The 500,770-nt window shown below is 47.2% G+C and overlaps 10 protein-coding genes across 27 annotated transcripts; 3 read left to right on the top strand and 7 right to left on the bottom strand.

Moving 5' to 3' along the window:
• The first annotated feature begins 75,315 nt into the window (after positions 1-75,315).
• CCDC117 (coiled-coil domain containing 117) lies at positions 75,316-367,533 on the top strand. 4 transcript variants are annotated; one of them, XM_061370913.1, is made up of 6 exons: positions 75,316-75,324; positions 361,012-361,331; positions 362,016-362,066; positions 362,433-362,666; positions 364,071-364,208; positions 364,725-367,533. In XM_061370913.1, exons 2-6 carry the CDS (start codon positions 361,015-361,017, stop codon positions 364,975-364,977), a joined length of 993 nt encoding a protein of 330 aa, XP_061226897.1. In that variant the 5' UTR covers positions 75,316-75,324; positions 361,012-361,014; the 3' UTR covers positions 364,978-367,533. The 4 variants fall into 4 exon arrangements, with proteins under 4 accessions (XP_061226897.1, XP_061226898.1, XP_061226896.1 ...); XM_061370914.1 differs by lacking the exon at positions 75,316-75,324 and adding an exon at positions 360,709-360,716; XM_061370912.1 differs by lacking the exon at positions 75,316-75,324 and having other exon boundaries at positions 360,919-361,331.
• Positions 144,771-176,126, bottom strand: MN1 (MN1 proto-oncogene, transcriptional regulator). Its single transcript, XM_061370911.1, has 2 exons — positions 172,461-176,126; positions 144,771-145,399 (listed from the first exon to the last, which is right to left on the bottom strand). The coding sequence occupies exons 1-2, from the start codon at positions 175,885-175,887 to the stop codon at positions 145,218-145,220; spliced, it is 3,609 nt and encodes a 1,202-aa protein (XP_061226895.1). The 5' UTR covers positions 175,888-176,126; the 3' UTR covers positions 144,771-145,217.
• PITPNB (phosphatidylinositol transfer protein beta) lies at positions 188,723-206,283 on the bottom strand. The gene is made up of 11 exons (XM_061370917.1): positions 206,182-206,283; positions 204,308-204,338; positions 203,278-203,423; positions 202,530-202,621; positions 201,931-201,938; positions 200,847-200,921; positions 200,419-200,502; positions 195,959-196,036; positions 193,538-193,648; positions 193,202-193,324; positions 188,723-189,413 (listed from the first exon to the last, which is right to left on the bottom strand). Exons 1-11 carry the CDS (start codon positions 206,199-206,201, stop codon positions 189,363-189,365), a joined length of 819 nt encoding a protein of 272 aa, XP_061226901.1. The 5' UTR covers positions 206,202-206,283; the 3' UTR covers positions 188,723-189,362.
• Positions 208,504-328,950, bottom strand: TTC28 (tetratricopeptide repeat domain 28). 7 transcript variants are annotated; one of them, XM_061370905.1, is made up of 24 exons: positions 328,738-328,846; positions 323,588-323,711; positions 321,373-321,651; positions 261,463-261,610; positions 259,674-259,946; positions 258,581-258,711; positions 245,703-246,210; positions 236,479-237,820; positions 235,577-236,100; positions 234,041-234,150; positions 233,638-233,767; positions 233,010-233,228; positions 230,813-230,978; positions 228,170-228,310; positions 222,856-223,000; positions 222,090-222,269; positions 220,889-221,609; positions 220,338-220,462; positions 219,049-219,280; positions 218,558-218,634; positions 216,494-216,517; positions 215,540-215,669; positions 214,353-214,460; positions 208,504-213,887 (listed from the first exon to the last, which is right to left on the bottom strand). In XM_061370905.1, the coding sequence occupies exons 3-24, from the start codon at positions 321,598-321,600 to the stop codon at positions 212,260-212,262; spliced, it is 7,290 nt and encodes a 2,429-aa protein (XP_061226889.1). In that variant the 5' UTR covers positions 321,601-321,651; positions 323,588-323,711; positions 328,738-328,846; the 3' UTR covers positions 208,504-212,259. The 7 variants fall into 7 exon arrangements, with proteins under 7 accessions (XP_061226889.1, XP_061226887.1, XP_061226888.1 ...); XM_061370903.1 differs by lacking the exon at positions 323,588-323,711 and having other exon boundaries at positions 328,738-328,950; XM_061370904.1 differs by lacking the exons at positions 216,494-216,517; positions 323,588-323,711 and having other exon boundaries at positions 328,738-328,950.
• On the bottom strand, positions 330,426-346,853 carry CHEK2 (checkpoint kinase 2). Of its 3 annotated transcripts, XR_009728059.1 has the most exons (15): positions 346,552-346,853; positions 345,905-346,029; positions 345,521-345,668; positions 344,676-344,766; positions 343,642-343,747; positions 341,911-341,964; positions 341,090-341,151; positions 340,520-340,619; positions 339,805-339,891; positions 339,036-339,199; positions 338,705-338,820; positions 337,166-337,251; positions 333,589-333,697; positions 331,257-331,337; positions 330,611-330,658 (listed from the first exon to the last, which is right to left on the bottom strand). XR_009728059.1 is itself a non-coding variant. In XM_061370901.1 (14 exons), exons 1-14 carry the CDS (start codon positions 346,799-346,801, stop codon positions 330,563-330,565), a joined length of 1,566 nt encoding a protein of 521 aa, XP_061226885.1. In that variant the 5' UTR covers positions 346,802-346,853; the 3' UTR covers positions 330,426-330,562. The 3 variants fall into 3 exon arrangements, 2 of the variants coding, with proteins under 2 accessions (XP_061226885.1, XP_061226886.1); XM_061370901.1 differs by lacking the exon at positions 333,589-333,697 and having other exon boundaries at positions 330,426-330,658; XM_061370902.1 differs by lacking the exons at positions 330,611-330,658; positions 331,257-331,337; positions 333,589-333,697 and adding an exon at positions 333,704-333,892.
• HSCB (HscB mitochondrial iron-sulfur cluster cochaperone) lies at positions 347,083-350,337 on the top strand. Of its 2 annotated transcripts, XM_061370898.1 has the most exons (6): positions 347,083-347,315; positions 347,386-347,482; positions 347,906-347,995; positions 348,530-348,674; positions 349,524-349,571; positions 350,179-350,337. In XM_061370898.1, exons 1-6 carry the CDS (start codon positions 347,098-347,100, stop codon positions 350,268-350,270), a joined length of 690 nt encoding a protein of 229 aa, XP_061226882.1. In that variant the 5' UTR covers positions 347,083-347,097; the 3' UTR covers positions 350,271-350,337. The 2 variants fall into 2 exon arrangements, with proteins under 2 accessions (XP_061226882.1, XP_061226883.1); XM_061370899.1 differs by lacking the exon at positions 349,524-349,571.
• On the bottom strand, positions 349,689-359,997 carry LOC133221732 (solute carrier family 2, facilitated glucose transporter member 11-like). Of its 3 annotated transcripts, none has more exons than XM_061370897.1 (12): positions 359,736-359,997; positions 358,726-358,824; positions 357,562-357,722; positions 356,936-357,060; positions 356,542-356,671; positions 355,937-356,085; positions 354,747-354,934; positions 354,124-354,234; positions 353,924-354,025; positions 352,748-352,823; positions 352,227-352,354; positions 349,689-350,183 (listed from the first exon to the last, which is right to left on the bottom strand). In XM_061370897.1, the coding sequence occupies exons 1-12, from the start codon at positions 359,778-359,780 to the stop codon at positions 350,175-350,177; spliced, it is 1,323 nt and encodes a 440-aa protein (XP_061226881.1). In that variant the 5' UTR covers positions 359,781-359,997; the 3' UTR covers positions 349,689-350,174. The 3 variants fall into 3 exon arrangements, with proteins under 3 accessions (XP_061226881.1, XP_061226880.1, XP_061226879.1); XM_061370896.1 differs by lacking the exon at positions 349,689-350,183 and adding an exon at positions 350,872-351,376; XM_061370895.1 differs by lacking the exon at positions 349,689-350,183 and adding an exon at positions 350,872-351,381 and having other exon boundaries at positions 359,736-359,994.
• A 1,166-nt stretch (positions 367,534-368,699) lies between the features above and the next one.
• On the bottom strand, positions 368,700-371,842 carry XBP1 (X-box binding protein 1). Its single transcript, XM_061370916.1, is given in 5 exon segments — positions 368,700-369,704; positions 370,515-370,646; positions 371,235-371,360; positions 371,434-371,530; positions 371,600-371,842. Coding segments are annotated over 5 exon segments (1,116 nt in total). The 5' UTR covers positions 371,803-371,842; the 3' UTR covers positions 368,700-369,146.
• A 14,932-nt stretch (positions 371,843-386,774) lies between these two features.
• Positions 386,775-464,552, top strand: ZNRF3 (zinc and ring finger 3). Of its 2 annotated transcripts, XM_061370891.1 has the most exons (10): positions 426,089-426,257; positions 427,271-427,463; positions 431,984-432,109; positions 450,007-450,081; positions 453,513-453,644; positions 454,535-454,645; positions 455,884-456,051; positions 458,023-458,125; positions 458,879-460,621; positions 461,716-464,552. In XM_061370891.1, exons 3-10 carry the CDS (start codon positions 431,984-431,986, stop codon positions 461,757-461,759), a joined length of 2,502 nt encoding a protein of 833 aa, XP_061226875.1. In that variant the 5' UTR covers positions 426,089-426,257; positions 427,271-427,463; the 3' UTR covers positions 461,760-464,552. The 2 variants fall into 2 exon arrangements, with proteins under 2 accessions (XP_061226874.1, XP_061226875.1); XM_061370890.1 differs by lacking the exons at positions 426,089-426,257; positions 427,271-427,463 and adding an exon at positions 386,775-387,446.
• KREMEN1 (kringle containing transmembrane protein 1) lies at positions 454,660-498,539 on the bottom strand. Of its 3 annotated transcripts, none has more exons than XM_061370894.1 (10): positions 497,638-498,539; positions 488,179-488,341; positions 484,430-484,521; positions 477,054-477,178; positions 476,447-476,600; positions 475,658-475,990; positions 474,923-475,081; positions 473,786-473,870; positions 472,631-472,834; positions 454,660-454,860 (listed from the first exon to the last, which is right to left on the bottom strand). In XM_061370894.1, the coding sequence occupies exons 1-9, from the start codon at positions 497,714-497,716 to the stop codon at positions 472,672-472,674; spliced, it is 1,353 nt and encodes a 450-aa protein (XP_061226878.1). In that variant the 5' UTR covers positions 497,717-498,539; the 3' UTR covers positions 454,660-454,860; positions 472,631-472,671. The 3 variants fall into 3 exon arrangements, with proteins under 3 accessions (XP_061226878.1, XP_061226877.1, XP_061226876.1); XM_061370893.1 differs by lacking the exon at positions 454,660-454,860 and adding an exon at positions 457,105-457,216; XM_061370892.1 differs by lacking the exon at positions 454,660-454,860 and having other exon boundaries at positions 472,298-472,834.
• Between the last annotated feature and the right edge of the window lie 2,231 nt (positions 498,540-500,770).

Here is a 500,770-nt window from a genome sequence, read left to right as displayed (position 1 = left end):
TAAAGTTTCAGGAGGCTTGTTCATTAAACCCCAGTCTTGATGAGGTTTCCTTGCAAACAAAAAAGCAGGTTTAATTTCCAGCACTGGTGGCTGTTTCCAAACATTCTGCTGCTGCCTCCAGCCCAGGCCCCATGGTGCAAATGGGCACTGGCACAGGGAGATGCTGGTGCCTGTGGCAAGGTTCTGGGGCTGTTCCTGCGCTGACCTTGGGAGACACTTACAGGAAAGGGACGCTGGGATGAGGGGACATGGTCATTTCTAAAGGATATGGCTCCAGAGGCAATCAGAGAAGGGGAGAAGCATCTAACAAGGCAAGGGGCTGTTGGAGATGCGATTTGCACAACGGCTGAGACACTACTTACTGGGTTGGCTGGGTCCCACACCAGCGTTCCAGTTCCCAGGGGGAAGCCTCGAGGCTGGTGTGCAGTGACACACATCTTTATCAGCTTCATCTTGTTTTAGAGGTGGTTGTCAAAACCAGACAAAGGCATGAACGTCCTCCTGGCTGCTCCAGCTCTGCAGCGTGACAGTGAAAACATGGAGATGAACCTCGGCCACCGCTGGCCACAGCCCAGTGCCTGGCTGGGGGGTGCCAACTGGGTCCAGCATGTCAGAGAGTCGCGTGTGAGCAAGCTGCTCTGCTCACATGCAGCACATCTGCCTGCAGAAACACAGGAATCTGGCAAACCCAACTGCCTCGCCAAGGCAGCCAGACAACACTAAATCCAGCTGAGCTCTGAATTAACAGTTTAATTCTCTAGGAAACAGTGCAATAAATACTTCAAAGAGCTCCTAAACACAAGCATCTTTCACTTGGACTCACATAAGCAATATGATAATTCAGATTAAATCATACAGACACCTGAGCACATTCATCTTTCTTATCCTTGCTTTGAAAACCCTTTGCACGTGAGTGGTGTTCTCTAGCAGACCAGCATCCCAACCCTGCTCATGGTTTTACTCTGAAGCACTGAGCTTTGACTTTTCCAGGACAACCTGGAAGAGCCTTGGAACGGTGTGGTGGGAGCATACCTTCACTTTCCCTCTGCTGCATTTCAGCATCTTCCCAGAGCAAACCTTGTCCTCGTCTGTGCCAGTGTTGGGAATCAGGGCTGGCAGTTGCTATGGGAGGGAGGGATGCAATGGACCACCCGGGCACCTCCTGTGTGCAGCTGCCAAGAAGCTCCCTTGCCAGAGGCACCCCAAGTGGAAGCTGGGTGCTGCTGTGGTTCCTGGGGAGGAGCAGAGCCAGGAGCACCCAGTGGGTGCTAAACACGGCCACTGCTTTATCAGCTGAGCTGCAGTGCTCACCCAGGCTGCCAGCTTCCCTCAGGGTTTAATATTTCATCGGGAAAACTCTTGTTTTGGGGAGTTCATGTTTTGCTGAAAAGTTGATATTTTCAAGAGAACACTGATAGGAGCGGGTTTGATTTGGGGTTCATCTGTGCTGGGGCAAGGGGGTAAGATGGGATGCACTTCCCAGCCTGCCCCAGCTGCAGTAAAGCTGGGAGGGAGCAAGCAGGAGCAGCAGCACATGGGAAAGGATCTTTGGGACCCTGAGTCTCCTGCCCAGCTTCAAGACCTGGCTGGCATCGGCCCAGGCAGGCACCTTCCCTGCTGCCAGCATCCAGTCACCAGCACCACTTTCTCCTCCTCATCCCCTGCAGCCCCAGGATGGGAACAGGGATAAAGCACTGTACAGACAGGAACAGTCTTTCCCCAGAAACCCGTTTACTTTTCCAGCTCTGGTTTCCACAGCAACACAATACAACTATTCAGCTGAGATCTTCCTCTCTGCCTATCCCAGCTTACGCTCTGCAGAAAGTGACAATCCTGGATCAACACATTTCTTCCGTCTGTTTTTGTCTGTTTGTTCCTATAAACACACATCAAATACAACGTGCGAAACTCGGATGTGCTAAGTGGGAAAGCCGAGTTCCATAGACTCTTCCTGTGCTAGCAGAACTGGTGAAAACTCCCTGCGGGAGCCGCAGCTGGAGACAACAGTTCCAGATGTGCTTTGCCAGGGCTCCTGCTTCTCTCGTGGGCACAGGAAGCCCCAAAGCAGGGTGCCAGGTAAACCCCAAAAGCCTCAGGCGGGCTCTGAGGTGCACACAGCTGCTCTTCTGCCTGGATCTAGGGCTGTAATTGGCAGCCAGGGCTGGCTTCCCCAGTCAAGGGAGCAGATCCCACCTGGAGCATCCCAGTGCTGCTGGAGAGCCACAGCACACGGCTACCACGGGGGGACTGGGGATTGACTGGCACAGATAGAGCCTGCAGTCGCCCCAGACAGACACCCATATGTCCTGCCCAGCTCATGGGCCAGCTCGCTTTCAGACCTCAGCTCTCCAAAAGCCAAACCAGGACACAACCACATCACCCGAGCAGGGGTGCAGAGGGGAACCAAACCAGTGCAGGACCTGCCCCTAAAGCACCATCTTCTCCAGGAAAGCAGCACAGCCCAGGGGCTCACCTCGCACCGCAACACCCAGACCAGCACAGAGCAATCCTGCAGGTACCTACAGAGACTTCCCTAAGCACACACTGCGGAAGGAGTCAGCTCAGCTCCACCACCGGGAGCCGGTTCCAAACCGGAGCAAAGCCTCCCTGCTCCCAGCTCCCTGCAAGCTGTCAGGGCTTGCCAATACTTCAGAGGGATTTGTTTTCCCGTCAGGACCAACAGCTGACACATGACTGGTAGAAAGAAGAGTTCACAGAATAAACTTGAGAGCATTAATTATTGAGGGATATAAATTAAATAAATTTATTTAATGAATTAATAATAAGTCATAGGGGTATTTTAATAATGAAATACTTCTAGTTGTGTTTCAATAATTACGGCTGGCTTTCATAATTACACTGCTGCAGTGAAAATAAAATCAAAATCAATTAGGTGGTAGGAATTCTGTCCCAGGAGTGCCCTGCGCAGCTCTATCTAGTTCAGGTTTAAAGGGACACAATGAAAACCAATGATGGTTTAAACTGCCAGGATGTGACTAGTTCCCTGCTTCACCATTGGGAAGGCACTGGGGCTTCCTATGTACAGCTGCCTCTGGAGATGAGAAGCAGTGCTCAGGGCCTCACAGGATCCCTCTGGAACAGAGCAGCCTCTCATCCCCGCTGTGCTGTATGGGTCTGGGCTCCCTCCTCTCCTGCACTACTCCCAACTGCACAAATCCCCCTCTCCCTACCACGTCCAAAACAACAGAGCGGGATTTGGTTTCATTTTGTGCCTCCAGAGATCACATTTGCCAGGTTTCTGCAAGCATGAGCACCAGAAGCTTCCTCTAAAGAAACCTGCAGCTTCTTACAGCCATTGACCTCGGGCACTGAAGCTGCTGCCGCTGCCCCCCTGCTTTGGTGCGTGCCAGACCCCGGGTGCTGGAGGATTGAGCTGAAGGAGGCCACGGTGCCTTTTCCCACACCATCCCTGTTTGTTTAGAGATAACACTCCCAGAGCATTGCTCTGAAAGGGCAGACCCAGTGTTTGCATCTCCCTCCCATCCCAGGGAGCCTTCACCGCACCCTCCAGCTCAGCTGCTGAACTGAGGAAGCAGCTGCGTTTCTTTAACCTTCTCCGTCTCGGGAAGGAGTGTTTGGAACTGGGAAGAGCTCCCAGTTCAGCTTGTTGAGTCAAGTTGTCATTTCCAGCAGCTGGGATGCTTCCCAAAGGCTGCTGAGCACCACAGCTGGGCTGGAGGGAAAAGGCAGCAGAGCTCCAACAGGACCCCCCCCCCACCGTGCCCCCGGCATCTGGCTACCAGGCTCTGCCTGAGGCTGGGACCCCAGCCCCTCAGCTGGGGTAGGTGACACCCCTGTCCCCACACTGCCCCAGTGAGGACAGCACCATTCCTGCCCTGGAGAAGCCCAGCAGCAGATGAAGGTTGGGATCCAACACCAGCATCACCCCAATGTGTGCCGACAGGAAGATGGTGCTGGATCCACAGAGCAGCACAGTTGTGCTGAGGACTCTGGCACAGCAGAGCAGGCTGACAGAGCTGAGCAGCTCCCCAGGACAGAAGGGCTGGGCATGCTTCTGTCTGCATCTTTTTCTCTGATTTCTAAGTGACTGCTCAGATGAACCTCTCCTGCTTAACACAGCTTATTCCTATTGCAAGATGAGCTGAGCTTCATGGTCCCTGCACTGCAGAGCATCCCTGCCTGCCTTCCCCTTACATGAGGCTGGGGATGCTGCGTCTGATCTCCCTCTTTGTGGGGAGGAAGCTCCCTCAGCAGCTGCCAGTCCTGTTTACAGCTCTCACATCTCGAAGCCCCTTCCTGCCAGACATCTGGCTGCTCCCGCGGAGGGCGTCTGAAGAACATCCCCTTCCCCAGGCACCTCGCAGCCAGGAGTCTCCAGGCAGCGGCTTCTGCAACGTGGGGGTCTCCCACAGAAACAGCCCAGGAGCAGCAGGGTAATGGGGGGCTGCTCAAAATAGGAAGTGACAAAGATTCTCAGCATCAAAGGTTAAGAGCCTTGAAACAGAAAAGGGAAAATTCAAGTCAAACACCGGGGCAGAGTATCACGAGCAAGAGGTCAATCAGGCAATAGAATAATTTACCCAGGGAGATGCTGTCACCAGAGGCTTGAGCACAAATGGGATTTGACACTTGGAGAAGTCGGGATGAGGGGCTGGAAACGGGTTTGTGCCTGACGAAACCTGCGAGGCAGCGACAGGAAAGCTTCGGGAGCTGCTGCTTTCCCAGGCCAGGGCCATTCCAGCCCTGCTGGAGCATCCCTGCAGACAGCACTCAGGTGCAGCTCCTCTGACAAAACGTAATGACATGTTGGTATTTGTCCTGTGCTGTTTAAGGAGAGACCAATGTTACTCGTGAGTCAATCACTGCTGTGTAATTATGCATGCAGTATGCAAATCCCCATCACATGCCAAACCACCGCAGCATCCTACCTTGATGCCACAGTAATGCTGCTTGGGAGCGCTCATGTTTTGGATCATAAATGGAATATAAAGCTCTGTGCTGTAAGGCAGAGATTGTTATTGAACAAATACCTCTAATTCTGGCCTCTCAGCTGCAGCACGGGCCACCCCTGCTCTTCAGCTACAGTGGCAGCCAGGAGCTCTTATCAGAAGAGAGGCTGGATCGTAATCCTGTGGGAAAATGCACAAGGATTCAACCTAAACCAGCTTAAATGTAGTGTTTGTTTCACTACAGCTTTTGCAATTATACTCAGGGGATCCAAAATATTCACACTGAAGAACTCAAACATTTTGCAAGGGAAAATAGCGTCTGGTTAAGTAAAAATGGGTTTCAATTCCCGAATTTATATTTGTTACTTCAAAACCAGTCCCTAGGATTATATTCCAGCACATCAGTCATTACTTGACCTGGCAGTGCTTTGAGCTACTATTCAAACCATGCAGGCTGTCCTCTGAACTACGTAGTGCTTCTTCTAGCTCCTGAATTAAGACAAAGTGCCATAAGATGATCTGATGCAAGAACACATCACACAAATATCGTACAGCCATACATTTACAAACACATCTTGTTCAGCCCATGGACTCAGCCAAGAGGAAGCCCTCAGGTGTGAAGGCTCCTGCCCTGAGCCAAACCCACAGATGCTCAGCTCCTGTACTGAGCCCAGGAAATGGGAAGCAATTCTGCATCATCTGCAGATGCTGCATGCAAGAGCCTGGTGGTAACCAGAGGGTACAAGATGCTCATCAATAAACTCTCCCACGAAAGGAGCAAAGAGCAGCAGCAGCATCCCAAATGGCCCCTCATCCCAGGAGATGGCCCCAGTCTCAAGCCCTTCTGCTGCTTCCCACGCAGCCCTCAGCCCTCCTGCCAAAACCACAGGGTGCTGCATTCACAGCCACCACCCTGCCCAGGTCCTGCAGCCCCTTTTCTCAGCTGATGCCACTGCAGGAGGCAGCACACACCAGTGATGACATGGCCCTCAGCACTGTAAATCACACGCAGCATCCTCGGTTTTATGTTGCCCTGCAGGTACAGGAGAGTACAAGCATCTCCGTGGATACCAGGAGAGCAATATCCCATTCCTCACAGATTTCCGCAGGCAGAGGCAGCACAGACCCAGCACAGAGCAGGGAAAAACTTGTGAGAACCGAGCACAGCCGCAGGGCCTGCCAGCATGTGGCTGGGACATGCCAGTTCCTTTTGCACCTCCACCTGGATAGCCCAGGGGTAGGGAATGCAGGTTCCCCCCTTCACCTAGCCCAGCTTCTCCCTCCTGCCTTGCCACAATTGGTTGTCCTTAAACAGACTGAAGTGCTGTTCAGTAGGTCAATCCATTTCATCAAGTCATCCAGCCTGACCTTTTGCAAGACACGGCAGTGCAATTCATACTGCAAGCCGGAGTGCCACTAAGGAGTGCACTCATCCCATTCCAGGCAGGAGAGGAGGGAGGGCAGAGCCCGTGGCAGATTGCTCTAACCACTGATTAGCCCCAGGTCTTTGCCACAGAGCCGGCAATGAAGTGCCCGCAGCACTCGGGGAAAGGAGCTGCAGTCGCACACTGTGATCCTGCCCTTGCTCCCCAGAGATGCGATCCCAGGAGAGGCCCTTCCCCAACGGGCTCTGAGAGTCCTCCAGGCTCTGGATCATGCTGACTCGAGTCAGCCTCTCTGGGAGCTCCCACAGCCATGGGGACCAGAGCACAGCCCTGAGCCCACTGCATACTGGTGGTCCCAGCATGTTCAAAGCCAGCTGGGGAAGGACAGGCAGGGGAAGCTCCCTCCCATCACCTTTACTAAGTGACAACATTGTTCCTCAAAACATGAATTGCTTCTCTGTGAACACTCTTAGCACAAGAAGCAGAATTCCAGGTGGATGTAAGGAGCACTCCTTCACTGTAAGAGTGGTTCAGTGCTGGAGCCATGCAATCTCCATCCCTGGAAATATCCACAACTCATCTGGAAAAGGACTGGGACAACCTGCTCTAGCTGCAAAGTCAGATCCGACTTGAAAGCCATTCCTCCTTTGAGCATGGAGTAGGATGATGCATCTCAGCCTGCACTAAGGGATGCAGAGTGCCACCCACAATCAAGCAGCCTCTGTCGGTGGTGGGTCCTCCAAAGGCACCAACTCCTATCCTCCTTTGCCAGCACACTGAAGGGATCCATGTACAGATAATTGATGCGCTTTTAACTTGCAAATGTGACACAAACTTCCCTCAGGAACGTCTAATTCACATTTTAAGTAACAAAAGGGCTCAAATCCTTTTCTTGCCTATTTAGTCATGCTGCATTTAGTATAAGCAAGATGAAATGCTAAGCTCAGGGAAGATCAGAGAGAAATTGTATGATTCCCACATTATAGGATAATTCCACGGCTGACTTACCCAAATGTGCGAGATGAGGTGCCACACTCAGTGCTCACTGTGCAGAGCTGAACTCTGCAGCTCAGAGCCAAAGGAGAGGTTCCACTTCCCCCCATCACCAGCACTGGCAGGGGGTCCCCAACTCTGAGCATCACCGTCTGCACCACAGGCAGGGACCAGCAGAGGAAGGCACCATGGCTGCAGGCACCCAACAACCACATCTGTGTACAGCAAGTTCTTCACTTCTAAAGCGTGCCCAGCCCTCAGCACTGAGGTGCTGCCAGTGCCCCACTCACAGCCCCTAACCCACCACCCTAGGGACTTGCCTGCTCTGCCAGGTGTGAATGCTGCTTTTCCTTCCCACCCCTTTCATTTTCTTCTGTTACTCAAACTGAGTTTTACCTCAAAACAGCATCTTTCGAGAACAGAAGGCTCCAATGCTTCACTTTGACAAAGTCGAAACCAAGCCTTTGTTTCACCAGAAATATCCCTTTCACTTTGTATTTTGTCCCACCAGTCACCAGATTAAATCCAACCTAACAGACATTGTCACTCATCTCAGAACTAAACTTTCTGGAAAACAAACTATTCATTACAAAAATACCACCCTGCTTCTGCCAGAGACACACACACAGGAGAAAGCAGGAACCTTTCTCAGCCCTTTACTCACCACCCAGAACAAATCTCTGCCCACTGCCCCAGGCAAGGAGAGCTACAACAAGCTCTCAGCACCCATCTCAGCTCCCAAGATGCATCACTTGCTGCTCCCAAAGTCACTGGTATTTATCTTATCCTCTGTTACTGGTGGGTGTACATTTACTACAGCTGTCTCCCATCGTTCTCAGCTGTGCTCATCTCCTCAGGAGGGCTCCAGACTTCACCCTGGGGAGCCTGGCATCCAGCCCAGTGAGAAGCATTTTCTACCTGAGGAGACCCCAGGGGGATCTGGCTGTGCAGGACAGAGACCATAGGGAGAAGGCTTGGTCCTGTGGTGAAGCTGCTGTGGGGCTCCTGGCCATCAGCTTCCAAAGCCTCTGCACAAGAGACACTTGTAGCCACTTATCTTGCAGCCCAGTGCAATTTAATTATCAGCTTGGAAGCTATCCAGTAAAGCATAAGAAGTCAAGCCATTCCAGTTGTTTGGGTATATCATTGCCCTGCTAATTGAGTTTGATGGGAATTTCAAGAGGACTTTACAATATTTTCCTTAAGTGCTGTTACATTTAAGTCTTCCTCGTTGTGTGTGTTGCTGATGGCAGAGGAGGGGCTGGAGGGAGACCTCCCTTCGTCCTTAGGCTTGGAATAGTGGATAATATCTGAGGGGGTGAGTCCTTACTGAGCCTTGTCTCTTTCCTTGAGAGCCAGTTCCTGTTTAAAGAGCACTGCTGTGGGCATTAACTTGTGCTGAACAACAGGGACAACCCCCTGTTTGGGTCTGCTGCGGAGGGGGCTCTGCATGAGGATTCCCACTAGTGATGGATGCTGAGACCAGCCTCAGCGATGCAACGGTGACAAACAACTCACGGGCAATGCTCTTGTACCTGACCCCAAATCAGTTCACCTCCAGGGAAAACTCACTGACACCTGGAGCAGGGCCTGGAGTCCGGCTGTAGCCAGAGAGCCCAGATCCCCATCTCCACAGCCAGCAGCGTGGGAAGCAGCCAGATGAAGGTGGCTTTGTGAGGTGGCCCCATTCCCACCATGGGCACAGCTCTGGATGCGCCCAGCAGCACCTCCACCTCCTGGACACTGGGCTCCAGCCCACGGGCAACAAACAAGGGGAGCCTCAGGAAAGGGGAGTCTGTAATGGGCATTCTGCAGTTGTGCTCCATCCCGGTGTTATTTAAACGCAGCAGGTGCCATACAGCTGACAAAATGAGCAGAATCACTTAATCCACAGGGTACCGCTCAGAGGAACCTGCTCTTTGCTGCAGAGCCAGTGCCCTCTCTGATCCCCTGGTCTCACCTCCGGCTCTATCCTTGGATGTTGCCCTCCAGAGGCTCACCTATAAAACAAACAGCCTCCTGCAGCAATGGAGCACAAGGGAGGTTTTAGCTCATTTCTGGCTGGGGTTGCTTCATGCCCACAGCAGGGCAAGGGCTGGCACAGAGATGCTCAATGTGGCTCAGGGTGCAGAGCTGGCAGCACGTGACTGCAGCCACCCACTGGGTCCAGACTTCACTCCTCGTTCTGTCACTTGGACCTTGCTTTGGAGCCAAGCATGACGCAGTTTCAGATCCTCCCAGCTCCCAGTCACTGGTCCTCGGTGTGTGTCTCTGACCCAGTGTGCAGGCAAAGTACCCACAAAGGAGCCTCTCCATGCTATGGCACCCAGCATCCCTCCATCACTCAGCTGCCAGGCCCAGGAATGGTGCTAGGTGATGATATTTACTATGGTGTCCACTCTCAGTGCACACCAGCGCCCAGACAGAAGAAGAAGACACTTTTCTTTTCACATGAGGAGTGATGGCAGAGGCACACTTAATCCTCACTGGCACCAGATTCACCGTTTCTTGTTTGAATGATGCTGCCACAAACATTTATTGTCACAAAAGAGGTTATTCAAACACAAGCAATTAGGCAACTATATTAGCATATTTTTCATTGTAATATTATAACAAAGGGTATATTCCTCCCAGTGAATGTATTTATAGGCTTTCGGAGCTAATATTTGTTTAAATGATTAATATGTTTTTCAAATACATGTGACAAGCGTGGCAGTAATATTTTTATCTCCACAAACAATGTTCTGAAAGGCACGAGCCCGTGCGGCTCCAGGAGGCTCTTCCCCAGGTTCGGCTCCTCAAGACATACAAGTTACGTTTTTATCACCATCGGTTCCAAGAGAAGGGCTTTCTGTGAGGAACGTTTAGCAGTAGACTGATAATACCCCTCTTCAGGTTATGTTAAACTGGTCAGACCCTGAGCCCTGACAGTTGGCTCAAGTGTCTGCCACACCACCTCATGTCCTGCTTCTTTGAAGCACACTGGGTTTGGGGCCAGCTACAGCAGGCCCGGATGGACACCAGCCTCGTGTCCCTGCAGTGTCTTCCCAGAGACTGAAGGCTGTAGTTTTTCCCCACTGACAATCCCCATGTCCTCAGCAGCTTTTGAGAGCTGGAGGAATAGAGCTGGCTTTAACAGAAGAGTATAATGTGTCTATGATCAATACCACGAGTGAAATCTCAGCCTGTGATTTTCCTGCCAATTCCAGGCATCTCCCTACTTTCCTTTTAAATGACAACTAAGATGTTATTTACACTGTACTCAGCTGTACGAGGAAGTGGATTCTAAAGAGGAATATATTAACACCACCTGTGGAACCAGAATAGCAATCATCTGCAGAGGCTGTTTGGGAATGGTGATGTCTCTGTTTGGGAATGGTGAACATAAGCTCTGACGAGGCTCTGGAACTGGGTCCCACATTGGGGGGATGAACCCCCTGAGATGCTGGGGGGGGTTCAAACAGGAAAGCTGCCCTGTGGCAAATCCCACAGCCAGGATCTCACCATGCACCAAACCGTGCCATGGACAGATGTTCTCTCTTCTTTGAACCATGGCTTTAACCCACAGGGCCCAGAGCCCCTCCAGCCCGCACAGGGGACCCTGCTCCATCCTCCCCGGGGCTGCTCCACGTGGTCCCGGGCAGGCAGCCAGCGGGGTCGGTGTCTCTGTGAATGAGAGAGGAGCTCAAAGGGCTTCCCACCCAGGATCCATCTCACAGCATCCTCCAAGGCCCCCTTGAGCCACCACAATGGTCTCAGTGTCAGGTCCCAACAGGACACAGCTCCTGGCAGAGCAGTTCATCCACCCCCGAGAGCAGGCATCTCGGGATGCAGCGAGCTGAGGTCCCCGCACTGGAGAGCGGCTCCTGCCCAGCTCCCACCTCCCAGCACTCACCAGCCTGAGGTTCCAGCGCTGCAGAACAACTGTGAACGCTCCTGCAGTCCTCCTGAGGACCCTGCAGCCGCGCTGGGGATGCTGCCTGCACCATTCCTGCTGTCTGCAGCAGGAGCAAACCCATGGCCCTGGGTTACTCTGAGAAGTCTCCAAATGGAGACTCAAAAGTGCATGGCTTTGCTCAAGATCACCCTGTTTGTGTTGGTGAGAGGCCAAAATCCATGAAAAATAGCACGTATGCCAAAAAAATCAATTTTATATAATAAATACAGATCATTTGGATGTTTCTTGCCAAAAACAATGCAAACATATACATCCATCATGATTCTTATCAGAGCACAGCTGAATCTTTAATACACTCTCCTGACAAGCTACTAAAAGGCAGGAACATGCTGTTCAATGGTTAAAGTTGCCTCATTTCCATCCACTACAAAAGCTTCAAACAGCCAAACTGTGAAATTCAGGCTAATGCAAAAATCAATAAAACAAAACTTAAGATTCATCCTAACTAAAACCCTATTTTTAATGAGGAAACATAGGATCTGGTAGCAATATCTACATCTCTCTGTATCTGTATATATTGGGCAACACTAAAATTGCTTTATGTTGCTGCAAAAATGTTTACCAAGGAGTAGCTGCTCTGAGCTCCATCCACATTTCCCAAGACCTTGTGTATTTCAGGTAGAGAAGCACGTTAGGGCACTCAGCAGCATCCTAACGCTGCTTCCTGGAACACAGACGTGTTGCTGCAAATGGTTTAAATTCCCTATTACAACCTAGGTGGAATAAATAATATATTCCATCTGCCTAATGTGACATGCAGATCAGACCCCTGTGGGTAATCCTGGAGTTTCTGGAGGTGCATATGGGATGCTCCAGCAAATTTAATCAATGTAAAGAAGGTTGTTTTCCTTTTTAAAATAACCTTTGTGTTATCTTTGCTGTATCCTCGCACAATGGGGCTCTGCTCCACTCCAACGCTGCTCAGCGGCTGTCTGAGCATGTCTTACTCTCTGTGTAGGAACTAAGGATATCCGAAACGCACACACCAACCTTCGGGACTGTTTGGAAATAGAAGCTTCCCTGCTCCATTTAAAATGCCCAGATTGCAACCTCTGATACTGGCCAAAGCCCCTCCTCAGTGCACCAGCCTGCAGGGCTGTTCCTGTGCTGTCCAGAGATGAGGGCACAGAATATCATTTCAGTTCATCCCCAGAAACTCAGATAAAACACAGACTTAAAGCTATATTAAACAGCACCTTTTGACTGTGCTTACAGGAAGCAGCCTCTGGTGTGGTTCAAGTCTGACAGTGCAGAAAGCAAGAGACCAAAGAGGCCATCCTCAGTCCTGAGCCCCCATTCACCACCGCGTGCTTCTCCCCACATGTCCCATTGCCATCAGCCAGCAATCAAAGAACACAGCAACGATGAGAGCCTGGAGCCCGTCCTGCTCAGTGACCACAGAGGGGCCACTGCTCTATGTCCCCCATTGAAGTGGTTCCCCCAGCAATTCAAGGTGAGGAGGTTTGGGGCTGCAGCCTGATCCAACACAGCTCTGCCATTTCCGTTTCACATCCCATGTTTTCTGCAGCAGCTCACATAATGATTCCTCCCCTGCAAATCTGGTGATGCTCCAAAGGCCTGGCTTGGGGTCCTTTAACTCACCCACAGAGAGTCTGTCCATCGGGGTTCAAGCACTGGAGCTACGCCCTGACTTGACCTGGCTCAGTGGCATCTTCCCCATCCTTCCCACTCAAGGTAACTCCCTGCTGCAGGAACATGCACAGGGACCAGCGCACCCCAGGTACACATTTCCTCCAGCTTCCTGGCAACAAATGAATCCATTAGCACAGATTATTTTCCCAGAGCTGAAAACAAGGTACTGAGAAATGGTCTCCTCTCTGTTTGGGAACAGCAAATGTTGTCCCTCAGCACCGGCCCAGAAGGGCTGTACCCGCACCACTGACCAGGGCAGCTCCTGTGTGAGCGGAGCTGAAAACCTGCTTGAACACAGCTCTGGTTTGTCTGAGTCCTGTTTTCTTCCCTGCTTTTATAAAGCATCACTGACAGTTGGAGAGGCTGCATTTCCCAGCAAAGTTTGCTAGAACTATAAAGGAGCATGTAACTGCTGGTGGTGGTGCCTAATGAAGTGTGTTTGAAATATTGAAGTATATGATAAACCATTATGTAAATTAAATTCATTGATAGCTTTGCTATGAAATCGCTCTGGTAGCAGAATAGTAGATAAACATGGAGCTTAGAAGGTGTCATTTATTCATCCTTAAAATGGTTCCAAGTTCCTAGTGATTCATTATCACTCAGCAGAAAACAAAGAGAACATTAGTTTCACAACCAAACTCGACGGAAAGGCTCTCAGATCCCATGAGCACCCCTGCCACGCTGTGGTGGGCCCATGCTGGGACTCCTGCCAAGCCAGGTCTCTCTCTTCTCCTCTGCAGGTCCTGCCCTTGCCAGCTGAAAGGGACAATTCCTCCTGTGCTGAGCGAGGACCAGAGGAATACGGGTGGGAGAGGATAAAGAAAGAGCCCAAAGGTCCCTGCTGGTGTTTGCTTCTCGGCGATGAGCACAGTCAGCACCTCAAGATGGAAACAGGGTTTGCTGCAGTCCCTCATCTGCTACCCCTATATCACAGCCTCCCCCAGGCAGGGGCCATGTAGTGTCAATGCTTCTTGTTTCTGCTGCAGACACATGAAGGTTTCAGCTCTTTCCGCTGTGGCCGTGGTAGTTCATGCGCTCACCATTGCTGGCACTACCTGAATCTCAGTCAGGAGCTGCAGGTAAAGATGCTCCTGCAGAGCAGCGGCTGAGGGCACAGTCAGAGTATGTCCCACAGGGAGCCAGGGGCAGGATGTCACCACTGTGACTGGCCCCATGGCCCTGTAAGCCCAGTATGGGCACATGCTGCCACATCCACGTCCGCACGGCGCAGGGTGGGAGTGGGGCAGGAGGGGTTAACACTGCTGCAGCCGCCAGCCAAGCGTGCTGGGAAGGAGACAACCCGCTGCTCTGAAACTAATTTTACAGCTTAACTCCTATCAAATATCCTGGGCCCCCCTCAAAAACCCTCTTTGAGAGGAGTGCTCCCAGCCCGCTGGAAAACCCGTGGCGTGTTTTGATTGGCAAGGCTGCTGCCAGACGGTGGGAGTTATAAATGAACATCTCAGCAGGGCCTGGAAAAGTCCGGCTCATTCTGCCAGCCCGAGACGGCGTGAGTGCCTCTCCGCGGGGTCGGTCCCTCGCTGGAGCCCCTCCATCCCATTACATAAGCCCCAAACAGGACATGACTGCATGTGTGTGAACAACTCGTGTTACAGGAACAGCAACTCCTATTCACCGGGAAAATTGCTGGAGCTCTCAAAAGGCCCCTTTTCTCGCAGCCTTTCAGCCTGGAGAGCAGAGGGAGCTGCCATGTGCATGACCAGGGATGAAACATGGCTCAGCCCCTTGCACCCCTGGCTCCTCACTGGAGGCTTTGTGGGGGAGATGGAGCTGCAGGGTGCAGACTGAGGGGGTCCTGCCTGCACAGCCTCTACCAGCAGCATCCTGCTCTGGTGGCACAGCCCCAGCAGAGCAATAGCAGCATCCCTCCATCCCAGCCCTGAAGGCAGCCAGCCTACCCAGCCCATGGCCAGCAGTGGGTCACCGGGGACCCGCAGGGCACCCCCAACATGCTGGGCAGAGACACGGTGTTGGGTCTAACAGAACTGCTCTGGGATCAGGATGTTCCCATCACACAGCTCCACAGCATCATGATGCAGCTCCAGCCCCTTGGTGCCATCGTTGCCCTACACCCCAATATCCCCGGCCAAGCCAGGTCCCCCCTGCCCCATCTGGACCTGACTCACTGCAGTGAGCCAGAGCTTTGGTGATGTATGGTGTGAGCAGCACTAGCCTGGTGATCGACGGCAGCCGTGCTTCACCAGTGCCGTGCTTCTGTGATGTGTTATTGCAATACATCACTGGCACGGTGGGCAGCAGGACCACCGATCCAGCAGGTGCCCTTCATCAGGGCACTTAATTCTTCAGCTCTCAACTTTTCTCCTTTCCCAAAAAATACAGGCTGCATTTACAGCGTGTGGGCTGGGAGCTTCCCAGTCACTCCATCAAAGGGCAAGGAAGAGGTGCAGCAGGAGCACAAATCCCTCTCCAGGATGAGCAGATTGGATCGTCTCTCTGGCTTTGACCTCTCTCCACAATTTAGAAGTCACCACTGGTTTATTGATCCTGATTCACCTTCCCTTTCACAGGGGAGGAAGAGATGCCTTAAAGAGACCGTTTCTTTTGTAAGACAAGTTTTCCACAAGCCCCATGTCTACAGCTGATCCCATCCTTCATCATCCCACCCCACAACCACATCATTCCCACACGCGAGCACAGACTGCACGATGACTGCAGTGGGCAGTGTGTGTGTGATGGCTGCTCAGCATCCATGGTGCTGAGTGAAATCTGCCCTCGCATCCCCTGCAGTGGGCAGGTATGTTCGAAGCACCCAGCAAGGCAGAGGCTACCCAGAGCTTTGGTCATTTGCACAAACTGGTCTCATCTTGTAACCAGCTGCTACTTCAGGCCTCAACCCTGGGACCGCCTCAGACAGGAGGGTCCCTGAGCAATTCCCTGCAGCATCCCTCCTGGTGTCCCTGTTCCCACCAGCCCTGTTGTGGCAGTCACCACAACACAAACACCTCCAAGGCAAAACTACTCTGTGGCTCCAGGGCACATGGCGCTGGCTGAAACCGCTTTAGAGAGAAGCTGAAAATACATTTCTCCACCTAAATTTCGGGCAGAATTCAGGTTTTGTGTCTGTTAATGATCCCCAGCTCCTCATGTCAGCGCAGAGTGAGCGGGAAGGGCTGGTGCCACACAGTAACAATTCAATTACTTGCTGGGGATGCTGGGGAGAGCTGCTCTCATTTTAATGCTGTGGAGTAACTCATTTCATGCTGGAATTGCAAAGCACTCACTAGTCCCACACACACACGGCCCCTGGAGAGCCTTTTCCAATTAATAATCATTAACATTCACTGCTTCAATAAGTAAAATGATTTCTGCATCACCAAAGAGGGCTGGCTTTCCCTGCAAGCCTGGCAGCGTGTTCCAGGCACTGGCACCCATCACCACAGAGGGCTGCAGGGCACAGCTGGGAACCAACAGCATCCCCAGATGAGCTGCAGTGTGGAACCTGCAGATAGTCTCCAGCTTAATCTCCACATGCTCTTGTGTTCATCTGTTACCTACTCAGTATCAACCCTGCAGTGGGAAATTTTGGCCAAGTAGATTATCTGACTATGCGTGTGTGTGTTGGGAATGATCCCTGTGACTAGTGTGGCTGATCTGGAAGCTGCAGCCTTACTGGTAAGAGGATTTACTGCTCAGTATTTTTACCCACAATTAGCTCGCCTTTGTAATCTGCAGCAGAAAGTGAGGGCTGGCACAAGAGCCATCCATGTGTTTTGGGGGGGGAATATTACCCTGCATCCGTTGGTATCCAGGCTTTAAATGTTCATCCATCATGTGCCCATTTCTACGTGTGCATGACCCTACATGTTCATCCCTTGCTGGCTCTTGGATATACAACTGCACTTCTCATGTCAGGCGGTGCAGTTTGCCATGTGTGTTTCTGCAGATGAATCTGTGTTTAGTTTTCAGACCCCTCCAGCACCAGCCCCGCCAGTGTCAGGAGCATCTCTGGTGGGATCTCTACAAGCCCAGCCCAGAGCCACCGTGGTGATGGGGGATCCGGGGTAGAGTCACTGACCCAGGCAGGAGCCGCAGGGCTGGGACAGCCTCAGTGCTGCTGCTCCTGCAACTGCCTGCCCCATGGAAACAGCGCTGAAACTGGGGTCCTGCAGACACCAACCCCAAGGCTCTCGCTGCAGAGCCTCAGCTCAGGTCTTCTGAGAGGTGATGAGGAAAGGCTGGGGGAGTGCCCCTGCCCTGGACAATGACAGACAGATGAATGTTGCTGCTGAGCAGCATCTTCAGTTTCTGATTGCATGGCCCATGTGGACCATGCACGTCCGGCAAGCACAGGCATGCGCAGTCACCTTCCCTGGAGCCATGCTGGGACCCAGCATGGGCCAAAGCTCCCAGTTAAACAAAGCTCATTTCCACAGAGTGCTCTGGGTTCCAGAAGGCAGCAAAGCAGTGCCAGCCTGGGGCCTGGGTGGCAAACAGGAATCTCATGCTCAGTGCTCATAGCATCAGGGGCGCAGGAACAAGGGACACTGCAGCACATCGCCTGTGAGGTCCAGGCTGGTGCCAGCCGGTCGGGATGCTCAGCAGCAGGAGATGCCTCCCAGCACGTTGGTCCATGAGCAGCACTCATGCCAAGTGCTGCGGCAAGCTGGGAATAGGTCATTCACGCTTGAGCTGCAATCCCAGTCGCATTATATCACTTACAGCTAATTAGCAGGCTCCGGGCACAATGCAGCAAGACAGTGTCTTGCAGACATGGATAACTTGGACAGCCCTCGGCACAGGGTTTGCTGAGCTCTGCTGAAGCACAGACCACATTCATCTCCCTTCCTCCCCTCCTGCCACGTAACCGCAAGCAGGGTTTGGGTATGAACTACCTAGTGCAGGCTTAACCCAACAAGTGACAGGTTATGCTAGAAGACTGCAGGAAACCATTCCCAGAAGAAAGGCTGCATTGATCTGCAAGGGCAGGGACCTTTTCTCACCCACAGTCACAGAGTTGGGTTCCTCAGGACTTGTGGATGTCCAGGCAGCAGCAGGAGCTGAACCAGCCTCTCCCCTCACCATCACTCACCTCTGGGTCTGCATCTCCCTGTCCCCTAACCCAAACCCCACACACCAAATAATGGGAATTACCAAAGCTGACACAGAGGGAGACGAAGAGGGGCCCAAAGGATGGATCCAGACAGGGGCATGGGCACCATGGCCACCTCGGCCACCTCACCCCAACATTCCACTCCACACAGCTCTCTGCCCTAACATGAGCTCTGGGAAAAGCCAGAGAAATGATCAAGAAAAGCCATTTTTGAGGCTGAGGCTATTTTGAGTGTTAGTGGATTATATTGTAATGCAGCCCCAGTGCCAAAATACACTATGCTTGGGGGTATGTAAACTAATTCCCCAAAAAGTCTTGGGACTTTATCCCACTGTCCTGTCCCTCCATCTGACACAGAGCCAAGCCCTGCACAGCCCAAGCACCACAGCCTATTAGAGATTTTGCTCTAAGCAGCTTGAGAGTGTTTATTTGGTGTGCAAAGAAGATTGGAGCTGGGAAAAGCACAAAAAGGATTATTCTGTTTATCACTCAGCTTTCCCTGGCCAATCTCTATTCATGGAAAAAGTCATTTACTCGGGTTATCCACAGGCTTTGCCCACCAGAAAGTGTTGAAAGCCCTGAAAATTAGAGAGATGCAGAATGGATTGGCAAAATGTAAGGCACTTAGGAGCATCTGACACCCAGCAACACACCAGCCTAACAAGAGGCTTTTCCAACCCCAGCTCTTCCCCACTGCTAATAAGAAACTGTCCAAGTCCCAGCACATGCCAGTTAAACCCCTCCATAGGCCAAGCAACAATTAGATGGATTGTCACATCTGCAAAGTTGCTTTCTGAGAAGAAAATGAGAAAGCAAAACATCAGATTGGGATAATGAGTTCTTCATTAATTCTTTTCTTTGGCTTTCTGCTTTTTATATAGTCTGTAAGTGCCATTTGGTTTTGCTTCTATTGTAGCAAACATGAACCAGGACCCCACTGGGCTCATGCCTGTGGCACGGCACCGTGGTGCTCGTCTCCCTCCGGCCACTTCCAGCCTCTCTACTGGGATACAGCTGAAATCTCCTGGCTCTTACATGTGGATGCTGGGAAGCAGCTGGTGTAATGGTAGGGCCGTGGTGGCACCGCCGGCATCCTGGGAGCAGGGACCCTGCGAGAGCCACTCATCCCATGCGCCCCTGACTCCCCAGTCCCTCTGGAGATGCCCAGACGGAGCTCATGGTCCGACACCACGAGGCCGCCCTGAAAGAGAGATTGTTTCTCAAAAATAAATATGAAATAACTCTAAAATTTCAAATAATTCAGAGCTCTGCTATTTTCCATGCATTATGAAAATAAAATTGAGGGGAAAAGGTATGTAATACGTTTCCTATTTCCTGTTTCTGCAGCCCTCCATGTGCCCCGGGGGATCAGCACAAGTGGAATTATCTATCCTCTGGCTGGGAGCGTTCATTTCAGGCCAAAAACACCAGAAAAGTATGAACTAATCCCTACATAGAGCTAGGGAAGTGTGGGATCGCAGGCCAACTGCTGAAAAATGAGGCAATTTTCCCCATTTCAAGAAGTGACTAAAATCCCTGTGCTGTTTTCAGCACAAGCGCATTCTGTTCCACCCCAAACCACTTCAAGGGCCGATGGCCTCCCCCGAGAGCAGCCGGTGAGGAGACACCGGTGGCCGGCGCAGGGGGTGTCTCTCACACCCGTGTCTGGACTGAGAAGGGGGCACCTCTCAGATGCTGTTGTGTTTGCTCTGGGATGCTTGGAGCAGCCGGAAGAGCAGCACCAAATAAATCAAAAAGCATAGAGCACCAGAGCAGCATCTTCTGGAAACGGATGAACTTCTTCGTTTCATGGTGCAAGTTCAGTACCTCATCCACTGAAATCCTGCTTGTAACTTGCTCACTTGAAAACACCCAACTTTAAAAGAAGCTGAGTTTCTCAGCATGAACGTTTCTAGAGTGCTCATCAGGCTTCGAGCTCTCCCTCCAGTTAACTGTGTTTTAGAGAAGGGGGACGTTCCCACCCTTGGTCTTTACGTGTCTTACTGATGCCTTTCAATACAGCTTCACCACACAGAAAGCTGGTCAGAGCACGGGCTCCTGGTTTGCCCATGTGTGAGGAGCACCCAGCTCATGCTCTGCCCCAGGTTGGGGCTCCCCCCAGTCTGGACTCAGGCTGCTGCCCCCCCCCGCAGACCCCGCTGCCCAATGCAGCTCCAAGAGCAGAACCGCTGCTCGGTCCACACCAGTGTGGCAATGGCAGAGCCGGGAGCTGTGTCAGGAGCACCAAGGAGAAGACAAGAGAGCAGTGCTGGAAGGCAGAGCATGCTCAGACAGTTCCACCCTCTCCCAGCCCCTTTGCCCTATCTCCCATTCTCTTATCCCTCTTTTTCCCTCACTTTAATCTCCCCACTGAGGTACTTGGCTTGCAGAAAAGCTTGGTCCAGGCCAAGTTTCAAGGCTTTTCAGACTCCAGACTTTTCTCTGTAGCCCTGTCTGAAGAAGAGGGGTGGGGAAAACGGAGCTACAGATTTTCCAGTGGGAAGAGAGTATTTTCTCTTCTCCCATAACTGCGACACAGCCAAAGGAATTTTTCTCAAGCTTGAAAACAATTCACCTTCAGGCAAACAACAAGCATGGAAAATTTAAGCCCAGCAGGTGAATGTTTGGGAAAATTTTTAGCCTATAGAAATTCCCATGTAACCTTAACTATAGGGGTCGCTGTATGGCGATTGCCGCGGTGCAGCACCCGCCTCCTTTCCCAAGGATGGCTGCGGGTATTGGCATGAGAAAATACCGGCCTGAAAAGGAATATTCACCCACCCCTCGAAAGCACATTGACTGAGGCTCTGCTCCGCCTGTCCTTCCCCTGCCGAGGGTCGCCCTCCGGATCGCTGCCGGCTGCCAGCGCTGGCTGGGCAGGCAGGGGCACAGAGCAGGGATGCTGGGCAGGCAGGGACACTTCAGGCAGCGACACCGTTTAGTCATTGATGCCAGGCAGGCGGCAGCAGGGCTTGGCAGCCACCATGCCTAGGACCACACAGGAATGCTCCCAGGCCACAGATTCAGCTCTGCTCAGAGCCGGGCCTCGGTGTATGCACTGAAGTTAATCAGAAACAACTGAACCACCAAGAGACTGATGTCACTGCCGTTAACCAGCCACCGTGGGACGTTGCAGGGAAGGCTGAGGAGCGTCCTCCCAGCCCAGTGATGTGAGCTACCAATGGAGCAAACAGCCCTGGAGACAGCAAGCAAGCTAAATATAGACCCATAGAGTCATGGAGCAGTTTGGGTTGGAAGGAACCTTAGAGATCATCTAACTCCAAGCCCCAGTGTCTGCTTGGCAGAGCAGTAACACTGTGCCCACGTGGCAGATCCCCCATGCAGCTTCATGGCACTGCCACTCAGCTGATGATGACAATTTAAGCTAAGATAAAGCTTCTTCCTTCCCCCTACTCCTTCCTCATGACATTTCTCTAGGAACATGCATCACTTTTAGCAGTGAGCATCCAACTGATTGGCACGGCCAGCTTCACGTGGAGATGTGCTGGTGCACTGACCAAGAGGAAAGACCCCAGCCCTTGGACCCCAGCCCTTGCCTGACTGTCCCAGTCACCGAGGACCATTTACTGAGCAATGCGGCTTTCAGTCCCTCTAACAACCACCCCTTCCCCTGCGCAGGAGCAGCTGCAGGAAATGATGTATGGACAGAAAGAGAAGAGTTTTACCACTGCTCAGGATTAATAATAATGAGTCACCTCTATACCACTGCTCTGGGCTGCAGACTCTCTTTGGAGGTATGAGGATACCTGCACAGAAAGGTCCCAGCCGGAGCACCCATGGAGGAGCAGCAGCAGCAGCATGCTCACCAGTCTATCTATGATGGCCTGAGGTCCGGGAGCAGCCCATGGACATGGACACACCAGAGCATCCCTGACTGAGGAACGGATGCTGCCAGACCCCAAACCAGGCACAGAGTCCTTTTGGGATGAAGATGCACAGCACGCTGCTTGGCACAGGCAGCCCACCAGACCATGGATCCTACACCCCAAGGGCAGGCCAGAGCCTTCTGGAGAATAAACAAACAGAAGAGGTGATCGATGGTTCCCTTTGGAAAACACTAATCACTTGGCCGTAGCGCATTTAGCAAGGCAGAGTGTGCGTCAATCCCGGCAGCTGCCTTCAATCACAGCTGAGTTTAACCCAACCAGTTTAGGGGACCGCTATTAACCATCATCTGGTAGACAACACACCCTTATTGCAGTAAACATTCATTTACAGCTGAAGGACAGCAGCACTTCTCATTGTCTCCCCACATTTGTGGCCTGGAGCTGACTCACTGAGCGGTGGCCGCAGTCACTGGTTGGGGAGAGGCATTTCGAAAATACCATGGCTGATATTTTGGTACAATAGAGACATCATGTACGTAGGAGGCCTTTTACATTTTAAAACATAAACTGAATCACCAAAGATAGAAGATGATCAAACCTACAAGCATATGAGCATTTATGATCTCACAGATTTCTCTCCTGAGTGCACTGAGGAGCCAACAGGCAGCTCACGGACAGGAGCATCACTTCATCTCAGCAACGATGGATGGGAATAGAGACAGAAACTGCTGGTTCCTCTTCCCCTTGAGCTCACAGAGGACCCTGAGGACACCCAGGCACCCTCTGTGCTTGGACCCTCTGTGCCCATAAGCAGCAGCTCCATCCAGCCCCACACATGGGAGCTGCCCCAGGAGATGCACACGTCCAGCCCCAGCTGCTAACGGTGCCCAGTGAGGTCCAGAAGAGGTTGTGTTTGGAGAGGCAAATAAATGAGAACCAAATGGAGGGGTGGCTCCATGGAGTGGATGGGTCTAGTGCTCCAAGAGTTCAAAATACATTGCACTTTAATTACAGCTCTTACCAATCAGTAGGTAATTGCTGGTATCCTTCCTGTAGCCTGCAATTGCCTAATCTGGTTATTTGAGAGCCATCCAGAGTCAAACAGCTGGAGAGCTGGGTCCACTCCTCGAAAAGCCATTGCCTGGCCCAACACTGCTCAGTCTGAAAGCCGTGAGTGACAGCGTGAGTGGTGTCCCCTCTCAGCTCCGGGGGTCCTCATGTGGGGACACCCCTTGCCACTGCCCCAGTGAACCAGGGTTACCCCAGTTTAGCCGCACGGCTGCAGCCAGTATTGGAGACCCCTGTTATGAGAACAAAACCAGACCCAGGGTGGCTTCTCTGCCTTGGGGTCCCCCCATGGTGTGGGGCTGGTACCAAGGCACCACACAGCCCCACCGCTCCTGCTCTGCTGTGCCTCAAGCCTGGCAGAGAGCAGGCGTGACTTCGGTGGTTGATGGTGACCCCACAGAGCAAACCCAAGCACACGCTGCCCTAACAGCTCTCAGCGTGACTCTGCTCAGAGCTGCAGCAAGGGGGAGTTCTGGAAAATGGTCCTTCCCCTTTGGTCATATTTAAGAACCAATGCGTCATGGAAATGGTGATTGCATCTCCGCACCATTCTTCCTCGCATACTTGTGTGACTTATCAGCATGGGAAGCAGCTAAGGAGATGTTGTCAGCAGCATCCGTCTCCAAAGAAAGCCTGAAATGATTGTGATAATTCTGCAGATACTTGAGGCTTTTCTGAGCATTACAAGTTAGAGCGGGACACAGAACAGTGTCTGGCAGAAGGCTCAGCTTGGGAGAAGGGGATGTAGGTGGTGCTGGGCGCGCAGGGCAGGGTTTTCCCATTGCACTGGGGACCCTTGGGTGGCCCAACCCTTGGCTTTGAGCAGGAATTTCGTGCAAGCCTCTGAATGATGCTGGACCTTCCCGCAGCCCTGCCTGCCCCACAGCAGCCGGTCAGAGCCACCACCACTCCTGGCAGAAGGAGCTGGGTCTGCCCACCCGCAGGGTGCTGGGTTTGGGGTCACCTCCCCGGGTGTCTGAAAGGGCAAGTTCAGCTGAGGGCAAACCTGGCTCGGGAAGGTCGAGCTGTGTCCTCGGCACTGCTCCATCCCTGCCCTGCACCGGCAGCCACAGGGGCTGATGCATGGGCTGGGGAGCAGGACGGGTAGAGGCAGTATCTGGTTGCACCATCCCGCAAAGGGACGGCAACCTCTGACAGCTGAGCACAGTAACCCTTTAATCCGTTGCAGAGCTCGTCTGTCAGAGCTCCAATGCCCACGGGGAGGTATCAGTAACAAAACGCAGGAAAGAGAAATGAGAGTGGAAAATGTTTGGCTTTTTGTCTCCTTGCTCCCTGGAAACACAACTGCTCTTGTGTTCGTGGTGGGAGCCTTTCTCCAAGGCACTGGCAATGCCCCGTTGCTGCGGCTGCAGGTCCCATCCCTGCAGCACCACAGTGAGCTGCACCCATGGGTGCACAGCTTGGTTTGCTTCACCTGCTGCCTTCAATCCTGTGCTCCAGCTCAGGGCAGCCCCACTTGTGGGGCAGGAACCTGCACTGCTGCACTGCTGCACTGCCTATGCTGCCTGTGGCTCCCAAGTCACAGCAATCAGAGAGGAAGGAAGCGATAAAGCCAGAGGGGGGAAGGCAAAGGAAGGGGAAGGGACCCGATTTCTGAGCAGTCTGAAGAAGCAGTCAACATTTCCATTTGGCCAGGGCATTCCTCCGCCCAGCTCCACACCTGAAACGAGGTGATCATGGGGAGGCTGGCGCTTCCCCCTTGTAATCTGCAGATTAGGGCTTGTATAACGGGATTACTGAGGCTGAGGAGCACAGCGAGCGGGATCCAAATCACACAGCGAAACAGGAGAGAAACCTGGAAGAGTGTCTGGCACAGAGCGAGCACGAACACATCCTCTCAAGAACACATTTAGATTTTAATATCAAGTTTTCTGCAATGCAGAACACGCTCACGGGCCAGCTCCCTTGCTGGGCAGCTGCTGGGGTTCAGCGTGGAGGAATTGGCAAGATCTTTTCACCAGGTGAAATAAATAGAGTGCTGGGCCCCAGATAGGATTACGGTTTGTTTTCTTTAGGTGTATAGAATCCGCGGGAAAGCTGAGCCCAAACGGAAACTCAACTCCTAAAGAATTTGGCCTATACTGGCCAGCTCCTGTCTGCCTGCCAGGCATGCTCTCCTTGCCTGGCGTTTTGCTCTTTATCTTTTAAGAGGCTTTGTTAGCAAGGTATCAAGCCATTCTTTGTGTGCCTGGAGGACAGGGGCTTCTTTTCAAATGACTTGAGGATGATGAAGTTACAGAGTTTTACCTGCAGAGCTGCGACGATGAGAAAGTTCTCTTGGGCATTCCCAGGAACACACCCCCTACCCAGCCGACCCCCCCGACCCGATCCCCAGCATTTCTGCAGCAAGCTGGGGGGCTCAGCTCGGCTGGGGGTGAAGCACAGACCCTCACCCATCTCTGACTCCCAGTTTCTGCAGATAACACGTTCTCCTCCTTGTTGATTTTGTCTTTTGTTCCAAAAGTGTTGTGAAAATCCTGCAATGTCTCACACAGAGGGAAGCACCCCCAAAGAGCCACAATGGAGGGGATCTGGCTGAGGATACTGACTCAAATTAACACCAGAGACAGAGACAAACCCAGTCCCAGCAAACCAAGGCTTGGACTCAGGCGCTGGCTGCGCGTCTCCGCTCTCTTGCTTCCCTTTGTCTCTCTGGCGAGCAGCATTTGGAGGAGCAACCTCGGCCAGCACATGCTGGAGCCTCCAGCAGCTGCCTCCTCCCTCTGCCTGTGCCGGGGCCAGGCTGGCTGGGAGCACCCCAATGGAGGGGCAGCCCCGGGGGGATCCCTTGGGTGGAGGGAGGAGCTATGGGACTGAAAGCGGGGTGATGGCATCACTTCACCCATTCAGAGCAGTAAAGGGAGAGCCTGGCTGCAGTGAGTCTTACTGCAATCAGACTTAATGCAGTTCAGTGTATTTTGGGGGCCCAGAGCTAGATGTGCCCTGGAATGGACATGGATGTGTTCAGTCAGTGCCCAGCATGACATGACATGTCCTTCACCGTCCAAGGAAAGCCACCCTGTGGTGCCAGCCCATCCACTGCTCTCCAAGCATGGGGACTGACCCTATCTTGGGTATCCCAGCCTGCGCCACACGCATCCCAGGGCATCTCACATGGGAAAACAGGGTCTCACCCTCGAGATCAACACTGACTATAGCTCTGGGCCACAGGACGTCTGAATCTAGTACTCTGGTGAGGCAGCAACACGCATTTCAAAGCACAAGAAACTGTTGAGTTGTGTTTGTCTCGACTGGGTAAGGACCATCCACCTGCAGCACAGCGCGAGGGGCAGCGCTTGGCACGGGGCCTGCAGCCAGCTCCTTGTGAGAGCGCAGAGGGGAATGCTGTGGGTCACAGAGCTCACAGTGTCTCCACTTGCCTTGGTGGTTAGCGCAGAGCCGCGCTCTGAGCGTCGGGAGCGGAGCTCATCCCCCTCTACCACCCCCCTGGGCTGCACCACCTGGGCAGAGCAGTCGGGAGCTGCAGGGACACGATGGAGCTGCCGCAGGGAGCCCCAGGGCTGCTGCTGCTGCAATTACCCCCCCATACACACACACACACACACACACCCGGAGCCGCGGGACCGCTCAGGTGAGCCCGCAGGAACAAAGGAGCCCTTGTGAGCAGCGGCCCGGGCAGGTGAGGCTGGACCGGGTCCCCCTGCCTCCCACCACCAGCCCGCACGGCTCAGCCCCGGGGCTGGGGCCGCCAGGGAGGGGACGTCTGGAACAGGGAAGCTGCGATTTCTGATGTCCTTTCGGTGCTTCGCTTTGGGGGGAAAGTGCACAGAAATCTGGGTATGACCCAGCCTAAAACCCACCGGCTCCGGAACTGGTGACTCAGCTCTGCAAACATCTGCAGCCAGCAGATAACCAGGGGAGCTGGCTTTGTACCATCCGGAGGGAGGCAAGGAGGCGGCTGATCCCAGGCGAGGGCAGGGGTGGGTTTGCCACTGGTTACCTGGCAGTGTGCAGGGGGAGCTCTGTAAAATGAACAGATCAGTATTTGTTTGACATCCAGAAAGTTCTCCAGCCTCCACCCGCTGCAGCTACAAATCAGAGCAGCCGCTCATGTGAGCACTGCGAACGTGATGCTCTGTGGAAGACTCGGGTGTCTTCAACAAGCCTACCCACTTCTTGCCTCCAGGAGACTCCTTGGTAACGTTCAAATGTCACAGTTACACGTGCTTTAACAGGAAAAACACCAGATCTGGGCCCATGATAACTGCCCCCCTAAGGCCATGTAAGTGTGGCCTCCCCTGCCTCAGTGGATGCTGAAAGCAGGAACCCCAAGTGCAAAATGCTAGTGGGGACCAACAGAGGAACCTGTCCCAGCAGCTTGTGACAGCCTGCAGCAAACCAGCTGCTGGGAACGGCAGGCTGTGTCCCCATGCAACACACATCCCCTTGCACCCACCAGGCCCATGTGCATCTGGAAATGCAGCTTGTGGAGCCACAAGAACCCACCAAATCCACCCAGAAATGGTCAGATCATGATATCACAGGGAACTCTCGCCAAAGCAGCTGAAATCACTCAAACATTCAGAGTGCGCTTATGGGGGGGCGGGGGGCACCCTCTGTTCTAAATATATTCCTTTGAAGGCAGCTTGTTATTTAAACAGCTATTGCAAAACAGGGTTTACATGGAGCTGCTCTAAACTGAAGAGGGAGGGAAAGCTGGTTGTGGGCACACAGTCACCACACAGGTATTTTAATTACAAATCCCAGCATGTTTTATAGATGCCCAGTGAGTATCTTTGTACGCGGACTCCAAGGATTGCAGTAAGATGCATCATGTTTTATATGAATCTAGTGACAGTCCTTAGGTCCCACCCTGACCATGCCTAAGATGGGAGGATTCTGTGCAACAGCCCATCCATGGAGCCAAGGATAGCTCGAGGCATCTCCACGCAGCCTGAGGCTTCCAGGAGAGTTTCATGGAGCAAAGCAGCTGTGGGGCAATGCCTCTGTCCTGCACCTTGAAGATGTGTTGTCCTGGTGAACCGGGTACCCACAGCAGGGCTGAGCTGCCCTCCAGGAGCCCCCGACCAAGAACCCACACAGTTCCTACAGGATGTGCCTTTGGCTGACTGGTTTTCCTGCGCCCCTCAGAACCCCAGACAGGACCAGCCCTGGGAATGAGCCAGTGCTGGAGCGGGGCTCGTGTCCCTCCTGTCACAGTGCTCCTGTGAGAGGCGATGCTGCCCATCTGCGCAGTGTCCTGATTCCTCCAGCCATTGCAGCATCCCAGCCTCAGCTTCCCACTCCTACAAACAGGCCATGGTGCTGTGCCTGGCTGCTCTGGGGCTCAGAAAGTCCTGTGTATGAGGAAAAAGCAGTGGCAAGACTAAGGGATGTTCAGTACCAGACACAGGGACAGGTTGTTCCCACATGCCTGCAAGGTGCAGCGGGAAGAGCTGCTGCCAGCCTCTGGCTGTTCCCGTTCCAGCCCTGCAGGAGCAGTGTTTGTGCCCACTGCCAGGCTTTAGCTCAGCTTTCCTTCTGTTGTTAGTACAAACGGGAGTCCCAAGTGTTCTGCAACCCGAATGCGAGATTCCCAATGGCAACCCGCCCAGCAGTCAGCAGGAGCACCACATCCCACTTGGCCTGACACGGCCAGTGCATAAATGCTGCAACCTGCTACAGTGCTTATTCCAGGACTCCCAGGGGTGCAATCTTTCCTGAGAAGCACGTCAGCCTGTGCTTAGACATAGGGTTTGCTTCCTGCCTTAGAGAGCTTAAGCAGAGGAAGAAGGTGGCGAGTCTGCTGTGCCTTGCTGGTCTAGGTGGCCATGCACAGCCTTATTCTTTGGAGGACAACTGCACCCTTTGTGCATTCGTACATCCGTAAATTCCCACTTGAGGCTACCCAACTGTGCTTTTCCCATAGAGCACCACTGGGGGGGAGGAGCCCCTGCAAACAGCCAGGGTGGAACCATGCGTTGGCGATCACTCAGACACTCAGCAGCACGAGTGCCATGAGACTCAGGCACTCGACTGCCAGCAGCAGCGTGATGGTGTGGATGTGACATGAGTGTTAAAAGAAGCTGTCTGTGTTGCTCCTGTGAAAACCTCTTTCCTGATGACCTCTGTCCTGACACAAGGGGCAATGTGTGGGCAAATTCAAAACCAAGCTTCCATTCACCCAGCCCTTCCTGTGCCCTCCATCCTCGTGAGCGCCCGCTGGAGCTGTGGTTTGTTGTTAGCAATGCCCACAGCAGTGAACTGCCGGCCCCCTCCTGCACACATGGGGTTTGCTTTGGTGGCAGCAGCGAAGCAGCATCCTCAGCCAGCCCTGCAGGGTGCGTGAGGGCAACCACATGCAACCCGAGTGGATGAGGTGGCCCTTCCCAGCCATCCCAATGCTGATGGTCACCAACCACCATCTGGCTGGACAGAGCATTATGGCCTCCTCCAGCAGCCAGGCAGCAGGATGGGAGCATCCCATGGGATCCTGCCCTCAAAAGCAGGGACTCACTGCCACTCCTACACTGCTGAAAAGCACCCGAAAGAAAGCCCAGCTCCAACCACCAAGGGACAGGCCAGTCCTCCCCAGACCTTATGCAGGTCACCTCCCACCCTGAGGCTAGACCTTGGACCTGCTTCTCCTGCCAGGCCAGAGGCTCTGAACTGGCAGTTTCCCACCTGCCACCTCTGCAGTGAGGTTCCTGAGGATGGGAGGGCTGGAGAAGCCCCAAACCTCCCCAGCACCTCCGTGTCTGAAGTCCTAATGAACAAGGACACAGCCTCCAGGGCAGCCACAAACACATGCAGAACAAGGAAGTGCTCATGTACCAGTACAAAAGCATCATAAATACTCTCCCACTGCCAAAAGACCTCTTCAGTCTTTTACTAAATCTCATCACAGGAACAATTTACAAGCCAATAATGCTGAACAACTCCATTCCAAACTCCGGGTTAAGCTTTATTTCAGGCTTTCACACTTTATCATGTTAGCACCTCCCGGCTGGCACTGGACTCACACATGCCAAGTTGAGAAAGGGGAGTAATGCAGTGGGGCTTGTCTCTGCTTCGGAAAGTCTTCCAGTCAGGCAAAACTGCACTTCCATAGGCACCCAGCCTGCAGGGTGGGCTTTCTGTCCCCTTCCCAAATGAATGCCTTGTGGTGCAGCCTCTTGGGCACATAATCCGTAAGCATTTCCTCTAAAATGCAGCTCTTCAGCAAAAGCCCTATCCTACATGGAATCTGTCCTTGCAGGTGTATCCAGACCCTGATTTCTGTGACTGTTACCTGACACATTCAGGACAAGCTGGATATTCTGGGATCTGTGTTCTGATGATCACTGCACTAGGCAGTTTCCAAATGTGCTTCCAGCCCTGCCAATAGAACCCACCCTGCTGGAAGCCTCTGAAGACATGTGTAACCATCCTTATACCAACAACAGCCATTGACCAAGATCTAAAAATCCTATATGGGAACTGACATGCTGCAGATCATGGAAAAACCCTCTTGTAGCCTGAGTTTGAGAAGGGAACTTAATGTAATTATCTGGGATTAATAAAAGGAGAACATTCCTCTTTGGAGGTCATCTCCATTAACTAATGCAATCCTATTCTGTGGTAATGTAATTGTGTAAGCTTTGTGTCTCCCATCCAAGAGCTGGGCTCATTACAAGAACAATACAACTCTGTTAGTTCAGTGTCAAGGCACCAGCATCCTTCTTAGCTTGCACACGGACACCGGGGAGACACGGCCTGCAGAGCTGCAGCAGACAATGAGGAGATGGAATAGGAGATGCTGCTGCAGGATCACCAGGGCACCTGCGAGGTGGGTCCCTTCCCAACGCTGCTGCTCCTCCTGCCTGGGGATGCAGCAGTGCTCTGCCCCCTGCACTGCTGAGCCTGCGCTTGGATTTCATCACACAGCAGATGCATGCAGCAGTCTCGGGTGCTTGCCCTGGGAGAAGGTTGCCAATGGCTGCTTCATTCAGACTGCAGCTTCTTCAGACAATACTCCTGCAAACACGGGCACTCAAAGGAAAGCTCTCTTCAGCCTTTTATAAGCCAGGAGATTGTTTTGTTAATATTTTTGTGCATGGTGTGTTTCAAATGAGAACATTCTGAAAGTGAATTGGCAGAGTGTTTCTTGCTGTTTATTTGTAAGCAGCTATAAGCCAATAATCATAGAGAATTCCCTTCAAGTGAACACTGAATTCCTTTCAGTTAAAATGCTCAGCACAAAGTCTGAAGCTGCGTTTTGTCAAGCAGATGCACGGTGTCACCTTATAACGCCCATGCTAATGGAGTAATGGGATTGGAGCTGCGGCGAGCTACCCAGATCATTACGATAATCCTGGCCTAGAGAAAACAATCCCGTGTTCAGCATTACTGCTCTGGAGAGAGGCCATTCCCGGCACTGCGGCACACGCACACACATGTACACAAACACGCTGGGGTTAGCACTTAATCCTCTAACTGCCCACGAATGCCACAAGTATTCCGCAAGGAGAGGCCTGGATCCCCCTGCCGAGCCCTGGGAAACCTCCGGCATGGTTCTGCCCCATTGCTCCTCATTAGCAGGGGATGCTGCATGGTGGCATCAAAGCCAGCCCTGCCCACTGCTGGGACATGCATGGGGCACACGTGTGGGTTCACAATGGCAGGGGCTGTGCTGGCATCACCATGGCACTGAGCCCAGAGCCCATGAGGCAGGGGTTTGGCATGGAAGGAGTTAAACCGAATGGCAGTCAGGGACCAGCTGAACCTGGACCCAGCTGCAGGGGACAAAAGCACTGGAAGAAGGGCTCTTCTGGTTCCTGGTCTGCTGGGTGAGGGCTTATGAAGGCCTTTTGGAGTTTGAATGCTCCCTGGACCAGACTGCTGGCTGCAGCAGAGGTAAGGGGGATGCTTAGCATGGTGTGGGGATGTTCCTATGAGATCTCTACAGGCAGCAGAAGCCTGGGTGTCCTCAGCAGCAGAGGATAAGGCAGTGAGCCCCAGCCTGCCAGGAGAGTTGACCCCTTCCCAGCCACACAGCGTCAAATAAACAGCAGCCAAACCACAAGCTGCAGCCTGGTTTGACCTGCAATGATTAAGAACAGGGCTGGTGGCAGTGGTTTGAATGTAGAGGAAGGAGCAAAAATAACTCCTGAGCATGCTCATGGGCTGGCACTAGCTGATGAGATGGGGATTGCTGCTCCAGTCGTGCACCCAGTAAGGCTGCTCTACTGAATGTGGGGGTTAAGAGAGGAAGGATACCAAGCCACTAGCAAAACAAATCCTGCTGGTGCAAGGAATCCCAGAAGTGTTTGGAATTTGTTTGGGAAGCTGGGCAGCCCCTGCTGCCCATCTGCTCTTCTGGTCCCCCCATTCACATGCTTCTTTTCTCCTTATCTTGCACACTAAGCACTGCAACAGCTTATCTCCAGGTTTGAAGTGAGTGCAGGAGGCAGTTGGTGACTGAAGTGTCCCCCCTTTGCTCTGAACAGAGCCTGGCTGGGGCTTCCCATCTCCCACCCAATTCATTGCCCTTGTGAGGTTGTCTTTCTCCACAGGCGTGGATGAACCTGCCTGCTCAATGGAACCCTGCCCAGCATGGGAATCGAGGCTGGCCAGACTTGAGAGTGGGTCAGATCCCAGGATCCATCTGGGGTCTGGTAACAGCTGTCTGGTACCTCTCAGACGGAAGGAAGGAGCAGCAGCTTTAGCACCTATAGAGTGCTGAGGTGCTCCTGGGGCCATGGGTGCTGGTGCTAGGCACTGCCTGCACCCACCATGCTGGTGGTGAGCTCCCCAGCCTGCAGCCCTGATCCCACCTCCTAAATTGCTGGCTTTGTGCACACCACAGGGCAATTACTACAGAGGAAAAATCCTTTCATCCCGAATCCAGAGCTTTGTTAATCTGATTACTTGTTAACTGCTCCAATTGAAGTGAAAGTGGGTAACCTCTGGGTTCTAACCCCTGGTGTGCTGGGGTTGAGCCGGGGGCTTGCTTGGCGAGGAAGCTTTCCTGGAAGCTGCCCCATCAGCTCCCCTCTGAGCACTGCCAGCGTGAAGGCAGCCCAAGGAAAACGCCTCCCGCAGCAGCCCTGTGTGTTGGGGCCGGTGGGATTCACCCTCTTCAAGCCCAGGGGCAGGCACTGGGGACCCAGAGCCTGTGGCAGCTCCACGCTGGGCCATTGGCATGAGCCCTTTCTTGGAAGGTAAAGAAGAAAGGTGGGGGAGCAGATTTCTATGGGAATGGATCCCAGCTGCGGCCACGCTGCTGTCACTGAAAATGGGAGGTGCAGTGCTTGTGTGCTCACCCTTCATGGTTACTGCTTCCTGAAAGAGGGAAGAAACTTGATTAAACTCATTTTTAACATTGCCACTGGAGTCCGTGGGAGACCTTTGCACTCCTGACAGACCTGCTCACTGCAGTGATTCCAGCTTCCCTCATGTCTGGGGGGGGAGAAAGGCTTTGAGACTGGACCTCTGATGGTGGAATCCCAGTACTCCCAGCTCTGCTGGGCTTGGCTGACCCTTCTGTGATAGAGGAGTCACCAGCAGATGCACCTGTTAACACCGTTGCACCCCAAGGTGAAAATGTGTGGCTGGTGGGTGCTGGTCCTGCTGGGAGCATCCCTGAGTCCATTCTGCTGGGGGCTGCCATGCATTTATCAGAGGGCAGTGGGCTCATGTCCTGTTCCCAATGCAGGTTCCTTGCATCCCTCCCCTTGGCACACACGTGTTTGCTGGTCATGGGGAGGTGTGAGCGTGGCAGGGAACGGTTGGGAGCTTTCCAAGCGTGCTGCTGTGATCACTGTGCTGGGGGGAGGGCAATCAGCAGCATTGGTGAGGGTCTCCTTGGGCCTGTGGAACATCAAACCCCCTCCAAAACACTTCCATGTGCGCTTTCCCGCTCCCTGCATGTCAGTCATGCTTTATTAATCCATTGGCCGGCATGAGCGGTGCTGTCCCCACAAGTGTTCTTTCATGTTTGCCTACAATCTCAATGTCATCGCACAAAATCAAGAGTAATTATGAGCAGATACCAGCCCCTCGCCCTCCTCCCCCCTCACTGCTCCTCAACATCTGGTTTCCACAAGTGCTCTCGAGGATGCTCGGAGCTGTGGCTCTGCTGAGGATTAACCTCTGCCCCCCTCCCCTTGCCTCCTCCCCACGATTTTTCATTTTGATCAGTGATCAGCATCAAACAGGCTTTAATTCCCCAGTCCCCCATTCCTGATGGGCTCATCCCTTGTGTCCAGGCAGCACAGAGAGATACAGCCCCCCTGAGGGACCAGATCCACCCTGGTCCTGTAGCACACACCCCCCATCCTGGCTCTGTCCTGACATCCTTTTTCCATCCCCATTTGCCACTTCAGTTTCTGATTTTAGGGTACCTGCTGGCTGCAGGGCTCTGGGGATAATCAATGCTGTCACCCGTGTGCAGAGAGATGAGCCACTGTCCCTCCACTGAGTCTTTCCATTTGGGTTGACCTCCTTTCACACAGCTTCTCTGGGCAATTTGTGCCAGTGTCTCACCACCCTCATGGTGAAGAACTTCTTCCTAATGTCTAATCTAATTCTCCCCTCGGGCAGGTTCAAGCCATTGCCCTTGTCCTGTCCCTACAGGCCCTTGTCCCAAGCCCCTCTCCAGGTTTCCTGCAGCCCCTTTAGGCACTGGAGCTGCTCTAAGGTCTCCACTTCTCCTCTCCCGGCTGACCCAGCCCAGCTCTCTCAGCCTGGCTCCAGAGCAGAGCTGCTCCAGCCCTCACAGCATCTCCATGGCCTCCTCTGCACTCACCCCAGCAGCTCCACATCCCTCTTGTGTTGGGGGTCCCTGAAGTGCCCGCACAGTTGGGTACGATATCTCTCCAGGAGTAAGATAAGAACAGGTCTGGGTCCATTCCAGCCACCCCAGGTACTGTCCCTCGCCCACCATGGCAGCATCAGCCCCAACTGGAGCACACTGGATGCTCCGTTGAGCAGGTTTCGAGTTGTTTGAAGCTGTTGGTGTTTATGTTTGCAATAAAAGCTGACCAGGTGCTGGCAATTTAACTAATCAGGTACCATCTAGGTCTCCTCTGCACTGATTCCTTTGCAATATGCTCCAATGGCTGCTTGGCCATCTGACAGCTGCAATTACGCAAACATCCCGCTTCACATGGTCCTTATTATGGGCACAAGATGTGCTCTAATCCAGTAATTTTTGCTGGGGCCTGGAAGTTGCTGCATCAGCTCTTTGGGCCTTTTGTGCAGCTGATTTTCCTTTACTGCCCTTTTAGGTGGAGGGGCTCTGGGGGGTCCCTGCAGGGCAGTGGGTATCTTCAGAAAGGCAGTGCCAAGACTCCCAAGAGTCAATGATTACGACTTTGGTGAAGAAAGTTCCCCCCTGCAGCAAGGTCACTATTTCACTGGCCCATTAACTTCTCTTGTCAAGTAGAAGATGCTCTCTGCTTCCTGCTCCTCCCTCCAGAAAGGGCTTTCAAGTCCCCCCCATCCACACAGCTCAGAGAGGGGGCTGTGGTGTGCCTGGCACTTGGTTTCCTCCACTGTCTTCCACTGGACTGGGAAACACAGCTTGTGTTTGAAATGAAGGAAGGGGAAAAAACTCTATTAGCCATCATACATTTAACCAATTCTGACATGACCAGAACCCAATAAAATGCAGTTCATACAACGTTTTTATTGCTAATTGGTTTGACTGTTAAAATTTAAATGCATGAAGTTACTTTAATGACAGACAGAGTGGACCCTGTTAACCTTTAAAAGAGCCTGAATTAATTTATATACCTCCTAAAATGCTTTGCACTTCTCCCTCTGGTGCATGGCCCTTGCTGCCTTGGCCGGTCTCCCGCACGGCCCCTGGCAGGCTGCGGGCTGAGCACGGCTGGAGAGGGTTGTAAGCACATGGCAGAGGTGGTTAAATGTAAAGCGTGGTCAGTGCGGGCAGGGGCACCACTGCACATGGGGCTGGGGCTGCTGGGGTGCATTTATGGAGATGGGCTGCTAAAGCAGTCAGTGTGTGACTTGTGTCCGTGTCACCAGCCCAAGGAAGGGCAGGGGGTGGCTGGGGAGCCCCAAACCAGGCACACAGCATCGTACGTACGGTGCTGCAGCCTGGCAGATGCAGCTGATGCTGTAGTGCAGCACAGCCCATTAGCTGCTTGTTGCTCTGCTTCCCGGGCTGCTGGCATGGCCAGCGCTGGTGTTTGCACCATGCAGGGGCTGGTGTGTAACACACTGCTGAAGGGCTTCCATTTAAATGCAAATTTTGACTTTTCACTCAGCAGCTTGAGAAAGTTTTTCACACCAGAATGAGGGTCACGATAATCTTTTATCCACAGGCCTCTTTCCACAATCGCTATTTGTACAAGAGAAGTGTTGATACTTGGGTGGCTGGGAGAGTACTCGGGCAGCCACGGGATGGGAAGGAGCAAGGCACGGCAGCGTCTGGCCACGCTTGTTTCCTTGGAATAACCTCAACGCATGAGGTTGCAAAGCCTGCTGCGAGGGGCAGGATGTGCATTGCTGGCTGTTGATGGGCTCCAAGGCTGCCAGGCAGGGACCACGCTGCACCGCAGCCTCCAGCAGGAGGTGGAAATTCTCCTCATTGAGGCTTAGTGAGGTTCCGACTGACGCGCACACCGTCAGGCACCACAACCGCGGCTCACTGTGCTTGTCAGTCGCTGCCATGCATCCCTCTATAGTTCATTACCTCGTCCCTGGCACAAGTAGCCATCTTGTGCCGAAACAAAAGCACCGGTCCCTTGGCATGGCCAGGGCGCGGGTGGCCCTCGTGCAAGGAGCCGTGTGAGCCATGTCCCTGGCCATGCGCTGCATGTCCCTGCACTGCTCACTGCTTCCCAGCCCTAGCACTGAGAGACCACCACCTCCATGGAGAGCAAGAGCCATGGAAAAAGGATCTGGAGCCAGGGTCACATCCTTCTTCTAATGTGAATTAGTCTGAGCACTAAATGAGTGCAGACTTAATTGTAAGCATTTTCTGTTAACTAAGCAAGAAATCTTATAATAACACAATAAGGTGCCATTTCACAGCATCCAAATGGAGCAATAAGCTGGTGCCTCATTTGTATGGATTTTTTTTTTCACAGTGATTGCTGACGCTGCTGCTTTTAATATATTCACATTGGCACAGCCATTTGCATTCAGATGCAATTATGAGTTAGAAACTCCCTCCTTTCTCCAAGCTCCAGAAAGGGAGAATTTCAGCCCAGAGACACGTTACTGTTCATTTTTTGTGGGGTCTAATTAAGGAGTCGGCTCTGGCAGGAATCGAATTCCTATTGTTACCAGAGGGAGCGTCCTGCAAAGAAATAGATTAAATTAAACCAAGCCTTTAAAATTCTTCCTTTTTCTCCACAAAATCTTATTGATCTTGAGCAGAAATAGTTATTTCCTATGGAAATAACGACCCTTTGGGGACAGAGGCCAGAAAGATGCATGCAGCGCAGGGGTTCTAAAGGGTGTTGTCAGGCTAGAGCCGTGCCACACACAGTCTGGCACTGGGCAGCCCAAGGCCCTCCATGCCAGCGCAGAGGAGCCACTGCGGACCCACCAAACCTCCCTGCACTGTGGGAGCAGCAACAGGGCCCCCGAGTCCCCAGCAGGGGCCGGGGACCAGGCTCCCATGGGGCTGCAGTGTCCAGCCAGAGCTGCGGAGCTGGGTGGCCTCCTGGCTCCGGGCTGCATCCCCAGTGAGATCCCAGCCCCAAGGAAGGAGAGCCTGGGCAGAGCTGGCATCTGTGGACCCCTGATACGGACAGGCCACGAGGCTCCATGGGGTGGGCTGCTCTAGGGCTGGAGGCGCCCTCCACGTTCATGTGCAGATGCTGCAGGCAGGGTGACAACTGCAAACACGAAGGCTGGTGCTGAGCCTGGACCATGGGCCCTCTCGTACCCCCACAGGTACGAGGTCAGGCTGTCCCTTGACCCCTCCTGGTCAGCCCCTCTCCCTCCTCCAGAGTACGAAGCCAGTGAGATTCCCACTTCCCAAGTGCAGCCTGCCTTCTCCCGTATGCTCTACAAGCCAGCACTGTCCATGACGTCCGGATGGGCCGTGCCAAAGCAGCAAGGAGCCAGGAGCTCAGAAATACCCTTAGAACACTTAGATGTGGTGGGAGGAGTGTTTGGGTGCCCGCCATGGCTTTGCATCTGCTCCATGAAGGGACCTTATTGTGTTGACAGACACTTGCTATACCACCACTTGGTAGAATCCGAGAACCATAGAATGGGTTGGGTTGGAAGGGACCTTAAAGCTCATCTATTTCCAACTCCCTGCCATTTCTACCTCAGTTTCCAGGAACAGCACTAGGATTCCAGGAAGAAACATGCTCAGGAGCTGCCTGAGGGCCCAGCCACACCAAAATCCTGTGTTAGAGGCTGAAACCTTAGCATGGCTGTGGGAGGTGGCAGTAGCAGGGACCTCAGGAGGTGCCTTGAGCTGGGCATCAGCCTCTTCTGCCACAGCAGGGTCAGAGCTGGACTCCTCAGGTGCTGGGCAGTGAGTGGCCTCCTCCCCATCGTCATCATCATCCTCCTTCTCCTCTTGCCAGGAGGGAAAAGTAGCAGAGGGAGAGGAGGAGAAGGTGGTGTAATTACTGCAGCACCTGAGATCTCATAAAGAGTGCCATGTAGATTACCTCCTCCCGACAGGCTGGAGCTTTGGTTTATAGTTTACACCAGCATATATCGAATTAACCTCAGAGAAAAAGGTTAAACTATCAATCATGAACTGCAGTTTAAAGAACTGCATTCCCTGTGATGTATGGCACTGGCAGGCATGTCAGAACTAAGCCAAAGACTGCTTAAAAGTAACTGGGGATAATGGGCCCAGCTCCTTATGGAGATAGATGTGCAGTGTGTTGACTTTAATATGCTGCATAAATGAGACCCCGGTGTGGAAATATTGCATCACAATGTAAAACAATTTCCTCTATTCAAACAACCTCTAAGTAGACTTCTCCTATTTAATGTTGGCTGGGCAATGGGCCGGCTCCAGCTGCCCTTGGTGGAGGTGCTGGTGGCTGCGGGAGCACAAGGACACGCAGGGCAGGGACCACGGGGCAGCGGCTGTGCCCGCCCGCACCGGGGCCCCAGCTAGCAGAGGGCTTCCATTAGCTGCACATGTGTAGAGCAGCGGGGCTGTAATTTGAAGACATGTAACACAGACTGTTTACATTTTTGCAATCCTGGATAGTTATGTGCTGAATTTCCCTACTGGAAAGAAAAACTGCATGAGCAGGGAATGCGGAGAAGGAGGAGGAGGCTGCTCCCCTCCGGAGCAAGGGGGATGCGCCGCATCTGGGAGCGGACACGCAGCCTTGCTGGGGCCCCTCCAGCCTGCAGTGGGACATGGGCTCGAGGCTCCAGGCTGTCCGTGCCCTATGTAGGGGCTGGCAGAGCTGGTGCCACGCTGGAGACCTGCCCCAATACTCCAGAGCCTGCCACCAGGGTCAGCTCAGGCGGCCGTGCCTCCAGGGCTGGACCACAGGGCAGCCCCCGGCACCGTGACCGCTGGACACAGGGACCTGTTGCAGTCATGGACATGTGCTACAGGGTTGATTTTCAATCATAATAAATAGAAGTGGTAGGTTTGGGCAAAGCCACTCATTACTGCCTTGGGAACGTGGGAGAATTATGGTTCAGTGCTGTCGGCCAAGGATAACACTGACCCGTTTTCATTATGCGTTTTTTAATTGCAGCAGCTACATAACAGCCCTTGCTTTGAACAAGGAATCGGAACGGTCATGCTGGCAGTGGAACCTGTGGGACTGAGCAGCTGTGATGAGCCTTTCCCTGCCCCAGGAACAGCCATTCCCAGATTGGGATCATGGCTCCCATGGATGCAGCGCTGGGAAGCAGCAATGGGAGCAAGGGCAAGCTCTGCTTCTGCTCTCTGCGGCCGGTGTCTGTGCTGTCCCTGTGCCTGCTGCCCTGTCACCCCTGGCCCTGGGCACCTCTGGAGTGCTGGAGGAACAACCCTCCCACCTGCGCCTTCAGATCAGCACTCGCTGCGATGAGCTGAGACCAGATCCCCTCATCGTACCCTCTGAGCCTACAAAAGGCTCGTCTGAGGTTAGTGCTTTACCTAACACGCTGCCTCGAGGGGAAGAAAAGGTCAGTGAGACTTCTGAAATAAAAATGTTTCCATCTCAGTTGAGAAAAAGCCCAGATGGGTGAGCAAAGTTTAGAAAAGGGAAAGAATTGAGCAAGCAAGCAATACTGTGAGAAGCTGATAAGAGGAGCTCTAGCAGGAGAATAGGGGAGCCTTGTCTATCAGCCTATTAAAGGCTATTCTTACAAGTTTTTTTCTTTTCATTAATACGCAGGGTGAATAGAACATTGAATAAAAATCAGTACTTACTGCACAATTGTAGGATTGAAAGGTAACTGTCAACAGAAGGATTGGGGTGACAAAAGGGGCCATTTCAGTGCTTAGCAAATGATTTTCGGCTTGTCATTTCAATGGGCCGTGTTTTTCAGAGATTGTGTTTTTTGAATAGCATTTATTACCATGCTTTTTAAAAATTTCATGTTGTCTCTTTGCAGGCACCATTCATTTGCAGATGCAGTATTCCTTTTTGGTTGTCAGAGGGATACTGCTTTAGAAAAATAAAGTACAGTCGTCCAGTGAGAAAAAGGATTCTCTTGTGAAGCTAATGGCTGGGAGAACAACAATCGGGGCAGCTTCTACCTTCTTGCCAGCCTGACCCAGTTTCTCCCACTGTTCTTTATTCATGATCGTGTGGGCCACCGGTTCTCTCCATTTCAAATTACAAGTACGATGCTGAGTAAGATAAAACTTTTTTAACAGAAAGCCCATCTTCCTTAATGCTCCAGTTTTGCAGCGGGGGACCCTAACGTACAAATAGGGCTCCTATCTCTCGCCTACAGACAAGAGGTCCAATTTTGCAGTCTTTATTCAGACCAAATCCCATTTACCTCAATGGGGGCTTTGCTTGAATAAGCAGTGGGCAATTAATGCTCAGGCTTTACAAAAGAGATACGCGGGGTGTTTAACGCATTGTGCGTATGCCCGAGAGGAGAAGCGAAGTGACAAAGTTTTACGGTTATCTGCTTCAAATAAAATCTTTGAAAACATGTGTTGGTTTAATCAAAATGATCATGCTCATTGCTACGTAATTACTCACATAGGTCCGGAATTTGCATGACACTGTATCCTATGCAGCAGTGGTTAAAAGGACTTGCATTAGGATTTCATATCATTTTAACAAAAACCACCATTTTTGGCACCCTGGGCTCCTAAGTAGAGAGTAATCTAGAATTAGTGAGAAATAGATTTCATGGCTTTAAGTCACTTTATAGTGTGAAGGTCTTGAACCCTGATCTTTTGTAAATTGAACCACTTGTGAAAAAACAAAGGGCTCTAATCCTTTTAAACTGCCACTGCACATCCCTGGCCCAGTGCCCTTGAGAAGTGATTTAAATGGCATCGAGGATGGCAGTTCAAAACATACTCAGATCTGTTAAGAGGCTGATATCTATGAAGGGAATGGAAGCAGGGTAAAAAAAAAAAGCTAATTAAAGGTATTGATGAGTCTGCCAGAGAGAATAATATCCTTCTTCCCCCTGAAAATCACCCGGAGTAGGAGTAGGATCGTGCTGCAGCTGGCACAGCCAGGAGAGGGATGGGGATAGGGATGGGGATGGGGATGAGGAGGAAGGTGCCAGACAGGTGTGCATGCACCAGGGCTGTGCAGCAGCACTCACTACCACCAGCTCCAAGGGATCCTGCCTGGATCCCAGTTTCTGACTGGATCCCAAACCACTTCCTCAGGAGTGGCACCCAGTACAAAACTCACTGCTTTTCCTCTTGCATGGGAAGACCTAAGGGCCCCAGCCAGAACCTCAGGCTTCAGCCACTGATCTTAGACATCCCCATGGGGCTGCTCTCATCTCTCCTCTGCATGGGGCCTCTCCCGCCACATCAGCAGCCACATGCTCAGAAAAGCCTGTGTCTGCAGCCTGGGAGCCTGCTCAGATCTCTGCCCATCTCAGCTCTGCAGCTTGCACAGCCTTGTAGCCTCCAACCCGTTCAGGGGAGAGTTCTGCCTCCTGAAACTCCTCTTTTTCCCTTTCCTCCAAAACACAAGACACCACTTGTGAACTATCCCAGGTGACCTGGAGTTTTCCGTGTTAGATAAACATTACTAATTCAAAAGCACTTTTCTTTTCAACAGCTAGAATTAAATCAGAACTCTTTCTCGAGGAGCCGCAGCAATAATGGGTGTGTTAATGAGGATTATCCTTCCTGCCAGCCCCAAGGAAGGCTGATAAATCAATAGACCCATCACAGGAGCACTCCTCCCCATCTCCCCACTCTGCAGGCCTAGTGAGGTGTGCGGCAGCAGCCATGGGGAGAGCCACAACCAGTGTCCCTACTGCGTCCCTGCTGGGCATAGGGGCTGCTGGTCGGATCCAGGGTCCCCCCGCACTGCACAGCCTCTCCCTGGCTGGATGCTCCATGTCCCAGCCAGCACAGCCCCTAACTGAGCGTGCCAGGATGGCAAAGCATCATCCAGGGCCATGCTCAGGCCTCCCACCTCCCCTCTGTGTGCACAGGGAAGAGCCCCTGACCTATGCTTTTTGCACCACCAGCTTGAAGGTGATCCTTTGCCATCCTCTCGCAGGGCCCTGGGGAGCTCTTGTTATTGCCAGTGTCCACAGGGCTGTCCTGGTGTGTCCATGTCTATGCCCTGGTGTGCCCATGTCCTGTGCGAGCTGTGCTCCATCTGGAGTGTGCTTGTCAGCATCCCTGGCTCCCCGTGCAGATTGAGCTGTGTGTGGAGCCTCTTCCACCGCAGCAATGAAAGCTGGAGCTCAGGGGCAGCAAGGACAAGATGTTCGGTTTCCTGAGCAATAGCAGAAAAACAAGAACTGCACTTTGAAAAACTTAAGCAAGCAAAGCAGTGTGTTCTTTACCAAACCTGCAGCCTGCTCCGCTCCCAGGGGAAGGGCTGAGACAAGGATCTCTGCGACAGAAATGCCTGACTCAGTGTTTTAAAGTGCCCTTGTTAGCCCTGCCTCGATGGCTGTCTTGAGAATCACAGATCCCACAGATACTTAAGGCCATATAATTTGCTTATCTCCTTGTACAGTCTTAAGCAGCCCCTGAAGAAGGAAACAGGCTATTTCCTTGTGAACACTCTTGTTTCCAGATGATGCTCACGTCACAGCAGAGGCACTGGATGACAGCACCCCAGACCCACCCAAAGCACCACCCCTGCACCAGCACCCTCTCCTCTACATCCCCATGGCACAGACCACGATGGGAGTGTGGTCACCATCGGCACCACTGGTGGCCACTGCTGGCCAGGAGACCTCAATGGCACGGGGCTGGGCGCTGTGGCAGGGGCTGCCGGGGATGCTTCCTGTAGGATTCAACCTCTTTCCTGGCTGTCAGCAGGGTTTCAGGGTCCTGCTCTGCCCTCTGCCCCCTGCCCTGTGCCCATGTCCAGGCTCCACAGCCACTTTCTCTTGCCGTGTCCCACTCCCAGCATCGGCACTCAGCAGTCGGTGGCTTCCCCAAAGCTTCAGCTGTAAATATTGACGGAGAACCGGAATGAAAGGCCAAAGAGCCCATGTTAGACCACTCTGGACATTAGTCAGACAAAAGACTTTAAAACAAAGTTCAATTAGGTGTGAAGGAAATCACCAGCTATGCAAACAACAGCACCGCTGGGTGAATTAGAGAGATGTTAGAGCAGGAGACAATACACAGCCCAACAGAAACGCATTTGTCTTTGCTCCACACCAGCCCTCGCTGCCAGCTCGTGCTTCGAGCTGTGCACACAGAAGCCTCCTGGCACACTGGAAGATATTCAACACTTGCAGCTATAATATTTTAATTATAAAGCATGCTGTCGAGTCAGTCACATGAAGCACCCGGCTCAGTGGAATGCCCAGTGCTGCCAGGCCTGGATGCTGGAATAATACATCTCTGATGGCCAGTGGTTCCTCCCCACAGTCTGAAGCTTCCCCACCAGTGCTGTAGGCCCAGCTCTGTGTCTCTGTGCTGTGACCCTATTCCTGCCCAAACAAAGGTTTTCACAGCAGAACCAGCCTGTGCCCCTTATGGGAACGTTCATGAAACACAGAGGATGAGGATCTGCAGCGTCTCCAGGAGAGACCCTCTGAGCACAGGGCAGTAGAAGCATCCACAGCTTCTCTCTCTGATGGCAGAAGCAGATCCTGCTTTGCTACCACAGTCCTGCATTGGCTGGAATTTTCTGAGGACTTACCTAGCTGCTGAAACATCCCCGACTCCTCATCTCCCCCATGTGCCTGCCAGCCATCCATCCATCCCTCCATCCATCCCTCCATCCATCCCTCCATCTATCCATCATTCCTTACTTCCCAGGTCTCATCCCATGCACCTCTCCCACAGCCTTCCACAAGCACCAGTGACTGCTCTGGCTGCAGAGCTGTGGTACCTCAGCCAGGAAGGGCTGCACAGCACCATAAGGCTGTTGTGTCCCTTGGTACCACTACTGGGAAATGTAACACACAAACACAGCCTCAGCAAGGACATAATAAAACCAGGTCCCTCCTAAATGCAACAGACGTGGAGTGCCCGCGGATAACATGAGGGGAACCTGAGAGCTGGAGCCATGGAGGCCCAGAGTCCGTGGGGATTAGGCAGGAATGCCGTGTGGCAGCGCAGGGGCTGCCCGGACACTAAATCAGTGTTTGAGAAGCTCCCACCAGAGCGTGTGTGAGCCCGGCGGCGGCAGCGAGCGCGGTGCTGAGCCCTGACACCTCCCGCGCCGCCCAGGCACGTGCAGGAATCCGGGCGGCCCAGGGCTGGCCAGGGACAGGGATTGCATTTTAATTGCAGGCTCAGTATGAAACAAGGTGTGGGCCAAAGTGCAGCTACAATAGGTGCGGCGCCAAGAAGGATGCGGTGCCAGCAATAGATACTCTGGCAAACTCAGCCCTGCAGCTCCAATTATGGGACTTCTCTTATACCACTGTCTCTAAACATTGGCTTCTGACTGCAGTGCCTTGTGCCAAATTGTAATCGCCCTCATTCTACTAATGGTCAAAACGCTTGGAGTCCAAACGGGATATAATAATCACCGAGGAGGAGAAAGCACGCTTCAGAGATGCTGCTCAGCATAGCGTGTGGCAGCATATAGGGAATTGCAACATATGTCACCGCACTGTGATTACCTCACAGGATCTGGAAAAACACACTTTTCCTGCTCAGGCTCCAGAATGATCATAAATCCAAATGGGGTTTGCAGCTTTCCGTGAGGAAGACTCTCCAGCAGCCTCCCCGGGCAGTGGAACGCCAGACCGTCTGCAGAAGGGAACTGGCAGTGCGGCGGCATTCCTGGAGCACCGGGAGGACCCACTGACACTGCTCACACCGTCATAATAAGCCCTGATTTACAGCTTATTAAAACAGAGTGAGTTGAGATAAAATGCCAGAAATAAAAAAATATGACTGGATGGAGTGTGACTTGGCTGATGGAGTTTGTTTCCTATCTTTTTATAAGGGCTATAAAAACAAACAGCTCTCACTTGACTAAAGAAATCATTCATTAAGTTCCTCCACTTGCTCCAGCACAGCCAGACACAGGCAAATAAATTCCGGGTGTCCCTTCTAGGAGCTCGTCCCAAGAACACCGGCGGAGCCCGTCACTCTGGCCATGGCAGGGCAGGGAAAAGGGAAAACGGAAGGAAACAGAAAGGGAGAAGGATAAGGAGAGGGAAAGGAAGGGGAGGAGAGGAGAGGAGAGGAGAGGAGAGGAGAGGAGAGGAGAGGAGAGGAGAGGAGAGGAGAGGAGAGGAGAGGAGAGGAGAGGAGAGGAGAGGAGAGGAGAGGAGAGGGAAAGGGAAAGGGAAAGGGAAAGGGAAAGGGAAAGGGAAAGGGAAAGGGAAAGGGAAAGGGAAAGGGAAAGGGAAAGGGAAAGGGAAAGGGAAAGGGAAAGGAAAGGAAAGGAAAGGAAAGGAAAGGAAAGGAAAGGAAAGGAAAGGAAAGGAAAGGAAAGGGAAAGGGAAAGGGAAAGGGGAAAGGAAAGGGGAAAGGAAAGGGGAAAGGAAAGCTGAGGAGCTGGGGAAGAGAAGGAGAAGCCTGAGGTAAAATTTATTTCTGTCAACTGGTGGTCTATTTCCCTGATACCATTTCCTTGTATACAGATAAGGAGTTATCTTAAATGACCATGTCTTTTTCAATTTGTACTTAACAGTCAGTCCCATTTTCCTTATATGATACTATCACAACAGGATGAAAAATGCATTACAATAATCCCCGAGGATCTTCATATATCAATATCAAATGGTCTGAAATTGACCCGTTATAAAAACCAGCCTTTCAAGTCAGAAAAAACTTCAATAAAAAAAGCAAATTTCAGGGCTCGCAGAATGCTCCAAACCCAAACACTCCGGCACAGAGAGCAATGGGACCGGAATGCGTAATGAAACCAAACCTGCAGCATCCACGCAGAAATGCTCTGAGTATTGGTTCCGCAGAAGCTGGAGCAGTGGCAGTCGGGAAGGGGAAGAGGTTGAAGCCCAGAGCACCTCAGTCCTGCCCAGCTAATCTGCTCTGTTCTGGACCGGGGCAGAGGGAACCCTGCTCTGGGGGTCAGAACCGGGCACTCCTCCAGGATAACACCCGTGGCTGCAGCTCAGGCTCCAGCCGGGTTCAGCCCTGGCTCACTTGCAAGAGCAGCCTGGGGTTGCTGGGAGGCCAAGAGGCTCTCTCCATTCAGCACATGTTTGCAATAAGCACACACACCACATTATCACACCACTTTATTCTGCCATCACTATCGGGAGACATTTCCTTTCTCACTATCACACCTATTGGGGATTTGTCATCCAAATTAGAGCTAAAGATACAAAAATACCTGAGCAGATCCTAATCAGAAGAAGCTGTTTCTGTTGTGAGTTACTGGCCCACCCCAAGCCAGGAAGGGGAAAAAAAAGGAAGGAAAAGAAGAGGCTGGGAAGGAGACATGCAGCAGCAGAGCATCCTGTGCCTGATGTGGCTCCGAGGCACGTCCCAGACACAGCCAGTGCTGTCGGCTGCTGCCACAGGAGATGCAGAGGCACCTCTCACCAAGGGCAGATCCACAACTCCAGAGCCCAACACCACAAACTTGGAGCACCTTGAAAAGCTGGCAGGGCCCAGGAGGTGCCAAGTGCAGTGCTGGGGCCAACACTTGCCACCACCATGTCCCCTGCCATGCCCATGGGGCTGACCCCATGAACTCCAGCACCGCCATGGCACAGGCGCCTGTCCCCAGCATTGAGACACTGCAGTCCCAGAGCAGAGCCCTCGAGGACCAGGAGGAACCAATGGAGTTGGGCACAAAAGGGATGGGAAATCCTATTTTAAAATAACACCGCTAAAGGAGCTGGGGCTCACAGCACTTTGCCCAGAATCCAGGAATTCTCTTCCTTTCCTGCTGTTTTCCCCCTCCTGCCCATCACCTCTCCCATGCAGGGCTTATGGGTGGCAGGGTTCACACACACCAGCTCTGCCCATTGCAGGGCTCAACCTGCGCTCTGGCTCCCAGCACTGCCCCACTCTGGCACGTGCACCCTGCACCATATGGCTGCGGGATGCTCTATGCCAGTTTTAAACCTTCCATCCCTCCAGGAAGGTGAAGCCACCATGAAGGTGAGTAATGACCACTCAGAAGAGGCTCAGCCTTGCTGCCCACAGCACAGTCTGCAGAGAAGGGAAGCTTCGTGCCAAGCAGGGCTATGCTTCACCCAGCTGCCTGCGTTGCAGCATCCCTCCCGCCCTGAGCTGATGGGGGTCCTGGAGGAGAGTCTGCCAAAGAGGTGACAGCAGCCGGAGTCCTGGCACGCGGCTGGGAGGAGGCCGCCAGCTTTAAGTGAATTTCATGAGAAGTGCATTGGGCTACTTATCATTTTAAATGAGACCCACATCCAACATGAGAGACACAGGAGGACGTAAGTAATGTCAGAACAGAGCCCTTTATTAATTAATAAACAGGAGTGCAAGCTAAGAGCCTTACATCTACCACTGCTAAATGCACACTTAAAAGCCCTATAATAACCTGTGTTCATAATATATTCCAAGCGCCCTGCCTGGCTCTGAAGTGCATGTGATATGACACCATCTACCTGCTGCAGCATGCAATTAAAATTAAGCAGCAGCTCAGGCAGTGACGGATACGGAGCGAAACACTGCGCAGTAATATCACCTATCACATCCACCTCACTGGCACGGCATCCACAGTGCCAGAGTAAGGCTGGAATGTGCGTGTCCATCCCAAATCCCAGCTTTGCCAGGGTTTCCGACAGGCTGCTCCTGACTGCAGCCTGCAGTACAACTCCTACCAGATCCTTTTGTGAAACAACACCAAGGGCTCCCTAAACCATTTCAAACCAAGGCACACTGTGATGCCTTCAGTTTTTCTCTGCCATCACATGGGGCGCATCACCGAGGGCAGTTACCACCATCGAACACGCAAAGCAGATACCAGCAGGCACACGTGGGCACGTGGATGCTCCTCATCTGCATAGGCAAATACTCACTTTGCATGCAAAACATGATTTACAGAAAATGGACATCTAAATCGAAGTCGCAGCGTGTGCACTAGCACTGGCAGTGGTAATGGCTCTGCCACTGCTGTAGACAATATTGACATATGGGCTAAATCATGATGAGTGCTGTTGATGAAAAGTGCTGTAGAATGGCCAGGCATTATTACTGTTTTTACAGCGAGGGCATGCGTTAGCATTCAGTCATTTTTAAATGACACCTTTGGAGCGGGGCACTGTTATTAACTCCTCTGCCCTGGCCTCCCCTGCACTGCAGGAATAGGCAGCCAGCCTGGCACCACAGAGGAGGAGAGGCTGCGGCGCATCAGGAATGCCATCCCTTTCCTTTCCCTTTAGAGAACAGCTGATTCCCAACAAGTCTGCCCTGCGAAGAGCCATGCCAAGGATAAATTTGAAGAGGATTATGAGAACAGTATTGTAGAATCATAGAATCCCAGACTGGTTTGTGTTGGAAGGGGCCTTAAAGCTCATCCAGTTCCAACCCCCTGCCATGGGGAAGGACACCTTCCTCTAGAGCAGGTTGCTCCATAAGAGCATTTGGAACCTCCACACCCCGGTCAGGACCAGCCTGTGCTCCTGGAAGACAGCTCCATACATCCCACACCTCCACCATGAGGCTTTCCTGCCTTCTCAGACCTCACCTTGTGCTTAACCCCTTGGCAGCCTGCTGAACACGCGCTCCGGTGCTCTGCTGCACACAAAGAAGTCATTCTGGGGAATCCTGGCTCTTGCCATGGCTGAGGTTTACAGCAAAAAGTGATCCCATTTTCAGGCAGATTTCCACTAATGAGCAAAGACTTGAGGAACATATGCTCTCCACAGGCTCTCCTGCTTGCTGCTAACTCCTTCCACTTTCTTCTCCATAATGGGGAAGAGACATGATACATTTCTGTGCTCTTTCAGTATTATATTAGGACTGTTAAGCTTACCCATGTTAAATCAGAGAAATTAAAAACAACAGCAGGATATCAAACTTAATTATTTCTTTAAGACCGTGCTGTAGAGCTTGATGGGACAGCCCATACATGCTGGAGATCAGTGATCCCTTCCCTCTGGCTGCACAGCACAGGACAGAGCACAGGAACAGAGGAGAGAGGAACTCAGGATGCTTTCTATATGGAGTATCACATGATTATTCACAAATACAGATGAACAGAAACACAGGACAGCATTTCTGTACAGCTGCGTGCACAGAAACACATGCATCCTCTTACGAAACTTCCTGAGATACTGGAGGTCTCTGCATCCCATAAGAAAACACACAACCACTCTCTCCTTTAGTGCATCTGATCCTGCCTCTTGTATCTCAGGACAAGTGATCCTTGAAAGTTCTGCAAAGCTGGAAAAACTTCTTTATCCTTGGCAACCTCCTAAGTAATGTATTGGAGAACCAGAGAGGCCTTTTACCTTAGCTCATGGATACAGCAGCACAGAGGTACAATTTGCATTCCTCTCTCTTTGGCTGGGTATTATTATTCCTTTTCTAGATTATATTTAGAAAACATGTGTTGGCAGCGCGCTGGAATGCTTGTTTCAAAGCTTTAGTAACAAGGCAACAGGAAATATTTCTTTGAAAAGGAACCGAGGTGTTTGTGTGAAACCCTGGGATTGATGAAACGCAGCAGTCAAAACCCAGCCCGGTGCATTTACACACAAAGCACGCGAGGGGTGGGTACTGCGGGGGACACAGTACCCAGGGATTGCACCAGCACACATAACCCTGTGTTTGTGCTTCTATTTCCCTGCATCTCCAGCTGAGAGGAGCACCCGAGTATTCAAAGTGAAGAGAGAAACTGTGGCTGCCCCATCCCTGGCAGTGCTCAAGGCCAGGTTGGACACAGGGGCTTGGAGCAAGCTGCTCCAGTGGAAGGGGTCCCTGCCCATGGCAGGGGTTGGAGCAGGATGGGCTTTAAGGTCCCTTCCAACTCAAACCAGGCTGGGATTCTATGACATGGGGTTTACAAACACCAACCTGGTGTGAGGGTCAGAGCCTGGGACACAGGCTGGATCGCAGCCGGCAGCGACGGCTTTACAAAAGGAAGAGAAGCGGATTCATAACAAAGTTTGAAATAGTTCTTCTGGTTTGTACAGCTGCTAAAGGCAAACAAAAAGTCAGAGAAACGCTCGCATGCAGCATGACACACTTGGGTTGATGTGATAATAAAAGCATGATGTGACATTAATTCTCCACTTTCTGCAGAAAATCCCTGTGCAAAGCTCCTTAGTCACCAGCCGGGTTTGATCTGCAGAGCAGGCAGGCTGCACGCAGAAAGGGTTAAAAGAAAATGTTATACTAAAAGAAATCTTTCTACAAGTGTAAGAAAGCAAAATGATTGTAAATTCCACCAGGGGAATTCTGCCATGAATATGCTTCACCTTTCGCAGAATCTCCCACCCTGCCTCAGAGGATAACTGACCTTTGGAGAAAAATAATGAAAAGAAGAAATTCCTTGGAGAAAATAATGTGGCCAGGCCTCAGTAATGAGATCTGCTCCCTTTATGTTGCTATGACAACCGCAGTCATTTCATAATACAAAATACATGAATGGGGAAGAGGGCCATCTCCCCTCACCCAGCCGGCGCCTCGGCACCCTTTAGCCCTCGCACACTCCTTGCAGGACAGCAACATGTTTGGTTTGATTTGTGCTCTGCTTCACTTCCCTTTAACACACATGTGAGCAAGAAAGCCCCCTCCCTTAATACCCTAATTACTGCTCCTCAGCCTGGTCCTGGGGCTGCAGCGAGTGCTCCGGCCATGGCATCCAGCGGGGTGCACCAGGCACATACCCTGCTCCTTCCCACAGCCAGCTCGAATCTTGGACATGTCCTTGGAAAGAGTCTCCTCCTCTTGACTTAACCCTCCAGGATTCCCACCTGGCTGAGCAGTCATACCCTGTCCCAGGCACATCTTCCTCTGCAGCTGTGCTGCATCCATGTGCAGACGCTTATCCCACCTGTAATCAACATCTGTAACCCACGAGCCCCATTTTCATGCCCTTGACTCTTGGTGTCCCCCCACCTCCCCACTGTCTTCCTGCACAGTGCCATCAAGGCAGAGCACCGCAACCAAGCCTTCCAAAGCCTCAGTGATGGGTGGCATCAGCTCCATCAGCTGAAACACAAGCGATGCCCACCCAGAGGATATGTGTCAGAGCAGGAGCCACAGACATCTCACCCCTCTCCTCCCCATCCCACAGCTTCAATTCTTTCCCCAGCTCACTAGGATCCCATGCCTGTGTGTGCCTGAGTCTCTGCCTCTCTTGCCTGCACTGGCACGGTAGCTGGAAGAGGGCAGGAAGGCTGAGGTTAGGCAGCAATGGCTGTGTAAGTCATGAAGCTCTGAAAGCAGAGGCCTGGGCTTAGCCCGGGAGTCCGGATGTCGGGGACAGAGGGTGTTTATTTCCTGGATGCACTTCCCGAGTGATCCACTTCCCCAAGAAACCCTGAGGTTGCTGCTGGGACAGCCCCAGCCAAGGGCCACTGCCCCACACGGGCAGTTTAAATTGCACCTCGTTTTGTGCGCTCTCAGGGAGGGGAGTGTTTGGATCACAGCACAACCAGCTCCGTGTTGCAAACACAAAGGCAGTTCCTCGGTACCTCTCAGCCATGCAGGGGAAGGGGTTTTACTCCTGCAGCTCAGGTCAGACATCAGCAAAGCGGGAAGGTTTGTAGGAGAGCCTGAATGTACATCCCAGGCTTTTCCAGAGGAAGATACACTTACTCCTTGGCATGCTGGGCTCCCCAGCTTGCCTTGAGCCACTTCTGTGTGCGCACAATGATGACTGCTAGGACTAAAGCCCCAGCATCAGACCAGGAGATGGAAATGGAGAAGCCAAGGGGGAACAACGTATGGTCTTGCAGTTAATCCAGAGCTTTGGAGCGTTTCCTGTTTCCCAGGTGGTCTGCTGGGAGAGGACGGAGCTGCCTGCAGAGTCAGCAGAACTGCCGGGAGACTGGGAGAGTGCTGGGGAAAAAGGCAAACCGAGGCTTGCAAATGAGGAAAACAGCCAGGAATCCAAGGGAAAGCAAGAGGGTGGAGAGCAAGGAGGCCAAGAGCCCAGGAGAACAAGAGGCTCCAAGCCATGCTTCTGTATAGCTCAAGCAGGTAGCAGCATGGAGCAGGGTGCTGGGACTATCGGATGGGATGGGGCCATGAGGATGACAAACGGGACAGGGTTACTTTCATCCCCCTCTCTGCTGTGCTTTCCTGGTGACATTTCCCAAAGAACAGAGGTCAGCAGGAAAGGATGAAAAGCTGGAGGGAAACTGATCCGCAGGCAGCAAAACCCAGACTGCTGAATCCAGCGGTCGTTCTCCAGCTCTTTCCAGGATGGTGACGTTTCCAGGAGAGGTTTTTGGGTCAACACTGCTGAGGGTGGAAGCTGAGGCAGGCTCTGCCTCTTCTCCAGCATCTGCAGCAGGCAGCACCGTTATCCAGATCCCTGAACCTCCTTTTTCCACCCAGAACACTTCCACTTGCCTCTGGTGCCTGAATCTGGGGAATTCACATGTGGCAGCAAGATCCGCCTTCTATCAAATACCAATGCAGAGGCTAATTTAAATTCTCTTTATGCAAATGTTCAGTAGTATGGAACAGTAATAAATCTGGGAAACCACTGGAAAGATGTTTAAGAGGACATACAAATTCCAGTCACACATCAGCAATTAGGAATCCCAGGAAGGAGAAAGCACCTGTCTTGGCCTTTAGTGAATATTATTGTCAATTAGAATATTCATCATATACACAAGACAATTCCTTCATTCAAACTTCCATAGACATGTTCAAATTACATCATATCTGCAAAACAGAGAGATGGAAGTTATCATAACCTGTCTCCGAATAAAGCATTATTGAAACTATAAATGGTCCTGTCTGAAGCTTGCTGAAGTGCAGAAGCCTGACAGATGCTGCACAGAAATATGACTGGCTGGATGATGTCTTCCGAAACAGCTTGCAGGAAAATGATCCCATTATGACTGAGGCTTTCCAAGCAGCCACCACGAACACCCAGAGGTTCTGCTGCAGGGAGGGTCGTGCACAGCCCAGCAAGGGAAGAGATGCTGCAGATGCTGCTGGCGTGGGGAGCATGGTCCCACCTTGGAGGCTGTCCAGGCTCAGCTCCCTGGCTCAGGTGAGCCATCAGCTGGGCAGCCACAGGTTCCTGCTGGCTGGAAGGGAGAACATGAGCTTCCCCTGGTGCTGTTCACTGCGAGGAGCCGTGCTCTGAGTACGTGCCTCTGTGTGTGTGGCTCCTGAACTCCGAGGTTACTCTTTGCCTGGGGCTACCCCAGCGCGCACACAGGGAGCAGCACTGCGGCTCGGAACCGCTCCTGCCCCATCCCTCCCAGTGATGCCAGTCACGCTGCCAGGTGTTTCCTAATGACAGATCAGACATTTAGGGCCAGAGGGATCCTCACACTCATCTGGCCTGTGTTAAACCAGAGACCAGACCTGAGGGCTTTTCTGTGTCGGTTCCTGATACAAACCCCATGTCTGCGATTGAAGTTTCAACAGGCCTCCTCTGTGATAAGGTCTCTGCTCCCCAGGAAGTGATCTGGAGACTCCTCACCTGCCCCTGCACACCTCTTCCCGAATGATCCAGCAAGACAGAGCTGCTGCATCTCCTTTGTCACACACATCTGCTGCAGCCTCAGGTCAGTGGTGCCTGTCCTGGGGACCCGCAGAGCTTCCCAAGCCCTTCAGCACACAGACACCAGCCCCACAACCAGTGTTCAGCATCCTGCTTGGCACTGCCCTGTTGCCCCCTCAGCAGTCCCATCCCTGCACCGTTCTCCACCATCAGCCAGCAAACCCCCAGCTCCGCCTCCTCACCTTCTGCAAAACCTTGAACAAGCTTCTTTCCTCTGGAATGTCCTCTGTGCACCAAATAGTACGCAAGGTTGCCATTAGCAGTCCAGGAAGGATCTCATCCTGCTCCTTTAAGATGCTTGAGTGCATACGTTCGCTGGCTCTTTAAAGGTCCAGTCCCGGTGTGGTCTTTCCAAGGTCTGTCAGCGAGCATCCTCCCCAGCAAGGTTGGATTTGGGGTGTATGGTAGTGAAACTACAGTGAAAATGAGGCCCATTCACTGAACGTTTACTGAGCCCTTCCAGGGCTGTGCACAGTCAAACGATCTCTCTCTGCAGGACCTTCACTCGGCCCCAGCAGCCACCGGTGCCAGCTCTCTCACCACTTGCTGTATTCGCAGATGCCTCCCTGCATTCTCCCATGCTGTTTTATCCCTTGTCATCACTGGAAAAGCCATGGGAACGTCCTTTGATCCCTGCACTGTTCTTGTGACATTCACCTGAAGCACAGCAGCAAGACTGAGCCCTACACCATGACCTGTATCCCCACGCTTCCTCTCACCTTCTGCTCCCTCCCTGTCATTCCCACTCCCCGTCCCTTGTCCTTGCATCAGCTCTCTGAACAAGGCCACCGTTGTGGTATGTGCAGCACAGCCAGGGTATGACCTGGTCTGAGGGCACATGAACAACACAAATAAACACCAATACTGCTAGACACTGCGGTTTGGCAATAAAACCCCATCGCCAGTGGAAAGAATCAGATGAAAAGATTAATTACCAGGCTTAGTCCTTGAAATGCAGCACCGCATCTTTAAAATATCCAGGTGCCTCCCTGGTACTTCATCCATTAGATTTTGGTCAAATTATCAGAGGTAGATAAATGAACAAGGAAGAGTTTGGAAGGACGCAGCTGTAATAAGAAGCAGTATTGATTGCCACCAAAAAGGCTTTATAAATCTTTCATGCTCTCTCTCCATCTGGACCTGCCCCGCTGAATTTCCCAACACTGCTTGTTTCTGAGGTGAACTTCAAATAAAAACCTGCTAATATGTACCAAGACATCCCAGATCCTTCTCACCCCATGGCTCAGCTCACACAGCCCCATCCCCAGCAGTGCCTCTTCTCATGCCCAGAACATGGGTCACAGCACCCAGTCCTGCTGCTCACCTGGAGACACCTCTTGGTGGCAGTTTGGATGGGAGCAGCCCATACGATGAGTTTATAGGGTGTCTGTGGCTCAGAGGGTGTCCTCTGGAGAGCAGAGGATGGGTCTGGGCTGGGCCCCTGCCCTGGGGTGACTTATCACCAGCCACGACTGGAAAGCCCTGGGATGAGAACTGCGTTGCCGTAGCAGTGGTGCACACTCCTGGATCAGTAAAACCAAAGCCCAGCATGGCGATGCTGGCCACAGAAACCCATCCTGCAGGGGCATGAGGGTTTGGGAACAACAGCAGCACCACAACAATGGGGGACAAGAGCAGAAAACAGGGCCCAGGCCAGGAGGGTCCTGAGCTCCTGATCATGGTCCCCCAGCCCTAAGGCAGCTAGTTATGGCCCTGTCCTTCATGAGCTCCAGGAGAAGTCATATTGCCCAAAGTATTGGATTTAGGGTAAAAAATGAAGCTGAGAATGCGCTTTAAGCAGAAGTTGCTGCCCTGAAAAGGCTGCCTGACTTCTCAGACCAGCCAAAGGAGATGCACAGCATCCCATGTGCATGGTGAGCAGCATCCCTGGTCCCCTGCAACATCTGTCTACCCAACCTGGGTGGTGCCAGTGCCACCAGCGAGGTGCCACTGCAGCCACTCAGCAGCAAACCCCACAGAGCAGGTCCAGCCAAGTGCCTGGGACACAGAAAGGAGCAAGAGCTTTGTGGCAGCACAGAGGGAGCTGGACCCGAGTGGTGTCTGTGATCTCCCGGGTCCCTTTGAACCATCACCTCTTGCTGCAATTTATCTGGCTTCTGCAGGAATAAAAGATATTGAGAAAAATCAATGATAATTCATTGTATCCTATGATTTTTAAAGGCAATTAAGGCAAAGACAAGGTAAGAGGTTAGCAAAATCTCTCATTCTTTAATATATTGTATTTTCTCATTAATTCTTTAATCTTTGTGACAAATTCTCCCAGGCAGAGGGCCAGCTTCCTGCCCACTTGAACTCTGGTGAGTTATGAGGGAAGCAGGTAATGCCTCAGCCCCACTGCTGGCAGGAGCTGACAGGCAGCTCTGGCTGTGTCCAGCACTTCGCCTTCCCTGTGCATCCCAGTCACCTCTTGGGAAGCATGGGGAGCCCATGTGGGATCTGCCATGGCACAGGGAAGTGTCACCCTGAACACAGCATGTCCTTCTGAACCTCTGCCTGCAAACTGCAGCAAACCCAGGGAATGGGCAAAGCTTCCCCAGGACACGAGACCTAAAGGCAGAGGGCAAAGCACTCAGCACTCCCATGCAAAAGGAAGGCACCACTCCCCACTTCTAACCCTGCTTATTTGCACCAAAGAGTTAAGAACTGAATTACCGCTAATTAGGAGTCCTATGAATGAGAACACATCGCACTTGTGTTAATCACCAATGTTTCTGGGTAATGTCTGGAAAATCAAAATCATTAATGAAGTTATTTTGGAATTCAGAGTTGAATCCCGCAGATTCTGGGTATGGGCAGTCTGGTGTGCCAGCTCATCCTCACTTCCGAACAGCAGAACCCCTTAATTAATGGTGAACTAATTAGAAAACACTAACTTAAAGACAGCAGTTGAAGTTCTTTCCATAGCAAAGGACTGGTCAGAGCAAAGCAGCCATGAACACGCAGTGCAGAGGGATGGGAATGGAGATGGCAGCTGCGGGACACACACGGAATCATGGAATCAACCAGGCTGGAAAAGACTTTCAAGGACATCCAGTCCAACCCTTGCCCAGCACTGCCAAGGCCACCACTAACCTTTGTCACTGAGGGCCTCATCTACACGGTGTGTGAACACTGCCCTGGGCAGCCCATTCCAGCGCCAACCCGAGCTCAACACTGAGTGAACACAAATGGATTTGATTGAGATCTCCCTGTGCCGGTTGTGCAACCAAAAACTGCAGGTGCCTCACCCGGTCCAGGCCGCGCTGATGGGGATGGGCAAGGGGCCCGTTATCTCATTTAGGCAAGTTCAGGATCAGAGGCCTCTGAAGTGCTGGGAAACTTCTCCTTCCCTCCTTCAAAACATGGGTGAGAGCTTTACCCCTAGGCAGGAGCGATGTCAACAACCGAAATATTTACCTGCTTCACGCTGTCCTATTTGTTAACATTTTCCATCTCTCTGCTTAAGGAAGCAGAGTTTCCTCTAAAAAAAGGCAAATATTATGGCCCTTCATTCTGCAGAAATTTATTGCTATGGAGCAGAAATGCTACTGTATTCCAAACATTGGCAAGAAAGCTGGGAGGCTCCATTCCTGCCAGCTTTTAATAGGATACACATTTAAGCTGCATGTTGCTTGCAAGTTGCATGTTTATTTAAACAAGAGTTTCCAAGTGTTTAGGGACAGAGGTTGCTACAACAAGTTCTTATCATTAAAAACAATGGTGCTGAAACTTTCAGGAAGGAGAATTACAAATGGAGTCACTCTGCTGAATAAATCACTGATAAACTTTCAGCACAACTAATTTTAACCCAGGAAGGAATCCTGCTGGGTCTTAACTCTCTCCTAATGGCTGCGCACACTCCCAGGATGGTTTGGGACCTATTATGAGATGAAATGATTTATTTAGGGATTTCAAATGCTTTAAATAAATCTTTCTTTTAGTCTATGAAGTATGCATTTTCTAGCAGAGCCAGAGATACGACACTTTCTCAAGGTAACGCTACAAGGCCAGGATTACCCAAACCTTTCCAGTTGCCTGATAACAGAAACCTCTTCTGTGACTTCCAAAACATTAGGCACAGAAAAGGGTGCTCAGGGGCTGACATTCACCTTCGGTAGCAATGATAAATGAAGCTTCTCAGCTTAACTGTGCCAGGCGCATTGTCACATCCAGTTTAAACCTCAAGCACGACGCCTGCTGCAGGAACACTGCTCTGGACACATGCATGCATAAGGAACTGTCACTTCCCAGCTGCACTCTGAAGCCTCACCCCAGAATCAACCAAGTTGGGAAAGAACTTTGAGATCATCAAGTCCAACTGTTACACAGCACTACCAAAACCACTGCATGGGTTTAATTAGTTCACTTTGCTGTTACTAATCAAATCAGGCTCTGAATGCAATGACCAGTCACTGCACTAAAGCAGGATGGTGACACAGGCTCCAGAGCTGCTCCTGTGCATATGCATCACTCCTCCATCACTGCCCATGGCCATGCTGCAAGCGCTGCACCACAAGCCATCCCCAGCAGTCAGCTCCGGGCCGGCTGCCGAGGAACCAGAGGAGGGAGATAAGGCACCCTCTGCCACCGTGCCTACGGAAAACTGCTGGGCTCAGTAAATAAAAGGAGACTCTAAATATTATTTTTGGTAGGGATTTTCATATGAAAAAGTAAAACACCATAAATCAAGCACAATGCTACAATCAGCACATACTTGTGAATAAATGCATCCCGTAGTACAGTTCAGCATAAATTATAGCCATTTGATTTAGGCTTTGCAGCACAAAGCCATACCATTGAAATTCAGCCAGAATTGAGTCCACTCACATCACTACACATTTATAAAACATATTCATGATTATTGTCATAAACTCCCGAGAACGGGCTGTTGAGTTACTTTGCCACATCATCATCTATAGTAAACAAGACTTATTTTACATTTCTCTTTTCTTGCCTGACAATCTGCCTCAAAACGCTCTGCAGAATTAATGCCCAACTTAGGACCAGATTTTCCCCAGCAAGTATGAAGTGCTATCTATACCCTGTGAAGGCACACCCCTGCACAGCCAGACCCTCTGTGGGGTACAGCACCCCCCAGCACCCTCATCTGCCCAATGGGCACAGAGCCTGGAGATGAAGGGCTGGGATTAGAGCATCAAGTGGTTTCTTTCGGCACCAAAGCATTTCCTCTGCCTGCAGAGGGTTTGCTCCGTGACTCGCTCTTTGTGCTCCACACAGAACCCTGGGCTTCTCCAGCACTAACAGCAGAGACAGGAGTGGCCCACGACACACACCATGGTTCTGAAGTTCTCTGAGTTCATCATAGAAAGTCACAGAGCCTCTGACCTGCACAATGCAACCTCCACAATGACAGAGCTGTGCAGTGCCCCATGCCATCAGGGCTCCTCCCTAGCCCCGGAGGACAGGCCCCTCCTGCTTGTGTGTGACCCAATTCATGGTTCACATCCCCCTCCAGTTTGCAAACTTTTAAAGGATTAATCCCATCATTTCAACAAGTGTAACAACTCAATTATCCTCGTTACGTGAGCAAAGTCGCTGCGGCGCCTTTTCTTGGCAAACATCACACGCACATAATTTCACTAAATGTAATAAACCAACCATAGAACTATTAATTTTAGCATGGTATTCATAACAATTAGAAACGCATGAACCTTAAAATGATAAAAACTGAAATGAATACCAAAATAGCACAAAACACAGCAATCCAGCTCCTCAAACCAGGGATATCGTTGTGTGGTGCCGCAGCATCCAAGAGACAGGCCGAGCACGGCTGGGAATGCTGCCCTGTGCACTAGGGTGGGCTCAGGCTGCCTCTGCTCCAGTCAAGCCACTGCCCAGCACTTCCCATGAGGATGGATGGCAGCAACAAGAGTGCCAGCCCTTGGATGGGGGGTCCCAGCTTCAGGCCCACCAGGAGAAGCCCTGCCTTTCCCTGGGGACGGGCTGGGAGCTCGAGCTCTCCCTGCATCAGGGGCTGCTTCCCCACCTCTGCAAGCTCCCAGCCTGCCACTTCCAAAGACCTGGAGATCATTCCTCTTAACTCACGGAATCCCAGAGCGAGCAGCTTCACAGTTTCCTTTTCTTTTCTTTTGCTCACTCTCAGCAGCTGAACTCTTTTTTCAAAAGTAAAGAGAAAAAGAAAAGGCAAAAAACTCGGCACAAAGCACTTGATCAGCAGCCAAAACCAACCTTTGGTATCAAGGCATTCTTGAGCTGCTTTGTTTATAGATACCAAAATACACACACACCACCCCGCACTGCTGTAACCACTTAGAGCACAAAACACTTCCACAGAGAGCAGCCCCTTGTTACACATCACCGACCGCTGCGCTTCCCAGGACACGAACCATGGAGCGAGCGGCTGGGCTGGGACAGGGCATTCCTGCAGGGTGGCACAGGGAAAGGCACCGTGATGGGGACAGCAGGGCCAGCCCAGCCCCACCGCCCGCCCTGCTCCCAGTGTCCTAGTTCAGAGAATTCCTGACGGACTGGACGTTTCTGCATTTCCTTTTCCATTATCGCTGGATTGCCAAAATATTTGTGCAGTGATGGAATTCGCCTGCCAGAACTGGAGCAGGAGGAGGGAGCTCTGCTTTTGTCTGACCTCGAGGCATGAGAGGTTCTGGGTCCCCAGCTTGAACTACTGGAGCAGAGCTCTGGCAGGAGCCCAGAGCTCCTCACGGGAAGAGCCCGGCTGGGATCGGCATTCCCAGCACCCGGCGGGAGGGCTCCGGCCCCCTCCAGCACTGGGGAGCCCACTGGAGCCACCAGAATGTTTCCACTTTGCCTGAGCGCACAAGGAAACTGCTGGAGAGAGACTCCTGCAGCAAAATATGCTAAATGCCTCCAGATCGATGGCTCTGAAAGGGAAAATCAAACAGCTCTGCCACCGTAAACAGCAGAGGGATGGCAGCGGAGGAGTCCAGTGAGCAGCGGGACAAACAGGAAAGACTTGGAAATTTCCAGGGTATTGTTGGAAACTCCAGACAGAACATTCTGATCTACTGCTGACTGTTTTGATGTCACATCTCATGTCCTAAAACACTCCGTGCCCTCACAGAAACACTGCAAAGGCGTCGGAAGAGCTGGGATACACCAACTGCTCCGGATCTGGCTCCCTCAGCTATGTCTGATCAGCAGCGTTTTCATCAGAACAGGAACGAGACATTGGACAGATGCACAGTGCCACTGTGCTGCTGCAGAGCCCCTGTGAAGGACAGGGGGTCTCTTCCTCCTCCTCCTCCTCCTCCTCTCTTGGGAGCTCGGCACCCTCATGCAAGGGATCCATGTTCCACTGCCCGCTTTGGATAACCACGGGCAGGCTGGCCCTGCAGCCACACCATGCACAGGGGATGGCAGCACCATCCTCACCTTCCCATGGGAGCAGGTGATGGACCGCTGGGAGACCAACAGCACCCCCCCACAGCTACCCCAGGCTCTCCCATAGAACTTTACCCACCACACACGCTTCCCAGCAGCATCGCTCCTGCACAGGGGCCCGTGTTCCATCCCCTGGCCCTGGCGAGGCTTCGAGCCGCCCTCAAGGGCTTTAGCTGCGAGGACACGGTGGGTCATGGCTCTGCTGCAAACATGTGTCCTGGATGCTCGTGATGATTTTGGCTACAGAAATGGCCTAAATATTTGTTCAAGAGTAGTGGGTGTCTCTGTCAGGCACAGAGACTTCTCTTCTGTGCCTGCTTAGCCATTTATACTTCTTTGTTGCTGCCAGTTGGAAGCTGCACTTTGCAAACCAGCCCCTCCCAGAGCAGAATGCATTTTAACACAGGCAGAGGGGTGTGCTGCGAGCCCAAGCCCTTGGATTCGGCTTCACAACACACACAGCTCCCTCCCGCAGCAAAGCTCGGTGTCAGGGCAGCTTCACACCCAACTCATCCCCACCCCACACTCTCCAGAGACTCCCAGTCCCCAGAGCCCTTCCAGGGGAGCTGCTCCCCATCTGAGGAACAAAGCTGCTCCTCTGCACTGGTAACTACTGCAGAGCACTCCTGGCATTTCAGCTGAGCAATTCCCATGCTTCCAAGGCTGGAGTGCATAATAGAAGCTTCATTCCTGGCTCAAAAGGGCAGCAGATCAGATTTGCTCATCTATCTCGTCAGACAGTCATAGTATTTGAAAGTATTATTATGCTCCCAGGAACATGCTCTACTGACTTCACCACTAGGTTCAGAAGAAAGGTGGGAGAGAGCAAATACCCTCTGATATGGCCACTGAAAATGCTCCACCTCCTCAGGAAGACAGAGGGGGAAATCAGACATCTCACTGCAGGCTTTACCCAGCTTTGCCATACCAGGGGAAGAAACAGGCTTTCCCAAGGCAGACACAGCCCCAGAGCTGACATCCCACCAATGACCAGCCCATGCTCCCCCTTTAAGCGAGACACTGCCATTGGGTGAGCTCCTGGTGCAGGCTGGAGCTGGGCAGGCTGTGACAGCTATTTGTACATCTGACACCCTGGAGAGCTTTACTTCTCATTGTCCAACCCCTCAGACACACACCGGAGCTCTCAGAATACAGAATCCCCTTGCGACAGGAATCCTCTGCAGAGGAGGCTGGAGGCATTCCTGTGGGAAGCGCTGATGGAGCTGCAGCGGGTGAGGGTCAGGCCGGTCCCCGGTCCCTCCTCGAGCTGCTCAACAATGAGTCTCAAGTGGAAATCAACCGCAGAAGTTCAGGGTTTTTTTCCTTCCACTTCCACAGATCACCTTCTGCTCTGAACATGGAAACCATATGGCAGACAGGTCCTATCCCCTGCCAAGAAATTCCTGCTTGATGAGATCCCTGTAGCTATCATGGAGGCTGCACGGGCTTCCAGCGAGGGAGTTCACTTTCTGCTTCAGACAAACTCTCCAAGCAGCCTGGGGAGGAAGAGCGGGGTCTGAGGTGCCAGAATCTCTGCTGTAGCTGTTGCCTGTTGAGAATAATTGCTCTCAGAGGGAACATTGTCATGGTCCGACCTTCCCCTCCGGCCCTCCACCTGACAGGGCTGTGCCGCGAGCCCTGCTCCACTCTGCAGGCAGCAAGGGACACCTTGGAGGGAGGCAGGGATCTGGCTGCAGGGATCCTCTCCTCCATCTGAAGGGCACTGGTAGAATGCACAGAGAGCAGCTTCCCCCTGCACCAGGGAGCTCACACGGCAAAAGGCACGTACATGGTCCGGGCTGTGGAAATACCGAGACCGGAGCCGTCCCTGCCTGGCAAAGGAGTCGCACGGGTGGCCAGGTTTGTAGGGAAAAAAATCCAGACCTCATCCACATGTAACTACCAAATCCTGTGCAAACCACAGAATAGCCCCAGACAGAGAGGGATGATCGTGGGAGGTGGGAAAGTACACAGCAAACCCCCAGAGCCACGTCTGGCGAGGGCACAGCACCCACACAGCCAGTCCTCCTGCAGACCGAAGCCTGCAGTGCCAGCACCACCCCAGCCCATCCCCTCCTGTGGTACAAGCACCATTTCTCATGCTGGGTTTTCTCCTGAAACAAGCGCTGATGTGGACAGAGCAATCGCTGGTTTGAGTGATTGCCTCGTGCAGAGGATGGGTCTGGTGCACAGAGATGCTGGTATCAGGGGATCAGTGTCTGCACAGGGTACCGGCTCTTATCTACATCCGTGTCTTGTTTGCAGGGTGTTGGTGATGTGCACCCATTTGTCAGCCAGAAAATGACTTGCAAATACAAGTGCTGGCAAGGAGGAATCGTGAATGAAAGCGATAACAAATGAAGCAGCGTTCCCTCACACACATCCTCGGCCTGAACCCCAGCCCTGCTATCGGCACCACAGACTGCCAGCATGGGCGAGAGCTGAGCTGAGCCCAGCCTTGAGGAAGCGTGGGACCCATGTAAGCAGGACCTGCAGGAAAGGGGCTGCCTTGGAGCTGAGAAACAAAAGGCACAGACACACTGGGGAGGGGGGCAGGAGCAAGAAGTGGGTTTGGGAGCCCCATGGGAGCCTGCAGCTGCACTCGAGAAGGGTTGTTTGGGGGCTGAGACCCCCACTTTGAGAGGGATGTGCACAAGGCCAGATACTGGCCTCAGCTCCCATGCCCTTGGGGACAGCCAGCACACCAACACCAGCAGCAATGCCCTCCCTCTCGCCTCGCTTTCTGGGGAGGTTTCCTGCATTCAGCTCCTTGGTGATCATTGTGATGGCTTGTGACCACTGACCCCGGAGGTTCCCCACTCTGCCCTCACTGTTCACAACACCAGTCTCTGTCACCCGCAGATGCTACCGGCAAAGGCTTATATCATCACTGTTGTTAAATCACACATTAGACCATGTCAGAGTGCTCCTTGGGAACACCGCAGGAAGCAACACTGCCACTAATGACCATACGCTGAAATCTGTCATTAAGCCAATTTTAAATCCACATAATATGTGTTATTAGCTACAGGTTCTCTGGGCAAAATGTCAAACACCTTCAAAGAAACTGAACTACAGAGCACCACCCATGTTACACTTCCTAACCCGGCCCACAGTGTCACCCTGCTGCACTATTCACATGTGGTTTTCCCCATCAAGAGCCTTCCGCAGCACCATCAGATCAGCACAGGAAAGTGCCAGGATGCTGTTGGCTGTCCGGGAGCATCAGATCACTGCTCCGTGCTGACGTGCAGGCAGACAGCAACCACCACACTCAGCACATTAACTGTCATTACTCCAAGCCCTGGCTCTGTTGGCTGGGGACAGCCACAGGTCCTGGGAATGGGGGTGTCCCCACATTCTGCACTTCAGAGGGAAAAAGTGAAATCCTGCATCATGCAAGTGCATGGCATTTGAACAGGAAGAATTGGCTTTTCTGCTAGAGTTTCCCACATCCATTTGCTGTCACTTGCCAGGGTCTAAGCTGTCACCTTTCTGGCCCCTGAGCATGACAACAGCTCATTTCCCCTGCCCTGCCCCGGGCAGCACCAGGACCCCTGTGTGCCATCGAGTCACTCTCCCAGTGGCTTCTGCTGGTTCACGGTGCACAGACCAAACCACACACGGTGGGCCTGGGCCACCCCTGCCTCCCATCAGCTGGTTTTGGGGGTGCCCACACTGGGACAGGGCCACACACCAGCACCGTGGTGCAGGGCACAGCCACACATCCCGGCTCTCCGGAGGGGACCGGCAGGACCACGACTGCTGAAGAGCTGGGAAGGAAAAATCAATGAACGTGGTGCAGTCAAAGCAGATTCTGGCAGAGCCTGCACCATCCTGAAGTGAATATTACTTGGGACTAAATTGTTTTCCTTATCTAGCAGTTTGTCCTAAGGAGCTGGACTTAGCCTCCCAGCGAACCCAATAAGTCTTTCGGTTTGACTGGAAACTCCACATTTTTCCTTTTTAGAAAAATGTCACAGACATTCCTCTGTTTCATTACTCTCTGCTGCTTCTCCTTTCCCTCCTATTAAAGCTCCAGCCAGGGGAGGCTGAGCCGAGCGCCAGCTCGGAGCTGGACACAGGCCCAGACTGTCTGGACGTGGCTCAACAGTGGAAAGACCTATTGTTTTGCTTGGCAGGCTACTGGTATTTTTCCTTATGCCCAGAAAGGCTGCGCCAATTTACAGCCCATGACCTGGGGAGGGGGAGGAAGAGCCAGACTCATGTCCCACCCTTTTCCCCTCCAGTAATCTCAGTCCACGGAGGCACCACACACCCTCCCACCAGAGCACCGTCCTCAAGATTAACTCCTACATCCAGAGCAGCAGTCGTTCCCCCCCCAGGTATCTTGTGCTCCTCACTTGGGTTTATCATCCGGCTGAGATCTGATCCTGAACATAACCCCTGGAGCAGGTCACCTCCCCAGCTCCATCCAGAGCAGCCTCCCAACCCCTTCCCATGCTCATGGCCCCCCCCAGGGATGGCTGGCACATCCTGCTCCTGCCTGGACAGAAATCCCACCGGCGCAGCCCCCCTGATGCTATCTTGGTACTTCCAGCCCCGGGGTGAGCAGGAAGCACAGGGCTGTGGGAAAACTAAACAAGGAAGTGAGCGGAGCTTTCTCACACCAGCGAGCAGGTTTGCTCCCTTCTCATTGAAGCTGCTGGGCACAAGTTCAGGTCAGGACTTGCCTTATCGTGAATTGTTTCTTCCAGTCCTTGATACTATCAGCAGCTTCCACTATCCTGCTCCTAGAGCATCCCCAGGCTGAGCCACAGCCCCACACTGTGCCGCAGCACCTTCCTCATGCACCGTGTGTCCTGCATGCAAGCCTGGGGACCTTCGGGCAGTTTCCACAACAGATCAACACGGGCTCTTCCCATCAGCACCACTTGAGCCAGTGCCATCAATCTGCTTGGCTGGCTCTCAGCGGTGGAGCTGGGGAGGACCCGTGTGGCATCGCCAGGCAGTGACCAGGCTGCACTGCTGCAGGCAGAGCCGGCTCCATGGCTGCCTGGGTGAGCCCAAAGCCAACCCTGGGGAGCGGTGGCAGTGCAGGGACCTCCCTGTACCCCCTGCGTTCATGGGGAAGGAGCTGCAGCTCCACACGTGCCAAGTGTGCCAATGCCCTGAATCTGCACCAGGAAAGCTCCTTCTGGGGCATCACAATGGGGGAAAAACTCAACACTGCATCAAGGGCTTGCTCCTGAGCCCCCTCAGACTTTCCCCACTGCAACTCCTGGATCACCATTTACCTTCCCAAGAGAGGAATCACTGCAGTGCTTTAGAACGCAAGTCCTGCACTTCAGCAGCAAATCTCCTCCCCAAGGATTCCAGGCCTGCCCTTCTATCCATCGGCAGAGACAATGCTCAAAAAAGGGAAAAAGGAAGGAGTGTAGCAGAGATCTCACCCGGTTCATGCACCCCTCCAGCTTGTCACATTAATTACTCCTCTTTCCTGCCAGGCCTCTGCTTGCCAAACACTTTGCTCTGCAAGCCAGGCTGGGCTGTGGTGGGCAGCACAGAAGGTAGAGCCCCCTGAGCCCAGGCTGAAGGACAGAGCAGCAGTAGCTAAGCCAGACTAGGGCATGGCAGAGCAGCTGCAAGTACAAAGCTTATCTTTCAAGTGTTCCCTCTGATTTTATATTGGAAACGATCCTGGAATCCACCAAATGCAAACTGATGACAGCAGAGCAGCAGCAGACAGAGCTGACCACCCTGATGGCTGCTTCTCAGTCCCTGCCTGTGGCTGCATCCAGCCATTGCCCCAGTCCCCAGAGCTGCATCCGAATGCCCCAACCCTCGGGAAGCTTTTGGAGAGCACCTTCTACCATATAAAGACAAACGTGGCAGATCTTAAAAACCTGCCAAGTATTTAGCAGGATGATGACAACAAACACTAATTATTGCTCAGGTTCTGCACTCCATCTACCATGTTCCTACAACTGCACAAATCACTCCAACAGTCTCAGACACAGACTTCCATGACCAGAGATATGGATGGAGCGGAAGGGAAGCTCAGAGACAGGGGAGCTAATCAGAAAGGAAACGGCCCTTGTAATTCAGCCAAGTCAAACTCAGATTGTCTCCTGGATTTAAAGTGCTGCTGAAGCAGGAAAGTGTTTTAAGAGCACACATAGTAATTGTCTTGCAAATAGGACAGTGCTGGGCCTTCCTCCCCATCTCTGGAAAGGACATAGCAGGATGCAATACAAGGCCATCATCACAGGTCACAGAGCGGTGAATGGCACACAGCTCATGTGTCACCTCCAACAGACTCCTCCAGAGGCTCCCAAGTACCTGCTCCAGTCCCTGAGCCCCTGCAATACCTCCAGGCAGGGCAGGACACCCTGGTAGGGCTGGGTGCCCATACTCAGGGGCTGCATCTCCCCCAGTTTGCTTCTGTCATGTTTTAAGAGGTGATAATTCCTCTTTGGACTCTCAGTCACACCTCACAGTGCGGGACTGCAAAGCTGCTCTTGGCATTTCCATCTGTGTTATTGCTGGCCGGGAAAGCAGCTTCCAGTCTGGCCCCTGCCCCTGCCATTGCCTCCTGAGAGCATGGAGGCTCCTGCTGGGGACTGCTCCAGCTGCAGGAATACTGCACAGGGCTTGTTTTCTCAACCCATTCTATTGCCAGTTATTTTGATAGCAGGAGGTGTCCCTGTGACAGGGAGGAGAGGCCTCCCTTCCCCTTCAAAGGATATCCACACTTTGTCAGGAGGCTGCTGGGTGCCAAAGCAGACCTCATGGAAAGCAGGTCGAGGGCTGCCCCTCTAATCAGGGAGGTCCTTCCTGAATCCTTTTCAAAGGATTTTCCAAGGAAACTGGATGCTGTGGCAGCAATCTGGACAACTCACACAAGAGGTGTCACTGGTTCTGGAGGCACGGGTCCACAGGATGGAAAGCGTTGGTCATTTCTTGTCCTTCTACACAATTCCCTTCAAATGATTCAGTTCTGCCTATAAGGGGTGGACAAGCCCAAGGGATTGAGGACACTTTCAGCTGCATCCCCAAGTCTTTCATCACCACTGCAGATGAAATGGCACCTCCAAGACTGCTGCACCCAGAGGGAGAGCAGCTCAGAGGACCCTGCTGCCCAAGAAGCCCCAGGCCAGGCAGCCCATCGGGTGGAGAACAGCAGGCAGCACCCAGGAGAACCCAGGATCTGTGTTCTCCTGGGTGGCCGCAGTTAAGCAAGCAGGAAGGGATTCAGGGACTCAGTCGAGGGTGATGACAGGCTTAAGTGCTTTAGAACAGGGAAAGCAAAAGCCCCACATTATGCCAGGTTTCCAGCTCAAGCCTTGCTCTGCCGCTGCTCTTGGTCTGCTCAGCACAGGCAGGAGGCTGGGAGAGCTGAGACCATGTGAGGATGGAGGTGGCTGGGGAGCAAGCCCAGAGCCAGGAGCCCCCTCCGCTGTGTCTCCGAGTGCCTGCCCTCAGAACACCCTCCAAGGGGTCTGGGTGTCTCCTCACCCAGGTCACACCATGGCATTTCTTCCCCATGGGAGCACCCTGCTGGGCACAGCCCATGTTCACAGCACACCCTCTGCCTCACTGGGCTCGGGGACCATGGGCACACACATAGGGCACACAGTCCTGCTGCCCTTCCCAGCCCCACAGGGGCAGGAGGAAATCAGGAGCCCCACAGGCACCTGGAGCAGCCATCCCATGGGATCCCTGTTCCTTGCCAAGTAAAGAGTTAAGGCGCTGGGAGCTGAGCATCCAGCCAGAACACGCCAGGAGCGTGACTAACCCTGCACAGCCGCTGCACCCCAGCCCATGCCTCGCACACCCCAGCACAGGGAAGGTGCCTCCAGCACCCAGCCAGTGTGAACACGCTCATCTGGAGCAATTGCTTCAGAAATGGGATAAATAAGGAAGCAGCAGAGAAGCCAATGACACCAGGAGTGAGTAAACCCTGTCTCCAGCCCAGGTAACTTCATTACCTGCAGTGATCTGCCCTGGAGCTGGCTGCTCAGACACACCAAGGGGGAAGGGTCTGGGGCTGTGCTCTTCTCAGCTGAACCACAGGATAACACCCCCCACACTTAACTGCAGCTCCCAAGGGAGCTCTCCCAGGGACCTCCAGTTACAAAGGATTTCATCCCCTTTAGAAGAGGCAACACCTGAAGCAGTTTTCTCTCTCACCCTTTGCACATCTCCAAAGGGTGAGCCCCTCATGCTCTGTCCTGCCCTGATGTTAAAGCATGGTGCCCATTAGGAGAACCCAAAGGGCTGAGCTGCTCCACGGGGACAGCTCTGTTACGGGCAGGATGGATGCTGGGGTCAAACAGGTCCATTACCTGCAAACCCAAACTCTCCTGTCCATGACACCAAAGCAGAACCCACTCAGGCACAAAGGACCTTCCCATTTGCCTACAGGCAGCCCCAGGTTCAGTTTGTTGGGGTGCTCTGGGAGGTCAGCTGTAACTTCCAGAGGAATGCCTAGCACAAAGCAAGGCTCTAACTGGAATCATACATACACACAGGCAAACACATTGCGATTTTCAACAGCAAAGATAAAATATTCCCATTACAGCTAATTACACACCCCACAAGTACAGCAAAGGGAGCAGCAGTGTTCCAAGATCCTTTTTCCCTGATTTACAGTGTGCAGCGGGATTTCATACCTAACTTTGTCAGACGCTGCATTATCTCCTCACCGTTATTTAAGGTGCTCTGCATTGGGCACCACTTCAGTGTCCAGGGAAGAACAATGATAGGGTGAACTCAGCCACCTACGTGGCACCAGCCAGCTAATGCTTGAGAACACCGATGTGAGATGTGCTTTCACAGGCTCCTAGAAATTTATGCCAGAAGGCATCAGTAGATCATACTGTCTTATTTCCAATCTACCACAGGCTTTTCTGCTTTAACCAGCTTGCCCTGCATTGAGCCAAATAGCTTCTCTGGACAAGGCACCTTTCAGAGAAGCATTAATCTTGGTCTGAAGATGTCACTTTGGAGTATCTGCCACTTTCCTTGGACTTCCCTTCCAGCAGTTAATCCCCACCGCTGTGGAACTACTTACACCCCCATTAAATCAGCTCTCACTCCGTTTCAGGATAAGCTGAGCAGCCTGAGCCTTGCGAGCTGCATCAAAAGACATTTTCCTATGGCAGGTCCCCAGCCCAGGGGCATTTCCTCCCAGACTCCCTCATCCCTACACTGTTTGGACTATGAGATGACCCCATCTTCCCGGACAGCACAGCCTCAGCTGCTCCCCAGAAGTAACAGGCCAGGAGCAGCGTCAATGGAAAGATCTCACTTATGGCAGGGAGTGCAAACCAGGCCCAAGAACTATGCTGTTCTCAGTCTCCAACCTCATCCAAGGCAGCATGGACCACACTTCCCCTTGTGGTTTTGGAAACCAGCATCAACCCTCAACTAAACATGACCAACACTAGTAATAGCACTGGCCAGCATCAGGGATTACAAGACTCTGCACCTGGAAAGAGCAACACAAGGGCATCGGATGAGTGTCCCATGCCTAAGCAGAAGCAGCACCGCACACAACCCTCACTGTGTCCATCCCAGGCTGGCCAGAAGAACCCATTCCTGTGCCCTCACCTCCATCCCCTGCCCCACTCCCTCCCATTCCCATGGTGCAGGCAGCCAGCTCTGCAGTGCCCATTCCTCCATTGAGATCCTGCCCTGCTCAGCACCCCCAGCTCACAGAGCCAGCAGGACCAGGGGCAGGACCGTGCACCCCTCAGCGTTTCTAAGCCCACATGTGCTGGGCAGCACCTCTCACCTAGGTCCTGCAGCCCCGCTCAGCACCTTGCATGGTCCCACAGGAAGGCTGAATTTATTGATTTGAAAGAATTACAAGGGCTCTGTGAAATGATTTGTTACCAATTAAGGCGGAAGTCAATTAAGGCAATTGTACAGGTTACAGAAAAGATGGCCTAAGACATTCCTAATTGACAGGAAAAAGGTACAAAGAGCAGCCTTCCAGCAGCACTGCATTAGCCAAGGAGACTGGGGGTGCTGTGGGGTTTCAGAGTTCATTGCACTTATGACTGGGAGGAACACAACTCCAGAGTCTCGCTGTCCAGAGGAATGGCCAAGAGAAGGATATTGCACATCACCACCTAACTCCTTAATTTTCCTCTGTTTCCATTTTCTCCTGTTCATTGGGTCTCTCTGTCTGGACTCTCACACTGGTGTGAGTTCTCATGCATGATGGACCTGCAGACACTCCCAGGATCAGACCTGTGCGGAGCCAGAGCAGCAGCACAGCACAGGGAGGGGAGCAGAGCGCTCCACATGCTGCCAGAGCAACAAAGAAATCACCCTGTGGTGCTGGATGAGCTCCAGGTGCAGCTCAGCCCTGGTCCTGGGGGAGAGGGTGGCAGTGAGGTCCATGAGGACAGGAGCACCTCTGTCACCAGTGCCCCAGTGCTGGGCATCCCTCCCCTCCAGAAGCAAACTGCCTTTGTCCCACCAGCACGGTGCCATGCTCCAGTGACCAGCAGAAGCGTTTGTACCCTTCCATGGTCCATGGGAACCTGCCCTGTGATCTCTGCAAACCATCAGCTGAACACCCCTGTCACCACCTCCAGCCTTCATCTCCCACCCCGAGGGGCTCTGCTCCCGCAGGGGCCAGCACACACCCCCATTACAGGATCCTGTGGTCCTTTGCAGGAATAACTCTGATGTGCTGCACACTTCAGATGGGACTAAATCACTTGCCTGGCATGAAGGATGCCTTCCTTGGTGACATTTTTAACACTGTTTTTAAGGAGCATATTGCCCAGCTGGAAATGAGAATCCATCAGGCAATAGCATATATCGTAGGTCCTGGTCAGTAAGTGGAAAGAATTGGGGTTTATGGCTCAATAAATCATAGAACTTTCAATTAGATGAGTAGCTTAATTACTCTGCTGGATTTAGCATCCTACCTTTTTTGTAAGATCGTATTCTTTTAATGGCAACACAGCAGTTACAAGAGCCTGACAAATTATGCTTCATTCCTTTCTATTCAGCATCTGAACTAAAGCAGATGGGACACTACATCTTAAATCCATGAAATTACTTTTAACATACAACTTCCTCTGACTTTCTGTAGATTATTCAAAATAAGTGGCATCCCATGAACCCCCTCTTCCCCGGGCAGAGGATTTGCTTCCTTTCCATGACCCTCTCTAAACAGAAATGCCAAGTAAAAGAGAAGTGCAATCAGCACACGTTTACCAATGGGCATTGGGGTGCTTCTGGGGCTGGACTTCTGATGGGTTTACAAGGTGCTTATTCTGAGCATGTTCCACCCTCCATAAAGAGGTCATAGCTCAGACCAGCCTGGAAGCAAGCCTGTCCTGAGACCAGGGCTGGCAGCGCTCTGCTGTGCCATCAGCAGCAGGCTGGCACCCCTGTACCAGCACTGGGCTAGAGAGGAAGGCATGGAGGCTCAGGGCTCCTTCCCTGTGCCACAGCATGAGCTCAGCCCTGCACTGCCCCAGTCTGCCTCCCCGTGCACACCCAGCCTGCCCCTATGGAACCTCTTTCCCTTTAGGCACCGGTGTCCCCTGGGCTCCCTGCAGTGTAGCTCCTCCTAATAAAGATAAATTTAAACACATTGTCTAGAGGCTGAGCAGCTCCAGGTCCTGCCATCCCCATGTCCCAGGGTACTGCTGCCCACAGTGGATGGATCATTTCCTGCTGTTATCCAGCACTTTTTGCATGGGATCAGGACACTTTACAAAGCATAAGTGGAGATACTGGAGGGATCAAACCTTTAGCAGCCTTCCCAAATAAAGGAAGGAAGAAAATCTCTGCAAAGCATCAGCAACGCTTGCACCCAGCCGAGCACCAAAGATCAGTGACATTCCCACACCCAGAGGAAAGGGGAGCTGCGCCTCCACCCAGGCACGCACATGCTCACAGGTCACACGCTGACTGCCCAGCTTCCCGCAGCCCTCGGAGCAAAGCGGATGTGTGGCTGAGGAGGTGTTTGCCAACACACGAAGCAACCATTTACACCCACATGAACACTGCCAAAGAGCCGCAGACAAACAAACACGGCTCCCGACACCAAACAGAGCAGAGCTTCCTGCAGGTCCCGGTGATGGAGACCCGCAGGCAGCAGCGGGACCCAGCAGCAGCAGCAGCAGCCCGGGCCCGGCAGGGAGCAGGGAAGGTGCGAGGAGGAGAAGTGCGGCCGAGCCTTTCCCAGCTGGATCCGCTGATGCCATCCCGCAGAGCCGTGAAATCCCACCAGGGGAAAGCTCCTTGCTACCGAGCCTGGAGCAGGGCTGCGGAGCACACCCTGTGCACAGGGCAGGGCTCTGGGGGCAAACACCACCCGGTCCTACCCCCCCTGCCCAGCATCCTGCCCCTCTCCACAACCCCAGTCCTGGAACATTCCTGGCACAGCACATGCTGATCTAATCCCTGCTCAGTACCAGGGGCACCCCGTGGCACAAACAAGCTGCAAGGCCCCACTTGACTTCACACGCCCTGCTCTGGGGTGCCAGAACACGCAGAGCTCCGAGGGCTGGGCATGTGGCAACGCCACAGCAAGGGTTATCTCCAGGAGAGCACCAAGAGGTGCCTCAGTCAGCATCATGCAGGAGCTGAGAGCACCCAGACCTGGGAAATAGCAAGCAACGGGGAGTTGTGGGGAGCTAAATCAGGCCGGTAATGCTGGCAGACAGGTACAGTGCCAAAAGGAGCTCAGACCTTGTGTCTGGTGCCCAAATCCCCTGCCACAGCAGAACATCTTTACCCATGGTTGTGGCTCATCCCTCCACACCATCACCAAGAGGAGCAGCCCAGGAGCATCCACGGGGTGCACCAGACTCAGGTGAAGCTTTAGCAGTTGGTGCAAAACGAGTCTTTATCTCAAGTGCTGAAGATTCAGGATTTCATTAAGAGCAAGCCCTTCCCATATCCTAAACAGACCATCTGACCCAAGCAGCAACTCCCCTTCTCTCCTCACTTTCTTCCCATTGCACCTCATGAGTTATAGATCTTTCACACTCATAAAAGATAATCACCCTTCATGGGTGAAGTAGCCTCTATTTATACCCCAGCAGCAGGATTGATAGACTGTGCAATTAAAACCAGAGCTGCAGCAGTAGGACAGCACAACTCCTATCACAGGGAAAACCCCGTATTTAGGTATTTTTACTCCAGGGGTAGAAGCCCAAGAGTCTAAAGTTTAACCCCAAAGCTTCACCATGCCACTTCCCAAGACCAGCACTGCAGGAGGTGAGCACCAGTCCCATGTTCTTTGCTGCAGTTTGGTGCCAGCACCGTGCATTGATTCCCTGGAAGCAGCCTCCTGCATGGAGCAGGGCCCTGTGCTCCCTCAGGCAGCAGCACCCAGGGGCTCCCTGCAAACACCCCCGGGCTGCTCCAGCCCCAGGGAAACTCGAGGCTTTCTGCCCCATTTCCCACACATGTGGTCCTGCCCAAACCTGTTTTGCACAAGCAGCAGCACTCCCCATGCGGCAAACACTGGTGCGCACCGCAACTGCTCCGGGTACCGCAGCGCAGCGCCCACATCCCTGCGCTCGCACCCAGAGCCCAGCAGTGGCCACAGCACCCCTGAACCCCGGCTCCTCGGGGGCATTATTTACCTTGTTAATTTCGGAGGGTGGTGTTTTAATTGCTTTAAATTACTGCTGGGAAAGCTGCAGTGGCCACCGATCAATCAGGCTGATTTACACCCGTGCCACCCACGGCGAGCCACCGATCAGCCGCCGCCACAGCAGCGATTATTGATGAACTTTGCTGGCTGCTCATTAGCTACGAGCACACGGCCCGGCCTGGCAGTGCCAGCAGAGCCGCTGTGGGTGCCCGGCACAGCACCGAGCACAGCACCGGTCACCCCTGCCCAGGACACACGTGGTGGCACAGAGAGCAACCAGTCCCCAACCACAGGAGCATCCTATCAGCTGGACCCACCAGCCAGCACCAAACCAGCCCCCGCAGGCACAGAGCATTCCTGGTAAACAGTGTTTATCACTGCCATTAATAGACTATTTAAAAGGAATCTTCTTTTACATGGGGTTATGAAGCAGGAAACTCCCTTTGTGCACTGGGCATTTATCTCCTATACCATTAAGTGGAACAGAATTAGCATTACCACAAAAGCTTTAATTACAGCAGATACAAGTTGCTCAGGGCTGGGGCATAGGGGCATCAGTGAATGCTCCATGCTCAGCACTGCACCAGCCCTGGAGCATTTGGGGACCACAGCTGACATCTGCTCATCACTGACTTGTATGCAAGAGTGAAAGAGGCTCCATTATGCTCCCAGCAAAGCCCAGCCTCAGCCATGGGCCAGCTCATGAGCAGCAGGACAGTGGAGAAGGCTGCACCTTCCCCAGAATGAGACTACAGCTGCCAACGAGTAAAGTGCCCCCACACATACCTGTACTGAAACAAAAGCTGCAAGGGAAGAGGGTGCCACTGCAATTCTGCGCAGGAAGACACAGTTCCTATCCCCTGCCAAGAGCACCTCGGCAGTGATGGGCGCTCGCGTGCCAGCCATCCGTCAGGCACTGATCTCATCCTTGATTTCCATGGACATCTTTGATTTTTCATCATAAATTCTCCTTGTTCCTCAGTGGAGGCTGACAGGGATTTGGGGTCCAGAATGAAATGGAGAATATTAAAGCAGCTGCTATTCTATTGTGCCTGTCAGCTCTTTGACTTTAAATGCTGTCCTTATTAATGATAACACCATAACACTTTAAGACCCTCAGCTAAGACCTTCAAGGGCATTGATTAAACGCAGCTTTCCCTGGAAGACCCTCCATTTTCCTTAAGGCCCCCCATTTTTAGAGGAGGCAATGGAGGCACAGGGATCCTGCTGGCACTGTTCAAGGCCCTTCCCAGGGCTGGCAGAGAGTGCAGCAGCCACCCTGGGCTCGGTGGCCCAGAAGCGGGTGACCTAACAGCAAAGGTGCTCCAGGCACCGGCTGCCAGCGAGGCTGAGCTGCACCATAAGAGAGGGTGCCCAGCACAGCTCCGGGGGTGCTTCATGGCCCCCAACACCACCAGCACCACCACCACCCTCACAGACATTGTGCTCTTATCAGGGCACAAGCACCAGTGACCAAGCCCACTGCTCCTCCCCAGACACGGTGGATGGAGAGGTGCCCTCCCAGGGCAGAGGGCTCTGGTCCAGGGACACAGATCAAGAAGTTCCAGACACAGCCCCCAGCCATGGCACTGTGCTAGGAAACCCCGGCAAACCAGAGGGGTGAAGGCTGCAGCTGGGTGCTCTGGGGGAAGCAGCTCCAGTCCATGCTTTTGCAGGCAGGAGGCTGCTGAGATTCAGTTTCTGTGGCACTCCCAGTCTGCCTCCAGCAGCACTGATCCCCACTGTGCATCCTGCCCCACACTGAACAGCACCTTGAGCCCATGCCCAGGTCTTGTGCTACGTGAGACCTCCCAGCTCAGCTCTGCACAACCCCTCCTCAAGGAGAATAAGCTGCAGGCTCCCAGGTTTGAGCTCTCCAGGTTGCTGCAGCACCAGCATTCCAACCCCCATCAGCTGATCAACACCACTCTGTTACCGTCACCAAAGCCACACTTGGATTTCTCCATTGAGCTCTGAATTTCCCCCTCAGCACAAACTCACTCTCTTACCTGCAGCCACCCCATCGTGCCCCAGTGCTGCAGCCGAGCAACACCTCCAGCTCCCAGGGCTTCCCCTTCCCTGGCTCCTGCTTTATAGAACCCCCTGAAAGCAACCCTGCACCATTTAGCACATTAGGGCTCCCTGCTCCAGGAGGAACCCATTGGTTCCAGGGCACAGCTGCTGCCAATTACCACTACTTAACTGGCACATTAAACACATAGTATGGAATTAGGAGTTTCGTCTGCTCTCTACTTAACAATAACAAAGTCACTTGACCTTTTTTCAGCCACCACAATGGCTGTGTAAGTGACTGTTTGACAAATGGGCTTTGTAATGGTCTCTGTTCTTTCTCATGCGACTGGTGGAACAGTTAATATCTTGAGTCACAGCATTAAGAGGAGTGCTCGTGATTAATTTAAGATGTCAATTAATCACCCCAAATGGACTGGTTTGTCATCACTTCCTAATGGGAAGATGTTGATTTGTCCCACAGAATTTGTAATAGGAAGAGAGGCTGAAGGCCCTGCTCAGAGAAGCCTGGCTCCAGTACTGCAGGACTAGACCAGGGGAAATAAACACACACCCGAGTGTCCTGTTTGCCCCCAGTTTAAAAGTCAGCACCCTGGGGAGAGCTCCCATGTATTTATACCAAAGTGCCAGCACTGATTTGACTGCAGACACCTTCCTGGAGCAACCTGATGTGAGCTGCAGCACGGGGCAACTGGGGCAGTGCCAGGGCACACAGAGGGTGTGGGGGGCACCCAGTGCTCATCCTGGGGGGTGACACCGTTCCCTGGCCAGCAGGCAGCACCAGGCAGCACCAGGCACATCTCCTGTCTCTCACCCTGCATTGTGCATCCAGCGCACGCAGAGGCAGCTCGGCAGGGGAAGGGGAGGAAGCAGCCGAGCGTGGCTGCACAGGTTCATGCTGTGCTGGGGGCCCGTGGGCCGCCTCTCCTCACCGGGATCCATCAAGGGAGATGGATCTGAGCATCACCGCCTGCCCGCCTCATCCTCCCCCATTCCCGATCTGCCTTTCCCAGGTCACCTTCCCATTACCATCTGAGTGTGAAATCAGATGGGTTTGCAGCCACCTCTTGTAGAACAACACAGGTCCACGCTCTCTTTGCTGGAAGCCCTGGCTGCAGTGAGAGGTCCTTTCTAATGCCAACCAATGCCTCTTTCCTGCACACAGATGAATGGGTCCAGGTGGGATTTTCAGATGCTCCCAAACCTCATGAATATAAATGAGACTCCTCATAGGTCACACACTGGGAAATGCTGCCACAAGCCCCTGCCTCACACAGGTGCTCACTGGGAGGGTCCTGCACAGGAGAGTGGTGGGTGCAGGGGACAGAGAGGGTGCTTCAGACACTGCTATAGACCAGCGGTAACCTTCTGCCAGAGGAGGTCAGGGTGTGATGCTGGTGGGATCCTGGCAGCCACACTTCCTCACCAGTGCATGAACATCTTCCTGTTCAGGGTGTGCAGTGAGCTCTACACTCTAATTTTACACTGTATTGTTTGGAGATAAAACACCCAGGTCCAATCTTCAGGAGCCCCAACACATTCCTCCTCCCTAGCGTAGGCAGCAAGGACTGGAAAAATCTTTCATTTCAGCCGGACAAAGAAGACATTGACAATTTCAAATCTGTCCTTGGCTTCTTTTTATAGAAACACACCATGTGCAGCGATGATTCAGAACTGAGCCTCAGTGACTGCCTGCACTGCTGCACCGGTCCCCAGCTAATCCCTCCCTGCGCAGCCCCTCCAGTGCCGGTCCAGGGACTCTGCCCACCGTGGGCTGGATGCAGCTCTGTGCTGCAGACAGCAGGTCCCTCAGGAGAACTGTGGCCGGGCTCCCAAGCCAGGCTGTATCTTTGCCTTCTCTAAATGACTCTGCTTTAGACTGTCCGAGAGCTGTGAGTTCCTTCACCAGCACAAAATGCCCTTTCTGTGCACGTTACCAGCTATAGGAGCATCTGCTGGTGGAGTGTTGACATGGACGGATGTGTTAACACAGACAAACTTTCACCCAGGGCAAGTTGTTAACGCAACAAACCCGTCTGCTGGGCCTGCTGATGGGAGGTAAAGTGTAAGGAGTGCTTTCCATGGACAACTAATTGACACGTTACCGAAGGGAAGGAAAAGGCCCTGTTCTGATGGGAATGGGAAGCAGGGCCAGGCGCTGCAGTATCCTCCTGCTGCTGCAGGGCCCAGACCTGGGGAGCCTCCAGCCAGCAGGACGTGTGTGCAGATACCCCCTGCACATGGCAAGGCTGTGCCTTAAAGCTGGGGCACAATGAGCGCCATGTGTGGGGAGGCAGCCCCGGGGCTGTTTTACAGCCCCACCACCGAGATGCTCGTGAAGCAGCTGAACCACAATCGAGCTCCTTGTGAATGCACAAAAGCGTTTCCTGCTCTCAGCAGATCCCTGTGACCCGACTGCGCAGTCGCTGCCAGGGACCAACCTGATGGGGAGCAAAACCCTCCCCCTGATCGTGGTGGCTCCGAGCCGCAGGAGACAGCGACCGCTGCAACCGCCCCGACTGGCTCCACCGGGCTATTTCCCCGGCTGCACTTTTCCAGGGTGTTTCTGGGTCACTTGCTGCTGTACAAGGCATTACCTGGGCTCGTGTGAGCGGTGTCACCCCTCATCAGCCTCACACTGTGCAATAAATAGAGTCCAAGTGGAGACAGAATTCTTTCCCACCCTGCAGTCTGCGAGAGGAAGGGTTTCTGGAGACAGAGCTGGAGCATCACCTGCCTTTGGCTGTCAGAGCCCAGCAACACGCAGCACTCCAGGCTGCAAGCTCGCAAGGCAGATTAATCACCTAACGAAGAAGTCACTTAGGATGTTAGAAAACAAGAGCAAGGATGGGAAAAACGGACTGGCAGTGGGATGCAGATGAAGAAAGCCCACAGAAGGTGGAAGGGAGATGTGTAACTGGTCTCTGTCACACTGCCCCAGTGTCTAGCAATGCCAGCATCAAAAGAGCTTCAGCACAGAGAGACATGGAGCTGGCTGCACATGAGCCATCAGCCCCCGACCCACAGCCCTGGCCCAGGTCGGCTCTGCTGGCCCCACAGCTCTGAATAGACACACAGGGTACAAGTGTGCTCCAGAGGTTTCCTCTGGCTCGCTCCTCACTGCTGCTGGCATCGCTGCAGGTCTGGCTCCCCGGACATCACTGCTCCAGCACAGTCTAAGGGGAGTTCTTTGTCTCCACACCACATGCAGCATGTGCTCTGCTTCAGCACCTGCAGCCCGAGCCAGGTTTGCCCCATGCAGGTTCCTCCCCATGAGCAGCTCCTGGCCCACTGCATGCCTGGGGGCCCATGAAATCCCCATCAAACCCTGTGCTCCTCTTCCCAGCGCTGCAAGAAACACATCCCCTTTTCCTGCAAGTTCCCATGAAATCACACAAACCTCAGGGCCTGGGGGAGGAAGCACTGCCCTTCCCCACCGCCACTGCCTCCCACGGAGCAGCTTCCAAACAACTGTCCTCTGTCCATGGGCAGCGCTGCTCGCCACGGGCGGCTGTGCTGAGTCCCCATGGTAAGCACCAGGATCTCTGCACGGCATTCCCTCGCCAAAGCTCCATGACAAAACCTTCAAATCTGGAATTTTAACCCGTAACAAACCCGTGAAACCTCAGCTGCGTCTCCATGAAAACATCCAGCCCCTTTCCTAGGCTCGCGCTGCGGGGTCCTGGGGCCTCGGTGCTTGCACCAGCACCCCCAGCAGAGTCACTGAGTTGTCCAAACTGGTGCCAGCAGGGAAACTGGTCTTACTTGGCAGTCAGATCCCAGGGAGGGAGGTGCAGGTGGCACAGCCCTTCCGCTACTCAGAAGCCTTCCCAAAGCTCTTCCTACAGATGGATGTTGGTCCCTTTGTCTGGGGAAGGATTGTTTCTAATTCACCCCAGCACAGAGGTGAGCCGTGAGATGGGAAACGCTCCCCATCCCACAGCCCCAGTGCAGGATAGGCAGATTCTGCATCAGGGTAGTGCTGCTCCCCAGATCGTCTCTCACACTGACAAGGGAGAATCTCAGCATGAAATCACACAGTGTGAGACTGATGTGTGAATCAGGGAACAAAACATCCAGTAATTAATTTTCTTCCTTTAAAATCCCTCTTGCAGTTGATTCAGAAAAAAGAGAAGTTGTAATAACAAAAGAAAATATTAACTCATTTCTTGTCTCTCAAGCCCCTTAGAATAAAAGAAATCACATGTAACAAGCATCTGGAGATCACCCAGAGAGTGGCAGTGCCTGGTGGGACAGCAGAGAGAGCAGGGTGAGTTAAGCAGCTCTGTTCGTTGCATGGATATGCAGCAGCAGGGCCCAGGTGTGCTCATGTCCCCATTCCAGAGCCACTCTGGAGCTTCCCCAGCGGTGTCTGGGGCCACAGCGGGGCCCCTGGCAGAGGCAGCGCTTTGCTGGTGTAACTGGAGGTGATGGGGTGCTCAGGGCACTGCCCGTGCCCACCCATCCCCTGCTCCTGACGGCTCATTCTGCTGCACCAGAGGAACTGCAGACCCAGCCGGGTGCTGGTAGCACCCAGCAGGGACAAGGCTTTGGTGTCACCACTGCCAGGAGCAGGAGAGCAGTTACCCCAAAGATCATTTCCTCCTTCTGATCAGGGATCAATTGACCACTTGCTCCTGTTTGCCCCCCAAGGACCTGTGGCCTCCAGCTCTGCATGCAGAGCAGTCACTCCTGTGTCCAAATGTAAATGAGGTCTGTGAAAGGCTTTGCTTTGAAACCAGCATTATTCCCTGGGGTCCCGACCCTCCCTGCCACGTCCCTCACCCCAGCCTCCATCGCTGCCCCTGGCTCGGCCTTCCCAGGGCAACAAAGGTTACGGGAAATAAAAGGGAGCGATGACCATCTGGGAATCATCAAGCAGGAGCCCAGAGGGGAAGGAGCAGGCAGCAGAGGCTGGGAAGACCCCACTGCACACCACCCGCGTGTGCCCCAGCCCGGCCAAACCCCAACAGCCTGGTGGGGGCTGCAGGGACCCAGCCCCAGCAGCACCCACGGGGTCACGAGGGGTCCGAGGTGGGGATGGGAACAGGGATGGGGACATCCCAGAGCTCCACCCTTCCCACGTCCCCTCGCAGGCAGCCATGCCCCTGGCTGGGGCTGCTCCTCCCGCTCATCAATCAGTTCCTGCCCTGTCCACTTTGGAGCCTGGCAACCAAACCTCGCTGTAAATCTCAGGCACCGCCGCTCTGTTTTGGTGGCGGAGGGCCCCACATTCCTGAGTTTCAGGCTGCAGCCACGTCTTCAAGAGCGAAGCCACAAGAGCTTTCTGATGGTTAATTGCTGGCACACTCTCACTGAAAACATGAAACACCCCCTGACAAGCTGCGTGATTTATTACTGCCCGCTGCAAAACGGAACAAAATCAATTGGCTATTACCTCACTTAGCGAGGGCTTGTCACCGCCTGCGAGCAGGGTGTGAAGAATAAAAGCCAGGCCCGGCTGGGGCTGCTCCACCTGTGCCGCAGCAGCACCAGGGCTGAGCCAGGACAGGCTCGGGGCTGCCCATCACTGCCATGGCACCGGCTCCTTCCCTCTTTGCAGCTATTAACTAGAGATGCCATTGCAAGCGCCGCATGCAGTACATTCCACAGGAGATGCAGAGCAATGACAAGGTATTTGTTTAGGACACAAACGTGTCCCATACTTAACCAAACCCCGGCGCCCACAGGGGTGCCAGCCCACAGGGGCAGGCTGCTTTGCTGGCACAGAGGGAATGGCCGGGGCGAGGGTGGAGGAAGGCTCCTCTCACCGCGTGTCCATGTGTGGTGGCCGTGGTTCTCCTAGGCTCTCAGCTGTCTCCAAGAAGCCAACCCTGGTGTGTCCAGGCTGGACACCCACGCTATGGCAGTGCTGCAGCCCGCCTCCGCCTGGCATTTCCAACCAAAACCATCGGCTTCCGAATGCAGGGAAACCCCCACGCTGCCCTAGAAAACCCAGCAGAAAGCTCCAGCAGAAACCTGCCTTTATTCCCCCACTGCCAGGTCTTTTCCTTAGCAGGAAAAGGGAGTGAGGCAGAAACCCAGCACCACAGAGGCAGCTGAGGTCAGGGCCGGAGCTCATAGACTGGGGCCAACGCAGGCGGAACACAGCCGCTCGTTGGCAACTGCAACGCTGCAAGGGAGAACGTGCCGGTGCTGCGGTGCTCACTGGTGCAGAGCCCAGGTGGGTGTTTGCATGGTCATTTGGTGCAGGATCGGTGTCAGGGCCACACGGGCACAGCCCGCGGGTGCTGGTGCCAGCGCAGGAGCTGGTCCTACGTGGCCAAGGCACATTTTCAGGGTATTGCAGAAACAGAAAGGTCCCTCTTGGCATTTCATCGCCTTTGTTTCATTCCCAAATCACTTACAGTCCCTTCCAGTCATAGCCTGGAGATGCTCCTCCCATGGAGCTCCAAACTGTGCAAAGCATAAAGAGGCTGCATTATTTATAGACTCTGGATAGATATTTCACACGCGGTCCGGCCCATTCCCAGCATTCCCTCCATTCACAGATCATTAAGTAGCACTTGCTGACATATAAGGCAATGCAAGTGGAGTGGTTAACTTTGAATATTGCCATTCAGCCCGGTGTTAAATGAGATTCAGGAAGTAATTGTCCAAAGAGAGGGGATGGCTTTTGCCCTGCCAAATAAAGCTCAGCTCAGAGCATCCAGGAAAGCACCAGCAGCAGTGTTATCACAGGGGTGTTGGACTGCATGACCCCCATGGTGCCAAGGGGGGATACAACTGTATCCCATGTCCTGCGCCCATGAGCATCGCTGCTGAGCTCATGGCTCAAGGGGATCCTCCCTGGGAGCAGTGGCTCCTTTGCAGCCCCAGGCCCACTCTAGACAGGCAGACACTGGACACTGGCCCTGTTCCACTGCAACCCTGCCCACAGCCAAGGGGGAAAAGCAGGGGCGCGTCTGCCTCTGTGTCCGCGGGCAGCTTGGAGCAGCGGAGCAGAGACAATGGCAGGACGTGGCTGCGGGGACATCTGTGTCTGATCCAGGAAATGTTCTGGCATCAGAATAGCAGTGGGCTGTTAAAAAAGGACAGACGTGTGAGCCCACAGAGATCTGGGATACGGTCACAGGCTGCAGCAGAGCACTTTGGAAGAGCACAGGGCTGAGGCAGCTTCCCAGGTTACCCAACAGCCTGCTCCACGGACAGCGTGGCCATGCGGGTGGCTCGTGACTCCTCTCCAGGGGCTAATGCCTGCAGACAGGCAGCGTGGTGCCTCGTGCTCCTGCTGGTACCCGGGCCACGGGGTGTAAAGCAGCCTCCTGCTGCCCTTCACAGGGCCTTTCATTTACCTTGATTTACCCCACAGCTCTGCACCCCTCTCTCAGACTCAGGCTTCCTCTACTGAGGCCAGCACTGCCAGCCAGGGCAATGACCCAGGTCGTGCAGACCAGGCGGTGAGCACAGAGCACGAGGTTTTGGTGCTCTATGAGAGGTCTGCAGCAGGTTCTGCTCTGAGGAGTGCCCGGTTCCCAGAGGAAAGCCACCCCGCACTGCAGCACTTCCATTTCAGTCCATAGCGTGGTGTGCTGCAGCGACGAGAACTGTGGGGCCAGTGGAAAATGGGGCTCTGAGCTCATGCATCTTATTTTAGCTCCCCATCCTCTCTGGAAGCTATCTCAGGCATGTTTTGGGAATACAGCAGGTATTTTTATGAGTGGGATTTGCAAGGGTATTTTCATCTTAGACTTGGAGACAGCTGGGCCCACTGCCAGGGTTAGGAGGTGCAGAGGCAAGAAACATAAAACTAGCAAGAGGTAGGCTTCCTACTGGGGCTTATATTTAGCCAGGAGGAGCAGGAGCACTTGGAAATGTCCCACTGGTGCTCGCTGCACCAGGCAGCCCCCGGGCACTCCACGCCGGCCACCCTCAACCCAGGCCAGGAAAGGCAAAGGGAACGTGTCCCGGCCGATGGCACTTGTTTGGCCCGGCCCACCTGGCACCACGAGTCCCTGGCTGCCCTTGGGATCAACTGACAGCAGCGCAGTGACCACGGGAGCGGATGGGATGGGACAGGACAGCACCCGTGTGCCGGGGCAGAGCTGCGCTCACTGCATGCTCCTGGGGATGGGAGCAGAACCCTGCGCTCCAGGGGCATCACCACGCTGGTGCTCCCAGCACACTCCTGAGGAGGTGCCAGCTCTGGTGCTGAGCCGGTACCACTCTGTGCACCATGCACGGGCTGCCACACTGAGCTAGCCCCACCGCTCCTGTCCTGTGTGCACCTGCTGCACACATCCACGCTGGACAGGGGATGTTTGCCATGGCATCAAGGCACAGCCAACAGGCAGCCTTCCGAGGGACTTCCAGACAAAGCTCATGGCACACATGAGCCAGGGTCCTTGCCCCACAATGCAGCTGAGCCACCGGTCCCAGCACAGCATCAGCTGCATGCTCAGGGGGAGCAGAGCTGAGCTTCCCAGGCCTGAGCTATGGAGGGGCAGCCCTGCACCAGCTCCAGTGAGAGGGCAGCATCCAGAGCACAGCCCTGGGGCTGAACATGGGCTGTGGGGGTCCCCAGGGGGCTGCAGGGCACAACAGCTGAGGGCTGAGCCAGCGGAGCCAGGGGCTGCGGAGCCAGGGCAAAGCACGACCTTGCAGTGACGCTGGGAGCACTGGGTCCTGCCGGGCAGTGCTGAGCCCAGCCAGGGAACATGAGCCTGGCAGCTGCACCGCTCCTGGCAGGGGCCCAGGGGCACACGGGCTGCCCCGGCCAGCGCTGCCCCCCGCACCACAGAGCCCCGGCCAGCTCATCCCAACACAGAATGTATTCCCAGGGCAGGGAAAACAAACAAAACCAACACCAAACCCAGTTGCATTCAAGAACTGGCCACGGGCAGGCTTTGCTGGGAGAGCATTTACATTTTGTTCATTTTGAACTGAATCCGTGCGATTTGTCTTACTGGAAATGGACATGTTTTGAGTATCATGTGCTCCCTCCTCACTGCCCACAGGGAGGGCGGCTGCTGACCTGGAGCAGGGAGCTGGAAGGATGTTTGTTTTCTGTAGTAGCTTTGCAGCTCTCCCAGAGTAAAGACAGTCCTTGGGAAGCGGGAAGCCTCGAGTAGAACACCCAGCCCCTCTCCTGTACCTGGTATTGATTTTATGCATCTGGCAAAGATGGAGAATAGCAGGGGGAGGCAGAGGAAGAAAAACAAGATTTCCTTCCACCTTTTAGTAAAAACAAACAAAACCCAACAAAACCCCTTCAGTGTAACGTCATGCCCACATCCAACACAACCCATCACCCCGCGGGGGGCTCAGGCAGCACTCACTGCTCTCCCTGTGTCTTCCCAAGAACCGCCTGAACAAGCAGCTCTGCCAGACCCAGCACAGCTCAGCTCAGCTCAGCCCCCCTGGCTGGGAGCAGGTCGCTATTCCCATGGCACTCCCTGTGTTGTGCTCCACTGCCCCTTGCCTGCCAGCATGTGCTGGGCCCCTGCCCATGAGACGGTGGCACTGCTGCCCCCAGCGATGCGGCCATCATGCCCAGTCCTGCTGTGACACCTCGGTTGTGGTGCCACTCAGTGGGAATGAGGCTAAATTAGAGCAACCGATTGCACATCTCTGTGAAACAACCAGGCTGGCAAATCAGTGGCAGTCACCCTGGTTCTAGGGAAGCCAGGGCAGCTCTTACAAGGTTAACCAGCTTCTCACCAGGGTTACTACATCAGCACTGCCTCGGGAGGAGCCCTGAGGCCACGCTGGCTGGGCTCACACCACAGGACACCAAGGCCTGCAAACCACTGGTTGAGAAGACAGCCACTGCCACACTGCTGGCTCCCAGCCCTGTCCACACTGGCAAGGCCACCAGCCCACAGGCTGTCACAGCTCCTGCTCAGCACTGTGCAGATTCTGCCCTATGGGCATATGGACATGGCACCGCATGAGGCAGAAGGACCAGGGCTGGGCTCCAGAGCTAACACAGCATCCCTCCATGGCTGATGCTCAGCATCCAGAGGACACAGGTTGCTATGGATAAAGGACCAAGGGCGGGTTGTTCAGGCAGCAGCTCCAAGCAGGAACACCTTGGAGGCCAATCATGCAGCAGAAGATGGTCCTTGCAGTCCAGGGGACAGCTGTCAATAAGGCCAGCAAGGTGCTGTGAGGGGGCACTGTGCAAGCCAGCATCTGCCTGGCTCTGGGGCGAATCACCACCCGCAAGGGATGGAGAGCAGACAGGATGAGTAAAACTCAGCCATTGCTATGGAAGCTCAGCTCCCAGCAGCTCTGTCTGGCTCCAGACCCAGTCCCTGCTCAATCAGGAGAGATGCTGACATTAAGGGGTCCTGGATCAGAGCCTGTTGCAGCATCTTCCATGGGACACCTCAGACTGCAGCCTATTGTCAGGGGTGCGAGAAGGGCTCCTAGGCTGTGCTGGGACCAACTCAGCAGCACCCAGAGCAGTTCAGCTCAGCTCTCCTGTGACAATCTTGTGTGCAACAGCTCTGTGCCAGCTCTGCTACGCCACGGCTCTTGGGCTGCACCATAAAAATGCAATGATGCACTTGAGTTACAAAAAGATCCAACCGTGGAGCAGAAAGAGCTCTTGATGTTCCCCCACAGCAGGCTCTTCAGGGAGCGGTCTGAATGGTAAAACCATGGATGGGAAGTCTGGGGAAGGGGAAGCCAGAGCCTCCTAAACCAGCTACACCAAAACCACTGAAAAACACAGGAGGAAACGTACAAGGTTGCAAACCTGCAGCCAGAAGAACTCACAACCTGGCTGTGTATTGTAAACATGCCTACCCAGCACATGTAATTACCATTTCATTTTCTTACTAGCATGTGTGTGGGCACACACCAAGTATAACAGGTACATAAAATGCTACAGATATTTAAGTCATCTTCATGCACACACACAGAAAGCATCCAGCCAACAAATTCCTCCTATGAATTCAAAGCGCTATCCTCCAAACCAGCAGAGCCTCTTTAACTCATTGTCTCTCACACCAGATCAAGTACATTCCCTCTGAATACCAAACTCTCCTACCCGAGTTAAGAGAACTTCCCTTTCTGCTGCTGGGCTTTGATGCACACCATTTACTCTGTGGTATATTTAAGTGTCCCCAGAAAACAGCGTGATAAAGAATGCAGGTTACGAATCTGCATCTACTCCACTCCAGGTGGATTCCTGGCAGGTCCCCTCCTCACAGCTTTACTCAGGCCAAGTCAAGTAGAAACATCTGAAAGCCAAAGCATCGCTCCCACCTGTGATCCCAGGGAGTTTCCCAGTGTATTCCATGATCGGGGCTCACAAACACAACCCTTCCCTCGTGTGCTGCCGCTGTTGCCCATAACAAAGATGTTTGGACTCAAAGGAAAGGGTTAAGCCCTGCGCAGTCACTGCATTGAGTCCTGGAGGTCTGAGTGCTGCCAAGTCCTGAAAAATGGCCACCAGGCAAGCTGCTGAGAATAATCAGAATAAGATTGGAAGGTGTCCACATCAATCAATCACTTGTTGACAGCTGACTGGAAGCCCCACTGTGACCGTGGACAGCTGACCAACTCTCGGCTTAACCTGAAGTCTAACATTAGCCTGTTTGTTTCGTGTGGGTGGCTTCTGCGTTATGACCTTAATAGTCAATCAATCTTGCCATGAGTAGTGTGTCTGGCAGAAGCATTAATTATCCATACTATTCATGCACCGAGAAGCTTTATCTTCAAAACCTCAGCATCACTTAGGGAGGAATAACAGAACCCAGAGCAGGAAAGTGAGCCCAGCCCCAGTTCGCAAGGGGGAACCGATGGCAGGGACAAGCTCCTGGGGCTACTGCAGCCCTGATTAGAGCCCAGGCTGGGGGCACCTGGGAAAAGGCTTGGCCCTGCTTTATTTCCTGGTACCTACTCAGGCAGCAGAGAGGCTGCTGCTCTTGCACCAGCAACTGCTGGGAAAAGGCTTGGCCCTGCTTTATTTCCTGGTACCTACTCAGGCAGCAGAGAGGCTGCTGCTCTTGCACCAGCAACTGCTGGAATCAGTGCCAAGAGGAAGAGCTATAAAAGGACAACAAATACACATCAATTAAACCTTGCAAGCTGTTAGTCACACTAGTTAATAAGTTCTTTCTATCTGTAAAGTGCTCTTAGTGACAAATCCTTTAACTGGCACTATTATGGCTTTCAAGATGCCTCTGTCTTTCATGTGCAGCTTCTTGTACACATGTGAGTGCTCCCCGTTGCGCAGTCTGTTTACACTAGTTGTGAGAAGACATCATCAAAGCAAACTGAAAGCAACACTAAATGCTTAAGAAAAACAGAATTCATTCACCACTACCTTTCAGTTTGTTTAGAGGCAGCAGGGACTGCAAAGCACAGCAGGGAGGAGATGGGGAGCCAGGCTGGCACAGCATTCAGCCACCAAAAGCACCCAGCTTCCCTGCCACCCAGCAGAGACCTGAGCCCCATCCCACCAGCTGCAGTCATGTCTCCAGTGATGAGGAGCAGGAGCTGCACTTCCATTCTGAGGCCAAGGGCCAGAGTCCCAGCCATCACACCTGGACACACTCATCCTGGCTGTCCCTGGGCCACAGGGCACCTGGAGGATGGCATGGGCTTTGTTTCAAAGGGCTGAAACCAGGCGCAGCTTTGAGCAAAGTGAAGGAAGAGGCACAATGAGAGAAGAGGGAAGCTCCTGCCTCGCTTGCCTCTGGAGCAGCTGGAAGCTGTGGTGCAGCCCCACGGCATGAGCCCATCCCTACATCCCTGGTCCTGCCCAGCGTTCACCCATCCCCTAATGCTGCACATTAGTTATGCTCCTCACCCAGTGCCGAGATGTCCAACGGGCATGGACCAGGTTCACACTCACCGAAACCACCTTCTCTTTAGTCCAACTCAAATGCACCAGGGCCTTGCAATGTTAGATTAAAAGAGAGACAGCTCATCAGGGACAGTCCATGATCTCTCACACCCGTGCTGCCAAAGCAGCCCACAATTCAGCAGGCCTTGTCTGGACTGATTATATTCCCTGAAAAATGAACACTAACTCTTGTGCAGAAGCAAGTTATGTTTCTGCAAACTCTCTTCCACACAAATTAAAGTATTAATCACTTTAATAAACATTAGTGTGGAATGGTCATTCATTAAACTCAGGAAAATACACAGCCTCAAAGCAATCACGTCAGGATTTTGGTACCCTGCACACTAACAGCACAGCACTCGTGCTCCCAGCACTCCCCGAGCCGCAGGCACCCGATGCTCACCCTGCACCACCGGCCAGCGCCTTGGCCACCACCACTTCAGTGCTGTACCATAGCCTTCTAGGGATGCAGAGGGAACAGCACCACCCACCAGCACACTCAGGGAAGCAGAAGGAAAAGAGGTTTTAAAGAGATTCCCAGGCAGAGGCCATGACCAGTGGCTCCATGCCTCTGTTGAGCCCCACCACAGCCAGGTCTCGCTCCCAGGTACCATGTGCAAAGGGGGTGTAAGATGCTTGTGTCCACACGCGCTTTGATCAGCACAGCTCCTGATGTACAGCAAGGAGCAGAGAGGAAGGGAGATCTCTGGTGCCCCAGGCCCCCCACTCCCAAAGGGCCAGGCTGCCAACAGCTCCCCACCACTGCTGGTGCTGGTAAAGCCACGCTCATGGTGAACATGGACCGGAGCCTCCCAAAACATGGTGTGCTGCTGGAGGCCTCTCCGTTTGAGCAGCAGGGTCAGTGCCTTCTGGACACGGTGCCTATCTGCAGGCTCCTCCAGCAGTGCACCCCAGGGATGCCGAGGGGCCTCCAGGCTATCTGTTGCAGCAGCAGTGTTGGATCTCCTGCCCACAAGGTCCTCAGTGCAACCTGGCCTCCTCCGGCTGGCTCAGGGCTTCACGGCCGGTGTCAAGTGGCAACTTTCTGGATTGTGACCTTGTTGGAATTTGCTCTCGGGGGGGGGGGACACACCAGTCCATAAAGTTCCCATTAGTGCAGAAGCAGATGTAAGCACTTTGTTGGCAGAGTTCAGCAGCAGGGAAGCCTGCAGTTGATCAGTTCTGCCTCACTGGTCACTGCAGTCAACAGGAATTACTGCAAAGGATTCTGTGCCCCCTCTCCCAAAGCCCACCCCTCTCCAAAAAAAGAAGATTTAAAGAAGCCAGCCAGGCTCAGGCACCGCTCCAACGTAAGGCAGTAAATCTGTGCGATGCCTGCGAGGGGAGCTGGCCCCATCCAGGAACAGCCGGCAGGAGAGCAGCGGGAATTTGTTTATCGTATGAAACAAATCCACCCCGGGGAGCGGATGTCGCCCCACTCGAGCAGCAAGCGGACGAGGCCCTTGTGCCTTAACACAGCGCCGAGGCACGGGGGATGCCCGCTGGCACTGGCCTTTGCCCCTGCCTCCAAGGGCAGCAGGCACCCGGCACCCCAGGACCTTCCCCTTCCCACGGACATGAGGAGATGGCCCCATGACACCAGCCTGGGCTGGGGACCTGCGTGCAGCACCCTCACCACCCCCTGGGCTCTGCGGGTCATGGTGCTCAGCCACAGGGAGAGGTGGGTGGCACTGAAGACGCTGCCCTGCTGCCGCCAGCTGCTTGGGGCCACGTTGTGTCCCATCACAGGACCACAGCACCGTGGGTGCCGGGGCTCGCAGCTCCCCATGGGCCCCCGTGCCCCCTCTCCATCCCATCACACCACCCACCAGCACCGGCTGACCTGGTTTCAGCCAGTTTTCCTTCATGATTAGCACTCTCCGAGCCCCTGCTCACTGTTATTCTCACCAAATTAAAGAGCAGTCCTGGATCCTCGTTAGATTTGCTCACATTTGAGCAGTGTCATGCGGTCAGTAGCCCATGGCAATACACTAAATTAAAGGCCTAATGCAGAATCCACCTACGAGCCTGACAACTAATGAATCGAGGGCTTCAGGCCCCAGAGGACACGCACTGGGATGAAGCCACTTCACAGCGAGCCGGAGCTGAAGTGCAGTCCCTGGGCTGTCATTCAGAAATAAAGAGTTGTTTAATTTTATTCACCACAGGACACAAACAACAGCATCTCTGCAACCAAGAGCTGCTTTCCTGAGAGCCAGGCACCCACGACCTCTCCAGCACCGACCCCCGGAGCACAGCAGCTCCTGCCTGTACACTGCTGGTGCTGACAAACCAACCCTGCATGGTTTGAATGCACTGGGTCTGAGTCCTGGCATGGAAAAGCTGCCTCTCACCTATGGTCAACATGAACACCTCCACCCAACACCAGTGCTCCCAGCTCAGCCACATCCCTGTGCCCTGGCACGGCTCTTCCTCCACACCAGGACCTACTGCATCCCAGGCTGCACAACTGCCCACAGCACAGCACCCAGCCCTCATGGTGAGCATTGCTGCCCATGGGCATCAGTCAACACCGTCAGGCTACTCATGAGAAAGACAAAGCCTGTGGGTCCACTCTAGGCTCAGATCCCTCTCCCCATCCTCTGGCAGTGACTGGGTGAGCACTGGACGTAAACACTGGGGCCAATGCAGCGGCCATCAATTCTGCTCTGAAGCCTTTCAGATTGGAGCTGGAGCCTGGAAAGGTTCAGCCTGTTGCATCAGACAGCGCCAGCCCTGCAAAGGTCAGGGCTGTGGTGGTAAGGAAATGTTTGCTGAAGCCTTCCCTCCCCCAGGTCCCTGCTCCGGGCTCCACGCTCACACACCCCTGCGCCCGCTCCCGCTGCTCCTGCCTGCAGACACAGGGAAGCTGCACAGAGTCACAGCTCTTCACCACCAGGAACTGCTGCTCCCAGCAGGTACCAAAGGGCTGGCAGGCACTGGGGTGAACTCAAACCCCAGCAGATCAGACCTACCACCACGCAAGAAGACTGTTAGAAATACCTGTCCAGAGACACCTCTCTCATGATGGAGCCACCTCCTCAGTGGAAAATCCAGGATCTCTTCTGCACATCTTTGTGTCACTCCAAAGCCTGGAGGCTCCACAGTGCAAGCAGCAGTGTTACCCTTGCAGGCTTCACCTCCAGCTCACCTACCGCAGTGCCTGCTCTGCTCCTGCCTCTGGCCACGGACCAGGTCTGCACAGCCACCAAAAGGCAGAAAGCAGAGAGCAGCAGGGTGGGAACCCCCAGCAGTGGCTCTCAGCAGCCCCGGTGGTGCCTGGCAGGGCAGGGCAGGGCAGGCAGTGATCCGGCTGTGGGCACTAGGCTGCAGCTAACCCATGCTGCTCCACACAGTATGGCCACGTTGGTTGCTCATGTCCAGTCTGGTTTGAATGCTCCAATTGTTTTCAGTGCTGACACTGCACATAAAACCCCTCGGAGGAGCCCGGTCTCACCCAAGCCACCTCCATGGTGCCACCTTTGGACGCCAGCATCCTGCTCCACCTCAGCTCCTGCCAGACCTGCTCGTCTAGAAGGGGACATCAGGAGCAGTCGCTGCGGGAAGCGGCCGTTTGCTAATTGCTGAGCAGGCTCTGGTGTCAAAGATGCAAACACATCTACAACAGGCGGCTCTACTTAAGGTTCCTCATTGACAAATGCAGCTATTTATGTGACACTTACAGATGTGTGCACACAATGGGCCCAGGAAAGCTTTGTGTCTAAATGCTGTCAACAATGACAACATTTTTATTATACTAGTAAATACTTTGTTTTGTTGCTGCTTAATTGGGAATCAATACCATGCCTATGTTCAATTACATTCCCTATTTCAGAATGGTTGGGATCAGCCAGTTGTTTTTCCTCCCTCCAGAGACTGGGCACTTTGTATTTGGGATTCAGAGAGCACAGAGGCTGCCTATGGGAGACAGCAGCCCCCCTGAAGGAGATGGGCATAGTTAGTGGGACCATTATGAACTATAAACAAACCACCCCAGGAGAGGTCAGAAGCTCACTTACCCTTCCCCATCTGTAAACAACCCATTATTCAGCTCAGATGAAATAACGCACGAGTCTTTACATCTGTGGTGCTTGTGCATGCACATGCGGGTGATCAGGTGCATCTGGTGCAGCTGGAGGAAGCCCCGTGACACGAGTGTGTGCAGAACCCAGACAGGGTAACCCAGCACCCAAGTGACTGCCAAAGGCCCTTCCTTGGGCACAGACCCTCTCACCAGGGGACACGGCCAGTGCCGCTGGGCTCAGTACCACAGTGCTGGGGGCAGGGATGTGCCTTTGTGCAGCACAGAAACGGTGGGGATATAAATAACAACATCCTGCACCACCTGAGACAGCAGTGTGGCAACTCCTGCAATTACTCGCTTGTAAATGGCAACCTTTACACGTGCTCCATCTCCAGAGATCTCCTGGTGCAGCCCGGCAGAGCTGCCTCGCACCGCGGTGCACTGCTCCTGCTGCTGCCGCACCAAACCCACCCCAGCCAGACACAGGGCAATGGGAGATCCCCTTCCCCACTCCAGTGTGGGGCTGAAACTCTGTGCCCACCCACTCCAGCCAGGAGTGCGGGGACCCCCTTACCCAGGGCACAGCGATCTCTGCCATGGTGCATGCCCCAGCTACCGCATGTTTCAGATGAGGTGCTTGTGGACTTAAACCTCCCTCCTCATCTCAAAGTACAGGCAGACTCATGGTACAAGAAGTCAACTTGATCTGTGGCTGGTGCGAAACGCCTCAGTGCACCCCTACAAAGAGGTGGCTGTCAGAGAACCAGCCCCCGAAAGCATCACACTGCAGACACAGGATGCTCAACTGTAGGGCCTCTGGGGGACAGAAGAATGTGCCCCAGAGACTCCAAACCACTGTCACAGGGGGCTCTGCAGGCACCCAGCTGATCAGAGCAGGTCTGCAGTGCTGGGGCAGCCCCCAAGACCTGGATGGAGAAGTCTGGAGCAGCCAGTGAGGGGCTGTGTGGTGTCCTCCCAGCTGCTGGTGACCACCCCACCAAGTACATGAACACAGCGGGGCCGGGAGCAGCACTCCAGGCCGAAACACATTGATGTGATGCTGGTGCACAGCCTGCCCACCCCATTCTTCCCCATCTGGACACAGCACAGCCACCTCTCCAAAGCAATCTCTTCATCCCTAATGCAAGAGCTGCAGTTTAGCATTAATTTTTTCTCCTAGACAGACTTCAATCTCATTAATTTTAAGACACTCTAAGCTCTCTTTAGTGGTCTCTAACATAATTCTCCTAACTTAAGATACACTAGATAGAAGTAGCCAATCCTGTTCATAATTGTATATATGGCCAGCAATTCAAATTCACTTCCCCTGATTTAATGTCCTATTTGTATTCTATCAATAAATGAAGTTCTCAGGACCATACTTAAATGGAAGCAGCACTATGCTCTGATAGCCAGAGCTGGCAAAAAAAATTCCATCACTAAACCAAAGCGCCTTGTAGTATATGATTCCTTGACTTATTGTTCTCTCCTCTTCACTGCACTTGAATATTAAATGTTGTATTAATAGCTCACTCTTAATTATCCATGAGTAATGTACTACAACCAGAAAATTAATGGAGGGAAGCACCACAAAAATGGAAAAGAATTCTCCCTATCCCTGCTCCATTTTCAACCAGGCTGTGAGAGGAAGGGACACACACACTGCCTCCAGCACAGCCAGCCAAAGACCAGGTTTCTCTAGGGACTGCATCCCATGGATGTGAGCCATGGGCTGGATCAGCCAGGCATGTTTGACCTGGAGATTCAGCTCAGTGCTCACCCCCCAAATCCCACCCTGGGTGCCTGACTGCTGCCGGCCTCCCGTCAACTCATCCATGCTTGGAAACTGAGCCCTTGAGACATCAGCACTGACACACAGGCAGCACAAACCCTACACGTCATCACTTTCCCTTTATTGCCCTACATTGAGGGTCTTTGTCTCACAGGTCAGAACATGGCTCTCTCCAGCTGCACCCCATGCAGAAGGCAACACACCAATTCCCCTCCCACCACCAGCACAGTTCCTGTCCACTGCAGCATCTCGGACTGGGGAAGCAGTCAGAGATTTCTACATCACACTCTTGGCAACTCCACTGCCAGTGATGGACACCACGAGGACAGAGAGAGCCAGCAGACAGACAGAGCCACAGCAGGAAGCCTGCCACACAAGTCAACCCAACAGCCTGCTTCTGGAGCAGGACTCTCCAGCGGGACTCTGATGCAGCCCCACAGAGTGGGTGACAACTGGCACTGCAGAGGAAACTGACAGTAACATTCCTTTACCTCCATCACGACAGATACTGCCCAGGGGAAGGAAACACTGCAGAAGCTGTCTGTACCCTAACATGGAGCTGGGGACTCAGAGCTCTGGAATCCTGATCAGCTCTGAACTCTACAGCTAATTTACTGAACTGTTCAGCACAGGGAAGGGAATTAGTTACTTTGTCTCTTACTCAATACAGGCATTAAAAAATTAACAGGCCATTACTAAGTTTTCTTTGCATTTCTGCCTATTACAGTGTTATTTAATGACTCGGGCTCTGCTCAAGCTCAGCACTGTTGCTGTCACCCAGCCCTGGCAGGGAGGCAGAGCCCCAGTCCCAGGGAAACCCCACATGCTGCAGAGCCTTTTGCTCTGAAACCACCCAGCACAACACCCCGCTGCCAGGTCCAGGTCACCTCAGCACAGGCACCACAGCTCAGGCGCCCTACTCTTCCACAGCAGCCTCTACAGAGCATCCTGAAGCTGAGGAATCCCAAAGGATGGCATAAGTGAACTGCTCTGCAGTGGGTGATGTCCTGCAGCCTGACATGAACCATGCCATGCAGAGGGCTATGCTGCCGGATGTTCCCAGCAAGTGCTGCATCATGAAGCCACAATGCAGTGACACCAGGACAGCACCAGCACGGCTCCTGCAAGGTGGTTGCAGCAGGCAGGGCCACTGCAGCATCCACCACCACAGATGCGATGCCAGGGCTGATCCAGGAGAGTGGAATGTTGAGGTGTCCAATTAAATATGAGCCTCCCATTGCCAGAGCCCTGCAGCACCCATGAATTATGCAGCGACTCGCTCACATGTCAGCAGGATCACAATATTGATGAGTTATCCCACGTGTAATCTGATGAAAACCAAGATAAACTCAGCAAAAATTGAGTGTAAAATGATCCTTTCCCTTCAGTTTCCAGCCCAGCGTTGGGAGCATCTCTGTTCCCCTCTCCCGAGCTCCTTCCTCAACCAACATAGGCATGAGGAAGCAGCTGCACTGCCCTGGTCACCTACAAACACGTGCTGGGTGTCCAAAGCCCTACCTGGGGGATGTTCCATACGGAATTAGAGGCTGGTGCTCTCTGCAGCGCCGGCGCATTCCACAAGGTCTGTATTTTGGCATTTAGATTAATGCTGGAGACAGGGAGGAAGACATTGCCATGTCTCACACGGAATCCCTCCTCTCTGTCTGAGCAAGTGACGGATGACGGAGCGCAACTCCCCCTCAGAAATGCTTTCCAGGGCTCGTGCAGACCCGGGTCCAGCTCTGGCTCCCATGACAAGCCGATTGCTCTATAATCCCAGCCCAGATGCTTTCGGTACCCTGGGAACAGCCAAAGGCGCAGGCTCCCACTCTCAGCCAACACAAAACCTCACGAGGAGAGGGGAGACACTTGGTGCTTCTGAGCGCATCTTGTCATCAGGCCCGTGGTGAATGCCAAGGGCTGCGAGACCAGGATGGGGAGCACTGCTCCTCACCCCAGTGCTTCCACAGGGCAGCAGGGACTGGTGCTGCTCCCCCCCGACTGGGTGAGACCTTCAGAGAGCCCGTAAGCCCCTAGGGAAGGCAGTGCTCACCCTCATGGCTGCTCCCTGCGGAGGGGAGAGCCCAGCACATCCCTCCCTGGGACAGAGCCAGGGTCAGCAACAGCAAGTGACTGTCCTCACCCTGGGGACACACACCAGACTGCTCAGCACCGTCTCAGTCACCATGCCCTTGTGCCATCAGCTGCAGGAACACAACAAAACAACCACTTCATCAACAAGGAGCCAACAACAGACACAGAGGTTACACTGGCTGCCAGGCTTCCCATCTTCACAGGGTGGCATGGGAATACCTCATGGCAAAGCAGCAGCCAGCAGCAAAGGGGGCTCTGGAGCCTGCCAGACACTGCTGAAAGCCCTGCGTCCACCCATACCCCTCCCCAGCTCCAGCACAGATGGGTACCTGTAGAAGAGGTGACTGTAAGTAGCGTTGTTTGACCTTTTCCTGAGGGATGTTCACTGCAGAGCACAAGAGAACACTTGAGAAGCAGAGCACTCCTGCTTTTCTTCTGAAGTAGTATTTCAAATCCATAACTTCATGGTAAATAGAGAGACAGGAAACAGAATCAACTGGCAAGGCAAGGAAGAGACAGGAGGAAGGGGATCTTCCCAGGAGAACCAAGAAACCACAGAAAACAACCAGTGAACCAGCTCCCATCCCTGCCGCTTCCCTCCAGACCTCACTCCAGCACGCAGGAGGTATCGGCAGGGTGAGCCCTGGCTGGAATACCCCCCCAGCACCCCACGGTCACCACAACATGCCCCACCAGCTGCAGGCAGCCCCAGACTCCCCATGGCCACCAGTTCCTCCAGTTTAGCCCTGGCCATTGCAGGAAGGTCCAGACCCAGCCAGGCCCCATTGCCCCAAGTGCTGCTCTCCCCTCCTGCAGGGCTGTGGAGGACAGTAGCAGGCCGGGGGCTCCTGCCCAGCCTGCGGAAGGGACAGGACGGGTGCTCCCTGGGGCCGCTGCCCCTCACCAATGTGTCCGTGTGAGAAACTGCCACAGTTTTACTGCTTTTCAAATATTTTAATGCAAGCCATTTGGTGTCACATGTTTAAAAATGGGTACCAGCATGAGCTACGCACGCATTAGCAAATGTCTCTGTATTAGTATAAATACAAGAAGCAGAAAAGCACGGTCTGACTCTTAATCCATATGGTTATCCCAAATAGATTGCGTGGTCTTAAACTTTGGCTTATTAGACGGGATCTTGCATATGGAAAGAATTAAAACGCTGGAGTTACAGTGCAGGCTAATCAGAACGTGTTTAACTCACGGTGCCCCAGAAGACCCGGGAGGTCACAGCCCCAGACACCTGGTGCAGAACCTGATCCTGCTCACACAGTGCAATGCTCAGAACCCCCAGCACCGCACGGGCTCTGCCAGTGCACGGCAGGGCAGGATCTGACCTCCAGCGCTCCTGTACCAGTGAGCTGCAAAGAGGAAATACCTCATTTCCCACCGACTAGTCCATACACGCAGAGACAACAGGGCCAAGTGCAGGCTGCCGGCAGCGCTCCAGTGCTGGGCCCTGACTCCTGTAACTGAGAAAGCCATCAGCCCGCTGGTCCCTGCTCAGGATAAAAGGTCACTTCAGGGCTTTAAGGGGTTGGGGTTTGTTTTGTTTTTTTCAAACAAAAGAATTGTCTTGATTTTCAGATACTTCACTCCAAGATCACAGCAGCTGTTTGAAGCAAGGCATGATATCACACTGTTAATGAAGCCAGACTCATGGCAAGGTGGATACACGTTATTTACTTCTGCTAATTTATTTCTGGACAAGGCTAGACTCATCTCAGGAACTTTAATCCACCCATTTCCACCACCACAGATGGAAGCACATTGAGCTCTCCCACCAAAGAGCCTCTGTGCAGCAGCCTGAGCCTCACCCCCTTTGTTTTTGTATGGATTTATTCCACTGATGTTGTTTCCATGTGAGTCAGTCGCCTTTTATTACTCCTCTAACTACAACTTTGGAGAAAGTTGCTGAATATCTGGACTTGGAGCGATGACAAAAGAATACACTGATTCACCCCCTTCCCCAGCACTGTCTGCTCTCGCTGTCTGACATCTCCCTACAGGGACCATTCATATGTTGTCTGCAGTTTGCTTGTTTTTCCAGGGTTGTTTTCTCTATGAAAAGCTAAATTGTTAAGATTATGAGCACACTTTTAAGTAAAAGGCTTCGGGAAATGAATTCCACTCCCGCTTCAAGCTGGCTCTCTTCCAAAAACCACCTTTGCTTCATCTTTTACATGTAAGGAAATTGTTTATTACCAGCACGAAGGAACAGGCGCGCTGCTGAAGCGCTTTGGGGAGGCTGTCCTGAAGAGCGCGCTCTGCACAGGGAGGCAGTAACAACCGATGGGAAGAAATCCTGTCTGCTCACACGCATCACACAGGTTGGGGACGAACAGGGGAGCTTTCTGTCCATCGGTCACTGCTTTCGGAGTCAGTATAAGAGCACAAAGCAGTTGGGGTTTGAAGAGCTGCTCTGCTCATACCGGCCACAACCCGATAGAGCCCTGGTTCTGAAGAGAAGAGAAATTAGAAGAGATGAAGTTTTCCCCAAGCACCTCTCATCCTGATACCCCAGACCCACCCAACGCTGCTGTGCCTGAGAGCACTCAGCTCTGCCACATGAGGTTATTTTCATCATCCTATTAAAAAATAGATGTGGTTGCAGGTCCTTGGCACTGCTTTGCCATAGGAAAAAATACAGACTGTGTTCAGAAGCATCGCTGTGGAAAGCTTCTCAAAACTGAGTTTCTTTTCCTTGCTTTGACTAAATGGAGGCAAAACAAACCTGCCAGCCCATCGGAAAAGAACAAGAATTTGTTGAGAAACAAGCTCCAGCACTGCCACCCGTGTCCGGACAGCACAAGCTCCAGCCCCGCTGCATGCAGTGCCTGGTTCTACCCACCAACACCTGACTGCTCCAGGGCATGCTTGGAAACAGCACAGGGCAAAGGGGAGCTCCGAGGCAGAGCTGGGGTAACCATGTCCTGCCTGGGCTGTGGCCACAAACCTGGACCAAAAACCACACCAAAACAGCAGCAGAAACTCCCCCCAGACAGCAGCACAGAGCCATGCATAAGCAGCCTCAAGGGTACAAACCCTCACACATCCAATCCTATCTCCAGTCCACCTCTGCTGACCCAGACAAAGCCCAGCCCCAGAGCTGGGCCCTCCGTGTGCTGCATCAGCCACGCTCAGCTCCGTGCGCCACAGCCAAAGACACCCCCAGGACCCCAGCTCCAGTCAACAAGGGTCAGCAGCAGCGCTGCCTCTCCAGTAGGGTCACTGGAGGCTGTGTGGAGGCAGAGGGGAGGGGGGTTAACGGAGCAGCAGAGCCCGTAACCATTACATCAAGTGGCAAGCATTCATTAGTCTCCTTAACTGCCAGAGAACATCAGCTCCGAGGCCCTGGTGCAGTGCTCAGCATCTCCTCATCGCCCCGTGCCAGGACGTGCACAGCATGCTGAAGGGCAGCAGATAGCCAGGGTGGCCATGGACAGGATCACACCCCAGCCCACTGCCACCCCTTCCCTGCTCCTCAACCCTGGCGCAGGCCAGGGGCTACAGCTTGGGCTTGCAGAAAGCCATGTGCTGAGCTTCTGATGAGCACCTCAACAAGGAGCAGGAGACAGCACCTCCCTGGAGCTGCACGGGGATGGCACAGACCACAACAGCCACCCGCAGGGTCACAGCATAAGGCATCTTCATGAACATGTCCTGAGAGCACAGCTAGGGCCCAGAAGGGCTTCCCTGTGTGGTCCATACTACCAGTTACAGCAGAGCAGCACCTCACCTGTGCTGAGCCCATCATCAAAATTTGCTGTCAAAGGATGTAAAGAAACCTGGAAAGGTTCAAGATGCTTGAAACATCCACTTCGATACTGACCTGCAAAGATTCACATTAGGGAACCACCCTGCACTGTGGCCTTACAGGTGCCTCCTCTCTCCACCAGGCTCTTATTACTGAGGACCAGAAACAGACAAGGGGCATGTTCTCCTTTTTGGTTTTTAAGGAAATGAGTAAATTGGGATCAACTTTTCATCTTTCCCACAGAAAAAGTGCTCTGTCATCTCATGCCTGTTCACCTATGCAAAGACAAGATGACATCTCTGGCTAAAGGCCGACAGTTCTGCACCTCCTTGTCACTTTTAACAAGAAAATAATCCTGCAGGAACACTTGAAAAACAAATCGGTGTTGACACTCCTCATCTGCTAGGTACATTTTACGAAAGGAAAGAAATACTGCATTAGCATCTGACCTCCTCACCTTCCTGACACTGGAAGAAAATAAAGAGGGAGAGGCTCAGAAAAGCTGATGCTGGAGTAACAAAATGATGAGAGCAGGCAGCAGCTCACCCGTCACGGGGGAGCCAGGCAGGGCTGGAGCCCACCCCACAGAGCAGGATCACACAGGGCAGCACCAAAAGCTGCTCAGAGCACACAGCTGCAGCCCCTCCATGTGAGCGAGCCCATGTCCTCCCATAATGTCTCATCTTGCCTCCACAGGAGTTCTGCTCCAGCTCCATACTCACAGCCCTACACAGCTGCACAAGGGGCCACTTGAACTCCCCAGAGATGAACTGCTCTGTCCTGCTCCAAATGCTCATGAGGCACCCAGCACCCTTCCAGCTCTGATCTCCAAAGCCTGTTGGCACCAACAAGGATTCCTCCGCTGCCTTCGGTCTAGGCATGGTGCATTTCACCAAACCAGCACAGGTTACCAGGAAATAAAACTGAGCTTCACCTTCTCAACAGCCTCTTCCTCCAGGAGCGCGCTTGCCTTCGGACAAACCCTGGTGACTCTCCGTGTACACAGCACCAGATGGCCCGGCGCTGGCTGCAGTTTGCTGCTGCCCAAGAGGCACAACTGCCCTGCAGGAGCAGGGGCACCCCAGCAACTCGCAGAAACATTTTCCCACTGGTAGCTGCCGGCCTGAGCTAATGCAACGTGACACGTGTCCCGCCAGGAACAATGCGCTGACATCCAGAGCCAGCTCACCATGTCCCACACATGGCACTGTCACCACAGCACCATCACAGGGGGAAGCTCAGTTTCCCCTGTGAGCTCATTTCAAGCACCCCTTTGAGGAGCTGGTGACAGGGAAGACCTGGCATTACCTCTGCAAGACAGCTTTGTAACAGGTAGTGCAGTGCCCATTAATGTCAGATGGAAACAGGAGGGCAGAGAGCAAGGAAAGAGCAAAGCCACTTTCATTAGTGTCCAGGCACAGAGGCAGCTTCACATCCTGCAGAGCCAGCCCCGGCCCCCACCACATCTACCAGAAAAGGTGCTGGTAAACACGGGAGCAGGGGCCAGCCACGTGTGCCAACCACCCATAGCCAAGGGAATTCTTTAGACAACCCTTCCACGAACAACGAGTTCTGAGAAACAGCTCAGGTAGCCCCTGCAACAATGCCAGGAAAGCAGATGAGAAGTTCCAGGCCGGATCCCCTTCAGGCTGCTGTAGGAACATAAGGAGCACGATGCAGAGCATGGCACACAGCATGGCCGGGTGCCAAAACGCCGGCACCAGCCCGTGCCTGCTTACACAACCACATTACACAACACCCGCTCCAGCGCGTTGCGTAAGGACAGGACGGGCACACCTCGAAACCCCGCGTGCTGGGACAGCAAACCCACCCGAGAGCACCTTCCACACCTCCCGAGGGGAGGCAGCTTGGCATGGCACAGCCTGGCACGGCCCCATGGGGCAAGAGAAGCACCTCTTCCACCATGTGCTGGGAAGAGATTGCTGTGACCCCAAATCACAAGACCAGGAAGCTCCTCCTTGCTGGACTACGAGAACGTTTAAATTCCTAGAGACTATGAAGCAGTTTTCACTATAGATCGGCTGGAGGCACAAGCAGCAGTTTCACACACCCTGAGTTTGAGCTAAGTGACAACGGCAGCACCCAGCGCCGTGGTCACCAGCAGTTCAGAGCTGCTGCCATATAGCAGGTGTGAAGTTCTGGTCTCTGTTTCAACTAAATCCACCCAGTACATCCCAATGCCTCCAGCAGACAGCACACAGAGAAGGCTGCGGGCAAGGAGGAGGTTTGAGTTTCTCCCCAGCTGCTAACGTTTCAGTTTTCTGCATCTGAGCAAGGATTTATGACAGAGCAGGCTTCAGAATCCCTCTGCTTCTCTAGGAAGTACCGGGAAATAAAAGGGCAATTGCATTAGTCAGTCATCAGGAGTTCAGAGTTTCTGCTTGGTTTCAGATGACAGCAGGTAGAATTGCTCAGCTGCCTGACTGCAGCCAGCGGTGTCCACACAGGCAGGAGGGAGTCCCCATTCCCATGTGCTACACACTGCACACTGTTTAATGACTGAGCAGCCACAGCAGCACCACAGCAACGTGCCTGCTCCTGGGAACCACCAAGGCCAAGTTCAGGTAATTAGGGCAAGTTCTGGCACATGCCAGTGCCTCACCCTGGGCTCCGCTCCGCTCCAGTGGCTGCTGCCTGTGCAGTGAAGGCTGAGCCTGCCCAGGGAGGTTCTCCTGTCTGGTGGGCACAGCAACGCCTCTGCTGAAAGCTCCCACCACGATGAGATTGGCTCCCTCACAGCTGCATCCCACCAGCAGCTCTCAAGCCCTTACCCTGCCATCAGCCAGTGAAACCAGCCCCTGATGCTATGTGCTCAGCCACTGCAGCAGCACCCAGACCAACGCCACGTACCGAGCCCAGCCCTGCTGTGCCCTGCAGCCTGCTCATCAGGATGCCCACCCACAAGTGTCGAGAATGCTTTTCAAGGTTACACTATCACCAAATTTCATAACCCAATTCCAGTTTTTCTTGCAAGACAATTAACCCAACGCTGCCACCGAGACCCAAGACTAATCCTGGAGAACCTCACTAACATCCTCCCTTCAGCTTCCTTGTGCCACCCTCCACACAGCTCTGCTCATGTCCATACAGCCAGTTTCACCCACAGTGCTGTGCCAACTAACTTGCTTCTTATCCCAAGTACCATCGCCCCAAAGGCCACTGCTAAGGCTTCCAACAAAAGCTGAGGTAGCCAAATCCAGCTCCTATTGGCCTCTTTCCCTCTCCTCCCCCCAGATATAAATTTTGTTCTTGAAACTACTAAAGTTGGCTGAAAATAATGATAACTGACAGATGCTGGGTTAAATAGGCCACAGACTTTCCCTCGGGCCTAATTTAGACCGGATATCAAAATGATATAAAATATCATTGCTCGCCTTCACTCCATCAGGACAGACCGATATTAACTCTTTCCTAGGAGGGTTTTGTTTGCACTGTCACCTTGGAAGAAAACTCGTGTTCCATCCAACCTCCTCCTGCCCTAAGCCCAAGCTGAAGGCAGCTCCTCAAAGTCACTGAAGTTCAAGCTCACCACCAGGCACTGGGCAGGTCTCTCAGACCTCAACCTTCAGAGGAACCCAAGCACCCTGATACAACGCTGTCGAGATGTTCCATGTACAAAGGGCTGTGTGCCAAAGAGCCCACAGCAGGAAGAGCACACCTTGAGAAGGGTTCCAAAATGCTAAAACATGAGGAAGAGGAAAACAGGGTATTTTACACTGTTTTCTAGACAGATATTTTATCATTACACTTCAAAGCAAACATCTCCATCCATGAAGTGTCACTGTACCTCAGCAGGAGTAGGCACCACTTCTGGGTACTACCACCTTGTGCTGCACTATCCAAGTGTTAAAGCAGTCCTGCACCACACATGCGCCCAGAGGCACGCTGGTGTAAGCTGATGCTGGACACCAATCTGGCAGCCCCAGGAGAGCCCAGAGCTGCTGTGTCCTCAGTGAGGAGCTGATGCTCATGTCTGACAGGTTTCCTCTCAACTACATTCACACAGCTAGGAGCTGTGCTCAGGAATGAGGAACTCATCTCTCTCCTTGGAGCCCATGCAACTGGCATTAATTAACACCTGGCTTGAAGTTACTCAGGAAAAGGCCCCACCCCTAATACCAAAAAGCCAGCACCATTAACCCTTTTACTGCTGGTCCCAGTCAGGCTGGAGAAGCAGATCCCTCACAGCAGTCTGTTCTCAGCAATGCCTCATCAGCCATTCCTTGGGCTTTAGAGCAGGAAGAAGACCATCAGTGCCAAGTCACACACAATAGATGTTCCTTTGTTTATTTTCAGAGTGACTCCCCACATAGCAGGAAGACTCAACATCTAAAGGAAAAGCCTCTTCACTGCAGTTGTTTCATGTACTACTTGCACAAGATGCTTCTGGAGCTTCATCGGCCCTTTAAAGACACAGCTGAGGGAGGCATCAGGATAAATTCCAGCCACCCCTGACCAACAATGCTTCGCACCTATGGGCAACATCATGACCATCTACTGGGTCACTAACTATGCCTTGCACAGATAAGCACTCCACTTGTGTCAGTGGTGAAGACGTACAAGACCTCACCAGCCTCCAGCAGCAACCAGAGGAATGCTTTCAAAACACCGTATGGATTTCAGTAGAATTCCTCCCTGCATGGGGATACTAGGCAGGGCAAAGAGCTCACCTGAGCTCTAAGCAGAAGAGCAAAGGCACCTACACTTCTAACTGGCTTTAAACTGGATTAGGCAGCATGTAAGCTTACTGCAGGCACTGCATGTGAACAGGGATCCTTTTAGTGCAAAGACATTGCATGGAGAGCACAGGTGGAAAATCAGCAATGAAAAAGCCAATATAACTCTGATGTTTCTAGGACATCACCAAAGCTGTTTCCTTCCATTTGTCTCATGTGTTATTCCTAATCAGAGAGGGATATTTTGAACAGCAGCAGCAAAACCTTTTAAAAACCCTCTAAACCCATTTTTCAAGGCTAAGAAAGTCCAGCTGAGAACACACTGCTGCATGCTAATGGCACACACAGCAAGGGACAACAGCTCAGCTCAACAGAGCCTTTTGTGCCTCGTCGCTCAGGTCAGTCCTCATCCTGTGTTTGCCCACAGAAGGGCTGGAGTTTCCTCATCCCTCTGGAGCAGGGCTGAGGCTCACCACAGTCTGTCTGCAGCCTGCACCCAATCCACCCCATCAGCTCACTCTAGGTGTCTACTAGCTCCATCCCAGCCACTCCACATTTGTAACAGCACCAAAAGTCAGAAAAGACAGACCTTAAAAGTAAATGTCCATGGGAATGGGACAGATGCAAGTGCACCTCCATCACTGTGTACCAGCATGGGGACAGGAGTCAGACCTCACCTGTGGCTGCACAGCGAGGCCACACATGTCTGATGTGGCAGAGCTCACACTGCAGCAGTCTCACACTGATAACCCACCTAGCAGCACGGAATCCACTTCTGCACTTGGACACGCACAGCTCCGAGCTTCCAACATGTAATTAGAGACTGTATTTTAATGAATATGCACAAGGGGGCAGAGTCAGAGTTGTGCACCTGAGGTTAAGTTTTGCATATTTTAACTTCAACACTTAGCAGTGCAGTCTCACTTCATTAACCTGACCTTCTACATCTCAGCTCCTAGGAGGGTTGTTGGGTTTACTTCTCTTAAAAGGAAAACACAGCATTACAGGAGAGGTTCCTCTGTTTCCATGGGGTGCTCAGGATAAAAGAGCTTTGGCCTTGGATCATTCTGGGAACAGGAGTTTAGTTTGTATCACTGTTAGACAGTTCCTGCACTGAACATGCAGTAAAATGTAGCTTAAGTCAAAGCAGCAGGGTTACAACCACCTCCTCTCCACACCCGCCTGCAGCTGCACAGCCACCATCCTCAGAGCTCCAAAGGCTCTGAGCATCCAGCATCTCCACAGAGCTGGCCAAGGCTGCAGAGAGCAGTGAGTACTTTAAATTCTGAATTCAAAGCAAATCAGTTCATCAGTTTTAAAGTTATAAATGTTAAACTCAGCAAGGGGACCACTTTTGCTCCCATAGACTCGTAAAACTGTATTACACATTAAGTGCTGTGTTAAAAGGACATTATTTCTCTGTTTCAAATCCAGCATCCAGAAGTCAGGAAAGCCTCTGCAACCTGAATTTGACCTTCTTGTTTCTCTGGATTGCAAGAGACTGTTACAGTGGTTTTCCTGCAGGGAGCTGGGTGCAACCAGTGCACTGGCTGCTAGAGCTGCTCTGCCAGTCAGCTGGAGATGAAGAAGGGTGGACACTGAAGCTGTTAAAACACAGCTTTACCTGCTGGAGCTGGAAGGTGCATGGATGGCAGAAAAACGTTTGGTGGGTTAAGGGAAGACCGCATGCCCTCCCAGCACTACCTGCTGTACTCACCACTGGTGCTGAGCCCCACAGGGCTGAGAGCCAGGAACACCCAAGGGCAGCAGGGGGATGCAGCAGCACCCAGGGAAGCAGCTCCCTGCCCTCAGCAGCTCTGCAGACCCAGCAGCTCTCCCCAGCCCCACAGAGCCCTGCCCCGGGCTGGATGAGCCCTGCTGCATGTCTGACCCACTTTGCAGGGCTGCAGGGCACAGGCCCAGCCTGGCACTGGGCAGCATAGGCAGGAGCAGCAGGAGCCCCTGCGCTCATGCACTGACAAATCACACACTTAACTGGACACGGAACAAGGCCGACCTGTCAGCGTGTCAGCACAGGGACTCCTAATCCGAGCCTGTGTCAGGGACAGCCAACAGCCTAAGCATAATTGTGGGGAGGCACATGCTCGTGATCTGGCAGCAGAGATGCTGCTACTGATCTGATGTGACGGAGGAGGAGAAGGCAGCAGCAGCCACTAGATCATCCAACCTGACTGCAGAGGAGCCCCCAGCCCATGGAGCTGCCCCATCTGCCCGCCAGCCCCCCATGGGCTGGGACACTTGTGCCCCAGCAGAGCCCAGGCCCTCACTGTGATTAAGCTCACTCTCTTCCAGAGGGCCGGGAAAGCAGGAATGCCACAGGAAAGGGATTGCCTCGGCCTGGGGGCTGCCAAGTGGTGCTTTACCTGTCGGAGCGGCATCATGCACGCGGTACCCACTGCTCTGCCAGACGGAGCTCCAGGCTGCCCATGTGGAGATGTCATGTTAAAGAGCCAAAGCGTGTCAGAGTCCACAGCAGCACCTATGGTGGGTTTACTCATGTTATTAATTACACTTTGAGATTAGGAGAAGGAAATGGCATAGCTGCTCACCAGCACTGCCAAGCAATTGCACCTTCCCAGCAGAAGAACCTAGGCCTGGACTTGGCAAGGCAGAGGCTCAGGTTGTACTAAAGCATAGGAATAAATCTCTCCTGCAAAATGAAGCCCTGTGCTTTGCACAGCAGGATGTGTTCTGAGCCGACATCACCACCAGCTCTCAGACAGCACATCCATATGGAGGGCCAGCAGCATGCATGTTCTTTCACTTACATTTCCCTAAAGTTTTGCTATTACACCAGGAGCTGCAGCAAAGCACTTTAATGAGTAGGCTGATCATGGAGAAGTGTTGTGGTGAAAGGGTCTTCCTCAGCAGCAGAACAAGCAGTGATGAGAGGCCGCATCACCCACCAACCAGGCTCTGCCAGGCTCAACACAGAGGTATGTGTGAGCAAAACCTCTCCCCTTGCTCCTGCCCCAGCACTGAGGGGGCTGCACACATACCCCTGCTCTGCCCCACACACACCCTGCATGCTCCCAGCCAAAGCAGACAGGGGCCCAGCAGCAAAGCCACCAGCAAGGTGCCTGCCCATGTGAGCAGCTGATCCTCCTGTGCACCCCCACAGCCCAGGGTACAGGCAGCCAGAGCGTGCAGAGCCCAGGGATGCTCCCATGGGCACCGAGGAGCAGATCCCGCAGTGTCCAGAGGGACAGATGGAGCATGGGGAGCTGGGGCAGGCTGGGGGCAGCCAAACCCCGGGCAGACACCCACCAGCAGCTGGGTGGGGGTCTCACCTCCATGCCCAGCTCCTTCCCAGGCAGCCCCATCCCCACCTCCAGCCACATGCCGGTGGGACTGAGGAGCCATCTCCTCTCCCGGGCTGGGTGGCCTCTCCTCAGTGAGCAGACAGAAGGAGGCAACAAACTATTTCATTTTTACTATTTGTATTTGACCTTTTTATATTGTTTGCTTTTTCCAGCATAATCTCTTAAGAACATGACTCCAATGATTTATAACAAAAGAATATCTCTATAGTGGGTGCCTTGCAAGACCTCTCTCCTGCTGCTTTAGAGTGATTTACTTTTGGATTAGCCTCTGATAGAGAAGGGCTCGGCTGACGATTTGCCCTCGTATATCAAAAGGGAAATCCTTAAGACATCACTATAAAACAGCAGGAAAGAGCACCTGCCTGACTCATAAACTTATATGATGTGGTTTATTCAGATAGGCCATCTGCTTCCCTTACATACCCATATGTCCTTCGCTGTTCCCTGCTACCTCACTGTTAACTTCAGCGATTTCCCTCTTCAGTTCTGCAAAGCGAAAGAGAAATGAATCGAATGATAAACTTTCATGCAGATGGGAACAAGCGAAGTGGCCACTGTCTCTGCCTTCCAGTTAATGGAATAAATAACGACAGTGAAGTTGAGGAAACACACATCTTCTCTTAATTAGATCCATATTATAAACATAATGCGCCAAATCCTGCCCTAGCTTACACCCCACAGCTCAGCTCAGGTGGAGGGGCAAGAGAGCCGCTCTAAGTGAGTCCCTGCCTGCCCCAGCCCTGGCCATGCTCCTGTGCCAGAGCCTCTGCCCCGCAGCCTAAGGAGGGTTGTGAGCCAGGGTCTGCCCCAACCATGGCCCAGCCCCATCACTAGGGAAAAAACCCAAGAAACCAAACCCAGAGACTGCTGCTTTCCCTGGGATGGGATAACACCCTCCTGCCTCATGATTACCCTCTGAGGGATTGAGCGAGCCAAACTGTGTGTCGAACCATCACCACCAGTAACAACAAATAGACTTTTGTCCCATGAACTCACCCGTTTCCCTTCTGGATCCATTTCTGCTTTGGCTTCTACAACAATCCATAACCATTAACTTCAGTAACATAGTTAGCACCATGATAAAAAGGTACTTCAGTTTCAGAACTGCTGGTTAACTCCATTACATGCCCCTAGCTCTTGCACTGTAACAAAGCAATTAATGAACCTTTACTTCTAATGAACCTTTGCCTTCCATACACAACTATCCATGGCTGGCTGGCACTCCCAGGACCAAAACATCATCCCCTTCCCAGCTGGACAGACCTGCTCTTCTAGCCTTCCTCACACAGAAGCCCCTTCTCCTCCTCTGACAGATGTTGATCCCAGCCTCTATCCCAAGGAAGATGCCAGCGTTCTCTCCCAGTCCTGGCTGGTCACTCACCAGCTAGACCAGCCTGGGGCTGAGACAGGCACTGGTGGAACAGGACAGGACCTCCAGGTCTTCCCCATGATCAGCACTGGGGTCCACAGGCCTCATGTGCCAGCAGATAATGCACAGCCAGCAAGAGGCTGTGCTCCCCAGGCAGGCTCTCTGCTCCCCTTGCCGAGGCAGGAGCCACGAGCGTGTCAGCCTGTGGCTCTAGAGGGGCTGCCAGCAGAGCATCTGCAAGCAGCTCTGGAAGCTCGAAGTGCTTCCAGTGGAGGTGGCAGCAGCACTGGTGAGGCTGGGGCAAGGCGCTCATCCTGCAGGGACAGCATCCACCCAGCCCCAGTGGGCTGCTGCAGCAGGGGAGAAGGGGGCTCAGACAGACCAGCTCCGAGGGCATGGAAGAATCAAGCCCTCCACAGCTCAGCAGGGATGAAAAGCTCCTGTTATTTACATTCCTTTTTCATTCCATCTTGGGTTTTAATTTCCCAAAACCAAGACTCTGGGAGTTCATTTTCCCCCTCTGCAACAGGGTAAAGCAAGCAGAGCTTTTCCCGGCTCTCTGGAGAGCTGCCTATAGCCTACCACAGAGTGGATAAAAACCTGCATAAAAAGACCACCCAAGGGACTGGGAAAAGTGGTCCCCACAGGAAAGAAAGAGGCATTTTGTTTAGAAAGGCTGAAGTGCAGACAATTACCCGAAGCAGAACAATGGCCTGAAGCCTCCTGCTCCGCTGTCCCCGGTGGGAGCCCTGACCAGGAGCAGGACAAGGCACTGGGCCAGAGCAGAGGAGCCGCCTGCACGCAAGCAGGTACCAGAGTGCACATGTGTTTGTGTGCACACGTGTGTGTTTGTGTGCACCAACTTGTCACTATGGAAAGCCAGGGAGGGTGTCAGCATGGGAAACCTCCCTGCCCAAGCACTCACACTGCTTCCCCTTCAGACACTCAGCTATTGCTCATGAATACTATTGAGCAAAGGACCCCAGCCAAGCAGCTGATCTCCAAAGACTCAGCTATTGCAACACCCGGAGCCAGCTCACCCAAAACGTGTCCTCCTGTCTGCTCCCACACACCCCACAGCCCTGCGCTTGCACAACCGTGAGCGCAGCCGCCCTCCAGGGCACCCCACTGCAGTGACACGGGGGGGGCAGCGGGAGCAGGCAGGGCTCGGGAATGGAACAGTGGAGCTCTCCCACCAGCCTCCAAGGACATCCTGGAATTCAAAGAAATTAAAAGTGGAAAAGGCATCACATTAACCTCCTTAATTTTTCATTTCTGACACAGATTGTTTTCTCCTCATTTCAAAGAATTTCAAGTTAATGTCTGGAGGGCAGAAAATCCATTTCCCAATCCGCTGCTGCAGCTCTTTCACCAATCGACTGCCCTTCCTGCTACAATCACTGAGACATTGATTTTTTTTTTTTTCTAGAGCATCATCCAGAAATCTATCAATGCAAACAGCATCTTTGAAAAAAATACCAGCAATCCAAGAGGGGCGGCCTCCTCTACCCTTAACCCCAGTGCTGCAGGAAAACCTCCACCTGGGACCTGCTCCAGCAGCATCTTGGCATCAGGCAGGGACCACAGGCAGACGAGTGAAGCACAAGTCAGCAGCAGCCTGTGGCCTGGGTCTCCTGCTTGGTGGGGATGGTGCCTGGGGACAGTGTTACGGAGGAGCAGGGGGCAAGGGAGACATGTCAGCCAGGGCCACCTTCCCCAGGGAGGGAGTTTCATCCCCCTCCTCACTCCAGGGAAGCAGCAGCCCTGCAGACAGGCAGCAGACAGGCAGGAGGCTCTTCTGCCCCTGCATTGCCCTCAAAGGGCAGAGCCTGCAGCACGGTTCCAGATCTGGTGAGCCTGGCAATAGCTGCCTCCTATTACTATGCTAAATAAACACTTCACTCAACAGCCTTGGCACTTATTAAGCACCTGGGAGAGAGACTGCCTCGTGTTGTCCAAAACACTCTTAATTACTGTTTAATCAAGATCTCTTCCCCTCTAGAAAAAAAAAAGGCAGCTAAACATTTGCATGTATTTTCCACTGCAATCACATCACACATCTTGGTGACAGCAAATTCTTGGCAGTGCTTAGGAAGAACGCGCTGTCTGTGCAGGAGCATCACAGCACAGCACACTAATCCAAATAGCCTTAGGTCTCCCCTTCTTTAGGTAAGAAAAGGAACCAGGAGGATTTCCTGGCACATGGACTAATGCTATCAAATGCTTCTTTTATTTGTTGTTGACACATGTATAACAGTTGAAGAATCACTAAATAACCTTGTAATATCTTGATTTATGGATTATTCTTTCGTACAAATAGCACATGGTAAGGACAACGTGCATGCAGTTCTGCCTTGTATCTCTGCTTTTACAGGAGCATTTGATTCCTGCTATTAAGCACCTGCAAATCCCAGGCAGCACAGGGCTGTGCGGATGGGATGCCCAATCCCCCCCATCCGAGTGGCTGAATGCACAAACTGTGTGGGCATTCCAGCACAAATCTTTCCTTTGTGTAAACCAGCTCCTGGAGCTGGATTTTCTGCTTGACTCCTGCCCACAGCTTTAGAACTGTTCCCAGCATTCCACAGCCCAAAGACCTGAGGAGCGCTCTGTGATGCAGAGCAGGCACAGCACCTCCATCCTGAGCTCCCCATGGGCGCACAGCAGAGCCTCTCCTTTCCTCCACATCACCTCAGCTCTTCCTGGAGATAACAGGGCTTTGTCCCACCTGATTTAACTGGCACTCAGTGCTCAGACAGCTCCGGCAAAAACGAACTTGCATCCAAGTAGTGTGAGGAAGAGAAGGGCCTTTGACAGCATCACCACACTGCTCTGCACCGAGGGCCAGTCCCAAATGGGCCAGGCAGGGCTCAGCCTGGGCTGCACATCCACCATGGTGAGAAACACATTGAGCAGCACTAGTGGGAAGGCTCAGGAGAGCACCAGGAGCAACTAAGGTAAAGCAGAGCTGTGTGTTGATGGTGATTGACACAGTTACTGGTAAAATCACCCCAAGAAGCCCAGCTGCAATATTCCAGTGCAGACCTCCCCGCTGTGTGTGGAGGAGACTCTACTGGAGAGTGGACAGACTGGCTCCCTGGCACCTCCTGCACTGTGACTTCATTCAGAACATCAAAAGCTCTTCTTGACAGGCTTCGGGGAAAAAAAGCAAGAGTTTTCAGAGCTGGGGACAGAGGTCTGTTTCTCAAGGACACATAAACAAGATGTAGTTATAAGGGTCTCCAAGAACACATTAAACAGATCCATTTACCCATTTTTATAAATGACTGAATTCCTTCCATTTCTCCATCCCATCCACAGTACAAGGGTCATCCCCACACACACAACAGGCAATCGGGTATGTTCACACCCAGTAATGTGACAGCTACCTGACCAGGAGCTGCATGACCAAACCTAACAGCAGACTTCAGCTCCAGAGCAATATTCCAACACGAACTGAGCCCGTGTCAGTCCCTCTTGGGCAAACCAAACCAGTCTAAGATTATCTCTGTTCTCAACTCGTTTACCAAATAGGTCTCGTGGTGAGCATGTGCTGACTCTTGATCTAGGGAACGCATCCAAGGAAAACAGCTGCCAGAGGCTTCACTGCGAATGAACGCTGTGTGCTAAAGGAGTCCCAAGCCTGACACGGAGCTGGAAAGTTGGCTAGGAGGTTTACATGGGGACAGGCGAAGAGCCAAGGCTCGCTACCTCCTGTGCCACCTCTAAGGAAGCACCACATGGACACAAAGGAAGGGGCAGCAGCTCACAGCAAACCCCAACCTAGCCCAGTCCTCTACCACGGAGCAGCCCCCTCAGCACAGCCACACAGGTCTGTGGCGCAACACTGCATGCCCTGCACCAGTCACAGAGCTGCCCCTGCCCTGGAGCAGGAGGATGGAGCACCCAAAACCCTTCCAGCCCCAGCAGCAGCGCTGGGACCACCCCCAGCACCCTCCAACCCTGCCGGCACAGCCACAGCCAGCACTGTTCCCTCTGCAGCCTGAACCAGCACTGACAAACCTACCAATTAAGAACCTTGGAAGGGCTTAGAATTAACTTTCCTGGGCAACAATCTGAAAAACAAAACAAACTTAAATCTTTCCTTCATAAACAGGGAGCAGAGCCAGGATATCAGCCTGCTGCAGCCAGGAAAACCAGCCCAGGGACGGGGCTGGTGCTCTGCCCTCCTCCGGCCTCGCCTGGAGCTCCATTGCTATGCTGCAAAGCTTTATCACCACAAGCAGAAACACACCAGGAGAAATGGGCCGGCTGCTGCTCTGCCATTTAAATGAGACACATTTCACATGTTTCCAGTTGTGAAATTAACATCTGACTTCATTGATTTCTCCCTCCTTCACCCTCCAAAAATCCATTTCCTCCAAGATTTTGAGAACCTACAGCAAGGAAGACAGAAACCAGTTCTGGGTATGCAAAAGAAAGGCCAGCAAGTACATCTGGATAACTTTTAAAGATTGTTACTTATTTTCACATCCTCCTTCCATTCTTCTGGCTGGGAGCACCAGACACCCTGCAAACAGCCTTTCTTGGACTATTTTCTCAGCGCATCAGGGCACTGAGGGTCTTCAGAGGAAGCCCTGAAAGCATTCAGACCTGTGCTGTGATACCCTTGCATCTCATCAACATGCACATCCCAGTCAAAAGCCAAAGTCTGGTGCAGACGTACGTGCGCTTCCCACTTGAACCCACCAGAGGATTACTTTGGGCCGGTTCAGCGAAGTCCCAGCACAATAGTGTAAGGCCCTCAATCACACTGCGCTTTAACAGCATTCCTTGGCCCAGAAGAGCACACCAGCAGTATGAGACATGAACTCTGGCCAAGCTTTGTTTCCATGTTCCTGTCTCCTGAGCCCATGAGGAACATCTGGTTGCCTTCCTTCCATTGCAGAGGGTGGGCATGGGTGGGCCTGCACTGACAGCAGCAAGGCTACAGCAGCACACCCCAAGCAGCCTATTGATCAACACAAGATGAGGCAAGACGAAGGGCATGCTTGGAGAGGTGCCTGCAAGACTCAAGAGTCATGCTGGCAGCAGAAGCAAGGGACACAAATTAGGATCTGCATAAATGTCAGTGCAAAGAAAACCAGGATAATGTGAGATAAAAGACATCTGACCATGGCCTGCAGAGAAAGTAGTCACCCGGGTTCTCATCTCTGCAAACTAAAGGGAACCAGAGCACTTTGCCACAAGACGCTTCCTGCTCCCTGCCAGGGCACGAGCATCCATTCAGAGGGGTTCAACCACATCAGAGGGTCAGCAGCAGGAGTGCACTTGGGCTCACCCCTGATCTGAAGGGGGAGGCAGGGCCATAAAGCAGGAGCCAGCACCCCACAGACTGCGCTTGGTCTTAGAAGGGTTCAGAAACTTCCACAGAATTTTCCCCCAAAAATGCCAGTGCAAACCAGAGCCATAGTGCTGTCCGAGGGACATTCATCACGTGGGATTCATCACCTATGGCAGGTGAGGACACCCCTCTGCCACCCAGGAACACAGCAGCAGACAGGGCACTCCTTGCTACCAGGGGGTTCAAGCTCCAGGTTTGTTCCTCCTCTCTGGGTAAGGTAGGTGCTCCCTGCGACAGACAAAGCAAGAGTGCACACACTTGTGTCTCTGGGGAAAGAGAGACTTCTAGAAAATAGAAGATCTTGATTCTGGGTTCTTTTACAAATACTTCATATAAAGTAACTCCAGAGTCAGCATGTCTGAGTTGAAAGCCAAGGCACAATTCAGAGAGGTTTGGGGGCCATGAGATCTTGGCAGAAATCACCAAGTCCCAAAGATTTCAGGCACATCCCTGCCCCGCAGTTTCCTGCTGAGGAGCTCGGGTGGTTCCGCTACCACGCTGGCTTTGGCATGCCACATCTGCAGGGACTGAGAGCCCCTGGGGCTGGGGCTGCAGACACAAAAGCCTGTCCATGCACAGCGCCAGGCTCAGGGCAGAGATCTGCTGGTGCAGGATGGTGACGGAAAGGGGCTGCCTGGGTGTCCTGCTCCACCAACCTTACCCCATCGGGGCAAGGGCCCTGCCAGCAAGTGACACACTGGCTGCAGGCTCAGCAGCTCCCTGCAGCTGGGAGTCCAGCACCGAGGGAAGCCTGGATTAGCTGCTGGCACTGTAGGAAGTGTGATAATAGCAGAAGCAGAGCAGCAGGCAGCAATTGTGGAGCCTGAGCAAAATCCCTTGTTTTCACTGGCTAGTTCTGGTTTCATGTTTCTGATCTTTTAAACATCAGGCACTCCCTGAGCCCAGCCAAGAGCTCCGTAACGCAGCGCTCTGCTCCCTGCCAGCAGCCTGACCCGTGCCAATGGGCTCCCTGCAAACTGCCAGCTCCAGTGGAGACGGAGATCCAGCCCCACCACGTATGGACTGGCAGCATCCCCACGGCAGGAGCAGCCGGGCTCGGCTCCCCGCAGCAAAGCGGCACCATCCCGCCCGCCTCCAGCCAAAGCTCACAACAGGAAAACCTTTCCCCAGCTTATCTCTGCAAGCAAACCCGCAAGTATCCCAAATCAAGGCAGTTGAGGCACAGGGAGCATGCTGCAGCAGTGAGACACGAGGCCAGTATAAAGCACTGCCAGTCAGGGGCACTAACATGTGCTCTTCTTTCAGCCCGGCCACTTTAACAATGCCGGTTTTTTCCTGCTAACACAGAGCTGCCGGTCCCCCCTTCCAGAGGGGGAAGAGAGAAAGGAGCTCATGGAACATAAAAACCACTCTACAGCCCAGAAAAAGCTGGGTGTTAGGAGACCACAGGGAAGATGGGAGGTCACGCAGGCAGGTGAAGGGTTAACAGGTGGAAGTCAATGTCCCTCTACCAGGCAGCCAATATTTCTATCAATAAATTATGCATCAGCATCTAGTAATAATGACCCAGCAGCCAGGGCTATTTAAAACAAACCTATCAATGGTATTAACATAATCCCCAGGAGAAAACAAGACACCACACACGGAGCTGGGCCAGGAGCAGACCAGGCCAAGGAGAAAGGGACCTTTGGCTGGAAGGCCAGGCAGGGGCCCCAGCCGGGCCAGGAGCCCAGAACAGGAACCACTGCCCAGGCCCAGCATCGCAACCACCGGGGCCTCGGGAAGGGCCAGCACCAGGGTCACCAGCCTGGCCCAGGCCCCCCACAGCTGCTGTGAGCCAACGCATCTCCCAGGTCAGACCCTCCTGAGCACGGAGGCTGCGCAGCACCAGCTGTGCCCAAGGGTCCGGGCACCCACATCGCGAACACCCCGGTACCCAGCCCCACACTCAGCCCCTTTATGAGGATGCAGCTCCCCCCAGCACTGAGGCTGCACCCTATGCTCCTCATCTCTGCTCTTCCAGAACAGACAGGGGTGTCTCTGGTGCCCACTGAAGGAGCCATCGCACCCCAGCAGCTCCTCTGCTCTGCTTCCCCCCTCTGTGGTCAAGCCCCAGGAGCACGGCACCCGTGCATGGACACAGGGCTCACCAGCCCATTCCTACAACACTTCATGTGCATTCTCCATATTAATAAATGGGGAAAGAAGGAACCATAAATCTGGGAACTGCCAATTTGCACAGGACTAGCTCTTTTACTGGCTACGCACTAGCACCTTTTACAGCCCATTAATTACTTTCTCTAATAAAGTTTGACAAAATGATAACTTGCCCATGAAAAGTGTTGTAATAAATACATTTTCTCTAACTTTGGACCATTCTTGCATGTCCAGCTCATAAACCCTTCCCATGGTTCAGTAACTTGGGGCCTACCTGTACTTTTCAGCCAAGGAAGGAGGGGATCACAGCACAATGACCCCATGCACATCAGCACCAATGCCACCACCAGTGAGCGGGGTTCCTCCTGCAGACTGGGCAGGACTGGCCCTGCTCTGCTGAACACAGCATCCTCCAGTAGGGCTGAGAAGTGGAGAGCACTTCCCATGCTTCCCACTGCACTTCCACTGCACATTGAAGCCTCTGCATGCCTGGCAGGTACTGGGCACCCCCTTCATTTCCAACCTCCCAGCTCACACCCCATGGCATCCACAGCAGCACCAGCTCTGAGCTGGGGAGAGTCAAGGTCTCCACTCCTGGCTCCCACACATGTGCAGACCTGCACAGCTTCTGCACACCCTCTCATCCTGCTTCTCACACCAGGCACCAAGAGGCACCACATCTCCCAGCCCCACGCTCACAGCTTGGGGTGTTCACTGCTCACGGTATGTGTGTATTTACATAAAGCCGGGGTGAACTCAGCAGGACACAATGGCCAAAGCTAGTCTTTGGTAATACAGAAGCAGGAAGCAATGCATCCGTCTTAATAATCCCAAACTATAAACAGTTTAAGACTTTCTTTTATTATGATTCAAAGGAGCACGAAGAAGAGACCCAACTCACCTCTGACACAGAAATTCAGATCTGCAAACCTGATCACTGGCCCTGGCTCAGGCACTGTGACCAGCACAGCGGGTACCATGCAGCCAAAGCCCAGGCACAGCCACCCGCTGCCTCTGCCTGCCCCGAGCAGCCAGTGCTGCACTGCTGCCTCTCACCCCAGCACAGGCAGTGCTTGCAGGGCCACCACCTCTGCTGAGGACCAGAGAGGTGCAGCAGCTGCCAAGCGAGGCCGGAGCAGGCTCATGCCATGAACCCCAGCACAACCCACTGCACCCAGGCAGCCACAGGCTCCTCTCCCTGTTTAATTAGTTGAGTGGCTCTGTTCTGCTCTGCCCAATGAAGCCCTCACCCCTCAGCAGTGCCATGCCGGCGAGATTTATGATCATAATTTAGAGGCTGAATTACCACTGTCAGTACCTGTGCCATATGAATTACTCAGTCATACTAAATTCAACTGTTGATTTTGCAGGGTTATATGAAGCGGGAACACTTAGAGCCAATGAAATAATGGAGGAAAAAGAATTATGGTCAGGGACGTTGCATTAACTGCTCAAAGCACCCTCTGCAGCACCCACCTGCAGCAGTCCACTGTGCCAACAGTGCAGGCTTCCCGGGACCATCCCAGTGCTGCTGGGACCTGTCGCTGGTCCTGTCCCCACTCCACTTCCCAGGTAGCAACAGGCTCCACTGCTGTCAGAGGACAAGAGACAGGAATTAGAGTTAAGCATCTCCATCAGAAGCCTGCACTGACACGAATAAGTCCTTCCACTCTGGAAAATGTTGCTGCCCAGGGCTCATGCTATGGTCACACTTGGGCTCATGTCTATGTCCACACAGACACAAGATGTGCTGGTCTGTGAAGCCCCAGCAGGCAGCTCGGGGACACTCAGTACAGTCCCATTTGCACAACCCAGCACTGACCTTACTTTCACAGCAGATACTTTAGAGGAGTCACTCAGCCAATGGTCTACCCTGCAGAATCAGATCAATGAGCTTCAATTCCAGACACACCAGACACACTCAGCCCCAAATTTCACATCCTAGCAGCTGGCTCTGACAGCACAGCTTGAGTTGTACAGAGGACTTAACCAGAGCCCTGCAATGCCACAAACTGGAATTTAGCATTAAAACACAAGCAAAACCCCTCTGACTTTAAAGCCTAAATATAAAGGAGCTGATTTTGGAGGATGACTAACAGCTTATGGGTAGGTAGGATTCCTAATGCACAAAAGAGCAACATGATTTTGTATGTGGAAAACGTATTAAGCAACTACTGCAGAAAAGGCCCATAGACAAAAAAAGGAGCATGAACATCCTCACTTATCTCTGCTCACAGGGAGCTGAAGCTCTCGCAACGATGCAGAATGAGGATAGTCTCCCTATATTACAGTTTACAGCAGGTAGCCCTGCAGGGGAATGTGGCTGCACCAGGGCCTCTTCCAGGTGCTCACACAGCCCAGCTCTCCAGTGCTGTCCTCGCCATTCCCAGCACCCCAGAGACTGCCAGTTGTACTTGTTAGGAAGCCCCATTTTTACAGACCTCCTAATGTCCACCCAAGGCCCTTCTAATCACGGAGATAAGTGGAGATAAAAATGCACATGCACGATGCCATCAAGCGCATTTATCTGTGCAGACAGCCCTTCGGTTTGCCAAGATAATGTCAGAAACTCTACACAAATCATCACAATTTACACCCTCCTCCTCTTTAGTGTAAGGCAGACTCTACCAAATCAAGGGCTAATATATCACATTATTTCGAGTAATCCAAGGGCTGCCTCCTGCCACGTGCTTTATGAAATACCTATGGCTTTGATTCATTGATCCCTTCCTCATCTTGGGGGTAGAACAGCTTTTCTCACTTGTACAACTTCCAGTTTAACACACTATGCACTGTGCTGCTGGGCCAACATCAGCCCTCTCCCAGGATTAACCCCTCCTGTGCTAATCTAGGACCATGTGTATTGTGGAGAGCTTGTCAGGGATTACTTTGTTAAGAAAAAGGGTTTTTTCTTCCTTCCAGTGAGGACCACCAACGTTCCCCACTGCCACAGCCGATGCTGCAGTCATCGGGCACTGGAGGGAATTGCAGAGGTGAGCACAGCTGGAGGGTGCCCCATCACCAAGTGTCCCCCCTGCTGCAGCCCTGCCCAGCACCTCTTTTTGCCTCGCAGGAGCACACAGAGCCCAGGACAGACACCCCTGTTCTGGGCACGCCACAGCAGTGCGATGACGGCAGCTGTCCCCACACACCTGCATCTTTAATAAGCCTTCTCTGATTTGCACACAGGAGCCACTGGAGCTGCCTCCATGAGCCCGAAGTCCACTAACCAAAAGCAACTTCCAGAGTCACACTGAAAACTAGGAACCAAATCCAGCCAGGCTGAGCACCCAAATCCCCACCTCTGGAAGCTGCAGAGTTCCCAAGCCCCACGGCAATGTGGGCAGAGGGCAGGCAGCAGCAAGGGCATGGCCCATGGCAGCACATCAAGCACATCCCTCTGACACTCCAACTCCTGGGCACCCACGAACCCCATCTCCTGAACCTCAGTCACTCAACAGGGGACCCCCAGACCTCTTCAGGATGGACAATCAGAGCCAGAAGTGCTTGGGAAAAGGACTGAGCAGTTCTTTGGCCTCCTCTGCAGGGTCTGTAGAAGTGGTGCTCATGCTGTTGTGAAGCATCAGCCTCCTTCATGCATCAGCCCTGCCTTTTGATGGAGACAACTTAGTATTCCAGTGGTGCCTCTCAGCACCATGCAGTAGACAGAATGTGCATTGGTAAATACTGCTTTTGGTGCAAGAGTCCACACAGAAGTTACCAAGAGGAAAAGAAAATGTGTACAGCGAACAGTAAGCACACTGGAGAACACAACTGCAATACAAAGCATGTCCTTCTCCTCCCAACACCAGCTCCAGGATGACTAATTCTGTGCAAGGATGCCAGTCACAAAGTCCTTAGACGCCCTTCTTCCACAGCTCTGAAAACTGAGATACAGGTATGAGACTGTCTCCGTCTCACAAAACTGTTGCCTGCGGACCCAGGTGCTCCTGTGTACCCCCCTTCCCACACCAACAGGCCTGTCACTGCTCCTCACACTCACCCAGCACTTGCCAGCTCCCATGAAGCCCCACTCATCCCATCACAGCCCTGTGCTGGGAACAACCTCCCTTGTGCCCCACGTGTTCACAATGGCAGCAGACCCAAGCTCATAGTCCAGGCCAGGCAGACTGGTCCTTCCCCAGATCGCCACAATCCCCAGTTTTGGGGTGAAAATCCAGGGCCAATGGGGGACAGATGCTGAGATCAGTTCCTGATCAGGCATTTAGCACATTGTGTGTATTTGTCCAAGTTACCAACAGCAGCCTAAAGCTCTGTGCATGGAGAATAAAACAGAGAACACCAGGAAGATGCCCACCACATACATGGGTGATGCCTGGCAAGGAAGCGCAGGGCTTCCAAAACCAGCCTGGGTGGAAAGCACCCCCCCCACCAGGACAGTGGTCCCAGCTGTAAGCACTGCTGCACAGCTCACCACCTGGGCTGAAAGCATCCTCCTGCAGGGCCCTACCCTGCCACAGCCTCAGACCATCATCCTTTTGGCACACACAAGTGCCTGGGAGTCTACAAAAGGGCCATTTTACACATCAATAACAAAGTACATGACAATGCAAGCTGCAGGAAAAAAGAGGGAAAGGACATGAAGGCTTAGCATCCCCCCAGCCCAAGACAAGGGAGGCTATGGCCAAATCCTAGGGAGGTGGGAAATGAATGCTTCCTCTCCAGAGCTCAGGCTGGCCTCCATGCCCAGGGAGGGCAAAGGCAGCTCTCCCTCCCATGGGGTGAGGGCTCCTGGGTCAGAGGAGCCACCTTGCCAAGGTGAAGCAGCCACAGCCTCATGCTCTCAGCCCCCCCGCCTCCTCCCCAGGAGGCTGCAGCCTGGAGCAGGGCAGGAACACACAGCATACTGGCCATGGTTATGTCCTCACAGAAGGAGGCTGAAACACCCCCAGCCATTTCCAAGCCTCTTCACCAGCCCCAGCAGGACTCTCTTGCTGTTAAGGACTTCAAGGAAAGGAAAGCAGGCCTGAGCCCAGTCACTAAGAACCAGCTTTCTCACCTCCTGCTCTTTTACAGATGTCTCTGAACCCTTTCAGCTAAAAACCCTTAAATGCAAGTTCCTCTCTGCTCTTCCTAAAAGGGCTAGAGCAGCTATAGCCCCCTTGCTGGCAAGCTTCTTTCTCGGGCTTTCTGATCTAAATGCACTCTCTCCATCTGCGGCCCTGCAGCACCCTGGGGAGCAAGGGTGCCTGCTCTCACACTGAGCCCAACGTGAAGGCACTCTGCACCAGGAGAGCACATGAAGGAAGGATGCACTCTGCCCACTTACAGCCTTTATCATGGGTGTAATTTCAGATGGGTTTTGCAGATTAGGAAAACAGGGATTTATTTTACAGGAAGCAAGTCCAGGGATACAATCTTCCCTGCATCTCATGTCCAGCAGCAAGGTCTCCTCTGTTCATTATAATCTTCAGTGTAACTTCTGCTCTACAGCTCCTTTAATCACATCAGATATGGGAACAGAAAAATGTCATTGTTCCTTGGCCATGAACAATGCCCTTCGCAGAGCCATGAGAAAGAGCAAGATGGATATAAAGAAGGCAGGCTCTTGTCTGCCCATAATCTCTTCTACAAATTGACAAAAGAGGGTTTTGTATAGAGAAAATTGTCACATACAGAAACAAAACAAAAATAGAGCATGCGAGCTGGGACCACTTTTATCTGGAGAGGCACCACAGGGAGATATGCCAAACGTGATTCATTTTAACAAGGTCAGCCCCTGAGAGACAAGAGCAGAGCCCTCGGTTAGGGATGAGGAGGTTGGCCAGGAGAGCTGGAGTGAACATGGCCCTGAACCCTGCTCCTGCCCTCACTGCAGAGCAAGGAGCAGGCTCATGGAACAGACTGGTCTGGGGTGGGGATGGATCTGGCGTATTTTGCTGTTACTTGGTTAGGTTAGCCTGTGCATTGGCTCCTTTAGTAATTAAAGCATGGAAAGAGAGAGGCTCTTGCTCTCCCATCCATGGCGGACAGCTAGCAATGATTAACTACATAACCTTTGGGGAGACTCTTCCCCTACACAGGCACCTGAGCAAACACCCCAGAGCTCCCAAGCAGCTGTGTGCAAAGCACCAAGCAGCTCTGGTACAACATCAGACAGGCACTGCACTGTGTTTGGGGCCAGCTCTCCTGCTCCCCAAGCTCTGCAGGTAGCAAAAAGGCCCAGATCAATACAACTGAGAGACCCTTTGAATGAAATCAATGCAGCCGAACAAGCGTATAAGTCCTGGTGTCACCACATTATTTATTCCCCAAAGTCCCCATCCCGCTTCAGAGGAAGCACTCAAGCACATTCCCTCCCTTTGCTCTGCAGCATGCAAATAAATCAGAAGCTCAGGTTCTGCTTCCTGATATACAAGGGGATTACAGACTGCTGGCACCAGGCACCCTGTTAACCACCGCCAACCCAGAAGGAGCAGAGATAACAGGGGATGGTGGCACTGCAGCTCTCACCCAGAGAAGGTAAAGCCAGCATCCTTCTGTGTGCAGCTCCGAGCCTGCACTCCTCACAGGTTCTCCTCCTCCAGCTCTTCACGGCCTGCCTGGGATGTCGCTCTGTTCACTGCCTCCTTTCAAGCCATTGTTAGTTTATTAAGTGCTTTTTAAGATGCAATTTATGCCCCAGGAGAACAAACTGCAGAGAAAGAGCTCCACAGTCCTGGTGGCCTCGCAGCACTAGCCAAATGTCACATCCAGGCCCAGCAGGCAGCAGTATGGAAGCAACCAGCCCTGTCCCCTGCTGTGCAGCCAAAGAATGGGTGAGATGGGCAGAGCCCCACCGCAGCACCACTAACACTGTGGGACACAACAGGAGACAGCCACGGGGCCGGGCGGGAGCTGCCTCTGGAGCAGATGTGGAGGTAAAACATGCCCTGGCCCCATCCCACACTCCCCTTGAGCTGCAGGACTGAAGCAGGGCTCAGGCAGCTCCAGTCCAGCGCCTTCTCCCCCAGCCATGAGGAAGGGCCCTGTGCAAGGCACGGCCCCCCCCGCCCCATGCCCACAGCCCAGCAAGAGCAGCCACCAGCTCTGCCTTCCCTCCCCTCGGCACAGCACACACAAGGAAGGGACTGGCAGAGCTCCTTGGTGTGACCACAGGAGCAGACACACACCAGCTCCCTCAACACCAGCCCTGGTCAGAGCACAGCACCCAGGGAGCCCCCAGCCAGGAGCCACAGGGCTGTGGAACTGGGGAGACCCCTCCAGAGCACCAGTTCCACCAGCAGGGATGGGGGCATCAAATGCTTCTGACCCAGAGATGCTGAAGGAGTGCAGAAACACCCTCCCTTTGCTCTACTTTCATGTATGTTGAAGTGCAGTTTGAACAACTCGTCACACAATCCTTACACCAGACCACAGACATGCTCCATGTCCAGCAGCCACCGCCTGAAGGCCCTTTCCTTCCACCAACCAGGCAGCAGCTCAGGGACCAAGAAAGCAACACCCCCCAGCACATCATCACAGCCCCCCACGTCACCCAGTGCCAACCTAGACCTTCAGTGCTCACCCTCCTGGCATCAGCAGCTCCAGGCCACCAGCACCCAGACCTCAGGCAAAGGGAAGGCCTCCTGGAAACTCCTGCTTGTGCCAAGGATCATCACCAAATCTAGACATTAGCCACAACCTGCACAACAAATAACACATCCTATGTACTTCCTCACAGGCTGTGAACTCCTTTCCCAGAGGCTCTGAAGGCATCTCGGCTTCCAGTACCAGCAGCATCCCACACACACCTCACACACATTTGCTTTTTCCAGGTTAATCCGTATTCCCACCCATGAACAAGTGACAAGTGTCTCATTTGCCACCTTCACCCGACCGAGTCGGCCAAATCCCCAGTCAAAAGCCACATCACAGATTCAGTTATTTAGGATTCCTGACCAGCGCTGTTAGCTAAATCCCCAGCACTGTTAGTTACGTTTCCTATCGCCAATTTACAAAGCAACACTATTGATCTTGCCCCCACTCTGCAAATTACAAAGAAATGACCAGAATTAGACACCAAACATGCAGGAGAGAGATTTTCCCCCAGCAGAGAGGAGGCTGGCTCCTTCACACAGAGCACCACGGCCAGGTCTGTCTGCAGACACCAGCTCCCACCGAGGCTGTCCCACCAGCAATGCAGAACCAAGGAGGAGGCTGTGAAACTAAGCTGAGGCCAGCCAAGGAAACCTTTTATTTCCAATAAAAGGACTGCTCAGAAGAAACACAACAACTATTCCCGTTCCACTGAGGCTCCAGGCAGGCTTCCACAGCCCCCAGCACTGCAGGACTGACACCTCAGCATCGCTGCTCTGCCATAAGTCTCCCTGCAAGAACGGCTGCATGCTGCCATGTTCTAGTCAGGCAATGAAGCAGAGGTCTAAAGAGCAATATATTTCTTAGCTGTGGTTATAGCTCGGAATTAATGATCTTCCCACAAGCACAAAGCTAACCTGAGCTAGAAGCCACATTTTCCATTCTCTCATTGAGAGAAATACCACAGAAAACACCGCTGTTAAGTACCCGGTGCAGGCAGGGAGCCTGAGAATACTGGGAAAATTAGAATGGTGAGACAAGTGTAAGAGTTTAATTTGCAAGTGGGAGATTTCCGCACTCCTCAAATGGGCAAATCCCCACAGCAATCTCCCCATGGCCCTTTAGGGATGCAGCAACACCCCCAGGGCAGGCAACAGGCTGCATGGCCAAGGTCAGCACTGCTCCTGCTCCACTTCATGCCAGTCACAGCTCCATGCAGGACCAGGGCTGCAGACCTAGCTCTCACCAGCTCCAACCTAGGGCTGAGGCCAGCCCTAAAACCTATTACTTGCTCTGGTAGGAAAAGGCATTCTTTGTCATTAGCTCTATCAAGCCCTCATGCACATCGATCTTATTACAGCCAGAAAACTCATTTAGATCCTTAACACAGGGAATGAACAGTGATTCTGAGCACAGCCCACCAGCAAATCACAAATCCTCTTACACTGAGGATACAGTTCCTGTTGCACCCAAGCAAGAAATCTACAAAGTCACTTCAATTCTCCTTCAGAACACTCATGTCCAGACTGGAAAGGTTGCATCCCCTGCAGCAAAGGTGGCCAGCAGTGGTCACCAGCCTCAGGCAAAGCATTGCCAGCAGGCTGAGGGACAGCACTGCCATGTGGCTCACACTGCATCCCTGACAGGAAGCTGCTGAGCACAGGGAATGGGGCACATGGGGACATTCACATCTTGGTCTGTCATCACCTTGGCCACAGGGACCATTGCAGGCTGGTGAACACTGAAGCAAGGCAGAGGCTGTCCCATACATCTAACACTGGGGATGGCTGCAGGCACATGCTGGAGCAGAACACATTGCGCTTGGGAATATCTACAGAGTGTTGCTCTTCCCTTTACCAGACTGTACAGAAAATTGCTTATAGTTCTGTCACTAGAAAAATATTTAGTATTTCCTCATCTATTTACAGCTGCAGGTTGCAAAACTCACAGAGCACAAAAGAATCACTCACCCAGACATTGGGAAGATGAACCCAACCAGAACAGGGGCAAAGCAACCAGGACTGACAACGCACTGCAGAACCAGTCCCAAGAGAGACACTAGCACTGCCCAGCCACAAAAGACGAGTGTGTCTGGATGCTTCACTGACAGCACAGAGAAAGAAAACCACTGGGAAAAAGAACCCTTATGGAAGTGGAAAGGATGGGAAACTGCCATGGGAACACAGAGTGAGGGGCAGGCCAGGTTAGAAAGCAGCAGGAAGCTTCTAGAAACTGGGAAGAGTGCTCCAGAATGTTCTGCCCCTTCTCTCCACACAGCCTCTCTGCAGTGCCGGCAGACGTTGCCGGCCCACAGCAGCACACAGCTCATGGACCCCAGTGCCCTCAGCAGCCCAAGGACCTGCAGAACCCGCCCTTCGCACACGGCTCCATCCCACCCCCTCTGCCCACCTGGCACTGCTGCGCTACAACCCCCTGCAAACACCCCCTCCCCGGCGCGCCTCAGCCCAGGGACCCCAGCAGGCACCGAGCTCCCCCCTCAGAGCAGGCTGAGGACCCGCAGCGGGCCCTGCCCACCGCCTCACGACCCCGGCCCAGGGCCCTCCCCGCGCAGCCGGTCCGCGCGCTCCCGCCGGGAACCGAGCGAGTGCTTACCTGGGCGAGCGGGCGAGAGCGGCGCCGAACAACACACGGGAGAGCCTCGCTCACGGCCTTATATAGCTGCGGGGGCAGGGCCAGCCGGGATTGGCCAGCTTGCAGCCAATGGTAGCGCAGGAGCCCCCTCCCACCTCCGCGCAGCTGCCGCTGCCTCCTGCCCGCTAAGACCCAAGCACGGCGGCAGGATGGGACGGAACGGGATCGGGATCGGGATCGGGGTCTCCGTGCTGGGGTCCTGCCGTGGCAGAAGGCCTCAAGGCACCGGCCGCACCACGTGTGCCCAGTCAGGGCCCACCCGCGCTTGGCGAGCGCCTGCGCTGCCTTTGGAGCAGCCCTGGGAATGGTTCGTTCTCAGCTGCACCAGGAGCCTGAAGCACCAGTGGCTTCACAAGGAGGCTTCATATGGTCAATGTGTCCGGACACGGACCATGCCCAGCACCATCGTGTTCAGACAAACTCCCAAGTGTCTCAAATTAGTCCCGACCCACCCCCACGGGCAGACGGATACTGCACAGCAAGGCCTGGGAGATGTCCTGCCAGCTTTTAGATACACAGCTTTCCCAGATCCTGTGACACATCAATCCCCTCCCAGCTGCTGGCACATCCGTGCAGCATGGCAGCGGGCCCCATGCTGCCCACACACTCTTGGCTTTCCTTGCAAACCTACCCAGCACCTTATTACCGCCCATCCCAAGTCCCCCAACACCAAGCTCAGATTCACTTAAGCAGCGTGAGCCTTGCACTGTGCTCCCTAGTGCAGCTGGATTAATGGGAAAAACATCTTTGGGAACACCTTCACCAAAAGAGGGAAAACAAGAACATTCCCTGACAGTTCTTAGGCAGGAAAGCACAGATCCCCAAAGGGAGAGAAGCTCAAAGAATCTCAAGACCTGATGGGGCAGGGACTCATGGAGATTCTTCATGACCTGCCTTCCTCTCTGCAGAAAGGTGCCACAGTTCAAGCGCAGGACCAGGAGGTGCATCCACTCTGCAGACAGGATTCCACATGAAAGGAAGATGGTAGAATGTCAGACTCTCAGCATTGCAGAGTGAGAACTAAAGTAAGATGAGAAACAATACAAGTGTAAAATAGAAATACAAGAACTAAATTACAGTAATTCACTGTGCTGGAGATTTTTGAGACACCTGTTAGCTGAAGCACAAATATTTACTGTCATTAAGAGAAGCACAGATGAAAGAGACAGATTGCCATCAGTATGCTCCAGTCTACCTTTACCTTAGCTTTCACAGTGCCATGGAAAGGACTCTGGGGGCTCAAGTCAGCTGTTAACCAAAAGAGATCCAGATTTGAATCTTGTTGTCTTGCCTCCCTGGGCACCTTCTGATAAAACAAGAAAAGAAATAATTAACTGATAAAGCAGAGGGTTTGCTGTTGATTCATATCCCATTAAGTGCAATAAAGTGCACAACTGCTCATGAGCCAAACCTCAGAGAGGAAAACAAGCCCTTCACACAATTAATAAAAGTTAGCAGCTGCCATTATAACTTCCTCCAGCACAGGGCCCCCACGTTTACAGGACAAAAACTTGTGCCAACACATTAAGAACAAGGTAAATATGTGCAACAGTGCTTGACTTCCATGAACCCTGGCCCTCTTCCAGGCAGAAGGTGGCTTCTCCAGATGCTGCTCTGTGAGGCTGACGTGGGCAAAGGCTGCCACTGTCCCCAGGCACATGTGTCTGTGGTGGGAGGCAGCGTGCATATGAGCCAACCCGGGCATGGCATGAGCCTGGACCTCGGGCAGGTTCCCTGAGCTCCCAGGGGTGTTGGTTGGGCTTCCCCAGGAACCAACAGTGCTCCCAAGACTAATTCCTGTGGAGAACTTGCAAGCAGTGAGAGGACTTCATGCAAACTGCTGTCTGGTTAACCTACGAGTGCTGTAAGTTTAGCTCTACCTGTTAGACACAGATCACTCTAAAGGAATGGGCGCACCAAACCCACAGGAAAAAGTTGTGGTGGGAGCAGCTACTGACCAATGCAAAGGAAAAAAATCCAGTTTTATTCTCGCTGGTTCTCATAGTGCAGCCAAGGCCATTATGGTAACTTCCATGGCATCAGTGAATGCTGAGGATCTAGTTACACAACCCATCCTCACTGTGTAGTGAACCAGGACCTTTCCAGTGAATTCATCAAATTGCCTCCTCAGTGGCTGCTCCTGAAAGGAACAAATTCCCTCATCTGCAGGAGGAGAGGTGTTGTGCCTAGCTGCACACTGAATGAGAATCAGACTGGGAGCTCTGCTGTACCCTCACTGCAGCTTGCCCAGCATCAGGGAAATGAGAACCTGCAGTTCCAAATGTACACACAGCTCCTGAAACAGGAAGACACTGGAACATCAGAATCTGGTCCCCTGCTTTGCCTTTCCCAAAACTAACAAATGATATTCTAAGTGTTTTCTTTTACAATGGAAGAATCAGGCATTAGGATGACAAGCGATGGACTAGCAGCCTATGCATGAGGGTGTGATGGCACAGAGAACCACTGCTGTGGACAAGCCACCCAGGTGAGTCACTGCAGTTCCTTAGATCCAATGCAGCCGGTGCTGTGTGCCTCCCACATGCTTTCCAGATCAGTCTGAAGTCTTTGGACCTTCTTATCAGCTACATGATCCACCGGGTCTCGCTCGCAAGATGCAGCCAGGCTGCCTGCTGAGCCCTCCCCAGAGGAGGCATGACCCTGCCTGAGGGATGCAAAGCAGAGCGGTCGCCACACACAGTGGGAGCGCACCAGATCTGCTCCAAGGGTGGCAGCTCTGAAGGTGCATTTCCATAGCCTGCATTTCCATAGTGTCACGCTGGCAAAGAAAGGAGAGTGCTGGGGAAGGGCTGGCCCGGCGGGGCTGAGAAGAAGGAAGGTTCTTCTCCACCAGCCTTTCAGATACAGAGGTCGTGGGCTTGCAAGGGTCAGCAACCCCTCTTAATATTCACAACAAAGGCAAGCTGGGGAAAGGGAAGCGTTCCTGTGGAGTCCCATCTTCACTCTGGATACCGCTCTACAATGAAGTTATTTCAAACCGCCCATAGGTTAAGCTACGGCTTTCATCCCAGTGGCAAAGTTCCTGCTGAGCTCTGCCTGCAAAGGCACATCAAGCAGAGACACTCCGATGACATCTAACCTCACCCAGCTCACTACAGCAGCCACCTTTCTCAGCCAGGCTGGTGATTTAGGTAATGGAAGAGAGTGTCTCAAATGCATAACATTTAACAGGACCAGAATAAGGTCAGCAGCCCTGCCTGAGCAGCACTTAAAAGCTCCCATCTGATATAAATGCTATCTTGGACATCTGCAGTGCTTGGTAAATAAAAAGACAAGTTCCACCTTCCAAAGCAAATTCCATGAATGATGCTTGGCTTTGATGGTGATTCCTGGGAGGCAGCTCTCCTATTTCCCCTTCATACACCTGGGCATTAACCAGAAAGCGAAGGTCACTCACTGCTTTCTCATTCAAACAATCTGGGTTATGTTCTCCCTGAAACCGTTACCCGGCTGTGACAGCAGCTGGGAAGCCAGGGACGCACTTCCCTGCACTAGGCAGCTGCCAGCAGCGCTCCCGTGATCCCAGCAGTGGAGCAGCCGTGACCACAACCAGCGTGCTGGGACACAGTGGCCAACACGGAGCAGAGGGGCTGGATCCTGTCTTTCCGGCCTGTTGTCTTCATGATGCCAGAAGCTCTTCCAGGTCCTGACACCACCTAAGGCTGCACTTTAGAGCCTGGGTGTCACCAAACCTGTAGAGGACTGTTCCACCCCTTCCCAAACCATGTCTGTACAACCAGAGATGTGGCTGTCACTGGAACAGGTCACCTCCCAATCGTTTTCCCTTGGGTGCATCTATCACTGGAAGAGGGATGTGGCCAGGGCTCCACACCCCTGCCTCACCGAACCTCATGTCCCCCCCACAGGCACTGTGTTAGCAGCAGGTACTGGCCAGCAGTGTCCTGTCAGCTTCATGCCTTGCCGAGGTGGCAGAGCTGTGAGAGCACACGAGGAGTTAAGCTTTTTCTCACAAAATGTGTAAAGCTGTGGTCTGCGCACTTGGTGAGCTGCAGCACTTGTGGCCAAAACATTCTGCTGCATAGTTCTGAAATTATTTGTCAGAAAAGAACGTCAATGACATAGAAAATGAGTTGCAGATGTAACCTTTTCAAGCATCAATAATAACTTAAGACATTTGAAACTAAATCTTAACTCACAAGTGACTACATCACACAGGGTAGTTTCTGAGGCAAGGACTAGCAGATCAGCTGCAGCACTGTAAGATCCCAGCAGCGGTGCCCCCTCCAGCTCCCCTACTTAGCAAAGAACAATTACATTCCTGCATTTGCCAAAGCTGCTTCCCTTCCTGGGACCTTCCTTCCTGATTCCCAGGCTGCTCCTGGACCCAGCAGGCACTCTTGGGTGGGATAAGAGCCTTCCAGACCAGGTCCAACAGCCAAGTCCCACAGTGTGCTGAAACTGCTATGGCCAGAGTGCTTTCTCAGAGGCACTTCTCAAGCAAGGCTCATGTTTTAACCCTTCCTCATTCACACCACAGCAGCAAGTCCACACCCCAGACTCCTTGAGCTGCACATGTGTTGCTCCTCAGACACATGAAAGCTGAGAACCTCACTAGAACACACGGACGTGCGCATTGCAGCATGCTCGGCCAGCAAAGGACAGAGAGAGACAGTGAAGGACAGTGGTGTGTTCCAGTACATGCAGCAGCGTCCCCAGTTCTGTGCCCCAATGGTGTGAACACCTCAGCAGCCTGCAGGAGCTTTCCCAATGGCTCAAAGTCCAATGGGACCATCACAGCTTCAGCTCTCCTGACATGGCCGGAGAGCCAGCGCTGCCACATGCTTAAGGAATTTAACTACTTTAATACAATGGGCTCAAATTGCCAAGGAATGTTTGTGCATCAGTGTGAAATCAGAAATTCGGGGGAGGGGGGGCTTTATCTGTCAAAGGCCAACATCAGGGGGCTGACAGAGCAGACAGTGGGAAGCTGGATTGCATTTGATACGCATCAGCCCATCAAACACAAACAGCCTTTAAAGTGCTGGGAGGCGGAGCCAGCCCCGTTACCGGCTGTAACTGCCCTGCCGGGTCCCACTGGGCTCTCTCCCTGTGAGCCGAGCAGGACCACGGGGGCCTCCTGGCCTCATCTCGCACCATAAATCACGGAAAAAGGGATACTTCTTAACAGCCGAAATTGAGATGAAAATGCCTTCCCTGTCAGGTCAGCAGCTCCCTGTGCTGTCCCCTGGCCATGTGCGACTGTGTGGGATGCTCTGCCCTGGGATGCGCCAGGCACACACATGTCAGACCTGCTGCAGGCACAGTGGATGGGCCAGGCAGACCTCCCACCCAGCCAGGCCAGTTACCATCAGTTAGCGATTGTTCAACTACAGCCTGCTCAGGATGGAGAGCAACAACACCCCAACCCACACCATGGGCTACCAGCACCAGCACCCGCTGCTGGTCCATGAGGGAGGATGACCCGAAACTAAGATCCTGCTGGGATGGGCGGACATCAGCCAAGCACAGGCATCGCCTGGGTGGGCAACGTTCCTGAGGCAGGAATGGTGCCACTGCCCCACAAGCATCCCCTGCTGTAGGGTTACTGGTGCCTTAAATTATCCCAGGGGACAAGGAACTCAAAGCCCTGCCTTCAGATTAACCCCCAGACATCCCGCCTGAAACGACCCTTCCTGCAGCCTCCAGTGCAGAGCCCCGGCCCCCAGCCCAGCCCTCAGGGCTTTCCCAAGGGGCTCCAGAATCCTCAGAGCATGAGCACAGCGAGAAGAATAAATAACATAGCCCCACATGTGGAAAATGGACTTTCCTTACAAAGCAAAGTCTCAAATAGTAAGTGAAGGAAAAAAAAACAGGGGGAACATGCCTGAGCAACCCCTCCTCACCACCTCCAGTGTGCACAGCATCACTCAGCTGAGCAGGGTGCACGACAAATGATACCCACTCTGATGTCAGCCCTGCCCAGCTCCGAGACCCCACGCACCAGGGAATGCAGGGGAACAGATGGATTTTCCATGGGAAGGAGCTGTGACTGCTCCTTGCAGTCAAACACGTCAGCCCCACAGAGCCACGTGTGCAAACCATTAAACCCTTTTGCAGCGCCGGGAGAGGGCTTCTGGGGATGTTCAGAGGGAAGGAATCGCCTTCAGCCTGGCACAGGGTGGATGGGCAACAGCTCACAAGGAGCCATCATCCCCACGTGTCCAAACCTCCAGGATTTTCATCTTCCAGGGGCTTCTTGTCAACAAGATGGAGCAATGGTAGAATATTAAATTGCATCGAAGCAGCAGTAATCTCTCCACACAATGAGCTGCCTTCACTAGGGCTTGTGAGCAAGAGCCTTGATAAGGTGTATCAGGCTTACAAGGCAAACACATTTAGGAGGTTATTCACACACAGCATAAGCCACCAGGGTTATTTCAGGCCGAAGCCTGCACAGAGTTTTTGTGCCAGGCACAGGGAGATCTCAGAGCTGCGGGAATCAGCCATGGATTAGGGAAACCAGCAATTCCCAATCTCACTGCCTGGAGCTGAGCTGTACGGTCCGTGCAGTGACCAAGTGTTTGGTTTAATTACAAATACAACGCACATCTCTATTAACCTTGGAAATTAAAATAGTTCAAAACACGCTGAAAAGCAGCCCCTGCCCTGTCTGCTCACTGGTGCTGGGAGGGAAGGCCACAGCTTGCAGGGAAGGGTAGCTCACTCCTTGCTGTTCAACCACTTTAAATGCGAGGTGTTTCCTTGCACTGCCAAGAGGAGATGCAATGCTGATGGGCCAGGAGCACAGCCAGGGCCCGAGCACCTGCACTTCCTGAAGGTAAATGAAATTACACCCCAAAAAAGCAGTGTTAGAAGGCAGCTCAGTCTGCGAGGTCCAAAGGTAGTGAGTGCCAGGGCTGATGCTGCCAGCAGCCTCCAGCCCTTGTGCAGATGTGCCTGTTCCAGCAGCTGGCAGGATGTGCCAGCTGGAGGGGTGGGCAGCAGAGCACAGCTGGGTCCGTGTGCCGGGTCCTTCCCAGAATACCTGGGTTTATTCCCCAGGGACCTTGGGCAGGCGCTCAGCAGATGGGCAGTCTCATGCAGTAGCAGGAAAGGCAGCAGGAACCTGATACAAACTCATTTTTCTGGGTTTCATCCCAAAACGCATTTCTCCGGGGTGAGTTACACTGAAGCTGCTCTGGCAGCCCAAGGCTTTGGAGCACAAGCCACGGACCTCAGACCACTTAAAAATGTAAATATTCTAATAAACACCCAGAAGACCTTGCTAGTATGGGAGGGAGGCACTCTGGGGAACAGGCCTCCACAAAAGCACAGTGTGTATGTCCTGAGTAGTTTTTCCTCTCGGAAACAAGAACAACGAATGAGGTTTCAAAGCCTAAAACATTGCAAGAGGCGCAGCTCGCACTGTGGCCATAGTGCATGTGTCTCTCCAGTGCCCTTCTCCAGCCCAGTGTGCTCCAAAGCACGCTGCAAAGAGGGGTGCAGGGCTGAGAGGGTGACAGCCCAGCCATCAGCCATGGCTGAGGGGGCCCGGCTCCTCCGTACAAACGCCCTTGGGAGGCGAACGCGAGGCAGAGCAGGGTCCCTGGAGCAAAGCGGCAACCCCAGCGCAGGAACAAGCAGCCGCAAGCTTCCCAGGCGCTGCTGGGCCGGCAGCAGGGAGGAGAGGAGCGGGGCGCCCTGCGGCGGGGGCAGGGACCCAGCGCGGCCCCAGGCTGTGCCGCACCGGGGCCGTGAGCGGGGCAGCGCCGGCCCCGCACGTCCCCGCGCCGAGCGCGTCCGGCGCTGCGGGTTCGGCCGTGCTGCACCGGCGGCTGTTTACTTGGAATCGTGTGTTTTGTGCCCTGGTCCGCACTGTATTCAGAACAGTTACTCAGCTTCAATAAGCCCCTTGTTAAAGCCTTTTCCCTTCTGTAATCTCATCAAACTAACCAAAAGGAGTTTGTTCTGAAATAGAGTCCCGTTTTGTAACCTGGCTTCCTATAGGAGATCTCCCCATGCGCGCTCGGCCCCTCCGCCACAAAAGGGCTCTGCTTGTCCTGGCGCGCACAAAAACACTGCGTCTGTTTGGGTTAGTCAGCAGGGGGTTAATGAAAAGCCCGGCCCTGGGGACTCCCACCTTATCTGCAATCATGAATTTATTGAAGAATGTGTTAATGTGCTGGATTTTATTCATCAGGGGTCAGGGCTTTTCAAATTCTTCCTCCCAGCTCCCCCCCTTTCCATCCCTCCCCAGCAAGCTCACAATGCTGTTTAAACAAAGGACTTCCAACACAAAGAGCAAATTTACACAGTAAAGTTTTCTTGCGAGCCCAGAGCTGAGTCTGGAAGAATTCCAGCTTTATAAAGAGAAAAGGGGGTGGGGGGAAGAAAGGGGGAAGGGAGAGAGGGGCATTTTGCAGAGGATAAAAGGAAATTGAGCAAAGTTCCCACCTCCTGAAGCTCAGCACTGAATATTCTCCACCAGTTAACCCCGATGCCTTACAAACCCTCGGGGGTGTTGCAGCAGGACATGAGCCCTCCCAGCACCAAACTTTCAATATAAAATTTAGGGTGGCGTTTCAACACCTTCTTTATCTGTGCATTAGCCCCTAAAAGGACACAGTAAACACTAACCAGGGCTCACGGTTTGTCCCTTGTGCCAGTTTTACAGGTGGTGATATAAGCGAGATAGAACAGGGAATAATGAGGCTTACAGATCCTGCAGTGACAATGTGTCCCAGGCCAAGAAGGAACGTGATGGACCCTCCGTTCCCACCCCATCCATCCCATGAGCTATCCCAGGACCGAGTCCATGGGGCACTGTGGGAGCATCCCCACGTGCCACCCACCCAAGCTCCAAGAGGCACAAACCCACCACTGCTGCGAGGGCAGGAACAGAGCTGGCGAATCCCAGCGCAGGCTGGCCAGCCACGGACTCTTCCCTTCCATCACCTCCAGCGTTATCCCCACCCAACAGCGGGGATAAAGGGTGGGTTGGTTTTATTTTCTTAACTAAGAGGTTAAGACCCCCCAGCTGCTCTGCCAGGTTTAGTGGCGCTGGTCAGAGCTCTGGGGTTAGAGAACAGGGAGCAGCCCTGCTCTAACTGACCAAAGATGACCTCGATGGTTTTCTTCAGGTCTTGTCACCTCCACTTTCCACACCATCATTGCTGATCTCTGCAATGCCTCAGAAAGGAGGAGAGCTCAGAACAGACACCACCTCCATGTCCAACTCTGCCCAGCAGGCACAGTGTTACGAGTTCACCTGAGCAAAGAGCTTTTGGCCCCTTTACGAGCAAAATATACATGATGTTATTGGCCATAAAGCTAAAACTGCTGGGGAGGTGACGAGCTCTGCTCACCAGGCAGGAAAGTAGCCACTCCAGGAATATAGCTTGGAGACTTTGGTAAATACTCAATTAATATTGAAAGAAATCCATCATAATTCCATTTTCTAACAGGTTTCTCAGCCAGAAGGATATCATTGACCCAAATTTTCATTCCTGTGATTATTTGCTTTGGTCCACAGGGAATGCAAAGCCTCCTGCCACACTCCCCCAGCCAGCAGCACCCTGTGAACAGCCAGCACAGACAACCAACCAAGGATATGGGGGTTTAAACGACTCTGGATTGCACAGAGCCCACAGCCAGCCATGCCAGAGGTGAGGCTGTGCACTGCCGCTGTGTGCCCTGCTCAGACACGGCCGAGAGGCTCACAGAGGAGACTCCGCAGAGAAACAGCTCCTGGTGGCCAAACGGGCTGCAGAGGGGCCAGGCAGATGTTGGCATGCGGGATCCAGCTGTGCTGGCGGTGGATCCCTGACTCTGAACATGCCATAAGTATTTATAGGGGCTCCTCCATGACAGGAACACCGAAAGCCTCAAAGGAATTAAATCAGCTAAATGGCTTGGGAAAAGAGACATGGCTACAACTCGGCAGAGTCGCAGGGCACATGGCACAACCATTAGGAAAGCAAGAACTATAAAAGCTCTCTGACCAACTACTTCCTTTTCTTTAGCTAATAAACCATATTCCCTGCTAACACTGACACAGATCAGAAATGAGCCTCTGAGCACAAAACACCAGGACAAAGGCAAGTGCTGGCTGTGAGCAAGCACTGTGCCGGCATCACCAGCGGTCACAAATGTTACTAGAGAACAAGTAAAGCCAGACAAGGAGGAGGAAAGCAAAAAGCAGTCAGTTATCTTCACCTGTTCATGTGATGAGGGGGAACACTGAGCTCCTGCTGGCTTCTGGGAGCCAGGAGCTTGAAGAGGAGCATTGCTGGTGCCAAGGGGCAGCTTCACTGCTGGAGCCTCTGCATGGAAGGAGATCTGTCCGACTATCAGCAGAGCTCGTGGCCGGTTTGGACCACGTATAGGGTTAGCATCCCTTGAGCGGCTCTGGGATGGGCTGGAGAGAGGTTGGGAGCCATCAGTGGGAATGAGGAACATCAGAAGCTTCCTGTTGCCAGACCAGCACTGGTCCCACAGGGAACAGGCGACTGGATGAGGAGAGCGGAAGGTCTCATCTCCTGTGGGTTTCCACTGCAGAGAGGGCACTGCACTGCCAGGAATGCTGCTTGCATTGCTCTCTCCAGATGAAAAAGATGTCCAAACTTAAAAAAAACCACCAATACTGAAACAGTAATTTCAATAATTTCAGTGGGTTTGAGCTGAAAGTTAGGGGAAAACGTGCACACCAACTAACAGAGCGAGGAGCAAAACGCTGTGACAAGATTCACTCCCCGGGAGGACTGCATGCAGAAGAAAAGCCAGCAAGTTGTATATTTTTAAAGCTGGAGTTACAAAGCATCTAATGTATAATTACCAGATTTAGCAAGAGAGAAAACAAACCAGCTTTTTATAGCCAAAGTTAACAAACTTCTGTCTATCCCCATACCAGCCAACATAAGGAGCGGTGAGATCACGTCTCTAAAGCAGATGATTACACTTCTCTTCCATACATTGTTTTGTCCCTTCAAGGATATTGAAACTATGGTGGCCTGGGGTGGAACTGGGTGAGCTTTTAGGTTCCTTCAACCCAAACCGCTCTATGGTTCTGTGGTACTTTTTGCACACGTGCTTTCAGTGTCACAACACACCGTGGAGGGATCAGAGGCAGCACAGCAGCTCGGTGCCTCCTGATGCGATGCATCGTGTTTGTTCCTAGGTTGCAAGTGCTGCTGTTGAGGTGCAGGCACGGCATCTCCCAGCTGCACAGGACACGCAGTGGCCCCATCTCACACTGGGAAGCACAGGGCAGCACCAGGGCTGCAGCTCTGGCACCTCACAGCAATGGGGAAACCCACAAGGCCAAGCACTTGTGTGCTTCCCCCAGGTATGAACCATACACAAGGGTGTTTCTTCAGCTCAAACCTGACATGTTTGGACACTATTGCATAGGTTTTTCTTGCTTTGGAAAACACCGTGCAGCATTTCTCGTGAAGGACTCCTTGGAAAGCTCACAGGAATGTGAAAGGATTCAGAGTTCGAAATCTGAATAACAGAGATGTAGGGGGTTTTAAGAACCTTGATAAGAGCTCTGCGTGTTTATTTCTTATTCACACAATTCAGCCCAAAAGTCTTTCCAGAAGTGCTGTGGCTGATCCAGCTCCCTGCTCACAGCGGGATCTGCCTCTTGTGCCAGGGATGCTTGAACCTGGGAGGGGCCTCCTCAGGGCTGGGGGTTTCTCTTTCCCTGCAGACGGGGCAGCTCAGCAGAGTCCTGGGTCTGGCATCTGTTGGATCAGCCCATCCAGGCCTCCCTGACACCCACCACCACGGGGAGCCAGCTCCTGGTGATGGGCTCCCCACACCACGGCCAGGGCTGCACCACTGCGATGCTCAGGGCTTACCTGTGTGTGACCAGATCCTTCACTTCTCACACCTCAGGGGGAGAAGGACTTACTCCAAACACAAACAAACATGGCATGAAATCTACAATAGCCACCATTAACATCATATTTATTGTTATTTAGTTGCTCAGTAAAACATATACAGATATGTACAATATGCATGAATACAGAAGACTGCACTTTACATATTTAAAAAAGAAAGAAAAATACCACTCAGTTTCATGAGCTATTGTCACAGTCTTCCAACCAAGCATTTAGGAAATGAATTTAACAAGAATCAAAAAAAAAAAAAAAAGAAAACAAACCAAAAAAACCCAAAAAAGAAAAAAGATTACAGGATTGCCTAACACACAGCAGAGTCAAGTTTTCGTATTTTACATGTGCAATAACATTTTCAGAAGAGTTTGCGATGCAGTACAGATTACCAGTGTTTTGAGGTGTTTTCTTCTTGTCCATGAACCAAATTCAGTACAAAGAAATAACATCCTTTTGCTTAAGGCTGTTTTAAAGCTGTAATAATCGTGGGTAGTGAATAAAGTTATAAGAGCCGGAAATCACAGCCTGCAGTTTCATCAGTCAGAACCTACGAGCGGATGGACTCAAACCAACAGTTTTAATAGAGAATTTCTAAGACAAAATTAGACTATTTCCTCCATTAGCCACAAGCAGTAAAGGAGAAACAATTCTACAAAAATGGGTTATGCTCTCACACCCCATCCATTGGGCAGCCGTGAACCCAGCCCTGGAGAAAACCTCACACTGCAGCTTCACAGAAATAACCCAACTTCACCAGGTTTGTCCCTGTCTCCCTCGCTGTGTCCCACTGCCCTGCGCTCCCCTCATGGGAGGTGGGAACGTTCTGCCTCGTTGCTGGTGCCTGGAAGCCTCATCCTGACTCCTGGCTCAGGAAAGCCAAGCAGCCCCGGGGATGTACATGCAGGTGTACGGCACCCAACACAACCCCTAACTGGCGCAATGGCACAGTTCTGGTGTTCATTCCCTTCCACCCTACCCCCGCCACGAAACCCTTAACTAAATAAAATGAGTCTAAACCTTCTGTCAGTGCTGTTCTGACAACCGAGCTAGAAGAACATGGAACCAGTAACCCTGGGAGAAAGTGATCTGGGGAAGAGTAACATGGGTATTTCATAAATAAGGCCTGTTCTTTCTCTTTTTGGCAGAGATACTTATATCCTTCCTCCCAATTCAAATGCAAGAGACATTTTGCTCTGTTTGCTACTACATTTTAACTTGAAGATAAGGAGCCAGGGAGCTGGGCTGGGAGCTCAGAGAGGTTCAGGCCCTTCCCAATGCCTGGAGAACCCAAACCACCAGGCAAGGCAGGGTCTACAAAAGAAATGCGAAGCTGCATTTTAGCTGTTGTTCACAATACAAATATTGGGCACAACTTAAGAGGCCAGTCACCACGGGTCTTTGACGTGTTGGCACAACCTGCCCCTGTTGGCACAACCTCTCCCCCCTCTGGAAGCCCTGTGGGACAAGCAGGAGCCAGTTCACATTGCCCTGGCTTTACCTGGTCACTTGGGGAACACATGGGCTGCTGCATGTGTGCCTCAGCTGCCCTCTCCATGAGAGTGCATCTTACCTTGTGCACCACAGGCTTTCTCCTACAGCTCTCGAATAATACTTCAGCTGGAAGTATTATTATTCAGAAAATGAAATCATTTCAGTTCTTACCATGTGGGGTTGTGCTGAGCCTTCATATGGTAAAAAAATATAAATCAGTGCATTCAGTGTCAAATTAATGGAGAAGATGAGTTCAGTGACATGACTGCAGGCAACACAAGCTATGCACAAAACTCTAGCCTTCTGTGTGTGCCATTAGTACCAAATCATAGAATAGAATACACCAGGTTGTGAGCATGAAGTGATGCTCTTCCTGGTCAGTGATATGTACCGTTTCTGTTCTGACTCTTGGCAAGAAGCAGAGTCAGTCCCTGGCTTCAGCACAGCGCTCCTCACCTCACAGGACTGGAAACTGTCAGGATTCCACTGGGGGGTTAAAGAATCACTCCCACTCTGTATTTCTATGAGCAAGTGAAGAAGTCGGTCCCAAGGGGATGAGGATAACTGCAGGAGAGGAGTACAAGCTGCAGAGAGCAAACCAGAAGAAAAGGGTGGGTGAGACCAACTAAGTCACCACATTTCTGCTCCAAGGAGGATTTCTCTTTAAAACAGAACTGAAATGCTGGATGCGTTCACGGAGAGGTCTCTTCCTGGTAGCAGGGTGTGCATCCCTGACCTCAGGAAGCCTGAAAAACCTGTTCTCCTGAATGCAGCAGGAAAAACTAAAAACAAAGAAGTTGGCCATGGGGCTGCACTCAGTGCAGGAATGCCACTGGACCACGAACTCTTCCTAGATTTTCAGCTGTAAGTGCTGACACGCGGTATCATAGATCTAGGCAAGTGTTTTACTGGGGTTCCTCCAAGACCCACCTGGCTGATATAGGCAGGAGCTGCCAGGATGGGGCAGGAGCCAAGGACCAAGCCCACCACAGCATCACTCCCGGCAGGCACAGCTTTGCCAGGTAGGATTTCAGGTTCAACACCATTTTGGGTGAACCAGGACTTAAAGGGGCATCTTCCAGAGTGGGGGCTGCAAATTACTACCTACCAAGAGATATTTCAGTGGGATGGTGATGTGTTATTGCAGGTACGGGGAGGAGCTCTGAGCTTTCGGCAGCAAGCACACACCTACAGAAGGTACAGAACTCAGAACCATCCCGTCCTTTTGTTCAAACCAAGTGGGTGTGAGGCAGCTCCAAGCCAATTGCTCCAGGATGGGCAAAAATCCTCATCCTCATGGCAGCTCCAGCTTCAACAGAAAGTAAAATATTATTGAAAATCAAGGTTCAAAACTATCCAAATTTATCCAAAACCAAGTCATTATCCAGACCCATAAGAGGAAATCAATCCATGCATGGTTAATAAGAGCACATTCAAATAACACTTCCAAACACTGTGAGTCTCTCTGAAGCCCCATACGACCGAGTGAGGATTTCAGACCACCCTGTGCCACTGGTGTTTTAGGCAGAATTTCCTCTCTATTGGTGCCTACTGAGACCATTACTTCAAAACAATTAAAGTCCCAGCACAATCATCAAAGGTAAAACACAAAACAGTCTTCACACTCTGTCCCTTGAGCAGGGACACATTCTGTGAATTCATGACAGAAGTAATAAATAACCCTAGAGGCCAACCTTTATTTCACAGCTAAAACCTAAATCTCCAGTGATGTTCTAAGGCTTCGGGGAGCAGAGGGAAGGGAGCTCCCTGAGCGGGGTGGTGCACGTTCCTGAGTGGAGGAACACAAAGAACAGGCAGCGGGAGGGTTGGATCATCACGTCAGGCGTGGTTTTATCTGGTTTGCTTCCAACTTCCTTCTCAAATGAGCATTATCTATCTCGAGCAGGAAAAGTATGGTTTTCCTTTAATTGTGTGCATGCAGCAGCACTGTTCCTCAATGCGTGGCAGAAACGGGGCCTCGGATGAGTTTGGGGGGTCTAATGTGGGGTCTCCCTGCCCTGGTAGGTTAGGAAATGCTGACCCTGGGCATGCAGCACCTGCATCCCCTGCATGGGCTGACCCTGACCACCACCACCACCGCACCAGGACAGCTGCATTGGGAGCTGGGCACCCACAGACAAGGGCATGGGACACTGGACTCTGCTTTGACCAACAGCGTCTTCTTCCTTCAGCTAAAATGGGCTCTGGGGACACAGGGCACACTGGTGACAGCCCCAGCCCCAGCTCTGGGGATGATTTCTCCATCAGAGATGAAGTGGGAGCTGCGGGAGCATCACCAGGACCAGAATCTGCATCCCCGCTGCCCCTCACAAGCAGAGGGGTGCCTGGGCACTCGAAGGAGGTGACGACGACTCCGAACTTTCAGCAAACTCCCTGACTCATTTAGAAGAACTTCTCTCTCCCTTCCCTGGCCGTGCCTGGACCAGACCGCTCCTGACAGCTCCATCCCTGGGCTGCACCAGGAGACACACAGGAGTGTGCCCTCGCCCCGCCAGGGCGGTGGAACGTTATCAGTGGTAGCACATTGCTGTCTCGGGAAAGGGCAGGCTCCTTGCCTGAATGCTCAACAGAGCGTTTGGCTTGTATGTGACTGGCAAAAGCTGGGTGTCAATATAATATATAATATAATGATGACCATTTCACTTTAACCGGCGTTTATTCCTGAACTGCTGTTCTTCAGGATCACCATTGTAATAAGCACTGAGCAAAGCAAAACAAAACAAAACAAAAAAAAAGGAAAAACAAAGCAAATGAGGAGGAGGAGCTTTGTCTTATTATGACATACATGACTTGGACATACGCTGAGATGAAAAAGGAAAAGGCCTCATCTATGAATGTATGCCAAGGTTACAGAATAATGGGAGAAAGTGGTCTAGCAGGAAAATCTTAAGCAAAAGTGTGCTAACTGCAGAAGGGTTAACACTGGTAACATACTGTGGCAGACGATTAAAAAAACTTGAGGTTTACTTTAAATTAACCCTTTCCAGTCCATATGCCACTAAGCAGGTACCAACCTAGAAAAATAGTCCACCTAGCAGTAGCGGCCCTTTGAAATTAAAAAGAGAAAAAAATAATTTCTTTTGTTCAAGTCAGGGCGGCCACGAAAGTCCCAAATCTGTTGGAGATGTCCGAGTGCAGGGACCTCCATGTGGGCACCGCAGTCCGGCCCTTCGCCTCGCCCACGTCGTCCGTGCAGTGGACCGAGAGGCACTGCAGGTGGCTGCCCGTCTGCGCCGCCGACGTCTTGCTCGGGGGAAGGTCGTGGGCTGAAAGGGTTCAGAGAGAGCATTAGGAGAACTGCAACGCGACACATCCACATGCATAACCCATCAATGGAACCCCACCAACACGCACAGCCCCATCCATGCAACACAACCACAGCATTCAGGGAATTCCTCAAGCTTTGCTTCGCATCATCCTTCTTGAGTTTCACAAAGCCAAGCAGTGCAGGTTTACCACCCTCCATGGGGCAAGTTGTGTTCCTTTCACTCAAGCAGTTGCTACACCAGACACCAAACAGGAACTGAACAGCTCATTACACAATCACAGTGATATAAAAAAAAATAAGCTTAAACTAGTCTAGAAGTCCCTGGTTTAAACTAGAAAATGCTTTTAATGCTTGGTTATAAGCTTGTATCCAAAGCAGTATCATAACACCAGAGAGAAACTTCAGAACCTGGAGACACAATGCTTTAAATGACTGGAGAAGAAATATGGTTCCAGAGCAGCACTGCTGCTTCTCCACCACACGCTGCATTAATGCAATCATGTGCAAACCCCACGCAAAGCTCCATCACACACCTCAGCCTGGCACAGCCATGCTCTGGGCTTGCACTTCTACAAGATGCCCTCACCCACTGCTTGGACAAAGGATCCAACACCAGCAGGTCAAAGACATTCACATTCCCTAAATCCCAAAGTGCATTACAGTTCCCTGTGGTTGGCATTGGTTTCTTGGTCAGTTATGATAAATAACCAGCACCAAGGAGCAGAGTTTATCACATAATACCCCAAAGCAGAGTTTAAGCAGGCAACCTGCTCTTGCCCAGCACGAGGAGCTTCTACTCTTCCCTCCCATTCCCCCTGAGCTCCTTCATGCCCCAGACCCCCCTGCACAGCCTGTGCTTGCCTCTGAGGGCTAACAAGCAGCTTTTCCTCCCTGAGGGTGTTTCCAGCTTGGCCCTTGACATGAGGGATACATCTGTGCTGGGAAGCTGGCCCACTGCAGTCCATACCCTGTGGGCACGGCAGCCTCAGCCACTGCATCCTAGGCTGATGTTAGGGTGCCACTTCGGGAAAATCACAGGGGAAAAGAAAGACTCCCTAAATAAATGCTATTTGATGAGATGTTAAATTTAAACTCACTATCCTGAATGTAACTATACCTGAACAACTTCCTATTTATAAAACATTTAAAACTCAAATGGGATTGTGCAGAGAACTGAGAAAGGGAAACGGTTTTTCTTATTTGTATTTGCTCACAAATACAGATCACGAACACTTAGAGTGCACACAGTACCCAGCATTTCTTATTCTTAGGTCTCCCTGACTGTACAGGACATGCTGGTCTTGGTACAGGAAAAGCCAGCGCCTTGAGATTAGTCTTTCTGACAGCAGCTTTCTTCCTCTGCTGCAGAGAAAGAGGAAAGAGTCCCACTGCTGATCTGCTGTCACAAGGGGCCCCGGGATCACAGTGGGGTTTCTGCAGGAGCATTTGCTGCAGGCTCCAAGGACCGGCCTCTCAACAGCACATCCCCAGAGTGGGACCCAGCACTCAGCTCTGCGTGCCTGGTGCTGGGCCAGGATCAGAGCCAGGCCTGAGCTGCACTGCACCGGCAGCAATCCCTGCACAAGCCATGCCCACACCACCAACACCCAGAATGGAGCAGGTTCTCGCCAGTAATTAAGTGAGGAAGCTCACAATGTACAAACATCTAAAGAATAAAAACATAGCCTTATTTACTCACAAACCAGCATTCAGAAGCAAATCACTGATAAAGGAATCAATGCAAAAAGCTATCCCCAGGGATGAACAGGATTTGCTGGCCTCAGAGGAAAACCCAAGGAAATGAGGTGAATTAATATCATCCTAAATTTGCAAAGTCAGCACCAATTGCCACTGTCCACATGATGCCACATGCTGTGTGGGAGCTCAAGATCTCTTGGTCTGTTGTTAAAGAGCACAGACAATGGTCATTCAAACCCAAAACACACAGGGGATGAGAGCCTGCAGTAAGTCTTGCATCTGCACAGGTCTTCTCAAAGCCAATCTGAAGGGACAAATTCAGCACAATTTACTTTTTTCCAATATTTCTGTCTTGACAAAGCTATGATGCTTTTCTGGAGAAAAGAAAAAAAAAAAAAAAAAAGCAACCCCAAACCCCCTTTGTATTAAAAACCTAAAGTTGTGCTGATCCACATGATGAGAATCATGTTCTTAAGCAGGAGATACTGCCCAGTGCTTGTCCAGACTCTCCCAGCAGACCAGTCTCACCAGCCTTCCTCACTGCCTCTGCCTCCTTCAAAGCAGCAGTGCCCAACACTTGCCTTCTGCAGCACACACAGACCTGGGGTATTACTAGTGGAGACTGATGGGACTCAGCAGGTTAAAATTAGTCAGGTAATGCAAAACGGTGTCATCACATCACTGCCTCGTGGTTGCCAAGCTTCAGATAAATCACTGTCAGTCATGATGCACACCTAATTGAAACCAAGGAATTTTCAAACAAATTATGTTTAAACATAAGTGTGAGCAGCAGGTCGAAGGAGGTGATCCTGCCCCTCTGCTCTGCTCTCGTGAGACCTCAGTTGGAGCATTGTGTGCAGTTCTGGTGTCCTCAACATAAAAAGGACATGGAACTGTTGGAACAAGTCCAGAGGAGGCCACGAGGATGATCAGGGGACTGGAGCACCTCCTGTGTGAAGATAGGCTGAGAAAGTTGGGGCTGTTCATCCTGGAGAAGAGAAGGCTGTGTGGATTAGAGAGAATAGAAGGCTGCGAAGGATGCTGGGGAGGGACTCTTCATTAAGAACTGTAGTGATAGGACAAGAGGTAATGGGTTAAAACTTAAAGAGGGGAAGTTTAGATTGCATATAATAAGGAAGTTTTTTAGTGTAAGGGTGGTGAGGCACTGAAATGGGTTGGCCGGGGAAGTTGTGAATGCTCCATCCCTGGTGGTGTTCAAGGCCAGGTTGGACAGAGCCTTGGATGACATGGTTTAGTGTGAGGTGCCCCTGCCCATGCAGGGGGGTTGGAACGAGATGATCTCAAGGTCCTTTCTAACCCTAACTGTTCTATGATTCTAGGAAACTGCACAACTGCCTCTATTAGCAACTACTGCAAGAAACTCGTGCTATTAGCAAAAGCAGTACCCTTCTAATAAGAGCCCTCCTCCATGCATGGAGATCTTGAGATGGTCTGGGTGGAGACTTCCTCTCCAAACCAAAGGACATGACACAACAGAACCTGGGACAGACACAAGTAGAACCAGCTGGTGCTGCCTGAAAATGGCAAATGTTAAAGTAGAGATAAGAGATAAAACGCCACATGCAAGCACACAATGTGTTCACATGGAAGGCAGGAAAGCAAGGAAGTGACCAAAGACCAACAGCAGCCTGAGAACAGCTCAGCAGTGACAGTGTCCTCAATCCAAAGCACCATCCTCAGCGCACGCCCCAGCAGCCCCCCTTAGGTGATGGTGGGGTCACTCCAGGTAGGACAGTCCCCTGCAGAGCAAAAGCCACCAACTGCCTGCGACCACTGTGGGTTCCTCCGCCTAGCGCCCACAGCAGTGGCACCTCCTCACACCCCGCAGTGGGGTGACATCAAGTGGTCCCAAAAGCCAGTTCCTGCATGGATCGAGCTTAAATTCCAGCACTGGAAACTTTCTTCCTTTTTAATTCTACTGGCCCATCCTACCATTATCCTGCCCAGAGCAGCAACCCATCCTCTGTATTTCAGAGGCAGACAAAGAGGAGGCAAACCCAGCACGGTGCATCCCAACCAAGTGTGCAAAATTGCTCACTGCAGAGAAAATTCCTGCGATAATGACTGAATGCCCTGGAAGTTAACATGAGGTTTGATTAATATTATTAGCTCAGCTTGTGCACAGGCGCTTCCAAGAGGCAGCCACAACATCTGGAAGAGCTGGGTGGCTACAGCAAAGAAATATTTGCAAACATTCATTGGAACATGAAAGTGAATTAAGTCCGGCCATTTTCACAGCCCTTACATGTTCATGCTCAGCAAATACTCCAGCAGGTTTGTTTATTGCCGTTCAAACCGTATGTTTTAGGTAAATATTTCCAAGCAATCTCTGCACAGTTTGCTAACATTCATCAGTTACAACAACAAACAGCAGCAATGGTAAGGATTGTAACAAGCCTGTGGGACAAACACATGGGGCTGCTGTCCTGCAGAGGCAGATGAACACTTGGACACTTTCCGTTCCCAAAGGACCAGAAAGGTTTTAAAATATGCAACATTAACTTTTGTTTCTAGGTAAGAGGTGCCCATTGAGCTCCTGAGCAGGCTTTACCCACACACACATTTCCATCACCAAGGCATGGGGCATGGGCAGAGTACAGGAAGGCTCAGAAGCCTCCTCCCGCCCCAGCTCCTGCTCTGATCTGCACATTTGGGAAGCTCTCTCCTGCCCTGCTCTACTCCCAAAGCCATGAGTGCCTCCAGAAAGCCACAGGGTGCTGTTCGTGTGCGCAGCAGTGATGGCAGCACAGTAAGAATGCAGGAGCCTCCCCAGGAGCATGGGCACCCACAGCTGGGACACAGGGAGAAGATGAGGAATCCTGCTCCACCACGAAATTCAATACACACACTACAGCTGCTCTTTCACATCAACACAAGAAAAACGTATTTCTCTCTAGCAAGATTAGATCCCATGGCTCTCCTCACTCCTAAAGACACCATGTCCTGAAGACGCTTCCAATCCTTCCAGCTTCCTTCTCTCCCTTTCTCCTCAGCCCACATTAAGCTGCTCTGTAAAGCCTCTTCCCTCAGGTAGCATCTTCTCAGGCATTCTTTAAAAATAACATGTTCTCCTACCCATGACAACCCCACCAAGCACTGTGCAAATCCAGATGTGCCCCCATTTTTAGGTAACCTAATCCCATTAAAACCAACTTCACCTGCATTGCTAGCATGCATTATGTGCATCTTCCTGTGAGAGAAGAGATTAATGGATGGAGGGATGGGGTGTAGCCAAGGCAACCGCGGATGCTACAAAGCAGCACTGGCAGTTTCTGATGCTTTTCAGGTGCTGCTCATGCCATTCCTCTCATTTTTGCCAAACCCACCACCACCAAAAGGAACAAGCAGGCATGAGCGCACAGCCACAGTCTGGTAGGGGTCTGGTTGGGAATGGGTTCCACTCCACATTTCAGTGTCCCTGCAAGATTGAAGTGACAAACAGGAGGTGAAGATCCCTGGAATGGCTCCTCGCCCCAGGGCTCATCCCTTACACTTCTTCACCGGCTCTGACAAAGCCACGGCCGCCCGCGCTGCCCAGGCTCCGGCCGCCCACCCCGCTCAGCCCCGCCGCTGCCGCCCTCGATGGCCAGCGGAGCGTGAAGCCCTGCACTGCTACTGATCTTGTTAAAGCTAAATCACAGGATCTGGCCAAAACCGCTCTATTCCCTCACCAGTGATCAGTTTCCCCTCCACCGTCTGATAACCACTCTTAAAGGATGCGTTAATAGGCTTCTGTTCACCCTGTGTCCGTTAAGCAGGCGCTGAGCTACTGTAAGAGGGAATAGATTTGAGTAATGATCTCTTATGAGGCAGCAAACCTACATATAGTGTTTAAAATTATTCCCTTAGGACAAGATGTTTTTCACCAAATCTCCCACATGACAGTTTGACATATTGGTTCAGGCACATAGCTCTGTATTTGTACACAGCACAGAATCATCTTTTTCAGTTTTCAAGAAAAATAAGGTCTGAAAACGTTTCATGTTTCCCTGCACACTGGACCGAGTCTCCACAAATTAATTTAGTTCCCAAATCGTATTTCTAAACACAACTAGCTCGTTTGTGTTGATAAACAAATGAACTATCTCCTCCCTCGCCACTGTAGCACCAACAAGATCCCGGACAAAGGCATTTTCTTGACCAGGAAGTGCACGTCTTGCATTTGATTATAAACACAAACATGGCACCAGCCACATGCTTATTCCATGAACTTCTGGTCTTCACCCAGGGAACCTGTTCCCTGCTTTGGACTGGATCAGCTTCTTCTGTTGGTAATGCCTGGCTTTGGACTCTGCAGCACCAAGCACTCTGCTGGTGCTCAATGCAAAGCCCCATCTGCTCCATTACCAAAATCCTTGATGTATTTTCTGTAACCTAGGCAATTTTTAAAGCCTGTAAGATGCTTAAAGGTGCCACCTTCCCCAATATTGTAATAAAAAAATAAAGGCAGTCAGAAGTGTTTGTAGTTAATATGAACAACTGATCCCAAGGACTCGTAATGAGCAGCACAGCCAAAACGGGGACCAGGCAATTCCCCTCTTCGCTGGCCAGGAGAACTGTGCAGAGATGCCCCAACGCCAGGGTATCGGCCACATCTCACTCATTAACATTTCAAGAAGTCATTTGGCTTGGTCAGCCCATAGATTTATTGCCGAGACGGAGCCAGCTGAGCCTCACTGTGAAAGCCTTTCTCACAAAGGAGAGAAGGCTCTCCAGCCAAAAATGCGCGCACAGCACTGAGCACTGTCCCACACCACTAAGATATCCCTCGAACCAGGATTAAATTTGACTTTGCTGCACGCAGATGAGATACCTCTCACCTGAAGGCATGGCACAGCCGGCCCTGCTGGCCAGGGCTGGGAACACAGCCCGTTTACCCTCAACACTGAGCGGTGCCCTCCCCTCCATCAGCCCATCAGCTCTGGCAATGTCCTCTAATCCTCAAAGCCTCTTCCTCCACAGACAGCATGATTAATTGGAGGTGCCTGTGACTCTAAAGGGAGCATATATCAGCCCATGCTGCAGAGATGTTTATTTTGCTTTCCATGGCCTCAGAGCTGGCACAGGGCTCCATCCCCTCTCGCTGCTTGCACGGAATTCAGATAACAGGAGACACAGAGTGCTTGCTGAGAATATGTATTTTTACTTTTTCTCCCTTGACCTCTTTTCACGCTCCTGTTTTCACCAGGAGCAATGGGAGGATGCATGCACCACGACAGGGAGGCTGTCCAAACCCACAGCAGCATTAAGGGGTTGTTGTTACGGCTGTAGGGCTACAGTCAGACAGCAGTGTCCTACCCTACAGCTCCAGCAGCCAGCCAGGGCAGATATGACTTGAGGACAAACTCAGACTGTTGGCCACATTCTGTGGCCTGAAGAAACTGGTGAAAACACCAGTAAGTAGGAAACATGCTAACCCCATTGGTTTAAAAAATGGCATTCACCTTACACGCAGCATGACCTTGAAGACGCAGAATGAACAATGTGTGGATAAGAACATTGCTGTTTTAAAACACGTGTTCCATCCACGCTGACTGAGGAGACAACAAAGGGGGAGCCCACAGTTCCCCACTTTGCTGCCCACTGCCCAGCCTAGAGCAGTATGTGCCCAGGGCTTTATAGGAAAGTGGGAAAAACCTTACACCTTTTATTTCTCTGGAGGCTACTGTTAAATTACTGCTTTCCAGCTCTATGACTCTCTGAGAAGAAACCTAAGCTCAGTGTCGGAGAGGGGAGCCAGAAGCTCCATACTTGGGGACAGCACTAACTCCTCCTAGACAGCCACAGGGACAACGGTCTGTTTTTAACTCATATCCTTCCTCTCTTCTGGATACTTTCAGTTCCTCTTTTCAGTTTAACACATTCACTCTCGGTCTGGCTTTCTGCAAGACACACAAGCCACAGAGGGGTTCTGCCTGGCCCCCTTGTGAAGAGGTGAGGTTGGGATTTTGCATCTCATGTAATAAAAGACCATTCTTGCAAACCAAGTCCCATCACAGCTGCTGCTGCTTCCTGTTAGCACAGGCCTGCCTTCTCCTATGCAAGCAAACCACAGCTATGTCTAACAGCCACTGAAAGCTGATGGCCAAATCTTCAACCATCATCTAAGTCAATGCAACCCAACCGCATGACTCTGAACTGCTGGTCAGGCTCCTCACTGCCATCACCAACACCATGCTCTCCTAAGCTCTGTGTGTTATGAGATGCTATAGCCCTGCCCAAGTGAGAAAAGATGGGTTTAAAAATCAAATCAAACCAGCTGCCACCAACAGTCAAACCATTCCTGGATGCTTCCAAGAGAAAACAAATGGGAGTCTGGCAACTCTAACTCATCCCAGCATAACCGATTCAATGCTCCCAGCATTCATATGCTGCCATCCGAGACCAGCAAATCCTCTGGGAGCTCTGAGCACTTCTGCTCATCTTGGAAAGGAGTTAACTGCCTAAATCCTGCCCGCCGGCTCCACCTCATTTACACTCAGACCCAGCACTGGGATGAAGGCTACAAACAGCTTCTCCTACCCCACCCTCCAAAGTGCTGCAGCTGCCTCAGCCCTGTCCCTACCTCTTCATCCATCCAGCATACAACATGAAAAGGAGAACTCCACGGTAGGAGTGAATATTGGCTGACTGATCCCATGTTTTCTCTCCTGTTGGCGTACATCACTCACTTGCACTAACTAAATGCTTTGAGCCTATTTTCACCGAGGGTAACAACCCACACATCCGTGATGAGTAAGGAAGTGCTGTTTTTTTCATCCAATACTTTCACATTTATTTCATATGTACGCAAATTATTACACGGCAGCCTTACGTACCACTCCAGCCTCTGGGAATCCATCTCTCAACAGCCAGAACGCACGAGCAAAGAAAACGTTGGTCATAAAACCCAAGGTGGAATTTTCTGCCTGCACAGAAGTCAGTTAAATACACCCCAGTGCACTGAGGTACCAGTATCGCCTTCAGCCTAATGCAGGTTTCAATGCACAGAGCAAGCCTCCAAAAATAGCAGGAAAATGCCCACTCACCCTGGCAAGGGAAGTGGGTGCATGAGTGAGTTTGTAAAGGTGGTGAATTGATGGTGATTATGCACAGAGCGCAACAGAGGAGGAAACATGTAAATTCCAGCTCTCTCTCGTCAGATTTGTGCAAGAGCTTCTACATAATTGCTGGGGAAAAAATAGAAATGCCAACAATAAGTAGGATATTTAAGCCCTGCACATTATACATGGAAATCTTTATTTTCCTTAAATGAAGTGAAAACAGAGTGAAATAAGAAGTTCCCTTCAAAGAACTTTGTGGTCACTTAGTTTCAGGATGCAAATTAAATGAGTAAAAAGCCAAGTATAAAAAAGGGCATTTGTCACTGAAATATCACTAGTCTCTTGTGAGGTAAAGGCCTGGGTACAGCTGGCCAAAAAACTTTGATGTATTTAGTTGCCTTGTTCCCAAAGAAATCAACTGAGTCCATGTCCTCATATCCCAAAGCCAGATCTGCATCCAGCTTGGTGGCCAGGCCAGGACCAAGGGTCCTCCAGCTCCCATCCCTCCAGGCTCCTCCCAGCTCTCCCCACAGCTCCTGGAGGTGCCTCTGCCCGATCTATAACTCACAATTATGAGAGACTGTAATACAAAACTGCCACAGGCAAAGTCAATCTCTCCCAGGGGCCTCACACATCTGAGGCTCTTGCACACTAAGAAATGGTGATCACGTGCATTAATGCTCCAGGTTAAGCCACATGAGTTCAAGAATATTCATGAAAATACAACTGGAGTTTACCAAAGGCTGACAGTAAGACAGAAGAAACAGCATCTAGGATCTTCAGCTCTTTTATCCCATTCATTTATAGTGTTACCTTGAAATACATCCCATTCCTCCTTAGGAGATCTCTAACTGCAGTTGATGGGTTAGAAGTAGCAGCTTATATGAGGGGACCTTGGGCCTCTGTGAAATCAAAAGGAGCTCAAACAATTTCACCACTCACAGCGTAAGAGACCAGTGAGAGCAGAGACCCCAGAGCAAAGCCAGGTCTCAAGAGGGCACCTGCAGAGATGCAGTTCACAGATTCTGGTACAACCTCAGATTCTGCTATCCCTCAGATTTTATCTTGGCCACAGAAAGATGGAAATGTTGTTGCCAAATAGTGGATTTGGTGCATTCAGAAACACCCCCTAAAGCTGCAGGAAAGTGTGGTGATTCAGCTGGGGGTCACAAAGCTGATGGAGGACCAGTACCTGTTTGAACAGCCCATTTTCTAACTAAATCTATCTGAAGGAAAAGCAAATCATTCATTAGAGAGAAGAAATCCACAACCATGTGAAGGAGGAATGGCAGCAAGGGAAATCCACCTTAAAAAAACCTGACAAAGAAACTTGGCTTTCTGAGGTACGTCTGTAAGTGCCACTATTAGGGCAAGAAAATATAAGCTCATCTTTTTCTTCCAATTGTCACATCACTGTGGAGAGACTTCACGAAATTCTCAGAATAGCAACGAATCAGGAGCAAACAGCTGCCGAGGCAGGGAACTCACCGGCACTCACTGCACTGCTCCAGAGGAAAATTAACCAGACAATCAACAAAATGTGCCAGTGTAACATGGAACGGACAAGTCGCGTTTTCAAACCCAGCGCTGAAATACAGGCTCCCTTTCCAGCCACATGCTCATGGGATTTATGACCCACAACGATGTCAATGTCCCTGGAAGATGTAAGAAGGGGCTAGGTACAGCTCCACATGTGCACGTTCCACACAAGCCCCCTCACTGCTGAAATAAAACCAACTATGAGAAAGCTACATGCGATGGCGTAAGGACTTCCTTGTCATCTCCTGCTGCCACTACCCCAAGAAGGGCACTGTCTGCACTCCGAGCTCTGTCAAACCAGGCCAGAAGTTGCTCTTCAGCACCTGCTTCACTACCATAACAGAAACGCAAAGGCAGCACCAAACAATCTCCTCCCCGCCAGCGCTGAATCTCATCGCTGCTGCGCACAGGCAAGGCAATGCCGGGAGCACAGCTCGGGTCACACAGCCACATCTCTCACTGAGCCCCAGCTCTGAGTCCCCAGCCACGGCTTCTGCACCAGCCAGGGCTGCTGCGCACGTAAACCACCATGCTACCCACACCTTAAAGCCTGTGAGATACTGAGTCAGTTGGCCCAACATCAAACCTGGTTATTCTGAAGACAAAGGCATTCAGACTGGTCTCCAGGTACCTTCTGAGTGCAAACCTGAGTCACACTTCTGCCCAGTGACGTGTTTCCCAACAGCAGCATCCCACCATTCACAGATGAGTGCTCTGTTTACTGGAAATACAGGTATACATGATAGCATCTGCAACAGATTCTGCTACCCTTCATCCTTCTCCAAGGTTTGGATCGTCGCAGCCTTACCTCCCAGCTGCACAGCTGCCAAGGCAGATGAAATGTTGGGCCTGCTGGGCTTAGATAAGAGGGTAAGTGAAATGACAGCGGAGCACCCATAACGAAGGGGACCAGAGGATTCATGGATGAACAGAGAGGAACTCAGTGTCTTTACATACCCTCCTTGCCTCCAGTCCTCCAGGTCTTCCTGGGCAGAAGGCAGCTGTGCTGAAAGAGTTAACCTTGCCTGGGACAAATGCATCTCCTGTTTCTCAGAAAGTCAGAGGCTGGAGCTAGGCTGCCTGCTCCCTGCCTGCAGCCTGACCCCTGACATTTCCACTCTGCTTCTCCCTGGCATGGAGAACTTAACCATAGACAAACAAACAGGTTGGGAGGGCAGATAAATGGAAGACAGAGGAGGAGAAAGGGAAAATTTCTCAGATTCCTTGTCATAGCCCTGATTAAATAATAGCAGCCACCACCAGCCGTGGGTGAGGGGCTGGCGTTTATCAGTAAACCCTGAAGTCTTACAGCAAGACATCTCTAATTAATCCTGAAAGGGTCCCTTCCCCCTTCGACTTCCCAGGGAGGATTTCATGCTTTAAAGATACAGTGAGTCCATTTTAGCTCTTTTCCTCACAAAACACAAGGGCAGAAAGCGCCTGTTCAAAACCACAGCCAGGATTTACAAACTACAGCAGATTTCCATCACGTGCAACCACATAGGCAAACCCCAGCACGAGGGTGTCTTGATTTAGTCATGCTTAACCTTCTGAAGTGATACACCCAGCAAGTAATAGTCTTACAATGACCTGCTGGAAGCATGCACACATGTAATCATAACCAGGAACAAGTCTGCAGATTTTACCCGGGTCTCCCACCATTCCATCTTCACCTACTTTCCAAGGGATAATCTGTTCAGTGCTTGATGCAATTCTGCTGTCCCCCACTTATGTCCAGTTTTCCCATCAGTATGGTGGCATCAACATCACTCAGTGATGGAAGAGACTGCACATACACCCAGAGCAAGACAGTTACAAACACTCTAGCCCTGGTCTTTCACTTAGCTTGAGGAGGCTTCTGAAATCCATTTCAGAAGGTCTCCTGCCCTTTGATCCAAGGCGAACATCGTACTAGTGCAGAGCATCACAATTTAAGCCATCAACCATGAACAACCATAAATTGGTACGTCTCTCCACACCTCAGCAGAAGTGGGAGAGGAGCTCTGCTTCCAAGGCACCTTCATCCTATCACCACATTCAGGCAGCTGCTACATGCCAGTGAGCACCCATCACAGCACCGATGGAAACTCTTGTCCCTGGAAAGTAGACAGAGCACAACCAGTACACGTCACGTAAGCCAAAACACAGTTTCCAATGGAAGCTGCTGTCAACAAGCAGCATGGCAGGGAGAGTCTGACAGCAGAGCACTCGGTCCCCCAGGTTGCCAGCCACCACAGCCAGCCAGCAGCCCAAGCAGCCAACAGCCCTCCACACACACATATACTTTTTAAAAGTTGGCCAAGAGAGCTCATCCTTCCCTCTCTTCCTTTTGCTTGTAACCATAAAAACAAGTGTTACTGTTTATTTAATCACTTACCTCCCCCTTTTTCTTTTCCAACATTTCTAAAGCCTTCCCAGCTTCAGAGAACAGCGACACACAAAATGGAAAAATCTAGTATTTCACATTCTTTTTTTGGTAAAAGAATAAGCATTATTTAATTTCCTAAGCCCCTTTTCCATTCTCTATTTTATTTTTTCCCAAAACTTGTCTAAAGCTGAATAAACCGGTGTTAGAATTACAGAGATTTATTCTTTTGGGGTGGTGTAAGTTGCAAAACCAGCAAATGAGAAAGTGGAAGAAAATCTTTGAAATCATAATCTCTGGTGCCATCAAAAGCCAAAAGAAGAGTGGGGGGGGAAAAGGGGAATTTTGAAAGTCTAAGTTCAAATTGTAATAGGAAGCCCTATTTCACATCAGCTTCATGAAATTCCCAGGAAAATAAAAAAATCAAACCCAGTTATTTTCTTGAAGATCTGTATTCTTAAATACCTGTTTTCAACATAGTCTCTTTTTTAAAGCAGCACTGGGATGGGGATGAACTGAACGATGTTTCTGTCTACCAAAAAAAAAACCCCAAATCTTTCTGCAATGACAAGAGACAATCCAGTGTATAATCAAAGACAGAATCCTGACATGTTCAAAGAGAAAATTATTGTAACAGCCGTGACTTTGAAGATGAGAAGTGGGTTTTTTTGATAGAAACAATAGCCATCAAAATTCCTACTGTAGCAACCAATACTTAGCATGCAGCGTGCCGGCAGGTACAGTGAGCACCACAGCAATGTAATTAATGAACTAGTGACGCATAAGAAATCCCTACCTAGCGTGGAACCGAGCAGCGCTCCAGGTGAGTACCACCCACCCAGGGCAGCAAATGTTTCCTATGACAGGCTGCCTGCTCCTGCGGCATCAACCAGCACAGGAGTGTGAGAGCAGCCCGCAGCCAGTCTTGCACAGTGATGTGTCCTGCCCAGCCGGTGACAGCCCGGTGGCAGAGCTCCACACCTGCCCGCGGCTCTGCCCCCAGGGCTCCGTGCTCACCAGCACTGCAGAGCCATTCTGGGGCATGATAAACCCAGCTCTCACAGGAACACTACACACCACAGCGCCCGTTTTCAAGCCCTACAGTTGAAAACGCTGCTGCGACTCTTCAGAACCGTTTCCCTCCCAGAGTTACTCCAGACAATGGTTTCCGTGGGGGATTTTGATTTCATTTTACACAAAACCCCTCAAGAGCCCATGTCCCCAACACAAACCTTGAAAGTCAGAAAGGACCACCTGGAAATACTTAAATCTCTAATGTTAGTGCCACGGAACCGCACGTTCGCTGCACAGTGTGAGCCGCAATCTGCTCTGAACTGCCATGATTCACAAAAAGTGAGTCACAAAAGGGAAATTTTGTGACTGAATAAATAGCTATTGTGTAACCCACCTAATGAGGAGTGTAGTATTTTTCTGTTCTTGGATTGGAATATCATTGGAAGACGACTCTTAAGTAGTCAAAGCCCCATTGCCTATAAATACCCCTTTCAAAACCAGATTTTGGATTAACTCAATGTTAGTTTGGAGCAAGAGAAAGAAAACAAACAGATGCCAAGTCTTGAGCAAGGTACCCACCACCCAAACACAGAGTCACAAACACAGAGTCCCTTGAAGTGTAATTTCTCACAAAAATGATGCACAAGGCTGCTCAGCATTACTGCCAAAGTGATTTTTAGTTTGTACATGGAGACTTTGAGTTGTATCAAATCCTATCCATGTCTCCATCATCACAAGTAGCACTTATACAGGGGAGCCATTTTACTAACACTAACAAACACCAAGCAATTTATTTAGTAAAGCATTTTCCCCACTGCAGCTCAGCAGTGAATAGCTGCTTAAAGCAGGAACCTTCCCATTAGCCCTATTCCTACGGTACAGTTTTATTCTCACCGTAAAACCCTTTAATTGAAAAGGAAGCCATTAAAAAGCACTAATACATGATTTGGTTTTCTGGTGCCTGGGACAGGCTGCTCCTGGCTGTGGCACCCTTACTGGGAAGGCTGGGATAACCCCAACACACTCACCTATCTCCCAAAGGAAGGATGAGCAGATCTGCCACAGCATCCTCTGGCAATCCAGGTCTCCAGGGGCACCTCCACTGCCGTTTCACTGCACCACCAAGAAGGATTCCTTCTTTTATTTAGGTATTTATTTACCTTCTAGAGAAAAGGGATGTATTAAAAATAGTGCTTGTGTGTTTGCAAGGGGCTGTGTGGTGCTGCCCCGTCACACCACGTTCGGGCTCATCACTTCTGCTCCAGATGTGCAGTGACGAACCCACACTGGGTGACACTGGCAAAGGCCACAATGGGCTTCGCTGTTCTCCCTTTGGGACTGCTTCTGGCAGAAATAACCTGGTAAGTGACATATTCGTGTCTCCATTGCATGGTGGCCACAGGCCTCTATGAGCACAGTTGGTGTGTACACCACAAACCACCCTGCCAGCAAGCACAAATCCAGATGTGGTCACACGGGTAAGAGGTGCCCCGTGACACATGCCCTGCGAAGGTACTAGTGTCAAATGGTGACGCTGGCCTCTAAACCCAACATCTATTCTCCATAGTGTACGCAGGCAGCCCACAGTAGTCCTTCCAGTGAGATTTAACTAAAGGGGGGGAGCACTGAGGATAAAGACAGATCAAGTTTGCTCTAAAATTTAAAATTAAACACTCCTGTTTTGGAAAGAATTTCATTAAGGTGAAAATATAATATAGAAGTACCCATTTAGGAAGAATGTGCTATTAATTCTTAGCAGTGTATGCAGAAGGGAAAATTGCATTTTTATCTAAATGGGTTTTTCTGCATAACCCATTTACAGTATTTTTTTACAGCTCAGTAATGGGAACTTTTCACATTTCTATTTGGGCCAGACCGCTGTGGAAGGAAGGCAGCCTTCAAGAACACTTCAAATATAACCCCTTGAAACAGATTCCAAGAGAAGCTCCACATAAAGGCCAGTACAGCACATCCTAAAAGATGGTAGGGAAAAGGAATGGAAAAACCCCTCCACCTTAAAGATGTAAATCAGATTCTGAGGGGGAGAGGAAAAACCACATGGTTTAGATTTTCATTTTCCTAGGGGACAATAAAAGGTTTGGTCTTCCCCCTGTTTTCTTTACATGAAGCAGCAACACTTCCTCAGTGCAGTGCACAGGCCCAAACACACGCAAGGAGCAAAAATGGTGCTGTGTAATCACTGTGAAGAACTGCACAGGGATGTTCTGAGCTGTAACAGTTCCTATTACATACAGTGAAAAACAATGTAGGCTATGAAAAACTATTTTTATCATCATAAGTAAATGCTCATTTCTCACCAGTTTCATACAATCTGAAACTGAACATAAGCTAAACAACAATGTCAAACAATTGACCCCACGATCCAAGTTTGCTGATGTATTGCCATCAGGCAGCAAGAATCAAAAAAGCAGACTTGGCACTGAGCGAGCTGTGTTTTACCAGGTTTGTCCAACCCAGGACAAATAAAAGCAAACATTAAATGCAATGTTTTTAGAACTCTTCAGTTTATCATCAACTCCCTCAAAACCAAATAAACACAAACCCAAAGTTTACTGGCCTTGTGTTTCATAAACACATCGACTGGTTCTGCAAACAATGCAGCGGGGCTCACAAAAGCACTCAGCTGTGTGCTTTCTAAGCATTGTTCATTTGACATTCCTCACCTCTTTCCCCCCCCTTCGTTGTTTTTTCTCAGCTTACTTCTGAAAATCAATATAACAAAAAATTTCATCTTTCAAAACAGACATTTAAAAGTGCAGCAGTTATGGAAATGCAATTGGACAATGAGTAGTTGCTATTCCCTTTACCTTGCTCACCATACTCCTCACTGCAAAGCAGTAATTACAGGCATCCACTTCTGTTTTAAGCTTTACAGTAAGCTTTTCCCAAATTTAAGGCCAGCAACCAACCCTTCATTATGCTTAATAGGTAGACATAAAAACGTAATTGTATCACAGTCTCTCCAACTGCGTGTTCCTCCAGCTCCTGCAGCTCACACTTGTCTGATTCAAGAGAGAGATTTTTAATCTCTTCTGTAACGCCAACATTTCAGTACCATTGGCATAAACCACATCAGAAAAGAACACAGGAAAATACAGGAGGATTTAGAAAATCAGCTGGAGCAAAACTTTGCTCTGTTAAACCCCATGTTTCCAGTGTGGCATTTGCCAGTCCACAGTGGCCAGGGATCCATCAACACCTTGGGGTGCCCCGAGCATGGCACCCTCCTGGGAACCTGGAGCATCCCAGAACCTGGAGCAGCCTGGAGATGACAGCTGCAAGAGGCAAATCTGTTCCTGCAATTCCCACAATGCCACAGCTGAAGTAAGCGAAACCAGGACAGAGCACATTAACTGGATTCATCCACAGGACAGACCCCTTCACCATGTAATGTATAATGCTACTTTGCATGCACAAAGTGTAAAAGCAAAGACAAACCAAACAACCACGGCTGCCCTGAGCTCCCTGCGGCTTCTCCAGCCGTCCCATTGCCAGCATTTAGAGCCATCACGACTCACACCCGATCCGCAGACAGCTACAAGGAATTAACAACGGTGGTTCGGAACTTCCCAGTTGTGGTAAGTAACAATAAAAAAGAACCAGAACGATTAAGTGTTTTGCTATTCTCTCTTTTCTGTTATCTGCCGATCTCAAAATAGCTCCTATCAATTTTAATTACACTTGAGACAGTCTTATTTTTTCCTCTGCCTCTGGAACGGCATGGTAGAGAGCACAGGGAGCTGGGCTGCGAGCTGTTCCACCCAGCATAAAAAGAACAGCATGTGCCTATATTTAGAGGTAGAGAAGGGAACTACAGCATCCAGGGAAAAAAATCATACTGATTTTATCTTCAAAAAAGCACTTATGTTTTTGGTTTGTTTAAATCAAGAATGTGTTGCAAGTGTTTGACCCTATATCCAGCAACAATAAAATCTGTTCCATCATAAAATACCAGCTGCTTTGCACTGTGAAAGATAATACTGTTTTTGAACTGTTTCAGAATTATTGTCTTGTAGATTGTGGTAATTTTTATTATGATTACTGGGGAATTCCTTTTTTTTTTTTTGTAGAATACAAACAATAGGAACATTTATCATTTTCTTGCTTTTAAAACTGTGTTTGGTCTGAAATTTTAGCTACTTTTCAGACTATGCAAAAGATTGTTTTTTAGCCTAATGTGTTGGCACCAATAAAATTAACAAAACAAGTGAGTCCAATCAAAACTACCAGATGCAAACAGTTACCTGATTGCCTGACACCTCCAAGGGACACCCTGTGTGCAGCACTATTACATCCATACCATCTAGGTTGGAGTCTCACCAGAGTATGGGCAGCTCAGAGCTCACTCAGGTCCTGGTGGGGGTGGACCCTCCTCTCCCCTTGCCCAGAGGAGAACAGCTGAGCAAAGGAGCACCCACGGTGATGCTCCATCCCCAGGCGCCTGGAGGAGGAATGAAAACCCACCTCACATCAAGCTACTTCCACATCATTTTGATTTCTTTTTTCTGTTGCTCAGACTGGGGTTCTGTTGCTTTTCCAGGAGAGGAGAAATGCTGTAATGGGGGGCAGCACAACTGCACCATCCCCACCAGATACACTGGCAGAAGAAGTAATTGATGCAGAAAGGGGGTTACCAAGTGGGACAAGACACACTCAGCTCTACATTCCCCCCTGCACACACAGCTCATTCCCACCCTGACCACCACAGCCAGAGCCCAGCGGCACACTCCACCCGGCACTGTTCAGTCCTGAATGCCAGCCTCTGATGGGCACCCAAGTGCCCAGACTCATTCCCAGGGTTCCTCCGGCTCTGCCAGCATGGGACCCCATCACAACCCTCCTGGCATCCTCTGCCAACGCACCGGTGGCACTGTGGTCACTGGTTTCCTGGGCACTGGCGAGGCTCCTCCGGCCGCCGCACAGCCGAACATCACCTGGTTTCTCTCATTTGGACCGTAAATCTTTAGCAGTGAGAACATCTCCCAGGTTTCTAAAGCACTGTGTCAATTTATGGTGCAATAAATATGATCTTAATAAAAATAATAATAGAGTGGGATCTGAATATGGACTGCATAGCGATCTAAATCAAACATAAACCCAAGTATCCATAACTGCAATGGGAATGACTTGACCAACTGTGCCACCTAGCCAGGAGCCAGGAACACTCAGGCAGACGCTCCCTCTTGCCTGCTCTCACCAGACAGACAATTCCAGCGTCACCTCCAGCAGCAGAGAGGAGGGAGCGCTCAGCCCTGCTCCCCAGGGACATCCCCGCTCGCAGTGCATCTGCATCTGCGCCTCTCAGACATCCTTCATCTCCAGCATCCCTTGTTTCCTAACACCTCTCTTGTCCAAGACCAAAAGACTCTAAAATGTCGTCACGGAGGAACATCACAATGGCCCCAAAAAAATTAGTGAACAATTTTTCCGGGAAAGAGATGCAAAAAATTCTGACCAGGTAATAACCCCAGCCCATCCTTCACTCCCTGTGGGAATATGGGAACAGAGCATTCCCATCTTTCTAGCAAAATAGTTTCAGGCTACAGTAAAAAAAAAAAAGTAAAAAAAAAAAAGAAAAGAAAAAAAAAGAAAAAGTGGTGCCTTTCTCAAACTGCATTTTGGGAGAGGATCAAGGGGAGGCAGGAAGGATGTGACTGTTTCCAGGGGGTTTTGGTGTATTTGCTTCACACAGAGAATTAATATTCTCAATTTTAAATCAGGAATATATTCTTAATTAGGGTATGAAATGTTTTAAAATCTTCCTTACTTTACAAATGGCTGCTTTTTCAATTAACTGTGCTTCCTCAGCCTCAGGATGATCTTTCTATTAGCAATACAAATGCTTCCTAATATTTTCTGAATACTAATTCACAAAATTAATTAAATGCAGACTTAACTCTGAAAATACATATTTTACTACAAAAAACTTCTGTCTCCCAGCTCCTGACTGATTCCAGGCTTCTCTGTGATGAAGAGGATCAAGTCCTAAATGCCCAGAAGTCAGAAATGAAGGTAAGAAAGTGAAAAGAAAACAGAGGTAGCAACTTGGTTCCCTCATCTCACCTTTTAAAAGCTCAGGATGGGGGGAAGTAAAGACAAATATCCACAAGTTCAAGCAAAGCGGCCACGAGAGCGGGGCCAAAGCACTGTCCCCAACACCATGCTCTGCTGGGGAAACCCCGTCAGAGCTCACACATCTGCTCTCTGTGTTTAAACACAAATAAACTGTATTTATTTTAATGTAAAAAATTCTATCAAAGCAATTCTTAAATGTAACCAGATTTCTGCTTACCAAAATGAAACAAAAAAAAAAAAGAAAAAGCTTCTTTAGACAAATCTTCAAAGCTAGTAAGAACATAGACGGCGCGGTGTCGTGCACAGCACTGTTCTGTTAAATACTGAGCAGACACAAATACATCTCCTCAAATTGAAACCAAACAGTGAAGGCTCCCAGCAGAAGGTCAGCGTGCAGAAGGGGTACATTGCACCTCAGGAGCTTTCCATGAGTGACAGACACGTGCATCTTGGGGAGGAAGAGCATAAGGTGTGACAGAACAGCTACTGTCCAACGGGGCAAGACAGGACGTGGGAAAACTTCATCTAAAAATGGCCAGCATGGATCAGATCCAATCCCATGGGAGAGGGATGTACTGTAGGTCAGAGTCAGGTGTCTTGCAAGGGCATGAGCCCAGAACACGCGGCTGCTGATCACAAATACTCTTACCATGACGCTTGTACCGTCACACAGAATAACTCAAGTACGGGGGAGAAGACCATGAGAAAAGCAGCAACCAAAGTATTTTTGCATCAGTATATAGGTAAAAAGTGCCACACTAAGAGGGTGCATTTCTAGATCTTACCACTCATTACAGCAACTAAGGAAAACGCATTTCCCACATGCCTGTGCTTTTGTCATTTGCCAGGAGATGAACAGAACGTGAAGACTTAGAAGGGAGGGCGTGGGGGGAGATGAGGAGAGGGGGTGCTGGAGGGGAGCAGCAAAGCAAAATCATCTAAGATGTTCGCTTTGAAGTATTAAGAAAGCTTGTAAAAATTAATGGATTAGACCTCCAGCTGTTCCATTTTCAGCTTTAAATTTAAAAGGTATTTTACTTTGGAACATCGGCACATAATCCATAAAATATATTTTTTAAAAAAGAAATAATATCTTTGCATTAAAAAAGGTCACTAATAATTTATAATGTTTTAACTGCACCAACAAGAAAGTGTTTTGCAAAAGAGAAGCAGCTAACTACAAAGAGTATCAGTATTTTTACACAAGCTAGTCAAGGTCTCACTGTGCAAACTATGTCTATCTACAGAGCAGCAAAAAATTCAGATTTACATTTTAAAAGTTGAGAAATCCAACCACGATCAGAAGGTCAGGACAGACCTCGCGCTTCCTGAACATTCCACAGCTTCACCTACTTGATTTCCATAGGGTTCCCTGCCCTGCGTCCCTTACCCAAGGAGTGGTGCTGGGGAAGTACACAAGAAACCCATGTTCTAAATATACCTCATCAACGGAAGTGCTGGCTTCTAAAACACCCCTCAAATAAATGAAACCAGAATAATTCTGTATTTAAAACCCCAACGCATCAATCTTTAAAATGTCCTGCAAACTGTTAGCTCGTATTTACAGGCACAGACTCTGCTCTTTCCAAGGGAAAAGCCAGGACAATTTGACCGACAGCACTGGAGCCAGGTGGCTTCGAGCACCCGCTGCACGGTGTCCATGCCGCCTGCACACAGAGCGCTCCAGCCGGAGCACAGGAAGGACGATCTGCTTGATGCTGGTGATAAAACAGCAAAGGATCCCACTACCCACAGTCTAGCTGCTCTCTCCTGATATTCTCAATGTGCTCTAGGAATTAAGTCATTAAACTGTTTATGGTATTTCAGTAAATTTAGCATTAAAAAAGCATATGTGTCGGGCCACCTGAAGATTCGTTTAGAGCTGGCTCTACACGTTCTGTGGAAATTCCACTCACACTTGTATTTAACAGAAATACACGAGTAACCACAGACTGAAAACGCACAGTAATTTGTCTAGTAGTAAAATTTTATAAGGTCACATAAAGACATTTTGCTGTAGCAAAACCTCTCCCTCTCACAGAACATTGCAGAAGCTCGAGTCAGCTGTTACAAATAAAAGCAGCCTATATACTTTGAGGTTAGACTTTTGTTTAATGCTTTATCCTTTGCTCTATGCAAGTAACAACAAACTGCATCTGTAGGTTCTGTCATGAATAATATTTTTTAGCAAAAAGCTATTCGCACTTTTATGGCAGAGCATTCCACTAGCTCAAGGGTAAAAACACAGGTATCGCATGCTAAAAATTAAGAGCAGACATGGTGTAATACATCACAGATCAGAATAAATCTGTGCTGTCATCTAAGCTCATATATAAATATTAAGTCTAATTCATTTCCTTTAACATCGTATGTAAAGATCTGAAGCACACTCACACACCAATTTCAAGAAATAAATCCCCCAAAGTCAGTTTCACGCACTCGCTCGCACTCAGTGTGCACAAAACAGCCCAGCGAAGACTAATCTCACCATTGAACGTGCCAGCATTAAATAGCACACTTTGGTATATGACAGCACCCACTTGGTCATCTGCAATAATTCAGTGCAATCCACTAAAATAAGCAGAACAGGTAAACATAAAGACCAAAAACTAATGGACAGACAGACAGACGGATGGATGCAAAGGCAAACAGGGTGGCTATGGTAGTTACTGAAATGCCAGTATATTCACACATTTCCTGCATTAAATATCTCAGTGCATTACAGCAGCAACAGCAAATACTATTGAGAACTCTGCCCCTTGCCTCTCTAATGTTTGCCATAAAGGTCTACAAACACTCTCCTGCAGAGTGTTTATAAAACAAAGGAAAACGTTTCCAAACAGGACCATTTTCTATTAGAAAACATTAAAAATGACAGTTGCTCAAAGTAAACAATAGAGTGTTCCTGTCAACCATGGGAAGCCAGGCAGGGGCAACCTCTCCATTTTTATTAACAGGTCAGAAGAGTTCAAAAGATCATATTAAACCCAAACCTCAGGCACACTGAACTCTCTCCTATGATACGCAATGGGAGTATTCCTTCCCCATAAATCTGCATGCTAATCCAGAGCGTTTATTAAAGATGTGTATTTCATTTCTGTGGAGTAGATCACATAACTTCCTGGCAAAGGCAACAGCATTATTTTTTTTTTTCACTAACTGTTAAAATTCCTTGTGTAAGTTTAAACAGCCCTTTCAAGCAAACAAAGCAGTGTCAGGAATCACAGATCCATCGCTGCAAAGTGCGCTGAGCTCTGTCCCTGTGAACTCATTTCAACACCCTCACTACATAAAACCCGTTCCAATCACACGCTGCCTGCAATGATATTTACGTGTTTGAAATGCCTCACAAGGGGTCCAACAAACTCTGCCTCAGTAACACAACCAGTCCCTTGGTAAGGCCTCCAACAGAATGTAGCAGTATTTAAAATAAAAGCACACAGCTTTTATTAGCTGTGAACATAGTACAAATGTAGTAGGAAGAGAAAGAAAACAAAGGCTCCTCGCCGCATCTGGACCAAACCTGACCTTTGTTAATGTATTTGGTAGTAATTTACAGACATTCCACACTGGCCTGTGGGCTCATTCAAGGGGTAGCTTCAGTGTTACAATGAAATATTAACAAAAACTCAGAGATGGAAACTAACTGCTGCAAACTGCCCGTGCCCATCAGACTCGGAAAGACGAGCCCCGTGGCCACCAAGCCACTGAACACATTTTGATCTTTTCCAATCAGCACTTGCATGGCTCTGGGTTACACAGGGACATCTTCACCTGACATCTGCATATGGGACCATCAAAATTTCAATTAAAAAACTATAAACAAACCCCCCACCACCACTTGATTCCTGGGTTTCTAGAGAACACTGATCAGCACTGCACTGAAGGGGAAATTGTTCTGGTTCAGTCAAACCAGGCAGAGCAAAACCCCATTAAATTGGCCCTGGGTTTTAAAGTGAATTTGATCTGGTTATTCTTTGTCAGCTAGAGCTGCGATTCTGAAGTCAACACAACCTCTCTGGACTCAGTGTTATTGTATCTCACTCCCAGCTCTGGCTGCACAGCAGAGGAAGACATGAAATCCTAGAAAGCATCTCTTTTTTTTTTGGGAAAAAAACAAAACAAAACAAAACCCAAAAAAAACCAAAACAACCCAAACTCTCAGGCACTTCACATAAAACCCGTTAGTGCGAGTTGTGCATCTGAGAGAACTCCTCATGGAAAATTCACATTTTAGCAAAGACCAACATCCAGCCAGCATTAATAATGTTAAACTCAGAAACAAAACGTGCACGCTCACACAGAGCTCGCTAAAGGCAATCACTAAATGGTGTCAGTGTGGACACATAACAGAGGCACCTACAGCACGGTGCCTGCTTCCAGCCACCTTCCAGACTCACAGCTGGCACAGATTGCCAGGTATGAGCAAACCCTGTTAATGCCAGCAGGAGAAAAAGCAGACGAGCTGTAAGGAGTGTTGAGCAGCCACTAAACAACTCAGACAGGTTGTATCCCCCCGTAATCCGGGCAACAGCCGAGTATTTGAAAAGCTCCCGATCCGCCGTGGTCTGGGGAGCTTCCCGTGCCAGCTGCCCCCCCCTCCACCGGCACCGGCACCGGCACCGCAGCCGCCGGTTCCCGTCTCCGGCTCCACGGAGCAGCGCGGTGGGAATGCGACCGGACGCGCACAGAGCGCTCCGCCGAGGGGACGCCGCTCGCCGCCGCCCGTGCCTGCGTGCCCCGAGCCGCGGGTGCACGGCAGGGCCACACCAGGAGCCAATCGCCCAGCGCCTTCCTCCGCCACGGCAGGGGGGATTAAGCACCCACCGCCGGCGGCTGTGTGAACCTGGGGCTAACGACCAGCCTCACCCTTCCTAACACCGCACAGCGCTGCGAACGGGGAACTGCTCTGAGCACGGTCAGCAGCTGCTGCGAATTAGGAGAAGCGCTGCCCGCTGCCTCTGTTCACCCTGCCCGTGTACACCGGGGAGCTGCCGGACGCAAATCCCAACCGGCCAAAACGCCTTGAAACCTAGGTGACTGCATAAATAAAGCCTTGCCTGCAACAGTTTCAAATACTCAGGAGCACGGCAACGTGAAATGAAATTATTTCTACCAACAGCCTGTTCTTTTTCACCTATTGTATCTTCATCACTTCCAAAACCAGTTAATTATCTGCTGGTCGTTATGAATTTCCTCATCCGAAGAACCAGCCCATTCAAATCCTTCAAGTGACTAAAGTGTGAAAGAAAATGAGTGCCTATATGCATTGTTGTAAAACTCGTTGCTATTTTATGTTAAGCCTCCAAAATACTAAAACATATCCTTATATAGGAACACTGATTAAATGGTTTTCCTTCCAAGTGATGAACTATTTTAACAGCAACATTGTGGTTATCGTGACCAGAAAGCAATTACTTATTTCACTAGATGTTACTAAGAATAGTGGTGATCAAAGTGAACGTAGGAGTGCTGCTAAAGATGTTAAAGAAAGCATCGCTCCATATGACACACATACACAAAATATACATGATTTTAAGCCAAATTACACTTTTAATAAATGTGCTGCTCAGGATTAAATCACTTCTCAGGATTTATTATTTTTTTACCCGAAGTTACTCTTTAAAAATCTATTTCTAACCAGAGCACGGTGTGCGGCTCTGCAGATCTGTATGCGTGTGTGAGTGCACACATAACGGGGTGTGTGTATATTGTGAGAGAACGTATATATGTGTTCGAGTCTGCCAAGGTAGAAGTGACAGGAACTGTGATTTGTGCTAACTAGCTATTGATCCAGTCAGATCTAGATGTTGTGTACAAGAAACAATAAAAGAGAAGGGGCCAGGAAGGATGCTGTGTGCAACTCCATTTAAAAATGGAAAAGAAGGGCCCCAAACAAACCAATTTATGTCCTTGCCTGGGTGAAGCATGGAGAATGCTGATGGGCTTCCCAGAGTCTGCTGTGCATGCTAAACACTCCCGCTTGAAATGAGAGGCTCCTGCACTGGGCATTAAGCATGAACAAAGAGACAAACCGTGGGGGCTAGGATTCACGCTTCAGAAAGCCAAAGCTGGAAAGCCAACCAGAACCGGGGGTAGGGAATCACCCAGTTTTCAAACCAGCTCCCTCCTGATTTTCCCAACACCTTCCTTAGCAAAATTACTAAACGCGGAGGACTGTAAAAATCAGTCTGTGCCACCAGCTGTAATTCATTTCAAACTATCCAAGCGGCACCAAACCAGCAACTTTCCTAAGCACAAATAATGAGTTTATATCACGTAAATTACACACGTGTACTTAGAGCACATCAGAAATTGCCGCCATGTGTCCACGCAGCAGCACGTGCACTTGTACCTATTGTAATATTCACCCACATGGTCAGGCAGTTTGGAAAATACGGCTTTGGTAAGATAAAATAGAAGCCAATTGAATCTATAATAATCTTTATCTCAAACAGCTTTTCTAATAGAGGGCTTTCCATTAAAACATTTTTTTTTCCTGAGCGTGGGGAATTATGATGCCCTCTGGACACGGGGAAGGATCAAAAATGACAACTAATGTTGAAATTAAACATCTGTCAACTAAGCAAGTTTTCTACCAGCAGAGCCAGAGCCTTGTTTTAAATTGCCTTTCTATTAAAGAAAAAGAAATTATGTTAAGAGCCTTTCAGCTCAGTATTGCACTGCTGGAAGGATTCTACTACAAGCAGGGAAATGCCTGGCACCGGGGTGGACAGCACCACTCCTAGCATGGCTGCACAGCTCAGGAAAAACCCTCTGAATTTGGGGGAACTGGCTGGAAGGCTTGACCAGTGTGGGGCTTGAGGAACTCCCCCCCACATCACCCCGCACACACAGGGCTCTGTGGAGAGCCCCCTCCTCAGTGCCCCATGACTGGGAGCATGGCTGGGTCTTCACCTTGAGCCCCCTGCTCAGCACCCTGAGACCCCACACCAGCCCCTGGGGGGGAGGGGAGTGACTGCTCCCCAGGAGGTGTGATGGGGATGATGAAGACAGACATCATAGGCCAGCATCACTGGGTGCTGGTTGGGCAGCAGGCACTTCATCCCTGCCACTGCCCCCCCCAGTACAGCCACCAGCATCCCATGCCCCAGCCTGGTGAAGGAATGTGCCTAGCACCCACTGAGGTCCCCACCATGGGTCTGGGGCTAGCATGTGCCCAGCATTCCAGGGCCAGAGCTCTACCACCTACCACCTCCCTTTCCCCAAGCAGCCCACTATCCCCCCTCCATGGGCCAGCACCCGTGCAGGATGACAAATACCTTCTTTGCTGGGATTCGGGGGCTTGGGCTTCTCCCAGGGCACCATGGGCTTGTCCTCCTCCTGCCCCTCCATCAGGGCCTTCTCGCCAGGCAGGTACCAGGTGGAGTTGTGCTCCGCCATCAGGGAGTCCAGGTCGATGGTGCTCATGGCGCCCTTGACGCCCTCTGAGCAGCAGCTGCCCAGGTCGCTGTCCCCGTTCTGCCCTGCGCACTCCCCCTTCTTGCTCTTCAGCCCCAAGGGCTGGTCTTCCGAGATGCTGAACTGCTGCCGCTGGAGCTGGATCTGCGCCTGCAGGATCTCCAGGGGGTGGATCTCATCCTGGGCCGAGGTGCTGGTGGGGGTCCGCACCTGCTCCATGCTCGGCGTGCCAGGGTGGGCACCCGCTGTGGTGCTGAGCCCGTAGCTGTCAGGGGTCGAGGTAGACGTACTGAGGAGGCCAAGGGCCAGGGGCTTCTGTCCGTTGAGAAGTGTGTGCTCCCCACGGGGCAGCTTGGGCGAGCCGCCCAGCAGCGGGCTGTGGGTGGGCTTGGAGGCCGCGTTGTCGGAGCTGGAGGACACCTCGTCCTCATTGCCGTAGCTGGTGCTGACCTCGTCGGGAAAGTCCACGTGCGGGGAGCTGCCGTCCGACTTGGTCACGCTCTGGATGCCGCTGTCCAGGGAGGACATCAGGTCAGGCTGCTCCCCCAGCAGCAGCTCGCCACCCTTGCCCCAGGATGGTGAGGTCAGGGGCTTGTCATGGGGGGTGCCCCCACCACGCTCTGTGCCTGCGGCCCCCGGCGGGCCCCCCGCAGCCGCCGGCTGCCCCGGGCTGACACCGGCCCCACTGCCCTCAGTGGCCGAGAACTTCTCGAAGAAGGTGCCGGGGCTGACGTGCCCACTGTCCCGTTTCCGGCGGCCCCGCCCCCGCCCGCCACCCGCCTTCCCCTCACCGCCGGCCGCCGGCTCCAGCGCGAAGCCAGGGGAGAGGCTGCTCTCAGCGGGCAGCAGCGGGGCCGTGCCCGGCGCCTTGCCCGCGGCTCCCCCACCAGCTGGCGGCCCTGGTGGGAAGTAGTCCGGGGCAGCGGGAGGTGGCGGGTCAGGCTCGGCCTGGCTGAGCTTGCGCTTGGCCTCGGCCGGGCTCTTCTTATTGAAGGTGACGTTGAGGTTGGGGGCGCCCAGGCTGGCGATCATGTTCTGGCAGGCGGTGGAGAGGGCGGCCAGGCAGCTCTGCCCGAAGACGTTGTCCTTGCTGGCCGGCTTGCTGAAGGAGCCCAGTGAGAGGGCGCCCAGCTTGCTGGCGGCAGGCCGTGGCGGCGGTGGCGGGGGGAACTCGGACGGGGGTGGCGGGTACGCGCCCGGCGAGGCGCTGAGCGCGGGCCCAGCCCCGTGGGCCGCTGGCTGCCGTGCCGCTGCTGCGAAGGGGAAGCCAGGCTGGGCAGCGAAGTCGGCAGGGCCACGGCGCTCGGCTGGGGCACTGGGCAGCGCCACGCCACCGCCCGGCGACTGCAGCTGCGAGAGGCCACCCATGGCAGGCGCAAAGGGCTGGTGGACACCAGGGGAGGGCAGGGCCTGTGCTGGCCCCTCGCCTGCCATCCGCAGTGGCTCCTGCAGCCCCAGCCCGCTGGCACCTGGCCGGAACAGCACCGCAGTGCTGCCCGGCTGTAGGCCCAGCTCATGGGGGGCCGCCTCAGCCGGCAGCCCCGGAGCCGCCATGCGCCGCGGCAGCAGCTCCCCGGGTGGCGGCGGCCCCGCAAACCAGGCGCTGTCGGGGGCCAGATGCGGTGCTGGCGGGTCGAAGCCACGGCCGCTGCTGGCCTCGCGCTCGAAGGCAGGCGGGGGCAGGCCGCCGGGCGGGCCCACCTCGCCGTGGTGCCCCAGCTGCTGCAGGCTGGGCGGCCTGAGGCGCTGCTGGCTGCGCGAGGCCATCTGCTTCATCACCAGCGCTGCGTTCTGGCGCTGCGCCAGCGCCGGGTGCTCGGGGCCACCATGTGGCAGTGGCCCCCCGAAGGCCTCGGGCGCCGGAGGAGTGAAGTCGCCAGGCAGGCCGGGATAGGCCGTTGGGGAGAGGTGGCTCTCCATGGCTGGGCCATGCATGCCGCTGCCCCAGGAGGTGCAGCGCTCGACGCCAGGGTTGCCAGGGAAGTCGAACCGCGGCCTCTTGGCGACGCTCACGTAAGGGGCATCGAAGTGCTGCAGTCTTTGATTTGGTGGCTGTGGCGGAGGAGGGTGCTGCATATTAAACACGGGGTCGGTGTAGGGATGCATATTCCTGTTCTCCAGTCTGTGAATAGGGTATTCAAACTGTGCATGCTGGTTCTGCATTATGGGCCCATTGTCCTGCAGGTTGGGGTTGGGAGCGTTGGCTTCTGTTTGCTGTTGCCTAGGGATGGCTGGCGGGCAGGAGTTCTGTCTGGCCAGCAAGCCCGGCGGCGGCTGCTGCGGCGGTTGCGGTGGCTGCTGCTGCTGCATCAGCGGGTGCCTGGTGCTGGCCCCCGGCTCCAGGCTGGTGGACATCTTCCGCGTCCCCCCAAAGCGCTCGAAGAAGACGCCGTGCTGCTGCGGTGGGTGTGCCTTGGCCACGGCCATGCCCGGTGCTCGAGGCAGGGCGGGTGCCCCGGTGAAGCTGCCGCCCGCTGGCACCTGCCGCCCGCCACCATAGTGCGGCAGCTGCCCCTCGGGCTCCGATGGCGAGAACACGGGCAGCTCGAAGTGGCCGGCGGGGCCGTCGCCGGGGTAATTGTATTCCAGCGAGTCCACGCTGCCCTGCGCGGGCAGCCGCCGCTGCTCCAGGCCGTGGGGCTCGGAGGAGCCGGCCGCCGGCAGCCCGTGGAAGGAGGCTGCACGGTTGGGGGACTGGTCGAGGGGCAGGCAAGGAGCCGGCACGGCGTGGCTGGAGCCGCCGGCGCTGTGGTGCTGGAAGTCGGGCAGGTTCCCGGGGCGCTGCTGCCCGAAGCCCTCGCCGCCCTGGCCCTCGGCCATGTGCTCGTAGCCGTCGGCGAAAGCCGTCTGCCCGCCCAGCGCGCCGCTGTAGCCCAGGAGCCGGCCGCCGTGCACGCAGGAGGCGCCAGGGTCTGGCCCGAAGTTACCGCCGAAGTGCGGGGGGTGCTGGTGCGGGTGGTGGCCGCCGCCGTGGCCGCCGTGCGCCGTCTGCCCGCCGAAGAAGCCGTGCACCGGCGGCTGCATGCCGCCGCCGTGCAGCTCGGCGGGGCCGCGGCCCGGGAAGCCGTAGGCGTCCGCGGGCAGGCTCATGTTCATGCCCAGGAGGGGCGGCTCTCCCAGCGCGCCTAGGGCCGGGTCCACCGCCGCCGCTGCCGCCGGGCCGCCGCCGGGGAAGGCCGGCGCCTTGAAGTGCGCGCTCATGCTCAGTCCGGGCTGGCCGAAGCCCCGCTCCGCCTGTCCGCCGCTCCGGCTGCTGCTCTGCGGCTCGAACTGCTCCAGCCCGAACATCCTGCGCGGCTCCTCAGCAGGGCATGGCTGCTCCGCTCCGCCGTCCCGCTCCGCGATGCTCGGCCGCCCCGCTCACATCCTGCCGCTCCTCCGCGCCGCTGGCATCGGCCGCCCGCCCGCGCTTGCCCCGGCGGCTCTCCGCTCGCTGTCCCCCTTGCGCCGGCCGCGCTGCGCTGCCCGAGAGCCGACGGGGCGGCGTGCCGCCGCTCATAGGCTCCGGCGTCCTGGAGCTGTGCGCCGCATCGCCGGCCCGCCGTGCGCTGCCCGCGGTTCGCAGGGCTCCGGCGGCGGCAGCGGGGCCGGGGCGGCGGGGCCGGGGCGAGCGGCGGGCCCGGCGCTGCGTGCGGGCGCTGGGAGGGCTGCGCCGCGCTCCCCGCCGCGCTCCCTCGCTCTCACCCGGCGCTGGCGGAGCAGCAACAAGTTTTGCATTTCAGCGATGAATTTCAGCCATCGGGGCTGCGCCAATGAGCGCGCGCCGCCCGGGGCGGGGCTCGCCGTTAAGGTGGCTCCGCCGCCGGCCCGGCCCCGCGCCCCGCCCAGTGCCGCCGCCGCTGCTCCCGCGGAGCCCTGGGATCGGGAGGCGCGGTGGCCGGAACCGGCCGGCGGGACCCGGAGCGGGGCGGTCAGTGCCCCGCCAGCCCCGAGCAAGGAGCGGTTCAAGCGGCCCCGGCACTGCCCGCGAACTCGCCCCGTCGGGCCCGCCCGGGCCGGCAGCCGGAGGGGAGCCTGGAGTTGGTGGCAGCGGGGAAGTCCGAGCCCAGGGCTCCCGTGGGGGACAAACCCCCCTCAGGTCCGGGGCACCGAACCTGCCGGCGGGATGAGGAGCGGCTCGAACAAGCGGTGGCGTAAAAAAAAATGCCCAAAATGAAAATTACTGCCGCCAAAAAAACCCGGGATCTATGAATAAGCGCCCGCCCGGTATTTGTATATGGCAGGAGAGTTTTAAGGGGATTTTTTTTCTGCAGGATCAGGATGCTGCGCTGTGATTAAATATTGATTTTGTGTAATTAGTTTTCATGTGAACTATCCTCCTTGCTGATGGCTTGGAGATTTCAGAACTCGAGAAGAAATGGAATTGGACATGGAAATTATTACTTAGCAAAGTGACGGGGGGGCCGCGGGGTGCGGGGCTGGCAGCGGGGCGCGGAGCGGAGAGCGCGCGGCCCGACAGCGGCACAAAGGAACGGGGGCTGGAGGGGGGTGTCCCGCTATATCGCAGAGGGAACGGCGGCCACGGGGGCGAGGAGGGGAGAGTAGGGAAGGAGAATAGGGGGGAGAGAGGAGGAGGGAAGAGGGGGAGGGAGAGAGCCGCCGGCCCCTGTGCCCATTTCCCCGCATCGCCGCCGCGCCCCGCACCGACCGCGGCCCCGCTCCCAGCTCTGCGCCTGCGTGCGCGCCGTCGGAGCCGGCTGTTCCGAACGGGCACAGCGCCCCCTGGCGTCCGACGCACCCCGGGCGGGCAGGCGGCGGCCAGTGACCCAGGGAGCCTCGATGGCGGAGGCACCGGGACCAGCCTGGTTTGGGTTTGGAGGGGACCTTAAAGATCCTCCAGTTCCAACCCCCTGACAGGGGCAGGGACACCTTCCACTGGAGCAGCTTGCTCCAAGCCCCTGTGTCCAACCTGGCCTTGAACACTGCCAGGGATGGGGCACCAGCATGCTTCTTAAAGACAGATACTTACTGATTTAGAAGATTTAAATTGCATTTCGTGGAAGATTCAGAATCTGCCTGTTCCTTGAGCAGAGCCAGCACAGTCTCTCTGTAAGAGCAGAATAATACCATGAAGGAGAGTGCAGTTACAGGATGGAGACGTCCACACACTGACCATCTCAGGTGCTTCTGGGCAAGTGCTAACACTCCACTCTCCTCTGTTCTGGTCCTCGCCAGGACCAGCAGCATGCTCCTTCTCCGGAGAGCTTTCCTGCTTGTCGGCTGTGGGCCGAGGCTATGCTGCCTTCCAGGGGCAAATTTTAAGGCTGGAAGTTCCAGCACTGTAACACACCAGCAGCTGAGATGAGTGAAGTGGTAAGGTCCCCCACCAGACCAGCACTATACAGGCTCCGTCACTATCTGATAACATTTGTAAACATTCGGGATTTGTTAATGTTGCTAGCATTTGTAAACGTTCGCTATTTATAAGCATTCACTGTTTGTTACTGTCCAAGAGTGCTCTGGACTAAACACACCCCGGGGCCACGGACCTCCTATGTCCTTCTCAGCCTTCAGCACAGAGCTGGGGAGCCCTAGAATGGGACCAGCACTGTGGGAGCACTTTGGTCCAAAGGGTCACTCTCACCCAGCCAAACAGAAGGAAACCTCTCAATTGTCGTGAGTAGTGAAAAGCCCATTTTACAAAATATTTTTACTTTCAGTCTTTGGGTTCTGGTCATCCTGGGAAGCAGGGAAAGGCATTACTTAAATAGTTGTAGCTGCAGGGGATCATTTTCTAAATTAACAATAGTAATTGCCTCTGCCAAATCGAGAGTTGAGGGGATTCATTTCTTTCAGCCCTCAAGACAATAGCACGATTCGGGTTTTCATATTGCAAGCTCTGAAAACCAAACGGTGATGTTTTAAAGAACTAATAATGCAAACGGCACCAATTGCTGAGCTGGACCCTGCTCCCGCCACCGCCGGGCCCGGGGACCTCGCACCCAGGAAAGGCTGCTCAGCAAAAAAGTCCTTTTGAACAGAATGAATGCATCATACATAAAACATGGCGGAGCGCACAATTAGTAAGCAAATGTAAGAGTTCAGCTCAGTTCATAATTATTCAGCAAACCTATTCAGAATTATTTTTTTCTCCCTGCAGCAATCAACTGTGTGGGCTCATTACCACTGAGGATCTAAGGAAGAAACCACCACATAAACTGCACAAAACAAGCCCAGATGCTGGAAAAGCTTCAGCCCAGCTCGCCATTAGCAAAGGGCCTTTTAAACCCGTTCATCGAGCAAAACCACATCTTACTTCTCTGTGGTGTTTATACCCCTGCTCTATAAAGACACCATTTCATTCATATGTCAGGCCTCAGGTATATAAATCTGAGCTCCTAAATAACCTCTGCAGTGCTGGGGAGCGCAGCCATCTGGAACGACACAAAAAGGCCTTCGGTTGCCACTACCTGTCGCACAGCTGCCGAGGTGAGGAGTCCTGTCTTCAGAGCAAGGGCTCCCACCAGTTTCTTTGCACAAAAGCCAGTGTGTTTTTCCTTGCAGGGATTTTCAGTGAACGGATTCTGAACGTCCTGAAGGACAGGTTCCCAAGTCTGGTGGCTGACATTATGGGGAAGGTGCTCAACATTCCTGCCTGGAGCAGTTCAGGAAGCTATCGCCCCTTCTCCCTCCCAAAACTACAGCAGACACAGCGGCTGGACTGATTCAGAAGGCAAATCTGCAACACCATCACATGAGCTGGACAGTGCAGCGAGCACAGAGCAGGGTCAGGCAGCAGATCAGATGCTCCTCCCGAGGACAAGGGTTCTATTTGCATGTTCCTGATCACTTCCTGAGAGCTTTGGTTGTGGAACTGCTCTGCCCTGGCAGGGTGCAGGCCCCCAGGATCTGACCTGCTCCATTGCTTCTTGTCCTTCCCCATGTGAGTGGCTGGGGGTGGCTATCTCATAACTGAGATTGAAGACAATTTCACCTGTAAAACCAGTTACTGCCCATACAAGGTCACCATACTGATGTAAATATTCCCCTCTCAGTCTTGCCAACAATGTTCTGAAAATTTCTGGAAACTTTGAACCAAATTCCTTCAGGCACTCAATTGCTTCCCATTTTGAAAAGATGCATGACTGAATAATAAGAGTTAAGGGACTAAAGCTATTCCAGTTGTTTCCCCAGAGACCAGCAGTGGTTTCAGAGCTTGGCCCTTCACAAGGGTTTTCCTGGTTGTTCTTCTGCAAGGCTGATTGCCTGGTTCACTTCCTTTACAACTCTGAAGCTGTGTATTTCCCTGTTGGAGTTTCAAGGTGCCTCAGTATGGATTATGGTATTTCCACAATATTGGTATGCTTTTCCATTGCTGTAAAGAGCATCTTTGTATCACGTGAGTATACCGGGTCCCACTTGTGTCAGTTCAGTGGAAACCCTTAGGGCATACACAGCACTCAGGCGCACACGTGGAGCACACTGATCTGTTTCTGATTTAGATCACAAAACCCAAGACAGTGCTAAAGTAACACAGCACTGGATTGTCCAGTTAGGAAAAATGCTAAAGCAAATTTTCCCATCTATAACAACTGTATAACAGAATATACTTCCTGGGCTTGTTTCTGCCCTTCAAACTCCCATCTCTAAAACACACGCTGTAGGGTTACACACGGGGGTGTGTGTGGCAGAAATTAGGTCATATTTACAGCACAAAAGAATTAGTTTGGCTGCAGGAACAGTAGAAGTTTTATATTTCCTAAAACGACTCTGTGAAACCTAAAGAAAAGAAGTGCCTCTGTCAGGATAATCTGCATTTAACTCTCCTCAGCATTTTACGACGGGGTTTGTATGACTGACTTTGTTCTGTTGTTTTCTTAAACTTGAACCAGGTGGGAATTCAGGTAAGTGTGGTGGAGCAGGAATGATCTTTGAGCATCTGGGAAGTCTGGCTCCCAGTGGGCAATGCCAGCAAACCTCTAGTGTTAATTCATTTTTCTTCATCTCCTAAATTAAACTAGTGTGAAGGGAGAGAACCAGGGGGTATTTTGCAGAGTCCTGATGACTTCATTTTCCTTCAGTGTTAGCTTCATGAGAGCATTCATTCACCTTAGCACTTCCTTTCTACATCCTGACGTCCTGTGACATCCACAAACAGCGTTTCCAAGTCCTTCCCAGCATTTGAAGCCTCCAGGCAAACAGATACTCCTGTATTTATTACTGGTCATGTTACCTCACAAGATTTACAGACAAACTCATGTTTCTGAGCAGTTGGTGAACCTTGGCTCATAGTCCAGATCTGTCAAGTTCAAAAACCAGTGCCTCTACCCATGGGAACTGGTGAAGTGCATCCCAGAGGCACCAATGCTGGGTCTGGCAGCATCTGGGGTGCAGTGCTGAACTCCACAGCCAAAGGTGCCTGTGCACCTCTGCCAGGGATCCCAGCTCCTCTCTTGGTCTTCTCACAGGGCTGGATTTCATCCATAGAGGTTGCTGTTTGCTTTTCCAACAGGAATCACACCAGTGATGGATACATGCTGCAGTCCCAGGTACCCCAACACAGAGCTGGCTGCAGACACTCCTACAAACACCCCCTGGTTCCCCAGTACAAGCACAAAGGGTTAAGCACCTCCTGCCATCATAACCCAGCTTCTCCATCGCATGGCCCCTCAACATCTCCTACAAAAGACTGATTTAATCCCCGCTGCAGACGACTCACATTGTACTCACAGACTTCTAGCGATGTCAGGCTATCGGGTTTCCAACTAATATCCAAGGCACAGCCCAAGCCCGGAGCAGGAACAAAGGCTTCTTTGTTACTGGGGAAAAAAAATCCCCCGAAGATACGAGCAGTGCATTAGAGTTCAAACTGTTAAATGATTCAAATATTATTTAATGAATATATTGGAATGAGGTCTCACAACACAGAACACTTTTTAGATCATCATTTACAAAGAGCCCGCCTCTTCGTTTGCTCCTGTATGAAGTTGTTGCTTTCAGGTTTTCATTATCGCCATTCTCCTTCCAGGCTGTTGCAGGCACTTCACTTGCTGGAGTAGCTCTGTTCTTTTTGTGATTGGGTTTAGCTGGTGACTACTGGATCTTTCATAAGTCCTTAGAATCACATCCCTATTATTTACCTTGGATGGCATTTCTGTGGCTGTAAAAGACCTGGGAGACAGAGAGCACGTAGCAGAAGCACCAGCACTAGGTGCTGTTCTACAGGGTGCTGAAAACAAGCTTTTAAAATTAGGAAAGTTGTTAAATTAGATTCTCAAGATTTTAACTAGGATTGGAGAAGCTCTGCAGAGGTCAAATCCAAGAGGTACTTTGAGTTCAAGTCTTGGATGTGCGATTCTAAACCAGAAAGCTGTGTATTTTTAGAGAGAAAAACAAAATTAAAGAAACAAGATCAAAACCAAAATGTGTCTGAGCTGGGACATGAGGTTCTAAAATTAAACCTGACTGTACTGTGCTACAGCAGCATGAATCCCATGGCTGCTGCGAGGAGCATTGGGCAGCACGGTGCCCGTGAGGGCTGGGATGGGTGTCTGGGAAATCCAGCGCATCCAGACAAAGTGGGGAAAAGAGCAACAGAGCAGAGGAAGTACAAGAACAACGTCAGAACAGGCAGGAGAACGAGGACCAGAAAACAAGGCGCAGAGCAAAAGCAGAACTACTTCCAGCTCCTGTCAGCAGAGTGCATCGCAAAGCAGAACATCAAACACGCAACACTCCAGTGCCCTAGCACAGCAAAACCACCTCAGCTCTATTGCTGGGGGGTTTATACATTCACAAAGCCATTTCGGGTACATCCCTATGGAGGGCAGGAACACCAGGACCATAACCCGCTATGGCTGCATGTACTAGATCTATATGAATTTCACTCAAGCCAAGCTGAGCTTGCCCTCAGGTAGGCAATGCCACAGGTGGGAGTCATTGAATACATGTCTCAAACAGCAGATAAAACATCCCATAGGCTCAATGCCAGGGTGACAGGCATAGCAGTCACTCTCCTCTGGATCATCTCCATTTCATTTCCCACAAAGAGCTTCTCATGTGAAGGAAGACTCTCCTTGCTTTGGCAAGCTCCTTTAAAACTGTTTATTTCCAGCCTAAGCATGAATGAGGCTGAGCCCAGCCCCGCAGGACAACACTGTACGCCTGACAACTGGGGCTGGCATAGGAACACTGTAAAAACAAATAGGAGGGCTTGAACTTTCACAATCCATCATCGTTTGCTAAAGCTAATGTTAAATTTGGGAGACACCATTATCTACAAATATATGGAAAGTGAAAATAAATGTCTGCTTTAGCTAATTGCCCAGCACAAATAGTGCACAATAGAGCAAAAGGCACCACAGATAAGACTTTATTTGAATTTGAAGACTGTGGAACAAACCCTCCCTTATTTCCCCTCATAAGCAGAGGCTGCAGAGTTACAGCCCACATCTTGTTTTGCCAGCCCTAACTTCGGTGGCGCTGGAGCCTGTCCCCACAAGATACTTGTTCCTGAAGCCTACGCCTGAAAGGGGTTTTAAATGCTTTCTAGCTATTAGAAACATATCACGTGCCGTGAGCAGGTATTTCCTGGTTACAATTTAAATGTTTTCAAGTTTAGCATTCACTCAATTACTGCATCTCCTTTGTATACCTATTGTGCTAAAAGGCTACGGTGCAGACCCACAGTAGGGAAAGCCTGACTTCTGCCTGCTCTGACCTCTGATACAGACAGTATCAGCTCTCCCACTGACACAGTGGGAAAGTTACAACAGAAAACTAAGGACAGACACTGTGTTCATACATGTAACTTAGGGAAAAACACATGAAGGAGACAAGAACAGTGAGCAACGTCCCGGGATGGTGCTATAGACACACACACGCACCCTGTTTTCATAAGTCTGTGTCAGCGAATGCATTGCACCCAATTCTAACAGTTTCTTCTTAAACAAGATAAAAAAGGCAGATCTCCTCTTTCAGAAGGAATGATAATGCCAATGGGGAGTCAGAACAAACAGATAATGCTTGTTTACCTGCAAGAGATGCATCAAATCCCGAGACACTCAAACATATCTGTCACGTATGACAGTTTCAGCAGTCATATTAGGAAATTGCTTAATGCTTACCTTGACGTCTTAACTTCTTGCATTTGCTGGAAACCCCTGGAATACATCACGCTCACTCCTACCTCCACTGGAGCAACAGAAATAAGGTTTTTTACATGAAGAGGAAAGCATAAATTGCAGGAAGTTTTGTAAATATTGATTCTGCCACCAAGGGCTTAACATTAGAGACTGCTCCTATGGAGCTTCAGGAATTAAATCTTCAAAAAGAAAGGATGCATTAAAGTGCATGACAAAATGAAGATGGGCTACAGAAGCTCCTCAGAGCAACCCACCACTGCATGCTGCTGCTCCCAAGCAGCTTCAGCTGGGTATCTGGCTTTGCTTTTGCTTCCTCAGCCATCTGTGTTTTAAAGCACAGGCAATTAGCAAACGTTCCACCCCAGTAATGTGGGCTACAGATCCCAAGGAAAAGCTTCTGCTGATGGCTTTCAGGTGAGCAGAGACTGTTCTGGTTTCCTCCTACCACCCTATTCCAGCTGCAGCCGTCAGCACGTTACAGAGGAGCTGGGGAGGGAGATGCTGTAGGAGCCATGGGACCAGGATGAAGTTCAAATTGTACATGAATGATATACAGTAAAAACGTTGCTCTTTTTAGCCAGTTGCCCCACTGAGGCTGGGTCTGGAGTACACTGCGTGTAACAAGGTGTTTTGTGTGGCAGAGATTCTGGCGCTGCAGGAGCAAGGCCAGGACAACCCTGTCCCTGCAAGCAGGGGTTGCCAGGGAGCACAGGGAGCTGCAGACCCACGGGGCTCCGCAGCTGCAGCGCTGCCATTAGCGCTGTGGTTACACAGCAAGAGCGAGTGGACCTGGGTGGCATCTGCCCAGGAGGAAGGCAGAAAGGGGGGGTCACATCTGCCAAACAGCAGGGGTGGTTTAAGAGGAAATGCTATTGAAGACCTCATGAACATTGCACACCCAGTTAATCGAGGGATAAACAACCCCAGAGTGCGACAGGCTTCACCTTCATGTACCGCAGACTCGATAGGGAAGAGCAAATAGAAGCCATTGGAACCTTCAGCTGAATAAAACAGTTTTAACATTGCAAGGCTTTCCCAGGCAACCCCTGGGCCCAAACCCTCCCCTGCCTCCGTGCAGGTGAACACCAGCGGCAGCAGAGAGGTGCTGCTCACCGGCGTAACCAACGTGGGCATTGATCTGCGATGTTCAACCGCTTCCTACCGAGCGATCATGATTTAACGAGGCACAGAACGTCAGCGGCTCCACCACTGTGAGCTGCTCCTCTCTGCCACACGAAGTGAGAGTGGCCGGGAGCAGGAGGTGCTGGACCTGGCCCCGGCCCCCTCGCACAGTGTGCTCGGGCCATGTGCAGCATTCCTGACTCATGGCAAAGCTGCGGGGCCTGCACTGCCCCTGCCCACCCACAGCCCAGGGCTCTGCAGAGCCCTCTGCGCCAGGACACACAAAATGAGGCTTTTGGGGTCTGGTCAGAAGTGGAGCAAAAAGAGGACAGAGACCCCAGGAACCGGCTGGAACAGAAGATGCTGAAATCAGTTGAACAGTGACAGCAAACAAAAGGAACCACAGCCAGAGGAGTCTGGCACCAGCTAAAGAGCCATTCCTGGTGCTCATGGTGGATGGACCCTGGCTGGCAGCCATGGGCACCACACACCCACCCAGTGCACAAACCTGTCCCATGCACCGGCCTCTCTCTGAAATCACGACTGCCAAGTGAGGACCACAGCATCAGCTCCAGCACGTGGTGGCCAGGGTCACTCCAGGCTGGTTTGGATCCCTCCTACATCCTCTGGGTACCGGTGCTGCAGTGTTCGTGTGTGCCAGCAGCTGGTGGTGCCACAGTTCATGTGGCAGACAATGGAGCTCTCCTCACGCCTCCCAACACAAACAAGGCTTTATTCCCGTGGAACCTCTGCAGCAACTCGTTCTGCAGGAGCCCATCCTGCCAACCAGTGCCCTGGGGCTGCAGCCCCACAGGGACCTCTCCACTCAGCCCCAGGCACCAGCTCCCCATCAGGGGGGACCTGCAGACCTCAGACTTTAGTCAGCATCCGGTGTCCTGTCTTGACCTGCCCTGAGCAAGACCTGCTCCTCCTCTCCCACTGCATCACCCAGGAGAGCCCAGGGATCTGGCGTGTGTCACAGCAGTGCCTGCTGAGCCAAGCGCTGTGGCAAAGGGGTTGCAGCTTTGTGTAAGTCACAAAGCTATTTATTCCTCCTGGCAAGTGTAATGGTACTATTTCAATATTTAAAGTGAAGCACTTGCTCAGTCCAGCTCTCTGAGGAGGAGTCACCATGTTAAAATCCGTCTGTCAGGCACGGTTTAAAACAAAGCAGCAATAAAGCCTCAAGGCAACACTGTGCAGCAGCTCTGGGCTTCAAAGGATGCAGAGCAAAGAGAGAACATCACCACCGTCACCACCAGACCTGACACAGGTTTATCTGCCTGTTGGACACACTGTGACCATCGGTGCCATCCTGCTGCCGGTCACAAGTTCAGGTGCTGCAAACATGAAGGTTTGAGTGGTAGGAGCAGGATAAATCCTGTGCTTTCGCGGGTGGGTGCTGGCAGATGACAGCAGCACGCTGAGGTGCTGCATGTGCCAGGGTGATGGGCACAGACCGATGCCATCCACAGCTGCTGGAGCAGCCCCAGGGCAGGCTGCTGACTGCAGGACCTTCACCTCAGTCCCCTCTGTGCTTTACTGAATGCAGGCCAGACTTTAAATACCTCTGTCCCCAGCCATTGACCCAAGCTCCAACCTGGACCCAGGGCCCTCTCAGCACAGCCTGGACCCTTTCAGCACCAGCATCAAACCCAGCAGCTCCTGATTTCCTCCAGCTCATTTGCTGAAGCTGCCACCAACATGGGCCACAAACGATCCAGCACGGTTCCCAGTAGTGAAGGGAACCACATGGAGCTCTCTGGAGAAGCTGTTCTGTTCCCCTCTGCAGGACAGGGGCAGGGTTTGTTTGCTCAGCCCTGCTATGGAGCAGAATCTGCCCATGGAGCAGCAGTGGAAGCACAACAGGAACCAAATTCACATCAGTTTTCAGAAGCGCTGGGGAAATACAACACAAAACCCTTCCCAGCTCCTTCCCCACCCGGCCACGAGGGTTTCACATGGCCCGGGAGGGTCCAGCTGGAACAGTTTGGGCAGGTGGTTAAACAATCCTTGTTAAATCACTGCAGAGTAACGGCCAGGTCACATCCCTCTGCAATTCCAGCATCCCCTGGGCGCGGGCTCCCATGCTGGCACATGCCCACACACAGAAACCTCCTCCCCTCTCCCTTGTCTGTTGCGTGTTATCTCAGATATGTTTATACTCTTTAGTGTGGTCTGGTGTCCTTAGAGAAACAAGCGTGTGGAGCTGCTCTAAACAGGCACCTTGTGGGTTATTTTCAGTCCTTTTGGCATGTTTCCATTTTTATCTTGTAGCCAAAATTAACACAAAGTTAAGGGACAGTTTTAAAAGCATTTACAGTTGCTTAAAGACTCTGCTCCTGGTTCAGGAGATGGGGGAGAGGTCCTTTAACACCAGCAGGTGAATAGACAAAGAAAGAAAAGGGCTCACAAGTCCCTTTTAGACCACACTCGTGTGCAGCCAAGTGATGGATTTAAAAGGTTACTGCTGGAATACGGTTCACAGCAGTCTATTGCAGTGAATAAATATCACGTTTACATATCCATTATAACAAAACAACGCTGCGCTTCTATTACTTCACGTTGCCTTGCCATCTGGAAGCCAAACAAGCTGTGTAGTAAAAAGAATTCGATTTTGCATTTACCAAAAGGAGCCACGCAAGTTTCGGTTTATGGCAGGCTATTTCCCAGCCTTCACAAGCAGAAACCTGCCCACAGGAGAACTGACCTCACCGGGCAGCATCAAGCCCATGGGGGACGCACACAAGCCAGCTCATCAGCCACCTGCAGACACCAGTACCTAAGACAAGAGACAGAACACTTTATGATCAGATTTATTTAATTAAAGTCCATTGGCTGGTTCACTGTAGGTCACACCCGAAGCTGCCAAAGCAATCTGAACACGTTACATTCACTACAAGATGCTCCCAGGTTTTCCCAACTAATCCCAGCCCACAGAAGCCACAAGGTCCCTTCCTTCAGCTGGCGCCAGGACTCACATTAAGGGCAGCAGGACTCGAGTTGCAGCCCTGAGCGGAACCGAGCCCCTGGACCCCAGCACCTCTAAAACCACCCCTGTGTGTGCACATCCTTGCATTTAGAAACCCACCCTCCCGGTGCAGGGGACAACCACCGGCTTCACTGCTAACCCAGAATGGAGAAACAATGAGTTCTGCAGGGAGGTGGGATGGGGCAGTGACAAGGAGAGGTCCCAGTACTGCTGGCCTCGGCACACAGACCAGCCCAGCTGGAAGTAGAGGAAAATCCAATCACTGCCCATCACTGGCAATCAGATCACTCCTTGGGTAATGACTCCAAAATACTTGGGTGGATGTGGGGTTATGAAAGTGAAGCTTAAGTAAGGTCAGCCCCACCAAGGTTTGTGGGGACACTGGAGGAAGCGAGGCATTAATAGAGCTTTATCTAACTCTGTCTTTAAAATAACCTGTTTCTGGCCTAGCAAGCATTTTGATATTATCTATGATATATCTATGACATGCTTTGAATATTTCCTTAAAAAATGCTGAAGACATTTTCCCTACTTGAGAGTTATCTACAGGAGGTCTCTATGACACCATCTCCTTTTACATATCTACCCCTAACAAACATCAGGGAAATACGTCAGATGCTACAGGTTAAACTTTCATCATATCTGAAAGTATATATCTCTTTTAAAGTGTATTTTCAACATGAAAAGAGCTAAAATCACAATTGTGTCCCATTGCGCAATGTGCGTGAAGTCAAGACCATTTGCACAGCTTCCAAAGTGGAACTCTGGAGAACAGCGACTTGGGAACAGTGACCACAGGGAAGGAAGGGGCTGCCACCCCTCTCCTTCAGAGCACGGAACTTTCTGTGCTATTGTCAGTATCTTCAGCTGAGAAGCCAGCTCTTGGAGAATTTCAGGTTGCAATCACTTTAAAAATCACAAGCCATTTGTCCTTAATTTGCCAATTTTAATGAAGAAAAAACCATTAATTAGCATTTCCATGTACAAAAGTCCAATAAAACATGATTTTTTTTTTTCCTTTAAATCAGTGAATGGGAAAAGTTCGAGTTAAACTTATTCAACAGTAAAAATCTTCCAATTTCCACTAATAGAATTTTTTTGCTGATGTGACTATAGGATAATGACTATCCAGAAATAAATAGCTATAAATACATTCATTGTTCCTATTCCAAAAATAATCACATAGGGAAGACACAAAACTGGAATTAACTTATTTGAACCTCTTTCTTTACAATGAGATATGGGCAAGTTATAGCAAAAGGACTCAAGACAGGAAAAAAAACCCCAAGTAGGGAATAAATTGGTCCAGTATTGACATTCATGAAACATACCAGTTAGCATAGTTCATCCTTTAAATGACACTACTCAGTCGATTTTTATTTGCTTCAGGTATACATAATGAAAGCAGTTTCCTTTGAATCTTTGCTGAGGACAGGTATAGTACCCTGGAGACACTGTAACAACCCCTTCAGTATGCATGTGCGTATATATAATTATATATAAATAATCATGCATCCACACACACATTTGTATATCAACACTGCATGTGACGGTTAAATCCATCATCATTCATCATTGGCAGCACTTGTTCCTCTGACTTGGCCTTGATTACGTAACTGCAGAGAAAGAAAACACACCATTAAGCATCAACAGTTCCCCCCAACAGCAACTTCCAAAGAGGCAGTTTCATTAAGCTCCAAGGAAAATAGGGCAGGGCGGTCAAAACATCACCAGGGCTGAGCACATCACACCAAAGCAATGCAGGACCTGGCAGGGAACCTCAGTTTGGGTGCTGTCCTCTTGGGGCAGCAGCTCCAGTCTCTGAAGACTTAAAAACTACTTTGGCTGGGGATCCACCTGCAGCATTAACACTGCCACAGCGGGAGACACCAGCGCTGGAGTCCTGGCACGAGGGCTCAAAGCTGCTATCTGCAGAACACTACTTCCAAAACTTGCCCTGCTTTGAAGATGACATGCCACAGCTGCCCTAAGTTCAGTGGACTAAGCCCACACGTCACTTTGCTACTGAGCACATCGCAAACAATGCTCATGGCTTTTCTGATTTGTCTCCCAAAAGCTCCCTGCAGGCTTCAGAGCTCAGTGATGAACAGGTCGGCACTTTGGTTTTATGCACTAGATAAGCACAAAGAACCAGGTTATGTGGGCAGGGATCCTGCCACGGCACTGAGCGCCGGCCCAGCTTCACACAGTGCCCATCCCTGAGGCACCCTGGTCACCAAGGGTCACCCCCGGCTGTTGATGACCACAAGGTTATCACACAGGAGGGAGGCCAGGCCTGGAAGCGTTATCTGGATACGCGTCCGTTTGGGCAATTTCTGCCATCAACTCCCATCCATCAGAACATTACTCATTTTCCTCCCTTTCCATCCAGCAGTTGACTTACACAGCTTGATTTGCCTCAGAACCTACAGAGAACTCTTCTAGACGTCAGCAGCCAAAGTGCCTCGAACGGAACCCTTCTTACGCATCTAAACGTAAAATAAAACTGTGAGCTACCACATAAAGAACCTGTCGCACCCATGTTAGTAAGAGAGGTAATGCTCAACATGACCAGGACTGCTTGCCTGTGGACAGCACCAGAACCAGCCCCAGCTACAGCCGAGGGGGCTTGGAGATGGGGTATACACTATTTCTTTTTGGTGAGGAAGCATGTGTAGCAGCTTTATAAATGATGCTTCTTAAATGTTTGACAGCCCATGATGCTTCGGCATGGAGCCACTGTGCCTGAAATACCCAGTGTGGCATTTAACCCTCACAACAGGGTGTCATTTAAACCACAACAAGGGGTCAGATATATAAGCCACTAAATGAGAGATAAACAGTGAGAAAAGAATGGGTTGGGACAGAGAAACTCTGGAAGAACACTGATGAGGATTCAGAAAGGCACAAAAAGGTAAACAAAAGCAAAGATCCTGACTATAAAAATCGACTTTAGATGAACAGGACCAACAAAAGAAGTGAAATGTGCACAAAATCCAAAGAGAAAGATTAGTTCAAACCAGGAAGAAGAAAGGGTGTTAATGAGAAAAGGAATAATGACAGGAAGCGATGCAAGAAAATGTAATGTTGTCAGTATCATCAGGCTTGCCTCCTGCAGTTGTTTGGGTTTAAGCATCATAGAACTGCACAGTGCAACACTCATAAAAGCTGATTGCTCCTCTGCAGGGATGGAAGCCTGAAGGTATTCCTGTCATATAAAGCACCTTATCACTGAGTGCTCACTTCCCAGAGGTCCTGGCCATAAAACCAACGTTTTGTGGTGTACTTGGGATTTAATGAAGCTTACTGCTTAGCACACTTGCTGAAGTAGTTGAATATGAAACATGAACCCAAATTATTTGGGATAAAATCAGCATTCATATTTATTTGGCATCATACATAGATGTTAGTAGATACTCCTATTATAATAGTTGAGAAAACAAAATGTTGTAACAGTAGGTCCCCACTCCTCTCCCATTTCACAATACACATAGAAAAGGTGTGTTAGTGGAACTAATCAATACATTTTTCTTGTGAAAAACTTCAGTTCCTGATGCTAATGTCTTACATAACAAGCTATTTGAAATGAACTATTTGCACCGCTTTGCAAAACAAGAGACTAGTAAATAAATACATTCAATATTTAAGCACAAGTGTTATACCCGGAAACATGTAACCCAGCTTTTGCTGAAGAACTAAAAAGCAGCAAACATTTTGCAAAACATATTTAAAAGCCATTACTTACCAGTGAGAACTGGGAAACAACTTTCTCTACAAGATGCCATATCCACAGTCCAAAGACACAGAGAAGGGAAATTCTCTCATGCACAGAGATGTGTCAAGTGCTGCTCACTCTCTCCAAGAACACGCCTTCCCCACACTGCCACTAGCCTTTCTCAGAGACATGGGATGAGGTTGATCTCACTCCAGATAAAGAACTATGGGTGTGCAAAAGAACCCTTCTGACAAAAATCAGTTACAGAGAAGAAAGTGGTTACTCTTCCTTCTTCACAGACACCCAGGAACAGGTGACTCTAGGAACAGGTTCTGGCATAAAGTAGAACTAAGGAAGAAATCCTCATGACCTGAGAGAACACCTGCCATAACCAAAACCATCCCAGTGCCACTGAGAGAACCCCATGTTGGCAAGTGAGTGAGCAGCATTCTTTTCAAACCATATTCTGGGAACTGCCAAAGCAGCCAAGCCCTTCAGCCTATCTGGAAAGGGAGTCTGGTTTTGCCATCATCTAGCTACCAACGCTCGGAATAGTGAAGAAACTTCTTCCAAATCCAGAAGACATCTCTACACAATGTAAGATCATTCCACACAGATCGTCCAAACGTGGAGAGCAGAACAAGCGGGGATGGAGAAGCTACTGCTAGTTTTGATACTATTAGAAGTGGTAGGCACAAACCAAAACATGCCCTTCAGAACTGCTGTCTGTGGGACTAAACCACCAGGCAATCACTTCAAAGATGTCTGGCAGCTGAAATGAGTTAAACCACACAAAAAAAGCAGGTTATAGCTGAAGACACATCCTGTTTTGAAAGAACCAAGACAACTGAAGGAAGATGACAAGCCGAATGGGTTTGGGGCATAAAGCCATTGGCAAAATGGGAAGGAAATTGAATTGCAAATCCACACACTGCAAAGAACCTAAAAACCCTGCAAGATTTGAAATGAGAAAGGTTCAGGCCAAAGATCGTACTCTAGAAAGACACTACAGAAAAGGCTTCCTGCCTAGTCTGTGATGTTCCTCCACCTCTTAAGGGAAAGAGTAGAGAAAGTGGCCTATGGATGAGTTTCCTTCTAGGCATCAGCCCAAACACAGACCACGCTATACATGTTTGGTCCTCACAGACACTAAAGCATGACAAGCAACACCCTCTCAAGCCCATTGATTTTACTGACCTCCTCTGTTCAAGTGCTATTCTAAGTTTCAGTATGCTCCTCAGGATGAGTGAACAACTGTAATATGACATATAGCAACTTGCTAGGAGACATGTTTGAAGAGAAAAGGTAATCAGATCTAATGATGATTAGGAGGACACATGATGGAAAAACAAGATGACAGCCCTTAATCCTAACTGACAAGTGCAAGCACCAAATGGGACTTTGTGCAATGGATATGGTGCCATAAAGAAAGGTGCTCAGGGCAGACATTCTGAATTTGGTGACAACAGAAATATCCTTACAGCCACTTCCAGCTTGACCCACACAATATTCAGAAGCTTGACGTACATGGATCTGCACACGAAAACCACTAAAGGGGCTGTATTGTTCATCAGCAATTGCCCAAACACACACAATGGGAGGAGCACAACATAATTTCTGTCAACTCCAGAACAGATAAATCTACAGATAGAGAGCACACACTCACAAACTGCAAAAAAGCATTCTTACCGCTTCCAGCTCCTTTTGGGTTTCATCCTCCATTCTCCTAATGTCTTCCATGGTCAGGTCAATCCACTTGTCAATCCAACAGAACAGCTGGCGATGAAAGTTGGTAAATATCCTTTTTTCTTGCTTTAAGAAGATAAACAAGCATTAGATAACAGGCCTCATTTTGTGAAAGCCTGCTCAAGTGATTGCAGCTGCTCCATGGGAAAGGCTCTAATCCTCAGAAGTAGCTGTCTCCCACTGCACAGGCTCAGCCTCCCGCAGTGCTGGACCCATGCACCCACCTGCCTGCCCACCCCAACCCACCACCCTCACCACACCCAGCAAGACAGCACTTACCTTCTGAATGAAGTTTTCCACTTTGTTCTGCAGTCCCCACCATTTAAATTTGATAGTCACCAACTTGTAAGCACACATTTTTGGACACTCTTCATCAGTTGCCAGCTCCTTCTGCACAGGGATAATGGGAAGGAACTTTTACTTTTTTTCAATTTTTACTTCTTTCGAATGAAATATAATTATTAGAAATTATAACTCTATGTATTATATTATTTATATTTATATTAATCATATTATTTCACAGTAAATAAAAAACCCACTATCTTACCATAATTATGAATTACATTCTAAGTATTATTAAAGTTATAATAACACTTAGAATTTTAAGCACTAGTAAATACCTAGCATTGTAACGTGAACATAGAGCAATAGAGATTAACAATCAGGTTAAATCTGTAAGGCATTTCCATCCATGTTGCAAACATACACTACCAGTCTCAGTCCTTAGGGAAAGAACCAAGCAATCAACCAAGGAAAGCCAATAGTATTTAAAAAAAACCATAAAAAATCATGTGTTTGGCTTAAATAAGCAGCAGTTGCCATCAGAAATCCACAGTTTCTTATTCTTTAGATCTGCAATAAACTAGTAGAAAGTAGAAATGCTTTACAGCTTTTTTTAAGCTTGATTTCTTCTAACCGTCAAATGGACAACTCCAGTTGGACATGCACACAGTGAGCAGACTGATCTGGTCACAGAAAAATCTGACATACAAATATCTGTGTGAAAACATGTATTTAACACAGAACTTTTAGCACAAATACTCATCACCAAAGAGCATTTCAATGAAAACCAATTATCCTCAGAAGACTGATGTTCTATTCATGAGCAAAAATAAGTGCTGCTGTTGTTTGCTATTCCCAAACAGTACAAGTCTATGTCCAGGCATTAGTAAACGGGCAGAACTAAATGGAACACCCAAGTTCTGTGCCACCAGTTCCAGGCATTCAAAGTTTTCCTGCTCATTCTACAGCTGCTCATAAAAACCACACTGGTCACTCCCCGCTTTCTTTGCGTCACGCAGGCTCAACCAGGCCATTCCTGCACCAGCCTCCTGCTTCCTTCCTGAGCAGGAACAGCAGACTCCCAGGGCAGGATGCACATTTTCAGCAGTGTACAAAAATAATGCCTGCAACACTTTTACCCTGCCAGGAGGAACACTCGGCCCAGGTAGAAGGAGCATTCCAACAACAGGAGGTGGAATAAAAACCTCCCCTCATCACCTTTAAACACACAATATGCTTATTCTTCCATGAGACTAAGCTAACACTCAGGCCCAGGGCAAACCCACCAGCCAGAACAAAGGTCCACCTGCCTCAGTATTCCACAGTGGCTAACGGCAGAAACCCATGGGAAAATATGAAACCCAAGGAAGACAATCTTGGTAATTCACTTACAAACTCTACCAACTTCCAGCTTTTTATAAGCTGTGAAACTTTGTGCAGCAGAACTACTTTCTGTCCTTGGATACACAAAGGGAAGAATTAAGGCCATGTAGGTATGTGTAGATTGGGCACCACAGGGCAAAAATCGGGGCACTGCAGAGGCTGGAGGGGATGTTCCCTGACCCTGGCGCAGGAGCCTGTTCCAGTGCTTGACCAACCCCACAGCATAAAAAGTGTTTTCTGGTGTTCAGGTGGAATTTCATGTTATTTCTGTGTCTGCACAAAGGTGGAACATCTTCTGCCTACTGCTTGCACAACCACGTTTTAGGATAGGGAATTAGGGACTGAGAGCTTGCTGGTGCAACACGTCCTGCTCTAAGATCTGATGCCTGCCTTGCTGCTTTGCAAAATGTAGTAATAAAATAACTGTGACATCTAAATAACAAACTAGAAGAAAATTCACACCTCTCAGAGTAAGCCCTTCACACTGTATTTTGACAGAAACATTCATGCTGTATTTAGAACTTTTTTGGAAAATGAAAGACTGAATGTGTTTACAAGAAAATTTAAGAAAGAGGGGCACCATTTGAAATGCATTCAAACCCCCTCAGCACCTCAGTGTAATTCATCACAGCACACACTAAACACAAGTAAAAATATGCTACTGTCAATGACATTTCACTTACAGTAAAGAAAAAAGTGAAAAATTGTATTCTAATTGGTAACTAGGGGCCTGTTCCTGACAGGCTGTATCCACTCTGTGTATCCACTGTAGCATACAGCAGCTTTCTTCTCAGTTTCTATGAGGTTATCTGGTGTAACAGAGAAAGTTTATTTGGCTTTAGCAGAGCTGTTGAACAAGTAGCAGACAGTACCTTTGCTTACTAACACACTTGGAATTTTCACTCAATACAAAGAAAATTATTCAATTTCTGCTCTCTCTTCTGTGACTAATATTGCTGGTGCTATGGTTCTCTAAGGAACTGTGAACTTCTTTTTTCCTGCTGATAAAGACTTTGTAAGGTCAGCTCTCAGTACCTTCCAATTTGGCCCCAAAGGTCCTCTCTTTGTCTTAACCGACTGGAATAACGCAGGGTCTTCATCAGCTTTGTAGTCCTGTAACACAAAAAAACCCCACAAGAGTCAGAAAAAACTCCAACCCCACTCTATTAAGGTTCTGTTCAAGACTAACAGGTTGTTGGAAACACTGTAAAACCCCTCCTGAGTTACCTACAAGTAAAGTGTATAAGTGAAAACAAAAAAAATCCAAAGAAAATAGATGAGTTGTAGTAAAGTTTCCTATGCTAGAGCCTACATACAGAACCTTTGTACCAAGATCTGTCAGGACTCAGTTAAACTAAATCCTGTTATGGACATTAAACACCACCACCACCACCACCACCCCCATCTAAATGGACGTCTGGATGGACAAGAGAGTATTGTAGGAACTTGTCTCAATGCACAAACCCTACCAGCATGTGAGGAAGATGACTGGACTAGAGCCAAAGTACAAACAAACAAGAGTTCTTTGCAGAGTTTAAGGAAAATATCAGTGCAGTGAGAGCTTAACTCCTGACAGCAGCAAGTCCTTCTTAGGAAGAAAAACAGGCGGCTGTTGGAACAAATATTACAGCTAAAAAACCCTGAAGCCCTCTTGAAAGCCAGACAGGCAAAACATCATCATGCAGCAGCATAACAACATAGAGGAGCTAAAAACCACTTCAAAGAAATACACAAATATCATTTCATCGGCAGTTTCTGCTCAAATTTTCAATATAATATGCATGAATGCAACAAACTGTCCTAAAGAATTATTGAGAGACTGCGAACCACACACAATAAAGTAATGATCACAACAAACCCAGGGCCTGGGTGCTTCTTTACAATTCTCATTCTCATTTATGAGACCTGCTACAAGTAATAACAGCATTCCTGATAGCTCATAGTTCACTCTACCAAGCAGCATGAAGCTTGGAAGCATATACACAGGACAGAATGATTGTATGATTTTTAGAACCTAACATTAAAATGATGCAAGTCTGATGCTTTATCTGCAAATCCCTGAGAAAAGCTTCCTGAACAATGAGTGGTGTAAGGCTCAGGACACGGGGGCACAGCTTCTGGCTTTTCAACTCAGCATCCCCTGAGGTTTTAAACAGGAGAACACTCAAACTGACAGTCAGCAGAAAACGCTACATCTGAAACAGGAGAGATCCACCTACCAGAAAGCAGCCCTTCCACACAAGAATCTTTTAAGACTCTTTTGCAGACTACAAAAGAGGAGAATTTCCTATATTCCACTATATTGCTTCCAATGGTGGAACAAGGGACACTACTTACTGCACAGCTCATAGAAATCCTATCTCTTAGCGCATGCATTAAGTAATTTCACTGATATGCATAAAACTGTATTTTTAGAACTTTGTTTCAAGTAACATAAAGAGACCCCCCACGACTTAGAACAAGAGATTTCATGTCTTCATTGTACAAAAATAGCTATAAACCTGATTTCAATGTCTTTGTTTTCATCACTCTCTTACAAATTGTTTCCAAAAACGTAGCCTCTCCTGATGCTAACTGAATGTTCACTTCTGCTTGCTCTTGAAAAAGTCTTACTCTCCTGAGAAGTGATTTTTATATACAAATCACACAAAGTTACAGAGACTGGATGCTGGAGATGATTAAGAGAAGGCAGGGTTAAATTTATATCTAAAGAAAGCCACAGATGTCAGCCAATTTCTTTCTAAACATACTTCAATGAGCACGAGTCAGCATATGAATGCCATTAGTATCTTAAAGAAATTTACTATTTTTATATTTATGCTGATTGTAGTTCTGAAACTACAGTAACTGCTTCACTACAATGGGTTGGACAAGGTTCATTCTTGGAACAAAAAGATAAATCTGGAATATATGAAAATTATTATCAAAATTGCTGGATCTTATCAATGTAGTTTGATTTTCTCAGCTATGCTGTTATCCAAGATAATGCATCTGAACTGCTTTTCCAGGCAAAACTATGACTGAGAAAACAAATGTACAAACAAAACTTTCCTTTGGCAACACTATCCTTTGCCCTAAAAATCAGCCAATTCGAATAACTCCCAAAGCACAAGTACAGTTACAAGAAAAGAGCCATACAACGTGCCTGACTTCAGAAACCACCCAACAGAGTGAACCAGTGACTGCTCCAGCATCACTGAAAAAGACACTGTTTGTCTGGAGAAACAGAAGACATGGAAAACAGCTGACGCTTTCACAGGGGACAGTTACCTTTCAAAACCAGTTGCCTTCGCTGAAGGCATAAAGAGTGTAGATCCAGGACATAGCTGGACTACCAAAACAAAATTCCACATGTTCCATTACCTAAACCCTATAAAGATACCGGCTGAAGTGGAAAGTCTCTCTCAAGCAGTCATAAGTGCTAAGAGAAAACAAAGGCAAGAAACTACAAATTCCCATAAGAGAAGAGACTACAAGAGTAGGTCCCAGAGAACCGTCTAACCCCCAGCTGTCCAGGAAAGGGGCAGAGCAGTGGGGTGGGAAGAGCACCAGACCACAGTTACGAATGGCTGCACAGGAGTTTGGGTACAAAGTCAGTCTTTAATGAAATCAGGACTGGGCAAAACTGAGTTTCTGGGAGATGAAATGGAAAAGAAGGTTTGAACCACATGGCCAAAGTGAGTCCCAAATACTCCTACACAATGATGAGCTCTACCATGAGCTTGGATTTCAAAATATCCACTCAAAATACCTGCTGCAAGCACAAGTGGTTTTAGAAGTTACTGAAAAAGAAAGAGAATGTAGAAACATCCGAAGACATGTAAGAGTCTGGAAGAAGCCATTCCGCATTCACAGATGCGATACTCTGCAAGTCAAATACGTAATAGAAAATATAATTAAAAAAAAGGAAAAAAAAAAAAGAGGACAATAATGGCCTGAAAATCATTCCAAGGATTTCCAGACATGAAATGGCTGACAAACACAATAGGCCAGATATAATCTGGAGCTCTGGAAGCTCTTTAAATACAGACTGACCTTTCAGAGATATGCACCTCCTAGCTCCCAGCAGGTACTTCCCAAATTTCTTATTCTTCCACGAGTATCTGCTACAGACCACTAACAGGATATTGGGTTAGAGGAATCTTTGTCCTGAGCCAAAAGTAGAACTTTTAGCACAGCACCATCTGTCAGTCTTCAGACCAAAGGAGGTGTGGAAGGCAGGCCGAGGGACAATGAAAGAGGGTACAGCACAGGCAGTGCTGTTCACCAACAGTACCTCACACACAATAAATACTTAGGTTCAACTCGCAGTAACAAGCACAACCCTTTGTTCACATGTAGGGTGGTCAAGCAAGCTCTGACAGGTGACAGCACTGTAGCTGTCTGGTGCAATTCCAGGCATGGAATAGTGAATGCACAACATTAACTTATCCTCCAGTTCAGCTCTAAGGTCATAAGGAATGTCTGAAAGAACAAGTGGAAGCAAAGCGATGCCTCATTGCATTAAAATAGGCAAGACATTTAATTTGGTTTAAAGGGAGGATCTCTATTTGAGGCATCATCACACATGTAAATCCACAGACCACCTGGTACACATTGGCTAAGCCACAGTGCAGGGTATACACCTATACCAGTAATGCAAGTGGAAATTTAGGAAGCACCAAACTTTTCCTTTCACACACCACAGCCTTTCCTCTCCTCCCCTGCAAAGGAGTCCTCTCTTCACAATACAGGATATCCAAGTATTTATTTTCAGAAAATAACAATTAAATAGTGTAAAGAATGTCTCCTTGCACAAAACCAAGACAACTACATTTATTGTGCAAACACAAAGTGCTAAGTGTCAATATTGGTGCATACCATTTTCCTACTACCCCCAAATTAATGATTACACACAAAACGGTCCAGCTGTGAAAACTCAACAACCCAGACAACTCCAGTAGACAGAGATGCATAGAAAGCAACAGCAGTAAAAACAAGGAAGTAAGGCAGCCACAGAAGTATAGCGAGGCTGCCCTCTAAAGCTGCATGAACCAGCACCTAAAATCAACATATTCGACCTTCTTAGATTCATGACATATACTACAGAGAAACTGGACATGCCCTGGCTGTGTGCACTGGCATCCCAGACTCCCCCCATGTGCTGGGCTGCATCCCCAGAGTGTGAGGGGTTGAGGGGGGGGATTCTGCCCCTCTGCTGTGCTCTGAGAACCCCCCTGCAGTCCTGATCCAGTTCTGGGGCAACAACACAAGAGGGATGTGAAGCTGCTGGAGTGAGTCCAGAGGAGGCAACTCTCTGGTCAAATTCAGAAGACTGAACTGTAAATACATTAACTAAGTGTGAAACTTCGGAATTAATTACTCTACTCAAGATGATTTTCATTCATGTGCTGGCTAAAATCACTACCTTTTCAGTTTATTCACAATCAACACAAAGCATCGATGGAATTACCTGCACGCTACATCCCTATCCCAATTGCAGAGCATTTACTTACTCCTGGCTCTACTTGAGTTCTATCTGCAATGTCAATATGGACAACTTCAACTGTCTTCCATGTGTTTGGATCTAAATTGTGCACCTGCAAGAAGGGAAAAAGCCTTGTGAAACAAACAGCTTATCAGCCTAAGTCACACTAGCTTGCTTAAGGTAAAAGAACATGAAATTAAAAAGAAGTTACTGAAAATCTACTTCAGCATTAGAGTGACCTCAATATAAAAAAATAAAACCCTTCTCTCGTTCTTGCATCTCTTTAGGTGAGACCTTAAAAGGACTTAACTAATGCTTTTCTTGTTTAACATTAACCACTGCTAGGGCTTTGACTTCATGCAGTTGTTATCCACCATTACCAGGTATACAATGCATTATCTGAATGACTCTATGTTGAAAATATTACTCATGCTTGGTATCCAAATCCCAACTCACATTTTCTGATGTCCCCAAATCTGGTTTATGCCAGGTCTCAATTTTTATGAAGAAGTCATCTTTCATGTATTCATTCTGCAACAATTAAAATAAAAGAAGCGTAAGAGTGATTACACCTCTCTGCTTAAAGTGCAGGTAAATGGTATTTACATCTAAGTCACCACTAAGCCCTGACTAGCAACACATTCTGTTTAAATAACAAAATAATTTTCTAATTATTAAGACAGTTAAAAAACCTAAAATACATTTCCATGAAATTTTGAATAAATGAGACAAGGGCAGGGTAAACAGCTAACGAACAGTCCATGTTACTGTACAGCACAAGTATGATCGTGAACGTCCAGCTACCACCAAGCTGTGTTTCTGAAGACTAGCACAAGCCACTTCTCATGTCAGAAGTAAGGAAGCATACACCAGCATGCACCTGTACCACAATGAGTCAAGCTGAACAGTTCACAGACTCATTTGTTGCACCCATCTAGTGACAATCTAAATTGAGTTTGCAAGTGAGCAGGTAAAGCAATTTAACGTGAAGCTTATAAGCTTTCTTGAACACAGCAATGAAATACATACACAGGGCAATAGTCTCAATGATTTCTTTTCCACACATCTTAAAACCCCCTAAAACCCCAAACTCCCAGCTATTATAACCCATTTAGATTCTCAATTGACCTGTTTGAACTGAGGCTGGATTTCACTTTGCAGAAATGAGATTTCAGATACTGATTTTATTTCATTGGTCTTCCTGCATTCAAGAGTGCAGAAACCTCTGAATTAGGCTTTTTTTTTTTCCTCCTTTTTTAGTATTATGTCTTACAGGACAGACATCATGCAGCTGTAATGCTATGTAAAGGCATAAAAGAAGATGCAAAAAATGAAAGCATTTCTCTGGCAAATTATAGTTCTTTCTAAATATAGCCATGTGCAGACAAATAAAGTAATAAGGAGCCAGAAACCCTAGCAAGACATACAGGAAAGGCTGGAGCTAGCTTGCTTGCTAGACTCAGAGTCAACTTCAGCAGTAGTAACAGAAAACACATTCCAAAAAACCCCCCATAGGACTGATAGTAATTCAGATACTCACTGTCACAACTGGCCATTGGAAACACACGCAATGAAAATGAAAAGGAAACAAAGTATTATTAGATGTAATTCTTTCTCAAAAATCTCACATATAATGATTGCTCAACAGTACAAGAATCATCCAAAATCAGTCTAACAGCATTCGTGTGCAGAGTCAGCAGAGTTCGCAGACTTTGACTTGCCTTAACCTTAGGAGTTCTTTGTAAGGTACTCCAAACTCTTCAATAGGAACAGAAAAGAAACAGAGCCTTCTCCTAGAACTTAGGCAATCAAACGTATTAAAATAAAGCAGTCACCTTATTCTAACAGGCTATGTGGAATTAAATTCTTTTCAAACAGGCTCTGTTCTAGACCATAAGAGAATCACCTCTTTGGTCCTATCCCAGGGACACAGGATGCAAAGACTCTGTAGGAAGCAGCAAACTGGTCCCCTGAGGCTGCTCTCCAGAAGCAGCCCTCCTCTTCAGAGGAGATCTCACAAGCACAGCATTAACATTTTAAACATATTTTCCACCTGATGGTACCCTCTTTTCTCTTTTAACCATTTAAGACCATCCCTGGACTGAACACTGACAGCAAAACATACAATGAGAGACCTACTTGTTCTACAGTAGGGATATGCGTTCCAAGCCTTCTCATGGAAGACCAGAGAGCCTTCTGGCGCAATCATCCGCACAAAGCCAGGAACTTTACTGTGAAAAACAACGTTTTAGGTTTTAGAAATGTTTGCCAGCTGAAATTCCTCATTGATTTCTTCCAATCCAGTAGCAAAGGCAGATTTTACCTAAGCACTTTCAAGGTTACAACGGCCAAGTTGCCCACAGTTAAATATGCAGGAACCTGAACAACATTACCGAGCTTGCTTTCCTGTTCAGGAACAGCAGACAACTGCTGATGGAGAGATCTGCTCTAGCAGAACAGCAGGCTCACCAGTGACCAAGCCTGCAACCCGGCTGCCCTGCAGCCTGGAGGGAAGAACTCAGGGACTTTAGCTGTGACTGAGGAGGAAAACTGCAGCTCACCCAAGGCATCAGAATCACCATCTCTGGTAACTGCCCTCTACACCAACAGAGCACCACGGGGGGAGAGAATGGATGCTTGAGGAAAGAAAAGTACCAAAAGCTGGTACAAATCAGATATTTCTCCATTACTGTACCCCACATACTTCAAACCCACTGTACCTCACATGTCAGTGACCAGAGCACTCATGCTCAATTCAGCACATTACACAGAGGTAGAAAAGTGCAAGGACCCACCCAAGAACACAGAACAACAGGAGGCTGCCCTCAATTTTAACATTCCATGCTCAACACCAAGTGACCACAATACGTACCAAAGCTGTCCTCACCTCTTTAAATGATAGATTTTGTGGGTATATTGCCCCTTCTCGCCATCCTTCTCATAAGGCTCGTTTTTTAAGACTTGAATTCCTTCACCACCTCCTGTTTCGTTTTTGCTAGCTTCTGCCACGGAATAAAGTTGCCCAACTTGATACTGAAAAGTTAAAAGAAGTAAAATTTCAATATGAAAGTTAGCCAAAACTTTTAACGCATTAGAAATTTAGATACTTCCAGAGAAAATTTAGTAGAATAAAACTACCACTAAAGTCATATACACCATATAAAAATATTTAGTAAAAGATGACAATCTGCTGGCAAAATGTATCTGTAGTTCACAGCACCAGGTCTGTGATCAGCAGTTTCACTTCAATGTCATGCTTTGGTAGAGCACAACAAACAGGTTATTGTTCATATCCTAAAATCAAAGTGCATACATTGTTCTTAGCTGTATAAAAGAGATGTAACTTTAAGTTTACAGATGGTGAAATAACTGATTTCCAGCTCAGAGCCTCCCAAATTCATACTTTTAACTGACTTAAGATTGGCCCTCACAGGACCCATAAAACGTGAACTGCAAAAGCAAGCAAGCACCCCACTTTCCCTCAGAAGCACATTCAGACATCCCATCGTGACTTCCATTTAAATGTATCTCAGTGGCATTTAAACAGCTGGCCTGAGATTTTGGAAGATGACTTTGCCTTCAGGAAAAGGGCTGGAGTCACTCAATGCCTTCATCAGCAGGAAAGCTCTGCTGCAGTGCAGAACTGCACAACTTTTCCTCCCTTGCTTGTAAGCATGGAGTGGCTCAGAAACAACTAAAGGTTCTTTGCACACAGGCATTTGCTTCCTTTGGATTTCACTATCTACAGGAGGTCAACCCCACCTAACTGCTGGCTTACACATGGTGTAGCTTTCCTGTGGCAGGCTGGTGGGACAGCACAGGGAAAACTGGGATGCAGGCCAGTCAGATTTAAGTAAGACTTGTAACATTGTCCCACCCATCGCCCCAAAGCAAAAGCAAGCAGGATGAGGACGTACCTCTTGCACTGAGCAAGGTAAAACCACTCGGCTGAAAGAGGAAAAGAACAGATTGAACAAAAGTAACAACCAGGCTTCAATGGCAGGTAACATATAAACTGTAACAAAGACACTCCCAAAGGGAGTGTCAGAATGAGTTCATTCCAGTTTTCTTTTTAGAAACACTCTGTGCCAGGAAGGCTGCATGGATACACTGCAACAAATCCAAGTAAAATCCAAGACAAATGTGTTACAAAAGGAAAAACGTGGTTAAGAACATTAGAAGCTGCAGAGAATGGCCACAAAATCTTGAATCTCCTTCCAGCTCTGCCATAACTTTGTACTGGGCTGAATGTGTTCAAACCCTGAGGCATGAGCTTCTGTCACAGTTACACCACGAGCGGTCTCATCCGTGCAATAAAACAGGACAAACCCTCACAGCCTACAAATGAATTTAGGCAATTACAGCAGTTACGAATCACATAAGAAGGATCCACAGCTCACACCCTTTCAGGTGGCAGAAGCAAGTGCATTTGAGGTGAGCAGCTCAGTTCTAACAGAACTCGCTGTGCAGCCAACAGTGGTGCCAGGGATGCAGAGCTGGGTTTTCACAGCCACAGGAGCACAGAACCCTGCAGTGACAGAGCTTCTCAGCTTCACCTTTCCTAACAAAATAGACAAAGATGATGCAAATTATGCTTTTGGCAAAACAACATCACAGACCTGCATTGTTCCTAGGGCTGAGAGTGACATTACCTCCTTGACTGACAACCTTATGGACATTCAAACTCAATGCAACACAACTGTCCCGAAAGCACGAATACAACCTGAGCCTGTCTGTGATGAGAACTTACAGGATGCACACAGCCCACTGGCAGCTCACAGGAAACACAAAGACACATAGCCGGCTTCACCTACAAGGACTGGCGTGAACTCTTCCTCCAACATGAGTGGGACACTTGGTTCCATATGTCATCCCCTGGACACAGCACCAGCACCTCAGCCCTGCCCAACTACACCAGCTCTCTGAAGTTCAGGAAAATCTGTTAAGTATCCTTGGAAGTCTGTTTGGAACCTAACACACATCTGCTACTTCCTACTGATTTGAACCTACACATCACCTTTACAACCACAACAGAGACCACTCCTGACTTGGAGATGGTTTAAAGCCAAAGGAGCGAGCGGGAGGAACACACCAGCTGGTGGCTTGCTGACAGACGACCTTACAGGTAAGGTCTACAGAGCAACATGGAGCTCCTGGCACCATCAGGACAGGCACCAGCAAAGCAATGCAGGGCAAGACACCGCTCCACCACTGCTACTCGAGTCCCTTCCTAGGCAGACCGGGATCCTGACCCGAAACACCCTCGGCGACGCCGTCAGCCCCGCAGCGGCACATCGCGAACACGCCAGCCCCGAGGGAACGAGTTTGAGGAACTCGTTGTGCGGGGCCACAGCCCATTACTGCGGGCGGGGACTGCCGCGCAGGAGCGCCCGGGCACGTTCACCGGGGCCAAGCCGCCACTTCGGGCTGAAGCGCGGGAGGCGGAAGCAGCAGGAGGCAGAAAGAGATCCACGCCCCGAACTCAGCACCAGTCCCCGCCGAGGGGAGGTGGCGGCGGCAGCAGCAGCAGCGTCCGCTCGGCTCGAGGCCAAACACCGCGCTCCGCTGAGAGGAGCGGCCGAGGCCGGCGGGAGCGGCCGGCGCCCCGCGCAGCACAGCCGCGGGAGGCTCGGCAAGCCGCGGGCCAGAGCGGAGCAAAGCGGGCCCTACCCCGCCCGGCGGCAGCCGAGCCGAGCCGAGCCGAGCCGAGCCGAGCCGAGCCGAGCCGAGCCGAAGGCCCCGCCGTGCCGTTCTGTGCCGCGCTACCGCTCCCCACGCCCGCCGCACTCACAACTCCTTGGTCAGCACCATCTTCCCCGCAGGCCGCACCGCGCAGGCGCCACCCGCCCATGCTGCACCGCGCGCTTCCGGGACAGACCCCGCCCCCTCGCGGCGGCGCCACCAATCCCGCCGCGACGTGCATCCTCGCGCCCGCTGCCGACCCGAGCGCGCCCCTGCGCGTGCTCACCGCGCCTGCGCTGCCCGCCACCAATCCGAGAACACGCGGTGCCGCACCTCAGCCCCGGACAGCCAATCAGACCGCACCGCCACGGCGGCTCCGTTCCGCTGCCTCCCCGCCTCTCTCGCCAGTCCGGTGACGTCATCTCCGTGCGTCGCCGCCGGCGCCCCCGCCTTCCGGAGGCCCCGGGCAGCGCCGTCACACGCCCGGTCTCCTAGCGCCCCCCGCCGGGCAGGGCCAGCGCTGCAGCGCCCGCTCCTCCGCGCAGCCCGGCGGAGTGGACCGGCGGCCCTGGGCGCACCCGCACTGCGGGAGCTGAACCCGCAGCTTCTCGGCTGGACCCGGGCGCTCGGGGAGCAGCGGGTCTGGCCGCCCCGCTCTGCGGTGTGCCCCAGCCCAGCCCTGCCCTTGGGCATGGCCGCGGCATCCCCGGGGCTGCCCCTGCTTTGCCACACGAGCGGGACGCGATCAGTCGGCAGCGGAACCGCGAGTGCCCCGCAAAGGGGAAGGCGCTTTCACCGCTGCTGCAGCAGCCCCGCGGGGCCGCGGCTGCCGTGTCAGTGCCGCCCTCTTGTGAGAGGAGACACAGCCGCGCATGGGGACACTCGAAACCGACGCTCAGCGAACCCGGCTCAGTCCCACCTGCACTCCCCGGGCCCGCAGAGCCGTCGGTGACACGGGGCCACCCGGGTTCTTTCAAAAACAAGCAGAAAACGGAAAAAGCCGACGAGTCCCGGCTTTTGGAGGCGTTGAAAGAGGCTGGAATCAGCCCCAAGGGCAGAATACACCCCATGAGGCTCCCGGCCCGTGCAGAACGCGAAACGCTGCTCCCCGAGAGACTGGCGGGGTGGGGGCCGGGGCGGGACACGCTACAGGGTGAAAGCTTCACTTCCCCGGCTGCCTTTATCCAGCACATCTCTATTAATACAAACACGGGAAGCTGCCTCAAGGCACTGCATCCCAGAAGGGAAATACACAGAGCTTCTCCGAGTTCAAACAGGGAGTCTCTCGTAGTACCAAGTCTTTACATAGGGACCTCTGGGATACAAGAACAGTGTTGGACTCCAGACCGAAACCAGAAGTGTAATTCACGAGAAGCTGATGCACTTCAGTTCTTCTGCAGGGAACTGGTGGTGGATTTCTGCAGTTGGGGTCTCCTGTTTGAGCAGCCATCTCCACACAGTGCCTATGTTCCCAGATTGTGTCCTTTTCCCTACTTCCAGGCCCACCCCTGCCCGCCTGTTCCCTTCAGGAGCCATCTGCTCCAAGTTGTTTGCCAGCAGCTAGAGCTGATGATGCATTTACACATCAACTCCACTAAAGGAGAGCAGAAACTCAGTAAAATTCAGTGTTGCCAAAAGACCCTCCCACAGAGGGCTGTGCCTGGGTGATGTGACCGGGCTGTGTTGCCGTCCCCAAGTTCTCCAGCATTCCCTATTTTCCTGTATTTGGTTTTCCCAAGTGCCGGCTGAGCGCAGGCCTTGCTGCTGCTCCTTCCCCGTATGGACAACAGTTGTCCTTGGCTTGCTCAGCCGGCAGCACCATGTGCTCTCCCCAAGCGCCTCCTCTTTGTTTGTATCTAGATGATACCACACTCATAGCAGCAGTCAAGAAGCAGCTTCCTGCTGATTCCAGACCCCACGTACACAGCCGCCACTTCAGACCTGCCCGGCCTCTGCACATGCAGGGGAAGCTTCCCCCCAGCAGCTCTACAGCCCAGGCTTGCCCTGCACCAGACCCCCTGAGCCTGCTGAACACAGGTTTTGTGCACGGGAGGCATTAGAACACGAGAGCGCTGCTTCAGGAACCCTGCACACAGGGACCGAGTGGTCCTCGAAGCTCCTTCCAGCCCAATAAGTGAGCAAATACCGATGTTCCCACCACCTGCAAGGGAAAAGAAAAGCAATTTCCAATCCTGCCTTGTAATAACAACTCAACATTCTGGCACAGAAAGAGGAGGAAGCTCTCAATGAGCCCTCACTGCCACAGGGGAGGCCAAGCACAGCAGCCCAAGTTACTCATACTTTGCCATAGGATGTAGGTAGACGTGGACCACAGGCCAGAGGAGCAGATCAGCAGTCAGCTGGGGTCAGGGCAGGGTGCAGTGTTCTAGCAAGTTCTTTCCCAACACCATCCTAGACCACGAGACTGAAGTACTGAGAGAACTCATGCTTTAATAGACACAGAAATCACAAAGGAAGAAGGCCAAATGCCTTAGCAATTTCAATAAAAATATGAAAATCTTTTTACATGGTAAATTTCATAATATAAAAAGTTTAATGCTGTCTGGAAACAGTTTTAATTTACAAAGAAAGTCCATATAGGCCAAACATGGCTAACACTGCATACAAGGAGAGCAAGTGCTGAAGGGCTGCTGCTTGGAGCGTCTCTGCCGACAGTCACCGTCCTCAATGTGGCCTGAAGGAGTTCTGCAGCCGCAGGGCCATGTGTTGCATGCACCTCTGCAGCCTCTGTGGGCAGCACAACCCAAACCCAAACCCACCACCAGCCGGCAGCCACCAGTCTCTTCACAGGTTCAGATACTTTTGTGCACCTGGATCTATGCTGCAACTTGAAGGAGATGTTTACGTAAGAAGTTTGACCTAGTGAAAGGAAACGTGGCCTAGAGTGATGCACGTGGCTGTAGCACCCCTTCAATGCTGTTCCCTTGTTTAAGTAAGATGTGGTTAAATAGAAGGAAAATCGGTACCAGGCCAGAGTCCAGGCTAACCAACATAAAATTAAAGTGGATTTGGTCAGAGCTTGTTACTGTTCCCATTTAGTTGGAGCTAAAGACAGTCAATAAAAAATCTGTAACCTCACACAGTAAAACATACAGGGCAAACCCAAACTAAAATAGATTCTACGGCCTTGGGGAATGGTTGCATGTGGCAGGTTTAGTGTGAAAGTGGATAACACCTAATTCTTATTGCTCACTGTATTAAGCAGTGTTGTCACTTGTACCATGCACAAATACAACATCAACAAACGCATTTAAACTCCACAGAAGGAATTCTAATACCAAACAGAGAACATGGTATTTCATTTCCTGAATTTCTCCACATATTGGGCAAACCTGATTAAATTCTTTTTTTCCTCACAAAGGGGTCATTTCTCATTCAGGAGGTGGAGGAGTGAGGCACGAGGTGTGGGAAGTGTTCCCAGCCATGAGTAAGCATGCACCTTCATGGCTCTCATCAAGCCAATGGAAGTGCCCTGTGCAAGTCAATGGAAACTCGTTTCCCAAAGGACTTGTTCTAGTGACACTCACCTTCCATATTTTTACACCAATTTCCCAAATACTGAACTTCCTCTACATGTGAACCCTTCCCTGTTTCCAACGCTCCCCCCTCCCTAAAAACCCAGGGAACCATCCCACCCCCCACCCCGATGCACCTTTGTCTGAAAACTCTGAGCCAGTGTGAAACCCACTGGAACATGGGGATGACAACATGGAATTTCTACAGAGCAAAAGATCCTTTAGTTATGGAATTAGACTACAAGAGAGAGGCTTATTTCTGGCATGTTTTGCAGCACTACAGGGAATATTTGCTGTTGCTATGCACAAAAAGCTGCCCACTTCCATCCTGGGTGATCCTGGGATGCCATTTCACAGCAGCTGTGCTGGTTAGAAACAGAGCAGGTCACAGGAAGGCTCTGGGCAGTGCAGTGCCCACCACAGGGTCACTGCATGGGGGGCAGACGCTGCACCCATTATCCTAATTTTTCCTGCCAAGTGACGAAAAGATGGTATCTAGCACCGAACCATCACAGAGGGATGTAACGTACAGACACATAACTTGCATCACAGGCGCTGAACAGAGTTACTCAGCTGTTTTGCTACATTGCATAATATGAGTAAACGAAAAACTACTCTTTGTCCTTCTGCACTGACACTTTTGTGATCACCCATCCCTTGTTAGCTGACTGTAACAACACAGCCCTGTATTCTTTGCCTTTAGTGCTTGTGTTAATTTCTTGCAATGGCAAAAAAGAAAACATTCTCCCAAACCCAGTGGATTCTGGAACATAATCAAAGCAAGCACTTGATATATGCACTGTGAGTAACTGAGCCTACATAACGTTATATTCCGGTATCAGAATTGAATCCTCTGTCCTGCTATCATGCTTTTTCCTCCAAGATCCCTATCACAAAGGATCAGATCCGTATTTTCAAGAACATCCAGACATGATAAGCGCAACAATTACCTGTTCCAGCAACGTGCCCCAGCACGTTTACAGAGCTGACTGCACTCACCATTCGGGTGGTCAGTCCCACAAACAGAGGCTGACTTAAGACCCAGCTAAACCTCAGGCCTAATTAAGCCTCACATCACCTCTGTGAGGTAGGTAGGTAAGTATTACTATCCCCATTTAGATAGAAAGGGAAGACGAGGCACGGAGAGGTGAAGTGATTAGGCTTCAGTCACTCAGCGAATTTTGGGAGTGCAGCGTAGAACCCAAAAGCCTTGGTGATCCAGTGCTCCGACTTCATAGCATGCGGCCTGTGAAATTCTCGCTCCATCTTACTGTGCAGGTGGCCAAGCTAACGCTACCGCCTGCCCACAGTCTTCAGTGCATGTAAGGTATCATTCTGAGTCTGGTTCCATCACTGCGTTCAACAGCCACTTCAAAGAAACAATCTCCACCTTGCCCCGCAACACCCAAACACCGCCTAGCCCAGGACAGCTCAGGTCACACACACCACCCCAGGTGCTCTTGGTTCTCTTTTCTCCAGGGATCTGAGGGTGCACAGGTTCTGCCTACAGCCACTCTGCCTGTTGCCTCATGTACGTGCTTGGACTGCACTGACGTCTGCTCAGACCCGTGTACCTGCTCCAAAAGAAACTGGCTTCCACAGCAGGGAGGGGTTTGCAGACTCCCATGATGAGCTGCGGGGAATGATTTAGCAGGTCCAGCGGAGGACTTGTCAGGTGATTTCTAAGTCACATACACCGATGTCACATTCCTGCCTACTAAATAAATAACGCTCTGAGCTTCAGTGTCTGGAACCCTCTCCTGTGCCCGCTTCGCAGACAGAAGACATCTGTGCTGCCCAAATACTTGCTAAGATGAACATTTCACCATCATAACGCTGTGAGCCAGAGATCAGAGCACTCAGGAAAACCAGAGCTCTTCTCTCTGACACACCCCCCCCACCTCCCGCTGAGGATCACCCTGCTCACTCTGCCCCAAACTTCTTTTTGAGCAGACCAACAAGCAAAATAGCACCTGAACGGTTTCCCCTCAGGAAAGGGTTACCTGAGATGCAGGTTTTAGAATGGGGCACTTCTGTCCTCTTGCCTTTGTTTCACCAGCCTCTAAATGATGCAAGAGAACTGCCAGTATCATGCTGCTACAGACTTTTACTGCCAGCAATTTCTTGTGCTTGGCTAACTTGGCAGAGATGTGGTTATGTTATCTTGTCCACTCTGACAGCCTTCAAAAGCAATCAAATAAATGGCTTGTACTTCTCCAGGCAGAAGCCTATGCATACTTTCTCTGTGGTACACATGAAGTTCTGCCTCCTCTCTGATCCCTGATATGTATAATTTCTGTAAAAAGGCCAGCTGTAATACCTCCTGTTAGGTTAAGAAATACAAGTACGTGGCTTAAAAACTAGTGTTTTATGAACAGACAACTAGATTCATTGGACCTGTTGCTGCTAATACTGAACACTATTACCAAGTGAGTCTGGCCAAGGTCCTGATAAAGGAAACCAAAACCCATCTGTGTAGAGCCCGTGTTCCTGCACAGTGACAGACGGGGCCAATCTGTCACGTTCCTGTGCATTGCCAACTGCGGGTATGACCATGGCTTCGTAGATAATGGTTCTGTACTGATAAAGGCAAGTGGGCAGAAGCAGATACTTGAACAGATTGTGAGTCATCAGCTGGTACTCAAGAGATTTCAACATTTGGAGGAAGGAAAAAATCTTCCCGGTGACAGGAATTTATAACCATTCCCAGATGGCAGCCTCACGGGGCGCATGGTGCCTGGAGCGCTGCTGGGAGCTGGGGAGTGAGTCGGTGTCACTGCACCGGTAGTTTCAGAGCGCTTGTGTCCATTTGGAGGGTTCTTTTGTGGAGAAGCAGCAAGGTGTTGCTCAACGGACAGGTCCTTTAGTTCCAGCTTATCAACACTTTCTTCTTTGCTGTGCCGCGGAGATAAATTGAGCAAAGTGAGGACATCTTTCTTAGAAGTCATTGTTCCAGGAGCCCCTCGCAGAATCTTTACAGGGCCAGGGGCATGGTGGGGACTGCTTTGCCAGAACATCTTTAAGTTGTGAATTGCTTGCACTTTTTCATCAATAGCAGCCATTTTCAACTTGTCTATGTCTGGGGCATCAGCTGGACTTGAGCGAGCAGAACCAGCTGAGGAGTAAGAAAGAGCAGGAGATGGAGTGCTGCCACCCGGAGACTGATGCCCTGAGCTCGGAGAGATATTTCTGGGTGATTTAGAAATATGAGCACTGTAGGGAGAGCTGGGGTACTTGAGCTTGAAGTGAGGCTGCTCAGTTAAGGACGCATGTGAATCACAACTTGGAGATGGCTGCCCACTGTATTGGCCTGTGCCTTCTTTGTTTGACATCTCTGAAGTTGTGGGGCTGTTATAGCCAGAACTCACTTTCTGAAGGGATGAACTCCTTGTGGGAGGCTTTGGTTTCATTGCAAGAGGTGAAGACTGATTCTTCTGGCTAGAGCTGATGGGCCGACTGAACGCGCTGGTCTCTGAAGATCTGAATGTGGATGCACCCACTGGGCTGGGAGCCCCATCATCGGAATTGTTGCTCTTGCTTATCTGGCTGCTGCTCCTCTGAAGACGTTCAACAGCAATGAGGTGACTCTGAGTTTCCTCCAGGATTTTTTGAGCCAACTCCTGCGGATCAAGCTTTGGATTACTGTCCTCCTGGGATTTAACAGTGCTGTCAGTCTCAGTGCTAGACTGGTCAGATTCCCCAGTATCAGAACTTGCGAGTTTCCCAACTTTTTGGAAAGGTGAATTTGGACTGGGAATAAGAGTCATTTTAACAGGAGAATTTGGGGTACTTATGCTCCCTTGGGAGTTGACAGACTCTTTAATGCCTCCAGTCTGACCAGTTTTGGACTGTTTGTGATCAGGAGAAAATCTTGGTTTTATGTTTTCTTGGTAACTGGCCAAAGGCTCGTTGCTGATTATAGAAAAACCTTCATACTCTTCCTCATCTTTGCTGACTACAGTGCTGCTCTGTGGTGACAACTGGCTCTGTCCTGCAGACCTATGTGGATAGATGTTCTTGGGCTTCTCATAGTCCTGGCGTCCTCTGTGTACCACACCATCTGCCATGCTCTCTGGCTTGGAAACAAAACTCATGGAAGAAGCGATGGAGCTCAGGCTATACACAGAAATGGCATCTGATGCAATGCTGTCTGGACAAGTAGGGGAGAATGGAGGGTTTTGATACTGGGGTATGGGGTTGGAAATAGACTGAGCAGAAGCCAGTGACTCTAGTGATGAGGAACTGTCCAGGCTAAGGCGCTTAGGCAGCTCCGTGGAATCTAAAACAGAAGAAAAGAAACATGTACAAACAGGCCCCTAGACACACAGTAAAACCAATCAATCTTGTTAGAGGAAATGCTACAAAATGTACCCTCAGAGTCTGTGCTACTTCAGAAAACCCAACTGCTATGTAGGTGAGAAAAAAACTGCACAGCCCGAGAAATGCACAGGCAGGAACCTCAGTGCAGGCACTTGAGATGAAACTTGTCTATTCATTCTCATTTCACATCTCAAACCCAAGAGTTCTACATCCTCCAGCTGCTAGACTCTAATTCCAGCTCTGGCCTCAGCCGAATCTTAGTGCTTGTTTCCCATATAAAAACCACACTTGCTGGCGCATGAGCTATGGTCTGTAGGACACGTGTGTGATCTCTGCAAAAGGCAAGGTGTGAGATTTCTCTAGAAGCCACTCTGATCAAATCATCAGACAATATAGGAGACACAACTACTGTAAGCAGCTTTACCAAAAAGTGCCAGCAAGGATTGTAGGGCAAAGTGCATGGTCCTCCTGTTAGCTTGTTTCCCAGTTTTCAGAATCACCTCCTCCTGGCCAACTTCACAAAGGTCAAAACCTGTAGTGGAACATGAAGCAGAAAATAACCTCAGAAAGACCCAGCATCTTAAACAAGTGTAAACCCATTTGTAACACAGATGGATCAAAGAGAGCTGAGATCCTGCAGTGTCCTGGAATGATGACACTGTGCTGCAATTTACACTTTGTGGGTTTGTTTTTATTACCATTTATTATTATTTAGCACTTCTCCAGCAGGTGCCGGGAGCTTTATAGTGCTGGACTGTGAACACACACACATCAGCGCTCCTGTCCAAACTGACAGACAACATACACTACTCTGTACTTTTTAACTTGAGAATTATTTGGAATCATTGGGGAATGACATACAGGGGACAGTGTCCCCATGCCCCCACCATTCATCAATCCAAAGCTTTCTCATAGAAACCGGTCTGGAGAAGATCGCAGGCCTTGGAATTTGGCAAACATAGGCTGGGCTGCAGGAGGCATGGCTGTGTATAAGAAATGATGCCTGGCTTCTACATGCTCCTCAAGCAGTCTTCTTGGATGTCTCTTCCTGCCAATGTCTTTTTACTAACTCTAAGCAATGTCCAAACCAGAATAAAATCTAGTTTGCTATTTAGTTCTCATATGCCTTTCCTGCAGGATGTAGACCCTGCTACACAGAATCACCCTGGTATGTCCTACCCCTGCCGACTGGACAGGTTTCTCTGCAAAAGGAATGATTAGTTCACTTCAGCCAGAAGGCAAGAAGCAAGCTCAAAAGTATGTGTTAGGAACAAGAGGGGAACAGGATCCTGAAACAAAAAAGGGTTAAACCAAATTCACAATACCAAGCTGCTGTCAGCCCTGAAATCCATGCTCTGCTGACTCGGGAGATGTTTTGGTGCATGAGAGAAAAACACCCCTTACCACTGGCCAGGCAGTGAGCAAGACAGCCCTGTGGGTTTGAACTGAGATGGACCAAGCAGGTAGGGATGACACCCAGGGATGCAATTACCAAAGAGCACCCAAACAAATCTAAAGCTGTGAGTCTTGTCACTACTTGAAGCCATCATAGGAGACACTAGCAATAGTTCTATAGTTTTAAGAAGACAATGGAAAGAAGTGTTCTCCTACCTAGAGCTGCCAGGAACTCATGACAGCCGGGTAGCCTCCAGAGCTGGACACTGATGGAAACCTGGATTGGTGCAGAGGAGAAATCTTGCTCCTTCTCGCCTGCCTGAAGTTGAACCAGGACTTGATGCAGCTGAAGATAACAATACAAACATTAGCTATTGCTTACAATCACACCACTGCTTTTCTGACAGTCACAGCCCAGGCAATGCCCTGCAAACATCCCTTTCCCTGTACATCCATGTACTCAGCTGCTGCTCCTGAGCAGAACAGTGAGATGAAAAGGTCTGGGAGGGGAACAGTCTGAAGACAGCAACAATGGACAAACTTGAACAGCAGCAAAGGCAGGGACAGAACAGGGGTGAGGGCTGGGGGAAGGGAGAGGGGGGGAAGTGTGTGGCCAGTGCAAATTGAGCAAGAAGCACAGGAGGAACTTCTGTGAACTGAAAGAAAAGCAAAGAGATGCTTTGGGGCTGCTCACAGAAATATACTAAAGCCCATTCCATGACTGAATCGTACTCCTTATGCAAGTCCCAGGAAACTCCTTCTCAGTGTTTAACTGGGCAGAGCAAGTCATATGAAACCATGAAACTTTCCTAATACCTCCATGGCCTCCAGGAAAGAAGTTTCTCAACTGTGCCCAAGGGACAGGAGTAGCCAAGTAGAAAGGAAATGTGTTTATGAAGATCTGACACAAATTAAGGTGCCAGGATTCCATATTATTCAAAAACACAGCCAGGGCAGGAAGGATGGAAAGTCATTAATGAGGGACCAGCTAACCTCAGGACCACCCATCTCTTACAACCCACACGAGCTTGCATGGTCTTTTTCCCACAGTAGGATATGGAGAAAATTCCAGGCCTGAAAGCAGGAACTCTGAAGCACAGGGAAATGGGTCTGCAGTGACTGAGGCATTCTACCCTGCATGGCTGTGGCATCCCCCAGTGTAATACTCACCATTCCCACCATATTTTTAACAGCCTTCGGGCAGCAGATAACAAGAAAGGAAAAGAGAGGAGAAAAGAAAGAACACAGGTTATTCTGTGCTACACAATCCCTGTGATCGGGAGCCCTGCAGTGACACATCCACATGCAACCCAGCATCCTGACTGTAAGATGCTCTATCCGTAGAAAGAAGGGAACAATGGAAGTGGCCTGAACTGTGAATCAGGAGTCCAACAGCGTGGGAACAGGCAGCTGGAATCTGGGAGTGTCCAGATCACAACCAACTCCAACAGGCACACTCAGGCCGACCCATGTTCTGCCAGGAAGCTGAACATAAAACAAGCTCTTCTCTTGTTTTCCCTGGGATACATTATTGGCAATCCCTAACTTTTCCTTGCACATGTGGTGGTGCTGAAGTGCTCTCTTTGGTTCCTACCTTCTGCTTTGCACTACAGATAAGCATTTTCTATTCAGAGCAAAAGACCAGGCTCCCTGCCTTGCTGCTTCACGAATGCCAAGAGCTGCTCCTGTAGGACACCCATCACCCACACAGGAGAAGGGGTGAGCACCAGCCACTGCCTGACCGCTCACCACGTTTTGGGTTTGAACAAAGTCTCCTCTCCTCTGGGACAGGCAGAGCTGGAGCTGCTCAAATCTGAGCTGCAGAGAGCTGGGAAGGGAAGAAAGGCAGCAGTGGCAGGGAAAGGGAGGGTTCAGCTGAACCCCCCCCCCCAGCCTGCAGCTGGATAACCCTGTGCAAAGGAAATTCTACCTGGGGCTTGGGCTACAGAGGAACATCTGCAAAACCAGAGCAACACCCTGCCAGCATTTACTGCATGGGGCAGGTGAGGAACCATGAGTTCTTTCGTTAGTTTTGTTCAGCCACCTCAATGCGTTTCCTTGTGTGATTAAATAATCTGAGGCAAGAAGGCAATTGTGAAGTAATCTCATGGACACTAACACATTTGGATTTATTGGAATGTTTTCTTCTCATCACATCCCTTCAACTCTGAGCCTCCCTCTGGTGGCACTAAGGAAAATATAATCCTGTTACTCAATCACAGAAGTCTCAGGCACTGACAAAAAGAGCCAAGGCAAGAAAACAAAATGCCATGAAGGACAAGCCATAAGAAATACCTTGTGCACTACTGTAGATCATAACAAGAAACCCTTTCCTTGAAGGAGTCTCAGTGTCATGGATTGACAAAACAGGCCTCTTACAGGGTAACAGTAAAGCTGGGGCTCTTGTTTTGTGTGTTGTGCAGACAGGCAACACAACAGAATGAAGGGGAGAATTCTTAAGCTACAGAGATAATTCCAGCTACCCACCATGGAACTTCCCTAGAACACTTCTGTATGGGGAAGGGGAAAAGAAAGGTGAGCTGTACCCCCATTTGCTCTGTGCAATGTTCTCATTCAGTACAGCAGGCAAATGATCAAGATAAACATAATTTGAGGAGCAACTGGGACAGTAAGAGACACATAATGGAAAGCCAGCCAGGCTGGTGGCACAGGGAAGGGTTAAGCTAGGCATGCTAGAGAGACTGGAGAGAGGGAGGAAAGTGAAGGAGATTGTGGGGAGCAGGAAGGAGTCCCACTGCCTTTCTCCTGAAGGCAGTGATCCCATGAGCAGAGATATGAGCATGCACACCAGGAGCAGCACAGGCTCAGCAAGTTTTCTGACAGACCTTGCATTGTCCAAAGTCAACAGTACCTTGGGACTTTGGTAATTACAGTGGAGAAAGACCAGCCAACACGGGCCCTAGACAGGATGGCCAAATAGCAATTAGTGGTTCTGCCACTCATTTTCCATGCTTAGTTTCCCCCTCACTGCAGTAGGTATCATGTTTTCACTCCCGTCACTGAATGGGGAGGCTCAAGGCCGCGCAGCCCAGTGATATACCTGCTTTTTTCTCTTCTGGACACAGACTTCCATTCACACAAACAGGTTAAGTTTGGAATTTCAACCCTGAGGTCTCATTGAGCTCTGGGTCAATCAATCAGGGCATAAACCATTCGGGGTGTTTCTGAGGAACCATTTGGAAACTGGTACTGTGGGAAAACTTCCCAACTCACCCTGTTGATAAGCTGTTCTCCTGTTTCTGAAGCTGTGATAAGCTTACAAAGTGCCTGAAGTGCAGGGTTAGGCAAACCTGAAAAACATCAGCAGAAACAGGGATTGGTCAGCATCTGTCTCTTGACTGCTAGACATGCAACAAAGCTGAACAGAACACAAACTCAGCTAGTTCCTAAAATCTCTGCCCCGCATCACTGACCAGAAGAGCAGCAATTTCCAGAAAGCAGAAGGTTTTCCCACTTTGCATCTGATTATACATTTTCTGATTGAGAGCTGGGAGAAAGGAATGGTCACTTCATGTTTCTCAGATACTGGACCCAGGAGTAAGTGATTCCCATCTATGGCAAAATTTTCAGTAAGCACTGTCAGAACTTTTACCCTGCTAAATACTTCATTGATGTAAAACATCAGTGATTTACAGCCTGCATCACAGGAAGGCAGGGGAAGGTTGATGTCTGCTTGGACAGAGCCCATCCTGGCCTGCGCTTACCTAGGAGGGACTGTATGGTGGTGCTGCACTGCTGCAGCCGGTCACCAGGGTCAGATGTTGGGAAGAACACTGCTGCTGGCAGGCCACTGGCTGGAGGGTCCAGCCGAAATCCTACTGCGGTGAGTAGTGCCTGCCAGCCTGGAATGCCACCCACTTTATTCTCCACACTTTGCTGGGAGGTATACATGGAGTTGTGCTGCCCATTCTGGATTCGCTGCAACGATTTCTCCACCTTTGGGGAAAATATAGCATTAGGTTAATTTAGAAGATACTTTTGTTAACTGGCTCGCTCTACACAGCAAGAAGGCAGGAACAGCAGGTTGAGAGACAGCAAACGCATGGTTGAACATGCCTGTCTTATACAGAAAGATGTTAGTGCTCTTGAAAACAGGCTCCAGTAACTTGACACTCACAGCTCTAAAATCACTGTGATGACTGTCAATGGTCTTTGGGATGCTGGGGAAGGTAATGCCACAGGAAGCTAAGTACCAGTTTGTCTGTGACAGTTTTCCCTAAGCCTGGCAGCTGCATTTCTCCCCAGAAGATCTCATGTTCAGATTTCCGTTTCTCACAGACACTTCTTATCACCAAGCAAGAGTCTGCAGCCACATGGTAAACAGCAGAGATGTGTGTCCACAAAACCCAGCAACTGGGAGCACTAGCAGTTTTTGCAGGTTTCCCTCATCCTATGGATACTCCACATTCTTGTGGGACCACAGAAGACACATTGGAAAGACAAGTATTAAAAGTCATGAAAGACTGTTCTAGCCATCTGGCAGTTTGGCTTCAGCCTGGCTGCTCCACACAAAAGGCTACTGGCACAGATGGGGATAAAAGTGCCTCTTGCCTTCCAAGCATGCAAAGAGGCAGCAGACACTGCTCTGCACTTCCATGCCTGCAATATTCAGAGCTAATTTCCTTTAGAAACAATTAACCCAAACAATTACCTCATTTTTAAAGCAGAGACCCACTTCAACAGCTAAAGCAAACTGGATGGGCCTGGGGAGGGTCTCGTCACAATACAATGTAAGACTTCACTTACTTTGCCTCTTTTTGCTCTGGACACTTAATCAGGTGTCCAAGTCTTCCCACACTGACCCAGAGTTTTCACAGGAGACTGCCTTATGGTAAGGGAGAGGGACTGAATGTGCATATTCAAGTGGAAGTGGCTGAACATCAGGGTGTTTCTCTTCCTATTCATGATTCACAGGTGCATATCCACAGGTAACATTATCTCACAGCTACATTGGCAATGCCCTTCGCCATGCCTATGGTTTTCTTCCTCTTACCAGATGTAGCAGGACACGCAGAGCATCTCGTGCCCTGTCGGGGTGCTGCAGAATCTCAGTCAGGGCCTGTCCTACTAGTGAAGAAGGGCTGTTCAGCTTCATATCGCTCCCAATTAGCATGAAGCCTGCAGGATTCAGAGTAAGAGACAGTCAATCTCCTTTTGTTAAAGACAATGTTCAAAACAGAAGCAATATCCTTCGCCCTCTCAGACCAATGGCTCACTGCACTCAGCTGAGTGATACTCTTTCCCAGAGCAGCTCCCTGCCTGGTCTCATAGACTGAAGTTCCAGAAAGCTTCTAGATGCTTCTTACATGTCCCTCTCTATTAAATCAATAGTGTTTTCCTATTCAAGCAAATGGAAGAACACTGTATTGCAGCTAAACTTGTCCTAGCATGCTCCAGGAGTCCTATAAAGCACGACTGAATTCTGGGAGAGAACAGGGCACATGCTACTCCCAGCTACCTGGTGGCACTGCTCCTTGCTTAAACCAAACAATCTGGTGTAACAGCAACTAGAAACCTGTCTTGCCAAAAGCAGATTCTTCCTACCTGCCCAGTTGGATGGATGGGAGAACTGCTTGCTGCTCTGTACAGTTTTCATTGCTTCTCCAAGGGCTGCACTGGCTTTCATCCCATTTAAAAGGGAGGAATAGAAGGCATGCACAAACATTTTGGAAGCAGCCACAGGAACAGGCCATAGTGACACCAGGACACACTGAGCCCCAGCAGCCAGGAATGCTCTTGTCAAACCAATGACTCCATCAGCAGTGACTTTGCTGTTGGATTCCTGGTAGGAGCCAAGAACCACTAATTTGACAGGAAGCCGCAGATCCAGGACATCAGCTGCTGTAAGCAGAAACTCCTGCAGAGGAGGGCAGTCCGAAATGCTCTCCACATCACTGGCATCATCCTGCATCCGAAGGGATTCTGGGATTGTGTAGGGGTTCCCAAAAGAATTCTTGCTGCTGGCTGGAGTGCTGTCAGTGTTGGGTGTCAGGACCAAAGCAGCCAGTTTCCAGGAGACATGGGTTGCAAAATGGACACATTCTGCCTGAGTGAGGGCACTCATGACCCTCTCTTTAGTTGCAGCAGAGCCAACTAAGGGCTGGCAGCTGAGTAGCTCAGACACCATATATGCTTCCTCCTCTGCAGAGGGCATAGGTCCCCATAGCCACCTGTCCATAACTGCTGAAGGGAGCTTGGGATTTCCTATGACAGCTGCCATTGAGGTAGAACTGGAGTAAGCAGAAGTATTCTTCCTTGCATGGGACTACAGAGAGAAAGAAAAAATGGGGTTCAAAGATCTGTTTGTTATGGTGCTGGTAATGAAACAGCCTGTCTCTTTGGCTCTAAAAAGGAGTCTGGTTGTCTTATGTACAAAACCAACCCCTTTGTGTTTCTTTAGTTTCTTCCATTTAACTATTCCAAGGAACATCTGCTCTTGAGCCCAGTCAGGATTCCTATCCCAACATCTTGGGTGAACAGATAGGTAAGAATAGAAAGCAACAGCCTTAGCCCAGGTCCCTTTGAGGGCTGTAGCAGAGCTTACAGCATGAAGAAGATCCCAGCCCCCACCTACTTCAGAGCTGAGGTGCTCAACACTCTCACCAGGGCTGGGAGTGCCTCGGCAGGGCAGCACATTTGGGGCTTCTGTTCCTGTGCCTGGCTGCTGCTTTTCTAGCACATGTAGGAACCTGCACCCCACACGAGAGGTTCTATGAGAGTGAGGATTTATAAGGCAATGTCAGACCTTGGAGCTGGGATTCAGCGACTGGATGGATGGCACTGCAATGAGGCTAAAACGCTCGTAGAGGTACTCATTGGAGGAACTGCCCTTCAGGAGAGCAAAAGGAATGAGGTACAGTTCTCCCTCCAGAACCAGGATCAGTTGGCGGTGGCGGCCAACAGGCCCACTGGAATGCATCAGACCCTAGAAAGAGAAGAGAGAGAATGAGCTCAGTCCTTTCACTCCAACCAGTGCCCCACCTGTGCTTCCCAGGGTTTGAAAATACCCACATCAGAATTACGCTCCATGTGACCACAGATGTGACAGGTGAACCCACACTGGAGTGGACACATCTCTACAGCTGGGCTGTGCTCACCTCTGCACAAACAACCCCACCGAGATGAACAAGCCCCGAGTGCACTGATAGGCAGCACAGACCCCGCACAGCAGCTCCTGCTGCACCACAAAACCATTGGTGAACACCAACCACCAATGTCTTGCCAGTATTATTGTCATCTTATCCTTTGAAAGAGAATCTTTTTTCTGATACTGCATTTCAAACTAGCAGTTCCCTACATGGAACAAGTGGGGTTCACACCGTGATCCACCAGCACAGCATTCAAGGTCCCTGGCTTCCACCTTCCGACACAGCCTGTCTCACCCTCTGGGAAGACCAAGTGAAAACCACCACGCTTCCGATACAATCCCCAAGCTGCCTATTCTTGCTTTCCCACACTGACAGGGAATTTTGGTAAGTGAATCTCTGTACTTGTCAGCACCAAAGGCTTACTCCTTCCATAGGTCCTATCAGTAAGTCGTAGAGTGCACGGAGTGGGGGTTTGGTGAAGGAAGTCTGCCTCCTTGGGAGAGATGATGTTCCATCCTTAACAGGAGACATGGTGCTGCTGAACAGACTGCTCATGCTCTGACAGCTCCTGTGGGCAAAAGGCAAGTGAGAGGTCAGCTGCAGAAATCTGAGGTCCACTGCAGCTTGTCCTGACTTTATAACACTGACTTCATTCTCCCATTCAGCTTCATACCACAATGAACAACAATAATAATGGCAGGGTGAAGCAGCTGCAGACAGCGTATTACACTGTTATGGAGCTTTTCTACAAACTCAAGTGCCTGATGTGATGTTCACAGTTGCTACTGCATATGAATGTACCGCAGTGGTGTGCGGGCAGATGAGACCCATTAACAACTGACTGCAATCACAGGAAGATTTGCACTTGGTTTGTGCACCAACTAATCTAGCATGGCACCAACAGGAACTGTATCTACAGGTAAACAACAAGACATGAAGATTATGCCTGCACTTGCTGCCACTGCTCTGAAGGGCTCCATAAAGTCAGATGAGAGAGCTGAGCTGGAGCCCACTTCTGACATCCCCACACACCTCTGCACAGGCTCCTGGCATCACCAGCCACCAAACACCATCACTCTGGGGAGACTGAGATGGCTACGGAAAGTTACTGCCCTGCTGAAGCAATGATGTTGCCCCATTCTGGTTGCACTAATCCAGCAGCTGTGCTCCCCAGAAATGTTACCCTTGGCTTGGTGCCATGAACAACCATTTTATGGGAAAAGGATAACTTCCCACAGTTTTAACAGGTGGGCCTTAAAGAAAGAGCAGAGCGGGAAATAAGTCATTGCACAGTAACGGCAATGCACATCCCTCCAGTCTATGCTGTGGGTCTAGAAGGGCAGGGACACCTCACTGCTCACCACCGAGCAGGCAGAGCCCCGGCCCAAGCAGAGCAGCCCAAGCCTGCCCTCCACACGCGCAGCCATGTGCCAGCAGGCGGCACTCGGCGCCTCCGCTGCTGCCAACCCCGGGATTCACTGCAGGAAGCAGGGGCTTGATCACCCCCATGCGCAGAACCCCTTTCAGCTTGCTTTCACAGCCAAGCAGCTCCAGATTTATTCCTTCACCACTCGGACTGCTTTTTATTAGAGCAAAAGCAAGGGAGCATCATAAATCTTTCACATCTCTTCCCTGTGTGTTTGTGTATACAAAGAAGAATGAGAAAATCCACAGGAGGAGGATGGACAGAGATCTTCTCTAGCAGGCAGCACAGACCTGGGGCCCTGGCCAGCCCACTCCATCCTCCCAAGCCAGTGCAAACAAATGGCTCCTGGGTGGCTTGTCAATCTGATTTTGAGCGCAGGTGATTTCAGTGGGACAAGAGGGAGACTTGTCCATCTTTTGGACAAAAGCCCTTCTCCAGAGCACCCATGATGGCTTCCCACTGATTGTTTCTACCCTGCTCTTGCAAGGTACTGGGCTCCCCTGATTTCTGGGGCAGTAGAATCTCCCACTGGACATCCCTGCACAGCGTCTGCAGTGCTGCTTATTTAACCCTTTGTGTAAGGCAGGCTGACCTGCAGCAAGCAGAAGAAACAGCACAAAGGAAACAGCACAAACAGGGACTCAGGACTGCAGCATGGATCAGCATTAACTCTGCTTCCGTCCTTTGTCTGGGAAATGCAAGAACAAAGCAACAATCCCATGACAGCCTCAGAGAAAGGGGGAGAAAGCCCACGTCCTGCAAGCCTTGAGCTCAGACTGATCTGGCCTAGCACCAGCTTTCCAGGGCCTGGCTCTGCTTGCCAAGATGAACGTGGCTGGGCCTGGGCAGGAAGGAGGGACTGACCCCAGCATCAGCACAGAGCTGCTCTGGCCTTGGCACTCATCGGGACGCTGGACAAGTCAAACACTACTCGTGACCAAGCACAGCCATCCAGGAGGGCTGGGAGTCAGACTGAACTGCTGCAGTGGTCCAACAAAGGGCATCCATCAGGCCCAACCCTCTGCAAGCCTTCCTCAAAAAGACTATTCCTAGAGATACAGCTTGGAATCCATATTCAGGGCCTTGACACACTCCCAAAACCGAGCTGTGCGAAGCTCCAGAAAGCATTCAGATATGAGATCCCTGCGATGTTTCTGAGGATCTGCAATTATCTCCAGAACCCACCAGTGGCTGCACAAAACCCACAGACCACCCAGCACTGTGCTTGTGTGGTCTGTACTTGGGCAGCTACAGTGCTGCACCCTGCATGGAAGAGAATCACACAGATAGGAGACGCCCCAATGCTGCTGCCCTATCTGCCCTCCAGAGATCTTTCTTTATCCCAGGCCAGCCAGCACCCCTGGCACAGCTGGAAAGCTGCCCAGTGGGAAAGGACCTGGGTGTGTTGGTTTACAGATGGCTGAATATGAGCAGCTTGTGCCCAGGTGGCCAAGGGCAATGGCATCCTGGTCTGTAACAGTAATAGTGTGGCAGTAGGACCATGGCAGTGATTGTGCCCCCTGCACTGGGCACTGGTGAGGCTGCACCTCGAATCCTGTGTTCAGCTCTGGGCCCCTCACTCCAAGAGAGACATTGAGGTGCTGGAGCGGGGCCAGAGAAGGGCAGCGGAGCTGGTGCAGGGCCTGGAGCAGAAGGGTGATGGGGAAGGGCTGAAGGACCTGGGGGGGTCAGTCTGGAGAAGGCTCAGGGGGGACCTGATTGCTCCCCACAACTGCCTGACAGGAGGATGGAGCCAGGAGGGGCTGGGCTCTGCTCCCAAGGAACAAGGGATGGGACAAGAGGAAACGGCCTCAAGCTGCACGAGGGCAGGTTTAGGTGGTATTTCAGGTACAGTTTCTTCCCCAGAGGGTGCTCAGGCCTTGGAACAGGCTGCCCAGGGCAGGGCTGGAGTCACCATCCCTGGAGGTATTTAAAAAGATGTGTAGATGTGGCACTGAGGGACATGTGGGCTTGGCAGTGCTGGATGAATGGCCGGACTTGATTTTAAAAGGTCTTTTTCAACCTAAACAATTCTACATTGTTCCTTTTTACAAATTCTCACCAAGTACCAGTTTACCTTTTACAAATTCTCACCATGCTGCATTGCAGTAACTGCCCTTAGGGAAGTGTATTTGACCCTCTGAACAGCATGAAGGCTGATTCTCATGTTTTCTGCAGGTGCATGGGAAGAGGACAAACTGCATCCCCATGATGGTGGAGAGGCCATAGAAAAGGTGGGGGAAGTATATGCAGGTACAGACAGTGATCAAGTCCCTTGCTGGAGCAGAAGATGACTAGCAGGGAGGAAACCAGATTTTAACCTGGAAACCCCAAAAAAGTCTCAGATCTCTGAGGAGCGTAGAAAACATAAGCTGCATTAGACATGAGCAACTGGGACTATCCTGGGGGCTCTATCAGTGGCATCCACAGCTTAGGCAGCTATTGCCCAGTACTGAGACCACAGCAGCATCCCTTCAGTGCTTCTTCCTCCTCCAAAGCCCATGTCTTCTCAGAAGTTCCTTAAGCTGACTGCCATACCCCCATGGTTTGGCTTTTCTAAGTAGAACTGCCCAAGGATCTTACTATATTCTGCTTACAAGCCAGGTTACCTGATGACAGCAGCCAGAGGGCACCCATCCCAAAACCAGGGGTTTCCTTTCAGTCACCCTCTTGTTGCCAGACATGGAGACTGGATGGCTCCAAACAGTCCCAGCATCTCCAGGGCCTCATTTTCTAACATGGGACCTTAACAGCATGTGCAGTTCCTGTGCGTGAGGGAACTTGCACTGGCCCCAAGCCATGGAAACTCCCTTGAGGATCTCCAGTATTCAAGCACAAGATGTGAACATGCATTCAGGCCCCACATGAGGAAAGCAGGGCCTGTCTTGGCAGTAGGAAAGACAAACTCTCATTCTCAGCTCCAAGCAGGCCCTACTTCTCTTCATCCCCTGCAGTGCAGAAGCCAAAGCAAACAGGCTCCATACCTTCAATCCCTGCTTGTGAGCCACAGTTCTACCATCATCTGAAGCACTAAAGCAGCAACAATCCACTCAGCACTGACCTACAGCTACATGAACTCACTCCAGCACTAGCTGCAGAAAAAACATTGCACAGAGGTGGTGAGCTGGAGCGTAAGGCTGCAAGATCAAAGCTTGTGCTCTAACCATTCAATCCTGTTACTTAACCAAAGTCTAAGAGCACAGAAATGCTCCCATTTTATTTCTTAATCTGTTCTGCCACGTGCAAAACAGACGCAGCAATGAGCCCCTTGGTATGCCCCATCTGCAGGCAAAAGGTGGGCAGGCAGGCAGGTCACACAGCAGTGTCTTCTCATCCTCTTCACCTCAGTGCTCATGGTGAGAGCGTCAAGGACGTGGCTGCTTCTAGTGCTCCTCCCAGTGCTTTTGTGAGGGTGCTTCTAGTTCAGTGACCAAGCTGGCCCATCCGCGAGCTTCTCCTAAAAGCTGCAAATCAGTTACCTGACAAGGCACCTGAGGTAAGCTCCTGGATGTGGGCTCAAGGGAATGCATTTAGCTCCTATGGAGCAGAAATACACAAATGCTGTATGGCTGGCTCTGCAGTGTTCCTGGGGACTAGCATTCCCTAAAGCAGAATCAGATCATACTTTCCCCTGTAATCAGCGGGTCATTCTCCTGTCCTTCTAAGCCTGAGGAACTAGCAAAACATCTTGGCAATTCTGGGGATCTGCCTGTTTGATCCAAACCTCACAAGTACTCAACAGTTCAACATCAGTGCAGCAGCTCGAGCAGAAACGCATGTGGAGTCTGGGAAGAAAAATCAGGGCAATTGTTGGTGCCAACAGGCAGCTCCCAGTTTCACAGGGATGCTGTTACAGCTCACAAGCTCCAGCAATAGCTCACAGCACTGCAGGCTGATCACATTTCTTTTCCATCTGAGAAAGGCCTAGGGTATCCTGTGTTCCCAATCCATGCTGGAGCACAGATCCAACCAGAAACCCTGTGGTGCATCATGAACACAAAAAGACAGAAGGGAAATGCCTACAAGCCCCTCTGCTCAGAAGGGGAGGGGGATGCACGGTACTAACACACAGACCTTGTTCTTAAGAAAGATGCTTAATGCTCCCTTTACATCCACACTATGAAGAATGAATGGTTACTGCAGCGTGAAGGACAGTACCAGTTTGCTACTCGGTGCCCCTATAACTTGGGGCAATAGGGAGAGCAGGAGCAATGGCACTAGCTGCACCCTAAGCCTGCAATTTAGAGAAGCCCATCACCAAGACATGTCATTGTGCCTGCTGATCCCCACAATGCAGTGCTGTACTCTCACCTGTTCAAGAGGTTGTTCCTGCTGACCATCCGCAGGAAGCCAGTCGGGTCAGTCATTGCATTCAGCTTGTTATTCATCTCCTCAAACTGCTGGTCCATGATATCCCCAGCTTCGCTCTCGGTCTCACTGCTGGCACAGGCTCTGCAGGGGAACAGCAGGGTGAAGAACTCATTGATGCAAGACAGAGCAACAGCTTTGTGACAAATGCTCAGCCAGGCTGAGGGAAAACGCTCTTTAGACAAAACTTCAACCAAATGCTCTCAATTTTTGACTGGTTTGCATCACCTCCTCCTGTTAGGCATACAAGAGAGTAACAATCCCATCCCCTCCTCTTCTCCTGGGCTCTTCAAGGTTTAAAGAGCAGCACACACTGATAGAAATACAGGATCCAAGCTCCCATGCACTTAACAGCATTATGGAAGGTCATAGCACTGAAATTTGAACACACAACTACAGTGAACTTAAGCAAGCAATGAACTGACAAGTCAACCAGCAATTTCCATGTGTGCTGTATGTATTTAAATCCCTCTGGTCTCTGCTGGTAGGCACAGAACAGGTTCCAGGGCCTGCAGATGATAGCTGCTCCTGGGGTCTGGTGTGCTGGAGTGCAGTGGCAGCCAGCAGTGCTGTAAGGAAGTGCCTGATTCATGTGGGGAAAGGGTTTCAAAGCAGAACATGACCTTTGCCCACACCCACATGGAACAGACAACATTTGTTTAACTCCCTGCATATAATTTTGAAATGGGCAAAGAGCTCCTGTCTGTGATCATACCACACCAGCCCCATGATCTCAGAGACAAGCATTAAACCCAGAATCCTTAACCAAAACCATACCACTATCATCACCATGAAGAGAGCAGGAAGATGACATCACAGTAAATTAAAAACTCATCCCTGAACCTAAAGACTGAAGGACTCCCTTCGCTAGGAGGAGAATCTGTGGTGATAAATGGTTAATGGGACTGAAAACAGTGTCTGCAAATCTGTTACATGAGGCCTAACTGCAGATTTCGGTTGTGTATATGCATGTCTACAGGGTGAGATTCAACCATCAACATGTGGAGACAGATGTAATCTTCCGAATCACGCAACCCTGATGCTTTAGGAGACGGGTAGATGGAACCAATTCAGTCCTGATTTTTTCCCCCCTCGTCCTTCCTGTCAGGATTCACACCTTAGGTGGAGCAACTCTGTTCTCCCAGAAAGAACAGAGTGCTCATGGTGCATGTGCACATTAAGACAGAAGCACTAACATCGGGAACACATTTGCAAAACCCAGGGAAGGGAAAGGCTGGAGGGAGCAACTCCTGTGTTTCCTTTAATGGGAATCACGCAACTCATTTTCAAGCAAGACTTGAAACACGTCATTCAGGAGGTGTGACTGAAGCTAACAGAAGCGGAAGTCTCAGAACTGATTTTATGTAAGAATCCCAAAACCTGAGATACTACCACCACCAAAGATCAGCCACTTCTTAACTGTGATACTCATGTTAGCAATAATGACATTATTATGATCACTGGATAGGCAGTGCTCACAGGCTCGCAGATTCTCAGGGGTTTAATATGGAGGAAGCTACTCCTCCATTTACATCTCTTCCCTTATGTTTCAATTACTCAGCTGGCTGAGTGACCCTTTGCTTTTTCTCAGAGTCCTTCATAAAAATCCCAGGCTAGCAAGCAGCTTGTTACTGCTCACAGTGAAATGAATAATCCAGTCAGCAATAAAAAAATACTGGTTTCCCTTCAGAAAGCCACCTTCACAATCATAAAAGTACAAACCCAAAATGCATCCAACCAAGACACAACTGTAAATCCAGTATACACAGACATGAGGATCCCTGGAGATGAGTTGTCTTTCACTACTGGTTTCCAGCTGTCTCAACATGATGAGTTAAGCACATGCCCATCTCAGCAGCACATGTTATTTCCAACACTCAGTGCACACGGGACATCGGTGGGTAACTGCACAAAATGGCAAGCTCAGCTCGAGTTCAAGACAGAGAACGTAAGTCCAACATGACTGCTGACTGCCGTCTTGCTGTGCCAGAGCCACTGGTTTGGCTGCCAAAAGCAGCAGCTCACCTGTCCATGCCCAGAATCCACTACAGATATCACCAGTATTTCAATCACATAAGATCTGCCTTAACCAGACTCCATCCCTGAACCCCTGATCTCACTGCGTGACTGAATCTCATCCTGCCCCAATGGCAATACTAACTGCTCAGGGATCCTCCAAAGGAACTTCCAGACTCCAACGTCATGCTCAGATATAGAGGCTCAAACACCACATTCACCAGGAGTTTTCAGAATTGTAGTGTAGGTTTCTTTAATCTGTTTTTATCTTGTATTGTCACTTACAAATAATCAGTGCCATGGTTACAAAAAGCCATCTCACCCAATATACAGATTCATTACCCAGCCTACGGGTTCAAACCTTATCTGCATATGCTTACAGAGATACTTGGGGAAAACAGCCATACATGAAAAGATAAAGCAATGTTTTTTGTTGTCCAGTGAAAATTTGCCCATGCTCTAACTCTCAGTTCTCAGACTGCTCAGCCCACCAGCTCAGCCCAAATTGCTGTAAACTGCTTTCACAGGGAAAGTGGGAATCAGGATGCCAGATCCCCCATCCCAACATACCGGGTGTAGTAGGACTCCACTCCCAGGGCCTCCCGCACACTCGAGATGTGCTGTTCCAGGGCAGAGTTTGTTACTGTCTGCAGGGTCACGCTGTTGGCTTCATGGAAGTCCCCGGCATGCTCTGTCAGGCTGTCACCCAGATAACATTCATGGAATTTCAGAATCCCTGCAAGGCACCAGAATCACATTTGATTTTTGCAGGGCAGACACAGTGCTCCCAGCAGCTGGTTAAGAAGGTGGCACAGCCCCAAACATTTGGCATTTCCAGGACAACTGAGGCGCAGCATTCTGTGCCATGGCTCCATAGGGCTTTCCCAGCGTTCTCTATTAGAGTTTGGCTTTTAAAAATCTGGTTTTGTACTTTGGAGATGGTGGCTCAGAGGTACAAAAGCAGAGCAGTACCTTTATGCAGTGCTCAGAATGAATCTGCTATTGCAGCACTCTCATAAATTATGAAATCATAAAAGCAGCTACCAGAGTAATTCACATTTCAGTAAATGTACATGAAAAATGCTTATTAATAGCCTCTGATCACATAAACTGAACACACAAGGCTCAAACGCTGAACAGGAGTGTTATTAGTACAGCAGAGTCTCCTCATGTCACACAAAGATTTTCTTTTCACCCATATGCATGAAAATACATTATATATAAAGAAAGAAGAAGAAGGATTAATGCATAGTAAAATATTAAAAGACAGCTTTCCACAGTGGGTAACCCAGCTAAATGACACTCAACGTTTTGCTAAGAATTCAACTATTACTGCAAGTAAAACCTTTCTCCACTCAGACTGGCACATCCTTCCTGATATAATTAATTCTACAGCCTGTGATCAACAGTAAAGGCTGCTCTGGATGCCCTGTTTGCCTCAACAGCATGAATTATTGAACCAGTTAAGAAGAGAGGAAGAAAAAGGAATAAAGCAACTCCTGCAGCAAGAGCAGCAAATGGATAATCAGTGAGGAGGCTCTAAGGGTACCATCTCAGTGGGATAATGAGGCTCTTGGGCTGTCACAGCAGCTACTCTCTGTCAGCACTAACAGAACAAGAAGAGGTCATCAGGGCTGGGCTGGAATCACTGCTAAAGAGCTCCTCAGCAAAACAGCTCAAGTGGAACCCTTGAAGCACCACAGCTCCTCTCCTCCCCAACACCTGACAGTGGCTTTCAGGAGGCAGTCACAAACCCATGCACTTGAAGGGTGCAACTGTATTTTTCCAAGACCCAGTGCGGGCAAGGAGAAGACTGGCCACAAAGCCTAGTAACAAACCCCCTACCTCTGATCCACATCATTTCAGTAAGCTCAGCTTGAGATTAATACTAGACAATTACTAACATTTTACTGTGCAAACTGCAAGCCTGAGGAGCCAGTTAGTGACTGGCTGCATAGCAGGACACCACCATCCTACATGCATACATCCAACATTGCAAAACTCCTCAAAAAGCACATCTTCCAATCACTGTTGCCCCATCTGAAGTTAGGCACATGTCAATATTTACTTCCCTTCACCAAGCATTTCTGGTGTAATCTCAATAGTGCTTTTTATCACTTTAGCTGTGTCACGGCAAAGGGCTGCAATTATTAAATTATAGCCAGAAAGAACTCATGAAAATTTGCAGTCACCACTTTATTAGATAATGAAGAGCAGCTGCCTGCAAAGAGCCTTTCAAATTAATCCTCCTTGCTTCTCTGTGATAAGTATTCCCACATTCAGATGAGGAGAATTCAGAGGATCAGGCAGTTCAATGGCATATCAGGAAGTGGGGACGCCCTTCTGTTTTCTGCAACCCACTTCAGTGAATAAATGTCAAAAGCTTTTGGAAGGATAAAGCACAGAAATATAATTAAAGTAGGGATTCTTATGCATAGAAGATTCTGACAGAGCCAACATACTTGGAATCTCATTACTGCTCTGCCCTGTGGGAAATATATACAGGTTGGAGGCTGAAAATGGAAATATTAAACCCGTGAAACATTTCCATCTCCAGGTCAACATCAAAGCCCTGAATAAGCACTTTTATGTCATTATTGCTGCAGCTATGCCACAGTCTTCAGTCTATTCAGCTTTAAGGTACTGGATAGAAAGGATTCCCTTGTACATTCACTCTGGTCCCACACTTATTCCTAGCTACAAATGATACAAAACTCTCCCTTTGTAAGGCTTGTTCACGGGCTCTCATCTCCAAGCAGGACCTCACCTGCCCCAGGAGCCAGCAGCCAGCTGTACAGGTAACCTGCAGCCAGTGAGTAGTAGAGAACAAGTCCCCTCTGGCCATTCACTGTCTCCAGGACCTGGTCAATGGTCACCGGAGAATAGGGGTCAGAGTCCTGCTGCCCAGTCTGACGTTCCACGAGCAGGTCAGCAAACGCCCTCGTTCGGCCTCTCTCTGCTACTGCCAATGCTTCATCATGGTGACCTGAAAAGACAAAGTCATCTTGGACCTGACACCAGTGTGGTCTGCAGGAACCAGGACAGCTGCTATCCCAGTCTGGACTAAAACCTGAGGAAGCAGGGTCACAGCACTTCCTTCTGAAAAGAGTGGCCTCTGCACTGGAATACAGTCCCACAGATCATCCTGGCTGCAGGCAGTAACACAGTATGTGGGAAAATGAGCCACAGAAAAGCAAAGGAATGGAGGAAGCAAGAAGATCCAAAGGCGCCCAAAACCCAGAGCAGGACAGCCTTATTTATGCTCTGGCAAAGAACTGCTGTGATGTGGACGGCTGGGGAGTGAAGAATGTATCATGAACTGCTGCCCCACGATATCAGCTGAGCTCTTGGCATGAGCTTGGCATTAAGACTCACCATGAGATGGCAACTCTTACCGAGACTGACAAGTACTCGCTGCAACGCCTGATAGGAGGATGTCTGCAGGTCAAAGAGTGACAGCTTGTAGTCTGTGCTGAGCTGCACCTCATGCCGGATGGTTTCAAACAGCGCCGAAGCCCGGTAGAGCTGGGAGGGAAAAGAGCCACAGTCACCTCCCTACAGACACAGCCCAGAGCCCTGGCTGGGGGAGCAGGAGGATTCAACACACCCTCAGGCAGGGGCAGTCTGCCTCCATCAGCCCCTCAGGATGGCAGCACCCCAGCAGAGGGGAGGTGACTTCGAATGGAGCCTGAGCCAGAGTCAGCTCCTCCAGAGGATGCACCAGAGGTTCCCTCCCCTGAGGAATGACCCACAGGGCTTAGAGGGCACAAGCCACCAGCACAGGCAGAGCAGGTGTACCTGGTGCTGAGACTCTTCCAGGTTCCCACTCGCCCAGAGGGAGAGGCCAAGGCCATGACGGATTTTGGCTTCATCTTCTCTGCGTCCCAGCTGCTCTGCCAGCCTCAGCCCTGAAAGGAGTCAGAGGGAGAGAGGGCTGAAGGGGAGAAGGGCTCCGGCAACCCAGGGGAGTCCTTCTGTGGGCTCACATGGGCCCAGGGCAGCTGTGGCAGGCGGGAGCTGGAGCAGTCCCCTGAGACACACTCAGTAAGCCCCTTTGGCAAGTCTGACTTTCAAACCTTGAAAGCCACACAGACAAAAATCAAACTGAGCTGCCGAACAATGCCATGAGACACCTCCTGCCACATTACTGGCTCGTTTCCCACCAGCTTTCTGGGAGGCTCTGCATGGTTCCTGTACCAAGACAGAGCAAAGGGCAGGGTCCTGGCGTGAATGACCTGGGGCTCATTTCACTTCCAGCAGCACCTTGTGTTGTCCCCACTTCCACCACGCTCCAAACTTCTCACTTCCATGGGCTCTGCAAACAACAGGGATGCTTCCTCTGAGGCACCTCAGGCTTCCCACAGCTGGGGAGCAGGGCCCTGGCCACCATCATGCAGCTTGGCTACAGGTTAGCCTCATCAGGCTCCTCAGGAATTCTATGTCACACAAGGAGAAGGAGCTGTATTCAATTCCTCCCAACTGAACTGAATTCCCTCAGCATATGGAATGTTGCCAAGGTCAATTTCAGGAAAACCAGACTAACTGATGTAATTAATTCTTTGGCTTCCAGCTTCTTACAATCCAGCTATGCTGCTCATCTACTCCATCAAAGAGCCACCCCCTTGAACAGACGCTGTTTGCATGCTGGGATCCCCTGCAGCAGCACAACTCAGAAGTCAGCGCTGGCCCTGGGGCTCAGCAGCAGCAGATGGCTCCAGGACTCTGAGGACCAAACCTCCCCCACCTCCCTGTCAAACACAACTTGCTCCCACTCACACCTTAGCGGACACTTACCTGCCTGGTCTCCCTCCCACCTGAACACAGAAGGTAAAACCAGGCGGCTATCAGCAAGGCACACATCAGTTAAGAACTTCTCTCAGGGTCGGCCAGACCCATCATGACCTGACGTGGTTTTCCAGAGCCAATTCCTGGTATGCAATGCTATTCTTAGAGAATTTTTACACCTTCTAGGCTCGGGCACAAACCAGCTTTATAAAGAGATTGTGCCAGGCACAGTCTGGATTAAAGCTCGGAGCTGAGGTGCCCCAGGAAAGCACTGATCATGCCTTGCAATGCTTTGTCTATAGGACACCAGGAAAGCTCTGACTGACACGATGCGCTGAGCACAACAGTCCCCTTGGACAGCTACTCACACGGATGGTCAGCAGTAGCTATGATGTCTGCAAGAGCTCGTGCATCCAAGGCCACTGCCAGCCACACACATCCTCTTAGTGCCACGCTCACAGCACCTCGCTTCTCTCCATGTCTCCAGGTTTCCCTCCTATCCCCCCACATATATCACTACATGTTGCGCTGCATAATTCAGCTTCTTACCTTCCTGCAGGTACATCACAGCCTGAGAGTAGTTCTGCAAGGCGTGATGAGTCCTCCCCAGGCTGCTGTAAGACACGGTTTTGGCTACCAGGTCGTTCATTTGTGCTGCAATGCTGAGGTGCTGCTCCTGATAAACCACTGCCCTCTCATAGGTGCCCAAGGACTCGTAGGTCAGGCCCAGGTTCCCGTAGGCTCGGCCTTGGCAAGCGGGGTTGTTGGTCTCCTCTGCAATCTGCAGGTCCAGCTGGTGGTACTGCAGGGCTGTGTCGTACTCTCCCATCTGCTGGTAGACGCCCCCGAGCCCGCAGGCAGCATCGCTCTCCAGGGCCCGGTCCTTCATCTCTCGAGCAATGTTGAGCTGCCGCTCCAGGCAGGAAATGGCTTGCTCGTAGTTGCCCAGCTGGCTGTGCAGGCTGCCCAGCTCCCCGTATGCCTGCGCTTTGTTAAATGCCTCCCCCAGCTCATGTGCCACTACAAGCCTCTTCTCAAAGCACACCAGAGCCTGCTGCAAACTTCCCATGGCCCTACAAGGAAAGAAAACAGCAGCACTTATTTTGCCAGTATTTTCCTGAAAGCAGATGTTTTGCCATTTTTTCCAGAGCCCAGCTCAGGCCTTTCCAGCAGAGACAAACGCTCCCTTCAGGAGACATCCCCAGCACCTTTGCATCAACCTCCTTCTTCTGCCACCCTGTGAACTTCTCTTCCTCTCAAGGCAGAGCAACATCAGCTTCATTGTTTGAGCCAGTAGCACAGTCCTCAGCACCTAGAGGACTCTTACTCACTCCTGTGCCACATCCCCCTGCACGTGTACAATGGTCACACAAACACACCCCATCAGTAACACAGTGCACCCATGTGCACTTCCCCATCTGTCACTAGAGTACGTGTGGAGTGTTCCTTACCTGTGCCCATTGCCCAAGCCCCGGTAGGCCTTTGCCTGATCTTGCATGCGGTTCAAGCTCTGAGCCACGGACAGGTACTGTTCATAGTACTTGATAGCCTCCTCAAAATCTCCCAGAGCCTCGTAACAGTCTCCCAGGTTCCCGTATGCTCGGCCCCGATCTAACACAGACTCATTGCCGCTGAGCTGCTGCAGCATGGCCAGCTGCTGTTCAAAGTAGCCAATAGCCTCCTCCATGACATTCATGTTCATCTTGGTAATGCCCATGTTACCATAGACCTGGGCTTCTATGCTGGGATCCTTCAACTTCTGCCCAAGCTCCAGCTGTTCTTCGTAACATTTGAAGGCCATGGTGTACTTCCCAAGTGACATATACACTGCAGCAAGGTGTCCGTGTGCTCTGCATTCACCCAGCATATCTCCCAGCTCCTGGTACACCTCCAGCTCCTGCGTGTGGTAACCTAAAGCCTTGTCACACTTCTGTATCATTCTGTATGCAGAGCCCAAGGCTGCGTAGGCACTGGCTTCCAGTCTCCTGTCTTTAACATGATGGGCTAAGCTCAGCTGCTGCTCATAAAACTTTATTGCACCATTTACGTCTTTTTTACAGACAGAAATATCCCCCAAGTTCCCCAGAGCTCGGAATTTGGCCTGGGAATTGTTCAGAGACTGAGCCAAGGACAACAGGTACTTTTGACACTCCTCTGCTTTGCTGAAGTCCATCAAGGCTTTGAAGGCTAGACCCAGGTTGCAATAGGCTTTAGCTTGGCTCAGCTTGTCATGAAGATCCTTCGCTAAGGCAAGGTCCTGCTCATAGTACTTAACAGCTTCCTCATAGTTCCCAAGGCAGTAATGGGCATAGCCAAGGTTATGGCAAACCTTCCCCTCCCCTTCCATGTCCTGCAGCTCTGGGGACAAGCGCAGGTACTGCTCGTAGTAAGGGGCTGCCTGCACGTACTCTCCTCGTGAGCAGTGGAAGTTGCCCAAGTTGCTGAGGGCCCGTGCTTCACTCTGGATGTCTCGCAGCTCCCGGGCAATGTTGAGATGATTCTGGTAGTGCTGCAGAGCACGGTCATGAGCACCCAGCGCTTGATAAGCAACTGCTAAGTTCCCATGTGTGGATGCCTGGGAGGCACGGTCATTGACTTCCATGGAGATCTGCAGCTCCTGACGGTGGTACTTGACAGCCTGGTCGTACATGCCGAGCGCGTTGTAAGCATTGCCCATGTTGCCATAGGCCCGGCCCTGGGCTGCGTAATCGCTCAGCTCCTGGGCTATGGACAGATGTGCCTTATGCAGCCGCAGCGCAGTGTCGTAGTCGCCTTTCATCTGGTGAATGATTCCTGCAAAACAACAGACACGGGCTCAACAAAACCACTGCTCCACACAACGCCCTGTGCAGGACCGCACCATGCCAGGGGCTCCCTGCAGCCCGGCCCTTCCCCACAGCACCCAGTGCATCCCCAGCACGGCCCTTCTCACGTGAACCACTTCCTTGCTCCTAACAGGCAGATCCCGGAGCGTGTATGACACCTCAAGCACAGAATCACAACAACTGTACATCTTGGCTTATAAAATGCCCACTTTCTGTTTTAATCATGCTGCTTCCCCTCACGTCCCACACTGGTGGTACCTGCTGGCTCCAGAGCTCAGACTCCACACGCTGAACAAGGAAGCATTTGCATTTGCTTTTCAATTTCAGTCAAATCATCCTGTACTTATTAAGAGACAGGAGCTCTGACTCTGGCAACGTTAAAACTTCTGCTTCAACTGAACTCTGTGCTAGTAATACACGTGGCTCCTCTGCAAACACTTGTGAGCGGGCCCAGAGATCCAGGAGCCACTGAGGAAGCTCCTGCAGACACCGACCCTGCAGATTCATCAGTTCCTTGATACCTGAAAACAACTTCAGGTCTTTCCCTGCCCCTAAAAGGAAACGGCTTCCAATTTCTATCTCCACATCACACCCATCGTGTTCAGGGGGAAGGGATGTGGAGGATCAGGATGCCGCTGCCCTCCCATTGCTGGCCAGTGCGGCATGCTCTCATCAGGCCTGTGCACCAGCCCTGTCTTGGTTTGAAGACAGAGGTTTTCCAAGTGAGCCCGGAACATGAGGGCTGAAATTTGCTTCCTCGAGGCAATTTGGACCTCGCAGGGTGAAACCCCAAGTTCCATTACATCAGCACGAAGCACTGTGGCTGCGTTACCTCTGCTTGTCACAGCAAGTTGCTCAGAAATCCTGCTCACTTTCCTAACAAGGCGTCAGGACGAGGCCATTTAGAAAACAGGGGCAGAAGAAACGAGGATCCAAACAGCAGACGCTTGGCTGCTGCTGACAGTTCACTTCTCTCCCCCACACTGCAATCATGACCAGAGCTAGAGCTCATGGCAGGAGGGACTTGGATCCCGGTGTCTTAGTCCACCTCTTGCCCAAATCCTTTCTCAGCTTCAACAAAGCTGGAAGGATGGGATTATTATGGAGGAAGGATGAGACAACCTTATGTACCAGGGCAACAAGAATGGGCTGATGAAAATCAGCAGTAAACTTAAGCACAGACATCTACTTCAAAACTACCAGAGCAGAGTAATCATCTGGAAACAGGAAGAAAAGGAGATACCCAGCAAATTATTTCCAGTACAGAAAGGCACATCCCCACTGAAGAGTTAATTTAAAGACCAATGCTGGTGTAACAACAGAGGGCATGAATCCTAGAAATTCTTTTCACTATCAGAGCACCAAGGGTCCAGAACAGCCTTCTTGTTGTTCTACTGCCCTACAGTAGAACAACATCACTGTAAAATGGAGCGTGGTTAAGTTTTTCTGAATCATGGTATTTGTATTACATGGCATGGGCAGTAACAGGAGACTGGATTCAGCGTCGCTGAAGGCATCTTCCTCTGTTCTCAGTTTAATCACTGATTCCCTGGGTAACTCTGAGCTTCTGCAGGCTTTCTGGGAGAGTATCTGAGGCCAGCAACAACTACTCATGAGCCAAAGAATTACCCCAGGAACCCGGACATTCGCTATTGTTGGAGCACACACTGCCTCAAAAACATGCTGTTTGCCTCCCAAGAGTTGTGTCTGCACTGCCATGGTGCTGCAGAGCACACAGACCACTTGCTCTTAGGCCACCTGCTTGAAGGTGCTTATGCCACCAAGCCATGACATGAGCAATGATATCCCAGCCAGAAGTAGCTGCTGCAGGACAGGGAAGAACTCATCAGCAAGCCTCTCTATAAAGCACATTCACAGATCATTTCCTTATGCTTCATCAATCCCAAGTGTGTCACTCTGAGAAGTAAAACAGAGCCTTAATTCTCAAGGAACTGAGTAGGAAAAACGCCACCAGGACACTGCCAGCAGCTCCCAGCCACAACCTGCTGAGGTTTGCAGATGGCAACAGGCTGAAACAAAGCCACAGACAAGGAGGAGGAAGACTGGCCAGGAGGAACTCATGCAGGCCCTTCCCACCACAAGGCTAGGAACACCCCCCAGATCTCACAGAGACCCCAGGGACAGAGTCTGCCAGCAACGCACCACACACTGTCTGCCAGTCCCTGCTCAGCCTCGCTGCCCTCGCGCCTGCAGTGAGAGCCCTCACCCAGCTCACTCCCTGCTGCTCAGTGGTGCCCATCATCCTTTCTGTACAAGCTGCCATCCCTGCCCTGATTTCCAAGCATCCTGCTCTGTGTCTCTCTGGCAATTATTTTTTCCCATCCTCAGTCTACCCTCAGCTATACACTAAAAGTTCTTACCAAAGCCAGATTCAACCCTGGCTCTGGACTGCAGACACGTGGCTTACTCCAAGGGGACACTGACTGCACTTTGCTGCTGGTTCCATGTATGTCTTATCTGCAAGCCATGTCAAGCACAAACTGTTTCACATTCTTTCCCATGTCCTGTGCAATGCAAGCTCCTTCACTGCAATCTCTGGCAACAAAACAACTGCAAGAAACAGACCAGAGACCTCTTAGGAAAAAAAGAGAGGCTCATTTTGGGCAGCAAGGATTCTGCTCACCTGGAACATGCTATAATTACTTTAATATCCATCTCCCTAAACCCAGATCAGTTTCCAAGCCGACACCTTAGAAACCAAGACAACACCCAGGAAGGTCCAGCCTGTGATATGGTGCCTCTATTATTCACATGGCACTGAGATGGGAAAATGTAGGCTGAAAAAACAATCTGCAAAGCTTCCTGCCTGCCAGAGGGATTGGAGCAGCATGAATTCAAGTTTCTGCATGTGATACATTAAAAGAATGTATTAAGAGATAATGTCAGTAGCTTGGTGTGAAATCCATACTTTGGCTTGCAATTTCTCTTGTGCCTAAGGAATCCTTCTAAACAGCTCTTGTACTAGTATATCTACTGTTGTGTGCAGAGTACAAGATGCTCAATCAGGCTGAGGTTTCTCTGGCCACCTCTGTATCACCAGCTTTAAGATGTGAATCATACTCCTGTCACAAAGTTCCTTGCCTTATTTTTCCATCTCAGCTGTCTTACCTTCCTTGGATCAGCACCTCTCATAGCACTGGAGATGATTTCAGGAAATACTCAGCTGACTTGACAGAGAAGAAAAGTCTTTGGTATCCAGTGTCTTTTAGGAGGCCCTAGTGAGCACACAAGATGCCATAGCTGAGCCTCAAAGGGTAAGTACCCTGAAGAAACTCCACTTCACTACGAAGAACAAGAGAAACCAGCACACAGTGAACCCTTGTTAAAATGCCATTGACAACTCAAGTGCTGTGTCCACAGGAGTGGTGGATAAAAGATGAGGATGCGAGTGAGAAGTCCTACACTCACTGTAATTGCCACTCGCCCTTAACATGGAGAAACTCACAATGGAGGAAGAATGCCAAGGATAATGACCCAACCCAAACTCTCTCCCACTGCACTTCATACTATACCTGAGGATAGATATGAAACTGAGTATCTAGGACTGGCAATAATGGGAATTCCTGCCCCAAGACACCAATCTCTCCTGTCCTACATGATGGAAAAAGAAAATGGGACAGAAAGATGGCAAGTCAGACAGTGAGCACGGCTTTGAAAGGCAAATGGCAGCCAGAGAAATACAATTTATACTAGAGGGTTATTGAAACAGCCCACACTGCCATTCTCTGGAGAGGCTATGGATGGAGTTTCACCCTGGAAACTATGTCCACCATAAAAGCTGCTCTCTACTGTAATCCCTGCGCAAGCAAATTCCCAAAATTTCATCTAAAAAGACTGAGGTTGCTCTTGGGGAAAAAAGGAACCTGGTAAGAGACCCCACACAGCACCTCCTGCTGTGCTTCCATCATTTGCCAGCAGTAATTACAAAGGACAGCCCAGGAAGGAAAGGTTCTGACTTGGACTCCAAAATCATCACCTACCAAATATATTCTCTCTTTGTGCATTCCTCAACAGACAAAAATGAGGTTCGTAGATGGATGGGAGATGAAGCCTTCAAAGTCCTAAATGTTTTAGTCATCCTCTTTACTGCCAAGAAAGGAGAAAAACAGTGAACAAATGTTTACCAGGAGATACCCAGGACAAAACCAAGTAGCATAACAGAGAACAAAGCCGCACTCTCCTCACCCTTGAAGCCTGCTGTCACATTACTTTGCTCGAGCTGTCACCCATCTGTTGTGGCACTTAAGAAAGAAGGATCCAGAAACACACTGTTGCATCAGCATTTGGACTCATTCTTACAGCTAAAATCATTGACTTCCAAGTAAAATAGAGTCTCCTGGACTCTCTGGAACAGCACTTAGAAAACATAGCACAACAGACACAAGACAAGAACCCAGCAGACATGAAGGGAGATGGCCAGAGACAGCCTTTATAGCCTTGCATCTAATATAAAGCACCAAAGCGGGCACAAGTTACATTAATTCACAAGCTTTCCTTCCTTAATGATGAACACAGATTTGTGTAATCTGCCTCTGCAAAACACAGATTTTCCCAGTTCAGGCACAAATCCTGGGGTAAAGGTTGGACTTGATGATCTTGAAGATCTTTTCCAACCTGGCTGATTCTATGGTTCTGTGAAATCGGTACGGTAAAAAAGTGCCAGACCAACTCTGGAGCAGTCTTTGTAGCTCCTGTGCTGGAGGCTGGCAGAAGCCAAAGGGATCTCCAGTCCTCACTGGCATTACCCAATGCAGAGCAAACCTCTGTGTTGCAGTGGGGTTATGTCATGGTGGATGTGTTACGGCTTCCAGCTTAGACTGAGCTAACATTGCTCTCCACTAACCTGCTCCTTCAGAACATGCTGAAAGCTGACACGGAGCAAAAGAGGTTCTGAAGCTCACATGTGGTGGCAAAAGCACATCCCAGCCTCTGTGCTGATGCTGACAGTACCCATGCATGCTGCACTGTGTCTGAGCGCAGTCAGAGCTGGGGCAAAGGGACCTGAGGCGGTCACTCACCTTCAGCGTCAGGGAGCAGGTGGCCAAATGCAATCACCACTTTTTGACCCCGACTGAAAAAATGCTTCAAGAGAAAATATCTGGCTCCTTTGGACAAGAGGCCAAGCACGTGAACACACGTAGAAAAGTTCTCTTGTAACTGCAAAGAGAGGCTAAGCACCAAGGGGGACTTTAAACTGTGTTATTAATCAACTGAAGTATCCTCTCTCTCCATCGCAGTGAGGACCCTGAAGAGCTGTAGAGGCTGACAGCCAGCTCTCTACATGGAGCCTTGGCATCTGGAACCACCATATGCTTTGCAAAGGTTGACAGTCTGAGACTTCTGGTTAAACTCCACATCTCCTTGTTGTGGAGGGCTTGGTATGCTGTGACTTGTCCTCAGTCCATTACCTTCTGCTTACTGAGTCCTGGAGCGCATAATGTCTCCCTGCAGAGCACTACAGCAGCTGGGCTGTGTCACATTCTGTGTGTGTCTTGCTCAGCATTAGACAACACACTTAAGAGAGCTCTCCATCTAAATCCATGAAATGCAAACAGAAAATGTCTGTCGCTTCAGCAGAGGCCTGGCGTGGAAACACACTTAGATACATTTTTTTTTCGCCTGTCAGCATGGTTATTTTGATGAGGTTTTGTTTTGCATGTGGATTAGATGAAAGAGACAATTAAGACTTGGCTTTTTAATTGGGACTGAATGCATTTTAAACAACAGTAATAGACTTTCTCAACAAGAACTGTATGTTCTCTTTCTCCAGTATAACTTAACCCTGACAGAGAAGACAAAAATACAGCCAAATAACGGCTGAAACGTGAGATCCTGCACTCAGAAGCTAGGAAAACTATTCAAATATGAAGTGCAAAGTGGCTGAGTCAGCATACCAACTGAGAGTTAGATTTAGGCTTAAATCCAACACAAGAACAACATTCTTTGCTGCATCAAAACTCCTTGTCCCCCACCACTCTCTTTTTTTTTTTTTTACAAAAATTTCTGGGCTTACATGCTGAAAGCACCATTAAATCCGAAGTTGCTCTAAGATTAATAATGATATTAAGTTGAATTTTCTAGTTCTAACTGGACTGATTTTGAGCCAGCAAAATGGTGAGAGAATTTAAGCTGCAAGAGGTTCCCGTGAAGGGTGAGGAGCAACAGCAGTTGGTTCCTTTAGCAACAGTGCTTTTTCATTCTGGGGTGAGGCAAAGCAGCTACAGCGAGCATCAGCACTTGCGGTCAACTGCTAAGCCCATCTCCTCTCATTGTTTCTGTACAGTTACCAGTTTGTTGGGGTTTTTTTTATGATGCTCAGTAGCCCAGAGACAAACTCCACTGAACACAGAGGCAATTGGAAGAAATACTACAGAACTTGAATGAAGTTTTTTCTTCTAGCAGGATTGCTGTGGTCTGTCCAGCAGCAAAGGGCTCACAAAACCAGGAGGAGATGATAGGAAACCCCAAGATGGCTCATCACCACACTGACGCAGGGAATTAAAAACCAACTGACAGCTTCCATTTCCTCTTTTCCCCAGACTGCTTCTCCTCTGTTTCCTGGATTTGCTTAGGGAGAACTGGGGCGATTCTCTAGAGAGCAGCAAGTGCTTCAGAAAGAAGGCAAATGAATGTGGATCTGATCTCTGCAGGTTCACCAGTGTTGCTCAGAGCACATCCACCCCCATCTCACAAGTGCTCATGGCTGAACAGTCATGCCACCGGCAGAGCCTGCACGCCCTCTTGTCAGCTTCCACTGGAAACAATCACATTATGTGAAGCTTCACAGCAAGAGGAGCTTTCCCTCGGTGCTGGCCATGAGCTGGGAAGCCAGGTGTGTTCCCCCAGCACAACTAAGGACACCTCCATCTCCCCACCAAGGACACATAGTTCACACCTCACCCTGCTCCCTGCCTGGACAACCCAAGATCGTGCCCCTCCATGTGGGTCCTTCAATCCCTGTCATAGTCCCTCATGCTGCTTCTCCCCCAGACCAGCCCTAAAATGGCACCAGAGATGGGGGATGTGGTTTGTGTTTTGCTGTTCTCTGCAAAAGCCCTTCCATAAACATTAGAGGAATCCAGATGCAAGGCTTCATCACCCAGCCCTCATCTGTTGGATGCCTGTTGCTAAAAGAGTCAGTGCTCACTGCTCTCTAGCTAAGCAGCCACAAGCACTTTTGCTTCACAAACCTATTTTGCCTCACACATTTGCCCAACTTCCTGTAAAGGAGGAGATTCAAAACACTAATTAGAAAGCTAGGCCTGTTCTGTGTTCTCCAGTTCACCTTATCTTCTTCATTCAGCTCCTGAAGACTCAGCTATTATGAGAAATTAAGTAATTCATCAAGCTCTTTTCAATTACCTGCTGTTGATAACATCAGAATACAATTAGCACCTACAAATGAACCAAGCACCAACTGCCAGCAGCTAAATTTACAGCATGGGGCAGCCTGCAAGAGATTCAGGGGCTGCCAGCAAACACACATTTTGTTATACAGACACCAGCCCTGTTCTGCCACTCCCAGCCAGCTGAGAACACATCCCCAATGGCATCTGGAACGTCAGCAGCACAAACAGCACATCCCATGGCAGAGATGAAAACAATTCTTTGGAGGCTTCCACACCTGGTGCTGTGAAGAAGCAGCAGGAACGGACTTGTGATACACTACATCAGCACACAATCTGGCAAGTGCCTGCTCAACTAATGAAGACAGGCTGGTGAAAGTGGGTAACTGAGAAGACAGCTCACAGGAAACCTCCTGTGCCCTGGAAGCAGCTCTGACAGTCACTGTGTTCCCTGACAAATTCTGCTCCATGTCAGTGCCTTACCTAGATTGGAGGAGGCTCTGCCTTCAGCAGCTCGGTCCTGCAGGCTCTCAGCAATGTGCAGCTGTTCTTCATGGTACTGCTTAGCCCTCTCCAGGTCCTGCATGCATCTAGCTGCATGACCCAAGCCAGCATAAGCTCGCATCTCAATGGCCTTCTCAGCCAGCTCCTGGGCCAACTCCAGCACGTAGTTGTGGTAGGACATAGCTTTGTCGAAGTTTCTCCGGTAGTGGTAAGCACTGCCCAGGTTGCTGTAGGCTCGAGCTTCCTCCCGCTTGTTCCCCAGCTCCTTGGCAATCTTCAGGTGCTGTTCATGGCACTGCACCGCATTCTCAAAATCCCCCATTGCAATGTACACTGCTCCCATGTTGCCCAGCTCCCGCGCCTCGGAGAGCTCATCTTTGGACTGCTTTGCAAGGAGGACACACTGCTTGTGGCTTGCCAGCGAGTTTGGGTAGTCCCCAATGGCCGTGTACACATGGCCCAGACTGCTCAGTGCTGAGGATGCTGCCTGCAGGGATAAGAGAGAGAAGTCAGTCAAGTATTCATGGAAACAAGTCAGATGGCCCCAGTCTAGAAATCCAAGCCACAAAAGGCCATTCTGGAGAAAGAAGGTGACTACCAGCTAGAAAACCTGCTCTCTGAGCTCTCGTACACCCCTCAGAGCAGCTGAGGCGGGGCAGGAGGAATAGGGTTGACTCAGGAAGACAGGGCAAGGATTAGCTCTTTCTCTGAAGCATACAGTGTGTGCATGGTAGAGGGGCAGGACAGCACTGCAAAAGTGCAGAAACCACTGAGGAAACAGAGAGGGCCATCGCTGCAGGAAACTGCTCCAGGACCAACCTGAGCTGTCTCACAGAGCAGAGCCTCGCCTGAAGGCAGCCACACCTCACATCACCTCCCAGGACCTTTAACATCTGTAACATCTACACTAAGTCCTGCCAACACAGCAAACGACCCCGTGTACGACAGCTCTGCAGAAAACAGACAAATGATGATACTCGCCTGCAGAGTACATTGCAAACTAATGCTCTCTTCCATCCTCCACCCAGTAAGCTCACATCCTGAGACACTGCAGGCTGATGCCAAGGCACTGCCAGAGACTAGAAGCAGAAAGTTTAACCTGACATAAGGATGCTACAAGACTGGGCCTCTATAAGGATTCTGTAGCCTTTTCTTTCCAGCACAAACATACACTGAATACCTGCTGCTGGAGAACCTGCACACTTGCAGCCAGCATCGGCTTGAAGACAGGAGATGCCTCTGCTGCTTACCCTGTGACACCAGCAGGCCAGTGTGCATTCACCAGCATGTTCACTACTTCTGCTTTGCCAACCACCCCATGGCTCTGAAGACCACTGTCCTCACTGTGCAGCACCAGGGTTCTTCTAACACAACGTTGTTATTGACCCCCAAACAGCCTTTGGACTGCAGCAAAGACAACAGTGTTCCAGCAGCTGGAGCATCTGTTCCCATGGACCATCTTAAATAAATGCAGCTATTTGAAAACCTGAGTTCTTACCACTGAAAAGCAGCTGTAATTTAACAAGAAAAACTGAGAAGCAGCTTCCTTTGCCGGCTCTATCTGCCAGGACACAGCCCTTGCTTCCCCATGGCAGGGACAGAGCAGAAGCAGCCAGAGAGCAGGGCAAGGAGCCAGAGCAGGGACGTGCTCCTTCTGCCTGATGCACATGTGCTGCCTCAGCACTGCTGCTCCTGCCAAGGCCCTGACCCAAGTCCTCCATGGTCCCTGCGTGTGCATTTCCTTTGCTGCCCAGCTGCTGCTGTGACCCAATTCCAGAACAGCCATCCCCAAACCTCCAGGAAGGAGCAGTCAGGGTGAGTGACTGCACAGAGATCCGTCTCTCTTCTCCCTAGCACCTCGCTCAGGAAAGATCCAGTCCCCCCTTCCACCCGAGATGGTGACAGGGCATCTCAGGACACTTGTCCTTGCTATTTGAAGCAGCATAACCCTGTGCTACCAGCGAAGAGGCAGCTTCACCCTTCTTCCCCCTGCTATGACTTGGATGGCCCCCCAGCACACCCAACACTGGTGCTGTTTGGTTAAGAAGCTCAGCACCTCGCAGCTGGAACCACACTTTGCTATTGAAATTGTGTCTCTGAAAAAACAAGCCTTTTGTGACTTTCAAAACAGTGGCAGGAAAAACCTCCCTCAAGATCATTTCTACTAAAACTATTACCACAACTGGAAGTCATGCTAAGGAAGGAAGATCTACTGGCCAGAGCAAGAGGCAGCAGCATTAACAGAGCAGCATTTCCACACCGAGGAACTGTAAACATGTTGTGCTGATTCAAATTAACAGGGAAACCATCTTTTCTGATACAAGAACCCAAGGTGACAGATTAGCTATTAAACACAACTTACAGGTCATGAGATAGAGAAGTTATAAGCAGCTCTGTCAATAGCCAAGCTGCATTTGTTCTCCCTGAGGCCTCCTTTCAGGCAGCTTAATTATAATGGAAGAACTGCCACAATTCTAAAGGTCTTAATTCTTTTCACTTAGTGCTGCAGACGCACCTCATCCGGCACAAGGGACACTGGGAGAGCAGCAGTGGCAGAGCAGGAACCACTCCACAGCTTCTCTGCAGCACCATGGCACTGCACAATGCCAGGACACGCCGTAACCGGCGATGAGCAAGGTCCTTCTGCTGCTGTGAATTAACACAGACAGGAGCAGCAGCTCCTCAGTGACACAGTGAAAGGCTGGGGACTCAGATACTGACACGCTGCCACATGGTCGAAAGGTTTCTTGGGTCTGGGAGGTGTTTGGCCAACAGCAAGCACCTCAGGTGTGTGCAGCATCTCTTCAACACAGTGAGGATCAGGCGCTTGTGGGGGCAATCAGTGGAACAACTGTGGAGCTTGACATTAAAGCAGTGTTTAGGAACAATGTGGTGGTTACATCTGCTGGGCGACACCAATGACTCACTTCAGGGGGGTAGTAATAGGATTCCAGAGATAAATTCTTCACTGTGGACTTAATAAAATCCTCCCCATAACAGGATCCACTGGGAGCTCCAAGCGGCTCACACACTGGGCCAGCAGGTAGGGCTATACCCAGATGCACCCACCGAATAGTCTAAATTCTGCAGTGAGAGTGAAGGTTGACATGAGTGAAACTCCAGCTGTGCCAGCACAAACCCCTGCTTGGCAGCAGGGTGATGGGAGACTACAGCTTCATACCAGCAGGCTTTGCACCCGCAAACAAAGAAAATCAATGCTTTATATATCTGACAAAGACAAATCTTAACAGTGGGGGTTGCTCACACCTTCAATTACGCAATTTATCACTTTAATAGAAAGCATATTCTTCTGCCACTGAGCTGAGGCACAGAAGGGAGTTCTGAAAAAGGTTTCTAATTGCTCTCTTTTTCCTGGGAACAACAGACAGCTTCAGTTTTTCAGCTGAATAAGGGTGATGTTAAGCAGATGTACATCACAGAATGACAACTAATAGGGACCTGGTGACTGGGAGAGATGTGTTTCTTAGATATTTCACCCTCACAAGAGAACGGCAATTTCCTAATTACATTTAAACAATTCTTTAACTGATTGCACAGCCTCCTTAAACAAGAACACTTTATAACAGTTCTAAAATGCGCAAGGAGAGAACTCCGTGCCTGGTACCTTACTGTAAGGCAGTCTTACACAGACACCAATTAAGACTGATCAGACACTGAGCTTTTACAACCAAGGCAGGGGAATAATGGGTATGGACTAAGCATTTGTGAAACTCAAAAGCCCACTGCAGCATGCTCTTTTATGCTTGTTCCTCTCCACTTCCCTTCTCACTCCAGGCATAAGGTAGCAGCAGTGCCTGATCCTACAGGATGTGATGGGGCTGTCTGCAGATCAGCGATGCGCATTGGTACCATCTGTGGTCAGGCAGCAGCGTGCTCTCCTTGAGAAGCAGCACCTCCTCGCAGGCATGTGCATGCTCTTGCATGTAAGCAAACGTTTCCTGGTTCACTGAGTGTATTCTGGGGGTGGTGAGGGAAGGCAGCTTCAGCAGATTGACTCTGAACAAACATAAAGCAATACCTAAATCTAAAAGCATCACAGGATGAGTTCTGCCTTCACCAAATCCCACCGTATCTTACATCAGTGTAACTGTTCTGTGTAGAAGTAACAGAGGTTACCTTACAGTTAATGAAACACTGTAAGCATTTAACTTTTTTGCATGTGTAAGCTCTGCTTGTGTTATAGGTATGGGCTATTCCACTGCTGTGCACACAGGCAGGACTGCAGCACAACAGTGCAGTGCATGCGACCAGAAACACTACGAAGTAGACCTCAGCACTGAGTATAAGCATCAGCCAGCACTCGCATATCTTGGTTCCAAGTAGACAGAATTTGGTAGCTTTCTGGACACGTCTAAAAGGCTCCTGTGAAATCACTTTAGGGAGGATGGCTGACTTGACAGTTTTAGTGGTGATGTAAGAAAAGAAGCCTTCATTTAAAACCACAAGCTTCTCCGAGATGGGACGCTGAGGTGTGACTCATGCCCTAGTCAAAGTCTGTCCCAGAAGAGGCAGCCACCATGTTCCAAACTTGGATCTCACAGGACCTGAAGCAGCTCTTTGTGCAGGCAGAGCAACCTCTGAACTCCTGCAGTGGGTGCTGCCCTGTGCCAACTCCAGCGCTGCTCCTGCTTGTAACAAAGCTGGGTAGCACTTTCACTGGAAACTCCACAGGGGAGAGCCCTGGCTGAGGCGGGCCTGCTGAAACCCAAAGAGCTGCTCCCCAACTTGCAGCCCTGACACACGTTTTCTGCCTCATTTGTTCTGCTGTGATCAGGTACAGGCCTCAGCAGAGTCTGAGCCCTGCAGACACCGTGAGAGGTAAGTAAAACCAGAAGACTGTGTTTTCTTCAGCTAAAACCCGTGTGCTGTGGAGGTCAAGTGGGGACATTTAAAGGAGATCCTCAGGAAGTATTACATTTCCCTTTTGAGTCTGAAGTCCAAACAAAACAAAACATATGGCCTTTTTAGTGCATTCCCAAATTTCCTGCACTGGCCAGACTTCCCTTTGTTCTGCTTAATCCTATCACATTCAAACTGGACAAACCTGTATGAATCCAGTCAGGCTGACTTTGTCCAAAAAAGAGCTGCTAAAGACAGGAGAAAGGCAAAGGATCCATGGTATCTTATACAAATCCAGCTACTCAATGCTCAAGCACTATGGTTGCTCACATCGCCAAACTCACCCTCTCAGCCAGAGGTAACTCAGGCTAAGATGTAATGCAGCCATAGTGCCCCAGAAGACTCAGAGTCCTCAAATGACCTCTCGTGGCAAGGGTTCTCCCAATGGTTTGGCCTTTCTCCAAGAGAGCAAACCTTCCCCTGGGCCTGGGGAGCTTGCCCCGGACCCCTCATGAAGCAAGGCTACCATCTGGAACCAGAGGCTGAAACCAGTGAGGCAAGGGGTAGAAGCATGCTTTCTAGCAAGGATTTCAACATATACCTGCATCACAGGTCAGGCTGCTGAGTCCCAAGGGTTAATCAGAGGCCTCTCAAAGACCAGCTGTTTTAAGTGTAAGTCTACATGGGAGCAGCATGAACTGGCAAGTGCATGTCTGTAACACAGTACACCCAACAGAGCCAAACATCTGGAGCAGACAAAGACTGAAATTTGGTGAACAGAACAATGCTGAAAAAAGCATCCAGGAAGACATTCTGCAGACTGAGACAGATCTCCCACAAGTTCTCATTAAGCTGACACCACAACACCTGCAGAACCTTAGACTTTAACGGCAGCAGGGGCAAAAATAAGGCTTCTGTCCTGTTAGGAAGTCTGGAAAACCCATCTGCCCCAGGCTCACCTAACTCCACACTAGCTGCTGCACACCCTTCCTCAGCAGCCTCTGCAGAGGGATTCCATGGTCCTGCACTGCCCGATCTGCTCAGCCAGGTCCTCCTTGCAAGTGGCCAGAATTAAGGCTTCAGTTCTATAAATCAGATCCCACTCAAGCCTAGCACAAGATCAGTGATGATTCCAGAAGACAAGACCAGGATGTGCAAATTCCTCCTCAGAAAGCCGGGAGCCCCTCTCCGGCTCGGCCTCCTGGCTGACCCCTGGGGTGCTGTGGGACCCTCCACCACGTCAGCCACCTGCTGGGAAGCCACCCAAATGCAGTGGAAAAGGATCATTGCTTGAACTTCCTGAGATGATAGTGGGGGCTCTGAAACAAGAACAGACACTCCTGCAGTCATCATCTCTGTGATACACGTGCACAGGACTTATGCAATGGGCTATAGCCTCTTGATGCTCTCATTCTATCAGTAACAGAGAAACTATGCTCTTAACAAAAGCTCTCATGTTGTTTCCAGTCTCTTCTCTTGAAAAGCTTGAGTGAAAGCTATTTGTTGCCTCATACAGTAGCAGGGGTCACAGCCTAAACTTCCCATTCCTGCTCCTCCATTAGCAGTGGCTGTGTTAATAACCAATGCAGATTATCAATTAGCAAAGCCCTCAGCCTGTTCCTTACTTCTGGAACCCCACTCAGCTGTGACAAAGCTATAAGGAATAAGGCATATTCTCCTCTTAGTCTTTCCTGTTCGTGTTGCTGCAGGCAGCTTAATTCACTTGTGGCAGACAGCTACATAATGGATTACTCTGAAGCAGCAGCTTCACTGCAGGAGAGAAGAAGGGACAGAAAATAGAGAAGCAGAGAACAAACACCTTCCCTGCTCAATCTCTGCAAAGCCCTGTCACTTACTGCAGCAAGTACTATTTCCCTACTCTTGCTTCCACAGCCTGTTTCTGACATCTTAGTCAATGTTTTCGTGCATGACAAATTACTTCAGCCTGAAGACTCGTTTCAGTTCTCATTTGTGAGATATTTATATCCTGTTCTCATTTTCCAGACTGTTTGCAAACATAACAAAATAACTGCAGTTTAAGATTCCCAGACTGTTCCTGTCCGGACAAGCCAGCAGCCCTGGTACTGGGCAGCCCTTCCCAGGGCCAAGGGCAGAGAGGCTGCAGCTGATGAATTCACCTGAGGAGCAGCACTCCACCTGGGACTGCTGATACTGAAGCACAGAGAGGCAGCAAGTGACCAGGGCAGGATCACAGCAGGATTTTCAGTGAGAAAGAGACAGAGTTGGTCCTATGAGAAATTGTACTTCACAACACCTGAAAGCCACATGAATGCAACAGGAAAGCATCACTGCTACAAATTATAACCCATGCACCAAACAGGAGCAGCACCCAGCCTGTGCACCTGAATAACTAAGGATACATGAGCAGAAGGGTCAACAGGAGGGGTTTCCTGGCAGCAGTTAAGATGCTGCTCAGGGAGAAGGGGCAGACACACAAAGAGCCTGTTTCATTATACACTATGGAAGGTCTGGGTTGGCTTTCTGTTTTCCCCAAAGAGTTGCCAAAGGAATCAGAACCTAATATAAATGAGATGATGCAAGCACATGTTCACTAACACAGGGGTCTCCACCTTTCTTCATGCATTTCTCCAATTCTCTTAAAAGCTACCAACAATTTTAAGAAAAATCACAACACATGCACAATGATTCACTCATGTTAAGCTCAGGATGTGCCTGGGGAGTGGAATGGAGCAGTAAGGGGCCAGCCCACAAGGCTGCAGGGCTCTGGCCTGTGTTAAGCTGTGTCTCATGAAGCCGGAGCTGAGGGCACAGCCGGGGATGTACACTAACCTAGTCTGGGCTTTCGGCACAGGCGTGGAACCTGTCACCAGCACCGAGACAGGAAGGTCCCTTTCCCAGGACCTCATCGCACCGCCTGACCAGCTCCTGCCGCGCCACACATGTCTCCTGGGGCCTGGCACACACCAGAGTGCCATCTGTGCCTGCACTAAGGGACACGAGACCCCTGCGTGCCCCAGAACACCGTACACGGCCCCTGCTTGCAATGGGACTGAGGAAGCTGCTCCGAGCTCACATCCTGCCGTGAGGTCAGGCCCTGGCACTCGCTGAGGAAAGCTGTGATGCTTCTGCTCCAGCTTCACCTCAGTGACAGGGGAAGTCTACACAGCTGTGGAAGGACTCTGGATGCCTGACAAGGGAGCCAGGAGGGGAACCCAACCCACAGCTAATCAGCTGCACATGTTCTGATGAGCTCACTCCACGCCGACATGCCCTATGATGGCTTCTCCAGAGAAGAAGGGCTGCACAGATAGATGTTTCCAGCCAAACCCGCAGCACAACTGCAAGCCAGGGACCCTCGCAGTCGAAGTGCAAACAGTTGTACCTCCTCCCCTCACAGGAGCCCCGTGGCTGCCAGCAGAGTCCAAGCACAGAAAGCGCTCCGGCCAGGCAGGGATGCGGCAGGCAGCCAGGGAGGCTCCTGTGCCGGCCATCAGGAAGTTCAGCCAGGGGCACACATACCTTGCTCCAGCAGGAGCAGGGCTGAAACCGCCCCAGCTCAGCGCACACTGAGCACCCCACACATCCCGTCTGAGGGAGAATGAAGAAGGCAGAACCACTCCTTCAGGGCAGCTGTGCCCCTCCAGACTCAGACTGCGGCCCAGCCTTTCCCTCATCTAACTCAGCAGAATACAGATTTCTAAAATGACTGGCAGGAACATGAACAACCAAAGCAAAGCAAGCCTCTCACCCCGTACCACAAGGCACACAAGGAGTTCAGGCAAAAGGCTAAGTACTTACAGCTTTGCTGTTTACTAAAGTTGTGGCTTGTACAGACAAAGCACGGCAGGAAGGACACCTGGAAAGCATTTCCCTTTCCCTTCAGGAAGGGGCAGAAAACCTTGGTTTTACAGAATTTACACATTTCAGTGGAAAGGAATGATCTAACTTTCCTTCTGCATCTCCTTCTGGAAATAGGAAAGTGAAATTCGATCTTTGACTTGCACAGCCTGACAGTAAGTAGCTGTAGTTTACAAAATGTACGAGCTTTATGCTGTGTGGCAGTGCTGGCTCAGACGCGCTTTAAGGGGGACTGGGAGAAACTACTAGAATTGCAAACTGCAATAACCACCGGCAGCTGAGCTGCCCCCAAGTGTGCTCAGGCAGCTGCAGAGCCTGCATCCCAACCGTAGCCAGGCACTCGCCCTGCCCATCACACAGCCATGTTCCACCAGCGTGCCTCCCCCCAACACCCAAAGCCCCTGCCCCGGGACCATCCCCTGCTGCCAGCAAAGGTCTCCTGGCATCACTCCACGGCGATGCTCTCTCTGCAGGACACTGGGCAGCACCTCACTGGTCTCTGGAGTCTCCTGGGCTCAAGCCCACAGCTTTTCTTTATAATGGGAATTTCTGTATTCTGGTATTCCCCTGCCACACAAGGACTTCCAGACATATCCCTTCCTTTCCCTTTCTGCTTGTCAATTCTCAGAAATTCAAAACACTCTCTCGATTAGTACTTTTCCAAATGAAATGCACTGGAAGGAACACAGGTCATCAACAAGGGCCACTCCAAACCACCCTGAGAGATCACCACCGTTAGCTCTGCCTGGGCAGCCTGGCCTTACGGAATCTGTAATACAAGAATTCTCTTGTATTGCTCGCACAGCGGCTAGAGACGGGGAGGAATGGGGACACAGGAGACTAGTATTACAGGCAAGCTTTCACATTTACTTTTTACTCCAGTCTCTCACACCAGCATAGCTCATCAGCTGCATTACCCTTGTCTAAATTACAGGTTGTGATGTGGCATCAACACACACTATGTGGGTTACCTGATAGCTTTCAGAAGATAAGGTTACCTGGTGTTAAAAATAATTACTTCAAAAATACAGCACTGACGTGACATGCTGCATTGAGCATTCTGCTCGCTCTGAACATGAAAGGATAAAATAAGCCTGCACCTTGAGGCCCCACCAGCCCAATCATGTGCACAAATTAAGTGGGTCTTAGTTGGAGCTAGTGCTAATGGAGCTGTGCAAAGACAAGCTCCCCAAGGCACACATGCACAGAGCCACGGTGCTGCTGGCCTCCAGTCCTCGTGCTAGCTCCGTGTCACAAGAGCTGCACAGCATCCACCCAGGAAGGGATGGCCAAACTGTGCTGTCTGCCTATTGCTGTACAGATGCAGTTCAACCATGGCCACCCTGCCACCCGAGGCATGGATGGGTATATCCACATCAGCATCACTTCATCCAGCCCAGGAGACATCATTGCAAGAGCAGCAGCATAGACTTCATCAGGATTCTCAACCTGAGTACATTCCCAGGGCCGGCAGCAGGCCAAGACAGCCCACGCTAAAATCTGTTCAGCTTAATCTTCACAGAGAAATGACAGACTACCAAACTGTGCTGCTATTTCCTCTGTAACTGCAGCCAAACTCACTGCCATCAGAAGAGAGGCAATGGTCCTTCTAGATGGTCCTGCCTACCTTCTTCTCTTTTATTGCACCTCAATTCTGTTGTCACCCTTTTCAGGATGGTATCCTACTGACCACAGTGACCACCTGCAAATCTCCACAGGAAACAAAGAACACACAGAAAGACAGACAGAGCCCCTTATGATTTCTCATCAATCAATGGTACTTTTAAGTAATCCTTTCAGGAACAATCTCATAGAATTAGCTCCTCTGAATTTCTTGACCAGCCACTGCAGCTGGTCAAAAAATCCAACCCTCCAACTAACAGTGATGGAAAGCACTGGAATGACATTGGAGATGGCTACTTCACGGTGCCCATTACAGCGTCCCGCTAAGAACCAGTCTCTTACTTGTCTGCATAGACCAAAGCCACACAGATGTCAATACTCCAAGGTCTCTTTTGGAGACGCTAGAGGATGCCAAATCCCAGCTGCTTCTGCTCCGTTTTCTCTCTGGGCACAAGTACCACAGACCAACTGTGGAGATCCCCAGGGTGTGCTGTGCAGAGCGGATGACCTGTCTGCATGCAGCACTGTGCTCAGTGTGACACAGCACTTGTCACAGGAGCTGCACAGACTCCCTGCACCGGGGAGAAAAGCAGTTGAAATCTTCAGTCCATGGAGCACCCTGTGTGATTCCCACTCAGCTGACAGCTTCCCCTCGCCAGGTTGGGGGGGCACAGATGCTCTGCACCTTCCCCCTCGGTTATGGTAACACAATCCAGCAGAAGCCCCTGGTGAAAACATTTGCCTGAGCAGGCTCTGAACCGGGCACTGCCTCCGAGGCCAGTGTCCACACAAAGGAGCACGTTCTACCTCTGCACCAGCTTCCTTACAGTTGGAGGTAAAACAATTACTTCATTACAGTCGCACACCAAATCCCTCCTGCGGAATTCACATGAGCACTACTGCAACTTTATAACATTTGCATTATAAAAATGTCTGCAAAGGAGGCCAACAAAAACAGCTTTTTGTGCAGAGGAAGCTCTGTGGTCAGGATGATGTCATCAGAAAGCGCCAAATTAATTTCCTGTGGTTACATCCTACAGGAAATCCAAGGAGCTCAGCTTTCCTGCTACACCGAGCAGTCATTTGTTGTCAATAACCGTTAATTATGTGCCCAGATGTGTCATAAGCTAAGAACTATCACGATTAGCCTTCATTCCCTGGATTCCTCCCAAATGGACCGGGAGGATCGATGCTGATCCGCACCCAAAGCCAGTGGAATGCAGCAGTCCTCGTGTCCCAGGACAGCCCGGGGGGTTCTGGGCATGCAGTGATGTTCCTGCCACCTCGTTCAGCCTCCCCCCACAACAGGGATCTGTGGCTTTGAGAAACACCATGGAGGAGCAGCAGCCATGCAGCCTGATTGAACAGGGACCCCAACCAAGAGCACTATAAAACCAGTGGTAACAGCTTTTCTGCTCTGCAGGAGCACAAACAGGGAAATCAGGAGTGATTCAGGAGGTTTTCCAGCTGGTAAAATAACCACGGAAATGCCCAGCGGGTCCCTTCCCTGTCACAAGCTTCCACAACCTGCTGAAAGATGCATTTCTCCAAGGCTGACTTCATATTTAACTTAAAACACCTCAGTAAAGCACTTAGCTAATTCAAATTGATCTTTCCAATGACTTCTCAGAAGGAAACCAATCCCCCTCAGTTTCCAGCTCACCCCAGAACTCCTTGTGTTCACATGAATTCACACCTGCCCTGCTGCCTCTATCCCCTCTCTTCACCAGCCATGCAACCCACAAGCCGTTTTCCCATTCACAGCAGAGGGAATCCACTGGAGGGGGGCAGGCAAAGCTTCTGTATCTGTAACTTGCACTAAAATTATGATTCTGTCCTTACAATGAACTTTCAGTAGGATCCCCCTGGGTCAGTCCCTGCAGCATGCTTCCCTGGCCTGGCAGGGAGCCCAGCACACCAAGAGCTGCATGGTAAGGGGTCAAGGCAAATCGGATCCATTCTGAGCACCCCTACACCTCACACAATGTTGCATTTTCAGGATTCTTTTCACTGTTTTTTAAACAAAATGTATTTATGTGACCATTTGAGACAGGGACCCAGCTCATGGCTAGTCTGGAAAAGGTACAACACAGGGCATGCCCTAATATAATCCAGATTGAAAGCATCTTTACCATAGGGAAAACAAGAGCTGGTGACAGCCAGGGTCCAACTGCAGAGATGCTGCATTGACACCTACTCAGCAGCAGCCTCTACCCTCAGACCCCAAAGACTATGTGGGCAAAACGGACAGGAAGGGAGAAGGAGAACAACCTGCTCAGAGCCCCACAGAAACTAGAGATACGGGGAGGCAGAAGGACAAACCAAGCATCCTGCCACCTGCATCACATACTGTATCTACTGGTGCAAACCATTTCCTTAACAAGAGGCAAGTGAACAGCTAGAACAGAAACCATGCAGCTTCCAAAGTCCCAGACTAAAAGCGTCAAACAGGCAAGACCTCTTGACACGTTTGTATCTCTCCAGAAAACCACGCAGTACTGACTCCCAGTTGGTCCAGTTAGTAAGCTTCCTACCTCTCTGTCCTTGAGTTTCATGGCGAGCACCAGCTGATGTCTGTGGTTAGTGAGGGCCTCCCGGTAATTTCCTTTGGAGAAGAATGCGGAGCCCAGATTTCCGTGAGCTCGGCATTCTCCCGTCTGGTCACCTGGGTCACATGCAAACAAAGTAAAGGTTAGCTAACAGGGCATGGAACACACTGTGCAAGTGATGGTGCAGTGGGAGAGCAGCACCAGAACAAACTCATCCTTATGTTTAACACACAGCCTGAACTGTCCTCTTTGCTGGCCTTCAGAAACTTCTACAATAGCCACCAACCTTACTTTTAGAGTTGTTTTTTTTCTTTGGCCTGACACTTGGCAATTTCCCATCCTTCCATGTTTATTCCTTGCTTGACATTAGCAATTCTTTCGTGTAAGTCAGGCAGTGGCCCAGGCTTCAAACAAGCAAAGAACACGTCAGCTTTCTCCAGAAAGCAGTTCTGCAGCACAGCTCAGCCCTTGATCTATTGCTGCTATTAAGACATTGAAAGTAGCCCCTGTACTTTCAGTGAACTCTCCTGGCTGGAGCCCTCAAGAACTGTCTTGACTTCTGTCTCACATACTACCTTCTCTCTACAGCACCCAGAAGGCTTGAAAGCTCTGTGCTATGCAGGACATGCTGTACATGAGAGGAACTTTTCCAGTTTGTTTCTCTCTTCAGCCCTCCTGTTCATCCACTGTCTCACTCCTGATTTGTTCCTTCCCTGGAAACTGCCTCAGAAGCTCAGGCCAAGAACCTTTTTCCACTGAACTCTTGAAAACAGGCTGCTTCATTTAAGACTCATTTAAGGTTTTGAGCCCAAGTCTACAGAGGGGACAAGGCCAGTTCCCACATACTTGACACCAGAGAATTCCAGGACCATGTAAAACCTCAGCATGTTCATTGACCATCTGCCCATCACACAAGTGGTAAACAGGAATGAACAAGCCTGTAGCCTGCACATTCCCACTTCAGATTTGATTTAGCATCCTACAGACACCTGAGTATTACAGAGATGCTGACCATTAACACAGATCTGTTCCACCTGTAGCAACCCAGCACTCAGGTGAGTGAAAGGAGAACTCTTACCTAAAGTCTTGGCTACGTCCAAGTCCTGCTGCATGTATCCAGTGCTTTTCTCTGTGTTCCCAAGGGACCAGTACGCACTGCTCAGTGCGGAGAACACCGATCCCCGCAGCTTTAGGCTGCAGGTGCCGATCTTGAGGGCAGCCTCCAGCACAACCACTGAAGCCCCATGGTGGCCCGCTGTCAGAAGCTCCTGGCCGATCACTGACACCACGACAAAGGGGCTCTTGTCCAGCTTCATCTTCTGCAGTTGCTGATAGGTGGGCTCCAGGGACTCTGACACAGAGAAACGAAGGCAGAATTAGTTACTCAACAAACCATGTTATTTTTGTCTAGATATCACCTTCACAACTCCTCTGTGCTTTTTGGGAACCAAGTGGCATGCGAGTCATGGGCCAGATTGCCCAAATCAAACCAAGATTACAGAAACTCAGGGCTCAAATACATCATCTAACACCTAATACAGAAAGATACATCACGTAGCAAGTTTTCCCTGGAAGACAGCACAAACGTGCCAAGCAGTCTCATACTGAGCTCTGAAGACTGGCCTAATGGCAGACGGAATTCAGAGAACACTAAAGAGTTTTTTAGGAAACTGGAAATGGGTTACCAGCAGTAAACGCACTGCAGTGTCTGCTCCTGCAGCACAGGCTTACAGCTGCATGTCAGCAAAATCTGTGCCTGTCCAGACAGCACAAGCACAGCACCACCATGCACCAAGAGAGGTGACGGGAACCATAGAGCAGAGCTGCTCCTTAGGCAGGAGACAGTGCTCCTGATGACAGCAGCGGACCTGCTGGACTACCTACAGCAGCCAGATTGGGGGATGCTTGCATAGAAATACCATATCACCTGCAATCTAAGCAGCAGCCACAGTACCTTAGGGTACCAAATGAAATTAGCTTCACAAGGTAAGTGCTATATAGGACAGAAGCTTCCAGATGAATTCATTTTAGAGGATGGAGAAAAACACTGTAAAAAAAAAAAAAAGAAACACCAATAGGGATGTTTTTTCCATTTCAGCATTTCTTGGCTCCTGTGCCCTGGGGCTCCCAGCAGCATCTGCTGAGGGTGAGAACTGCCACATTCCCTCATGGGAAATACCACTAGGACACTGCAATACAAAGCCTGCAAGAGAAACAGAGCAGCAGAGAAACAGAGGAAAACAGCTCCTCCTCCCTCTAGAGAGGAAAAGCCTGAAAACAGGGACATTATGAAAGAGAGGTGCTGCACAGCCATTATGGTTTCAAGGTCCCTGTGATTTCAACACTTCCTGAGTATCAGTGAATTAGCCAAGCAGCCTTTTTTGCTTTCTGGAACACTCTGTTTTGAGAGACATTAGTGCCATGGGAAAGATGCTGATGTGCTCTTCTGGGCAAACACCCAGAGCATTTAAGACTCCCTATTCCAAATGGTCAAGCACCAGAACACTATGGGAAGCTGTTCCAACCAATAATAATGCCAGGGCCACAGCAGTACACAGCTATCCTATCTACAGTGATACTGGACAAAAGACAAATGAGCAAGGACTTCACTGGAACTGCTGCACACCAGCACCCTTACGAGCTGGGTATCACCATCTTGCTGTCTGAATTGGAAGAATATTCACTGCTCCTCCTTCAACTTCAGGCTCCTTTCTCAGCAGAGAAGCCAAATCCTGAAACATTTCCCTTCAGGCTTCCAGGTTCTCCCCCGCCTCAAGTGCTGGCAGAGTCAGAGATGGACTGATGCTATCACCTCTAAGTACCTCAGCAGATGATTGTCATCCCTGAGAAGATCCCCTGGTGCTTACCTCTCATGGGAGATTTCATGGCAGCCTCGACCATGCCAACCAGAAGCTGAAGACTCTTGGGATCCTGAGCCAGTCCTGACGCAAATGCTGCCAGTGCATCCGCATGACGCCCGAGATACTGAAGGGCTACACCCTGTCGGAAGTATGCCTGGAAAGCCAAAGGGAAGAAGAAATGCCAATTACTTCACTGGTAGAAGTCACAAATACCAGCTGTGCCCATGCCCACGTGCTGGGGGACACTGGGGCTACACAGGCACGTTCTGGCTCCTTTGGTCATGCTGGCTGTAATTGAAGGAGAATACTCGGAACAGCACAGCCTGGTCTGTGAGTAGCATCCAGACACACACACACCCCTCCACCCCCAGGTGTGATGACATTCCTCCCTCTGCAGGGACTCAGAACTGCTCTGGAGACCAGGAGTGGCAATTACTATAAAGGCAAAGCTTTCCTCTAGGACTTGGCCAATTACTTATTCTTAACCACTTATAACCAAATGCTTATTCTCAAGACCTCCACTTCAGCTCTCCTGGCTCACACAGCATGCAAATAACCTGCTTCTTTTCTCATCAGTTCATACCAGTAAGTCCAATATAAACACCTAGTACTAGCAGAGATCAAAATGTACTGAAAGTTTCAAGTTGCAATGAAACACAATGAATGATACAAAGATGCAGACAGAAGCTGAACCTTCTGTCCCCACACATACCCCTAATGCAGACACTATATAGTACAGAGGTCCTGACTCTTCAAGCACCTTTGATGCCCATAGTTCAGGTTTTATCTTCATGGCTAATACTCTCCTGATACAAACTTTGGTGCACTTCAGGTTCACTCAAAGCTATTTCAAGAGCACAAACAAAGCTGTCAGAAGATAAAGCAGTATTTGCATTTCATTAGAAGTGCTTTATAAACATAAAGCTGCTCCTCCAGAGTGGCTCCTAACATTGCTTTCATGGATGAGACCTGATCACTATCTCCCTCCATCTGTAACAGAAATCTGCTCAAGATACATTAACCATACATCTGTGGAAGTCTTTTTGCATAAACAGAATAAATCTCCAATTAATACCCAAACTGGTATTTCATCAGAGCTTTCAGACACTTTTGGAATCCAATCCAGGGAGGCAGAGATTAAGGAAAATCAGAAATGACATGAGAAATTTATCAACATGAATATTTAATCTCTTTCCATTAGTAAACCTTGATTGTAGAACCACCCATAATTAATTAGATGAAAGCAAAATTCTTTTCATTAACCTTTACTATAAATGTGTTTTTATTGAACCAAACAAGCTACTGTACTGGAAACCCAACTCAATGTTAATTAGATTACTAGCATGAAGCTTTAAATCAAAGAAAATACAAAGAACAACGTGTAGTGGCCACCAAGCGCGAGGCCTCCCAGCAGCAAGTGAGCTGTCACCTAAATTATGGTGTACACTTTTACATCCTTTTTTCCCCCAGAATTATCATTTAATTACTTTCTTTAACTCCTAATGACAGAGGTAGTTTGACACAGCACTTCTCTGATGGGGACCTTTCCAGCCAACAAGGCTGGCCCAGGACAAGCGTGTCTGCCTGGTTCAGTTACCAAGGACGAGAGCACATACAGCAGGCAGCAAGGGAATGCAGGTGCCCCCACATGTCCTGCTCTGCAGGGAGGGAGAACCTGCCACCTCCTCGCTCCAAGCACACACTGATGGGACAGATGGCACCCATCAGTACCAAAGTCAGCAGAGCCCAGTACCCAACAGTAGCTTGCACACAGGGCCCCAAGGAAAGGGAGGGGGATGCTGCAGGCCACGCAGACAAGCCTCCCACAGCCTCCACGAGACAGGAATACTAAGGCTTCTGTTTCCAAGGTTCAAAGGGACCACATAGTGCAATTCTCTCACTTCCTATCCCATACACACAGGGCCGTAGGACAAAAAGTGTCGCACTCGTCACCTATAGGCACGGCAACAGTTTACGTTCCTGCCTCCCATGAAGGAAAATGGTCCCTGTGAGGAAAACAGAGAAAAGGCAAGGCTTTTCTTGCCAACAAAACACAGGTGAAGCCTCTGCCTTACTTCCAGTTCTTGTACAGAGCTCCAAGTGAACATCATGTCCCAGGCGGAGAAAATGCACCACAGGTGCAACAACGGCGTCTGCATCCCCTAAGCTCTGCATCCCGAGGGCACCACAGGCTCCAGGTGGCAGAAGAAAACAGGGCAGGGATGAAGCTCACAAGCAGCATGCAGCTCTGTACCGGGCACCTCCAACATCTGCTCTGGAAAGCACTTTTGTGCCCTCCCCACATCTATTCCTGGAAGTCCCCCCTGGAAACCACTTAATTTGAATACAAACAGAGCATTCAGAGCCCGGCAGAAAAACCTATTAATTGTAACTGACAGGAAGATTTTAGCCAACTTTTTCCTGCAAAACCCCTTCCTTCGTTTCTCCTCCAGTTTCCAGTGTATACAGAACACTCTCCACACATTGTGTTCCCCAGAGACCTCTAGCAAAATAAGTAATGAGCATTCACACCACCTATTTCCTCCCCAAGAGGCATACACAAGTTAGTTTAGCATTGGAATGAAGACACTGTATCAAGGGAAAGATCTGCAAAGAGGAAACAGTGAGAATCACCCTTTAGAAGAGGAGAGGAAAAGGAAAGGCAGGGAGCCAGCAGCTGCAGCTGAAGCAATGAGACATGGAGCAGCTCTCCAGTCCTGACACACGCAGGGTCTTCCCACACCACAGTGAACTTCACGGTTATAATCACACCATGTGAAGGCAGCAAACCCCACAGCAAAAGTTACATTCATTCTCCAGTGACCCCAGGTAATAAAGAACTAGTGATTCCTTTTGAGAAGATTAAAGCCACAAGAGAATGATGTTTTGCTAATGACAAGACAGATGAACAGCAGGTGTTTTCTAACCTGTGGCTCTCTGCATCCTCCATGTAACACAGAGAGCTGGAGCTGGAACCACCTCCTTCAGTTTTTCAATCTCCAAACCACACTTCTCAGGAGCCTTTGGGAGGGGAATAGCACTAAAGGGTAAGAGACAGCTCTACCAATCCCCTAATCTTATCAAGTCACCGATATTACATTAGAGAAGCTGTTTGTGAGTAATCCTGTGTGCCCACGGACCTTGAGTTCTGGGAAATCAGACCACATGCCCTCTCCATGGACATGTTTTACTTCATGGACACCTAGCCTCACTGCAGACAGGTTACAGATTTCATACAGCCAAGTGGGGATGGCCTGGGATGGAGGACAAGGAATAATTAGTGCTTGCTACCCATAACACCACAGAAAGCACAGCTGATAACCTGGAAGCAAAAATAAGCTACTCTAATTAACTGGCAAAAAGTATTTGGCATGAAACATCAAAGCCATGCAGAAAACTGTCCCTGTAACAAGCCTGCTCACACAGGAGCCCAGGCACAGAGAGCCAGTGATGCAGAGCTGCATCAGGACCCATCCAAAGCCACCAGCTCTCCTGCCTTGTTCAGGTTTCACCAGCTCCCTCCCCTTTTTCAGACCCCATGCTTTTCAGCACGTGACAGGTTCTCATGGCAGGAACGCAGTTTTTGGTGCTTTTCTCTACCTTCAATCTAATTTTACAGGAGTTGTATGGACAGAACAAGAAGAACACGGAGCAAGACCCTCCTCATGGGCCGCTGCAGTTTGGCAGAGGTGGCCGGTGGGGGGGCTGCAGCAGGCAGCGCCTGCCCAGCCGGGCAGAACATCGCTCTCCAGCTCTAAGCATGAGTCCTATTTGTTCTGCTCAATTTATTGACAGTGCAGCTTCTGCATAGGCTGGTATTTTTCATCTGTGTTTATTACAGCCCATTTAATGCACAAAGAGAATTTCTATCTGTCCTAGTAGGAGCTGGCACTGGACTGACTGCTGCAGCGTGCAGGCAATGCAAACACAAACACACTTGTTAGGTTTTTAACGCTCATCACCTGAGATCACATCTGGATAACTGGAAAGACCCTGAATATTAGATTTTCACATGCAGTCTGAAGCAGGATTAGACTGTAAATGCCACCACTGAAATGGCCAATATCAAGACATTTTTATTAACCCTTCTAGTATCAATATGCGAAAGCTGGTTTAGGCAGAGCAGTAATAATTGGTTTATAACTGATACAAAGCAAGAGCACATATGAATATGAATGGGACCTCTATATTTTCCAGGATTCTGCTAAACAAAAACAAGCTCAGTAAAGGAAGCCCAAGACAACTCAATGCTTTTCCTATTGGGCAAGTATAAAAATATTCTTTACATTTTCTGGCCCAGGAATCCAGGCATCTACTGGCATCTGCAGCAGGCTCTGGTACAACTCTTGGAGCTCATACCATTTTCCCCAGTAGAATCCATAGCAATGAATCGTTCAGACCTCATATGCAAGGCTTGCAAGAGTTAGAGGGAAGCAGCAGCCACAGGAGTTCAATCCTGTCTTACCACAGTCTCTTGTAAGTCTGAAGCATGAGCTCATGTTTCTGGAATATGATTTAGTTCCAGGCTATAAGCATTTTTCTAACAGTAGCCCATATTGTACTCTTCACTGGGCAGGATGGTCTGCTGTTGAGAAATGCTTTCAAAACAGCTCAAACTGCAGGATTATCTGTCCTGTCGCCTGGCTGCCTCAGGACACAGAGCCTGCAGGCTGCCCTGACACAGACTTATCCTGGGATCTCCATCGGCCAAAGGTGCCAGGGGCTCCCGCACCTCCTCCCTGCTCTGCACAAGCCTCTGGCACTGCACACAGCAACCCGACCACCATGGCGGGGTTCATCCCTTAATGCTGTCAGCAGTCTTCATGCTCTGATGCTCACTTACATCATGAATTGCTGCCCAACTTGCAACTGGATAATGGGGGCAGAGGAACAGAACTGCGACTGCTTCAGAAGAACCTGGAGCAGAAAATTACTGTCAAACAAACATGGAAAACCTGAAAAAAAAATATGCCACAGCCTTAGACAAAGGCTCCCATTGTACACAGGGAAGGAAATCCAAAACACCTTTGTACTCATGTCAGCTTCGGACCCCGGACAGCCACTATCTGGACAGGAAAGGCAAACACAGGGAAAATGCTTTTTCCACAATGCTCCCTTGGTTTGCCAGATCAGGAGATGATGCCAAAAACAGCACGAGTGACCTATGAAGCACCTCACCAGCCTGTTCTGAGCCTGCAGAATGTCCCTGCACAGACGGACCCGTGGGACAGGGCAAGCGGCACTGCCACCGAAAAGGAGGGAAATGAGGGAACAGCCACTGCGGCTGCTTGGGGCCAAGGACCAGGTTGAATCTTTCCTCTCCCCTTGTAACTGCTTTACAGCCAAACTGTAGAGAAAAACACAGGACAAATCTCTGCTGTGGGATTTCAAGAATGTGAGGAGAGGGAAGAATGCGCTTTAATTCAGAACACATGCAGCACATGCATAAATACTGCCTGCTGTCCGGAGGAACTGAGCTCCCACTTCCCAAAGCTAAGGCTGCACCCTAGGAAACAATCTTCCTTTGCAGCCCATACACTGGGCAGGCACCTGAACTGCTGCCATTACCCTTGCCCCAGAGAACAAGCAGAGCACCGATGGATCTCTGTCTCTGCAGCAGAGCTTTTCCACCTTTCACCCACTCCAGGGTGTCTCCTACAGAAGCCACACAACTCAGAAATGGAAATTTCCTCTAATACCCATTGAGCCTATACAGGAAAACAGGAAGAGAGCATCAAGTGCTGTTTTATCCAAAGAGCATTTAATTACTCTTATTAACTGTGCATCCATGACCTCCAGCAGAGACTGTGCACAGATCACTTGCTCACCTGAATGAAACAGAATCATCAGTAGTAAAGAGTCAAATCTGTGCTCAGTCTAAGAGCCCAGCCTTCTGCATAGCTGCTTGCTGTTGCCCTCTTCTTACCTGCTTCAGGCTCGCTCTAGAAACAGCAGCTCCAATCCAGATCCCTCCTCCAAGAGCATCCCCACCTTCCACAGCAGATGGTGGTAACAACCTTCCCATCTTTATCACATACAACTCTTTAAGTCTTATTGAAGAGCAAGAACAGCCATGAGCCAAGTGCTCTGGACAAGTAACCATCAACCAGTTGATGCCCAAATTCATTACAGGGAAAGCACCAGCATCCTCTTGTGTTTAAAGCTGCTGGGCACAGATGCATGCGCAGCATGTTCTAGAATCCTTAAACAGAGACAAAGTTTTGCCCAGTTTCTGGCTGAACAACCGGTTTTAGAAATTGCACAAGAAAAGATAAGTCACTTTTCACCCTGCTCAGAAGTAACACCTATACTGGTAAGATAGAATTGGAGGTTTTGTAGATACAGAATTACACAAAACTTACAATAGATGGCTTAGATGACACCTGTAGACTGCTTCTCAGTGAGGTCTGGGGCAGCAGCAGGACTGGTTTTAAAGCCATATTACCTTGAGTGCTTTGCTTAGTTTCAGCACTGTACCATGACTTAAATTGTATTCACATTTGGTATTTAACTGTGCACAAAATTCTCCCAATTCTAACAACAGTGAAAACATTGAGAACCTTTGCAGAGCTGAAGAATATACAGACATGCACTACTATTTGTTCTTATACACTTAAAAGCAAAAACAAATTAAAAACCAGTACAAAGGGAAAGAGGGAATAATAAAAATCATGTCCTAAACTGGAAGACATCCACCACCAGAACTCTTTCTGTTATTCAGCTTGAGTGTTCCAGCACAGTTTCATTGTCTCACTTCAAATTACTCATCTGAGTAGCAGCTCAAATGACTGCTCCCCTTCAGCCCTTCTCCATCTCACATCTTGCAGGCTCTGCAAGCTTCATGGATCCCACTGAAAACTGACCACAAAATCCAGAAATGAGACACTAAAGCATCTGGTCAGCCCACAGCGGCGAGGCAAATCCAGCAGCAGGGATAATTCAAAGATCCATGTTATGGTGGTGGGGCTGACATGCTGAAGGGAGGGATGGGATCCAGAGGGACCAAGGAATTTTATCCAAATGACTCAAACCCTCCATAACTACTGAGTGTCAGATAAACATTGATCAGCATCAAATGTAAACAGCAATTTGCATGGCCAAAGAGCTAGTGTGCCACAATATCCTAAACAGGCAGGGGAGGATTTTAACACAGGCAGTTTTCCCTGTACGAGACACACTGCGCTGAAACAACACCTATGCACACAACCAAATACCTGCAGAGGTGTGAGCGCGCTTGGAGGCACCTTGAGAGCCCCCAGGATTATGCTGGGCTTTGTGGTAAACAAACCCTGAAGCCATTTCCCTTCCATGCATCTCCATGGGTCCATTCTCAAAACTGCCTTGATCTCAAGCTACATCCCTACCTCAGAGTAGAAACAAGTGAAGAAGAAAAAAAATCTGAACAGTACAATTTCCAAGAGCTGTCAAAATAGAGGACAAAAAGCAGTAAATAGCAGAAAAGGCACTGGATAATGGCGAGTTGGAACGTGCCTGTGCCCAGGCAGCTGCAGTGCACCCTGCAGGATGCTGGAGCTGCTCCACATCCCCTAGAGAAGCACCTGGTGCCCAGGAGGAGCTGTGGCAGAGAAGCCAGCACACATCTGTCTCCTGCAGACATGGGCTCCTGGCTCAGCGTCCCCGTTCAGTCCCACCCCGAGTGCTCAGCCAGCCCTGCCTGCCAAGAAGGACAAAGCTGATGATGGAGGAAAGGAGAAAAATCAAATTTGCACAAGTACTAAATATATAAATCTCTTTGGCCAAGGTGAACGTGGGAAAAATTCTTCAGGAGGGGAGTCACAGGCAGCAAGTTCTGCCAGATCATTACTCTTGTAATGCAAAGGGGAGAAACAGCAACACCATGTTTCCCTACAATGACTCAACCTCCTTTATCACAGATCTCTGAAGCACCAAGTAATTTAGTAGTTGCTGTGGAAACTGCTAGTTTTATTGAACAGCCCTGTAAGGGTCAAGAGGTACCATCAAACTGGCCAATTACAAATTACTTCCCTGCTAAACATCTGCTTCATTTTAGCTGCCCTACCACTTCTCTGTTTCACTGTTAGAACAGTACACGGACTGACTCCAGAATAGGAGTCACCCTTCAATGGGGCTTCAATGGGTAAGTCCAAAACCTGCAATTCTCGTGCCCGAATACACTGTAAACTCCTTCACAGAGAGAAGCCGTGCTGAGGGCAGAATGGCTAAGGGGCTGTGGACTACAGTTTCTCCCACACATCAGGACTGACCTGCAAGAGCAGGAACCAGCATGAAGAGTTAGTTTGCATGGTGATCCCGAAAGGTTTCACACTGCTGCTTACAACAGCGATGAAACAAACAACTCACCAGAGTGATTCACTTATGCCTTCAGAGAAGGGACGAAAACAGAGCAGAAGAGCACTTCCTACCAGGGTCTGTGCTCTAGGAACACAAAACAAACCCTTTGCCCTCTCTGAACTACCACAAAACAATGTCATCGACCTTCCTTCATCACAGGAATTACCATCCCTGTCCTGGGTTCAGCAGTAGCAGCCATTTTTCTCCTTCTTGGTAGCTGGTGCAGTGCTGTGTTTTGACTTTCAGCCTGGGAACAGAGCTGAAAAACAATGATGTTTTGGTTTGGCCAAGGACTTTGTGAGCCTCATGCTCTGCCAGGGAGGAGGGAAGCCGGGAGGAAGCAGAGGCAGGACACCTGACCCAAGCTGACCAAAGAGGTATTCCATACCAGAGCACGTCATGCCCAGGATGTAACAGGGAGTTACCCGGAAGGGCTGGGTGGACTGCAGGGTTGGAGGAGGTATGGGTCGGTGATTGGTTGGGCTGGAAATCCTCATTCCAACACCCTGTACCTTCAAATTACAACTGTACTTAATTCAAATAACTCGAGTGAGCAGGAGAGAACATTCTACTACCGAGCAGAGGTGAATTCAGGAGGCCACATGCTTTCCAATGACAGCCATGCCCAAGCTCTCTGCCCAGGGAGAGCCAGCCCAGGGGAGGCTCTGTTCCCTACCCACACTTTTCCTCTGTTCTTCCTTTGGCTTAAATTATCCAAGTGATGATGAAGAAAGCAAAAGCTACGTCTGTAGACAAGTTCTGGTCTTTCTCACACATCCTGTGAACTCCATTACTTCTGTAAAGTTCTGGCTTGGAAGAAAATATTCTAAACTCTGAGGCATTTGGCATGCATTGGTACGGAGACTCTAGCCCATTACTCACACTTTCCATCCTAAGGAACCCCAGGAGAAATGAAAGCATTTCTCTGTGCATCACAGGGAAAGTCTCCCCTTCATCTGGTGTTGAATTCATAATACTAATGTTGGTTCTCTTTTATGAAATGCTGCACCATGCACTAAAACCTGCACAGGGATGGCCTCTTCACTTGGTGTGAGCTGGAACAATGTGAATAACCTTGGGCAAGAGCTTGAAGCCAATAAGCAACAGGAAAATTTCCTCCGCAAGGTACCAAGAAAAAGCCACGAGAACAAAGAGCAGCAAGCACTGCCTGCTGCCTGCCACCAGCCTGCAGATCCATCAGGGTGCCAGAAGGTGAACAAGCGGCCTTGGTGAATAATTGAAGACACAATAATGAAACCTCAGAATGTCAGAGACATAATACGCCTTTGTAGGTTTCATCAGGAAGCCTTCGCATTCCCAAATAAGACACACTGAATAATTTATCCCTTGGTCAGCAGCTGTTGACTCACAGCTAACGATGGTCCAGCACACATCAGGACACTTGAATGGGTCTGGACAGATGCATGAGCAGGGTCCAGAGGGAAGAGGTGACAAGACCTCAGCCTGTTCACCCATGCACCCAGCAGCCCCACAGGTTCTGAACCTGCTTGAGTGCCACCCAGCAGTTCCTCGCCCCAGTGCTGCTCCTCAGCAGCAAAAGCAGGAAGGTGACCTGCCCTGGGCTGGTGTCCATCACCCCAACACCTAGAGCCATGCTCACCCAACTCGAACCTGGAGGCTCACCGTGGTTGGTGTATGGTATGTCCCAGCTGCACCAGCCACAGCACAGGGCACAAAGCCAAAGCCAAAGGAGTCGGTCCCCTCCTTCTGCTGTAAAGTACTCGCTCTCATAGAGCTGAAGAGACACTCACCCCCAACCTGACTTATGGGCCTGGTTAAATAGGAAGGTGAGTGTATTTTGTGAAAAATAAACCTGACTGACAATATGAATTATGAATCTGCTTCTTTCAACGTGGAATGCTCCCTGTGGGCTTCACAAAGCAGTGTCCTGTTCCTGAGCCATCCTCAGCTGCACACTGACACAAGCTGTCCCCAAAGAGACATCCGTGAGGCGATGGACAAGCGTTTCACCATGTTCACACACCAAGTGCTGCCAGCAGCCACCACACACACACCTGCACCTGACAGACACTACGTGTTCACCTCTTCGGTGCTCACATGTCCAGCAACCCACATCTGGCCCATTTAACCAGTAACTGTATGGCAACAGCGACAAATCCCTGTATTTCCAAGGGAAATGCCGCAATTGCCACACTCAACTGCCTGTGATAGGATCAAAGAGTATACAGATCAATCTGGCCTGGAAATCTGCTTTCCTAGAAATCTACTTCAGATAGTATGAGTACACAGATACCTAACACACACACAACAAAGCTTTTTAACACACACAAAAAAGAAGGATTTAAGTCAATTCTCAATCACCAAGGACTCATCCACGTATTCCAGTCCTGAAGCAGCCCCCATCAATACTAACAAACCTGGTGGCATGAGTAATTACCTCCTGGTTCATCCTTTAAATGCCAGAAGAGTTCTCAGCTGAGCTATTCCCCTGGGAGGAAAGGGCAGCATGTTCGAAGCAGAGCTGTGTGCTTGCAGTGTTCCCTGCAGAACAGGCAAGCACTCACTAATGAATTCCCCTTTCCACCAAGGCTTATATCAGCTTTGTAAAGTATCAGATTATTTGAGGGGAAAAAAATAAAATGTAATGCCACTACACTGTGCACATGTTGGTTTGGCTTTGCTGATAATAAACGCTTCCTGTTGTTTCTCTTAATCTTATCATTTCCATGATGCAGAGGCTTCTGGATGCCGTCACTGGTGAAGTGGGACTGTGCACCCTTGATCTTAAGTAAGTCCATACAGAGAGGATTCAAACAATGCCTGGTGCTAAAAAAGGAGATGAAACATTTTAGAAGAAATGTAAAGTGAGAATTAAGAGTCTGGAAAGATTTGGTCATTGAAATGACAACGTGTCAGACAAAGGCAAAAGACAAGCAATGAAATCAAATTCACTTAAGTGTGCACGTGTGCGCACTCATGCATATGTAACAGAAAGACATCCAGCTGCCAATCAATCATGCTAACATCATATTAACATCAGAAACCTCAGCTTTGTGTCAGTGTCTGCACACTGGCACAGAACGACACAACTGCACCCACGTCAGCACGTCCCTGGACTGTCCTGCAGCAGCTTTTGCGGCAGATCCTTTAAGCAGTCTTTACTTCTTGTATAATGAAGTGAAAAAACCCTAACCCTAACCCTAAACACTTCAGTAAATAATTCCATGATTTTCACTCTTCACATGTCAATCTTTTAAGGCATCTAATCTTTCTCATCACACATCTTCAACTGTACTTCTAATCAGGGTGCCGTGTGTCAACAAGGAAATCACTATGCAAGATCACAACCACCATACCCGGGCTGATAGAAGGTCCCTCTAGCCCTGCCATGTGCTGCTGGCAGGAGCTAGGCAAGCATGCAGTAACAGTCTTCACAGCACTGCCCCAGCTCCAGCTAGTTGTGACTCAGTTCAACCTGGAAACGAGAACATGCACTACATTATTTGCTTGTATATCTTGTCTCAAAGTTTTAACGCTGGTGTTTCTTGTGTGGCACAGCTGTATACACCTCTATGCTACAGCAGCTGCTGGCGATGAAGGGTGTACCAATGATGCCTACAACCTCCAGGGAGATTGAAAGCCAGTGTTTCTCCGAGACAAGAGTTGTTTTAAACAGGCACAGCAAGACCCTACCTCAGCAGCTGGAGACACCTCTGCCACATTAGGCAACTGGATTTCTCCAGTAGGGACTCAGACAACCAAGTGTTAATCACAGGAAACACCATCTTCTTGGTAGACAGTAGTGCTGGATCTCACCAGCTACTGGCTTGGTGTGATCTTGGCCAAGTCACTTCTCTCTGTGTCACAGCTGGGCAGATCTGCAGAGAACACCAACAACTCTATGCAAATAATGCAAGACTCATGTGTAAGGAAATGCTTCAAGTGCTGTAAAGCAGGAGACAGGAGTCTCCTACCTAATGCCACGAGCCATGAGAGATCTACAGAGGTACCTTCTTCATTTAGCCAGGCCATAAATATGTGGAAGCTGAAAACTCTCAATTGAAAAATGAAACAATTAGGAAGTGCCTTTTTCTGAGCACAAGCTGCTTCCACTGCACATGACAGGGGTTATTTTGAACTTACTCCTTCGACTGGATTCAGCTGTAAGTAATTAAATTTAGTTATAGAAGTCTGATCTATAAATGGAACCTACAAAAGCAATTACCATGGCTTCCATTAGATCAGTGAGCAATGGCAGCTCTGTTTGATGTAAACCAAAAGGAACGTTATTTATACTGCACGAGAAATCACAGCAACTCAGTCCCCTTACAGAAATTTGCTTTGAAATTAGTTTGCAGCGAAGAGAGTCACAGGTTATAAATTTCAGCCATGCTCTGCTCCTCCCCGTGTAACAGCCTCACAAAAAGACAATTGTATCATAGGATCCAAAGGGACTCTTCCAACTCTTTGGTGGGCACGTGGCATCCAGCGAGGGTCAACCACGTCACTATAAATAAACTCTGGCATTTCCTATTACGCAAAGGTCTGCTTGACCCAGCATCCCTCAGGGTTTACACACTCCTCCTCAGTGTGCTTTCAATTCCTTTCTATCAATTCGCTAGTCTTCTACTCTTTAGAATCAGATTTTAGGCATATCACACCATGCACCTGATCCAGCACGGACTATGCAGTCAGGGTTGAACAACTAACAAAACAGGGTGTTCCTTTAGCATAATAAATACAAACTTTTGCTTGCTGCCTCTTCCCTCACAGGGGAATTCCAGGTTTCAGTGAGCATTACATCCACCACACAAACAAACAAAAACCAGAGCAAGAGGAATGGTGGCAATTTCCCACTCCCAGGAAGATGTTGGGACCCTTCCTGCACGACTGCTCACCCGTGAGCTTTGTACTCTGGGTGGGCTGGGTTTGCATCCCATGCTGCAAGCTGCAAGCACTTGTTCCTTCTGGTCTGTAAGCTAAAACTAAACAACAAAACCAGCACAGCACCAAGACCAAACTAAGAGAGGCTGTATTTTTGCTGGGTTTATTGCCAGCTGAGACCGCAGGCAGGACAGCCCTGCGCCTGCTGCACAATGTACCCACCACCCAGCGCACCCTGAGCAGCACTGCACACCCTGCAGCAACCAGTGCCAGGCAGGGCACCACCACCTCTGGCCATGTCCTCTCTTCCCCTCTGTTTTCTATGTTTCTGCGCAGCCAAAGGTGCACACTGGAAGTGCAGCACTGACTCGTGCATGAGAAACAGGTTGAACATGCTCCCTCTTGTCAAGAAGATGAAGAGCCTGCCTCTTGCTGGGAGTGAGATCTGCCACACGCTCACCAGCTTTGAATCCCCAGCTGAACTGTGGTCCAGGCACCCAGGAAGCAGAAGGTCATTGCACTGACCCACTGTGCTCAGATGCTAACATTGCCGTCAACATTACAGTGCTCACCCTCATAGTACTGGCAAGGGTAAGAACCCACTCTTCTTTATCACAACTCCTTTCACTTCACAGAAGAAAGCAGAAACAATCATTTGCCAGCAAGTACAACATAATTAACAGGGTAATAAAGATCAGATCCACTGCACGCTGTAAAATCTTGGCTTGGTTTTAAAGGAGTTCTTTGACGATTAATGACATTGTGCAATGAGGTCTGCAGCAGCACGGCAGCATTAGGAATGATTCACTGCCACAGGATACTTCTCAACCAATATATTCAGGAATGCACAATCTGCAAGCTTTTCCTAATCAATCTCTGGGCATAAAAACACAGGGAAGACACAGGAGCTGTGAGGAATGAACACAGATCCCTGCAGATGGAAAATAATACAGAGCTGTTATAAATATCTCGTAAGACATTCACTATCAGATGTTCTGATTTCATATGCAACACCAAAATTATCATTTGGTAAGAGTGCTGGAGTCATTCCTCAGCGGGATTGAACACACAGATTTTGCACATTTATGCTCCTGTGGAAAAGCTGCAGACACACAGCCCATCAGAACTGGGACACACGACAGCTTTCACACAAGAGTCTGCCATCAAAAAGTCGAACGTAAATTAGTACATCAGGAAATGCTCTAACAATCTCTTCAGGGCAGCTACTTTGAACCTGGAGCCTCTTAAGCCTGACTAGGATGAAGTTATTGAGGATCATCTTGGTATTTGCGTTTGACACTGTCAGAAATCTCCATGAATAAAACCCCTAAACCCTTTTAATAGGAAAGCTGAAAAACATACTGTCTAGTAAAGCCTGCTCACCAAGAAAAGCTGCCTTCTTGGCCAGCTGAAGATCCACTGCTGTCCTGCGTTAATATCAGCAAATATCAATTCAATTCCTAGGCACACTTCTCACACAACAGATCTTCCTTTGGGGAGATGCAAAGCTCAGAAAAGTGGTATATCAAACAACAATGCTGACATGTAATTTTGTCACTGTGCATTTCATTACAAATGGGAGATTTAGTACAATAATCCAGTGGAAAAGCAGCCAACAGCCACCACCACATCTTCAACCACTTTATACACAGCAAACAGTGTTCCAGCAGCAGGCATTTCACACCATACACAGCATTTTAACACTGCAACCTCTTCTCACTAATCTATCCTGGATGGGTATGCAGTAGTTAACATGGATTTGGGGAGCTCTAAATGTTTGTTCCTTCAGTGACACAGCGTCATTTGAACAAATGAGAATGAGTAATTCAGCAGGGTATGAAGGTTTAAATTTTAATCATCTCCCCTTTGCTCTTTCACCCAGCTGTTCCCAAAGGAAATTCTGCTTCAAAGCATCACTATTTCAGGCACCTGAATCAATAAGCCTCTGCTCTGAAATATTCAATAGGAAGGGAATACATTGTCCCCATTGCTTTTAAATACACATGTCCCTGTCTTACCAGTACACACTGATCCTCTCCTTTACACACACTAGCACTCCTTACATAGCCTGCTATGTACTCCCTTCACATCAGCCACATGCCAAGGACAAGGACACGCACGTAAGGACAAACTGGACAAGTTCACAGAGGAGCAATACCACAGGCATGTCAGGACTTGAGAAGGCACCAATACATCACACTGTTCTGAACACATCCTCACCTTGCTCACCTCTAACTGCATTTGATGGTTATCAGCTCATTGTTTCACTGAACTTCTCATGGGTTTAGTCCTGTTGTACACATGAAACACATTTCTCCAGAGCAGCTGTAATCTCCTCAAACTGGAGAATTTATTATTCCCAGCTAGACAGGAAAAATTAAGAGTGCTACGACAGTCTATACTTGCAAGGAGATGCCAAGGCAACATAAAAGGTTTGATTTAAATTGACAATGGGATAGAAAATACAGAGTTAGGATGACACATGACCCTGCTCCCAGGCTTTGGTGCTATAACCAGCTGGGAAAGAAAACTTTCAGGCCAGACCAAAAGACCTGCCCAATACAGCCACTGCTCCAGTTCAAATAGATTCTAGCTTGAAGGCAAAGATTCAGCTGGAACTTAAGTCTGGAGTTTCCAAAACGTGTTTTGCATTTATCGAGATACTATTAACATCAGTGGAAAAGACAACCAGTGAGCTCATACAGAAGCCCAGACTCATTTAAAGGTTGTTCAGAAAGATTCAGCAGGAGAGGTATGAATGCAAGAGCACGAGACACCTGGCAGGAGGTGTACTTCTAAAGCAGTGTCCTGGAAACAGCATCTAAAATATCACTAATTCCTGCAACTGCTAATTCAGAAAGTAAAGTCCTAGACCCCACCTTAATATTTAGGCTATAGTCCAAACTTCTGAACCACAGCAACACCACTACTGACCCTGTGCAGTACTTTTGAAATCCCAGGTAACTGCAGGAAGAACGGTGCAGACAGTGACCTCCACCAGTCTGATCGCATTAGTCCTAATGCAAAGTCCTGCTTCTCACCAAGCCCTACCTGCTGCTCTGTTCATTGCTAAATCACATGCTAGATCTTGTAGACACAGCCACCAAGGCCAAAGATGCACACACCCACAGAGTCATTTCTGCCCCAATCTTGGCTTTATTCTTCTTCCTTTTTTGTAAGATCTTCTATGTGTACATCAGAAAATTAAAAAGCAGTAGCTTAAGTCACTGGCTTTATAGCAAGAGACAACTAATACCCTAACTTGACTTATTGTTGGGAAATTTCCCTATTTAACTGCTGTTTCCCCCTTGCTAATGTAATCCCCCATCATCTCACCCTGAATAATCTCTCCCCAACTCTTCCCTCTTTATACACGTTCAGTAATCACAGACTTTCATGTTCCCCCTTCACTGTCAGTCATCCAAATGATACAAATTTAGCTCCTTTGATCTCTCCTCATACATCAGTCCCCCCGGGCCCCTAATCACTTTTTTCACTCTTCTCTGAACTGCCTCCAATAATGATGTGATTCTGATCCTCTGAAAGGAGACACTTTTGGCTTCAGTTCTTCACACAGATGCCAGCAAACTAATTCAGAGAGACTTCACAAGCTCCGTGTGCAGCACTGTCACCAGCCACCACGCAGTAAGCTGCAACACCGAAACAAAGCTGGGATTGTCTCATGATCACTGGGCCATGCCAGAGGCTGCAAGAAAACACAATGAGAATTAAAATGATGCTGATCCGCACTTTATACAGCCACCAGGACTTGGTGTAAGTAAACGCCACATGTAGGAGACAGGCAGAGCTGCCTGCTGGATGCTCGGAAGCAATGGTGACAGTCCCAGGATCTTACAGAACTGCAGCTCAGGCAGCAGCTTCATGATAAATACACCAGGTAAAGGGGGGATGGAGCCAGCACTAGGGGTTCTGACAACTGCCACGTGCCATCTTGCAGATCCACCTTTCACTGCTGGTACCAGCACAGCACCTGGCAGCCCACCGTGGACACCATTAACACCTCCACCAAAGACCCCAGTCAGCACAAGGCCTCCAGGGGTGGCACAACCTGTCAGTGGCACAGTTCACATCCAAGCTTTGACATGGAGTTAGAAGCCCACTTAAAAAAACAAACTAAAGGAACAGAACACATTAAACAACAGAATCAGTTGAAGCCACGGCTTCTTTTGTCTCCCTTCAGCAGAACAAAGCAGATACAAGCACTGATCACTCCAGAGAGGTGCTTACACTAGCTCCTGTACCCAAGAGACTGAAGTCTACTCATGAGGAGTTAACCCTGTTGCAGGTAATGTTACCTGTCATGGTAAGCAAAGACCTTATGTAGAAACCAGGAGGTTTATAGGGACACCACATCGTGTAGTCAGGCTGCAAAGACACCTGAGCCTGCCTGAAGGGCAGAAGAGCATGAGGCCCACTGGAGAGCAAAACCAGCTCAGCAGAACTCTGAATTTCCAACAGAAGAGCCTCTCTTGGTGATATTTTCCATGTTCACAGCTCACTGTTCATGAGGCTCAGAGGATCCTCTCCTAGTTTTTACTTGAGTCAGTGTTTATACAACCCCTCCACCACTCTAATTCCTTGTGTACTCTTTGCTACACAGCAGTCCTCGATATTTCAGATGATTTCCCTCAGTGCATTCTCTAGTGAGCACATAAATAAACTAAGACAAATTGACTCTAATTTGACAACCAGTAAGTAAATACCCTTCAAATTCTTTCCACTGACGTGCTGCCTGATGACCGTGTTCTTCACTATAGAGACTAATTTTCTGACAAAGGAAGGTATCTTTATCAGAACCCACAGGGCTCTGCCTGCTGCAGAAAACTTCCCATTTTATGCACAGGGATCACACAGGGTCCCTCATCACGCAGGAATTACATGCACTCCAACCTGATCAGTTGCTGTCTCGCAGCTTCTCCTCTGGGTAGGATGCAGATCTCCTGCCTTCTCACACATCACATGAAGCCAGGAAAAGCCTCATACAAAAACCAGACGGCAGAACAGCGCAAAACACTACATTTCAGTGACTAGAAGGTACCAAAGTAAGAGCGAGACACTGTTGGGCTGGACCACAGAGTGTTACATTCAACAGCTATATGCCTGGAAGGGCAATAGTACTGTGCTATGAGCACAGAGGAGATGGGATTCATCAAAGTGGGAGTCAAACCAGGAAAACACTGACGGAAGCACAGCGATAGGAGTGGCAGCAGCAGGGAGGAGACGCCACCTCAGCACCAGTGGGTGGCTGCTGGTGAGGCATCTCCATGACAGCAAAGGCAGCGGGAAAGGACAGTGATGGGAAAGGATGGACTGGACAAGTGCTCCAGCTGCCGCAGCACTCCCTCCTCTGTGCTTCTACATGAGACAAAAGCTAGGTGCGGAGTAAAATCCTGAGGATAAGAAACCCTCAGACAGATTCAGATGATTCGGGAACAAGTGATTTTAACGCAGCATTAAGTGATCTTTTGGACAAGAGCTGCATCCAAACAGTCTAACAAGTCTGGGCTCAACACCTCAAAGGATTTAATGCTGTTTAAATGAGAACATTATTTTCCAATGAAAATAATTATCAAGCAAGGAAATGTTCGAGTTTCACTGGAACCTGTGAAATGCATTCACAGGTTCCAGTGAAATGGATTTGTGAAATGGATTCAACAGCACACGGTGAGTCAAACAGCAGCAAATAGATGGGAGTGGGCACACCTCCTTGAGTTCCTTCACTGACTACCAAAGACCCAGACAGACCTGGGTACAGCCTGACATTAACATAATTATCACTTTGACACTTGGTACGAATGGCACTAGACATATTCTGGCTCCAAAGGGATGAACCAGCACAACTGTGCTCACAGCACAGATTATCCTGGGGTGGGCTCTGGGGTTTCCAGGATTTAATACAGAAGCTGCAGACTTTTCACAGAAGTGGAGGGGTCACCATCCACCAGCAGCACCATGAGGATTCTAATAGTCTTGCTAATAATGTCTCTGGGGATACCTGCAAGATCTGGGGTCAATTTTGCTGCAGTGAAACAGAAGTCTACAAAGAGGGTACAGGTTAATGAACATCTAGATGGGGTGAATCCTAATTTTAGCTGCTTATTGGAACAAAAACTTTGATCAGTCAATGTTGAGATGATTAACGGGGTAAGATTAAGGTTAAAACTAGAAAAGCTATTAACCTTTTTAAGAAATAAATCTTGTACCTGGCATGCCATCAGTCTTTTCAGCCTCAAAGGTTTAGGTGCTCTAAGCAAACAGGAGACTGACTCATGCAGCCAAGGGCTCTGTGTGAAGACTAACCACACTGTAGTTGATTCTCCACACCAGAAGCCATGTACCTCCTTACTCCTCCATAACTAAGCGGGGTGCCACAAACAATCACCTTAGTTTCAACTGCAACAGACAATGCACCACAAGCACAGCATGAGCTGGAAGGAAAGTCCTAGCTGGTAAGAGGTTGCTACATGAAAAAGGAAGCAGGAGAAAAGAAATCAGCATCTGGAACGGCAGATGCATCTTCATGTCTGTATCCTGTGAATTCGGCTCAGAACAAAAGCTTCAGTCAGAGACAGAAATTCACCCCATCTGCCTGTTCTTATCTGTGTTTATGCTTGTCACTCACCTGCCACACTTACCCACTCTGTGTGTTGTGAATAATTGGAAAGCATTTTAATTATGCCTCAGAAGACGCAGCTTCTCCAGGAGACAGAGACGCTCAGCCCACGCGCATCTTTCAGGCTAATTTCCCTCAGGAAAATTTCCCTCTGTTGCACTATTTCGCATCAGACAGGCTGGGCAGAGCAACTCTCCATTCTGCACCAACTGTTCAGGCTTTGTGTTTACCACTTCCTGCTTTTTCAAGCCATGAATGAAGCCAGGCAGGACTCTGAGAGCCCAAAGATGACCTATTCAGAAGGATGCTGCACCACAGAAATGCTGAAGATGCCAGGGGGGCTGCTCTGTCACACACAAATCTAGGAACATCAGGAACATCGTCACCTCGACAAAGAATGCAGCTCAATGCACAACTCACACATTAAATTCTGTAATAATAACCCATACCCTAGCACTGGTGAGAATGCTCAGCTATGAGATTACAATGTAAAAATATGGTTGGATAACTGGAATCAAATAGTAATATAGTGCCTTGCGCTTCACACAGATAACTAGAGGTTACCTGTCTCCAGGGATGTTTGCTCGAGTTTGAGGGGGGATTAAAAAGAGTGCAAAAGGCTCAGCTCTAAGTATTTACTATGAGACTTGGCACAGATGGGTTTCCTCAACAGCACAACTAGGATATGAAGAATTAACAGGAAAGTATCTATAAAGAGCTTTCAGCCCTGCAACTGACCCTGCCCTCACTTTCCAGCATGTGCACCCAGAAGACACAAAAAAGCTGCCCCACGTTTGTGGCTTGGACTCCAGGAAGTCAAGAACGAAGCGACAGTGATTCAACCTGCATCCAGGAGTCTCAAACTCCAGCGTGCTGGGAACTATCCAGTGACACAGCAGCATCGAGACCTTATCTCAGGTGAAAGTGAACACATGTATTTTTGCTGCCAAGAGCCTTGTTCTGTAACTGCAGGAACCAAAGATCATTCCTGCTCTCTCAAGACGTCTCCTGCACGCTGAATAAAACTAGGGAAAGCTAAAGTAATTTCTGGGGAAATCACTAATAGGAAGAGCATTAGACTGCTCTTCAGCAGAACTGTAAAGAATTTACCCTGCCTTCTGTCTTCACTGATGTGTCACATACTAGATTCTCTTACCGGAACTGCTTATTAGTTATGAGCCTAATGAAGCCCATGGCTGTCCTCAGTGACATCCTTCCCCCTCCAGCTGGCTCCTGCACCCGTCAGTCTGATGCAGCTCATCGTTAACTTCTCAGGCAGAGCTGGAGACCAGCTGCCGCCTGGTTCCCACTCGCTGCCTGGGTCTGTCAGCCCTTCAGCCTGACAGACCGCGACACCAGGCTGCAGCTCACGCTTGTCTGAGCCCAGACTCATGGAATGGTTCGGGTTGGAAGGGATGTCGCTGGACACATCCATGGACGAAACAACCGACCTCCAGGCTTTGGAGAGAGAAGACCTCACAGGAAAAAGGTCAGAGAAGACAGTAATTAGGCCCCTGGAGCACCTCCTTACTAATTATCCCAGAGTGCTCATTCACTGTGTAAGCAAGGAAGAAAGTGCCTCAGACTTCAGGAAAGCTCCTCAGCAGCTTATAGAATGCTTCTCTAAGCCGTGATGAAATTAATTGCCAAGAAAGCGCTGAGGCAGGCAGAACTAGGAGACTGTAACAGATCAAGTACATAATCCCAAAACATTTACACTTAAATCAACTGAACTGCTTATAACTCAGAGTGCTGTAGCTTGTTTACAGTTCTACTTCATAAGATCTGATGCCTTATCCCCTGAGCGGGACAGATGAAACAGTCCAGCTTCAAAGCCAAAATGGGAAGGCTGCAAGAAAGTGCTCTCCAGCTTCCTGACCTGGGTGATAACATGTGCCAAGGGAAGCCCCAGCTCACCCGAAGTCCCTATGAAAAACCAGATGCACTGAAGAGCCACGCTCACCCCAGAAGTCCTTGATTATCTCATGGGAAATTTGAGCGCTGTGACACAGAGATCACCGGGGGCAAAACCCTTTCACATAAAAACAAGGGTGCACGGGCTTCAACATTCTTGATGCAATACCCACTCAGCCAGCAGAGAGAGGAAAGCAACTGCTGCTACATTGTTAAAACCAGCTTGAAATCTTGTCTATCTCCTTGGCACAGAAACAGGTATCAAACAGGATGCAACTACCAAACCAGGAACTGTCCTTGAAGTTAACCTACAGCACAGTATTCCCTCTTGCCTTCTGAACTGTACTTGTCAGAATGTTATCCTCCCCAGGTTCCTGTGCTACCCTGTAGCAGAACATCAAGCAAGCGCCTCTGAACCCCTGAACTGTCCCAAATTCCATTCTCCTAAAAGCCTCACAAGACAGGAGCTTTTTAAAAAGCAGGGGAGGGGCAGGGGAACAAGGTGAAGGAAAATGGACATTGCTGTAGACTCTGAAGGCTTCTCCAGAAGTCCATCTAAACCAAACAAAACACACCAAAAACCCCTGAACACAACCCCAACACTTCTTTCTTAAAAGCTAGTAAAGGTAAGGGATGACAAAAACCTAAACTTGAGCTACAGTACCAGAAAAAGAACATCCACTCTGCAGCACTAATGCATTCAGCCGTTCTGGCACAAAACCGGTGGAGCAGACCCAGATCCAACAGCTACTGAAGGTGACAGGAATTTCTCCACTTACTCAGGTGAGTTTTAGACTCAGCTGCTGCTAATTGCTCAGAAGATAATGCCAGTTAGCCACACAGAGACCCACAACGTGCTGTTATCTTCTGCCAGCTACACAAAGAGCAGAATGACTGCTTCAAAAGCACATTTAAAGGGACACCTTTACTCAAAGGTACTCAAAAAGTCACCCTCCCACCGCAGCGGGATGGAGGTGTGTGACACACCTCTAAGAGCCCCTCTGCGGCAGCAAATGCAGGACGCCGGGGGAGAAGGGATGTGCAGGACACAGGGCGGGGACGACAGGACTGGGCTCCCTGCAGCACGGAACAGGACACGCTGCTCGCAGCATCACAGCTGAAGCACCACTGCACTGCTGCTCACACGGCAAATGTCTCTCTTTAATGTAACTCTGATACTGAGATATGTTAAATCTTTGATTTTATTGGCGGATGCTGACTGTATTTGCCTAACCTCTGAAGCCCTATGATTGACAGTGTTAATGCACCTTTTAATGGATGAAAAGGGAAATGACAGCTTCTGGCTCACTTTCAAGCCCGTTTCTTCCCTGCAGAATACCCTATACCTCAATCTGCTTTTCACACATCTAAGAAACCTATTCTTTATTGTGTTGCTAATAACTGGTGGCATACTGAAGAAAACAGGAGCTCGACAGGAATTCTTACTGAGGAAGCTACTTTACTTCCTGAAAGGAAGATGCTTTCTTCCTTTCTTTAATTAGAGCTACATTGATCTCATCTCAGACGAAAGTTAAATACAACTTCAAAACAATTTCTCTGCTATTTCTACATCAAACAAAGCTTATGCCCAGACTTTCCAAGAAGAGCAGCCATGCTAGAAGAAACTAGTGGTCCAGGTGTCAGAGGCGATTTGCATGGACTGCTGTCCAAACCGACATCTCTGAGGGCAGAGGTCTGCATTCTTACATGTGAAGGAAACTGCTCACAGAATCACAGCATGGTTTGGGTTGGAAGGGACCTTAAAGCTCATCCAGCTCCAACCCCTGCCACAGGCAGGGACCCCTTCCACTGGAGCAGCTTGCTCCAAGCCCGTGTCCAACCTGACCTTGAACACTGCCAGGGATGGGGCAGCCACAGCTTCTCTGGGCACCCTGTGCCAGTGCCCCACCACCCACACAAGGAAGAGCTTCTTCCTTATATCCAGTCTAAATCTGCTCTCTGCCAATCTCCTGTGAGATTTTATAGCAAGAGCCTGACACTTTATGCAGGCCTAAAAGCCTGTGACAGGACAAAGAGAGGATCATTAGCAGAAAAAGAGCCTAAACTAATTCAACAGCTGGCTGTAACCGTGGCCAGTTATTTTGCAAAACTTGCTATCTAGAAGATTATAGCAAGAACACAGGCAGAGTTTTTAAAGAAAACTGCTTTCCTAAACACAGAACCCCCCTGCTTACGAGGTCTGGCTGGGTGACCATGGGATGCTGAGCAACTGCAGCTCACCAGCACGGTGAGATCGTAATGATGGAAGCTGCCTTCCAAAGTCTGATGCTCTCCAAAGCCCTGTTACTTTAGCATCTTTAATGGTAAGAGGACCTGTGGCTACCCAAGTCCCCTCTATCCCAGACCCATGGCTTTATGACCACTTGGTATTTCACAGGTGTAATTAGGAAACCAGAACTCCCACTGCCAGGAAGGCACCAGGGACTTGCCAAGAACTAAGCCGGTCTGAGGGGGGAAGACCCTGTGGCATGCATTCCACATGATAGCAGACTGGCAGCAGGGTTTCTCTGGCCAGGTACAACAGGTATGAATCTGCATCCAAGCAAGAGCTAAAATTCAGAACTCAGAAATTCATGAAGGGGCTCTCCAACCATAACAGATTAACATTTCTATGGAAAATGGGAGAGTGCCAAGTAGTAACAGTCTCTGTAAAGTCCTCATTAAAATGAGTAACACAGCTGGATATTTTATATATCAACCTTCTAAGTCCCTCCTTCCTGCTACTTAAGAGTAAAAATAGTAGAATGTTTTATGGAGGTTCACTCATGGCTGCTTAGGTGTGATTCCACTTTAAGAGAAGCAGAACTGCTAGCCCCTTGCAGTCATCCACATGGGAGGCATATGGCCAGCCTGTCTTAATGGTGTTTGCTGAGGGAAGTTACAAAACAGCAGGTTTGTCAGGGAAATGTGGATATTTGGCAGAATATCAATGGAATCACCTTTCCTTCCATTCCAGACTTGGGTTTCAAGGTAGATGAGCTGATATCATCACCTGGCAGGTTACAAGATAATGTAACAGAAAAGAAAATAATAATGACAAGGTAAAAAGAAAAGCACAAAAAAACCTGACTGAGAAATCAGCGCAGTTTGTCACGAGCTCAGACAGCTGTTTCATCACCCTGACAGCAGGTTAGTTCAGAATACATTTTGGCTTGCTCTTCACAGATACATCACATCTGAATTAATCTGAGGAAGTGGCAGCTCCCAGAACTGCAGGACTGCATTTGGGTCCTGCACCAGCAAAGCTGCCCGAGAGCAGCTCCTCAACCGGGAAGCCTCGTGGCCAGGTCACTCCCAGGGCTGCTCAGCCACTTCTGCACCACACAACCCAGGTGGAAGAGTAACAGCAGACATCACCCAGACCTCCAGCATCAGCTCCCATTCAGCTGGAGTCACCAGCATAAGTCTCCAATGGCTCCATCATGTCCAAGACAGGGCAAATAGCAGTTTGCGTCCATCGAAGATTCAACCCATTTGTGCACTGACCGCCAGAAGTGCTTTTACAAACTGTTTTCCATTAAAAGGACAAATTATTTGGAACTGAAGCCACAAAACTTAATTCTGATTCTAGAGTTTCGGAATCCCATAGGCTATCCCATAAACATTCCCATCTCAGCTGTATCATTTTGTTCTAATGTAGTGTACATGAGGCAAGAAACTAAACAAGCCTAGATCTGGGTAATTAAAATAGACACGAGTTGCTCATGCCCAGGAAAGGCACATAAACACAGCCAGCAAGATGACATCTCACTTGGGCTCATCTCAACCATCCTCCTTTGCTCCGGTAAATGTAGCAAGCAAGTAAATAATAAAAGAAGCAGTAAGAAACTTCGATAGGAAGAGCCACACTTCCATATTATGACAAAAAGCTTTTTCTAAACCACGACTTACTCCTGAATGCCACCTGCCAGCAGCCCCACAGTGAGGAGGGTCAGCTCCAGCCACACAGCCCTGCTTTAGGGAATGAACCATCCACACAGCTTCAATAAACACCCCAGGACAAGCGCTGCTGCCGCCGTTACTAACTGTGGCTCACCAAAGAGTAACGTCCTCAGAGATTATTCCAATCGAACCAATGACACAGGCAGGTATTTTATTATTTATAAAGTCCTGGTTTTCTCAGCACAGGAGGAAGCAATCAGAGAATATTTCCCCATTCATCATTCCAGACAGTCACCATCCCAGGCTTCTGCTGTTATCCCACACTAGGCACTTCCTCAAGCTGGCTCTGGAATCCTTTTCCACTCCTTCACACACAGGCTCTCCTTCCCAAACACTTTATGGCTGAACCAGTTCACCTAACCTGTATCAATAAGCTGTACACCTTCACTTTCTTCTTGTGCTTCTGTATGTTCATTTTTAAGCCCTTCTGTCAGCTCTTAATCAATAACAAAAATCATGTTATTGATTTTTCATCTAAACCAAACTATGGTTTAGCAAAAGCTCAAAAGGACGAGCAGGATTTAGAGGGTGATTTTAGATGTATCAGAAGGTTACAAAGCCCATTCACAGTAATGAAAGAAGACTGCATTAATCTTCTAAGAGGATTCAAATGCGGCAACTAGAGCAATTCCATCTCTTAACAGGAACAAATTAAGACAATTTCCCTTGCAGAAATTTCCATAATTACAAGTAATTATCTTTTACTCTGCAATTCTCCAGTACAGCACCTACTGCAAAGAGTATTCCGATCAACCGCTGCAGTTAGGAAATGTAAGAGGAATTGTTTCTTGGTGAATTGTATGTTGCCATCACATGGATTAACCCACAGCTCTGCTCTGCTGGAACATGCATCTATCTTTGATATCAACAACAAGGATCACCAATCCCTATCTGATGACCCTATCACTAGGTTGTTAGGAAAGCCTGAAAGATACAGGCTTCCAAAACTGCATACAGAGAAGAGGAGGAATAAACCACATCTGCAGTTTAAGCCAAAGGAACATTATTTATAATACTGCATTGAATAACACAGCTCTTCTCTGCTGAGTAAAATCAAAGGCTCGAAGACATCGTCTCCATGTGCATTCCTTTGGGCAATGAGGACAAGTATGGCCACAGCTGCTGCAGTATTTGTAGAAACTGCATAAACTCAACGCAACATCAGAGGTTACAAGAGACTAAGCTTTGCATTTGTTGTTCTTGTGAATAAGGAAAATGTACATCAGGAAACTGTAATGTCAGTTATTCGCTATTTTTCACAAGGAAGTATGTACAATCCCATGTATGTTGTCACCAACTGTGGAAGCAGAGTCTGCTGCACCACTGCTGCCTCTGCACATCTCTGCTGCCATATATCCCTGTTCATTCTTTACTCCTAATCCTGTGCTGCTGCTTCCAGCACCACAGCAAAATGGAGACTGCTCTAAGCCCATGACCAGAGCTAGTGCAGTGCTCGCTAAAATTTACTCACTGAACCAATACAAATCTAAAAGAGTGTAAGTCATGACAGAAATACAGTGAAATTCACAAGAATTTACTAAAAGCGTGCTTTCTTCTGTACTGCAGGAAACTGAAAAAGCCATCTGATTACAGAGGAGTTATTACCTATGAATGAATTATCTTCCTGAAACGCATTTGATAAATACACATAACTTGCTTGTCAGTAACAAGGTGATGCAGCAGCTCACCCCTGTGTCGGTTGTCACTAATGATTGATTGGCTCCTCCATTAAATCTGCACCTGACAGTCAGTGGTTTCAGGTTTTGTCCAGCATTTTGTCATCATAACTGAGTAGCAAGTGACTCCTAGACATAGTTTTTGTCAATATGTAAACCACCTTCTGTTCTCGGGCTCCTTAAGCACACAAGATACAGAACACTGCTCCTGCATAACAACTTGCTGGCTATGATAGCTTTGAAGGGAGTGCTCTGAGCTCCAGCACCCACCATGCGAGCACAAATATAGTGACTCTTTTATCACTATTCACAGATAGAAGAATCTGTGTTGGCAAACAAGAGCACATCACCCCCAAAGCCATCCTCTTTTCCTATCAGCTGAGGGAAGAGATCCAGCAAGAAGGACCACAGAACAGCCAGGAAGGACAGTCAGCATCCCTAGGAATGGGCACAGGGCACACTCAGCCTTCCACCAAACCATACCCAGAAGCCAAAGGAAGCTTCAAAGAGGCTGTGATAGGGGACACTGGAAAGCGAGCTGTAATTCCTGCAGCCTGAGCCACTCAGCACTGCAACACAGCCAATTTGATGCTTTTCAAAGAATATAATCAATACAGTGCAGCAGCCATTTCTGTATCTAGATCATGTATGATTTAATTACCTGCCTCCTGAGAGTCTGTCGGTGCTGTTGTGCTCACCCTAATGCCCTGGCCATCTTATGCTTGAATTTTAGCCTGGCTTCTCGAGGGAAGAAGCTTCCACACGGCACTGGCAGCCCATCCATCCATCTGTCCATCCATCCATCCATTCACCCGCCTGTCCAGTGGCTTCAGGTGCCACTGACCATTGATTTGCCACAGAAACACATCCCATGAGAGTGGCCACCAACACGAACCCTGCTCTGAACTAGGCACCTATCAGACACAGGCGAGTGGGAACCTGACAGGAAACAGAGCCAGAGGCAAGTCATGGAAGTCCAAAGGAAAAGAGTCTGTAAGTTGTGGTGCTTGTGGCACACAAAGGCAACAGAAAATAAGTATTTCTGTCACATGCAAACACTTTTTTTCGTTGCTGAACGCAAGAAAATGCCTTACACACTACAGGTGACAGTGGTACCTTAGCACAACCAAACAAAGGAGCCTAATCCAGGTTTGCAAACAGCCTCACAAACTGCATGCAATCCTGTGCTGCACAATTTAATAGCTGGAAAAGCAAAAAAAAAAACCCTCAATGAACAAACCACCTTAAACATTTAATAGCAACTAAAAAATAACAGATAAAGCAAATGAACAGGAGCACAAATACAATAAATCCAAGGAGAGGTCTCGTTCAGCACAGCACACACATGTTCACTGCTGCGCGACAGCTCTCATAGGGGATGTTTCACACCAACAGTGACAAATGTCCAAGGGCTACAGGAACGCTCTCTACTACACTGCCCTGCTCAGTCCGTACCCTACCAAGGGCCAGAGCAGCAGCGCCTTCTCCCACGGGCTGAGCATGTTCTCACGCAGCCCTGCAGAGGCCAGGCCCACGGGAACCCCAGCTCCGCTCACCTGAGTGCTGGCAGCAGCAGCAGAACAGCCGCTCCTAGGTTTTACTGGTAAAACACTCCAGAACAGGACCTATTCCAGCATGAACATAGTTTCCATCCCATCATAGCAGGAGCAGGAATTATGTTTTGCTCACACTAGTAAAGAGCTCAACAGTTCAGACAACTTCAGCCATCTCCTGCGCTCTCCACGCAACCAAATTTGGTTGCCCAAAATCAACTCAATTGGGATACAGATGATAATACAGACAAAAAAACCCAACCATCTGACATGGTGATTTAAGTATACACGGGTGAGCCAATACTGCAGAGTGAATCCTGACACTTGAAACGGAATCTTCCAGAGCTGAGGAGTCCAGCCAGCAGCCAAGAATAATATTTCAGTGGTTCAGTCGATACAGCTGTAACCATGGCCTGGAGGGGTTTCCACAGCCATAACCACATGAGCGACTGCACATTCAGTTGAAAACAGTAAAAACAGACACTTAAAAATCTCTAGCTCTAGACATCTCAAACCCAGCCTGAAAGGAGGCACAGAGGGGCCTGAAGAGCACACAGGCACTCCCATTGAGCCTGCCCATCATCTGTTTTATCTTGCTGAAGACACAACCATTCGAAATAAGAACTCTCACTACAAGGCACTGCCTGCTTGATGGAATTCAAGGCACAGCTTCGGAACAGCTGGAAGGAGAGGATATGACACAAAGCCTGGCGGGTTCCCTGGGCAGGCAGCAGCAGTGCACACCCCATCAGGACCTTCTGAAGCACCGTTCACTTCCACGTCCAGCACTCCAAGCGAGAGACGCTCTCATGCGTTTCACATATGATTCCTATTTCTCCCCTGATGTAAAACACAGTATCGCACATCACGCTACAAAGAAAGCCGGAGCCCTGCTGGTTCGAGCAGGTTTTTCCAAAAGCCAAAGGAAAATAAGGAGTGTAATAGCCCGCAGCTGCCAGGAGCAGGGGGTCACTGCTGGGGGAGCAGCGCGCTCCGCTTGCTGGATTTCCCCCCCAAAGAATGTCAATAAAAAGCGCTGCCAAGCGCGCTGGAGCGGGAGCGCCCCGACGGGCCGAGGGACCCGCCGGGCTCGGGCGGGGCGGCCCCAGGTCCTCCGGGCCCCGCTGACCGGCTGCGCTCCGCGGCTCCGGCCCAGCAGCCATATTAGGAAGTGGCCCGAGAGCCGGGCGGGCGGTCCTCGGGGGGACGGCGCGGCCCGGCCCAGGCCCATGCCCATCGGTGGAACCGGCCCGGACCCGCTGCTCCTCGGCATCCCGGCGGGGCGGGCGCGGCACCCGCCGCAGCGAGAAAAGTTCGCCAAGGCTCCTGCGACTGCCGGGGCTGCACCGCCAAAGGGGGGATAAGGGACACACGGCGGGACGCGGCCGCGGGACAGGACCAGGACCGGGACCAGCCCCGCCGCTCCGCCCGCCTCCGTGGGGCAGCACGTTCCGGGAGACCGGCCGCGGCGCCGGCCCCTGCGCGTCACTCACCTTCTTCCGGGGCTGCCATTTCATCATATTTGTAAAGCGGGGACGCGGAGCATCAAGGTCTCGCTCGGGAGCCAGCGGCGAGCGCAGCGGGGCCGCAGCCCGCGGTCATGCTGCCCGGCCCCGCCGCCAGGCCCGCGCCGCGCTCCGCCGCGCCCGCGGGAGAGGAGCCGGCCGCGCCGCGCGGGCCATCGGAGCCGGGCTCTGTCAGGCGGCGGCGGCCACAGCCCCGGCGCGGCTCCGCCCGCAGCGCCTCACGGCAGCGGCCCGCGGGGAGCCCCCGCGCGCATCCTGCGCGGCCGCCCCGCGCCCACACACGGGCCCCGCCCCGCGCCGCCGCACGGAGGCAGAGAGGGGCGCGAGCGCCGGCACAGCCCCGCCCCCCCGCGGGCCCCGCCCCTCGGCTCCGGCACCAGCGGCAGGGTCCGGCCGCAGCGGTCGGTGCCGACAGCGCAGCCCGGGCGCCGCGTTCCGGACAGCGCAAGCGCGGGCTCGTGGCCGCGGTAGGAACTGCGGACGGCGCGGCCCGGGTGCTGCCCAGCGGCACTGACCGATGGCAGCCCCTGCAGACACCCGGGAACCCCCGCCCCTCGCTCAAAGCAGCCCGGAACGCGTTCACCCGCGGTGCTCCGTGGTGCAGCCGCTCAGGGCTCACCAGAGGAAAACGCCTGGGTTCAGGGAAGTATGTGGGGGCAGTACTTGCAGGGCTGAGGCCATCAGCAGGAAAGGCACAAATCCCACCACGTGTCAAAGCTGAACTGACAAACGGTGACAAGACCAAAGGCACTGGCAGCACAGGGTGAAAGACATCCACGGAGCAGGCAGCAGAGGGTATTCTGGGGAGAAGAGCCTGTTCTGTTCTTCAAGCTCACGTCCAGGGAAAGGGGTGAACAAACTGGGATAAAGCTGGATTTTCCCGTATAATTTCCTGCTCGGTGCAACTGCTTTTTCCACCCATCCTGGATCGCCTCATGTGCACTGAGGGAAATGACAACATTCTCTCCCTATGGCAGAAGTGTCTGGATTGTTACAGTAGAAGTAACCCAAAGGTTGGTCAGAGCTGGCCTATCAGGGAGCTGTGCCCTCCTAATGTACTCACAGCACCGCGGGTATGCCCTGGAACTCAACGATTTCCATCAGTTCAAACACTGGCACTGACAATCCTCAAGAGTTCTGTATTGGCAGAGTCGGTACTTCATAAAGAAAATGAATACTTCGAGTCAGACAATGCCATTTACTATGATGCTGTCAGAAAGCGGCTTAATTTAATTCACAGACAGATTGCAAAATGTGTTGTTTTGACAAGATCAACAGGAGGTTTTTGAAATTCTTCCTGAGTAAAGATTAATTAACAGGAAGCAAAGCAGGAGCTGTGCTTATACACCTGTCACACAGGGAGCAGGCTGCTTCGCTCGGAGCCTAACGCTTGCTCCAGTGACTGGCATTTCTGCTGGATTTAAACGGCTTCTTTTTTCTGCTGTTGAAAAAAGAAATAACACTGGCACTATTTCCAAAGCCACTGAAAAGAGCCAGAATGCAGGCAGTGTAAATGCCTGTATCTGAACGAAATGGCAAACATTCCTCCCTCTTTCAAAGTCAGAGTTATTTGACTTCTTTAAGATTAAAGAAAATGCGGTGTGAATTTTCATTTTGTTTTTAACAGTTTCTCCTCCCAGGTTGGAAGCCACTCAGGATGTAGTGATTCAATTGCCAGAAAATGCTGAAACCATCCTTGTAACACTGGCAGCTTCCATCTCTTCCATCATGAGAACAGGATCCTGGTGTCCATTTCAAAGTGAACCAATTCATTTTCTCAAGTAATCAGCAATGCCAAGAAACTCAAGTGCTAGAGCTTCCATAAAGTCCGGTCTGAATCAGTGGACAAGTTGTGAATAATACAAGCACAATGCAGAAGATAATGTTGGACCACGGAAGCTAAATGCCTCTCTGTTCATTAAGGGTGAAATGGCTGACAAGAAACAGCTCTGCTCCCCAGCAGCCCTGGCTCACAACACTGCTGTGTCTGGGGAGCCATGTGCCATCCCTGTGCACAAGCCAAGTGCAGGATCATGGCCGTTCATAGACCCCATCACAGGTTACTGACATCTCTCCTCTGTAAGAAGCAGCATCATGAACCCATTCTGAATGGTCAGACTTCTGGGCACTGGGACAGGAGCTCCCAGGGAACAGAGTTTTCTCTTCAAACAAACATCAGTAAGGAATAGACGTATTTTGTTCCAATATTTATGAGTGAATAATGGTGAGCAAAATGACTAGCTACACCAATACCTTTTTTTTTCTTCTTTCCCTGATTTACTGCTATTTTTACATCTCAGACTGTGGATCTGTCCAACACATTGTGCCAAATACCTGCTTCTTTTCTCCTCAAGGTGTTGACTAGCCTAGAAGAAAGCTGTGCGTTATTAACACCTATCTGATATTAGATCTCATTCTTGCTACTCTATGAAAAAAAAATCTTCTGAAGTGTCATTTTCAAATTAACCCTTGGTGAGAACCTAGAACTATTTAATGTACTATCTCCTTTCTCACATAACCCTTGATTTTCAGTAACATGTTAAGTTCTAATACCTTTATTACACCTTGAAATTCCTCTACTCAACCAAAATGCATCACCTAGAAGCAATCACACGTACTGCAAGTAGAAAAAGGTCCTGCTGGAGATAGTTTGATGAGCAGTCTGCAGGTTAGGCTATGCAAAGTATATGAGAATTCAGTTTATTTGGTCATTCTACAGCTTAGCAAGCATCTAAATTTGGAGTTACACCTTGATTTTATGATGTACATGTTCCTGTGAACTCACTGGACTGGTAGTCTGGAAGATGCCAGCATTTTAACAGTTAACAACACACCAACACAGCAAGGAGGATGTAGATCATGCTCTTAATAGCCCAGTCCCTTGGCAAATTCATGAAGCATAATAAAATCAAATCCTTTTATCTCTGAATTTATTAAAGCAGCTTTCAATTCATTACAACGATTCTGTGTCTATTGCTTTGTCTGCCTCAAAGTAGCACACTGAGCACAAACACAACACCTTGCAATGGGTTAAGATCAGGTCCAGCACGTTCCATCTTAGCTACTGCAGCACCAAGCAAGTGTACACTATGAAAGGGAGAAAGTGTTTCAGCAAGTTCTCCTAAATCTGGGAGAAGGGAACCCCCTTGAAGTGCAGTAGTTGGGGTGATGCAGTTCTAATCACTGCTCTAGATCACCAGAAACCAGCAATGCTAACTCATCTCTCCATGTTAGCTTATGGCAAGTTCTCTGCAATTTGAAATCAGAATTTACTTCCAGCCTCCACACTAAGGGCGCTTTGGGCACACAACCTACTGTTCGTTTCTCATATTCAACTAAAGGGGCTGGGGTAATGCAGCATTATCACAGTACATACACCAGGAAGAAGGTACAGTGAAGGGCAAGAATACAGTAGGCCAGGAAAGCAATTCAAGGTCCTGTGCAGTTTTTGCATGTTCTGATGGTCTTCTGGTCCATCCAACCTTTTGTTCCTGTTGCATTTTGCTACTATAGCATTTCACGTTGTTCTCTCATAATAAAGATTGAGTGTTCTATGCTGTGTAGCAGTAGCATGGATTATTTTCATGATTAGGTTATCTGGGGTTCACATCTCAGCAGCTGACTCTTTTGAAAAGACTTCAGAAAATACTTTGTTTAGTCAAGCAGAAAAAGCCCTTTTCACAGGGATATAATCCAGGCTGAAAAACCAAAGAGGGGGCTTTCAAAAATGAGGATATACTTACTGGAAAATACCACTTCTGACAGGAGAAGCAGCTAAGAAAAACTGGTTGCTAAGACTAATTAGAGAGTTGTAGCACAATTTAGGTCAAGGAGATGCAGAAATGAAATGAACTGAAGATAAAAGAGCCTAAAGCATTTATTCCTGGCAACTGGACTCATGAAGACAGAGCAAGGGGGGGAGGGAGGCGTCACACAGGCCAAATGAGCTGAGGGCTGTAGGTGCCTGTCACTAATTACAAATTATTCTGTGGAACCAAGAAATGATCAAACAGGTTGATACAAGATTAGGGCTGATCTTGTTGCAGTGGAGTCCCCTCTCAAGTACTGATACCTGAGCTAGGCTTAGGAAATGGACTTTTGCACAGGTACCTCTTGCCCATGGTCACACGGAGCACAGAGAACTGCTGCATGTTTCACTCCTGTGATTCCCTGGCTTTCAGGCACTCACTTGTTTCTCCAGAAAGCAAATCCAGCCTCCAGTGGTATTTGCCTGATACCAGGGGGCTGGAGCTAGATGACCTTCAGAGGTCCCTTCCACCCCAAACCATTTTCTGATTCTATGGGTCTGTAACACCGGTCACTGACAAGCAGAAACACAGGAGGCAGCACGTTTCCCCGCCAAAGGTTTGTCTGCAATAAAGAGACAGGTAAACTAGGAATGTGTATGGAAAATAAACCCACCAAAACCCACTCATCTTTGGAGACCTTGCAAATGCATGTCCATATTTTCTACCTTATTTGGGGGTTTTGCCCTAAAATTAGGCAGCTCTTTTTTGATTCATGGACCAACGCTTGTGATAAAACTTCACCCATTTCACACCCTTTGGGAAGTAACTGGTGAAAGCTGCATCATTCCCTATGCCACTCTTTGGTATTCCAAAAGAGAGCCCCACTCCACACCTTGTAGAAGAAAAGAGAAAAAAAGGGAGGGGGGGAGGAGGGGGGACAGGGAATGGTATATTGGCCCATTTCACCATCTTCCCTTCCACAGCATAGCAGGAGAGTCTCTCTTGGACCATAACTGTGACATAAAATACAGAAAACGTGCAAGGAAACAAGTACTGTCATAGAGTGAGAAACAGTGAAGACCTTGATGCCTTGCAGGCCCAGTTCTGCAAGAGCTAAAACATTTATGCATTACCAACACTGTTTTGGTCACAAATCTAAAACAAGGCATTGCGCAGTCTGCTGTGAAAACCATCAACTCCATCCCCATCAAGCCTACTACACTCGATGTCCAACACTTCAACAAGGAAGATGCATGTAAAACATGTATTTCCCAGGTCCACACAAAGAACTAGAAGGAATTCTGCCCACACAAGGGCGATTTTAATGTTAATAGAATAACCAAACTCATTCTGCAGCAGGGACAAACAGCAGCAAAACACAGAGAAGCAAGCAGCTGAACTGACATGGAGATGGCACTCTGATTCACCAAGGGCAAGCACCCGAGTCAAGATTCTAAAATACTCAGAAATTAATATGAGCGACACATCCTTCTCTATTTGCAAGGGAAAAGCTAATTACATAGAGCACCATGTAAGACAGAGACAGGGAACTTCCAGATCAAGCCTAAGGATGAAAGTTTCAGTCACAAACAGAAGTTTTCTGGCTAGTGACTGTATTCATCGAGAGAACCATTATTTATATGTAATGTTGTGCCTGTGAAATATTTATGCGATAGTCTCAGGGCAAAATGTGTATTTCTGTAGTTCACTGGATAGGAAATACGTCCTAAATTTTAACTCTATCTTACCAAGGAAGGTGTTTGCTTTTGCATCACATTACTGGCTTAAGAGGCTTCAGCTCCTTCATTACATGACTCCAAGCAGAAAACATCGTGTTTGGGAGCTGCTTCTCATTATGACTTCCCCCTCCCTTTTTCCGTAGGAAGCACAATTACTGCTGCTATGGAAACAAGTGTAATTCAGTCAAGATGTGGGTCAAAGCAATACTTGGGAGGCAAAGATTTACCAAAAAGAATCATATTTGCTGTCTATCCTCTCCTGGAGAAGGGTTTTCTCCCAGTCTTCTCTTGCTGACATCCATCACCATCTGCTGTCTCAAGTAAGAAATTCAGAGAGCCACGTAAGTCGCGTGTAATGGTGTAGCACACAGGTGACACCAGGACAAGCAGGGAACTGGTCTGCTCCTTGCAAGGCCGGTGACTGCAGGGCATATGCCACAGCAGAGCCACATGCAGAGGGACCAGCCTCTGAGGGACAGGTGGTCACCTCCTCTGCAGATCCTAAAGGAACATAGCTTGAGGTTGAGGGGGGAAACCTTCTCCTACCTCAGAGCACCTTGTTTTCAGGGCCTGTTATTTATTGTTCATTAACGTGGAACTCACTGTGCCACAGGCCCCAGCCAAATCTTCAAGAATAGCATTTTCCCAAAGAATCCACAATACAGCACAAAGACCTAAGAAGAGACGTTAAGGGAAGTGTGATTATCTGGGCATGCTGGAAATAAGGAGGAGGAGGAAGGAGCGGGAGAGAAAGAGCACACATGGCAAAGGGAGCAGAATGTCTGAGAAGGAAAAAAAGGGGAAGTGCACAGGGAGGGATCAGGGGTCTGCATGTGCTCCTGCGTGAGGTATCTGCTCTTGTCCCTGACCTCCATGGCTCTCCACAGCATCTAAATCCACCCCATTGAGCAGCAGCACTGGTGGACTCCAAAGAACAATGCTGTGGAACCATGAGCAACAATCAGACCAGGGAACACACAGCGAGCACTGTCAGTCGGAGAGGGGAAGGGAACCTCATGAATGAGGGAATTAGAAATAAATATTTTCACTGTAAGTATCAGAATTCAAAGGCAACAACAGTTTCATTCCGTGCCCCAATATTCACAGTATTTCCTCACATTCCCAAGAAGTGTTCCCAAATACTGCAGGTCTTTGAGGAAACTCTCCCATTTCACACGCCAGTGATTTCGGAGAGGACGCTGCTGTTCATACATTCACCTCCCTCCCTGCTCCTGCCCGTTGCCAAGCAACTCCAGCCTGTCTGCAGGACCTGCCTCCCAACCACCAGCAGCTCAAACCATTACCCTGTACTGAAAAACACAAATTTAAGAATGAAAACAGACACAGCTACACCAGAAAAACACGTCCCTTTAGTGCTTGGATCATTTTGTGGGAACCTCGGAGGCTGCAGCTTGTCTGTAGGCAACAAACCACAGAATCCCAGGAGGACTGAGGTGGAAAGGGACCTCCAGAGATCACCTGCTCCACCAGGGCCACACTCAGCTGGCTTCCAGGACCATGTCCCTGGGCAACCTGTGCAGGTGCTCAGTCACACTCACAGCAAAAAAGTGTTCCTTGATGTTCAGAGGTGCCAGTGTGTGCTCATGGCCTCTGGTCCTGCACTGGGCACCGCTGGGAAGAGCCTGGCTCCATCCTCTGCACCCTCCCTGCAGGTATTTATATATTACCAAAACTCACAAGTGTTAAAAGCACTTCAAAGAAACCCACAAGGCAGTTTCTGAAGTGCTAGAAAACATCAGGAGGCCACCATCAAATTAAACAATGGGTTGTTTTCCAGGGTGAAGCACTGCTTCCCCCCCTCTGGTGTGCGTACGTCTACATAGCTGTAGTGTTATCCCACACTACTCTTAATTATTACTCAGAAGCCAGAACAGATTCTCCAGCAGGCACAGCAGGCTTGAAGAAGCTCTTACTATCCCAAAATGGGAGACTCACACTAATTTAGTGGAGGAGGCTATATAAATTCTAGATATACTTAAAATGTTATCAGGTTCCTGCAAATTCATAAACACCAAAATACCGCTTTTATTCCCCAAGATCCAGATGAGCCCCCTTTGACTGCTCCTCATAGTACATGTTGAACATATCCGTGCGAATTCCTCCCAAGGAATCCAGTTCCAATTTAAATTTTCTGGATGCAGAGAGTAGTAAGAAAACAACCTCACTGTTCCCATTATGATGCTGCTGAGACTAAAGGGCTGAGACAATCATTTGCTGGAAGAGGCAATGATTTAAGATTGGTTTGTGTTGAAATGAAGGAATTCTGTGTCTGACTATGAAATAACACCAAGCAGGAAGGCAGGCAGCTGAGGTACCTTTAACGAAACACTAGCCTTGTGGAAACAGATCCATCAATATACTAGAAGCATCAGAACAACCTCTGAAGTCCTGGTAGCATTCTAAATGTGGCAGCTTTCATCTACAGTTTGGAATCACACTCTCACACAAGACAGGGCTCCCAAAGAGGTGACTCTGGAAAATAACATGAAGAAACTGAAAGTAAAATACATTAAACGTGTCCATCTGCCAGAGTATCATCCCAAATACTGAATCCTGGCATGTTGCTAAGGAAGACCCAGGCAGTTATGCAAAGAGAAGCAACACTACAAAACAGAAAATATCATGCTCACTTATCAGTGTCTCAGAACAGGAGCAGCTTTAAAAAAAGTTTATGAAGCGTGAAAAGCTAGGAAAGACAAGCAAGGGAGAATTTAAAGAGACTCATCAAGGAAGAGAGGTGAGGGAGAAGGACAAAATGTGTTCATTAACTTCATGCAAGAAATGCAGCAAGCTGCATAGTGGGATGAACCGCCTCATTTGCCAAGAGCCCCAAGAAGCTGCGTGGTGCCAAGTGGTGGAGACTCTCCCTTGGGACAGCCCATCAGAACTCTGCAGGCTTAACAAAACAGAAAAAACAGAAACTGCTTTAACAAATACCTTTGCTGGAGCTCACAGGCTTCTTTGGGAGACAAAATGGGGCCAGGCAGTTACTGAGCTTTGTAACATACTCTGCGAATGAAATTCGCCCTGCTTTTCATGGCACAGAATGTACTTCCTAAAACTAAGGAAATGCAAGGTTTAATTTAAAATTCTGGTTTAATTTCCTCTGAAAGGGCTACACAATAAAACTATTGTATTGTAAAAGATCTGGATTGTCTATTCAGAATTTCTCTTCCACACAGTGCAAATGTAGGTACGTTACACCAGCTACCCTATTCCTGAGCCACGAGGTACTTCACAATGATCCTGTAGCCATCAGAAATGGCACTTCAGAGTTCTCTAAGGAGTCTTCTCTTACTGATTTACAATGACAGACAGTTCTACTGCTGAACTTTCTTGTAAAATGTGGAACAGGAATTTCGCTTGTGTTCGTTCACATATTCAGCTGGGACTGCATGAATAAGAGATGTGACACAATTCATCCATATGCAGTCTCCTTTTCCCCAACCCACAGCGTGCTGAAGCCTTACAGCAGCACTTTCCCCTGTTACAGCATTACAAGATGAAAGAACGGAATAAACTGAACTCCTGTACAATTACAAATTGTCCACAGATACACAGCCAACGAGGCCTAAAAAAAAAAAAATCAGATAAATCTTCAGCAAGATGTTCAAAGAGCAGTTCTTTCTTTAGGCTACAGTTAATGTGAAGAGTAAGTTGTCATTGCCATGTCAGAGATAACCGCTCTAAAAGCAGGAAACAACCTTGAGCTGCTGTAAAACTGTACAGCATCCCTGAAATCATTGCAGCTGGAACAATTTGGTCTCACTGAGGAGTTACATCTAAGATTCTTAGAATAGAATAGCTCCAGTTGAAAGAGACCTACAAGCAATCACCCAGTCCCATCTCGCTGCTGCAACAGCATATCCAGATGTTTACCTGACACTGTCCTCATTACTGACACGGCTGTCAGCCCAGATCTGTCCACAGCGTGTCCATGCCTAACCCAGTGGGGTACAGCAAACTCCCAACTCTCACAGCCTGTTCTTCCAAGAGCGGGTGTATCTACCCAATGAGCAGATGCAAACATAGTCTAACATGCTTCAGCACCATGATGAAGAGTTTCTGATGCAGTTTTATTTAGCTTCACTGCCACGAACACTGAGTTTAGGAGAGCTCGTCAAAATAAGAACTTAAGAACCTGCCAGTGACCAAGTCTCAGTTGGCTTTGCTCCACCATGGAGAGGCCAGTATGCTGCTACATCACAAAACACTTACTCAGAACCTCACTTGCAATGACATTTTTCAGCATAAAGCATAAAGTTGTGAGTGCATTTAAGAATAACTAGGACAGCTGCTGGATCCAGCCTAAATATACAGAAGATCATAGCTGCTTCATTTAACTTTGTATGATCAAGCATCCAACGCCAAAAGAGCATAAGGCTTAGTGAGGTACTAAAGTTTTTCTACTGCAGGGAGAAACAGAAAGAACCAACCATGCAGCAGTTTCCATCCAAGCCTGACAGGAAAGGTGGCTATTTGCAAGAACCAAAAATGAGAAAATATTCAATCTGCATCTACATAAAAGTAGTTCCTGATGATGAAAGATTAATTTTTAATACTTTTTAAAGAAAAAAAATACCACAATTTTTGCAATTATCCTCTTTTCTTATTGAAGATTTATTACAAGGGGTGATCCCACAGCAGACAAGTCACCTGTACTCATTTTACTTTTCTTTCTCTCCAGCTCAGATTTTACCAGGAAGAAAACTCCTTTCTGATGCCACTTGTTAAAAGTTTGTGCCTTTGAGACTGAAGTCTGGAGCATTTATCATGTCCATCCAAACATAGTGATATTTACAGGGCTATGTTCTTCCTTATTAAAACAACACTGAACATGACTTGCCTTCTCTGCTACCAAGCCTGAGAAGCACCAAGGCATGTTGCTGACGCTGTATGCTGCTGGTTATTACAGGCATGGCAGAAACACTTGAGCATCCCCAACAGAAGGAAGCAGATCTCTTTTGGGATGCATAGTCTCAAAACTCAGCAGAAGAACAAGTTCTACTCTATGAGTATGAATCTCCCAGCAAGTCACGGACTTCGCATTTCTCTGAGCAGCAGGGTACATCTTGACCAAACCTTTCAAAAACAGCACAGATTCCAGAGCAGCAGTTTACCTGGGTAGCTATTAAAGAAGACTTTTCCATAGTCCTGTATACAGACCAGCAAGATTACAACACCATTAGATAGCAATAAATCCTTTTAGCAGGAAAACTCATCAGTAAACATAACAAAGAGCACAAATCCACAATACAGAAAATATCTCTCAAGCTTGAAATGCTGTCCCATTTGGATAAGGAATTCCTGACTTTCTGCAGGTCTTCTATTGCTGCCTTAAAGCAGCTCCCCTCCTCCTTTAATATCCCAGAGCCTGTGCAAATAGGAGAAGCAAAGCTAAACCTAACTCTCTCTATGCCAATGAGCAGGTATACACTCTACTGAACACACACACAAAAAAAATCTTAGTTGACCTCAAAATCTGGAATGAAATTGTATTTTCACCTGGAAGTATAGAAAAACATAAACCCACCTTTGGTTTTATTGCATGTGAAGCACTGTTGGGTAAGAGATTCAAATACTCCCTGGAAGCACGTTAATCTGCAGAGCGAGCTGTGCATCACTGAAGAGAGCAGTGCCTGGAAGCAGAGGCCTCTGCTGTAATGATAGGGTGACCATTCATTGCAAGAAGTAAAAGAAAAGCAGAAATGGGAATGAATGGATTCCTTTGATTCTCATCTGCTGCAAGTAATTCATACTGAAAAGCTCTAGATACGCTTTCTGGATAAAACAGGAGCTTCTCAGAGTTCAACTCTGAGCAACAGGAAAATGCTGAATCAGGCCTTCCACACAGACTGCTCCGAGCACAGAAACCTGGGGTTCAGGAGTGAGGAACCCCACAGAGTATATCTGTTCTCAGCAGATACTGGGCTGAGACCAGGCTCAGCACAGGCCATTCTTATATTTCTCAGTATCCTTCCAAAGCTGGTTTTTCCATCTGTGGAGCGTTTCCAGCACACATCTGGCAGCATGCTGCAGTGTGAACAGCATTTACTAGCTCTCCGGGCATGTGTTATGCATCCAGTGACATCATGCACTCTCCAGCTTGCCAAAGCTCCGTCTCTACCGTACAGACCACCAAAACAGAGCCTCAGAATCCCCAGGGGAAAAGAGGGCTAACTTCCAACCCAAAAGGTTTTCCCCTTGCAAAAGCTATTTAATGCTTCATCTGCTGTGCTGTGTTCTCTCCTACTCACACCCATTCTACTTCCCATTTACTTGAAAACAGTTTTCAAATCATTCCTAAATTGCTTATATTTTACCCCTCCTGTAAACATTTTCTCTGTGCACAAAGCTGTGACTTCCCAGAGGAGAACATGCCTTTTTCCTTCTATTCACATTGAGCTTTAACTCTTTGATGACCTGAAAACTGGAAAATCTGTATTTCTCCCCAAAACATATCTGTTTTTCCTTGCTCTGGATAACAGCAGGCGATGCAGCACAGATTCATTGTTCTCTGGAGGTGAAATCAATGGCTCAGTCAGTGTGACACACATTACTTATCACTGTCTCACCAGCAAGGAAGCTCTCTAGCACACTTAAGAAAACAGGTTTTACCTTGTAGAGCAAATCAGAAGAAAAATAATTCTGTTCTCTGGAAAATGTTTGTGTTCAGCCATAACTAACTCTTCAAAACCTTTTAAAGAAAGGCAGACATATGGCAGGACAAGAGGCCCATGACCTACATACTCCTCTGTGATGTGGAAAGCCCTGAGCTCAAACTGCTGCAGGGCTAGACCAACCCTCTGCAATACACTCCTCCAGCTCCAGGCAATCTCCTATTTATGAGACTCCTAAGAGAGATTTGGACAATGATGCATCATGCTCTACAACACCCATGAATTCATCTAATCAATAGTGGGACCCAAATACTTATCCAGGCTTCTGCACCATCCTGTGTTAGCTTATCCCACCATGCAATTAAGTTGTGTGTGGAAAAAATACTGTATTTTCCACACATGCAACCTGAAAGCTGATTACAGCACTGAGATTCAGCATTACACCATGTATCACGTGTGGGTAATCTAAAGAGACATTTTCTTTCATTCCCTGGTTGAGCTACCCGGACTTTGAACCCTCACTGCCTGCTTCCTCCAGCTAGCTGCCCTCCAGTCTCTGACTTTGAACAGGTAACCATAAAAATGCTTAGAATACTATGACAGAATTAGATTTAATTTGGTTTAACTGTGTGCGACGTATTCTTTGGGAAGTTTGTACTTTTTTATAGGTGAGACTAAGATCACTTGAAGGACTTCTAAAGCCAACAATTCATAGCCCTTTGTCCCATACCTTTCCCCTGCTTTGCTTGGTATCATTTTCGCACACACTGAAGGCTACCAAGCACACACAGACACCACAGGCAGATGGACACTGCGCACACACGGACACCACAGACACACGGACACTTGTGTGGGGAAACAAACACAGTGTACAAAGAGAATCCCAGTTGCAGATAAGTAAAAGACCTTAGAAATACCAGATTTAAAAGACACTGACACAAGGAAGAGATCCTAAGGGTCAACCTTGAATTCCTAGACTTACTCTTACAGGGTTAGCTTGATTTATTCAGGGAATTCCGAATATTTCTGCTCCTTCCTCATTTGTACCAGCAATTCAATGAAAGAAGTATTTTGTGTCAGAGGAGTGGAATTTGTGTCCTGAATTTGAGTTCTGTATTTGTTTTCAGGGACAGAGTCTTTATAGAACATTTAAAGAAAAGTTACCCTGTAATCTTGGAGATGGAGCACTAATGTGTTTAATTAGAATGCAATACAGGAACCCTGGATTGAGACACAGCCCAACATGATCCATCACCCTGTTGGAATGGCTGCATCAGAACAGAGGGCACTAACAAGACTGCATCTAACAGCCGTGGCCACCCGCACTTCTCTGCATGCCTGAAGAGGCATTCTCCTTTTCCATATGCTTCTCTGTCCCAGTCACAGCTGTGGACAGTGCAGGTACCAGTCAATAGATGATAATCCTAATTCATCATCTTCTCTATTAGCAATTACCCTTGTTCATTTCAAAATCAAGGTCAGTGTTATTTAGCATATTTATCTTTCAGAATAGCATCAATGTTCTGAGTATTAATGGCTATTCAGCATCAACTAGTTGTTACATAAAAACTGAAATCTTCACATGATTCGTATTTCCCAACTGTTTATAATCACCTCAAATGAAACTAATTAAAAAATTATCACCTAATCCTTTGAATGCATCAGCCAGTTCCCCCAGTTCACTCACAATTATAACAAAAACCTAGAGGTGAAAATGCGTATCCTTGGTTTTTACATTTCAAAACATCTTGAAGAAATATTTGACCATAAAAGGTGTCTGAAACATATCTGGAAAGCAGACTGCAAGTTAACCTACAGCTGCCTGAAGTTTATTGGCAGATTCTTTAAAGCTGTCACTTGCTGTAGTTTTAGGATGCTCCTAAGAAGGATTTAGCCACAAAATGTCAGGCACCAGAATGCATGGCCCATATGCTCCCCATCAATGCAGCAACTGCATTCTGAATGCAGAGGCCTTAGCCACCTCCCAAGACAGGCTCTGAAAGGAAAACTCTTCAGTTACAACATCTCCTCCATATCTTAGGCAGACTAGCTTGTTTCCAAACCTCCTGCAAAGCATCTATATTACATATTTGGTTTTGGTAGTGTATATTTGGACTCGATGGTCTTTAAAGCTGCCTTGCATCCCAAGCCAGTCTATCATTCTACATCACAATTAAGTGTGGGATATAGACTTGAAGTTTGCAGAGGATTGAGTTTTGCATTGAAGTGAATGATAGAAATTTCCTAATAGTCTTCCAATGGTTTCCAGTATTTAATATGCCTGCAACATGTGGTAGAGGCCTCCTTGCTGGCTATTAAACTTGCTATGCGTGCAATATAGGCACTACTGGAATGTAAATAGTTCTCACATGGTTATGTTATCTCTGATATAGGCCTGTCTATACTACTTATTATTCTTCCCTGTGAGGGTGCTGAGGTGCTGACACAGGGTGCCCAGAGAAGCTGTGGCTGCCCCATCCCTGGCAGTGCTCGAGGCCAGGTTGGATACAGGGGCTTGAAGCAAGCTGCTCCAGTGGAAGGGGTCCCTGCCTGTGGCAGGGGGTTGGAACTGTATGAGCTTGAAGGTCCCTTCCAACACAAACCAGTCTGGGATTCTATTGAAAAGTACTACTAAATCCTACTTACATCTCTTAGCATCTGCAAAAAGCTGCAAGCCACACCAGTTCTATTTCAACTCTTCCATTTCTAACACATCTAATGAGCAGATGGCTAATTGGGGGGGGTTAACAACCAAAACAACTTTCTTTCGGTGCAAGTGATTGGGGGTGCTTTAGTTTTTTTAAAGCAGTTGTTTTGGACATCTGCTCAAATTCCTGACTGCAAATTTAGCTTTCTGTACGTTACTAGAGAAATATTCATATCCTGTATTTGTTTTCAAGTAAAATAAAAACCTATTAGGCATTGTTTAAATGTTTTTAGATATTTAGCAGATGAGAAATATTTTGAGACTAAAATAATTTTCATGTGCCTGGATCCTACATATTACCAGCAATAAAGTCCTTGTTCCTCTTGATCACAAAGGGTATGAGTTTTTCTATCTTTATGACTGCTACCTCATTGAAGGACAGTAGATGAAGTTTCCATCCAACTGGGAATAGATATCCCTCAAAGGAGGAGGAATACCTCACCTTCGGAGTGAGTTTCTCAAATACAGTCTTAGACTGAACCTGAAGCTACACAGTATTTGAAGTGTGAATATTTGAACAATGCCACTGTTCACATCTGTAGTTTCAACTGAAAGAAGAAACTAGACCAAACAAGCATACTGGTTGCCAGTTGTAATTTCCTCTGAATTCAGAAGAGGCTAGGGTGTCATGCAGACACTGAGGGACTGGGGTGTTCGAACGAAGGGAAATCATGAGGTAAGAAATGTTCTGTATGTTGTACTGTTAGGATTTTGGGGGTTGCAATATGCAGACATTCTCAGAGGCACCTAAAGCAAAACATGAACACCACCTTCTTTATATTTACTGTGATAGAAAGCAAAAAATGAAGCTAAATGAAAATAAAAGTCCCTTCAAAGGCCTCAGCACCTGAAAGACCATGGAACTTACCTTACTGGAAAAACTGCCTTCCTTTCTGAGATTGATAGAATGAAGATTTGTAGATCTGCCACATCCATGTTGCTTCTTTTCTGTTCTACAGTGTGATTATAAAACATGAATTCACAGAAGCTACACTAAATTTTTAATTAATGAAATACAGATGGTTATTTTTATACAAATTTTAAATTTCCCTATTTTATTAAGCACCAAAACCAACACAATGTGCAACATATTTACAAATGCATTAAAATATTTATAGCTCCAGAAATGATTTATCACTGTACTTAACAGTACTGAGCACTCTAAATTACCAGCCATAAAGATTATTTTTCAGTGATTTTTTTGTCCAGCTTAAGCATGATTCTGTTTGGGGAGACAGGAGGAAGGAAGGAAAAAAAAAAAGGCATTAGTGTTTAGGAGGAGAAATTGTGTAAAAGCAAAAGAGACAATGGATGTTTCTGAGCCAGAACAGAGTTGCTGTTTTGGATCATTAACTAATAGCTCTGATGCTTCCTACTCCTACTCTGCTCTATACAGACTTCAGAATCAGTATCATTCTTCAATGCAGCCCAAGTGTGAGACAAAGCAGAACAAATGTGGGAGGGCATCAAGTCACACAGGCAACTGATTTCTTTTTTATTCTCTGGAACATTAATTTGAGCTCTTAAAAAAGCCATGTTTACTATACACACTCCTCTTATTCACATTCCTTTCCTGCTGCATTCCCTATTCTGTTACAGCTTTCCAAAGCCTTAACGATTGTGCGTTGCAATACCAAACATATCCCTCTGCAGTTAAGTGCACATATTTTCTGCTATAGCTGTCCTTTCCAAAGCAGTCACAGAATCCATTATTTCTAGGCACACTTTCATAGTGCAACAGAATTCAAGAGCTGACATTTTTTATTTAGTACCCATGGGCTATAATCATGAAAAATTTACTCCCTGAAATACAGTTGCATGCATTTCTTACCCACCACAATCGGGATAAAAAGTAATTTCCTTGAACACACCAGTAACAATGGTAACTTAACAAAATGTAGCACCATAAAATAAACATGAGCATGTAGCACATCTGAATTCTCCAGAGTGATAGCAGTCCATGTTCCTAGCAAAGATTTAAATGAGTAAGAGGCCTTGAAGCTTGACACAGATCTCTGAAGGCACAGGAGAGAATTCAGGGAAGCTGTCATTAAAATAAATTGCTATTAGTGACTACAAACCTCTGATAACGCTGTGGCTCGCTGCCGGAGAACTGACAGAGGCAAAAACAAGATGCTCAAGCAATGAAAAACAAAAGATATTCAAGCATCTTACATGTATTCCTGCGTGATAATGGAGGGAGGCTAAAGGTTACATTTACAGCGGAATCTAATATTAGATTGTTTTCAGTTCCTACCCATCTCATAAAAGAAAAGCAAAAGGGAACCATTACTTTTTATTTTAGGCCAATTAAGACTGAATTATGATCTGAGAAACAACAAGACAATAAAAAAAAAAAAAGAGAATCCATCCAGAATTCCTGTCCTGTATTATTAGGTGATTCCAGCTGGGCAACGAGGGCAGGACAATGGATCCTCTGCCCAGTTCAAGGGGAGCTGTCAGCAACGCACAGCCAAAAAGGTACCGTGACTGTGGCAATGAAACCACGTGTTGCTGGGCTTTTCACACACCACTTAGAAAAATTATGAAACCAAATTCTTCTGAGTGTTATGGTTCTCCAGGAAAAGTGGGCTCAGAAATCATTAAGCTCTTGTGGAAAAGCTGATCAGTGATAATGAAAATGCAAGAGCTCGGATGCAACCTCTGGGTCACAAGCCCATGAATCTCTTTGATGGCTATCAAACAGAAATGTTTGCTTGGGAAATGTTCATCTCCACATCCTGCTTCCCTGAACATCTCAGACCCACCAGTGTTTAAACTCCATTATGCGGACCTTCAGTCTGATCCCAAGTGATGGTTCTCATGAAAGAAGTGTTGATATTCACCATCTATTAGGTAAAGGGCACAAAGCATTCAAAGAGAAAGAAGGCAGCGTTTCCATTCTTCACTGACTACCCTATACTATACTGTGAAAGTTGTTCATGGTAACAACATTATTTGTTCCTTTTTAAACATAATAAAAATTGAAGATGACAAAATAAATCCTATACAGAGAAGTTTATATTGAATTGCTGACAGTATTCACAGTCATGCCTCCGTTCTCAGCAGGATTTTACACGTATCTCTGCTAGATGTACCTGGCCTTGCTATGATCATACAAAGTGCCACTGCCTTGCAGTCAAAATACTCATGGAGGACTGCTTTTGAAACCACATGCTCTGGGTGCACTATAAAATTGTCCTGTTTGTCAGCTACTTCGTCATTTTGGATCTATCTCTAGCACCTGAAAGACACAGCATAACTTCAGCTAAACATCAAACAGCACAGATGACTTACCAGCCCAAAGCTCTGCACTTGAAGAACATGAGGATAATAACAAATTTGGAGCACATCACATATGTCATTCCTTCTCCTGTTAGACCCCAGGAAATATCACCCTGAAAAAGGACTGAAAATTATGCCCAAACTGTGTATTTAATGTAGGTTCCTTTTCACTTTACATATGAGATGAGCTTCTCTTAACAAAGGTTTCACCAAAGTCTGTGTTCTCAAAATCTCTCTGTTAGCATCCAGAAAAACTAGGGCTTGGTATATGCTGAAGTAGCACATTAAAAATGCATCATGAAACCATAAATTTAACATCTGTCCAAATGAAAAATAGGTTTTCCACTTAGGGAAATGAGCAGAGGTCTGCCTAATACATAACTGCACTGTATGAGTTCTCACACAAGAGAACCTAAAGGAATAGTTTTCAGCCACAGGCCTATCAAGCACATTGGACAGGCCTCTTACTAATACCCAATGCAAGACTAAAAAAATCCATCAGATACACAGTTTGGTGAGAATATTCTCAAATACTGGAGCACCAGTAAAAATAATGCCTTTATTATCCTTTTTTATATACCTTGATATTCAGATGAGTTCTTATTTATACGAGCTGGCTCCTGATGAGCTTTAGAATGAAGAAAGCAATACAGGAATTTGCCAATACCACTGACAAACCTCTGGAAAAGTCATCAGAATTATAAAAATAACTGCACTGAAAAGCTTGCAAACCTTGTTTTTCATGTTTGGGTTCTTATGACAGACTTGTAATAACTTCTAGAGAAATGCAGTTATTTGCCTTCCATGATGCAAACTTGACATTCCAAAGTGAAAGGAAGAAGGAAAGAGCTCCAAACAAGCTTAAATTCAGAAAATAAAATCCAAACTAGAGTGGCTATTCACTGTATGACAAGCAACAGCTTTGTTCAACATCTTTAAAAAATCCTGCAGAGATAAATTCTCTCTTAGTGGATAGTAGCCAAACTATTAGTGAGTTATTTCTGTTGTTCCACAGAACAGAAGGGGCTTTATAATGTGCCCTTTGGAACAAAGGGGAAATCATGTACAAAGATGCTTGTAGCAAAGGGGATATGTCACTTGCTTTGTCTGCGAGTTCAGACAAGGGGTGAGACCTTAGCACTCTCAGAAACAAACAGGGAGCAGTGACTGAGAGAACAATTGTCAAGAAATTATAATAATTGCTATAAATTTATTCCCTGATTTCATTAGTTTTAACTTTTAGCATGCCTTTGACTCCTAAGATGTCTGTGCTTAATGTGGCTATCATCCCTGTGCTACCTTTACATTGTCACGTACACTCCACATCCTATGTGGCTACAGGGAAGCAAGATGGTAGAAATAACGTTACCTGAATAAGCTCCTGGTGCATGTCAAAAGGCCAGCAAGGCAAAATTGTTAAGCCATGCACATATCTTTACTTCTTATGTCACTCTCAGGAAGCCCCAGCACTAATCAATTGGGTTTTCCTGCTCTTGGTACAGTGCTTTTACTGTGTAAATGGTAAACTTGAGTGTTTCCTACTGACTCATCACTCAAGGCAATTTTATGCTTCCTCCATTTTTAGTATTTGCTTGTCTACTTGTTCTCCCAAACTCTCCGTTTCATTTCCTCAGAGACTGGTTGAGGTCGCAGGTCTCTGATGAAGATTCAGTGATGTCCAGATCCGCCACAATGGATCAGACTGTATACCCAAACAAGAAACACAGGTTTCCAGAGGCATTCTTGTCTATTACAGGAGAATCCAGGTACAGCATCATGGAATCCCCTCATGTGCTTTACTGCCATACAGCCACCTATTGGTAGCTCTCAAAAAACGGGAAATCTCACCGCAGTCTTTTTAATCCACAAGGTCCAAGACACTGCCCCTTTGCTGCTCAAATTCTAATCGTTGGGCAGCCCAAACTAGATCAGAGGTTTGGAGGGTTGGTACACTGAAACACCTAACAAAAATTGGACCGTTTGCTGCAGAACACGACCAAAAATCTCTGCAGCACAGTTGTTTGATCTGATTAATCAGAGCAGCAAGGAACATAAATGTAGTAAAAGGAACAATAAATGAAAACAAAGGGCTTACAGACACTATGTTAAAAAATAGAGCCAACAATAAAAGTGCAAAGAAAGACCAATGAGTATACATAACGTGAGTTTTAAAGCAAGCCGCTCCAGATAGCACATGTAAGATGTAGCTGCTCTTCTATCGCTCTGCACCGGTGATACACATTACAGTCTCACGAAGCCTGATTTATTAACACTCTCATGCCAGCCATATCCATTTTGATATCGAAGAAAAAGAAAAGGTAGTATAAACAGTATGGAATTTGGGAAGAAAAAACCCAAAACAGTAAATCAATGAAATACCTCTTAGAAATATCTAAAACATGCAAATCTGTCTACAGCGCCAATAGACCCCAGCCGCGACTGCTGAAATAGGTGAGCACAGAGCGCCCTCTCATGTGTGCTAATGTGTTAAAATGCTCTACAAATCCTCAGCTTCAGACTGAGTCATCATCACCATAATACTAAGAAAAAGATTAATCCCCTAGATGAGGAAACTCAGTCCTCGAATGGTGAGAAAACAAGGAATAAAAATCTCATTTTAACAAGAATTGGAAAAAAAACCACAAACAAACACTGAGGAGCTGAAACATCATCTGCATCTTAACTCCATTGGGCTTGGGGAGCTTTTAGCCTAGAACTACTGGGTACAAAATCCAGTATTGTGAAAGATCAAACTCCATAAAATGATATCCAGCAGGCTGACTCTCAATGAGCAGGTAACAAGACACTTTATCTAAACTACAACCCTTGCAGATCAAGCTTCCTTTCTGAAAGTCAGAATTCTTTTTGCCCTTGTGCACTGGATATTTAGATATATGAGGAATAAAAAGCACTATGCCATTACTACACAGTACTATAACTAATTCCAATGGGAAGAAAACTGTAGAGTAAAAAACAATCACTCAGCTATCTTAGGTGCAGAACCAAGAGCAGCAGTGCCACGTCAGCATGATGAAACACTCAAGGCCAGATCTATCAGCCCAGGTTACAGCACTGCAGTCACCCAGCTCTTCTGAGAGCTCAGTGCCACACTAGCAAGACCATGTTATACGGATGCAACAACATGGCTTGGCACTAGCACAAGTTATCACTAAATGACAGAACAAACATTCCCTCTTCCTGTTCCCAGTTGGTAAAACGAGAACAGCACTACCCCACCACTTGACAGAGAGTAAGAATGTGTTATACAAAATACAGGGGGAAAAAATAAGTATACATCCTACTATAAAGGGTACACAAACTTGTGACTATATTCAAGACTATTCTCAGAAAGCAGCACTGAGACAAAGGGAGGGTGCAGAAAGTTGAGACAACTGCAGTCCCTTAATCACAATAAACAACACACTATTAATTTGGAGATCCACCCTAAAACAGACCAGAAAGAAAGAGAGAAAACAAGAAGTAAAAGTGCCTTCTTACCATAAGTGAATAGACAACAATACAGAGCATCCCTCCACCACTGGGTTACTGATGCTCACTTTGGTACATGGTCCAACTTGCTCTGCTAGCAAACAAACCAACCAACAAAACCAAACACAAACATTTACTCAAAGAGGAGGAAAGGGAAGGCACTGAGAATAACAGCAACAATATCTAATGAGAATGTAAGATAAAAATATGTCTGGAGTGCTGGGCTCCCCAGTACGAGAGAGGGAGGGTCAGACTGGGCCAAATCAAGGAAAAGGTCACAAAGACAATTAAGGGATTGGAGCATCACTCATATGAGCAAAGGCCAAGACACCTGCAGTTTCAGTAGAATGATGTCTTACTAATATCTGATAGGTGACAATAGAAGACTGGAACAGGCTCTTCTCAGCGGTATCCACTGAAAGGACAAAAGGCAACTGGCGCGATCTGTGATACAAGATATTTGATTTAAACATACGAAAAAACTTACTGGTGAGGGTGGTGAAACACTGGAACAGGCTGCCCAGAAAGGTCATGGAGTCTCCATTCTTGGAGATAGTCAAAACCTGACTAGACAATACCCTGGACAACCTGCTCTGCTGACCCTGCTTTCGCTAGTGGAGGCTGTGCTGCACCATCCCCAGAAGTCCCACCCAACTTCAGCTTTGCTAGGAGCCTGTGAGGTAGGAAGACAGAAGCAAACTCATGAACCTCAGGATAACGTAACACAGCAAGTTCTAGCAAAGCCAAAAAAATCCGTTAAACAGTTTTATGCCTGGAAAACTGGAATGCATCTTTCTGCAAATTAAAGACAGATTCAAAGCCGGAGGATAGGACTGGAAAGTTCCTTGCTCATCAAATTAAAAACAAGAGGCCTATTCATGAAAAGCTACGTGGTCAAGCCACATTCTTTTCTCAAAAGTTTTACATGCAGCTGAGGGTGGGCACTCCACTTGCATCTCACTGAGCTGCTTTTAGGTGGATATGGATTGCCACGGCACATGAGGGTGCATTTCTAACAAGCGCTGGCATGCAGTCAGTAAGTCAGTAGGAGCACGAGGAGGAGCAAATGTCCCTTTTCCTTGTGAGAGGGCTGGTCACACGACTTACGAGAGTCACTTAATGGAACAGCAGTACAAGTTCTTCTGATGAATTCCTGCAGTTACATGACAGCATTGACAACCCTCCCACATCTTAAACACCCAAAGGCATCATGCCTCAAACCCTACTTCTTTCTCTTTGACTTTTCTTCTCCATCTACCTATACAAAGCCAAATTCTTAAATTAAGTGGAGACAAAACCTCACTGTGCTTCTGAAGAGCTTGCAGTTGCAGAGGCAAATCAACTGGTAGCAGAAGTCAGGAGCACAATCTTTCCCCAGTACTACAGGCAATGTTATCATTAAACCCTCCTTCTGTTCTCCCCAGTTAAGTATAAAGACACATACAAATTTATTCTTATTCTGCCACATGTTTGTAATTTTTTCCAGTAGCCTGAGAACTGGAATGATGCAAATGCTCAGACATTCAGTTTAAATAAAGCCAGCTTTTTTCCAGATAGGCACTTTGAAAACCAAAGGAGAAAACTCTCACCATGCCATTGTACAACCTCCTGTGCATCACCTGGACACAGGTCACCCTAATCAAACCCCCGCCTATGCCTCCCAAGGCTGCTACTTCCCTGTTACAGAAAGGCCTTTGAACATCTCCCTTCCCAGCTGCTGAAAGGCTGAAAACACTTCTGCAGCTGGAAAATTCCACAATCCTTAGAGACAACACTACTATAGCATTTACTATTAAACTGTTTACTATTTAGAAAACAAATAGTACTTGCCCCCTAAAATAAACAAGAAGGAGGGGAAGGAGGGGAAGGAGGGGGAGGAGGGGAAGGAGGGGGAGGAGGGGAAGGAGGGGAAGGAGGGGAAGGAGGGGAAGGAGGGGAAGGAGGGGAAGGAGGGGAAGGAGGGGAAGGAGGGGAAGGAGGGGAAGGAGGGGAAGGGAAGTACAGCACCCAAGACGCTTGTTCTTATAAGCCTGAGGAAATGTCTATGTGATACAAAGTGCATCTCAGCTACCACATCTAAATCTAACAAATGAAGTGTTTGCTTCTCACCTTACAAATATTTAACATTTCCATCCTAGCACAGACTGAAACACACCATTGAGAACGCCAGGCACAGCAAGGTCTGTACTCCACCAGGCTGATCCCTGCCAGGAGCTGTCTGCATGGATGCTTCCAAAAGTGACACAAGGAAGAGAAACCTGGAGATACAGGTCAGCCTTCTCCCTCCTGCTCTGGAAAATCTGGGCTAATGACTGACTCTTATCCTCATAAATTAAAGCTCATTTCTCATCCATCTACTCCATCCAGAACTTTCCTGTAATCCTGGTACTCTCATCACGTGGAAGTTTCAAGTCCTTTCAAAGTATAGCTACAATAATGGTTTCAATAATGCACTGCGACAATCAGCTACAATGGACCAAGAACAGACTATGTGAAAATAATATTTTTTTGCATCCATTTTGAATACATCACCTTCCAGTTTGCTCAGATACCTCTTTATTACTGTAGTGTAAGAATGAGCTATTCTGTATGCTTCAGGTATCTTGCTACAACATCCTGGACAACCTCCTCCAGGTGACCCTGCTTTGAGGTCGGGGAGGGCTGGACTAGTGCATCTCCAGAGGCCCCTTCCAGCCTCAGTAATGCTGCTATACTGTAATATTGGAAAGTTTTTTTCTCTAAGACATTGTCACTCCCCATCCCCTGAAGAAAGTCTAAACTCAGAAAATGCTTCATAAAATCTCTGAGAATGTGAAGATTGGAACCAGCCTCCCACAGGGATTATTAGAAACAGCAGCTGGGGAAAGGCAGATTGAGGGGTTAATGAAAAATTCCTTTTTCTGTTGGTTTTTTTTTTTATTAGTATGAAGACATAAACATCAAAATGTTGCTCTATCAAACAAAACCTGTAGTATTTAATAGATCTATTTGATATTATAAAGATTCAAGTAAAAATGTCTGAGAAGTACAGCAGAACATATTGCACAGGATTTCTTTCATTTAAACAGAGACCACTGATTTGATAAACACCAATTTATGTAGCTGGGTCTAGGAGAGCAAGACCAGTGGACACCAAACACAGGTCACTTATGTACACTCTGAAGCACTTTGTATACTTGGACTGACACCTAAACAACTGTGGGATCTGAAGAGTTTTTGACATGTGCAGATGAAGACATTTGGAGTCTAAACCTACTCGGGCTACCTGGATCAAGAAAGACTACCCAGGTTCAGAAACCAAAATACATCCATTTATAGTTGCATTACACTTGGAACGGTTTGGCATGTAAGTATAAACTGTTTTAAGTAAGTGTCTTGCTGAATCTAAATAAAATCATCCCTAAAATACAAAAAACTATCATGTTGTACTTTTAAAAATGCTTGTTTGTCTATAGCATCCATTAGTAACAAGCAGTCAAAATCCATCGCAAGTCTAGCCAGGCACAGGGCAAACTCTAAGTATGCCCCAAGTCTTAGGAGACTCTCCAAGTTAACCCCACAATGTGCAGTGAATGGTTTTATTTGGGATGAGTGAAAAAATGTACCTTTTACGTAAGTATTTTTGTGTTCTTACTAGGAATAGGCCTTTTTAACTCCACTTTAACTATCACTGCTCTTTGGTGAGGCCCAAATTAGTATACACCTGCAAATGTTAGTGAAATCTACCTTTTAGCACAGCATTAGGCCCAAGTGTAAAGCATTTAAAGCCACAGCATATTTTTTGTGAATGGAAGGATTAAAAACCAGATCAAAATCAGCAAGAACTAGGAAGAGACCATTCAGGTGTCACAGTCACAGAATATATATATCCCTTTGTTTTCATTGCCATGCTTCAGGCACTCAGGCTGCACAGCTGAGAACAGAAACTGAATAAAACTTTTCTAGAGCCTGATTAACAGCAAAGCAAAACAAAGAGTTTGGTGGGAAATCAAAGAATAAAATGAGCCTGATCTGATCTGCTTGTAGAGTATTCCCAAAATGCAATTCCTGAAATAATCTGGTACCTTTGCATTTCCCAGTGATATATAGACAAAACATTTTCAGGATAGCAGGAGTTAGAAGCCAATACTCTCAGGCAAACACAGCTGTGTTTGAAAGCATGAAAGCAAGAACCACCACCTTCTTCCTTTCTGTACTGTCTCATTTCAGAGCTTTATTTCACAATGGTTTTTGTTTGGGTTTTGTTTGCCATCCTCTGAAGAAAGGATCATCTTAAAACATCAGCCAGTTAGAGTGAAAATACATTTGGTTCAAACACATGTAAGACTGGGATATTCCCCATTCCACCATCATGCTGATGATTAAAAAAAAAAAAAGGAATGTAAGAATTTACAAATTGCACACCAGGATAGGGAAGAAAGATAAATAAAGAGAACTCCAGCTACTAGCTTAAATCTCAGAAAACTTAGATTCAAATCAGTTTTTCAACTTGCTAAGTAAAAGCAATTGCACTCTGCATTTAAAACTCAGGCTATACAAGCTACACCTGTTAAGCTCCCTCTTCTGGCTAATTAATAAAATTGCTTAGATTTTGTATACATAAATTTCAATTTTCCCTGTTCTATCAATTAAAACAATTATTAAAAAAATAAAACAAACCATAAAGCAGCTTTGAGATTGAAACATGCACTGTAAGTGTTCCACTTCTGACAGTGCCCTGCTGCTGCCCCACGCTGACAAGCTGCAAACACACACAAAAACAAATTTAAAAGTCCATGTACTGTGTAGGGAAAGCTCTTCACACCAAGCCTCACTAACCAACAACCATTCAGACCTGGAGTAAGTTTACAAACACCACTGCTTATTTTCTGATATTAGATATACAGTCCAACCTGAAATTTCTGTGTTCAAAACACATCAGACTAATCACTTTGTCCCCAAAGTACAACTTCCCTTGCTCTACCTAAAATTAGAATTGTGTGTTAAAAACACAAACACGCATTTTAGAAGACGTAAATGTTGAAAATGAGGAAAATATACCACACAAACTTAAACTGCCTCTGTTTCAGGATTTCCCACCTCTGCTGTGATTTCCAAAGCATGTCCACAGCTCCCAGTATTTAGAAACAGTTGAGGAGCACACCAAAGCTACCCATCATTCCTCCTTACCACCCAAAGAGAGGACTGGTACTTCACAAAGGAGTCGGGGGTGAGTGACCACCCTATTTATCTGTCAGGAAAATACAAAGAGGGACAAAAAACCTACCCAGTAGCCAGGACAGTGTCTAACGTCACCTCTGCCTCGTCTGTCCAAAATTTGTTTTCCAGCTCAGCCAGAAAACTCATTTATATCTGTGTCCTTCAACTAAGTAAAATAGAAACAAAGACTCCTCTGTGCTTTTCCATAAAGGAAGAAGAGTAACCCAAGAGCTCCAGCTATTGCAAGCACCAAAATGCCTGTGCTGCAGTGCTGTTTTCTGTCACATGGAAATGCCAAAAAATCCCTGTAAAATACAGTTTAGTCCAGAGGGATGCAGAATTCATCATTCCCTCAAGCAGACAAACAGCCATCTCCTAGTGATAAAACAGTGAACAAGTATTAGCATTCCTTTTATGCACTGACTTGCATTAACCTATAGCAACTAGGACAGTTGCTATAGCTGGTATGCTGAAAACAGAAAGAATTTCATTCTGTTAACAGCTCCAAAAATTAGTAGAGCTTAGCTAATAGGTGTTGGTTTCAAAGTTAACAGGCTTGCACTTGTAACTGGGTGTTCAAATGAGCTTTCCAGATACCAGTTGCTTTCTTTGCCCTTGCTGACATTTTACAGAAACAGAATTAACATGAATTATTTTTAAACAGGAAAGTATCACTAACAGACTTCAGTCAGATCCAGCAATTAAAGCAACTAGTGCTCACCAAACCAGTGCAAATTCAAGAGACACAATGAAGATGTAGTGGCAGCAACAGATTTGTAGATACAGATGTCTTAAGCCAACAGGCACCCTCACTGTGGAGCAGCCAGATTAACGACAACCAGAGCTTGGCAAAATCTTTCATTTTCTTCTAAAACCTAAGTCATTGCAGATGATTTTTGTGGAAACAACGATTCAAAGCAAAAGGGAAGTACCATGTAAAAGAGTGTCAAAATCTGAATTCCAGATGGAATGAACACACAGAGGATAAAAAAAAAAAAAAAAAAAAGAAAAAAAAAGTAATCCATTCAACTGTGGGTTTTCATTCTCTCGATTACTGTAGTAGCATGATGGCTCCTTTTTAAGAGCCAGGACACACTCCCTACCAAGCCATTTTTATGAGACCTCTATCATAACTGTGCACATGAAGGAAGACAGTGCCATCAAACTCTGACCTCTGCAAATCACTTCCTGTTCAACACCTTAGTGATCCAGCTAATGAAAGGCCTTAATAAAAGATCAGATCTCAGTGCAGATCAGACTTGCAATACACCTACTTATCCTACAGGACACGACTGACCCTCTACAGTAAAATGATGTAGGATGATCTGATGATTCACATTACATCTCATTACCATCTCTGAAAGTTAGACTAGCTGCTCCTAGTATGTAATAATCTATCACTTGCAAAACTCATTAGCATTAAACACAGCAATTCTAAATGCTTGTATTCATGTGATTTATTCTTCAACTCCGCTAAGAGCTTGGTTTCAAAGCCGTGAACTGGGGGCTCCAAGACAGAAAGCAACTCACTGGTGCTCAGCGTGGGAACACTCACATTCCAACGGCTGGGCCGTGAGAGGCAAATCCATTTCACAGCTCCATCATGAGGGACACAGCAAGTTTCAAGTTCAGCTGGCAGTGGACCTGTGGGACATTCACTGGCCAATGGCCATGGAAAAGGCTAAACAGATACAATCAGCCAGCTCTGGGTGGGAACAGAAGGAAAAAGTGGTGGATGCAATACACAAGCCATCTAACAAACTGCCTCCAGACCAGCACGGATCATAAACAAAGTCTATACAATTTTACAGCACAACCTGATAACAGCAGCTACTATAAACAATGTTTTTCACTTCGGATCAAATAGATGCCAGAAAGACACGTTTTAACATTTCAACTTCTGTAGAAAATGTCTAAAATTCAGCCTTATTGTGTTTTGGTGTTGCCAGAGGTGGGGTAGAAGCATGATTTCCCTGAATATCAATTGTAGACATACAGTACTTTTGCTGCAAAGAGCTGGCCCTGGGTGAGCCAAGGGTCAATCAGCTACTGAAGTAATCCATTACAGCCAGTGGGAAACAGCCTCAGAAGGAACAAGCAACCAATACCATTTGCTCTTTACAAAATGTTTCCTTGCAGAGTCAGATCTTACTAAGAATGCCGATACACATTTTTTCAAGTGTATATCCAAAATAACACTGCACATAAACACTCTTTGAACATGCCTGTGAAAGGCCTTATTGCTCCATCACTAGTAAGAATCCCCATGCTACCTGAGGTCTTGCAACAAAATGTTCCTGGATGCTACTGAATGCTGAGTAGGTTTGACACTAAGAGATGTCTGGTCTTCACAATCCAGAAACCATGATGGTTTAAAATAGTACCATACCCCCTTTGGGGAAAAGTATGTTTACACAGAAAAAAAGTTTAATACCCAACAGGAAATTCAAGTCAAAGAACTTTTAAACACAATCTGGAACTTTTAGCAAAAAAAAAACAAAACCAAACCAAACAAAGAAATGCTTTAGTACAGAAATATATGCACTTGTTTATATGCACTTGTTTACACAAGGTGTTACGTATGTGAATAGTAATCCCAGACAAGTTACTCTTTCCCCAGAAGACAAATGCACTTTCTTACCTTTGGCCACTTGGGGTTTAGAAGCCGTGCTTTGATCGCATCATCCAGAGCCTTGTCATACTGTTGGATTTTCATGTAGGCTGCCGAGCGATTGCTGTAGAGAATGCAGTTCTGTGGGTCAGCTCCCAGAGCCTCATTGTACAGCACAATTGCTGTGTGGAAGTCACCATCATGGCACGCCTGGTTGCTCTGGCGAACTTTCTCAACAAACTCAGCTTTGCTCAACATGGAACTGTCAGGACTTTTTCTTCCAAAAGATTTTGATCCAAAGAAAGAAATCTGGGTGGGGAAGGGAACAGGAATTATATGTTAGTGCTAAGAAATGCTACTCAAAGAAGGAAAATAAACTCTCAGAATATTAGAAAATGTACAGCAGCAATTAAAGCCCCGAGCATCAGTGCAGAACAAATCAGCAATTCAGAATCAGAGTCTTAAAAAAGTAAATGTTTACCTATTGACTTTTGGGGGGTACAGAAGTAACAGAAAAGGCCCTTGCAAAACATATCATTCCCTATGAAGGATGTCTGCTAGAAGACTTATTGCCTCATCAGGAATAATGTTAGTTGTAGTATATTTTAATATCTGCACCACATATCCACAAGTTTTTCCTCCTCAGCCATACTATTTGATTCTATGCCATGAAGCAGAGTCGCCAGGTAAAGAAGTTCATTTCATCTGAAGTTTGATACGTCAATCACATAGAAGCACATGCGTGCACAGACAGTGGAAGAATGCACAAATTCTCTTCAAACCAAAGAACTTGCACTGGTACATCTACTCACAAACCCCTATATCCAGATACCTGCAGGCCGCAGACTGCTAATAAACAGGAAGGAAAGGCTGAGTCTTCAGAACTGAGTGCACTTACAGAAATGTGTGGGGCACACAACTTATTTTAGCAGCAGAAGGGTCACCATTGGCAGAGCCACCTTCCCAGTGCATCAATTTCAGACAATACAAAATACCAAAGAAAAACAGGTTTAAGCCTTCTAATTCTAAAGATTATTATTCCAAGTGAGGTGTAGAAAGTCCTAGCTCCATGGATTCTGGTACACCCTTTCTCCTCATTTAACCCTACTCTCTTCCAAGGACCCTCAAAACCGCAGCAATATCTTTGTACAACTCTGAGTACCAGCCAGTTGTGAATTCTGCCGTAAAATCATATTTGATGACAGACAACATACAAAACACTCAGAAATATTCACTAAAGGTTTTGACTACTATAGCTCAGACCGAAGTCCTCTGTTTTCAGTCCTGCAGACCAAAAAAGGTTAAGAATATCACATACTGTTACCTCAAGACAACAACTGCAAGGCTTAAATACATTACCAGAGCAAGCTGAGGCGTATTTTTAGGTAGAAAGGGAAGCATGCTGCGCACTGACATCCTGTCTCAAGCATCAAATGGACTATAGAGTTTTTTTTTCTCCTTAAGTCAAACAACAATAGAAAAGCATCAAATTAGAGACTACTGATCTCTTCCTTATGACTATACCCAATTTTCTAAACTACTTTACTGAAGGAGACTCCATGTTTTACTCAGGCAATGTCATTACGCCGCCTCATGATTTTCATCATTAAAGTATTTCCTAATATGCACCCCAGATCTCCTTTGTATCAGTAAGTGTTCTGTTTCTTTTCCTGTCTACAGCAGACCAACCCAAACACTTTGCTCTTTCAAAACACTGGTGGGTCCCAAGTGCCAGGGAGAGCACAGGTAAACACCCAGAGATAACGCGATTCACGTTGAGTTGACTGCTGTAGGAAAATAAAAGAAGCCAAAGGAAATGCCATTCTTCTCGCATTTTCATTCACCATCACCTTTCTTTTTCCCCTGTAGTTTCAGCAGTGTCTTTAATTCCAAGAACTTACATTTCTGCCTCCTCCTGCAAACACACTGTCATTGTGTAAGATTCTTCTCTGTGGGCAAACGTAAACACTACTGCGTCCATTTTCCAACCATGAAAGTCAAAGCAGCTAATGAATTTTCACACTCTTCTTATTTCCACACTAGCCTTGTTCCTGGATATTACCACAGCAGTGGAAACTTGGTTTTACACACCTAAAACCAACACGTCAGAGTACCTACAGGTAAGAAAATCCAACGAGGTCTTACAGAAATACTTATTGTACATAAGGAGTGTGGAATATTTTAACCTGAGCAATATTCTGCTCAAAAAATTAAAAAAAAAAAAAAAAAGATATATAACCTTTACCTGGGGCCTGAATGGAATTCAAATATGTTAAAAATTTCTGAAAGCAGCTGAACTTTCAGCAGCACTCAAAGCAAGGCCGGGCTAAGAGCCTGAAGAACTCTCGTACATCAGTTTTCAGAAGGATCTGAGGAAATGAATGATCATAAATTAATAAAGGTATTAGAGCGCAGACACAGGGTGAGTGTCAGAGCCAGGGCAAAGACTCCAGCAATACTGCATATGTCAGAGATCATCTCAACCAGATCCTTGGAAATCAGGTTAACAAATCAGCAAACAGCCCCATGAACACAAACTCACCCACACACAGTGTCAAGTGCCACCCTTTTCAAAGTTGTCAGCTGTAACAGCAACAGAAGTTGCTTTAATCTATATACATTTAGAGAAACGTTTTGGAATCCTGCTATGTTCTTAGCTTCAATAGCTTCCTGCTACAGTTCTTACAAACCCTAAGATTTTCATAACCAAAATAAACTGCAGCGCAAATTCAGCTTATTTCGGTTCAGGTAGGTCAGGCACAACAATTCAAATTTCTGGCACAGCTAATATGGATAATAGCTGCACGATACACGTAAGCGACCACAAGGACCAAGCCAGTCTATCAGTCTATCAGAAGGAACATACTAAGATACAGGTATCTTCTCTTTTGACATCTTCCACAGTTAGGACTGAAGCAAGATTCTAAACTACGTATTTTGTTTGTGCAAGGGCACGTCTCATCAGGCACAACCTCCAGGAGCACCAGCAAATCCAAAGAATGCACCAGTCAAACAAAACTGCCTTTTCTGTTTATTATGCAGGAGCAAACACAAAGCTGTTAATGGTCCTCCCAGAATCATACTGAGTCTGTAGCAAGGAGGAGAATCCATGAGGAGACATCCTCTCAGGCCAAGTAAAGTGGTTTCTGCCTCTAATATACTGTGAAGCTCAGTAATCTCATGAAAAAGAGGAAAACAAAAACCCAACAACAAAAAAAAAACCAACCAAAAACCAAACTATTTTAAAGGAAACTATGATGGTAATTTCTGGAATATGTTATTATTTAATTCCTGCAGTCATGAGAACTACGTAAGGCGGTAAAACATCACTAGGTAAAAGAAAGAGCCACAGAACAAAACTGAATCACTCATTCACAAATAAAAAAAGAGCATTATGATGGCACCAACACTCAAGAAGTACTCATTCAAAGGCCACCCCTGCTTCCCTGTCACAACTGCTCTTCTACTAATAAGAGAGGAAGGTGACGGCAATGCACATACTTAGGGTGCTCAACACTTTGTTACAGAAGGCACTTATACGTACCAAATCAAATCTAAAGAAGCAGAAGTTCTTCAGTGCAGTGGAACAAAAAAAGTTCTAATGAAGTGCAGAAGAGGATCTAGCAGACAATTAAAGGTAGGAAATCACACATTTCTGATAAAGAAGAGGATGGCACAAGCTCATCAGCATCTCTTCTCCAAATCAACACATGGCACCAGAAAGCAGCTTCTGGAGCAGAGGTCACTCTCAACAGAAACTCCCACAGGATCTGTTTCAAATTAGACTCAGCACTTAATCCCTTCACTGATGAAAGCACCATCTCCTCTTGCAGGAGGTGCTCAAGACAACGATACAGACCATCCAAGGAGAGTGTTTAAAACACACAATTGTCTTCAGACATTTTTCTTTTGAAGAACAAACTCCCCACCTCCTAAAGCAAACACTGAGTTGGACAGAGAGAAATCTAACATGACAAGAATATTTATCTCCCAAGATCAAACTTGATAAACTTAACCCTCTAGAGAAACAGAACATTCAGCAAATAAATTACGTAAGGCCCATATGCGCTGAAAGACCAGAAAATTTGAAAGTCAAATTTCTGAATTTTTTAAAGAAAATTCTAGAAGGGATTTTTAATGTTCATGGAAATCTAACTTTTCTATCATAAAAAGTTATAACTCAACTACAAGCATAAGTAAATAAAAAAGAATAAATACCTTGAACATAAACCCATAACTTCCAGCACTACTGTATTAAAAAAAAGGGGCAAAAAAACACAAACCACCCCATTTCAGTAAAAATCCTACCAGAATATATGCTCTGCAAATATTTTACTTCTTTAGTTCTTCATTGCAATTAGAGACAAAAGTATTTTAAATATGAACTTATCACTAGGAAGGAAAAGGTGGTTTTCTTTCTAAAGAAAAAGATGTCTTTTCTAAAGAATTTTCTAAAACTGAGAAGCCACTCTGAGCTCCCAATACTGAGCTTGGAGAGATCTGCAATTGTAGCATCAGTTAGAACCTCTCTAATTTGAGCTATGCTACATGTTGCTAAAAATTATAACAACTATGCAATCCATAGCTAAATTTAAACAACACTTTTTGGTTCATACGTAATTTTCAAAAGTAAAGGTTACACAGACCAAATTATGCCCTCACACTTCTGCAAAAGACTTCAGAAACAAAATTCTGTTTTCAAGTAAATACTCCAAAACCATAAAAAACTCAGTTGTGCAAATGTTATTTTTAAATACCATTGAAAAACAAACCTGATTACACTGCAAACACACTGCAAAATACTATTTGGATCACATATGTAATGCAAACTTCTCTGTCCAATCTATGCCAAGGCCTCACCATCCTCACAGAGAACTGCCTAAGAGCTCATATCAATCTCCCCTCTGGCAGGTTAAAGCCATTCCCCCTTATCCTGTCCCTGCAGACCCTTGTCCAAAGCCCCTCTTCAGGTTTCCTGTAGCCCCTTTAGGCACTGGAGCTGCTCTAAGGTCTCCCCAGAGTCTCCCCTCATCCAGGCTGAATAAACTTAGAGATCAGGAACAGTCCCTCAGCACCAAGAATACAGCATGTTATTGTCAGTCATTTCAAAGGAATATATGAAAAGAGTTGAAATTCTTAAGGAACAGGAGAAACAGAGTGAAAACACAGTACAGAAAAACTAAGTTGAAGAATGAGAAATTAAAGCAAAAAGGATCTTATTTTCTTATTAGGAGGTGGTCAGTATGACACTGAGCCACAGAGAAGAAATAGAAGTTGACTCTCCATGGCTGGAGAGTTGGAATTAGATGGTCTTAAGGTCCTTTCCAACCCTATTCTACGATACCGTTAGTCTAAAAAGTCATTTGCTCCCAATGTCATCTGTCATAAAAGAAAGATGTAGTATAAGCTAAAGGAAGCACAGAATCTTAAATTTGGTTGTTGTGAATAATAATTAAATTCTAAATCATCAGTAAGGAATCTGACCTTTTCCTCTGAACCATCAGTTAGGCACAGGCAGACAGACTTGGTGACAACAGCCTGACAACTGTAACACAGCAAACGCCAGGTCTGAACAGGACAGTCCCTTCAGGAAGACCTGTCAGGCAGCAGGTGCGTGTGCTCCCTGGGATTTTTGTCTGCCACAAAGCACTCAATTGTCGTGGGATAACTGCTGGACACAGAGAAACCTAACATGACAAGAATGAAGGGAGCACAGGTCTGGCGGCACAATGTGACAGCAGCCACTGACACACAGGTAGCAGGCACTGCACCCCTGCAGCCCCATCTCCAGTGACCTAACCCGCAGGAGCAGATGAAATGGGTAGCCGGGACACACAAGGGGCAACAAGAGGCTTTCAGCCTCAGTTAAGAGGGGATAATGCAGCCGTGAAGAGGTACGAAATAAGAATCGATCAATATCCAGCAGAAATATATACACAGACTGATGCTGTTGCAGCAGTGGCTTGCCCCCCTTTAAAATTAGGATTAAAATTAAGATTAGGGTAGTAGAGAGTACGAGGTAATAATAATAATAACTGATGTTATGACTAATAATAATCAGTAATCTTATATACTGGTATGACCTAGGATTTCGAAAACCAGACAACCTCCCCCTCCCCAAAAAAGGGAAGAATTCCAGCCCTAGCGCTGACACAAATCTTCCAATCCTGAAGGCACACCCTCATCCATCCATCTAAAACCTCTCTTCAAAGGGTTTCATTAGCACCTGAAGAGCTCTCGCTCAACACCAGAAGAAAACACAAGAGGAATGATATTGTCTAACATTGGGCAGGCCTCCAAGAAAAATTAAAGACATCCACAAGTAAACAATGAACAGCTCCAAGGAAAGAAGCAGAGGAAGGACAAGAAGGCACAGACACCCCAGCCATTTCAACTCTCCCTTTACTGGAGACAACCAGGGATATCCCTATGGCTGCAACATTAAACCATAGGTGTAGGGACTGCCTAGAGGGGCAGATGTAGTGACATCCTATCCTTAATCTCAATCCAGATTACAGCAAACAAACAGAACCGCCTTAAATGACGTTCGCTGTCAACCAAGATGCACTGACTTAATCCAGCCTTCAGACTCCAAACTGTGTTAGTAACAAAGCTCTTCCAGCCAAGTTACTGACAACTTTTCCAACGGCTGGCATGCCGAGCTGAAGTAGGTCTCCTTGAGAACGCGTGTCTGCACCATCGGTTGCAGCGGGGCAGTAAACCCTGCAGGACTGAAGAGCACCTGGAGACGCATACCAAGGCAATTGCGAGGTTCCAAGGACACAACTTAGGGTGGTTTTGCCCCTCGGGGAGCCCAGAGAACAGAACCCTTACGCAGACACCCGCGCTCTGGCACGAAGGTGCTCACTGCAGCGAACTGCAGGAGGAAACTCGCACCTGGAACACCCGCACACGGGTGGCCGCTCCGCGCTGCCCGGCCCGCGCCGGCAGCGCTGTGCTGCGCCCGCGAGCCTGGGGCTGGGCGGAGGACCCGAGCCCACGGGGACACCGGGAAGGCGGCGCGACTCCCGGCCCGTCGAAAGCCCAGGGCGAAGGGAGGCGAGCTCCCGGCCAGGCGGCTGCACCCGAGGCCTGGCGGCCCCGCCGGGCACTCGCCGCTTCCCCCGCAAGCCTGCGGCTGGCCGGGGAGCTGCCCCGCCGCCGGCCTGCCCCCCACCTCACCCCGCCGCCGCCGGCGGCAGGGCCTGCGCCCGCCCCGCCGGCTCCCGCTCCGGGCCAGGACAGCGGCCCGTCCGCAACTTCCCTCCGGCGCCCCTGGGCTGCGATCACGCCCGGCCCGGCAGCTCCTCCCCGCCTCCTCGGCCGGCGGGACGGGCCGCGGGGCCGCTCCCGCCGCCGCTAACAGCACACGCCGCCCGTCTGGAGTCAGCTCACCCGAGGAGGCTCCGCGTCCCTCTCCCGCCGCCGCCGAGCCCGGCCCCCCGCTACGGCCCCCGGCGGGGCGGGCGGCGGTGCCTGTTGCTCCATCACGCTCTGGCTCCGCCTCCCTCTCTTCAGGGGGCCGCCACCGCCCCCCCACCGCCTGACCTATCCCGGCCCGGCCGCCCGGCCCGCGACGCCACGTTCCGGGCCCGGAGCTGGGGAAACCGCACTGCCCCCAGCCCCGCCCTCGGGGCTGGGCCCTGGACGGACCCCTGGCACCCCCCCGGCGGCGCCAGCCCCGCTCCGGACGTCCTGTAGCCAGAGCCCAGCTTCCCGCCCGTTTCAGGCCGTCCTGCAGCGCCTGGGCCCGCCGAGGCCCCTCAGCGCGGGGCTGAGGGCGAGTCCGGCCCCTCTGGACAGCACCAAAGGTGTGAACCGCCCGCTTCAGTGTGAGAACTCCAAAGGCCGGTCCTCAGGCGGAACACAGCTCAGAACCGGTGCTCGGCCATCGGGGTGCAAAGACATCTCCCAACGGCGGCAGCCGCCTTAGCAACAGCTGCTCGAGGGTAAGCGGGGCTCTTGCACCCGCCCCGAGCTCGGTCACGCGTGGCTTGGCTCTTACCGGCACCGCAGGGCGCATCCTTTGTGGTCCCACTGCGCTCGTACAGCTGACATGCAAACGCTGTCCACCCATGCCCGTTGAAACCATGCAAGTTATGCTGGAAACACTCATGCTGTGAGTAACAGATAATAAAGAAACAATAATTTCTTGTCTAAGTGAAAATTGGATGCGACTTTACCTCAGCAGAATTTAGTAACACCTCCCAAACTTACTCTGTGGAAAAATGAAACTTAAGAGAGCTTTCTGAAGTAAAATGATGAACACACAGCATGGGCTCAAAGGTTTGACTTCAAATGAGTGACATCAAAGCTAAGGTTTCACTAGAAAGCAGGTCTTAGGACTTAGGGAAAGGCTCCAAGCAAAGTAGTTAAGCAAAGCAAAACAAAAAAGCCCAAAATTCATCACCAACAGCAGGATGCAAAAAAGAGAGAGGAATGAGGAATAAGTTACAGTCTATCTAGAGACCAAGTACAGTTAATTTGCAGGATAAGCAGCAGCTTGAGAACTACCTTCTCATCTGCAATGATGCAGGTCTTTTTAAACTGGTAACCAAATCATAAGGTCCTGGCTTTTGCCATACAGCAGCTCAGAAACCTGGCCCAAACACACTGAGTCCTTTGTGATGCTTTTACTAGCAGATGGCAGCCACATATCCCTTTTCCTTGAGGTGGGCTATAGAGAGTATCAGAACTCTTGGAGGATGTTCCAATTGATAGGCTAGGTAGGTACACCAAGAAGGGATTGTTGGGAGGACAGATGTTTTTTCACCCCTGGGTATCCAGAGTGGATTTGAACCAAAACCACATACCAGTGTGGTATTTTTTTAAATCCAGATGCCCATGGATGTTTTTCTCCGGTTAATGTACAAGAATTGTCATTTTATCATTAACATGGATGTTAAACATCAAATGTCTCAAAGCACAAAAGATCTCTGCAACAGACAGATATAAGAAAACCCAACTCATGAATGTCTTACCTTAATTCCTACTTGATGTTGGTTATTTCAAGCGTTAGTCTTTCCAAATCAATTTACAGTAAGTGTCTTTAACCAAAAGATGGATGCATACACAGCAGTCACTTCAGTCTTACAAAGTTATTTTTATTTAGCAATTGCATCTTTAACATTTATTCCATTATTAAGATTTTTCTTGAGTAAAAAAATCTGCTTTCCATAAAAAAGCTATAAGTAACAAAAGTCACTTTCTCTTTTTTTCTTCACCTCATTTTCTGCAATGATGTAGAAGGAACAGCACGCTTTGAAGAGCCAGATTCCTCCTCATTTTCATGGAGACGCTTTCTTGTGGTGATTGGCTAAAAGAAAGATGCAGCAGGATGGCTACATGAAGCAAGGTAAGACAGCCTGACTGCTTTCTGTGCTACAAAATTGCAGATGTTGGATGAAGTCCCCTTTCTGTTACCAAACAGCAACATGACCAACAACTATTTCTCTGTCAGTATCTATCTAACTGGTTTTGATCCTTCTCATATAAGACACTGCCACCCAGTTTTATTCATCGCTAATTTAAAATTCTCCTAACTAGCATCCAGTAATGAAGTTCACAATAACCAGTCTCAACTTTCACTAACATGAGAATTTTCCCTTGAATACCAAACACTCGTGACCCTAACCCATCAAAACATAGATGTTCAACAATTTAATTTTCAATGTATGCATAATCTTTAAAGCCTTGGAGACTGTTTCTATGCATTTAAGCAAAGTGCCCTGCCAAAGCACAAAAGTCCATTGCTTCAATGCAGAAAGCAAAGGTAATCAGCAGACTGCTACATACACCCAAAATGCACATTTCTCAAAGTTCTCAAAATTAATTTATTTTCTTATTATTGATACTTTGAAATCTGGTTTCTCTAGGCAGCAAGTATTAATCTTCAAATTATCTGTTACACATACCATCTTTGATGTTTGCGGTGGGTTCGTACTGGCACATGTCTGAGCAAGTAGCTGTTGAAATGTACTCTTCATATCTTCATCCTGTGAGAAGAAAAGCAGTAACTCTTAAGTAGAATAGGAAATATTTAAGACTGTGGCAGGGGGGGTGTATCAGATGATCTTTAAAAGTCCCTTCCAGTCCAAACCATTCTGTGACTCTATGATTCTGATACGCCCCACAGTAGAATTTTGAGCAGGTGGTTTATGTGCAGTGCTGGTAAGGAAAAATCGTTCAATTTCATTCTCCAAATACACAGTTTTCCTTAGTAACTACTTAGATAATACTAGTCAAGCTAAATTTGAACTTGCACTATCATTCAACAAAGTGTAACAGCACTGAAAGAACAGAACATACAGGCTAGGAGTTTCTGCAGGTAATTCATTAGGCAGCCTTAGCAGAAGAGGCCTCATATGGACTTGGGGCCTGCTCTCACCAGAGTTAATTGCTCTTGAAAAACAAATATTTTCCTTATTGCCTTACAATTTGTTCTCATAATGACTTCCCTTTCTACTAGCATATTTTCATTTCTGCTAGCTGAGCTTCATCAGTATCCCAAATCTGGGTAGTTTTCATTACTGCCCCTGCAAAGCAAACCTGTTGCACACAGTAGGTAGAGAAGAACCAGCTAGAACACCCATACCCTAAAATAAAAACAAAAAACCCCACCCACACGGCAAACTTCCAAACAAAATGGTATCTTTAAATTATCCATAATGCAAGTCCATAGAACACATTAAAGGTTGTAAATGGAAACATCTGGAAAGCATTTCACTGAAGTTTCCCTATTGAAAACCCAAATTATTATCAACAAATATTGTATTACTCATAGAGCATTCATATCTCTACTCAAGTTCACTGGATACTTCAGTTCATTCTCTGCGTACCCAAAGTGATAAGACAGAAGCTGCCATCAGTGGAGGGAAAGTGTCTGGGAGAGACGCACTGAGAAAGAAGTGAGCTTTTAAGTCTCAACTGTGCATAACCAGGCCTGGCTACAGGAGCATTAAGAGGAGGAAAGGAAAGCACAGGGGCAAGGGCAGCGGGGATCCTTTGTTAAGAGAAGCTAGCTTAGCAGAAAGGCATGTTTTAAGAACAAAAGCTAGCATGTAATCTCATTGTGGCTCAGTTGCCAGTGACTGGGAGCTCTTGGTATATGCTGGGCAACCTCGGAGAACAGGACATCAGTCCCACAAGTCGGCTAGTTGACATAGTATACTCCCTGTTTTACAAAGAAATCTCATTCTCCAGTTTCAGCAATTTCTTCTGCAGGCATTTTATCAGAATGGGTTGCTATGGATTGCCTGTAAACCCTAAATCAGACTTCCAAATCTGAAATCAGGTCTTTAAACCTTTCCCACGACTAAATGAGGTATGCTGCTCATAGTGATTTCATAGAGATCATTTCCTTTGGCTGAGCTGTGGCAGTGTGTTCACCAACCGAACAACTGATATAGAACCAAAACCCAGACATTTATTCTAAACAACAGACTGAAGCTAAGAGGTTGTGTAATTTGGTTCTATTATCACAGCACAGATTGGGAAACTCAAAATGAATTAACAGGAAGTCACTGTTAGAGACTATTAGAAATAAGGATTATTGAGCTCTGAAGGATTTAAAATGTTTCAACTGTTTCTTGGGGGTGAAAGCAGAGGAGGGGGCTCTTTTTCAAAGCTGTGGAATATTGCAGTATCTCCTTTTTTTGGTTTAACTATGTTCTGAAGTGCTACAAAAAGGCTTTGATGTGAACATCCAGTTTATTTTATATAGAATTGGGAATTGACTTTCTTTCCCAGTGTTGCGTGTTTTGACTGTGGGCACATTTGAGTTGATGGGCAAGATAAATATTTTTCCATTTATGTAATAAACACCTGAGTTTTTCTTCAGCATGCAACCAAACTGATTTTGTCCCATTCTAATCCCAGTGAAGTTTTCAGAGGAAGAAATAGGAATTAATTGTTTATATGCCTTTGAAAAATGTTTTCTTAGGACCTGGTAAATACAGGTAAGACAACTCCACTGTACTTAAGTTTAAGCAGCCCACTAAGTTTTAAAGTTTTAGATTTAAGCAAAGAATGGAGTAAGCAGCACAGGTATTTAAAACACTAATTTGAAAGCTCTATTGGTTTAAATAAAGCTGTAGAAATTGTTCTGTTTGGAGCACATGCTTGCTTTTAGTATCTGAAAAATTCTCTAGTGGACCCCAATTCGTTAGAGAGGGCTAACAGGTATTAGCATGGCATCTCATGCTCTGTTGTGGTTTTTCCATACTAACTTTTAAAGACAATACTTACAGACAACACAAGAGGGAGTGGGGAGCCAGTAACTCCTTTTCACTACTCACAGTAACAGGACTCAAGTTGTTCTTTGGGTTGTAGTATTCAACGTGTATGATATCTAGAACTGAACATATTGGATATTGGCCTTCCAAGCAGGCAGTGAACATCACGTATAAACAACTGATACTCTTAGTAACAGCCCATGAAGGGAAACAGATTAAAGAATGGCATCTGAACGCTAGATGACATTTGGATTTGCTGGTATGATGTTTCCTGAAACTTTTTGTCCTGTCTTCAAAATTAAACATAAGAGGTGTCCCTAAAGGGAATATAGACTCAAGATGCTAACAATTTGAGTCTACATACTGAAATGTCTCAAATTCTTAGCTGGTCTAAATTGCTGTCATATATTTCCCCTCCCATTAAGCATGCCAGCAATTCTTAAAACTCGGTGTTGCATAGTTTATCAATAACAATTCCTGCTCAGAATTATAATCTAAATGTACAAATCTACATCTGATTAACTCACTGTAGAAGTTACACACAAAAATACAACAGTAAAAGCCAGCAAGAGTTTTCTGATGCCCAACAGTATGATTAATGGCTTCAAAACAGTCATCCAAATGCATTTTCTGTCACAGGAAGCTGCTAGTTGTTGAGCACTGCGTGATACTCCTTTGTTTCCACCCTGCTTCTTATGCTCTTTACTAAGCATCTGAAACAGGACACTGTTCCCAGCAGGGGAATATGAATAGCATTATGCTTAGTGTGATTAAATAGAACCTGTTGTGTGGCTCAGAGGTAAACTGGGTGACTTTCTTCAGCCTCCTCAACTAAAAATATCCAGAAAAACTCATAGGCCACTGGTCACCTCTGGAGTGCCAAAGTTATTAACAGACCACCTAAAAACAACCTCTCACAAAACTAACTGGACTGCAACAGAAGGCAAGGAAATGATTGTCTCCTACTCAGAGTGTTCCCAAACCAGCAAGATTTACTCATACGCATCATGGTAAGAACACAACAGCACTGGACACTTGCCAGAAAGAAACTGCAGGATTCAGCACTGCCTGCCTACGCAAACAAGACTGAGAAAGTAGGACTCTGTTACAGTGCTCAAGGGAGGTGTTCCATCCTATCAGAACCACAATCAGATGTGGTCTCTAAAAAACACATCTCAATCCCTAGACGTTAAAGAGTCTGAGGTGCCTCAGAAAGGATGCAGAAGCTGCTGGTTGTATTGAAAGAAGGTATTCAGCAGAATACTCATGCCTTTCCTGCAGGCCTCTCTGCAGGGACTAAACATTTGAAAGGACAGAATAGCTACAGATGCAGACTGGGCTTTATTTTCTATTAAAAAATCCAGAGATCCAGGATTTTCCATTAAATGACGAGCAGACCATGAAGGCATACAAAGGCTGTTGAAACAGGGCTAGAGTATGGCAAGGAGCAGCTTAATAGGTTTCCTTCAACAAAAGCAGAGGCCTGTCAACCTCTCTGTTGACCTGGCACACCTTTCAGCAGAAACCAACTGGCTGGTGGGGCAGAAAAGCTGGCATTAAACAGAGCAACAGACTTGCAGCTTGTTGAACTGTGTGTGCTCAACCATTACAGTGTTGACCCAGACAGATATCTGGAAACTACCTATTCCAAGTATTCCTGAGCAGAGACCATGAGGACCTCACTGCTGGTGTTTAACCTTTAACCACTGAAGTCTGATTCTCTTAACATTAAAATCAGTTTCATCTTCCACAAAAACAGCTGTTTTGATGGAAAGGCCAGAGATGACAGAACTGCAGGAGTCCTGACACACTATTCAGCTAAAGATGATAGGCTGGAATAGGACCTAGTTTAGCTTGACAGAACTGCTCAGTACTCTACAATGCCTATAAAACTTGATCCAGAGTCAAACATCCGTGGAATAATCACAGAATAGTGACCATACAAATTGTGAAATACCTTCTTCCAGCTGGACAGATGGACAAGTTATAGAATCTGAGTCTTTCTCCCTTGAATACAAGTTACTGAAGATACATCAGCCATGGGATATAGGACATCCCATCTGCAGATATAGCCTGAGAGAATTACCTCACTTGGCAAGGACCCAAACTGCTTTTAGCCACCTTTATTATATGACAATGTAATAAAAATCACGAGACCAAGAGAATAAAAGGCTCTCCTATAGTTTTGTACAGCTGCTGTCAAGGGTCCCTACACACTTAGCAGTAACACATTCTCACATGTGTCAGGCTGCATCAGGAGGTAATCAAACTGGTCAGGGCTGAGTAATGCCCTCAGCCTGTGCAGAGAGGGCATATAAAGTCACATGAGCTGCAGTGCTGCAAGTTAAGCCACAAAGACAATGGATCATCCAGCTAATAAAGAGAAAAGGCAACAGACATAAACCCAAAGATAGTGTGGCCACTGTGGAGAAGAGAGGAAGAACTTACTGATTCCTTTTTCTCTCTAGCAGAAGAGTTTGTGATGTGGCAAGGTAAAACCTACATATGGAGAGCTCATGGCAAGGTGGAGGGCAAAGAAGTCAAAAGGGAAATCAAGCAGATGCTTAGGGTGGGAAAAGGCACTGAACACCATCAGGCAAGGCTACAAGACCAGACACAGCAACAACAGTTGAAAAGGACCATGGAAGTGAAGGACTGAGAAAGCGTACCATGCTGTAAAAGCAGCAATAAGAAGGGGTAACAGCTATTGAAGGTTTGCTAGGGACAGGAGCCAAGAAAATGAACAGAGTGAAAAACAACAGGGGGGCTAGTTGTCGTTGCAAGAGGAAAAGACAAGGAGAACAGGAAAAAGAAGAAAATCTGTGTGCTGCAGAGACAGCATTTGCTTGTTGGGAGAGCAAAGAAGCAATTCTGTACGCTGCAAGAAGGAGAAGGCTGCGTCCCACAAAGGCTTTGACACGCATCAAGGTACTGCAAAATCATCTTGCTTCCAATAGAAAGAGATAGAAGCAGTCTGTTCAAGACACTTTGTCTGCTTTAGAGCTACCCAACAGGAAGATGGTAGCTACAGTATCCAGGCTAATGTCATCCTACAGGGTGGGGTCTGATGACTTCTCTTCCTACATGTCATGACACCACCAGTAAAATGAACAAATAATTCCTAAATATACAGCCTTTTCTTTCTCTCTTCCCTCTCCATAAGTAGGCAGCAGGATCTCTGGTCTTACAGCAGCAGCAGAACTCTTCAGCCAGCTAGCAGGAAGCAGTGCATGCCTATGAGAAGCACCAAATGACCATTGCTCTTCTGCTGGCTACTGCCAGAGACAACCTATGGACTTAAGCTCTGACTTACAGTAAGAGTTGTCATTCCCATGGAGCTAAAAAATTGAAGCTCTTATGGCCCACCAATGTATCCCTTTTATGGTATCCTCCACAGAAGCAGGACCAGGCAACACATCACTGGTGGTCACAGTAGTCAGTGTTCCTCTGCTTCCTCGCAGAAGCAAATTATACTGTATCAACAAAAACTTGCAGCACTCAGGCTACTGAACTGCCTTTGCATTTACATGGAGAAGTCACCCGCAGAACAACCCAGCTTTGCAGTACTTCAGTTAAGACTCAGTTCCTACCTGAAGCCAAGGATGCTCTAAGGCTTCCTCAGTTGTAAGACGCTTGCTTGGATCCACTACTAACAGCTTCTTCACAAGATCCAGAGCTAAGGTAATAAAAAGAGTTAGTTGACATATGATCAATAAATTCATTACCTGAAAATGAGTTCTACAATAGGCATACATCAAAGCTGTGTGCAACAAGTGTCTTCTAACACTTCAGAACAATGCCCAAAAATACTGTCTGGGCAGATCCCTTATTTTTTCTATGCACAGGGAGGGCCGCCAGTTGCAACCATTCTTCCTCCACATGCATGTGATTCAACACTTTTCAGTACACCAAAATTACCAGCAGATATACTGAGCATGTCCACAATCTACGCTCTGAGCATGCAAAGGAAGTTCAGCACTTTCCTAAAAGTGTCAGTATTACTGTGGACAAGCAAAGACAGCTCAGTTTAGTTTTCTGGTTTATGGTGTCTTGGAAAGAAGATTATCTGTCTGGGAAGATGGAAGAGACAAGACATATGCATGTACTCAACACTGTCACATAATCACTGTTTTCTTATGAACCTGCTTAATAGGGACTATGAAAAATATGGCACTTATGTTGTATTTTATGACTCCAAATCTTCCATATAGGAATTTTGGCAATACTTAACTTTTCCTTGTATCTGATTATTCTGTTGTACATACCATTAGGACTATGTATGACCATAACATAATTTCCATTCTCATATATGTCTGACTTATTATTGAATAAGCTTTAAATCATTCAGGAAGTTATATTTGGTAAGCTTATTAGAAAAAGAATGATCACATGATTTATTGGAGACTCCTCTGCACATACAAAGAAGTATATGGTTTAGAGCAAGGTGTCCGTGCCCATGGCAGGGGGGTTGGAACTTGATGATCTTAAGGTCCTTTCCAACCCTAACTATTCTATGATTCTATGATCCAAGGCAAATACAATTATTTTGTGCATATAAAATGTCCTCAAAAACAGCATGCAGACAGTAACTCCCATTTTGGTTTGCTATACAAAAACACAAATAGTTCTGCAGACTATTTAGCTTAGAGTCGCCCAATAGTTGATTTCACAAACATAGCTGATATTTTAAGCACCACTGAAGACTAGCACCACTATATCTTAATACTTCTATCTTGGAATTCCAACACATATTCCTTGAATTCATGTCATTTTTAGTCGAACACCTGAAGAATCTTTGAGTAAGGCAAAGTTTTCAGACCAGCCTGATAAAATTCAGAAGAAAAAGCAAAAAGAGGAAAAGCAGACATAAGTGTCTACAAACTCAATACTTCTGCAGTTAATAAAGCGAAATATTACTAAGAAATCTCTTCAATGAAAATGTGCCTGCTCTTTCCAATGCTTCTACTTTGAACTTAAAAAAATACCCAAAACATTTTAAGAGACTACTTTAAAACCTAAATATATCAATATGCAACATGTCATAAAACATAGAGAAAGGAAGTTAAAGGAAAACAAAAACTACAAGAAAAGAGCTAGATACTCTGCTGCCTACAGCAAGGGAGTCATACCCAGGTGTGACACATGCTTCCATTCTTTTGAAATGAATGTGTATTCTCCACGAGTGATTTGATCTCTTAGAGACAGTTGAGTATTCTGCTCATTGAACGGTGGGTAGCCACACAAGCTATAGAAAAGGAAAGAAGTTAAATAACACAGGTTTTGTCATACCAACTGAAACGCTAAAATTACACATTTTAAAGCATCTGCTAACATAGCATTTTTTTTACGCGTAAATAGTTTTAAACACATTTTCACTTCCTAATAGAAATACTGAAGTTGCCAAGTCTTGAGCCATATCAATGACTGCCCAATGAAGGTAGCATCTACACAATATCTTACCATACAAAAAGAATAACTCCTAAACTCCAGCAGTCCACAGCTCGGCTGTATCCAGCAGTCCCAAGTGAATTTAGAACCTCAGGAGCAAGATACGTGGGAGTACCACATAAAGTTTTCATAAGAGAAGTTTCTCCAAGAATCTTGGATTGTCCAAAATCTGTAATCTTGCATTTAAAAATGGTAACACCACATTACACATTAGGATTGACTGTACTAGAGCATATCATACTGTCAACATGCATCAGGAGGTAACACTGAGTTTCTTCCTTCCAAGTCAGTTCCAGTACATGACTATGAACAAAACTGACCCCAAACTTTATTAAATATTCAGTAAACAAAACAGAGAACGGGGAAGGGGGAATAGGGAGAAGTACAACAGAGGATCACACTTTACACTAGCAAAAAAGTACTCTCAGGTTTGGATGTAAATGGACAACACGAATAAAGGAGCTATAGATTATTAGAAGAGATTACTTGAAAAAATAAGCAGTTTACCATGAAAAAAAACCAGCTCTACCCCCTCAAAACTCCATTTGAAGTTATGTGCTCAATTTAGTGCTAAAAAAGCACATTTCTCAGTTGGTCAGGTATGTGTAGGCATTGAAATAACCGCAGAAGTAAAATTAAAATTATGAAAAACCCCCTCAATGTTTCACAGTTTGTATGACTAATTGCATAATATTTTTTTGCTATGCTTAGCTAAATATTTAGAAGACTGGGAAGGAACACTCCCAAATTTCTAAATGAACAAGAATGTAAGTTTCCTTACCTTTATCAGACACGTCTCTTCAGAGGATGAAAGCAGCACATTCTCAGGCTTTAGATCTCGGTGTATAATTCCATTGTCATGAAGATACTAGATAGATGCAGATAAAAGAAAAATAGACTATTGACATTTTCAAGTGTAAACTTTCTGATTTTTCATTGCTCTCTCTCTGCAGTTGCAAGGTAATAAAACTGAGTCAAAATGAAAAAGGGAAAGAATTGATCTGAAAGCATATTCAAGTTCAGACAATTAAGTCTAACGTAGAAAACAATGTTGCAGAAGTTACTAACAAAATATACTTAGCATTTCATGTATTTATCTAAGGGCCCAATATTTGCAATCTACTAAAGTAGTCTTAATCTTCTGTCTGCTGAACTGAAACATTTACTCAGGAGTGCACAGTGAAGCATCTGATCACGACATTCTTTGAAGACTACTATACAGATGGCTCTTTGCCCACACACTACTAGAAATCACACATGGTTATCTTGCCATCAGTGAGCACAGCCTGGATTATTATTTTAGTCCTGTTATTAATAAGTAAGAGCGTTTTAATGTTCTTTGGCTGCAATGAGGTAAAGAATCTTCTTAAACCAACTTGTCAAGAACATTGTGCTGATTGCTTGCACAGGTTTCAGAAGTGACAAATGACAGAAAAATTCACCTGACAATCATATGCATAACCATATTTCTCTTGGTAGAGTTTATAATTACGTACCTTTACAGCCAGCAGCATTTGATAAAAATACAACTTGCAGGTAGCTTCTTTCATCTTGACTGGCCTTGACAGTCTGTCATACAATTCTCCTCCTTCCATCCTAAAACAAATGCAGGCAACAAGTCGATGTATTATGTCCAAAAAATTCATCTCACTGGACAAGACTGAGACTAAAACATTTGGCTACTTTAGCTACAGAGGAAGCATACACTTCTGTAAAGGAGTAAGCAACATCCTAAACACAGCACGTGCACTACTGAATTAGGCCTGATCTCCTAAGTCTTCATTGGGAATTGTTACATGGGTTTGATCAGCCTCTTCTTACAAGCTCAAAATCAAAAAAAGTAGCAGCAATCCACAAGAGCAGCAAAGTAGGCACCTACCCAGGCACTGAGTGCCTGCCCAGCAGAGCAGGATCACTCCCCAGTCACTCAAGTCCCTGATTGTATAGAGGTTTTGGAAAACAGAAATAAAACCCAAACCAAGCCCCAGAGTTCAGAATGATTTCTCTTCTGTGTGGCTATGAAAAACACCATGTTTTATGCATTTACTTTCAAACAAGTTACTTACAGTTCCAACACAATGTAGTAATCCTCTGCTTCAAAGAAGTTTTTGATCTTGATTAAGCAAGGCTAATAAAAAAGGGAACACAAATGGACACACACAAAAAAGTAGAATCATTTGTAAAAATTAACATTATCAAGAGCTTATCATCCTAAAGCTCCTATTTCAGTCTGATTTCAACCAGGCCTGTTAAACTAACACTTAATACAATTGAGTTGTGCCAGAGGCTTTGGCAAACGCTTAGTATTCAAGTCTGTTGTCTTCCCCCCATGCCTCCACACACAAAACCATCCAGCTCTTGCAGTGACTACAGCTCAACAAATAACATTTTTTCCAGTTGTGAGTCACCATATCCTCAGTATTTTTTTACATGCAATAGCACATTGGAAGCAAGGGGAAGCTCATTAAGCTATGGAAACTTTCTACCTATCAAAAGTAAAATAAATGCCTTTTGCGGGCCAGGGGAGGATGCAGAAGGAAGAGGAAATACAAGTTAAAAAAACTCCCAGTGGAATCTAATCTTTCTGTGTAGTTATCTGGCAGTATTTCCAAAACCAGGCATCAAGGACAGATTTCTACAACAGTGGTTCAGTTTGAAACAGTGAAATTTCTTCTCAAATTTACATTTTAGTTATTCAAAGGTTAAAACCCTCACATCTGCAGCTAATTAAAGCGTTCAATGGACTTATTTATAACAGAAGTTATACACATCCTCTCAAATATTTTCTAGACAGATAAAATGGATCTTTAGTTACTACACTAAGGTCAGTGAACTACAGAAGCAGAGTAGGCAGCAAAAAGGAGTAAAAATGTACAGTAATACTCACATGATCAATTTTCTTCAAAATTTCAATTTCTGTATTGATATTAAAAGCTGGATTCTATTAAAAGAATCAAATATCATACAGGTGAAAGTGCTGTTCTGGAATAAGACACATCAGAAATAAAAGAGAAAAAAAGAGAAAAAACATTGTTTCATGTCCCTTGCTTCTCTAAGTGACCATAACATACAGCCTTTTTCCATAAACCCATCAGGTGCCTTCAGTGAACAAAACGAACAGTCTGCTTTTACTGTCTGTAGAAAGATATTGCTCCAGACATATTGTTTCATTGCAGGTTAGAAATCCTCACCTAATTTCCAAACTACACTAAAAAAATCTTGGTGAGTATGTACCAGTGTTGTCCTCTAAACACCTTTCCTCCCTCCAAGCTGCTTTCCATATGGACTAACCTTGAAATTAAATGCTACTTTCTCCGAGCCCTCATAGCAAGATAACATAAACAGATTCTTTTAGCTGTGCCTTAAGCTAAACTCATTAAATCAGCCCAGCATTTATTTTTGTTCTTACACTCCAAATCATCTCTGACCACATACAATCAAATCCATATACAACATTCCAATGCAGTCCTATCTGTTTTGTACAATAGCATTTCTTAATCTTTATTACAAATGTTTCAAAGTTGCATTTTGCAATTTTCAATCACATTAATGTCACATATTCATCTGCAAATAATTGTACCTTCTCCTCTGAACTAGAAAAGCATAGAGTACGGTAGAAGCTGTCACTGATTTTCAAGTATACAACCTTGCACTATTAAACGTTATCTAACTTATTTCTCCAGCATACAAAAGTGTCAGTACTGCAATCTTCCTGCCTGTCAACAGAGACTTCGGGCCAGTGCCAAACGGTTGAATTTGTGTTTTCCCATTTTCTGTGCCATGATGTGTAAATGTAATAGGATGGAAGACTGATCTCAAGACAAATTCTCAAACCTGCCACTAGTGACTAACTGTGCTCCATTGAAGCCTCCTGGCACCCCTTCCTCAGCTGCCTCTCTTTCCACCTCAGAATTTTTGTCTTCGCAAACATATTTTCCAACACAAGTAGTAGTTTCCTACTTGTCAGTTTGAACAGATTCTGTGTATTGTATCTATGCTCTGAAGGACATTTTCCCATCAGAGAAACTGAACTAACTTCAGTAAATCCACAGCAGCACAAGTTGCCCAACTCCTCCTTCCATGCACTTTTGCCTCTAACTATTTTTCTTCAAAGTTTATCCTATAAACTTACATAAAATTTGAGTAATAGATACAAAGTTCCTTGGATCTCTCTCTCGCACACTGGAGTAAAGCCACTTGGCATGTTTTTCGCCCACAAATTCAGGCTTCTGCTACAAGACACATGGAAAGCCCTTCCAAAAAGGCTTTTTAAGAAGTATTATGATGGAGAATACAGCAAAATTAGCAGCTTGTAGATTTCTGGTCAGACTTTGCTGTTTATGATGTACCTATCTTCTGCCTTGTAGGAGATAAACCCCACGGTACTCCCCACCACCCTTTGTGTATACCACATGAACAAACAGTCCCAAACTATGAACATGATGAAACGGGGTCAAGGACTAAAAGCAAGCACTTTCTACAGAATTATACCTTGAAATTACATCCAGAAAGAAACTGGTCTTTAGTTTAAGAGAGCTGGGGAGGCAGCAAGGTTGCCAGATATTCCAGGAGCACTGCAAGACGGGCAACAGACAGAAAACCAAACAAAACCACTTACTGCTTCAATCCCACTCGCAAGAAACTTCCGTTTATTGATGATCTTCACCGCGACTTTGTTACAGGTGCTCTTCTCAAATGCCAGTTTGACTTCTCCACAGGCGCCACTAACAAAAGCACAGCGAGGTTAACACTTGCAAGTTGTTTACAGGAATCTGCATAACCAGTACAGACAAATGGAATGAAAGCATCAGATTACACACAACTGGAGGCTGCTGCTATCTAACTTTCTCAATATGGCATGTTGTCAAAACTTTCTCAGAACACATTCAATAGTTTGGAAGCCTGTTTAAACAGCAAGTGATGTCAAGAGCCACCCACTCAAAAATGTATCAGTAAGTCTGTAGAGCAACTAATCTGTTTGTACAAATGGTACCAGTGAATATCAAGGACAGGCTCTGTCAGCAAATCACACAAATGCATTTAAGAGAAGAGAACCTCATGAAGAGTTCTCTTAGTACCGGACTGCACAAATCTGAATAGGTATGACAATGCTTATTCTAAGTAGCAACTATATTACAGAAAAAAATCCTTGTATTTTGCACTCAGATTTGTTTCCACTTAACCATTCTCCAAATTCTTCATTGACCATCTTTTTCCAAAAGGTAAAAGAACAGCCTCTGCTCAAGACAGCCTTTCCCCTCTTTCCTGAGAACGCTTCTTTCCCATTTTGTCTGAAGGCCTCAACAGTGTGTATTCTAACATAAACCTCTTCCTTTTACTTCCAATAACTAAATCAATCTACAAGGTAAAGGTAAAACTTGTTAAGAATCTACAGACTTTATTCTCTTTTAGAGAAAAAAACCCCACAAACAGTTTCACAGTTAACGGGAAGTTACAAACCCAAGCCAATGATGGGAATAAAGCTAAAATCCTGCTGTAGCTGTTAAATAACAGGTTTATTCAGGTGGTCACATTCTGGTTTTACTTACTGTTTTTTTTGCAGCAGCTCAATGAACACTGATAATCCCAGACCAAGGTGCTAAACCCAGTAACAAAATGAACACTTAAAACTTCAGAAAGCAGGAAACTTACCTTCCCAAAGTCTTGGACATGATATATTTCTCTCTGAATTCTCGAGGAAACACCAACTGATCATCCACCATAGGATCAGAAAATACAAACACTAGGAAAACAAGCGGAAATGGTGTTCCCGTTATTAACTTTAAAACTTTATATAACAAGCAACTATGTTTCCTGAGCTTTTATAGTCAACAACATAATTAAGAAAGAGCTGGCTGCTAGAACAAAAACATACATATAATTTAAAAGCTAACTGCTGCTCTGGATGACATCAGCTGTGAGTTAGCAAGGTGGTTTCAGCACTGAACACCGACATTTTGGTATCACCTTCACAACAGTGCTTAAGGAACACTACGTTTAAGGACGAAAGATGCAAGAATTTTGATGTCACAGCAGGTAGTAAAGAGAAGTGACAATCAGGAAGGTGGCACCTTGGTGCAAAAGCAAAGACAAAGAAACAAAGCCCCAACCCTGCTAATTTTTGTGAGAGCATTTTAATTATTATGCAGCATCTGGAGTGTTTTCAGCTTCCCTTGAACAGCCCATTCCCTGTTCCCTCCAGGACATACAGAGCTACTGATGCACAGAAGTGCTTCAAAGATAGGAAAACAACTATGAAAGTTTATACTATGGTACAGTGGTCCCTGATGCAGCTTCTTTTAAATTTTCTTCTTTCCTGGAAGTGGATATGGGTAATTTCTATGTGAGTACTAAAACAGCAACTGATGCAACCCTAATGGCTGTATTTTAACAGCACTCATGAAGCAGCTCAGCTTGCAAGAAACATATTCAAACCACTGCAGAAACAACCGTTGTGTCACCACACGAAGAACCTACTTAGTTATAGGACATTTTACCCTTATTAGTCTGTACAGACAGTGCAATCTCAGCATTGTGAGTCAGGGGAAGCCTCTTCCCTTTTCCAATGAGCTCTCTGTTAACAAAGGTTCCATTTGCACTGTGGTCTTCAATGTAGGCAACATAGGAACTTCTTGGACCCATTTCCTCAAAGAGAAAAAAAAAAAGGAAAGATAACTGGGGAACAATGGCTTTTACTGTGAAGACATGAAAGACTATAGAAAATTACTATTGTTGGCTCAGGAAATCAGACTACTGAGGTTATTTCAGAAAGGAGCATTGCCAAAAGCCTTGTTAAAGGAGTCAACGCTGCATACACACCAAAGGCAATCTTTTCAATTATGCCAGGATAGAGAGGCACAGTTGACCTTTTTACCACCTACCCTGAAAATTCGGAAGTGCTTCTTGCTATAGTTCTGGTAGAAGCCAGTCTCAGACAGTCCTAGCTTAGAAAAACTATAGTCACAGCTTTTGTCTCTTCCAAACCAGTATTCATCACTCACGCAGTCTGTAGAGGAGGGAGAAGTAAAGCAGAGAGAAAACAAAACTGCAGGGAGTTATTAACTGTGGCAGTACAGAACGATGCCACAATACAGTGAGCAGGGTAACAAAGGCAAGATCCTTCCCACACAATCAAGGGTATTTGTCTTAATTCAGACAGAGCACCTTGTACTATCAACACCTTGCACAATATTATACTGATTTTACCCTCTTTAGCCGGAGCAGAGCTTCCAGTTCACCCTCAGCAATACCTACTCACATGATATATCAACACAACTATGAAATGAAAAATGAAGCAAGTACCAAAGAACATTAATGCCCCGTAACTCCTCTAAGCCCATGGAAGCCATATATGTGGTACTTGGTATAGACTAGTACAGAACACAGCATCACTGCATAAGCTGTAAGCTCGTACTTAACTTTGCTTGTACCTCATTTGTAAATGAAGCCTCTGCTCTCTACCAAACCGCCCAAAGCTTTTCTGAGGTGGCACAAATGAGCCCAGGGGCTTGTAACAGAGCCAACATACCCCAGTTGCTGAAACCTTTCCCCAGTGCAAAGAGCCGACCCCACGGCTGAGGAATAAGCTCTTCAGATTCCTGGTCTTCAGGGATGGACGGAAGCTCCTGGGTAGGAACAGTGTCCAAAGAACTGAGTGTCCCCGAGCTGGAGGAAGACTGGCTGGTGCCCTGGGACGCCCCGGAGGAGGAGCTGGCACCGCTCTGGGACTGCGGGGCGCCCTGCGGCGGCTGCGCTTCGCTCCCGCTCTCTCGAGACATGTCGGTTTCAAAGAGAACGTGTAACAACCGTCACTGCGGCAGAGGACCACCGGTGCCGGAGCCGCAACGTCCCCTACCGCCCCGCCAGAGCACTGCCGGCCTGCGCCACCTCGCACCAGGCCGAGCCGCCGGGAACCGGGCCGGGAACGGGGCCGGGGGTAACTCACGAGTGGCGGAACCGCCGCCGCTCCCGGTTGCCGCGATGCTGCGCGCGCACGCGCCGGGCCCCGCCCCACCGTGAGCTGAGCCAATCGGGGGCGGGCGGGCACGGGACCCGCCGGAAGCCGTATGTGGGGATGCGGGCGGTGCTGCGGCGGGTTGGCGCTCTGTCATGGCTGCCGCGTGCGTCGCAGGCCGCCCTGCGGCCGCGCTGCGGAGGGACCGGACCGGCCCCGCGGTGCTGGAGCTGCGGCAGCGCCCTCCCTGGTGCCGAGGGGCCGCCGCTCTTCTGCCCCGGGTGCCGCGCCCTGCAGCCGCCGGGACCGCGGCCCGACCTCTTCCGCCTGATGGCCTGGTGAGTGCGGGAGGGGCGGCCTCGGGCCCGGCCGGCCGCGGGGCCTCACGCCGGCTCCTGTCGTCCGCAGTGACCGCTCCTTCCGCGTCGACGTACAGCAGCTGCAGCGGCGGTTCCGGAGCCTGCAGCGCGCCGTTCACCCCGATCGCTTCGGCCAGAGGCCGCCGGTGAGCGCAGGGACGAATGGGAGGCGGCCAGTCTGCCGCCGGCGCGGCCCGCTCGGTTCTCCAGGTTGGGCGTGCGGCGCTTGAGGGGCTCCGGGCGGGAAGAAGCCGCCTCCCGCGTCCGGCTGCGCCGTCCTGGGTGGCGGCAGAGGGCCGGGGCTGCGGGCACTCCCCGGCTCTTGTTTTCCCGGTGCTTAAAGCAGACTTGCAGGCCCAGACTCGCGGCGGCGAATGGCGATGCGGGGCTGGCGCTTCCGAGCGCGGGGACACGTGCACAGGTGCTGGCTCCCCGCACCCCAGCTCTGCCAGAAACCACCCTTCCGCTTTATGCACTTGTGGCTGGAGAACGCGCTGCCTGCAGGTAGCAGTGTGATGCATCGGCCACTCGTTACTAACTTGGGACTGTTATTTATCATCCATGTGCAGGAGGAACAGTACTACTCTGAGCAACACTCGTCCTTGATTAACAAGGCATATCAAACCCTCCTGAACCCTCTGAGCCGCGGCATCTATCTGGTAAGGTGTCATTCATTGTATTTTGTCACCGCGCCTATAGCTGATCATAGTGACCGGGCCAGTAATACACTGAATCAGACATTGGCTCCATCGTTAACATGCTGATTTGTGTTCCTCTGAAGAAGAGAGCTACTAGAGATTGACAGGAGACCAAAAGCAACCTTGTCTTCAAACTTAATAAGCTTTTCAAATATTTTCTTTAACATTTTACTGACTGTTGCCATCTCATTTGCTGCTCCGGTCACCCTAATTTGTTTCCTGCATCACACACTGTGTTTGGCCATAGCTGTTCCTTGGAATTTCAGTCTGGCCTCAACACCTTTGCTGTGATTTTTTTTCCTCTGGCCAACAGCTGATTTGCATGGTTTACCTCTGGAGTCAGTTTTAAGCCAACTCATGCATATTTCCTGGAATAAAATGCAAGTTTATCAGCTATGAATCCGAGTGAGCCCTGTTCAGGGACTAAAGAATCAAGAAAACCCACACTGAAATAGATGTAAGAATGAGCATTTCCAAATCCCCGTCATTTCACAGCTGGAGCTGCATGGAATGGAGCCAGCACAGGAGACAGACTGTGATGCAGACTCTGTGTTTCTCATGGAAATCATGGAAATTAATGAGAAATTGGCAGAGTCTAAAAGTGACGGTATCCTTGAAGAAATTGACATTTTGATTAAAGGTAGGTTATGATATGAGGTGTTTATATAGCTCTAAAATACTACTTGTGTAATATCAGAGTCTAAGACTCTTTATCAACATATTTTAATATCTCTAAGTTGTGTTAGTCTTGAATTGACTCACTGCAAGAGCTTCTCCCAGAAAAAGTTGTCTTTACCAGTTTATGCCATTTTTAATTTAAACATCAGCTCTGTCTGGAGAAAGTCTGCCCAGTAGTACCTGTTCTGGTGGCAAAAGAGGGATAGCAACTGACTACATAAAGTCACTTACTCAGCAGATCAGGGCAAGTGGGCTGTTGTAAAAGAACAGACCACTCAAAATGAAGTTTAATAAAATGCTTGACTGACCACAATAAATAATTTAATTTATACTGACATTATATTCGTTTCACCTTCTTCAACTTAAAACCCGTTATATTAAGTGGTTATTATCCTTATACAAGCAGCTTCCTCAATTATATTGTTTGTGATGCCCAAAACATGGAGTTTGAGTGGTCTGTTTAATTCTTTGCAATAATAGTAGTGTGCCAAAAGCAATTAGAAAAACAAAAATAAAAACTAAGTAGAATAAAATTAATTGCAGCAGAGTGAACACCACAAGTAACTTAGAGCCCTGGGAAGTTAGTGACCGTTGATTCGCATTGCAGTTGCCATCTGTAAACCTGTTTAATCAAAGAAGCTTATCTGTCTGTAATTGTGATTACATGAATCACAGCGTTAAGACGAAAAGCTCTCTCAGCTCCCAGAAGAGGGTGAGGCTATCAGCTAGGTTTCTCAACACAGCCAGAATGCAGTGGTATTTAATATATTAAGTATGTAACAAAAAGTGAATGAAATGATTTGTTTTACAGTTAAACAAGAAGAACTGACCAGAGAGGTGGCTGCAGCTTTTGAAAGAGGTAGCTGTTCCTGTGAAGCATTTGGCTGCCGTACAAACGTGTTCTAAATGCTTAAACCCCACATTCCTACTGGCATATATTTCCTGAACTACAGAACAGAAACACTGCAAACACAAGTGTTCTTTGTATGATATTTAGAATAAATACTAAAAGCTGACCTTTCTGCTGATGCAGGAAATTCAGGACCTCGCATTACCTGTAAAAAAACCCATCCAGTACAAAAGTTCCAGTTAATTCAATCTGTACCCAGATAATCCCTTCCCATGGAATGCAGGTGCTAAAAACTGTTTTGGTTGCTTGGTTCCCAGAGGAGCTGGAAGGTCAGACTTACCCAGATTTAGCACCAATTCTGAGGTTTCAGACTTGCATTTGGGGGATCTTGCTCTACCAACAAGCTGTCAGTGAAGTAGCAGGTGCTGAGCACCTCAATTGAGGTGTTCCAAAGCAATCCAGGATGAAACCAGTAGGCATCCTGGTTTAATAGTGTATTATGAGTCCCTGCAACTTGCAGCTTTTAGTGCTGCAGCAGGTGCTGTCATTGAAATCTTGGGATTGATTCGAAGATGAAAATTCATCCTCTAACTAATCCCGTTTTCTTTCATTTCAGATGACCTTCAGGAAGCAAAGAAGCTTTTAGCCAAAATGAAGTATTTTGCAAACTTAAAGGATAAACTAAAGAACAAGAAGATCCCTTCCTGATGCTGCCTCCTTTACTGTTAATGTTATTTTCAATTAAACAGCTAATTTAGTTACCAAGTGAGAAAAACAGTGTTTGCTTCCTACCTTTTCTCTAAAATCTTTCACTCTGAGAGAAGGGAGATAAACGCAAGAGAAATCCAGCACTTACTGAGTAACAGACGGAACTGGGAAATGCTGACAGCCAGGGAAAGCTGTAATGGGTAAAGTAGGTAGGACCAGTGTACCACCAGTCACAGGTACAGACACGAGTATCACAGAGCACACAGACACTGGATGTAATTAGGATTTCTTACATTTTGACTAATAAAATATAAGTGATTTCTTTTGAGAAAGAGCCCTGGAGAAAATGGTGGAGATGAAGCAGACAGCTCATTCAACAGGTCCTTCAAGCTCCGTGTCCTCCTTGGCTCTGTTCTGTCAGACCATCTTGAAGGATCTGTGGAGGTGAACAGTATTTAGCTGCTGTTCTCTCTGCTTCCTAGTGCTTTTTATGATGGTGATCTCGGTCTGCCAGGAACTGACCTTCAAAACTAGAATCTTCACCCTGCTGCTCAGTTTAAAATGTTAAGATGCTAGTTAAGGCAAAAAAATAAACCCAAACTCAAACCCCAGAATCTGTTTTATTTGTACCTTTTTAGGAAAGAAGTCTTTGTAATAAAATGTGTTACAAATAGCAGTAATTCAGACAGGTGCTGGTCTGCCTTTGTACAGATACAGTGGTGGGACTAGGTTAGGAATGTCCTTAAGTCTTTCAAAGAAGTTATTTAAGTTGCCTTTTATTAAGTGTCCTCTAAATACACAGGAGGCGTGAATAAACTGCTTGTTCATGACACTGCACAGCTAGTTTAGAAGATGCTATTCATAATAGTCATGGAAGTTCTGCAGCAGTGAAATCCCACAGAAGGGGGAGATTTTAAAACCCATCATGGAGCTGTCTTCTTTCATAAAGCTCCATTTCCTTTTTATTTCTTCCAAAATTAAGCTTGTGAAATTCCTTTTTGATTGCCAGAAAAGATTTGTTTTTTGTCTCGGGAATTACAAAGAAGAGGAAAGCAGCCACGGAGGAGCACTCCAGTAGGAACACCAGGAAGCAATACTGCTTCAGTCTGTTCTGAAAAAGAAATTTATTGGAGTGTAACGTATTTCAAGTCCAACAGTGGTGTTTGGAAAATACAAAGCTTTTTGTTTCACACCTAATGCTGCTGCTCAGATAGTTTTAATGAAAAGCCATTCAACATATCCTTACCTTATATGTAACCTTTTACATTGGGGTTTTTTTAGATAATAGGCTACCAAGCCCTGAGCAACACACTTGGTAGTACAAAAAAGAAGGCCATTTAAACCCAACTGAACAATCCACAGTGTTAAGATTATCTGGTTTTTCTGAATGTTCGTATTTGCCAATGTTACTCATTAAAAAAAACAACTATCTTGTTGAGAAGAGTTCAGCTGAGAAGAAAGGACCGCTGGGTCAGGCTGCCCTGTCACCTGCATGTTTTACTCTCAACTGGGAACACAAAGCTGGGGATGAAAGCCTGCCCCGTTTTCCTAGTAATTCTGATCACAAAACCCTCCATACAGAGCTCTGGGAGCTCTCGAGCTGCAAACCATGAGCCCCAGGCACTACTTCTACTTCACTTTGCCACAGAAGCACAAGGCCCCATTAAGAGCTGTGTTATCTGGATCTTTGCACCTGATGATATTTTGCTAGTTTTGATGCCTTCTGTGGTCCAATTTTGCTCTGAAACTCAGGCATTACTTTCCCTTTTCATTTATCATGGTTTACTATTTTTCTCGGAAAAATAGTAAATCCTTTAAGAGGGATTGACTCTAGTTATACTTGGTTGAGGGGTAGTGAGCACCCTACATTTAAGTGCATCAGGAAATAACACTGTGATGGAACCTGAGAGATTAAACGAGGGGAGGCAATCAGGAAAACGTGTCGCACGCACTTACCACTATGAAGGGGAAGAGCATCCCAATGGTAAAGAAACTAATCCAACTGACGGTCCCTCCTATCATGTAAGCAGCAGGACGTGATGACTGTATGAACAGTTCAGCTATCAGGGTATTTGTTATGCCACCTGGGGGGTCAGTTTCAGAAACAAGAGGCTAATTGTGTATATATTCATAATGGCACATATTTGAATCCACTGCCCATGCAGTAAGTGTCCTCCTGAGGAGCAGTCCCATCGCAGCAGGGAGGTAGGGAAGGTAGGTAGGGAGGGAGGGAAAACCAAATAGGCTGCTGCTTGCTTCGTGTCTGACTGGACTGAACTCAAGGCAAAACAGAGACTCCTCATGCATAGCTGACCCACACTCTGAGGCTATGGAGGCAAAACGCACCAGCACACAGGCTCATTGTGTTCCTTTGCCAGAGCACAGCAGCCTTACAAACATCAGTTCCTGGCTTAGAGAGCACAGCTGCTGCCATCCCCCTCACCACTTCAGAACATGCATTAATTGCTGTGTCCTACCTGGCCCCAACCCAAAACTCAAGATGAAGGCAAAGATCGATGTCATGCTCACATAAGGCACCCACAGGTACAGTTCCTGCAGCAGAAGAGAAGAAGGTTTAGTTCAGATTTTGAGAATCTGGTTTTAAAGTCTGGCTTAACAGTTACATTTTCTTTTGTTATTTTATTGCCTCTAAGACAAACAGTCATTCATGGCTGTTTACAGCTGACTTATTTAACAGTATTGCTTCAGAGAAATTAAATACTGTTCATTTAGTAATTTGTACTAAATGGAGTCTAGTACTTCTGCTGAGATTTGGAATTAGTCCTCTGAGGCTACAAATCGACATGAACACTGAACACAGCAATTACGTGTTGTTAACATTTTGTCAGTTTATTCTGGTATTTTATACTGATCCATGAGTCAGCTGCCACCAACCGCTTTCACAGCATGAACAGGGTCCTTGTATATCATTATTTATCTATCTATACATAAATTTCAATAGCACCGTAAAGAAACATTAGCATTACTATATACATACGAAACTGGGTGCATTAGAAAGACCAGACTTAAAGCTTGAAATCCCATTATTCAAAAGCAAACAGAGACATTTACAGAAGTTAACAATCAGAACAATTAAACCAAGGCTTCTGCTCAGGCTGACTCATTCAACCTGCTGCCTGGCCTAGCAGCTTGCTTCACTCCAACCATGCAGAAATCACTGCAGGTAAAAAGTGGGGCAGGATGTCATCTTTGTATGGTAAGTGTAGAGCATAATTTGAAGTGAATCTCTCTAGTAAGTTTCCAATAGTTTTTGTGAAATTCCACTTTAAGTGTCTTTTGAATTTCAGCATCCTGACAATATTGTTTGTTCACTTTACAGTTCAATGACTGAACACCGATGCTTAGTATCATCACTACGAGGATTTCATCCTAAAATGACTTAACGGCTAAAATAAATGCCATTTTGTCATCACTTAATTTTGTCAGCACTAAACACAGCTGCAGCTTTAAGACAAATACATGACCAAATCTCTTATTTTAATGAAATACAGCTGCATTCTGCAGCTGATCAAGTCTTTCAAGTGCTGTCACTTTTTATGCTGCTGTTTAAACCTCTCTTCCAGCTTCTTTTGAGTGTCACAGATTTTCACTCACTACAGTCATATCATGTAATATTGAGTCCTACTTTATACCTGGTAAGTCAGGGAGAACGTTAAAACAATGCTCCAAAGGGTCATAAGGAGATAACCCCCAATGATGAGATACCTTCTTCCCACATAGTCAATCAGTAAACCCTGTGGACAAGACATCATTTTCCATTACTATGTTGATCTCATATTTTCCAATGGTCTTGTTCAAGAGGCATTAGGAGGTAGGATAAATTGCTACTTACACATGTGAGGGCTGTGAGGCATTCACAAGCTCCAGTGCCAAGCGTCACATATGGGATTTGTTCTGCTGAGATCCCAGCTTGTTCAAAAATGTAAGTTGCATAGAAATAAATCTACAACAGGAAAAAAAGTAAATACTAATGGGGCTTTCCTGGAAGTTAAATCATCAGCTGGAAACAAAGTCAAGTTCATACTAAACACACAGCTTAATGTGTGTTATATTTTGAGTTAAAATAAACAGCATAAACAGCAACGAGAATCTCTTTAATTCACATCTAGGTAAATACATTGCTATGATACAAGCAAATTTAATTATCCAACCTACTGAACATAGCACTTCACATTCTGAAACCAAACACAGCAGGTGAGCTGATCCACCTTCATCTACCTTCTCAGAAGAATGTGCAAGTATTAAGTCACTCTTTAAAGAATTCACATACCAGAAACACAGAAATGAGAAAAAAAATTAAGAGAAAAACACAGAAGTACCACTAAAATATTCTTTCCCACTTATCCCATTTCTCTGGGCTTCTCCATGTGGATCTTTTGTGTTAAAAAAAAAAAAGGTGAAAACCACCTGGAAATCAAATCATTATTAAAGCCGTTTGTAGGTATGAAAACTTACAGCATTTATCCCACTGAGCTGCTGGCCCATAGTCATCACAATGACAGTAATAAGCTGCCATCTTACAGCACGGTCAGTGAATAACTGCCAGGGCTTCTTGGCCTTCTCCCCCTCCAAGGCAAAGCTTTCCTGCTGTATGTCTTCCATCTCCCTTCCATACTCTGAAGAACCATGAAATCGCTTCAAAGCTGAACAAAGAAGAAAACACTCTCACAACTTCTGGAAAATATCTCCTTCCACCATGACCCAGCATCTGCTGGGATATGAAAACATTGCTTTTTGACTTGGCTTTTGCTTGCTGGTTTCCAACATTTTTTGCTGTGGTGGACTGCAGTTGCTTCCTATGTTGAAGATCTTGCCACAAGACACACTGGTCTATCTACTAGTACCTTTTCCAGACAGGTAAAAGTTCATATATTCATCAACAGCACTTCAAAAGAACAGAAGAAAAGCAAGAGAAGTGTTTTTTCTTTATTTATGCATAAAATGAAAATTGAACCAAATACAGCCCTATCAATGCTAAGAAGGGAAAACGTCCTTTGTTAAAGTCTGTCATTTATTTAGCATTTTAAATGGAAGACCCGGGGATCACAAGTGGCATTTTATGTCACTGTGAACTATATCAGTATTACCATACCGGCAGAAGTAGAAACACTGAACACATTTCTGAAAAATATGTATTTCATTGTCCAAATTTGTACACTGGAATCTTTTTTCTGTCCTCTCAATTTTATTAACTACTTGTTATTTTAGAGACAACCTTTTCACATATTTTTAACAGACCTTAATCTGAATTAATAAGACCTGTGTACTTATAGGGACTAATACTTTACTGTTGGGAGTACTATTCCACCTGGTCTCCCTGGCAAGGAAAACACTCTCCATGGCACATGAGGACCCAAATGGCCTCAGTGTCTTCCGCATTCCATTGTGAAAAAGAAAACCAAAGCCATTATTGTGATGTTTAGTTTCTTCTTGTAGTATGAAGAGAAGTGTTCACAATCAATTACAGACTCCTGAGTTCCACAATCCCTATTTTCATATAAGGTCACTGAAGGAAAAACATGGGCCAAAGAGCACTAGGCAATAAAAATGTCCTGTGTTGATACAGACAAAAGGAGAATCTGGAACCCAAGATACTCCTTGTACCCTTCTGAAGACACAGAGAAAGTATAAACACTGAAAATTACCTTTGACACAGCTCAGCTCATCACCCCTGTCGATAAGAAGATATCTGGGGCTTTCAGGAAACCATGGCAGGAATAGAAGTTGGGCAAATGCTGGTAAACAGCTGCTGGATAGCAACAGAGGCCAATACATTTCTTCACCTAATAATTCCCTGGGAGAGACAGGGAAAAAGAAAGGGCAGAAGAGGGGAAACCCTACAATTAGCTTATTGCTGTGTTGGTCTTCAGCACTATTTTCAGGTTCTCCAAAACTGTTTTCTAGCAGCGCAGGAAAACAAAAGCATATGGACATCACCTTCAGGTCAGCAGCAACACTTGCTTTTGAGAATTACACAATAATTTAGGACAGAAAGGAACTCAGAAAAGTGTATTAGTGATGCTGCTCTAAACTGAGAATATCTCCCTGGAGAGACAGCAGAGATGGTGGGCAGCTGTGGGAATAAAGTGACAAAAGGAGGGTTTTCTTCTTATAGGTAGACCTTGTAAAGTGTGAAGTTGATTCACTAATGCTGCAATGGCCACAATGAATATTTTGCAGGGAGCTGCAGGGAACTGGAATTCTTTGCATGCAAGTAGTACAAGTCAGGACAACAAAATGCATTTCTAACCTCAAACCAATTATTTGTCCCATAAGAATCCCCCCAGTCAGAAAGATGGAACTCCCCATGGCCATGCCACCTCTAAGATGTTTTGGGGCAACCTCCCCAAGATACAGCGGCTGCACACAGATCCCAACGCCTGCAAGTAAATGGAAGAACATTTTTCTATTAATAGATTTTGCTTTGAAACGAGTCACTGAACAAAGACATGTAGGAAATCAGACATGGTTAGTTTCCTGTTACTTTAGCTGCCTTCAGATTCCAAGTTAGACTACACAACATTTTTGTCATCGTACCTACAAAGCAGCACACAAACATGTATCATAACACCTAAAGAAAAAGCAGTAACAATAATTTAGCATTCCCCACAGTTTACTGAAAGTAGGAATAGGAGAGAATTCACCTGAATTTATGCCAATCAAAAACCTTCCAACAATCAGCAACTCAAACAATCCTGTAGGAAAACTGATCCCCATTAAAATGGAGGCCAGTATTGCTATAATATTATTCATCAAAAGAGCTCCTTTCCTAAACAGGACAAAAAAAAAAAAGGAAAAAAAATTAAAAAATAAGGAAATCTGCAATAACATGCTCTTTAAACATCTCCTTTCTGGTAATATGGAAAAAAAATGGGGTTTATACTGAAGAAAGGAGTGGGGTTTAGCTCATTTATGCTGTATCTATAAAGCATGCACAGGAAATGTTACAAATTACACAGTACACCCTTACTGGCATGAAGGCTGCAAATGCACATGTGGGACCTGTGTTTCCTGCCATGCAGCATGTGCATATACTCCTACTTAGATTCCAATAAATGTCATGGAAAGACTAGACTGGAAGGCTGTAACTCAAATCTCACCTTTTAAAGTCACATTGGAGCAAACTGTAAAATTCTCCTAGAAAACTCTGCTTCAAAGTGAAAACCATTTTTAGTCACCTAAGGTACATTTTCTCCCACTTCTTTCCATTTATGTACTTTCTATTCCAGTGAGAAAGTAGAAGGAAACATGCTGAACCTGATGAACTCACCTGCCCAGCCAAATTGCCATGCTGCCTCCAACAAGGGCTCCAAACAGGCCCCCAAGTGAAAACACAGAAGCGATGACAGACCAAAGAAAAGTCAGCAGATCTGGATTTAGTGCCTTGTGATAACGATTAGTCCAGGTTTCATTTAAGAACCTGTGTATATGCTGCAGAAAAGAATGATGAATGTGGAGCATTATGTGTAATCAGAGGCCCCAGTTTTAGCCAGCAAACAAAGACTTAACAGAAGAAGAAACTGCCTGGCCTCCCCCTCCTTTCCAGCATATTACATGTTCTTTCACAAAAGGCTTATTTTAACCTTTGTAACAAGCATATGATGCTGTAGCAAATTCAATTTTCACAGTTTCAAAAGAAAATAAATGAGCCAACAGCAGATGATAGTCATCTCTTTCACCATACCATCTGTTCAGATCCTCTGGACTCACCCACAAAATATGCAGAATCCTCAAGGCCAGTGCAAGGGACCCAAATGTAACAAGTAGGTGAAAATACCTAGAAGATACTTGGACACTACACATTAAAGTTTTTGACTCGCTAAGATCTTTCTCAGTAAGCTGCCTTTTACTGTAACTATCTTTTCTCCCTGTTATCCACTGACAGGACACATGGGAATGGTTCAAAGCTGCATCAGGCGAAACGGTGGTGTCATTTTACAGAAAGAGCGGTCTGGTCAGACACTGCAACAGGCTTCCTGGAGAAGGGGTCAATGCCCCAAACCTCTCAGCATTTAAGAGGCATGTGGACAATGCCCTTAGTAACAGGCTTTAACTTTTGGCCAGGCAGCTAGCCTAGGTTTTACGTCTGTTCCAACTGAAAATGTTATAGTCTGTTCTTAATGTTCTGGGCTATTTTAGTCAAAAGTGTAACTGGAAGATGTTCCTTATTTGGTCAGTTAATCCTTCTAAAACAGACTTTAACAGAGGTATTTATGTGGCCTATTTGTCACTTTTATCTGACACACAACACCTCTGATGGGAGCTACAAATTCACATGAAACCACTTTGGAAAGCAACAAGAATCCTTCATAGGAGAGGAAGCCTGCTTTGGTGCCATTGTGGTCACAGTAGAAGTGTGTTTGACCTCTCAGCCAGTTAGACAGGACACCTCGTCACTGTGGAACAACCCTGTGAACAAGAGACCATGGTTTACCTGGGTGGGGGCATTGATGATGGAAACATTATACCCATACTGAAAGGTTCCTCCAATTCCAACAGCACAAACAGCCAGAAACAAGGTCCAGCTGGGGAGCTAGAGAACAGAAGACAGTAATGAGAATGAAAAGCGATAGAGCCTTGAACTCACATGCACATAACATCAATGAGAAAATTGTAATGAAAGATATAGTGTATTTAGTTTCGAGAAGTAAAAGCATTCATTCAGAAAACTACACAGCCTCTCAAACACCTGCAGCAAGAGAAAAAAAATCATGCAGACTTTGGCCATAGTCACTGACATCTTTTAGAGATGCAACAATTGCAAGTATGCAGGTTCATTGTAAGCAATACAACCATTGCACTGCTGATGGCACAGTACAGCTTCCTCGAGAATAAAATGTACTTCTCTGAATGACAAGCAAGCAATGGATTAAGAGTAAGGGCTCCACCAAGCACAATAGAAAAAATAAAACCAGAGGTGGTACACTGCACACTCAGACCCTTCTGTTAACCAAATACTGACAGCATAATCTGTGTGTCTCATAGGTACAACCTGGAATCTAGAAGAGACAGAAAACAAACAAAAGTACCCCAAACCATTAACATACATCACACAACTTATGGTCTGTTATGACAGCTCTGCTCCTCCTCCTGCCCAAATCAGTCTGCTCACTACACTAGCATCTTGAGTCACACTGGAGCTTCCATGTATGCTCTGTGAACTACTTCCCTCCTGAGAGCTTAGGACTTTCACGCCATTTCAGAAACACACCACACACAAAAGTCAATTTGCATCCAATGTAAATCGTAAGAATCAGCCAACACGCTTTTACAGCTGCCGCTTTACAACACAGCCAGGAGTCTAAGGAAAAAACACCGCTTCATGAGCCTGCTCATCTAAACCTAAAAGTAGACACGAAACCAGAACATTTCACATGTGTGCATCACTGTTAAAGCTACAAACTCCCTGCAGGACCCATCTCCAGAGGCCAAGGCAGGACTTACCTTGCTACGTACACTACACCCTCTCAGCAGGGGCTGGGACTCCATTCTTAGTATGGACTGAATTCGATTTCCTTTGCAAAATTTAGTAAACTACACTACAGGGATAAAAGGTACCAAAGCATTAAGTTGTTACTCCGTTAAAACACGTTTCTGCCTTCCTCCTCTAGCCTTTGGTGCGCTCAGTGTCTCTCGACTCATCAGGACGGCAACGTTCCGCTACCGCAAACGCTCTCACAGGAGCGTTCCCCCTCGTCGGAGCACAAACCCGCCCGCGGCCCGCCGCGCCATGCAGCCACCGAGAGCGGCAACGCTCACCTGGCGGGGAGCCATGGCCTCCGGCTCCGCTCCTCTGCGTCCCGTCGCGGTAGCTCTCGGAGCTGAGCCCTAACGTCCCCAGGAGCAGCCCGCCCCAGCCCGAGGCTCTGCCCGCCACCCGCTGAGGTGAGGTCAGGCCGGGCCGCAGACAAGAGCGCCTCCGTCCGGGCGCTCCCATGGCTGCCGGGGCTTTGCCGCTCTGGGGAGCCTCCCGCTGCGAGGCTCGTGCTGCCCTAAGGCCGCCTTGAAGCCGGCGACGCCACCACCCCCTGGGGGCGGCCGCCGGGACTACAGCTCCCATAGTGCCCCGCGCGCCGCCGCCGGGACTACAGCTCCCATAGTGCCCCGCGCGCCGCCGCCGGGACTACAGTTCCCATAGTGCCCCGCGCGCCGCCGCCGGGACTACGGCTCCCATAGTGCCCCGCGCGCCGCCGCCGGGACTACAGCTCCCATAGTGCCCGCGCGCCGCCGCCGGGACTACAGTCCCTAGTGCCCCGCGCGCCGCCGCCGGGACTACAACTCCCATAGTGCCCCGCGCGCCGCCGCCGGGACTACAGCTCCCATAGTGCCCGCGCCAGTCTTCGCCAAGCGCTGCGAAAGGCCTGGAAAGGACTCGCGTTCTGGCGTTGTCGTCTACCCCCGGGCCCCGCCTGGCCCGGCCTACCGGTGAGCGCTCCGTGGGCAGCTGTTCTGTGCTGCGGCGCCGGGTCGGGCCCGGTGGAGCCCAAGGCGCACCGAGGTGCCGCCGTTCCGGCTCACCTTCGCGGCCGCGGGGCTTTTGTTAGCGCGGATCTCTGCGAAAGCGCCCCGGGCAGGGCCGGGCCGGGCCGGGCCGGGCCGGCGCCAGGCAGCGGGAGGGCCGCTTCGGGCTGGGGCGCTGCGGAGCCCGGGCTGGTCTCCTCGCGGGGTCGCCCCGCTGGTGCGGATGGGCAGCGTTGATGTCCTCTCTCTTTCCAAGCAGGAAATGGCAGCGCTGGGCAGGTCCTGTCAGGGCGTCCCCGCAGGCCCTGCTGTGGAGTTCCCGCAGGCGCCGGCCGCGGCCCCCGACCGCCACGGCCTGCAGCCTGCCGCCCACGACCGCCTACAGCACCCCGCGATGATGATGATGATGGCCGGGAACGGAAGCGACGGTACCGATAGCGGCCATTCCTCCGGCCTGTACCTCCCAAGCGGCTTCGATGTGGCCTCACTCGCCGCGCTGGGCAGTTACAACGAGGGCTCGCCTGTGGCTCCGGTGGGCTCCTTCACGAGCGCCGCGCACCCGCAGCAGGGCCTCGGCCAGTAAGTGCGGAGCCAGCGGCCGCGGCGAGGGGATGAACATGTTTCTCGGCTGCAGGGCAGCGTGAAACAGGTTTTCTTCTAGAGACGAGTTATAATTCGTTTTCTTGTCGTAGTGTCTCACTTGCACGATGTTAGAATTGTGTTGCACCCGTCTTAACGGCCTTCAGGTTTGTAAGTGGGGGAACTGAGGAGCTTCCTGAATGGAAAGGAATGTGATGAGGTTTACTGATATTTTGGCATGATCTTAAGTTCATGCACATTTTGCTTAACTTGCTCTTTCTCATATGCAAGCACAAAAAGCTATTCCATAAACTGTTGTTGTTTGGTCATCATTCATTTGAGTATGTTACTTGGAGACCAGGTATTAAGAGACTGAAGCTGGATCACTTGTTGCTTGTTGAAGCATTTTTTTCAGAAATTGGTCTTGTCCCCTTGTGGAAAAAAGAAAATAATGTAAAGGAGGAGAAATGAGCATGGAATTCTGCTCAGAAAACTAAGTAATTACAGCTGCCTTTGCCTTTTTTTTGGAACAAAGTGTCATTTATTGTCCCTTCACAGCTGGTAGCAGACTGCGACTGTTGCTCTTAGCGGCAAGTGAAATTTTTAAAGGGAGGAAAATACTGTTTAAAATCTCAGTGTCACTGGAAGATAGAATCTAAATAACTATTTGTCTTTCTTTTGCAGTGGCTCTGTTCGCTGTGGAAAGAAGCATAAGCTAGAAGAAGAGACGGAAGGGTAAATTAAATTTGTATTTTGTAGCCAGAAAATACTTAATTTGCTTTTTATTTTCGATAAAGATTTGAGCACATCTCACCCACAACATGTACAGGAAGAGAACTTCTATCGTTTCAGTTTGGAATTCTTACCCCAAGTTGCACACGAGCCTGAATCCCTTTCAGTTACCTAATGAATTGTGTAGTGCTGGTTTCCTTGCATGGGTAGCCACATTTTCTTAGGAGCAGCATGGATTCATGTTCTTTGTGGAGTTTGTTTCCATAGTGTGTCAGATCTGTTGATAGGCACATGGCTTTCTATTAACATTTTTTCCTGTAGAATGGCACGTTTCTCTTTTGACAGCTGTAAAATTACTTTGTTTCCTAGTTGTCCTGTGCGGAAGAAGAGACTGACAGGAGCCAAAAATTGCCCTTTGAATCCCAACACTGAAGAATGGATTCTCTGTGCAGGTCAGCAGGCAGCTGGGGAGGTAGCAAGTCAGTATGATGGCAGCGGTCCTGAAACTGCCATGTTAGAAATTCCCTGTGAAGAAATGGATCAGACAATGGGGGAACAGCAATGCGAGGTTGCTCGCAGGAAGCTTCAGGAAATTGAGGACAGGTAAATGCAGGGATTGAGTAGACTGGCTTTGCTGAGCTTTCCCTTTTTTGTGGGCATTATGGGGTAAATCTAGCACTTTAGCGGTGTAGTAACACTGTAATAACCTTCTGTTCAAGCACTTCCTTTTTAGGCTGCCTGTGGTGCTAATGGGTTTTAGGGCTGGTACTATGATCTGAAATTGAGGGTGCTAAAGCAAGAGATGCTGAATAAGTAACCACCTTTTCACAATCATGCAGCATCAGTATACCATAATGGGGCTTTATACTCTTTTGTGAGTTTCTAGAGCTCAAATTTGAGCTAGTGTTACTTGGTCAGACTTTGAGTTCATCTTTTTTCAACCAGTTGCAACTTGTTCTATGACTAATACTTCTAAATGCTCAAGACAGATAAGAATTTGTCAGCATAGAAAGTAACATGAACCAGAGATCTCTCTCTGGACATAGGCAATGAGACTGAGGTTCACCTTGCTGTTAAATAGCAGGTAGCTTGATACTGGGGTAATGGGGTGGTTGTGGGCAGTCTGCAGCAGTCATTTAATAAATGTACTATGCATTTTTGTCTTTGAAAGATTTCTGGAAATGTGTGCATTTATCAGTTGGTGACAGTTGAGGTAGTATTCTGAAATACCTAAAATGACCACTGAAGACAGATGTTAGGAAAGTCAAAACTTTGAAAGTTATAAACCAGGCTTTTTTTTTTAGATGATTACTCCATAGTTGTTGCATGAAGGGAAGCAAGGTACTGTTAGATCATTTCATTTTTTCACGGGTAAATCAGAGTAGTGATGTATGTCTTTATTATCTGGCTTTAACTGCAGTAATGCAGTCTGCTTTGACCTCTCAGAGAATTGTTCCCCATCCTTCCCAGCTACTCTGCTGAATTTTCTTTAAAAGGTTTACCAAAACCAAAGGAGATACCTCCAGTTTGTTCTAAGTACTTTTTGTGCTGTTTTAATCTCTGAAGAGTTGGTGCAAAATTGTTAAAGGTGAAGAACTGCATTCAGCACCTTTTCAGTTAAGATATGGGGAACTGAGCAGGTGAAGCTAGCTAGCTCTTGTAATGCGACCAAATGACCCAGTTTCCCCTGAAGTGAATTTATGTATTTTCTCTTAGCATTTGTCTGCATTGCACACTGCTGGATGATGCAGGGATAACAAAGCTAGCTCAGGTACCAGAAGTGGCACAGCTCCTCAAGTGGCTTCTATGCATACAATTGTTCTTAGGGTATATTGGCCCAAGAGAAACTCATGTTAACATGGCCCCGCTGCTTCTGGTACCCAGCCTAGGTTGGATATCTACACGGTACAGTGCAGTGAACAGACATGAAACTGTAGTCTGCGGTGGATGTGCCTGTTAACAGAATGCTCAATAGTATTTATCTCCCTCTTCCCCCTCCATTCCTAGGATAATTGATGAAGATGAGGAAGTTCATGCTGATGGAAATGTTAGCAATCTGCCCACTCTTATCCTGTCAGATACCCTTAAAAAAGGGATGAAGAGGGATTTTGATGAAGTCCTGACAAAGAAAATAATAGAATCTATGTAAGTTCTGGAGGAAATCATGGTGCTATATAGCTAACACATACAAATGAAAAGAGACGCAGTCTCATGTTTGTGGAGATGACCTTAATTACTGCATGATGCAGCCAATGCTGTGTAACAAACCATTCAAAATAGGAAAAACTGTCCTGATGTACAAGTAAACGTAACTCTGTAGTGATCATCAAGCTGTTTTGTACTCCTCACTTCTACAGAGTGAAATTTGTTGAATAAACCATTGTATCTTGATTTTCATGCATGTGAGTTTCCAAAAGAAGGTGGTCCTGAAGTGTGACCAACAGTGGTCTTTAGTTTGGTGGAAAAGAAAATATAGGCTTAGAACAAGAAGTAATGAAACTGGTTAAGGAAGAGGAAATTTAGTAGGGGGAAAATAAAAGGTCTGTGTATTCTGGAATATAGTTCCAGGCTAGCACAAAGGATGAAGATACTCACTGGTCTTCTGCATTTAATAGTTGTGATTGGAGAACTTATATTTAACTGAGACTCCATCCCTTCTAGGAGCCGTCCTTCTATGGAGCTGGTGCTTTGGAAACCTCTTCCTGAATTTCTCTCAGATAAACTGAAGTCTGCTTCTGTTAAGAACTTCAAGCAGCAGTGTATAGAAGGGTGTCAAGCTAAGCAGTCAACACCAAGAGCTGCTTTTGACCCACAGACTGAAACATTCCCCGAATCACAACAGACTGACATGTCTCCAGATCCATATGCTACTTTGGGAATCTCTGGGTGTGCAGAAGAAGAAATGGAGTTGTAGATACGAGACTGAAGACTGAGAATGGTGAGCTTCAGATGGGTTTTATTCCTTTTTTATTTAATTCCCTCTTTCTTTCTGATTTGATGTGTGAATCTGAAATTTTATTTCTTTTTCTTACTAACAATCATAAAAAATGGATTGGCCAGACACAAGGTAACTGAAAAAACTCCCAAGATTTCTCTACTCTGGCATGTTAAATATTCTTGTTTTTACTGAGGAGGTAATCCTTTGGAACAAGGAAGTAGCTTTCCATCTTGCTTAATGGTGGAATATCCTCTCAATTGTTCTTGGTAAAGCATAAAATCCAAATATTGAATGTAACTGTGGCTTAAGCCACATCTTTCACGTGCTGAGCCATTAAGACTTTGTTGCACATACTATGCTTGGTCAGTTAGTTTAATTTGAACTACAAAAGGATATGGAAAGGAAGAAATACTTTTGAGTTTAGACACAGACAGAAGAGCAATCCCTGTGGTAATACAGCTTTTCACACTATTTCATCTCTGGCTGGTTTGTACTTGATGCACACTCATGTAGAAATTGCACATTCTGCAGCGTGATAGAGAAGGAATGTTATAGCTGAGCATAAACCTCTTGCTTTGTAGAAAGTAAAACCAGCTACTAGCTTGCAAGGTATCTAACTTTAGTCATCATCTTTGGCTCATTAGCTCCTAAACTGTGCTTGTGGGGTTTTGCTGCCACCCTCCCCAAACAATGTAAAGTCTGGAAAAAAGTGGTTCTCAGCCAATTGATTCACTTACATTGTGCTGTGATTCTTCATATGCATCGAATTGGAAAGTCAGCTAAAGGCAGTGTAACTTTTGATGAAATAAATGGTATCCTTTAATTTTTATAAACACAGTAACCAAATCAGGTACCAGGGAGCCACTTTCTGGCATAAACAGGGTCAAATGCTGGTTATTATCTGTAACAAAGTCCCAGACTTGAGGACCTGAAACTGCTGGCACTGGTAGTGAAGATGCTTGTCTTCTGTGGGAATCTATACTTAAATTTTAAGCCAGAGCATGTGCCATTAGCATAATGTCACATAGTTTATACATATGTATGCCAAAAGAACTTTGTACCCAGGTTAGGGTGTTACAAAGGAATCCTCGATGAGTTATTGCTTGTACCTTTCCTCAATGCACAACAGTTCCATTATGTTTAAAATGCTTAAAACAAGACAGAGAATCTTATGTTCTGAAGTCCTTGAGCTTTTTTGGACATACGTGAATTGAGGCTTTTTGTAAGGAATTCCTTTCAGGATAATAGTTTCTGTTCAGTTTTAGCATCCCATTCTGTTATTGACATCTTGCCAGCATAAAAGGGCAAGTACACAGCTGACACCAGAAGCTTTGTTCAGAAGATACCCCTATTTGTTAAACCCTTGTCTATCTTACTGCTCTTGTTAAAGGTGGTGTGAAATTTGCTGTCTCTTACTAAAACATTTCAGAGTATCACTCAAACCATTTCAACACTTGACTAGGTATTACCCTGCTAACCAACATATAATTTGATTATTCTGAAGCTATTATTAAATTGGGAAATGCGTGCAACTTTATTTTGCTATTATTTCTAATTTCATTTCAAGGTCTTTTATAAATCTCTTGCATGTACTGTGTAAAATTTCTCATGTATTATTAAGCTGCTGAGCGTGCTTAAAATCTACAGCTTTTGACATACTACACAGTTTGAGTATAAAGTCAGACAGTATACTTTGGAGAAGGCTGTTGTCACTGTGGGCAAAAAATGTAGTACCTCCAAATACTTACATGTTTCTAAGCTTGCAAGATTATAGTGAAAGTTCAAGGTTGGAACTGTTTTAGCTGATAGCTCTGAATCCTAAATAAACTGAAGAGATAAATAATTCAAAACCATTTCAGCAACGCTAAAACCAGCAAGAGGGTGTAGAAAACTGGGAGGCCAAAATAAGTCAAATCTAGAGGCAGGGTTTCCTCTTAAAAATGAAAATTGCTTATCAAATTTGCAGAATACATTCTTATAGATGGCTTTTAACCTTACTTTCTTCCTGTTACATTTGTACCAAAGGCTGACTTTCAAAGACGCATTTCCTCTTAATTTTTTTGATGCTAATACAGCACCACTGATTCCTGTTATTCAGCCATCTGAAACAGTAATACAGTGGTGAGCTATTGACAGAGACCAAGATGTGGGGAGAAAACCCTGTGTCCAAGCAGTGCGCTTTGGTATAAAACATGATTTTCATAATTAATTTCTGCCCTTGCAATAGAAGAGAACAGTAAGATAAAGAAGGAATTAAGGGGGAAGAGAGATTCTTCTTGTAGCCATCTTCTGCAGAGGGCAAGAGAGAATCAGCTGTGGGGTATTTGCAGACTTCTGTGTTTATAACAGTTTCATTTGTTATTAGCTTCCTTTAAAGGTTTTATTCATGCTGTTTACAAGTGGGATGGCAAATTAATGCAGTATTAGGAAAAACTTTATTTTGAAATATGATCTGATTGTGGTCTGTCTTCTCAGGGGACCAAATCACCCTTTGTATGTCCGTTTGCAATAAATTTTCTAAAATATTTTTTAGATGGCTGTGTTTCATTCCTAACAAAAGTGAACACCTTGAGAGCGTATATCCAGTCCTTCAGTTGGAGGGTAAAATACTCTTCAGCCAAGAAGATCTGTAATTTAACTACATAGTTCCAAGAGCATGTCACAGTGTTCAGCAGGAGCATAGCAGTAGGGTGGGAGAAACCCAAAGCTGCCAGAAAGTTCTAAATATGTCATGCCACAAATGTTTGACTATTAAATTCGCATTTTATTTTATATGTAACACTTCGCTCATCCACTGAACATCTGCTTCAAGCAACAATTTGGACTCTCAGAAGTTCTAACTTTTCTAATGTCAGTTATGCTATACTACACAGTTGTCATTTTTACTGCTGTTCAGTGCTCAGACAGAATGCTTTATTCCAAGCTAGGTTATTCATTTGTATAAAAAGCAACCTTATTACCTTGGTTAGTAACCAGTACCCTCTTGTCCCATTCCCCATTTTCCTTCTTCCCTCACCTCAAGCTATTTTCTGTCAAAGTCTATTGCACAGCATGACAACTGAAGCCAGGAGCAGTTCAGCAAACCCTTGCAACAGCTCTCACTTTCAGAATAAAACTCAGTTCTTCCTTCATGGTTCCAGTTTCAGCTCTAGTTCAAGTTGGTTTAATGCTGCAATGTTGGAACAAATGGATAGGGACAACAAAAAAGTCCTCGTGTTACTTGAAATTAGCTCCTGCAAAGTTAATTTTATGCTTCAGGAATTCACGTGGAACACAATCTTCACCTTTTTTCATCCTATGTATGTCACACAGCTTCAGTACCACTGGGCACCACTTGAAGTGCACCCACCTTGACTAAAACTGAGCATTTTGAACGGCTTTACTGATGAACAGGAAGATATTACAATAATTGCATTCAGGTATCAGGCTACTGCCAACCACATTCCCTATTCAGGCTGCAGATTCTGCTCTATCAGCTCCAGCCATCATACAAACCCATCTGTCTCAAACAGTTTGCAACATCAAGTGCTCTCATAAGCTGCCAGCAGCACTTCTGTACACTACAGAAGTGCTGCTGGATTGGTGCATTAAGGTCATTTAATGACAAGGCACCAAGACCTAATCTGCTAAAGTTTCAAATTCTGCAAGGCCCGCATACTCTCTCCTCCCCACTGAGATCCAAGGCAAAAAAGGAACAGTGAGCTGCACTGCACTTTAATTGCACCAACAGTTAAATATTAAATGGAGAAAGCAACTCTACATAGCAAATGTAAAACAAATATTTACATAGTAAATCTGTAAGATACACAGACTAGTTTCAACACCACTGTCTATACTTGGAGTATCTGATTGCAGTTTTGGGGGTTAAAATTACTTTAAATTGAAAACAAGCTTTTTCAGGTTCATACAGAACTGGCAAGTTTTGAGAAACCACCTTTTCCTCCCTCGTAAGCCAACAATGATGGGGGGGTAGGACAGGGCACCCTGGGCTTTTTGATACCAGCAGAAATGCACTGGCCATCACTTCATTTACTAGCACAGGTAGAAGTTAGCAACACTTCCCTGAATGCACTGGATTTCCACCCCCACCCCAAAGGGGCTTATCCTGTTATCCTGTTTATCCAACGGGAGTTAACACTACTGGGTTAGACACTGATCAGCTGGGGAAAGAGTTCATTAGCAAAGCTATCCTCCCAAGCATGGTCAGTGTCAAGTGGAGAGGACATGTCACTGAAGGGCGACAGGGATCCTTCATATCCAGAGTCACTACAGGCATCCAACAGAGAGCTTGAGGCTGCAAGACTATGATGAGAGGAAAGCAGGTGAGAGGTACCCAGTTCAGGCATGAAGCTGTCTACTGGTTCCTCCTTCACAGATACTGGCACTTTGGGGATAACTTGGTCTTCAGATGGAGAGAGAGATACTTCCTCAATTTTCACTAGCATATTGGTTTGATTGCCCATTTTAACAGGGATCTCCAGTATCAGGGGCTTGGTGTATACATGATCAAACCTTATGAGTTCATTAATGGCCTCCAGCTTAGCTGATGGGGACCCCAAAGAGGGAGAGGGGGAGGCCGGTATGGAACTTGTTTCTCCACAGGTCTGTTCCTCCAGCTTTTCCAGGCACATTGACTCTGAATCAGCGTATTTAAGAAACATCTCTGGGTCCAGACTGTCCAGAAAGCCCAATAGGAGATCAGACTGCAGAACAAAATACTGTTTTAGAAAGAGCCCACTGCTGTTACAGCAGAACATCAGTTGCTACATCTATTAACCTTCATCTGGAAGTTAAAACATGCTAACACAATCACAGAACTGCAAGTTACACCAAGAACACTGCTGTAAGAACAGTGAAAGCAATTACTTCTGTTTTGTAAGTTCTTAGTCTATCAGCCTTTTTTTGTAGGGGCACTGACAATCCCCATACAATTCTACATGTATTTTATATTCACAGCCTATTAGAAACTCCTCAAGATCTTGGACCCATCAGGTACAAACATATTATCCTGCTGGCTTCACAGAGCAGGTACCAGAGCCTGGTGTGATCAGACCTGCCCATGACTAAAGCTGCAGGTCTAGGGGTGGCAGGAGAGGTGTTTGTGCCTTGCTCCTGCCCTTACATATCTGGTAGTCATTGATAAGGGTCAGGTTTCAAGTTCAAACAGCTTTGCCAACACATCAGCAAAATGATAAAGTTTGTTTTCAACAAGAGTAAAACCGCAGTATGCTTTTGGCATTTGTACACTTTTGCTGTAAGAGCTAAAAGACTGTTTCAGGCAACAGCCTATCACATTTAATGGAAACTGGACTTGTTAAAGTTGTATGAACCCCTGTACTCACTGGATACAGCCTAACATAGCTGTTCTGAGCCACAGGTGTGGCATTCCAAGAAGTGGAAAACAAACAATGAAAAGTCATCAACTGACTTCAGATAAAGAAGTTACAATACTAGTTTCAAATCCACAGTGGTTCTGAATTTCATGGGTGTTCTAGGTAGGAGCAGATGCTCACCTCTGAGTCTGAAGAGTCACTGCCATCAGAATCCATGTGGAAATTATCAGAAATGGTGACTGCTGGGCCTGCACCTGCTGCAGAGGAACACGTAGTCTGAGTGCTGCGGACTCAGCGGACCCGGTCACCAATCTAATCTCATCCACCTGTGATTCCTTCATAACCTGTGCCAGGGAAAACATCCAGTCAGTCACTGCAAATGTTCTGGCTGATAGTGCACACACACTCCTGCAGCTCACACAAATGCTTCTACCATTAGATTACCCATTTATTTTTGGGCAATAGGAACCTGAAGGTAAGACCAAAGTTGGCTCAGACTTCCATATATCTGCAAAATCACTTAAGTGAGAGCCAGACCCCCTCCACTATACACCATTCTTTCGAGACTGACCCTTATGAATGGAGCAGCAACTACTTCTAGAACAAAACAGAGCGATGACATAATCTCGAGCCAACTGGGAACTATTCAGCTTGCTATCTCCCACACCACCGCTGCAGGGCTGCGTATCTGCTCGGTGTGGGAAAGCCTTCACTTGGAGGACAAGAGGGTTTGTGGGACATGAAGCGACCTCTCCATAGCACGGCAGCAACAGCCCGAGGGCTCTCGGCACGGGGATCACTCCTCATCGCCACGCATGCGCCTTCCAGGAGCGGCTCTCCGCGGCCCTGCCCGAGGCGGGCGGGAGAAGAGCCCAGCTAGGGGCTCGGCTAGGGACTCACCTCGGACTCTCCCTCCTCTGCCTTTAGAGCATCCAAACCCAGGCGGCAGCGCAGTTCCTGGTTCTCCAGCGTCAGGCTACACGTCTTCTCGCGCAGAAGTCGGTTTTCCAGTAATAGCTTCTGGTTCTGCGGAGAGCCGTGAAGTAGGGAGGCGGCGGCGCGAATCGCAGCCCCCAGCCCCGTCCCCCAGGCCGCTTACCTCCTGCTCCAGCTCCCCGACCTGCTGCTCCAGCTCCGCCATCCGCGCCTTCTTCCTGTCCCGTGCGCTCTGCGCCGCCACGCGGTTCTTTAGCTTCCTACGGGGCAGGGCGGCCGTCAGCGCCGCGGCGCCTCCGCGGCGAGCCCCCACCACCGGCCCCACTCACCTGCGCAACGCCTTCTCCTCCGGGCTCAAGTGGGTCAGCCGCTGACGCTTGCGGGCCGGCGGCGGGTCCTCTAGACCCGGAGCGGTAGCTGTGGCTCCTGCTGGCAGGACAACAGAAAGATGCCGGCCGGCCGCAGGGGACTCGGCCGGTTTGCCAGGGATGAGGAGCAGCCGGGGGGCTGCTGCGCTGGGCAGAGCAGCCATGGCTGGGGATGAGAAGCGAGAAACTGCGTCCCTCCCCACACCGCGATAGCCAGCGCTCTGCGGCCTCACAGCCCCGCCCAGCTTTCTACGATCGTGGCTCTTTCTCATTGGTAGGCACGGCATGACGAGACGTCCTGCCTAGCTCGTGATTGGCTTTCTGCTGAGGGCAAGCGGGGAGGCAGATTGCATCAGACGCTGGGGCCGGTCAGTAAATACGTGGCGAAGGGGCGGGCTCATAGGGACTTCCGGGTGTTTGGCCTAGGGCGGGCTGGGCGCGAGCTGTGTCCATCCGGGCCTCTCGGTGCTGCTGTTGTCGATGCTGTGGCACTGGTGGGGCGGGGGGGGAGGGGGCTCGGTGCAGTGAGGAGAGTGTCGAGGAGGGACCCGGCAGGTCAGTCACGAGCTGAAACCGGGGGAAGGCACAGCTCTGTGGGAGCACGAGTGCCGGGAGCAGCTGTAACAGATGCCATGGGCATGGGCGAAAAATAAGCTGAAAGAGTAAAAAAGCTGAGAGGAGGTTGGCGGTTGTTGAGCAGAAGCCTCAGGAGAGCGCGCTCGAGTCCCTGAGGATTACCCGTGCGCCCACCGCAGAGGCGGCCGTGCTGTAGTTAGCGGCGGGAGCGACCGCTGGTGCCTGAGGAGGGGCCGGAGCCGGGAGCCCTGGGCCCAGGCCGGTGCGGGGACGGAGGTGGAAAGCTTGGAAGCACTGCACATGGGAGTGCCGCGGATGGGCAGCGTTCAGGCTGCGGGGCACAGCCGTGGGCACAAACACACGCAGCCACCTTGGGCACTGGGTTGTCCGAAATGCCTTGGCGCCCGAAGCTTTCCATGCAGATGCCCATAACACGAGGTAGCTGTGAAATGTTGGAACTTCAGCTGTTTACGTTTATTTCAGGAACTCCTCTGTACACTGCATTGAAATTCGTTCAGGTCATAGCTGTAGTTAAGTCCTGTAACTACAGGAAAAATATGAACCTTAAAAGCTCAAAGGCACTGGTGAGCTGGTTTGGCATTGCTCCAGCACTGGATTTCTGCCAGGCCTTCATGATACAGAGAACAAGTTGCTTTTGTGAGTTGGTGTTTGTTCTTCCCTTACTCGCTGCAGCGTGACGTTTACTTCAGGCTGAGAATTCACCCTTCTACTTTGACACCTTTGTGTATAATACAGCTAGTGTTCAATAAGCCTTTTAGGCTAAGTGCAAAAAGGTTGTTCTTGAATTGCTAAGCCCGTCAGATTTCCATCACGAAAATTTACCTGCTGCTCCTTTGTACATCTCTTCTGGCTTTGGACTCATGTTTTTTTCTGCAGTTCTAATTCCCAGTTAAAAACACCATTGTTTTTTAACAAAATGCAGGTCTAGTATTAATGCCTTTCTCTGATTTCAGACATTCATTTCAAGTATGCTGCCCTTCTTTACAGCAAACATGCCCCTGCTTGTGCTGTTTTCTGATATTTATAGCTATACTGGTGAGACTAGCCATGATGTGATTTATCATATAGATACCCAGACTTCCTAGCATTATAGCTGAAGACAAATCCAAACTTCCTGTCTATATGTGATTTAATTCTCCTATTTAATTTCATATGGAACCAGAGAAAAGGCAACTTTCTCTTTTTGCAACATTTGTGATCATGACTAAGCTTCAGAAGTGCAGAGATATATATGCTAGTTACTGAGAAAACGTTTAGGCTCACAAATACTGTGTTACTACCATTAGAACACATAAAGTCTTTTATTAAATGTATGGGTAAGTCACGGGGTGAAAGAGTAGCAAAGAAAAGTTTGGTAAAGATGGTCTTATAGTGAGACACCCTTTCAGAAAACTGATTAAAAAGCTTAAAGTTTAATTCTGATTTTTCACCTTTCCCTTCCCTCCCAGTCCCAAACCCAGTGTTTACACATTCCAGGTTTTGTCATTGAATCCAAGCCTCTAATCCACATGACAGTACTCTAGGTCTTCAAGAACAGGGAAAGAAAATTGAAAGAAGAGGGTCTAGAGAAAAGATAGGTTAACGAAAAACCATAGTCTGAGAAAGAGCTTGTTTGCCCAATGTGTATCTGAAAACACTTGGAAAGTAGTCCAGGGCCCCAGGCTCATGTCCACAGCTGGAGTATTCCCAGATCTGTATCAGTAGCTGATTAGATGAGAAGGGGAACTGTTCTACAGCCTAAAATGAGGTAATTCCAAGCCTGCAATGTTTGTAATTAACTTTGTAGTCATTTTACTTTCTCTTAAATTTCATTAGTGGGATTCAGGAGTGCACTTCTCAAAATTCTGGTGCCCTTAGTCTTAAGGTGGGGGGTAACCATTGCCTGCCTGTGAGACTCTACTAGCTTGGTTGCTGAGCTCATTGTCAGCTGGAGCAGGGGAAAAGTTTCACTTCAGCCATGTTATTCAGTTGTCTGGGGTACTGGCAACCCTTTCTTTCAGTCTTAACAGTTGAGGCTTTTTGGGAGCACACGTGGGGTTCATGCTGTTCCTTGTGCTCTGAGTGGAAGGGTTGTTATAGGGGGTGAGGATTATTTACAGACAATGCGATAATAAAGAGTATAGTGCTTTTAATCAGTCTGGCAAGCCTAGTCGAAACAATGACTTACCTTTTCTTCAGCAAAGAGGTGATACTCCTTTAGTATGGGAATTATGCAGTATCTGTGTCTTTTGCCTGCTGCATGGAACTGCAGCCTATCCATGTGCTCTGGGAACTGACACTGGCTTTGCCTACTGCATGGAACTGCAGCCTATCCATGTGCTCTGGGAACTGACACTGGCTTTGCCTTCCCTTAGCACTGCCACGAGCAAGTAATGCAGAAAAGTGATATTTTTTTTTTCCTCAGCTATCATTCCTTCTGTATTTATATTTATTATTGAGACTCTGCCTCACTGGCCTCTATGATTGTTTCCAGAGTATGACCAGAAAGCTGTGTAAAAGACCTAGTAAGTCCAACTTTAAACCCTGATTCTTCTGCAAGTGTCTTGCAAATGTGTACCTTGTGTTCCAGTTCCTTGTCCTCATGTTCCACCAGCATACATTAGTGGTACCTGTTACCCAAAATTATAGGACTAGTGAGTAGGTCTGCCTCTGTTCCAACTTGGATCTATGTAGTGGGCCACAGGCAATGGCTAGAGATTCTTACTTTGATAATCTTTATGGCTAAATCCTGTGACCTAACTGATTTTGTAGTGAGGGAGAGATTCCATCACACTTGTACCTTGAGTGCCTTCTGTTACAGCTCTTTTTCCAATACCTTCAGAACTTCATGCTGGAGATCCCTCTGTATTTTCCCCACAGCAGTGTCTTAGTCACTACAGGCAGCAGCAGTTGGCTCAGGCAGCATGTCTTGTGACAGAAATCACATGGCCTCATAGTAGGCTTCTCTGTCTCCCCATCCTAACAGAATCATTTCTCCTGTCACCACAGTTAAGGAAGCCTTGCTTCTGATTCACAGGAGAAGTCTGAGTTAATTCAGACAATTCTGTTAGTGTTTCTAGAACAAAGATACTCTGCAAGTTGGACCTTTTACAATGTCTTTTTTTCAGGAAGAGAGGGCCTCCCTTCCCTGTCACTCAAGTCCCCAGCAGCCACAGACACTGAGGCTCACCTTGGAGCTCCTCATGGCAGTTTAGTACCATTGCCTACATTCACAGAGGTTATGCCCCATTCCACGTTTAGTGGTAGCTTAGTAGCAATAGATTTCATGCAGTACTTCATAGCAAAGGCAGGTGGGAAGCACACTTCCACAGAGCAGTGGTAGATGCATGTACAGCAACTGATTAGCTTACTTTTTGAAAAATACGAACCTATGTTGTTGCTCTCTCCAGTAGTAACCTTTCTGCACCACAGCTTGCTTTTGTTAGCAAAATGATCTCATGCTTCATGGCTTCCCATGTTTTGAGTGTGGAATTCCTTTTTTTAACGTTACAGAATACAATGTGGCAGATTTCTCTTAACAAGGCCTAAAAATACATTGTCTCAATTTGGATTTATAACACTAAATTTAAGCTCAGGCAACCTACATAGAGAGCTCAGAATGTTCCTTGCATCTACATACCTTGTTTTCCCTGAATTTCCCTTGTATTGTAATTTCCATCTGCTTCATTGTGTTAGACTCCTCTGAAACTCAAGAGTTCTCTGGTCTCGGGCAGGACCAACTCACATGTCATTCTGCAGGACTTGCAATTATTTGCCAGTTGAGTACTTTTCCCAGAACTCTGACTTGCTCATTGAACAGCAGCCTGCCTGCTAAGCACCACTCGCATCTGCAAGTTGATCTCTCGTTGTCATGAAATGCTGGTTATAAAGGGAAAGCCTACTTGTTTACAAGGACATTCCAGTACTTTGGAAGAAAGAGCTCTTGATTTGATTTGGTCTGTCAGACTGAGAACCAAATTTCTCTTGCACATTCAGAGACTGGAGCACACTATTCATGAGAATTTAAAAGAAGACAAGATATCCACACCACAGTGAAGGGAAAGGCTTGCTCCCCACCCTGTGCTACGACTGTGAAAATGAAGCATTACCAGAAAGCTTCGCAAACACTGGTCATGTAAACACATTTTTATACATAGAAGCTGGGTGCCCTTGGGAGGGTTTATATCACGCTGAGAGACTTCACCTGGGAACCAAACAGCATTGGAACAGCTGGCCAGGGAAGCAGGCTCAAGTCAGAGAGTCTGTTTGGTGGGCATGCCAACTCGGTGATATATAAAGGAATCCTGCAGGTCAAGGGAAGGTTGTGGTTGTTCAGTGTTTTACTTTGGGGCTTGGGTTTGTTCTGGCTTCTGTTTCTAACCAACTTGCTTAATATTGAGCCTATCCCACTCCACACCATTCCTCTAGCCATGACTCTACTTCATTGCATGGATTCCCTTTCCCTTTCAGTGATTTAGCTGTTGGCATCTCTGGTGGTTAGGTGCTGTTTGATTGTAGTATCTGTTTCCATGCTGTAGTACTACTTTAGCTCTTGAGCCATTTTCTGTCTAACTTGGTCCCAAGAGCAGTGTTCCCCTGCAAAGGTCAAAGTTCTCTTCATAGTGCTGATGTGCAAATGTGGACCAGAGAATTATGCAGATTGTGCAGGGTTTGGAGGTTCTGGAAGATGCCACATTTAAATGTAATTTGCAAATGTGATTAAGGTCTTGGCTAAACTACAGAGTAGAGTTGTGCACTGGGAGTTCTGTCTTTAGATGTGATGTTACTTGAGAGGTATTGTGTCCACTGTTGTATACTGATGCATGGTGGTACATTGTTGGTGGTAATCACAAGTGAAAGATAAAGGTAAATGTCTGCCCCTTAGCTGAGATGGTGCAGTGGGTGCATCACTGGGGGATGTTTGCTGCAGACTGTGCTTGTTGGTGGTGCAGTCCCAGTGAACTGACCACCTCGGCTGGGCTTTGGGTAAGTACTTGACATGTTGAGCAAGCCCTCTGAGGAAAACAGCAACTGCTGAAATTGCACATGCTTGAAAGCTCCTGTTCCGGTACATTTTTCTGTTTGCATATCCTGGTTCAGAACTGGAACCTCTTCTTGGAAAATGATCCGACAGGTAAACAACTGCGCTTAGGAAAGCTTGATGGTGACTTCCTGTTGGCAGAAGCTAAGTCTTCTTTGGAGCAGTGCCAGCTTTTGAAAGGAAATGCCTTCTCTTATTTCTTAGTCATTCCCTAGGCTTTGAAATCCCTTTAGAAGTTAGGAGCCCTGAGAGTCCTGGCAACTGTCTCAGTTTGTGATTTTAAAATTATTTCCTTATATTCTTCCATATGAGTTCCTTCACCTAGTGCTGCCTCTCGCCTGCAGGAGCCTGCCTCCAGCTGTTGCAAGAGACTCTGTGAGGAAAGAGGCACAGGAAAGTTATCAGGAATGTCAAGTTAGGAATCAGCTCTGTCCCAACATATGTTCAGTGTGACCTGAAATGTGAGGGGTGTTGTCAGAATAGCCTGCCTCCTGCCTCATGCGTGTTTGATTTGCTGTATACTCTGAGGGCACGGGGTAGCAGCTGCTGTTCACAGAGGGATGAATCTTTCATGCTTCCTTTTTGGCAGCCTCATTTATTTGCTCTGTTAGCGCTTGACTCCAGTGATAACTTTTATGTAAATGGTCAGGAAGAGTTGAGGCCCTTTATATAGTAATTTTACATAATTTATATACTAATATACCTTTATATACCTTTTATATATATATTTATATACCTTTATATACTAAAGATACAGATATAGATCATATTATAAAGATATAGATCATATGCTAGTGCTTGAATGTGGAAAATGCAGTGCTTTGAGCTAATTAGTTGAAAGTGCTGGTCAGATCTTGTATCTTAGGTGAGTCTTTAACATAATAGGTAACCTAAGATAAAATAAATAGTTGCTTAACTCACCTTAACATGAATGAATCAGTTGTTACTGTAGAAATCCCTTCATTTTAGACAGCCACATGTTAAGAATGGGGTTTTTTTCCTTTTGGTAGTCAGAAGTGGTGAAATCTCTTTTGCTTGATTTAATCATAGAAGTTCTTCATATTGCAGGTTTATCCATTGCCATCAGTATTAGTACCTGATACATTACACACTTATAGTACCTGATACACTACACACTTTAACTATGTGCTTCAAATTTGTTTTGAGTTGGTTACATATTGTTCACTTTAAATAGTGTATTGCTTGAAGTAGGACTGCATGAACAGTAACTTTACCATCTATTTACTCCAGAAATACCAGGAACAATGCTGAATTGAAGACAGAAGTCTCAGTATTTAGCTTGGATGTAAATCTGATTTCCAGAAATATGCAGGGTGTATTATTTATATGTTGTCTACGTTGGATACTTCTTCAGTAATGTGAGAGAAGACACTGTTAAGTGTTGACATAATGAACGCATAAACTGAACAGTAATCCAGGATTTAGTGGGGTTGTAACTGGAAGTAAGTAGAGATGATATAGAGCAATCTCAGGGGTGGGAGAATACCGTGAAAGACATTTGTGTGGATGGATTTGAAGGTACTTCTTGCAGAACGAATGGATACTGAGAAACTTGGAAAGTATGGCTCCAGATTTTTTCCAAATTCATTCTGTTCCCAGGTGTGCTGGCAGAGGTTTTAGGTGATTAAACAGCACAGAGCAATGGTCTCCTAAGATGATTAGTATTGGGTTTTCTTTGATAACATGATGTACTGTGCCAGTGTGCTTGGTGAGGACCCTGCAGAATGCATTGTGCATGTCTGTTTTCTGTTGCAACTCTCATGTAAGCTTATACCTTATATTGGACAATAGTTTGCAAAAATAAAAGGCTGCAGTCATCTAAATAGGGGCATGTTTAGTACAGTTTACCATATTTCACTTTCAGAGGCCTGATTCAGTATTATCTTTGCCCTTCAGTAGATAACTACATGCACAGAAAGAGTGAAGGGCTCCCAAATCAGAATGTTTTCCCTTCATACAGATTTATAAGACTACACACTGTTTAAGACATTGGAAACCTTAACCTTCCAAACTTTAACAGGGAATTTTGTTCACAAATAGCTTTTGTAATTGAAGTTGTCATGGCTCATCAGTTGGTTATTGGATTGCTTCAGTGCTGGTTTATTTGGATAAATTGTGTTTCCAAACTTTAAATAGCAAGAGACAAAGCCACAGTTGCATAGCATTTTTCTTAACATAAATCTTCACTGATCTTTCTCTGTTGGTCTTTAGTTGAGCTGATGAGTTACAATAGTTTGTTACTTACAGTAATGGATGGTATCGATGAAAACATGGTTTTCAGAACTGTAATGGACAAAATGTTTTTATATTTAGCTTTCAGTTCCAGATTGCAACAGTAAAGTTCGACTGCGTGAACGTGAAAGGCTGTGGGAGGCATCTTGAATTCAAACTGGTGTTTCTGGAGATATTTTGGCATGCTTCACGCATACGTGGTGCGTCTCTGGAAAGGGCAAAGGCACTCGCCTGGCTTTTTGAGTCTGGGAGGTCACCTACTGGTTGCTCTGCCTCAGTGCATCCCACACCTCCAGTGCAGCATCAGGAAGGGCCTGAGGAGCGCTGGAGATGCATCTCCGAGCATAGAAATTGAAGCTGTTGTTGCTGCTTCAGGGATGGAAACCTACCGTGCTCTCAAATACGTTTAAGTAATGCTCTCAGTCAGTCCTAAGCCTGTGTCTGAGATGTGCAAACACGTCTCTAGAGGCTTGGAATAACAATTTTACATGGTGATGAAAAAGGGCAGGCACAGACGTGGCGCTGAATTACTAGGAGGGCAGCTCTAGTTTTTGTTCCTTGTTAGGAGGTATGACAGTATATTTGATTATGAAATACACTGTAGGAATATTGGCCTCTGGAGGGCACAGTGTTAAAATATGTAGGGAATGTGGACAGTAGTCAAGACATACCCGTTACCAGCATTGTCTGGAAAGGCAGGTGTGGTAGTGCAAGTGAGAAACAGCTCTCCTTATCCTTCCTATGGACTCTTGGTCTGCTATGAGGACTTCTCACATACAGTTTGCTGTGAAAAGAAGGATCTCGAGTCTGATTTAAGAAATGCTTTAATGAAAATATCTGTTCATCAAAACCCCATTCTTGTACAGAACTCTCTGGTGTCAGGTTGCTTGTGATACACATTTAAAACTAGCATAGATGTCACCACACTGTACTGTGCAATGAAGGTATTTCCTGAATCCTGCTATGGCATTCTTTAATCTACGCAAGTGGACCTCCGACCACCCACTTCTTAAACTCCAGTGTCATAACCAGCCAGAATTCCAAGGTAAATGCTAAATAAGTATCTGCAATGTAGGGGGAAGACATTGAGTCATGTAGTTTACAATTATTGATGGGGCTCTTTTTCCTTCGCAGTTTGGTTGAAGCAAAAGGCAGATACTTCTTCCTTTAGGTGGAACAGATATAAATAGAACTGTATTTCAACATAAATTTGCTTCAAAGGTAATTGCTAGCCTCCATTATCCATAAAAACAAACATTTATAACACAAACCAGAATGAAGATTACTTAGAATACTTTGACTAGTTTTTAAACAGGAGTTGTCAACAAATCCACTGGTACTTTCCAGACTTTATTTTGGTGGTGTTTAAAATGTAATGGTTTATTCTGATTTGTCCATTGGTATGTTTCTTCTTGGTTAGTCAGTGATGTTTTTCTCAGTTTCTTTTGTCTCAACTGTGCTTTGAGAGTCTTAAGCATGGGCAGACAAATTAATCACTGTTATGATTGAGCTGGCATGTGAATTTATAAGTTAGAAGTGTTTGAGGTAACTGTGTGTGTTTCCATCCTCCCATTAATGTGAAGTAATCTCATAACCACTGTTTTTTCATGATAACTTGCTTATGTGCCCACAGAAGTACATCTCTCCTTTATCATCCTAGCATTGCCATGGAAACTAATAACATGCCCCTGCTTTTGGGAAGTACGTTCAACACTGTAATACTAACTGTCTTTTCAAATGAGATAACTGGGCTGCCTTTGCAAGTTGTTTACTTTGTCATAGTTAAAGCAGCAGCCTGGAGCCCTGATTATTGTCTAACTTGACCTGAAGATGTATCCACTTATATTATATCCTTTTTATGTTCATTATGTTGGTTCTCAGTTCTTTCAGCATCTTATTTAGTACCACTGGTGGATGAAGTTCCCCTGGTGATTTGTTGCTTGGTCCTCTGTGTCAAGTGACAGCTTCCCAGGACATGATGCCTGTTCACCCACCCACCATCCATACTGGGTGTGATCACCACCTTTCTACTGCATATAAAAGCCTGATGATACTTTTGTGACTATCAAAGATGAGAAGATGATGTGAGGGGTTTGTAGTCATCACTGATTCTTCAATTGCATTTACAGAATAAATAGAAGGATGGGAAGCAGTTGTGCATGATCTAAATTGATCTGTGAAGTATTATAGGGATAAACTGCTGTCTTTTCCATCAGCACCTCTCCAGTGTTGAGAACTGATGGAAACCTGTTTTTCCAGGAGTAAAATTTTTCTTTACTGGTTGTCATTGTCACAAAAAGAAGGAGATGAGGACCAGCTTGTTCTACTGAAATATAATCCCTTTTTTTTTTTCATAGAATTTATTCTCAGCCACAGTTCCCATTTCCCACTGTGTGTTCAGAACATGTTTATTAACTGAGGGCAGCAGCAGCGTGTGTGTGTCTGTTGTTTTGATTGCTTGTTGGGGTTTTTATTAAGTGGCAGCTTATAGAACTTAACTCTGAACACCCAGTAGTTAAAGGCAAAACAATCTCAGTCCTAGGTGGGTACAGTATTACCTGCAGATGCTCACAGCCAACTACAAAAAGGTCATTGCTCACCAGTGGGGGGAGGCAGTCATTGGACTCTGCAGTGACATGCTGCCCCTGCCTTGTGAGGGGGTTTCCCGTTGCAGTGTAGCCTTGCTGAGTTCTCTGGGGCTATCAGATCACTTGTTAAAATAAATTGTAGACGTAAAAACCACCTTTTCTTACTACATAGCTGAACAGCCCCTTTTAAGTGATTTTATTATTTCTTTACACAGTAGATGAGAGATGTACTATGCTCCAAAGAAGGGCTGGCTGATCCTGGAGACAAACTCAATCAAATGGAGAAACAAAATCCACGGTAACTGAAATTCATTTAATCCATGCTCATTGGTTACATTATTTCTTTGGAAAAAGGCTTTGCTTTCCTTTGTTGTGCTAGGATCTAAGACAACATAGGAGGGGAAAAACGTTTATTTAAACATTCACATTGCTGCTGCCTGAAAGTCTGGTGTTTTAAGTTTGATGCTGCCATTGCACTGGAGGGTGGTACCAGGCTGGTTTTCTGTAATGTCTCTTAAGAAAACACTGAATTGAAAATGTCATCTGCTTTTTGCTATACTAATAACTGATACGAGGCTTTGGGGAGGATCCCTCAGTAGTGAAGGACAAACAAGTTGGTGCCAAAACAGCAGAGGTAAAGATGCTTTCCTGATGTCCTAGCTTTCCCCCATGTCCTTTCTGGATACTCTTGCAGTACCTAGAGTTCAGAGCTTCTGATTTTCACAAAATTTGCAAGAATATACTATCTTAAGACCTCTTAGATAGGTCTTAAGCTTGGCTAAATTAGCAAACAGGTTCAGGAGAGTGACAAGGGTGACAGGCAGATAGCATACGTTTAATTTCATTATGAAATAGGGCTGAAAGAGGGTCTAGAAGGGATTCCCTTCAGGAATCCATATAGAAGGGATGCTGTATTTGTGGTTGACTGCACAGATGTGACAGAAAGCAGCTACTGGACATCTCCAACCAAATGTATTTTCAATTACAGGGATGGCAGGACCAGGGAAGCTGGGTTCCTGCTTCATTTAATGGTGAGAATGGCTGATGGGTATGTTGTGAGTGGCTTACTTGGTGTTACTTTCTTCTTGCCTGATGTAGTACAGAGCTAGAGTTCCTGCACAATATTCCAGCTCTCCTCTCAACAGAAAATGATTAATTGTTTTGCCTTTTTCTGTAACACTCATCACAGCAGAACATGGGTACTTCACTGGCAGTGTTTTCTCTCAAGATTGTGTGTGGAGAACAGTTCTATAATACCAATTTTTTTGCAAGGGAAAGGAGATGTAGGAAGTTTCGCTCAAAAACATCCTTTAGTGTTGATTGCTCTCTTCTGAGCTAGGATCAGAGAGTCCTTTAGGTTGGAAAAGACCTTTAAGATCATCACATCCAACTGTTAACCCCCTCACTGCCAAGCCCACCACTAAACCATGTCCCCAAGCATCACATCTGCACATTTTTTAAATACCTGCAAGGATTGTGACTCACCACTGCCCTGGACAGCCTGTTCCAAAGCTTGACAGCCCTTTTGCTGAAGATATTTTCCCTAATATCTAATCTAAATCTCCACTGGTGCAGTTTCAGGTCATTTCTTCTTGTCCTGTTGCTTGTCACCTGGGAGAAGAGAGCAAGTGCCTAGGGCATGCCTTGTCAGACCATCTGGCATTATACATCATTATGTTCAAGTCATAGTTCTTACTGTCCTCAGTTGCAGTACAGTTCTGTGTATCAGAGCCTGGGCCTCAGTTTGTTACGCAGGGGAAAACAAAGAAAGCATACCTGAAGGTTTGTGGCATAACTGAACTGTGAGCTGTATGCTGCCAGCTGGGAAGGAAGCCAACTGGAAATGTTTGATTGTTTAATGATAGACAGCCCATTCTTTTCTGCAACCTCCTGCTTGAATTTTTGCCCAAGCAGAGGGGACTTGGTGACCTGAGACCTCATGTCACTCATTCAGCTATGGGGCTACTGCAAAGGCAATTTTCCTGTGCCTGTAGTCCAGCAACAGGCTGGTTTAGTGAGGTGGAACAGATCTTCAGCAACTTTTACTTTAGGGATAGGATGCTGTTCCCTCGTTATATAGAGACACATCCCCATATTTTTCACTAGTTGGTTTCCAGATTTATTTGGCTTGCCCTTTCTGTGTTTCTAACTCTCAACTGAACCCAGAGAGGCCCTAAGTTTAGGGCATTTCCTAGAGAACATCCAGAAAGTCCTGGTGATTCCATTTCAATCATAACAGAAGCAGAGGCCTTATCTGTCTGAGCCCTACACTGTTTAAGTAAATTGATGTTCACTTTGCTGACCAGCAGGGAAGGACACAGCATTCTTAACTTTCCAGTTTCACAGCTAAGGATCAGGAATGTCCTTCCTAGTTTTTGTTGAAATAAAACCATGTGTTCCACACACACACTGACCTCTTCTTGTGGTCTCTTAGAACTAGATTTCCAATTCCCATCTCCACTCCTGAAGCTACTCTTCCCAATACTGTTTCAGCTTGCTGATTCAGTTTTAAAATAACCTTCACTCCATCCCTGCCTGCCCTGGGCTGCCTTTAGCCCTCGTCTCTTCCCTGATCCAGTTTGCCACACAGCTCCATGAAAGTTACATTGGCACGATTAGGGAGAAATTATGGAAGTGAAACAAGTGGCAAGGGAAGAGCTGTTTAAAATAAATACTTCTCCCAAACCAGGCAACTTCTGCCAAATAGGGGAAGTCATACTCTCAAAAACCTCATCCAGTGCTGTGGGTGCCCTTGGGCTCTGACTGTACTTGGGATGGGGGGAACAAACATCATGAAGCTGTGTGGTTCCTCCAAGCTGCACAACAGTGTCTTACTGGAAGATGTTCTGTAAGGGGAATTGTTCATTCATTCATTACCTTTTGTACGACAACCTGTGCACACCCCATTGTCCTGAAACACTGAAATTCCAACTCTTCTTACTGCTGATAACATACCCATTGAGTGTAGGACAGTTGGGAAGCCTTGACCTACAACAGCTTAGGACATGAGCTGTTTACCTGTACTAATAGAACATTTGCCCCTGCCTGTGGCAGGGGCATTGGAACTAGATGTCTTTAAGGTCCCTTCCAACCCAAACCATTCTATGTTTCTGTGAACTATAAAAAATAATAATAATTACAATGGCATAAGAACCTTTGCAAGAAGAATACTTAGTGAAAAAAGACATCCTGAACCTGACACGCAAGGTGTAAAAACCTACCAAGGACTGGAGATTACCTGCTGTTGCTGCTTCTGGAAGGGATTTCAAAGTCTGGGTATAATTTGCCTAAACCACTTAAATTAGTGAAGAAATAAGAGAGAATTAGTTGAATGTCAAGAAGAGACTTTCTCCTCATGACACATGCACAGTCCAGGTTAACAGTGACCCTCTCAACATTTTAACTGTAACCCCTGCATACATCTCTACTTTTGCCACAGATTGTGAAATGGTTTAGCTGACTCAGCAGGAAGCAGCTCTCCCAGAATTCTCCGTGTTTGACCTGTTCCTATCTTGATTATGGTGTAGGAGACCCTGTTGCTGTCTAAGCCCACTTGCCTCACGTGAAGGTGAAGGGACATCACATAGAGGTAGTTTGTACTTAGGGATGAAAATGCTTCTATTTAGTACACCAGGTATTATGCCTTTCTGAAATATGACTGTAACATACCTATAACCTAAAATTCAGTGTTGAGCACAAGCTTGCACAGTGCATTCTCTGCTGTCACCAGGCTAGAGCACTGGTCATGCCCACTCCAGCTGCCTTTCTATGTGTGCTGTAGTTCTGTGGCCTTTGATCCATTGTACTGAAGTCTGAGGTTTGTGGAGGCATTTTGTGGTGGAAGACCAGGGTGTATGTTCCTGTGATCCCTGCTTGATCCCTTTCTTCTTCACTGAAGAAATCTTCAAGGATTTGCTAAGCTAGTGTTGCTCACTGTGTCAGGCTAGGGATGCTGCGATCTCCAATTGTAGCAAAGCATATTTAGGAACAGAGCTGGCAATCTGTAGATCGTGGTATTCTTCCTTCTGCCAGTGGGATATGAACTCACCCCAGAGCTGGAGTTTGCCAGTCACTGGGCTTCATAACCACCAAGGGATCTCACACCCCTTGTATCCAATTCATACTTTTAGATTCCATAACATCTTGTGTTAGTGAGTTCCACAACCTGGTTATACGTACTTCTAAAGGACAACCGAATCACCGGCCTCCATCCAGGTCTTGTAGTGTGAGGCTGAAGTAACGATCGTTGCCTGTGCACCTTTCCACATAACGCGGTTTCGCAGGCTGCATTAGGGACAGGCGAAGAGCCCGGTTAAGCGGTCTGGTCCCAGAGCCGCAGATGCGCATGGCTGTGTCGGAGCCGATCCGCCGAGCGCCCGCACCCGAGCGAGGAGGGAGCGTGCTGGGAGCCGCCCGCGGGTGGTGGCGTTAGGGGAGGCCGCGCAGAGCCGCAGCGGAGAAGTTCCAGAGAGCCGGTGGCTGTGGTGCGCTCGGCTGTGCAGGCGCAGCTCCCGCCCGCCCTGCTCCTGGACCACCGGCGGGCTTCAGGCCTGGCGGGCTGCAGCGGGGTTCAGCAGGCCGGGGCTATCGCTGTGCGGCTGCAGCCCCGCCGCCGGAGGGAAGGGCCCCGGCGACCGCAGGTCCCGGGGGTGCACCCCAGACCGTGCCGAGCGCACCCAGACCGGCCCTGCAGGCCCGGCCGCATGGGAGGCGGGCTCCCGGCGGGGCCTTCCGGAGCGCGGGGCCGCGCGAAGCTCCACCGGCCGCTCTCGGGCCCCCGGCCCCGCGGCCGCTGCTCGGGCCGGCCGGGCTCGGCGGCGCCCCGCGCCGGGTGTGCGCCGAGGGAGGGCCGCGCGGGTCAGCGGCGCGCGGGGGGCGGGGATAACCCCGCGGTGTCCGTCACGTGGAGCAGATGAAAGGGAAGCGGCTTGGCAGGGCGGAGAGGAGCCGCGGCGAGGGGCGGCGGGTGCGGGGCAGGCGGCGGCCAGGAGCGGGGCGCGGCGAGGCGGCGCTGCTGCTGCTAGTGCCATGGGGCGCTGAACCGCCCGGGACCCCGGCCCCGGAGCTGGAGCCGCTCGGGAGCGATGTGCGGCGGCGGGGCGCCGCTCCCCCCGGCCGCGCGATGAGGGGCTGCGGGGCCGGCGCGGGCTTGGCCGTGCCGCCGCCGCTGCTGCTCGGGCTGCTGCTGGCCGCGGCGCCGGGCGCGGCGCTGGGAAAGGAGACGGCGTTTGTGGAAGTGGTGCTTTTCGAGTCCAGCCCCAGCGGCGACTACACCACCTACACCACGGGGCTGCAGGGCCGCTTCTCCCGCGCGGGGGCCACGCTGAGCGCCGAGGGCGAGATCGTGCAGGTGAGTGAGCAGCGCGGCCGGGGGGCGCCGCCGGCCCCAAGATGGCTTCGCGGGCCCTTCACCTGGCGGCACAAAGCCCGCGCCGGGCCCCGCGCCCCACGTGCGCAGCGCGGCCTGGGGGCGCCGCGGCAGCGGTGACAGATGCACGGCCGCGCACAAAGGCCACGGGGCGCCCGGGCCTCACCTTGTGGGGCCGGAGCGGAGCCCCGCGGGCCCTGCGCTCGCCCCGTTTGACAGCCGGGCGCGGGTCTGAGCCGTGGGGCTGCGCTCCGCACGCGCCCTCGCACCTCCGCCGGGCGCGGTGCCTGCGCGGCGGGGCGGGGCCAGGGCCCGCTGCGTGGGGCAGCGCCGGTGCCGCGGGTCCTCATCTCACCGCGCAGCCGCCGCCGTCGTGCGGGTCGCGATGCGTGCTCGGAGCTGTCCTGGGGGCTCTTGCACAACGCGGAGGTTCTCGTAGCGCTGCGCTCGGCTTTCCCAGCAGAGAAAGAACTGTTGTACGTATCGGAACGCGGCGGTCCCGTGCTGTGCTCGGGGCTCCCGCAACACTTATCTGGAGCCTGCACAAGCGCTTGTAACTGGTGGCTTTATTTCCCTCCCTTTTGGCTAAGTAAAGAAAAATGACTTAAATGGTGTCTTAATAAGTTTAACTGTTAAGCAGTGGCCAATGGCAGTCCTTATTTCTCATTAACAGTTGTATAGTTTGTTTGCTTGTGCTCCATGTATGTGCATACATAAATATATAAATGTTTAAAATAAAAAGTGACCTGGTGGCAAGTAGGCTCTTAAAACATCTAGGAAAGTTCTACAAGTACAAATACCTTACTACCCAGATAGCTTTTATTCTGTTGTTCCTTTGAGTAAAGCATACTGCTGTTGAGTGCTTGTTAGTTCAAGAGAGTTTTGGCTGAGGGATTTCTTACAAAAGTTCTCTTGCAGTTGTGAGCACAAGCTGCTGATACGAGGGGTTGTATTTCTCTTTCAGAGAAAAGAGGGATGCGCCAATTCATTTGTATTTCTGACGTTTTTTACATGGTTGTGTCGGTAGGGCCTGACACATTGTATAACCTCCTGGTGTGTCATCAGACAGTATGTGTGAGACCCGCTGTGTCTGAAGGGGGACAGCAAGAAACTGAAGTTTCTTTTCTTGCCAGGTGTTAGTGTCGGAACAGGGGCCACTTCCTGAGGCCACAATTTCCCTAAGGCTGCAAGTGGAAGTGTAGAAAAAAGCTGCTGATTTTTTAAGGCTCAGATTTGCAAATCTTGGACCAGATGTATGTAAAGAGCTCCTGTAGGCCTCATCATGCACAACATTGACTGTCTGCTTCCTCTTGATGTTTGAATAGGCAGCCCCCTAAATGGGAAAGGCTATCGTGGAGACCAAATGATGTGGCAAATCTTGTAGTCACTTATCACTCAAAGGCCATTTTGCTCATTTATCTGTGCATACAATAGATAACATACACCATGAACGGGCTGCTGGTTTGTTTTTTTTTTCCCCATAGCCATGATGTCTGTTAAGTTCTTGTCAGAGGAGAGAATATGGCAGATACTTATCCAGAGCAGCTAGACCGAATGCTGTCAGTCACGTTTTCACTGCTGAGATTTTAGATTTCTTGTCAGTGCCATACTTCCCACGTCTCCTGAAAGTGAGTTTTCGCAGTGTTGTCTCCCCTCCATATTTCAGCCAGGCTGTATATTTGTGAAACTGTCTAAATTTGCTGTTCTGGATCATCATTTAGAGCTCAGGGTGAGATTTAGAAGAGCAGCATGAAACTAAGGCAACTAAGAACCTGTTCAGCAGTAGTTATTGGTGTGTCAGTTGGGGATGTAAGCTCTATTTGGCCACAACCACTCAGTGCACACAGCTCTGCCAAGAGTAAGGTGCCTTTTTCTTTAAAATGAAATATGAAAATTCTAGACAATCAGACACATTAAATAATCATATGTTAAAGAATGGATCAAAGGAATTGTGGTTTTGGGACTACACAAAGGCTTACTTTTGTTTATGTTAATAGCATCAATTACTCATTGGGGGATTGAAAGTCTGAACAAAAGTCTTGAAAGTCTGAACAAAAAATCCCCCCCACCAAACAACAACCCAAACCTCTTAAGAAACAATGGGCTTTCAGCACATTTTTAATAGGTCTTATATTCACTCCTGAACTGATTATCAGTCAGATTTGTATCCAGTAGTGGTATAGGTGATATATAGTGGTATAGTAGTTGCTATTATGTTGTTTCTTATGTTACTGTGAACAAGTCTTATTAGGGTCAAGTGTCTACAACATCTTCAGAGATTAAATGTTCATACATCTTCTTTCATGTGGCCACAGTTTGTATTCAGCAAACTCATCCTTGGGTTGCTGTGTCAGCTGGTCCTTAAAATGTTTGGAGTGTCTAACCATCCTGGTGGTATCTGGCACACTGAAAGATTACGTGTTTCTTGGAGCAATATCCTGGCCTTTAATATGGTTGAGATTGGAAATTGAAAATGTTTGATTAGAGAGTGATTGTGGAAACAAGACTGCTGAAACTTCTAAAATTGTATTTTGTTTTAAAACAAATTATGACTGATAAACTCACTGTGTTTGAAATGTCTTGTAGCAGTCAGGTCAAAAGCTCAGATTAGTTCCCTGTCAAAGCAGGTGCTACATGGCCACACACTTGCAGTGATAGGACAGTAAGCATCACTGATATGACTAGCAGTGGCTTTTTTTGCTCAGAGTGGGATTATGTTTCTTAATTCTACTTGCAGTTGGCAAAATTCCTTTCCAGTTGCCTGTTCTTGATAGCTAAGGTGTGGAGTGTGAAGTGCTGTGATTTGTATGAAGTTGTGGTGGTGGTGGAACTGCTCAGGTGAGTTGCTGGAGTAGAGGATCAAATATGATGTTTGATTAAAATTGCATTAAAAACTAACATATCAAAACTTCAAATGATACACATCCATCATTGCCAGTCCTCTCTTTTAGACTTTCTTTTTGTTACTCCTGCCTTAGATACACTGCTAAACAGAGCAGCATGGGTGGGTTACCAATATGTACAGTTTTAAAGAGAAGCAGCACGGAGGAAAGATTTAGGAATACTATGCCTGGGTTTTCTTGTGTGATAAGCGTTTGGGTTTTGGTTGATTTGTTTCTGCTTGGAAGCCTCAGCAAGGTAAGAGTGGCCTTTCTGTAGCATTGAGCTGGAGTGATGTGTAGATCATGTAATAATTTCTGGTTGCATGCATTTTTTGTGCTCAAAAGGTAACAGCTTGGGGAGAGCAAGCATAACTCGTTGCTTTAAGCTCCAGGAAGAAAACAGTGGGACATTTCCCAGCTTCTGGCACTGCAGTTCCTTCTAGCAGTGTTGTGCTCATCTTTTCTCTTGGAGAAGATGGAGAAGCTTAGAACTGGAGTGCAAGACCACATGCATGTGTATTCATTCCTTCTGGCTCCCTCCCACCCCATATTTACTTGAATAGCTTTGAACCTTTCCTCTGTTTTCTCAAAAAGTGAAAGCTGATAAAGGCTAAACATCTGTCAAGTGTTGCTTTCTGAAGTGTTGGCAGTGTTTTTAGCGGCATTGAAAGCAGTGACTTGAAATAACTGTCCAGACATATAGATGTCTGGCAACGATCAGAGGAGGCTGAGTCAAAGCAATGTTTGTGTCCTTTCAGAATGGAAACCAAAAATGTGTATTTTTGTGGTTGGGTTTTTTTTTGGTGAGTTGTAAACAGGCAGGTTAAGTTTCTTCATGCTTGAGTGGAGTGCCTGAAGGCCATTCAAATTAAGGAAGTGGAATTATTTGTGGCTTTGAGTCACTGTCTTGCTGAATGTTTTCTTTGCTAGTTATCCTCTTAGAACATGAAGCCACCTGTGATTGGGTTTGTGTTAGTTTCCATACCTTAACTGTAAAGCTGTGGCTTATGGTGGTGATCCTGAGGACAGCAGGAGTAATGCATTCTTCCGGAAAAACTGACTTCCTGGTACCAGTTCTTAGGGGTTCAGATTTGCTTTGTCATCCTGTTCTTGGAGTTGATCTGCCATTGGAACACGACACTTCCATTCTGATAGAAAACAAAGATCTAATGCCCTGTGGATGCTGATAACAGGATGAGGAGAAGCGCTTTTCAGCATTTGCTGTTTCTCTGTTTTGGTACAAAGACGGAAGACCTTGCACACAGTTGTTGTGCCTGGTGTAAGAAGTGGGTCTAGGTTATAGGTTCTGTCCTCTCTGATCTTCAGTCTTGGATGTTATGAACAGATGCTCACAACTGAAAAATGTTGTCCGGCAAGTGAGAATAATCATCTCTGAAATGTCCATTTTCAGCTGTTGAATCTAAGCACTGTCCTGCTTGGCCCTCTCATCTGGACTTGTATCAGCCAGACCTGTGTCTCCCATCATCATTCTGAAGGCCTGCTGGAAGTTAAGGAGTTTGTGTTAAATAGGTGACAAGGCTGAATCCTGGATGGCAAAGGCTTAATTGCTGCTGTCTTAGGAAGAAAAAAGAACCAACTAATCAACCAGCCAAATCTGATTTTTCACAGTGCTTGTTTCCTGCTTTAATATATTTATTTTAAAGTTATTATTTATTTCTTATGATAACAGCAAGTCACTGAGAGCTTCTTTCCGGCTATAACAGCATCATCTACCGTTATGTAGTCAGAGCAGTGGGTAATGTCTGTTCTCTCTGTTTTGCTACTTTGTGGATCAGAAACCTTAATCTAAGGTTCAGGGTTTCTTTTATATATATATAAATATATATATATATATAATATTTTTTTGGCTATCATTGTATTGGCTTGAGTATCCAGATGGTGGGAACAAGACTCTTCTAAAACTGTAGCCTTGGAATGTAGACTCTTCTAAAACTGTAGCATGGAATAGCAAAATGTTTTACAGGTTCTGTTTGTGCATTTTCCAAGGTCTCAGTTCTTTAAAGCGTATGTGCAGGTTTTGAACCTGAACTGGAGGTTTTGGTTAGTTTGGGATTTGTCAGAGCTCGTGACCCCTCTGTACAGGAGAGAGGTGAGAGGTGGAAAACAGATGAAAACCGCAGGTTTCATCCTCTGGGCAGCAGGCTCCTCCTGTGTCGTTGCTGCTGTGTACCCTGCCTGGTGTCAACTGCATCACTGCTTGTTCTGCAGTACTTCCTGACAGAAGGCTAAAGATTGCCCATACTGGGGGCAGCCCTGGCGGTGTTGGGGCAGGGGCTGGGATCCCTGTGCCGTTGGGCCTGTTGGGTTTGTGGTGCTTTGGAATGCAGGTGTTTTTCATGGCAGGGCAGCAGGTGACTGCAGGTGTGCCAGAGAAGGCCAAGATGATAAAGGAGGCATAATCCACACTTAAGAGACTGTTGAGCCGAAGACTTGCACAGTTACTGTACCTGAGCAACCTTTGCGGAGTACATAATGCACAGGCAGCTTGTTTGCAGCAGAGGTATTGTCCTGGGGTTAATCTCAGATTAATCCATCTGTTTCCCAGTTTTCATCCATCCCTCTTACTTTATATTAATTCTCCAGTATTGCAATATCTGATACTGCAGTATCCAAGGTGTCCCTTAGGACAGTGGTGAAAGGACTTCATAACTCCAGTGGTAGCTACCGTTGTTGTGTGATGTCTACTTGTGGCTGCTTTGAGAGTCTTGCACTCGTGCCATCCTGTTAAGGTGCCCTGCAGCACTGTAAGAGAATTTAAGGGAGGTACGTGTCAGACTGTGGCAAAGAAGAAACACCTGGCTGCATAAGCCTTCTGCAAGAGCATCTCTCCCCTTTGGATGGGCAGTTTCATGTTGTCTTTCCTATCTTCTGGGGAACAAAAGCACCTTATGAAACTAGTTACTGTAAACCTGCAATTGTCATGGAATTTTATGGGGTAATAAATTGTATTTACGCAGTTAAAGCTTTAGACTGTTACGATACATTATAATGTATTAATGGAAAGTTAAGGGCGTCTGTGCAAACTGTTTCTAAATGAGTCTGAGGCAATAATAAATGTTTCTGGGCATCACTGCAAGGGAGAGGGCTGTTCGAAAGATAAGGTACCAAATTCAGTGGTGAGTTACTGGTTTTGGAGGAAGCTCCAATGTCTGGTGTTAGCACAGAATTGCAGCAATACCAGAATCCTTGTCAGCATGCAAGACTGAAACACAGTCCTACAAGGAGAAGATTGGAGGCACAATATAAAAAATGAGGTTATAGATGTCGAATTATGGAGGAGAAGGTACAATGGAAAGAGAAAAAAAATGCTAATGTGACCTATTTAGAGGAATAAGAATAAAGTAGGTTAAGAAAGTAAATAGAAGCAGAAAGCCTGCAGCACTGGGTCTTTTACTTAGGACAGTCAGTGCACTTTCTGTTCATTTCTAAGTGAAGGCAGGGAATCAAGTGAGGAAAAGATAGTTTGTGGGAGTTCAGGTAACCTTTCTGTGTAGTCCATAAGTTTAATCAAATCTTCACACAGATGTTTAATGTCTGTACTCTTGAAAACCTTGCCATTGCTGGCAGGATACTGCCCACTTCCTTTTCTGTGTAGTCCTATTGCTTCTCTGGGAGGTGGAACTAGGGAAAAATCCCAGAGAGGAGTGGCCCTCAAAAATTGTTAAACATGGAGCCATTTGGAGAACTTTTTCATTCATATATATGTTTATGTTGAGACTGGATCTATGTGACTATAATGGTTTTATACAATTACAGCCTGCTTCATAGTGTTAGCAGCACTTGTGGCCAGCCATGACCCATGGATAGAACTGGCACTTGGCTTTCCCTAAGCGCTCCAGTGGTGGCTGTGATTATGGGACAAGGTAACTTCACTTTAATTGCTTTGCCTATAAGGCCTTCTGAAATGACTCCAGGTGTGGAGGCCATGATTTGGTGTGCCATAACTTGGTGAGAAAGAAACATAGGCAGCTTTGCTGCAGGCAGATCTTATAGGAAAGTCTTGAGTAGTTGTATAAAACCATTGATTAGCATACCTAGTAATTTTCTTCCAGTTTATACCATCTTGTGGTGGAGCATGTATTTAAAAATGCTCCTTTTTTATTTATTTTTTTATTACAGTCTTCTAGTCCTTGTTTTGGAATTTCAAAGTGAGGCCCTTCTGTACCAGAATAGCTTTCACAAACATAGGTTTTCAAAGTGAATTCATTCAAGGGGCCAGCATCTTACTGGTTAAGGAAAGGTAAGATCTGAAGGCAGTGATCTGCTCTGTGTTCTACCCAGTTGTGTAAGTGGCACATGTGTTTGCATTAATACACTTAGTATAGTAGAAGTGCTCAATTTAGGAAGTGTTAAACATTAACTTGTACATACTATCTCTTATTCTGGGCATCTGCACTTCAGTATTCAAATGTGGTCAGACCAGGGATTGTGGTGCCTATATATGAAAACAGAATGAATGCAAGTTGAATGGTTGGCCTTATTTCTCGTGTTTCCTGGCTTGAAGGGGGAGCCCTTCACATTAAAGGAGATTGGCAAAGGAGAAGAGATTGTTTTTAAACAAAGCAGTGTTTTGAAATTGTTACAACAGCAACAGAAGATTCGTGTAAAAAATAATGATGGTTTTTTCTGCATTTTTGTCACTGCTTGACACTTGGGCCAGAGGTGAACAGGAGAGTGTGATCTTGCACGGCACATACCCTGTCGGTGGAGCTGTGCTTGTGTTAGCACTGAGTAGAAGTGCTGAGGAGAGCAGGGTTCTGGTGGCTCGGGGTGTCCTCTTCACAGTGACAAATTGCTTTCGTTCAGATTTTTAAATTTCCTTTTCCTGCTGCTTTAAAAGGCTTTTGTTGTCGCACTTGGCTTTAAGATGAAAAACCAGTTTACAAAGATTGATCAGGTGCCTGTTATGTTCCAGACCCAAGTATACACTTAAATATCTAGCTTAGTATATGCAGACTCTCTAGGCTTCCCTGACCCATGTTACTGTGTGTATTAATGTAAGGATTTCAGTTGTTTTCTGAAGCTGCTGGCCAGCTTAAGTTTTCTGTTGGTTTTCTTAAGCTATTTTATTATTTTCATCATTTTCAGCAGGAAAGCAAGCTGAAGAGTCAGTGTGGAGGTGACTAGCCTGACAAAGAACAAAGGGGTATATTTTAGAGTTGCAGTCCTGGTCTGAGTACAAGTGCTGTACAGGCGTGCATGTTGCAAGTACATGCCTCCTACTGTGAATTTACTGCATGTGCTTGGTAAGCAACTTTCAAATGCTTCTGATTTTAGTGTTTGAAAAATTGCTTTTAATTTGGGAAAGAGCCTAGTTTGTGCCAAGATCTGTTTTCCTACTTTGATGCTTTTGATGTTTGCCTGCTTTAAGAAATAAACCAACAAAACCAACAATAAAAAGTGTAGTAAGTGTGGGTGGGAAAAATCCTTCTCCTTTTTTTCCTTTATCCAGTCTGGGCCCCTCACGAGCAGAAGAAACTAACCAAGCTTTCCATTGATTTCACCTTTTGGAACTGAAAGTTTCCAGCCTTAAACAATCCACTTTGATTAAGGCAAGTGGATTTGGAGGGCTGACTTGGAGTTGTAGAAGGTATTCTGTTCATTTTTATACATGGAGGCTCAGTTCTGAAACTCTGGAGTTCATGAGGAGGAGCCTTTTTTAAAAAAGGCTGTGTTGTTTTGGTTTTGGGTTTTTTTGGTGGGTTTTTTGTGTGTGTGTGGTGTTTTTATTTATTTATTATTATTATTATTATTTCCACCACCTGCAGATTCTGCCCTTAAAGACCCATAAACTATTTATTGTTTCAGCTTGGCTAAATGGTGGCACTTGCAGTTAAGCATTGATAGGTTTTACCTTCATAACAACAGCAATAATACCCATATCTTGTACATAAAACACCAATATTGTATATATACCCATATATAGCATGCTAGACAGAACACTAATGCTGTCTGTTATTGTCGCACTGAAGTTTTACTTGTCCTTGCTGGCTTTGGAGATAAGGGCAGATGTTAAGCTGTGCAGTGTAGCAGTTGCTGCTCTTAAACACACTGGGATTCCTTCTGATGCAGGCTCTAAAGAGTATGTATGCTATAACAGGAGAAAGTATTGGTTCCCACTCCAGTGTGTTTTACAAGGCTCCAGCAAACTTTCTCAAACCTTTTCTCTATTTAGAAGCCCTCTAGAGCCGATACTGTCTTGCATACTGTGAGGATAAAGGGGAGATGAGCACTGTATGGCCTGGATGCCAAGCTGGCAGATGTCCTGAATGATGCATAGCAAGACATGAACCTGTGAAACAGAGCCAAAAGATGCTACTGAGTTGTGTATTTAATAGGAGCCAAAAGCTGGAGACCTCTTTTTGCTTAAAGGCAAGGCATCCCCAGTCTGCTAGCTGGCAGGGTTTTGCCTCTTTAAAAGATGCTATCTTTTGCATCCCAAAATTCCATCTGAGGAAAAGACATTGTGGACCAGGGAATGCAAAAGAACTCCCAAGGTGTGATCCTACTTGGGTTTTTGCTGTTTTACTTGAGGAAGCTGTGCTGCCAGAGTTCCTCCTCCTCACCCACTTCTGTAACTGTCAGTGATAAACTTTGTAAGCTTTGATACAGGGAATTTATGGAGATTTTCCTATGGTGAAATAACAGGGTTGCAGATTGGGATCAATTTCTCAACCATGTGTATTTTGTTTACATTAAATTGGCATCAGGAAGTGATGGCAAATATCCTCAAGTAACAGAAATCAGACAAGTGATCTGGTCTCCTTTGTCTACCCCTGTTGTTATCTTCAGGCAACTATGGGAAGATGAAGATTTGATACCTCTCGGGACAGCATCAGTGTTAAACGTAGATCCGTGATGTGGAATAGTCAGCCAAAATGTGTGTACACATATATGTGTGTGATGCATGCAGTATGATTAAAGTTACGCTAAGATGAAACCAACAAAATATTTTCTGTTCCTGAAGACTGTGTAAGCATTTGTTTCAGGGGCTTGGATAGGAACATTCCTGGAGCCTGGAGCTATCCCAGCTGTGGAAAGAGTATGGGAAGAAACTGTCCCTGTCAGTAAAAGGGCTGAAGTGTCCTGAAAGAGTTAAGCTGTAATTAGCTCACTCCTAAGGTATTTAATATCCTCATTAAACCCAACTGCTGCTTTGCGTTTTGTTTTCTTCTTATGGCAAATAAAATTTCTTGAAGAGCTGAGCCTCTGCCTCTCGGATCAGAGGCTCACATGTTGAAGCTGGCAGCGCCAGAGGCTAGTTCCTATCTGTGTGACAGCATTTTTAATTTAACAGGACCAGCTTTGATGTTCTTGAATATTTATGGGCAGCTTCAGATCACTCCAGTATGTATTCTTTTTAACTGGAGCAGCAGTTCCTCCTCGCACAACAAAATTTCTTTCCCTCTGTTTGTTCTTGGGTCCGTTTTGGATTTGCAGTCATCAGTGCAGTTTTATGTTAATGAAACAGAGTCCTAGAATCACAGAATAGTTAGGGCTGGAAAGGACCTTAAGATCATCCAGTTCCAACCCCCCTGCCATGGGCAGGGACACCTCACACGAAACCATCTCACCTACGGCTCTGTCCAACCTGGCCTTGAGCACTGCCAGGGATGGAGTATTCACAACTTCCCCGGGCAACCCATTCCAGTGCCTCAACACCTAACAGTAAAGAACTTCTTCCTTATATCCAGTCTAAACTTCCCCTGTTTAAGTTTCAACCCGTTACCCCATGTCCTATCACTACAGTCCCTAATGAAGAGTCTCTCCCCAGCATTCCTATAGGTCCCCTTCAGATACTGGAAGGCTGCTATGAGGTCTTCACTCAGCCTTCTCTTCTCCAGGCTGAAGAGCCCCAACTTTCTCAGCCTATCTTCATGCGGGAGGTGCTCCAGTCCCCTGATCATCCTTGTGGCCTCCTCTGGACTTGTTCCAGCAGTTCCATGTCCTTTTTATGTTGAGGACACCAGAACTGTACACAGTACTCCAAGTGAATACTGTTTGTGGGAGGCACCACTTGATTTTCCTTCCAGTTTCTGCAGCTGGGGTAGTCCAGTTACTGCATCTTAGCTCCTTGTTTGAGCCTTGTTGCAGACACTTGCACCGTAGAAGAGAGTGATGCAGTGGAATAGGGTTGAACAACGTGCCCATGTGGTGCCTTGCCTCTGCCTGTGGGAGCTCACTGTGCCTGCAGTGGGTCCAACCTGAGGTCTGCTCTGCTTGGAGCTGATGTGGACCCCCTCAGGAGGACATAGACATGTCTCCCCGGTACCATAGAGAGTGAGCAGGTTATAGTCACGATTTGTGGTGTAAAGAGGAACTGAAAACTTGAGGTCAGGCTCACAGTGGGAGCTGATCAGAAATGACAGAAACAAGTTTCAGTTGGAATTTGCCATTTTATTAAAATGAATTGTTCCCACTGGGTGGTTTGACCTGCACAAAGCCGACCAAATTTGGGCAGGAATCTTAAAAACAGATACCTGATGAGGGGAAGAAGATACCTGATGGGTCAGCAGTCAGCCAAGTTATTAACCTCCTCTCAACTTGCTTTGCCTCAGCAGCTTGCTGGCTACCTTATTGTTGATGTTCTGTTTCAGACAGACATTCTCATGGCCAACTGAGAGATCAAAGCTGTGGGTTTTTTCCCAGAACTTTTCCATGTTGATGCTGATAGTTCAGGCAGATTTCTGTGTCCTGCTCTGCTGTGCTTCATTTTTGTTGCAAAGTTCTGTATGCTTCATGTTACTGATGATCTTCTGGTTGGAATTACTTTCTTGTGGGCTTGTTTGGGACTCTGTTATCAATGTAGGAGATTTTTTGTGTATTAATTGGAATGGTTTCACTTTGTAAAAAAGTTTGTCTTTCAGTAATGATAATTTATTTTAATGCATGGCCTAAAGTGGTCTGTAGGTTTGGACATTCCTGCTATAGATGCATTTCTTTGTTGGTACAGCCTTTTCTAGTTCAGCAAGTGAAATCGTGTCACTGCCTACATGGCTAAGTAGTGCTGGAAAGCAACCGCAGGAGGAAAGTGCTTGATTGTGTGTTTGAGGTAAATAGTTTGCTCAAGGAGTAAGGCTTTTCTTGCTATGGAAGTTCAGCAGCATAACTTACTAATGTAGCAGTAAGGGTTTCTAAATATGCCAGTAAACAGAACTTTACCAACATAAAAAGGCAGCGAAAGATCCTGATAATGCTTGTTCGAGAAGAAAACAATAATCTGCCAGTGGCATCTAAACACCACTTTTTCCCAGTTAATTTTAATGGAAGACCTGTTTAGAAAGTGAAGCAACTAAGAGGTGTCTTCAGGAGTTCATTCATATGCATTCAGCTAATGCTGACGGGAAGTTGTTGTCTGCTGAAGTTCCATTTCAGTGCTTGCATCTAGGGACAGGTGGATGTTGCTTGTGACTTCATTCTTCTCTAGTTCCCTCCTCCAAGTTGTTGTTCACAAAGGTAGTTTTCTGGCTCCCTACATGCCCTGCAATATACTGTGAGATGGGGAAAATGTATGAAGTATGGAAATACTCAATGTGTCTGTCTCTGGGAAGGATTATCCGACAGTCACAGTTTAGTTTTTGTTTGGTTTTGGTAGAGTTGTAGTAGAAAGCTGGTCCTAATGATCTAAGGCAGTGCTTTATTAAGTTTCCCTCTGCCCTGGGTACTATTGCTAGTCCAAAAGAGTTACAGAAGTTGTAAGGACAAAACCACAAGCAGTGTGTGGTACACACGTGAGATTTTTTAACCAGCTCTGCAACCTCTTCCAGGCTGGGGACGTTCCCCCAAGGGTTTGGGGTTTTGTCAGGCTTTACCGTTCGCGTAGAAGTCACATCTTACTTTGAGTTTAGATGCAGTAATTTCTAGAAACGTTTTGGGATTTTTGCGTAACATACATAGAAAGTGTGTCAGCAAAGCCGCTTTCTAAGATTAAAGAACCAGCTCTAAACTCGTCACTTAGGAGTGAGCAGTAAGTAGTACCAAGGTGGTGGCTCAAACAGGGATGTTATCACAATCCCAAGTTTAACTTTCTAATATCTCAGTCAACAGGAAGTATGTTGTAATTTGAAAGTTGGTATACCACCTCTTCAAGGCTGAGAGTAGAGCTTCCTTTGAAATCAGGTCCTTGAGAAGTTTTGAGGTATGCCCCTTCCAAATTACCCGGTACTGCAATTTGAGTTAGAAGTGTAGTAGATGGGGAGGGTCATTTTGCTGGGTTTAGTGTGGAAGTTAATAACAGTAGCCAATAGTAAAAGGAAGCTGCAAGTGAAGTGAAAAACAAAGAAACAACCCCAAACACCCAAAAACTTACTGGCGTGGGTTTTTTGGGTTGTTTTGGTTTTGTTTTTTGGTTTTTTTTAACAAAGCAAGAATTTCAATTTCTATAGCTTCTTCCCTGTTGCTGGGTTAAGATCAGTTTTCAGGCCTGTTCTCTGCTCTTGACATGTCCTACACTTAACAGCTGCTCTGCTTTGCAGGCTTTTCTGCCTGGATAACCTGTTGCATTACAGCCACCTGAAAATGAAAGAGCATGAGTTACTGTGCACTGGGTTGTCATCCATGAGCTGGGCAGTTAGCATGTCATATGCTCATCTCTTCCTTTTCCCCACTTGCAAAGTAAAGTATCATCTTGAAGCCATCACTTTTTTTTTTCTCCTAGTGTTTACCTGAGCTCACATCTTGGGAAAGGGCTTTGGGAGTGGAAAACGTGTGCTTGTGGCAGTAACTGATTGCACAGGCACCTCTTTTGCAAATGAGGGAGCAACATGGTTGTTAAGGGCTCCTCATCCAGTTGCCTGCTGGTCCCTCCTTGTGCTGAGTAATCTTGCTTGGAGTCATCAGACCCAAGGGGAAAGTCGCTAAAAGGCCCAAATACACTTGAGGGCTTCTGGCAGGTGATATCCCTATGAAGGGATGGGTTTGTGTGTGTAGAAAGCCTGTTTTTCCTTGTTCCTTTCCTGTCTTTTTGAAAGTGTTTTGAAATAGTATCAATTATTTAAGGGTTGGATGGGATTGAACGAATTTATGCACTAACTCTGCAGAGGAGTGTTATAATTCTGCCTGTATTGTCTCTCACGGTGCAGCTTTCATAGTCCAGAGTTATGTTGGGGAAGAACAATTTCTGTGCTGGTAGCAGAAACCTTGGGCCCATCAGCATCCATATTTAGTTATTGGAACAAATGAAAACTTGGTGTTCTTGCCCTTTAGTTGTTCTTACAGTTTCCAAATCTGTTTCTCTAGCGAATGTGTTTTTCAGTGACATTTAGTGGCCTGAAGTCATTGATAAATACATGTGCAAGTGGTAGCTGGAGCCATTGTGGTTGAGTCTGCTGCTTTATAGTCTTGCTCTCAGATTACTCGCATGGTTGTATCCTGAAGGGAACTAAAAAGCGTGCACTGTGCCTAATGGATGTTGTTCTGCCTTATGTTTAATGGAAGAATGGACTTTGGATAGTTGTTCTACTTTGGAAGGGGTTACTTCCGTTTGATGAAGGCTGTGGGGCATCTCCTATGATTAGGGAAAAGATAGCTTGGAAAGCAGAATGTTTACATCTGTAAAGGATGAGTTTTGTTTGTTTGTTTTCTCCTGGGATTTAAACTGAAGAATCTTTAAACTGTTTTACGCTATGGTTTGACTGGGCTTTTTGACTCCCATGATAGAATTGTATGTCTTCTGAGCCAGTGTACTTGGTCAGCTCTGCTTAGACTATTCTTTTAATATTTAGTGTGATTTTATTGTCATGTAACATCTCCTTCCACCTTTTTACCTGCTGTGTCATTGTTGTGCACAGGTCCAAAGGCCGTCAGCACTTGCTGCCTCTGGATTTTCTAACGTTATCACAGATGAGAGACTTAAAACTTTTATTTCTTTTTTTTCTTTTAATTTACAGATTTTGTAACATTTTTCTCAGTGAGGGTCTGGGCTCCAGTGTGTCAGTCATAACCTTATCTACAATAGGCCTCCTTTTATTAATTAGTTTTTATATACCATTTTTAAGTAATCCACAAGCTGCAGGTTTATGCCTTCTCTTGAGGATGCTCTATGCCATCCCTGCGAGGGGGACAACACCGATACCAATCCCAGAGTCTGGCCAGGATTTTAGAAATGCTTATGCCAGCACTGATGTAATCATCACCCTTTGAGGCCCCAAAACTAGAATATCTTGGGATGTTGTGGGTCAGAACTGGTGGTGTCAATCCTGCTATTCTCAAACACTCCTAAAAGCAGCCTGTGCAAACACTATATCTCATTCTGCTCTTGTGTTAAGAGGAAGTAGCAGACAGTAGCATACATCTGATTCAGTCCTATTGCAGAGAGAAGTTTTGCAGATCAAACACAAGTTATTTTCAGTCCTTAACTTGCAGTTGGTGTTTTTGAGTTGAAATTGCAATTGGTGAGGTTAGGAAAGTATTTGCTCTCCTAAGTGATGCAACATACTGTTACTGATAAGGATATTGGTAGTAAATAACCTCCTAGGTGAAGATCTTTGCTGCACTTTTTGAAAGCTGAACTATATTTTTTAGCAGTTGTGCTGTCCAAGTGCTGCTGAATCTTGGAATCTTGTCTTTATAAGTCTATTGCGGATAAAATGGGCACTGCAGTCTTCAAAACAGAATCTATGAGCTCATGCAGTCTGTTCTGGAGATTAATGCCAAACATATTCTTAAGGCAGCAGAATCCTGACCTGTGTTAGGACTAGTTCAGTTAGGAAAGGCTGAGAAAAGTAGTAGGAGTCCTGAATATCTGTTAAGGGCAGGTTGTGGGGCAGGGCACTTCACTCTTTTTATAGCATTCTTGCCAGGAAGGAAAAAAACCCCAACAAAACCAGCCAACAAAAGATGCTTAAGAAAACAGAAGTTAAACAAGCCTTAGAAGAATGCGGCCCTAAAGCAGTTGCTGGTGTATAATAAATGAAAATGGAACAGCTGGAGGATACCCTTTGGCACTTTCTTGGCCTTCAGCCCCATGGTAGCTATAGCTACCCTGCTTTAAGGAATGGTTCATCAACTGAAAGATAGAGGAATTTAGTCTTTTTATCAGTACGATAATGTGGCATATCCATGCCTAGCTATAGTGCTCTGTTTCTCAGTGCAGAATAGCATTTCTTAAGTCTGAAAGAGAATCTGCAAGTGGATTCACAGATTTTTATTTGCATTATACGGAATTAACACCACTACCTGTGCCTCCAGGAGAAGTTGGTTTATTACCTTTTCAAACTGAGATTGCTGCTAGAAGAATATATATATATATATATATATATGTATATATTTAAGTTCTTTAGAAATAATATATATATTTAAGTTCTTTAGAAATAAACTATCATTTAAAGTATAGTTATTTTTCAAACAATTGCAGGCATTTTCACTGCTTCTCCTTCAACTGCTTAAGAATACAGAGTACCTTAGTAAGCATACAGTCATTTTGAAAGCAATTAAGAATGTGCTGCTTGGCTGGGACTTATGGGTACCTGTGTCTTTGTTTTGTTTTGTTGGTTTTGCTGTCCATTTGGAAACCTGTCAGTGAAATGTCTTTGCAGATGCTGAGGGTTGACTGTTAACAGTGAACGAGGTGAGTTGTTGGAAGGATGAACAAAATGGGTTAGAACAAAACATGCGCTCTTCTTTGCCTGAGGTGAGCGTATACTGCCTATCTGCAGTGCTAGAAAGGATAGCTTTTAAATAATACATTTAAAAATACTTATGTCTTCTGATGTTGGCTTGTTCCTGCCTCTCATTATCTGGTGGGGAACTGCATCTCTGATGTTAAAACTAGGATCATACATCTATTTCTGAGGCAGGTAGTGGGTGAATAAACTTATTCATGGAAGAGTGTTAACCTTAGCTAAAGATGTGGGGTAAGTACAAGAACTGTACTCCAAGATACCTTCATTCAGCCACAGTTCCTGTTACATGCGTGAGGTAAATATCCCAGCAGGGATGGGCCTTAGGATAGTAATGTCACTTAATGGGTCTTTGGACTGTGTTCTGTGAGCCATTCATGCATGAGTAGCATCTTGAAGGGAACTGGGGAAAAACATGAAATACTAGGAAACTGAAGGATGATGAAGAACAAACAGAAGGACTGTAGGGTTTGATGGCTGGGTAGCATGTGAAGAAAGATTCATTGAGCTTTTCTAAAGCTCCTCTGGCTTTAACCTGGGGAGGTAATCTTGGAGATTTTGCCCATGTGAAGAGACTAGCAAGAAATTACAGTGGTGATGTGCTTGCTTGGGGAGGACTGGAGCACAGCAAAAAGCTAGAGAAAAGGTTGAGGCAAGCTTTGCTGGTGTTTTCTGGTATTTGCTGGTATTCAGAGCTGGTATGCTTTGAAGTATTTGTCAGGGAGTGCAGTGCCATGATTGTTGGATGAAACAAAAGTTTCTGAAGAGATGCTAAAGGCTGAGAAGGCAAATGGTGCTCTCTCCTGTGGAGTCCTAGAGCTGCAGGTGCCATTAAGAGATGATGGTAGACTTTAGGAGAAGCGATAGACATGGAGTAGGAAAGATGCACATAAAAGCTTGCAGTCTGTGCTTCTGGCAGTGGATGGGCCTGTAGTGAAAGTTAGGAGGGTGGTCTTGAAACAGGTGAGATTCAAAAGGATGTGGCAGAGTGTGGAATGAAGCAGTGAGTAGGTATGCAACACAAAGTGGACAAGAGGTGAGAGGTTTGGAAAGGAAGGAAAACTGATACAACTCAAAATTGTACAGGATACCAAGAAAAGGGAGATGGGAATCTTGTAACAGTGATTCATCTATGGTGAAGAAGTGAGAGTGGTGTGGTCTGCTGCACTAGAACTGTGCTGTGGTTTGTTCTGTGCCGTGTTTGGTTCTCTGAACATGCTCAGATAAGAGATGAGACTGTTGCTGCTCTTGAAAAACTATCTAACTTTGCATGCACTGTTCATGAAGCAGCTTCTCCACTGGGAAGCAAACACTGTTGTGTTCTCAAACCTATCTTAGTTTTTCCCTTTTTTAAGGGGTTGTTAGAGTGCTTCTAAGTGGAAAAACAGCAGGCTTGGTATGACAGCAATATGCAGAACTAAATCCTGTCATATGAGTGAAGAAAACAACTTCCTAAGTGTGTTATTTGTTTAGATTGTGGGAGTACTCTAACCTTAGGCTTTTTGTGATTGTGGCATGGTGTGAAAATAAAGCTTGTATTAATAAATCAAAACAAACCCATTCCAAATGATTTGTCTTGCCATCTGTGCTGTTGTGGAATGCTGCAGAAGATTGGAGTTTTCAAGCAATTCACTTCTAAAATGGACTATACAAAGGAGAGTCCAAGTTGGAGGTCTCTCTTGAACAGGTCCATGGTGAAGGTCTTTGCCTGAGTTTAAAGAGAACTCCATGGTTTCAGTATCTGTCATGCAATAACGGTTACAAATTAAGTAGGTGCTGTGGTATGTAGGGAAATGTTCTGAAGAAATAGTCTAGTGCCCAGCTTTCCAGAGGGTAAGTACTGGGTGTCTGCTGTTTTTCTTCCCTTGGAGCAATAGCACGGAAATAGTGCATCAATTTTTTGTGGAAGATCTGAGATAAGATTAATTTCTGATGCAAGATGACAGTTTTTACATGTGAGAGACTAAGCAGGCAGCATAGATGTCTCGCTTCTTCAACACTGACAACCTTCCATATACATGTGGATATTTTTATATAGGAGGCTCTGTTTACTTTGAAGAAACTAAGCTATAAATCACTTAAGTTCTTGGTACAAAGATGTCTTAGAGCAGGCAATAGTTCTAGAACAAGGAAGAGCACCATGGAGTCAGATACCATATAATCTTCATTTAATTTTGTGGCTCTGTAGAACAGTATTTGCAGGTGTTTCCCTTGAACAGTGGAGTAGAAGACAGGAAAAAATGATGATAACCTCTAAATTATCTAATTTTAGAAGGAAAAAAGAGGCTTGTAAAAGGTGGTAGCAAGGACAGGTAGCCTGGGAAGAATACAGGAATGTTGTCTGGAAAGCTAAGGCCCAGTTAGAATTAAACTTGGCTAGGGATGTTAAGGATAACAGGAAGGGATTCTATAGGTACATTGCAAATAAAAGACAGGCTAGGGACAATGTAGGCCCCCTTAGGAAGCTCTCGGGTGAACTAGCTGCACAGGATTTGGAGAAGGCTGAGGTTCTGAATGACTTCTTTGCCTCGGTCTTCACTGGCAAAGGCTCTGACTGCACCACCCAAGTCTTGGAAGGTAGACACAGGGACTGTGAGAATGAAGACCTTGGGCCCACTGTAGGAGAGGATCAGGTTTGAGACCATCTTAAGAACCTGAATGTATGCAAGTCCATGGGTCCTGATGAAATCCATCTGCGGGTCCGGAAGGAGCTGGCAAATGAAGTCGCTAAGCCGCTGGCCATCATATTTGAAAAATCATAGCAGTCAGGTGAAGTTCCTGATGACTGGAAAAAGGGAAATATAACCCCCATTTTCAAGAAGGGGAAAATGGATGACCCAGGGAACTACAGACCAGTCAGTCTCACCTCTGTGCCTGGCAAAATCTTGGAGCAGATTCTCCTGGAAGGCATGCTTGGTGGCAGCCAGCATGGCTTCACTAGGGGGCAATCCTGCCTGACCAATGTGGTGGCCTTTTATGATGGGGCTACAGAACTGATGGACAGGGGTAGAGCAGTTGATGTCATCTACCTGGACTTATACAAAGCATTCGACACTGTCCCACATGACATCCTTGTCTCTAAATTGGAGAGACATCAATTTGATGAATGGACCACTTGGTGGATAAAGAACTGGCTGGATGGCCACATACAAAGGGTTGTGGTCAATGGCTCAGTGTCCAGCTGGAGACCAGTAACGAGTGGTGTCCCTCGGGGATCAGTGTTGGGACCGGTCTTGTTCAACATCTTCATCGCTGACATGGACAGTGGGATTGAGTGCGCCCTCAGCAAGTTTGCCGATGACAACAAGCTGTGTGGTTCGGTTGATACACTGGAGGGAAGGAATGCCATCCAGAGGGACCTTGACACGCTTGTGAGGTGGGTTGATGCCAGCCTTATGAAGTTTAGCCATGCCACGTGCAAGGTCCTACACCTGGGTCGGAGCAATACGAGGCACAGCTACAGGTTGGGCAGAGGTGAGATTCAGAGCAGCCCAAGGAGAAGGACTTGGGGGTGTTGGTCGATGAGAAAATGAACATGAACCGGCTTCATTGTGCGCTTGCAGCCCAGAAAGCAACTGTATCCTGGGCTGCATCAAAAGGAGTGTGACCAGCAGGTTGAAGGAGGTGATCCTGCCCCTCTACTCTGCTCTTGTGAGACCTCACCTGGAGCACTGCATGCAGTTCTGGTGTCCTCAACATAAAAAGGACATGGAACTGTTGGAACAAGTCCAGAGGAGGCCACGAGGATGATCAGGGGACTGGAGCACCTCCTGTATGGAAATAGGCTGAGAAAGTTTGGGCTGTTCAGCCTGGAGAAGGCTGTGTGGAGACCTCATAGCAGCCTTCCAGTATCTGAAGGGGGCCTATAGGAATGCTGGGGAGGTCCTCTTCATTAGGGACTGTAGTGATAGGACAAGGGGTAATGGGTTAGAACTTAACCAGGGGAAGTTTAGATTGGATATAAGGAGGAAGTTCTTTACTATTAGGGTGGTGAGGCACTGGAATAGGTCGCCCAGGGAAGTTGTGAATGCTCCATCTCTGGTAGTGTTCAAGGCCAGGTTAGACAGAGCCTTGGGTGGCATGGTTTCGTGTGAGGTGTCCCTGCCCATGGCAGGGGGGTTGGAACTTAAGGTCCTTTCCAACCCTAACTATTCTATGATTCTATAAATACTCCAGAGTCAATCTTTACATAGTTGAATTTCTCTTCCTGTTTTTTTTTTTCAGGGTAGAGAAGGAAGCTTTGGTTTGTTTTGAAATGTGATGCTTTAATCCTATGCAGTTGGCGGTATCTGATAAAAGCTACTTGCCTTTGCAGTATCTAGGCAGAGATGTGCAGTGAAAGAGAATTAAGAAGAGAATTTCTTGTATGTGATGCTCCTTAAGTGGCATTTTTAGCATAATTCTTTGGCATGAGCCAGGTCTAAAAGGAGGTTGAAGGGAAATGCCAAGGTGTTGTAGAATGCTAGCATTCTCAGCCTAGTCCCACAGGGCTTGTTAGAAGAATCACTGGTCACAGAATCACAGAATCTCAAGGTTTGGAAGGGACCTCAAAAGATCATCTAGTTCAACCCTCCTGCAAGAGCAGGGTAACCTGGAGTACATCACACAGGAACTTGTCCAGGCGGGCCTTGAATATCTCCAACGTAGGAGACTTCACAACCCCCCTGATGCCTGAGTTGTGGTTATCCTTCATATGACTTTACAGGTGGGACTGTTTCTGTTACGTTCTGATATTTTATGATGAAGTTACTTCCACACAGGTTGCAGGCAGAGCATCTAGGGTTAGTATTTCTCGTATCAAGAGACCTTACTTTTGTGATTAAAGCTATTTGGTAGTGTTTTGGAAATCGGTTCTCTGACTTTCATAAAGTCAAAATTAGGGATTTGACAGCAAGAACTGAAGTTCAAGTGAAGCGAAACAAAAAGCTGGCTGCTGGGGCATGCATGGCTCAAAGTTACAGCAGGAGTTACTTTTGGTAAGCCTAACCCTTACCCATCCTCAGTTAAGAGAAACGAGTGCCTTTCTGTGGGTCCCTGCGTATTGAGGAAAGGCTGGTTATAAGGGTTTGTATGTAACTGGCTGCAGACTTTCTTGGTCTGAAACAAACTTGAGAACCAGGGGAAGCGGTCCACAGATGTGCTTCAAGTTAGGGGAAATAACTGCAGAGCACAGAAACCTAAAATTCAGAAGGAACCCCATAACAAATGACATCTTATTGGTCCCATTTTCCAGTAATAAGAGCAGTATTTAGTGTCTTCCTCTACCTTTTTGGTTGCCTGCAGCATAAAGGCATCCAGGCCATTTCATTATTTTCTGCAGTTATTTGAGGTCTCGGCTGTGAGGAAGCCTGTCCTCCAGCTTGCTACTGCCAGCAGAATGAGTTAGAGATGGGGCTGGTTACTTACTGGAGTTTGCAGCAGAATGCTGAATTTTTGGGGTCCTGTGGCCCTGCTTGAGAGTGTATTTATGTATTTATAGCTAACTCTGTGTTATTGAGAGAAATGGGGTCTTCCAGCCCCTTAAGCACAATTCTGATTTTTTTATGGGAAGTATCTGTGTGGCTCATAAATTTGTTTCAGAAGTTCTAGTTTCTCTGTGCTCTTCCTCCCTTCCAGAAAAAAAAAAATAAATAAAAAGGATGGGAAATGGGAAGGTGACTCTTGATATGCCACTTTTCACTTGAGCCACTAACACAGCAACCTGAATTTTTAAGCTGCTGTTGGATTTATGTTTTGTTGCACACACATCCCCTGCTGAGGACATAGGCATTGGGTACGTAGGGGTTAAATCATCTTTCTTTGGAAGCAGCTGGGCAGTTTACACTCCTTGCTGGGCTGTACAAAAATACTTTCCCTTTGAAGTACTGGGAGGAGCGGCTCAGGGTAAAACCTGGAATGGGGCAGCAGCTAGCAGTGTGTAGTGGCCTTAGCACGGAACAGGCAGCTACTTGCAACTGCAGTGTGAGATGGCAGAGAAGGTCGGGGTTTCTTTTGGCTGTGCCTTCACTGTCTTGGTGTGAAGGCTTTTTAAAAAAAAATAAATAACTTCAAATGCTGTTTGTCCCAGTTTAAGAATTTCCCAAGAATTAAGTTGTGAGAAATATGGATTGAAAGTGTCTTTTCCCATAAAGACCTGCCAATATAGGGGTCCTATTGGAAGGTCCCTTGGCTGCTTCTAGTTTGATCTGGTGGTGAAGACATGCTGCTGCTGGCTGGGATGCGATTCACCTCCACTAAGTGATGAGAAGGAGATCATAGAATCATAGAACAGTCAGGGTTGGAAACGACCTTAAGATCATCCAGTTCCAATCCCTGCCATCAGACTCTTTAGAACAAGGCATGTTCTGGACAGGGCTTTCAGAAGTCTTTTTTTCCCAGTTTGCTAAAGCCTGCAGAATCTCAGGCCTGATGCTGTGCCTCAGATGTGTGGAATGCTCATTTCAGCAGTAAACCAGCTGATGACCGGGTGGCAGCTCTGGCACTTGCTCCTGGATGGCCAAAACCAAATGGGAAGACACTGTGTTTGTAAGAAAAGCCACTGGGTTTACAGTGCTGTGCATCAGGAAGGCTCCTTCTCCAGTGCATGCAGCATGCCACTTAACTATGATGATACTCCCCAACATGGCTTCTTTTAGTTTGCTCGACAACCAAATCTTTTAATGGACTAAATGTGGTGGAAGCTGGGCTCCAGAGCAGCAGTGGCACTCGCCTAGCTGCAGTTGTTCCCTGCTTTTGCAGAGCAATACTTTGCCTCTTGGTAATAATGTTTTTACAATATTCATGTGTGGGTTTAGGGAAGGTCTGAATCTGAGATACTTTTGTTTCCACTATATGAAACTGAGGAAAAGAAATCTTTTAGCAATCGGTGCCACTGAAGGGACAATCAAAAGCTGTTTACCCATTACCAGCTAATGAGGGGTAATATTGAAACGACTGGCTATATCTGTTGCACAGATGATGATGATGATAGAGCTGTATGTCAGATCTCCAAATTTAAAGCTAAATTTATCTTAACTGCCCTTAATGAGCATGTCCTTTCATCTTCAGGCATTTAAGGATCCGGCACTTAACTGTTGATAGTATCTCCAGCTGTATTTTGCTGCTGCTCTGCCACTGTCTCACTTTCTACCTTTGCCTTTTTTCTGAACACAAAAAGTGTCAAGAATTTAGTTGCTAAAATAAGCAGATTTTTCTCTAGAGTTTCTGCTGTTGTATAACTTTAACATAGAGGGTTCTGTCCTTGAAATGCTTGGTTATTAATACCTGAAAACCTTGCTTTCCCATTTAACTGTTCAAATGCCAGGGAAAATGTATAGTAACATAGGCCTAAGAATCTCGGAGATCATCTGCTTTCCTCGCTGTGATCTTAACACCAGCGTGAGTTTTGTAGAGAGTGAGAGTGCCATGGCAGAAGGGAAAGCAAAAAGCCCCAGAACAGGATTTGTGGCATGCAGTGTTTGGGTTTACTATTTCAGGAAGCTGCTACCTGCGTTAAATCATTGGTTGCAAAGGGAAGCTGCCTGGCTATATAGGTGTTGGCTGTGCAGGTCTTTCTGCATGGTTTTGCAAGTGCAGGAGTTAAAGAAAACCTCCAGTCCATAATTTGTGATAATTGACATGCTTTGGTTTGATGTTCCCCACCTCTGTGTTACAAGAGACATAAGCTGATGTGCCTTCGTATCATTATTAAATACCCCCAACAAGAGAGAGTCTGGAGGAACCAGCGCGCATGTGGCTGGCATACAGACACCGTGCTTTGCATAGCTGAAAGACTAAAAAAGTTCTCGCACACAACTGCTTTTGAACAGGAGGAAAAATGTCGTGTGTCCAAACGTCCTTCTGGCAGCCTAGCGCAAGGGCTGTGTTTTCCGCCTGCCTCTGTGGGGACAGGGGCCGCACATGCGGTTTGGTGTGTGAACAAAGAGCTCTTGGACAGGAATGGGTGCCGCTGCCTTTCCCAAGCTGTGCAGGCAGAGCAGATACTATCAGCGCTGGCCCTGGGGCACAAAATGGAAAGATCAAAGGACATGGCAGCAGCGCACAGAGGCTCTTCAAAGCCTGAGTAAGGCAGGACTGATAGAGAAAAGGAGAAGCTCTTGCTGATGTAATCACAGCCTGTGAGACAGGTTGGGTTTTTTTTTCCTTTTAAAGACAGTTTAGAGAGGTGAAGTGTGTGCCACAGAGACAGAGCAGGGATACCTGAGTGTGTAGAATGTTTTCATAAGCAGCATGGAGCTTAAACACTTTGAAGGAACTAACTGCAAATTTGCAGTTTTCCTTATCTTACTTTGCACAGCTTACACGTGTGTTATCCTCTCATTTGTGGTGTCCATGTGGGATAAAGTAGGAAAATGGCAAAGGAAGGACTGCTTGTTTTCAGACTGCCTTCCTTAATAAAATGGAAACTACTTTGTTTTCTGCTGAGAATTCCAGTTAAAAATTTCTGGGATTTATATGAAAAAAAGTAGAGCACAGGCAAGGTGGAGGCAGAGGAGAGGTGATAAGCCTTATCCGTTGTCAAGAAGCACAGGCTTGTTCAGGCATAAATTGAATGGGAATATAATAGTTGTTCTCCCCCTTTTGTGTGTGGAAAGGAGGAAGGAGAGGTGTGACTTTTCTGGAACAGATGTGCGGGGATGGAAGGAGTTTCCAGTCTTTTTCTTTACAAACGTCACTTTATATACTGCAGCTGTGGAAGAGTGTTTCTGAATGTCCGTTTTGATTATAAAGGTGAGGGACAGAAACCAGCTTTTCAAAGGGAACCCTGTGAAATTGTGAGTGTAGGGCATGGCAGTGCAGCTTTTATTCCCAGAGGTGTACAGTGTATGGCAAATGACCTGAGCTAGTACAGTCTGATACGTAAAACCCTGTGACTTTGGGCATGACACAAAGCCTGAGTATTACCAGAGAGGCAACATGTATTAGTTAATGTGTTGCCCTGATTTTGCACATGTTTGGAGCTCAGGCAGATCAACTGCTTCTCCTTGGACAGTGAGCACTGTTTGCATGCTGTTGGTATGGACTTGGGGTATGTCTGTGGGACAGGGCCACAGGGAAGGAAAAGCTGCACCCAGCAGTCTCTGGGACGCTGTTAACTTGGGAACTGAATAACATCTTCACCATTCTGCTTTGTTTCACTTGCTGACTGCTTCAGAAGAAAGATCTAATGGGATTATCTCAGTCCCAAAATGTATTCAGGATGCCAGAAACCACAGTGGTTATTTCTATCTGGCAGAATCTCCAACTTTCCTTTCTCCACAGCCATGATACTATTTGCAGTGCAGTTCAGATTAGTACCCAAAACTGTGGCACTCTAAAGCCTGAAAATCTGCCATGAGGGAAAGGTGTCTGACTGCGTAGACTACTAACTTCCATGCGTTATTCCTGGGTCAAAGCTATGTTTGGAGTCTGCTAAATCAGTTTATTACCTTAATAAGTTCCTGCTCAAAAAAAAAAAAAGAAGAGGTGTATGCTCTTTATTGTGGAGCATGTGGGATGATGCTGGCATTCCTATGCTGTCTCATGTGGAAATTTCTCCGTTTTGCTGATCAGCATCAAAACTTCTCTCCACCCCCCTGAATCTCTCTTCTGCCATGCTCCTTCCACAGATGTGTCTGATTTGATACTTGACACTGGTAGAAAGAGCTTCAATACACTTGAAATACTCCAGTTTTTGGTTTCTAGTTACCAAACCTTCAGGCACCAGGAAATCTGCACATCTTGCAGAGCTCCGAGATGGGCTCTGACATGTACTCTTATTAGTGCTGGAGGCATTTTCCCTTCATGATACAAGAGGCTAAAGAAAAATTCTAGGGTAGGAATCCTAGCAGTTACCATGACTTCCTGGGAATTTATGCATCTGCTTTAAAATTATTCTTTTTTAGTAATCCCACCCAAATACATGGGGGACAGGCTACTGCAGTCTGTGCCAGTAGATAGCAGTCAATAAAGCAGAGGTTTCTCTACTCACAGAATATGGTGGATTGGAGGGTTCTGCCATCAGTTTAGTATCCTCATGCTTTTGCTTCTAGTGAGCAATAGAATGATGAAAGAGGTTTTAACTGATGTCCTCTATGCTCTACTGACCTTGTGTGGTCACTTTGTCTACAGTATCCATGGCCTTTTGATTCATGCAACGAAGTGAGTTAGTACAACTGCCATCCCAAGTTAACGAAAAGGAATTCCTCTGCTGCAGTGACATTGGCAGCAACCAGTAGCAGATAGTTGTGAAGGGATGCAAGATTACAGCAAGCACATGGTGGGAATTCTGCACTACATGCTTCAGGCTCTACCAGCTTGTGGTGGCTTGGGACTTCCTATGAGCATCAGCTAACATGTGAGAGCCCTTGATAGCTTTTTCTTGCATGGTTTGTTTTTTTCCAGTCTGTTACTTTGGCTGTAGCTTTCTTGGAATTTGAGAGAGCACAGGGAAGATCTGTTTTGGTTTTGGGGGCCTTGGGAGGGTTGCTGCATAATGCGACATTGCACTTAGCCTTATTTTTGGAGAGCGAAGGAACTGAGTTGGTGTGTGTAGTTAGTGCAGGAGATCTAGAGCACCAGTTTGTTGGCATGTCTGGTGGGTACATAGTTGAATTGCTCACTAATGGGAATGGAGAGAAGATGACTAAATATCCAGTTTGTCCCATTCTCTTACTGTTCAGCATAAGTTCTGTAGAGGGGTTTTTTTTGAGCTGCAGGGGAAGAAACGTTGCCAGGAAGTAATTGTTCTTTCTGTCTCTTTCTAATTCTGTGCAGCAGCTGCCTTGTCTTTAGCTGCTATTAATGTTCAGAGCTCTTTGAACAAAGGAGCATTAGGCTGATGTAACTTCTTCCTCTGTCAGACATTCTCTCTGAAGCCATCTTTTGTCTCGATGGCCTATTGTAGCCATTCATATACTGATGAATGAACAGGAAGCTGATGATGATAGTGAGCAGATGAGTTTGATCTTGAACAGGTTTTACTCAGACTCCAGCTTGAGGGAGTTTATAGGAACTGAGCTGTACCACTGTAAATTGCAATGTCTGATTTGTTTGTTCATTCAAATTTCCTTTTGTTCAAGGAAACTGGAAAAGATTATTAATCTAGACAAAAATGTACTAACTTTTTTTTTAATTGAACAATAGTATTGCAGATACAAATCCAGGAATTCTGCCTGGCACCTCATCATGCAAAGGAAGTTTGCTTGAATGGTTGCATCTTCATTTTTAGGATTGTGAGTTCTGTAATACTTAATTAAAGGTCATGGTCTCTCATTTGTTGTCCTATTTGACAAACCAGATTCAAATGCATCCTGAAGATGATGGGGAAGATAAATGATGGTGCTTCAGGTGACAGTGATTGGTGGGGAGAAAGAGAACTTCTCCCCAGCTCTTCTTCCACACACATCTTCTAAGGCATGTTACTTTAGGCTGGTGGCAAAATGCATCCTTAACGCATAACATGAAGAACATTAGATACGGAGGTCTTAGCCTTTTTCTCCTGAACTGGGGAAGGATAACAAGAGGAGCTTATCAGCTGAAGTACCTGCAGACACGTGTCCACAGTGCACAGTATTAATTTCCAGTTTAGCAAAATAGTTCATGAAGTTAGTTACTGAAATATGATCTGATCTTTCATTAAAAAACTCTTTGTTAATCTGGGTGAGTGTATTAAACAGAGAATTGAATGCTAGTACTGATAGGATGTCCCTCCAAGAAGAATGGTGGTGTAAGAGACTAACTCCTTAGTGTCAAGAGAACTATTCACTTGAGGCTCCTGAGCCTGAAATTACTGGGTGTCATCCAAAAAGGGATTAGGCAAAATCACAGTACATAGAGGCATCGTTTACTATGAGATACAATGTTCTGGGTGAAGTCTCAGCTCTGGAAGTCTTTCAATCACTACCCTTAATTAAGAGGCTATATCAAAACAAGAATCATTCTGTATCTGTTCTGCTTTCCCTGTTCTCCAAACTTCTGCAGTCAGCCACTGCTGAAGATAGGGCACTGCTGGTTGGGTTTTCGGTCACACCCTGTATGGCTGTTTTTATGACTTGCCCAACATTGCATAGGAACTCTCTGGCAGAGGAAGCAGTCAGTCTCTTGAGAAGCATTCTGCTGCTTTAACCACAATAGTATATTTTGTTTTCTCATAGTATTTTACCTTATTCACTGGTCCAGTTTTTCTAACATGGGGGAAATGTCCTGCAGACAGCACTCAATTCACCCCAACTGCTGTGTTCCTGGGGTACAGGTTACACCATTAATTTCCCAATCCATGAGGCATACCTTAGTGGTGAGATGTGCCAACAGCAGATGCTCAGGACTAAACCCAGGCTGATGAGCTCTGCCGCACTTTTTAGGATGAGCTGTATGCCAGTGCTACCGGAGTTGAGTTAAAAAACAGGGAAAAAAGAGCGGGGTGAAAAAACACAAGTGAAGGGGTAGTGTGGAAGAGAGATGAGGCAATAGCTCAGTGGCCATAAGAAGGGGAAGCCCAGAAAGAGATGGGGAAAGGAGGAGGGAAAACTTGTATCCTGAAATACAGCACAAGTATCTAAAAATCAGGCTGAATGGAGTTACCTTAAATCTCATGCTTGAATTATGAAACAGTTGCTACTTCAGCCTTAGAGTCCTGTACAGTTAGATAAAAATGAATGTGTAGACCAGCATAAAATTATTTGTACAAAAATCTTAGGTAAATTTTAAACTTTAGAAACTTCTGGTACCTTGTTTTTTCCTCCCATATCTAGGGTGCTGTAGTGTGGTAAGCATGAGCATTAATACAGTGTCGGAGAAGAAGCAGAGGAAAGCTGTTTTGGCTTACAGTTCTGTAAAACAGTTCAGTTCTGCAGTTCTGTATTCAAAGTTAAGTTCAGCTTTGCTCCTAGGTCAGGGAATTAACCTCTTCATAATGAAAGAGGAGTGCATCAAGTCCCCAGAATTTCAGAAACTTTCATTAGTATTAGTTTGACTTTGAAGAACATAAAATGAATCCTGCAGGCACCAAGTGCTTCTGAAATGCCTTTGAAACATCAGGAAGAATGAAGGAATGTGATTTCTTGAGTGCAGAATAGTCTCCTGGCTCAAGATGCCAAAGCACAGACCATGAGCAGTGAGGGAAGCTGTGTGTACATCAGCCTCGGATGCTGATGTGGTGTTTTGAAAAGGGTGCTGGATCGAGTTGTGGAGGCAGGTTTGCATCTATGTTGGCTATTTGCAGTGCAAAAGAAAACTGAGGCTGAAAGAGGGAAAAAGAATTGCATGGTGTGTGGAATGGGAATATTTGCAGTGACTATTTCAGCAATGTGCTACGTTAGAATTAAGAATAGCTTTTTATTTTGAAGTCATTCTCCCTACTACAGAACATTCTTCAGTGGTGACTCAGTGTACAGCAAATCTCACTTAAAATGGTTGCCAGTTGCCACTTGGAACAATAGGACTGAAGCCACAGGCTGCCATCAGGTGGCTGTTCTTCAGAAGGGCATTTTTTTTCCCCAGTGAATTTGAATTATTTCTTCCCATCTGATAACATAGAAGGTCTCAATATTCACTGGATTCTTGTAAAGAAGACTTCTGAAAGCAGTGCAGTTACTCATTACTTTATCTGAAATGAAGAACCCAATGCACCAGATTTTTATTTATATTTTTTTTTATGGAAAAAAAACCCAACCTCATTAAAGCTTAATCTGTTTTCAGGAACATCTCTTTGCAGCTGATTTTATATGCCATAATGGTGGCCAGGACTTTTTTTAAAGTACTCAGTTCCTCCATGGGCAGGAGCATCTTTTCCCTATACTATGAATGAGGAAGTTTAGCAGAGGAGAAAGGAATGATTTCCCAGTCATAAAGGGAAATAAATGACTTTTCTGGAACAGGAATCCAGCCGCCTCTATCCTCTGCCAGGGTGAGATCCGTGGAGCTGGCTGGTCTGTTCTCCCCACCATGGTGTAATACATCAGTATAGCACAAGGAGTCTGCCTGTCTGTGGGTGCACCCAGGCTCAGGAGCCACCACGTGAAGAGGCTGAGGCTGGCTGTAATGCAGGATGGCCAGTGTCTCCCTATGAGCTGTGCTGCTCATGCCAGGGACTTGGAAGTGGAGTGAGTGCCCTTGAGAGAATCTTGGACCTGTGGGGTAGGGAAGGGTGTGAGAGGGTTGCACAAGGGGAATGCATCCAGTTCCTGTTGAGAGCCAAGCTGAAGTACGATGAGAAAGTCACCTCGCTATCCAGTAAAGGAGATCACATTCCTCTGCATACTGCCTATTCTAGAGCCTTGTCTCGTGGAGTTGCAGCAGAGGCTTTAGCTTCTCTTATATTTCCATTGTAAATAAGTTGGTGAGGTTGTGTTGGTATCAATTATGACACTGGACATGACAAAGTGCATTTAAAATTAGGCATGATGTTTGGGCTTTTCCCAGTGGATGCAAATGCAAAGCAGGGGTAGAGCATGAACGAGGCTGTGCAGGTAATTTCATGAGAACTTGATGTTGAAGGAAGAGGAGACAGTTTGGAAAGAAACAGGAGGCTGTACCTGTTTGGAGACCTGTGCTTTCAGAATCAGTTGGCTTCTTCCCCTCTAAAATATCCTGAATGCCTTAAAATGTTTTCACATGGGCAGAAGTCATAAATTGGAGGCAGATGCATTGAAGTATAGAAGGCTGTCAAAATGAAAAAGAGGTCAAGGGGTAGGTCTTGGAGAGTAAAGTTAAGGAAAACTTGGAGCACAGAGTGGGGAAACTGGGATATAGGAAGATATGTGGCAGCTGGGGTTCGAAACAGAACTTTGTAAACTTTACCTGTTTGTGTATTGCTTCAGGATGGCTTATAAAATGCAAACACAAATCTGACTAAAAGGTTAACTTTGAAAAATTAGATTTAAATTAGAAAAATTAAATGGAACTCGATCTTCAGATTATTAAAAAAAAATATAAAATCCCAAGTATTTTGTTGGGTGTGTGCTGGTTGCTGTGATGTGAGCTCAGGTTCGTATAGAGCAGGACAGTGCTTTGTAACCTATGCAAGAGTACAATAGTTATCCTCAAGTCACCTATTTATAAATCTAGAAAACTAGAAGGTTAAGCTTCAGAGAAATGCATGCCAATGTCAGTAAAGGGAGGGGTCCAAACCAGTGTAACTCTGTAGCAGCATAATGAAGGAAAATGTATAGTTTGGAGCTGTAACACCCATAGCTGATGTCAATATTTTTCTTCCTCTTGTGATAAAAGAGATGTGTAAAGGGATTTGAGGCAGACTGGGTCTGAACAAGGGGATAGGGAATGATTTGTGGCAGAGGAGTGAGGAAAGACTGGCCAGCGCATTCAGTGCAGGTAGTTTTATATTAAGACAGAGGAGTAAATAAGATTCCTTAGAAATAATGGAATGTAGGGGGAGCAACTGAGAGAGAGAAGGCTGGGGGCTGGAAAGTCTGGGTGGTGAGAGGAGCCATGGCACGAATCTGACTTCTGTTTTGATTATGGGACAAGTCTCCCAGGCTCCAAGTGTGAAAATGTATTTGTGTTTTCTGTGGGAATTAATGAAACTACAGCTGGTTGCGTATTTTCTGCTGTGCCTGTTCCATGTCTGTCCTGATGTAGTCACTGAGCCAAAGCTTTACTTTGGAACTGAGCAGAAAGTTGCTCCTCGGTGCTGCCTTCTGCCTACTGCTGCAGTGGTGCTACAGGATTTATCTCGATGCGTTTAAGCAGTAGTAAAGTATCCGAAGTGCAAAAACGGGTGGAGGGAAGGACTGAAATACCACACTCCTCCTCTGGCGCTTTCCCTGGTGCAGTGCAGAGCGTGTCGCGCTGCCGGCTGGAGCGGCTCCAGCTCTCTCCTCCATCCCTGAATTTCCCTGCAGCCCCAGGGGAAGCTGCACCTCTGTGGCTCTCTCACAGCTGCTGGACTTTGATGGAGACATGCCTGCACTCTTTCCACTGGCCTCCCTTGGCAACCAGCCCTTTGAAGATGACCTCTTGCTGTTTGCCTGTTGTCTCCCTTGTGTTGGATTATAGATGAGAGGCTGGCATGAGGGGAGGGGGATGGGATGGAGTGTTGTGCGTTTTAAGCCTCGTTTCTTTCTGCATTCTTGACTTCTTTTTTTTTCCCTTCTCTCTGTGGCTTTTACCGCTCTCTGCGGATAAAATGTCTTGCACCTGGAAAATGGTTTCTAGCAGAAATGCACTGTTTCTGCTTGGCATTTGTATGTAGAACAAAGGAAGTTTGATTAGTTTCATGGTGAGGCATTGTGTTCTTCCTGTAATAATCTGTTTGCATTAGTTCCTTTCCCCCATCCCTCTTTTTAAGGACAATATTGTTCTTAGTTGTAGGGCAGCTTTTCTCTGGGTTCATGTTCTGTGTTCCTCTTCCCTTCCTCTAGCCCCAGCGAACCAACCCTCTCGGAGACAGCACAAAAATATACCGCCTTGATAATGAAGGCTGTGGTGTGACATTGAAAGGGATGCATTGGAGCCTTGTGGCTGGGCTGCATTTTGCACAGGCACTACTTCTGGAAATCTAAACAACCAGGCTCTGCCAAACACTGACAAAGTCCTTCGGGAGAGTCTTATAGTGAAACAGCAGCTGTAGGGTAAGAAAAAAGGGATCAAACAAAGTGTAGGAAGAGATGCCCAATTTTAACTACAGTGAAAGGTGAGCAGGTGAGGTGATGTAGTACAGAGCATTGTGATGAACAGTGTTTACATGCTTTTACAAACGTTACCATCTCATTTCTCACTTCTGTTTTTCTCAGTGATGAAATTACTTTAACCTACCTGAGTCAGCACTCAAATCTGCCTGAGGTTTCTTCAGGCTTTATTAAGGTCTGGGTGTGGAGAGCAGAGCAGCCACTGACGTTGCTGCTGAATTTTGATGACTAAAGTGGGGAGTCACACATGTTATAGGGTATTGTACAGAAAACATTAAGAAAATAACCTGAATGTACTTATGTATGCAGCTGGAATGGCTCAGTGCAGCATAGGATCATAAAGAATTGGAAAGCACCTTAAAATCACCTTATTTCAACTCCCTGTCATGGCAGGGACACCTCACACTAGACCATTTTGCCCAAGGCTCTGTTCAGCCTGGCCTTGGAACACTGCCAAGGATGGGGCAGCCACAGCTTCTCTGGGCATCCTGTGCCAGCGCCTCAGCACCCTGACAGGGAAGAGCTTCTTCGTATTTAACCTGAACTGCCCGTTTCAGTTTGAACTTGTCCCCCTTGTCCTGTCACTACAGTCCCTGATGATGAGTCCCTCCGCAGCATCCTTGTAGCCTCCTTCAGACACTGGAAGATGCTCTGAGGTCCCATGCAACCTCTTTTCTCCAGGCTGAACAGCCCCAGTGTTCTCAGCCTGTCTTCATAAGGGGGGTGCTCCAGCCCCTGATCATCCTCGTGGCCTCCTCTGGACTTGCTCCAAGAGCATACCTCCTGAAATTAGATGAATAGGATGGTGGAGGTATCTGTGATCTCTGTATGTAACTAGTTCATCCTTATTTGGACTACTGCTGTTTATTTGGATCTCCTAGTATTATCATCTTTTGGGAAAACAACCAGCAAACCCAGCTCCTTTCACCCCAGCTAAAAACCGTAAACAAAGACATAAGCTAGTAAAAGTAATAGGTTATTCACTTGGAAATATGAGACTTCATGGGACAAGAAATGAGTTTGTGTTCCCTCTGCGATTTCTCAAAAGGAAATGCAACATTGATGTGTCCTTTCAGTACCAGACTTCTTCATCTAATTTATTTGCTCTTGCACAACCTGAGCAAAAGTAGGTCATGCAGATTATAACTCTTATTTTATGTCCTACTAATGTGGGTGGTGTAGTCTAACCCATTTTGGCATTACTATATACCTACATTTTCCTCTGAAATAAAAGTATGACGTTTACTGGACTTAATTTTGTAGCTTCCTTCAGCCCATGCAAGAACATGTCCCTGTCCTTCTTTCCATGGAAAAGCTGCATCTGGTACATCAGGATTGTGTTTCTGTCAGAAAGGTGCGCTTGGACCATGGGTAACAGACCCATGGTCTTGGTCTGTGAAGCATGTAGTAAGGGAGATTGTGATGCTTGCAAAGCCTTCTAAGTGTTTTGACTGGAATATAGGTTGCTGTGCAGGGTCTTGCTTCTCAGCAGGCAGTTAGAATGTGCAGATGAGTAAATAATGGAGTTGAGTGAAGCAAGATGAAACTAACTGGCAGACTTGCTGTAGAAAAGCCAGGACAAGCATGTCTAGCTTCAGACTCTCTCTCACATGGACAGGCTGGAAAAGGAGAGAGAAGGAAAAGGATTGTGGAGACTGAAATATGTATTGAGGTGCTTTGTGACATAAGCAGTCCTCTACATTCTGTTGTAGAGGAAGATGATAGCTATGTTGTGTCTTTGTAGACAGTACCATGATCAAAATGAAATTTCTGTAACAATCTTTCAGGTAGTGCATTTTCAGATATACATGGAGTATTTCTTGGAGCAGTCTCCTCACTGCTAAAAGCAGCTCTCCTTGTAGGACAACACTTAGGTTGCTGCTGTAAATAAACTATTAACAGCTAGTGAAACAGAACGCCCTGTTGTTGCAGTTACCTTTCTAGTCTCCAGGTGAGCTGAAAACCTCCCCCACATCAACCATAGCTTCTGAAGAATTTTTTGGCATCTTAAATTATCATGTATATATTCCACAAGTCATTCCACAAGTTCTTTACATTTGTGGCAATTAACCTGTCTTATTTCACATGTCTGGAGATGTAATTCTTGGTGCCAACTTCAGTATTTACCTCTTATCAGCACGTATCACAAGAAACAGAAGTCATGGGAGAAAGGGTTGCTGGTTAATGCAAGACTGTACCACCAAACAGTGGAGATCGCAACTAGATAAGAAAGTACAAAATATTTTTCTTGTAGGTTTTACCCCCTCCCCTACAAACTTGCTATTTCATCTTTCCATATTCCCTACAGCTTGTCCAGGTACCCTTGGATGGCATCCCTTCACTCTAAAGTGTCAAACACCCCACTCAGCTTTGTGTCACCTGGAAACATGCTGAAGATGCACTTAATCTCACTGTCTGTGTCTCCGACAAAGATGTTAAGTACCACTGCTCCCAGTACAGACCCCAGAGGGACAGTACTTGTCACTGGTCTCCACACAAACATTGAGCTGTTGACCTGCAACTCTTTGAGTGTGACCATCCAGCTAATTTCTTATCCACTGAGTGGTCCATCCGTCAAATCCATGTGTCTCCATTTTAGAGACAAGGATGTTGTGGAGGACAATGTCAAATGCTTTGCGTGGGTCCAGCTAGAGCAGTCACATGCAGTAGTTCTGCAAGTCATGTTGTATGCGTGTAGTTTTGATGCATTGGATCTATTGAGGTTTTTCAGTTTCTTTAAAACCTAAAGGATGCCTCAGAAATAATTGTGTTATTTTCAACTCATGTTAGTCAGCGTCTTCCTGTCTACCCTTCTCAGTTCATCCAGCACAATTCCCCACAACTGAATGCAAGCAAACCAGCTATTTTTGTTAGCAACTTGCTGCAAAATACACAGAGTATCTTCTTTTGCCAGGAATCCTAGAGGACTCTGGAGGAGCAAGTCGCATCTTAAACTCCATGTAACATCAAGAACTTCCTGGAAAGTCAGGGTCTAGGTGTGATTGTGTCAGAAAAGTGAACTATACTGACTATGGAAATCAGTCACAAGTCAGTTTATACATATAAGGAACAGTTACTATTGATCTGGAGACTTACAGTACTGTGACATTTTGGGTCAGCATGAGGTCTGTCAGTCTGCTCAATAAACTTTCTTTCTAAAATACAATCTGGAAATGAATAGCTCAGGTTTTTCACAGAGCTGTGTGCTTTTGTGAAATACAACACTACCTTTGCTGGTGCGTGCATGTGTGTTGTCTTTTAATTCCCTCTGACGCTCTTGGAATTTTCATCCCAACCAAATTCACTTCTTTCCTAAGCGTGCATTGTATATGCATTTGGCAAGGGAATTAAAATGGGAATTTCTTTTGGGGTTCCTTATAGGAACGATTTCAATCAACTGTAGGTGTTTTTTTTTTTGCTGTTGAATAATTCCAGTCATTCTTTCAGGGCCCCAAACATTCCCTGGGGTTGAACAAAATAGTCTCCGTTATGTTGTGCAATGTTTGTCATTGTTGTCTTCATACTTTCCACTCCACTTTCTGCTAGAAAACTTACTTGCAAAGTATATGTAACTCCATGTGAACACCTTTAACTTAAATTGAGGAGATTATGTGGCACTAACCTGATACTTGCAGTTTTAAGTCCCCACTTAAGTGCCATGGGACAAATGTAGTTGTTCATGAGACGTAAGGTAATCCTATTCTTCCCAGGCAGTTATGTCTAAAGTTCTGGTCATTAGCACATTTTAGGGACCTGTCTTGTTCTGTATAGGGGCAGGACTCTTGTTTTACTGTATAGCTACTGGCAGCTGCCTTCTGCCAAAGTAATCTCTGAAGGTATCATTTCACTCCTGCTTTTCCCTGCAGTTTCCCCTGTTCTTGGTGGCATCATGCCTGCGTCTTTTGCCAGCCTCTTTCCACCCTTTTTAGAGGAAAAAAAACCCAACCATAAATACAACTGTTCCCCTTTGCCCTGTCAATACTGTGGTAGGAGAATTTGGTATAATCAAAAGCACTTGAATTCTTGAGAGCAGAAAGCCCTCAATTTATCTTGGGTATGCACATCTTTTAGCGGAGTTTTGCTTTTGAGACCCTTTGAAGGAAGGAGAGGCAAGTTCTCTGTTTGAATGGGCTGGGAGCTTCCCTTGCAAAGTGTTTGAGTAATTAGTGTCCTGTTGCTTTGTTGCAGTAGGTTCTTCAGCTGCACTGTGTGGGCAGTACACTTGATCTCTGCCTGTGCAGTAAATCTGATGCAGATGTGCTGAATTTACAGCTTTGTATGCATCTGTCACTGCATGTGCTGTGGGTATCTGTAACGCCTGCTTTGGGGCAGTCCTAGCAGGAGGATCTCTGGAAGCATGCTGCTGCTGCCAGGTACATGTTTCGGGTTTTCTTCCTCTCCTGAAGGATTTCAAGCTGGGCCATGGTACAGGTGAATTTCTCACAAGCACTTCACATACTCTCCGAGTCACAGGTTGGATATCCCTGAGTCAGGAGTAAAGGAATGATGCTGCTTCTTGCACTCATGATGATGAGTGCGCTGATCAACTAGATCAGTGCCAAGGTCTGCTTTCCTAGTTAACAAAATCTACTCTGGCTGCTCTTAAAGTCTGCCACTCCATTATTCAGTACCTGATGGCCTGTGTGTAGTACCGGCCTGGCTGCATTGTAGAATTTTACTAGCCTTTTCTGCATGGTGGATGTGTTCAACTGCATATCTCTGTTTTTGCATTTAATTGCAGCAGAGACTGGATATCTCATCATCCCTTTTGGCATACTTCCTGGAGTAAAGTGGACTGTGAGACGATTTCAGGAATGCTTGATGCTCTTGCTATAGAGAAAGTTCAGTGAAAGCCACTTGTGGGTTCAATGTTAACCGCTAGGTCAAACCACACGTCACAACTGATAGCCAAGAAAAGCACACTGCTGAAATGCTCAGGTTCTATAATGTTACATTTTGTGGTGATTTGGTTTTTGGCAGGATGCTCTTCTTCAAAACAAAACAAGTCTGAAAGCGAAAAGAAACTGTGTTTTAATGTACTTGTGCTGGAGGCCAAATGATCCTCTGCACAGCACAGCTGCATGCTCTAGAGGAACCACAGGAAGGTGGGGAAATGCTTCCCTCTTTCACCTTTTTTGTTTAAAAGGCTGGCATGTTCCCACTGCAGCCAGCATAAACCCCTCATGTTTTATGAGGCTGCTGAGAAAATGACAACTATTTATTTATGTATTTATTTATTTATTAAAAAGTTTCCTTGTCTTGAAAGGTCACTCATCTGTCATGGCCCATTCTACTGATGCGTTTTTCAAAAAGGACTAATAGAACCTACTGCCTGAGCTGCTTCTTTCTGGTGGGCTCTTAGTAATGCTGGGTTGGAATATTGCAGTCAAGAGCCTTAAATCACCTTTTTGGCAACAGGTTGCTTTGCAAATACAGAACAGCAGACAGAAAAACAGCAGACTGGAAAAGTTAAGTTCATCATTTCAATGTATTTGTAAGTAGTAGGAACAAATAAAGCTTTGTGGTGATGTAGCTGCATTATGTTGAAGACCAAAATCACAGCAGTGGCAACAATCATTGGGAAATCTGTCAGCTGAGATGACTGACGTCTATCCTGGAGAATGAGTGCAAAGTAATTTTTAATAGGTAAGAAGGCAAAATTTCAGAGGAAATGCGAAAAATGAGTGTTGCTGACACTGACTTAACTGGTTTGCAGCCTTCTGGGTCTCATACTGAATATTTATATATATAAGCTCTAGTGGAGTACTTTATAAGTCAGTCCAGTTGCTGTTGTCACTAGAGGGTGTTAGCCAGGTATCTTCCCTTTCCTCTAAAAAGGCTTACTTTGTGTCCTGATGGAAACCTCTGTAGGTTACTACTTTTTTCTTCTCTACCCAGTGCCACTTTTTTTGCCCTGTGCTCAGTTCTTTGTCCTAACTGAATTCATACTTCAGTATTTTGGAAAGAGATGCCTTGGTACCCTGGCCTTTGTTTCATGAACTGGGAACTATATGTAATGCTTCTCTATACATTAATCCTCTGACACAGAAAGTATGAAAATCCTTCTGGCAGCATTACCAACCAAAGTTCCAGGTCGATGCAGTGGGTTACTTAGGGCCCTGTGACATGTATTTAAGTCTTTACCTGGGTTTGTAGAGGTACATTTATTCATTGAATGCTGGAACACCAATAAGAATCAGTCACAGATTCTGTAGATGCACATTGTGTGGGGGTAGGTATGGCTGCCTTTTGTGCTGTACTAAGTGGAACGATGAGAGTAAGCAGGAGGTGGAGGCATCTCGAGGCTTATAGGATCTGAGATGCTTTGTTTTCAAAAAAAGAAATAGGGTCAACCTCAGATACAGGGTCAAAGCCCCAGCGGGATCAAAAGTGTCTGTGGCATGTTTCTTCTCTTGCTGTTTGTCAGGAGAAAAACACCTGTTAGAGTTATAGGGGATTAAGCCCAGAGGATGTCATGGGCAGCTCGAGTGGGAGGAAGCCTAAAATTTAACCAAGAAAAGAATGGGAAGATTATATAGGTAATGTTAGTGGAGAGGTTCTTGTTTAATTTATTTGTTACTGCTCTTGTCGCTGTGACCAGAGCACATGTTTGAATCATTGCATGTGTCCTGCCATGTTTCCACACTGCTGGCTCGCAGGAGGCCTCTTGAGAGGGAGCAGAGGTTGCACTGCTGAAACCCGTGGCTGCTCAGCGAAGGCACGCGTGCAGCATGGACCATCTTTCAACTGCTTCTGCCCAAAGGGTGGGGAGAAAGAATGTTGTTTTGTGGCTTGTGGGATTTGAAGAACTGAATTTTCAATATAGAATTCAACCAGGAGAAAGTTGGGAAGGTAATGCTGAGTCTCAAAGGAATGTTATTGAAGTTCTTAAGGCTGTTCAGGTAGTGTTATCCAGACCTGGCTTGTATTTACCAGAACTCACATTTTGGCAGGAAAGGGAAAGAGTTAAGGTCTTTTAGGGTTGTGTTGTTTTGTTTTCAGTAGAACTGAAATTGGGGAATCTGTTCATAGTGTTGACATGCTCTGTCTCTCTGCAAACTTCTGGAGCTATGTAAGACACAGAAATGCCAGCCTTGTTTTACCCAAGCTAGCATGGGCACCAAAGCAACATAATGGGATTGCTCTGCATGCAGACATTAACTGTCCTGCTTCCACACCCAAGCCAATAAATACTTGGTGGCATTGTATACCATGTGGATTTAATGGCTTGAAGGTTGAAGCTCAGTTGTGTTTTTCACATGGTGTGAATGTACCCTTTTTGTTTTTGTTTTGTGTTTAAGCCCTTTGGGATCCTTAATAGTAGTGTGAACTGAAAACAAAACTACAAAAAACCCTAAGCATCCAAAACTGAACGACCCTATGAATGGACCAAACCCCAGTGACCAGTGAAGCTGGCTTTCCTGTTAGCCATTGGAGTCTCAACATGAAGTATGACTGAAATGCTGTTGGCTGGGATGGGAAGCCAGAGAGAAATTTATTCAGAGAGGAAATTCCTGGGTGGAAATTTGCATGCTCAGAGTGATGCACCACGAACATGATTCTGATGGCGCTGGTCAGAAATGTTACTATAAGGCTTGGTGTGTTCAGGGCGAAGGAACTCCATGAAGAGCCCAGAGGAAGAGGTGCTGGCGAGTGGGCACAGAGGTCATGTTTCCAAGTTCTTGGTCATGATAAGATTAGTAAATCGGTATATTTCACAATCTGTCATTGACTTAATAATGCCATTTTATTAAAAGAGCTGACACTGTCTACTTGAATATGAGCTGCCCTGATGTGTTAATGGTTGCACAGAGCTGATGACTGATGTGTCTTATTTACCCCTTAGATGAGTATTTGTGTTGGTCCTGTAGATCTTCAGATCCACTGGAACAAATAGCCCATAAACAGTTTGCCTTTGCAATGCACATGGTTTTAATTGAACAGCGCAATGTTTTTGTCAATTGTCCCTTCCTGAAACAGATTTTGAGGGAGCACTAGTGGGATAATGTAATTCATTTCCGTAATTACTCTGGTGAGATTCCAAAGTGATGCAACAAAATCCTCAGGAGTTTGTAGCCTGCAGATGTACCTAGTAAGTTGTCTACATTTGCCAGCACAAAGCCTGCAGCACCCTATTAGTTTTGCATACTGCTTACACTGGGTTTTGTTTTTGGGTTTGAGGTTTCTCATGTGCAAGATCATTTTGCCGTTGTGTGGTGGTTTAATAAATTTCAGTCTTCTCTCTGCTTTAGTGTTCTGTGCAATGGTAGGAAACGTAAGATGGCATTCTGTGCCTGGCTCTTTGCGTTACAAAAGGGAATCCTCTTGCTGTGGTCACACTTGTCCTTGGACAGCAATGATAGTAGCCAGCATGGCCATGCTGGAGGAGAAATCTTCTGAAACAGCTGTTTGGTTTTGTCTTCTAGCCAGAGAAGAGCTTTCATCTAGTAAATAGCTCCTAGTACAACCTTGCTATAGTTTCTGAGTAAAAGTATGTGTTCTAAGTGGGTTCAATTCATGGGTTTAGACAAGAATTTGAATACAGTTGTGAACAGCATGAGGCCTGTACTGAGGAAATGAGTTCCTATGTAATTTTTTTCCCTTTATTAAAAAACTTGGCAGGGATGGTATTTTTTTTTAATTTTTTTTTTTTAAGGTTCTTGCACCAGGATAGAGTTCAGAAGCGTCCTCGGGAATGCAGCTCTTTAGACTAGGTTCAGGAGCCTGCAGTTCTGTTGTGGGGAACCACAGAGACAATGAATTTGGTTAGCAGTTTGTCAGAGGGAGACAAGTGCCTTTTTAGGGGTCACATTATTCCATTTGGGTTGAAGCTAGAGTCAAAATGATCTGGTAATTTCAGCCTTGGCCACTTCTGGTGAAGGCAGGAATCAATGATGTGTCAGTCTCTCTTGCAAGCAAAACTCTGCTGTTGGTGTATGATGTGAACCTGGAATAAGACTTACAGAAATTGGACTAAAGTTTTCAGGCACGATGTGCCCCTAGTGAAGCCATGTTGGCTGTCACCAATCACCTCTGTTTCCATTCACATTTTCCATTTGTCTCAGCAGAGCGTTGCAGAGGATCTGCTCCGTGATCCTGCTGGGCATGGATTTTGGACTTACTGGCGTGTAGTTCCTTGGATCTTCCTTTTTTTCCTTTTTTAAAAAAGGGGTTATGTTTTCCCCATGTTATGTTTCTCCATCTTCTGCTCTTACTAGTTCTTATGTTTGTTTCTTCTGGTCATGACTTATTACAGGAAAGGGTTTTTTTTCTGGACAGCTACTCTTACCATGGGGGTCTAACCATATAGAGGTTTGTTTGCTGATAACTGCTTTAGAGTGCTAAATCTTGTGCCTTGCACTCGCCTCGCCAAATGCATCAAGTTAATATTAATATCAGGATTGAAAATGGTTTGGAGTTTTTTGTTTGTTTGTTGGGGCTTTGTGTGTTTTTTATTGTTTTACGAAAGTCTCATAAGGAGTTGTTAGCTGTGGCACCCCAAAGGTCTAGCAAACCTTTTTGTTTAAGTGATTTGCTGGTTCTTGATGGAAGTGTCAAGGTTATTTGAGTTTTGAGGGCTCTGCTGCTTCCAGGCCTGTGATTTTTGTCTACTAAGCTGTGCATAGGTCCTTTTCCAGGGCAGGTTTTTGAAGAAGACAGGAATGTTCAGAAATTTAGCTTTGGTTTTACTAAATGCCTGGTGCTTGGTGCCACATAGAATATGCACCCTGTGTATGAAGGCAAGATGCTTGAGTTATGGTATGCCCATGCTTGACTGTTGCAAATTCCTGACTGTCTTGAAAACCCTTTTCAGAGGCCTTTAATGTTCTACACCGTGAATGTTTAACTCTTAGGAGTTGTGTGTAATGTGCAGCTTGTTTGCCTCTGAACAGGAAGGTGCTTGGGGCATTGCTGTTGGAGACAGGGTGTTGGGAAGTATTGTGGTTGAGAAGGTGACAAAATCACCAGTTTCTTTTTAAAGGTAAGGAAACACAGGCTTTGTAAAGGGAAGAGGTGTTTTCAGCTCTCTGCTTATCTTGGTTTCCAGGGATGGTAACTGCAGAATCTGCTTGCTAACTATGATCTAAAGGGCTATTCACACTTGGAAGCTGTTGGGGAATAATAGTATTCTGGAGCAAAGAGGCTGTGGAAAGAATCTTCTGTTCCTCTTGGTCTTCTTCCAAGATGTTTTCTGGAGTAAGGTGGGCAGAGAAGGTATTTTTTTTGTACGGTTGGGAAAAAGACCGAGTTTTTTATCTTGTGACAGAGCAGAGATCCTGAGCTGTTCACATGGTGGTTTGCAACACTGCAGTGCCTTATGTGGGCAGGCAGGGAAAAAAAACCCAAACCAGCAGAAGAGTGGAAGTTTTCTTGTCACCATTAGGACTTTTTGAGGTGCTAGAGTTACAAAGTGAAATGTTCCTCCTTTGTTGGTTTACTGTTTGTCTGCTTTGCAACACAAACTCACTTAAAACTGGTGCAGCTCTTTCTGAAGTTATTTTAACCCTCTCAGCAGTGTATTCAGGATTTTGTAACCTTGGACAAAAGCACCTGAGTCATGGTTTCAGCTTTGCCCTTTCAGGTGTGTGGAAAGTGCCCCAGCACATTTCAAGGATTTTGAAGTAGAAACTTGTTAGATATGGGTTGTGGTTTCAAAGCTCAATTGATACAGTGTGCATCAAGGGAATTATATCAAGGTGATGGTTCTCTCTTTCTTTAGCTATTTAATACAGATTAAAGGTTTGTGTTTACTTGTAAAGGATCCTATGGACTCCTATTGGGGTTAATTATGTTGAAATATATGCCCTGGCAATTTTGGAGAGAACACTTTCTGCCTTGCCTCCCTTCCTTGTTTTTATGTCTGTGCTGAATAGTTTAGCCATCAGATGCTGAGCTTCATCCTCAGTGCTCATCCAAGCTTTTAAATGAAGGAAGTTGAGCTGCTCATCTCTGTGAGACTGTTGACCGCTCAGTACTGTGTCATAGTAACTAGTAACAAATAAAAGGAGAAATTGTGCATTTAGAGTTGGGCAGAGGATTCTACCCTGTCTGGTATTGCAGTGGCTTCCTCCCCAGAAAAATAAAAATACAGGTGAATTGGTGATGAATCTTGAAAAATAGTGATTGGGAGCTTTAAATGGTTTTTCATAAGCAAGATGAGAGTGAGCTCATACAACACTCTTGAGGTCTTTTTTACTCATAGCATGCTACAGAAATGTACTGAACTCTCCATATATCAGCCTTATGTTTCAGTTTTCCCAGTGTACCTTAATAAAAAAAAAAAGTATGTTATAAACTAAGGTATTCAAAAGAAATTATGATTTTTTGAATTCTACTGATGGTCTAAAGGTTTCTTTCTGATTCTATTTCAGATGCATCCACTTGGACTGTGTAATAGCAATGATGAGGAAGACCTATATGAATATGGCTGGGTAGGAGTGGTGAAACTGGAACAGCCAGAGTTGGAGCCTAAGCCATGCCTCACTGTCTTAGGAAAGGTAAGAGGGTATCTTGGGGTAAATGCTGCATGTGACTGTTTCTTGGAAGGCGAAGTTCCTTCCTGAGAAATATTGTTAAGAAATAAAATAGAGAAAACTCAATTTACTCCACAAAATACCCCACTTTGCCTGTTTTCACACTAAATGTTTTGGAGAAAGATAATGTCATTACTGAGCTGATAGAGATGGTGATGGGGAGCTGAGTGCTAGCAGCCCCTTTCTGAGCTCTCTTGGAACCTAGCACAGAATTCTGCAGACAAAAGCTGTGTAGCAGAAGCAGCGTTGGAATAGACATGGGGTGAGCTGCAAGTGTGATTCTAGCTCACAGAAATGTTCTTATCAAAAGCAGTTAAATGAAAGCATCTTACTGGTTTGCATTAGGTACAATTTTATCAGAAGACATGCATTTATTTTTTTTGGGGGGAGGGGAGGAGTCTTCAACCCTAGAAAAGAGATTGCTTTGCTTTAATTGAAGGGTAGGTATCTCTAATCACAAGTGAATCTTACTGTACTGATCAAAAAAATTTCACCTTGCTGGAATCTCCCTGTGGAATACAGCCTCTGGAATCTAAATCCCTTGCAAAATGTTTCCCTTTGTTTTATGAAGTCAGTAAGATATCATCACTGCTGCCAGATATGTTAAAAAAGAAAGCAGAAAGCTGTTGCTTTTTGTTCTCAGGTTAGATTTCTTTTGACTTGGGTCTTAGGGAATGCTATTTAAGGCAGGAATCTGTTCAGTCCAATCTGTTGGGCTCCTGAAGGTAGGAAGTAGGTGTGCAAAATGGGTGAAGAAAGTGGAAACCATAAATATCCTGCACAAACAATGTTATAAATATTTTCTGACATAGTGATGTTGCTCGCCTGCCCCACGGCTGTATATCCAGATCCTGCCATGTCCTCTATACTCCCCATGTCCCTGAAGCCACAATGGTCTCTAGAATGAGTACACCTCAGTATTTGCAGATAATAGGTAGCTTCCTGAGGCTTGTTCTGCTGAACAGCAGGCCCTGGCTTTTCTTCAGGAGCAGTGTAGCATCTCCTTTGATGCATAATGAGGGCGACTCCTGCATTCTGCATAGGGCGTTTCCAGAGAGTTTGGGCAGAACATTGGCTGTGTGTCAGTTTATGTGTAGTAATTTTAACAGGTGAAATAACACTGGCCAAGGCTCTAGGCAATATTTGCTTCACAGTAACTGTAATGCAGCTCCTCATTCTGTATTTTCATGGTGCCATTTCTTCTGAAATACATCTTCACGGTACCTTCTCTTCCTGAAATGTTTGTTCCCTATTTCATGCTTGCTGCTGTAGTTTGTCCTTTCCACCTTTTCTCTGCAACCCTTCTGCTCAGTCCTCAGTATGCTCAAGTTATGTCCTGGTTTAGAAGGACTTCTCAGAATTCTTGAAATACAGTTGGGTGCAGATAGCAGGAGGAGCATCAGCCATGAGCTTCTTGCAGGTCTGTCAGTTAAGTCAGCCTGGTTATCTTGCTAGTGGGAATAAATTGCATTGTGATTGTCTGGGTCTCTGAGAAGTTTAGCCTCCATGCATTTTGGTGCAAATGGCTACATGAGTATTCAGTTTGGCCTGAAGACTGTTTTGCCTGGGTAGGTTTCAAGCCTGTTGCATGCGTGCATGTGTCATCTTCTGGTTGTTTTTAGGGTTTGGCAGCTGTTTGACTTAAAACAGGAAAGGGAGAGGGAAAAGAAGGAGAGGGAGAGGAGGGCAAGGGAAGTGGGGAGAGAGGGAAGAAACAAAAACAAATGAAAAAGGAAAAAGGAAAGGAAAGGGGAAAGGAAAAGAGAAAGGGAAAATAAAATGGGGGAGAGGTGGCCTTGAACAGGGGAGTGAAATGGGACTTCTTCCCTTTTGAAAAAAGGAGGAAGAAATCATGTACAAGCCTACTGCATTCCTCATCTAGTTTGAATTATCCTGTCTCCAAGGTGGCCTGTCCTGCACTCTTTGATCTTCCAGACTAATAGTGTGTTTGCTTTTCTCTAGAGTTGTGGTAGGCTCCTGCTTTACCAAAATCCTGTGAAGTTGGCCTGCCCAGCATCTCTTGTGGAGATGTCTTGTGGATGTCACAGGATGTAGGGCTGTGAAACATGTCAGAAATGTGATGGCCTCTTGCATATATGAGGTGTTGCATTTCAGCTTTGTTGGTGTTGCTGAAATCCAGGTGTTATGCAAGTGAGATAAATGGCAAAGCAACCCTTGTTATGCGCGCATCTGCAGGAGTGCCTTGGGTGGGTGACAGTAAGATTTCACTTAATGTGAATATCCTTGCCTCCTTAAAAGATGCAGTAGGGTGCATAAAATTGAGTATATAGGGCATTTGAACTTCTAGATCACAGGAATTCTGCTTTGTCTAGTGAAGTCTGACTGTGTGATCCATTCTATTTCCTGCTGAAAGCAGAAATATCTCCCCTTTTCAGTTCCCACTTATTTTCTAATGCTGGAATTGCATTTTAGATCTTAATTCCATTAGAAGCCATGCTGTGAAATGAAAGCCCAATCTTGTGTGTTGGAAAGTGATGTGGTTAGATCACTTTGACCTATCGATTTGACAGTAGGAATAAAGCTGGCGCCTGGAAGGTGGGAGAAGTTAAGCACTTGCTTTCTTTTAAAACTGTTGTGGGCAGAATTGAAACTCTGCCTTAACAATTTAAGGTATAATAAAGACCCTGCAGGGCAGTTGCCTGTGTGTGCATTTCCCTTCCCAGCATATGGCACATGTGGGCAGTTCTCTTTCATTTTGACACTTTTCATTGATTTGGATGACAGTTTGGATGCTGTCATCTTTGCTATGATTTAAGAGGATATATATTGAGAGTTATCCTGGTTAAGCTGATAGTTACCTTGTCCATCTTTCTGATGCACGTAAGGGATGGATAACCATGTCAGCTTAAGCCTATCATAAAAGAATACATTTAAAAGCTCAAACTAACTCAAACCATAAAAGAACTTGCAAGTGCTATTTTAAGGGAGCCGATTTAAACTCGTTTCACTAAAACTGGTGAACATTTGTGTTGAGTAATATTTAGTAGAAGCAGAAAGGTTATTGCTTGTGGGGGGGGATGCATGTATATTTGAAGGAATAAATTACGAGGTTTAGTTTAAGAGGAAAAGAAAGAAAACGGATGATATCGTGGAAAGCTTGGAATATGGTGAAGTAGATGGTAAAGGCCACTTAAAGCTGTAGGGCTAAATTCCATGTCACACAAGTCTGGTACAAAGATGTATGGGTTTATTCTTATTGTTGGTTTTGGCTGTTGTGGACTTTTTTTGATTTGGGGCATTTTGGTTTGGGGTTTTTGGTGTTTTTTTGTTTTGTTTTTATGTTTTGTGTTTGGTTGTTGGTTTTGGGTTTTTTTTTTTTGTTTTTGGCAAAACCTTGGTCTGTAGTAAGAACCTCCCTCCACTTGTCTGACCCTGGGCTAAACGGGGTTGGTAGCTGTACAGAATTTAATGTGGCCATTTCCATACTGATTTTTTTGAAGTGCTCATCCTTCTTTGTCATTGTTACACGGTGCAAGGGAAATGAAAGAGTTTAAAAAAAAAATGTATCTGCTGTTGGAGTGCCTGTGAAAACTGGCCCCTGATTGGGAAGGGGGTGTGTGTGGCAGCAGTGATTTAACATTGCCTTTGATCACAGTGCAACACTGTTTGAGGCAATGCTGCATGCAGGCAAAGCAAAGGCATGGGCTTTACTGATCTCATGAGCTCCTGAATAGGGCTAGGAGGGGAATGACAGAGGAAGAAGAAAGCTTTGGAAATGAAAAGGAAACCCTGTGAACCCGGCCAGCATTATTAGCTGGATTTGCCTACCAGGGAGCCGCTCAGTTTCTGCCAGGCTAATTCTGCTCCAGCTTCTCTCCCCCCACCCCCGACTCCACCTCCCCCTCTCCCTGTCCTTCTTTCAGACTCGTTTTGTTCCTGAGGCATGGCGGTAGTGACTTGGTTCTCAGGCTGGGAACCCACTGGGCTGTTGCCATGGTCGCTGAGAAGTTCTTCGTGCCATGTGCTTCAAAGGGAACCTTTCCCCTCCTGGAATTCCCGCCTCCTCTGTACAGCACAATGAGGCTTCTTCTCCTTTTCCTGCCTGTGCATGTGCTCCAGCAGCAGCTTTGCTCTGGAGGAAGGGAAAAGCAGGGTTGCCTACAAACCTGCTGCATGCCTGCATCCATGCTGTCGTGATGGCAGTACCTGCATGTGTCCTGCTTGTTCCAGTACGCAGTCCCATGTTATTCCCCAGCCCCAGTCATTTTGGAATCAAATGGCATTTGTCAAGACAGTGCGATACAACCCAGCCATGCCATTGGGTTTTGGTTTTTTTTATTGCACTACAGGATAGATAGTGAGAAAATTGTGAAGGTTAGCTGAAAAGTAGCACTTCTTCCCTTTCTGCAGGCTTGAAAGTCCACAGGGAAGGATTTTGTTCTTCTTTCTCTTCAAGGGACTGCTGGAGGGACTCTTCTGTATTAATAGGATGTGTGTATTTGAGGATAAGCATCTGAGTAGAACCTAACAAAGAGAGGATGTCCCTACTACTACAGCTTCCTGTTTTCTTCAGATCAAAGGAATCTTGGGGAAATTCCTAACACTTCTTCCAGTATCCATTCACTTCTCTCTTTTAAAAGTTTATTAAAAAAAAAAACCAACAAAAAACGAACAACAAACAAATACTAACTAGAAGAAACTCTTTATTTTGCCACATCATCATTATGATTATACTTAAGGTTGGGGCCAGAATCATCATCATTTGACTCTGCGTTAAATAGTCTAACTGTGATTCATAACCTTTTGTCTAACAACTTAGTTAAAATATAAAGATTCTTATAAGGTAGTCAAAAGAGAAATCATAGGGCTGTGTGGGTAGTTTAGTTGCTGAATAAAGGGTGAGCTGTTCAAAGACTCGAGGAACAAGAGGACCTGTGGGGAGTCAGTTTAAATCCTTTTCACATTACTGAGAGTCATAAAAAAGTAAGGCAAATTAAGTAAAATCAGCTTACACCTTTATATTAATAGCCTGAATTGTGCACACCATTGTATGTACAGGTTAAAACTGCACTGACTATATGAATATCACATTAATGGTTTTGTATACAATTTAGATAATTTCCTGTAGAAATTGATTCAGTTCAGTTGTAGAAATGTATGTGAAATTTCAGCAAATGCTCTTCCATGTGAAACTTACTCAGAAATTAGGACTGAGCAGCACAGTAGATCTCAAACAAGAGACATGTCGGAAACTATTGATGGATATTTCCAAAACTTTGCTTGTTCAGATACTTTCAACTGGTGGTGACAGCTGCAGTAGCCCACCCTGTGGTGGGTCCTGTGCCACATGTGGTAGGAGGTACTGTCACTTCAGGAAAACTTCTTATATCCATTGAAGTAGCTGACATTCCCCGTGTATCTGTTCCATGGTCTGGGGACCTTTGCTGCCTGTTGATTGCTGGCCCACGCTTCTTCCTTGTAAACAGCAGCTGAAAAGCATTTTGAACTCATTTTGAGTCAGTAATCTCAAAATTTCTGGCAAAATCTAATTGGTCTGCCTGACAAGTAATAGTATGGGTGGACTGGTTTGTTTCACTGTGTGGCTAGATGGAGGTTTGTGTTGACAGTGTGGTGTCCATCAGAGGCAGGAATGAGAGGAGGAGGGTAAAGGGACTGCTCTTCTGATGGCAGAGCTGGCCTAAATACATGTCAAATTGCAGATGAAATGTTCAGCAGCAGAAAATGAATATTGGTTGTTTTGAACTCTGAGGCATTGTTTTAAGAAGGAAGTTGTTAAAGTTGTCATGAAACAGAAGATAATTTTCTTGAATGAGACTAGACACCTTTGGCTGTGGACTAGTTGATAGACCTACACTGTAGATGCCAAAACTCTGTTAAAACACAGGGTATGTTGTTTGTCAGTCCCGTTATTTTGTAATGAAAGAAGGAGTATATGTTTTGGGCTGGGGGGAATAGCATCCTGGCTGGTGTTAAAGACTCTGACCTTCTGAATTACGTTCTTTAAGAGTCTCTGTTAACTTTGTATTTAAGTTTTTTGTTTCCATGGTCTGTTGTCTTAGCACTGCCTAGAATTAGCTAATTGTGAAAAGCAGTAGCATACATAATTGTAATCCCTGCCATGCATGTGGCTTTCTTACTGTATTTGTTCTAAATAATATATCGAGAAACAGAGAAAGGGAATTACCATTTCCTGAAGCACCAAAAAACATGTTATAATATTATAGTAATTGTTTCTTGTTGGTCCCCACTTCATTGTAATTTATAATGTCTAGGACACCTGAAATGTTAACGTTCCATTTTAAACAAGGGTAAAACATGCTTAGAAATGGTATTTGAAATGATACTGTTACTGTGCAAATATTCTTGGTGTCGTTTATCTTTTGACGTTCTCGTTTCTTACTTCCCCAGTGCTAGCAGTGTAATCAGACCTCTACAGCATATAGACATAATGATTTCTGGAATTCTAACAAAATTTCATAGATAATGCCAGAAAGTGGTATAGTATATGGGTTTTCAGGAAGAAGCTGAATTTTCATCATGACAGACAGAAATAGTCCTCATAATCTTTCTGATAGGGACAAGCATGTATTTTTGAACAATAACAAAATGACATAAAACAAAGTACTTTTGCCAAAAGTTTACTATATTTCCGCTTCCCATCTCGTTGCCTCTTCTTCCATCTCCCACAAACCATACTCTAACACAGGTAAGAGAACTGACAAGCAAGCCACTTAAACTCTGGAGACAGAGGAAAGGTTTGTATTGTTTTAGGTCATATGGTGAAAGATGTAAAAGGAAACAAAAGAGCTGGGTTAAAGCCAAAGAAAGGAATGCTTGAAGGAGTGGATGAACAAGGGCTGAATCAGGTTATGTAGTTCAGAAGGAGTATGTCTGTCAGGTTTTAATTCATGGGTGGCTGTGGGCCCTTTCCACTGGCAGCTAGCGCTAGCAATCTGTTACTGTATTATTTTACTAACTTCCTTTTTGTGTTCACTGCTCCATTCTGAAAAGCAACAGCCATTCATGAAGAAAGGCTGTCTCTTACGTTTCTCCCTACGGACACTCCTTAGATTTGCTACTGTTGGATTGATTACTTTAAATAAATGTCCACTTTTAGAGTTGAGTCTTTAGCAGTCCCCACCACCATCTTCACTCCTTTCCAACCAACTGTGGAACACAGCTGCTTCTCCCTTAAGCTACAGAAACAGCTGCTGTTGCACATGTGTTCCTGGAGTCTTTGCTCAGTCAGAACTCCCAGTGAAACTAATAGAAGTGCAGGCTGAGAAAAGACAACTTTTTAAGAAATTCCCCACATACAAATAATAAATAATTTACATATTATTATTATTAGTAGTAGTAGTAGTATCATGTCTCTTAAGTGCATGGACCCTCATGATTCTGTATGCCTTGTGAGCCTCTTAAGCATTGCAAGAGATTTTTTTATTTTACCTGCAGCTTCTACCTACCTGTCTAACAGGGAAAGGCATACTGGCAGGCATGTTGGAAGGACTACAGCCGTGGAGTTTGAAGGAGAAAAATGAATGGGGGGGTAAGTGCGGCTATGTAGGACTACAGAAATGAGCAGAAGAGAAGGTTGGCAGGCAGAATCAGATAAGTGGATCAGAAAGTGAACAAAATTAAAAGCAGATACGGAGGCAGGAAACGGAATTATTTAGGACTTCATAGATGAGTGACACACCTAATTTTGGTGCACTGAGAGACAGAATGCTTTGAAAAGAAATCGGAGACCTGGGGAATGTAACCAGAGCTGCATCAGAGGGACTCCAGTATTCAGAGTAAAAGATGGGTAGATGCAGTTGGCAGTGGTAGAAAATAGGAGATCATAAGAAATTGCAGACATAAAGTGAGAATGTAACACAAATTGTGCTTCGTATCCTATTCCTTTGAGATAATAGCCAGAAGCTCTGTTTTTCTGCTCTAAACTTTTTCATCTTCATGATGGCCAGGTGGATATTACCTAGAAGTGCCTGTTCGGATGACATGATGTCCTGGGTTCAGCTTCAGTTCAGCTATAGCTGAACCCAGGATGCATGATGATTTAATGTTTGTACTAAGTTCAAGGAACGAACTCCAATTGAATCAAGTGATCATATTGTAAACTCAAACTGAGTGTAAAGTGGTGGTTTTGGTCAGTGTAGCACTTGGAGCACTAACCAAGCAACTTGCAATTCTGTCAGGTTATTTCTTGAAGATTGGAGCTGGATGTATTTGTGGTATAAATTCTCTAGTCAGATCGGGTATATATTATCAACATTTACGTAGTTGTTGCCTTAGAATTGCTCAGTACAGATATGGAACCCTTACCCAAACTATTAGAAATATCAAAAGCATGTATGTGTATTCTAGTGCACTAACATCTCAGTTGTTGGCCCATTGGTGTTTTGGTCAATTGGTAAGCCAAGAGAATACATGATTGGCATATTTAATTTTTCAAAATGCTTGAAGAACTTTGTCAGCTTTGGGCAGGGAAAAAAAGGTGAAACTTAGCCTCAAGGATGCAAATAGTGAGCTTCGTGGGGACAAGGAGGGGCATTTGCGAAGAGCACAGAATGCGTGGACTCCAGTCTCTGAACAGTGTTGAAACTCCCAGAGGGTCCTTTCAGCTGACTGTAAGGGACTAATGAGCCAGCCTGGCTGTTTATGGGCTGTGGTTAACCTCTTGCAAGTTAGGGTTTCCTGTCGCCAGCAATGAGCTGTGACCGCCAGCACCACAGTGTTAATGATGAGGTAGGGGCTGATGAATGGCTGGACTCCAGACAGCAGCCTTCACTGGCAAGGAATCAAGTGGCTAGAGGGGGAAAAACATTGATGTCTACAAGAGAAATAATGCAAACTCCAGAACCTATAATTCCCATGTTTAAAAAAAGAAAGGGAGAAAGAAACTGGGGACAAATTCAAACCAAACAAAGCTTTTATCTTTGCATTCTGAATAGAAGATTGTTCTTCAGCAAAACTGGCTGCAAAAGCCAGGCCAGTTAAAACAATATGCAGGCTGCTTGCCTCCAAGTAACCAGAAATTGTTGGCTCAGAGTAGCCTGCTCTGAGGAGCCAACCTGCTGGGAGATGTTATCCAAGCAACGGCCTGAATGTAATTCCTCCTGCTGTGGAATGGCTCTTTGGCAAATGAAGACCCTAATTAGAGATGGAAGGGTTTCTATTTTGTTTTTCTTTAATCCTTACCCTGAGGCCTCTGCAATACAGCCATGTCTCTGCTTGTGTGGGGAGAAGTTTCCAGTTTCCCTTTGCAACAAAGAGCCTCCACCTTTTTTATTCCTTCCCTCCTCCCCCCCCTTTTTTTTTTAATCAACAAACAAGGGCCTACCACAGGCTGGGACCTTGAAACTAATATAAGTCAAATCCAAGGATCACTGTTTGAAAGACGGTCCATATCCGTCCTATGCTAGGCAGTCCATGGCAAGTTGCTAGATAAACTGTGATACTGGCACACTATGCATCTCTTTACTACTGAACATACTACCCAAGGTGATCCTTCTAGGGGAAGGAGAGGGAGAAGGAGGATCTCACTGAATTGGTAGTATTCTGTTGGATATCAACAGAATTTTACACACCTTTGTCCAGATTCAACACTTGAACATTCAGACTCAAAGTCTTTGAATATTTCACCTTCCTTCAAGAGAGACTGAAGGCCTTGACTAGAGGTTACATGCATCTTCTGTAGCTGGACTCAGATGGTCATCCCTGACAGAGAGGGCAGAACCTCCAGGGGAATGCACTGCAGCTAATTTAAACTCTAATGTGGAGAAGTGAAAATACATTGGCTGCTTGACAACTCAGTATATATGATGTCTGTCTGAACATACTCTCAGACACTCTTAATAAAGACCACTGCATTTTCTGTCACTACCGGGACTTGGATCTACATCATCACCTCAGATGATGATTGTGTTATCTCTAAAATGTCCTTGTTTACAGTAGATACCAACCTATGGATGAAGGCCAGCTACTTGAGGATGAGGCTAAGCAAGACAGATCATACTAAGCAGAAAACACTGAATCAATTTCTTATATTTGAAAATAGGTATAAACCCAAAGTTGGCTCAGATCACTAATTTCATGTTTTGTTACACTTGCTTTCAGTTCTTCTCAGCACAATTGTGGGCTGTGATCATATTCATATCTTGTCTTGTCTTCCAGATAGAAGATAGCTGTGTGATATTAATGAGCACAAAGGTCTTTTTGAATACATTTTGCTCAATTTAGCTGACTCGGTGTATCTTGCTTGAACAGACTACTGTAAATGCCTCCGACCTGTTCTGTACTCTTTAAATAATTTCACAAGGATGAATCTGTTTGAAATTTTTCCTCTTTCCTAAAGTGTCTAAATATTTACCTAAAGCTGTGGGTTGGCAAAACTGTTGTGTTGTTGAAAAGAACTTTTTGCGATAAGGAGAAGCTTGTTTCTCAAGAGGATTGAATTTCCCCATTGAATTACTGAGATTAGAAGGAATTCCTGCGGAATTTAAAATTTCTGAAAGTTTTGCCATCTTCCTCTCTAAACGCAAGATTCTTAAATCATAAGAATTATTAAAATTCTTTGTTTTCCCTATTGATGTATATGCCTACCAATGCATAATTTTAAGGTAGCATTCTATAAAGCACACGGTTTATGTGTCTGGATTAGGAACTTTGGTATGTTGTATTTCCACAGCATGGGTGCTAAAGGGATAGCTTCTTACAGTATTCTAGGTTAATAGTTCCTTTAAGTTACAATTCCTCCGACCCCTTCCCATGTCTCCATCTTTTAATGACCTCTCTGGGCACCACAGCATGCTTGTTGTTTGGATGTGGTCTAGACCCAGAGCTGGTCACAATGTTTCTCCCTAGCCCCAGAAAAGAGATTTTTACTTTTTTTTTTCCTTTCTGATTTTAACCCTTTGATAGACCACATTGGTATGTGTTGGTGATGTGATCGCATACTGCGTGAGGTGATGCTTTTCTTAATCTAGAACCACATATTTTTATGTTTTAATTTTTAGAGAAGTACATGCGGGTTTAATTGTGATTATATTTTTAAATTTAAAAATACTGCTTTGCATTTTCTGTTTCTAGACTTCTTAATTGCTAAAGCAACTGTCATATATAGGGCACATGTATAAAAGATACCCAAAGTGCTAGAGAAGTTGAGTATTCTAGTCAGGAAGGGGTTTCATGATGCTGTGATACTCAGGGATTTGATGATCTTGTGATATTCCGTCTTTGCTTTTAGACAGAAATCTGACTGTTCCTTTCTTGTTGTCTCGAGAGGTTTCAAATGCCATTCTGCTTATGCTTGGTTTCATTTAGCTTCTGGAGTTACCGGGGAATTGTACATTAACAGGGCTGAGGCATCAGTTGGTTAATTTGTAACTTCTGGTGTTTGTAAAGTAGATGATGTCCTTTTCTCCTTCCCCTCTGCCCTGCAGAACTGGTCTGTGGCCCAGCTTTCTAGCTCCAGTGGTTCAAGGGACAAGGCGTTCTTGGTGATCAACTGAGCCTGAGAGCAGTGTAGGAGACAGGGGAAGCCTGTATTGTTCAGATCTTGTTGTCTGTGTTCTCTGTAGCTCAGGGGAAAAGAGGTTTTGCAGTTTGACAACTGTAATGAAAAGGTGTGTTTGACATAATGCTTAGAGTTTGCAAGGTTCTCAGTGGTAAAGCAGAGTGCTGCAGACTGATTCACTGGACTGTCTTTGCATATGATACTCCATGCCTTTTTCAAGTACAGTTGTCAGTGTGTACTTGAAATGGGTAATTCTATTAATGAGATAACATTATATTATATTTTATTTTGCCTAACAATAGCTGCTGTTAACTTGATCTTGGTATGGATAAAACAGGTGCATTCAGTTGATTTGTGGGCACTGAAAATTACTGGAACAGATTTTGCTACTTTTAAGTCTACATCAAACAGTAAAGATGCAAATTCTCTTGAGCAGTGTTGTAGATGGAAATCTCAGTTGCTGTTTTTGAATTGCTCTATTCATCACTTATTCTGGTGAAATATTGCAGATGGAAACTTAATCCCTTCAGCTGTATTCTGTAGCAGTCAAGATTATTGAAATCCTTGGCCTGCCTTTCCAGAGCAATAAAGCAAGAAACTGGACCTTTTCATTGAAAATCATGTTTCTTGGAGTCACAGAGTATGCAAATTGCTTGCTACCGAGTGCTGCTTACATGTTACCAGTATGCTGTGTGGGAAGCTGACCGCTTATTTTAAAGGACCAAACAGAGCTATTAAAGAAGAATTGGCTATTAAAAAGAATTAGCTATTATACTAAAACCTAATAGCTTATTAATTAGCTAATAGTTTATTAATTAGCCAATAGCTAATATAATTAGCCAAGTAATTAGCTATTATTTTTAAAAGAATTAGGTATTAAAAAGATGCTGCTTAACCACCAGTATAATCTCACTCTTTTGGCAGATCTGTGGTCACTAACTCCACAATGTGGGGAATTCTGACATGGAATATTGTATCTGGTGGGCTGGGTCAAACAGAGAATATGGCTCAAGATTTTTAGTTCATAGATAATTGACGGGGAAAACCTCAAAAAGTGACAGAATGCAAGTTTGGTGAGGCAGGCTCAATTCACAGCCAGGAGATATGTATAAATAAGGATGTATTGTTCTACAATCGCTGCAGAAGAGTTAAAGCAACCCATTTATCGTATTTTCTGCCCCAAAATCCATGAGATTTATTGGGGGGGGGGGGGGAGGAAAGGAAGGATGAAAAAAGCCATGGTTATACATGTTGGAGCTGTGTTTTCCTCTGTTCTGATTGAAAGCAATGTTTTGCTTATGGGACCTGTAGGACTGTTTTCTGCATGCTTATATCCTTACTTTCCTGCTTCTCTTGTTTATTTGGAGGACCAGATAATAGTACCTGCTGGCATCTGGTGGAATAGAGTTGGGATAGTTTGCTAAAAGCACTATACTGGCATCTGTACTGGTTACCACCTGCACCATTGCTCAATCTCCCTCTCCCTGTCTTTATCATTTTTTAACCCAGGGAATAAATTAACTTCCTCATGTACCACATACCATAGTTATAATTAATATTTGTTATTTACAGTCCACTAAGTTCCAAGAAGAGAATTCCTAGAATTGGATGAATGATCCAACTAATCCAGGAGGCTAATCCAGGAAGACAGATACATACTTCTTAATGTAAAAGCATTTGTGAGAGCATAGTGTTAGAACACCAGGATGTATCTGTGGGTTTACACAGGCAGCCAACACTAAACTATTTTTTCTCCCTTTAGCCTTTCAGTTTTATCTAGGATATTAATTAAAAAAATACATAAACAGTAATCTGGTTTTACCAATAGCCATTTTCAACAGAAGCTGTTGAGTTACTATCTTAATGTGTAATGTATTACTATGTTGATGTAAATGGCAGAGTTAAGTGATTAATGACTTTTGATTTCCCCACCTATGGTTCCAAGCCTCTGTACCTCTTTCATCTGTAACAGATTCACTCTCTGCAACCGATTAGATTAGTGCCATGCCCTCATATGTAGATACAGCTGTATACTGGGAGATAAGTCTAACTCTGGCAAAGAAGTAAATGTAATGAATAAAGGCTAATGCTCTTGATATGATTTTTCTCTGAAACTGAGAGCTTGTGAAGCAGCTTTTCTTATGTTGATTTCTTCACTATTGATAATCACTGATGTATTAACTGGAATGAGGCTGTACTAGAAGGGAGAGGAGAAGATGCTTGCAGTGTTTCTATCTGCAAGCATGTAAGGTCCTTCTAAATGTCAGCGTGTGGCTGACCTTATTGTTCTGATTGTTGCTGTCCTACCTATCCAAATGAATGAGAGGAAGCAGTTCACCTGCTCAGTACGCATCTAGTCCCTTGGGTTATCTCATCAAGGAAATTGTTGCTTCCTTATTGTATTAGCCTTGCTCACAGGAAGGGAGTGCAGAGCTCTTCAAATCTTTCTGGTGTTTTTTGAGGTAATAACTGGATAAACATCTCCTTTGTCCTGGAGATGTGAAGATACATATTCTTCACACTTGCCATGTGTTTCCTCTCATCCTTCCTACATTATAGCATCTAGTAAATTCTTCCACATTTTCATTTGAGATAGTATTTAATGTGCATCTTATTGGTAATGGTTATCAACGGTGAGTTCAAACAAGTAGGTGTCCAAAATACACTCTTAACTCTTCATCAGCCTTCTCCATGAGCTGTGATGATCTGTGTGCTAGAGGTCTACACTGCAGAAACATGGATGTAGCAAATACGTATTTGAAAAAAAAAAAAATCCTTTAAAAATGTGTAATTAACGTGCAGTATCCTTCTGTATACATTTTTATTTGAGTACAAAGTAGACCAGATGTATTGTTTAAGGAATTGAGGAAGGACAAGTTCAAAGGTGGGGGTTGTATCCTTGATAATTTTAGTTACTTTAGAGATGCTTACATCCAGCATTCAACTGGAGAAGACAGTCCAGTGTCTACCTGGTTTTTGAACAGAACCTAGCGAATGGCTGAGCTTTTTTAAATGCTCATTTACAGAGGGAAGGTTACAGTGTCATGGAAAAGATTCCTAAAGTGGACAAAGCTCTTAATAATTACAGTCAAGGTGCATATTCTCTATAATTTATGATATAGGTAAGTACAAATACTGTTTAATATCTTTTTCAACAATCTGGACGAGAGGATTGAGTGCCCGCTCAGTGAGCTTGCAAATGACACCAAGCTGGGTGCTAGTGATGATTTGTTTGACAGCAAAAAGGCTTTACAGTGGGATCTGGGTAGGCTGGATCTGTAGGCCTGAGGCCAGTTGTGTGATGTTCAACAAGGATCAGTGCTGTGTCCTGCACTTGGGTCACAGCCACCTCATGCAATGCTCCAGGCTTGGGGAAGAGTGGCTGGAAAACTGACCGGTAGAAAAGGATCTGGGTGTGTTGGTCTACAGACAGCTGAATATGAGCTGCTTGTGCCCAGGTGGCCAAGGGCAATGGCATCCTGGTCTGTAACAGTAATAGTGTGGCAGCAGGACCATGGCAGTGATTGTGCCCCCTGCACTGGGCACTGGTGAGGCTGCACCTCGAATCCTGTGTTCAGCTCTGGGCCCCTCACTCCAAGAGAGACATTGAGGTGCTGGAGCGGGGCCAGAGAAGAGCAGCGGAGCTGGTGCAGGGCCTGGAGCACAGGGGTGATGGGGAAGGGCTAAGGGACCTGGGGGGTTCAGTCTGGAGAACAGAAGGCTCAGGGGGGACCTGATCGCTCCCTACAACTGCCTGACAGGAGGATGGAGCCAGGAGGGGCTGGGCTCTGCTCCCAAGGAACAAGGGATGGGACAAGAGGAAACGGCCTCAAGCTGCACCAGGGAAGGTTTAGACTGGTATTAAGAAAAAATTATTCACCTAAAGGGTTATCAAGCACTGGAACAGGCTGCCCAGGCAGTGTTGGAGTCACCATCCCTGGAGGTATTTAAAAAGATGTGTAGATGTGGTGCTTGGGGACATGGTTTAGTGGTGGGCTTGGAGGTGCTGGGGCAATGGCTGCAGTTGATGAATCTTAAACGGCTTTTTTAACCTAAATGACTATAAATAAGATGCCAGGTACTTGTCTCTATCCTATAAAGACCTACTTATGTCTAAGCTGTATTTCACAGTTTAGTATGTTTGCACTTAAGGCCAAAATAATTTTTGAATTGCCCATAACATTTGAGCTGGCATTAGCTGCAGATCTACACAGAACATGTATAACCTTTCTGGAGCTCCAACTGGGGTGTTGGAGCACTTTACAGAAGTAGAAGTTTTGCTGGTGGTGCTTGCGTACAGCAGCCCTGTAGCGTGAGCAGGTCAAGTGCATGGCTCTGGGGTGCAAGGGGCTTTCAGATGTAACACAGAGGGAAGTGGGGAGGTTCTTGTCACTATGAACGAGCGATCATTTGGATGAGTAAAAGTACAGTTGTCAGTTTTTGTTTGGTTGGTTTTATTCCTCCGAGGGGGGAAGGAAAAACGCTGCGCTGTAGTGACAGTCATTTATTTTAAACCACAGGAGACAATCTCACAAAGGGATATAGGCTGGGCCCTCCACTGTTGGCAGTTGCACAGGAATTGCCTGGAGGAAATGCCTGTTTGCCTGCCATGGGCTGCAACGTGTAGGAGCAGTCCTCAAACGCTGAGTAGCCCGAAATGAGAAAATCACGTGCCGGGTCTGCAGCGGCGTTATTAGAAGCGGGATTTACATCGCGGTGTCGGCTTGAGCGCCTGCTGGCCGAGGCGGGGCGGGACGCCCCCAGGAGCCCAGGTCTGGGGAGGCAGGAGCGGGCCGCAGCCCCGAGCGCGCCGGCCGCGGCTGCTGCCTTAGGCTGACGGGAAAAGGTGTCGGCGCTCGGGCCCGGCCTGCCGGCTCCTGCTCGCTGCTCGGCACGGGGCAGTGGCTCCCCAGTGATCGCGGGGCCGTGCCCCGGCCGCTCTCTGATCTCTCGCCAACAAACACGCAGGGAAGTCGGAGCCGGCGGAAGCGAACACGGCCCCGCGGCGTGACGTCACTTCCGGGGCAGTGTCTGGCTCCGGAGGGGTGCTGGCTCCTTCGCAGCAGGCGTGTGGGGAACGCGTTCGTGCTGCGGGCGCCTCGGGTGCGGGGCGAGCACATCGTGTCTGGGAGGTGGCCTGAGGGCGGCCTGGACGAGCGGCAGCCCCGGGCCTGCAGTGCCGAACGTGCAGTAGATTCCTTCTGACCTTTCCTCCCGAGCCGCTGTTAGTGACAGCCCGGGTGTGCTGACTTAAGAGGAGGCGAATACCTGCTGGGCTCCGAAGGACTCTGCTCAGCATTTGGTTTCCCTCATGCACTGCCTGATGGGCATGGTTGATTTAAAACAAAAACAAAATACAAGAACAGAGCAAAACAAAAGTGGCCTGTAGGTGTTCAAAGCTAACACCTCTGTGCTGAGCAGCGTTCTTGGAAAACAGTGATGTTTCATAATTTATCACTTTTCTGTGTTTCTTTGTATCTCAGTTTAAGCTCATCTCTATGAGGAGCCAGTGTCCGCTTGTTTAGTGCTGTGTTGGTGATAGCTGTCATCACTTGGAGAAACAGTTACTTGCATTCTGCATCCAACAAACACAGTAACAGCTTTAAAAGTCCCTGGGAGTTGTGGAGTCATGGAGCAGCATTTGAACAGAACGTACAGGGGCACAGTGGCAGAAACTGGTAAAAATACCAGTTTAGCCTCTGTAGTTAAGATGCTGTTTTCTATACCCCAGGGTTTTTTTAATACATCGTTATTTCTTCTCTGTGTTCTTGGTAACTCCAGGTTTGGGCTGCATGTTTGATGAAAAGCCATGGACTTAAAATAGGTCTGATCTTTGGGTAAAAGTGTTGTGTGCAGCAGTTCTGACCTCTAATGGTCAGGAAGAGCACTTTTTGCAAGGACTTCGGTATGCTGGAGTTTGTCGTGACTCTGACACTGCAAAAGGGTAAACAACTTGGTCCACCTTTATTTTCTCCACTGAGTTTGTCTCTCCACCGCAAGGCACAGGGAATATTGTTTTCAATGGCAGTTCCAAAGTAACACGGAGAAAAAGAATAACATTTTTTTAAAGTTCTTGTCCTGAAAGTCTTTGGAGCATTTAAGTCGCATTTGAATTCCTTTAAAAGCTTGTTTAAGGAGTTTGAGAAGGAGGGGGCAGAGAGACTGCAGAAGCTATGGTGAAATTTAACTGCATTCCATGCTGTTTCAGGAACTACTGTGTTTGTAATTATTTTGTCATTTGTTTTAACTGCACAGAAACACAAAATGTTAAGTTTGCTATCTGGAGGTGAGAAGGGGTCATTTTTGGGGTAAGAAGTCATCTTTTGTAGTGGGACTGAGGATGCTGTCTTTCTAATTTCAGGCAAAACGAGCAGTACAGCGAGGAGCCACAGCAGTCATCTTTGATGTTTCTGAAAACCCAGATGCCATTGATCAGGTATGAAGAAGGAAGCCTAGTTTTATTACAGTCTCTGCTGGGTTCTTTTAGGGTTACTGAAGCACGACTTGAGAACCCACATGTTTCGGAGCACAGCTGCCTTAAAACGTGCGGCTGCTGACCCTGGGTAGCTTTGGTACTGTGGTTTTCCTGCTCATCTTCTGGCAGGCAAGAAGCAGTGGAGATGTTGAGAATGTGTTAGAAAGGGAAAAGTTTGGGGAGTTATATTTTTTTTTCTAGCCTTTGCTAGAGTCCAGAATCCAGGTCTGAGATTGAGGTTTTAAGATAGGATGGAGGCAGCTTTTTGTTTTGTGGACCATTATCTAGTTAAGAAAGTTATCTTTGCCCAGCTGTGTGTACAAAATGCAGGGCGTTTGGCCCTGCCCAGCCAGTGGTTGATGCTGTTGTTGAGCAGCTGCTATTTTTGAGGTTGCAAAATGATTTTCAAGCCTGGTTCCAAACACGTTTCTTAAAAAATGTAAACATTTCTTTCTTGTTCACAGCTGATGATTTCTGGTGTATGTATTTTGTGGACAGGCAGGGGTTTTTTCTTTTTTGGGGAGAATCTCAGTATAGTTTCCATCTCTTCATTTGAAGTGGATGGGGCCATAGCTCTGCGAAATGCTTCGACAAGATCCCCCCAGCCAATTCTGAGTTTTGAATAGAGAGAAGAAATATAACAAGCAGAAAAATAGTCTCCATTTGGTTTGGTTTGGTTTTGTCTTGAAACGGAACTGTTGTTTGAGCTACAGGAGAAACGAGTCTGAATGTATAAGTGTTGCTTGAACTTTTCTGGGGAAGAGAGAGGCAATGTATATTTTAAAAGGGCTGGCTTTAATTCTGAAATGAGCATCCTGGACAAGGGAATGCAGAGCCTGTGTGCAGTTGATGCTTTGAGAACTCTGCTCTGCATGTGCATCAAGGCTACAGCCTTGATCTTCCAAGCATTATCAGGGATATTTTTTCTCCTTTTATACACAGAAAAATTATCTGCACAAAATTGTTATCTGTCTTTTTCCATTTTTTTTCTCTGTATTACAGCTTCCAGCTACTTCCAGCCACCCTGCTCTGACCTTGCAAAGCTGAGTTATTGCCTCTTGCTTTCTTCCCTCTACCAGCAACTGTTGTCCTTCCCTGATTCTTCATAATAAACTGGGCGCAACTGTCCCCAGTAGCTGGAAAACTAGTAGATGATTGAGTATTTTGGGTTTACCAATAGAATGGAAGGAGTTTAGTGGCTTAGTGCAGTAGCTGACAAAGTAGGCTCCATTCGAGGACAGCAGCAGCCAGTGCAAATACAAACAGGAGAGGAGTGACTAGACCAGCTTTCATACTCCACACATAAGTGTTACTTGATTGGCTCTGTTCTTGTGCTGTTCTGGACACTTGTTTCATGCATTTTGACTCTCAGTCAAAGTCTTCAGAACCATTGGCATTAAGGGTACTAATTAATTTTTATTTGAAATAAATGCCATCTTGGCACTCACAATCGAATTGTGGAGAACAATGACAGATGGATAACAATGGAGGACAACCCAACATTAGTTAATACAGAGTCTCTTTGGTTCAGATGAAGGTATCCTAAGACACTGAGGAGAACTGTTAAGGAAGCTTTCCCAGGTATGGTTGTTACAAAGCAATAGAACTGAGGGAGAGTGCTTTGAAAGGGAGGAGTGGAGTATTACGAAGGGCAGTCCTGCCTGGCTGTCAGTGAACAGCAATAGGAAGGAGGCCTGTCCAGGAGAATTGTCCTTGGACATTTGGTAGCAGAATTGCTACAAAATGGAAGGTCTTTTAAGTACAGATTCTGTGGGCTTTATTCCCGTTGATCTCAGTGTCTTCTGCTGTAGATTAAGAATGAAGCTTTTATTTTTAGAAATGCTCTGTTTCTTAGTTTTACTTTTGCATAGTTTGAAGAAGAGCAACAGCATACAGAGCATCATGTTTGGCAAGAGTCTGGCAACAGAAAAAGCTACTGAGGATTCAGGTGCATTCTTTCTTAGACAAGAAAGCTTGAGAGAGTATGTGTGTTTGGGAACATATGGACAGTGACTGGTTTTTGCCATAGGCCAGTAAGCTTTCTAGACACGTAGGATCCATGAGTTAGATTCAAGTTACTTGTTAGCTTTTAGTTCTTCATAAGACATCTGTCTTAAAAATAGTTTAATCAGTGTTCTCAGAAGCCCAGTCACATACTAGGAAGAATCTGTTTTAACGTCTCAAAGAAGTCTGTCACCATCATCTGTACAGATTGACTACTTTGTAAACAGCATGATGTAAACAGTCAGTTGGTAATTTCTACATATTTTAGCCAGAAATAACAGGTAGATACGGTATCTCTGCCATATGCTGCTCTTCTGCAATTTACTCACGCTCCTGTCATCTCTTCTTTCCTTTGTACCATTTCCATTCACTTGTCAGTACCTTGCTTGTTTCTTATCAGCCCACCACTATACTAGGATTTTTCTTGTGGGTCAGAATAAGCTGTGTGAATTGATCATGTTGGTGATGCTCCGTAACTGAACAATTCTCTTGTTGTGTTATTTTCCTCTCTGATGTATAGTTCAGCAGATAGGATGTTTTTTTATTTGTTGACCAGAAAATTACACAGTCTCCACATGTGAAGGTTTTCAATGTCTGACTGATTAAAGCCCTGAGCAGCCAGGTCTCCTGTCATAGTTTACCCAGCCTTGACCAGGAGTTTGGGGACTCATGAGGTACCTTCCATCAGCATTGTTTTCTGATTCTTTGATTTGGCCTTTCAAAAACCTTAGCTGTACATGGAAGGAAGTTCATGGGTGGATTAAGCTGTCTACTCATGCTTTGGCCTTTGAGGCCCCTATTCTGTAATAAATAGCTCTACTGGTTGCTAGAACCCAAATTACTGTTTGAATGAGTTCGCTGAGTTATGTAGCTGAAATTATTCACCTTAATAAAATGGCTAGGCACAAAGAGCCTGGAAGGCAAGATTCTGATACAAGATTGTTCAGAAAGCCAAAAAAGTTTGTACATGAATAATGTAACTGCAAAGTTGAAATAACACAGGTTTAGAAAATGAAGCGAGGCCAATTTCTTCTTTTCTTTTTTTAATTTTTTTTTATTTTGAATGTGCACATTTTTATTCTTGATTCTGAGGTTTAACTTACTGAAATATTAATACATGTGCCAGTATACAGTGAAGTTAAGTTAAAGTTGCTGTTCAGAAATAACGTTTGCTTATGCTTAATCTTAGTTTTGGTCAGCAAAAATAAAGCAGCTTAAGTCAAAAGTTTATATCTGTGGAATACTTAAGTGAAGGTCTACGCTAGAGAAGAACAGCTGGTGCTTGAATCAATTCCACATTCATATTCCTTTACTTTTCCCTCTATTGTCCAAAGAAAGGTTGTTTTCCTGAAATGCGCCTCTTGAGGAGATGATTTGTTTTGTTGTAGTTGAACCAGGGCTCAGAGGACCCTCTGAAGAGACCAGTGGTGTATGTGAAGGGAGCTGATGCTGTCAAGCTGATGAACATCGTTAACAAGCAGAAAGTGGCACGAGCAAGGATTCAGCATCGCCCTCCACGGGTGAGACTTTCAGAAACTTTACCTAGGTATTGCCCTGCTGTTGCTTCATGCAGTGCTTGCTAACAGCACTGAGTGCAATGATGTTTTGATGCTCCTCATGAGCATCATACATGTGAAATTCTGTTGGCCTAAATAAGTTGAGCAACGGCACTATGGACAAGCAGCTACACTTCATGTAAGTATAGAATCCACAGCGTGGCTTCTGCTGTCTTTCATGAGGATTCTTCTGAATATATAAATAGCCAAAAATTTTATATAATAGAAGTTTTCCTTTTTCCTATTTAACTCAGTTGTTGCACACTCTTGGTAGTTCAGACTTGTAAGGCAGCATACCCTGTGTCAGTAATTCTGTGATATTTTTAACATAGATTAATTTATACCTGATACTTGCAATTGTAATACAAAATGTTTTTTCTGGACTTTCTTTCAGACATGTGGTTTACAGAAGAACAAAAAAGCTAGAGGTCATCCATGTCCCAGTTGTCCCTTTGCTTTTGCAGTATTTTTATGGAATTTTTCTGTTAAGAAATGTATTTATGAAGTGGGCCATTCACTGAAAATTCTAATGTTTATTTTTCCCTCACTTAAGTACAGAAGCAAACCAGTAAAGGGTGAAAATTTGGGTGGGTGTGATTCACTCAGTGAAAACTGGGCTTTGTGGGGTTGGTTCAGAGACACTGTAAAGCTGTCTAGTGACTGGCATACTGTGCAATGACTTGAGACCCAGGTTTTGTCTCCTAGAATCCCAGTTAATTAACAGAACAGTGTGTACTTTTGCTATCATGACTGTGTACATTGGACAATGACCACTGAGAAAGTAGAGAAGGGAACAACAGATAGGAAATTGAGCGAAAGAAAGGAAAAATACTATTTTTGTTTTATTTTTTAAGCAACCGACCGAGTACTTTGACATGGGAATTTTCCTGGCCTTCTTTGTGGTTGTGTCTCTTGTTTGCCTTATTCTTCTTGTCAAGATCAAACTAAAACAGCGACGTAGTCAGGTAAGAGCAGTAATGGGTTACTCACTGAATGCTGAAAGTTAGCTTCTCTTACCTTGTCCTAGAACTTGCTCACTTATTCTGGAAGTGCTGGACACTTACTTAAAATAACTGTCTTTGTGAAAGGGCTTTTATGCATGGATGTAGGCCTTTGGAAGAATTAAGAAATGTCTTTAAAGGAGATCTGCATTGACCTGTGATGTTCATTCAGTTAAACCCTGAAATGACAAGTACAGAAGCAGTCCATTTAATCATTGAGAAGAAATAAGGTTTTTGGTTGTTCAGAGGTTGATTTAATAGCCCTGGTGTACTTCCAGTTGAAGTCCAAGATCTTGTTGCTGTATTGTGGAGAGGATTTCAGAATTTAAAATAAATTGCAGCTCTTTTTAATAGAATAACATGTATTGATACTTAATGGGAGAGGTTTGCAAGATGAAAAGTTTACTTAGGAGAAATTCTAGATGAAATACTTTGAGGTTTGTCCTGTCAAACATGAAAAGGAAAGCAAATGGAAGCTAACGAACTCTGAGGTTTGTACTGGTAAAACTATCCAGTATATACATGCAGAAGGAATGCAAAGTAGTGTAGATGCTTAGGACTCTTGCTTTGGACATACTGAGTGGGAACCTAAAAGATGTCACGGGCCAAAAGCAGTGTTAAAAAGCAGTGTTAAAAAGGGGGATTATAAATTCTCCAGTAAAAGGAAAACAGCACACTGCCTTCCTAAACTTCTGTTGATTAAATTCAGGGGGAGAGAAAATGTTGATTTAGTAACATTTCAGCTTAATCCCTCTCTCGTGTACTGCTTCATCTGTTATGGTGGTAGCAGCATAATGGGTATTACCATCAATATTGGCTAGAACTCATATGATGCCTTAAGCAGTTGCTGCTTATTAGTGAAGCAGTTGCAGTGTATCCCAGTTGTCAGCTCTTTCACCCTGTTTCAGTTCAGAGTAACTTACCATTCTCACTACTGCATGTGGCATACTTTTTTTCCTTTTTTTAAGAGGTTTCTGATCTAAATTCTAATTAGCCTTCCCTCTGCTTAATTTATGGTATTAAACATTAGTCTGGACTGTGTGTGATTTGGTAAGAAACATTAATATGATGTGGTGTTTCTGTGCTATAGTCCCTTATGCAGCAGCATTACCTATTTGTTGGGATTTTGGGGGGTGTTTGTTTTATTGTTTTGGTGTATTTTTTTCCCTTTTTTTCATATTTCTTCCTTTCTTCTGTTGTAGAATTCCATGAACAGGCTTGCAGTGCAAGCACTGGAAAAAATGGAGACCCGGAAGTTTAAGTCCAAAAGTAAGGGACATCGGGAAGGTAGCTGTGGAGCACTGGACACACTCAGCAGCAGCTCCACCTCTGACTGTGCAATCTGCTTGGAGAAGTACATTGATGGGGAGGTAAAGGATAAGTGGTTTCTTTAACAGGGGCTGAAATGAATCTGGTTTAATTTAGCGCTATGGTACGCAGCTGGCTGTTGGGTACATTCTGTGCTCTGGCTCAGACTGATTGCATTGAGTAGCCAGCTCAGCCTGCATTCTGTAGCTCCCAAAAGATTCTCAAGGGCTTTTCTCCATACTACAAGGCAAGAGGTGAGGGATTTAATTTTGCAAGTTGCTACCTCCATTAAGTTGCTTTTCTGGGTCCAGGTTAGCTCAGCATTTAGTTCTCTTCAGTACTTCTAACAAATGGCGTGCTAAGGTCATGGTGCGTGCCAGCTCTGTTGGCATAAGGGATACATTTCATGTTTTGCTGCTTAAGCTTTGATGTAGCACCTTGTCTATAAAATGTCAAGTATATAGCACTGCTGGGAAAAGAGAGGAGAGAAGGAGGAAATGCCAGAAGGCTCAGGAACCATCTTTTGACTCTTCAGTTTCCATCACTGCACTGATGTCAGTGCTTGCCTTCTGTGACACAGTTTTACCCAGAGGAAGCAATGAAAGGATGAAATAGGAAAGAGGCTCCATAGAACAGCAGCAGTCAATAATCACTAAACTTCCATGTAAACAATTGATTACACTTTATTTTGAAATTATTCATGAAAGATTAATCATTTATAAGGCAACAGAAAATACCAGCTGCAGTATTGGAGTGTTACTGCAGACAGAAAATTAATAAAGTTAGGTGATGGGAAATTATTCAGAGTAGCAAGGATGAAGGCAGACAAGAAGTTCATAAGCACTGTACAAAACCGACTGGATAAGAAATTCATGCATGAACTTCAGCATGAAGTGATATGCATAGGGAAGAGCTTCACATGCATTAGTGATGGATTGTGAGGTGAGCATTACTGTTCAGGAACAAGATCTTGCAGCTGGTTTAGATAGCTTTGTGAAAGCAGTCAGTGCATCGTGGAAGTCAAAAAGGCAAACCGGACATTCGAAATGAGACAGGGAAATCTAGAGAACTGAACAGGAAACCTAATTACACCACCAGGTAAGTTCAGTCATCCTCTTATATTGAGTGGTGTGTGCACTTCTGATCTCACTTCACAAAAGATATATTGGGAATGAAGGTGCTTCAGAAACAGGCAGTCAAGAAGTGATCCAAGATTTGGAATGGCTTCTGTGCCAAAAAAAAAGAAAAAAGGTTTGAGTGGACTAGGACTGTTCAGTCCTACATTGACTGTGGGCAGAGGGAATACAAATTGTGAATGGAGAGCATGAACAGGAATCAGACATTCTTTTTTTTCCCCAGTGCAATTAAATGAAACCGCTGGGATGCAAAGTGAATCAAAATGTGCTGTTTCTCTGTCAGTGGGTAGTAGCCGTGTGGAACTTCTTGCCAAAGCATGTTACAAATTGAAAACCACAGCTCATGGGGACATTTAAGATGCACTTGAAAGAAAGGTCTGTTTCAGGTTTCTGAACTGGTACACATGCAGCAGGCTCAGGGAAATGCTGTGAACAAATAGCTGGAGGATGAGAGTGCTGGGCAAGGAAAGAGTATCATATACACTGTGTTGTTTTTGCTTTTCCCCAAGTGTTTTCCACTGTTAATAGTTGTAGGCATGATGCATTATTAAACGGACTCTTGATAATTGGTTTTGAAGTTCATTTAATATATTAAGAAAAACTTTAATAATGGGCTCCTTCAAAGTGTTAGGATCATAGGGACACACAGCAAAAAGTTCCTAAAGAAATGTGGTTTATCTGCATGGAATTCTAATGAAGAATAAACTGTTCTTTTAGTGAGAGCTGATCACTAGCTGCTGTGCTTTTGGCTGTGTTGGAACAGATGGCGTTTTTTCCTTAGCACTCAAAGATGAGGAAATTATCAGTTTAGTAGCTGAAAAAAAGTAGGAGTAAGTTGTGAAAAATCCACTCATTAGGTAGGAATACTTTTTCATTTTCCTTCATCTGTTCCTGTAGGAACTTCGTGTTATTCCCTGCACTCACCGATTTCACAAGAAATGTGTGGACCCTTGGCTACTGCAGCATCACACCTGCCCTCACTGCCGCCATAACATCATAGGTAAGTGCTGCAGTAAAGATGCTCTCATCCACTCTGGGCTTAACAGTTTACAAGATGAAACACAAATTGTGCCTGAGCTCATAGTCTTTATTCGTACACAACCCTAGAAATACAGTTAAGGTTAAGTTCTTCTAAAATTACTGTGTGCCCTGGAGTAACAGGTCACATTTCTGGTTTTCTGTGGGTATGGGTTTGATGCCTTGCAGAGGGCAGCGTTGGTCAGCTGCTGAATGCAAAGAGAAATTAATAGACGGCTATGTTTTCTCTTTGTAATTATAAAGACAAGACAACATACTGGTTTTTTTATTTCCCAGTGGTGGTGCAGCTTGGAAGGTAGTTTCCCTTCCTTGCCCTCCCTTCCATTTCCTCTGTCTTGAAGAAGTTTTCTATTAATACACATTTATGTAAAATAAAGAGTGAAGTGAAAACTTGAGCAGTAACTGCCAGCCTGGCTCTTAACCTGCAAGATCAGGAATATTGTATAAGCAGAAGCTTTTGCATATGAAAACAGTATCTGTAATCACTTAACTTCTTTTCCACTTTATGAAAATCCAATTGAGTGTCTCAAAGGCTTCCAGGCAGATGCTCTTGACTGAGTTTGTTTTGTTATTTTTCCTTCTGTGTAAAAAGTTACTGCTTTTGTTTTAAGAACTCTGTTGTGTAATATAATGGAACAAAATAGCCTTCTTTCTTGCACAAAGTGTATTCCTTTTTATTCCCTCCTACTTCTCCACTCTGACTTCTCTCATTCAGAACAGAAGAAGGGAAATGCAGGTCCAGTTTGTTTGGAATCCATCAACCCAGCACGCAGCCGGCAGCAGAGGGTGATTCTGCCTGTCCATTACCCAGGCCGAGTGCACAGAGCAAACCAGATAACAGCATATCCTACTCGGACAAGCATGGACCCTCATGGAAACCCCATCACGGTGCTTACAGTTGAGCGACATGGTGATCAGAGCCTCTACCAAGCCCCATCCCCAGCTTATATCCGAAGTTACCAGCCTCTTCATTTGGACCATGGACCAAACACGCATCACTGTAGCCTGGAACATAGGGCTTACTCTCCAGCTCACAACTTCCGAAGATCCAAGTTTGGGCGCAACTTTTCCAAAGCAGCATGCGTTTCCCAATATGAGACCATGTATCAGCACTACTACTTCCAAGGCCTTAGTTACCCTGAGCAAGATGGACAGCTTCCAGCTGGCATTTCCTCAAAGGGTCCTTCCCGTGCCTTTCAGCCTGGTAGCAGCATGCTTTTCCCTCCTGTGGTACATGTAGTGCCCTCATCCCGCTTGGAGAGTGGCAGTACCTCCAGCTTTAGCTGCTATCATGGGCATCGTTCAGTCTGCAGTGGGTATCTGGCTGATTGCCCTGGGAGTGACAGCAGCAGCAGCAGTTCTGGTCAGTGTCACTGCTCCTCTAGTGATTCCATGGTTGACTGCACGGAGGTCAGCAACCAGGGGGTTTATGGGAGCTGCTCCACCTTCCGCAGCTCTTTGAGCAGTGACTATGACCCATACGTTTACCGCAGTAAGAGCCCTTGCCGAGTAGGTGAGGTTGGTGGTGCAAACAGGGGTGCAATTGTTCTCTTGGAGGGCCCCCACCAGGATGAGCTCCCAGCTCATGGTCACAGTCTGGTGGGCACTGACTGCCGGCCTGTGCCAGCTTCTTCCTCAGGGGACCAACTGTCTAATTGCAGCATGGATACGAACTATAGCAGTAATTCCTCACTAGAGCACAGGGACGCAAATGGCACTACCTCAGAGGGAGGACATGAGGCCACTCCTGGTACTGCCTTGGATGTTAAAAGGAACTGGAAGAATCCAGAGATAGCAGGGCCGCTTATGGAGCAACCGTGTGCATACTGCTTTGAATTCCAGCACTCTGCCCTGGAGCCTAGCAATGGGACAGCTGACTGTAATGCACTCTTCCTTAGCTCTCAACTGTGGGGGAAGTGTGGCCCAGGAATAGAACCACAGTCAGGGAACATCCCGGGCTTGTACAGTATTAACTCAGACCACTTGTGTAGGACAGATGGAGTAAAATATGAGGGGCTGCCCTGCTGCTTCTATGAAGAGAAGCAGGTAGCCTATAGTAGTAACAGTGGCAGTGGAGGTGGTGGCTGCTATACAGAAGACTATGCAGTGAATGTGCAGTACACGCTTCCTGATGACACCTTGCCAAGCTGCTGTAAAAGTGTCTATGATCTGGGTCAACGCATTCCCATAATTCCTGAAGACAGAGACTGTGAGCTGATCCTTCCTGCAGAGTGCCAAGGGACCCACACAGGAGGCTGTAGTTCCTGGGATGGAACACCTGAGCTAGATACTTACCTGCACTGCCAAGGTATAGGAGAGGTACAGGACGAGAGGGAGGTCTGCTATGAGGCAACATCATTTCTGCAGCAGAACTACTCTCGGGAGGAGGAAGCTGGAATGCTCTTTCCCAGTCCCGCTCTGAACTCCCAGAAGCTGATGATGACCACAAAGGCCACAGGTAATACGCGTGCTTTTTTTGATTGCTTGCAACCTTTCTGCCCTAGTATAGGGAGTGCTGCCAGCTCCCTGGGTACCTGCAGCCATAAAAGTTACTGCCATCCTTTGCATGATAGTAGGTTATTGACTAATCCTTCAGCCAAAAGTGGGTTCTCTTGTTACCCGTATCCATTTGGTCATAGCTAGAGGAATAGAACATGACAGTCTACTATCTTAACCCCGTAAGAGTGTTCATACACATCCTTTGTGGGGAGGAGAAAACGTGACTGCAACTACAAGTCCCTCATTAGAGCCCCCACAGCCACGGACCCACTTCCAGTGATAGCAGCTATGGTTAGCTGTGTAAGTGGGCAAAGCCACAGTGCTGGGAGGTGACAGTCAGGCTGTCCCTGTCTTTAAAAAAAATGGAAAGACTGCAAACCTTGGAATTGCTGTAGAATATGTGGGAAAGTCTCTGCTGTGGATGTACACAAGGGGGAAAAGAAGTACCTGCAGAATGTAGAGTGTATTCCTTACCTGCCTTGCCAGTGCTGTTTTGAAGGGTATTCATAGGAATCTTCCAGGTTGGAAGGGACCTCAGGCCGTCATCTACTCCAGCCTGCTTGTGCAAAGTAGGGCCAGCTCTGAGATCAGACCAAGTTACTCAGTTTGTCAGATTAGACCAAGTTTATCGCGTCAGGCCATGAGAACCTCCAGGGATGCAGAATACACTCCCTCTCTGGGCCCTTGTTCCCATGCTTGACTGCCAGCATGGTGAAATGATTTTCCTTGTATCCAGTCTGAACATCTCATGTTTCAACTTAAGCTCATTACTTCTTGTCCAAAACGCGTCACTGTGAAGACCCTGGCTCCACTGTTGCGACAACCTCCATGCAGGCATTGCAGAGCTGCTAGGGAGTGCCCGGAGCCTCCTCTTCTGCAGGCTGAACAAGCCCCAGTACCTCAGCCTCTTCTCACAGGGCAAGTGCTCCGGCCCTCTGAGCATCTTGGCTCTCTACTGAATTCGCTTCAGACAGTCAATGCCTTGTTGTGGGACCCCCAAAACTGGATGCAGTATTCTAGATGCAGTGTTCCTGAGTTTTCTTTATCCTTCAGGTGCTGGATCTCATCCCTTGGAGAGAAGCCAAATCGGTGACTAGACCTGTCCAGATGATCCCAGATGGAGAAGTGGAGCTTATCAGAGACTTCAAATTCTCATGAACCTGATTTTTTTAAGCTTTGACAAACAGACAAAAGTGGTAATGTGGAGAAGTCCCTCCCCCACTTCCTCTTCCTCTGTGTCCACATTGGCTTGGTTGTCTCCTTTGTCCGTCTTGCCTGAAGCTTTCAGGCCTCCATTTGTGAGCAAAGCCCATGAGGGACATGGTGTGGAGCATTTCTGAGCTCTAGTGCCATTTCTATATTAATAACAAAGTGTTATTTATATTTTCTTTTTAGAAGTGACCGTGTCAGCTCTTGCTGAGAGGTAACACGGTGTGTTGGAATAAGCCAGGCTATATGTAGATGCTGTTACCTCCTACATAAAGGAGTCCAGCCTTCGATAAGCTCAGGGCTACATCTGCCTTAGAAACCAGATAGCACCTTGAAATATAGTAGTCCAGAAGGATACAGCTTCTGTATGGATGCTCAGATACTGACTAATCCTAGTGGCAAATCTTAGTAGCCAGCAAGTTATATGAGCAATTTTAAGGAAGCTGAAGCATTGGACTGTCTCCTTTCTCCTTTTCCCTTCTCCCCTTTTCATGCTGCTCTGATGATTTAACTAGGAAGGGTCTCCTGCCATTATGATTAATTTTAACAGAATGGGGGTAGGGAAACAGGTAGCTCTGAATGTTTTCCTCCTCACTTCCTGCTAAACGATGGACCTCATTTATCTTCTGACTGGTGAAGAATGATGGGGACCCCTCCCTCATACCAATTCTACAAGGGAGTGTTTCGAAAGGGTAATACCTTTGTAGGTAATGAACCTTGCCTTCCATAGGAAGTTCTCCAGGCACCTGTAGCTCATGTTACGGCTGTGAGGAATGGTGGCATATGCAGGAAAACAAGAGCTTGCAGCTTGGCTGCCTCATTTTGGAAACAGGTCAGGTGTCTTGTTTTCTTAAAAGACTGCAGGCATGCCTAAGGGAAGGAGTGCTTGTTACCTTTTGTGTGTGTGTAAAACTGAGGGACTTGGTTTAATCGATGTTTTCTTTGCTGTGGTTGATGTAGCTTCCATAGATTGATCTGTTTTAAAGGTTTCTTGGGCCCAGCCAGTTGTGCTTAATTATTTTGTTTTGTGTACAGAGCGCTCTCTGTACCGCATTAGCCTGGGCACATACTTTCCTTCTTGTACTAGTGGGGATGTTTGTTATCATGAGATAATATATATCGTCACTTCTGATAGCAATTGTTTCCTGTGGAAACAGCAGCTTCTGAGTAAGAGGCTTTCATAGCATGGTTTAAGTTGCCTGTCATGCTGCATGTGCCTGAGGACACAGTGTCATCCTGTCTGGTGTATTCACAGCAGGAATTCTCCTAAAGGGAAACTAATTATTTAATGCCCACAGTGCTGGTCTTCTGCAAAGATCTGTCTAAAGTTCAGTGTGCTTTGGATATACTTAAAATACATGAAAAGGAGATGTACCCTTCATGTTACATCATTTTGCCAAAGTAATGTCCTTGACAGCACTGGGTTAATCGTAAGAACCAGCAAAGTTAACTTGTTTGCTTTGTAGTCCCAAATGAAATCTTTTAAAAGAAGTAAACGTCTAAGAAATAACAAATAGATTAATCTGTTTACTTACTTTCTGTACTGAGTAAGTTAGGAAAAAATAATTCTATTTAAAGGCATTCACATTAAGTCTTTTTAAATGAACAAACACCAAAATCTAGCTGTTCAGAAAACTAATAGAAGGCAATAGCTGGGTATAAGGTTAAGAGAAAATTTCCAGTAAACACAGTTTCTGTGTATAAAGCTTATTTTAAAACATTACTCATTCTCTGAATGACTGAAGTGGTATGTGTTGGGAGAATAAACTCGAAAGGTTTGGAGGTTTTGTTTGGTTGTTTTTCAAGTCTTACTTTTCTCCTTCCTCCACTCAAAAGAAACGCATTGTAGAAGCTATGGTGTATTACCTTGGTTATTCTGCTTCCTGTTTTGTGAGGCACTGCCAAAGGCCACCGAAGATGCACTGTACTGTGTAACTACACAGTGTGTTGTGGTAAAATGTTGTTATAAAATTGACTATTCAAGCTCATGGTGGTTTTGGATGTACTGGTCTCATTCACTTGCTGTAGAAATCTGCCAGTACAACGGTCTCGGCAGGCCTTAGCGCAGAGGTACCCTATGCCTGGATCCTGTGGTTGGTTTTATAGTCACCATTTAGTTAATTCCCTGCTACCTGTATGTCTGTACAGATGGTTTTGTAACAAAATGCCTTTCTACTACTTACATGAACAGTTTTCATCGTGTTTGGCTCATGAGGCACTATTTAAAATGTTTTTAATTAAAGTTATAGCACTTAAAATTTTTGTATAAAATTTGCTGTAAAGATTTGTAATATGGTCAAAGGGCTCTTTCTCCTTCATTACCATTTTAAAAATGTTTTAAAAGCTAGGAAACATCTTGTATATATTCTGTGTATGTATAGCAGCACATTTCATTTATGGAAATATGTTCTCAGAATATTTATTTACTAATATATTTATCTTAAGCCATGTCTTATGTTGAGAGTGTGTGACAAAATTGTAATAATCATTGAAAAATCACTAACATGAGGCCCTGTAAATACATGATAATTGCACACAAAGATTTTACAGTACTTGCCGACCAAAAATTATATAAGAAATGTTGTAGTTACCTGAGTTTTGTAAGAAAGTGTACAAATGTCTGTATAAAAAGAAAAAAAAAAAAGGCAAAACTACACAAAAATACAGTTTTATTGCATATACATGTGGAAGTTGTCCTTCTTGTTTTGAGGGAAAGGACATGGATACCTGTACTCCCCAAAGTGTAGTCCTGTGTATACTGATACGAACTCTAATACAAACAGCTTTTTAAGTAACAGGTAAGTGAATCTGTATTTACATGCACACAGATCCTAACATAGTCACAATAAAAGATTCAGAAGTGGCTTTTTTTCTGGAGGCAACCCGTAATGATCCCTCTCAGCACCATTCAGTTTTGGCAAATGCCACAGATGAGTATCAACCAGAAGTGAGGTTTTTTGTTGCCAGGTATTGGTGCAGTGTCAGTCTAGTCCTTGACAGTTTCATCTGCCTGCCTTAACACTCTCCCCAGGTAGTCTCACAAACCCAGTGTTTGTGTTACATGAGGGCTGCCTGTTTCTTCAGCCCAGAGGGCTGATGTTGCTATTGAGGAGGGGGGAAGTTAGAGATATTCACTGCAGGGAAACATAGATTATAGGAAGGAAGGCAAAGACAGTGTAGGGCACAGAAGGACAAGTTAGGAAAGCTGTGCACCAGAGTATGCTGTGGAAGAGATGGGTGAAAAAACTCTGCCGGGAGAGACAGGGAAGGAAATGCAGTGAAGCAGAGACTGCAGTGTGGCAGAGCTCGTGTTCTTGACTAACAGGACAGCACTTGGGCCCTTATAGAGCGAGCCCGTTGGGGGCAAGCCTCTGAAGCCTCCAGGCACATGAGTAACATCTGCTGGAAAGCATCCCCCTTTGTGTTTGGAACTTGCCTGTTGGTTGTAGCAGGGGTACTTAGTTCTGGTTACAGGTAAAAATAATCCAACAGAATAATACTGATTCGAGTCCTGAGCCAGCGTGGTGCAGGTGGGCACAACTGGATAAATCATGGCTTGAGTAATCAAAGTAAATGCAAGTCCTTGCCCTGGTCCCGCCGCCATGAAAATCAGGGCTGTGCTACTCTCGTTTTGCCGGCAGAGGGCATAATTTGACCAAAGATGTTTGCAGACAGCAAAGAGGGGTTTAGATGTGTGTGACTACCAACGTGCATGTGTGTCCATGTATGTATTTATGTGTGTTGTCACGTGTGTATTTATGTAAGGGGTGTTTATGTGTTATTGTATAAACAGTTTTTCTCCATACATTATTCCCCATGCAGTGATACACAAGAGAAAATCTGTTTTCCAGTTTCTCGCTTTTTTACCTGGCAATTCCTTTGACTTTCCCCTTCTTTCATCCATGTTCAAGTGCACTGCAATTCAGTCACCTCAGAATTCAGCCAAGAAATGAGCCTTACTTTTCTCCAGTCCTCTCCTTCATTTGTGAGACCTCCCATGTTTGGGATGGCAGCCAGCCTGTTGAACTGAAGAGTATCATGTTGCATGGGACACTTTCTAGCATGAGCATCCATTGTTCTCATTTTGGATAATACGGGAATGGGGAAGCCTGGTCTGTATGAGAAGACAGGCACAATAATGGAAGAGCAACAGGCAGGAGGGAGTTAAGCAGCTCCAGCAAGTGCTTCCTAATCAAAATGCATTCCCTTTTTTTGCTTAATGAACAGAATGTTGGTGACTGCCAATAATTACAGATATGCATTTTATCTGCAAATTAGTTCATTAAACGGTCTTAAAAATCGCATAAAACCTGCTATATGTGTTTGGCTGATAGACTTGTGCTGACAGGTCACATCTGAGCCTCGTTCCTCTTCCTTCCCTGCACCCTTCCCAGTTTGCCATTGCTAACTAGGGTTTTGTTTTGTCATTTCTTGTTCTGAAGAAAATCTTGAGGCTATAGTGCTTTTAACAACAGGATGTGCCTCTATTGTGCTGTCCCACACAATCATCAGTAAGCCCATACTTGGTCTCTTTGAGAGAGACAGCTATGGGCTGTTGGCTGAACTTGAATGTGGTGCTTTGTTTTGTGTGTGTGTGTTTGTGGTATCCTGTCTCTTATTTGTTGTGGGGGGGGGTTATTATGACTAAATGTAAACATACTTCTATAAAAAAAAATTAGTATTTTCATATTTGGTAGGGGGGTTCTTTGAGTTCAATATTTAAGGAACAAATTCATGTTACCATCTCCATAGGGTAAAACAAGAAGCAGCAGGAGCAAGCTATTCTTAATGAGATTGTACATTATGGTAACACTTGGTGGTTTGGTAACACTATCTCATTTTTGCTGTAGCAATATTGGGTGCATCTGTGGAATGCTGTGACAGCTGTCGGGTAACACTGACTGTTACTTGAGTTCAGTAAGAAAAGTGTCCTTAAAAGGATGACAGCTGTGTTCATACTGTGTGGAGCCTGTCCTGAGTGTTTGGCCAAGGAGAAAACAGCGAACCTGAAACCAGGTATTTCACCTTACAGCAGAAGTGCCATGCTCCTGTGACTTGGAACAGATCACAGAAGAGTGTCTCTTTCAAAACAAAGAATACATCTCCCTCGTGGGGAATGAAACTGTTGCTTAGGAAACAACAGATAAGGCAGCAGTCCCCAGAATAAGCAGCAGAGACGAGTCTCATAACCTGAATGGCAAGAAAGGACAGCAGAATAACCTTCCCTGTAACAGTGGTATTTCTACCAGAAAATGAGAGCTTGAGCCCTGACACCAGAAGCTGCAGACAGTTTTGATATCTGATGCTGGTGTTCAGATGTTTACATAAAATATAGCTGAAGATTTCTTCAACAAAGTGTAGCATTTTGGTCAGAAGGAGGAATTCATGAAAGAAAAAACTGGAAAGACCATTACATGCTGCTGCAATCTGCAGAGAAAACACTGGAAGAATTAATATTCTAATAGTTTGGAAACATGTAAATTGAAAACTTCGATTTGATGCTACCTCAGAAATTGCTTCTCAGAACAGTACTGTATTTTCTGTATGGAACCACTTTCCCTTCTACCGTCTGCAGCAGACAATGCTGCTGTAATGTGCTGGTGAACTGCAGCAGTTTCTGCCTCTATTCGCTGCCGGCTGTGCTTCAGCAGCACAAGCTGAACCCTCCTGCAGAAATTCACTGGTTTTGTGAGGGTTTTTTTAATTCTATCATGACTGCTTACAGCTGTTTGCTGGACACAGGACGAGCATGTGTAAATACAGAGTTCAGTGGTAAGTTGCTGCAAGTTGTATTCATTCTGTTTCCCTGTCAGTCTCATCTGGTTCATGTGACAACCTTTGGACTTACAGTAAATTGTCTTGAGACTGAAATCCAGAATGCCAAACTGTATCCCAAAGCACAGGTCCTCAGTGAAGTGGATAAAGGACCAGTTGTGTGAAATGTGTGTGTGTTGGGGGGATGTTACAAATAAAACGGTATGGTCAGAAGACAGTTACATTTTTCACTCTCACAATCTCACACTATCAGATTGATAAAGTTATTCATAAACATCTAGAATAATATTCAGTTGAAACTATCACTGGACTATATTTCATTGCAAGATTGTGAAATATCATTGGTATTAAGAACTAGTTGGACAAGTTTTTGTCAGTTGTTTTTGTAGTTCACCCTTCCTTTAGGCAAAGTGGTGCACTAGAAAATCCTGCCAGCAGTCTTCCCGCTGCCTGAGAAGGCTTATTAAGCAGAAGATGAAACTGGAAAAGCTAGTCACACTCATGCTGTGGCAGCCAAGTGTCCGCTGATGTGTTTGGCCTGTAGTGATACAGGCTGCAGATTCAGGACTGTTTCCAGAGCTATCAGTAGAAATATCCCATTTATACTACTGCCAAGGGAGCTCAGAATACAGTGACTATAATTCTGTGGTATCACTGGGCTGTCTGCATGAGCAGTCTGATAAACCTCCTCAACACTGCACTGGCTGTAGAAAGTCTGGCAGAAACAGGCCCTAAAAAAGACTGTGTTACTGCTCGATTGAAAAAGCAGATGACATGTTTGATGTTTCTTCAGATGGTCCTGAGAGTATACACATGTGAATGTGCAGAACAATTACAAGCTAGAAAAGAGATTCAAAGAAGGAAAGTGTGTTTTAAGGCAGTTGTTTCATCAGCATCTATTCTGCCACAAAACTGTCAGGGTTACCCTCTTCTCAGTGTTCTTGTATCATATATACCAATGAATTATGTTTGATTACTTTTTTCCCCTATGGTTACAGTGTATAGAAAATTTATTTTCCCACAGTGTAAACTAACATTTTCTCTTCCTATGTTAGCAAGATACAAGCATAATATGCTGTATTAAATAATGCATTTCCTATACATATATAAATATATATTACTATGATAACATATCACACGTTTTTAAATAACATAGTCTCTATTTCCCCCCAACATAACAGTATTAAGACAAAAGTACACACAGAAATCAGCTAGTCAACAAAGTAGTTTCAAATGTAGATTTTGAATGGGGGATGCCACTTGTCCAGCTGTCCCCTTCCACCTGAGGGCCACAGACACTGCAGACTTTTGTAACTGAGATGCTGTGTGAAGCAAGAAGGCAGGCTCACAAACTGCTGCGATGGCAGTGCTATCAAGAGTACTTACTGCTCTGCTTCTGGGGTAGACAACTGTCTTTTTCCTATGGCTTACTGTCCACATAGCTGTGCTAGTTCACCTCTGTGCAACCACTCAGTAAAGCAGCTCAGAGAACTCTCTGTAAAAGGAACTTGGGGAAGAGAAAGCAAGAGTAGTTTGTAACCTGGTTGGTTTACTGCACCACCACGCAGCCAGCTGAGTGAAGAGGGAATGCCTGTGTATGAAGAGGCAGCTCCTCATTATGGTTTTGTTGTCAAACCAGTTGCTTTTGAAATTGTGGCCAATGTCACGTTTGCAGCCAGTCCGGCCTGTGGAGGGAATTGCTAGGTAGGAGGTCAGAAAGCCATTCAGATACAATTCCAAACAAACTTTTCCACAGTCATTTCAGTTTATGGAAGGTAACACAATGAACACGAACCACCCGAGGTGTCCGTGCCCTCCAGCTGTCAGCACTCAGCTGCTAGTGCCACAGGACCGTTCTGTGTGCTGAATCCTGTGGGATTTGAACAGCTGTGCATATCAGACTTTTCTTCTTTCCCTCCCCAAAGCCTTCTAGCAAACATCAAAAAGTGATGTTAATAGCTGCCACAAACACTGGCCATTTACCACCATCCACTGAAGTGTTTGCACGTGGAGCACAAGCCACCAGACCACATCTTCTAAAAAGCCACAGCAGAGACCCTACCTGCTCCTCATGATCTCATGCCTGCAGAGGAAGAAGTGCTTTTTAAGGGACCCTGTATTAAAAGTATCCAGACTCAGACAATCTGACAGACATAACAGTTTCCTCCACACTGTTATTAGTGTGTTTACCTGCACACTGTCAAATACCTTAAGCTTAGTCACGTTTGTTGTTGCCATGGCTAGTTAATCTGCTGTAACTGCTGGTTTTATGGGTCTTTTGTACAGAAACTGGGTAAACATTCCCTAAGACAGGTCCATGAAATGCGATTTTATTATTTAAAAAATAGTTGAGGACTAAGGGACCAAAGCAAAATCTCAGTTTGTAAATTCTCTGATTTTGCATTAGCAGCATTTGTCCTTTTTGTTGTTGTTTGTAATGGGCTCTCTCTAATTTTACAGGGAAATTACATTATTTACTGAAGACCAGTCTAAACAGTTCTGTATTTTTTCATTCTGCAGAAGCAGAAATCAGTCATGGGACACTGATTTATTTTTTCCCCAGTTTATTAGCATTAGCTGCTTTATGAATATCCCTTTGACTGTCTGACTATTTAACTGCTCAAGAACATTTAATAAGGCAAGCAAACAGCTTGATCACAGTGTACTCATAACTTCTCTCTTCAGGATCTAGCTTTGCAGCATGACTCTCCTCCCGGTTTTCCATTACTAAACCATATTAAGCATGCTTTGGAAGCAAACTAATTTGTTTTGCTAGGAATCTGTGAGGTGGACACCTTCCCTACACAGTATGATGCAAAACTTGACAGTTACAAGGGCAATTCAGAATTTTTTGTTGGTCTGAAAGACGTAATGTTTTTTGGCCCAATCTGATGACACAAAAGAGGTAACAAGTGTATTTTACAACTTGTCCTGTCTTGATTTTAGGCAATATGGTAATTGTATTTTCCTACATTCTTTCCAGCAGCTCATGCAATAAAGTACTAGATGTTCCCATGATATTCCAGGTTTTTTATATAAACAATTCCATAAATGCTGTCTCTGTAAGGTCTTGCTTTTATTAAGCATTTGTTGTGGTATTGTTCAGCTGCCTCTGACGCTCATCTATGGTACATAAATGGAGCTGGAATGAATTAAATTCAGGTAAAAGCCTAGATCTACAATCTACAGTGGCAAGTAAGGCACAGTATTTCATTGTCTATTCTTACATGCCTGGTTTTTTCAAAGAATCTCTAGACCTCATGAAGAGTAGGCATTTACATGTTAAAAGCAGAAGGGCAGATACTACAATGCATTTAAACTTGGTTACAAGTTTATTAGTTCTCTTTTGCAGATGCATTTAATAGTAGTTCTGTGACTGCAAGTCTGATATACACTGACCGTTGGTGTATATTTAAACTGATATCTATTCCATTTGTACTTTAATGATTCTCACTGAATTTCCTTTAACTTAGTTCACAGAGCTGCTCATTCAGTTTTCCAGTGAATTTATCTGATTTCTGCATTATCAGCTTTTCCCAAATATCTTGCTGGTCTGACTGGCTGAAGCTGAAAGGTTGAAGATCACCAAGTTTGAGCACTGTGGGCAGACAGATATTCTACCATAGAGGAAAAAGAGTTAATGCTGTCTGTTGCAATCAATGAAAATTCCACAGATCAGATCCCCACTGATGTATTAGTTCTTTAACAATTAAAAGTATGATCTTAAAAATGCAGTTCAGTTTTAATTTTGCAGGCACAGAGACACTTTTTCTTCTCACAAGTAAGTATCAAGGCAACTTGTACGTGTTCAGATGCGCAGCCTGGCATAGGTGAGTTGTTGACAGCAGGCTACAACTCTGTAAATAGTTTAGGCTGCCAAGATCAGTATCTTTTAACTTCAGAGTAAGAATTTGTCTTAGTCAGCCTCACTGTTTAAAAATTCAGTGGATTTACAATTTCTTTGGACAATCCTTTAAGAAGTCCCAGGCTTACATCCAGGATTGGATGTAAGGAGAAAATTCTTTCTTGTTAGGGTGGTGAGGCACTGGAATGGGTTGCCCAGGGAGGTTGTGAATGCTCCATCCCTGGCAGTATTCAAGGCCAGGTTGGTCAAGGCCTTGGGTGATATGGTTTAGAGCGGGGTGTCCCTGCCCATGGCAGGGGGGTTGGAACTTGATGATCTTAAGGTCCTTTCCAACCCTAACTGTTCTATGATTCTATGACTTTAGTCTGGAGTATGGTAGTGTTTTAAAAGATCACTGTGAATATGAACAAAATCATCATAATCATCAGTGAATGATGGGTCAAACATATTCATTTAAAAGTCTCCATTGCTCGTGCAGATCCTCCTGACCTGGTAAGCATTTCTCCATGAAAACTCACATTTGCAGCTGAAATTCCATAGTGTGTTTGTCTCCTGAATTTGATTTTATTTGTACATCTCTGCTTCTAGAAACAGAAACCGTAGAAACAGCAGAGCACTGGGCAACCAAGCTGATCTCAAAGTCTTCGACTCCGATTTTACTGTATAGAACCAGTTAGACACATTGGTATCCAGGCTAGTGAATTCTGGTTGCTGTGGAAGCTCAGTAGGTCATCAGTACCTATCTCAGTCTTCAGCCTTGAGATAAAAGGACTAAAGTAACCTGACACAATACAGTTATACAGGAAAGCAGGACACAAGAAGTCCTCAACCTGCAGGTACTCCTTCAGTTACTTTTCGCAGGAGTACAGGGCATTTTGTGTTTCACAGGTTTTGACATAGATTTTAAGTGCACTGGTCTCAAGGCAGTAATTAACAGCACCACAGATTCAATGAACACCAGATAGTTCAAAACTATTGCTGCAATTAATTGCTCCTGTTGCCCTTAGTGTACCCAAGAGAGCAGAAGACAGGCAAAGTCACTCAAAAGCCTTTGGAAAATGCACTTTTGGGAAAACAAGTATGAGATTCAGAGGAAAAAAAATATGATTCCCAAGTCACCTGGATTTTAAGAAGGTTGATTCTTGTGACATTAAGACACTTCAGTTTCCCACTAGTGGGTTGCAGTCATCTTGTTGACTTCGAAGCTTTTTCTTGAAGATGGATATTGACGTGGATGGCTGGTAAAATATACTCCAGATCTCTCCAGCAGAGGTAACCTCATTGGAATCTTCTGTTCCAGTTGCAGATGGTATCTGATGGGATCTAGGAAACAAGTGTTAATTCACTGCGAGTGTTAAGGTGCTTGGGGTGCTGCTGCTTTTAGTCAGTTTCCACGAAATCTGTGACACCTTTTCTTTCTACCTGTGGCACAGTTACATGGGGTTTTGGAGTGTTTGTCGGTTCTTTCTTGACCAAATGAAAAATTAGGCATTCTGTTGCTAGAATAGCTGCTACCCTAACAAAAGCAACAATATTAAGAAGCCTGTACATATTCTGTTACTAACTGCCATTAATATACATATATTTCCATGTATATTTAAGCCTGTTTGTGGTATGTAAATACAATATTCAACATTTACGATTCACTGATAACTCAGCCATCATTTTATTCAATGAGTGTCCATCTAGAGGACACAAAAATTACTTGGTATAAGTGTAGAGAAATACAGTAATAATGTTATGTTGTTTTTATTAATAGGCAAAAAAAACCCCAACCCAAAACAACCAACAAACTGGTTAAGTGTCACACCATAACACAGATTTTAATTTCTGTGATTCTTTTTTGAACCAGTTTCAATATTTCAGTAAAAGACAGTATTAACTAGCCCTTATCTAACTCTTTTCCCCAGTTTCCTGTGCTGTGATGGGGTTTTAATTTTTCCCCACAAAGTATTATCCTCATTTGAACTCTTCCCCCCAATGCCAGATGACTGATTACATTTTCCTCCTTGCTCTATAACATCACTCAGTATGAGAAGCCTTTTTACTCCTTAAAATACAAATCTTGTCAAAACAAGACCAAAGTAAATATTCCAGCAGCAAATGCTATCCTAACAGACTGGAAGGTTCCAAAAATGTGCTTATTTAGTCCCTTTTATGAGGATACAAATATGTAATATATAACTTAGATTTGAATATGACCAATCCGACAATATCATAAGGCAGAGAAATGAAGTGCGTCAGGTCTCAAGGCCAGTTTTGCTCCAGACTCACCTCATGGTAATGTGGAGGAATATCTTTGCTATTATGGCTGTAATACTTAGGATGAGCAGTGCTGTGAGACTATATATTGTCCACTCTGTAAAAGAGGAGAGGGAGAGAAGTTCTCAGTTCATTCATTCATTTACAGTTTTTAATGTAAGAATATTGCACAAAAGAAACCCATAGCCTTCTAATGCATTACTCAAAACTGTAATTTAGATGTGTCTTATACCTTTAAGTATTTTCTGTAAAGGCTGGCAGAAACTGTGTAACTCTCAGTCAGAACTGTATTTTCCCCATGCATGACTGATCCCTAAGAACTGAAAGCTGGGAAAATGAAAGCATATACCAGTAAAATTATTTAACTAGTCTGTAGGAAAGGAATCAAAACTCACAGAAAAATTTAAAAGCAGACTAAAGAACATACTAGACTATATGCTACCAGTAGTGACCCTGTGTTTGCAAGGAGATGGCCTAGTTTTATAACAGCTATTAGAGTGTCCACAGTGTGATCATGGCCCAGCTTCAACAATATATAAACATAGATATACCCAGGGTAGTTGAAAGACAGGAGAGGCCAAAAGTGGTATTCAGCAAGAATGCATTTCCACTCTTCAACTGTTTACAACTCAACAATTTCCTGAATGGTCTTGAAAGTGAGCTCTAGACAAGTAACAGTTCTCAGTAGCCTTTTCCCTACACCCATTAATTTGTTTCATCCTTGTAGAGCCCTCTTTATATTACTGCTGTATCTTTTTGTGAGTTCGTGTGACTGGGACACATCCTGCATTGAGACTCTTCCAGACTACAAAAGCTTACTCTTTTTTCAGTGCCTTTTGCCACCTCTATGGTAGGCACTGGTCACTGAAGCTGATTCTAGTAAGGAGACTGCTTTGACTCACATATTATCATGTGCTTTCATTCTCAAGGAGTCAGCATCTTCACAGTATTTCTAACTGATTTAGGCCAAGAAGTGAGTTTTGGAAAGTCATGAGAGCAGCACAGTTAGTGGTAATTAGACTAAATGAAAATTAATCTATTGGTAAAAGGCATAGTGGATCAGTGGTACAGGAGGCAAAGAAAATAGCGACTCTAGATTGTGCCTTGGCAACATGTTTTCTCTGTTTCCACATTTTCTTGTACTATTACCAGGCATGGAGCTACTGGGATGACTTGGGCTGGTTGTGATGACATAAAGTATCTTTGATGACCGGGCTGCACTGATGCTGAGATTTGCTTGTTCATTTATCTTCTCGGAAAAGGTCTGATTCACTAGAATCTTGTTTTGATGCACATTGTCCTTCACAGCTGGGAACACAAGAGTATGATTATTATAATTTCTTAAAAGGTATAGTTGGACTTTATTTTGTGCTTGTAAGCAGCTCTCTGGTTTACCTATAGCTCTCCAATAATCAAATTATGCCTGATACCAGAAAAAGCCTGTACTTCAACAAGCTGGGGTTCTCCACATTTTTCTGGAAGCTGCTGTTCATCATAACAGCAGGTACAACTGAAGGACTAAAATGTTTTCTTCTGAGTGTAACAGACTGTTGTGAAGAGCCAAGATTAACAAAGACGCAGGCAGACTACTGTCTTTTGTTTCAGCTTTGTCATTTTCCAATCTGATTTGACAGGTATGTATAAGATTTAATTTTTAAAAATTATATTTTGCTTATTTTATGACATACCTGGCTGGAGTGTTCCAAACAGTGAAACGTTAGTGAAGCTTTCACCCACTGAGCAGTGGCAGCAAGATAGAAGAAACACCCATAGATGTGGGAGTTAAAATATTTGCTCTTTTTTTGCCAATTCAGAAATCTTTTATGTGAATTAAATGCTTTAACAGCTCATTGAAAGGTAGAAACAGCAAAGTTGGTCTCTTACCTCTGTATCTGATAGCAAATCCCTGGGCTTGATTAATTTCATCTGAGAAAAAGTACAAAATGACAAAATCCAAAGAGATGTTAAATGTTTGGGGAGGCCGGTTCTTGCCATTAAAACGGGCTAGAACATGATAGGTATAGCCATCCAGCAGTTCCACCATATCTGTAGCATCTTTGATTTCAAAAAGGGCAAAGCTGAAGTGGATTTGAGATGCTCCTGGAACTTGTATGGTCCAGTAACAGACTTTGCCTGTGCCGTATGTGTCAGGAAAATCTGGGGAATAGATCACAGCTGTAGCAGAAGTGTAATTCCCTCCACAGGCACCAATAAGGGCTGTGAAAAGAAAAGGAGGAAGAGTTGTGTTAAGTGGTTTATAGCAAGTTTTGTCTGGTTTAATAAAAAAGCCCAAGTTAGTATAGATTGAGATTTTATTTGAGGCACCTCACTTGATCATGTGTCTACCCTCTGGTAAGATCAGTTCTGAAGGAGTCTTTCTGTGACATACTGTTTGTGATAGCTGAGTTAGTACCATTTGTGGGGAAGTAAGAGACAACCTCTACAGCATGAGTTAGTTGCCTGAGCAGGCATAATTTCTTGGAAGAATGATTTCACATTATTAATGGATGTGAATTTTATGCCAAAATGGAAAGCAGCTTTATTTTATACTGAATTTAGGTGTTTTGATGTTTAGTGTGCAACTGTTCTCACTGCATTTAAACCCTTTTCCCTAATTTGTCGAACATTTGAGGCCTCTCCTTTGGGAAAAACTGTGTCTGTTTCAATACTTACTGTCAAAAAGAATGACTCTGCCATCCCCACCGCAAGGCTGAGTATGGTCTCCAAAGCAAACACTGTTGCATTCCGTACTGGCTGCCTCCCCGTATCTCCAGTAGTCAGGATTATTTCCACAGAAACAAGCATAACCTGACTCCATGCCTGCAAACTTTGACAACAAAGAAGCAGAAGGAAGGAAAGGATAATATTTAAAAGAGTGACAGCAGGAGGCTGTATGAGCAAGAAAGCTGGCGGCAGAGTATGTGTGTTCTGGAGAAGTATGATTAGTCAAAGGTCCCACCACAAACTGGTTTTGTTTGAGCTGTCAGGATGCTCCTTGAGAAAGACCAAACAGGGGGCAATTAGGGCACCCTATCACTCATAACTGCAGGAAGCAAGCATATTTTGTCCTGGTATCCTGGCATTACTCAGTGGTCATTTGCCCAAACTGTTCTGGATGCAGAGAGAGGGCTAGGTCCCTGGAACAGGGAGACCTCAGACCTCCTAAAGGTTAAAAATACAAAAAGTGGGGAGGGGGCAGGGAAATATGATGAAGAGCTCTTGGCATATTGCTATCTTCTGTCTTTGAAAATATCTTGTAAATGTATTTCAAAGAAATCACCTTGAATTGCTGACTTCGACAGGAACTGATGCACGTTTGGATAGTAAGTTTATTGGAGGTCTCGCTGGTGCCAGTCAAAGGTGGTGGCTCTCCATGGTCCTTGTAACACCCTAGATTCCCCGGCACTGGCAAGGATAACAGACAACAGTCATTTTAAAGGTGTGCCTGGCAACACCCAAGACACAGACCACTTTATGCACTACCTGGCTACTAGGCAGCTCTCTGTATGTCCTTGTCTTCATTTTGCAGTATGGGAAATGTTACTCTATTCTAGATCCTTGTTATATTTTCCAAACATGTCCAGGGATAAATGACAAGTAGTGAAATAGCATCATATCTTCTTAGCAATACACCTGCAATACCCTGTAGTTGGTTTCTGTAAGCCACAGTGATACAGACAAGGTAAATACCTGTTTCATTTCTCCTGATAGAGACAATTACAAAAAACCCTGGCATTATTATGTCAGGTTCAGAGGTTTGGAGGTTTTAAAATACTACCACTCATGTCCTAACAATGTAAAATCAATACTGTGATTTCAGTCTGATCTTCAAAACAATGGCATTCTGGAAGTTTTCTAAACAGGATACTTGAGAAAGGAAACCTAAGCTCTTTTAGGATGGAGTTTATCAAGTTTTATGGGGGGGTCTATATACTTATATAGGAGAATTTCTTAATATTTAAAACTCAAATTCTAGTATGAATTTAAAATAATTTTTTTGGTGTGTAAAAGGAGACTGAAAATGAGCAATATTATTTTTTTAAAGAAACATCTAGTTATACTGTACAAATCAACATTTGAAGGCTCGCTGGTCAGCATGGCAGATCAGAAAGTGTTCCCCCTTCAATGCATAATTTGTCCTCTGGTTTTGTTTTATTCTTGCACTTTTCATCAAAGCACTGGAATTTAGACCTGATTACTAGAGAGAGGATATGGGGTACAATATAGTGCTGTGCTGATGGCATAAAATTATCCCTTGCCTACTTGTCGTATCTGCTTACATACTTGGAATTAATCTGTTACCAGCTCATTGGTCAGATAGTTTTTGTTTCTGTACCAGATTGACAAGGATTATTTTTTGTTCACGTCCACTACTCTGTACAACATGTGATGCAGTAAGAGGCTGTGTAAGAGTTTGACTTTCTCAGTCATTTGTTATTCCAGTATCCAGTAAACTCTGAACTCTCACTACTGTCCCACAGCACTGATTTAGGTTTTTGACTTACCAATAGGGTTTTGGGTTGGTTTGGGGGTTCTGTTTTGGTTTGTTTTTTTGGGGGGTCAGGGGTAGGGGGATGCTGCCTCCAATGGCTGTTAGCATGTGGTTCAGTTGCTTTGGGGCTCCTTTTGAGCTAGTCATCTCTTGTACAGGTGGCCCTTTTCTCTATCAGATAACCCATGTGTTAGTAAACTGCTTCTGTATTATTATACTATCACATAAATACCATAGGAATGCAATGATGCTTTTTGTACTGAGAAGTCTTTATAGTAGTCCTGAAAGTATCTCTTCACTGGATTCTGGAAGGCCCATTTCTGGGACTTCTGATTCATGTCCATGTGCAGCAGCTGTTGAAATAATGTTTTGAGTTCAGAATTTCTATTTGTCTGATCTTAACAAAGATGGGTTTGTCCTTATTCTTTTGGAATATTATATGCTAAGCTCATAAACTGATGTCAGTTTACTGTTAAAATCAGAATCATTCTGACATCTGGAACAGCTAACAGGTCTGTCTGAGTTTCTGCTCCCATACTTAGGCTGTGTTGCCTATGGCCGCTTCCTTATTTTGAGGAAGAGGGTTAGCACATCTCTTAGTGACCAGCAAATATACTGGTGTGTATATGATTATACTCTTAAGGAGCATGAGTATAGTATCATAAGGAAGAATTAATGAAGTTGGGGAGAAAATTCATATTGTATATTTTCATAATGTAAACTGAATTTATAATATATATTTTTTGAAGAATTAGATGTTGCTTGAAATATTGTTCATAAAACAGTTTTCTGAGAATGACACAATTTAAATTATAAATGCTTGCATGGAATTATGGCTTTGATATGCCCTGCACCAACATGTATATGAGTACTGCGACTTCAAGTTACAGCCTGATTCAACATACCTTTGGAAATCCCCATTTGCAGCCCCACCCCAGCTGAGTGCAGCTGGGCAGATAACTCTGAGCGCTCAGTTTTTCTGTACAGTGCATGATTTCATGACCCTGAGAAAGCTTCATTTTCCTTGGAGACCTGGGATTTCTTCAAATTCTACTTTTTTTTTAATGTAACTTTATTGGTGAGACCCTACAGCCTTTTCTCCAGAGGATTAGTACTTCAGTATGTTCCATGCTAAGCAACCAGACTGAGCAATTTAAAAGCTGCTTATATTGTGTAACTAAATGAAGCCTACTATTTGGGTACAGCTTCATTAGTCTCCCTGGTGTCCCAACAGTATTTTAACTTTCTTTTCTCTAGAAAACAAAATTAGTGTCCTGTGATTTGGAATAAACAGGAGAAGCATCAATCTAACTCAACAGTGAATAGTAAGTTCCATGTCACTGCCCAGCTCTTCAGATAACTTTGACATCAAACTTAACAAATGACATGAGCTGAAGGATATATGCTCACCTAAAAGAACTTCATAGTTCCACATCAAATATATAAATAAACACTCCCCTGAACTGGGGTAACACATGTGAAAGTTTACTCTTGTACATGCATATACATGATTTTGATACACCATCTCTTCCTATGGCTACTGATGGCTGGTCCTAAACCTGAGACACCACTTAATTGCTACTGAAGGGTAATCAAAATACACAGTATAAATGTTATAGCAGAGGGGAGATAACTTGTAACCTGAGTTTGAGAAAATCTAATTGGCAAGCAGTTTTTGCGTCAGATCCACAGTTGTGACAAATTACTGCTTTTCAACAATGTTTTTAGTATATTAGAATAATATGCTCTTCTTTCATACTATATTGAACTGGATCAGGATGTATGCCTAGGAAGCTGCCCAACATAAATCTAAACAAAGAACCGTGTACGTTTATGTACATGGAGCAGCTCTGCAGAAAAGGCCCTAGAGGTGCTGACAGACACTGAGCCAGGCAACAAAGGCCAACAAGCTGGTATTAAAATGAGCACAGCTAGAGATCAAGGGAAGTGAACTGTTCCTCTACTCAGCACTTGTTAGGGCCACATCAAGATTACTTTGTCCAGTTTCAGGCCCAACACTGCAAGAAAAACATGTAATTGTCTGAAGCGAATTCAGCAGAGAGCCAAGATGCTCAGAGGGCCGGAGGACTTGCCCTGTGAGAAGAGGCTGAGGTACTGGGGCTTGTTTAGCCTGCAGAAGAGGAGGCTCCGGGCACTCCCTAGCAGCTCTGCAATGCCTGCATGGAGGTTGTCGCAACAGTGGAGCCAGGGTCTTCACAGTGACGCGTTTTGGACAAGAAGTAATGAGCTTAAGTTGAAACATGAGATGTTCAGACTGGATACAAGGAAAATCATTTCACCATGCTGGCAGTCAAGCATGGGAACAAGGGCCCAGAGAGGGAGTGTATTCTGCATCCCTGGAGGTTCTCATGGCCTGACGCGATAAACTTGGTCTAATCTGACAAACTGAGTAACTTGGTCTGATCTCAGAGCTGGCCCTACTTTGCGCAAGCAAAGATGACGGCCTGAGGTCCCTTCCAACCTGGGGTATCCTACAACCCTGTGTGTGTGTGTGTGTGTGTGTGTGTGTGTGTGTGTGTGTGTGTGTGTGTATGTATATGTATGTAGAGCAATGAAGAATCAAAAGTGCTTCTAGATAGGTAATGTCTGTTTAGTTACTCTGAGCCTTAAAAATTTTCAACATAATCTTTTGCCTTAATTTGTTCTAGCTACTAAGGAAACTTTGCAAAACTGAAATGGTCAATATTCTGCAATTACTGTTGATGCTGATCAGTGATGTCTCACCATTACACTGTCTTCATCCGTTTGTTCTCTTGTGCTTAAAATGTCACCTCTTTTATGCAATCATGCTGTTTTTCTTTTAAGCAGCATATGACATAATGATGTCTTGGCAAACACCAGAGCTTCTGCGTTTTACACATTAAGGCACACATATTAAAACATGGAATTCACCCTTTTGAGCTCCAAACCATATTCCAGCTATGCTTATCCATGTGTCTTTCAAAAACCTCGTAGCTTTTTGCAATAGTAGGTCTGGTCTGCACCAGTATACTGTCTCAAATTGTTCAAGCTACTCCCCTCGTTCTTGTGTTAAAATTTGGACAAGTCAATCTTGGAGTGATCGATACAGCTCTGTATAACTTATCTGGCTCTGCTATTTAATACTTCATCAATATTTCAGTCAACTTCACTAGATGACATATATGCACACAGGAAATCTGTTGTTTATGGTAAGAAACTCATGTGAGCCACAAACATGGAGATGCAATTAAGTAAGACTGCAAGCCTTTTACGTTTTGGGAGCGTAAGTTACTTCCTTTGAATTTCAACCTAACCTCATTAACAAAGAAAGAGATAAAAAGAAAAAAAAAAAAGAAGTCAGGAATAGCTGCAACACTGAACAAACCATCTAAAGCATTTGGTTCCGAATTCTCCATGTGAGATGCACGTGTTCTCTCAGGACTCAGTGTTGCCTTTTTGCCTTTTGTTTATGTCCATTCCAGGCTGCTTAGCAAGACAAGCCATTAAGAGAAGGAGAGGAAGAAAAAGGAAGACTAAGCTCCTACTGAGGTAACTACCACTGTCTTCTGTAATTATGCCCATCCATCCTCGTCTAACATTGCTAAATTCTGTATAGCATGTTTACACATGCAGAATGCCAGAACACATTTCTGAATTAAGCGTTACGTCTTAGTGAATGAGACACATGATATAATCATGTGAAATCATCATCATAATGAAAAATTCTTAACTGTAGATCCTTAATTATTGTAACAGTGAATCACTGCATGCAAATCTCTCTAGGCAATCAAGATGTTTCATGTTGTTGGCATTGTAGTGGTGTATGTGGTTATAGTTTATAACTAAATTATGCTCCAGATACTTTTCCAGTAGTAAATATAATTATGGAAAATAAGCTTATGTAAGACAATTTTTACTTCTAAAAAATAGCGTTTCTTTACACAAGTGCTTTCTGTTCACAGAACTCAGTTTTGTATTATGCACTTCACAAGTTGTTTTTGATGGTCCTATGATTTAGCATCATGCTTACTGAAAACAGAAAATCTGGTAAAAAATGAAAGGTTTGTGTTTTTTTTGGGGGGTATTATTATTTTTTTTTACTTGCACAGCTTCATACACCATGAGGTTTGTATTAAGACTTGGATGGGCTTGCAATGTACAGTTTGTTCTAAATTGCTGCAATTCCTTTTTCTAGTATCCAGTTTCAGTGCAATGCTTGAAGCAGCTGCTACTGGCCAAAGGGACATTTTTTAAATGTAAGTCTGGATTATCTGTGCAAGTAACTGTCCAACTTTAAATCCTCTGCTCCCCACCACAGAGAAAATGAGTGAGGCTGCTTTTAAAAGGATCCTTTGTGTAGAACAAATGGAGGGGAGAGAATTTGCCTTTCAGCTTTTTTACTGGTGCCATATCCAGAGAATTTGTTAACATCTGTGGTCTTTAAAGAAAATGCAAATTCTTCCACTTTAGACCAAGATAAATTTCTCAATTAGGAGGGTCATGTTTCCTAAATAGGATCTGGTATATCAGAAAAATAAGAGTAAGATGTCCTCTGAACAATGAGAATTGGAGTGTTGAATGATTTTGTGTTATTTAAATCAGACTCCTTCATCTGTATTTAAGTCTAGGTAAGTCACGTGACTTAAGATCACACATATGTATTTGTTTGCCTCGCTTGGAGAAGTGAATCACTCACATTCATAAAAAAACAAACTGTGGACAAAGTAAAAAAAAATCTTTTTAGATCCATTTTTCTTTGTTTGGTTTTGTTTACTTCAAGTAAGAAATATACTTCTTCCAATTGAAAGTATCCCTCCATAAGGACAACTGCTGATGCTTAACAGCATACACATGTTATCCATTAGAGAGTACTTGCACAGAAGTTAGGAAAGCAACTAAAGGCAAAAACTGTTAGACTTAATAAAATGTGTAGTTATGGTTGCTTGTTAACATGCAAATCTGGAATATATTTTTAATATTTAGGCATATTTTAAATAATGTGATTCTTAAGAGTTTATCCTGGAGCATTCAGGAAATTTTGGAACATATTGTCACGAATCATAGAATCACAAAATGGCTTAGGTTGGAGAGACCCTAAAGCTCATGCAGTTCCAACTCCCTGCCACAGGCAGGGACCCCTTCCACTGGAGCAGCTTGCTCCAAGCCCCATCCAACCTGGTCTTGAGCACTGCCAGGGATGGGGCAGCCACAGCTTCTCTGGGCACCCTGTGCCAGTGCCTCAACACCCTCACAGGGAAGAGCTTCTGCCTAAGAGCTCATCTCGGTCTCCCCTCTGGCAAGTTAAAGCCGTTCCCCCTTGTGCTGTCCTTACAGGCCCTACTCCAAAGCCCTTCTCTAGGTTTCCTGTAGCCCCTTCAGGCACTGGAACCTGCTGTAAGGTCTCCCCAGACCCTTCTCTCCTCCAGGCTGAACAAGCCCAGCTCTCTCAGCCTGTCTCCATGAAAGAAGTTCACCAGCTCCCAGAGCATCATGACAAAACCTCCACATTTTGGGCAAGTAAATAATGTAATACATTAAAAATATTAAATACCAGAAAGAAGCTTCAGATGAGTAGCCTGTGAATGACGTGTCAAAATACCCAAGTCCAGTTTGTGGTTTCACATCAATGCTAAATACATGCACTAGCAAGCAATAGAATTCTAGACCAGAGCTCCCATATACCAAACAAATAGCAATCTTTTCACTATGTCCTCTCACACTGTATTTATTTCTTCCAAGCAATTCTGTGTGTTATGTACATTAAACTAATGCCATAATTTTACAAGCCAACTGCAAATGATGGACACATGTAACTTGTAAAAAAATTAATTCATAATTTCCTATTCATTTTTGTCCTCTAGATTTTAATAAATTAATGACATATTTTTATGGATTAAAATACTAGCAGTACTTCTTAAGTTTTGAGTAATTTTCTGTCTGGTATTATTTGAAACTAATATCATCCAGTAATTCTGATATGAGAACAAAAGGATAGCAATGGAGGAACACTTCAGTAAGTTTGTCCAGAGACCCATTGAAAATATTTCCTAGTCTGCAAATGAAAATAAGCTGACTGGCCTTATCCTAGTTTCTGTTTGAAAATCAGTACCCACTGTGGTGTAACTGCCAATATCCGTTAAACAGAGATGCAGGCCTAAGAAAAAATGTCATGGTGCTCTTACTTCGGCAGGATGGAATTTCACAGTATTTCCAATATATTCCATCCTCATGTTCTGCAATGTAGCACCATGGGCTCACATCTCCATCAGGGTTCCTGAAAGAGAATAACAGTGTGTGAGTGAAAAGTCATCAAGTATTTTCAAAAAACCCACATAAAAATCAATTTTATTAAGCTTTGGTGTCACCACTATTCTTGCTCTAACAATATTTAACTCGTTGGACTGACTTACCAAGAAAAATGCAAAAATGGTCAGGAAGTTCGGATCACTGTTTATTATAGTACACAACAAGCTAGTAGCATCTGAAACTTAACTTACTTTTTCTCTAAGTATAAAAGGTGCAGAGCTATTTCTGGCCAGTACTGAGGAAGATCATGTGTACAAGTTCTTTAGACTCCTAAACCTGATTTCTGCCTTGGTACAAAACAGTCCAGACTCCAACTTTCTGTATGTATGATGACAAAAATATTTATCCAATCAAGTCTTCTGGGAAAGACTCAGGTCTTGTCTTTTCAGTAAAGCTGAGTAAATTCGTTCCAGTGATCTGATATATTGATGGATAATTCCTTATGCGTCCATGATTATTCTTTGCTTGATTATTTTGTGTAGCGTCATTGACAAGTGCATACCTAATTAGTCATTAGGTTATTGAAAGTTTCTTTGTATGTACGATTTGAAAAACTATTTGTATTAAAAAGATCCATTTAAGAAATTAACTTGTTATTTTGGACAGTCAGGTTGAAATAAGACCTCTTCTTGTTAACTAGGGCCAACTACAATCTTTTTATCATGTAGTTTGGCATGAACTCTATGAAGAGACCCCCCCCTACACTGAAGTGTCAGTTCAGCTGCATCTTGTCATTTGGGCACATTAACAAGTCTTTGTGGGAGATCCGATTTTTGAACTGCTAGGAACAGTTTTTTTGTCAAATAACAGAATGCTGAAGACAACTGCTAAGTTAAGTTCAATTTAGCTGATTAAAATGCTGCTGCTAGGCTTTCAACAGACTAGTGGACAAAGAAGACTAGTGTGTTAGGAATTTAGGTGTAATGGCAGAGCTTCCAGTGGCTAAAGAAAGTAGAAAACTAGTATCAAGGAAAGCTTGTACTCGGAAATAACACAATTTTCTTTGGTTTCACACTTACAGGAAATTTTACATTTACACTTGCATGACAGAAATCAGATGTCTGTAACTGAATCATGGTAATGGCACTCTACATATAAATGCCTTAAAATGCAAGGAAATTGCAAAGAAATGTGATGAATGTCTTTGGAAATCTTTGCCTTGAACCTCAAAAGTGCACACAAACAGAAAACAATCGAGTGTCTTTCAAAATCTCCAAAAACTTCAGTCCACATAATTCTGTTATGGCTAAAATTAAGTTTAGTGGAACATTATGAGGAATTTCTATCTTAACAGGGTGTCTTGCAGTAAACAAAGTATTCTAAGTAAGGACCACCCATGCAGAGATAACATGCTTCTGATTAGTGCTTTAAGTGTAGAATTAGATTATTCAAATTTTGTCCTTAAAATTGAGCCTCAAAGGATCATAATATGCCCTAAAAAAGCCTTGTGAGAAGGGAAGATCACCTTGTCCATTGTCACAAAACAAATGAGTGGCGAGAAACAGCTAAAACAGCAGCATCTTCACCCATGAAGCCCTGACAAGATTTGCATGCTAAAGATACGCTTTGACACTCTTAAAGAAACAGTGACTTTGCAAGCTTTTTTTTTTTCCTTTTCCAACAGAATGTGAAGTTAAAAAGCACTTATTCATTAGGATCACCATTTCATACACCTGTGAGAATACTCCCAGGCCAAGTGATATAACAGAGAAGGAAATGGCTAACCTTCCAGTCAAACTTCACTTCAAAGGGGATAACCTAACACCCAGTAGATTGAGGTTAAAAAGCTGTATCTGGTAACCAGATAATTTCTCAGGCTTACATACCAGGTTATAGGCTTCTTGCTCCTCATTTGCTGAGTAAAGTGAAACTCTAGTGAAACTTGAATACCTGGATAAACATCTAGGATATTGCCACACAGCAACAATCAAAATTACCTTATTTTTGTTTGTATCAGAGTTAATTCAGTGGCCACTCGCCTTTCTATAGCTCCATATTATTATGTGTACTGAGAGACACATCTCTGCATGTCATGAAAATTATTATGCACTTGCTGGTGTTGGGCTGACTGAAGCTGTGAAGTTGGTGTAAAATGTTTTTGATGGGAACAGTCTTTTCAGTGCTCACATGCCAATCAGCTACCAGACTGCTTGATGGGTTTATATGTTTCCAGGCCATTTTCTCAAGAGAATGGACAACTTCTATAGTGTTTCTTTAGTAGGTGGTGTAGTTTCTGCTCCTCCAAGATGCTGAACTGATTCAAAAAAAGTATCAATTCTGAAGTTGGCAATAATGCTTTCTCCTTCTATGGCTGAAAACAGAGTCACTGGTGCAACACATTGAACAGTGCTATTCTGAAGCACTGATGTAGCCACTGGAAAAGATCCCAAGTCTTTTTCTTCCCTGCCCTTCACCAATGTTCCCCAATCAGAAATACCTTGCTGAGCCACCAAATACTCTGGAAACACAACTGACTCCTTTCATCAGTATGCTCATCTGTGTGCTGCATGTCACAAGACCCCTTCTTTGTGCTTTCTTACTCTTCATTAACTGTCTGGTTCTGTCTCTGTCATATTTTCTTGTCTGTCTGTTTGTGATTAAATATGGTAAAGTTTAAGGTGTCAACTGTAAAGGCTCTACCCTAGAAAGCCTATAGCCTACCAAGTAGAAGTATCTTCCAGAAGAATTGAGGTGTGGTTTGAACCTTCTCACGGAGGAGACATTGCTATGGCCCAGGTAACTCAGTTCTTAATTGCATGGGTTGAACATCTCTGTCCCCGTTACACAGAGACACCACTCAATTTTATAAGCATTGTAGATGAGCTGATGATTATCACTGTTTAAGAAATGTATCTATGAGGTTATTCCCTACCTACTTCCATAGGAAGTATAAACGGGTATAAAAACTTAGCTGGTCAATCCTGCAAAGATCAAACTGCGTGTAATTTCCTGATGCGCAACATCAGGGAGTTAAATGTTGCAGGCTGAAAAGAGTCTGCAGAGCCTAAACATCTCTGAACTTGGTTCTTATTTGGCTCCTAAATTCTGGAGTTCTTATTTAAGTTTCGCTCCAAGTTCTACCCACAGAACTATCCCTCTTTAGAAGGCAAGGAAATGAAAGGGGATCTGCCATGGTTTAAGCTGATGGTGTAACCACTGACAGTTGAGCTTCCGAATTCAAGTAACAACTCTAAGTCACTGAAAAGCTTATGCTGAGAACTTAGCAAAAAACTCAGAAACAGAACAGAGAACAGAACTAGGCTTGTGGGTGAGGACAAAAACCATAACGTTGCAGTCTGCCATAGACATTCACTAGTGCTTCTATACTTGTGACCTGGATAATTTATCTCCACCTTTTCATTTAAGTAACCTCTAGTCTTTCTCCATGATGCCAAATATAGGTTGGATATATGATACGGACTTTGTGTGACAGCTGGGTTGATAAAGTTATTCTACTAATGGCGCTTGAAGATTCAGGGTACTGATTACAGGATAAACCAAACCCTGTTAGACATCCATGGTTCTGACATTCTTCACTGCGTGACAGGAAATCTGATTTTTTGTCAACTGTTTAAAAGTTAATACTGGGTAATCAGGCAATGTTAGTAGCAGAGATACTTCTTACCTGCAGTAGTTATGCTCTCCAAGCCCTCCCTCCCCATTGGGATATTTCAGAGTATTATAAGGATGCTCAAAGGTTTCATTCCAAAAAAGACAAGGTTTCCCTGCATATTGGGAGGTCTGGTTCTGAGTGCCACGATAGTCAGCCCCATTTGCTGTATAACATTCTGGGAAGAAATGGAAATGGAGAAAGAGAATGAATGTATGTAGGTTTAGTCTTGGTTGTTCTTCCCTCACCCTCCACCCCCATCCCAAAACACTGTGTTTCCTTTCACTAACATATTTCCTGCATTGTTTAGGCAACTAAAGGTGCTGTCTGGGGTGTAAGTTTTCTCTCAAACATCTATTGAAGAGATTATGATTTCATTACTTTACTAAACCATATATAAGGCAAGCCTGAAGAGTGGTTAATACAATTAACATGCACTTTCTGAATGCACTTTCACAATTAACATGCACTTTACTAAACAATGTATAAGACAGGTCTGAAGAGTGGTTAATACAATTAACATACACTTTCTGAATAAGCATACTGTATTTTTACTGTTTTCCCTGTGTTTTATTCATCAGGTTGAATCTGTAACTTGTTAATTTTCCAGGAATGAAATTAGATGATGCTGTAGGTCTGCCACATATCAGCACACTGCCCAAAATCCCGTGCCATTGTAAGTTGAGAATATCTACAATTTTATAAAGTGAAAAAAATTGTAGGCATGAATGTTGCAAACGTTTACATCCCAATTTAGAAAAATTCTTAGGTGTTTTTTCCTCTGGTCTGAATTTCTTTAGAAAAGGACCTCTTTCGGCAGAGTACAATCATGATACTGTTGTTTGCTACTAATGTATTTACACTTTCAGATCAAATTTATAGGTCAGTATTCTTCTGCCTCACCCATATTTTCTCCCATTTATCTTTGTTTTCCTAATACTCAGCAAGTTAGAAACCAAAGCAGAGAATGATTTCTCTAGTCATTAAATGTACCATCCCCTTCTCAACAGAAATACAAATCTCATGCTGCCTGGCTTTGCTGTGTCTTATTATTGATGTCTTCTGATCAAATAAGTATTCATATGCATGAACAATTTTAGCTTTAGTAAAAATGAAAAACATTTGTTACTAAATTGTGCACTGTGAGGGTGACAGAGCAGGGGAACAGTTTGCCCAGAAACGCAAGCGTTGGAATCTCTATGTTCAAATGCCATCTGGACATGGTCCTGGATCGCCTGCTTGAGGTGACTGTGCTTGAGCATAAGTCATCTAAACGATGAGCTCCAGAGATCACCTCCAACCTCAACTGTTCTGTGATCACCTTCCAGAAATAATCATTAAAATGTATCATAAATAGGTCTATCCTTGTTTATACTTAATACTTGGTAACATCTATCATCAATGCATTTATTTAAAAGTAGTATTAAAAAACAACAGTCCATGACAGAATTAAAACTGTTGCATGACTCTGCTGTACGCATTACAAGCAGTACAAAGAGTACTGAGCAACATTACTGGGAAAAGTCACTTTCTCCTAACTGCAGAACCTTGTTTTACCTGCTGGTATTCTCTGCGGAGACCATGCAACCACTGCAGAGATGTTCTACTGCCCCAGGGAAAGGGAGCGTGCTTTTAAGTGGAGGCTGCTGATCTCAGTGTCCCCTACAAGATACCTTACAAACAAGGCTAGAAAGACCTGTATGGATGCAATAGAAAGAGGTAAAAAAAAAACCCCACTCTCAGCTTAATTCTGATATTAGCAATACACTTTTTTTGTATTTAGAAATACTGTGAGAGACGGGAAAACATTATTAAAACAATGCCTTTGAAATAATTTTAGTCTGCACACACAAATATCAGAATGGTGCAATTTTAATGATTATTTCACTGTTTTATTACACAGCAGATGAAAGCTGATGTTTTTGTGCCTTCACTGCACATTTTCATGCCTAGGCAAGTTAGGATTCTATTAAATGGAATTTTGTTGCTGAAGGCAGCAACAAAGGTGTCTGCCTTGCCATTAACGTATACTGCTATCATCTATGGATAGAAAGCCGTCTAATTTAACAAAACCAAGTTTCAAGTCAATACTCTTCCCTACTGTAATTTACCTGACTGCCTTAGCCATGCAGGTGAGCTACATACATTTACCTGAAAATGCAAATCTGAGTTTCCAGTATTGAGGCCACCACAGATATTTGGATAAACATAGGAAAAAAAACCCACCCCACTTAAAAATCATCACAGTGCTGCAGCTTTCTTAAATACCTCTTTTTACTTTGCAGTTAATTAAGTTTTTCTATGTCAGCTGAAAAATACAAATTGATGAATTTGGCATAGAAGAGAGGAAAACATTATCAAACTGGACAAACAAAACAACATACATTATAAAGAAGCAATTATGAGAAGTGATAAGCATATCCATAAAAGACATCTACTTCAGCTTAGTGCTGTTGCTTTTTTTGCTTCTCATTTCTAATGAACAGCAATATGTACTAACATCTACTTAGAAATGCAAGGAATGCTACAATACCTGAAGGTAATCTGGCACACAGACTAAACTGAAGTTAACATCAGTCCATTTTAGGATCTGCTAAGACTGGCCCATGTTCTAACTTGCAGCAGCAACTGACTTTCATTTTCATGTCAGCTGATTTTTTTTTGTCCTATTTTTTAAAATAGATTTTCTTCAAACTTCATTGCACTACACTAGGACTTCGAGGACACTGCACAAAAGAAAGAGTTAGAGCTCTTCATTCCTCTTAGCTGTAGGTTTTGTTTGCAAGACAACAGGTAGCTGTAACAGTGCCTCCTGTACTTTTTGTACATTTTATTTTGTACTACCAAGAGATTTAGGAGCAATGCATCTAGATGTTAGCATCTAGATGTGAAAGGAAGAGGCAGTAAGATACAACGTAAAACCAATGATTATCCCAGAAAAACTGAAATGGAAACTTACTTTTGGAATTTAGCAGCTGTTATCATACAAAATACACACCTTTCTGTGTTACAGGGAATTTGCTAGGAAATTTTCATTTTGTTAATTATTAATGAAAATTTTGCCATAGCATGGAAGTGCATTCTTTTCAAGCAGCTACTGGCATTTAAAAATCAGGTCCTTTGTTCTACACTCTTCTACCTTAAACAATCAGCTTTGAGATCTGCTGAGATATCCTTTGTACAGTTTTCTATAAAATTCCTAGCAACATGAAAACAGATCTCTCAGCATATTCAGTATCTTGGCAGTAAACATCTGAATTCTATTTATCACATAGTGATTTTGCCATATTTTGTTGCACAACAGCCAAGACGCTACCTTAATGATCTCACTGTGAAATTAATACTCCCAGCGTGTTAAAGGCGCAAAATGAATGTTTTGTCTGCAGACAGACCACTGTCCTCTCCACTTCTAATCCACAGGCTGCACTTTCAAGACAAAAGTCCTAAGTGATTTTGGAGATCAGAACCTCCATCTTTCTTTTCATCTTGCACCATTGGTGCAATAATCCTGTGGGGAAAAAAAAGAGCTTAAAACAAAGGTCAGCCAGATTTGTCTGCACAAAACTGATTCCGAAAAGTTCATCTAACTAAAACAGTCAGAAAAGAGTGAACACTACTGGTAAAACTCAGGCTTGCTTACTCAAATTACCTGATTTCTCTTTGGTAGATTATGATCATGTAGAAAGGAGAAAAAAAACAACAATCAACCAACCAGTCAACAACAATCACATTTATTTTACTGTTCTGGCACCCACTGGATCTGACTGCCTTGCATTAGCTGATACTTTCATGTTACTTTAGGCTATGAAGCCCTTTGCTGGGAATCTAACTAACATCCGCACAGTGACTCAAAGAAATCAGTTATCAGTTGTACGAATTTCTGTTTTGTAAGACTGTGGTACTATGACAGAGCTTGCACTATATCCAAGTCCTTTCCCAGTGGCAAAGACAGCAAGGGAAGAAGAACAGGCACTTTGTGGAGACCAAAACTGTCAGCTTTCTAGAAGGCATGAGAAAGCCGCTATGCTTAATAGATTTGTCACATGGTTTCTGTTCATGTACCCAAAACTGAGTTTAAACTACCCTGTCAAGTGTAAACCTGGATTAAATCACCAAGGTTCTAGGTAGGACATGAAGGAAGCTATGACCATTCAACTCTTTAAGTGTTCAACCTCCTCAGTTTTCTAACATCTTAGTCAGCTGGGTTTCAAATATAGTCTGAAGTAGAGGCTTGTGTCAAATCCATTATTAAAATTGATGTCTGTGATGATTTTGTTGTATTAACTGTCTAACGACCCTGCTGCTTCTATGGTTTTGTTGGGATATCTGCAAACAGGATTAGTCAGACAACCACTGCAGTGGTTATAGTCATGGGAAGTTGGAAGGTTCCAACAGGTCCTGTTCTGAATAATGCCTATGAGCTTTAGTGAGAAAACATGGACAGCAGTGTGTTGCGGGGGCTGCTTCTGCTTTCAACATATCAGGTGCTATGGTTGACAGAAAAATAACTCTTTTTAAATAAATACTGAGACTAGAAAAGTATGTATTGAGTGGCAACTACCAGAAAGAAAAAGCAAAAAAAAATGGCTGGGGATGGTTGTCCGTTATGAGTGAATGTTCAGTGTGTGATACAGGTTCACAATTAGGTTTATTAGAGCCAGATCAACATTTGGAAGATCAAACAGCAGCTGTAGTAGAAATTTTTTCCATCTGTCTCAGTTCCTTCTTCAATGTAGGGACCTTACAATGATCACTTACGCCTTTGTTACTTTGGGACCTTATGGCTGCCTGCACTCCACATGTGCCACTCTAGGCGCCACTTTAGGATCACTTGAAAAATTAAGGTAGTGCAGAATGTAATAGTCTGACTTTTTTTACTGAATGAAGCACTGATGATAAAACACTGACATTTCAGAGTCTCCAATGATTTTCTAAGATGTTTGAGTTAAGTTCTGGAAGCTACTCAGAGTGCTGACTAGTGGCCAGAGAAACTGAAGGCTGACAACAATTATCAAACAGAAACTAGCCTATCTGGGCCAGAAATTATCCTGCCAGCTACTGGCCAACAAGAAGCAGATAAACGAAAGGTAAATGAAAGTGGCTCTTTAAATCTTGGGTTTCATTACAGTGGTGTGATAGCCAGAACATTAAAAGTTCTGTAAGGCAAAAAAGAAAGATTCCTTGAATTTACACGTTATAGCTGCCTACTAAACAAGTTCTTACTTGTTTTCCTTACAGCCATTCAGAAGAGTAAGAAAAATGCTTAAGCAGAATGTAAGAACATGGAATCAAAGGTGCAGGTCTGATAATGACTCCGTATCAGCTGCTCAATGCACACAAGGCATGGTAAGAAGCCTTTTAAGTCATTTCCATTCTGCCTAAACTTTTCTAGTTCATGCTAGAGCTTGCAATTTAAGCACTCCTCCTTAAATGAAAGCACTGTATGTAGGTGCAGATGGCAACAGTTACAGGCACTAACCAGATGCTGTAGTCTCTAATTTGATTGAAAGGCTATAATTAGACAGCAAAAACACTTCAATGAGAGAGTAACGCACAGAGGAAAGGACAGAAACCACTTAACTGATGCCAAGATACCCCACCAGTACAGAGGCAGGGGCCCACGGATGGAGGGGCAGAACACCAAATTACCTTCTTCAGATGTGAACGGTTTTGTTTCCCTATGGATGCGAATAGGGATTCTATTATCATAGGTTGCCACAGTTCTTCATGTGGGAACACTGATTAAAACCAGAAGAAGCTTCAGGAGATCAAAAAGACAAATACAGCTTCTGTGGTCATTATTAAAAATATTTTTAGCAGTGCAATGGTTTTCTTTGAAGATGCAGTTTTATCGATTGAACCAAAAGTTCATTTGCCTACTGTCATATGACTGGTCAAAAAAAAAATTCATCTCATTCTATACTGTGTTATGGTGCAAAATAAATGCTTTTGTGAAACGTAAGGCTGCTTGAGACTCATGCATGGGGAAAATTAGTGTAGTGTTTTTGCATTTCAATATGTTACTGTTCTAATTAATATGAATATAACAAAACCCCTTATTAAAACTATCAGGCCTATACTGTAGCAACACAACACAATTGACACAAGCTCAAGAAAAAAACCTCAGGAAAGAATGATCTTTGTTTAAAATTACAGTTTCCAAAATCACTAGAAAATAACTCCCCATTTGGTAAACTGGCCAGCTAAGCTCTGATGTGCTGCTATGACAGTGCTTAGTTAGCTGATCATTTATTCTTTGCAACATAGAGGTACTCTGTACATAGTTTAAAAATCATCTCCCTCTCATTTCTACATATCCACACACAAACACACACAGAGACACACATACAATTTTTAAAGTCCTCAAACAGAACTGCTTTTGCTGGTCAGAATTAGCAGCTTATATAGCATTGGCCTGAACCAGGGAGTAGCCACAGTGAACACTCACCTGACATTTGATCAAACCTTGACTAACACTCTCTGTCCTGGAAGAATATACATTCATGGAAACATACAGACATGGCGCTCCATACTTGTGCTCCCTGGCAGTGTATGAGTCGTTATATATGTGAATTTGCTATACTTGTAAAATTTTGGTTGCTAACCTTCAATCCAACCACTTTTTCATCACTTCTCCTTTTCTGTTTGTTTTGGTGGCTTTGGGGTTTGCTTTTTTTTTTTCCTCTTTATGGAATATGTTTGAAGCAGGTGAATTAGGATATAGCATGAGAGGCAGTTACCCTTAATTCTAATGCTTATAAGTATGTATTTTGTACATTTTTTCTCTTTAGTTGTAGAATACAAATATGCTATATCAGCAACAGCTTTGCAGCTGCTGCCTAGTCCTCAGCTGCAAGATGCAAACACGCTTGTTTTATGATTCTTTATCACTGGAAGTAAGAATGCATGATGTGGCCCCATAAGAATTTCTGTTCCTTAATACACTCATTTGTTTATTTTTCTGTGAAGTTTTAAAACTGTTGTTCCATTGTCAAGCATGGCAGACTGAATCCCTTTGGAAATTTTATCAGGATGGGCCATAGCCACTGAGCGGATGGAGAGAGTGGTCAACTGCACAACAATTATAGTGTGATATGACAAAGAATGCAAATTTTGCAGCTGGCAGCATGTAATCCCTGCCTCCCTCCTGCTTTTTTGGCTCCATCCTGCCTAAATCCATTCACATAACTCTGGATTTTGAGTTATGCACTATGCATGTAGAAGCATGATATGCTGAAGTGTCTGACTGTTTCATTTTCTATCTGTCTGGTTTGAAATGCTTTTTTGATTATTTCCATGACAATTGCTTCCATCTCTTTGACTTTGTAATACAAAACTCACCAAATTTAGACAGTCTTTTCATGTTAGGCAAGCTATTCTCCCGTCTCTTATTTCTGATTCACTTGAGAAATGTGGTATGACTGAAGTCTGAATGCTGCAAATGTCAGAGTTTGGATCAATAGAAACTGTTAGACATCACACAGTGAAGCAGAAACATTCTGTGAAAAGCAGCACAGTACTACGTGCAAAAACGATTGTTAACTCACTCTGATTTCTGACAATTTGAGTAATTTTTCATAGGGCAGTTCCAGAAGTTAAAGTTTCACTCCTGTCTTAGTAAATGATGGTGTGACACAGCCTGCATTCTGAATGCATTTTACAATGTTAAGATGTTTTATTAAACTGAGGAATAGGGATTAAAAATATACTATATGACAAACTGCCTTACAAAAGAAATATCTGTGTTTGTCATATCAGAATTCTGCTAGCTGAAAGTACAACCTAACCCAGCTGATCCCAGTTTGGTCCTGTGGACTGACAAGAAGATGATCCTGGGGTATGGTCTTTGCACGTTAGCAGCTCTGCAGATTTGTATATGCCATATGAATTACAGGTCCTTGCTGAAGTGTAGATTTGCACTGTTTCAGGTTCTTTAGCACAAGACACAGAGGGGGCAGTGCTTTCTTTATCCATTCTCCTTTAGTACCCCTTCACTCAAAGGCAATACTCCTCTCAGTAGTTTTCCCACCTCCTCCTGCCATAGCTGCTTGTGCTCAGGCATCTCTGTCCACTTGAGTGGCTGCCAGTTCATGCAGTTAGTTGTTGGCTAGAGGGGGGAAGTGCAGGTGTGTAAACAGGTATGATCCTCTTAATAGCCTATGAACCCAACATTCACACTAGGATCTATCCTCCACTTGCTGTCATGCAGGCTGCTGTGAGGTACATGGTCACAGATGGAGTGTTCTGTCCACAGTTCTGCTCAGAAACCTTAAAAGAAGTCATTCTTCAACTTAAGCAAGGGAAGAAGTACCTACTCTGTGCACCAAACATGTCCTAATGGTACTGGGAACAGATCATTCTAGACATGCTTTAGGTATGTCCCTATCTAGGCATGCTTTAGATATGTCCCTATCTAGGCGGCTCTCTAGACTCTTATCTGAAAAGACAATCATGTTTTACTCACTTCAGGTAACTTATGAGAAGTTGTAAATTTTACCTTCTGAGTTCCCTGATAAAATGCTTCCTTCCTTCCCTCTCTCCCTCCCCACCCCACCCCCAATAAAGTTTATGTAAGTATTTTCCAAATTTAATTAAATGTATCTACAAAACCTTGAGCAAGTACCTGTTTGTGGTGAGAGCTAATTCTACATTATAAATAATAACGATTAGAATACACAAAATGTATCCAGGTGTACCACGCATCTGATGGCTCTGACGCTGCGATGAACTGAAACAGCCACTTCAGAACTCATTAAGCAGTTTATCAGAGTGTAAAGCAACTTTTATCAGAGTGGAGCTGTGATACTTGAACTCATCACTAACAACTGAGAACAAAAGGCTGCAGAGGCATCTTAAGTGAAGAATCACACGAACAGGTAGCAAAGCTTAAGGCTTCCCAGATTCCTTGGCTGAACAAGAACCGCAACGGTCAGAGGAGTCCGTTCGTGACAGGCGCTGGGGCAGCCACCCCGAGTTCTCGTTCCGCAGAGCCGGTTCTGCCCTGCTGCCACTGTTACTTCCTTTCCCAGTGAGTGTACCCACGCCCCGCAGTCCCTGCTCCTTGCAGATGCCTCCGTTCTGCAGACCTAGCTACGAAACCACTTTTACAGAGATACGTGCTGCTCTTCTCCCTTTAACCTCACGCCTCCACAGTCTCTCGAGCTCCCAGCTCAGCGAGCAGAAGGAGATCCTCAGATACCCCACACGCTGCAAACCCCGCGCGAAAATCCCCCCTGCGCGTCTGTGCGAGCAGCTTCTAGCCGTGCTCCGCAGTGGCGAGCAGGAAGGGCCGTCGTCGCGACCTCGAAGAGGTATTGGTGGGCGGCAGAGCCCTTTGCCGGAGGCTGCGTGCCAGTGCAGTCTGCGGGGTTCAGGGGGAGCCCCCCCCCTCCACCGCCATCACCCCTGCGCGAGGGGATGGTGGAACGGCCCCACACGCTCCCCCCTCCCGGCTCCCCGCGACGCGTCACTCACCGGAGAGAACGGGCTCCCGGCAGCAGCTCAGCGCCAGCCCTGACAAGGCCAGGACGGCGGCGAGGGCGGGGGGCTCCATGGGCAGCGGCTGCCGGGCCGCACCGCACTCGCCGGCGGCAGCCCCACAGCTCCCGGGGCAGAGGTGGTCGTGGGCGGCCGGGAAGAGCGCGAAGTGCGGGAAGCGGCGGCCCTACAGCATGTGTCCTGAAACTGCGCCCCGGCGAGGTGCCGAGTGGCAGATGAGGGATCCTATTACCAGCCATGTGACAGGAAAGGATAGAGACCCAACATCCCAACCTGCTGTAGCGCGGGGCTGGGGAACCGCTGCCTCTGCGTTTGAGACCGAGGGGTTTAGGCTGCTGGTGCTCGCTCCAGTGCCAGGGCAGGGGGTCCGCAAAGCCCTCCGCGCAGGCAGGGCCGCCCCGCCGCCAGTGAGGAACCGCCCGGCGCCCCTTCTCCCCCACTGCGCCCCAGGAGCGACCCACGTCTCGCTCTCGTCACCCCGCTGTGCTCTCACACCGGCCGCACGCCGCGGAGAGGGAGAGGCCAAGCAGGAGCCCGCCAGCCCCATAGCCCGGGCCCTGTCTGCGGCCCGCCGCTGTACCGGCCCCACGCTCGCCCTCCGGGCTGTGGGTCCCAGGGAGTTGTCTGCCAGCAGACGGGAGCGCGCAGGTGCAGCCCGTCTCATCCCTTGCAGCCTGGTCGGGGGTGAAAAGGGAAACCAACAGGACACTGTAAACTCCGTACTGGTGCCGTGCAGCTCTCGCCCGCTCACAGCCGTTCTGCGCGATCGCGGCTTGGCCGCGGGTGCACGCCACAGGCCCGCACCCGAGCAGCGCCTGCCTGAGGGACGCGGCCGCGAGCGGCGTGGAACTGACAGGCCCGCGGCGCTTCAGGGCGCCGTTCTCCAGCGGGAAGGGCACCTCCCGCGCGCGGGACACGGCACGGCCGGGCAGCGGAACACTGCCCCCGCGCGAGGGCAGCGCCACAGGGACCCGCCCCACGGCGCGCGCTGCGTCCCGGCGCAGGGCGGAGCCGGCGTGCGCTGGCATAAGCCCGTGGCGGGGTCTCGCCCGGAGGCGGGTGGGCGCGCGGGGCCGGAGGCTGGGGCGTTCGCGCGCGCACGGACACGAGACACGCGCGGAGCGTTCCTCAGAGACAGCACCGGGAGCGGTGAGTGCGGCCCCTGTCCCCTTCCCCGTCCTCATCCACAGCCAAGCCGCAGAACAGCGTGAGGAGGCGGAACGCTTTAAAGCTGTTGCCGCCACTTCGTCACGGGCTCGTTGGCTGAGCAGCGGCGTTGTGGCGACAGCCAACAGAGAAACCGAACCGGCCAACCACAGAAAGTTACACCTGCTTTGTCAGGAGTGGGAGGGCACAAGTACTTGTAGCACCTTGTGTGCATGTGTAATGGGATGGCACCTTCAAACGTCTGAAAGGGAGAGAGCGATTTTGCCGCTGTGAAAGAGGAAGCAGCAAAATACAGTTTGTAGCTTTTGACTGTTGTATCAGTGCGCGCTGCGGTGCATCTTGCTTTTAGTATGCTGAAACTTCCCGTCATACGAAGCTTCAAGGTTGATTTTGAGGAGAAAAACCTGCTTAACTGTCTTCTGGCCTTTGCGATGTGTAGAAAAAAAACAAGAAAAGGATTGCATACTAGCATGGCTTTATCTGTGTATTTTAATATTACAGCATAATAAGTGTGCCACATTCTTATTTGTTTGAGCTGAATTCCTAGTGATTGTAGAATTTTTAAGCTGATGAAATAGTGACAAACATCATCGGTGTTGTGTTAGCTTGGTGTTATATCTTTGTGGTTTTTTTTTTTTAATAGTAAGTGTAGAAACACTTAGTTCCTACTCACATATATAAGTATATTCAGTTGTTTGGCTTACAAATTCTGCTGAAGTTCCTGAGCTCTAGTTGCAAAGACTGCTGTGAGGAATCACCACAGAATGTATGTGTGTGTGTATGTGTATGTATGGCCATGTGTAAACGAGGGAACTGGAGATTGTTGTGACGTGGGATTTACCAAGACCGACTAGAAGGAACAGCTTGGGGGGTGTTGAGATTGGGTGTTTGTTTTTACCCCTGCTTTGTTTATGTGGGCTAAACTGAATAATTCTGATTCATAGAAATCAACTGCGTTCTCTGATTAACACAAATTTTTCAGGAGGATGAGAGTTGTAATTCATTCCATATATTCCCTTCCCAGTCTGAGCTGTTAACATCAAGTGCTACTAGCACTCCTTTGCAAGTCATGGTGTGTGCATGCAGCACTTTCTTTTGGTACATGCTGTTTAATGACATATGAGACATTACTCTCTTGTGATTTAATGACCCACAGAATTCTCCTCTCAAAGGACTGGGACCCCACTGTGTTACCTGTTCACCTGATTTCTGCTTGTGGCTTGTGGCCTCTATTTACAAACAGCAACAATGGCAACAGCAATGGCAGCTAATACGTAATAATCTTATATTTTTAATGATACATGGTCTGAGGCATTTTTTTCAATTTGTCTTGTTCCCATTATAATGTATAACCTGCACTGTTGTTTTACTCATTTAGTATTCCTGTACATTTGATACATAGTTTATCTTTGTTTTTTAAAACCACCATGATTTTCCAGTAGTTTATTAATTAAAGACATTAGAAAACCAGGCCAAATGACCTGCAAAATTTAGTAATTCTTTCACCATTGAAGAGTTGCACAACACAGCTGACTTCACAAACCCTTTGGGATGTAGGCAAAAGCAAATGGTGAATCCTTTTTTTGTAAAAGGGCTCTGTACAAGGTAGTACTTCAGAAATAACTTTTTAATGAAGATAATGAAACATAATAAAGCTGGAAATAACACACCCCCCTCCCCAACAGTATGCATGTTGCAGTTATACAAGGAAAACATTGCAAGTTTTGCAAAATTTTTCCAGTGCAGGTAGCAGATTTTTTTGTTTTGAACATTGACTCTGACTGGACAGTTGAATAAAGATGGATTAAAAAACCCCAAAACATTAAAGTTAACCTGAAAGGAAAGGTTTCATTATCCAAGTACTTCCTCTCCCTTCCTCCAAAGTGTATCATTTTAAAATTAGGTCAGAACTAAAACACAAATGCCCCTTTGAGCCAGTATT

This window comes from Neopsephotus bourkii, unplaced genomic scaffold, assembly GCF_033783945.1.
Source record: "Neopsephotus bourkii isolate Nb327-2 ecotype Australia unplaced genomic scaffold, CSIRO-AGI_Nbou_v1 NB_1542, whole genome shotgun sequence".
Taxonomy (NCBI): domain Eukaryota; kingdom Metazoa; phylum Chordata; class Aves; order Psittaciformes; family Psittacidae; genus Neopsephotus; species Neopsephotus bourkii.
Note: the sequence above shows the minus strand (reverse complement) of the source record. Positions and strands in the feature narration are given on the sequence as shown.

Coding starts and splice junctions, on each gene's coding strand:
- CHEK2 (XM_061370901.1), bottom strand. CDS start 346,801: ATGTCTCGAGAGAGCGGGAGCGAAGCGCAGCCGCCGCAGGGCGCCCCG. Junction 346,030..346,551: donor GAAAGGTTTCAGCAACTGGG/GTATGTTGGCTC, acceptor CCTCCTCTACAG/ACTGCGTGAGTGATGAATAC. Junction 338,821..339,035: donor GGAGTTATTCTTTTTGTATG/GTAAGATATTGT, acceptor CCTTTTCTATAG/CTTGTGTGGCTACCCACCGT.
- ZNRF3 (XM_061370890.1), top strand. CDS start 387,009: ATGAAAGGGAAGCGGCTTGGCAGGGCGGAGAGGAGCCGCGGCGAGGGG. Junction 387,447..431,983: donor CCGAGGGCGAGATCGTGCAG/GTGAGTGAGCAG, acceptor ATTCTATTTCAG/ATGCATCCACTTGGACTGTG. Junction 456,052..458,022: donor AGAAGTACATTGATGGGGAG/GTAAAGGATAAG, acceptor CTGTTCCTGTAG/GAACTTCGTGTTATTCCCTG.
- PITPNB (XM_061370917.1), bottom strand. CDS start 206,201: ATGGTGCTGACCAAGGAGTT. Junction 203,424..204,307: donor TACCTTGCTCAGTGCAAGAG/GTACGTCCTCAT, acceptor TTAACTTTTCAG/TATCAAGTTGGGCAACTTTA. Junction 193,649..195,958: donor CTTTGGGGCCAAATTGGAAG/GTACTGAGAGCT, acceptor ATCCCTGTGCAG/AAGGAGCTGGCAACTGATGA.
- MN1 (XM_061370911.1), bottom strand. CDS start 175,887: ATGTTCGGGCTGGAGCAGTTCGAGCCGCAGAGCAGCAGCCGGAGCGGC. Junction 145,400..172,460: donor CCCGAATCCCAGCAAAGAAG/GTATTTGTCATC, acceptor GAACCCTTTCAG/CCCACGACCTTCCCCCGAGC.
- TTC28 (XM_061370903.1), bottom strand. CDS start 328,830: ATGGAGCAACAGGCACCGCCGCCCGCCCCGCCGGGGGCCGTAGCGGGG. Junction 237,821..245,702: donor CAGAGCCTCCTCCAATCTAG/GTAAGGCACTGA, acceptor GTTGTTTTGCAG/GAATCATTCACCAGATGAAA. Junction 234,151..235,576: donor TGTGATGTACCTGCAGGAAG/GTAAGAAGCTGA, acceptor GACTCCTTTCAG/GGCTGAGGCTGGCAGAGCAG.
- HSCB (XM_061370898.1), top strand. CDS start 347,098: ATGCGGGCGGTGCTGCGGCGGGTTGGCGCTCTGTCATGGCTGCCGCGT. Junction 347,316..347,385: donor CTCTTCCGCCTGATGGCCTG/GTGAGTGCGGGA, acceptor TGTCGTCCGCAG/TGACCGCTCCTTCCGCGTCG. Junction 347,996..348,529: donor TGAGCCGCGGCATCTATCTG/GTAAGGTGTCAT, acceptor GTCATTTCACAG/CTGGAGCTGCATGGAATGGA.
- LOC133221732 (XM_061370895.1), bottom strand. CDS start 359,780: ATGGAGTCCCAGCCCCTGCTGAGAGGGTGTAGTGTACGTAGCAAG. Junction 357,723..358,725: donor TCATCAATGCCCCCACCCAG/GTAAACCATGGT, acceptor TCTTTTCTGCAG/CATATACACAGGTTCTTAAA. Junction 357,061..357,561: donor ATGGCAATTTGGCTGGGCAG/GTGAGTTCATCA, acceptor TGTCCTGTTTAG/GAAAGGAGCTCTTTTGATGA.
- KREMEN1 (XM_061370894.1), bottom strand. CDS start 497,716: ATGGAGCCCCCCGCCCTCGCCGCCGTCCTGGCCTTGTCAGGGCTGGCG. Junction 488,342..497,637: donor CCGGGAGCCCGTTCTCTCCG/GTGAGTGACGCG, acceptor ATTTCTTCCCAG/AATGTTATACAGCAAATGGG. Junction 472,835..473,785: donor TTCCTCCACATTACCATGAG/GTGAGTCTGGAG, acceptor CTTGTTTCCTAG/ATCCCATCAGATACCATCTG.
- CCDC117 (XM_061370912.1), top strand. CDS start 360,976: ATGGGCAGCGTTGATGTCCTCTCTCTTTCCAAGCAGGAAATGGCAGCG. Junction 362,067..362,432: donor CTAGAAGAAGAGACGGAAGG/GTAAATTAAATT, acceptor TTTGTTTCCTAG/TTGTCCTGTGCGGAAGAAGA. Junction 362,667..364,070: donor CTTCAGGAAATTGAGGACAG/GTAAATGCAGGG, acceptor CTCCATTCCTAG/GATAATTGATGAAGATGAGG.